The sequence below is a fragment of the Manis javanica genome, chromosome 14 (genome assembly GCF_040802235.1).
Source record: "Manis javanica isolate MJ-LG chromosome 14, MJ_LKY, whole genome shotgun sequence".
NCBI classification, from domain to species: domain Eukaryota; kingdom Metazoa; phylum Chordata; class Mammalia; order Pholidota; family Manidae; genus Manis; species Manis javanica.
The window spans coordinates 24185655-24762370 of NC_133169.1; the positions used below are offsets into that span (position 1 = coordinate 24185655).

The window sequence follows — 576716 nt, forward strand, 5'->3', positions numbered from 1 at the left end:
TAATAAAAACAAATCTATTTCATCAATATGCATTCAATACAATGCATCTATCAGGAGATGAATTAACAGAATCTTGTGGACTTGGGATGGATACTTATTTTGTGAAGTTGAGAGGATTTGGTGTGTAACATACCTACAAACACTGTTCAAACAGAGGCAAGCAACAAATACTGATTCCTTCCCCCTTTTCTCTTCCTATCCCTGATTAGGAGGAAGAATTTTTAGGTCAGAAACCAAAAATTCTGGTCTTCCCTTCACATTTATTTAGTAAACTAGCATGTGAAAGGCATATACACATCGTACACAACACGTATTTCATATTTGTTGTGACAGATCCACTAGCAATTCTAGTCAGTGTTTATGCACTGTGTAGACATAAGGAGAGCGCTGTTTGTGCCAAATGTTTTCAAACACATACACAAAATTCCAAATGGATTATTTAAGCTGGTGTAGCCACAGAAGGTAATTGTACCAGATTTTTTATTCTATTTTTTTGTGTTTTTTTTCATATTAATGATATATTATTTATTACAGTATATAAAATTATGATACAAAAATGTTACCTCTTTACAGTTTGTAAGTTTATGTTGTCACACACATATCATTATTACCCCATTATATTTTTTTTTTTTGAGAGGGCATCTCTCATATTTATTGATCAAATGGTTGTTAACAACAATAAAATTCAGTATAGGGAGGTCAATGCTCAATGTACAATCATTTATCCATCCCAAGCCTAATTCTCGTCAGTCTCCAATCTTCTGAAGCATAACGAACAAGTTCTTACATGGTGAACAAATTCTTAGATAGTGAATAAGTTCTTACATGGTGAACAGTGCAAGGGCAGTCATCACAGAAACTTTCGGTTTTGATCACGCATTATGACCTATAAACGATCAGGTCAAATATGAATATTCGTTTTATTTTTCTACTTGATTTATATGTTGATCCCACATTTCTCCCTTTATTATTATTATTATTTTTATTTTTAATAAAATGCTGAAGTGGTAGGTAGATGCAAGATAAAGGTAGAAAACATAGTTTAGTGCTGTAAGAAGGCAAATGTAGATGATCAGATGATCAGGTGTGTGCCTATGGACTAAGTATTAATCCAGGCTAGACAAGGGCAGCAAGACATCCACGGATGCAGATTTCTCTCAAAGTAGGGGGGGGTGAGGTTCTGAGCCTCACCTCTGTTGATCCCCAAATTCTCACCTGATGGCCCCCCTGCGACTGTGCCTGTCTTAGGTTGTTCCTCCCTTGAGGAATCTTACCCGTCTCTGGCTAACCAGTCATCTTCCGGGGCCATACAGGGAAATGTAAAGTTGGTAAGTGAGAGAGAAGCCATATTGTTTGAAAAGGTTAGCTTTTTACTTCTTTGCAGATTTATGCCCTGTGGCTTCTATGCCCACCACTTGTCTCGAGGTATCTTTACCACCTGGAGGAATTATGATATTCGGTAAATTCGATATGAGGCACGAATTCTATTTAAGGGTTGTAATTAGGAAGGTAGAAGAAAAGCTATAGATATAGCATATGGAAGGAAACATGGGAGGATTGATTATTTCTTTGACATATCTTCTTGTAGAGTACCTTAAGTATGTATAGGTTTTAAACTACTAACTAATTTGCACACACATATTAACATAATAGGAATATGGTGACATAAACAAAGCAAATCTATAATTACCATCCATCTCCAGTGAAGCCAAGAAAACCATTTAGGCACCCTAGGCATTTGTGAAAATTTATCTATGATATGATGGATATTGTCCAACTGTACTTGAACAGTCTGAGAAAAATCAGACAAATTAAAGCAGCCCATTTCTGGGATCTGTTCATATCCCATATGTTCTCTTAACCGTAGATAGTCTATAGTCATGAGATTTTGGAGTGCTACAACTTGCACCCCTCGCAACTCCTGGTTGAGTTCCAACAGTACAGATCCGGTCAAATTCGTTGTCTCACTGTATGCACATGCCAGCCTAGACATCTCCCTCCTCATTCCAATGGCAAGTCCAGGAAACGGTGGGGTGGATGCAGCCACAACCGCAGCATCGTCCGGATCCCTGTGGAGGCTTTTTGATGATCATCCCCCGGCACAAGTCCTCCAGAGAGTGCTGATGCCGGAAGCTCCTCCTCATATCGTATCTTAGTTCATTTTCTGGGTATCCAAGCTAGGCCTTGATCTTCTGCATAGAAACAAACAGACCCTTTGCCGACACTTTGACATGCCCTCTATACCACTGTGTAGAACTCATTGGAGGTCAGCACACAGTAACTGCTTTTTTTTTTTTTTATGAAGAGAAAGGAATATTATCAGAAAAGATTACCTCCATAGCTGATCATCTGACACCCTTTAAGTGATCAACATTAAGGATATTTAAAGCATGCATTGATCTTTGATTTACCAATAGTTTTATCCTATCAAGGAGTAATCCCCCTTTTCTTTCTTTCTTTCTTTCTTTTTTTTTTTTTTTAATTTTTAATCTACACTTACATGAAGAATACTATGTTTACTATGCTCTCCCCTATATCAGGTCCCCCCTAACAACCGCATTACGGTTACTGTCCATCAGCTTAGCAAAATGTTTTAGAGTCACTACTTGTCCTCTCTGTGTTGTGCAGCCCACCCTCCCCTTTCTCCCTCCCCCCCATGCATGCTAGTCTTAATACCCCCCTTCTTCTCCCCCCTCCTTATCCCTCCCTGCCCACCCATCCTCCCCAGTTCCTTTCCCTTTGGTACCTGTTAGTCCATTTTTGGGTTCTGTAATTCCGCTGCTGTTTTGTTCCTTCAGTTTTTCCTTTGTTCCTATACTCCTCAGATGAGTGAAATCATTTGGTATTTCACTTTCTCCGCTTGGCTTATTTCACTGAGCATAATACTCTCCAGCTCCATCCATGTTGCTGTAAATGGTTGGATTTTTCCACTTCTTATGGCTGAGTAGTATTCCATTGTGTATATGTACCACATCTTCTTTATCCATTCATCTACCGATGGACATTTAGGTTGCTTCCGATTCTTGGCTATTGTAAATAGTGCTGCGATAAACATAGGGGTGCATCTGTCTTTCTCAATCTTGACTGCTGTGTTCTTAGGGTAAATTCCTAGGAGTGGAATTCCTGGGTCAAATGGTAGGTCTGTTTTGAGCATTTTGATGAACCTCCATACTGCTTTCCACAATGGTTGAACTAATTTACATTCCCACCAGCAGTGTAGGAGGGTTCCCCTTTCTCCACAGCCTCACCAACATTTGTTGTTGTTTGTCTTTTGGATGGCAGCTATCCTTACTGGTGTGAGGTGATACCTCATTGTAGTTTTAATTTGCATTTCTCTGATAATTAGCGATGTGGAGCATCTTTTCATGTGTCTCTTGGCCATCTGTATTTCTTTTTTAGAGAACTGTCTGTTCAGTTCCTCTGCCCATTTTTTAATTGGGTTATTTGTTTTTTGTTTGTTGAGGCGTGTGAGCTCTTTATATATTCTGGACATCAAGCCTTTATCGGATGTGTCATTTTCAAATATATTCTCCCATACTGTAGGGTTCCTTTTTGTTCTATTGATGGTGTCTTTTGCTGTACAGAAGCTTTCAGCTTAATGTAGTCCCACTTGCTCATTTTTGCTGTTGTTTTCCTTGCCCTGGGAGATATGTTCAAGAAGAGGTCACTCATGTTTATGTCTAAGAGGTTTTTGCCTATGTTTTTTTCCAAGAGTTTAATGGTTTCATGACTTACATTCAGGTCTTTGATCCATTTTGAGTTTACCTTTGTATATGGGGTTAGACACTGGTCCAGTTTCATTCTCCTACATGTAGCTGTCCAGTTTTGCCAGCACCATCTGTTGAAGAGACTGTCATTTTGCCATTGTATGTCCATGGCTCCTTTATCAAATATTAATTGACCATATATGTTTGGGTTAATGTCTGGAGTCTCTAATCTGTTCCACTGGTCTGTGACTCTGTTCTTGTGCCAGTACCAAATTGTCTTGATTACTATGGCTTTGTAGTAGAGCTTGAAGTTGGGGAGTGAGATCCCCCCTACTTTATTCTTCTTTTTCAGGATTGCTTTGGCTATTCGGGGTCTTTGGTGTTTCCATATGAATTTTTGAATTATTTGTTCCAACTCATTGAAGAATGTTGCTGGTAATTTGAGAGGGATTGCATCAAATCTGTATATTGCTTTAGGCAGGATGGCCATTTTGACGATATTAATTCTTCCTAGCCATGAGCATGGGATGAGTTTCCATTTACTAGTGTCCCCTTTAATTTCTCTTAAGAGTGACTTGTAGTTTTCAGAGTATAAGTCTTTCACTTCTTTGATTAGGTTTATTCCTAGGTATTTTGTTCTTTTTGATGCAATGGTGAATGGAATTGTTTTCCTGATTTCTCTTTCTATTGATTCATTGTTAGTATATAGGAAAGCTACAGATTTCTGTGTGTTAATTTTGTATCCTGCAACTTTGCTGTATTCCGATATCAGTTCTAGTAGTTTTGGAGTGGAGTCTTTAGGGTTTTTTATGTACAGTATCATATCATCTGCAAATAGTGACAGTTTAACTTCTTCTTTACCAATCTGGATTCCTTGTATTTCTTTGTTTTGTCTGATTGCCATGGCTAGGACCTCCAGTACTATGTTAAATAACAGTGGGGAGAGTGGGCATCCCTGTCTGGTTCCCGATCTCAGAGGAAATGCTTTCAGCTTCTCACTGTTCAGTATAATGCTGGCTGTGGGTTTATCATATATGGCCTTTATTATGTTGAGGTACTTGCCCTCTATTCCCATTTTGCTGAGAGTTTTTATCATGAATGGATGTTGAATTTTGTCAAATGCTTTTTCAGCATCTATGGAGATGATCATGTGGTTTTTGTCTTTCTTTTTGTTGATGTGGTGGATGATTTTGATGGATTTTCGAGTGTTGTACCATCCTTGCATCACTGGGATGAACCCCACTTGGTCATGGTGTATGATCCTTTTGATATACTGTTGAATTCTGTTTGCTAATATTTTATTGAGTATTTTTGCATCTACATTCATCAGGGATATTGGTCTGTAATTTTCTTTTTTGGTGGGGTCTTTGCCTGGTTTTGGTATTAGGGTGATGTTGGCTTCATAGAATGAGTTTGGGAGTATTCCCTCTTCTTCTATTTTGTGGAACACTTTAAGGAGAATGGGTATTATGTCTTCTCTGTGTGTCTGATAAAATTCCGAGGTAAATCCGTCCGGCCCCGGGGTTTTGTTCTTCGGTAGTTTTTTGATTACTGTTTCAACTTCTTTGCTCGTAATTGGTTTGTTTAACTTTTGTGTTTCTTCCTTGGTCAGTCTTGGGAGGTTGTATTTTTCTAGGAAGTTGTCCATTTCTTCTAAGTTTTCCAGCTTGTTGGCATATAGGTTTTCATAGTAGTCTTCAATAATTCTTTGTATTTCTGTGGAGTGTGTCATGATTTTTCCATTCTCATTTCTGATTATGTTGATTTGTGTTGATTCTCTTTTTCTCTTAATAAGTTGGGCTAGAGGCTTATCTATTTTGTTTATTTTCTCAAGGAACCAGCTCTTGGTTTCGTTGATTTTTGCTATTGTTTTATTCTTCTCAATTTTGTTTATTTCTTCTCTGATCTTTATTATGTCCCTCCTTCTGCTGACTTTAGGCCTCATTTGTTCTTCTTTTTCCAGTTTTGATAATTGTGATGTTAGACTATTCATTTGGGATTGTTCTTCCTTCTTCAAGTGTGCCTGGATTGCTATATACTTTCCTCTTAAGACTGCTTTCGCTGCGTCCCACAGAATTTGGGGCTTAGTGTTGTTGTTGTCATTTGTTTCTATATATTCCTTGATCTCTATTTTGATTTGTTCATTGATCCATTGATTATTTAGTAGCATGTTGTTAAGCCTCCATGTGTTTGTGAGCCTTTTTGTTTTCTTTGTAGAATTTATTTCTACTTTTATACCTTTGTGGTCTGAAAAATTGGTTGGTAGAATTTCAATATTTTGGAATTTACTGAGGCTCTTTTTGTGAGCTAGTATGTGGTCTATTCTGGAGAATGTTCCATGTGCACTTGAGAAGAATGTATATCCTTTTGCTTTTGGATGTAGAGTTCTATAGATGTCTATTAGGTCCATCTGTTCTAGTGTGTTGTTCAGTGCCTGTGTGTCCTTACTTATTTTCTGCCCAGTGGATCTATCCTTTGGGGTGAGTGGTGTGTTGAAGTCTCCTAAAATGAATGCATTGCGGTCTATTTCCCTCTTTAGTTATGTTAGTATTTGCTTCACATATGCTGGTGCTCCTGTATTGGGTGCATATATATTTAGAATAGTTATATCCTCTTGCTGGACTGAGTCCTTTATCATTATGTAGTGTCCTTCTTTATCTCTTGTTACTTTCTTTGTTTTGAATTCTATTTTGTCTGATATTAGTACTGCAACCCCTGCTTTCTTCTCACTGTTGTTTGCCTGAAATATGTTTTTCCATCCCTTGACTTTTAGTCTATGCTTATCTTTGGGTTTAAGGTGAGTTTCTTGTAAGCAGCATATAGATGGGTCTTGCTTTTTTATCCATTCTATGACTCTGTGTCTTTTGATTGGTGCATTAAGTCCATTTACATTTAGGGTGACTATTGAGAGATATGTACTTATTGCCATTGCAGGCTTTAGATTCGTGGTTACCAAAGGTTCAAGGTTAGCTTCTTTAGTATCTTACTGCCTAACTTAGCTCGCTTATTGAGCTATTATATACACTGTCTGGAGATTCTTTTCTTCTCTCCCTTCTTATTCCTCCTCCTCCATTCTTCATATGTTGTGTGTTTTGTTCTGTGCTCTTTTTAGAGGTGCTCCCATCTAGAGCAGTCCCTGTAGGATGCCCTGTAGAGGTGGTTTGTGGGAAGCAAATTCCCTCAGCTTTTGCTTGTCTGGGAATTGTTTAATCCCGCCATCATATTTAAATGATAGTCGTGCTGGATACAGTATCCTTGGTTCAAGGCCCTTCTGTTTCATTGCATTAAGTATATCATGCCATTCTCTTCTGGCCTGTAGGGTTTCTGTCGAGAAGTCTGATGTTAGCCTGATGGGTTTTCCTTTATAGGTGACCTTTTTCTCTCTAGCTGCCTTTAAAACTCTTTCCTTGTCCTTGATCCTTGCCATTTTAATTACTATGTGTCTTGGTGTTTTCCTCCTTGGATCCTTTCTGTTGGGGGTTCTGTGTAATTCCATGGTCTGTTCGATTATTTCCTCCCCCAGTTTGGGGAAGTTTTCAGCAATTATTTCTTCAAAGAGACTTTCTATCCCTTTTCTTCTTTTTTCTTCTTCTGGTATCCCTATAATACGAATATTATTCCTTTTGGATTGGTCACATACTTCTCTTAGTGTTGTTTCATTCCTGGAGATCCTTTTATCTCTCTCTATGTCAGCTTCTATACGTTCCTGTTCTCTGGCTTCTATTCCTTCAATGGCCTCTTGCATCTTATCCATTCTGCTTATAAATCCTTCGAGGGATTCTTTCACTTCTGTGATCTCCTTCCTGACATCTGTGATCTCCCTCCGGACTTCATCCCACTGCTCTTGCATTTTTCTCTGCATCTCTGTCAGCATGTTCATGATTTTTATTTTGAATTCTTTTTCAGGAGGACTGGTTAGGTCTGTCTCCTTCTTAGGTGTTGTCTCTGTGATCTTTGTCTGCCTGTAGTTTCGCCTTTTCATGGTGATAGAGATAGTTTGCAGAGCTGGTACAAGTGACCGCTGGAAGAGCTTCCCTTCTTGTTGTTTTGTGGCCTTCCTCTCCTGGGAGAATAGTGACCTCTAGTGGCTTGTGCTGGGCAGCTGTGTGCAGACAGGGCTTCTGCTTCCTGCCCAGTTGCTATGGGGTTTATCTCCACAATAGCTGTGGGCGTGGCCTGGCTGGGGCTGCTCCTTCAAAATAGTGGAGCCCCATTGGAGGGGGAGCGGCCGGGAGGCTATTTATCTCCATAAGGGGCCTCTGTGCTCCCTGCTGCCCAGGGGGTTAGAGTGCCCAGAGATCCCCAGATTCCCTGCCTCTGGTCTAAGTGACCTGTCCTGCCCCTTTAAGACTTCCAAAAAGCACTCTCCAAACCAAAACAACAACAGCAACAATGAAAGAGGGAACAGAAAAAAAAAAAAAAAAGGAAAAAACACGCAATTTTTTTTTGTCCTCAGGCACTGGTCCCAGGCACCCGCTCACTGGTCATGCTGCCCTGTCTCCCTAGCACCAGGGTCCCTGTCCCTTCAAGGCTTCCAAAAAGCACCCGCCCACCGGTCCCGCAGGGAAAAACACGCGATATTTTTTGTCCTCAGGCGCTGGTCCCAGGCTCCCGCTCACCAGTCCCGCCGCCCTGCCTCCCTAGCACCGGGGTCCCTGTCCCTTTAAGGCTTCCAAAAAGCACTCACCAAAAAGAGGAAAATAAAGGGGGAAAATGCGCGATTTCCTCCGTCCTCAGGTGCCGGTCTCAGGCACCCGCCCACCAGTCCTGCAGGGAAAAATGCGGGATATTCTTTGTCCTCATGCGCAGGTCCCAGGCACCCGCTCACTGGTCCCGCCACCCTGCCTTCCTAGCAGTGGGGTCCCTGTCCCTTTAAGGCTTCCAGAAAGCACTCGCCAAAAAAAAAAAACCGCTCCGGTTTCTTTCCACATGCCAGGAGCCGGGGGGAGGGGCGCTCGGGTCCCACCGGGCCGGGGCTTGTATCTTACCCCCTTCACAAGGCGCTGGGTTCTTGCAGGTGTGGATGTGGTCTGGATGTTGTCCTGTGTCCTGTGGTCTCTATTTTAGGAAGATTTTTCTTTGTTATATTTTCATAGCTCTATGTGTTTTTGGGAGATTTCCACTGCTCTACTCACGCCGCCATCCTGGCTCCGCCCCCTTTTATTCCATTTTACTTAACTCTTCTAGTAATTTGATCAGTTTTGACCCATAGTCGTGGTGAAAGCAGAAATGAACATTTTTTTTGAAGATTTTATCCTGATGAGATAATACATTGAATAATATCCGGTAATTAGAGAGAATGTCAAAAATAGAAAGCAAAGATATGAAAAGCATTGGGAAGTAGAAAAGTAAAAAGTAAACTATATTATCTTCTTTTTCAGTGTAATTATTTTATGTCAAGAAGATAAGACTGCTTAGGTAAATTTACCCTTATCTTAATATCTGCTAAAGAACAAAGTGAAATTTTTTTCACTTTATACGATTTTTTTTACTTTATAGTGGTGCCAGAGCCATTCATACTGAATTTTGAACTCTGATCTTTTCCTGGGCTATCCATTTCTGCTATGATTTTCTCTCATGATACCGGTCGCTGGTAACAAGCCACAGCTGTCAGCCAGGAGGTCAAGAGGATAAACAACAGATCCACTGACCACCATTCTGTATCCACACAAGCATTCTGTCCTTTGCTTTCAGTACAATATTTAATAAATTACAGGAGATGGTCACTTTCTTATAAAAGAGGCTTTTTTGTGCTAAAGGATTTTACTTACGTGTAGGCTATTGTAAGTGTTCTGATCATGTGTAAGGTAGGCTAGGTAAGCTATGATGTTTAGTAGTTTGGGTGTATTCAATGCATTTTTGACTCATAATATTTTCAACTCCTGATGGATTTATAGGGACATACGCCACTGTAAGTCAGGGAAGATATGCACTTTAAAATTTCCTGTGATAGCACGTATTATTTTTATAATCAGCAAAAAAGATATTTACCAGAAAGTGTTTTATACAGCATTCCTTTGACTTGACAAATGGAGTTATTTATGGGTCTTTAGGTAGTCATGGGCAAGTCACCAGAGTGGCTCCTCTCTGTACTGACATTTATCCCTCTTAATAGGAATATAAAGAAGGGTAACACAAGCATGAATGAGGTAATACATCAAAGGGACAAGAACAGAACCATGGGCAGAAAGGACTCAACAATGTTGACTTTGAAAATTTATACTAATAAGCCGATGAGTGCTTTGAGTTCAAACTTGTAAAATTATTTTGTTATATACAAATCCATTACATACAGTAACACAGAATTATCTTGGAAACAAACATGTGATGAACAGGATCTGTGCTTTGTCTTGCCACAATGAATATTATATAAACGCTTTTCAGTAACTGCAGAAATTTAGTCACCTACAAATAAAGGGGACTATGATGCCCTGGTACCAAAGTTCATTCATCTCAATCAGATGAGCAATTCCAGTTAGTGAAACCTGACCCTTTGCTGTTAGCTAATCATATTCACCAGAGAAAAGCACATTAACTGAAAAAACAAACCAACCTCTAAAAAGAAATGTGATCTTCCCAGCATATCCCATAAGATATATTTAATTTATGTGGTTTGTTTCTGTTGTCTTTGGGCACAAAGATTTGACAATTTTTTTTCCAAAGAAACTCAATAAATATTTATATTGATGAACAAAATATTGGGTTAAGGAAAAGAGCTATGTAAATTTTCTTTCCTTGGGTAATAAAATAAGAACAAAAAACACTGAGTTAAAAATTTAGGGGAAGGAAAAATTAAGTTGGTTTGTTTGGTCTGACCTTTCTCAGAAGTTTGCTTTTGACCTCTCAAAAAGTGAGCTGTGCTGGGGAAATGAGCTAAGAAAACAAATCGTTCTGTGCATGGCAACTGTGCAATGTCCCTGCATTGTTGCAAGTAAGAGCATCTGGAGGCCAGGACAGTGCACAGGGGCTGTAGAAGCAGACTTGACACACAAAGCAGGTTGATAAAGCAAAAGGAGAATAGAAAGAAGCACAACTGTCAGAGCGGCAGTGTAAAATTGGGTGTCATGCAAATTAGCCACTAGGAGGTTAAAAAAAATGCCCATTTGGGGAACAAGTAACAAACTATAATATCCAAAGACAAATGGGGAAGACAGAAGTCATATGTCCTCATGTGACTATCTGGTTGGTTTCCAGATGTGCTAAGTTTAAGCAGGACCATGTGATCACTGAGTTCTTCCTTCTTTCTTGGCAAAAATAATGGAAGCCTTGTCTCCAGTTCTGACCTGATTTCCCTTTCTGCAACAATACGAGATGTTGTTTAAATGCAGGAGGGGGGAAAAAAATTCAAGAGTAAAAACAAACAGGTTATTAATTTGAAAAACAGGAATGTAATCCTAAGGATTAAGTAATCTTGTCCTCTAACAGAATAATTTCCTAAACTCTATGATAAAGAACAAAATGAATAGAAATTGATAACTTAAACATTGGATTTTTTATCAAATCCTCTTACTTGATTAGAACTTCTTGAAGCAAAGCCAATCTCATTTTCTTTAGGTCACACCAGAGAATTTCCAGTGAAATGATTGAACCATTGCCATAACCAAAATGGTTTTCATTGTGTGATGTTATTTTGTTTCTGCCCTAAGTAGCATACTGAAATTAATTTCTGGTACTAACCACCCCATGAGTTAAGGACTCACTCCTCTACAAGACTGCCCCCACTTCAAAGACCAGCCACACATTTGGGGCCCTCAGGTCACCTGCATTTCTGACTAAGTGGCTACAAATTTGGAGATCCTCATGACACCCTCAGGTTCAATAACTAACTAGAATGATTCAAAGAACTCAGGAAAGTGCGGTATTTACTATTACAGTTTTATTATAAAGGATATGGAAGACCAGCCAAATGAAGAGACTTGTAAGGGAAGTTCTGGGAGGGTTACAGATGCAAAGCTTCTATGCCTTTTCCTCTTTGATTCAGGGCACACCACCTTCCTGGCATATTTAATTTGTTCACCAACCTGCACATTCCACTAAGCTTTAGTATCCAGAGTTTTTATTGGGGCTCCATAATGTAGGCATGCATAATTAAATCATCGGTCGTGTCATCACACTCAGTCTCCAGCCCCTGCCCTCCCTAGAGATCAGTCTGGCTCAAAGTTCCAACTTTCTAATCACCTGGCTTCTATTTGGGGTGACCAGCCCCCATCCTGATGCTGTCTAAGGACCCAGCAGGAGATACCTAAGTAGCATAAACTCAGGTGTGATCCGGGGGTTCATGAATAACAAAAATACTTCTATCACTTAGGAAATCCCAAGTGTTTTAAAAGCTCCAGGTTAGGAATCAAGGACAAAGATCAGACAAATTGTTTATTATACAACAGACATATTAAACCAAGAACTTCAAAAATAACACAAAAACAACAGATTTTTGCAAGACAAATAGGAAATTCTGTGTTTCTCATTTGTAGTGCACATCTGAAGTATAAGAATGACAAATCTGGTGTAGATCACACAAAGATCTTTGTGACTTGAATATAAACCTCCAGAGTAAGAAAGCATTTATCCTATCCCAGGGAGGGTTAGCTTGGGCAAAAGACAAAGACAATTGTTTGACCTTCAATACATTCACTTTCTATTTCAATGCCCTCCCATTTCCCTAAGTTTCACTTTTGTTTGTGGATGTGTATTGACTGTTTCTCCCAAAGCAGTAAATTCAATAAACATTTATCAAGCACCTCTAATGTACAAAGCTCTGTCATAACTACATCCCTGTCCTCAAAACCTTGTCAGTCTAAAGGGGGTGACAATCATGGTAGAAAATTAAGTGACATGATAAATGTAGAAACAAAGGAGTTTGGGAGTGCCTGAGGCATAAGCATTTAATGAAAGAAATCTTAAGGGTGGCTGGGAGGAAGCAGCACTTCAAAAGGGTCTTGAAGAATAGGTAGAATTTCAGTACAAGATGAAAAAGCAAGAACTTTCCTAGGTGAGTGAAAAGACATTAAGGTCCAGAAGCTTTAAAACATGCTGGTGGCTGCAACAAAAGGCACATGGCTGGTTGTATCAGGAGATGATACTGGAAAGGTGGTTAAGGCCATATCATGGGGGTGGGGTGGCTCTAAATTCTATGCTGAGGAGTTTGAATGTTATTCTTTAGGCAATGAAGAGACTCCGAAGATTTTCAAGAAGGATGCTTCTCTGAACCTCAATTTCTTCTCCTGTAAGTTTTTTGGGAGTTTATAGACAAAAAGTAGACAATTAAGAGATAATTGAAATAATCTAGACAACAAATAGCAAAGTACTGTGGTGCTGAACAGTACAAGAATACCAGAAAAGGGAACCAGCAAGAAATAAGTTATGGATTGTGGGGGCAGAGAAAGGAGGAGTTGAAGATAATTTCCGAATGTCTAGCCTGCCTGACTGGGAACATGGTGTCACTGAAAGAAATGAGGAACTTTCTTAGTCTGTTCAGGCTGCTATAATAAAACACCATAAACTGGGTGGCTTAAACAACAGACATTCATTTCTCAGCAGTTCTGGAGTCCAAGATTAATGTGCCAGCCACTTCAGTTCCTGTGAGGGCCCTCTTTCTGGCTTGCAAACAGCTGTCTTTTTTCTGTGTCCTGACATGCAGAGAGATAGGAGGAAAGCTCTCTGATTCAGTAACAAAGAGTACCAGTTCATATTCTAAAACCTGCCCTGAAATCCCCCAAGCATACTCAACCACAATTTACAAGGTATCCTTGGCCTGACTCCTATTCTTTCCTCAGCATCATGTATTATTACTCCATTCGACCCTTGTCATTCAGTAACATTAAAACACATGTAATTCATGGATATGTCATGGTATTGTAAGGTTCCCCATTCTGACTCATGCTATTTCCTATCTGGCACGTTCTTTTCATATGACTTTTTATTCTCTTAAGGCTATTCATCTTTCAAGGTACAGTTCAGGCTTCATCTCCTTGTACAGCTTTATTGGGACATATTTCATATGCTAAATCAGTGTGCCAACATACAATATAGTGTGCCATAAAGGGGTCATTGACTCTTATGTCTGTCTTTTCTGTTAGACTGTTAGACCTTCACCACAGGGATTCTGTTTCATTCTGCCTTCTACCTCCACCACCTAACATAGCATGTGGCACGTGACTGCAGGTAAAGAAAAAAAAAGTGTCCAGTTAGTTAATTAACTCATCTCTCAATACTCAAAAAAACATTGATGGGATATTAACATGCAAAGCAACACCTCAAATATTCTGCTCCTCTCTCCCTTGGGCAGCACTTGTTATTTAAGGATCTTTTCAAAAGGGCTATGTCTAGACTGGCCAAGGAAGGCAAGAACAAAAACATTCTAAATGCGATTTCTCTCAAGAAGTGTGATCTATTTTTAAAACAACCTTGTGGACCAGTCCCAGGAGAGCAAAGTAGATTAGAGCATCTTCTCATGAATCACCTCACTAAGTTGACTCTGTGAAGAACATGGAAAAAGGCTTATTTGAAATGAAAACACTGAAAAATGAAAAACAAGAAGAATTATGTGGACTTGGATAAGTAAGAAAAGGATGTTGAATACTAAAAGGGATGATTCAAGTTTGGTATGAAAACAGGCAAACCAGATTTCTGAAAAAGAATAAATGTGATCAAGGGGGTTAGAAGGAAAGATGATCTGAGCAGAAAAATCTAGAAGACATTAAATTAGAAATTTCATTTGTTCAGACTGTACTGTATTTTCTTTGAGAATGCAAGTTCCTAACCCTATGGTTGCTGCTATTGAACACCCACAGTGTATGAGGCTTTCAGCTGTGTCTAACAAAACACCAGTGTAAATCATTCAGCAAGCATTGCCAAAGGATCACTATACTAACAATTAATCAGGCTTTCCATTTATTTTCCTTTCCAGGGGTTAAAAAGTTGGAAGTATTATGTCTAATAAATCTGCCTTATATCTGCTAGGTCCCAAAGAATCCACTATAAAACAAAAACATGCCAAACACAAAAATATTTGGCTACATGCATTATTTCCTCAAGCATTTTAAACACATCCAATCTAAAATAGATTTTTAGAACAAGTTATCAATTTATAAAAGAACACAAAGTTAACTACTCTACCGTCTTGAGCAGAAATAAAAGGTCCATTAACTGTACAAACTTTAATTTAGCAAAACCACATTGTTACATCCTGCTCAATCCCCTGTAAAAAAAAATTCTCAATACCTGTAATAGCAGTAGGATGAACAGCTTCAAAAGAGCTGTTACATCAGCAACCATGCAAAACCGTAAGTGGAAGCACTGCTGGGGCTAATGGAAATACTGATAAATGGAATCTTGAATAAGAACTATAGAATTGAGAGCTTATGATTTCTGATTTATTTGGAGATACGTAACAAGTCAAGAAATCTTGATATATTTTAATATTTTTGAGAATAGTTTTTGTGTATTATAGGCCATAATTCAGGTTTAATTCTTTACTCTAAAACCTAACATTTTTGAGCACCTACTTCATGTATTAAGCATCAGATGAATTAAAAGACCTGCTCTCAAGCTCACACTTTACAGTGGAAACTGACATGTAAGTAACTACAGAACTGAGGATCCATTTCAATGGAAAAAGTATTGGCTAGGAGAAAGAGTATCTCCCGTGTTTGGCTTTCTGAAGGAGCTGACCACTGAAGGGGGGACGGGATGGGCATTCTGAGAAGGGGGAGCAAATGCTTTATCTCACAAACTAGATTACAAGTTCACTGAAAGCAGAGACTGTCTCTTACTTCTTTATTTAATTCATAGTGCATAGAAATTTCCAATAATTATGTCTTGGTTAATTGCTAAATACAGTTATGCTTGATAAGTTAGGTGATTTGGGGTGTGAAAAATTGGAGGCATCCTCTTTCATAGGAAGTAAAATTTTCGCAGAGCTAAAAATAATAGTCATTAACATGTCTTAATAAGAAATAAATAATTTGTCAGAGGTAGCCATAGGGTTGATAGATATAATTCTGAAGCCAGATATTTCATTTCCAGGTTTACTGACTCAATGTGGCTCATAACTCACAGGCACCAACTACTACCAGTAAAGTCAGATTCTTGGTCTCAGGAACCCAGAATGGTGAAAGTGAATATGGAAAGTCCTTGGCTGTAAGAGAAAGAAATATAATAAGGTTTAGAATAATTTTAATCTTGAGTACAATTGAGAGATTTAAGGCCGTAACGCTAGAGAAAAGAATAAGAAAGAGAAAGAAAAAAGGAAGGAGAAACAGAAGTAAAGGGAATGAGAAGAAGGGAGCAGGAAGGAGGAGGGAAGAAAAGCATATTGTCAGAAATCCTGGAGAGCCACAGACATTACACTGCCGGGACCCAGAGCACCCAATTCCACACCAGAAAAATCTCTGTGCGGTGTCATCACCCATCACTAAAGATTTGGGCAAGAGCAGTACTCCAAAGTGCACAGAAACCCATACAAGCCACACATTAGTCTTTGAAAAATGGAATTTTTCTCTGCTGTTGCTTATGATTTGAAATATGTTTCTTTTGACCTTATAATTTAATACGTGTATGTGTTTCCTGGAGATTATCCTCAACTGCCTTTTCGACTCAGATGCTGTTCGTGATCTGCAGCGCTCACCGTCATCAGCAGTGCTGACAGGGCCTTTGTCCAGCGCGGCCGGGCGTGCCGGGGGAGGCGGGGTCCCCGGTTCCCATGCAAGCTGGGAAAATGCTTGGGTTCTCGTGCAGAGCTAGGAACAGCCGTCGGTCGGCGGCTTCGGAGTCATTTACAGCAACATGATCCCTGCCAGGCCAGGTGCGAGTGTCGGCAGTAAACAGTATGTATGTAAGGGTCACAGAGTTCCAGAGCGATTCTGCGAAGGACAAATCCTTGTCTGTGAAAGTGTTATAAAATAGGCAGGCCCCAAAACTGCGGGGAGGGCAATGCCATTCAACCACCAATCCACCTTAATCGCCTCCCAGTTTGTTTTGATATGTCGGATCCTCTTCTGGGCAGACACTGCCTGTTTTTTTGTTCTCTTCTTCAACTGTTTTTGAAAGTGAAGGAGCCTTTCTCTATTATTATTGAACTATTATTATAAAATATGATTCTTTCCTCCGGATGTATTTTCAATTTGTTCTATAAACTATGAAAAGTGATGCAAATTCAGGAAGTCGCGTCCTTCCTCCCCATTGTTCCGAGCCAAATTAACAGGCTCGAGTGGGGGCTCCGCATGGCTCCGTCCATCAGGTGATAGCAAACAGAATGAGGAGAGGCAAACATTGATTTTACTCTGATGTTTTCTGTTTTCTCAATGATAAGAATTAAATTTCTCTAAGGGTATAGCTTATCTAAAGTGTTAATGTGGAACAAGTCATTTCAGTTAAGTCACCCAGGTCATGAGAGTCAAAAAGAAAGAAAAATTTGGCGGTATTCCCTTAAATAGTCTTCACGGAGCACTTTCCCCAAACTAAATATTTTATAAATGTGATCATCTCGCCACAGAGATGTTCATAGATGCAATGCTTAAAAAGGCATACATGTGAATGGAACCATCAGAGAGCAATCAATAGATATTAAAATATGACTAGAGGTTGACAAACTAAAGACACAGTTACTTAAAATAGTATCTAAGCAGTTTTCATCAATCTACCTTGCATTACAGTATAATCCTAAATTTTCCAATTATCACCAAATTCCATCAACAGACTATCAACAAATATTACAAGTATCTATTGATTTCCAAGCACCATTCTAAATGATTTTCCGAGAGTTCATTACCTCAAAAGCATGTGAGAAACCGATGTTTCCATTCCCCATCAGCTCTATTACAGTACAGAGACCATCAGGCGCATCTCACGGCCTGCTGACAATGCCACTGGAACTTCTTTAAGCACCAAGGTGTTCCGTAACAGATGAGCTTGGCCCAACATGGACGTAACCTTTCTACTTAGATGGTTATGTTAGCATTAGGGAAGAGTGGTGTTCATTTTTAGGCCTACATTTGTTTAAAGACTCAGAATTAATTCATAATTTCAAAAGTCAGTGGGACTTTGATTTAGAATCAGAACCCACCTAGGTCTTACAGGTTCCTCTGGTAGTTGCTTCCCAACTGTTTTGATGTTCGAGTCCCTTTCATAGTAATATGCTACCTTGAGAACTCCCTTCCATGATAAAGAAGCAACTTTTAAAAAAAAACTTTAATTTAAAGAACACTCATTAAGATCTTACTAAATCCTGAACACTGTGCTAGACGCCAGGAAAATGGGTAAGCAAGACATCTGCAGTCTCTGCTGCAAGGAGCTTACTGTCTAGCAGTGCAGCCAGAAAATTAGTGAGAAATACTACAATAAGGCATGTTAAGTGCTCTGATAGAAGAAGTACCAATCCATAAAGTTCCTAAAATAATTTCTCCAGTTTTGATCTCTCTGCCCACATAAAAATGGCACTTCCAGTGCTTTAACATCTTCCCTCCGATGCCAGGCAAGCACCTCACACTCAGCATGCTAAAAAAGTGACTTGTCTTCCCCCACTGTCCTGCTCTTCCTGGTGCTTGGGTTTAACAGTGCCCCACCCACCTGGGAAACCAATAGGAACTGCTCTTCTAGCTTTTTCCAGGTCTCTCAAGCCCTACACTGATCTTTTCCTGAGAAGTCACTTTGTCTTAGAACTGTCTCAAAGAAATTATTTTAAGAAAAAATAATTTTATAACAACATATTGTTAATTGAAGATAATTTTAACATATTCAGTTGTATTAATGATTTTAAAAACTCTCTTCCCCATTTAAGAAGTGAACCATACTGATTTTAGATTAATTGCAAAAAAAAAAAGCATGATTTGTCAACAAAACTATACATCAAATTTCTTTTGGACACCAAATGTACATTGAAATTTGACCTCTGTTATAGGATTAGAAATAGAAAAAAATTGTTTTTATGATATGACTTCATTTTGTACTAAAGTTTCTTAAAACTTTTTTTAAAAGTCAGTGGGAACTTTCAAAAAAACAACTAACAGTCTTTCCTTCACATCTAAAAGACAGGAAACTATGACTCAGAGCTATAAAGTGGGTCATCTATGATTCCAAGGACAGTTAGAGAAAGGAACACCTCCAGCCTGGTGACAGATCCCCACGTAACCCCTCAATACTGCAGGCAGAAACATCCCCAGACGTGATTCCAGTTGCTAAGATAAGATCCCACCTAGTCCATCAGTTTCTTGCCCCACCCAGCGCACATTATTATAAGGATGCAGTTCTTCATAGAGGGTTTCTGGTAATAGAAACCTCATTATTCTGCAACAAAATTATGCATTATTCTCATTCTTAGGCATTTATTATCCAAGTAAAATTAAAACTTGTGTCCACACAAAAACCTGTACATGAACGTTTATAGTGGTTTTATTCATAATCCCAAAAATTTGAAACAGTCTAATATTCTTCAACTTGTGATTGGATAAACAAACTGTGGTACTAGAATATTCCCCACGGAAATACAAAGGAGCAGAGTGTTAATACAACCAATGAAATCTCAAATGCAATATTCTAAGTGAAAGAAGTCAGACTTGAATGGCTACATACTATATGAATCATGTATCATTCCATTTATATAACACTCTTTTAAAGCCAAAATTAAAGGAACAGAAAACTGATGAGTGATTGTCAGGAGATAGTGGTGGAGGGAGGAGTTGACGGTAAGGGAGCAGTAGGAAATTTGGGGAAGTTACAGGACTGTTCTGTATTTTGATTGTGGTGGTGGCTATTCTACTATAAAACTTTGTCAAAGCTCGTAGGATTGTACACTAAAAAGGGTGAATTTTATTTACGTAAATTATACCTCAACTTCTTTTTTTAATGAAGAAAGTTCTAAAATATCAGAATTGCATGATCCTAAAAGAGCAGATTGCAAAGATATCTTAAGTGGTCCTTAATTAAACTGCATTAAATCAATCCAGAACAAATCTATCTACCTTCCTGTAGAAGCTCTAGAAAAAGCAATTGAAAATCTAAATCCAGTGTTTCCAACTCTTGCAGTGTCTATCAGTAGTCAAGCTGCTACACCACAAGCCCATTTCCTCTTTCTTTCCATTTTCAGAGTGCCGTGTGTGTGTGTGTGAGGGTTGAATTGTGTCCCTCAAGAAGGTATTTGAAGTCCTAACACCTGGTACCTACTTGTATATGTAAATTTATTTGGAAACAGTCTTTGCAGGTGTAATTAAGATGGGTAGGGTGGGCCCTTAATATGACTGGTGTGTTTCCGAGAGAAGAGACCCAGAGACAGATACGAGGGAGAGCTGTGTGCATGGGAGGCAGCCGCGGACCGAGGAGCGCCATGGAGTGCTGGCCATCACCAGGGGCTGGGACAAGGCCAGGACGCATGCTCCTCCGGAGCCTGCAGAGAACACAGCCCTGCCAGCAACGTGATTTTACCCTTATCATCTTCAGGACTGTGAGACAATACATTTCTGTGGTTTTTGTGGTACTTTGCTATAGCAGCCCTGGGGAAGTAATGTGTATATTATACATGCAATGATATATTTATTAATAATCTACAAAAGTCATGCAAGTAGTATCCCTACCCTCCTCCTTGCGGCCAGTTACAGATATCTTGCCTCACACATTTTCCAAAGAATTTATGTCACTTTTCACATTCTTTAGTAAGAAATTCATGTGAAATACAAAATAATTACATTTTTATATTTTATTTCCTTTAAAAAGTTTTTATATAACCAAATGAAAATGAGTAATAAAAATAATAACTGTCATTTATTGAGAAGCAATAATGTTTCAGACCCTTTGCTAAGATCTTTATTAAATATCGTGTCTGTAAGATAAATTCTAGCCGGAATAAGCAGGCAAAGAGAGGCAACGAAGGGCCAGGTAATTTATTTAAATACCCCCGGGTGATGTTCTAGCGGCCTGGGTACTACAAGCTGGAGAAGTCACACCCAGTTAGAGAGGTGGGGGATTAAGGGGTTAAGGGATTAGGAGGGGGAGGAGTGGGCAAGCTATCCTAAGGGGTGTTGAGAGGTATGATTGGCTAAAGGTGACATAATAGTCAACTAGAAAATTTTTTTCCTTCCAAGAGGGAGGAGGCTGACATCCCGGTCTTAGTTGGCACATCAGGATGGAATTCAGGGAGAGCTGTCCCCTTTCCATATACAGCACAGACTTTGGGGTCTGGTCTGTTCTCCCCCTATGGCATCTCTCTGTTCTGTTTGCATGTCCTTGTTTTTCCTTTCTCCAGCCTAACAGTGTCTAGTTCTGTAAACAGATTGGAGATTATTATTCCAATTTTCCAGAGTAGGAAAGAGATTCAGAAAGAGGAAGCCACCCACAAGACTGTGAACCTGCTTAGGGTTGAGCCTACGTCTGATGCCTCTGGGTAGCCCAGGACCAAGCAGCAGGCTTTGCTAGTGCTCATTAATGAATGAATCAAACTCACACCAAGTCACACAGTGAGTATATGGCGCAGCTAGAATTCAATCAGGCTTGTCTTATTCCTCTCCCATTTAAAGACACCCAGTACCATTTAGAATAAAATCCAAACTCCTCACCTTGACCTATAAAGCCCTTGGTAGCCAGGCACCTGCCTGAGCCGAAGGTCCTTTTCACACCATCTTCATTACTTGTTACTTGATTTCATTTCCTCATTCACAACAGGCTTAGGTCCTTGGCAAAAACTGCTGCTTCTGCCTGTATCATCCCTGATTCCCCTCCCTTCTCTTTGCATGGCTCTATCCTTCTAGCCATCTGGGTCTCAGTGTAAATGCCGCCCCCCTAGAAAGGCCTTCCCTGGCCACCTAGTGTAAAATAGCTATCCAGTGACTTCCTATTATCTATAGTCTTGTTTTAATTTTTCTGTATTGCACTTTTCATGTTCCAGTGCTTTTTCTTATTTATTTACTGGTTTATTTACTGCCTTTCTCTTCTGCTACAATATACAATATAAACATTCTTGATTCATATTTTTCCATTTACAGCTTCTAAATTTAATATGGCTACAAATAATAAGGAAGTTGATTATATCACTTATTATATACATAAACTAACAGAGCAAGGACGTATGTATCTTGTTCATCCCTACATCCCCAGACAATAGAAAGTCTCTGTCATATAGTGGGAACACAATTGATAGACTTTGAATAGATGATGAGTGCTTCATTTCAGGCTGTTTCCCTACAGTCCCACTTACAGGCCTAAATTGAAGAAGTAAATTGTGCCACAATCTGGTCCATCTGGCCTGTCATTCCAGATCTCTCTGAAATGTTGTAGTAATTCCCTGTGTTCTGATATTTCTTTTACCCATACAGCACTCTGCCTCCCCAATCTGGCAGCCTCCTCCTAGTAACTAAAGCAAGTTGTGGAAATTAACACCTGCACAGTCGATTCTGAGGCCATTCCAGGGTACTTCCCAGAAGGTGCAGGCTTCAACATAGGCACAAGGGAATACTGTACTGATGGTGTGAAGCAGGATCCCAGAGAGCAGTGTATCACTGAGAACCCACTTTGCCAAATGTCTCTTCAGTGACATCTCTGTTCATGTCAGCAAGACATAACCAAAAGGATTTCCCTTTCTCAGTCCATCACCTCTGCTTCTTTTAAAATAGTAGACACTAAAGAAATTTCTCAGCATTCCACGTAAACTGGATAGAACTACTCTATTACTCTGTCCCTATTGACTTCAGAATACCCCAAATGTTTTATTTCAACCTCAAGTTCCCATAACTTATATATAGCTTTTTTTGCTGATTTTCTAGTTTCCTAGTTTGCTAGTAGCTCACAAGTTGTCTCATCTGTTTGAAAGCTTCCACAAAATAGCCTAATGGACTTGCTGTTGACACCGCTTCCCACACTGCTTGGTGAAATGCTTAAGAAATTTAAAGCAAAATTTGAAGATGCTTTATTTAACCTTTGAATGTATTATTTATAATGTTAGCCCATATCTACCATTATTTATGGCAAGTGCTCCCTGGACTTTCCAATATGATATTAACTTGAAAACAGAAAGTCTATCTCAGTTCAACAAACTAGGTGGCCAGTTCAGGCATGATGTAATTACACTGTCCTGAAAATTGCCAAGAAAATAGCCTTTTCAGGTTCCCTTAGTAATACATTAGTCTTTTTCAGTTCAGAATTAAAGACTGAAGAATAGCAATGGTGTACAAATCTTGTATTTGTGTGATTTTACACTTTAAAAATGAAGTTTTGTTATTTAGTGACTTAGGATAAGTAGCTTACTATAAAAGGATATTTTTAATAAAGGAAACAAATTATATGTTTTTCATTAAAAAAAGAAAAATGTCACTGGTAAACTCTAGGTAAGAGAATAATGCGTTGCTTTTTCTTTATACTTTTTTGTAATTAAAAAAAATTTCTACAGTGAATATGTTCTATTTTATAATTTAAAGAAACTATTTTAAAATGCCATAATCATTTCAGTATATTGTCACATATTCTGTAAGTATTAATGTCTAAATTGCAGAAATGAAAATTGCTCAGGTAGTAAAGGTAGTAACTTGCCCCAAACTTTGAATATTCTTTATTTACTGCATTTGCCAACTTTTCAATGAATCTTCCTGTTAGCTCCATACTGATATGCCAGAGAAAGGAAGTGAAGTTATAAAAAAGGTCAAAGAAAGAAGAGAAACGAGGACTATATATGTTTTACTCTTATTTTGATAAATTGCTACCAAGTCAGTGATCAGTGTGCACTGCAGCAGTTCCGCGATCGCCCGTGTGTGGAGGGACCGCCTTGAGAATTAGAATGCTCCCGGTCTTTTGGCTTTGCTGACAAAGACTCCAACCAGTTGTTCTAACATGAAAGAAAACCAAAAGGAACACACGTCACAAGCTGCTAGCTTACCGACAGCAGCCTACTATGATTCATTATTTTGGCAAACAAATTGGAGATAGTAATGTTTTATTTAGAAGCTTTGTACAGTTTAGCAATATACAGAGGTCACGTCTCACAGGACTTCACAGTGCATTTTGCAAATATATCCCATCATCAGTAAATTATTCCCTTAATTTAAGCATATAATAAAAAATTAACTCCCTTCATTTTGTTGTTATAGTTAATCTAGGAGCTATAACTGGAAAAATATGAACCTTAGCATATGTATTAAACTGATTCATCTGTTTATATATCATATTCCACTAATTGCAAGGCATTTCTAAATACAGATGTCACTTCTTAAAGGAAATTATGAAATTCTTTGCCATTATGTTCCCCATGGATTGGGAAAAAATAGGCGGTAGTTACTGGTGTTGAGGAAACACTTTTTTTTTTCCATCCTCCTTTCCCTTGTTTTCCCTGAGGAAAACATAGCTCAATTAAGAGTAAACAATGACATCAAAGCTTTGATCACCATGACGTTTAGTAAGTGTGTTACCCTGTTCTGACTAGAATATCCTATAAAACTTCCATAAAAGTATGTGTATATGTGTGTGTGTATCTCTGAGAGTCTCTATTATGTCAGTTTCATATGGCTCTTATTTTTTTACATTGCTGACCATAAATAAAATACTAAAGCTAAAATATGTATCAGAATTTTTAAGTAAAACTGACAAGTATTGCAAATTTTCTTTTGTCAGTAATTATATCATGTGAGGCACCACATAAATTCTATAATAATAATTCAAGATACTTGATATCACTTTGTAGCTCATTTATTAATAAAATTATGTACAATTGCTTTTTCCTATCATAAAAGTAATCCATACTTATAATTCAAACAAGGCATAACATAAAGAAGAAAATTAAAGTTCCATCCTGCCAAATTACCCTTGTCATTGACAGTTTTACAGTCATTTTGAATAGCAAATATTTTTGAGAGCACAGAGCCAACTTAGTTAAAGCTGGCATTCTTATTGCTGCCTTTACTGTTTCAGCAGGTAACCGTGAGGATGTCAAGAACAGGTTATTGGTCTGCCAGAGAAAGCAAGTAATTCATCACTTATTCATTCATTCGACAAATATATATTTTGAGGACCCCATGGAAGACATTAGGAATCTGTACCCAAACTGTCTACTATTGCTGTAATTTTATCCTTAGAGATTCATTTGGGAGCATGTAAGTAATTTTCCCTAAAAAATAAGTTAATTAATAACACTAATTGATAATTACTGTATACTCAGCACTGGGCTAAGCAACTTGCCTATGGTGTTTTATTTGATAGCCATATTCCCCCCACGGGGTGGGGACTGTTATTATTCCTATATGGTAGCTGAGGAAACAGGGGCCTACAGAGCTGAACTGACTTGCTCAAAGCAAGGTGACTGAGCTGGGATAAAATCCCTGAGCCACCTCCCTCCAAAGCCTGTCCTCTCAACACAGTGCTATGCCACTCCATGGTGTAAGCTCTCAGTGGGAGAGGCTGAAGCCTGATCAGTTATTAACACTTTAATATAACTGAGTTGATCAGAGGGCTGCACAGCAGTGTCCCCCCGTGGAGTGTGGAGAGGTCTTGGCAGTATGGTCCGCTGGAGAAATGTGATGGCACTGAGCACCTTAGTGGGAAGGAGGCCCCAAGAGGAAGTAGGGAAAAGAGGTAGAAGGTAATTCAAAAATATTTCACCTATTTCACAATTTCATCTAGGGGTGAGTTGAATAAGTCATTGGCTGCTATATAAAACTCCCTTCATCTAACAATCATTCTGGTGGATGGGAAAATGTTCTTTCCCTACTTTATGCACCGTAACAGATTGCTAAGTGCTCAAACCAATTCTTAGTATGTTAGGATAATAAAGACTATTTAATCAAGCACGTTTCTTTCCATAACCCTTCTTTTCAAGTATGTTAGAGTATAGTAGCAATCCATAATTTTAAAATATGCTTTTTGCAGACACCAATTGTGGGTGAAATTGCAATTATTTCCAGACTCTCTCCCCTGGCCTTAGTGCATCTCCATATCAGTAGGTGTTTCCTAGGGGTGGAGAGGAGTAGTCCATCTCCATGTCAACAGTTGGTTACAAGGGTGAGGGAGGGCAAATCTGGACTGAAGAGACTGGGTGGGGTCCCTTCTTCAGCAGCTGAGTTGAGAGACACGGGAGAGCAGAAGTGAGTGACTGCTTGTAAGAAATAAATGGGTTTCTCCCACTTTATTTCTCCCTTTGACTGATTTCAATTTCAAAGGTATTTTGCCCCAGGATTTTCCCCCCAGAGTTACACCAGTATTTTTTTAGTCCACAACTATTTAGACCGATTACATAAAAAACTGAAAAAAAATAAGAAACAAATGTGGAAAATGTCTCTGTTAAATAATTTAAAACAAAGTCTAGATCTACTTTGTCCAACATGGTAGTCATATTGGCATGACTATTGATACTGAAGTTAATTAAAAGTAAATCAAATTAAAATTTCAGTTCCTCAGACACATTAGTCACATTTCAAGTGCTCACTAGCCATATCAACTGGTGGCTACCTTGTCAGACAGCCCAAACACAACATTTCCATCATTATAGAAATGTCTGTTGGACAGTGTTCATCTAGATGTTGTGGGTAAAATTGTAATATTTCCAGAATATCTCACCTGGCTTTAGTGCATCTGCATATCAATAGGTGTTTCTAAGGGGTGGAGAGCTGTGGTCCATCTCCATGTCAATGGATAATTACAAGGGCATGTGAGGGCTTACATGGACCAAAGGGGTTGGGTGGAGCTCTCTTCTGCTGCAGCCTCGTCAAGAGAGAGATGGAATGACTGCTTGTAAGAAATAAACAGGTTTCTTACCTTTATTTCTCCCTCTGACTGATTTCGGTTTCAAAGGTATTTTTGCCCTGGGATTTTTCCCCCTGGAGTTACATCTGTCATTCACTGTTGCACAGTTACTTAAAGAAATATCTGAGATGAAGGCAATGCTGCTTCTGACACCCTAGAACTTAAAATCTAGAGAAAGAGGGCATGGGAAACAAAAGCAAAAATAAACAAGTGGGACTATATCAAAGTACAGCAAAGGACACATCAGTAGAACAAAAAGGCATCCTACAGTATGGGAGAATATATTCATAAATGACATATCCGATAAGGGTTTGATATCCAAAATATACAAAGAGCTTACACACCTCTACAAACAAAAAGCAAATAACCCAATTAAAAAATGGACACAGGAAAAAAAAAAATGGACACAGGATCTGAACAGACACTTCTCCAAAGATGAAATTCAGATGGTCAACAGGCACATGAAAAGATGCTCCATATCACTAATCATCAGAGAAATGCAAATTAAAACCACAATGAGATATCATCTCACACCAGTTAGGATGGCCAACATCCAAAAGACAAACAACAACAAATGTTAGTGAGGATGTGAAGAAAGGGGAACCCTCCTACACTTCTGGTGGGAATGTAAATTAGTTCAACCATTGTGGAAAGCAGTATGGAGGTTCCAAAAAAAACTCAAAATAGAAATACCATTTGACCCAGGAATTCTACTCCTAGGAACTTTCCCTAAGAATGTATGAACCCAGTTTGAAAAAGACATATGCACCCCTATGTTTATCGCAGCACTATTTACAATAGCCAAGAAATGGAAGCAACCTAAGTGTCCATCAGTAGATGAATGGATAAAGAAGATGTGGTACATATACACAATGGAATACTACTCAGCCATAAGAAGAAAACAAATCCTACCATTTGCAACAACATGGATGGAGCTAGAGGGTATTATGCTCAGTGAAACAAGGCAGGTGGACAAAGACAAGTATCAAACGATTTCACTCATATGTGGAGTATAAGAACAAAGAAAAAAACTGAAGGAACAAAACAGCAGCAGACTCACAGAAGCCAAGAATGAACTAACAGTTACCAAAGGGAAAGGGACTGGGGAGGGTGGGTGGGAAGGGAGGGATAAGGAGGAATAAGAGGCATTACGATTAGCACACATAATGTAGGCGGGGGCATGGGGAAGGCAGTATACCAACCACAGTGTTGTTCATGTAAGTGTATATTAATGATACCAAAAAAAAAATCTAGAGAAAGGTATTTAACCACAAAGGCTCTCATTTATGGGGTACATCTTTTGTCAGGCATGAGTCTGTGTTCTTCACACCAGTACATGTCATCTGCACACCATCTCTTCCCAAGAGGTCCAGCAACTCATCAACTCTTCAGTGCATCACGTTTCTAGAGGCTGTTCTAAGTCAGTTTACACAGAAGCGCAAAATTACTTTATTGGAGCTATCACTAATTTGCTTGCCCTGAGTTACTTCTATTATTACCTAGTTTTATGAACATTCACAGGTGCTCATAAATAAGTCTAGAACCAGAAAGGGCACCAAGTGGAGCAAGATTCATTGTGCCTATGAAAGTTCATAAATTGAAAGTGTTTAAATAGAGCAATTTCTCTATTGTTAACCCACTTCACCAATAAGAATGTTGAGGCTCAAAGAGTTTCAGATGCCTAAGGTGATACAATAAGCAAGTGGTAGGCCAGGGAAAGCTCTGGGTTTGTGTGACTGCCAAACCCCCTGGCATTTGATGAACTGGGCCATGTAGCCTCTTACCAATGGTATCACAAGAAAGAATGAAAGAAGGTAGCACTGTTGTTTAGTGGAAGCAGATTCTGTGAATGAGAATAGCTCCCACTGGGGACCTCTGGGAAAGAGTGGAGACCACTCCTCAGAGTTTTTCACCCCAAAGAGGAAGCTGAAACACTTTCTCTGCAGACTCTCTCTTTTATTGATGAACTGGGCCATGCAGACTCTTACCAATGGTATCACAAGACAGAATGCTACCGGCTGAAGGGCTGAAGGCTACTCCCAGGGCCACTGAACAGCCCCAGGCAGAGAGTCTCAGGGGCATGAAGTCAGAAGCCTTTGGCAAAGAAGGGCTGGTGTAGATGGGAACAGTGATGCCAAGGATATGAGCAGGGTGTGGCCAGCATCTGTACGCCTAGCACAGAGATAAGCTTGAGTCATGACTCTGCTGCCATTATGCTTTATGACTTTGGGCTAATAAGGATCCCATCAAGGATTACCCATTGCATGTGGTGGTTGTTATATCTATCACGTCTCCATCTAGAATGGTTCTCTGTCTTCCTTTCATCCTTAAAATTTGACTTTTGGCTGGAAACAAACCAGCTGGTCCCATCTTGTGCTCTTCTCTGACAGTGTCTTCATGTACTATCTTACCATTGTCCTCTATTCCCCATATTCCCTGCAGACGGGTTGTTAGATATAAAGACTTGACTAGAGTTAAGCTAAGCATTTTGACAAGAGTCCTTCACAGGACATGGTCTCACATTGTGTCACATCAGGAGGCTCACCGCAAGTGCTTGTTCCACCATTAGTTATGTTAAGTTCATCATTGGGTAAAATGGCAAGATCTCTCTGAAAATCAGACTCTTTATTCATAATAAGGAATACAAATAGCCATACTGATGGATCCCTATGAAAATTAAATGATCTAGTCAAAGCATCTAACATAATTCATAAACACAGTAGGGGCTACATTAATGAAAAGTATAATACATCTGGAATAAGTATAGTAGGAGAAGAGAGGAAGGAAATACAACAGAATGTACCCTTGACAACTTCACAGGACAGAATTTTAAACTGAGTTTTAAGAGTAGATGAAGGAGAATCACCTTCTAGTGTAAGTTACAAAGGAGAACACAAATACAAAGTACATAGTATAAATAGTGGCATAGACCAGGAAAGATATAACTCACAACAGAAAAACTGTGATGAGGAGAGATTGGGGAAGGATTTAGATACCATGTTAAGTACTTTGGATTTTATTTTGTAGACAGTAGAAGCCATTTGTAGACAGTAGGATGCCATCAAAGCTGAGATTTTGTTTTGAGAATTATTTGATTTTGTTTCAAGAACATATTGATGCCAGAGATATTTTGTTTGTCTTTCAAGATCCTCTCTCACCTCCCTCTGCCTAGTTCTCTGCCCCAAGAGGTCACTCTGTATGGACCACATCAGCAGGTTTTCTTGGTTACTGGCTTTCCTGTGGCTTTGACCAGCGAGGAGCCCCAGCAGGACCACAGAGAGGAGAGTGACCTGAGGGCGGCTCTCCCTTTCCAGGCCCACAGGCTCACTTCAGGACGGCTCTGTCTCCACCCAAGAATACAGTTCTTTGCAAGTGTGTTCTCCGCAGGACCCTCTCATTCCAGATTATACCAAAGAATCCCTCCTTTTCAGGCCTAGACCTAAAGAATCCCTCCTCTTAGCAGCCCAGGGAACTCTAAAAATCATAGCTTGAGTCTTCCCCACACCCTGCCCATACCATGCACAGCCCCCTTACTAAGTTCTCCTTGAATTCTCTTAGAGTTGCCATGTGTTATATATATTAATAGTACCAAAAATTACTCCAGGAAACAGACCCTCAAAATAAGATTTTGGGATTGATTTACTTATCTCCTTCAGGATTTTAGGGGAATAAAGCTTGGATAATCCTACCAGGAGCGAACTGCTGCCCAGCCACAGACCTGTCAGAGAGGAAAGAGGACATAGAAACAGAATGTGTGGTAGACAGAAGCTCTGATTACCAAACTACGTTGTGTCAGTGACAGACGTGATATCAGCAAACACATGTGTTTGTGTCACTTAATTATTTCTTTTTCCTTTTGTGCCCTGCTGCCTTATATGCAGAACCCCACTGGTTACTAACATTTCAGTTTCAGACATGGGTATGAATGAACTGACATCATCCCAAGCTGATACAGTAACTGATGGGAATTCATGTGCCCCCTGTGATAGAAACACAAACTTTTCCCACAAACACAAGTGGATGCTGATGGGCCAGAGGAATGACGGCACTGGGTATCTTATTATCACCCTCGACTCCAGAAGCTGTTTGCTGAGGCTTATACCAGCTATCCTCACCCTCTGGGCTGCATGTGGGTTCTTGCAGAGTCCCAGCAAGACATCTGATGAGAGTGAGGTGAGGGTATTTTACCCCTCTGTTCCCATCCTAGGGTTGGAAGCTCGATCCCATGAATGAGGGACACAGGCCACGGTGGGTGCCAAGAAGTGCACTGTGTCATCCCCAAATTCATACGGTGACGCCATAACCCTCAATGCGGCTGTTTGGAATAAGGAAGTAATTAAAGTCAAACGACTTCATGAGAGCAGAGTCCTGACCCAATAGGATTAGTATTCCTATGAGGAGAGACAGCAGACCGCCTGCTCTTTCCTTCTCCACCATGTGAGGACATGCGAGGAGGCAGCCATCTGCAGGCCAGCAGGGGAGCTCCCACCAGACACCAAATTGGCTGGCACCTTGGTCTTTCCAGACTCCAGAACTGAGAAAATAATTTCTCTTGTTTAAGCCACCCAGCCTATGGAATTGTTACGGCAGCCAGAGCTGGCCAAGATACTGGGTCTCTCCAGAGGACCCTCTCTTTTCAGATTTTTGTAACAATTCTCTGACTTGCCATTTCAGACACACAGAATGTTCCCAGGCGCACCCCTCCTTCTCATTTGCCTCACATGTACAGACTGTTATTAATAGCCCCTCTGTCAAGCCCCTCTTCATTTATCCTATTTCAAGCATGCCGTCTTTTTCTTATTGGGCCTTGACTGATTTAGTAACTCTGGATTTCATGTGAAAGCTGAAATGGATAATGTGGGAAATCAGAGGCAGGGGACTTTCTCTTTTAACAAATATTTACTGAGCACTTGCCTCATGCCAGGCACCATTCTATAGCAGTATAAAAAAGAGGCAAAATTCCCTGAGGAGTATATATTCAGTGGAAGACAAATAATAAACAAGTAAACAAATAAATGAGGGATTTCAGGCTGTAACCTCTGCTATTAAGGAAATATACAGTATCGTGAGATGGAGAATCAATGGGTTGAACTTGCTTTAGGTACATTGATCTAAAAAGGCCTTGAGGGAGATGACAGAAAAGATATTGAGAAGGTACACTCAATAATACTGATTAATGATTAAATGTGGAAAACAAAGGAATTGAAGATAATCCCAAGATTTCTATCTAAGTAACTAGGAGAAAAATAGCATCACTGTATATACAGGAGATGGAAGTAGGTCTGTTTTCTGGCAGGTGTTGGCAAACTACAAATTCTTCCTGGCCCTCTTTTGGTAAATTAACTGTTGTTGAAACATATCCACACTCATTAATTTACTTATTATCTCTGATTGCTTTCAGCCTACAAAAGCAGAGTTTTACAGTTTCAGCAGAGACTGTACAGCACACAAAGCTGAAAATACTATCTGGCTCTTCACAGAAAGTTTACTGACCCCTTCTCTATGGCACGTTGCCATAGCACCATGATATAAGGAACTGAAAGACAGTCCATGTCCCCTAAGAATGTTCTGGTAACTAGAATGATTGCTTAACTAACTTTTCCCGTCCTTGAATGGGCTGGAGAAAAATCAAAGCTCAAGCTTCACCAGTGCATGAGAGCGGGATAATCCACTGTCTCACCCCTTGAATAGATTTATCCAGGAACTCTGTTGGAAATGCCCAAGTCAGTGATGAGGAAAGAAGCAGAGAAGAAAGCTCCACCCGCTGGCCTTGGGCTGAACTCCAAGTGAATATCTAAAGGGCCCAGTACCTTCTGCTGGCTTGCTGCATCTCTCTCATGTCCCCACTACTTTCTATGCTGTGCTGGTGATTCTGGATCCTAATAACACCTAATGTACCCAACAACATCTACATCAGAGAAATGATTGGGATCAGAGAATCCTCCCACCTCCCACCTTATAGCCTCTAAAGAAGGCTCTACCACTGTTTACAAGTGAAGACTTACTTGAAGCCTCAGCTTTCAGAGAAGAAACCACTATTATTTCAACATGGGTCACAGTTTGTGGATAAAGTGAAGGTTCCTGTGCCCAGGATTCTCACCTGGCCCTGGTTGGCTAGCTCATTACACAGATGTGGGCAACACAGTGGTACAGCTGCAAGGCTGCAGGAGAGCAGAGCAGAGGCTGGAGTGGTGGCAGTGCCGAGGACAGGGACTGGGACGGCTGTGCGGGCAGAGAGGCCCAGAGGCAGAGACTGGCTTGCTGCCTGCAGACTTGCTCTGAGTGAATGAGAGTTTAGTGATTGACCTTCCACCATAGAAATAAAGTTGGGCATAAACCCTTTCACCCCAAGAATGTTCTACTATCATTTCTTTGGTCACATTGAATCCATAGTGAACTTGCCTGGGGCTGAAACATATTGGCAAGACACAGTTGCAGACAAATCTGTTGATACACTATGTTATATACAAAGTAACTTGTCGCAAAACTCAATTAGAAGTAGCCCCAAGGCCAGCTGATGTTTGGAATAATATAAAACATTTTATTTCAAAGTAAGACTTTGTCCACAAGATTATCTCTGTCCCTACTTTAAAATTTGAATCTCATAAACAGCACAGGCTGCTCTACCATCATTTCCATACCCACTTGTTACCGCTTGTTTGTATCTATTTTTCTGGGTTACTATTTTTGGCATGCATTTAGCCACAGGATTGAGTCTGAGAGCAGGCAGATACACTCAGGAAAGATAGATGATGGTTTAAATTTATTCTCTCAGGATGAAGACCAAAACAGCCTTCTCCTAGCCAAAGAACACTCACAGCTGGTTAGCTGATTGCCAATTTTGAGCAACCTAAAAAACATGACTATAAAAAACATTCTGTAAAAAAATTTATAGAATTGTAGTCCTAATGTTCCCAGTTAGTATAAACTCTTACTTGGATGATCATAAATTCATAAATTTTAGAGCAAAATAGCTGTAGAGATCGGTAGTGAAAGCACACTGGATGTTGGTATTATGATCTGGGTAGGAACCGGAGCTGTGGCCCCTCCTCTCTGTTCCCCTTGGACCCCTAGCATACACCTTCCTATCTGCAAAGTACAGGAATGAACTGATTCCACAGTGTCTTCCAGTACTAAAAATCTATGAATCTCCATCTGTTCTAGTTTAACCTCTATTTATAGATGCAAAAACTAACACACAGAAAAATGAACTCTAAGACAGTGACTTAGTGGGATATCTGAGCTTGGAATCAAAGTCTTTGATGCTTTGTTTTAAATTAATTGTGTGTGTGTACATGGGTGTGTATATGTGTGTTCGTAGGTATTCTGAAGAGCACAAAACCATAAGAATGCAATACCCCAGGGCCTGGGCCTAACTCCACGTGAGTTTCTGCATCTTTCTGTTCTTAGAATAGAAGCAATCAAAGAGATTGTGCAGTGGTTCCCTATTTGATTTATAGGGAAGCACTTTTAAGGCACCCCAAGTGGAACACTGAGGCTGGGGACACATCTCAGGCCCTCAGAATTTCTGAGGGCCTAAACGATGCTGTGGTTTGTATTGACTTTCAAACCAAGTGGTGTTTCTCAAATTTTCTTAGTAATAAAAGACTTACAAAAAGACTAGTGACTATATGGCACTTTCTGACTTTTTTTCCTAACTAAAAATCATTTTCTAGGAGTCACTGACTGCTTAGTACAATGACATTATTGTGGCATTATTTAAATTTTACTATAGAAATAAGGATTATATCAATTTCCTTTACCTCACAAATCTTAGAATGGAAAATTCTGCTTGTGGAAATGCATACTTGTTGGATAATTTTAAAATAAAATTGTACTTTTAAATAGCACTGGTCTTCATTCACCACATGAGGCATTTTAAGAAAATAACCATTTAGTAAATATGTTGTTCTGAAATGCAAATGCACTTTTACAAATTTCCTTCAATGCCAGAGGAAATCCTGTAACCAAACAATACAAATCCAGCCTATTTATTCACAATGCTTTATTTGGCACTGTGTATAATTACAATCAAAATGTCACTGCCTTGGAAATAAATGTTCAACAGAAGATTAATTAAATGCATTATGACACACTCATAATATGGAAGGCTATCCATTTATAGATATGTTTTAGAAAAAAATATGCTTGTGTAAATGAAAATATTCATAATTGATTTAAAAAACATTACACTTCATTAGCACTATGTTCCCCATTTTGTAAATTCTAAAAAATCTATTACATTTGGAGCGAAATGTTTTGCTGAAAATTTTTTTTAACGTGATATATGCTTTTGTCTTTATCTAGAAAAATTCATTCCTATCCTTCTCCCCTCATCCCACCCCATTTCACTTCCACCCACTCTACAAAAGCCACCATTTCCTTTGTCCTCATCAGAATTATATGAATGTAAAACTAAATCATTCCATTTCTTTTCACTGTTAAAGGTAAAAGTTTCATGGTTCATTTACAGTAAGACTATCTGGGAGTCAAAAATAGATTTGTCTGTGGTTTGTTTTTCCACTTAATGAGGAAGTATGCTTTTCTGATACTATAAAAATGATTCAGTATGAATCAATTTTCAAAATACCATAAATCATAGATATTACTTCAAAGCAATGTTACTTACTTGTATAACCAGAAAAGAGGAAACCTATCTGCACCCTGTTCCAATTTCTGCCCCCTGGGGCTGTTTTGCACTGAAGGACCGTGATTGCCTTGCTCCGTTTACCGACATGATGCCGAAACTGGGAAAGCCGTCTGCCTGTGGCAACGAAAATAAATGTCAAAGCTTTGGCTTTTTCTTTGTGTCACTACCAGTTGAAAGCTTTGTGATGGATCCTGGTTTCTTGTGTAGGTGGACCTTGGGTCTAATCTGGGCCCAGGGAAGTAGGATAAGCTGAAAAGTGATATTGAATTGCATAATATTAATAAGTCCCTCTACTGATATTGTAGTAGATGTTGGGGGGTGCTTGCCCATTCTGCCCAGATCTGCTTTTCTGGGTTTACAGCATTAGCCAGCTGCTAGGAGTGTTGGCTGCTAGTAGCAACCCTTCTCCCCTTCTCCCAGCCCTTTGCTGACCAGAGCCAGCCTAGGAGTTTAGGCACTTCTCTGTTCCCACCAGAGCCTGCAGTCACTGTCTGACTCAGGCTACAAAAACACAGCTCCCTCGCCTGAAGGTAGGACCACTGTGCAGTGCGACTCTATGCTCCAAAGCCCACCCACCACCGCAGACACCCTGGCTGGGGCCAGAGCCGGACTTTACCTTAAGTCACATCTTTGCCCAGCTATCTCCCTCCTCTACCCTGCTTACTCATTCTCAGGAAGAGCTGATCCTCAGAAGATAATGAGAACTCAGTTTCTGGCTCAAGCTCTGCCTCTAGGGAACCTGACCAAAGACAAATATTTTGGCTTGAAATTATTTTATTTCTTGAACAAGTATCTGGATCCTGTTGTAGATGATCCGCAGTGACACAGATTTCAAGAGTGCATCATACAGGGGAGGTGTTCTGCGGGGCTCTGCAGGCTGGCCCTCACTGTGTCTGGACTGCACTACACCTGAGAAGTAATGTTTATCTGTGGGCCTGTGTGTCTGAGCACAACTGTGTCTGTGAAAGGCCATGGGCGACTCACCAGTTAACTGCTGACAGTGAGGTTAGGTCATCCATCTGTCTTGAAGGAATCCAGACTTGGAATGCCAAATTGTTAGGCAGGAAAATGGATATGAGCAGGGTGGAAAGAGAATAAGGTCAGTAAAACCCCACCATAAAGGACTCAGTTAACCAGTTAAAACTAGAAAGCCAGAAAACATTCGGAGTTAATGAATTAATCAGTTAAAGCTCAAAAGGTCAGGAGCAACTTGGCCTTGAATGTTTGAATATTCCCAGGATAAAAAGAATGCTTGCAGGGAGTGAAGGTAAGCTAGTGTTTTGTTGAATGCCAAGATAGTAAATTTAAGTTCAGGAAGGGCTCAGTTCTTCTAAGTAGCCCCCTGCTGCTCTGCCTCCAGGTGCAAGGAAGGATGATCTGGTCTGACAGACTTTACCCATAAGAGAAGAGGGAACTCTGCGCCCAAAAGACAGGGCTCTTGGGGTGAGGGGGAAGAAAGACGGTGTTTGTAAGAAGCCATCCTCTTCCATTAACAGCTTTTTTGGGGGGGGACTGCTTTCTGTCTCAAAAACTGTGGTCTATGTTCAACAGAAGAGACTTGATTGTGCATAACTGAGAGACGGTGGCAGTGGAGGTCTGCTCCCCAGTGGATGTCCCCTGAGCCGCCAGGATGGCCCATCTGCCCGTGTGTCCAAGCACAGGGAAGAGCCAGCACGGCGGACGGGGGCCAGGCACTCCCCAGGCCCACAGAGGGAGACTGCCTGTGCCCTTAGGCTTCTGAGTTAGGACCACGGAGGAGAGACGGAGGCCTGGGTTAATCAGCAGCGCCCTGCCTGCTTCAGATGAATGTGTGTGAAATCACCAGGTAGAGCTCAGCAAAAGCAGTAAGCCCGGTCCTGGGAGACTCGCGTTACCTAGAAAAGCTCCTTACGATTGAGTTCCTCATGGGCAGGATTGGGAAGGGCTTCTGCCTGTACCGCCCCCCCCAAGTCTGCAGACAAGTTGCTAGACCAATTAGAGCAGTTTCCCCTTACCCACAAGGATTATTCTAAGACTGCCAGTGGATATCTGAAACCACCAAATCCTATATATACATACTATGTTTTTTCCTATACATACATAACTATGATAAAGTTTAATTTGTAAATTAGGCACAGTAAGACATTAACAACAATAACTAATAATAAAATAGAACAGAGCAATCACATAATCTAAAAGTTATGTGAGTATGTCTGTCTCCCAAAATATTTTATTGAGCACCCTTCTTCTTCTCTTGACATATGAGATGATAAAACGCCTGTGGGCTGAGATGAGATGGGTGACGCAGGACCAGGCACTGCAACTACCGTTGGGCTCCTACTGACCTGACGATGCATCAGGATGGGCTTCGTCCTGACCAGGGTTAACCGTAGGCAACTGAAACCTCAGAAAGTGACGCAAGGGCTACGGGGGACTCCTGTGTGGTGAACAACAGAAAGAAAACATCCTCACCGTCACTGACACGGGGCTGCCTCACCACCTCCACCAGGGCCATCTTGCCCTTCTCCCTCCCAACACTGGAGGAGTTAGCATGGAAAGGGCAGATGACTAGAATATAACAACCAAGATGGTTATATGATTTTCAGGACCCAGTGCAAAATTTAAATGTGAGGTCCCTTATTCAAAATGCAGGGAAAAAATCATCTTTAAGGGTACCAAAATTTAAAGTGTTTTTCCTTTCACCCATGGTCTGTCAACCTGTTGTAGAGTTTTTTTTATTCCTATTTAATGTCCCTCTCCCTCAGGCACAGGGATATTCTCAGGCCAAGTGTGGCTTCAAGGGCCCAAAAGGGGTGCGGGCTGCCATTGGGCCTGACAGTTCCCAGGGCCTCCTTCTCACTGACAGCTCCCAAGTTCCAGGGCCCAGCTGCCAGACCCCAAGGACACTGCAACCTCAGCGCTTGGACTCACTACGTATCTGAACTGGGGGTGGGTGAGAGAATCACCGTGACTGTGCTGCCTGCCAGTCACAGCGTGGTTCTGCAGTCCAAGCAGAGACCCCTGCAGCTGTGCCCACACAGAGATCATGGGCATGACGATTTCCCCAGGCTCCCGCTGGGAATGGGGCAGCAGTGGTCCCTGGGAGAGACTAGGGAAGAGAGCATTTTCATGGGAATATTTGCAAGGAACATTAGAGGGGGTAGTGGGCAGTTGCTAATCTCTCCCAGGAAGGTAGTAGAAGGTGGGCCTGTGGGACTGAAGCTCCAGGCCTCTAGTGCCTGTCCATTGTCCTGTCAGACTTCACTTACCAAGCACAAGTCCAAAGTTAACATCATTAAAAATTTCTAGATAGCCACTGCAAAGCATTAAACTCCAAGCCCTGCCCTTCTGAGAGTGCAGCCTTGTGCAGCCACACTGACCCGTGTCCACAGCACATGAAACTGGCTCAGATGGTAACTGAAGTAAGACTTTGTTAATACCAGAATGGATGGAAAAGTTACTGACTAGGTCTGAGATGTTGCTAAAGAATCTGTTCCTCCAGTACAAAATGCTGCTTTAAGAGGGTGCAGTTGGTAGTGGTTTTGTGGAAAAAATAACATTTCCTGTTTATACCTCCAGGAGGTGAGACTCCTCCGTCAAATCAGTGACCTTTCCTTTCCCCACAGCAGACTTTGATTTGGTTTGTCCCTTCCTCCATCTCCTTCTCCCCTCTGTCGCCAGGCTCTGGTGCCTTTCCTTTTGAATTGCCTCTGAAGCTCTTTCTGCCTCCTGCCTCAGCCACAGCACCACTGTGACAGGCTAGATCGCACCGGCCTTGGAATAGGCCGCTATGGCGCCCGAACACGCCCCGGCTAGCCTCCACCCTGCCACAGGACAAGTCTGTGGGCTAGCAGCTGACCTGGGCTCCTGCCCCTGCCCTTACTAGATTCTCCTCCTTCCAGGAAGTCACTTAGTCCTTTCATGCCCCTCCTTGCTCATCATACAAACTTGTGTAAGGATTAAATAAGATAATACATATAAACTGGACTTGACCCTCCTCTTCACACATCTAGGCAGGCCAGATTCCTCTCTGCCAGGACATAACGAATGGGTCATTCTATGGTTGAGTATGATTCAGTACTTTTCCTCAAGGGCAGATTGCTGGGACCTAATAGATAGTTTCTCCAGCAGGGCTGCCTGCAGGATCCAGTCTCATCCCTCTTATATGGGAATATAATGTTTATTCCCATCAAGGAGGTTTTGGGCTGGGGCCCAGAAGGGCTGTAACTGGCCAGAGAAGGACCTTAAAAGGACAAGAATGGAGAAGCCCAGGAGATAGATAAAATCAGAATTGTACCCAATGAAACACTTAAACAATGTCCAAGGACATATAACACAAGGTGCTATTATTTTATGGATCTATGTATGATATACTTTAAAATATAAAATTCTGAGTGCAGAACAGAGTTCTTACAAGGTGGGCTTTCTGTTTTTACACATCATGGAACATTCAATAGAAACTTTTATTTAAAAGACATTCTTAATATATTCAAGCATTTATACCATAGACACTCAATAGACATTTATACCATAGACACTCAATAAATGTGACTACAGGACACCTTGCATGTACTTGGAGTCACAGACATTTACAAGCAATAAAACAAAAGTCAGTAAATCAATGTATTTGTTAGAATTTGAAGGAAACATAAAGTAGTTTGGGCCTGTTGTTCTATGGATGTGGTATTTAGGGTTCCTGAGAGCAAGTTGCCTAAACTAGGTAATGATGGAAGCAACTATTCATTACTCTGCTGCTTCTGAGACAGTAACATGTGTATTACCCTCAATTACTGTCAACTGATGCAGATAATTATTTGACATAATTGTTGAGTTTGTACATAAGCTGTATATGTAGCACTCAGAGTAGTGAATGTTTTATATACTATAGATACACAGTCTTCACATGTCCTTTTATATTTGTTTTACCACATATATATCATTTGTAAAGAAATAAAAATTTTTGTCTCTATGTTGTAAGAATATATAGACTACATATACAATACACATATAACAATGCAGGTGTACCCATTCATGAAGTACATATAAATTAATTTATTTCTGCATTCCCTACAGCACTTAGCAGAGTACCTTGCACATATGGCATACTTGATAAATTTGAGAAATGAGTAAATTATAGATTTACCGCTTAAATGAACACCAGAGAAGTAGCAGAGGGCACACCAGTCTCCACAGGCTCCACCCAACCTCCACATGCTCTGATAAAGAAATGGAAATCCAGAGACCCTGAAAGGTATGGCCGTTGTCACACAGCTTGTGAGCAATGAGACTGGAGCAAGAGCAAGGGTTTTCCTCATTTTACGCACAATTTATCATTTGGAACTTTTTACTTCAAGGATACTCGTGGTCTGCTATCGTTGAGAAACTATTCTCTTTCCCAACTAAACTATAATCTCCCTGAGAGCAGAGATGGAGTCTTTTTTTTTGTACAACTGCTCTTCCCCACCACATATTTACAATAACTTGCTCATATGTTCATTAACAAAGAGGTTCCTATGAGGCTTGGAGAGCATGATGGTTTTAAAACCATCCATAAAAAGATGGCAAATGTTAACCCTAAAAATAAAACTGTTGTTTCACCAGCAAAATGGGTGTATTTGGGAAAAGTAGAGAATTGCAATTTGGGAGAAGCAAGTTGTGGCAAAACCACAGGCATGTCTCGAGGAAAAAAGGAGAAGAATACACTTTTATGGATAAAGGAGGCAGTTGGGGGGCTATTCTAAGCAAAAAGTTCGTTGGAGGAAACTGGGAGTCCCCCTGCATCATGGCTGCTCCCTGGCTGAGCTGGGGCAGCCTCATTGGCTGGACTGCTGCCAGGTATGGCAGAAACTCCTCCCTGTCCCAATGGGGTGGTAAAGCAACCAAAATACTGAGTTGCAAGGTGTCTGTCTCTTCCTTCTCATGCAATTGACCAAGAGTTGTGGGCCTGAGAGCTCCCCCTGCAGGCCTCCCAACTCCAGGTCAATAAGGTTTCCCTTTATCAATTTTCTCAAGTCTGATTGTCTCCTTGAGAGCAGGTGGCTGTAATGACTCAATTCTAGTGAATACAATGCAACAGAAGTGATGCCCTGTGCCTTCTGAGGCTAGGCTGGAAAAGGGCTATCTCCCTCTCAGGACACGTGCCTTAGGTGGATTTGCTCATATGTAAGAAGACCATAAGTCTCATTTAAAGGTTGACATCACCTCTAGAAGGCTAATGCACCATGACCCCCACTTTACAAATGAGGAAACTGAGATACAGAGGCACCAAGTTCCCCAAGGTCATCAGAACCAGGAATTGAACCCAGTTATATCTGACTCTTCATCAGATATATGCTTCCTCTAGTTTTGACATCAGGCCATCCAATTCAGTTCCCTAAGCCCTAGTTTGTTCATTTGTACAGTGGAATGATTACAAATACTCTGCCTGCTCCGTAGGAGTCTCATAGGACCAAATAAGAAAATAAGGAGAAGTTATGCATTATAAATTTCTCTATAAATAGTTAGCACTTAAATTCAGCTAAATTTGGAATTAAACTTTTCAAAAGTCTTCCAAATTAATCTGTTATTATTTCTGACCTGGTTATTATAAAACCCATAGAAATAAATTAATTTCAAAGATTTACGTGCTATGTTTAAATGAATTGAGAGGGAAATGATATTTCTTGAAGCATGATGAAAAAGCATCTTTAGTTTCTGATGAAGACTTAATTGTTCAAGCTGCCTGCAAGCAAGAAATAACTCAGCAGTAGTTTTCAAAATCTGATCTTTGGGAACCTAGGGATTCTTCCCCAAGAGCTGTTCTTTTTATATTTTTAATATTGATTACAGAAGAAAATGGTATCATATGTACATTTGTTGAGAGAGGTGATAGCTGTCATTAGAGTCTCAAAAGAATTGAAGACCTGGAGAAGGTCAAGAGCCCCTATTCTAGATCATAAATGGAAATGAAAGAGATGTGAATGTCTCCGTGGTTCATTATCCGATTATCCAACTAAAAATCCAACCTGCCCAGCTGATGCTGGCACACCTTCAGAATTAGTGCGTGCCCTCTGCCCAGAGCCTCCACTTCTGTCCCTGGGGGATTCAGGCATTTATAAAGAAATCATTTTCATGCAACTTCGTGCAACTCTTGGTCTGAATTCCAGCACCTAGTTTCAACACTTGGTCCAAACTGGACTGCCAGGTCTTCACCACAAGGCTAAACTTGCCCTCATTCTCACCCTTCAAACATGGGCAGGCAGGTGCCATGCCCTTTCCTCTCCCTGATTACTTTTGCTTAGAAAAGACCCTCACAGGAGTATAATGCACTCTGTGTGTTACCGCCCTCCCTACTGGCTTACTGGCGGCCCTTCTGGCCCAATTTTCCCTAGTGTCCCTTTTGTTTTACATGCATCCATACAACCTAAAATTTAATTTGTTTTAACAAATATGGTTATGAGCCTGGCATTTTACCATTTTAGGTATTGAAACTTGATATTTTTCCCAAACTCTTCACTTCCTAGACACCAAATAAACAAATGAATGAATGAACACAACTTAAAAGAGCTTGAGGGTTTAAGGTCAGCAAAGAGGACTCTAGATAATAAAGAACGGGCCATTTTATTCTCTCATCCCCCCAAGTCAAAAAATGGAATAGTTAAAAGGTAATTTGGAGAGTCAGATTCAGGTTGGAAAAAGGAACTGAGGAGTCTCAGAATCAAATAAGAAAAAGACTTTCCATGACTCATAAAAAAAAAAATTTAGAAATTTCTTACAAGGCATTTCTACCTGTTGCCCCCAACACACACACACACACACACACACACACATTCACCTTACCACCACTACTGTCACTTCCATAACAGAACACAATACTGAAGAGCTTAAATGTTACCTGTTTTTGTGAGTTAAAACAATGTTTTAGCTGAGGAATAAAAAAATAAAATATTGACAAAGTATGTGGGCAACAAATAACAGTAGCATGCCTTTAAGACTCTGAAATAAAACTTCTGGCAATAATAATACTGTCTCCTAGGAAAAAAAGTATTTTAATTAAAAATTAATATACCCTCAAGGTTCCTTTCAACTGCATCTTAATCAAACTACTCATTCTTCTTTTCCATTTTTGGGTGGATTTTTCCCCTCCTTTCCGTTTCTCTGGTATTACAACAATTTGAGGACTATGTCAAGTCTGTGAGCACTTCTTGGTTCATGTAATTCTGCCTTACATGTTTTTTCCTACAGTCAAAAAGTGATTCGTGAGCATGTTTTTTCTTCTGACATTGTTTTACTAATGAGTTAAATCGTTTAGTTGGCTCTGGTGGCAAAGTATGTTCCACATCAGAAATCTCAGCCCCTGTTCAGAGGCCAGAGCGTACTGAGGATGCCAAAGCGCACGGTGGCCAGAGCCTCCTGGGGCCTCCAGGAAAGAGGCTGGTAGCCCCAGAAACTTACTGCAACATCTCCTCATCTGCCACCACCTTTGTTATGACTCAACCAAACAATTTCTATAATATAAGCTTGTGTGCCTTTAATTAATTTTGAATAGGTCATATAGTCATATGGCAAAGAAATTCAAAAGCTACAAAGGGACCTAAGTCTTGTCCCCAGCCACCCAGAGCCCCTGCCTCAGAAGCAACCAATGTTCTGTGTTTCTTCACAGATATATTTTATACATATGGAAGTGAATACATATTTTTTACAGAAACAGTAGCATTGTAAGCACACTCTCTTGTACCTTCTTTTAAAGCATTTAACTATTAGGTATCTGTGCCACTAAATAGGAGAAGTTGTAGAGGGTGGCATCCTGAAAACCACATAAAGAAAGTGTTTCAGGGAGGAGGATGTGCTCAGCTGTGCAAAATGCTTCAGTTAGATCAGGATTGAGAACTGACTACTCTGTTTGGCAAAAAGGGAGCCATTTATTACTTAGTAAGAACTGTTACTAGGGAACAATACCTGATTGAAGCGGATTCAAGAGAGAATGAAAGAAAGGAAGTGTAGACAGTTCTGTGAGACAGATTTGCCTAGACAATTTCTATGGATCTTTGCTGTAAAGGGGAACAGAACCATGAGGCTGCAGCTGTGGTCATGCGGGTTTTTTTTAAGATGGAGAAATTACAGCCTGCTAGTATAAAACCAGAAGTGATCCTTTATGGCAGGAAAATTGAATGATGGAGGATAAAAAAGAGACAATTACAGGAGTATTAGCCTTAAGCAGGTGAGGGGAAGGGACTCAGGGCGACTTAAGGAGGGGTTGGCCTGTGACAGGCATGCAGATGGCTCCTCTGGGGCCAGTGACAGGAGGGAAAAAGCAGAGGGTGAAGGCACAGTGCAGGAAGATGGTAGGTGTGCAGCGGGGCCACGTGGGAGTCGTCTGGCACTTGCTTCTAAATTTTCACTTTAAAAAGCAGTGAGGTGGGGTAAGAAAGTGTTTGAGGGGATGGTGAAAATAACCGGGGCTTGGTGTTTCGGTAGAAGTGTACAGTCAGAGTAAGATGGCCCCCAGCATTTCCTGTCTCTCAGTATAGGCTCTTTTGAGTGTGGGCAGGGCTCCTGGATGTGATGGCAGGTGACTCCCAGGATTGCCAGGACATCATGTTATGTGGCAAAGGTGAAGAGATTTTGCAGGTTCCTAATCAGCTGACTTAGAGTTCTTCAAAAGGGGAGTATCCCGGGCTGCCTGACTCATCAGGGGAGCCTTCAGAACAGGGGTAGGCCTTCTTAGAGATGCTCTCCTGCTGGCCTTCAAGAGGAAAGCCACTGTGAGTTCCACAGCTGCAAGAAATAAATTCTGTGTGACTTTGGAAGGGGACTCCATGCCTCAGGTGAGGTCGCAGGGCTGGCTGACACCATGGCTGCTTGCGGAGCTGTAAGCCCAGAGGACAGGACTTGTACCCCTGACCCCCAGAATCTGTGTGATGCCAAATAGGTACTGTTATGAGCCGCTAAGTCTGTGGTAATTTGTTATTGCAGAATACGAAACTAATATGGAAAGGTGATGGAGTGAAGGGTGTAGAAGAAGACTGTAATCATAATGAGCGATTATAGAAAGTAATCTGAGCAGGAGGGAACCGGGAACATGAGAAAGGTAAGGTGCAGTGAAAGAATGGGAGCATCGATAAATTACTCTTTAAATATAGTTGAGTGTCTAAAATGGGCTGTGTACCAAGCTAGGGGGGCTCCAAGGGAATGTGTGGTCTAATTGGTAGGGGAAGAGCTGTCTGAACATGATATTGCGGTAATCCTTACCAGTGTGGACAGCAGGCCCCATGTAGCTGAGGAGATGTCCTGCCCCCCAGTGTGGTTTACAGCCACGAAAGATGGGGGTGTGGGCAGTGACGTTTCCCCAAAGCTGGGAGTCATATGCCAAGGCACTGGCCAGAATCAGGTTTGCTAGTCCTCCCTGAAGGGCCTCAACTCAGACCCAGAGCCACAGAAAGCACGGCTGTTTGAGTTGACGCTCCTACCCTAAGGACAGTTTGTGTAACCTGCAGGAGAGGAGGCGTCCCTGGCAAAGTGCCTGAGGAAAGAGACTGGAGGGCATTTCCAAAAAACCCAGGGAAAAAGAGGTATCAGGCAGAGTTGGAAAGAGAATCCATATATTTGGAGAGAGCAAAGCAAACATCTCTACGTCAAAGGCCAGGACAGGGCAAGAATAATGTTCCAAGACCCCTATTTAAGAGATGAGCCTTCAAAGTAATTTCAAATGCCACCAGATCTTCAGAAATGCCCTCAAGTTGAAATGAATCACTAGCTCCATTGTGCACTTCTTTTTCCTTTGAGCCCAGCTCTTCCCATGGGCAGTTTTAAAACACTGCAACTCTCTCTAATAGCATGAAAGGGTGTCAGAATTTTCAAAGCAAAATTGTATTTAATTCAAATAGCAAAACTATCCCATTTACAGCCCTTATGAGAAGCTGAAAAAGAAAATTTCAAGAGGCTGTCATAACACCAAAAAGGTTAGAAATCCCTTGCTCAAAATTTTAGTTAATCAATGCATAATGAAGTTTCCAATCTGACCACTGTGCAGTTGTTTGCATACTGTAATTTGGGATTTTATTTCATTTCATTATAATGGGAATAATGCAAAGCAGGCAGGGTATTTTAGTAAATAGTATCTCCCTAGCGGAACCAAAGTACCATCTTTCATTAAACTTGCTGATGCCATTCCAGAACTATGCCTTACACAAGTATTAAAAAAAACCCATTTAGTATTTGTTTTCTACCATTGACTGGTCTTCTCTATCTATAGAACCCATGATTACAAGGAACAGAACAGAAAAGATACCAGGAATAAGAAAAAAATTCAGCAGCTGCATGGTCTGTGTTGTGCCCCGTTTTCTTGAGTCCCCCGTGTGGAGCCGCAGTCACCAGGCTCAGTCGCGAGATGCAAGAGCAAAGCAGGTCTTTATTGCTGGTTCGAAGGAGGGTCTCAGTGGCCCATCAGAACACAGGACTCGGTCTGAGACCCTGAACAAAGTTCCCTTTTTTGCTTTTATACTTTTGGAACAGTTAGGGGCTTTCCAAGGGGGATGGTTTATTGTGACCTTAGCTGATTGGCTGAGGAGGGTCAGGGTCTTGTTGCACAGGTTGCTGGGCATGGTTTCCGTGGGAATACGTGTGGCTTGAGTGGGAAACTTCTTACTCAAGATGGAGGACACAGGACAAAATGGAGGCAGGAGTCATGTAGGGGACATAGTTATTCAAGATGGAAGACACAAAATGGAGGCAGGGGTCCCACAGTCTGTCTGCTCTAAAGTGTTGTTTCTGAGCAATCATTATGTAGCTCCAAGGGGAAGGGTGTTACCTGCCTGGGCAAGTCTTCTGTGAAAACAGTGAAACCAAAATAAGTCAAGGGAAAGGAGAGGTTGGAAGAAAGGCTTCTATTCCCTATAGTTGCTGGCCAGCCTCAGCAAGTCAAATAACCAAAATAAGTCAAGGGAAAGGAGAGGTTAGAAGAAAGGCTTCTATTCCCTACGGTTGCTGGCCAGGCTCAGCACCATCCATGTCCTCCAGCCATGGCTTGCGCTCCATCCATTCCCTCTGGCCACGGCTCCATCCACCTCCTCTAGCCAGAGCTCCGTCTGTCTCCTCCAGCCACAGCTCTGTCCATCTCCTCTGGTCACAGCGCATTCTCCTCTGGTTTTTTTTACCCAGTCCCCACTAGCAAAACCCGCTCTGGGCTGCATTTCTCTGCAGCGACGGCAGGCCCTCTACACCCTGCCCGCCCCTTCCGGGAAGAACTCCACTGGGGGCTCCCTGGTGACTGGCAGACTCCAGACCAGGTAAGTACCAGGAATGGAGGAGAGGAGAGAATGGCCGTTTTCTCTGTACCCCTTGCCCGGGACCCACTGGAGGCTCTGCAGTGGTAGAAACCTATTGATACATAAATGAACTAAGGCTAAGCAGGAGATTCTGGGCATTCTGTCATTTACCCCACACAAAAGAACTCTGAAGTAATTTATCAATACAATATTAAGTACAACTATCATTTTAGGGAGTTTTCTATGAGCCCTTTGTGTCTGTATGTTGTCTTTAAACATGAAAACAAGACTCAGAAGGAGACATTTTGGCCAAGGGGACCCCAGCCAGCTGCATTCGTGAAGACCTTCCCTTGGCCACCAGGACACCAGCCCCCGCGGTTTTCTCCCACCCCTCTGGCAGTTCTTCTCAGTCTCCTTGGCCAGATCCCCTTCTGTCCCAGACTCTGATGTGCAAGGGCTCAGACTTTCAACCTACACCCTGTGCTGGGATAAGCTGACCCACGCCTGTGGCTAGAACACTAACTTTATAGGGACAAATACGTCGAGCTCTGACATCTCCTCTGAGCTCCAAACCAAATTTCCTGAATGATTTTTTTAATTTAAATAAAATAAAGCCATGCCTCTGTTTATACCTTTCAAAGACTTCCGGTCCTATAAGCATAAAATCCAAACTCCTCAGGGGGCGTCCCACACGCACCCGTGTCATCTCCCATCCCTGGTCCCCTCACCTGTGCCACTTCAGCTGCACTGGCTTTCTGGGAAAATCCCATCCCCTGTGGGACCCCCACCGGATGTGTCCTTCTATCTGCCTGCAAGTGCCTCCTGCCAATCTGCCCGGTGGCTCCTCATCATCATTATAGCCTCCGCCAAACACCCTCCTGTCGTGAGTCCCAGGCCGGCTCTGGAATAGATCCTCTCCCCCACTCCCAGTCACACTCTCTATCCCCTTGATGTATTTTATTTCTCAACAGAATTTTTCATTATCTCAAAATATTTTTTGTTTATATTTCTCCATTATAAGGCAAATTTCCTGATGGCAGGGGCTTTGTGATATTCCATGCTCTACCTTCCAGGTAAAATAATACCTGATAATAAACATTTGTTGTATAGCATTTACTTTAGAGATAAGAAATTAAAGGTTTTAATTATCACGAATTTAGTGACTTAAAAAAAGTGGTCCTTGTCAGCAGAGCTGGGCTCCCCCTGCAGGGAGGTCCAGGGAGAACTGGTCGCCTCGCCTTCTTCAGCTTCCAGAGGGGCGGCGTTGTGGGGCTCGTGGCCCTTCCTCCATCTTCAAAGCCCATCATTCCAAAGTCTGCTCCTATGGACACAGTTTCCTTTTTCTGAGTCTGATTCTTCCTATGTCCTCCTTATAAGGACCCTGTGTTAACACTGAGCCCACTTGGATAATCCAGAATATTCTCTCCATCTCAAAATCCTTAATTACATCTGTAATGAAAGAAAAAATCCCTTTTGCTGTATAAGGCAACATATTCACACATTCCAAGGATTAGGATATGGATATCCCTGGGGAGAAGGGATTATTATTCTGTCTACCACACATGTTTAACTTTCTCAAGATCAATTAGCTAGTAATTTTTTAACTTGAGGCTTTTTTACTCCATTGTGAAAATTCTATGGTTTATGCTGTCCTTTCAGCCAAGACATACCACCACCCATCCAGCCCTGGCAAAGCTCAGGAGGAGGATTCTGGGCCTGGAGTGTTTCTGAGGCGCCAAAGAAGAAGTCCCAGTATTGTGGCGATGCTGGCAGCTTGGGTGTTCTCTTCCCAGGCTCTCTGCACCATCCAGGCACTTTCACAACATGTTACAAACAATTCCTACCTCAGAAAAGAGTTCACTGTGCAGAGTCTGCTCTGAATGTCCAAGCGACACACACTGTCAAGGAAGAAGCTCGGATTTTGTGGAAGGGAATTACTCATAGGACTCTGAACTCTGTGAAAGAACAAGAATACTCATAGCACCATTTTCTGAGTACCACTTCCTAGTATATATGTATGTTCATTATCTCATGTAATTGTTACTACAACCTCAAATGATAGGTATTATCATGTTTGCTGATAAAGAAATTGATGTTTATAGGTATTGAGTGAACTACCATATTAGCTCTAAGTGAAGAGAAGGGATTCAAAGCCCAGATCCTTTCCTATAAAACCTAAGCACCTTCCAGGGCGGAGGAGAGATTTCCTGCTGAACTCTTCATTCACTGCCAATAACTAGAGGGGAAAAAAACTGAACTGCAGGGAACTAGAATTTCTTTCTGGAATATTTTCTTGGGAACCTCAAAGGCAAGACAGCAGCTTGTGCAGACTTTGGAAATTACAGAATTCTGTACCCCTTGTGTGGGTTATAGTGCCCAGAACATTATATATACCTAGTAAATACTTGGAGAAGGTTACTGAATAAATTCAGATACAAATCCGCAACTTTTCCAAGAGGATGAGATATTCTTCATTTCTCCTATACAATCATATGGATTTAGCTAGTGAAAGAGGATAGCCCCCCTCACTATGCCAATAGCAGGACTCCTAAACAGAGCAGGGAAAGGATTCTCCTCATTGCAGTGTTCCACGCCCTGACGTGAATGGGAGTTTTTAAAATTAGTTGTAAGTTGGTACCCATTAATGCACATATTTACATTAAACTTTGTATCCTTTAGCCCTTACCAGCTTATTCTCTAAGCCTCTCCCCTAACCACTCTTCACTTATTTATTTATACATTGAGTTAACATACACTGAGTCTGAATTCCAGGGATATGAGATGATTAGGAATCAGTCCCTGCTCTAAAGAGAGCAAAACCAGTAATAAGAAAAAGGTATATAAAGTATGATAGGGGCTATACACATTTACCATGTATAGTGAAAACCTCAAAAACACAATGACAGGCCATCCTGCCCAAAGCAATCTACAGATTCAATGCAATCCCCATCAAATTACCAACAGCATTCTTCAACGAACTGGAACAAATAGTTCAAAAAGTCATATGGAACCACGAAAGACCCCGAATAGCCAAAGCAATCCTGACAAGGAAGAATAAAGGGGGGGGAGATCTCTCTCCCGAACTTCAAGCTCTACTACAAAGCCACAGTAAGCAAGACAAGTTGGTACTGGCACAAGAACAGAGCCACAGACCAGTGGAACAGACTAGAGACTCCAGACATTAATCCAAACATATATGGTCAATTAATACATGATAAAGGAACCATGGACATTCAATGGGGAAATGACAGCCTCTTCAACAGTTGGTGTTGGCAAAACTAGACAGCTACATGTAAGAGAATGAAACTGGATCACTGTCTAACCCCATACACAAAAGTAAATTCAAAATGGATCAAAGGCCTGAATGTAAGTCATGAAACCATTAAACTCATAGGAAAAAACATAGGCAAAAATCTCTTGGACATAAACATGAGCGACTTCTTCATGAACATATCTCCCCGGGCAAGGGAAACAAAAGCAAAAATGAACAAGCTGAAAGCTTCTGTACAGCAAAGGACACTATCAATAGAACAAAAAGGCATCCTACAGTATGGGAGAATATATTCATAAATGACAGATCTGATAAAGGGTTGACATCCAAAATATATAAAGAGCTCACACACCTCAACAAACAAAAAGCAAATAATCCAATTAAAAAATGGGCAGAGGAGCTGAACAGACAGTTCTCCAAAGAAGAAATTCAGATGGCCAACAGACATATGAAAAGATGCTCCACATCGCTAGTCATCAGAGAAATGTAAATTAAAACTACAATGAGATATCATCTCACACCAGTAAGGATTGCCACCAACCAAAAGACAAACAACAACAAAAAATGTTGGTGAGGTTGCGGAGAAAGGGGAACCCTCCTACACTGCTGGTGGAAATGTAAATTACTTCAACCATTGTGGAAAGCAGTATGGAGGTTCCTCAAAAAACTCAAAACAGAAATACCATTTGACCCAGGAATTCCACTTCTAGGAAATTTACCCTAAGAATTCAGCAGCCCAGTTTGAAAAAGACAAATGCACCCCTATGTTGTCGCAGCACTATGTACAATAACCAAGAAATGGAAGCAACCTAAGTGTCCATCAGTAGATGAATGGATAAAGAAGATGTGGTACATATTATACACAATGGAATATTATTCAGCCATAAGAAGAAAACAAATCCTACCATTTGCAACAACATGGATGGAGCTAGAGGGTATTATGCTCAGTGAAATAAACCAGGCAGAGAAAGACAAGTACTAAATGATTTCACTCATCTGTGGAGTATAAGAACAAAGAAAAAACTGAAGGAACAAAACAGCAGCAGAATCACAGAACCCAAGAATGGACTAACAGTTGCCAAAGGGAAAGGAACTGGGGAGGATGAGAGGGAAGGGAGGGATAAGGGCGGGGAAGAAGAAAGGGGGCCTTATGATTAGCATGTATAATCTGGGGGGAGGCACGGGGAGGACTGTGTGACACAGAGAAGACAAGTAGTGACTCTACAGTATCCTACTACACTGATGGACAGTGACTGTAATGGGGTTTGTGGGGGGGACTTGGTAAAGGGGGGAGCCTAGTAAACATAATGTTCCTCATGTAATTGTAGATTAATGACACCAAAAAAAACAAAAAAAACAAAATGACAGATTTCTGCCTAGTAGAGGGAGCAGGGAGATCAGAAAAGGATTCAGAGAAATGAAGCTTTAAAGACTGCTAAGGTGCTCCCAAATTTAGAGAAAAGAGTGGAAGATACATGGAGAAAGAAGGATGTTTTTAGTTTAATGACTGCTTTTCATTGTGAAGAAATAGTCATCAGTCAAGAACACACAACGAGCATTTATTGGTGCCTTCCGCTTCTGCAGTTTGCATGTGTTTGGCCTTAGCTGCAGGTCTCACTGCCAGGCTCTACCTGCTTCTAGACGAGCACGCTGCAGAATTTCTTCTTCAGCAGCCTCTGTACTGCAGCTGAGTGAAGTCTCCATTTCCTATGTCCAGCCAAAGAGTAGATGAGCTCCCCCACTCTCACTTCTTCACCTTCCTGTTGCAGCCTCCATTTCCTTCCTCCTAATGCCTCCTCCACATCCCGCCTCCACTTCATCTCTTCAGTTGTAACCAGCCAAGTAGCTGATGTGTACCTAGCTGCCATCTCTCATGTGAGCTAATAGAACTAATTGAGGCAGTGTTGGAAAAGCAAGCAGAGGTTTGATCCATCATTAAACTTAAAGAAAACACTGAGTCTCTGGGAGTTTTGTATGTGTGTCTTTCCTATAATCATAAACCTCAGAGATGAGAGTGTGAAATAAATAATTAGGGGGTAAGTTTTTGTCCTTGAACCTTGCACATTTTCCCCCATCGTGTATTTATTTTGTGCCCATCACTTAATCTACACAAAGAGAAATCAACATGGAAAATCTTCTATGAAAAAACACATCAGCCAATAATTAAAATTTTGACTTGATATACTTTTACATCAGCATTACAAGCTTATCCAGGGATAAATATCTTGGAAATACAGTATTTCCAAGTCTAAATGTCAAGGCAGTTCAAAAATAGCCCACTGGAGTGTTTCCCTCAAGCAAAGCAAATTCCCCTCCAAGTCCAACATGTCAGGGGTGTGCAAAGTTGAAAACAAGGGCGAGTCACTCTACAGTAAAGCCCAAAATATTGACAGGCCTGTAAAAAAATTATTATTGGCCATGAATTATGAGATTCTATTTTCAGCACTTTCCTCCCAAATAATGGGACTTTCTGCATTAACAAAGAGCTATCCGGGATAGTCATCAAGAAGTAAATATCATGAGCAAAGACATACAAAAATAGAAGTATAGTTTTAAAAACATCAATCTAAAAAAAAGTTCAAGATACTTGTATTTCACTCCAACCCACGCTTAGGTTTTCCTTTCTTTCTTTTCCTACTCTCAAACTTTCATGTATCTCTAAGCACCATGGTTTCACTTCTCTTTAAACACCAACATTGTCCCTTAGAGTCAGAAAGGATCCTAAATGTCACTTAATCGAACCTTTTCATTTCACACGTGACAAGTTGGCAAATTGTATGTAGCACCTGCTCCCCAAGAAGCGATGTACCAGGGGTGTAGGAGATACACTAATATGAAAAATGCACCATTTTTTGAATTATTGAACAAAAATAATTTCATTTTGGCCTTTAAAAAGTTTTATATTTATTTGAGGAGACTGAAAGTATATACATCTAGGATCAAGCAAATAATGATTAACTACAAAAAGACTGATTCAAACCAAGTGCAATACATAGACTGAAGGAAGTTATTTTGACTGATGGAATGCTAGAAGTTAATAGGATTTGTACTAAATATGAAGAATGGATATAAGTCCAATAAAAAATTATTTTCCATCATAGTGCTGGTAAAGATTCATTAATAGTAAAGAACATGTATGTCCCAGGAACTGTGAAATCTGATTTGATAGAAGCAATGGAAGATGTCCCTGAAGATGGGACATAGGATCAGACCAGGTAGAAAAGTCTAATTATTTTGTCACTGTTTTTTACAGCCTTTTGTATGAATTGGAAATTTTAATTGGAAAAAGAATAAAGAAGAAATATTATATATATATGAAAGCATTTGAGTCAAAAACTGGTTGACTGAGTTGTCTGGGGTCCTACATTGGGATTAAGTCCTCCTACTATTGAGAGTTTGGCAGTAAGGATGCTTCTGGCTGCAAGTAGATAACCTCAACTTCAACAAATCAGTCAATTTATCTCATAAAAAAGAAGCTCTGAGGTAGGTGCTTCCAGGATGTGTTAATTCTGTGGGTTATCAAATTCATCAGCGAACCTTGTATTTTCCATTTTTCTCCACTCTTCCATCTTTGCCATGTTGGGCTGGACAGACCTTCTTGTCACAAGGTGGCCTCTGCAGTTCCTGGAATCACTGCAGGTACCACCGCATTCAAAATAATTAGAGAGACTATTTCATCCCTGGGTCCCTTTTTAGATTGAAGAGATCCTTCCCAGAAGCTTCCCAGGAGCTAGATCTGGCTAGAACTAGATCATATACTAACCCCTCAGCCAACCTTTGACAAGGGAACAGTATTACTAAAATGGACTGGGATTTCACCCTTGAATCAGAGGGACAGAAGTGAATATCCAAATAAAGTCAGGGCTTTTCTATTGAGGAAAAAAAGAGACTGGCTTTTGGGCAGGGAACTCATCCTGTTAAGTACCCACAGCTATTCCCCAAAGCCTGTTTCTTGGAGATGGTAGAGTAAAGGCCCTCCTCTCCATTCAGAACAAAGGATGGAGAGGATGAAGGCTGGGAGTTCCTCTAGGCAGCAGCAGGCTTGTTTAATGAACAACGGTATGGGGCTAGGGCAGTGATAACTTCATATCCTACTGAAATCACTAGGCAGGCAGGCAGGACATGAGGAGAGGAGCAGAGGGAGGAGGTAGTTTAAGGTTCCAAGTGGAGGCTAAAAGTCTTTAGAAAAGACATTTGGAGGTAAAGCAGGCTCTTCTTCGCATCTTGGTATTGGGTAGGAGAGCCATCACCTCACTAAACAGCCTTAGGTGCCAGGAGGCTGGGTCCTTCACAATTGCCAGTCATATAATGCTCAATATACATATTTAAATAATTTCTCAAATCATTTTATTATTTTCTCAATTACTTTATTTCATAACATGATGTCAGAATTCTTAATACCTCAGTAAAGGTAATGTTTTGGTTAAGGTAACTCTCACGTCCTGCGTCAAGGACATACAATCAGGGCACCCAAACCGATTCTCATAATCATATGTTGTCACATTGTCATTTCAGTAAGGAAATGATGATGATGTTCTGAGAAACCACATCTTGGTGTGTTTTTTTTTCAGTCACTGCTTTTTACCTTATGATAAGAGGGAATTCAACACAAAAACAGAATGAGTCACCCCATTGCCACCACTTCTCTTTCATTTCCCTTCCTGTTTTCCCACTAGGGGTTGCATGTAAGGTTGCTCCTGGATTCATTAGATTCTCAAATCAGTCTTAAATAAAAGTATTGATGAAATGTTTTGTCCTTCATTCAACAACTATTTATTCCAGACACTGTGCCAGAGAACTAAAACATGCAAATAAGATACAGCCATCTAGTCTAACCAGGCAGCTATAAAAAAATATAAAATAAGAGCATATATATTGACATGGAAAGATACAATAAGCATTGTTTACCTTGCTGTGTGTGTATATATACCCATCAAGATATTTTTTAATTCATTCTTTTTATAAATACATAGACACATGTCCGGGTGGAGCATTTTAAGTAAACAAACCCTTGAGGTAGCCATTCTGTCTTCTCAGGGTTAGTGGAATGGTACAGATAGTCATCAGAACAGCTGAATTCATGCCAGTGAGAGAATAAATCTCTATACTACTTCCTTTTACCTATACAAGCCAGTGCAAACAAGTCTTGCCTAAGAAAGATTATAATTTCAAAATGTAGAGTACCTTTGCCTAGTGCATTTATTTTAACTTTCCAGCAATGTACATAATTTGCATATAAAAGTCTAAAAGGATAGTTTCTATCTTCAAGGAGCTCTACTAAAAGAGAATTTATCAATAATACATTGCCATACAATACTATAGGGAGTATTCAAGGAGTATATATATATATATATATATATATATATATATATATATACATGTAGAATTTAGTATATATTCATGAGAGCACAGGGAAGAAGCCACTAGCTCTGCTTGGAGGTATTTGGCTTCCTCTGAGATTTGGCTATTGAATTACATTTTAAACCAGTTTCTCAGACCAGAACACCATATGTTAAAGCACAAAGGAGCCTGGTAATACAGGAGTGGACCACAGGTGGGTGTATACAGAGACCCACATAGGGAGGGGAGAATAAGTGATAGGAAGAAGAGACTATAACAGTAGCTGGTAACCAGATAATGAAAATACAAGCTATCTTCAAAAGTGCAGACTTCATCCTAAAATGGGGAAGAGTCACTGGAGATTATACTTTCTTTTAACAGAAAAGAAAACACAATTTTAAAACTTTTTAAATTAAATTTTTTGTAATCATAGAACAAAGGAGACAGAGAATTAATTTTTCTAATAACCTGAAGGTTTAGATCCTTTAGACTAATTCTCTCAGATTAGAACAGTATGTTAAAAATGGGTCCCAGATTGGTGTCAGCCAGTAATAAGTTTTCTACCATCCTAAGAAGCAATAAAAGAAATATGTATAATGCAGTGGATTTTGCATATAACTAAATCTATTCAGTATTTTTTATTTCTAGCTGATGTCTACATTAGCAAAACAAAAAACTGACAATTCTATGTTGGTACTTTCTAATTTGTCTTTAGTTTCTCATCCATGAAAACAAAGCTTAAATTTATCATACTGGACTAGTTTCACCAGACACTGAAAATAGCCAGAAAAAGGAATTAATAAGTTGGGCAAAAGCACAAGAAAAACAAGAGCAAAATCAGTGTTAGAGGAAATTCCAGTGGTCTAGGAGAAAGTGTGAATGTGAAAAAGGAACTACATTTAATAACAAATGAAGCATTTAAGGTTGGAGTAAATCTTGTATATTAAGAGAGACACAGTATATCCTCTTTTAAACTTTTGATGCCAAGTATCTAATTTACACATATTTTTAGGAGAATCATTTGGGGCCTGAAATATAAGACTCATGTATAAATGTCTTTTCTTTATGAGATATGTGTTTTCTGCATAGCTCGCTATAAGGAAAATTACACAAGCGAATCTTCATTCCCCATTTGTTTAATGCTGGAAAACTTCTCTCAGTAAGCGGTGTTGACAGTTCTAGCAAGGAAAGAATTAGTATCATGTCCTGGCTTGTGGAATGCAGAGGAAATGCAGGATATTTGCTGACAGTTTCATCTTAATGATTCACTTTTCCATTGTATGATCTTTTTTCAGGGCTGTTCTTGTCTTTGTCCTGTAGTCAGTTCACTTGCAGGCACTTTCTCCTAATTTCTTTCTAGAGTTGTTGTATGCTCCCTGCCACAGGTTTACAAACTTCTTGAGGTCAGTTACCTCATCTTCTGTTTGAATCCCTGTAGGGCACAGAGGCCCACAGACTTTTTTAAGTGTGTTTATCTACTTCTTCCCCCAAGAGCAATAAAGAAAATGACCTTACCTCCATAATCCTCGGTGCTGATTTATAGACTGAGGTATCCCGTAGGCGGTTTTAATTTCAATCCTATCAATCAATTGTGTTTTGGCAGAATATCTCAAAGTTAAACACCATAAAGCTAGATTTAATGTTAACTTATTGCTATATAAATGGAAATCTCCTTTTCATATTTCACTTTTTATTTGTTTTAGATCATAATAAAAATTAAGCCCATCTGCCTCTACCATATGCATGGTATGTTTAGTTAGAGACAAGAAGAATAGAAAGTAGAAGGGTAGATTTGAAGGCGGGTTTGAAAATAACAAACACAGATACTCAAATCAGATTTTGCCTTTTAAAGAGCAAACATTTATGCTAGTGAGCTGTATTTATGCTATGTTAGTGGAAAACACTAAATTTTTTGTTTCCTTATAAATAATTAAAGAGGAGGATAAAACTTAAAGCTGCACATGAAGGTTATAGAAATAATGTTTTGCCAGGTAAGAAAATATTTTGATGGTATGTCACTATTTTATTTTCTTCTCAGTAATTATTTTTAACATACAAATAATTTTTAAAAATATTTTTACCATCAATGGTTTAAAATTCCATAAGTAATTTTACTAAAATATATAAATCTCTCCTTATTTCCTGTTATTTTTTTTCTACTCCTTTACCTAAAAATAATGACAATAATAGTTGTGTGTATTCTTCCTCTTCAGGGTATATTTAAAACACTAATGATTAATCCAATTTCTCTATAAGTCAGAGTATGTATCAGAAAGATCCATTAATTAAGCATAGAGGCTTATTATAACAATAATATAAATAATGTAATAAAATAATAAAATTATTAATAATACCATTTAGTGAGTACTTACCATGTTAACAGGCACTGAAAGACACACATAAAAATATGTGTGTATTTGTACATACATAAATACAGACATATACAATTTTGTTTATTCTTTATAATGACATGATGAGGCAGGTGTTTTTAATGTCCTATATTACAGGGAAGGAAAATGAGACATATTGAATGGAGATCTTGGTTAGTAGTAGCAAAGCTAGAAATGAAATCCAGGTCTGTGTCTAACTCTTGAAATCCAGACAGAATAATTATTAAACATTTGGGCATACTGGTAGTCCTACAAATCATGATCACTCAACTCAAAATGACACTCAGTCCTGCCTGATAACCTTAACTATAAATTCTCTAGTGTGAAAACACTCCCATTCTTTGCAAAAACCATCTCATACTTCCTCAATGCCTGACACATAGAAACCACTTGATAAATATGTTTAATAATAATAACAATAATAGCAAGGACTTAGATAACACTTCCCATACTCCAGGTACTTTTCGAAACTATATATTTTAACTCATTTAATTCTCACAACAAACCTGTGAGGTACTTACTGTTGCTGTTTCCATTTTACAGATGAGTAAACTGATGCACAAAGTTGTGAATAAACTTGTCTTGTATCACATGAGTAGCAAGTGACAGAATTAGATTTCAAGCCCAGGAAGTCTTGTTCCATGGTTCCATAGTCAATAGCCTAAATAAATAGACGAATGAACCTGAATGATTTTTGTCAACATAAATTGTATTATTGTCTTGAGTTAAACCCTTCAGGGACTCCTCATTATACAGAGGATAAAAATATTACTTCTTAGCCCAGGCTGTAAAGTCTTGCCCCATCTCTTTATCTCTTGCCTTACATTAAAGCCCCTCACTCTCTTCATTCTGATACAACATCTTTGATTCAATATTTTAGTTCCAATTTGGGCCCTTCACAAATGCTGTTCCTTCTCCCTGGAAGCTCATCTCTATTCTCAACTAGTGAAGTCCTACTCATTCAAGACTTCTTGTGAGAGAGCTTCTCTGATATGCCAACGTAACTCAGATGTACACTCATTACATAATTCAATAACATTATTAAAAATTTCAAATTGTGTGTCAGTGTGTGTGTAGATCTGACAGTCTTTCTCTTTCATTACCCCATAATTTGATGAGGAAAGAGACAAAAAGTTTTTTTCTCTATATATGGCCTGTACTAGGTACTTGACAAAGGCTATTGAAAGAATGAATGAATGAGCAGCTCAATCAAAAGCACTATTCACAACAAATTCTCCTAACATTGTTATGTGCTTGCATATGGTTGCCAATTGCCAGATACACCCACCCAGCACTAACTTACACACCAGTACCCACTGAAAGAATGTCTGCCATGTTTTTGAGGAGCTGAGATTGAATATGGTTATCAAAGATGTAATGAAAATAAAGGCAGATCTATCTCCTTACTCACGATGTAAAATATAGTTAACTACAGTTTTATCTGCTAAACTTGCAACAGCTCAACCCCTCTTTTTGAGAAAGATCTCCATATCACAAGACTCTGCTATAGGTTTGAGCAAGAGACCATGTCGGGCCAATCGGTATCTCCTGCACCCCCAGCAACAGTGAGTCGCTCAGAGATGAGCACAAGGCTGCCGTTGGCCAGAGCCCCCCATGTAACTGTCACGTTAGTTCAAATAAGGTGCAATTCCTCTTTGCCTCTGGAGTCACACTGTGGGAATATGTACATTTAAGGCTACTTAATGGCCATAGTTCCAAGTCATATGGAGAAGACATCCCTACACTACAAGAAAAAAAGACCCAAGTTACTAACATAAACAAATAGATTAAAAAACAGACAAAAACCTCTAGTATCATTTAAGCCCTTATACCCAACAATAGCTGAACTCAGCTGTATTCCAGACATCCCAGGTATGTGAGTGAACAAACACTTCTTTCCAATTAAAGTTGATTTGAGAAGACTTTTCTGTTACTTGCAGCCATGTGCCCTGACTTACACATCATTCCAACTCACTAACATTCCTAATACTTGAAAGCACAAGGCCTTGAAGAGGGCTATTCTAAGATTTACAGATAACTTAAGGTTATTGGTTTGGCTCAAGCTTACTCATAGTGTATAAAAATAGAAAATACATAAACATAAAATCATACCAGCCATACAAAGTCAGGGAAAGAGGAACAACTGTGAGGAAGGAAGCAAAGAGGGAGGAGCTGCTCCTTCCAAAGTCACTTCTGTCCTCACTGCCACTGCGGGCTGCTGCTATCACACGGGTGGGTATCCCAGGAAACACCAGCCATGCTCCCTGCACGCCCTCGTGAGAATCAGACAGAGCAAGCCCAGCTTCCCTGAGAGGCGTGTCGCTCAAGGCACTGCTATTGGTTTCAACCTAGATCTGGGCTATCACTATTTAAAACTTCGAGAACACATAATCCTACTGTAGTCTGACTCTTGGTACTCTTACAACAGTTGAAATCTCACACCTGTTTGCGTGATAAAATTGACTTGGGGTTGTCCACCAACACTGTGACCCTTGCTGTCCCTGTGTCCCTCAGGGCCTTACGAGAGAAGGGCAAGCCAACACAGAGAGAACAAAGAATTTAAATGAGCTTCTAAATCGATTTAACTCGTAGCCTAAGCAAGTCTGAAAGCTCAGTGTGGGCCCATCTACAGTTGTGTGCTTTTTGACAGAATTCGATGTTGTTTTTTAATATTTTTTATTCCAGGAGCTTGGTTTTCTCAAGGGGAAGGATTCAGGTCCCTTTAATTACTAACATTTAGGAAACATTTACTGTAAGGCAAGTGCTCTGCTTCTTGTTTGAAATATTTTAGTCTTTTTAATAGTCTTATTGTCTCCATTTTGCTCATGAGAAGACAGAGATGTTTGATTCTTCCTGCAAATCCACAGTGATGTAACCACAGCTTTCTCTACTATTGGCTGTACCTCTCTGCCTTTTCAGACACTCAGTACTGCCTACCAACCTCAGGTATCTTCAGTCAGCTCTCTCTGCTATTTTGTACAGCAGCAATGTTAAATCTTTGTTGTTCTGCATGAAATCCCTATCCTACACTCAGTGATTTTGTTCTACTTTCTGAAAGATTCCTCAACTTTATCTTCCATTTCTTTTGTAGATTTTTTAATAAACATCTTTAATTTCCAAGAGCTGTCTTTTGTTCTCTGAATTTCCTTTTGTATGGCATCTTTAATCTCTCCTGTGAGGATACTTACTAGAAATTATTTGTGTTTCTCTTTCTTTCCTTGCACTGTATCTATTTCCTGGACATTTTCTTTGTTCTCCTCTGGCATTGGGGTGTCACCTCACAAGTGTGGTGATTCTTGTTCATATTTGCCTATAAGGCCAGGTGGAGGTTTTGTTAACATCGATGAAATTTTTCCACTGACTCAGTTTGCTTTAGGATCATAACTCAGTGCACAAGCCATTATACTGAGGTCCCTAAATGACACCATTTGGAGGTCATTTGTTGAGGGGATACTGTTTAATTTATTTAGAGAAGAAACTTCTGATCTCCTAACAGAGGATTAGAGGAAATTGTGCCAGCATTATACACACTGGAGCACCTGACTACTTCACACATAGATTTCCATCCCCGTGACACGAATGCTCGTCTGCTGAACTTTGCACCTCAGCCCTGGCACTCTCTGGATTCTGGATCCAGTTTTCTCCTTTCCCTTTCTTTCCTGAGACTCTAGGCTGCAGCTGCCCAGCTACATCAGTGAAAACTCGATTCACCTTTCTTTTCCTTTCCTTTCCTCTCCGTTTCTTTCTTTTTTTCTTCCTTTCTGTTCATTATTCCTCTTTTCTTTCTTTCATTCCCCTTGTTGCTGCCACCACTCTTACAACTACAAAATATGAAAAAATGGTCACAATGAAAACGGTAATCATTATAAATTTAAAAACTTCTATTCGCTTTCCATCTTTGAGAATTTAGTTGAACTCTCACCTTCCTGTGACACGTCTTTCATTCTCTCCCGTAAATCTGCATGAATTTATTCTTTTGTAGTCATGTCATTACAAGGTCGGGGGAGAAGTGGTGACTGCTGGCTTCGAACAGAAGTCTCACACCTGTCCTCACCAGTGCTTGTCTGGGGGACCGCATTCTGTCCGTGACGCCCTGACTGACCTGCCTCCTTTTTGATCATTTCTTCTCTAACACTCCAAAACACATCTTCCTTCAGCTCCCAGTCTCACAAACCTGCTTTTCCCATATTCCTTATCTTAAATGGTTGCCACCAGCATCCAGCCAGTTGCCTAAGCCAGATATTTGTGTATCTTCCCCAGGGTTCCAGCTCCCCTCTTATATACAATCATCAATTCTTTTTTTATTCTATTCTCTTCTATATGCTATCTTCCCAGCCAATCTAATTCTATCTATCCTCACTATGCTCATTAGGCAACAGACATAATCAGTCCTGTGCCTTGAATCTTATTCTCTAGAAAGCCTTCCCTGAAATTTCTCCCCCAAAGTCGTTCCCTGCTTTCACATTCTTGTTGAGCTCTGTGCTCCTTGTTCATAGCGCCCATCATAATCGTGAACCAACAATTCATTACGTTTGTTGTGTGTCCCTCAAACAATGTAAGCTCACTGAGGGAAGAGACACTCGTAATATCTGTTGGATGAAGGAAGGGGTAGACCCGTCTTAAAGTCATTTCCACACTGCCACCAGCCTAATCTTTCTAAAGCACAAGCAGAGTCACGTCATTCCACTGCATAAAGGTCTTTGATGGGCTCTCACTGACTTTAGCAATTAACCTCATGCCTGAACATTAGCATGGAATGCAAAATTCTTGTGGCCTGGCCTGCTTACCTCTCTGGCTTCATCTTTTATGACTGGCTCTAGATCACTGCTCTCCCTCAACTTTACTGCAGATAAATTAATATTTCCAAAACTAAAAAAGAGGGAAAAAAGCAGCCATTTAATACTTTATCATGCTCACATTTTTTTTAATTATTAAAAGAACAGTCTTATTGAAAATAAGCACCCAGAGAAAATTCCATAACAGGAGTGATATACATTGAACTCATCAAGTTACATACATTAAATATATACAGATTTTTGAAAAAGGATAATGGGAATAAATCCAAATATCTCATTAACCACACACAAAAAGCCCATGCTTGCTACAGGCAGATTTAGAAGGTGGTGCCCTTGGAAAGAGGCCCAAACCTCAAGGCAGAGGGGGAAGGACTGATGGTGACTCTAAGGTAACCACTCTGGGACAGGCCGGGACAGTTTAGATTTCTTACCTGCTTTTCCTTTGAACTAGAAGTCACATTTAGAAAGTTTTTTTCTCATCCTCCACTATAATTTCCATTAGTCACCCCAACCCATCAGTAAAAATCTCATGAAGCTGAGCGGTCTTACGTGTGGTCGATGTGGAGAATAGTGGGTGGGGCAGTAAAGCGAGGTGGTACAACTTTCTCCTTCTGGGCTCACAGGAATGCAGCTGCTCTCTCTCAGAACTGGTTCAGGGGGTGACTCGCAAGGAGGAGAAATTTGGAGATGGTGGGTAGGAGAATATGATTTGGAGAGCAATTAATTGCTGGACAGAAATCTGAGAATGGATAGAAAACATCCTCCTTTTTAACCCTAATACACCAGCATAAGAGGACTTTTAAGGATTAGAAAACACGCACGCCTGAGTTACAGCAGTTATGTTGAATGATCTACAGTGTGACATCATCCAGGTTCTGAGTAAGGGTTCTCGTGATCACATTTAAACAGTTTGGATAATGGAACTGTCTCTGGGCTCAGAGAACCTTCTTTTGTTTGTCTTGAGCTATTCTGTCAAGATTTTGTTTGAGATGTTTTCACCTTTCTTCAAGGCCCCGCGCAGATGGGTTCTTTCTCACTAGCCCTGGGAATGACCGTGTGGTGCTCTGGGCTCCTCTCGGTGGAATGAGCTTACTCACCCGCTGTGCACGTTTGAGTCACTGCCTTCTCTAAGCAGAATTAGCCATCTTGATCTGAGCTTTTGGTTCTCTCTAGTTTGTTATGACAATGAGACATGTTTTAAAGGTTCTCTGGCAAAAGACAATGTTTCTGCCTGAAGTTCAAAATGAAATTATATCTGATACTTCATAGCCTCATTAAATGTCCTTCAGGGCAGGGTGCTGTGGTGTACTCAATTCCGTGGAAGGAGCCACTCCCCCCCAGCTCCCGGCAGTGTTGACCACTCATGGCTCACAGTTGGGAACCTCTCTAGAAACTGCCCTCAGCTAAGAGAGCTACCTTAACCAAGTTTAGGTCTCCCCTCCACCCAGATCAGCCTGTATGCAATGACAGGTCAAAGTAGACATAAAAAGGCCTAGCCCCCTTGCCTTAATTTGGGACAGCTCTGAAGGCCACTCCAGCTCCAGAACTCCTGTAAGGTGGGTTGAGATGTGTTATGATCACATGGCTGACCGACTTCTCCCTCTGCCTCCCTCCCTTTCTTATAAACCTTCTGCATGCAGCTGCCCATCTCAGAGTCTGTACCAATCTAATGACTAAAACCACGAAGGCTTAAAGATCACTTCACTTCTAAGATCTTATGAGTTACAGTAGATCTATTAAAATGTGGAAACAAATTAATAATTGAGGATCAATTCTGCCACCATGACATAATTGTCTAATTCATGTTTGATTCTTCCTCCAAATTATTGATCATTGTACATTTAGCAATTTGTATCTATTGACGCATGGCTCTTTTAATAGTGAATCTATAGGGAAAATATGAATTAGATGAATCATACTACCTGATTTAAACTTTATTCAGTTCTGATTTAATTTGTCCTAATTTTAGTACAAAACATTTCTAGATAATTATTAAAAGCTTGTCCATAACTTGCCTTTGTTTTTAGTTTCAAAACTTTAACTTCAGTGTTAAACATGAAGACTTTTTTAAAATTTTCAAGAGAAATATCTTTAAGCACACCTATGATTTTGTCTGTTGAGCATCCCTTCCTTTGGGAAGCTCCCCATCCCTACAACTTGTGGTCCTGATGGGCTGTCAGTCATGACACTGCCCAACCGGCAGGCTGGGCAGTGAGAGAGCTCTATCTCCTTGGTACAGTGGTCAAAATGTGAGTTTGTAGCCTAAATAGGTCTAAGCAGATTGATAGGCATATATGTTAGGGGAGGAAAAGGATATATCTATAGCCTTAGAGCTCCCATAGCACCTTTAAGTGTGCACACCAAGATTTTGTCAACAGAATGAAGCCAATATTACAGAGGGAAGCAAAGTTGAAAGATTATCATTCGAGTCCCTGGTTACAGACAGGGGGTCCAGCCTGTCTTTTGGACTTCCCAGTTTTATAAGGTAATATTTTTCTATTTTACTTGACTAGTGTAAGTTGGGTTTCTGCCACTTATAAAGACACCTAACATTCAGTTTTACATCACCACCTTTATATTCACAATCATCCCTCTGAATTCCAACATCTTTTCTTCTAAGAACAAAGGCAAGGCTCACTATATTCCACATTCAGCTAGACTTTCTCCAATCTTTTCCCACCTTCCCGTAGCTACTTTCTTAGGTAGCCATAACACCTGGTACTTTAAGACAGCCGGTACTTAAATTTATCCATAAGGCACACTTTACAATTTTGCAGCAAACATTTCCCATTTTCTGACATAGACTGGTTTCTATTCAAGAGACTTCAGTCCTGGTGTGCTAAATATCCTTTCACTGAATAATTCGTATGTGTGAAGATGAGCTTTTGGACTGTGAAACTGCAGCCAAAGAACTGTGGTTTCCCTGATGGCCATTTCCTCACATTGCTGACATATTGCTTAGGAGAAAATAGCCTCTATAGTGCTAAATCTGCAAACCTAAATCTGTTGAGGCAGCACATAACACATGCTTCATTAGGCTACTGAAGGAAAGTCATAGAACAATTAATTTTGGAGACCTGTCATTCAAGTGCCTAATAAGCATCCAAAAGACACTGTAGGCTGGCTTTTTATGTTGTTTTAAATATGTCCCAAGAATCATGGTGACAAGATGAGCTCATCAAGAAATGATTATTGCAACTCCAGAGTAAAATTATTCCACAACTGAAAAGCTCGTGACTTGGGATAAAAAACTACTTTAAGTTGATGTTCAGCTCATCTGTTAACTGTTGACATTTTGACAGGTGCTCAAGAGGCATGAATGTGGAGGCTCAGAGAGAAACACAGCAGAATATACACAGTCGGTGTCTCTTTGGCAGTCACTAGGAGAGCTTTGTAACTTACTTGATTTGTACCCTATTTGCATAAGCAATTCTCAGTTACAGAATCACAGGATGTTCAAATCACGAAGCACATAATAGATTATCTAGTATAATTCCTTGAAATTGAGGCTCAGGAAGATAAAATGATTCACTTAAAATTTCACAGCTTAGTGAATGACACAGCCAAGAGCAGATCCCAGTTTCTTTACAGTCTGCCTGGAGCCACCTCACTACTCCTGTAAACTGCTGCTTCACCATAACCCTTAGATTTGCTCCAGCCTCTAGCTGGGATTTCGTGACAAGAGCACTAGATCTAGGGTTTGAGAACTTAGATTGAAGTCATGGCCATGACAATTTCTAGATTTGTGATCTCAGTCAAATCATATGAACTTTCTGCTCCATTTTCTTCATCTTCATCTTTTCCTCTATTTGATTGGGCTCTATAAAAATTAGATAAAGTGACTCAAAAAGCACTTTGTAAACTATAAGTCATTTTGCAGATACAAGGTATAATATTTATAACCAAACTGTAACAGTGACTAAAAGACAAAAATAGAGCCTAATAATCATCAATAAAATTTCAGAACCTGTCTTGGCATAGCATTGAGCTAATTTCCTACACAGATTTTTCCCAAAGAGAGAATACCTATCTGCAAGGGGTTTACATTGCAAAGAAAAACAAAGGAACAAATGGATGTGCAACCTATTTGGTTATGTAAATCAGAGTATTTTGCCTATTAAACAAAGATCTGATGGATTTGGGAGACTGTCACTTAGGATGTCAGCCTTTGCTGGGCTGCTGGGAAGCTCTGACTCAGTGTCTGAAAACAATAGAGGGGAGGCGACTCCAGCAGCTGTGGGCTCGGCTCCCCCGCAGCTCTCCCAGATCCGATCCCCCTTCAGCTGGCGGCAAGGCAGTTGCTGCATTTTCAGGCATCACCTCCCAATAAAATCAAGTCGTTGAAAAGGTCAGTCCCATCGGCGTTGCCTAAACTACAGATGCTTTTCCAGTGGCCCCCAGCAGACCTCTCCTCATATCTCTTTGGTCTGAAATGGATACCATGGAACTACTACTATAAATGGTTCAGTATAATGAGAATATATCTGCCTGAGTTACTGATGGAGCCAACTTTTCCTTAAGCTTAGGTTGTACGGTAGAGGGGTGGATATTGAGCGACTTGGAAAGACAAGACACAGAGGATCCTGATGCCCCATATTGTCACTGTTCTCGTCACTAGTCTTGCCTCCCAGGCGGCAATTACCGGTGATGGCCGTGGTAGGGGCAGAGAGGCAATTGCTTTTGATACCAGTTCAGTCTCCAGCTGTTCTAGGACAGAGGGGAGTACCTGGATATTAAATCTATTTGAGTTTTGTCAGCATTGTTTCTCCTTTGCATGGGACCTTGCTGTTGTGGTGTTAGAGTGAAAAGCCATGCTTGGAAAACAGAAGAGCAACTTATACATGCTTAGGATGAGTTTAATGGAAAAAACATATTTTCAGGAATCTAGAAAAAAGCAGCATCCAGTTTGGAAGACTGAGGAAAATAATCATCTGAGACAGAGAAAATGGCATCAGATGGACCCAAAAATGACATAGAAAGTGTAAGTGAACACATGAGGAAACCCGAGCAAAAGTGGAAGATCAAAGAACAAGGCTCCGACAGCTCAGTCGGAGAATGGAAGTCACTCACACTCAAAACAAGTTTAAAGAGACACACTTGCGAGTCAGATGCGGGCCTGGAGCTGCCAATCTCACTGTTTATAGAGGAGTTGATACCTGAAGATTTGAAAATCTTTTTAGTATTCATATGGGTCGTATAAAAAGTGTTTCTAAATTCTTATCCCCCAAAATTTTATGCTTTTAAGATAGATTCTCAAGTGAAACAGCTCATGTTCCTCAATAAGTAAGGCTCTTTAATGCTCAGGAAATTTAATCATCTTGTTCATTTCTATTCAAGTGGTGCTGGACCTACCAGGAATTTAATATGTTCTATCCAGTGTATCAAAGATGGTGCTTTAAATCTTTCCTTTAAGCTCTCTGAAGTGTATGTGCCAGCCTTATTCAAAGAAGCAAGAGTGATTTCCTATTTCACAGATGGTTTTATTTTACAGCCATAGTGGTAATAGCTCTCCTGCTGTTTGACTTTGTAATCTTATTTCTCCTCACCCTATTCTCACCCCCAACTCAAATTACCATAAAAGAAAAGTGAAGTCACTTCCTCAACCACATCAGGAGCCCAGAGAGAAGACTACATAAATGTCAAAATAATTCAGCATCCAGAAATGCACTAAGACAAGACTAATGTACCTGAATCTATTTCTGGCTGGTGAAAACTCTTAACCTTCTCTGGAGGAGGGACAGTCATGTGCAGGCAATCTCAGCTCTGTGCAAATACCCACAGTAGCTTTGATTTGTTTCTATGGTTTCAAATCGCTTCAGAAGGCACCGTGATGCAGCTTACAGTAACTCCTCCTCCTAAAATGCTGGTTGCAACAGCCTCCTTTTCCAGCTCTCTTTAAGAAATACTATCACAAAACCAGCAGTTCTGATTTTCCACTTTTTTTTTTTGACTACTACTTTAAGAAGATAGCCCCGTTAAGGGCTTGATATTTCTTTGATTATTGTGTAGACAAAAAAGAGTTAGGGTTGAGCTAATGAAATACGTAACTGCCAAAGAGGAGAAATATAAGTTTTGAGTTTCAAAAGAGTAAAGCACTAGGCCTCCTCTTATGTTACCTGAGTCTTTTGACTCTACTTATCATCATTGATATTTAGTAAGATCTCCATGAGACTCTTCCAATCTTTCATTTGGATGGGATTTTGCTATGTAACCATTCACTTTGGTCAATTGAAGACATTTCAGTGGGACACTAGGTATGTTAAGTAAATTAGGCTGTAGCTAAGAAATGTAAGGGGTTACAGATGCATTCGTTCCAATGAGGGTAGCAATGGGAAAAAAATTTATTATGATGAGAGTAGCAAGAAACAAATAGGATTTCTGAGTTCTAAATCTGCCACTTCCTACCACAGTAAATTTATGAGAGACATTTGCAAAATAAATATTCTGCAAAAATACAAACTTCACTCTATAGGGCTTTCACTGAAACTTCTTATGAAACTCTCACCCTTATGTAGTGGGTTGAATAGTGTCCCCAGAACCTTTATCACTTTAGAAACATCACCCTGGATCTTTGCAGACATAAGCAGCTAACATGAGGTCATACTGAAGACGGATATTGGCGCTCTCTGCCCAACCCCTGGTGTCCTTATGAGAAAAGGACAGGCACACACGGGGGAGAAGCCCGCGGCCACTAAGGCCGATACGGGCAAGATGTAGCCACATGCCACGGTGCACCAGCGATCAGGAGAACCACCGGCAGCCAGGGGAGAGGCGCAGAACAGTCTCCCTGGGAGCCTCCAGAAGGAACCGAGCCTGCTGACACTTCCATTTCGGACTTCTTGCCATAACAGTGAGAGAATGAATTCCTGTTTTTTCAAGCTCCCAGCCTGTGGTGCTTTGCTGCAGTGGCCCTGTGGAATCACACCCCTCGTAGGAGGCTGCACCAGGCACTGGCCATGAAGAGTCACTCTGCTCATGTTTTTAAGGCCCAGACTAAACATGGCCCCTCGGCTCCTCTCTCAGCCTACATCCTACCTTTAGCCATCGATGTCTTCCACCTTCACAGAAGAATGCCGAACCCAAAAAGAAGGGTTTCCGCTTAGAGACGTGACCACAGCCGCCCGAACAATCTGCCCCTTGCTTCCTTCCCAGTGGATTCCCCCTTGACTCGGACTGAGTGATGGAGGCTTCCAGGTCAGAAGTTCCACCCATCCCAAGGCCCTCTTAGGATACCAGCTATATGGAAATTAGAGAAGGAAGCAATTTAAACAGCAGTCCAAATAAAAGGTTTTAAATTTATTTTCATCCCACATCCAAATCTCTGAACCCTAGTAATCATCCATGAGCCTCTTTGCCTCAAGAGGTGTGATGGTCAGGAGAGTTGAGCTCTCTTCAGCGAGCAGGCCAAGAGGACCCGCTTCTCTGGGTTGGCGGTCTACATGTTCAATTACAATTTAATGCAAAAAATATTAATCATCATCTTCATTGTGCCAGGTACTATGCTAGGTAATGGGGAATCCACAATGAATAAGATATGAACTCTGCCCTCACTCAAGAGTGAGACAGACAGACAAATAAAATGTATTACAATATTGGGGTGGAGTAAGAGCAGAGCACTCAAAGTGAAGGGGAAACTTGAAAAGAAGGTGAGTTCTGAAGCAGGGTTTCTCAACCTCAGCATTATTGATATTTTGAGCCAGATAATTCTTTGCTGGGGGCCTGCCCTAGGCACTTTTGGATGTCTGGCAGCATCTGTGGCCTCTACCCACTGGATGCCAATGGCAAACCCCCACCCAATGCCACAAAATGACACCCAATGACAATCAAAAATATATCCAATCAAAAAGAAAAGTCCCCTGCAAACATATTTTCCCATCACTGAGAACCACTGTTCTACAAGAATAAATAGAAGATGGTCAAACCAAGAGTTGAGCAAATGGACCTACAGAACTAAGCACCTGAAGTGAGAAAAAGTGAGCATGGCACTTTGGAGAATTATAAGTAACTCACTTTGGCTTAGGATGGTAAGAAAGCTGGGGAGTGTGTCACTATTTGCAAAGGACATGGTATTGTACATAAAAAACCTTAAAGAATCCACTCCAAAACTACTAGATCTAATATCTGAATTCAACAAAGTTGCAGGATACAAAATTAATACACAGAATCTGTTGCATTCCTATACACTAACAATGAACTAGCAGAAAGAGAAATCAGGAAAACAATTCCATTCACAATTGCATTAAAAGAATAAAATACCTAGGAATAGACCTAACCAAGGAAATGAAAGACCTATACCCTAAAAACTTCAAGACACTCTTAAGATAAATTAAAAAGGACACTAACAAATGGAAATACATCCCATGCTCTTGGGTAGGAAGAATTAATATTGTCAAAATGGCCATCCTGCCTAAAGCAATCTACAGATTCAATGCAATCCCATCAAAATATTAACAGCATTCTTCAACAAACTGGAATAGTTCTAAAATTCATATGGAACCACAAAAGACCCTGAATAGTCAAAGCAATCCTGAGAAGGAAGAATAAAGCAGGGGAGATCTCACTTCCCAACTGCAAGCTCTACTACAAAACCACAGTAATCAAGACAATTTGGTACTGGCACAAGAACAGACCCATAAACCAGTGGAACAGAATAGAGAGTCCAGATAGTAACCCAAGCATACATGGTCAATTAATATACAATAAAGGAGCCATGGATATACAATGGGGAAATGACAGCCTCTTCAGCAGCTGGTGTTGGCAATACCAGACACCTACATGTAACAGAATAAAACTGGATCATTGTCTAACCCCATACACAAAAGAAAACTTGAAAAGGATCAAAATGTAAGTCATGAAACCATAAAACTCTTAGGAAAAAACATAGGCAAAAATCTCTTGGACATAAACATGAGTGACTTCTTCATGAACGTATCTCCCCGGACAAGGGAAACAAAAGCAAAAATGAACAAGTGGGACTATATCAAGCTGAAAAGCTTCTGTACAGTAATGGACACCATCAATAGAACAAAAAGGCATCCTACAGTATGGGAGAATATATTCATAAATGATATATCCAATAAAGGGTTGACATCCAAAATATATAAAGAGCTCACACACCTCAACAAACAAAAAGCAAATAATCCAATTAAAAAATGGGCAGACGAGATGAACAGACACTTCTCCAAAGAGGAAATTCAAATGACCAACAGGCACATGAAAAGATGCTCCACATCGCTAATCATCAGAGAAATGCAAATTAAAACCACCTCACACCAGTTAAGATGGCCAACATCCAAAAGACAAACAACAAGAAATGTTGGTAAGGATGTGGAGAAAGGGGAACCCTCCTACACTGCTGGTGGGAATGTAAATTAGTTTAACCATTGTGGAAAGCAGTGTGGAGGTTCCTCAAAAAACTGAAAATAGAAATACCATTTAACCCAGGAATTACACTTACAGGAATTTACCCTAAGAATGCAGAAGTCCAGTTTGAAAAAGACATACGCACCCCTATGTTTATTGTAGCACTATTTACAATAGCCAAGAAATGGAAGCAACCTAAGTGACCATCAGTAGATGAATAGATAAAGAAGATGTGGTACATATACACAATGGAATATTATTCAGCCATAAGAAAAAACAGATCCTACCATTTGCAACAACATGGATGGAGCTAGAGGGTATTATGCTCAGTGAAATAAGCCAAGCGGAGAAGGACAAGTACCAAATGATTTCACTCACATATGGAGTATAAGAACAAAGGAAAACTGAAGGAACAAAACAGCAGCAGAATCACAGAACCCAAGAATGGACTAATAGTTACCAAAGGGAAAGGGACTGGGGATGATGGGTGGGAAGGGAGGGATAAGGGTGGGAAAAAAAGAAAGGGTGCATTAAGATTAGCATGTATAGTGCATGGGGGACATGGGGAGGGCTGCACAACACAGAGAAGACAAGTAGTGATTTTACAGCATCTTACTACGCAGATGGACAGTGACTGTGAAGGGGTATGTGGGGGGGACTTGGTGAAGGGGGGAACCTAGTAAACATAATGTTCTTTCTGTAATTGTAGATTAATGATACCAAAATAAAAAAAATTAAAAAAAAAGATGTGGCACATATGCACAATGGAATATTATTCAGCCATAAGAAAAATACAAATCCTACATTTGCAACAACATGGATGGAGCTAGAGGGTATTATGCTCAGTGAAATAAGCCAGGTGGAGAAAGAAAAGTATCAAATGATTTCACTCATCTGTGGAGTATAAGAACAAAGAAAAAACTGAAGGAACAAAACAGCAGCAGAATCACAGAACCCAAGAAGGGACTAACAGTTACCAAAAGGAAAGGGACTGGGGAGGATGGGTGGGAAGGGAGGGATAAGGGGGAAAAAGGGTCATTACAATTAGCACACATAATGTACAGGGTGGGGCATGGGGAAGGCAGTATAGCACAGAGGAGACAAGTAGTGACTCTATAGCATCTTACTACACTGATGGACAGTGACTGTAATGGGCTAAGTGGTGGAAACTTGATAATGGGGGGAGTTTAGTAACCATAATAATGATACCAAAATAAAATAAAATAAAAAGAAAGCTGGGGAGTGGCCATAAACTACTTAGTGCCTCCTGTAAGGACTTTGGAAATTGTTCTTAGGGACCTAGGAAAAGAAAGTGTCCTTTATTTTTTTAAGAAAGTAGATAGGATGAAATTTGCATTTAAGAAAAACATTTGCTGAAGTATTGAGAATATCCCAAATTGGAGCAAGACTAAATGCAGAGAGACCAGCTTTAAATGTTTGCTGTAAAAATCCATGCAAGTCCTCAACTAAAATATGGCAGTGGGGATGGAGAGAAGTAGATGGACTGAGGCAATGTTAAAGACGTCTTATTTAGAAGGTCAGGGTCATGAGGGAAATGGAAGAATTGAGTTTCACCCCCTAATTCAGGTTTGGGATGCTGGGTTAATGGCATTGCCACTCACCAATATGAGAAAATGTGGTAAGTAAGGGAAAGGGTGACAGAGATGAGATGATATAAATTTAGGATATGTTGAGTGTAGCAACTAAGATTGCATTCAACTGATGACAGGGAAGTCAAATTAGGGGCTAATTCCCTTTTACTCAGACAACAAAAACCTGAAAGCAGACAATTCAAACTAAATTCTGTGTCCAAACAATGCCATCAGGGACATAGTTCTTTCACTCTGTCTGTTCTCCATCCTTACAGCACTTTCATTCCTTGTGACCTCAAAATTACCCTACCTCCAGAGTTCTAGGCAAGAAAAATAAATAAGGCAAAGAGCTGACACCAGGAGACTCCCAAATATCAGTAGAACTTTTAACATATCTGCTCTTAACTGAGTTTTAAAACCCTTACAGTGACTATGGAAGAAACAGGAATTAGTCTTAACTGGACCAAACTGCAATATCTGACACATTGAGATTGGAATGTCTGTGCAATATCAATTTGAAGATCAGGGTTTTAAACAGATGAAATATAGATGGCAACCAAAACTTTAGGTATGGATGAGATAGGTCACTCATTGAAAGTGAGTACAGTGAAACTCAGGAGAGAACGCCACAGAAATGTACAGACAAGAAGAAAAGGACACCACAAAAGACACTGAGAAAGGGAAATCAACAAGTAAAACAATAAAGTCTGATGCAGAGAAGGAACATAAATAAGCATTGATCAGCATGGTATTATATGGGAAAATATAAGTGGTTCAGTATTGCTGGAACATAAATACCAGGAGGGGACTGATGGCTCTATAGTGCCATCAAGGGATACAGGCAGATCATGAAAAGTCTCATAATGCCATGCTTTTAAAAATACTGAACTTCTCCCTGTCTGTAATGGGGATCTGTGAAAGGTTTTTAAAGTAGGAAAAGGGAATAACACAGTATCCTGGACTATCTTAGTCAGGAGGCTGATATTCTAAGCCTAGCACCAACTCTATCTTTTCCTGTTGTCTTGAAGAAGTTTCTCAATATATTTGAACCTGTTTTCCAGTGTACTATAAGGGTATTAGGCAAGGTGATCTCCTGAGTTTTGGGGGAGTCTACATACAAGCCTATGTTATCCACAAATAATATTCTTGTTTTCCAAACTAGGCTTTATTGATTTACTTTAATCCTGAATTAGCAACATACCTTAGAAAAAATTAAACTTTTTATTTTAAAAAAGTGGAGAGTAAACAATCTGCTCTGCAACAACCAATGGCTCCAAGAAGAAATAAAAAGATATACTGAGACAAATGAAAATGGAATACAACACGACCAAAATTTATGGGATGTGGGATGCAGCAAAAGCAGTTCTATGACGCAGTTCATGTTGATAAGTGTCTACATTAAGAAACAAGAAAGATCTCAAAAAAGAAAAAGACTAACTTTACACCTCAAGGACCTAGAAACAGAAAAATAAACTAAGTCCAAAGTTAGTAAAAGGAAGGAAATAGCAAATATCAGAGCACAAATAGATGAAACAGAAACTAAAAAGACAACAGAAAAGATCAATGAAACACAGAGCTGCTTTATTTTAGGAAAAAGAAAATAAATAGACCTTTTACTAGAAAAAAGAGAATACTCAAATAAGTAAATGCAATGAAAGAGTAGGCATTACAACTGATGCCACAGAAATACAAAGTATCATAAGAGAGTGTTATGAACAATTATATGCCAACAAACTGGACAACATAGAAGAAATGGATAAATGCCTAAAACACAATTTACCAAGCCTGAATCATGAAGAAATAGAAAATCTGAACAGACCAATTACTAGTAAGGAGATTGAATCAGCAATCAAAACCTCCCAACAAACAAAATCCAGAACCAAATAGCTTCACTGGTAAATTTTACCAAACCTTTAAAGAAGAATTAATATCAATTCTTTTCAAACTCTTCCAAGCAATAGAAAAGGAGTGAACACTTCTGAATTCATCTATAAGGCCACCATAACCCTGATACCAAAAACAGACATGTATATATATATATATATATACAATTAAATTAAAGGCAAAGCTCACCATCAGTCTAGTTATTTGGTACTCAAATAGTTACTTGAATAATTAAATTCTGATGATAGCAGTTACTGATTCTTCAAAATCTAATTGAATAAATAATTAAAATAATAGTGAATCTTATTAAAGATTACACTGCAAGTTATCCGCAATGCATTTCTAAATTATGTTATCATGAAATACATCTCTCTAGTAGTAGCAAAACCAAACCAAAGGTTGAAAACATCAAGTCAGAACCCTGAAGCTGGCCTGTGTTATTATGTTTGTTCTGCTCAACCCCAAAAGCGTAAATATCTTAAGGTTTGTTTATATTACATTAATCAAATCAATGAAAAAAAATCAAGATAGATTATTACTTTATCCAAAAAGAGAAATAGTTTATCAAATTTATAGAAAAAAGGAAACTTATTTTTCCTAAATATTATAAAGAAAATGTCAGTTTGAAATAATATATTACTACCGAGACTTCTCTAAATGCAAGCACTGTAATAAATCTTCCATTTCAAAATACTCCACATTATTTTGTATTATTGGAGAAGCAGCAATAAATTTAAGTTTGTGGCTTAAAAATCTGTCCCTATTTGTAAACAGGCTTCCAAATGTTTTCTAATTGCTTATAGTCAATTGGATTAATCACATTTAATTCAGTTTAACAAAAGTTTTGGTTACATCATATGAGCAGACAATGTATGAAACCTGAGGGGTCACAAATATGAATAACACATGGGCTCTGCCCTCATATTTTAATCAGGAAGTCAAATTTTATTTAAAATGAAATTATAGTTATTGAGATACCTCTGTGTACCATTCATGCACCACAAAGACTTCATTATATTCCTTTAACATACTTGACAGAGAAAGGAAGATGAGACCCAGAAAGATGAACATGGCTGTCCAAAGACAGAGGGGGTGGCAGCAGGGCAGACATCTGAAACCAGTTTTCTTTTTCCTACATTTAGTTACTGTTTACAACACCATATTTACCTTTAAGGAAAAAAAGAGAGAGAGAGAGAGAGGGGGGAGGGGGGGGAGACATATTTGGAGACTGGAGAGAAGGAAAAATACAAACTATGGCCAGAGAATAAAATTTCAACTGGAAATCCCATCTGGTGAAGCTCCTGTGGGAAACTAGCAGAATGAGCAACACTTGACAGGTAATGCCAGGAATCGAAGTGAGAAAGGGAAAGGAACATGGGACAGAATTCACAGCAACTTCAGGAACATGACAATAGAAAAATGGGCTAAATACATGACAGGGAGGAGAAAAAAAGATGGCAGAGTAAGAAGGCAGGGCAGAAATCTCCTGACACACACACACACCGAGGAAGCAACTACAGCAAACACAACTAACCCTGATGACCTGAAAGCAGCAGAACAGACTACCTATACCCGGTCAAGAAGAGAAGACAATGGAGAGAAAGGTAAAGTGGGAGAGCCATGATCACTTAGCCCATGCCAGCACACAAGCAGGAAGAAAAGGAATGGAACAGAAAGGGAAGAGAATATGTGCTTAGGAACTCTGCACACATTGATCTGGAGATCTGCTCTAGGAAGATGAGTCCACATGGCATTGGCTCTGGTGATTAGAGATTGACACCAAGGACAGTTAGAACAGTCTGGGAGTCTGAGACAACAGCCACTTGTGGAGGACAGGCATGCTCCACCAGTCCCGCTGAGAGCCAAAACAGAGGTAGCAGTTTGAAGGATTTCCCAGCAGTAGGAAAGGCACCAGAGTGAAAAGGGTTGGATGGAGCTCTCTGCACAGGAGAAAGGGCAGGTGGATGACACTTCCCCAGCCCTCCCACAGCCCAACAGTTCAGGCAATCAGGTGAGCCACAAACACTCCATCCCCTTCACAGGTGGCTCAGACCTGAGGCACTTCCTGGCACACACGACCACCCACCCACCCAGCATGCGTGTCCCAGCAGCATGAGACATTGCTGGCTGGCAGACAGGGGGATAGACCACTGCCAGAAAACAGGCAGAAAGGGGGCCCCACCAATGGCCCACCAATAGCAACTTGGGCTCCACTGCAAAGGAGAGTCAGGCACTGGAGAGGAAAGAGTCTTGAGCTTCTGGGCACCACAGGATGCCTTTTTCAAAACACCATTAACTCTGTAGACCAGGAAGCACAGTGGGTCTATCTAAGACAAACAAAGAAGACAGAAACCCTGATAAAATGAGGAGGCAGAGGAATATGTTCCAAACAACAGTAGAGGACAAGACCAGAAAGAGGGCTAAATGAAACAGGTATCAATTTTCTTGATAAATATTTCAAATTAACAGTCATAAATATGCTCATTGACCTACAGAAAATTATTGAGATCACAGGGAGGGCTTCAGCAAAGAGAAGAGTCGAAAAGGTGCCACTCACAGCTAAACAATACAGTAACTGAAATGAAATATACAATGGAGGCAATAAATAATAGATTGCTGCAAGTAGAGGAGAGAATCAATGAGATGGAAATTAGAAAATAGGAAAACAATGAAGCTGAGGAACAGACAGAAAAAAGAATCTCTAGAAATGAGAGGATGCTAAGAGAGCTGTGACAACTCCAAATGAAACACATTTCGTATAATAGGAGTACCAGAAAGAGAAGAGAGAGACAAAGGGATAGAAAGTCTCTTTGAAGAAATACTTGGTGAAAAATTCCCCAATCTGAGGAAGGAAATAGACACCCAGACATGGAAAAAGTGCCCCTAACAAAAGGAACCCCAGGAAGATAACACCAAGATGTGTAATAATTAAAATGACAAAGATTAAGGATAAGGAGAGAGAATTGAAAGCAACCAGTGGAAGAAAAAAAGATTATTTATAAGAGAGACCCCATCAGGCTATCAGTAGATTTCTCAGCAGAAACATTACAGGCCAGGAGGGAGTGGCATGAAATATTTAATATATTAAAACAGAAAGACCTTCAAAGAAGAACCTTCTAATTCAGGAAGATTATCATTCAAATTTGGAGAGATTAAATAGTTTGGAAATAAATGAAGGCTGAAGGAATTTACAACCACTAACCTGGCATTACAGGATATGTCAAAGTGACTTCTGCAGATGTAAATATTCTTAAGCCTAAATAGTTTTCACCAGTGAAAATAAACCCACAGTAAAGGTAGTAGACCAATTACTTACTAAGCAAGTATGAAATTAAAACAAAACAAAAAAATGCAGATTATGACATCTAATATATAAAGTGTGGAGGAAGAATAAAAAAGAAGTACTTCTAGATCGTGTTTGAAATACAGCAGTCATCAATTTTAACATAGACTGTTAGATAGGAAACTGTCCATGAACCTTCTTGTAACAACAAGCCTAAAGGCTGTAACAGATACACAAAAAAAAATTAAGAGATATCCAATCACAACCCTAAAGAAAACAATCAAATAATAAGAGGAGAGTATAAGAGAGGAAGAAAGGAATAGAGAACTAAAAAACAACCATAAAATAATTTATAAAATGGCAATAAGTACATATCTATCAATAATTACTTAAATGTAAATGGACTAACTGCACCAATCAAAAGACATAGGGTAGCAGAATGGAAAAGAAAAAAGACCCATCTATATGCAGCCTACAAGAGACTCAGACCTAAAGACATATACAGACTGAAAGTGAAGGAATGGAAAAAGATATTTCATGCAAATAATAGGGAGAAAAAAGCAGGAATGGCAGTATTTAAAGCAGACAAAATAGACTTCAAAACAAAGACACAAAGAATAACATTACATAATGATAAAGGGATCAGTCCAAGAAGACGATATAACCATTATAAACATATATGCACCCAAAATAGGAGCACCTAATTACATAAAACAAATACTAATAGAATTAAAAGGGACAAATTAGACTGCAGTTCACCCATATTAAGAGACTTTTACAAACCACTTATATCAAATGACAGATCAACCAGATGGGACATAAATAAGGAAACAGAGGCACTGAAGACATTAGATCAGAGGGACTTAACATATTCCACCAAAAAACAGCAGGATATACATTTTTATCAAGTGGAACATTCTTAGGAATAGATCACACACTAGCCACAAAAAGAGCCTCAATAAATTCAAAAAGATTGAAATTGTATCAGTCAGCTTCTCAGACCACAACGGTATGAAACTACAAATAAATTACATGAAGAAAACAAAAAATCCCACAAACACATAGAGGCTAAACAACATGATCTAAATAATCAATGGATTAATGGACAAATTAAAACAGAAATTAAGCAATATGTGGATACAAATGAAAACAAAAAAACAAAAGTTCAAAATTTGTGGGATGTCACAAAAGCATTCTAAGAGTGAGGCACATAGCAATACAGAACAATCCCAAATAAACATTCTAAACTCACAATTAAAGAAATTAGAAAAAGAGGCACAAATGAGACCCAAAGTTAGTAGAAAGAGGGACATAATAAAGAGCAGAGCAGAAGTAAATAAAATAGAGAAGAATAAAACAATAGAAAAAATTAATGAAACCAAGAGCAGAAACAAATAAACAAAATCAGAAAGAAAGGGAATAGTCACAATGGATACCAAAGAAATACAAGTAATTATTAGAGAATTCTATGGGGTGATCTAGGAAAAAGAGAGCAAAGAAGGCAAGCAGGAAACCTCCTCCCAAAAACAGATAAAACATGAAAATATAGCAAATAAAACTAAACTTGAAAATGACCTGAATACTGCAGAACTGACTACATACACCTGGGGAAGAAGAGAAGACCTCACAGAAAGGAATAAAGTAGCAAAGCTGAGATCAGGTGGGACCCAAGCCCTCCCCTGACCCCAGCCCATAGACTGGAGGAAAGGAATGGAGTGGGGAGGGAGTAAAAGCTCAGAACTGCTGAGCACCTGACCCTGGAGGTCTGCTCCAGGAGCACAAGCCCACATTACATGGAGTTCTGGTGATCAGTGGGACTGGACAACAAAGACAGGTGGAACATTCTGCGAGGCTGAGATTCCAGCTGCCTGTGGAGAACAGGCGTGCTTTACCAGCCCACCCAAAAGAAAAGCAAAGCAGGTAGTTTGAAGGACTTCTCAACAGTGGAAGGGGCCACAGAAGGGTGAGGGTTAGATGGAGCTCACTGCTCAGGAGAAAGGGCAGGAGGATGATACCTTCCCAGCCCACCCTCAGCCCAACAGGTTGGGAACTCTCAGGAGCCCCAGATGCTCCATGCCTTTTTCTGGCAATGCAGCCCCAAGGCTCCTCCCTGCATTGCACAGCCTGCAGATGGCCCACATGGCCTGGCAGTGCTGTCAGACTTTGCTGTGATATAGGCAGAGGGAGACTTTCCCAGCTTTCATGGCCCTGTTTCATCCCAGCCTGGGAAGTGACTGCAAGAGCCAGACCCAGAAACTCTTTCCTCCCTGCAGGCAGCCCCCAGGCCAGGCAAAGGGCAGCACCACCCACAGCAACTCCAGTGGTGCAGCACCAAGGCTTCTCACCATATGAACATCCAGCTGATGGCCCATTTGGCCTGGCAGTGGTGTCAGACTTTGCTGCCGGGTATGCAGAGGGAGACCCTCCCAGTTTTCTCAGCCCCATTGCTGCCCTGCAAGGGAACTGCCTACAGGAGACAGCTCTGAGAGCTCCTTTCTCCCCAAGGGTGCCAGATCCCACACAACAAGCCTGGGCAGATGCACACACAAGCCTGCAAACCCCATTAACTGCTGCAAACCTGGCAGAGGGCAGCCCCACTCAGAGCAACTCCAGCAGAAACTTTGACACTGATCACAAAGGTATGACCAAAGCAAACAGCCCACCTGAAATCAGATCACTACAGCCAGACAGAAAGGTGCCCTACTTACAGCACACTAACAACTGTGGCTCCCACACTGGAAAGTAAAATGTCTTGAGCTTCTGGGCATTAGAGGGCACCTCCTTTATAAAGCTGTTACTCCATAGGAAACTGAAAAAATGAGGAGGCAGAGGAATATGTTCCAAACAAAACTAAAAGACAAAACACCAGAAAGAGGGCTGAATGAAACTGAAATCACCAATCTATTTAATAAAGACTTCAAAGTAAAAGTTATAAACATGCTCACAGATCTACAGATAAATATTCAAGATCTTAGGGAGGCCTCAACAAAAAGATAGAAGAACTGCAAAAGAGCCACTCAGAGCTGAAGAATACAGTATCTGAAATGAAACATACACTAAAGGGATTCAATAGCTGACTTTCACAGGTTGAAGAAGTTGTAAGAGATATAGAAATTAGGGAACAAGAAAACACCGAAGCTGAAAAACAGAGAAAAAAGGATCAGAATGAAAGAATATTAAGAGAGCTGTGTGATCAATCCAAATGGAACAATATTTGCATAATAGAGGTATAAGAAGGAGAAGAGGGAGACAAAGGGATAAAAACTCTCCTTAAGGAAAAAGTGTTGAAAACTTCCCCAAGCTGGGGAAAGAAATAGACATTCAGGTCATGGAAGCACAGAGAGCCTCTAACAAAAGGAACTCCAGGAAGACAACATCAAGACACATAATAATTAAGATGGAGAATTCAATGAAAAATTATATACCAATAAATTGGATAATATAGGAGAAATGGACAAATTCCTAGGAAAATGCAATCTTCCAAGACTGACCCAGGAAGAAACAGAGAATCTGAACAGACCAATCACCAATAACAAAATTGAATTGGTAATCAAAAAACCCCCAAGAAACAAAAGTCCAGGACCAGACGGCTTCACAGCTGACTTCCGCCAAACATTTAAAGAGCTAATACCTACCCTTCTTTAACTATTCTAAAAATTAGAAGAGGAGAGAATACTTCCAATCTCATTCTATGAGGCCAGCATCACTCTAAACCAAAACCAAAGACACTACAAGAAAAAGAAAATTAGAGACCAATATCACTGATGAACATAGATGGAAAAACCCTCAACAAAATATTAGCAAACTGAGTTCAAAAATACATCAAAAGGATCATCCATCACAACCAAATACAGTTTATTCCAGGATGCAAGGACAGTATAATATTTGTAAATCAAACAACATCATATACTACGTTAATAAAAGGATAAAAACCACCTGATGATCTCAATAGATTCTGAAAAAGCATCTGACAAAATTCAAAATCCATTCATAATAACAACTCTCAACAATATGGGTATACAGGGAATGTACCTCAACATAATAAATGCCACATACAACAAACCCAGAGCTGACATCATACTCAATGGTGAAAAAGTGAAAGGATGCCCACTCATCATTTTTATTCAACATAGTACTGGAGGTCCTAGCCATGGCAATCAAACAAGGGCTTTTAATTAGTAAGGAAGAAATAAACTGTCACTATTTGCAGATGACTTGATATTATATATAGAAAACCCTAAAGACTCCACCAAAAGACTACTAGAATTAATAAGTGCATTTAGTAAATTTGCAACAAAATTAACACACAGAAATCTGGTGCATTCCTGTATACTAACAACCAAACTAGCAGAAAGAGAAATCAGGAAAACAATTCCATTTAAAGTTGCATCACATGCCACTCTGAAAACTATAAGACACTGAGGAAAGAAATTAAAGAAGACACAAAGAAATGGAAATCTATTCCATGTTTATGGATAAGAATAATTAATATTGTCAATGACCATTCTGCCTAAAGCAATTTAAAGATTCAAAGCAATCTCTGTCAAAATACCAATGGCATTTTTCAATGAACTAAAGCAAATAATCCTAAAACTCATATGGAACCACAAAAGACCAAAAATAGCCAAAGCAATCCTGAGAAAGAAGAACAAATCTGGGGGTATTACACCCCCTAACAAAGATACAGTAATCAAAACAGTATAGCACTGGTCCAAGAACAGACCCATAGATCAATGAAACAGAATAGAGGGCCCAGATATAAACCACACATATATAGTCAATTAATACATGATACAGGAGTCATGAATATACAATGGGGAAAAGACAGCCTCTTCAAAAACTGGTGTTGGGAAAACTGGACACCTACATGCAAGAGAATGAAACTGGATTACTGCCTAACTCCATACACAAAAGTAAATTTGAAATGGATCAAAGACCTGAATGCAAGTTGTGAAACTATAAAACTCTTAGAAGAAATCATAAGCAAAAATCTCTTGAATATAAGCATGAGCAATTTTTTTCCTAGACACATCTCCTTGGGCAAGGGAAACAAAATAAAAAATGAACAAGTAGGACTACATCAAACTAAAATGCTTCTGTACAGCAAAGGACACCATCAGCAGAACAAAAAGGCATCCTTCAGTATGGGAGAATATATTCATAAATGAATCATCTGGTAAGGGATTAACATCCAAAAGTATATAAAGAACTCATATTCCTCAACACCCAAAAAACAAATAACCTGGTTAAAAAATGGGCAGAAGACCTGAACAGGCACTTCTCCAAAGAAGAAATGCAAATGGCCAACAGGCACACGAAAAGAAGCTCCACATCACTAATCATCAGCAAAATGCAAATTAAAACCACAATGAGATATCACCTCACACCAGTTGGAATAACCACTACCCAAAAGACAAGAAATAACAGTGTTGGTGAGGATGTGGAGAAATTACAACTCTCCTGCACTGTTGGTGGGACTGTAAATTGATGCAGTCACTTTAGAAAGCTGAAGTGGAGGTTCCTCAAAAACCTAAAAACAGAAATATGATTTGACCCAGTAGTTCCACTTCCAGAAATTTACCCAAAGAAAACAAAATGCCTGATTCAAAAAGATATATGCACCCCTCTGGTTATTGCTGTATTATATACAATAGCCAAGATATGAAAGTGACCAAAGTGTCCATCAGTTGAACAGATAAGGAAGATGTGGTACATATACACAGTAGTATATAATTCAGCGATTAAAAAAAAAAAGAAATTATTCCATTTGCAACAGCATGGGTGGACCTAAAGGGTATTGTGCTAAGTGAAATAAGCCAGGCTGAGAAAGACAAATACCATATGATTTCATTTATTTTTGGAATATAAAAACAAAGCAAAGCAAAATGAACAAAATACCAGTAGACTACTGAGAAGTGACTGGTGGTTAGCATCGAGGAGGGGTTGGGGTGGGTGGCTGGGGAGGGTGACACAAAAAGGGGCATATAAGGGGCCCAAAATATTCTCAATCATAATATAAGTTGGTCACAGACATAGTACAGCATGGAGAATATAGCCAATGATTCTGTAACATCTATGCTGACATATAGTAACAGCACCAGTGAGGGTGAGGATTTATTAAAATAGGTAACTGTTGAAGCACTTTGTTGTAAACTTAAAACCAATATAATGTTGTATATCAACAATCTTTAATTTAAATATTAACAAGTAATAAAAATAAAAATAAATAGAAATAAATACATGACAGGTCCTTCACTAGCAAAGAAATACAAATGGCCCTTAAACACATGAATGATTGACTCCACTGGTAATCAAGGAACATAGAAACACAAAGGATGCCACTATTGCAGAGAAAAGAATGACATATTTTCATATTTTTAAAAATTACTGTCGATTTTTTAAAATAATTAAGAACTACTCATAACCCTTGTTGGCTTTTACATGTAGAAATGAACAGAGAAGGGCTCCATTGTCTAGTAATACTGTCGTGGTAAAATAAATCGCATGCTTATAACTACTTAAAAAAAAACAATGGATGAAATGAACAAAGTCTAACCAATAGAGTAAGGAATTACTGGACCAAAAGAAAAGAGAAAAGAACAGCACAAGAGAGCTCATGAAAGATGGTGTCCTATGGACCCTTTGCCAAACTTTGAAAATTTTAACTTTCATTTTTATGGCCTCCCAGGTCAACAGGAATACAAATCAAAGCCTTGTCTCCCATAAAATAAGAGTTCAATTGGAGCTCCACCCCACAAAAAACACTGGTACTCCAAAGGATTACACACTATAATAAGGGAGAAGCATACTGAAATCAGGAATGCATAATCTTGTAGTACAGGTTTGCATCACTGGAGTAGCCAGGAAACCTCAGGTCTTCAACACAGATGGTTATTCCAAACTTGCTGAGCTGTCACTACCTTCTCTGGTGGAAATGTTCACCATAAACCTCAAAATATTCCTATAAATAACTTTCCAAGAACAATGAGATAAGGAACGCACCCGTTCATGCGTACACACACACAGACAACTTGAGCGAGAATAACAGAAACCACAAAAATCAAAAACAGACCCACTAAGACTTCAGATATTGGAATTATCAGACTCATTATGTGGCAGCATAACTTTGTTATCAAATTCCAAGCAAAGTAGTATGAGAAAGGTAAAATGAAGGCCAATATTACTCAAGGACATAGAGGCAAAAATCCCAAACAAAAAGTTAACAAACAGAATCTAGTAAGATAGGCATAACTTGCTTTACTGCACTTCACTTTATTGTGCTTCAACAGATATTGCATTTTTACAAATTGAAGTTTCAAGGCCTCAAGGGAGGGAGTAAATACAGATGTGGTGGAAATAGCAAGAGAACTAGATTTAGAGGTGGAGCCTTGAGATGTGACTGAATTGCTGCAGCATCGTGAGAAAATTATAACAGATGAGGAGGTGCTTCCTAGAGATGAGTGAAAAAAGTGGTTTCTTGAGGTGGAAACTACCCCTGGTGAAAATGCTGTGAAGATTGTTCAAATGACATCAAAAGGTTTAGAACATGATATAAACTTACTTGATAAAGCAACAGCAAGGTTTGAGAGAACTGACTCTAGTTTTGAAAGAAGTTGCACTGTGGGTAAAATGCTATCAAACAGTATCAAATACCACAGAGAAATTGTTCATGACTGGTAGAGTCAATCAATGTGGCAAACTTCACTGTTGTCTTATTTTAAGAAATTGCCACAGCCATCCCAACCTTCAGCAACCATCACCCTGATTAGACAGCAGCCACCAACACCAAGGCAAGACACCCCCAACAGCAAAAAGATCACAACTTCCTGAAATCTCAGATGATGGCTAGCATTTTTGGCAATAAAGTATTTTTTAAAGTATGTACATTTCTTTTTTTAGAAATGATGCCATTACACACTTAATAGACTATAGTATAATGTAAATATAACTTTTATTAGGCATTGGGAAACCAAAAAACTCAGTTGACTTGCTTTATTGCAGTATTTGCTTCATTGAGGTTGTCTGGAACTGAGCCCACAGTAACTCTGAGGTGTATGCCTATACCAAAAAAATAAACATTATAGCAGGACCAAATTAGGTTTGTCCAAGGAATGCAAGATGGGTTTAACATTGGAAATATCTAAGTGTTGAAATTAGAAATACCCAGGCATTTAATGGATAAGACTCCACCTCTGGACATACTTCAGTAGATACTGTGACTGTTGTATCTGCACCCGTGTACTTGGCCATTTCTTTTTGACTAACTCCTTCTTGCTTTAAATATAATTTATAGCAGAGTTTGCAAAATGGAGAGTTTGGGTCAAATCCAACCCGAAGACTGTTTTGTTTTAAAGAAAATGAAGCCAACATTTACAGATCAAGAAACTTCGATAAATCCCGATTTTGGGATTCCCTCAAAAACAAGAATATCTGGCAATACTAGGCCCCTAATTTTATCTGGAAGCAATGAGCAACAACTGAGGAATGGCTGCTTCCCTTAGACAGCATGTATGTTCCCCTGTTTGCTAGTCACTTACTGTTTATCTATATGCGTTCTTTTCCACCTCTCAGAGTGAACTTGAGAGAAAAATTAAATACTTGTTCTCTCTCTCAGATAAGGGAAAACAGAAACTTGGACAAAAAGGGGCCTGTATGTCAAGAAAAATGAAGGAAAGCACATGTATTTGTGGAAGTGAAGAATATCAGTTCATGTTTAGTGTGCTAATACCTGTTCAGCTTTACTCCTTTGTATTTCCTGCCTGGCTCTATAGGCATTAACTTTGTGATCTCTGGGTTATAGTCACATCCAAATGACCTAAGAGCAGTCTGCCTCATTCAAGGGATTTTCTACATTTATACCCTGTTATGTGTTGACCTTAAGAATTTAACTTTCAGAATTTTGGGGAAGTACCTCACTAGGCCCCAAATGATAGACCTTTAAAGTTGCAGTTGGCACTTAATATCCACTAGGAACCCAAACTGTACAGCTAACATCTCTGTTCTATTTTTCTCCCCTTCTTTCCTCTCCCCAAAATAAGCTGCTACCAAATCTGAAAAAAGAAAAAAAATTGACAGGAATGTTTACACTGTGACCACAAAATATAATAATAAGTTGGTATCTCAGTGCAAGTCAATTCTCATAAACATTAGTTCAAACAACATAATTACTGCATGTGGGTCAAATGAGACAATTTAGACTGTTTTGTCTAATGCACTGGTAACAGTTACTTATCATAATGTTGTCCCTGTTCTGGGGAAGTTATCACCAGTCAATGTTATAATCCCTCAACGCTAAAACCCAGCTCAAGCCTATGGAGCAAGACCATGTCTTTTCATGCATGTATCCCAAACACAGTACTGAGCCTGATTCAGAGTAGTTAAAAAGTAGATTTTCACTGAATGAATGAACAAGCAGATGCTCCAGCCTATCATCAATCTTGCCTCTTCTATTGTAACACTATAGTGTTCATAGCAAGGTTTTGTCCTGACATTTACTGATAAAATATCTAATCCAAAAAATTTTAAATGGTAATTCTATCATAGGGCCCCAGAATTACCTACATTTAAAGACATATACAGAAAGGAGCTGATTTTCCTTTTTGTGAATACAATTTGGAAGCTCTGTAAGTTGTAGATACATGACCTGACGTCAAGTTGCAGATACTGTCTCAGAATACAGTTCACCCAGATGATCCCTGAAGTACAGTGGTTCAACTTAACCATTTTTTTGACTTTTACAAAAGTAGAAACCATGCTTCAAATTTTGAACCATGACCTTTTTCCAGGCTAGGAATATGCGGGACTGCACTCTCGTGCTGCTGGGCAATAGTAGAGCAGCTGCTCTGTCAGCCACGCCATCACAAAGGTGAACAACTGATACACTTATGAACACTCTGTACCCATACAACTATTCTGTTTTTCACTTTCAGTACAGTATTCAACAAATAACAGGAGACAGTCTACATTTTATTATAAAATAGGCTTGCACTAGATGACTTTGCCCAACTTTAGGCTAATGTGTGTTCTGAGCACATTTAAGATAGTTTGGCTAAGCTATGATGTTCACTAGGTTAGGCATATTATATGCATTTTCAACTTATGATGGATTTATCACCACATGACCAAATCATAAGCTGAGGAAGATCTGTACTAGCTTACATGCTTTATATAATCAGAAAGGTTAAAATTAAGAAAATTTTAACTTGAAGATAATTATATAGATTTTTAAGTATTTATAAGTTGTCAGTGTCTTTTGGGTAGATCCCCAAAGTATAGAAATAAAAGCTTAGGAAATGTAACCAGACTTTTTCTAAACATCATTTGTGTTTTAAAAAAGAAAGTCTTATAAGCCTGATGTCTTATGTTTAGACTCGACCATGAGAGAGCAAGAGAGGGCCAGAAGTACGTATGTCTAATAAAATGCAGCTTTATTACAGCAGTATTTGTTTCCAGGTTCAGTTGTATAAACAGATGTGAAACCCGTTTGCTCTGTGCTACTTGAAATTTACAACAAAGGACAAAGTACATTTCAGCAGATAACAGAATAGAGGCCAAGATCACACAATAGTTACTAGTGTAACAGGACTAGAATCCCAGAATCCCAGGTCTCCTATGCCCAAGTCTGGTAGTCTGCCCTTCAACATGTTGCACTACGGGGTTACAATTTTAAAATAAAATAGTATGCAGAAAGTTCAGTGTCTTAACTGTGAAGTTGTGTTTGCCATCTTCAAGAAAGTTGGTAAGAATATATACAGTTCTCAGAATGGTAGTAGAGGCTAGAGTGACCAAGATACTTGTGAAAGATATAAAGAGGTTGCTTAAGTTGACACACCATTGTTTCTGATTGTACATAATAATACAAATAAATTGTAGCCTAAAATCTGAAAGAGTACTTCATGACCGAAGGTACTATTAACTGTATTAGGAACATGATTACTCCAGTAACAATCCTATGTGCTCTAAGAAATTTTCCCTATCATAATGTGTGCAGGGCATTCTAAATACATAAAGTAGATATAAACTATTTCAAGCATGATATATTAAGTCATGAGCAACATGCAAAAACAAAAACTGATCCCACAAACATAGGTGTTACATAGGTTATAGGAAATAGTCCCACTATTTGGAGACAGTTAAAAAAATTAAGGAGCCTCTCCAGATGTCACTAAGAAACCAAATTAGAATAAAACTGAGATCAAATAAGTATAAACTTAAATTACCACATATTTAAAAACTTTGTTGATATGAGAAGGCAATTAGGAAAATACTAACCAGAAAAGTGGTAAGAATGGCATTTAAAAATTTGTCATTGTGTTTCTATGAACATGTTAGAGAAGGATCGGTAACACTTTGGCCAAGGAGATATGTAGTGTACCAGGCAGATTAGGTTGGTATCTAGTACAGCAAAACATATCACAGGCTATTATAACCAGTATCCCTAAAAAACAAGTAATTTCCTTTGGGCCAGTACTATAGTCAACCAGCCTCTGGTCTTAATTTGGTTTCCTTGGTAAGTTTATCTACCAAGGAGAGAATGTACTGATAGGCTGACAGAAATGCCTGGTCTGCTTGGCAGTTATAATTGTAAAGTAAATTAATAAATTCTTTGGGCATACATTAGTCTCCTGCAAATTTTATTGTTGTCTCAACTATCCAATGTTCTTATCACCTTCAATGCATATACTCTCAATGCCTCAAATCATAAGCTAAAAGGGTAGATCTTGGACCTTGGTAACCTCACTAGGAGACACAGCCTTGGAGCCAAACCTGATAGCTTATTAGTCTCTAAACAGAATCACTGTAATTACCAGCCCACAGAGATCCACTGGATCTCAGAGCTCATGGTTACCACTTACTTTATGCATTCCTTAATAACTCGGCAAAGGTCATCAATGTCTCCTGCAAAGCTTTTAATAATCCAGAGAGTTTTCTCATGTGAGCACATCTACTGTATGATGTCCATAATGCAACTTTCACCTCTAAGAATGGGGAGGGGAGAAAGGAGCAAAGAGGGCAGGGTGATAAGTTGGGAGGAAGAGGAGGGGAAAAAAGAAATGAGAGAGAGAAAAAGGGGAAGCAAGGGGAGTGGAGGAGAGGAGAGGAAAGAAGGGTGGGAGGGAAAAAGAAAAAAACAGAAAGAAGAGAAAAAGAAGGAAGTATGAATTCAGAAGCCAGTTGTTAGCCTGAGTTTGAATCTCAGGTCGACTACTCACTAGCTGTATTAACTTGAGCAAGCTACTTACTATCTTAGTGCTTTAGCATCCTCATATGAAAAATGGGAACAGCAGGATATCACATCTTGTGAGGATTAGTTATCATGCAAAAATACAGCAGTTCCTGGCATATCATGAATAGTTTTGCATTGTATTCCTCATGAATTTTCTAATCGATTGCACTTATGCATTTTGCTACTGAAACTGTTAAAACCCTAAAACCAATTTCTTAAGTGCAGAAAATAAAGCACAATCCCCACTTATTAGTAAAACAATGTTTACTTCCATAAATATAACAAGTGAATGTCATCCTTGTTCAATTTTAATGTGCATAAAAATCAACTGGGAGTCTGTTAAAATGCAGATTTTTATTCCATTGGCCTAGAGCAAGGAGATTCTGCATTTCTAACAAGTTCCCAGGTATTACTGATGCTGATGGTCTGCAGACCACACATTAGTAGCCAGGTTATAGATGCTTTGATTCAAAGGAAAAAAATGAGTCGGGGAAGAAATAAAATAAAATATTTTAAATGTTAGGCAAATGGCCATGAATGGCAAGTACCCCATTGCTATATTGCTAGGAAGGATTGTACAATAAATAATTATTCAAATACTTTATGTTTTGTTCATATTTAACTGCATTTAGGGTGCATCATACTGAAAGAAATCCTGTCAATACTTTTGTTGTAAGAATAATTAGCTAATTTATTGACAGGGTTTATTTACTTGTTTTAGAATACAAAAGTATTATTGCTGGTAGGAAAAAATTCAATCATCTCAGAAAACTTGTAAATTAAAAACAGAAAATTCCCTGCTTCAATTTTCCTCTTCTAAGCTACTGGGCTAATAACTGTAAAGAATTTGTCATTGGATTTAGGCCAGTTAACCATGTGTTAAGGGAAAGAACAAATTAAAAACATGCATTTTTGATCTAGGAATTCACATTAGTTTAGAAAATGAAACTCCATCCTAAAAATCAACTATCCAGTTTGCCCATTTCATTTCTATGCTTCATTCCATACTACTGGGGGTTAGTTAGATTACAGCACATTTAGATAATGGAATACTAAACAATGATTTTTAAAAGATATGATAAAAAGCATATTTATTAATAAGAAAAGTCTGTGGGGGAAAAGCATGCAACAATGTATTCAGTTTTATGATCTCACTTTCATAAAAAGAAGTACCTATATGTGGGTGTAAAATAAACACATTCTCTGGAGAGATATATTAAGACATACATGATGAGAACTCTAACAGTGATCATTTCTGGGTAATGGAATCAGATATTTTATTTTTTCTTTTCTGTATTTTCTCATTTCCCTAAAATAAATATATATTATTAAAAAGAAAAAATTGTTTTAGTGTAGAAAAATGTAATAATGTGTAATTGAGTGGATTTGCCCTCAATATCCATATAAGCCTCCTCCCTCTAGAATGCCTTCCCTTACTCGTCAGAGATTGGAGAGCTAAAAACTAGTTTTTCAGATTCCCTTACAGAAAACCTAATAAAAAATTTGAAAATCAAAAATAAGCCAGAAGCCATCTGTCTGTGGCTTTAGCTATATTCTGAGTGGCACGCTTAGCCATGGAGAAGCTGAATTTTTCTGCATTCCACTGTACAGTCACTAGGTATCAACAGATAGCTGTGGCAGGATCCTTACTCCTAGAACACAATTGGTGGACATGTTCTAACAGCAGTAATTCTGAGGGTGAGCTCCTTGACTGCTGCAGAGGCAGCAGTTCCCCTGGTAGCCAGTAATATGTTTTGCTGGGAGTCATTTCTAGAGACTCATACTTGAGCCCACTCCTTCCTATCTTCTAATGACTTTGTAAGGTTCAAAACAACTTTGTAAATAGGTTCAAAACTCTCAGTATTAGTCTCTATTCCTCTTAGAATAACTACAGTGTTTTTTTTCCTGCAAGTCATCAATGACACAAAAATCATCAATTATGTATCAACTTTAAAAATAATTTATCCCACATAAATCTCCTTTGGAATATGGGGAGGGAATCCAACATTAACACACAAAAACATGTACATATACATATGAGAAAAAAGGATCACAAAAATACACTGAATATTAATGTAGTTATCCCTGGTGGCAGATCCATGGATAACTTCAATTTTACTTTTGCTTATCTTTCTTTCTTGTATTTTTTTTAAGTTTTCCCTTAAAAGCCATTTTTTTCTCAAGCAAAAGAAACAAAATCCTCCCACGGGAGAAAAGAGTAATTTCTTATATATCTGGAAATGTTTTAGGCAACTGGGAGATTAACTCAATGTATTAATCTGCATGTAACACCATATCATGTATAATGGTCTAAATAGAGGAGCAGGTCCCCATGGTTCATGATCCTACAACAATCATTTCTCTGTTCTAGTGGTACAGTCAAGCTGACGGCTCTCTGCTAGCAAAGGAGCAGCTATCTTGAGAACTAAACATACGAAGTGAGACAAGCCAGGGCTCCTGCAGCTGTTGGCAAGCTTGCTTTGTCTATAACTGCAGAAGTATACCCCTTAGAATTGGCTATTTTAATAGGCTTAAAGCAGAATGGAAGCGCCTTCACCTCTCCAATCTTTAAGTGAGATTTTAGAAAGGGCAAAAGTGAAATGAGCAAAGGAGACTTTCTTTTAAATACTTTTTTAAACAAATCTCCACAAGAAAGACAAGTACCAAATGATTTCACTCATATGTGGAGTATAAGAACAAAGAAAAAACTGAAGGAACAAAACAGCAACAGAATCACAGAACCCAAGAATGGACTAACAGTTACCAAAGGAAAAGGGACTGGGGAGGGTGGGTGGGGAGGGAGGGAGGGATAAGGAGGGGGAAAAACAAAGGGAGATTACTATTAGCATGTATAATGTAGGGGGAGGCACGTGGAGGGCTGTGCAACAGAGAAGACAAGTAGTGATTCTACAGCATCTTACTACGTTGATGGACAGAGACTGAAATGGGGTTTGTGGGGGGGACTTGGTGAAGGGGGAGCCTAGTAAACATAATGTTCCTCATGTAATTGTAGATTAATGATATAAAAAAAAAGTTGTCATCACAAGGAAAAAGTTTGTAACTATTTGTGGTAATGGTTGTTGACTAAATTTATTGTGGCGATCATTTTGCAATATATGCATACATCAAATCTTTATGTGGTATACCTAAAATTAATCAATTAGATCTCAATTTTTTAATAAAGCTCCTTCAGATCAGTAAAAAAAAAAAAAAAAACAACAAAAAACAAAAAACTCTCCACATACCTAACTAACACTTACACATTTCTGGGTTGTTGCTTCCTCCACTTTCTCCACCTGCCAGCTTCATGACTTACAGAAAAGGACAAGTCTAACTTATTTATTCATTGGAAGAAATTGTCATGAAGGGTCACAATGCATTTGCAATCATCAAAGAAGGAGATGAAATAAAACATTCTTAAGCTATGAAAATTCCAGTCAAGGAGCTTTATTAAAAAAATTAGATTAGTAAGAAAATATTCTTATGCTTAAGACACAGTAGTTATATAAAACTAGTTTTTAAGTGTCATTTGATATTAGTTACTCTTGTTAAAGGCATCTTTCGAAGACTTTTTTTTTTTAATTGCCAATGCCATATATTTCAAGTCATAATCGCAGGGTACTGGGAAAAGTTTTCAATTAGCAAAAATCACACCGGATAAACCTCATTGGCTACAATACTGCCACTGTGCAAAGCTGCATCTTTCAAAGATTTTTAATTTCAATTTTTAATAAATATTGATTTTTATGTATACTAATTTTAGATCTTTTATGGTTATTAATCCTGTGACCTAAGAAACCTTTGGCTGCCCTCAAGTCACAAGGATATTCACCTGTTTTCCAGTAAGTGTTATACCTTAGCTATTACATTTACGTCTGTGATCCACCTCGAGTTCTCCTGTAAAGCAGTGGGGTCATGGTTCCTTTTTCCCATTTGGATATATAGCTGTTCTGGCACCACTTGTTGAAAAGACTTTCTTTCCCCATTGGATTGCTTTGCTACCTTTGTCCAACATCAAGTAACCATATAAATGTGCATTTGTTTTTAGGCTCTCTTCTATTCCATTGATTTATTTGTTGATCCTTATGCTAGTATCACACTGCCTTGATTATTGGTCTCCACTTGGTATAATACCCCTTGTATTGCTTTACTAAATTAAGCCTCAATAAAAAGATACAAATTAAGTTGAAATAAATGAATGGGATCAAGATGACTGTAAAGTAATCCTTATGAAATCATTTTTAGAAATTGTATCATGTCTTCCAAAACACTCCATAATTACTACATTATCCAGAGCAATTATATTTTACCCACAAATAAAAAACTAAAAATTTTTATTACCTTCAACTGAAATTATGTATGAAAAATATTTTATTAATTTTTCTACTCAATTTCCCACCAGGTTTTCTCATATTAGTTGTTTAATAATACCACAATATAGTAAACTTAAAAACAATCCTTAAAAGATTCATGTGTTTGAAGTTCTAGAAGATGGGTATACAGTCTCCCTACAAGTTTAAACTTTTCCATAATAAAATATTTAAAAGTCGTTTATCAGTTTCAGAAATGTGCCTAGTGAAGAAAAAAGTAGATTATTTCTTTTATGAAAAGTTTTATAAAATTATCTTTCAGTTTTAATTTGGAAAAGATGGTTAGGAAAAAGAATATTATTTTATAAAATAAACAACAAAGCAATTCCCAAACGCAATTAAAAATAAACAACACTCCATTGTGAGCAAACTACATGGCTACTGGAAACTACTGGACTGTACTAATTTTGTTCAAATTGCCATAGAAGGATGCTCCACCACCATCATCCTTTTCTTAAAAAGCAGACAGCCTGAAATGCCAAACCTCCGATTGTTTTTTATAAAGATACAGCTTAACAGCTTGAAAAAGTATTACCAAACTGAGAGCAACACCAAAAATCTTTGATTTATAACTTGTTCTGAACCTGAAATTTTGCTTTGAAGTATAATATTCATACATTCTTGAAACAATTCTACAGTGCATAATAACCCCAAAAGTCTGCTAAAATAAAAATAGGGATGTTTATTACTTTTTCTCCTGGTAGCAGTGAAAATCACTAGAAACTATACTTTGTCCTTTTACAAATGATTTGCTTTAAAATCATACTTTTTCAAATAGTATAGGAGATAAAATTCAGTTTTAAAATGCTCAAATGTTTAGATTAGCAAACACAGAAATATTGAGTTCTTTCTACTAAGAGAAACAAGAGATCCAGTTTAATCAAGATGTTACATTTATAAATTTTAAAGCATTTAAACTGAGCTAAAAGATCAAAAGATTGATTAATTACAATAATTACAAGCAGAGAATATCATTTTTTGTGCATTTTCTAGTTCACTATGGTAGTTATTTATCTAGAGAACCAACAAAGTTCTCAGATCCAGTATCAAATAATGGAATTTGGGCAAACACTCTTAATATTGCTTTTATTCAATATGTACTACATGCACATGATGCAGTAGGGAAAAAGTTTATGAATTCATGCATTAAAGACAAGACAGACTGGTAATATTGCCAAATGTGCACTGAGTCAATTAAGATGTTGCTCAAAGTTCTTTATACTTAATGGTTTCCATGAATATAAGTGTAGAAGGAGAAATGTGTACACGCCCCAAAGCATCTTCTTCATTTGGTTTCCTGTGCTTTCTTTGCATTCTGTTTTTCTTTTGCCTAGAAAAATAAAGATAGTATGCTATAAAACCTTAAAAGTTTTAGATCATATTAAAACAAAGTGTGTCTAAGAGGGTATTCTTAAGCTAAAAAGCTTGAACTGTACTGTTCACAAGATTTCTAGAGCATTATCTTTTGTCAACTTGAGACTTGCAACAAACTACTCTTGGAAAATTACAGTTATATTTTGCCCTTAATAAAAAAGGATCACGTTTGATTTATAGTTCTTTCTTATCTGAAGTTGAAATGTACTATTATAATTGTAATAATTTAAAAATACAGATTACTCATTCCATAGTCATATTCATTAATAAATATTTTGAAACAATGTATTTATTACATAGATACCCATTTTTTCATTCAACTGAGTATAAGAAAAACCCTGTATTAGTTTCTGCATATTTGAATAATGAGCTTGACATAAAAGTTTAAATGAGTATCATATGAGTACTACAATGTCACTAAACAATTACATATATCCAATTGACAAACATTACTTACATGACCTAAAAAAAATGTTTACACGTTTCTTTTGATTCCCATAAAATTATACAGCTTGAACACAGCAATTCTATTTTATTTTTTAGCAGATAAAGAAGCTAGAGCTTACAGATGTTATCAAACTTGACCAAAGGCACACAATTAGTATATAATACAACCTCAGCAGAGGTTAAAAGACCCATGTTCTATAGCAATGCTTCTCAGTGTACATGCCAATTACCAGGGGACCTTGTTTAAATGCTGATTCAGAAAAATGCCAGAGTTTCTCAATTTCTAACCAACTCTCAGGTGATGCCATTTCTGCCGATCCTCAGATGACACTTTGAGAGCAAGATTTTATACTACTAGAATATAGTGTCCTTTCCACTATGACGCTTGAATCAGGAAGGAACAAATAAGTTAGGCTTGTGCTATTATACAATTAAGAAAAAAGGTCTTTGATTAAAAAATAGGGCAATTAGAATAATTTAAAAAATTTATAATGCATTAGGTAATCTATTATACAACTGTATGATAAAATTGAGTGCTATGCCTTAGACTATATAGAGCAGTTGCATTGTATGTATCACATAAAAAAATAGTAAAATTGCATGCATGAACAGTTTGAGTTAAAAGTATAATTTGTAATTTGATATATATATATATATGATTTCTCAAAGTTTTATTTCCAAAAACTGAAAACACAATTTGATTTTAGATGTGATTTAAAATCAAAAGAGTATTTCTTTTCATACTGATCTCTGAATATACTCTAAATACAGGCATACCTTGTTTCATTATACTTCACTTTATTATGCTTCACAGATAACACATTTTTTATAAATTGAAGGTTTTGTGGCAACACTGTCCTGAGCAAGTCTACTGACACAATAGAGTTGTATCAATAGACTTGTGTTTTTCCAAAAGCTTTTGCTCTGTTCATGTCTCTGTCACATTGTAGTAATTCTCACAATATTTGAAACTTTTTGCATTATTATTATATTCGTTCTGGTGATTGGTGATCAGTGATTATGACTCACTAAAAGCTCAGATGATTGTTAGCAATTTTCAGCAATAAAATATTTTTTAATTAAGGTGTACACTGTTTTTTTAGACATAATGCTATTGCACACTTATTAGACCACAGTATAGTGTAAATGTAACTTTTATATGCACTGGGAAACCAAAAAATTCATTTGGCTCACTTTATTGCAATACTCACTTTATTGTAGTCGTCTGGAACCGAGCCCACAGTATCTCTGAGGTATGCCCATATACATAATATTTAATAGGATTAATGAGAATGAATTTACTAGTTTATGACAACACCTTTACAACATAATTAAATGAACAAGAAAATATAACGCAGAGTATCCATACATATATTAAACTATATAACTGAGATAAAATTAGGATGTGTTAAATAAAATAAGCTAAAAAGAATTACTATCGTTTATTGAGCACTTATTATGTACTTTACAGATATGATCTCATTAATCCTCAAGACTGTGCAATAGGTATGATTACCAATTTACAGATAAGAAAATAGGTACTATAGGAAAGAAAATAACTTGCCTAAAATCACCAGCTAATTAAACTGACAGCCTCTATTCTGTTCTGCCTTTGTTAAAAAATTAAAAAAATACTATCATGTTTTTAAATACATGGAAAAGTATACTGGTAAGAAATACTTTCCTTCTACATAATACACCAATGAGATATTAAAAACTGCTGACTTAGATAATTCTGTAATCATAGATATTAATATAGACATTATTGTGAATAATTTAACTATTCTTCTATCTTATTTCCATTAAGGAATGGGATTAAGTTCTGAAAATTAGTTATTTGGTTCCAATTGAATGATAATGACTTAGCAAAATGTGACAATTCAATAGTATGAAGTAGTTTTGAAGCCTCAAAAGCAACTGAACTATAATTTTACATTTTGGTAGGTAATTGATGGTTGTTAATAACTTGGGATAGACATTAAAATTACATGATGAAAGCTGAGATAAAAATCTTAAAAGAATTATAAGTATACCTGAATAAGTAAAAGTTCCCATTAATCCAGCTGATTTTATATTTTAAGGAACAGATTTGGTATATAGCACAAGAAATTTTATAGCTATATATATTTTAGGTTACCTCCTGAGCAGTTTTTACACAATGTATATTCAATGAACTCATCAGATAAGAGTAGAAGTCTCATGTAACAAAAACAAACACTTGTAAGACCTTAAGCTAATTTATTATAGCCATATGCCCTTGGGATAGTCAAAATCTTCATCTCTACTATTCTGTAAAATGAAAAGATTTCCATAGCTCAAACACTTTCATGTCATCACAGGTCTGTTACTCAAAAATCTGACTCTAGACAGGTTTGGGATTTAGCAACACTGCCTAAAGTAGCCACATCTCTCCTATTGGGTTCCTTTCACCCCTTTCATGTTTGTATCCCTTATTCTACTTTCTCTTGGCATGGGGGGTTGGGAGGAGCATTTCAACTTAATAATCCATTTCTAAATTCTACATGTAATTTTTCCTAGAGGTATTACTATTGAGGAACTATCATTATAAGCCTTCATATAATATATAATTATGAAATCTTATCTGAATCTATTGTCGTTTTTAATTTTTAACATTTGGATTTATCAGTAGAACTTCAATACATTATGATTTATTTTTTCAAAATATGATGAACCAAAATATATTTGTGCTAAGGAAGAGGATTTATTGACAAAGATTAAGTATTTAATTCTAACTACACATTTAAAATTCTGTGGATGTGAAATTTTATGTGGCACAGTTATCTAGGAGCTACCCTTTGCTCCCCCGGGTCTTCAGCATGACTTTGTTCAGGCACTTATCAGAATAACACTATTCAGCACAGTACTGTAATTTATTTATTCCAATCCCCAACTATATCACAAATTGCTTAATAGAAGAGAATGTGTATTAATTATGTGTACATCCACATAGTAAAACAGTGCTGGAATACAGCTTCAGCTAAATGTTTGATGGAAATTTTAAGCAAATGATAAATCTGAATTCCCTTCAGGATCTAAGGGGATAACAGCTATCGTATACATGAAGTAATAAATACATTTTAATATTGCTTATGCAACTATTAATCAAAGAACAGTTTGGAGGAAATAGGCAAAAGCTAGAAGGTCAATTACCTCTTCAATAAAACAAATGCAAACTCAAGAACAGACGAAGTTGGTGTTCCACTGCCACTAGGCATTCATATACTGCCACCTCGTGTCCAAAATAATGTGAACAAAGGAATTTCAGTTCTAATGCAAAAGCTGAATAAGCTGTTCGATGTTTTCCAAAAATTTGGGTTATAGTGACATTAAAATCAAACAAGAATGGTCCCTTCCCAAAGAAGGAAATCCTGTCATTTGCAACATGGATGGACCTATGGTGTATTATGCTATGTGAAGACAGATTAAGACAGATAAATACCATGTGATATCTCTTGTAAGTGGAACCAAAAAACAAAACAAAAATAGGCTCATAAACACAGAGAACAGATTGATGGTTGCCAAAGGGGAGGAGAAAAGAGGGAATGGGTGAAATAGTTGAAAGGGGAAAAAAATTAGTGAGAAAGCTTGATATTTCAATCTCGGTAACAATTACATGAGTGTATACACATCAAAATTCATTGAGCTGTATACTCAGATTTGTACATTTTATTGCTACCATCTCAAAAACATTTTTAAAAAGAATAGTGTCTTCCCAATTGGCACCAAAAAATTTATTCATACCCAATTTTAAAGCAAATATACACATTTTTAATTTTTCTGGTAACATTGATTTGATCCCTAATACTATTATGTACACTTAAAATTTGATACAACATATCACATGTTTTAGCACAACAGTCTATATTATTAGTTTGTTTAATTATTTGAAGAGAAATATTTCATAATGTTTCATACACAGAACACAGTATCTAGGTATTCTGTTAACCAAGCAATTTTAGTATTCATCTACACCTTAAGAAATCACATTCCCCTCTTGAGCTTTTTTAACTTTAATGCCCTGAAATACATGAACAGAAAAACCTATATGGAAAAGAGATCTGCAGTTAGTGGTTACCAAAGGGGAGGGGTGTGGGAGGGCATGTGGGAAGGGAGGGAGAAGGGAATTGAGGGGTATTATGTTTAGTACACATAGTGTGGGGTTCACAGGGAAAACAGTGTAGCACAGAGAAGGCAAACAGTGAATCTGTGGCATCTTACTACACTGATGGACAATGCCTGCTATGGGTGGGGACTTGATAATACGGGTAAATGTAGTAACCACATTGTTTTTTCATGTGAAACCTTCATAGGAGTGTATATCAATAATACTTCAATAAAAAAATTTTTTAAAAAAATGAAAAGAGATCTGCAGTAATTTTTGCATATAATGCTAAATGTCAAAACAGATATTTTAGTATCTTGGTAGTAGGGTATACACAAATACCTTAATTCACCTCATATTAGAAATTATGATATAAACAAGTGGGTTAAAATGTATCTTTCCTTCATAAACTTTAAAATTAGTAAGAAAAATATACCTACCATGTATTCTGGTCTTTAACTTAATGGTCTAAAATTTTATATGTCTAGTAGTTTTTTCTCAAACTGTTTCTCAAAATGTGGTATATAGACCAGCTGCATTAGTATCACTTGGGGTAACTTATTTAAAGATTCCTTCCCCTATATCAGAGTATCTGGGAATGGGCCAGATAACATGTATTTTAAAGAGTACTCAGCAATGGTTACTTTCAGAAATACTTATTAAAGCATAAATGTAAAAGAAATTTAATGGTATTTCATTGTTTCAACAAGTATTTTACTTTAACTGCCTTATATTAAAGAAAAAAAATCTTAGAAATCAGAATTTTTCACTAACCTATGATAATTTATCCTCATAGAAAGAATATTAGCTTAGGAATAAGAAAGTTATTTTAGTCTAAGCTACATTATTTCTCCCTTCAATATTCACTCTCATTCTAAATTCTATGATAATTCAAATTTTTGCCAAATTAAACTTTAAAAATCTATTCTTTTATGATGGTAAGGATGTGGAGAAAGGGGGAGCCTCATACAGTTAGTCAGAATGTAAATTAGTTCAACCATTATGGAAAGCAGTATGAAGGTACCTCAAAAAACTACAAATAGAAATACCATCTGACCCAGGAATTCCATTCCTAGGAATTTATTTACCTGAAGAAAACAAGATCCCTGATTCAAAAAGACATATATGCACCACTATGTTTATCGCAGCACTATTTATAATAGCCAAGATATGGAAACAACCTCAGGGTCCATCAGTACATGAATGGATAAAGAAGATGTGCTATATATACCCAATGGAATATTATTCAGCCATAAGAAGAAAAATCCTAGCATTTGTAGCAACAGGATGGAGCTAGAGGATATTATGCTCAGTGAAATAAGCCAGGCGGAGAAAGACAAGTATCAAATGATTTCACTCATCTGTGGAGTAGAACAATGAAGCAAAACTGAAGAACAAAACAGTAGGAGACTCACTCACTCAAAAACTCCAAGAAGGAGCTAGCAGTTACCAAAGGGGAGGGAGAAGGGGTTAGGGGGCATTATAGCTACCACACATAATATAGGTAGGTTATGGGGAAGGCAGAACAGCACGGGGAAGAAAAGTGATGACTCTATAGCATCTTACTACACTAGTGACTGTAATGGGTGGGGTATGTGGTGGGGATTTGATAATAGGGGGAATGTAGTAACCACAATGCTGCTCATGTGAAATCTTCATGAGATTGTGTATCGATCAATTATTAACTTTAAAAATTTATTTTCAGTTTAAAAGATGGCAAATGTTTTAAATTCTTTCTAATATTGCACAACCTGAGTTCTTGACACCAGGATTGTGGAAGGTTAAGACAGTATGGCAATCCCTTATTTTTATTTTACAGTATCAGGTTGAACTAATGCTCACTTAGAATGTAAAACAATAGGTAATGGCAAAAAAAAGAAAAATAAAGCTTCAACAGATTTTACCTCTCCTCAAGTCAAAAATTTTTTTGTTTTGGGGGAATGTAAATTTAATTTAAATATTCAACAGTAAAATATTTACCTTTTCTACTAGTGGTATTAATTGCTGATGTTCTGCTAGAGTCTTTAACAATTCCATAATGAAAGGCAGATAATTATGCTTCCTTCTGATATTTTCAATCTGAAAATAAATATCAAACAACATTAATTTTACATTTCCACTAAATTTCTGAAATCTTAATTTTGCATCCAGCTGAAAACAGACATGGGAAAAAAATCCTTCATTCTCATTAGAAAAAGTATTAGAAATACTGAGACCCTATTTCCACAGAAAAGACAGTCTAATACAATATGACATTTTGGATGAGAGAGAGTTTCTTAGGTGAGGTTTCCTACTCTTAGTTTAGCAAATAACAGGCTTTTCAAAGTCTAAAATCATTTATGAAAATTTAACTTATGAAAGCAAACTTAAGAAAGCCCACAAAATAAACTAACACTTTTCCTACTATACAAATGCAAATAATCAGACCAAGCATAATGAGATCAGCTTTTTTTGTAATCAAGAATAATCTTCCTTTGAATTGCCTTTAATAAAAAGCAGATAAGACTGAAGGGAGAGATTGAAGATGGTGGATTGAGAGGTGGGACAGAATTCCTCCCAAAACCATATATTATATGAAAATATAGTTAATACAAATAATCCTGAAAGACGAACAGGAAAGAAAGCTGCACCAGACTGCATACACCTGGAGAACAGAGCAGAGCTCATGAAACAACACCAGTGCTGCTCCTCTGCGACCCCCAACACCACTCCAGGGGATGAGCGGCTCCAGAGACTAGAGCCTCTGGGCACTAGAAGGCGCCACATACAAACATGAAACGTCAGAGGAACCTGGTCAAACCAAATCTCACAAATACCAAGTGAAAAGGAACCAAGTGAAACTGAACACACCAATCTTCCTGAAAGAAAGTTCAAAATAAAAATCATAAAGATGCTCATGGAGGTACAGAAAAATACTCAAGAAGTCAGGGACAAATATAGGATGGAGAATCAATTGTTAATAATCATATCTGAAATGAAACATACAATGGAGGGATTTAAAAGCAGATTAGATGTAGTAGAGATGGTAAATGTAATAATAATTAGAGAAGAGGAATATAAAGAAGCTGAGGCACAGAGAAAAAAGGATCTCAAGGACTGAAAGAATATTGAGAGAACTGTGTGAACCAATCCAAATGGAAAAATATTCACATTGCAGGGTTACCAGAAGACGAAGAGAGAGAAAAAAGGGACAGAAAGTGTCACTGAGAAGATAACTGCTGAAAACTTCCCCAATCTGGGGAAGGAGATAGTCTCTCAGGCCATGGAGGTGCATAGATCTCCCAACACAGGAGACCCAAGGAAGACAACACCAAGACATATAATAATTAAAATGGCAAAGATCAAGGATAAAGACAGACTTTTAAAAACAGCTAGAGAGAGAAAAAAGATCATATACAAAGAAAAACCCATCAGGCTATCATCAGATGTCTCAGCAGAAACTTAACAGGCCAGAAAGGAGTGGCATGATATATTTAATGCAATGAAACAGAAGGGCCTCAAACCAAGAATACTCTACCTGGCAGGATTATCACTTAATTTGGAAGGAGGGATTAAACAATTTTTAGGTAAGAAAAACCTGAGAAAATTTACCTCCCATAAGCCAGCTCTACAGTGTACTTTGGAGGTGCTATAGATGGAAGTGTTCCTAAGGCTAAACACTGTCACCAGGGAAAATAAAACCACAGTAAAGAAAGTAGAATAATTAATTACTAAGCAGATGTAAAATTAAATCAACTACCCCCAAAGTCAGTCAAGGAAAATACAAAGAGTACAGATTATGATACCTAATATATGAAGAATGGAGGAGGAAGAGAAAGGAGGGAAGAAAAAAAAGAACCTTTAGATTGTGTTTCTAATAGCACACAAAGTGAGTTAAATTATACTGTTAGAAAGTAAGGTAATTACCCCTGAACATTTGATAACCACGAATCTAAAGCCTGAAATGGCAAAAAGTACATACCTATTGATAATCATCCTAAATGTACATGGTCTGAATTCATCAATCAAAAAACATAGTTACTGAATGAATAAAAAAACAAGAGCTGTGTATTTGCTGCCTACAAGACACACAATTCAAACCCAAAGACAAACACAGACTGAAAGTACAAGGATGGAAAAAGATATTTCATGCAACTAAAAGATAGAAAAAAGCAGGTGTTGCAGTACTTGTATCACACAAAACAGACTTCAAAACAAAAAAATTGACAAGAGACAAAGAAGGACATTACATAATGATAAAGGGGTCAGTCCAACAAGATGACATAACCATTATAAATATCTATGCACACAACACAGGATCACCTACATGTGTGAAACAAATACTAACAGAATTGAAGGTGGAAATAAAATGCAATGCATTCATTTTGGGAGACTTCAACACACCATTCATTCCAAAGGACAGATCAACCAGACAGAAAATAAGTAAGGAGACAGAGGCACTGAACAATGTATTAGAACACATGGACCTAATGGACATCTAAAGCACACACCATCCAAAACCAACAGGATACACACTTCTTCTCAAGTGCACATAGAACATTTTCAAGAATAGATCATATACTAGGCCACAAAAAGAGCCTCAGTAAATTCCAAAAGATTGAAATTGTACCAACCAGCTTCTCAAATAACAAAGGTAGGAAACTAGAAATAAATAATACACAGAAGACGAAAAAGCCCACAAACACATGGAGGCCTAACAACATGCTCCTAAATAATCAATGGATCAATGACCAAATAAAAACAGAGATCAAGTAATATACAGAGACAAATGACAACAATAATTCAACACCGCAATATCTGTGGGGTGCAGTGAAGACTGTGCTAAGAGGGAAGTATACTGCAATACAGGCAGGCCTACCTCAGGAAAGAAGAACAATCCCAAATGAACAGTATAAACTCACAATTAACAAAACGAGAAAAAGAAGAACAAATGAGGCCTAAAGTCAAAAATTTACAGCATAAATAAATAAAATCAAGAAGAATGAAACAACAGAAAGTCAATGAAAGCAAGAGCTGGTTCTTCAATAAAATAAACAAAATAGATAAAACCCTAGACAGACTTATCAAGAAAAAAACAGAGTCTACTCACATAAACAGAATCAGAAATGAGAAAGGAAATATCAATAACTGATACCACAGAAAAGCATAGAATTATGAGAGAATACTATGAAAAATTTTATGCTAACAAACAGGATAACCTAGAAGAAATGGACAACTTTCTAGAAAAATACAACCTTCCCAGGCTGATCCAGCAAGAAACAGAAAATCTGAACAGAAAAATTACCAGCAATTAAATTAAATTGGTAATCAAAACACTACCTAAGAACAAAACTCCTGGAACAGATGATTTCACTGCAGAATTTTATCAAACAGTTAGTGAAGATTTAATACCCATCCTCCTTAAGTTTTCCAAAAAGTAGAAGAGGAGGGAATACTCCCAAACTTATTCTCCGAGGCCAGCATCACTCTAATAGCAAAACCAAGCAAAGCCACCATAAAAAAAGAAAACTGCAGACCAATATCTCAGATGAATATACATGCAAAAATACTCAACAAAATACTAGCAAATTGAATTAAAAAATACATCAAAAAGATCATCCATTATGATCAAGTATGATTTATTTCAGGGATGCAAGTATGGTACAACATTTGAAAATCCATCAACATCATCCACCACATCAACAAAAAGAAGGACAAAACCACATGATCACAAGGAGCCAAGATGGCGGCATGAGGAGGGCAGTGGAAATCTCCTCCCAAAACCATACATATTTTTAAAAATACAACAAATACAACTATTTCTAAGAGAGACCATTAGATACAGTACAACAGCCAGGCTACATCTACACCTGCAAGAACCCAGCACCTCACGAAGGGGGTAAGATACAAGCCGCGGCCCAGTGGGACCTGAGCGCGTCCGCCACCCCAGCTCCCTGGTGGGAGGAGAGGAGTTGAAGCGGGTAGGAAGAGGGAGCCCAGGACTGCTAAACACGCAGCCCTAGTCATCCACACTGGGAGCGCAGACACACACTGCATAGTGTGCTGGATACTAGGTAAATGGAACAGTAAAACCTGCGAGAGGGACCCCACGGCTGGCACACCTGGGACAAAAGAAAAGCGAGTGCTTTTTGAAAGTCATAAAGGAACAGGAGGCACCCTAACCCCTTGGGTGGCAGTGCAGCTGAGGCCCCTCACAGCGATAAACAGCCTTCCACCCATTCCCTATCCAGTGCGGACCCACCATAGCAGAGCAGCACCTTGAGACCGGCCATGCCCACAGCAGCCGTGAGAGCCACCTCCGCAGCCACCCAGGCCAGACTCAGAGATCCTGTTGGCACGCCGCTGCCCAGCACAAGCTGCTAGGGGTCGCCGTTCTCACAGGAGAGGAAGGCAACGAGCAAGCAAGAAGGGATTTGTTCTCCCAGCTGACACACACGCCAACTGCCCACAAATACCTTTATTGCCATGAAAAGGCAGAAGGATTTGATCCATACCAGAATCACACAGACATACCCTGAGAGGGAACCTGGGGAGATAGAATTAACAAATCTTCCTGAAAAAGAATTCAAAATAAAGGTCATAACCATGCTGATGGAGCTGCAGAGAAAAATGCAAGAGCTAACGGATAAAGTTGGGAGGGAGAATGCAGAAATAGAACAATCTCTGGAAGGACTTAAAAGCAGAATGGCCGAGATGCAAGAGGCCACTGATGGAATAGAAATCAGAGAACAGAAATGCAGAGAAGTTGACGCAGAGAGAGATAAAAGTATCTCCAGGAATGAAAGAATATTAAGAGAACTGTGTGACCAATACAAACAGAACAATATCCGTATTATAGGGGTACCAGAAGAAGAAGAGAGAGAAAAAGGGATAGAAATTGTCTTGGAAGAAATAATTGCTGAAAACATCCTCAAACTGGGGGAAGAAATAGTCGCTCAGACCATGGAAGCACACAGAACTCCCAACAGAAGGGACCCAAGGAGGACAACACCAAGACACATAATGACTAAAATGGCAAAGATCAAAGACAAGGACAGAGTATTAAAGGCAGCCAGAGAGAGAAAAAAGGTCACCTACAAAGGAAAACCCATCAGGCTATCATTAGACTTCTCAACAGAAACCTTACAGGCCAGAAGCGAATGGCATGACATATTTAATGCAATGAAACAGAAGGGCCATGAACCAAGAATACTGTATCCAGCACAATTATCATTTAAATATGAAGGAGGGATTAAACAATTCCCAGACAAGCAAAAGTTGAGGGAATTTGCCTCCCACAAACCACCTCTACAGGGTATTTTAGAGGGCCTACTATAGATGGAAGCACTCCTCAGGCTAAATAGATGTCACCAGAGAAAATAAAATGACAGCAAAGAAAGCAGACCAACCAAATACTAACTAAAGGCAACAAATAAAATCAACTACCCACAAAAGCAGTCAAAGGAAACACAAAAGAGCACAAAATAAAACACCTAACATAAAGAATGGAGGAGGAGGAATAAGAAGGGAGAGAAATAAAGAAACATCACACTGTGTCTATAATAGCTCCATAAGCAAGTTAAGTTAGATGGTAAGATAGTAAAGAAGCTAAACTTGAACCTTTGTTAACCATGAATCTAAAGCCTGCAATGGCAATAAGTACATATCTTTCAATAATCACCCTAAATGTAAATGGACTGAATGGACCGATCAAAAGACACAGAGTAACAGAATGGATAAAAAAGCAAGACCCATCTGTATGCTGCTTACAAGAGACTCACCTCAAACTCAAAGACATGCACAGACTGAAAGTCAAGGGATGGAAAAAGATATTTCATGCAAACAACAAGGAGAAAAAAGCAGGTGTTGCAGTACTAGTATCACACAAAATAGACTTCAAAACAAAGAAACTAACAAGAGATAAAGAAGGACATTACATAATGATAAAGGGGTCAGTCCAACAAGAGGATATAACCATTGTAATAAATATATATGCACCCAATACAGGAGCACTGACATATGTGAAACAAATACTAACAGAATTAAAGAAGGAAACAGAATGTCATGCATTTATTTTAGGAGACTTCAACACACCACTCACTCCAAAGGACAGATCAACCAGACAGAAAATAAGTAAGGACACAGAGGCACTGAACAACACAATAGAACATATGAACCTAATAGACATCTATAGAACTCTACACCAAAAAGCAGCAGGATACACATTCTTCTCAAGTGCACATGGAACATTCTCCAGAACAGACTACATACTAGGCCATAAAAAGAGCCTCAGTAAATTCAAAAAGATTGAAATTCTACCAACCAACTTCTCAGACCACAAAGGTATAAAACTAGAAATAAATTGTACACAGAAAGCAAAAAGGCTCACAAACACATGGAGGCTTAACAACATTCTCCTAAATAATCAATGGATCAACGACCAAATTAAAATAGAGATCAAGCAATATATGGAAACAAATGACAACAACACAAAGCCCCAACTTCTATGGGACACAGTGAAAGCAGTTTTAAGAGGAAAGTATACAGCAATCCAGGCCTATTTAAAGAAGGAAGAACAATCCCAAATGAATAGTCTAAAGTCACAATTATTGAAATTGGAAAAAGAAGAACAAATGAGGCCCAAAGTCAGCAGAAGGAGGGACATAATAAAGATCAAAGAAGAAATAAATAAAACTGAGAAGAATAAAGCAACAGAGAAAAAAGTCAGTGAAACTAAGAGCTGGTTCTTCGAGAAAATAAACAAAATAGCTAAGCCTCTAGCCAGACTTATTAAGAGAAAAATAGAATCAACACACATCAACAGAATCAGAAACGAGAAAGGAAAAATCACAACAGACCCCAAAGAAATACAAAGAATTATTAGAGAATACTATGAAAATCTACATCCTAACAAGCTGGAAAACTAGAAGAAATGGACAACTTCCTAGAAAAATACAACCTTCCAAGATTTACCAAGGAAGAAACAGAAAATCTAAACAAACCAATTACCAGCAACAAAATTGAAGCGGTAATCAAAAAACTACCCAAGAGCAAAACCCCTGGGCCAGATGGATTTACCTTGGAATTTTATCAGACATATAGAGAAGACATAATACCCATTCTCCTTAAAGTTTTCCAAAAAATAGAAGAGGAGGGAATACTTCCAAACTCATTCTATGAAGCCAGCATCACCCTAATACCAAAACTAGGCAAAGACCCCACCAAAAAAGAAAATTACAGACCAATATCCCTGATGAACATACATGCAAAAATACTCAACAAAATATTAGCAAACTGAATTCAAACATATATCAAGAGGATCATACACCACGACCAAGTGGGATTCATCCCAGGGATGCAAGGATGGTACAACATTCGAAAATCCATCATCATCATCATCCACCACATCAACAAAAAGGACAAAAATCACATGATCATCTCCGTAGACGCTGAAAAAGCATTTGATAAAATTCACCATCCATTCATAATAAAAACCCTCAACAAAATGGGTATAGAGGGCAAGTACCTTAACATAATAAAGGCCACATATGATAAACCCACAGCCAACATCATACTGAACAGTGAGAAGCTGAAAGCTTTTCCTCTGAGATCAGGAACAAGACAGGGATGCCCACTCTCCCCACAGTTATTCAACGTAGTACTGGAGGTCTAGCCATGGCAATTAGACAAAACAAAGAAATACAAGGAATCCAGATTGGTAAAGAAGAAGTCAAACTGACCCTATTTGCAGATGACATGATATTTTACATAAAAAACCCTAAGGACTCCAGTCCAAAACTACTAGAACTAATATAGGAATTCAGCAAAGTTGCAGGATACAAAATTAATACACAGAAATCTGTGGCTTTCCTATACACTAACAATGAACTAACAGAAAGAGAAATCAGGAAAACAATTTCATTCACAATTGCATCAAAAAGAATAAAATACCTAGGCATAAACCTAACCAAGGAAGTGAAATACCTATACCCTGAAAACTACAAGACACTCTTAAGAGAAATTAAAGAGGACACTAACAAATGGAAACTCATCCCATGCTCTTCGCTAGGAAGAATTAATATTGTCAAAATGGCCATCTGGCCCAAAGCAATCTACAGATTCAATGCAATCCCTATCAAATTACTAAAAGCATTCTTCAATGACTTATAACAAATAGTTCAAAAATTCATATGGAACCATGAAAGATCCTGAATAGCCAAAGCAATCCAGAGAAGGAAGAATAAAGTCGGGGGGGATCTCGCTCCCCAACTTCAAGCTCTACTACAAAGCCACAGTAATCAAGACAATTTGGTACTGGCACAAGAACAGACCCACAGACCAGTGGAACAGAATTGAGACTCCAGACATTAACCCAAACATATATGGTCAATTAATATATGATAAAGGAGCCATGGACATACAATGGGGAAATGACAGTCTCTTCAATAGCTGATGTTGGCAAAACTGGACAGCTACATGTAAGAGAATGAAACTGGATCACTGTCTAATCCTATACACAAAAGTAAATTTGAAACGGATCAAAGACCTGAATGTAAGTCATGAAACCACAAAAGTCTTAGCAAAAGATACAGGCAAAAATCTCTTGGACATAAACATGAGCCACTTCTTCATGAACATATCTCCCCAGGCAAGAGAAACAAAAGCAAAAATGAACAAGTGGTACTATATCAAGGTGAAAAGCTTCTGTACAGCAAAGGACAACATCAATAGAACAAAAAAGCATCCTACAGTATGGGAGAATGTATTTATAAATGACAGATCCAATAAAGGGTTGACATCCAAAATATATAAAGAGCTCACGCAACTCAACAAACAAAAAGCAAATAATCCAATTAAAAAATGGGCAGAGCATGTTTTCTTCCATATGCTACCTCTATAGCTTTTCTTCTTCCTTCCTAATTACAACCCTTAAATAGAATTCGTGCCTCATATCGAATTTACCGAGTATCATAATTCCTCCAGGTGGTAAAGATACCTCGAGACAAGTGCTGGGCATAGAAGCCACAGGGCATAAATCTGCAAAGAGGTAAAAAGCTAACCTTTTCAAACAATATGGCTTCTCTCTCACTTACCAACTTTACATTTCCCTGTATGGCCCCGGAAGATGACTGGTTAGCCAGAGACGGGTAAGATTCCTCAAGGGAGGAACAACCTAAGACAGGCACAGTCGCAGGGGGGCCATCAGGTGAGAAATTGGGGATCAACAGAGGTGAGGCTCAGAACCTCACCCCCCCTGTTTTGAGAGAAATCTTCTGCATCCGTGGATGTTTTGCTGCCCTTGTCTAGCTTGGATTAATACTTAGTCCATAGGCACACACCTGATCATCTACATTTGCCCTCTTATAGCACTAAACTATGTTTTCTACCTTTATCTTGCATCTACCTACCACTTCAGCATTTTATTAAAAATAAAAATAATAATAATAATAAAGGGAGAAATGTGGGATCCACGTATAAATCAAGTATAAAAATCAAACGAATATTCATATTTGACCTGATTGTTTATAGTTCATAATGCGTGATCAAAACTGAAAGTTTCTGTGATGAATGCCCTTGTACTGTTCACCATGTAAGAATTTATTCACTATGTAAGAATTCGTTCACCATGTAAGAACTTGTTCGTTATGCTTCAGAAGATTGGAGACTGACAAGAATTAGGCTTGAGATGGATTAATGATTGTACATTGAGCATTGACCCCCCTATACAGAATTTTATTGTTGTTAACAACCATTTGATCAATAAATATGAGAGATGCCCTCTCAAAAAAAAAAAAAAATGGGCAGAGGAGCTTAAGTGACAGTTCTCCAAAGAAGAAATTCAGATGGCCAACAGACACATGAAAAGATGCTCCACATCACTAGTCATCAGAGAAATGCAAATTAAAACCACAATGAGATATCTTGTAGTTTTTATTTGGTGATAGCCACCATCCAAAAGACAAACAACAACAAATGTTGGTGAAGTTGTGGAGAAAGGGGAACCCTCCTACACTGCTGGTGGGAATGTAAATTAGTTCAACTATTGTGGAAAGCAGTATGGAGGTTTCTCAAAAAGCTCAAAATAGAAATACCATTTGACCCAGGAATTCCAGTTCTAGGAATTTACCCTAAGGATGCAGTGCTCCAGTTTGAAAAAGACAGATGCTCCCCTATGTTTATCGTAGCACTATTTACAATAGCCAAGAAATGGAAGCAACCTAATTGTCCATCAGTAGATGAATGGATAAAGAAGATGTGGTACATATACACAATGGAATATTATTCAGCCATAAGAATAAAACAAATCCTACCATTTGGAACAACATGGATGGAGCTAGAGGGTTTTATGCTCAGTGAAATAAGCCAGGCAGAGAAAGACAAGTACCAAATGACTTCACTCATATGTGGAGTATAAGAACAAAGAAAAAACTGAAGGAACAAAACAGCAGCAGAATCACAGAACCCAAGAATGGACTAACAGTTACCAAAGGGAAAGGGACTGGAGAGGATGGGTGGGATGGGAGGGATAAAGTGGGGGAAGAAAGGGGGCATAACGATTAGCATGTATAATGTGGGAGGTGGCACAGGGAGGGCTGTGCAACACAGAGAAGACAAGTAGTGATTCTACATCATCTTACTACGCTGATAGACAGTGACTATAATGGGGGTTTTGCGAGGGACTTGGTGAAGGGGTGAACCTAGTAAACATAATGTTCCTCATGTAATTGTAGATTGATGATACCAAAATAAAAAAATAAAAAAATTAAAAAACAAGAGAAGCCAGGACATTAAAGATTGTTCCAAGTGTGTTCCAGACATTATGCTGAATAAAGAACATATTCCATTATGTTTACCCATTAAAAAAAAAAAACATGATCATCTTTATAGAAGCCAAAAAAGCATTTGACAAAATTCAACATACTTTCATGATAAAAACTCTCAACAAAATGGGTATAGAAGGCAAGTACATCAACATAATAAAGGCCATATATGCCAACCCCATAGTCAACATCATACTTGCAGTGAAAAGCTGAAAGATTTTCCTCTAAGATCAGGAACAAGACAAGGATGCCCACTGTCCCCACTTTTATTCAACATAGTTCTGGAGGTCCTAGCCATGGCAATCAGACAACACAAAGAAATAAAAGGCGTCCAGATTGGTAAGGAAGAAGTCAAACTGTCACTGTTTGCAGATGGCATGATATTATACATAAAAAACCCTAAAGAATCCACTCCAAAACTGCTAGAATAACTGAATTCAGCAAAGTTGCAGGATACAAAATCAATACACAGAAATCTGTTGCATTACTGTATAGTAATGATGAACTAGCAGAAAGAGAAATCAGGAAAACAATTCCATTTACAATTGAATGAAAAAAAAATACCTAGAAATAAACCTAACCAAGGAAGTGAAAGACCTATACCATGAAAACTACAACACACACATGAGAGAAATTAAAGAAGACACCAATGAATGGAATACATCCGTGCTCATAGATAGGAAGAATTAATATTGTCAAAATGACCATCTTGCCTAAAGCAATTTACAGATGCAATGCAATCCCTATTAAAATTCCAACAGCATTCTTCAATGAACTATAGCAAATAGTTCTAAAATTCATATAGAAGCACAAAAGACCCCAAATAGCCAAAGCAATCCTCAGAAGGAAGAATAAAGCAGGGGGAATTACACTCCCCGACTTCAAACTGTAATACAAAGTCAAAGTAATCAAGACAATTTAGTACTAAAACAAGAACAGACCCATAAGTCAGTGGAACAGAACAGGGAGCTCAGATATTAACCCAAGCATATATGGTCAATTAATATAAGATAAAGGAGCCATGGACATACAATGTCAACAGCTGGTGCTGGCAAAACTGGACAGCTACATGTAAGAGAATGAAACTCCACACATAAATGTAAACTCTAAATGGATCAAAGACCTGAATGTAAGTTGTGAAACTATAAAACTCTTAGAAAACACAGGCAAAAATTTCTTTGACATAATCATAAGCAACTTTTTCCTGAACACAACTCCTTAGGCAAGGGAAACAAAAGCAAAAAATGAAGAAATGGGACTACATCAAGCTAAAAAGCTTCTATATAGCAAAGGACACCATCAGTAGAACAAAAAGTTATCCTACCATATGGGAGAATATTTTTGTAAACAACATGTCAAACAAGGGGTTAATATCCAAAATATATAAAAATATATAAAGAACTCACACACCTGCACACCCAAAAAGCAAACAACCCTATTAAAAAATGGGTGGAAGTTATGAACAGACAATTCTCCAAAGAAGAAATTCAGATGGCCAACAGGAACATAAAAAGCTCCACATCACTAATTATCAGGGAAACCACAATGAGGTATCACCTCACACCAGTTGGGATGGTCAACAGGAAAAGACTAACAACAACAAATGCTGGTGAGGATGCAGAGAATGTGGAACCCTTCTACACTGTCAGTGGGAATGTAAATTAGTTCAACCATTGTGGAAAGCAATATGGAGGTTCCTCAAAAAACTAAAAATAGAAATACCATTGGACCCAGAATTCCACTCCTAGGAATTTACCCAGAAAGCAAGATCTCAGATTCAAAAAGACATATGCACCCCTATATTTATCATAGCACTATTTAAAATAGCCAAGATATGGAAGCAACCTAAGTGTCCATCAGTAGATTATTGGATAAAGAAGATATATATATACACAATGGAATACTATTCAACCATAATAAGAAAACAAATCCTACTATTTGCAACAACATGGATAGAGCTAGAGGGTATTATGCTCAGTGAAATAGCTAGGCGGAGAACAAGAAGTACCAAATGATGTCCCTCATTTGTGGAGTATAACAAGAAAGCAAAACTGAAGGAACAAAACAGCAACAGACTCATAGACTCCAAGAAGGGACTAGCAGTTACCAAAGGGGATGGGTGGGGTAGAGCTGGTGAGGAGGGAGGGAGAAGGGGATTGAGGGGTATTATGATTGGCACACATGGTGTGGGGGGGTGGGTCATAGGGAAGACAGTGTAGCACAGAGAAGTAGGGACTCTGTGGCATCTCAGTATACTGATGGACAGTGACTTCAATGGGGTATTGGATGGACTTGATAATATGGGTGAACAAAGTAACCACAATGTTTTTCATGTGAAACCTTTGTATGAGTATATGTCAATGATATATTAAAAAAAAAGAAAAGTAATTATTTGCTTATACATACATATATGGCATAAAACAAATAATTCTGTTAATGTTGTTAGGAAGTAAGATTTCCAGCTTAAGAGATACAAAATGCTTAATTTCAAGTATGTAGCCCCTTATGTAAATTTAAGTATCAATATGAATTCACACTGCATTTTCTTTTCAAAAACAAAACAAGAAACAAAAAATGTATTTCTTAGCTCTTAAAAGGCCTAGAATTAATGACCTATCCATATCACTGGGCATCCTGAGTACTATGTATATCCACAGATAGTGGTTTCTAAATACCATTTCCCACAAAAAGTACCCAGGGCTTCTTAAAAATGGCTGATTCCAAGCCTGAAGCATGAAATGTACAAGGTGAGTCTGAAACATCTTTTCCTATTAGAAAGCAAGGAAGCTCTCAAAGGTGATGATGTCTTATCAGAAGGACTAAGGAGACAGCTTGAAGAGGCTCCTAGAGACCAAATAAGGGACAATTTGAGCATCAGTAACAACTGAAGTAAACCAAAATATAAAATAGGTTAAAAATCTGTTCATAATAATGCTTCAAAAAAATAAAAAAAAAAGAAACCTCACTAGTTATCTTTGTAGGGTGCCAAGGAATCAACTCATTATTCTAAAAATGAGTAAATGATAGGGGAAAAGCAATAAAGCACTTGATATACCCTCATTTCAAGATATATTTTCTATACTAAAATATTAAATGAATAAATAAATAAATAAAACATACCTTATATCTTTTTAGTTTCTGCACTTCTTCTTCAATAAGCATCTGATTTTTGGCAACCTCAGACTGAATAGCACTTAACATATTACCTTGATCTGTATCCATGGGTTCCTCCTTAGGGGAAAAAAAAAGAAATAGCACACCCTAATGATTGAGGCTTAGGTCCAAAATATTTCTAAATGATTAACATAGTACAATTATTTTCCAATTTTACTCTTAGTATTAGTGATACAATACTAGCCTAATAAACTGCAATATTAAAAGATAAAAGCCTTGAGTAGTACCTTCCATATTTCTATATTCTATGATAATACATATGAATTTTTACCTAAAAACAATCTATTCTGTAATATATTGTATTGTTATAATCTCATCAGTTATACAATATATTTGCTTAAAATACTCTTAAGAAAATGTGGTCAAAGGAATGTAAAAAGTCTTTGTCTATTACTAATTCTCTTCTCCAATTATATTTACTACAGAAAGGTAATCAATTTAAAGGCTAATAAAGATTACATGTGAATCAAAATGTCCCTAATTAATTCTGTGAGAAACATATTCTAACTTGCTTAATTATAATGAAATTATAGTCAATAGTTAATTGCTAATACTTAGTCGGCATATACTATTTCTCACCGTTTTAAGGGGTTTATATGTATTATCTCAGTTAATCTTCACAATAACCTTACAACTATACGTTCTATAATCTTCATTTTACATGATGAAACTGAGGAATCTTTAAACATACTAAAATTCATATATCCACTAAGTTGCCAAGACAGGAGTTGAACCTAGAGTGTCTTCTCTTAACCACCACTCAAGACATTTAAAAGTGGATAGAAAAAAAAAAAGAAAGAAGAAAAGAAAAATCAATACTTTCCCTGAGAGAATAACTAAACTAGAACTTCATATTTAAAAATGTGGCCACAAACCTCAGCAAGTTGTCTTTGTAACTCTGCTATTTTCTGTTCATATATCATTTTTCTGTCAGACACAATGGCCATTAAGTTAAATCGAATTTCACCTTCACTGTATCTAAAAAAAAGTTAGAAGTTTATAATGTAATAAGGAATTGTAACACTATTACGATTAAGATAATCTATTGTGATTACCCCATGATTCTCCAGGATAAATAAGAATCTTCAATTGGCTAACAATAAAAACTGACATTTTAAAAAGCTTCCATATATGAAAGAGTACAAATGCAGTAAACAAAATTAGCTAAATTTCATCAATCACAAATACTTTTTAAATATTCTAACATAAAGTTAGCACCTCTAAAATGTATGAAATATTTTCATCAGTTCTCATACTTTTGTAAGAAATATGGCAATTATCATTTACTTATGATCTCAGAAAAAAATCATTAAACTAATACCTCACGTTTGTTGGATTAATTATACTGGCATCTTGATTGTAATTAACTATATTACTAAGTATACACTTTTTCTGGGTCATAACATAGCTACTTTTAATTAACATATTTTTATGTTTCATTTATACTGTTTCATTATGCACAATGTTACTTTATTAATATAATATGTTTATATCCTATTATAAAAAATTTCTGAATGCTGTTTTATTTTCACTACTCCGATACCAGAGTACTAGAATGAAACACCTTGTTTAGGGTAGTGGCTGACATTAGAAAAATTATCCATAACACTATGTAAATGATGCTTGATCATGATGAAAACATATAAAAAATGTAAGCCTGTTTCTGCATTAGGTCACCCACAAAAGTTTCTCATACGTAATTCTATTAACTGGAAAGAATACAGCCAATATAACTATAGTACTTAGAACTATGTAAAAACATTGTTTTTAAAACTCTGCTTGTGGGACTTCCATTTTCCTATTCTTCTCACTAAGAAAATATCAAACTAAAAATCCTAGATGTAATATATATTAAAAAGGAAAAAATAAGAATCCTGAAAGGTGAAGAGAAGACAGACAGGCTAGGGAACCAGGACCCAAGAATGATACAATAGTGAATTCCCTAAGTTATTTTTTTGCCCAATTACCTTAGACGTGGAGCTAAAGAAACCAGCAATCAAGAAATGCCAACAGGCACAGACAAAAAAGCACTAACACGAACCTGCTCTTTCAATCTAAACAAGAAAGGGTCAAACTAACAAAATAAACCTTTTAGACAACAGCCACATACAACTGAAAAAAATTGTGGCCCCAATCTTACCTACCAGCAAAGGCTATGTAAGGAACTGGGACATTCATCTCTGTGAGTAGTAATGGCTCCTATTTGCAGCATGAGAGGAGACTAAATGGGAAGCCAAGTGGGAAGTCACTGCCATCCAGTGATAAAGAACCTTCCCCAACATTAGTATTAGTGGACCATGTAGAGAACAATAAATGGCACCTTACCCTTCCCAGTCAGAACAGTATCAGTGGAAGCCTGGGGCCACAGCTACCACCCCCACCTAACAGTAACACAGAACCCCTACCCACCTAAGATGTCAGTGGAGGCAGAGTGAGAAACCTAGACTTCTACTCCCACCTGAAACTAATGAGGCAGCATCTCTGATTTACCCTGCCAGAGCATCACCCATACAAACCAACTAAGAGAAATTTTAAATAAGATCCAGTCTTGTTATATAACATGCAAAAAAAAACTCAGGTTTCAGTTGATAATTAAATCAATTTATTTAATTAGTCACATTAAATACCATGCAAATCTAAACTTGAGTGAAAAAGAAACAACAGATAGTGAGATAAAGATTTTAAAACAACCTTCATAAAAAATGATTCAATGAGTAATTATAAATATATTGGAAACAAAAAAAATGGAAAGCCCTGCAAAGAAAAAGAAGATGTAAAGAAGAACTAAATGGAAATTTTATAATTGAAACATACAACTAATAAAAAAGTTCAATGGATAAGCTCAATAGCAGAATGGAAGCAACAGAGGAATCAGTGAACTGGAAGATAGAAATCACCCAACAAAACCAGAACAGAGAAAAGAAACTGAAAAAAAAGAGAGAGAGAGAGAGAGAGAGAGAGAGAGAGAGAGAGAGAGAGAGAGCACCTCAAGGACCTGTGGGACTGAAGCAAAAGATCTAACAGCCACATTACTGTAGTCCTGGAAGCGGAGGAGAAAAAAGGTAAGGTTGAAAATGTATTCCCAGATATAATGGCTAAAATCTTCCCAAAATTTGACAAGAGACATAAATGCACTGATTCAAGAAGCTGAGCAAATTCCAAATAGATACACCCTAAGAAATCCATACCAACACACCATACCAAAATTTATGAAAGACAAAAGAAAAAATTTTGAGAGCAGAATGAGAGAAACACCACCATATCTACAGGGCAAAAACAGTTTGAACAACAGTGGATTTATCATCAGATACCATGGAAGTCAGAAGGGAGTGGAATAACATTTTTCAACTGCTAAAAGAAAAGACTGTCAATGCAGAATTCTATACACAGTGAAAATATCCTTCAGATTAAAAGGAAATCAAAACATTCATAGATGAATAAAAACTAGGAATCCACTAACAGCAGACCTATCATAAAAGAATGGCTAAAGAAAGTTTTATTTAAGCAGACAAGAAATGACAAAAGAAAGAGTTCTAGAATAGGAGGAAAGAAGAATAAAGGGAGAAAGTAAAAATATGAGAAAAAATACATTTTCTATCTCTTATGCTTTCTACATTGTTTCATGGTTGAAGTAAAAATTATAATACTATCTTATGTGGTACTAAATGTAGAGGAATTATAACAATTAGAACAGTAAAAGTACATAAAAGAAAGTAGATTTCTATATTCCACTCAAAATGATAAAATGTTAATACCAGTAGACTGGTATAAGTTAGAGACACCAATAAACCACCATACAAAGAAATAAACTGAAAACCACTACACGTAAGTAAAAACACAATTCTAAAAAATGTTTGAGTAACTCACAAGAATAGAATAAGAATACAGAGAACCAAGAGAAAAAAATATCAGTAATTGCATATTAAATGTATGTAACTTTTATTAAATTTCATAAATCTATTACATTCAATGTAAATGGTCTACACCCACCAAATAAAAGTCAGAAAATGGCAGAGTGGGTTAAAAAACATGATTCAATATATGCTGCCTACAAGAAACTCACTTTAAATATGAAATGTACATTGAAGGTAAAAGAATGGAAAAAGATATACCCTGCATATTAATCAACATAAAGCAGGACTGGCTATATTACTATGACATAAACTTCAGAGCAAAGAAAATTATTAGAAAGAGACATTATATAATGATAAAAAGGTCAATCCAAGCAGACTGACCATAAATGTTTGTTTATACACTAAACAAACCTACAAAATTACACCAAAAACTGATAAAAGTGAAATGAGAAATAGACAGATCCAAAACTGTCCCTACTTACAAAAGACATGATTATCTATGTAGAAAATGCCAGGTAATTCACAAAAAACTTCCAAAGTTGGTGGGTGACTTCAGCAAGGCCAAGCAAGGTGAGTTTGCCAAAATCCCAGGAAAAATAGATACAAACAAGATCACACTAAAATTTATATGTAAAGGCAGAGGAACTATAACAGCTAAAACAGTTTTGAAGAAAAAAAAATTAAGTTAGAGGCATCACTCTACCTGATTTCAAGACTTATAGCTACAGTAATAAAGACTGTGTAGTACTAGCAGAGAACAGACAAATAGATCAGTGGAACAGAACAGTGAACCCAGAAATAAACCCATACAAATATGCCCAACTGGTTTTTTATAAAGGTACAGGAACAATTCAGTGGAAGGATAGCCTTTCCAAAAAATGGTGCCAGGGCAATTGGACATACATAGGCAAAAAAAATGAACCTTAACGTCACACAATACACAAAAATTAACTCAAAACAGATCACAGATTTAAATATAAAAACTACAAACCTTCCTGAAAAAAGACAGGATCTTTGGGATCTGAGGCTATCCAAAGAATTCTTAGATTTGACACAAAAATACATTTTACAATAGGAAAGACTGATAAATTGGGCTTCACTGGGATCAACAGCTTTTGCTCTGTGAAAGACTATGTAGGGAGGATGAGGAGATGGCTACAGACTGGGAGAGGGCATTTGCAGGCAATATGTCTGAGGAAGGACTAGTATTATCTGTATTAAGTAAAGAACTTCAAAGCTCAACAGTCAAAAAACAAATAATCCAATTACAAAATAGGCAAAAGGCATGAAAAGATTTTCCACATCATTAGTCATCAGGGAAATGCTGACTAAAACTACAATGAAACATCATCACCTGCCTATCAGAAAGGCTAAACTTTTTTTTTAATTGACAAAACCAAATGCTAGCAATTCTGTGGAGAAACTGGATCAGTCATTTGTGCTGGTGGGAATGTAAAATGGCACAGACACTTTGGAAAAGACTTTGGCAGTTTCCTAAATCACAAATGCAAAAAAAATAGAAAAAAATCACAAATGCATTTACAATATGACTAAGCAATGGCACTCCTGGGCATTTATCCCAGAGAAATGAAAATTTATGTTCACACACAAAAATGTGTACATCTAACAGTCAAAAACTGTAAACAATCCAGATGTCTTTCAATGGGTGAATGGGCAAAAAAATGATATATCCATACTACAGACTACTATCCATCCATAGAAAAGGATTAACTCTTGATACACCTAACAACCTGGATGAATTTCCAGAGAATCATGGTGAGTGAAAGAAGCCAATCCAAAAGGCTTACATTCATATGATTCCAGGTATACGACATTCTTCCAATGACAAAGATTATAGAACTAGGAATTAAAGATTGTGGGGGGCAGGCGGGGCATCAGGAAAGGCAAGTGATTGTGGCTATAAAAAGACAACATGAGGAATCCTTGCAGTTACGGAATTATTCTGTATCTTCACTGCATCACTATCCTGGCTGCAACATTGTAGTATAGGTTTGCAAGATGTTACCATTACAGGGTAAAGGGTACACAAGATCTCTCTGTATTGCTTTTATAACTGAATGTGAATATATAATTATCTCAAAATAAAAAGTTTAATTTAATTTAAAAAGATGCTCAAAAACAAACTCTACAAAATAATTGTACAAAATATCTAACTTAATGCAGATCTGCTTATTAACTGCTATAAAGATGACATTCTGTAGAATTTAGAGATTTTCTGAAATAGATTTCCTAAACAATTAATACAATCAATAATGGATGTTCAATAAGCAATGCTAAAATAACAATAAAAGTTTTTTGAAATGTTTAAAAACCAGAACATTATGCCAATGAAATTAGCTGAACATTTACTTTTGTATCCTTTTTTCTATGACTGGCCTTACTGCGCTGATCCAGTCATCTTGATTGCATGCACCTGGAAAAAAATTCAAAATAATTTAAATGAAATAAAATCAATATTACATTACTTCAAAAGTTTGGCCCCAAGTATCTTTTTATAAATACTTCAACAAATTCAGGAGAGTAAAAATCCTTTTAGCATTTATGTTAAACTTCAGTTCTTATTTTCTTCCTATTGGCAAAAAAGGGGGAAAGAGCATTAATGCCACTTGCACTGCCACCATATCGTGTTACTTAGTCAGTGCTGACCAAATGTTTGAGGAAATAATGAGTTAGGGAGTTATCTCAATAAAACTCACAATTCTGTGTAATAAGGGTAACTACCTTCATTTTACAGATGAAGAAACTGAGGGCTAAGAAAAACCAGAGCATATATTATTATCAAAATAAGGATTTAATTGTTATCTGATTCCCCACCATCATAACTACAAAATAAAAAACTGAAATCCACACTTCAAAATTTAAACTGCAGTGCAGCTAAAACAAAGGTAAATACCAAATATTTTTCTCCTCGTCAAAAGCGAAGTACCAGGAACAGGAACCAGATTACCTAAATCAATCGGTCCTTCTCTTAATCCATCTAATTCATACAGTCTCCCATTAACAGGAACATAACTGACAAAGTGAAAAGCATCTTCTTCTTTTGCTGATGTCTTTGCATCAAATTCAAACATTTGCTGTCTACAGTGAAGAAGAAAAGTAGTGAGAGACAAACAAGCAAAAAAAGAAACAGTATTTTTTTAACATAAAGTCTCTTTACCTGGCGAAACTGTTGTGTACTTGTCGAATTACATCTGAATTGCTCAGTGCCAAACCTTTCATCTAAAATAATTTTTTAAAGTAGCCTATTAAAATAAGAATTATCACAAATAAGGCATTTTAAGAATTAAGATTGTACTCACAGCTGCATCAAAACTTTGTGAAAATTCTTTAAACTCTGATAATGTCTCTCCCAAATGGACATCTTGATGGGTACAGTTCAATAACACACTTACTATAGCTTGAGTAGCACAAGCATTATTAATTACCTAAAAATATAAAAGCAAAGACAGTATCAATTTGCTAAAAATTTTTAAAGAGCAGCTTTTACTTAGTAATAATGACACCCAAAATATGAAAAGTTTAACACTTCTGTTAATTCCTCTTCTGGTATTTTGTACTCAACTATCTTATAATTGATGAATTAGGGAAAAGTAACAGAAGATCTAGAATCCAATTAATAATGCTGCTGATGCCTTTTAATATGTATTTGATCTGAATCACAGTTCTTTAGTAAGTTTGGAAGAAATATATTAATGATTAAACGAGACTTTATAAAGGTGGTTAACTAAAATTTTGTAAGACACAGTACTTACTCCCTTACCTTGGGCCAAACCATTGGGGATAAAATTACCTGGGAATGGTTAGCAGGAGTGAAGTCAAGAGAAGTTAAAATATACATTCATTCACACATTCTTTCAAGAACATGACACATTAAAGATATAATATAGTCCATCACAGAATTAGAAAAAAACCTCCTTCAAAACTCATCAAATTGTATACATTAAATATGTATTTTTTTGTGTATTTCATTAAAGCTATTTTCTCTTCAAAAAATAAAAAAATTGTGGGTAATGATATTTCTCTTTCAATATTAATGATTTACACTGTCCATGATTCATTACAACTCATTTTGTGTGTGTGTGAAGATAGTAAGAACCGTGTGCATGGGTATAAAAATATCTAGTAAGGTTTTAAAATGAGTTTAGCGCCACCAGGTGGTTATGCTATACATAATAAAGAAGTACCAAAAAAAAAAAAACAAGTGCAGGGCCCTTCATTAAAATATTTACTGAGCACCTACTGAATACCAGAGATTGTGACAGGTGATCAAGAGAGATAGGGTCCTTTGACCTCATGAAACTCCCATAAAAATCACATTATGTATATTTATTTAAGAGAACTCTAACTTGAGCTCATGTTACAAAAAACTATCTGCAGTATAAATTACATATGCAGTCCCCAACTTCTTAAATCAATTTATACAGAATGTTCTATTATATGCTCTGTCTTTTCACATATTTTTAAATACAGTAGTAGTGTTTGACAGTAGAAACTACGTTACACCAGAAGGTCACAAGTATGGCTGACCCACACCTTAAGAGTCTGATTTGAGTTCCTTGGCAAGGGCATACATTCTTTACTTCATTTGGGCTCTTCCACTCCCTTTTTTACACACAACCTGATTCACACATTGGTGTTGCCAACCTGATTCTGCAACCATTTGACTTCGCAATCTCTCTGGGTTAGAGAGTAACTTCTTTTCATAGTTTAGACAAAAGAACATAGTAGATGCACAGAGGAATACTACTAAAATAGCTTAGTATTGCACTTTAAGTTATTGCCAATCTTCATGGAGTCATAGATATAAAATAAATTAATCAATTTTTATTATTCATTAATTAATTTATTAAGAAAAAAAGATTGAGAATGAACCTGTGGGTACCCAAAGGGAAGCTGACACTAAAAAGAGAGTAATTTAGATGGAAATTTTGTGAAGAATTTCTGCCTTGAAGAATTTAAAAAGAAAACACACAGGAAAAAAGTGATGAATAGAAAACCAAAATAATGATGATGGAAGAAAGCATCTTGGTCTGGAGTTTCAGAAGTTTATGAATGGGAAATTAGAGTAGAGCTTTGAAAGCTTGGTAGGAGCTAGAGAACAAAGAAGGAAATTCATTCAAGGAAGGGAGAAGGATCTGAACAAAGGAAACAAATTAAGATGACATACTTAAGAGACAGTGAGCATACTGATTTGTATTAGTATGGTTTACAATCATAATAGGGGTTCATTTGTTATCTTGCAAGTCACTGACCTTGAACAATTAGCACTGCACCCTTTTTTAAAAGGGAAATAACGATAAAAATAATGCTTCAAAGGATTCAGTTTAACACAATTTACAGGAAGGACTGAAGGTGACTGAAAACAGAAACAAGATCAGCTGGGTTGCTACTCTAATGCCAGTATGAAATAATAAAGGATGATAGATTAATGCAAGTCACACGATCACACAAATTATACCAGTCAGAATTCTAGGAGTCAGGAATATAACTAAAAATTTTAAAAATTAGAAATAAGGGAATCCTAGTAATGACTGTATTAAGCAATTTTCTAAACAGGCTAAAATGGAGAAATTTCAAAAAAAATATTAACACAATTGAAATAGGGCAGGGACATGGGACAAGCATCGTCATTACTCTTCCTGCCTATGATAAAAATTGCTAAGATACAAACAGTGTAGTAAGAACAGGAGGGACTCCATCTGAAGGCTAAGACTCCATTTTAAAAACTGGGGAGTTAGGATGTAAGATTCCTAACACATTCTTTGGTAATCAGACAATAAGCCATCCTATCTTAAGGAAGGGGCAAGCAGTTTTAACTGATATGTTCCCCGAGTTTGAGGGAAACCAGAGTCTTAGAGAGTAACCAGATCAATAGCTTGCTTGTGTTAGGTTTATCTTACATTATTATCCAGAGGACTGACTGTGGATGGTAACATGATGTCTCTCACCAAAGAGACATGTGAGAGACATCATGAGACCACAAGTCAAGCCTACGCCCAACAATCCCCACACCCACCCTTTGCCCCATTCTTGAAGGCCTTAGAAGACAGAATCCTAAGCCTCTAAGGGCACCTCTTCTTTGAGGATGCCTGCACTCCCCTTTCTTCAAGTATGTACTTTTCAATAAAGCCTTCTCACTACTCACCTCACTGCATTTTGTCTCTGCACTCTTCAGAGGTAAGCATCTTTGTTACTTCATTATTTCTATTTTCTAGACTTTAGCACAGGTATTCACTCTCTCTGTCCTACTGTAGCTTCTTTGCTCTCTCTGCCTCCAAGGCAGATGCCATTCCTGGCTACTCTCGCTTTAATTAATTCCTTCCTTACCTACATTCTTCCATTCTACTCAAGAATTCTTTCTCGTTGAGAGTCAAGAAGCCTCCCCTGTCCAGGCTGTTTCACCTGGTGAGAGAGACCTCTCCAGACGCAACTGCCCATCAAAATAACCAAGTCAAGAAATAGTAGCCTGAATAGTGTTTAACTATTAAACTAAAGCAGATTAAAATACCACAAACAACTATTTATAGCTATATAGCTATATATATATAAAACAATATACTCACAAAGAAAATACCAGGCCCATAGTTTACAAGCCAATTCTACCAAAATTTGAAGAAACAGACCATCTAAATTTTATACAAATTCTTCAGGACAATAAAATAAGAGGAAATTCCAACTCACCCATGAAGTCAGAATTACCCAAATACTAAAACTAGTCAAAGCCTATGAGAAAGGAACACTGAGGTCCATTTCATTCATAAATGTAGATGCAAAAACTAAGCAAATACTACTGAATTAAATCTAACAATGCATAAGAAAAGAATTCATCATGACCAACTGAGTTTATCCTGGATACAGAGGATGATTTAATAGTGGAAAAATTCATAAACATAAATGATAGCATTAACCTATTAAAAGAGGAAAAATAAAGATGATCATCTTAATAGATACAGAAAAGCACTTTAAATTTTCATATAAAGACAGTTACTAAATTAATAAGGCAACACCCTTACCTGAAAAAGAACATTTTTAAAGAAAAAAAGAGTAAACATCATCCAAAATGGGAAATGATAAAAACATTCCCTTTAAAATTACAAGATTTTTTTATTGGATGCCTTAGCTAGGCAGTAAGACAAGAAAAATAAATTAGAGGCATGAGGATTTGAAAGGAAGAAATAAAACTTATTATTCGATATACTAATTTAGATAGAACCTCCCCCCAAAAAAGCCCAACAGTAAATACTAGAGATAACAGAAGAGTTTATTTAGCAAGATGGATAAATATAATATTAAAACATAAAAGTGAACTGCATTTTTCTATACCAGTAACAAGCACTTAGAAAATGTAACTGAAGAGAAGACAATTTACAATTACAACAGAAACACTCAGGAATTATGATAAAAAAAGACCACTACAGAGAAAATTACGTACCATATTAAAAATGAAAATCTAAATAAATATACATACTATGTTCATGACTTAATATCACAAAGACAAAAGTTTTCCCCAAATTGACATATATGTTCGATGCTATTCCAGTCAAAATTACAACAGAATCTTTCAAATAACTTGATTAGGTGAGTGTGAAATTTAAATGAAAAGCATAAGGTCCAAGAATGACAAGGTTATTTCTGAAAAAGAGCTGGGAGGGGGAGGCAGACATGAACAATTAAATATCAGAACTTATGAAGAAGTGAAAGGAATTAAGGCAGCATAGTATTGGCACAGAGACAAATTGGTCAATGGAACAGAGTACAGTCCAGAAAACACACACACATAGGTATGCAACTTTGGTATACAGAAGAGGTGGCATGTCAGATTAAATAGTGAAAAACAATGAATGTTCAATAAATAAATGAGGTTAGAAAAAACGGTGACCCATATGGAAACCCATATGGATAAAACTAAACATCTACTTCACATAATGTACCAAAAACCCAATTCCTGGTGAATAATGGACATAGATGTCAAAAATTAAAATTTAAACACATAGGTAAAAGTCTTTTATAACTTCAGAGAGATAACAATGTCTCAAACAAGATACAAATAGCATTGGTTGTAAATATAAAATTGTATTCATTAAAAGACAACCAGAGGAAGATCTGGGAGGAGCCAAGATGGCGGTGTGAGTAGAGCAGCAGAAATATCCTCCCAAAACCACATTTATCTATGAAAATATAAAAAAGACAACTCTTCCTAAAATAGAGACCAGAGGACACAGGACAACATCCAGACCACATCCACAACTGCGAGAACCCAGCGCCTCGCGAAGGGGGTAAGATACAAGCCCCGGCACCGGAGTGACCCAAGCGCCCCTCCCCCCAGCTCCCAGCCTGAGGAGAGGAGTCAGCAGGGAGGGGGAGAGAGCTCAGGACTGCTGAACACCCAGCCCCAGGATCCCGGATGGAGCACAGACACAGTGCATGTGTGGGGTCCTGGATACTAGGCAAACAGGGCGGCAGGACCAGTGAGCGGGTGCCTGAGGCTGATGCTGGAGAACAAAGAAACGGGAGTGACTTTTTTTTTTTTTTCCGAGTGCTTTTTGGAAGCCTTAAAGGGACAGGGATCCCAATACTAGGGAAACAGGGCAGCAAGACCGGTGAGCGGATGCCTGAGACCGGCGCCTGAAGACAAAGAAAATCATGCATTTTTCCTTTTTTTTAAAATTAATTATTTAAATTTTTTTCTTTCTTTTTTTTTTTTTTCCTTTGTTGTTGCTGTTGTTGTTTTGGTTTGGAGAGTGCTTTTTGGAAGTCTTAAAGGGGCAGGACAGGTCACGTAGACCAGAGGCAGGGAATCTGGGGATCTCTGGGCACTCTAACCCCCTGGGCAGCAGGGAGCACAGAGGCCCCTTAAGGAGATAAATAGCCTCCCGGTCACTCCCCCTCCAATGGGGCTCCACCATTTTGGAGGAGCAGCCCGAGCAAGGCGACCCCCACCGCAACAGCGGAGATAAACTCCATAGCAACCCGGCAGGAAGCAGAAGCCCTGTCTGCACAGCTGCAAGCACAAGCCACTAGAGGTCGCTATTCTAGCAGGAGAGGAAGGCCACAAAGCAACAAGAAGGAAAGCTCTTCCAGCTGTAACTCGCACCAGCTCTGCAAACTATCTCTATCACCATGAAAAGGCAAAACTACAGGCAGACAAAGATCACAGAGACAACACCTGAGAAGGAGACAGACATAACCAGTCTTCCTGAAAAAGAATTCAAAATAAAAATCATGAACATGCTGACGGAGATGCAGAGAAAAATGCAAGAACAATGGGATGAGATGCAGAGAAAAATGCAAGAGCAATGGGATGAAGTGGAGGGAGATCACAGATGTCAGGAAGGAGATCACAGAAGTGAAACAAACCCTGGAAGGATTTATAAGCAGAATGGATAAGATGCAAGAGGCCATTGAAGGAATAGAAACCAGAGAACAGAAACATATAGAAACTGACATAGACAGAGATAAAAGGATCCCCAGGAACGAAACACTACTAAGAGAACTTTGTGACCAATCCAAAAGGAACAATATCCTTATAATAGGGGTATGAGAGGAAAAAGGAAGAGAAAGTCTCTGAAGAAAGAATTGCTGAAAAATTCCTCAAACTGGGGGAGGAAATAATCGAACAGACCATGGAAATACACAGAATCCCCAATAGAAAGGATACAAGGAGGACAACACTAAGACACATAATAATTAAAATGGCAAGTATCAAGGACAAGGAAAGAGTTTTAAAGGCAGCTAGAGAGATAAAGGTCACCTATAAAGGAAAACCCATCAGGCTAACAGCAGACTTCTTGACAGAAACCCTACAGGCCAGAAGAGAATGGCATGATATATTTAATGCAATGAAACAAAAGGGCCTTGAACCAAGGATACTGTATCCAGCACGACTATCATTTAAATATGATGGTGGGATTAAACAATTCCCAGACAAGCAAAAGCTGAGGGAATTTGCTTCCCACAAACCACCTCTACAGGGCATCATACAGGGACTACTCTAGATGGGAGCACTCCTAAAAAGAGCACAAAACAAAACACACAACATATGAAGAATGGAGGAGGAATAAGAAGGGAGAGAAGAAAAGAATTTCCAGACAGTGTATATAACAGCTCAATAAGCGAGCTAAGTTAGTAAGATACTAAAGAGGCTAACCTTGAACCTTTGGTAACCACGAATCTAAAGCCTGCAATGGCAATAAGTACATATCTCTCAATAGTCACCCTAAATGTAAATGGACTTAATGCACCAATCAAAAGACACAGAGTAATAGAATGGATAAAAAAGCAAGACCCATCTATATGCTGATTACAAGAAAACACCTCAAACCCAAAGACATGCACAGACTAAAAGTCAAGGGATGGAAAAACATATTTCAGGCAAACAACAGTGAGAAGAAAGCAGGGGTTCCAGTACTAATATCAGACAAAATAGACTTCAAAACAAAGAAAGTAACAAGGGATAAAGGACACTACATAATGATAAAGGGCTCAGTCCAACAAGAGGATATAACCATTCTAAATATATATGCATCCAACACAGGAGCACCAGCATATGTGAAACAAATACTAACAGAACTAAAGAGGGAAATAGACTGCAATGCATTCATTTTAGGAGACTTCAACACACCACTCACCCCAAAGGATAGATCCACCGGGCAGAAAATAAGTAAGGACACACAGGCACTGAACAACACACTAGAACAGATGGACCTAATAGACATCTATAGAACTCTACATCCAAAAGCAACAGGATATATATTCTTCTCAAGTGCACATGGAACATTCTCCAGAATAGACCACATACTAACTCACAAAAAGAGCCTCAGTAAATTCCAAAATATTGAAATTCTACCAACCAATTTTTCAGACCACAAAGGTATGAAAGTAGAAATAAATTCTACAAAGAAAACAAAAAGGCTCACAAACACATGGAGGCTTAACAACATGCTTCTAAATAATCAATGGATCAATGAACAAATCAAAATAAAGATCAAGGAATATATAGAAACAAATGACAACAACAACACAAAGCCCCAACTTCTGTGGGACGCAGTAAAAGCAGTCTTAAGAGGAAAGTATATAGCAATCCAGGCACACTTGAAGAAGGAAGAACCATCCCAAATGAATAGTCTAACATCACAATTATCAAAACTGGGAAAAGAAGAACAAATGAGGCTTAAAGTCAGCAGAAGGAGGGACATAATAAAGATAAGAGAAGAAATAAACAAAATTGAGAAGAATAAAACAACAGGAAAAATCAACGAAACCAAGAGCTGGTCCTTTGAGAAAATAAACAAAACACATAAGCCTCTAGCCAAACTTATTAAGAGAAAAAGAGAATCAACACACATCAATAGCGTCAGAAATGAGAACGGAATAATCACGATCGACTCCACAGAAATACAAAGAATTATTAAAGACTACTATGAAAACCTATATGCCAACAAGCTGGAAAACCTAGAAGAAATGGACAACTTCCTAGAAAAATACAACCTCCCAAGAATGACCAAGGAAGAAACACAAAAGTTAAACAAACCAATTACGAGCAAAGAAATTGAAACGGTAATCAAAAAACTACCCAAGAACAAAACCCCGGGGCTGGACGGATTTACCTCGGAATTTTATCAGACACACAGAGAAGACATAATACCCATTCTCCTTAAAGTGTTCCAAAAAATAGAAGAGGAGGGAACACTACCAAACTCATTCTATGAAGCCAACATCACCCTAATACGAAAAAAAGGCAAAGACCCCACCAAAAAAGAAAATTACAGACCAATATCCCTGATGAATGTAGATGCTAAAATACTCAATAAAATATTAACAAACAGAATTCCACAGTATATCAAAAGGATCATACACAATGACCAAGTGGGATTCATCCCAGGGATGAAAGGATGGTACAACATTCGAAAATCCATCAAAATCATCCACCACATCAACAAAGAGACAAAAACCACATGATCATCTCCATAGATGCTGAAAAAGCATTTGACAAAATTCAACATCCATTCATGATAAAAACTCTCAGCAAAACGGGAATAGAGGGCAAGTACCTCAACATAATAAAGGCCATATATGATAAACCCACAGCCAGCATTATACTGAACAGTGAGAAGCTGAAAGCATTTCCTCTGAGATCGGGAACAAGACAGGGATGCCCACTCTCCCCACTGTTATTTAACATAGTACTGGAGGTCCTAGCCACGGCAATCAGACAAAACAAAGAAATACAAGGAATCCAGATTGGTAAAGAAGAAGTTAAACTGTCACTATTTGCAGATGATATGATATTGTACATAAAAAACCCTAAAGACTCCACTCCAAAACTACTAGAACTGATATCAGCATACAGCAAAGTTGTAGGATACAAAATTAACACACAGAAATCTGTAGCTTTCCTATACACTAACAATGAACCAATAGAAAGAGAAATCAGGAAAACAATTCCATTCACCATTGCATCAGAAAGAATAAAATACCTAGGAATAAACCTAACCAAAGAAGTGAAAGACCTATACCCTGAAAACTACAAGTCACTCTTAAGAGAAATTCAAGGGGACACTAACAAATGGAAACTCATCCCATGCTCATGGCTAGGAAGAATTAATATCGTCAAAATGGCCATCCTGCCTAAAGCAATACACAGATTTGATGCAATCCCTCCCAAATTACCAGCAACATTCTTCAATGAACTGCAGCAAATAATTCAAAAATTCATATGGAAAGACCAAAGACCCCAAATAGCCAAAGCAATCCTGAAAAAGAAGAATAAAGTAGGGGGGATCTCACTCCCCAACTTCAAGCTCTACTACAAAGCCATAGTAATCAAGACAATATGGTACTGGCACAAGAACAGAGCCACAGACCAGTGCAACAGACTAGAAAATCCAGACATTAACCCAAATATATATGGTCAATTAATATTTGATAAAGGAGCCATGGACATACAATGGCAAAATGATAGTCCTTCAACAGATGGTACTGGCAAAACTGGATGGCTACATATAGGAGAATGAAACTGGACCGTTGTCTCACCCCATATAGAAAGGTAAACTCAAAATGGATCAAAGAACTGAATGTAAGTCATGAAACCATTAAACTCTTGGAAAAAAACATAGGCAAAAACCTCTTAGACATAAACATGAGTGATCTCTTCTTGAACATATCTCCCCAGGCAAGGAAAACAACAGCAAAAATGAACAAGTGGCACTATATTAAGCTGAAAAGCTTCTGTACAGCAAAAGACACCATCAATAGAACAAAAAGGAACCCTACAGTATGGGAGAATATATTTGAAAATGACAGATCCGATAAAGGCTTGACGTCCAGAATATATAAAGAGCTCACACGCCTCAACAAACAAAAAACAAATAACCCAATTAAAAAATGGGCAGAGGTACTGAATAGACAGTTCTCAAAAAAAGATATACAGATGGCCAACAGATACATGAAAAGATGCTCCACATCGCTAATTATCAGAGAAATGCAAATTAAAACTACAATGAGGTATCACCTCACAGCAGTAAGGATGGCTGCCATCCAAAAGACAAACAACAACAAATGTTGGCGAGGCTGTGGAGAAAGGGGAACCCTCCTACACTGCTGGTGGGAATGTAAATTAGTTCAACCATTGTGGAAAGCAGTATGGAGGTTCATCAAAATGCTCAAAACAGACCTACCATTTGACCCAGGAATTCCACTCCTGGGAATTTACCCTAAGAACACAGCAATCAAGTTTGAGAAAGACAGATGCACCCCTCTGTTTATTGCAGCACTACTTACAATAGCCAAGAATTGGAAGCAACCTAAATGTCCATTGGTAGATGAATGGATAAAGAAGATGTGGTACATATACACAATGGAATACTACTCAGCCATAAGAAGAGGGTAAATCTACCATTTGCAGCAACATGGATGAAGCTGGAGGGTATTATGCTCAGTGAAATAAGCCAAGCGGAGAAAGAGAAATACCAAATGATTTCACTCATCTGAGGAGTGTAAGAACAAAGGAAAAACTGAAGGAACAACACAGCAGTGGAATTACAGAACCCAAAAATGGTACCAAAGGGAAAGGGACTGGGGAGGATGGGTGGGCAGGGAGGGATAAGAGGGGGGGAAGAAGGAAGGGGGTACTAAGATTAGCATGCATGGGGGAGAAGGGAGAAAGGGGAGGGCTGTACAACACAGAGAGGACAAGCAGTGATTCTACAACATTTTGCTATGCTGATGGACAGTGACTGTAATGTGGTTTATAGGGGGGACCTGGTATAGGGGAGAGCCGAGTAAACATAGTATTCTTCATGTAAGTGTAGATTAAAGATTAAAAAAAAGAAAGAAAGAAAAGGGGGATTACTCCTTGATAGGATAAAACTAATGGTAAATCAAAGATTAACACATGCTTTAAATATCCTTAATTTTGATCACTTGTGTCAGATGATCGGCTATGGAGGTACACTTTTCTGATAATATTCCTTTCTCTTAATAAAAAAAAAAAAGCAGTTCCTGTGTGGTGACTGCCAATGAGTTCTACACAATGGTATAAAGGGCATATCAAAGTGTGGGCAAAGGGTCTGTTTGTGTTTATACAGAGGATCAAAGCCTAATTTGGCTACCCAGAAAATGAACTAAGATACGATATGAAGAAGAACTTCCAACATCAGCACTCTCTGGAAGACTCATACCAGAAGATGATCATCAAAAAGCCTCCACAGGGATCCAGACGATGCTGCGTTTGTGGCTGCATCCACCCCACCATTTCCTGGACTTGCCATTGGAATGAGGAGGGAGATGTCTAGGCTGGCATGTGCATATAGCGAGACAACAAATTTGACCGGATCTGTACTGTTGGAACTCAACCAGGAGTTGGGAGGGGTGCAAGTTGTAGCACTCCAAAATCTTACGACTATAGACTATCTATGGTTAAAAGAACATATGGGATGTGAACAGATCCCAGAAATGGGTTGCTTTAATTTGTCTGATTTCTCTCAGACTGTTCAAATACAGCTGGACAATATCCATCATATCATAGACAAATTTTCACAAATGCCTAGGGTGCCTAAATGGTTTTCTTGGCTTCACTGGAGATGGATGGTAATTATAGATTTGCTTTGTTTATGTCACCATATTCCTATTATGTTAATATGTGAGCGCAAGTTAGTAGTTTAAAACCTATACATGCTTAAGGTACTCTACGAGAAGATATGTCAAAGAAATAATCAATCCTCCCATGTTTTCTTCCATATGCTCCCTCTATAGCTTTTCTTCTTCCTTCCTAATTACAACCCTTAAATAGAATTCGTGCCTCATATCGAATTTACCGAGTATCATAATTCCTCCAGGTGGTAAAGATACCTCGAGACAAGTGGTGGGCATAGAAACCACAGGGCATAAATCTGCAAAGAAGTAAAAAGCTAACCTTTTCAAACAATATGGCTTCTCTCTCACTTACCAACTTTACATTTCCCTGTATGGCCCCAGAAGATGACTGGCCAGAGACGGGTAAGATTCCTCAAGGGAGGAACAGCCTAAGAGAGGCACAGTCACAGGGGGGCCATCAGGTGAGAAATTGGGGATCAACAGTGGTGAAGCTTAGAACCTTACCCCCCGTTTTGAGAGAAATCTTCTGCATCCGTGGATGTTTTATTGCCCTTGTCTAGCTCGGATTAACACATAGTCTACAGCACACACCTGATCATCTACAATTGCTCTCTTACAACACTAAACTATGTTTTCTACCTTTATCTTGCATGTACCTACCACTTCAGCATTTTATTAAAAATAAAAATAATAATAATAATAAAGGGAGAAATGTGGGATCCACATATAAATCAAGTATAAAAATCAAACAAATATTCATATTTGACCTGATTGTTTATAGTTCATGATGCGTGATCAAAACCGAAAGTTTCTGTGATGACTGCCCTTGTACTGTTCACCATGTAAGAACTTGGTCACTATGTAAGAATTCGTTCACCATGTAAGAACTTGTTTGTTATGCTTCAGAAGATTGGAGATTGATGAGAATTAGGCTTGAGATGGATTAATGATTGTGCATTGAGCATTGACTCACCTATACAGAATTTTATTGTTGTTAACAACCATTTGATCAATAAATATGAGAGATGCCCTCTCAAAAAAAAAAAAAGACAACCAGAAAAGGTAAAACAATAAGGTGCCAACCTGAAGCAGTATCAACAATATATAAACAACTCTTATAAATCAAGAAGCACAATTCCGCCCCTAAAAAATAACTTCAACAGAAATTCCTTAAAAGAAACACATATGGCCACTAAGCATATGAAGACCCTTTCAACATGATAGTAACCAGGGGGATGTAAATGAAGACAATGGTTAAGAACAAGTTTAGAACGAGCTGGTTGGCAAAAAGTAAAAAGACCTGACAGTACTGCATATCCTAAGGGCACAGAGGATGTGCCTACATAATAACTTAGATATTGCTGGTAGAAATGTAAATTGGAGCATCTACTTCAGAAATCATTTTGATATTTCCTCCTAAAGTTGCACAATTACGTATCAGATGAAATCATTGTTCTACTTCTAAGCATATACCAGAAATGTGCACCTACAGTACAGGAGACATGTACAAAAATATTTATAGTCACAATTCATAGTAACTCAAACAGAAAGGTCAAATGCCAACCTACAAAGAGTAAGTTAACTATCATATGTTCATGCAATTGATACTACACAGCACAGAAAATAAATGAAGATAAACTTACGACGAATCCTATGAAGTCAAAAAAGTAAGTCTCCTAAAACTCCACAGAGCATGGTATTTTTATCAAGTTAAAATTTTATATACACACACCCTTTTTAGGATTACAAAAAATACATAAAAAGGAGAGCAAGAAAATGATATACAAAATTCAACACAAAGGTTACACTGGATGGAAGGAAGGAGGATGAAAGTTATGATGAACAGTGGGTGTAATAGAAGGAAATAATAAATGAAGTTTATTGGGATGGTAAATTCTTAGGTGCTTACTGTATTTCTTAAATAAATATATAAACAAGCAAATAAAAAGAGGCCAGGAGTGTCATTAACAAATGATTATCATAATTCCAATCCACCTGAAGATCAATTTTTTTTTTGAGATGGCATCTCTCATATTTATTGATCAAATGGTTGTTAACAACAATAAAATTCTGTATAGGGGGGTCAATGCTCAATGTACAATCATTAATCCATCTCAAGCCTAATTCTCGTCAGTCTCCAATCTTCTGAAGCATAACGAACAAGTTCTTACATGGTGAACAAATTCTTACATAGTGAATAAATTCTTACATGGTGAACAGTACAAGGGCATTCATCACAGAAACTTTCGGTTTTGATCACACATTATGAACTATAAACAATCAGGTCAAATATGAATATTCGTTTGATTTTTATACTTGATTTATATGTGGATCCCACATTTCTCCCTCTATTATTATTATTATTTCTATTTTTAATAAAATGCTGAAGTGGTAGGTAGATGCAAGATAAAGGTAGAAAACATAGTTTACTGCTGTAAGAGGGCAAATGCAGATGATCAGATGATCAGGTGTGTGCCTATGGACTAAGTATTAATCCAGGCTAGACAAGGGCAGCAAGACATACACGGATGCAGAAGATTTCTCTCAAAGCAGCGGGGGTGAGGTTCTGAGCCTCACCTCTGTTGATCCCCAAATTCTCACCTGATGGCCCCCCTGCGACTGTGCCTGTCTTAGGTTGTTCCTCCCTTGAGGAATCTTACCCGTCTCTGGCTAACCAGTCATCTTCCGGGGCCATACAGGGAAATGTAAAGTTGGTAAGTGAGAGAGAAGCCATATTGTTTGAAAAGGTTAGCTTTTTACTTCTTCGCAGATTTATGCCCTGTGGCTTCTATGCCCAGCACTTGTCTCGAGGTATCTTTACCACCTGGAGGAATTACGATAATCGATAAATTTGATATGAGGCACGAATTCCAATTTTTTAAAAAGGGAAAAAACAAAGGCTTCATAACTGACTGACATGCTTCCCTTCTTCATTCCCACCATCTAATCCATTACACATAAAGGTGCTAACTACTTTATCGCTGCAATATTATTCACATCTGTTCACTTCTATCTCTACCAGTCTTTTATCCACTCTTTCATGGACTTCTGCAAAGGTCTCCCGAATGGTATCTATACCCCAAACCACTTTCTCCTCCTCAAATGCATTCCCCACAGTGTAGCTAAAGTGATCTCTTGTAAATGAAAATCTGATCACGTCACCCTTCTCAAAACACTTCAGTAACTTTCTATTACCCTTAAGATACACGTAAGGCTCAACCATGCTCTAAAATACACTGAATGAACTCATCTCTGTCTGCATGTAGGAAAGAAGGCTGATAATTATTCTCTAGTACCCACCTTCTCCTTCTTCCATATTAATAGAGTACCCAAATTTTATCTGGGTCAATGGCCACCTAGAATGAAGACAACTTTCCCACTCTCCTTTGCTACTAAATACAGCCATGTGACTGAGTTCTAGCCAAAGAGAAGCAAGCATGTGGCCTTTGAACTTAGAGAATGTTCACAGAGGGAGAGGAGTGTACTGTCCCCGATCTTCTGTCTGAAATGTGGAAGTGAGTAAAATGGCTAAAACTCCAACTACCATCTTGGACCTTGAAGGAATCTTTGGAATAGAACACACACAAAAAGGAACAACAGCAACAACAAAAAAGCCTACAATCCCAACAGTTCTTGCATTTCAAAGAGAAAAATTATTTCTTGTAAACCATGTTCTCTATACCTAACTGTACCTAATCCTAGCTAATATACGGCCTCTTCAGCTTCGTATCTCATACCAGCTCCCCCTTGCTCTCTATACTCCAGTTACACTGGCCTTTTTTTTTAGTACATTCTACTAGTCTTACTTCCTTTTGCCATAAAGTTATTGTTAATCTGGGATGATCCCTCAACCTCTTTTCCTGAGTTTATATCTACATAACCTTTAGATTTCAGCTGAACTGTCACTTAGAAAAGCTTTCTCAGATCCCCCAAAGAGGTCAAGCCCAATTTTTATGTGTGAAGTAAAGAATCTAATCTTGCACAGAGACATAGCCTTGCCCTCGGCTCATGGAGGTTGATCTCTAAGCTCTTGAAAAGCCACTTATCTGAAGACCGTCTTTACTTGCTTGGAGGCTTTAGACCACACACACAGTCTAACTCTGTAACTGAGAGTGGGCTTTTGGGTCAACATTATCAGCTCAGCCTCCCTAGTGACTGGAGACTGAGGCCAGTCACAACATGGTCATCCAAGTCTACAGGACAGATGCCCAGTAAAAATTCTGGATACCAAGAATTGGTTGAGATTCCCTGGATGGCAGTACTCTGTGCATGCTGTCAAACATCACTGCCAGGAAAGTTAGTGTCATCTGTGCCTCTCCTGAGAGAAGACATTTGGAAGCTCTGCACATGGAATTCTCCTGGACTCTGCCCCATGCATCTTTTCCCTTGGATGAATTTAATCTGTACCCTTTCACTGTAATAAACCATAACTCTAACAGTTTTTGGTCAAGTCTATAAGTTTTCATAGCAAATTACAGAAACTGTGCATGGTATTGGAACTCCCCCAAATTTGTAACTGTCAAAAGTGAGAGTGGTTTTGGAGACCCTGACCTCTGTAGTTGGTGTGCAACGTGAGGGCAGTCATATAGACTGTTTTCAAACTTCACAATATGGTTCTCATTTCACTCCATGCAGCACTTATCACCACAGTAATTTTGCTGATTAATACCAATCTGCTCCACTAAACCCTGAGCACCCTTGAGGGCAGGGATCAGTCATTCCTCGAGCACCTAGCATAGTATGTGGGCACATTGTAGGCACTCAACGATTCTTCCCTGATGGAGTTAAACACAATACCACCATAGCAAGGATCTTAAGCAAGTTAGTCAGACCTTCACTTTCTCATCAATGAAATGGTAACAATTCTTTACAGAGAAAAATTACCAAAATCTCATTCTTGGATCCTTATACACAAATTTTAATTAATAAAAGACAATTTCTTTTCTTAATATTTTATTAATCAGTATGACCCACACAAACCCACACCTCCAATTAGAGTATATGATTACCATAAGAAAACCAGTATTACCTCTATAAATTGTGCAATTTTACCCATAAATACCAACTATATAGTTAATCTGTATAACCTTATCACAAATAAATATGATTTTAGTTAATTTTTTAAAATTTAATCTGAAAATACTCCTAAGAGTCCAGAGACCCTGACTGGAAATTATTACTATAAGCTCTTTAAGCCTTGAAACAAAGATAATATATTAATGTAATATCTACTATAAAGTTTCTAGCATAGGCTCCTGAGAGACATACACTAAAAAGACTGGTAGGTATTATTGGGGAATTACAGATCTGTTAGTTTAATAAGAACTATTGGCATAATATAGCACAAAAAATACAGTATTGGGAAATCACTAATCTGACATATTAATAAATATGGCAGGAATAATATAATACAAATAAAGCATTAAGTTATAATAAGATAGAAATATAATATAGAACAAGAAAAATATCAAGGGATTCCAAAAATTATACAGCATTAGTATCTTAGTGTTAGTGAATTCTAGTGTTGTTTAACTGTAATATTCTTAGAGATGAAGACGTTGATCTACATTTATTGGATACCTACTATGTGCCAGGGACAGTACATAAAAACAAAATCCCTGACTCCAGGGTTTACAGTTTTGTGTGGAAGAAATATAATATACATATATACACACACAGAAAAATCTGGAAGAATGTAAATCATCTTGAGCAGTTATCTCTGTAGCCAGGATTATAAGGGACTTTATTTTCTACATCATATATTTATAATGCTTACATTTTATATTATGAGTATATGTTCTTCCATACCTTAAAAAATAACAAAAACTTTCTTTTAAAGGAAGAAAAATCATGTAAGGGGTTTTTAAAACTATCTGTCCCCTACCTTTTCTCTACTACCTAGATCTTGATAATCACAAAACTATACTTTTAAAATTATAACTACTATAGTAAAATGACATTAAATACACAATCATTCCAATATATAAATGAATGACTTGTATGAAATTAGACACTCAAATGTTGATCATTAAGAGATCAGTTAAATAAATGATAAGACGTTTATATCAATAAAAGTTTTAAAAGAAACAGTGCTGTGATGTAGTTGTAAGCATAACTTCAGAGCTACAATGCCTGGTTTGTTCTCTAGTTCTGCATGACATGGGCAAGTTTTATGACCTCTCTGGGGCTCAGTCTGCACATCTGTCAAATGATGAGGAACCTGTAAAACCACATAGGGTTGTGAGCATCAGCTACTACAAATAAATAAATAATAAAAAATAATGTATAGAAAAGTACCTAATAAGTCTTCAATAAATGTCAGCTAATACTGTCTTATGTACTGAAATGAGACAAAGTCAAACTTTTATCACTTAATGAAAAAAGATGTACAATATTTTGAATAATCTAACCTTAGTAAAGAAAATTATAGTAAGGTATATTAGCATATGAATATAAAATGTGGGAGGTAGGATGGAATGTGGAATCACAAACCTGGGCTTTAGATCTGGCTTTAAATCCTGGGTCCACCACATATTAGCTGGTGACCTCAGGCAAATAATTTTTTCCAGGTCTCAGTTTCTTCATCTGTGAAATGAGCATAACAATCTCATAGGGTTGCTGTCAGGATTAAATAATATAAGCAAAGAACAATACCTGGCACACAAAAATGGGAAATATTGGCTACTACTGGTATTATCAACTTACAGTTGTTATTAATTAGAAGAGACATGCCTGTCTTGTTAACCATATACCCCCATACCTAAAACAATGCATAGCACAACATGGGTGTGTAATAACTACTTTTTGATTAACTGAATGACTCAAACTGTTAAAAGTGATTAGTAGAGATGGGTGTGGGATTACAAGGATATCCACTTTTCTCACTATATATTTGTCTAATTTGCATTCTGCTATCAGAAAAAAATGACACTACACAATAAAATACTGTTTTTCTAACCCTTAAAGTAAAAGCAAGAAAGTTCTCCTTTCTCTAAAAACACTCAATTTTTAAAAGTTGGAGGGAAATGGAAAGAAGTAATAAAACAAGAGAGAAAGGGAAAGCAAGTTACTAAGTGGAATAGCAAAGGCTTGATTGAAAGGGCAATGACAAAAATAAGCAGTTTTATTTTTTCATCTTTCTAAAGGCTAAGTATATTAGCCTAAGCAGTTTTTTGAGTCTCAGAAATAAGTGCATTTTTGAAACAAATGCAGTCATATACAGTTTTGACATTAAATGTTAATCAAGCCTCTTTTATCATCCTCTTTATCAGCCCTTCTAAACAATTAGCCAGATACACAGAGACATCTAATAATGTTAAATGTTTTGTTGTATATTAGAGCAGCAGTTCACAATGTGTGGTCCATAGACTGCTGGGAATTCCTAAGACCATTTCAAGGGGTCTGAAAGCTCAAAATTGTTTCCATAATAATTCCAAGACAGTTTATGCCTTTTTCCCTGCTTCCACATGTGCGTTAACAGTACAACAGCAATGGTGGGTAAAACTGCCAGAACTTTAGCACAAATCTAGGCAGTGGCATTAAATTGTTTCACTGACATACACACATAGCTAAAAAAAAAAAAATTCAACAAAACAAAAAAGACAGTTTTACTGAAGGATGTCTGTGGTAAGCAGTAAAAGTTATTTTTATTAAAATTTGACCTTGAAACACAACTCTTTAATATTCTACTGAATGAAATAAATAACATTCTTCTGCTGCAAAAACAAAATTTGCTAGTCATTTCAAGGAAAAGCTCTATTGCAGTCATTTGAGTTGTGAGTTAAGTTGCCTGCTTTTTTCTTGGAATATCACTTTTACTTCACAGAACAAACAGCAGAGAAATATGGTTGTTCAGACAAGGGTATTTCAAGACACTTTCTTGAAAATTAGTGAAATGAGTCTGTCACTTCAAGGAAAACACCTCATAAAATGTGAACTTTCAAGTGAAAATCCAAGTTTTGTTAGGACTCCGATCCTCCACTATGAGTTTTAAAGTTTCATGATACTTAACAACTTTTGATGATACAGATGGCGGTAGTAACATGACTTGTTTATAATGTATATATATCCAATGTGTTCACATTCAGAAGATCTGCATGACATAGTGAATTTTCAAAATGACTAATTCACAATATTATCAGAAGCCTTATGAGTAAATTATCCATTCAAAGAGCAAGATAAACCAAAGGATTTTAATGGAACAAAGTACAAAGTGAATTGATACGGTTTCAGATTTCACATGGCAACTAACTTTTAATAAGGCAATATTATTGGAGTTTGATATATAAAACAATATCCATAATTCCCTGAAAAAGATATTAAAATATTCCTCCCTTTCCAAGTATACATATGTGTGAGACTAAATTTTCTTTATACTTCAATTCAAAACAAAACAAATCAATATCAAAAACACTGCAACAAGATGGAATAAAGAACCAGATATGAGAATTCAGCATCTATTATTAAGCAGTATCATATGTGCACAAATGTAAAACAATGCACTCTTGAAATTTTGCGGGGTTTTGGTGAATATAATTTTTTCATTAAGAAATATTTGTTAACATGTAATGAATTTACTGCTTTTTAAATCAGTAAGTATTTTTTACATATCTGTCTTAATATCTAAGATGATAAATACCAATAGGTATAACCCATATAAATAGAAGCTCTTTGGGGATCTCAATAATTTTTAAGAATTTCAGAGTCCTAAGACAAAAAAAAAGTTCAAGGACTGCTACACTACAGATAGGTGGAATACAGTCCTGTTTATGAAGAGGATTGCTCTCAAGACTTCAGAGTACCCACAGACCATACCTGCTTGGCAAAAAATATCGTGTCAAGTCTGGAGTCCTGAACCACAGAGCCTGCTGGTTCTTCTCCTGGCTGCCACTTGAAAAGAAAAATTAATCCATGAACTGGCCTACAAAATAAAATACAAATTAGTGACACCACCCCTTCTTCTTTCATAACACACTACTAATGTGTTAAATTTTAGTCATCTCCTTGATATATACAATGCAAATGAAGTAAATATGAGACATTTTAAAAAGATTTCTATTGCTATTCATAGTCCCTAGAACGTTGCCCAAGACAAAGCTAATAAAACTTAAATTCCATCAGTTAAAACAGAATTAAGACAAAAAGTTTATTCTCAAATCTGTGGGTTATTCATTTCTACCTTTTATCACCTCACTTAAAAATAGAAAATAAGAACACAGAAAAATAGAAGAAGCTAACCCTAATTAAATTTCAATACATATGAATAAAATTCATTTAGGATGTTTACATGTTACATCCTGGTTGATAGTATAAATATTATGAAATATAGGAAGTCACCTTCATATAATTGTTAGGTTCATGAACAAATGTCAAACTACAATATAAATGGATGCTATAATCTCATACATAAGGAAGTCATTTACTTTTCAAAAGTAACTTGTTCCTCATGAAAAATTAAATTGTCACTTTGGGATTCTCTCCAATGTATCTTTCACAACTGCTGTCTGTGCAACAAAAATCTTATCTTTTAAAGATAGTTCAAATAAATGATGCATCTTTAATTAAGCTTTCCTGATAGGTTAAAAAGAACTGACCTCTTATCCGGTCTGAACGAAGGTACTTTTTGTGGACAAGGGGAAGTAAGGGGAAGCAAACTATCTCCTTCCTATTAAACACAGTAGCCATATCCTTACAGGTCCCATTTGCCCCCCCTTTTTTTATTAAGATATCACTGATATACACTCTTATGAAGGTTTCACAAGAAAATCAATGTATTACATTCACCCTTATTATCAAATCCCTCCCCATATCCCCTTGCAGTCACTGTCCATCAGTGCTGTAAGATGCCAGAGTCCCTATTTGTCTTCTCTGAGCTATCTTCCCGGTGACCCCACACACACCATGGGCACCAATCATGATACCCTACACTCCCCTTCTCCCTCCCTCCTCACCAGCCCTCCCTCACCCCTCCCCTTTGGTAACTACTAGTCCCTTCTTGGAGTCTGTGAGTCTGCTACTATTTTGTTCCTTCAGTTTTGCTTCGTTGTTATACTCCACAAATGAGGGAAATCATTTGGTATTTGTCTTTCTCTGCCTGACTTATGTCACTGAGCATAATATCCATGGCTCCTTTATTGTATATTAACTGACCATACACTTGGGTTGATATCTGGGCTCTCTAGTCTGTTCCATTGGTCTATGGGTCTGTTCTTGTGCCAGTACCAAATTATCTTGACTAACATAACTTTGTAATAGAGTTTGAAGTTGAGGAGTATAATCCCCCTGCCCCCTACTGTATTCTTCCTTCTCAGGCTTGCTTTGGCTATTTGGGGTCTTTGTGGTTCCATATGAATTTTAGAACTATTTGCTTTAGTTTGTTGAACAATGTTGTTGGTATTTTGATAAGGATTGCATTGAATCTGTAGATTGCTTTAGGCAGAATGGCCATTTTTTTTTAAGGCAATGCAGTTTTTATTTCATACTCCTTCATATACTTCGACTTTTTTTTTACATGAATCTTTGTTTTCATTATTTAAAGTGCTTTCCAAGAGTATGTCACATAAGAGAACAAGATACATGCTGAAATAGAAATATGCGGTTTAAAAAGTACTATGAATAGAATAGGTCAAATTTTGAAAAGAATTTGAAACAGACTACATCTGGTTAAAATACTGGACAATTGTGTAGACAGGGGTTAATAGTGATTAACTCCCGATGATTTTGAATTTTCTACACAAAGAACAGGGATATTCGGAAAGAAAACCCCAGTATGTTTTTCAGAAATTGTTTTGAGTCCTAAAATGATATCTTCGTTTTTTTAAATAATAATCATGTTATTGAATGTTATAGAGGCTTTTTTTATTAAGGTATTATTGATATACACTCTTATGAAGTTTTCACATGAAAAAACAATGTGGTTACTACATTCACCCATATTATCAAGTCCCCCCACACAGTCCATTGCAGTCACTGTCCATCAGTGTATAAAATGCCAGAGTCACTTGTCTTCTCTGTGCTACACTGTCTTCCCCATGACCCCCCCCACACCATGTATGCCAATTATAATTCACCTCAATCCCCTTATCCCTCCCTCCCCACACGACCAAAAATACCCCTCCTGTTTGGTAACTGCTAGTCCCTTCTTGCAGTCTCTGAGTCTGCTGCTATTTTGGTTTTTCAGTTTTGCTTTGTTGTTATACTCAACAAATGAGGGAAATCATTTGGTACTTGTTTTTCTCCACCTGGCATATTTCACTGAGCATAATATCTTCCAGCTCCATCCATGTTGGTGCAAATGGTATGATTTTTTCTTTCTTATGGCTGAATAATATTCCATTGTGTAAATGTACCACCTCTTCTTTACCCATTCATCTACTGATGGATAATTAGGTTGCCTCCATATCTTGCTACTGTAAATAGTGCTGCAATAAACATAGGGGTGCATATGTCTTTTTGAATCTGAGAAATTATATTCTTTGGGTAAATGCCTAAGAGTGGAATTCCTGGGTCAAATGGTACCTCTATTTTCAGTTTTTTGAAGAAACTCCATATTGATTTCCACAATGGTTGAACTACCTTACATTCCCACCAGCAGTGGGGAAGGGATCCCCTTTCTCCGCATCTTCGCCAGCATTTGTTGTTCTTAGTCTTTTCGATACTGGCCAATCTAACTGGTGTGAGGTGATATCTCATTGTGGTTTTTATTTGCATTTCCCTTATAATTAGTGATGTGGAGCATCTTTTCATGTGCCTGTGGGCCATCTGAATTTCTACTTTGTAGAACTGTCTCTTCTATCCTCTGACCATTTCTAATTGGGTTATTTGCTTTTTAGGTATTGAGGCATGTGAGTTCATTATATATCTTATATGTTAACCCCTTATCGTTAACCCCTATGTTGTTTACAAATATATTCTCCCATACTATAGGATGCCTTTTTGTTCTGTTGATGGTGTCCTTTGCTGTACAGAAGCTTTCTGGTCTGATGTAGTCCCATGTGTTCATTTTTGCTTTTGTTTCCCTCACTCAAGGAGACGCGTTCAGGAAAAAGTTGCTCATGTTTATATTCAGGAGATTTTTGCCTATGTTGTCTTCTAAGAGTTTTATGGTTTCATGACTTACATTCAGGTCTTTGATCTATTTCGAGATTACTTTAGTGTATGGAGAAAGGCAATAATCCAGTTTCATTCTCTTGCATGTAGTTGTCCATTTTTGCCAACACCAGCTGTTGATGAAGCTGTCATTTCCCCATTGTATATCCATGGCTCTTTTATCATATATTAATTGACCATATATGCTTGGGTTAATATCTAGGCTCTCAAGTCTGCTCCATTGATCTATAAGTCTGTTATTGTACCAGTACCAAATTGTCTTGATTACTGTGGCTTTGTAGTAGAGTTTGAAGTCAGGGAGTGTAATCCCCCCAGCTTTATTCTTCCTTCTCAGGATTGCTTTGGCTATTTGGGGTCTTTTGTGGTTTCACATGAATTTTAGAACTATTTGCCCTACTTTGTTGAAGATAGGGATTGCACTGAATCTGTAGATTGCTTTAGGTAGGATAGCCATTTTGACAATATTAATTGTTCCTATCCATGAGCACAGGATGTATTTCCATTTATTTGTACCTTCTTTAATTTCTCTCATGAGTACCTTGTAGTTTCTACAGTACGTCTTTTACTTCCTTGATTAGGTTTATTCCTAGGTACTTTATTCTTTTTGATGCAATTGTGAATGAAATTGTTTTCCTGATTTCTCTTTCTGCTAGTTCATTGTTAGTGTATAGGAATGCCACAGATTTATATGTATTAATTTTGCATCCTGCAACTTTGCTGAGTTCAGATAGTAGATCTAGTAGTTTGGGAGTGGATTCTTTAGGGTTTATTATGTACAATATCATGTCATCTGCAAACAGTGACAGTTTAACTTCTTTCTTACCAATCTGGATGCCTTTTATATATTTGTGCTGTATGATTGCTGTGGCAAGGACCTCCAGAACTATGCTGAATAAAAGTAGGGAGAGTGCGCATCCTTGTCTTATTCCCAATCTTAAAGGAAAAGCTTTGTTTCTCAATGTTAAGTATGATATTGGCTGTGGGTCTGTCATATATGGCCTTTATTATGGTGAGGTACTTGCTCTCTATACCCATTTTGTTGAGAGTTTTTGTCATGAATGGATGTTGAATTTTGTCGAATGCTTTTTCAGCATCTATGGAGATGATCATGTGGTTTTTGTCCTTCTATTTGTTGACATGGTGGATGATGTTGATGGACTTTTGAAATGTTGTACCACCCTTGCATCCCTGGAATAAATCCTACTTAATCATGATGGATGATCTTTTATATGTATTTTTGAATTTGGTTTGTTAATATTTTGTAGAATATTTTTGTATCTATATTCATCTGAGATATTGGTCTGTAATTTTCTTTTTTTATGGTGGCTTTACCTGGTTTTGGTATTAGAGTGATGCTGGCCTTGGAGAATGAGTTTGGTAGTATTCCCTCTTCTATTTTTTGGAAAACATAAGAAGTATGAATATTAGGTCTTCACTAAATGTTTGATAAAATTCAGCAGTGAAGCCATCTGGTCTAGGGGTTTTATTCTTAGGTAGCTTTTTGATTAACCAATTTAATTGCTGCTAATTGTTCAGATTTTCCATTTCTTCCTGGGTCAGCCTTGGAAGGTTATATTTTTCTAGAAAAGTGTCCATTTCTTCTAGGTTATCCAGTTTGTTAGCATATAATTTTTCATTGTATTCTCTCAGAATTCTTTGTATTTCTGCAGTGTCTGTAATGATTTTTCCTTTCTCATTTCTGATTCTGTTGATGTGTGTGTAGACTCTCTTTTGTTTTGCTAAGTCTGGCTATGGGTTTATCTATTTTGTTTATTTTCTCAAAGAACCAGCTCCTGCTTTCACTGATTCTTTCTATTGTTTTATACTTCTCTATTTTATTTCTTCTCTAAATTTTAACGTCACTCCTACTTACATTGGGCCTCATTTGTTCTTTTCTCGCTTCGTTAATTGTTAGTTTAGACTGTTCATATGGGATTGTTCTTCTTTCCTGAGGTAGGTCTTTACTGCAATATACTTCCATCTTAGCATGGCCTTAGCATCCCACAGATTTTGCGGTGTTGAATTACTGTCATCATTTGTCTCCCTAAATTTCTTGATCTGTTTTATTTGGTCATTGATCCACTGGTTATTTAGGAGTATTTTGTTAAGCCTCCAGGTGTTTGTGGGCTTTTTCATCTTCTTTGTGTAATTTATTTCTAGTTTCATACCTTTGTGGTCTGAGAAGCTGGTTGGTACAATTTCAATCTTTTTTAATTTACTGAGGCTCTTTTTATGGTTTAGTATATGATCTATTCTTGAAAATGTTCCATGTGCACTTGAGAAGTATGTGTATCCTGTTGCTTTTGGATGGAGTGTTCTGTAGATGTCCAGTAAGTCCATCTGTTTTAGTAAGTTGTTCAATGCCTCTGTCTCTTTACTTATTTTCTGTCTGATTGACTGTCCTTCAGAGTGAGTAGTGTGTTGAAGTCTCCTAAATGAATGCATTGCATTCTATTTACCCCTTTAATTTTGTTAGTATTTGTTTCACATATGCAGGTGGTCCTGTGTTGGGTGCATAGATATTTATAATGGTTATATCCTCTTGTTGGACTGACCCCTTTATCATTATGTAATGTCCTTCTTTGACTCTTGTGACTTTCTTTGTTTTCAAGTCTATTTTATCTGATACAAGTACTGCAACTTCTGCTTTTTTCTATTAGTTGCATGAAATATCTTTTTTCCAGCCCTTTACTTTCAGTCTGTGTATTTCTTTGGGTTTGAAGTGAGTCTCTTCTAGGCACCATGTAGACAGGTCTTGTTTTTTTAACTATTCAGTGACCTCATGTCTTTTGATCGGTACATTCAGACCCTTTGCATTTAGGATGATTATCGATAGGTATGTACTTATTGCCATCGTAGTTTTTAGATTCGTGGTTACCAAAGGATCAAGGGTAATTCCCTTACCATCTAACAGTCTAATTTAACTCACTCAGTATGCTATTACAAACACAATCTAAAGGGTTTTCTTTCTTCCATTCTTTATATATTAGGTATCATATTCTGTACTCTTTGTCTATCCCTTGATTGACTTTGGGGGTAGTTGATTTGATTTTGTATCTGCTTAGTAATTAATTGTCTCTTTCTTTACTGTGGTTTTATTTCCCCTGCTGACAGCTATTTAGCCTTAGGAAGACTTCCATCTATAGCAGTCCCTCCAAAATTCACTGTAGAGGCAATATGTGGGAGGTAAATTCTCTCAGCTTTTGCTTATCTGAATTGTTTAATTCCTCCTTCCAAATTTAATGATAATGTTGCCAACTAGAGTATTCTTGGTTCGAGACCCTTCTATTTCATTGCATTAAATATATTATGCCACTCCCTTCTGGTCTGTAAGGTTTCTGTTGAGAATCTGATGATAGCCTGATGGATTTTCCTTTGAATGTGATCTTTTTTTCCTCTCTAGCTGCTTTTAAATGTCTGTCCTTATCCTTGATCTTTGCCATTTTAGTTATTATATGTCTTGTGGTTGTCTTCCTTGGGTCCCTTGTGTTGGGAGATCTGTGTACCTCCATGGCCTGAGAGACTATCTCCTTCCCCAGATTGGGGAAGTTTTCAGTGATTACCTCCTCAAAGACACTTCCTATTTCTTTTTCTCTCTTTTTCTTCTGGTACTCATATAATGAGTATATTTTTCCATTTGGGTTGGTCACACAGTTCTCTCAATATTCTTTCATTCCTCGAGATCCTTTTTTCTCTGTGTGCCTCAGCTTCTTTGTATTCCTCTTCTCTAATTTCTATTCCATTTACCTTCTCTCCTACTACATCTAATCTGCTTTAAATCCCTACATTTTATGTTTCATTTCATATATGTAATTTCTTAATGATTGAATTTCCATCCTAAATTAGTCCCTGAATTATTGAATATTTTTCTGTACCTCCATGAGCATATTTATGATTTTTATTTTGAACTCTCTTTCAAGAAGATTGGTAAGTTCAGTTTCACTTGGCCCCCTTTCTGGTGTTTGTGAGATTTTGGTTTGAACCAGGTTTCTTTGAAGTTTCATTATTTGTATGTGGCACCCTCTAGTGCCCAGAAGCTCTATTCTCTGGAGCTGCTCAGCCCCTAGAGTGATGTCAGGAGTCACAGGGGAGGGGTGTGCCTGGGGGGAGAGATGTTTCCTGCTTCCCAGCTGTAGTGCCTTTATCCACTTTCAGAACCAGTGGGTCAAGCACACAGGTGTAAGCTTCTGTGTTTTGCATTTGTAGCTGCCATAGGCAGGGCCTCCCTCTTGCTGGCCTGATGCCAGGACAGGGACTGCCTCTTTGTGAGCCAGTGCTTCAAGGCCAGGAGGAAAGTTCAGCAGGCTGCATATCATAGTGGGGGGCCTTGGAGCTGAGTAGCCAGCCAGGGGGATGGAGCATCTGAAAGTCCTCAATGTTCCCAACCTGCTGGGCAGAGCACACCCAGACAACCTTGTCCACCTATACCTTCTCCCGAGCAGCAAGCTCCATGCAATTCCCACCCCTTCAGTAGTCCTCTAGCTTCTAGAAAGCCTCTCATACAGCCCGCCTTTTGTTTGTCCCAGAGCAGTCACTTGTGGATCCTTGTCCTCAACAAATGGCTGAAATCACCAGACCTGGGTGTTCAGCAGTCCTAAGCTTCCACTCACTCCCTGCTCCATTTCTCTTCCTCCTGCCAGTGTGCTGGGGTGGGGTAACGCTTGGGTCCCGCTGGATCAGGCTTTGGTACGTTACCCTATTTCATGAGGTCTGCTCTATTTTCCAGGTGTATGTAGTCCAGCACAGCCTTATTTCCTGTTGCTCTATTAGGATTAGTTGTATTGACTACATTTTCATATTATATGTGATTTTAGGAGGAGTTCTCTGTCTCACCTCTCATGCCACCATCTTTCAGCGTTGTCCCCATTTTCCCTTTTAATAGCCTATTCCTTGTCCCCATTCCAGGAACTTCCCGGTGAGAACTCCTCTAGCCCACCATCTGCAATCTAAGGCCAGTGTTTGGTGCTTGATGGCTGCAGGCTGGGGATAGGAGAATCTTAGAGAAGGGATTCTAATCAGAATGATGGAGGAATAAAGTACCTCCTGGCATCTACCTTGTAATCTGAACTATAACCTCCCCAAGAAGCAATGTACAGAGAAGCTCTGAATTACTATTAATATACATTATCTATTAAATGCGCTTTTGTAGACTGACCTATTATTCAGGTTTTTTATGTTAAAATATGTTCTAAACCTATTGCTCTACAAATAATGTTGTAAAAAATCAGTATTTTGTTGATACGAAATTACAAAGATTTAGTTTTTAATACCTTGCAAGTTACTTAGCTATGAGCCTCAGGTTCCTGGTTATAAAATGCATATAATAATACTTATCTCACAGGATTAAAAAAAGACTTAAAGTAGTTAATGTTTTCAGTCTAAAAGTAGTTCAAGTAAAATAAAGTTTGCTTAAGTATAGATACATTTTTAACACAGCTACATTATACTTACTTCAATTTTTCAAAATTCTCAGGCTCTAAACTCCAAATTTCTTCTACTTGGGCTCCTCGGCAACCTGAAATAAGCAATTATTTCTTCAGAAAATGAAATATTTCATGTTTTTCCTTCCCCATTAAATATTGACTAAATGAAATGCACATTTGGGGACAATGAGACATGACAAATGGTAAAACTGATAAAACTTACAGCCAAATTCTTTAACTTCCTTTACTATTTCCTAATTATTTATAAAGGGAATATATTAATTTTATAACTTCTAGAAATTTCAAGAGTTTATTTCCACTGAAACACCATCCCAAGACTTCTCAGTGTCTGTCAAATCTCTGGCTGTTCTTCATCCACTCTTTTCACTCAACTGCTGACCTTGGCCCTCTTTTTTTCTTACTGTACACTTCCTTCAGTAACAATAAATAACTACCACTTAGTAACATTCATATCACATATTTACCTTTGACCCTTTTCTTAAATCCCAATTCTATATTGTCTTTATTTTTTTTATTTCATTTTATTTTCAACTACTTCATATTTCCCCAAACATGCTCTTCCTCTATGATAATGGGTCTCGGCCAGGGTGATGGTTTTTGCCCCCCAGAGGATATTACACAATGTCCAGAGACTATTTTACTGTAACTACTGTCACCTGCGGGGGGTTGACATCTAGGGGTAGAGGCCAGAGATGCTAAACATCCACATTGTCCACATTGCAAAGAACAGCCATCACCAACAAAAAATTATCTGGCCCAAACTGCCAACAGTACTAAAGTTGAGAAATCTTGCTCTAATATGTAGCATAAAACTGGCTTCCAAACTGCCAGGGTTTGAATCCTGGCTACTCCATTTGCTAGCTCTACAAGCCATTTAACCTTTCAATTCCCCATACTCATTGAGTTGTAAGCAATAAAAGAGATAATTTGTCATCTAATAAAATAACTTATTATACAGGAGATACATTTAATAGGGTGTCTGGCACACTAAGTGTTCACTAAGTATTAGCAGTATTATTACCACAACACAAAAGACAGCCATATTCACCAGTGCCTTTTTTGTGTCAAGTGCTTTAAATGGATTTTCTCTAATCACTGCTAGACAAGTATTACACAGAAGAGGTTTAGGGATGTTAAGTGACTTGCCTAAATTTACTATGGCTAGTATATGCCAAAAAACTAATTAAAACCCACATGTTTCTAAAGTCTAGACACTAACTGATTATATTCTAAATTATTTTCAAGTGAGAGCTAGAGAAGCCTTTAGACCACCTGAAAAAAACAGTGGTTTAAAAAACAAAAAACAAAAAAGTTGAATCAACTAAGTATGTGACTTTGGGCATTCATAGCATTCTATGACTTCATTTGCTTTGTTCAGAAAACATCTGTTATGTGCCCATTCTGGCATTAAAGATACTATGTACAAGAAGAGTTACTATGCTGTTTGTAATAAAGACCACCTGAAAAAAACAGTGGTTTAAAAAACAAAAAACAAAAAAGTTGAATCAACTAAGTATGTGACTTTGGGCATTCATAGCATTCTATGACTTCATTTGCTTTGTTCAGAAAACATCTGTTATGTGCCCATTCTGGCATTAAAGATACTATGTACAAGAAGAGTTACTATGCTGTTTGTAATAAAGAACTAGAAACAACCTGAATATCTAACAGTAGGTTAGTAGACATTTATATATAGTAAGTTGGGAAAAAAATAAAATCTATAAATGTGAACCTGTATTTATATCACTATTGAAAAGGGCATGAAAGGACACTAATGCAATTGTTAACACTGATTACTATTAGAAATCAATTATAAAAAAGCCAAACATTAAATATTGTACATACCAAAACCAAAACAACAGAAAAATCCACTGAATAAAATGCCCCACTTTTGTACAGGTAGAATTTAAAGTGGTGACACTGTTTAAATAACCTTATGTTAAGTACATGCACATCTCTTTGTATAAGGAATACATAGTACTCAACAATATTTATCTCCTTGTAAACATTCAATAGCTAATAATCTCCTTATGTATATTTAATTTCAAATAATGCAGAAAGAGAAGCAAAGACTCAAGAGAGATGGGTTCTAATCCCAGGCTGCCTGAAAGCTCTTAACCTTGAGCAAGAACATGCCTTTGAGCCTCACTTTCCTCCTGTTTAAAACAAGGATACTACCTTGCTTTATCCAATCCACACAATTCTTTTGAGGTATACATTATCAAACACTAAACACAAAGAATGACTTAATGCAGACTCCTCAAGAATATTTTAAATAGAAAATTGGGTGCAGAGGCTTAAAAGTTAATGAAATGATGGTATTTACCAAGTAACTTTTATGTGCCATGCATGAGACTAGGCCCTATCAAAGGCAGAAAATAATAAACTACTGTCACAATACTTAGGAATTTCACAATCTAGTAGGAAATAAGGGTATACAATTCAAAGACAGTATAGCATGCATAATTTGTTTATAAAAGGTACACTGGGGAGCCTTCTGGAAGCTAAGAGGTAGGAGATACCATTACTATCTCTACTGATCAGAAGAACTTTCGGACATATTTGAACTGGGTCTCATATAGGATAACCACAAACTTTGTCATCCAAAACAGAACACTGTTCCAAAGTGAAAGGGAACACTAAAATAAAAATACGTATTTTAAATATTTATATATTGACTAACACACTACGGTGGCCCTATAATATAATTCTATTCAAAAACAAATTTCAAAAATAATTTTAAAAATAAACTTGGAGCTTTTCCCTTCCCCCCAAAATACCCCTGAGGCTTGCCCAACTGTTGCCAGTGCCTTAAATTTTATTGACTGCTAGGTATGATACCTTGCAACATTTTTGACAAATTGTCATCTCCCCAACCTTATCAAAAAGTCTGCCAGAAGCAAAAGGCATGGCCCCAGCTTCTGCACCACTCACCACAAATAGCCTGAGGTATGTTCCTCAACCCTTTTCTCACTCATTTCATGGCACCGACAAGTAACATTTAACTGGTGATGTGACCACATAACAAAAGCTGGTTGTCAGCTCTCCGGCAATCTCTTCAAAGAGAAGGACTAGACTCAATTATTTGAAATAAACAGTGAGCACTAAACTGGAGGCACTGTTAACCTGTGCTCCTCATGAGATGGTCCCATTCTGGAAGGGCCTCAACAATAAGCAATACTTGCTTCTAAGGGCAGCAAGCACACCCTCATAATTATACTTTTATTTGTCATGTGAAAGCCAGGCATTAACTTGGCCCTCTACTCAAAAACAAGGTGACATGAACCTTAGGAGTGCTCATAAGCTTAAGACCTTTGTGTGAAGGAAATAGCACACTGGCCCCAAGTTATTCAGATCTGTCTCAACTCATGGGCCAGAGCTGTGAATGACAGAATTCTGCTAGACTTCCTCCCTGTAGGCCTAGGCAAAGTTTGTCAATCACTAACACTGCCCAACACACACCACCAACCTACCCCTACTAGTATCTGAATTAATGCCTTAAATGAAGAGTAAAGGTTAATACAAAAAGGATAATCACCTAGTTTTCTAATGTAAAGACTAAAAGAAATGAATTAAACAGATTTAGCACCAGCCTTGTGGTTCAAATCACATTAGTCAGTAGAGGGAATGGTGTAATTGATATAGAAAGGAAGGACGGATTTTATTGAGAGACCATTCTCAGTGGGTTTCTCCTATCTCTGCTTGTCATCTGAGAGGAATTAGCAGATTCATTCTCTTTTTTTCAAGGATTTTAGTATAGTAAACAGACTTGAAAAGTAGAGAGTCACCCTTTGAGACAGTGGGAAGACCTATTTTCTGTCTGTAATATCTCCCTGGAGTGAGGCAGGGCAGGTTTGCTATCACACTCTTCATAAAATTGGGAGTTCCCTAAGCTCAGACTTCTTTGGTTATGATACAGACCTGGGTCCACCTCCACTCCCATGGACGTGGAGAACTAGAGAACCAACACAAACTTGAATTTCCTGCTGCCTACTGTGCCATGAGTGATACAATCCTTTCTCTCTAATGTAGTTGTCTGCCAACATCTGTAATAGTCACAGGATAACTTGTTAGCTGGCAAGCAGGGTAAAAATCTAACACTTCAGAATTCTCAGCAGATGTTGAATTTTGTTAAGTGCTTATGTGTCTATTGACATAATTGTATGGTTTTTCTTGTTTAGGTTTTTAATGTGGTGAATTACATTGAGACTCAAATGTTAAAGCGACCTTGAATTCATGTGATAAACCTCACTCATTCATAATATATTATCCATTTAAAATATTACTCAATTTGATTTGCTAAAATCTTGTTTAGAATTTTGCACCTATGTTGATCATGGATATATGCCCATAGTTTTCTTTTCTAGTAAGGTCTCTGTCTGGTTTGGTGTTAGGGTAATGCTAGAATTTCAAGAATGAGTTGCAAATATTCCTTCCTTTCCAAGTTTTGGTTATTTGTGTCTTTAAAGAAATTACTATATTTCACCTAAGTTGTCAAAGTTACTGGCATAAAAACATTTATAGACCTCAAAATAATAAAGGCCGTATATGACAAAACCACAGCCAACACCATATTTGATAGCGAAAAGCTAAAAGCTTTGCCTTTTAGGTCAGGAACAACAAGATAAGGATGCCCTCTATTGCCACTTTTATTCAACATAGTTCTCGAGGTCCTACCCACGGCAATCAAAGAACACAAAGAAATAAAAGGTATCCAGATTGGTAAGGAAGAAGTTAAACTGTCATTGTTTGCAGGTTACGTGATAATGTACATAAAAAAACCCTAAAGAATTCACCTCAAAACTACTAGAACTAATAATTGAATTCAGCAAAGTTGCAGGATACAAAATCAATACACAGAAATCTGTTGTATTCCTATATACTAATGATGAGCTAGCAGAAAGAGAAATCAGGAAAACAATTCCATTCAAAATTGCATAAAAAAGAATAAAATACATAGGAATAAACCTAACCAAGGAAGTGAAAGACCTATACCACAAAAACTACAAGACACTCATGAGAGAAATTACAGAAGACACCAATACATGGAAATACATCCTGTGCTCATGGACAGGAAGAATATTGTCAAAATGGTCATCCTGACCAAAGCAATCTACAAATTTAATGCAATCCCTATCAAAATACCAACAGAATTCTTCAATGAACTAGAAAAAATAGTTCTAAAATTCATATGGAGCCACAAAAGACCCCAAATAGCCAAAGCAATCCTCAGAAGGAAGAATAAAGCTGGGAGGATTACGCTTTCCAACCTCAAGCTCTACTACAAAGCCACAGTAATAAGGACAATTTGGTACTGGCACAAGAACAGACCCATAGACCAACGAAACAGAATTGCGAGACCAGTATAAACCCAAGTATATATGGTCAATTAATATATGATAAAAGAGCCATGGATATACAATGGGGAAATGACAGCCTCTTCAGCAACTGGTGTTGGCAAAACTAGACAGCTACATGTAAGAGAATGAAACTGGATTATTGTGTAACTCCATACACAAAAGCAAATTTGAAATAGATCAAATACCTGAATGTAAGTCATGAAACCATAAAACTCTTAGAAGAAAACATAGGCAAAAATCTCTTGAATATAAACATGAGCAACTTTTTCATGAACACATCTCCTCGAGCAAGGGAAACAAAAGCAAAAATGAACAAATGGGACTACATCAAACTAAAAAGCTTCTGTACAGCAAAGGACACACCATCAGTAGAACAAAAAGGCATCCTAGTGTTTGGAAGAATATATTTGTGAACGATATATCCATCAAGGGGTTAACATCCAAAATATCTCACACGCCTAAACACCCAAAAAGCAAACAACCTAATTAAAAAATGGGCAGAGGATATAAACAGACAATTCTTGGAAGAAATTCAGATGACCAACAGGTACATGAAAAGATGCTCCACATCATTAATTATTAGGGAAATGCAAATAAAAACCACAATGAGATATCACCTTACACCAGTTAGGATGGCTAGTATCAAAAAGACTAAGAAAAACAAATTTTGGCGAGGATGCAGAGAAAGGGGAACCCTCAAACACTGTCGGTGGAAATGTAAATTAGTTCAACCATTGTGGAAAGCAATATGGAGGTTCCTCAGAAAACTAAAAATAGAAATACCATTTAACCTGGGAATTCCACTCTTAGGAATTTACCCAAACAAAACATCCCAGATTCAAAAAGACATATGCACCCTTATGTTTATCGCAGCACAATTTACAATAGCCAAGATACGGAAGCAGCCTAAGCGTCCATCAGTAGATGAGCCGATAAAGATGTGGCACATATACACAATGGAATATTATTCAGCTGTAAGAAGAAAATAAATCCTACCACTTGGAACAACATGGATGAAGCTAGAGGGTATCATGCTTGGTGAAATAAGCCAGGCAGAGAAAGACAAGTACCAAATGATTTCCCTCATTTGTGGAGTATAACTAAGCAAAACTGAAGGAACAATAGAGCAGCAGACTGAGACTCCAAGAAGGGACTAGCGGTTACCCAAGGGGAGGGGTTGGGGAGCGTGGGTGGGTAGGGAGGAAGAAGGGGATTGAGGGGTATTATGAGTAGTACACATGGTTTGTGGAGGTTCATGGGGAAGACAGTGTAGCAGAGGAGGCAAATAGTGACTCTGTGGCATCTTACTATGCTGACGGACTGTGCCTGCAAAGGGGTGTGAGGGAACTTGAAAATATGGGTGAATGTCGTAACCGCAATGTTTTCCATGTGGAACCTTCATAAGAGTGTATATCAATGATACCTTAATTTAAAAAATAATATGTAATTATAAATATCACTCCCAAAAATTCATAGAACAGTAAAAAAAAATGTTTATAGAATATTCCCTTCTTATCCTTTCAATATCTATAGCATCTGAAGTGGTATTATCTCTTATTCCTGATATTGGTCATTTATGTTGCCACTCTTTTTTCTAATCAGTGTGACTAGAGACATCCATTTTATTGATTTTTGAGAAACCATTTTTCATGTCATTGTTCTTCTCTAGTACTTTGTTTCATTAATTTGAACTCCAATCTTTATTACTTTTCATCCACTACCTTTAGTTTTAATTTGCTCTTCTTTTTATAGTTTCTTAAACTGAAAGCTGGGGCCATTGATATGTTGGGAAAATTTAATCTAGTCTCTATTTCTCAATCCTGACTGAAAGTAGAAGTTCACAATTTCTGTTTTTAATTGGTAGACTATCAGTTTGTTTTGGTGCATTTATAAATTATGTATGCAGCATACCAATTAAAAGTATAGTTCTGTTCCATCAGTCTCTTAATAAGAACTTTGTCCTACCTTGATGTTACATTTCATCAAAATTTGTATTTGTACATTCACTGAACTCACAAATAACTTCCCCTCCAAAGAACAAACTCTTATAAATTTACAATAAAAACATTCATAGTACAATGAGACATTTCACTTTTGAAAGAATAAACTTCCAAAAAGCCTTTTCAAATCCATTAATTAGATGAGGGCATAAAAAATGGAAATGATTGGAATAAATGTGTTTCCTTGCTGAAGCATCTGATGACATACACCTATCATTTAACTCTTTGCAAAGTTCTGTAAATGGAGCTAATCCACTAATAGCTATTGCTTCACTTTTCATACATGCAAGTGAAAGTACATTTACTATCACTCTCTCAAGCCTTGACTTTTAAGTCATTTTCAATTCTGAGTTTTCTACACATATGATTGAAGCAATAGCTATTAATGAAATTAATTTAAAAATAAACAAACTTGACCAGTATTCTATTTCTTCAAGTTAACTTTAATGTGTCATAACAGCTAAGGTTTTGAAGGTAAATTTTCTGGCTAAACCTAAAGACATCTAGAATTCAGTATATATCCAAAACTGAACCCATTTTCTTGTCCATCAAGCCTGTTCCTCTCTTGTACTTCATCAGCCACGCAAAAGAGAACCCACGGAGTCGTTTTCACCCCTTTTTCCTTACATCCAGTCAGTCAGCAATCCTGTTTATTTAAATATAGCAAAACTACTGAATCTACCTCCTCCTCCTGCCCAGTCAACCATCTCAGACTCGAATCATTTTGAGACTTCATTCCAATCAACCTGAACACTACACATAGTAAACCTTTTTTAATTATAAAAATGTCATTTCAGTATTAATATATCTTTGACAGTTAAGTCCTCAGTGACTGACTACAGGGCAATACAAACTATAGAACACGGCAGACAAGCTGGCCTAAATTCATCTTTTCCGCTTCAGGTTCAAATGCTCCCTCCAGTCTGTTACTCCATGTATTTCAGTCACTTTGCTAGCTGTTCCTTCAGTCATATACATTTACATGACTACTGCTTCTTTCTGCCTGTGATCTTCCACAACCTGTTTCCTGTAACATTTTGTACATGCTTTAACATAGAAATTAATACAACATATTACAGTTTGTCAGTTTTTTAGAAACAGCAGTTATGGTTTACTCACATTAAAAACTTCCAAACCCTACCAGTGTGCCTGAGGTGAACAATATATGGTTGATAGATGATATTCCAAATATTCCACTATTTATAATATCTATATCAATGTTTAGTTTATACCGGGTATAAGTTTTAACATAATAGCTAGAATTAGTAATACCTGAGGAAATTAAAAGATAATCTTTTAAAAGAGCTTGGATTCTAGGAATTTACCCTAAGAATACAGCAGCCCAGTTTGAAAACTACAGATGCACCCCTATGTTTATCACAGCACTATTTACAATACCCAAGAACTGGAAGCAACCTAAGTGCCCATCAGTAGATGAATGGATAAAGAAGATGTGGTACATATACACAATGGAATATTATTTAGCCATAAGAAGAAAACAAATCCTACCATTTGCCACAACATGGATGGAGCTAGAGGGTATTATGCTCAGAGAAATAAGTCAGGTGGAGAAAGCTAAGTACCAAATGATTTCACTTATATGTGGAGTATAAGAACTAAGAAAAAACAGAAGGAACAAAACAGCAGCAGAAACACAGAACCCAAGAATGGACTAACAGTTACCAAAGGGAAAGGGGCTGGGGAGGATGGGTGGGGAGGGAGGGATAAGGGGGTTGGGGGGAGAAAAGGAGCATTACTATTAGCATGTATAATGTTGGGGGAGGCACAGAGAAGGCTGTGCAACACAGAGAAGACAAGTAGTGAATCTACAGCATCTTCCTAAGCTGATGGACAGTGACTGTAATAGGGGTTGCTGGGGGGAGTTGGTGAAGGGGGGAGCCTAGTAAACATAATGTTCCTCATGTAATTGTAGATTAATGATACCAAAAAAAAAAGAGCTTGGAAAGAAAAGGGACAAGAGAAAGATAAAAGTCAAAAGTCGATTATTTAGGATGGAAGACAAGGAACACGGTCAAAACGAAATTTCTTAAGAAATGAAGACATTATGAGCATGTGGCCTCTACTCTCGAGCACTAGCTCAAGAAAACACACCAGCGGGATGCCAAAACTGAGCAGGAAGCAGAACCAGTGCGCGCGTGCGGACTCCTCAGGGCTAGCCGCACACTCCAGGTGTTCTGCTCTGGACTTATCAGAATCGCGGGGTCCTGAGCGGCCTGGGCCTTGGAAACGGCAGCCTCGAGGACACACACACCCTCGCTTCTCCGGCAGGTCAGATGGCCTGAGATGTGCACCTGGGCACACCTGCCCGGAGTTGGGACCGCTCCGCAGAGAAGCGGCTGTGGACAAGGAAAGAAATGCGCGAAGAGGTCTGGGGCAGCGGGCGCTCAAGTCAGGTGAGCGAGTAACTGAGCGCCGGATCCTAAGGACAAGACAGCGCCCAAGACAGGCATGCTCCCTGCCCTCGTGCTATGCGCACAAAGTTACTGCGGAGACGCAGCAACCCGGAGTGGGGGTGCGCGTCAGCTCCGTGTTTCCCACTCGCCCTGCAGGCTTCTGAGGTCACCTCCCTTCAGTCTCGGGGCCGCGGGGCACCGCTCGACGCCCGGCTTGGGCCTCCTCCCGTGACCCCGGCCCCGGACGGTCCCCTTGGCTCTCACCAAATCCTTTAATGAGCTCGGTAAAGACCCCGGGGTCGCTTTCCATGAGGCACCACTCCCCGGCATTGCCCGTCATGGCCCCGGCCACACACCACCCCGCTCCACCTCTCGCTCCAGCCGCCCCCGCACCAGCGGCCCCGACCACTGGCCTCTGTCCCCGCCGCCGAGCTCGTCGGCCCCACGTCTCCCCGCCTACTTCCCGACAGCCTCCGGGCGCCGTCACCGGCAGCGCGACAGAGTGCGGGACGACGCTCTAGCCACCGGGGAGACAGCGAAACTCGGCCTAGGCCGCGCAGACCCCGTAGCGAACTCGGAAGGGGAGGGAGCCTGAGAGGAAAGGGCGGGAACTCAGCGCGCGGGGGCGGCAACATCCGGGACCCGTTCCGGGCGGGGGCGGGGCAAGAGGAGAAGGGCGGGTCGTTCCCGGGATCGAGTTCAGAGGCTCCAGCGGCGGCAGCGGCGGTGGTGGCAGAGTGGAGTGGGCGCTATCGTCAGGCCGACCCTCGTGTTGTGGTGCTGCGCTGGGCTTCCCCCGGTGGCGCTGCGGGCCCAGAGGGTCGGCCGCTACGCGTAGGTGAGGAAATCGCGGGAGCCCGGCGGGGGGTCCCTTTGTGCAGGCTGCGCCTCCCCGGGGACGCGCAGGGTCGGGCCGGCCTCCAGGCCCTCCAGCCCTTATCCCCGCGGCCGAGGGCCGGGACGGCGCGCCCCTCCTCGTCGTTCTGCCCCCCGTGCCCTGGCCCCGCCCGTGCTGGCTGCGGGAGCGGCGTCGTGCAGGGACGTCCCCGAGGCGGGCCTCCCGAGTCGGACCGCGCCGCTCGCGCCAGCGCAGCTGCCCGCAGGCCGCGCCCGGAGGCCTGGCTTCACACCACCTCCGTCTCCGGGTGTCCGCGCGCATGGGCGTGTCCCGGCGCCCGCGGTTTGGGAAGAGGGATCTTTCTGAGAAGCCAGAAGGCGAATTTATCTTAGAGGGAGCAGCAAGGGAGAGGAGAGGGCTTTCTCCTGTAGTCCTGGGATGATCGACAAGTTAGCGATATGCGAGGACTCGAAGGAAAATGAGGCGGAAAGAGCGTCATGTAATGATCTAAAATTATTTGTAATGGTTCTAAAACTACGTGAATGAAGCCAAAAATGGTTATTTTCACTAAATCATCAAATCTCCCTATTCACAGGCGCTTGTAGAATACTAGTGTTAAGATTGAATTAAGAGTGTATTTGCGTATCACTCCTTAAAGCTCTTGAGTTCCAATAAGGGACTTTGGCGTCCGTGGGCGTGGGGGGCGGGGAGCTTTAATGGACAATACTCTAATTCTTTGCTTCTGAAACAGGTGACCCCGTGGAGTTAGGGAGCAATTTGCGTGGGACTGTAAAGCCACAAAATAAACAAGAAAATTTCATTGAGGGAAACAACAGAATAGCTTTATATCAAAACAAGCATGGCTATGTTATGGACTAGAAGCCAATATTTATATCAAGTGTTTGATTAAAAACAGAATTTTTTTTTGAAATTTTCTTGGAGTTTGTTCTTGGGAGATTCAGACCCCAAGCTGGGTGCTTCTGTTCAGCATCTATGCTGTTAAATGGAAAAGTTAGTGAGGCACAGGGGTCTAGCCTTACTTCTTTATGAACCATGCCTAGAATGAGTGTCATTAAAGCCCAAAGCTATTTATGGTACTTTTCAATCTGTAATATTACTGTGAACTTGAAAGTATTTTCTGTGCTAAGTTTAAAAAAGATAAGAACTGATATTTGCTACCCAATTTAACTTGTTATAGAAAGACCTAACTGAAAATTTAGCCCTTGAAATACCCTAGAAGTAATCAGAAAAGGGGGTTAAAATTTCTTAAATGTTAACATTTAATTCTAAAAGTTCACATAAAAATCCAGATTTCTAGGTCTTTGAGAAATAAGAGATCTGGCTGTACTAGCCCCATACCACATGGCAACCAGCTGGCTAAAGGTGCCTACCTTCGGGATGGCATGCTGTCATATTTTCCACAGCTTCTCACCACTTTTTATAGAATCATGCATATTTGGTCCACTCATGTCCATTACCAGTCTGAACGATAAGTTATTTGCATTTGTGGTGCCAGTTTTTGCAGTATTGTTTGTTTTAAACTATATTGCATGATCTCATAGGTTTAAGTCAGTTTTGACTTCATTTAAAAGGGAATAAGCTACAAACTCCTTTGGCCTCTTGTGATGCAAGTTAGCATTTTCAAGTAACAACTGATCAAGAGATTTTGGAAAGATTTTCATATGCACACATTCAAGAAAACTGTAGGAATATTAGAAATAACAATATTAGTACTGTTAAAATGTACTATACATGTCCTGGTTTATAAAAAAGCACTACTGCGTATTGCATATTACTAGTATTCTCTGATCTTGGCATTCAATATTAACAGAAAGACACAACACCAATTTCAAATTGTGGCCATGCTTTTAATAATATTGTGATCCGTTTAATTTCTTCCCAAAATTTCAATTTGTAGAAGTATAATATTTTAGCTGTATTCAATTCTTTGGAATGGTATGCCTTAAGAGTCCAGGAGAGGTCAGGTCAACTCAAAGAAGAATTAACTATCTTTATTTTGTTAACCTGGATTTATAACACTTCATTATTGAGAAGTAGATTAACTGATGTCTGGGCTCTGACCTCAGTCTCTGCCCAGCTGCCTTCTAAAGCCACAACATAGCTTAAGCTTTGAGGGAGAAAGATGATGGCAGTTGGGGAAAGAAAGTAAGATTCTGTATATGTGTGTATCTTAAATTGCCTTCTAAAGAAAAATATATATAAACTGTAGTATTTAATATCATTAAAATGCTTACTTATTTAACTTACCAAGTATATTCACATATAATGAAATTTGATATTTTAAAGAATCCAATTTGGTGGTTTCAAGTATAATGCACACCAGCTGTGTAACCATCACCAGTATCTAATTTCAGGGCATTTTTATCACCACAAAAAGAAAGCCCGTAATGTGTTGGAGAACAGTCTGGAAGTTTTCCTCAAATGGTTTAATGTAGTGTTAGCATATGAGCCCTCATTTTTGCATTCCACTAGCGAGGTAGGAGGTTTCTAATTTCTCCAAATCCTCACCAGCACTTAGTATTGTTGTCATTTTGATTATAGATGTCCTAGTGGTTGTGAAGTGGTATCTCCTTGCAGTTTTGATTTCCTTGATGACTTATGATATTCAGCATCTTTTAATGTGTTTATTGGCCACTTGTATATCTTCTTTGAAGAAGTGCCTCTTCAGATCCTTTGTCAATTTTTTTATTGGGCTATTTATCATTTTATTATTGAGCTCTGAGTTCTTTATGTATTCTAGATAAGAGTTCCTTATATATAATTTGCATGTATTTTCTCCCATTCCATGGATGTCTTTTCACTTCCTTGGTGGTGTCCTCAAAGCACAACTTTTAAATTTTGATGAAGTACTGTTTAAATATTTTTTCTTTTGTCACTTGTACCTTTTGTGTCTGTGTTTTGAGACCAGTTCTCTGACACCATTTTGGTGTCCCACAGGTCAGTTCAACTCAGTTCAATTCCAGACGTAGCATCAGATTGCACAAATTAAAGGGCAAGAACCCCAGCAAGACTGCCCTTACTCCAGACACCTGCTGCAAGGAGGGTTCTCCAGTCTGCCCACACATCTGCTTGGCCATCTATAAATTCAGGGTTTCCCACAACCCCTTTAGGGTCAATAATTCACTAAAACAACTTACATAGTAGCTCACTGAAAGTGCTGTTCTTCTGGTTACACTTTTATTATAAAGGATACAATTCAGGAACAGCCAAATGGGAGACATACATAGACCAATGTCTGGAGGGAGAGGAAGGGTTCCCTCAGTGTGGAATCCTGGCATATCACACTCTCAACACATCGATTTATTCACCAACTAGAAAGTTCTGCTGAACTTTGATGTCCAAAGTTTGTATATGGGGTTTCATTGCTAAGCATGATTGATTATGTCATTGACCTTGTGGTTGAGCTCAGTCTCCAGTCTTCCCTCGTGGGAAGTTGATCTTACCCCAAATTTCAACCCTATAATCAAATGATGAGTCTTTTTGGTGACCCTATCTGAAGGCCCAGAATGTGTCACCTCAACAGCATACCAAAGACTCCTCTCAATCAGGAAATCCCAAGGGTTTTTGAAGCTTTTCTGAGAACCATGGACAAAAACCAGATATTCTTTATTATACTTGTGTCTTTCACCTGGCCAATTGTAAAGTTAATTTGTATATCAGCACTCTGTGAAAAGGACAATACTCTGGAACATGCTGCCTTTCTATTTTTCTTATTTCACTTTAAAAATTTGACTCTGGGAAATTTACACAAGCAAGTAGAGAGACGCTGTAGCTGTTAATGATGTGATGTGTTCCACTGTTGTGTATTGTACCCTGGAAAGTATGGTCACAGAAGCATATGAAAAGTGGAGCAGTTTCTCCTACATAAATATTGAAAGGGTTTGTCTTCATGGTTGTCACTAATAAAATATACAAAGGGAAGAATCTATTGTTACAGCTATGAATAAGTACTAAGTTCATTTCTTATAATAGGGATTACAAGGATTGCATTTAGGGATTTCTCTCTTAGACATCTCTAGATTTAAAAGTTCATTTTGCTGCTTGCTCTGCAAAAGATACTTGAATATCTAGTATATTAGGAAAACAGATGCTATTCTCAGATAACGTTTTTACTCTGTACTCATTACTTGCTCTTTGTAACTTTCATATTCTATTTTTATTGATTGTATTTCCATTACCTACACATAGTATATTTATTATTATATTCTGATTACAGAATTATCTTAAAGGTTTGAATTATGTTTTTAATTGCCCACATTGAGAGTCATTTTCTAAATTTGTTACATGAAAGAAGAAACAGTCATGCATAATTTTAGACAGATGGTTCAGAAAAATCAACTTTAGTGCTGCTTAGTTATCCCTAAGTATATATTACTAATTACGGGAAAGTGGTATTCTAGGTGAGGAGGAAGAATATACAAATAAGACCTGGTTCCTGTGCTCAAAGGAACTCACGATGTTAGATACACATGCTCACAAAGAGTAACATAAGAGAAAGAATTTGGAGGGGAGGGGATTTTGAGTTGGAAATGGGACCTTTAAATCTCACTATTTAGACCTTGGTGTAACGGAAAGCTGGTGTGGAATAAGCTGATACTGAAGTCATTTCAATACTATTCACCTAACAAAACTAGTAAGCAAGAATAGCCATGTACCACTAGAGTTTTTTTTTTTTTAAAGCTAAAAAACAGCTAGCAATGGCAGTGTAATATAAATAATAATATATTTTATTATAAAATAATGTAAAATTTTCTACTGGAATTAGCAACTAATGTATCAATCTTTGAGAAGCCTGTTAGTCTAATAACAATTTTTTGGTTTGAAAGGCAGAGAGGTAAAAGCCATATTGAAAAGGGGGTAAGAATCTATAGGAAAAGCATCATCCTCTACAGCGGGAGTTCAGCCTGTGCTTCACTCAGCAGCTGTGAATCAGTCTGTAATGAACAATATACTGATCAGTGATCTCTGACACCACCTGAGGCCTAGGCCTGCACTCACATAAGTTCCTTTATACTAGAGCTTTATTTGAAATATTGATGCTGGTATTTCCAACACAATTCAAATCACTGCCCGCCTCAGGCACATTCAAAATGTGAGGCTCTTCACTCTCCCATGCATTTAGCCCTTCACAATTATGTCTTCTCCTCTCTGAGACCCAATCATTCCCTTACGTACCAGCCTTATGTAGGGAACTCGTTGGGAACTCATTAATTTCCTCATTCCTCTGTCTCCCTCACACCTATATTCACGTTTAATGATGGAGACAACTTTTTTTGCTGACAGTGGAACAGTCGTGACTTATCCTAAAGCTCATTCTGACCCACGTCTTTTGGGGATCTCATTCCCTGGGTAATGCCCTTTCCTCTCCTTTTTGTCTCTTCACATTGAATCTTTCAACCTCAACCTCAATGTCTTCTCACCTAAAAAGGTAAAAAGACTTTTAACTCCCAACCTCTCTCTTACCTTACCTTTATAACTGTGCTCCTGTTAAAGAGTAGTCTACCTGTGAAGTCTCTTCCTCAATGCATAAACTCCTAATCTCACTGTAATCAAGCTGTTTGCACTCTACAGCAATTGCCTTTCTTCGCTTTTCCTGTTTGTTAAACCCCATGGTCGTTTTCCAGCCTTATTTTACGACATTCACTCCTTGAAATTCTCTTGGTCATCCATGAGACCACTCTTTGGCGGTTCTCTTTAAGTCTATGTCCCCCTCTTTCACTTACTCCTTTGTAGGCTCTTCTCCCTAGCACTTATTAATCACCAGGATTCCTTCCTTAGCCGTCTGTACAATATATAAACACACTCAAACTCATATCATCTTCAAAACAATTTCTTTTACCTTGTATTCCTCTTTAACCTACTACCTTACCTGTCAACATTTCCTTATAGCTGTGCCAGTATACTTAGATAGTTCCATTTCTAAAATCTAATAATACAGAGAAAGATGTCAAAAACACATTCTGGAATGCCTTTCTCCAAACTTTATATTCTAGTTTTACAGTTTGCCTTCCGTACACAAGTCTTCTAAGATTATTGGAACATTATTTTATCCTCTGCTCATTCACAGTACTTTTTTTTTTTTTTACTTTTATTAAGGTATTATTGATATACACTCTTAGGAAGGTTTCACAATAAAAAACAATGTGGTTACTACATTTACCCATTATCAAGTCCCCATCCATACCCCAAAGCAGTCACTGTCCATCAGTGTAGTAAGATGCCACAGATTCACTATTTGCCTTCTCTGCTACCCTGTTTTCCCCATGACACCCCAGATCATAAGTACTAAACATAATACCCTTCAATCCACTTCTCTGTCCCTCCCCACCCACCCTGCCACACCCCTCCCCTTTAAAGATAACCACTAGTTCGATCTTGGAGTCTCTGAGTCTGCTGCTATGTTGTTCCTTAAGTTGTGCTTTGTTGTTATACTCCACAAATGAGGGAAATCATTTGACAATAGTCTTTCTCCACCTGGCTTATTTCACTGAACATAATATCCTCCAGATCCATCCATGTTGTTGCAAATGGATTTGTTTCTTAAGGCTGAATAGTATTGCATTGTGTATATGTACCACATCTTTATCCATTCATCTACTGATGGACAGGTTGCTTCCATATCTTGGTTATTGTAAATAGTGCTGCGATAAACATAGGGGTGCATATGTCTTTTTGAATCTGACAAGTTGTATTCTTTGGATAAATTCCAAGGAGTGGGATACCCTGGTCAAATGGTATTTTTATTTTTAGTTTTTTTGAAGAACCTCCATATTGCTTTCCACAATGGTTGAACTAGCTTACATTCCTATCAACAGTGTAGGAGGGTTCCCCTTTCTCTGCATCCTCACCAGCACTTGTTGTTCTTAGGCTTTTCGATGCTGGCCATCCTTACTGGTGTGAGGTGATATCTCACTGTGGTTTTAATTTGCATTTCCCTTATGATTAGTGATGTGGAGCATTTTTCATGTGTCTGTTGGCCATCTGAATTTCTTCTTTGGAGAACTGCCTCTTCATATTCTCTGCCCATTTTTTAATCAGGTTATTTGCTTTTTGGGTGTTGAGGCATGTAAGTTCTTTTTATATTTTGGATGTTAACCCCTTGTCGGATATGTCCTTTACAAATATATTCTCCCATACTGTCAGATGCCTTTTTGTTTTGTTGATGGTGTCCTTTGCCGTACAGAAACTTTTTAGTTTGATGTTGTCCCATGTGTTCATTTTTGCTTTTGTTTACCTTGCTCGAGGAGATGCATTCAGGAAGAAGTTGCTCATGCTTATATTCAGGAGATTTTTGCCTATGTTTTCTTCTGAGAGTTTTATGGTTTCATGACTTACATTCAGGTCTTTGATCCATTTCGAGTTTACTTTTGTGTATGTGGTTAAACAATAATCCAGTTTCATTCTCTTGCATGTGGCTGTCGTTTTGCCAACACCAACTGTTGAAGAGGCTTTCCTTTCCCCATTGTATGTCCATGGCTCCTTTATCATATATTAATTGACCATACATGGTTGGGTTTATATCAGGCCTCTCTACTCTGTTCCATTGGTCTGTGGGTCTGTTCTTACGCCAGTACCAAATTGTCTTGATTACTATGGCTTTGTAGTAGAGCTTGAAGTTGGGGAGAATAATTCCCTGAGCTTTATTCTTCCTTCTCAGGATTGCTTTGGCTATTTGGGGTCTTTTGTGGTTTCATATTAATTTTAGAATGATTTTCTCTAGTTTGTTGAAGAATTTTATTGGTATTTTGATAGAAATTGCATTAAATCTGTAGATTGCTTTAGGCAGGATGGCCATTTTGACAATATTTATTCTTCCTATCCATGAGCACGGAATGTGTTTCCATTTATTGGTATCTTTAATTTCTCTGATGAGTGTCTTGTAGTTTTTGTGGTATAGATCTTTCACTTCCTTGGTTACGTTTATTCCTAGGTATTTTATTCTTTTTGATGCAATCATGAGTGGAATTGTTTTCCTGATTTGTCTTTCTGTTAGTTCATTGTTAGTGTATAGGATTGCCACAGATTTCTGTGTATTAATTTTGTATCCTGTAACTTTGCTGAATTCAGATATTAGATCTAGTAGTTTGAGAGTGAATTCTTTAGGGTTTTTGATGTACAATATCATGTCATCTGCAAACATGGACAGTTTAACTTCTTCCTTGCCAATCTGGATGCCTTTTATTTCTTTGTGTTGACTGATTGCCATGGCTAGGACCTGCAGGACTGTGTTGAATAGAAGTGGGGAGAGTGGGCATTCTTGTCTTGTTCCCGATCTTAAAGGAAAAACTTTCACCTTCTCACTGTTAAGTATGATGTTGGCTGTGGGTTTGTCATATATGGCCTTTATTATGTTGAGGTTCTTGCCCTCTATTCCCATTTTGTTGAGAGTTTTTATAATGAATGGATGTTGAATTTTGTCAAGTGCTTTTTCAGCATCTATGGAGATGTTCATGTGGTTTTTGTCCTTTCTGTTGATGATCTGTGGTGGATGATGTTGATGGATTTTCGAATGTTGTACCATACTTGCATCCCTGGAATAAGTCCTCCTTGATCATGATGGATGATCTGTTTGATGTATTTTTGAATTCAGTTTGCTAATATTTTGTTGAGTATTTTTGCATCTATGTTCATCAGGGATATTGGTCTGTATTTTTCTTTTTGTGGTGTCTTTGCCTGGTTTTGGTATTAGAGTGATGCTGGCCTCATAGAATGAGTTTGGAAGTATTCCCTCTTCTACTCTTTGGAAAACTTTAAGAAGATTGGGTCTTAGGTGTTCATTAAATGTTTGATAAAATTCAGCGGTGAAGCCATCTGGTACAGGAGTTTTGTTCTTACGGAGGTTTTTTATTACCAGTTCAGTTTCATTGCTGGTGATTGTTCTGTTCAGATTTTCTGTTTCTTTCTGGGTCAGCCTTGGAAGGTTGTATTTTTCTAGAAATATGTCTGTTTCTTCTAGGTTATCCCATTTGTTAACATGTAATTTTTCATAGGATTCTCTAATAATTCTTTGTATTTCTGTGGTGTCAGTAGTGATTTTTCCTTTCTCATTTCTGATTCTGTTTATGTGAGTAGACTCTCTTTTTCTTGTTAAGTCTGGCTAGGGGGTTATCTATTTTGTTTATTTTCTCAAAGAACCAGCTCTTGCTTTCATTGATTTATTTCTATTGTTTTACTCTTCTCAATTTTACATATTTCTGCTCTAATTTTTATTATATCCCTTCTACTGACTTTGGGTCTCATTTGTTCTTTTTCTACTTCGTTAATTGTGAGTTTAGACTGTTCATATGGGATTGTTCTTCTTTCCTGAGGTACGCCTGTATTGCAGTATACTTTCCTCTCAGCACGGCCTTCACTGCATCCTACAGGATTTGTGGTGTTGAATTATTGTTGTCATTTGTCTCTATATATTGCTTGATCTCTGTTTTTATTTGGTCATTGATCCATTGGTTATTTAGGAGCATGTTGTGAAACCACCATGTGTTTGTGGGATTTTTCATTTTCTTTGCTTAGCTTATTTCTAGTTTCATACCTTTGTGATCTGAGAAACTGGTTGGTACAATTTCAATCTTTTTTAATTTACTGAGGCTTTTTTTGGCCTAGTATATTATCTGGTCTTGAAAATGTTCCATGTGTACTTGGGAAGAATGTGTAGTCTGCTGTTTTTTGGATGTAGAGTTCTGTAGATGTCTGTTTTGTCCATCTGTTCCAATGTGTTGTTCAGTGCCTCTGTCTCCTTACTTATTTTCTTTCTGGTTCATCTGTCCTTCAGAGTGAGTGGAGTGTTGAAGTCTCCTAGAATAAATGCATTACATTCTATTTCCCCTTTTAATTCTGTTAGTATTTGTTTCACATATGTAGGTGCTCCTGTGTTGGATGCATAGATATTTGTAATGTTTATGTCTTCTTGTTGAATTGACCCTTTTATCATTATGTAAAGTCCTTCTTTGTCTCTTGTGACTTTCTTTGTCTCTTGTGACTTTGTTTTGAAGTCTATTTTGTCTGATACAAGTACTGCAGCTCCTGTTTTTTTCTCCCTATTAGTTGCATGAAATATCTTTTTCAATCCCTTCACTTTTAGTCTGTGTATGTCTTTGGGTTTAAAGTAAGTCTCTTGTAGGCAGCATATAGATGGGTCTTGTTTTTTTATCCATTCAGTGACTCTGTGTCTTTTGATTGGTGCATTCAGACCACTTAAATAATTTAGGATTATCGATATGTACGTATTTATTGCCATTGCAGGCTTTAGATTTGTGGTTACCAAAGGTTCAAGGTTAACTTCCTTACTATCTAAGAGTCTAACTTAACTTACTATGCTCTTACAAACACAGTCTAAAGGTTCTTTTCTTTTTTTCCTACTTTTTCTTCCTCCTCCATTCTTTATATATTAGTTATCATATTCTGTATTCTTTGTCTATCCCTTGATTGACTTTGGGGATAGTTCATTTAATTTTGCATTTGCTTAGTGTAAGATAAATTCTAGCCGAAATAAGCAGGCGACAAGAGGCAACAAAGGACCAGGCAGTTTATTTGAGCGCAATTCCCGGGTGATGTTCCGTGGTCTGAAACACAGGCCAGGGAAGTCACACCCTTATAAGGGGTTAGGAGGGGAAGGAGTGGGCAAGCTATCCTAGGGGGCGTGGAGAGGTATGATTAGCTAAAGGTGACATAATAGACAACTAGAAACTTTTTTTCCTTCCAAGAGGGAGGAGGCTGACATCTGGGTCTTAGTTGGCACATCAGAAGGATGGAATTCAGGAAGAGCTGTCCCCTTTCCATATAAGGCACAGACCTTGGGGTCTGGTCTTTTCTTCTTTTATGGTATCTCTCTGTTCTGTTTGCATGTCCTTGTTATTCCTTCCTCCAGCCTAACACTTAGTAATTAGCTGTTCTACTTTCTTTACTGTGGTTTTATTACCTCTAGTGACAGCTATTAAAATTTAGGAATACTTCCATCTATAGCAATCTCTCCAAAATAGACTGTAGAGATGGTTTGTGGGAGGTAAATTCTCTCAGCTTTTGCTTATCTGGAAATTGTTTAATCCCTCCTTCAAATTTAAATGATAATCTTGTTGGATAAAGTAATCTTGGTTCAAGGCCCTTCTGCTTCATTGCATGAAATACATCATGCCACTCCCTTCTGGCCTGTAAGGTTGTTTCTGCTGAGAAGTCTGATGTTGTTAGCCTGTTGGGCTTTCCTTTGTATGTGATCTTATTTCTCTCTCAGGCTGCTTTTAGGAGTCTGTCCTTATCCTTGATCTTTGCCATTTTAATTACTATATGTCTTGCTGTTATCTTCCTTGGGTCCCCTGTGTTGGGAGATCTGTGCACCTCCATGGTCTGTAAGACTATCTTCCCCAGATTGGGGAAGTTTTCAGCAATTACCTCCTCAAAGACACTTTCTTCCCTTTTCTTTCTCTCTCTTCTTCTGGTACGCCTATAATGTGAATATCGTTCCATTTGGATTGGTCACACAGTTCTCTCAGTATTCTTTCATTCCTAGAGATCCTTTTTTCTCTCTGTGCCTCAGCTTCTTTGTATTCCTCTTCTCTAGTTTCTATTTGGTTTATCGTCTCCTCCACTGTATCCAGTCTGCTTTTAATACCCTCCATTGTGCTCTTTACGAGTGGATATCCGACCAGAATTCATTCCTGAGTTATTGACTATCTTTCTGTACCTCCATGAGCATGTTAATGATTTTTATTTTGAACTCCCTTTCATGAAGAGTCATGAGGTCTATGTCATTTAAATCTTCCTCAGGAGTTATATTAATAATTTTACTCTGAACCAAGTTCCTTTGGCATTTCATATTTGTATATGGTGCCCTCTAGTGCCCAGAAGTTTTACTCCCTGGAGCTGCCCTGTCCCTGAAGCAATGTCAGGGGTTGCAGGGGAGTTGTATTGGTGTCTGGGGGGAGGAAAGAGCTGTTTCCTGCTTCCCGGCTGCTATGCCTGTCTCCACTGCTTGAACCAGTGGGCTGAGCACACAGGTATAAGACTCTATGCTCTGGGTTCGTAGTTGCTGTAGACAGATCTTCCCTCTGGCTGGCCTAATGCCAGGGTGGGGTTTGCCAGTTTGCGAGCTGGGTGGGGCTGGCCGGGAGAAAGGCGCATTAGGTTGCCTATCATGAAGGGGTCCTTGGAGCTGTGTAGGCAGCCAGGGAGCTGGAGCACCTGAAGATTGTGAAAGCTCCCAACCTGCTGGGCAGAGTGCACCCAGACAATTTTGTCTACCTGTCCTTTTTCCTGAGCAGTAAGCTCTGTGCAATCCTTGCCCCTTTAGCAGCCCTCTTGCTAAGGGCTTCCTTGTTAGGAAGTCTCTCAGACTGCCTGCCTTTCTTTTGTCCCAGAGCAGCTGGATATGGATCCCTGCTTTTCACAAGCAGCTGGAATCTCAGTCTCTCCAGGAATTCTGCCTGTATTAGCTTTCCAGCCCCCAAATCACAAGAGTATCATGCAGGCACCATGAAATGTAGGTTTGTGCTCCCAGAACAGATCTCTGGAGTTAGGTATTCAGCAATCCCAGGCCTCCAGTCCCTCCCAACTCCCTTTCTCTTCCTCCTGCCAGTGAGCTGTGGTGGGAGAAGAGCTTGGGTCCTGCCTGGGCCACAGCTTTAGTACGTTACCCTGTTCCGTGAGGTCTGCTCTTTTCTCCAGGTATATGCAGTCTGGCACAGTCCTCTTTCCTGTTCTTTCAGGATTAGTTGTATTAATTATATTTTCATATTACATGTGGTTTTAGGAGGAAGCCTCTGTCTCACCTCTCACACTGCCATCTTTAATCCCTTCTGTCTCATGGTACTTTTCTACTAGAGCACTTAATTACAGTCTGCTTTATAATGCATGTATTTCCACATCACCAAATAAAAGGTGGTTTTTCAAGAGGCAGGGAAAAAATTACCTTTTTAAATGAAATGGCTCCTTTGTGTCTTACATGGTATGCAGTAAATACTGGTTAAATTTTTGTTGTAGGACAGCTCCAGGTTGCTTGATGATATCAAGGACTTAGATTCCTGCTTTTTTTCTTAAATTTTTTTCCCCATTCTGCCACTTTTTTATAAAGTGTGGCTCAGAGTGTCTGCCGTCACTTCACACGTCACCTACAAATGAATGTTTCATGGCAGAAATGGGAACATTCCTTTTTACGAGCCCAAGCCCCCTTTTAAGAGTGAAGGAAAACATCAGAAGTATTCCCAGCCGACTTACCATGTCACATTGGACAGAGATGTGATACAAGCCCACTGCCTATACAAGTCACATGGCTAGAGGAATGAGAGCATCACCTGGAAACTTCAGTACAGATGCTTAAGCCGCACACCAGACATATTCAAGAAAGAAGGTTTTTGGCAGGGGGAGCCCACCATTCTATGATTTAAGTAGCACTTCAAATAATTTTGATGCACAGAGTTTGAGAACCACTGGCTTAGAACAATCAAAATTCATCCCTTGGGACCGGGGAAAGGCCTTGCCTCCTCTGAAGGATATTACTGCCAAGAAGAGGATAAAAGAAAAGGGGAGGGAAGGAATGGGTGCTGGATACGCAACCAAAAATGTCTACAAAGTTACTCTGAGAGTGAAGGGAATAAGATCTTCCTTAGAGTCAGCTACTTCTTCTGCCCTCTCTACCCATTCTGTCCTCTTCTCTGAGCCCCCAGACTCCATGCTGAATTGCCTACTTAATCTCTGAAGCAAAAAAAAAAATGTACCTCAAAAATGAACTTCTAGTTGTTGATTTTGATTATCATACCACCACTTACTGAGCTTAAAAAATATTAAAAGATTTTAAGGCAGATTTCAGTAAGCATAGTTAAATAAATATTGTTTTCCTTTTTATAATTTTACTGTTTAGCTGCATAACATTTTGCTTTTTGATAGGTTTCCTAAAAGACAGAAAAATGGAAGAATCAGTAAACCAAATGCAACCACTGAATGAGAAGCAGATAGCCAATTCTGAAGATGGATTTGTTTGGCAAGTTACTGACATGAATCGACTACACCGGTTCTTGTGTTTTGGTTCTGAAGGTGGAACTTATTATATCAAAGAACAGAAATTGGGCCTTGAAAATGCTGAAGCTTTAATTAGATTGATTGAAGAAGGCAGAGGGTGTGAAGTGATACAGGAAATAAAGTCATTTAGTCAAGAAGGCAGAACCGTGAAGCAAGAGCCTATGCTTTTTGCACTAGCCATTTGTTCCCAGTGTTCTGACATAAGCACAAAACAAGCAGCATTTAAAGCTGTTGCTGAAGTTTGTCGCATTCCTACGCATCTCTTTACTTTTATCCAGTTTAAGAAGGACCTGAAGGAAAGCATGAAGTGTGGCATGTGGGGGCGTGCTCTTCGAAAGGCCATAGCAGACTGGTACAATGAGAAAGGGGGCATGGCCCTTGCTCTGGCAGTAACAAAGTATAAACAGAGGAATGGCTGGTCTCACAAAGATCTGTTACGATTGTCACATCTTAAACCTTCCAGTGAAGGTAAGCATGAGATCTTGCAGGGGTTGGGGCTGCAGATAAGCAATAAATAGCAAATTTCTATTTGATGTAAGACAATTGTATTTTCTAGAAAAAGCCTTTCATTCTCAAAACACATTAATCCAAATATGTTTAATGCCAGCCTTGAATTAAAATACCTACTACAGGCAGTCTAGACATTAATTATCAATAGTCAACTGACAGATTTATAGATTATTCTAAATTTTAAAATGTCACCATACTAACTAGATGCTCACCTGGGTGATTATGGACTATGAAAACGGCACAGAAAGTATTAAACTTGAATAAGCAAAACAACTAGCCAGTAGACAGCAGATAGCCAGGCTGTACTGCTCTAGCCCCTTATCATTTGTTCCCCTCTGTCTCCCTAGGTTCCATGGAACCTAAAGGCTACCTGAAGTAGTGCTGAACTTAACAGTTCAGGATCTTAATAGTCTCCAGTCAGCCATCCAGGGGCATCCAGGGGACATGGTAACAGAGCAGTTTTTCTGTGTCTATGGGAAGAGACTTATGAGAAGTTATGTCAGTTGGATCAGCAATAATTCCTTAGTCCTCATTAGAAGGGAAATAACAAAAAAATTCCAGTCAGATGTGTGAACATCCACAAAAATCAAGTCAAAAATTTTATCTTGTTACCTGAATTTGTATTTTTGGGGAAAAGCTCATCTTTTCATGTACCACTGGTTATTTGTATGTTTATGGATTACATTGATTTTTTGCCCTTTTACCCATTGAGTTGCTGTTCTCTTTAATATTTGATTGTAGTCACTATTCATTTAGCAAATGTTTATTTGAGGACCTACCATGGATGGGCACTGTTCTGAGAAACTAGGATACATTTATATAAGAATTAATAATTTATTACATATATTTCTCCCCCATTTTTTTTGTCTTTCAGTTTGTTTTATGTGGGGGGTGTTTTCTGGCACACTGAAATTCAGAATTTTAATGTAATCAAACGTATCTATATTTTCATTTGGTTTATGGTTTTTGTTTTATGTTAGCTATAGAAAGGTCTTTTTCACAAAAATCATTACCTGTGGGTTTTTTTCCCTAACATGGTTTAATTAAACTTATGTAAACCATGTAAACTTATGGTTTAATTTTTTTTTTTAAGTCATTGATCCAGGACAGGAAGAATGGAGGGATCTGGTTTTATTTATTTGTTTATCCAGCAGTACAATCTTGGTGTGTACTTAAATACTAGTTGTAGTAGAAAAAAATAGTTACTGAGTTTGTGCAAATAGGTATTCTGGGTTTTGAATCTTGGTCTATAAAATGAAGAATTGGTAGATATTTCCCAAACTTATACTCACACATAGGATTCGTTAAGTCTAAACTTTTTGAGAGCAGGACTCATACTTGAAACCTTGTAATAATAGCAATATGTCTACCTAGACTTCTCCAAGTGAAAAGAACGTGGAAACACTCTAAGCTATCAAATAAGTATTATTTTATACCTTAATTGAAAATGAATTAAAACAGATAAAACAAGTCAAAATGCAATTCAGTTAGTCAGGTATTTACTATTGTGGTCAGCACATTGTATTTGGGTAGGATAAAAATAATAAAACTGCCTTTAAGGAAGTTTTATTTTAGTTGAAAAGACAAAAAGACATGCTCACATGAGACATGTAATCATTTAAGACAATGTAAGATTTTGTACTGAAATCTGGAAGATAACCAAGGGTCATAATACTTACATATAAGTATTAACTTTTGATTAGATTATTTAGAATTCAGAATCTGTCTTAGAGATGCATTTTATTTGGCCTATACAATATTTTAGGGGAAAAATGAATTCTTTGTTAACATCACATTTAAAAAGTCAAAAGGCATCACATAAAAATTTGTATTTTGTAGCAGTAGACTCATAATAGACACTGAGAAGGGACTAGTGATTCCAAGGGAGAGGAGTTGGGATGGTTGGGGGAGAGGGGAAAGGGGATTAAGGGGCACAGTAATTTGTGATCACAATATAGGTTGGTCACGGGACAGTAGTACAGCACGGAGAAGGCAGTTGATGATTCTGTAACATCTTAACTAAGTTGATCTATAGTGTCTGCCCTGTAGTGGGTGAGGATTTGATAATATGGGTAACTGTTGAACCACTGTGTTGTTTATTTGAAACCAATGTAAGATTGTATAGCAATGATACTTCAATTAAAAATATATATATATCACAGCAAACAATGCAGAAACAAAAAAATCTTATTTTGTCTTTTGAAGTACATTTGTTTTATAACACTTAAGTCAATATCTCACTACATTTGGCAGGGCCTATTCTCTTCAGTTCACCACAGTCCTAAGCGCTCTTTTACATCACATGGCCCGTTTCATTTACTTATTTGCCATTTGCCTATCTTTCCTCTGTAGACCTTTGAATTTGACAACTCAGTCTCTTCCTTTTACAGAAGTGTAAACTAAGGGCTAGAACAATCACACGATCACTTATCGGCAGGCAGAGTACAGGCTACAACCCAAATTTCTTCAGCCTCCAGTCCAAAGCTCTTTTAACTATTAAAAGAAATTAGAGAAGAAATGAACACATTATTTCCTTTTCTAAATTTGACCTGTAATACTTTTTCAGCTATTAAAAAAAATTGCAGGTTACCTCTTCACTTCCACTTACTGTGCTATTCATAGAGCATTTTATTTAGCAGCTGAAAGGGACAGGTGAATATGTAATTAATTGATGTCTGTACTTCCAGTTGCACTGAGATTGCAGACCTCCGATAAGTTTTTTTTTAAAAAAAGCTCTATAATAAAATGACGTAGGCTATAGGAGTTTTTTTCTCCAACGTCTCATATTGAAACAGTTACAATGGAGTAAGCAAAATCAGTTGACTCCATTTGCTTTGCTTAAATGTGTTTGTTGTAGCAGGGAAGGGAACATTACAGTTTTGAAGAGTTAGCTCCTGTGTATCTACTATGCCAATAACAATGCATTCTTCATAAACATGTTCTGTTTTTCACCTGGTAATCCTACATGCCTTTTTTTATGCCTTTTCAATTTTTTATTTTGTTAAAGGACTTGCTGTTGTGACCAAATATATTACAAAGGGCTGGAAAGAAGTCAATGAATTGTATAAAGAAAAGGCACTTTCTGTGGAGACTGAAAAATTATTGAAGTATCTGGAGGCTGTAGAAAAAGTGAAGCGTACAAAAGATGAACTGGAAGTCATTCATCTAATAGAAGAGCATAGATTAGTTAGGGAACATCTTCTAACAAATCACTTAAAGTCTAAAGAGGTAAGTAAATTATGTTACATACAGCATGTGATTGAACATGAGTGATTAACATGTATTGAAAGGATAAACTTTGGATAACTATACATTTGTTTCAACAATAATTTAAAATATGTCATGTATTTTATGTTAAAATTTAACACAATGCCTAAATGTAGTTGGCATTCAGTGTGTCAGTTCCACTTCAGGTAATACGCTGGTTAATTTTCCTTGCTAATTAAAAAAACATAAACTGTTCTGTGTGGTTCCTTCATAAAATATATTTTCTTACTCTGGTAAACAAATTAATTTGATAATAAGCCTTTAACTAAGTCACAGAAATATTTACTTAGAAAATTCTCTGAACTGTAAAAGAACACCTTAGAGAACATATTAATACTATGATTGACACAGCTATAGCTATGTTATACTAATTCATTGCCCTTTAATTCCTTATATTTCTACCTATGTTATTGCAATAGGTATGGAAGGCTTTGTTACAAGAAATGCCTCTTACTGCATTACTAAGGAATCTAGGAAAGATGACTGCTATTTCAGTGCTTGAACCAGGAAATTCAGAAGTATCTTTAGTATGTGAAAAATTGTGTAATGAAAAACTTTTAAAAAAGGTAAGCATTACCTTCACTAGCTACTAGTAAAGTTGGCTCCTAAATTTTGGAATTGTAGTCCATGTACTTTTAGGTGGTATAAGACTTTTAATCATACCAAATTGTATTTTGACTGTGAAATCTAAGGTTAATATGTCATTTTTCTCTTTCCTTTATGAAATATATTAGCTGCAATAACAAAAATATGAGACATATAATTACTAGTGTTCATTTGAATTTTACATTTACTTTCTGTCTTTGTCTTGTTTCTAGGCTCGTATACATCCATTTCATGTTTTAATTGCATTAGAAACATATAAAACAGGTCATGGGCTCAGAGGAAAACTGAAGTGGTGCCCTGATGAAGAAATTTTGAAAGCATTGGATGCTGCTTTTTATAAAACATTTAAGGTAATGGTTTGATTTTTGTTTTAAAGCAAATGACCGGTTAGGACTTGGTATCATTCGTAAAAGTACATTTTAAAGATGATGTTAATAGTTTAACCATTTTTTATTAGATACTCATTTGTTTTTCCTTCATTCTTGTGAAGTTGGGTATATAATTTACATAGTAAGTTTATGTGTAAAGTATTTCTCATTTTGGGCAACAGCCAATTAAGATGGTTTGATAAATTCCAAACTACCAAATTTAAAGTTTTGCATTCCTGGGGAGTCGTTTGGCTTGGTCCTCTGTTCTGTTTTTCACAGTAATCAGTAGTGGACCTCCTCTGTCCTGATAAAAAGTCATTTTTAGGAATGGAACTATATCAGAATCAAAAGTTTAAATTTTTGGTTTTAAAATAGTTTTGCTATTAGCAAAATACTAAACCACATTAAGCAGCACATTAAAGGGATTATACAAATGAGACATCCTCAACATGCAAGGATGGTTCATTAAACAAAATCAGCCAATGTAATATATCATATTCATAGAATGAATGGATAGCCACATGATCATCTTAATGCAGAAAAGGCATTGACAAAATATCCTCTCATGATAATAACAATAAACTAGGAACAGAAGTAAACTTCCTAAGCCTGGTAAAGGCTATATATAAAAAATCCACAACTATTATACTAGTTGGTGAAAGATTGAAGTTTCTTCTCCTAAGATCAGAAATGAGATCTTAGTAGGAATACCTACTGTTTCCACTTCGATGCCACCTACTAGTGGAAGTTCTAGGAGTGATGCAAAGAAAAAGAAAAACATCCAAATTGGAAAGGAAAAAAAAATTACCTCTGTTCTCAGCTGACATCTTACAGTAGAAAATCCTGAAAAATCCACAAAAAAAATAAGAACTAACAAATACAGCAAAGTTGCAGGGTGGTATAAAGTCAACGGGCTAAAATTATTATTTCAGTATATTAGCAATGAACAAACAATCCAAAAGCTAAGAAAAAATTTCCATTTACAATTACCATCAAAAAGAATAAAAACTTTAGAAATAAATTAACTTTGGAGGTTGAACACTTGTACACCAAAAACTACAAAAAACTGCTGGAAAAACTTTGGATGTAAATAAATGGGAAGACACAGTTTGGAACACTTAATATTACTAAGATGACAATACTATATAAAGCGATCTATTTAATGCCATCCTTTTGACATGTTTTGCAGAAATAGAAAAACCCATTCTAAAATTTATGTAGACTCTTAAGGGACTCCCAAATTGTAAAGCAAGTCTTGAAGAAGAACAAAGTTGGAAGACTCACACTTCCAAACTTAGACATTTCAAAACTTAAAAGCTATCATAATCAAAACAGTATAGTGCTAGCAAAATGTCAGACATTTAGACCAATGGAATACAGAACTTAAAAATACATGTATAGTCAGTTGATTTAGTTCAATACAGAAAATAGTCTTCAGCAGATAGTGTTAGGAAAACTGGATATCCACATAGAAAAGAAGGATTTTAACATTACACCATACAGAAAAATTAATCAACATGGATCATTGACATATTTCAGAGCTAAAACTATAAACTCTTAGGAAAAAGCAGAGTAAAAGCTTCATGAGGTTAGATTTGGCAGTAGATTCTTAGATAGGATACCAAAAGCACAGGCAAGAAAATAAAAAATAAATAAGACTTCATCAAAATGTAAATATTTTACACATCAGAGGGCACTATCAAGAGAATGAAAAGATTACCTACAAAATAGGAGAAAATATTTACAGATCACACATCTGATAGTCTTTTAATGTTTAGAATATATATGAAGAATTCATACAACTAAACAGTAAAAATGCAAACAACCCAGTTCAAAAATGGCCAAAGTACTTAAATAGACATTTCTTCAAAGAAGATGTATACAAATGGCAATAATAAGTACATGAAAGGATGCTCAACATCACTAGTCACCAGGGAACTGCAAATCAAAACCATGAGATAATAATTCACACCTAGTTGGCTCTTATCAAAAAAAGCAGAAATATAACAAGCATTTGCAAGGGTAGAAGAAATTGAAACCCTAGTGTATTACTGGTAAGAATGTAAAATGGCGCAGCCCCTGTGGAAGAGGGTCCAGTTGTTTCTCAAAAAGTTAAACATAGGATTACCATTCCATCCAGCAGTTCCACTGTCTATGTGTATACCCAAAAGAATTAAAAACAAGATGCTTGTACGTGAATATTCACAGGCATTATTTACAGTAACCAGCGGTAGAAACAGTTCAAGTGTTCATTAACAGATGAATGAATAAACAAAATATAGTACATACATACAATGGAGTATTCATCTTTACAAAGAAATGGAAGTTGAACATGCTTCAATGTGGATGAACCTTGAAAAGATTGTGCTAAAAGACAAACACCAGACACTAAACAAGTATTGCATGGTTCCACTCACATGAGGTATCCAGAACAGATACAGAAAGTGAAAATAGAAGTTACCATGGGCTGGAGGGCGGCGGAAACGGAGAGCTATTAAATTACTGGGTACAGAGGTAGTACTCAGGATGCTGAAAAACTTCTGAAATAGATAGTTACATAACATTGATTGTACTTAATGCCACTGAACTATACACTTAATTATTAAAACAAATTTTGTGTTTACCACAAAAAAATGTTCTTGCTAGAAATTCAGTTTACTTAATGAGGAATGATTTTTAAAAACAGGAAAATGGTAATTTCTTTAAATAAAATCATTAAATAGGCTATCTTATTTCCTTTGTTTTACCTCTAGTAAAAGCTAAATGTTTCTAAATGCTTGTCAATTTATTAGTAAGTCAAAAATCAGGCCTTTTATCTTAGTCTTTTGAATGAAAGATAAGTAAATATGGTTTGTTAGAAATTTAATCTACCTGTAATTTCTGATTGCTTTTAATGACTGTTTTACTTTGTTTTCTCTTTAGACAGTTGAGCCAGCTGGAAAGCGTTTTTTGCTGGCTATTGATGTCAGTGCTTCTATGAACCAGAGAGTTGTGGGTAGTATACTTAATGCTAGCACAGTTGCTGCAACGATGTGCATGGTAAGACCATCTAAGACAATTGAGAATTTTTGCCACCCTAAAAATGTTTAGGGCAAAATTTTAAAGTTAGATATGATCATGAATTATGTTTTCACTTTTTTTTGGTCATTTCAGTTTATTCGGCACATTTTCATCTCATTTACATATTTCATATCTAAAAGTAATTAAAAATAAGGTTTCAAGTATATCTTATGTATAGTAAGTATACTTATACATAATCATGCTTAGGTAAATACAATATTGTAGGTATATTGAAAAGTCATGTCTAAAGAACAGTCAGAATAGATATTTTAATTTTATAACAAAAGACTAAATAAATATTAATAGTATTTTTGAGAAAGACAATGGTTAGAGAAATTATTAATGAATACAGTAGTAAAAATCAGGAACTAATAGCAGTCACGAGACTGGTTCTGGCCTGAATCTGTCACTGAACAGCAAGTAAATGAATCATAGGGGAACTTCCTAGCTTCTCTTCTCTGGCTTTATTCTTTATTTAATAAAATTAGAAGAACATAGGACTGTTGTGAAAACCAGTTACTTTGTAATAGTTTGTGGAAATACTTTGAAAGCTATACTGTGGGTACTGTGAAGTTCCGAAACACAGTAAGTTTAGAAATAAAATAAGCATCATATAGTATTTCTTTTAAAGATAAAGTTTTATGAATTTCAAGATACTGTATTTGTTTCCCCAAAGTCTACTGAAAATTACTACCATTAAATTTTTTAGGTTGTCAGAAGAACAGAAAAAGATTCTTATATAGTTGCCTTCTCAGATGAAATGGTACCATGTCCAGTGACTATAGATATGACCTTACAACAAGTTTTAATGGCTATGAATCAGGTAAGAAATTATTTTACTACATTAACATGTATTATCTAATAATTCAATATTGATGTATGCCTGATACTAATTTATGAGAACAGATTGTTTCATCTCAGTTTTCTCTGAGCACAAAATCAAAAAAATAAATGCAGGTTTGGGAAGGCCTATATATCATTGGCTCTAAACAAAATGATAGTGTAAAAAATAGTATGTATTTCAGACATCTCAATATGGAAAGTGGGACACTTCCTTTTATTCTTAGTAATGTTTTTGTTCTGAGTTAGATCCCAGCAGGTGGAACTGACTGCTCCCTTCCAGTGATATGGGCTCAAAAGACAAATACAGCTGCTGATGTCTTCATTATATTCACTGATAATGAGACCTTTGCTGGAAGTGTCCATCCTGTCGTTGCTTTGAGAGAGTATCGAAAGGTAAAACAAGTTCTAATATTGTCTCGCACCAAATAATATGAATTCTCATTCACTATGTTTTTCAAAAAAAGTATCTGAAGGTAGTTCTATACCTTAGTATAGGAATAGAGTGCCAGTTCTTGACTCAGCAAGATTTGAAATATGAAAGTATTGGCTATATATAAAATTTTTTTCAGCCACTTCCAATGCTATCCATTACTGAGAATAGACTTTGCAAAACAGTATTTTTGGTAATAATCAAAATATTTATTTTACCTCTACTATAAATTTTTTAATAGTACAGTATGCTTAAAAAATTAAAGTATGACTTGTGAGCCTTGTTAAAGGACTACATAAACTTTAAGCTATGATCTGTGTTTTAAATTTTATGGATATTTCTGTGTCCTAATCAGTACTCTCCAGTTGAGCCTTCTGAAATGATGGAAATATTCTATATCCACACTATCCAACAACATGTTAGCTACAGTCGTGTGGGCCTGTTGAGCACTTGAATTGTGACTAATGTAACTAGAAGTAGAACTTGAAGAACAGTGGCTCTCAAAGTGTGGTTTCCCTACCAGCACCCTTAGCATCCCTGAGACCTTGTTAGAAATTCAAATTTCTGGACCCCATGGGAAACCTGCTAATATAAAAACTCTGGGTGGTGGGGCGATGTTTTAACAAGCACTTCTGAGGATTCTGATCTATGCTTAAGTGTAAGAACAAGTAAGATGATAATTCAGAGTCAAAACTGTCTAGGCTCTGAATTTCGGTCTTTCTCTTTTACTGACTGTGGGCCTGAGCAAATTATTTAAGTAAAGTAGTTCATAATAGTATCTCACTACTATGATACATGTCTTAGTAGTTAATAGTACTACTTAGCTTTTAGGATTTTTAAACAGTTACATTAAATAAATTACTGAAAGCTCATTATGGTGTCTGACATAGTGCATACTCAGTGATGGTTGTTTTTCCTCAAAAATTCAATTATTTTAACTTTAAATCATAGCTGTAGAGAAAAAGTTCTACATGTGCTGTGTGTATATTGTACATAATAAAGTCATAGAGTAAAAGTTTATAATCTCGGAAATATTTCCTTATATTTACATGTACACACTACCCCAGTGTTTGATATGTTGGTAAAAATACTTGATGCCCCTGAATACCCTGGCATCATAAGGCTTCATAAGTAAAGTCCTTAGACTGCACAGGAATATATTCTTCAGACTGTTGAACAAGTAGTAATATATAACAGAGGAGAAGGAACTTCAGGCAGGTTGTTTAAACAGTTTTATTTTCTATTCTGATGGTCATCTAGTCTGGCCCTAAAAAATTGACAAGTTTTATGAAGAGAAATATTGACTTCTTATGAAAAGCTGTAATAGAATTTAAAGTATTTTAATTTTAGAGGTTATTTGCTTTTTGCTTACATACCATTTTTTTAATGTGTATTTTGATCTTTTCCTACAGAAAATGGGTATTCCAGCTAAATTGATTGTTTGTGGAATGACATCAAATGGTTTTACTATTGCGGACCCAGATGATAGGGGCATGTTGGATATGTGCGGCTTTGACACTGGAGCTCTGGATGTAATTCGAAATTTCACATTAGATGTGATTTAACCATAAGCACCAGCATGATCTAAGAGGTCCATGACATCAGTGATCTCACAGAAAATACGCAGCTATTCCCAGCTAATTGTAATCCAGTGAAAGATGGTAAGATGAGAATGTAATATGTGCATAATGGAAAGTTTACCTTACCCAAAAACAAAAAGGAAAGAAAAACAAGATGAGCCCAAAGTCCTTTCTAACTACTAAGCTAGCTTTTGGGAAATCACTTCAGAATACTCTGTGGCTTTCTCTGTCTAATAGAGAACTTCTTATTGATGGACATTGTAAAATAAGTAAGTAGTTCAGTATCATACCATGTCACTTGTTTGAGAGGCACGTAAAGTATTCTCAAAATGTTTTCATTGGGAAAGGATAGCTTTGATAATATATTAATTACTCTGAAATGCACTGGACCATGTAACTGTGATGGAATATGAGACTCATTTGCAAACTTTTATACTGAGGGGGTTTTAAAAAATTTTTTTTGACATTTGATTAAATTGTAAATGAGTTTTTAAAGACTCCTTTAAGAGTTTTCTAAAATCATATAAACAGTAGCTTTCTTATTCAGTAAAAAAGATGTTGTTTCAGTTGTTTTATTTACAATTGTAGAATTGTTATTATTAGCCAGAAACATAATGGAAACCCCTGAGAAGCAACTCTCAAGTTTGTGTCAGCTGAGGAAGTCTATTTAATTTTGTTTTTGTTTTGCTGTATTTTATTGCCGTGAGTTGGGGGCATGACTTGATGGTTTCTCATGAACTGTAACATAGCCACATGTAATCACACTTTCTGTGTTTCATACTCTTAAATGAAAGCAACTGTTTTAAGCATTTAACATCCCCACTCATAATCTAAAGTAAGACAATTAAATCAACTATAACCGAGATCTAATTTTTTCCTTTAAAATAAATATTCTAATTACTTTGAACTATTTTTAAGCCAATTATAAATGGGTTTTAGATATTTTCTAATTGTAAACATGTCAGTGGTCTCCTGTTTCTTTGTCCATTATTCTTTCGTGGCAAAACATTCTTTTTGATCGTGTAAGAAAATAATAAAAGCAAGCTAAGTCTTTCAGGTTTGAAAGGCGATTTTTGAGTAGCAAATTACCACTAACTAGTCTGTAAAAGATTTTTTTTTTTTCATTTTGTGTACCTCTAACTAAAGTCCCTGTCATTAAAGTACGTTATTTTCTTGACTAAACATCCCTTTCTTGGTGGGAAGTTTAAAATGTTTAAATGCCAGTATCTTTGCTTGCAATTATGGTTGTCTGACATAGCCTACACATAAAACTTCAATTTTTATGTATTGTTCTTTAAATAGTAATTAAGGCTTCACTGGGGATTTAAAGCCATTCTCACTGTTACAAAGAAAGTCAAACTAGTAAATGTAAATCACAGTCTTTGCATGTTTGGGACTTAGAGATTTTATGTTTTAGGGGAAGGGGAACTTTAGTAGTGTTAGAATTTTTTAGGATATTTTCTTCTGTTTAATGGGAAATTTGGGCTCTGAGACTGACAAGGAAATGTTTCCTTCAGAGTTATTTGACATATTAATGCTGACTCTCATCTGTAGTCATTTCTTCAAGGCAACTGGTAGTAATTTGTAAATCTTGTGATTTACCTGAGATTTTTTGGTGAGCAGAACTAGTAGCACCGACACCCCCCAGCCTAAATACATTGCATCTGATTTTATTTTTAAACCCTCTCTCAAGCATTGGATTTAATGTGTTAGCTACTTACGATACATTTAAATACTATGTTTAGATTCAATTTAAAGTTTCAAGAGCTAATAGAATTATGTAAAGAGTTGTTGAATTCTTTAAGTAAAACCAAGATCTTAAAAATTATGATCTGAACTTTTTATTCCTAATAGAAATGTTAAGTGTAATGTAATATGAGTTTATTTCCTTGAGTTATACACTATTTCTGTAGTGCTTTTAGACATATATTCATGAGCTAATATTACATCCATCAGACAAGTATGAATAGATGTGACTGTTTTCAGTACTTACGTAGATCTAATTATAAATGTATTAGGCTAGAATTTAAGAAATAAAATCTAAAAGGAGCCACCACAGGCACTAACATTTTTTTTAAATCATGGACTTTTAAAGCTAGAAGAAACCTTAGAAATTTAAAAGGTAACTTGTAAATTTAGGTTAAGGATACAAGGTCCAAAACAGTGTGACTTTGGAGCACTAGTTCTAGAAATCTTGGTCTCTTCATTCCTTCCAGTATTCCTTTTTACACAAAATTTAGTTAAGACATTGACTCACAAGAGGAGGAGATAAGATAGAATTATTCAAGACTTTTGTCTTTTTAGGTATTAGGAAATAAATGCATATGCATGATTGCTTTAGTAGGACTAGAAAAACAGAAATTTGTGAACATGTATAGTTCTGTAGTTGTATTCTGAAGCACAATTAGTAACCTGTGTTGCTGTATAATAGTGCTATAGAAAAAATGTTAAAACTTTACCTCATTATGAATAAAATGCCCTCCAATGAAAAAATTTTATTTTCTGAGTTACTTACAGGATTACTACTACCTTAATACTTAGAGAAGTGTTGCTATTAAGAACAATTCTAAGAAAAATAAACTTTATTTCCTAGAAAGTACATATTTTCAGGATATAGTCGTAATTAGTAAAACAAAAACTAATTTATAATTTACCTTCCTTGTAGAAATTTCTTAGATATTCCATTAATTAACATTGTTGTATATTAGCTTGTAACTGTTTTATGGGAATATTAGGAAGATGATAATGAATGGTATTTGTTGTTTTCCCTCTGGAAGCTCTTTTGCTTTATTTAACTTGCTGTGTGTAGACAGCCTGTGTAATAACCATGTGATTGAATTTTGCCATCTTTAAAAAGTAGCATGTCTAATGCTTGGGTCATAGAAGAATCGATTTAATATCTAAAAAAGTTTAGATTGGAAGGAGGGCTTGCAATACAAAGTAGAACTTTTTTTTAGTTAAAAGCAATTTTAATAGGATATATGTTTTGAAGGATACAGTATTTTAGAAAAGTAGCTCAGTAGGTACAATAATTCTTTGAAACACTTCTATTGTGGTGGGGAAATGTGGTAGGAAAAACTTTTACAGTAAAAGTAAATGTTGACTGAGAAGTCACTATTTTCTGATGAAGAGAAAGTCTATATTTCAAGTCTAAGATCCCTGTGGATAGACCTAGAAAAACAAACTCATATATCTTAATCAGAAGATGCAATTCACAAAAATTTGCTTAACCTTTTAAAATAACAGGTAAATCCACAAATAATGTCATTTTGTCAGGCTTTTTTCCCCTCGTGTTCTGAGATTTTTGCGAAAACTATGAAATTATATTTGAAATTGAAGGCAGAAATCCTGAGTAAAATTGAGGATCTGACAATTGACAAAACATTTGTAAAAACATGGTAAATCTATGTCTAAACAAATACAGGAAATCCTATGACCACTTAGGGGAGTTAGTTTAATTTTGACCTAAAGATGTTAAACCCACAAGTACACATTTCTTTTTTAACTGATGTCCTTACTATAAGTTACAAAAAATGAAAAAATCTAGTCTTGTGTACCACAGATTTGGGGTAATTTGTTAAGGCTGTATCCCCTCTACAGAAATGTCATATAGGCTCAATGTAAACATGCACAAGGAGAAAGAAAAAACAAGCTATGAAATCAGTTGTATTTTTCTGTACAGATTTTTTTTAGTACTCTGCTTCCTAATGTCATATTTGTTGGAAGATTACTTTCATAACTTTCATACCATTTTTAAAAAAATTCCTTCTGACATTTTTGCCTTTTTTTTCTAATTATGCTCTACCTGGGTAGTAAAATGCATGACAGAGAAGTCACCTATATTGGGATTTGAGATGAATCTTGCATATTGCTTTTTGTTCCATATAAATTTAAGATTGTATTTTTTCAAATGAGAAGGCCTCTTTGAACAGTAATTGGATTGATACAGTATCTCCCCTAATTTATGTTTATACCTTTTGCATTAAAGTTTGCAGAGATGTGTGGCCTTTAAGTAAGCAATTATTCAGCCTTTGTTTCCAATTTTAGTTGTAACTCACACTTATAAAATGCACTTCGAAAAAATAACGAATGAATAGTCTTGAGAAAATAGCATGTCTCAGTGCTCTTACTTCCATAAATGTAAAGGCCACTGTCAAACCTTTGGTCTGCCTCAGACCTTCACTGAGCTTATATACACATGGCTTATACATAAAAGATCTTGCAAGTAAATTGTATTCTCACACTCAGTATTTATTTAGTTGATGAGTTTTTTATGTGTTTTGAAAAATTGTGAAATTAATTTATAAATCCTGTGCAGATATTTTTCACATAGAAAATAATACAGTTAAGCATACTGTTTGAATAAAATTTTAAGTGACATATTTTTCCTAAACTCTGAAAATACCAAATTATATTGGAAATTGGTAGAAACAGGATTTCTGTAGCAAAATTCTATTACTGAAATTGAGATTGTTTTCATTGATTATGAATTCTGTAAATACAATGAAAATATACAAAAATTGTTTTTGAGCCTAGAGATTTTTCCTTTGCTTCTATTTAGTTTAACACTGCCACATATCATATTAAGAACACAAGTGATTTAATTTTTAAATATATTTAAATTTCTGTGCTTTAAGAAGTTAACAGAAATCTGTGAATAAAAGAAATAATACGCTGGATTTCTGCTGATTTCACTTAGTGAACACTTGGATTGTTAAAAGTTGTAAATGAGGTTAAAACCTTACTGTTTTATATATCATTACCACATATAACTGATGGAATGAATATTGTATCAATACAAACATTGTATTGAAACTCCTGTTCAAATTACTTGTTAGACCTTATTTGCAGTGTAAACTTGTTTATAGTCCATTCACTACCAAATTAAAATAACTACATAATGAATAGTAACCAAGAAATAAATGTTTTCGTTGTCCTATTATTCCAAGTATGAACTACATATAATGTATGGTATGACTAGACATTATTTTTGTAATACATTTGAAATACAGTTTTTTCCTTTTTTGCCAGCTTCTAATTTCTCCAAAGGGATGAAATTTATGAAATCAACTTTTTTAAATGATTGGTTGGGGGAGAGGTATTCTAATCTATTTCTAAACTGTCCATCTGCTTTATTTAAAGATTTGATTTTCATAGTTGACCATTTGATGAATATTTAAATTACACAGAATAATGTCAGCACAAAATAAAAGTAGGGCCTTAAAGTGAGAGGAAAAAAAAAACTTTGACTGCCTTAAATATGACCAGCTCTCCAACACAGGCATGCTAGTTACTTTCCATAAGGTCTGTTCATTAAATAATGCCTTAATAGCGTTAGTGTTTCCAAGTACAGAACTCAAAGGATCTTCTACAGCTTTCAGTTTTACATAATGAATGGAAATTTAACTATTAAGTTTTTAAAACCTGATTGTATATTGGTATTTTAAGCACCCATTAACAGGATAATCTGGGTACTCTTATACATAAATGACTGTTAACATCAGTAATTTTGTGGTAGTTTTTAAGGTTTTTTATTGTTTTGTATAACATTAAGCTAGACTTTATCTAACATGATATGCAAGGGAGAAGTTGTGTATTTAAACACTATTAATGAAAATATAGTTGTATAGTTATAAAAATGATTTTTTAATGGAATTTTTCAAGGCAGAAGGTAAACATTTTGTTTGAAGCTTACCAGCAAATTTATTCAAAGAAGTGAATATAGTTGCAAAACATTGCGACTGTTGCAATAAAAATTATCCATGCCAGTGATTTAATTCTTTAATTACATTCATATTCTTAAATTCACTTCATCTTTCAAAGCAGGAATATTTTATAAAACTGAAGGAAAGCTTTAAATTGTCAAGCTAGTGCTTAAAAGTATATAAAGTTTGATTTGAAATTTCATTTCAAAGGAGAGGACCCTGAAAGGAGGTGTGGGGGGTTTCTTAGGTCTGTTGATAAACTAATACTTTGTTGAGTCTTCCAAGTTTTCATTGTAAATAATACATCTAACGATGTAATTTTGCTGTTTTCTGATAGAAAAAGGATGAAATACTAAAGCATTAAATTTACTTCATGATAAAACAGTTTTCACTGATACTGTGAAATCTTGACTCTTTTCAAGCCTAGAAAAATATATTGAATAAATCATTTCAGATACAGAATGCAGGTGGGCACTATGTGAACTGTTTCTGGTCAGATGTATTGTAGAAATTGATAGATGTACCAAATAAACTATGCACATCAAGTAATTGTCTTTTGAATTCCTTAAAGAATAAGAATTTTAAGGCTTTATTCTACCTTACAAAATCTAAGACTGAGTTTTTTTGAGTAAAATGAAATTAAGGTTTGGTAATTTGGCCTTTTAATGCCTCTATATATATTGTTTATTTAAAATATATGTGGTTAGGGATTCTTTTCCAATAGACTATAAATATAGAATCAAAACAACTTGATATATCCAAAATGCAAATTCTTAGAATTTCAAAATAGGATTCTTTTGTGAAAGAATCTACTCAAAATTGCCTTTGGGAAAGTTTATGTTAACAAAAAGTCAACTGTGCAAATACAGTCATTTTGTTTTTGCCAGTTTGCAGAAATTTCTTGTCTTTCTGAATTCCCCTAAAACTTTTTTGGAAACTTGTAGACCTGAGCTGTCAGTTGCACAGAAGAGTGAAAGCAAGTTGCATCAGAATATACCCATCAAAACTTTAAACATTAATTCTATAGTTCTCTATTTAAAGACGGCTGTCAACAGTAGTATGGACAAAGATAATCCACATTTCTTCACAGATGAAAAATGTGTATTTACAAAACTGAAAAACACTAAACCTTACCAAGAAAATTTCACTAAAAAATATTGGCTCAAATGGTATTTTTTTCCAACAGTAATAAAATCCAGATCAGTTAAAAGATAACTTTTTTTCTCAATGGCTTTTCAGTTTCCCAAGTAGATATTTAGGCAATTCAAATATAAATTGATTAGTGATAAAATGAGAAATGGCTTGCTTTTTAATGTTAGTTTGCTCCAGTAAACAGTTTATCTTTCAGATCTTAACCGAAGAAAGAAAATAGGGGACTAAAGAAATGGTAATATCACCCTTTCTTAAACCAATCACCATTGTCTCCTTTCACCCTCTGGTTCTGTAAAAAAAGCAAAACTACTGAAACAAGTCATACCAAGTTTTGCCTTAGATTTATATTACACTTTAATCCGACTGTACGGTATGTTGTTACAGACTGAATGTCTTACCAAATTTATATGTTAAAATCTTACTCCCCAGTGTGATGGTATTTGAAAATTGGGTGGAGTCCTCATGATAGACTAATGTCTTTTTAAGAAAAGAGGTGAGAGCTTGCTCCCTCTCTGACCTCTGCCGTGTGAAGACAGTAAGAAGATGGCCCTCACCAAGAATGAAATTAATTGGCACCTTGATCTTGGACTTCCCAGCCTCCAGAAATGTGCAAAGTAAATGTTGTCTAAAGCATCCAGTAATAGGCAATTTGTTACAGTAGCCCAAGCTACAGTAGATAAAATGGAAGGAAGAAGAAATTAAAATCACTCCCTGAAATCTTAGCTAGGACCTTGGACAACCCTTATGGGTCCACAAAAAAACCATAGTATTTCTGAGCCATTGTGATTATAGTAACCATTACATACTGAGTGTGTACTCTAATGAGCACCGTGCTGTGTGATGCACATTATCTCCATCTCTCAGATACTAAAAGAAGATGGTATCTGTATTTTACAAAAAGGAATTTAATAGTTCCAGGAGATCTAAGTCGCCTACTTACTGGTCATAGCCTAGTAATTTGAACCCTTCTCTGTCTAGATCTAATGGACACTATCACTGTAAATGCTAGTTGGTATTTTTTTCACAGGATTAGTGGTTCTTTGTGGCCCCTTACCCAAATCCCTTCTCATTAACCCTAGGCTTTGTGAGTAGCCCCTATGTAACCAGTTAGAACTGAAACTCTTGGTCATCCAGGATTGGCATGTCACACGGCAGCTGCTCAGTCCTCATACTGCGCTGCCCACCCCCAACTTCAGGCACCGATAGAAAATTAGTTTTTGCCTGTGCTTCTGACTGGCTATAGATAGAATTCCTCTGACCCCTTCCTTGGGTTCGGTTAATTTGCTAGAGTGGCTAGCAGAACTCATTTACTAGATTACTGGTTTATTATAGAAGGATATAGCTCATGAACAGCCAGATGGAAGAAATATACAGGGCAAGGTAGGGGAAAGGGTGGGAGGCTTCCATGTTCTCTCTGGAAAGATTCTCCCAAAATCCACATTTCACCAACCTGGAAGCTCTCTGAACCACATCCGTTCGGGTTTTTACAGAGGATTCATTATATAGGCATGATTGAGTAAATCACTGGCCACTCGTGATTGAACTCAACCTCCAGCCTTTCTGCCCTCCCCGCCCACTCCCCAAGAGGCTAGGGGTAGGGTGAAAGTTCCAGTCCTCTAACCACATGATAGGGTCACCTGGCATCCTAGAAGTATGGACAAGGTCCCCATCCTTAGAGGTATGGACAAGACACCATTAACATAACGAAAGATTTAGTGCTTTCATCACAGGAAATCTGAGGGTTTTAGGAGCTGTGTGCCAGAAACAGAATTAGGACCAAATACGTATTCCATGTTTATAAATTACAATATCACACGAGGTAAAATTCTCTACTCCTTAACAAATATTTTACAACAAAGGAAGTGTGTAATATTTCTCATGACAGTGCAAAATAAAGGACTAAGATAATTCCATTTTCTGTTCCATTCCAGTGTTACACTATCACAAGAAAATGAAATAGTCCAAATTCTTGCTTTATGGCGATCTAATGGCAACCTAATAAGTATATAAAAAGCATTACTGATGATAAATGGCCAAAAAAGCCAGCTCTCCAGCAGGACTATCTATCCCTAATACCCTGGTCCATCTTCACCAGAAAGTAGATGGCACTCCACTTAAAATCCATTGTCCTCCCACCTCTTTGGAAGTGTTCTCTTCCCAGCATCTGGTAATCTCTGTGTAATACTTTGGGATCAGCTAGGAAAATGCTTCTTAGGCACTTAAAAAATTATTGATAGTGTTAACAATAGATAGGCAGATATGAGCAGGGAAGCAGGTGGGGACTTCAGCTAGTATGCACATTCATTCAGCTAGATGCCTACATTCTACACATTCCATGTAGGCTTTTTCCAGAATGCAGGGAGTGAGAATATAGATAATAGACCAGCTGAAACCAGCTGTTTCCAACGTGGACAGTTGACACCAACTTCACCCAAAATATACACTCATAAACTGAAAATCACTCCTCCCATGCAATGGAAATTCCAATGAAAACCAAATAAATCCAAACCTCCCATGCCCAACATGAAAGTAGAGCAAGCCCAGACTCCAAAAGTCCCCACCTGTTGCCTTTGATACATATCCCTGCTTGATAAATATTCACCTTCCTTTACATAGAAAGTCTCCCTGTTGTTCCCACGGCACAAATCCCCCTAGGTTTCCCTGTGCCCAACTGTAATTTGGGAGAGGAAATCCCGGGACAAAATACCTCTAAAACCAAAATCAGTCAAAGGGAGAAAGAAAGTTTCAAACCCGTTTTTTGCTTACAAACTGCAGTCCAGGTCCATCTCTTTCCTGCTCCAGCAAAAGCAAACAAGACCTCCGCCCAACCTCTAAGGTAACAGGTAAGCCCTACATCGCTCAGGTAATTACCCATTGATACGGGGATGAATGACCCTCCCCCATGGTCCCTGGGCAAGAAAACTGAAACACTGTGACCAGACTAATGACCTACAATAGCAACAGCAATAAAATAATCCTCAAGCCAGAAGATTCAGCTAGGTTCAAAGTCCTGTGCAGGTGAAGTCTGTAGCTCACACATTCCATAGGCAGGCAATACCTGAAGAGGTAAAGGGTTCAGAGCAATTATGTGGCAGCTGCAGCCAGGGGGTGCATCCAGGACACAAGGACTGTAGAAGAAAATAGGGGCGATAAGATACATGTTTTAATGACACCAGCATGGGCAAATTTTGTCCATCATGTAGGATACATAAAAGAGAGTGGTCCTTTGACAGGACAGTGGCAGGAATGGGATTTCGTCCTGGTCTCGTATAACAGACTTTCACCCCCCTCCCTGTGGGAGTTACAGATGGGTCAATATATAGGGCTACAGGAGGTACATGCACTGGCCATAAAGATTTTTTAAAAACTTCCCCAAAAGATGATCTTACCTCCTGGATGTTTTGGGTACCTTTGGGAGCCACACTGCTGTTACTCCAGGAATACACAGAAGGCCAGCTTCCAGGCCTTCTCCCAATGGTGCCAGAAGGGCCAGCCATCCCTGGTCCATGTGTCAAAATGTCCAGGTCCATGTCCATTCAACAGAGTCTCCAGGGTTTACCACAGTTGGAGCTAGCATCAGGATGTTGCTCTGCTGACCATATCCTGGCTTCAATAACTCTTCTTTGGTTTGAACATACACAGTTGTATAGGAGAGGCAGCCATGTGTGTTAGCACAGCCACAGGGCTCAAAGCTCCTTTATGGGGCTTCTCATTCAAATGCTGTAGCGCTGTCCATAGGCAAACTGACCAGCCCCATAGAGTATTGGTGTCTGACTTTGGGCCAGATTTTAGCAAACCATTGTACCTCTCTATCATGCCTGCCCCAGTAGGGATATATGGTACTTAAAATTTCCAATTTATTCCTAATTGCTGCACCCATCCATCCTTATAACTCATGTCCAGTAAAGTGGGTGCCTTGGTAGCTCTCAATCACCTGTGGCCAGCCATAGACTGCAAAGAGACACTATAGGCCACTCTTGGTTTGCTGATCTGCACAACATGCAGAAAAAGCAACCAATAGTCCAGTATCCATGTCCACACAAGTCATGGCCCACTGATATCCTTCTGATATGGGGAGAGGCCCAATGTAGTCTATCTGCCATCTAACAATGGGTACCGGCCTCTATTGTCCAATGTTGCTGTGGGACTTGGTGTAAGTCCCACAAGAAACACACTAGGCACTCCTTCCAAGATCTGCTAATGTCTTCAAAGGTCAAGAGCAAGCCCCATGGACAGGCTACAGCCCACATTGTCTTTTGCCCCACGTGCAACAAACACTGATGTAACCATTGGGCCACATCAGAGGCAGGCTTTCCTTCTAGGCAGCACACCTGGGCCAATGTGTCTGCTTCATCATTTCCTGGGGATGCCAAAGGCCAACAGCCAGTCACATGATATATGGTAACTGTCTTAGTCTGACCAGAAGCCCATAGGCCTTACCACAACTCTTGCCCCCAAAGGGGCCAGTGACCAACCATCCAGTTGGCATGATACCATGTAGGTAGCCACAGGGTCAAGCCCCAGTAGATGGCCCCGCTGTCAGTGCAGACAACTATGGAGGGACTCCCAGGTGATCACGAGCCATACTGCCTGCAACTCAGCCCATTGGCTGCTTTTCGCCTCTCCATCCTCCATCCACATTGTCTCACTCTTAGGATGGAAAGCCACAGCCCCCCACTTTGGGGGCTGCCCACGACTGCAGCCGTCTGTACACCAAGCATCTTCAGGTGTAGGGGATTTTTCTTCCTGATAAGGAGTCTCAGTTACCAGTGGCTCAAAAGCAAGTTCTTCCTGCTTTCCATTGGTATAGGTCACTGGCCCCAATAAGTATTGGAGTTATCCACTTAAGGGGCTAGTAGAGAGGGTGCTGTGCTGCTGTAAATATGCTCCCCATTTGGCCAATGTAGGTGTCTGTGTCACAGCACTCCATGGCCATTGGGTCCAGTCTCTCTCTCACCCTGTGATGGGATATTAACTTGGTCGGAGCTGTTCTGGCGATGGGCTCTGTAGCCAGCCAGTTGCTTCTTTATCAAGGTGTATTGGACCTCTGCTCCTTTCCATAGTTGTGACTGGAATCCAATAGGTTGGCATGTCCATTCAAGCCTCTGCCAAAGACTTCATCTATAAAACCATCTTCAGTTACATGAACATCTAGCTCATAGGGCCTGGATAAGTCCATTACACTAAAGGCCTGTATGGCCTTGACTACTTGCTTAGCAGCAGTAAAAGCAGCTGCACATGTCTCATCCCAGTCCCACCTGATACCCTTTCATACCAACCAGTACAAGGGCTTCAGAATTTGTGCCAAGTGTGGAATAAACACTCTCCAATGGCCCAAAAGACCCAGCCTGGACCTTGTGTATGACTGCCTCAGGAATTACTTCAGTTTTACACGACCAGATAACCCCCAAGAATGTTACAGACAAACCAGGTTGCTGAACCTTGGTGCTGTCCACATCCCATCCTTTCTATTGTAGATGTTGCAACAGTCTAGGAACTGCCTCTTCTAAACTGAAAGAAAATCAGATGTGAGCATAATGTCATCAATGTAGTGATACAACCGCACTGTTTGCAGTTTCTTCCATGTGGCCAAGTCCTGGGCTACAAGTCTGTGACAAACGGTGGGACTGTGGAGGTAGCCCTATGGAAGGCCAGTGAATGTCCACTGACAGCCTTCCCACATGAAGGCAAACTGTTCCTTACTTTTCTGTGCTATGTCAATAGAGAGGAAAGCATTAGCAAGGTTTACTACATAATGATACATTCCCAGCTTGTGGCTGGGGGTGTCTACAATGTCTGCTATAGAACAGACAGCATCATGCAAAGGGGGTGTGACTTTATTCAATTCCCTGTAGTCCACAGTCATATGCCAGGAGCCACCTGGCTTTTTCACTGGCCACACTGGGGAATTTAAAGAACTGTGAGTGGGCTTTATGATTCCCCACCTTCTCCAACTCCAGTGGAGTTTCTCCAATTTCCTTGTGCCCCCTAGGCAATTTATACTGCTTAGTATTTGTCACCCACCGAGGTACAGGGATAGGTACAGGTGGGTGCTTAGCATGTCCCCTCAGAACTGCCTTTACCACATGTACCCTCAGTCTGAACTCATCTGCAGTGGTCTGTAACCACAGGCCCTGCAGGATATCTACCCCCAAAATATATTCAGGGATGGGAGAAATATATACAGTATACTCCTTTGGGGGTAAAGGCCCTATGCCCATTGGGATTTGGGCTTTCTTCACTCTAACTGCCTTACCCCCTTAGCCATCTATCACAACAGGGGTCCCAGGAAAATGCTCAAGGTTGCCATAAATCAGAGAACATTCAGCTCCTGTGTCCACCAATGCCAGGACACATTGTACATTCACAGGGGAACAATGAATTGTTAATTCTACATGTGTTCTCCGGTCCCCACCATGTCCTCCCAGGTGAGGACTTTGACCCCCTCCTCAGTCGAACCATAATGTCCAATCATCGTTCTGTGGGGGTGAGGACCCTGTTGGAGCCTGAGTACTGTCCCCCAGGAAGTCTTGCAGGGATACAAGCCGGACATTGGGCTTTGCCTCTGGATTCCATGTCCTGGACCTCAGTGGCTGAAACTGCTGCTCTGACTTCAGTTGGTGCCAAAGTTCTATCCTATTGGGCTGACCATCAAGTTTTTCTTTCACTACCCCGTCCTTTATCACATCAACCCACATCTGGGTACTTGAGACCTTCACAGGGCCCTTTGCACCTCTCCTTTCAGTAGTAGCCTGTACTTCCTTCCATGCCCTTACTGTTTGAACCTCCCCAGATTTGCTAAAATATGAGTAGCCTCACTTATGGGTTGCCCTATGTGGAGGGCACGAATAGTCACTAGGGACCCAAAGAGCGATTGGGGAGCTATATGGAGCACTAGATTTCTCATTCCTACAGTGAACTACTCATCAGGGTCCTGGGGGGGCCATATTATAGATGATATTTTTCATGCACAGCTCCTACTGGAGCTCTGCATATGTTTTCCAGCTAGTGGGTAAGTATGGTCAATCACCCTGATTAGGCCAAACTGTCTTGATGGCTGCTGTCAGCCAGTCCAGAAGCACCTGATTCCCTGAGGTGTGATCGGCACTTCGCAACTACTGCCAGAGAGAAGGGTGAGTCATCAGGCAAGCCAGTCTACCCATTTCAGAAACCGACATATTTTCAACCCCCATATCCCAGAGATGCAAATGCCATATAGGCAGAGGTTCCAATGGATTCTGCCAAAACTGGATTCTCATTTCACCATCTCATCCTGGGTGTAGGGGCGGAGCACGGAGTCCCCCATAACCTGGGGAGGGGGCAGCTCTGCCCCCTGAGGAGCCCGCAGTTGTGCGTTATTTTCTTAAGTATAACTGGGTGGGCCTTTAATACAGGAGAGGCTTGTGCCCCGGGTGGTGGCCTGGGCAACAGATCAGGTCTCGGCTCCACCCCCTTGTCCTCTCCCAACATGTCCTTTACCATTTCCAGGGCTGAAGGCACTGCTCTTTCCTCCTCCTCCCGCACGGCCTCTTGAAACATGGCTTCTCCTGCAGCCTCCCCCCTCTGATGCTAAGGAATCGACTCGTGTTAATAACTGTCTCTCTTTAAGGGATTCCAGTAGTCATCACCCAGCTTCTCCAAGTGATGCTGAAGTGTGTCTCTCTTTTCCTAAGTCTCTCTCTCTCCTTGATAACCCTTTCCACTATTATCTCAAGGAAAAGGCACCCCACAATTCTGGCTGTTACATGGCCACTCAGGGCCTCTAAGCAGTCTTCTCTCTCAGAGAGGACCTAATTCCACAGCTTCCAGTGTCTCCACCCTTTCCCAATTCTGGGAGAGACCCCACCCCTCTAGGAGGTGCTTTACCCTAGAACAGTTCCCCACTAGAGGCTCCCCAGTTGGAAGTCCCTCAGATAGGGGCTCCTGGGGGAAGCTGCACCCTCTACCGCTGAAGCCACTGAGGTCTCCCCACCACCCACAGGGGGGTGGTTCTGGGCATCTCCCCACCATCTCCAGGGGCAGCTCTCCCAAAGGTCACACTCAGACAGATTTTGGGTTCAGAGGTCCTGCCTACTACCACCAGATGTAACTCTGGGGAGAGGAAATCCTGGGGCAAAATACCTCTAAAACCAAAATCAGTCAAAGGGAGAAATAAAGTGGGAAAAACCCATTTATTACAAGCTATCATCCCCATATCCTTGTGACCCAGCTGTAGGAGAAGAAGGTCCCATCCAACCTCTCAGGTCCACATACGCCCTCACTTCTCCGTGTAATTACCTATTGCTTTGGAGATGCTACCTCTCTCCACCCCTTGCAAACACCTATTGATATAGAGATGCACTAAAGCCAGGTGAGAGATTCTGGAAATATTGAAATTTTACCCACACATTTTCATCTATTCTAAAATAAGTCTTGTTTGCTAAGTTTATCTAAAATAAAATTGTTTAAATAATAAAATCAACATCAGAAATTATTTAGGGATATTCAGTCTAAACTCCCATCTAATACCTGTGTTCATCAAGAGCCTTTCAAAAAAGTAGGACTCCACCTCACACCGTTACTCAAGTACATTTTTTTCTAATGGAAGTATACTTGATATACTCAAGTACATTTTTGAACTGTTTAAAAAGTTCAACCTCATAAAATGCTGAAATCTTCCTTCTTTTAATTTTTGCTCATAGATAGTGCTCTGTTCTCTGGGACTACTAAGTAATTACATGACTAATGGAGTTTCTCTGAAATAAATTTCATTCCATCCTACAAATTTAATATACTTTTAATAAGTTACTCTAGAAGTACAAAGTGTGATTGCTTGTCACAGTTATAGTACAAGGATATATCTACCGAGTTCACAACTGTATCACTGAGGGCCCTACAGTTTAAAGAGAGATCACACAACAGTTCTCACCACTGAGGTTCTAAAAATTAAGGAATTAGCTCCTTCTGAATACTATATGAAATAAGAATCTCAAAGGTTTACCTTCTATCTCTTGGTTGTAAAATTCATACATAAATTCCTAATAAAACATACTCTTTCCTTATGTTTTGATACAAATCCACTCTTCAGTTTTAATTATCACTCGTTTTGCTCAAGAACTGACAAGCAGAAAGATGAGGTTTCCACAATGATTTATTGTTCCAATATTTTTCAAGTTTTTCATGAAGATGATTTATGTTTAAAACATCCTCAAATGTTTAAAATGCACTGTAACTTCAAATAACCGACATTTTACCAGCAAAGTTATGAGCACCTTGGTACTAAAATTCTTTCCTCTTACTTTTTTTAAAATAACACTGATGAATTAGTGGAAGCAATTTCCCTTCTTTGTGAAGCTTATGAGTGTCAGTTGCACCTCCAATAAAAGTTCCATTGATAAATATTCTTGGCACCTGTTGGATAAACAAGAGATTAGGTGTCACCCTAGTGTCATAAGACCATTTGACCTTATAATAGTAAATGCTCACACTCTAGGTACTTTTATAGGTCTTTCACAAATTACCTATTTAATTCTTTGATACCCTTGAGGTAGGTACTATTTTTAGCTGTATTTTAGAAGGAAATGAGGCACAGGAACTTGCCTAAGGAACTTGCCATCACAGTGACAGCAAATGACAAAGCTGGCCTTTAAATCCAGGACATCTGACTCTCAAGCCTGTCCTAATCACTACGGCGTATCACAGGTCAAATAAAGCTGTCTCAATTAAATGTTCAAGTATTTCTTTCTTACAGTTGTTTACTAAAGGGAAAGTATAAACTTCTTCCATGCATGTATAAACAAGAAAAATGGCAACATGGTATATTTTTCTGAAATTCTAAAATATTAGGGAAAAATCTACAAATTTCAAGAATCTAAGAACATGGAGCACTAAAACACTCCTGTTAACAGAGTAACTGAAGACTGACCTTGGTCTGTGCTAAGTAAAGAGAAGAAGGATACTTTCATCTTGACAAGAGCTGCAGGAATATTCTAATCAAGATTCACTGCCAAGCTTTCATGACAACACCATCAGCCCATACATCCCAGTCAAACCACACACACACTTCAAGAATAAAAATAATGCAAATTGACTCTGCTGTTTCCTATTCTGTGAACCTAGTTCCCAAATCTGCCATTTCTTCATTAATATTAAGATTCTCAGAGGATGTCTGGCTCACTTTTCCTAACAAGGGAGTAGGCTCTAGGTGAACCAGGTCAACACCTTTTTCAGGGAAAAGCACCAGAGAGGATATACTCACGGTTCTTTCACCAGTCATTTTGTAAAGAGCATCTTGAAACTGGCTTCCATATTCAAGCATGTCCAATTCCACCACTTCATAGTTAACATTCATGTCATGGAAAAGGTTTTTTGCCATTGTACAGTAAGAACAAGATGTTTTTGAGAAAATCACCACACAGTTATTAGAAATCGTTTCCTGAAGTGAAACAAAAAAAACCCATCATTTTTATTGTAGACATTAGAATTCTTTCCACCTTTTGGAAAGAGACCATGATAAAGTAAAAAGGGTGTGGATTTTGGAGTGTTATGATTCAGTGCTCAAACTAAGTCTCCATCATCTATCTTCTCATCTGTAGATTGAGGATAATGATTCACTTCGAAGGAGTGTCATCAGGGAACAAGATGTAACAACTGAAAGCATTGGGAAAAGGAGTAATCACAATAATCAGAGCCATCTCACACCCAGCAAACATCTCTCTGTGCCAGGCACAATGCCCACCGCTGCACCAGCTCACTGAAACCTCACTGCAATCCTGAGACAGGGCCTATCATGATCTCTACTTCACAAATGAGGACAGTGAGGCACTAGCGAAGGTAAACAACTCACTGACAGTCCTCACCTCACAAGGTGGGAGCTAGGATTCGAACCCAGGCAAGTGCCATTCTACACTCAAGGCACTCAGTCTCTATTATACCGTGTTTCAAATATTCAGTAGGTATTCAGGAATTAACTCCTTACCTTCTTTAACTTTCAAGAGTGAGAACTGATGTGTAATTTATTTTTAAAATGTAAGGCTTTCACTGATCCAGGAATAAACAGCTTATGTCTCAACATCCATTCCTTCCTGTGTATCTTTATACTAAAAGAACTGTCATTAATGTATTAATAAGGTATTATTATATTGCTGTTTCTGAAAAAGCTACTTCAGAAATGCTGATTCAATTAAGGCAGAGGTCTAAAAACCTGTTATTGTTTTTAAGACTTCCCAGATGATTCTAATGATATCAGCCTGGTGTGGAAACTACTCTCCAGCCCTTTTTCACAGAGACCATGAGACTCTGCTGTGCATCAGCACTGCCTGTGAAATTGGTTTTGTGTTTTTTTTCTAAATATATGAATGTCCAGGTCCTTCAAGAGATTCTGAATGGACAGGTCTAGCACCCAGGAATCCCTTCTTGGTTGTTCTTACAAGGGTCATAAGCACCACCTTCAAGATGAAGGCCAAAAATCATAAAGTGAGTCCCCAGGCACAGTGATTCAGAAGACCCATTTGTCCCTGTGTGTCAGAGCTTCTAAGTCACAGTTCAGCTGTCTGCAAGTTGGTTTAGTGTATGCTTTCTCTTCTGTTTACTGATAATATTTAGTACAGAAGACTATCTCAGAGAAAGACAGCTATTCCAGAGATGTATTAATGAATCCATTTTATAGATGAAAAAACTGAGTCTGAGAAGTCCACAAAACTGGGATTTTGACCCTTCCTGTACCAGCACCAAAGTGCTCTCTCCTGCACTGTGCTGCCTCAGGTTATAGGCACGGAGACCATCATCCAGGGAGATGAGCATCCCGTGTGCTGACATATAGTACACATACTGATGAAGAAATTCCAAAGTGGGCTGAAACTGAATTTCATGGGGTCAGAGCTTCATGAATGTGCTTTCTCACCTTTTATCAAGCTCATCCCTGCTAAAGATTTCATTATTATCTATTCTTATTTTAAGAGGCAATTCCCTCACAATAGGTTTCTAGCATTGCTGTTACATTCATCAGCCATGAGTGAATGCTTTTTTAGTCAAATAAAGGCAGAAATGTTATGTATGAGGTGGTAGTTGGTGGTGCAGAACAGAGAAAGAAAAATATAAATATGTCTTGTAAGCAGCAAAAACAAACAAACATATAAGAGAAATTTTCTGAGGCAGAATTACCTGGGTATTGCATGCAAAAAAGAGGAAAACAAGAGAACAGAGCAGCACACAGCATTCTTGAGAGGATGGTTTACATAGAGTCACTAGCACATACTAGGTTCTGCTGGGGAAGAAAGCTGTGAAACAGCTTCTCAGGCCAAACTCACACAGTATCCCTGGCTAAAAGCAGCTTGACTGGTATCAACAATAGACTTGCGGTGTCTATGACGGAGAGGAGCAGCTAACATAGTGAAGACTCCATTAAGAAAAAAGCTCATAAATTTGATGACCAAAATGATCTAGAACTTTTTTTGTCACGTGGATTGTTCTGACAGCAGATTTAAAAAAATTTATTAATTCATTTGCTGAACTATGTCAAATTTGGACATTGAATAAGCATATTGAACATGTAAGACACAACTCTTTCCACACAGTAAAGTTTTTTCCTCCATCTCCCACAACACTCACTTGGATTTGATTCACAGGAGTAGCTGCAGACTTCCCCAAAGATGATGATACACTGTTTCCCATCCTAAAAGGAATTTTAAAAGGTAGCACAATTTATTAACCATTAAAGATGATATATCAAATGAAATTCATTCGAAGAAAACCTGATATGCAAATACATATCCAAATTTATGAAATAGAAAAAAAGCATTATCATCCATACAAAATATCAGTTTACAAAGTATTTGTTTACTAAAACCAGAAGGAACTGTGTGCATCTCTAACTAGCCTCCCAGTGCCCTTATTTGATAAAACCACATTTGCTGTGTTTAAAGCTTGGCACACTCTTATTTCTGAACATCAAACTTCTAATAGACTATCCTAATGATTGGCCATATGACCCAATTGTTAGTTTAAAAATACAATTTCCATTTTCTTACTAAAACATGCCAAAACGCCATGAGCACTTTGTAAACCAGAGAACCTACACAGATTCGAAGATCTTAAGGAAATAAAAGTATCTCAACTACAACAATATATAGCTCCAGTTTTCTGAACCTATGAAATTAGAACAATCACTCTCATCCCAAAAGGTTTGGGGAAGATTAAATAAATTGATATGCAGACAGCAGAACAGTGCTTTGAACAGAATAAATGTTCAATAAGATTTATTATTCTTATTTCTTGATAATAGAGACCCTCATTATCTCAGTATTTATTATCCAAAACCTAGCTGTTGAGAGGTTTCATACTAACAGGAAAATGCCCCACCCCCCACAAAAAAAACTGGGGGTGGAGGGGAACATTTTCACAAAAGAAGTTGACCATCAAGTCTGTTTTATCCCTAGACCCCTTCCCCATCTACTTCATCTTTCTTGGAGCATTGTTGGAACAATATTAAACATTATAACGCAAACTAAGTGCAGAGAGAAATTACAAATTGTGCAAAAAAATTTTAACAGAGGCTGCCAAACAAAATTATTAGAATGCCTGAGGATTAAAAGACTAAAATAGAGACTCAAAGCTTCAAGTACTTCAAGAAGTACTCTCCTTATGATTATGTTACAAAACTCAAGTTTTGATAGAAAATTTTCTCTCTTCAAACACTTCATTCATTCACTGAGTGCACTTAAAATGTAAATATTATATATAAAGGTAACCTACATTTTATGTTTAGCTTTTTTTCCCAAAAGTATGAATCAAAACTGCTTTTACTGTATAGCATGAAATTTTAGTACTGTTTTAAGAATTTATTTTAAATGGCTTTTTATATATTACCCTTAGATGATGAGGAACTGTTCTATATAGCCTTGCATGCACACTTAAAACAAGGATGCTATAGCAAACAGCACTTCCAGGAATAATAAAGAAGACTTAGAGACAGAAACTACTCAGAGGGAACATTATAACTCTCCATTGTCTACAATCTGTTATTATTCCTCGCATCCTAATAGATTAGCAAGGAAGCCTTTACAACAAAAAGGGTCTGGCACTTAGGAAGAGGTGAGGCGCAGCAAGCCAGGCAGATGGCAGCCAGCTTAGGAGGAGAGCAGAGGGTACAGTTTTAAGAAAAAAAGCAGGCTGAGTTCCCGGAGTCTAAACCAGAAAAGTAAAGGAGGTTAAGCAGCACTGGCCTGAACCTAAGAAGGTGCTTTGGTGGAATAAATCAGCAATCTATTTGATTTATCAAGAAAATAAGTCCTTTTCATCTCAAGTCTAGCTGTCATCCTCAAAGCATCTACTACAATACTACTGAAGCAGGAGTTCCAGTAGAACTTCCGTTAAGAGAAAGTCTTCTTGGGTGGTGAGAGCTGGAAGGTGCATTCTGAAACATCACCCTCTTCCCTGCCAAATAAAAGAGGAAGTTTCTGGAAAGCACCTTTCTTCTTCAATTGCAGATGAGCTTCTCAGAAGTTACCACCTACTAAGGAAAGGGACACCAACGGAAGAGCGAGTACACAATAAACATTTCGCTTTAACATTGATGCTGATGATGCAACCACTGGTCACGCCGCATTTATGGAGTGCCCACTAGGTACTAAGTAGGCAAGATGCTAACTGAGCCACGGGAAGAACACATCAGGGCCTCAGGGACCCGTTAAACAGTTACACAAGGTGATCAGCACCTTTTGGAGCAGTTCTCTAGCTTGGCACGGAGAGGTAATCAAGAGTTCCTAGCGTCTTGCAAAAATTAAGTAGGTAGCAAGTGACTCACAGACGGAGAGCTGGAAGCTCGGGAGCAGGCACGGGGGTGCCGGCAGGCAGGGTGGCCCCTGCGCGGCGCGAGCGGCCCGGGAGGGGGGTCGCCCGCCGCGGGCCCGGGGCCCTCACGGGGGGACGCGCAGAGGAAGCGGCCCTCGGCCCGGCAGGGAGGGGCGTCAGCGTGAGTCCGTCACAGCCCCAGTCCTCGGAGGCTGCGCCGCCGGGCAGGAAGCGTTCCCTGGACTTCCTGCGGCGGGGACGCCAGGCTTAGCCAATGAAAACGCCCCGCGCTCCGAAAGATTAGGATGTCAAATAAACGGCGGAGAGCTCATCTAAGTACGTCCCGGGCAATGTTTGGGATACCCGTGGACTAAAGAATTATTCGCTGTTTACCTGAGATCTCGATTTATCAGGGCATCTTGTATTTCATCCGGCAACCAAGGGGAGATGGGGGGAAGGAGCGGGATCCGAGCGGTCACGACCCAAGTATTGTCAGCCAGAGTCGCGGGTGCCCACGGCGCCACAGTTCGGGACACCGTTCCCGCCCCGCCTCCCTGGGCTACCGCCGCCTGCGGCCCGCCTCGGCCGCCACCGCCCCGGACAGCTGCGTCCCTGCCGGCGCCAGGACAGGGCAGGGCCGGAGCCCCGCGCCGCGGCGAGCGGAGGGTCGGCGGCCGCCGAGAAAGTCCGCCGCCCCGCCGGCCCGGCCCCCGCTCCCTAGGGCGTCCCGCCCGCGGGTCTCCGCTAAGCCGCACCTGCCAGTCTCACGGGCTCGTCGCAGCCGCATCTGCTGCCTGTCGGGTTCGGGTCGCTCGTGAGGGCTCGCGGGCACGTGGCGACGGCGTGGCGTGGTGGCCACCAGCCTGGCGGGCGACCCTGAGCAGAAAGATAGTGACTGTCCGAAACAAAGTGCTGGGGTGTTTTACATAAAGAACGTAGCGTCATCACATTGCTGTCACACAGACCCCTGTGTGGAGAAATAAGGGCCCAAATACATCATCTTGAAATTGACGGCAAACCCACCTAAATAAATCATGGAAATACTGGATTTTACGTTCAGAATTAGAAGAAAAAAGTAGTCCAATATAGAACGTTCATTGCAAAGAAAACAAAGATTGTTTTAAAAATAAAAATGAAATTAGAAAATAACAATAGGCCAGACATGTTTTGCCTTGGCTTTGAAAATAGGTAAGTGCTACTATGACAAGACTGTGCCACGGACAAGACTGCCACTCCGTCATGGTAATAGTAGTCCTTTGTGCGTCCCGATAAAGGGTCGGCCTTTATTTTTACCATGAACATTGAAATCATATTTAAGGTCAAAGGTGAAACGGTGTGTCTTAAATTCTAAATAATTATTAGAACAATCCAGATCTTTTTTGATTCCTCATGCTCAACCAGCTAAGTTTAAGATTTCATATTTACTGAGTTTACAAAATTAGGACTTCTGTTTCTGACTGTTTTCCCTACTTTCAAGTGGGCTATGTTTCATTACTTGATAAAAGGATAAAAGCTAGTTGCAAAAACAAATACCCCCGAAGATTTGAAGTCATTCCTCATAAATACAAAATTAGATTTAAAAATGTATGCTGTCTATAGTGTTGTAGGGTTTTGTTTCCTTTTTTTTTTATCAAAGGTAGCTACTTAGGAAATTTACGATGTTGTTTTTATTTTGAAATAGAATATTACCCTGTTGTCTCAAATAGTTTTACAAAATAAAGACCATTTAAAGGTGAAACAATCACAACACAACTCACTTTTAATGTAGTATAGGTGACCTATGATGAGTACAAAATTCACTGGACAGATTTTTTTCAAAGGTTCCTCAAATGAACATACTTCAGACAAAAGTATACCTAAATAAAGCACAATATATTCATAATTTTCAACTTCTTTGTGCTTCTTTGTGTAGCTATAGAAGTGATTATTTTTGGACATAACTGTGATGTCTACCAAAGCACATTAAGAGGTTTGCATTCAGTCATGAAAAGTCCTGCCATTCGTAACAACATGGATGGAGCTAGAGGGCATTATGCTCAGTGAAATAAGCCAGGCGGAGAAGACAAGTACCATATGATTTCACTTACTTGTGGAATATAAAAACAAAGCAAAACAGAAGGAACTAAATAGCATTAGACTCATGGACACTGAGAAGTGACTAACGGTCACCAAGGGGCAGGGGTGTGGGCAGGGGAGGAGAGGAGGGTGACTGCTGAACCACTGTGATGTACATTTGATAAAATTTTAAAAAAAGCATGCAAGCTGTTCATTCACATTATGGTATGAACACAGTGGGGGATGGCCATATAGGTAGACCAAGAACATATTACTAAATACAACCTTATGACTTCTATGATTGTTTTTCATGCTCAACATGGTATCAATGAAAAGAATTGACAAATCTTTAATGTTCTTTCAAACTTGTTTTTTACTGCTTAAATTGTCAGGTACAGCTCTGTAAGTCTAGGGAAAGGAAATCCCAGGGCAAAATACCTCTAAAAACCAAAATCAGTCAAAGGGAGAAATAAAGTTTAAAACCCGTTTATTGCTCACAAACTGCAGTCCCAGGCTGCCTTTCTTCTCCTGCACCAGCAGCAACCACACCAGCCCTCCCCGTCATCTCCCAGGTACAGATAAGCCCTCTGTTGCCCAGGTAATCACCCATTGATATGGAGATGAACTTCTCCACCCCTGAGGAAAGGTACAAATGCACTAAAGCCATACTTCTCTCCACCTCTGAACACCTGTTGATATGCAGATGTGCCAAAGCCAGGCGAGATATTCTGGAAATACTACAATTTTACCCACAAGCTCACACATTTTGTTTGACATCAAGAGCAGGTTTATTCCCTTGCTTAGAGTTGAAAGCGACTGTTAAAAAACAAAATTCAACTGAGTAAACTTGAAGGCTAATTTGCTTTATTCAGTGACTCATGAATTGGGCATTATCCCCTATAGCAATCAGAAAGGAGCTCTGAGGAGCTGGATAGAATGGAAGGCTTTTAAAGGAAGAAAGAGGGTGGGACACAAATAAAAGGGAAAGATTATTTCAGGTAAAGTCACCTTGGTTTCTAAGAAGAAAGGAGCCTATCAAGCAGATTACCTCACTAATGTTGGCCAGGAAATTACAGACTGACTAGTTAAGATTACATTATTGGAGAGTCTGAAACTGCAATTAGGTTAGGTGTTAAGTATTCATTTGGTGACATGAGTTTAGCACAGTGACTCCTTTTGGAGTCTGTAGTGTCCTTTTTTAACACCAGTAAGATCATTAAATTAGGAGATCTACTTGAAAGGACTCTTAAGGGAGATCTTCTATAGCGGGCTCAACCTGTGGACCGTAGCCACCTGGGAAGCTTCACAAATTATTTCTCCAAAGAAACTTTTTAAGAAGAGCATGATTGTGATCCTTCAGGTGTCACATTATATTGGTTTCCTAGGGTTATTATAACAAATTACCACAAACTTAAAAAAACAAATTTATTCTCACAGTGCTGGAGGTCACAAGTCCAAAATCTGACAGGGTGGTGTTCCTTCTAGAAACAACCATAAAGAATAAGTCATTTCCTTCCTATATTACTGTTCAGCAGCTCTGGATGTTCCTTATTTCCTTGACTTGTGGTTATATCACTTCAATCTCTGCGTCCATCTTCACATCATCTCTGTTCCTTAAAACCCCTGAGGTTAGATTTAGGGGCTACAGGGATACTCCAGGAAGCTCCATCTCAAGGTCCTTCACTAAATTACATCTGAAAGACTCAGTTTCCCAAATAAGGTGCAATTCAGAGGTGGTGGTGGTGGCGAAATCTCTCTCCAAGCCCGGGGCAAATTACCTTTGAAACTGAAATCAGTGTTGGGCTGCAGGCACCAGGGGAAGGGGTGAGCCTGATGGACAAGCTCAGGCCTCACCAAACGAGGCGAAGAGACCAACAGGTTCCGGTCTCACAACATTCCAGAGCCTGATCGGATAACCCTCCCAACTAGAGCCCTTCCCCCAAACTAAAGGATTCCAGTACCTGGCTAAAGGCCAATGAGAGACTCCCACGTACCCTAGACGAGCCAATCCTCCCGCCAATGTACATCTTTGCTCTCCCTCCCCCTGCTTTCTTTAAAAACTAGCTGCCTGCCCTGCTGGGTGTGACTTCCCTGGCCTGTGTTTCAGACCATGGAACATCACCCAGTGGTGGCATTCAAATAAACTACCTGGCCCTTTGTTGCCTCCCTTCGCCTGCTTACTTCGGTCGAAATTTATCTTACAATCAGTCAAAAGGAGAAATAAAGTGGGAGAAACCCATTTATTGCTTACAAAGTCGTCTACTTCTGCTTGCGCTTGCCTGTGTCTCTTGTGACCCTGCTACAAAAATGGACCCCACTCCACCTCTCAGGTCCAGATAGGCCCTAGCTCCTTGATGTAATTACCTATTGATATGGAGATAACTACTTTTCCCCACCCCTTGGAAACACCTACTGATATGCAGATGTGCTAAGGCTAGCCAAGAGATTCTGGAAATACTGCAATTTTACCCACATAAGGTAACATTCGCAGGTTCCAGGGATTCGACCTAGATATTTGGGGGGAAGGACAATTTTTTGTCAGTCTACCACAACTACATAACCTAAAACAGCTTGGAGATATTTCATTGAAGTCTTGTGTTTTTGTTAAAATTCTGTGAATCTTGCATTATACTCATTTTCTGCTTTTATTCACTATATTATTTCATTCATCCTTTACTATTGAAAGAGCAAACCGCAACCAACTCCATTTTGTTCTGTGCTCTCCATCTTAAGTGACTATCTCCCCGTTCCTGCTCAAACCACTCCTGGCAACCTGCGCAACAAAACCCTGGACCTACCCCAGCCAGTTGGCTAAGGCCACGACCCTCACCCCACCAACTGCCCCTAAGCCCCTATAAAACGTTTGTGCCTTTGAAACTCAGTCTCTCTGGTATCTCGCCGCAGCGTCAGTTCAGATAGATTGAGCTCGAGCTAGCTCGAATAAAGGCTCTTTGCTTTTGCATTGGACTCAGCTCCCTGGCAGTCTTTGGGGATCACAAAATCTGGGCATAACATTTGGGGGCTCATTCGGGATCCCCAAGATCCCAAGGGACCCTGGCCCAGAGAGCCTGACTGGCTACAGTAGGTATCTGTTCATTCCCTGTCTCCTTTGTGTGTTCACTTCCTGTCTCTTTTTGTGTGAGCTCATTTCTGGAATTCTGGTAGTGCCTGGCATGGTATAAGTGGATGCACTGGAAGACCACGGGCTGGAGGATTCAGAAAACGTTCTGATCCTCCCTTCTGGAGGGATATGGATTCCCCTCAAAGGTCTGAGATGAGGCGGGTTGCTCCCGCCGGTCAGCATGAGGCCATTGTCTAACTTTCGGTTTTGCTTCCATGGAATTGGAAGACTATTTCAGGGGCCCTCTGTTTTTCTGTTTCTGTGTTTCTCTGTTTTATTTTGTGGACTTACTGGACGGACATTATGGGACAGGCTCAGACTACCCCTCTAAGTATTATGATTGATCATTTTAAAGATGTCAGGGAAGATCTAACAACCTCAGTGTGGAAGTTCAGAAGGGTCGGTGGAAGACTTTTTGTTCTAGCGAGTGGCCAGCTTTCAATGTCAGATGGCCGCCAGAGGGAACCTTCGACCTCCCTACCGTCCACCGAGTCAGGGGTATCGTCTCTCAGTCTATGATGAGTCATCCTGATCAGCTCCCTTATATTATCACTTGGCAGGACCTTGTAGAAGAGACACCCTCTTGGCATAAGCCCTTCCTGGCCTCATGCCCTCTGGAGCCAAAACCCATTCTTGCTTTGCAGAGGATGGAGAAGAAGAACAAGAAAAGTCCTACCCAGCCTTCAGCACCCCTCTACCCTGTCCTACAGGGGGGGACTGATAAATGACTAATTTTTCCTCCCCCATATCAGCCCTCTAGGATGCCTGAGGGATACCATTCCGCCCCTCCAGGGGAAGTAGAAGTCACTCCAAGAGCAGGGGGCGGAGGTGCTACAGTGGGAAGCCCGCCCTTTACCAGACAAAGGGTTCAGAGGGAGCAGTCTGCCTCCACTGCCAACTCCACCATTCTACCCCTCCAAGCCACTGGCTCCCCAGACGAGCAGGGAATTTGGCCCTACCACTACTGGCCCTTCACAACTAGTGACCACTACAATTGGAAGGCTCAGAATCCTAAGTTTTCCGAGAAACCAGCGGGGCTTATTGATTTATTAGACTCTGTTCTCTTTACCCATCAGCCCACATGGGACAACTTCCAGCAGCTTTTGCAGGTCCTGTTCACGACCGAGGAGAGGGAGAGAATCTTCAGTGAGGCCCAAAAACTGGTTCCAGGCATAGATGGGAATCCCACCACCAATCAGGCTCAGATAGATTACCTCCTTCCCCTTAACTCAGCCTGAGTGGGATTTCAACACGGCAGAAGGTAAGGAGAGGCTCCAGGTCTACGGCCTCTAATAGGGGGTCTCCGAATGGCTGCTAGAAAGCCAACCAATTTGGCCAAGGTAGGAAATGTACGGCAAGAAAAAGATGAATCTCCAGTTGCCTTTTCAGAACAGATCATGGAGGCATTCCATACCTACACCCCCACGGGCCCAGAGGCTCCGGGAAGCAAGGCAGCTGTTATCATGGCCTTTGTAAACCAGTCGGCCGCAGACATTAGAAGAAAATAACAGAAAATAGATAGACTAGGAGAAAGAAGTCTGCAGGACTTACTGGTAGTAGCCGAAAAGGTATACAACAACCAGGAGCCTCCTGAAGATAAGCAGGCTTGCGCCATGGCGGCTGCCAGCAGTAAGCAAACTTGAGACCTGCCCAGAATACTACCAGCTACCACTGCTGGCTCCCCCGAGGAACGAGACTGCTGTCTCTGGAAGCTGGCGGACGACCCAAAAGAAGGTGGAGGAACCACCAAGGGGGGGAGGTGGAGGCTGCAGAATTATCAGTGTGCATACTGCAAAGAGATAGGGCACTGGCCCCAAGAATGCCTGAAAAAGGCCGACGGGAAGGGAAGCAAGACTTATAGAGTAAAAGTCCTAGAGCTGGATGAACTGAGTGATTAGAAGAGTCGGGGTTTGGACCCCCTCCCTGAGCCCAGGGCAACTCTTAGAGAGAAGGGGAACCCTGTTGACTTTCTTGTCGACACTGGAGTGCAACATTTGGTCCTTTGCACCCCAAAAGGAAAACTAGCGAGCAGGAAGTCCTGGGTACACGGGGCAACTGGTGTGAGTCAGTATTCATGGATTACCCAAAGAACAGTAGATTTGGGGCTGGGCCCGGTATCCCATTCCTTTATGGTGATACCAGAATGCCCCTACCCGCTGTTGGGATGGGACTTGCTGACTAAGATTGGAGCTCAGATAACTTTCAGACAAGGGGGGCCTCAGGTCACTGATGGCAAGGGCCACCCTATCCAGGTCTTGACCATGAAACTAGAAGATGAATACCACCTCCACCAGAGGGCGCTCCTGAGAGAGGATAACATGGACAGATGGCTACAAAAATTCCCCAGTTCGGGCAGAGATGGGAGTGATAGGACTAGCCACTCACAGGACCCCGGACCTAGTAGAGCTCAAGCCAGGAGAAGGTCCAGTAAGGATCAGGCAGTACCCCATGTCTCAGGAGGCCTGGAAGGGAATCCAGCCACATATCTGGAGACTATGAAGCCTAGGGGTACTAGTTCCCTGCCAGTGTGCCTGGAACACCCCCCCTACTGCCAGTGAAAAAGCCTCACACGAATGACTACTGACTGGTACAATACCTCTGGGAAGTAAACAAGAGAGTCATGGACATACATCCAACTGTTCCCAACCCATATACTCTCTTGAGCTCCTTGGCGCCCTCCAGAGGTTGGTATACTGTACTAGATTTAAAAGATGCCTTCTTCAGCCTGCCACTGGCACCCCAAAGCCAACCCTTGTTCACCTTTGAGTGGCATGATCCAAAGGAGGGCTACAGTGAGCAACTCACCTGGACACGGCTGCCTCAGGGGTACAAAAATTTGCCCACCATCTTTGACAAAGCGCTACACAAAGACCTAGGTGAGTACAGAAGGGAGCACCCTGGCCTCACCCCCCTACAGTACGTAGATGATATCCTGATTGCTGCCAACACGGCCAAAGACTGTGAGCAGGGGACCCAGGACCTGCTGACAACCCTGGGGGCCTTAGGGTACCAGGCATCCATGAAGAAAGCTCAAATATGCAGGGAGAGGGTAAGTTACCTGGGATACATCCTGGAGGGGGGACAGTGGCGGTTATCAGATGCCAGAAAAGAAACTGTCCTGAAAATCCCTACTCCCACCTCCTGATGGGAAGAGAGTTCCTAGGATCGGCCGGCTACTGCCGCCTCTGGGTTCCGGGGTTTGCTGAGATTGCCAGACCCCTATTGAGGCCACCAAAGAGGGGAAAGCATTTAAATGGACTCGAAAGGAAGAAACTGCCTTTAATCAATTAAAAAAGGCCCTTCTAGATGCCCCAGCCCTGGGCCTGCCAGATATTATGAAGCCCTTTCTCCTCTTTGTAGATGAACACAAGGGTATAGTGAAAGGGGTTCTAAGTCAAATCCTAGGCCCCTGGAGCCAGCCGGTAGCTTATCTGTCCAAGAAGCTAGACCCAGTGGCTGCTGGCTGGCCACCATGCCTAAGAATTATTGCGGTGACTGCACTCCTCAACAAAGACGCAGACAAACTTACCCTAGGACAGGATATCTGTATCACGACCCCACACGCCATTGAAGGGGTCCTGAAACAGCTTCCTGATAGATGGATGAGCAACGCACATATGACCCATTACCAGAGCCTCCTACTCAACCCTCCACGAGTGTGGTTTCACTCCAGTGCAGCCCTCAATCCTGTGACCCTACTGCCCAACCCCCTTAGCCCTGTAAGCCCTGTGAATATCTTTCACAGAGCAAGGAAAAAAGGCAGCATCGTGGGAGATTGGCAAGACCCGGGGAATTGTCTCTATGATAAAGTTAGACTCAGAGCTCAGGACCCAGGTGGGCTTTTTACCATTCGAATGCAAGCAACCCCTCCTGTCCCACAGTTCCCCATGAGAGTAGGACCCAACCAGGTACTAGCTCCCCAGCCTATCCCTGCCTGGGCAGTCCCACCCAGAAACACCCAGGCCCCAGCCTTGCGGCCCCTGGCATCCCCTACCCCTACCGGAGCATCACACACGTCTCCTGCCCTGGGTCGCGACTTACCATCCAATACAGACCCCCTGTTGAGCATAGTTGTTGGAGCATACCATGCTCTGAACGCTTCCAGGCCCGACCTGACCATGTCTTGTTGGCTCTGCCTAGATGTCCGGCCACCATATTATGAACGTATCGCCATTAAAGTCAATTATACAACAGCCTCCAATCCCAGGTCCTGCAGGTGGCAGCAGACTACTGCAAGGCTAACCCTCCAGGAAGTAATTGGACAAGGCACTTGCATAGGCCATGTGCCCTCCAGGCAGTCACATCTCTGTAATGAAACCCCAACAGTCCCCAGAGAGACAGATACACTTTAATCAATTAAAAAAGGCCCTTCCCCCCCGAAAATGCATGGTGGGCCTGTTCCAGTGGCCTCGCTCCCTGTGTACACTCCCAAGTCCTTAACTCTGAAAGAAGGCTTCTGCATACTTGTGCAGTTGATCCCCAAGATAGCATACCATTCAGGAGAAGAAATACTTAACAGGTTTGACTCTGCTAACCCCTGAAGTAAAAGAGAGTCTATTACAACCTTAACTCTAGCTGCACTCTTAGGACTGGGATTAGCGGGGGCAGGAACCGGAATATCCTCACTCGTCATCCAGGACAAAAACTACGGAACCCTATGGGCAGCCATTGACCTAGACATAGAAAAAATTGAAAAATGAATTTCTCATTTACAGGAATCCCTTACTTCCTTGTCAGAAGTAGTGCTTCAAAACAGAAGGGGATTAGACTTGTTATTCATGCAGCAAGGAGGACTATGTGCAGCCCTAGGAGAAGAATGTTGCTTCTATGTTGATCACTTGGGGGTCATAAAAGAATCTATGGCCCTTATAAAGGAAGGGCTGCAGAAACAAAAGTTAGAAAGAGAGCAATCTCAGTCCTGTACGAGTCTCTGTTCAACTGGTCTCCCTAGTTAACTACCCTCATCTCGGCCCTAGCTGGACCCCTCGCCATCCTACTCCTGTTACTAAGCCTTGGGCCCTGTATCATCAACAGGCTAGTCCAGTTTGTAAGAGACCACATGGGGACCGTCCAACTACTAGTCCTCCGTGCTCAATATAAGCCCCTAGTAACAGAAGAAAGCCAAATAGAAATGCAGCCAGTCCCATGATTGGGCCTGTAATCAACATAACAAGGGGGAATTGAAAGAGTAAACCGGAACCGTCTCCATTTTGTTCTGTGCCCTCCATCTTGAGTGACTATATCTACGTTCCCGCTGAAACCACCCCGGGCAACCTGTGCAACAGAACCCTGGCCCCACCCCAGCCAATCGGCTAAGGCCATGACCATCACCCCACCAACCCCAACCAATCAGATAAGGCCACGACTCTCATCCCACCAACTGCCCCTAAATCCCTATAAAACTTCTGTGCCTTTGAAACTCCTCTCTCTCCGGTGTCCTGCCGCTGGGTTGGTGCAGGTAGGAGACTGAGCTCGAGCTCGAATAAAGGCTCTTTGCTTTTGCATCAGACTCAGCTCCCTGGCAGTCTTTGGGAATCACGAATTCTGGGCATAAGACTGTGCATCACTACTTCAGGCTCAGGATACAGACAAGAGTCCTGCCCATAAGAGATAACACTCTTATCTTTTCAACAATTTTTTGAACATGGTACAGATTTCATGGTTCATAAAACTGTGTCATATTTTTACTTTGACATCACTATTAAATACCCTCATTTGAAATGGTAAAAACAAATTTATGTGCACCCATGCACTGTCTTAGATTGAACAATGTAACTGTTTTTTTCCCAGATATACTGTAAGTTGTAATTAAAATCACATTAGTTAAAAACCATTGCTGAAATTCACTATAAGCTTTTTGGCATTATAGAGTTTCTCATTCTACAAGAACAAAAGTTACAATGATTATTTCACAGGAAAGCTTGAGAAGGACTATTTGCTTTTCCAAACAACTCCTTTTCAATGCTTTGAAATCAACTGGGTGTTCAATTCAATTCTGACACTAACTACCTGGAGTTAGCACAGACCCCACAGTTCTACAAGACTGTCCCCACTCAACACACCAGCCACAAATGGGTTGTTGTCTCACCTGAGGGTTTTCAGCCCCAGACAAGTTCACTATGGATTCAGTGAGACTGAATAAAGACAATAGAACATTGGGGGTAAAAAGGGGCTCATGCCAACATTTATGTTCATAGAGCACTCGAATCCACTCTGCTTCCAACTCTGCCCCCTTCTCAGCCTGTGCCCTATTCTGCCCTCTTCTCCCCTGATCTCTCCCTGCCTGCATCCCTCTGCCCTTAGCACCGGGCAGAGCTCTCCTTTATAGCACTTCTAGCAGTAATGGCTTATGGCCCACGGGTAAGGAAGCATGCACCTGTGCAGTGGGCTATTACCTCATCACACATACACAGTGGGTATCAGGTGAGGATCCTGACTGTGGAACTTCCACATTCCCTACAGATGTCCATGGCACCCCCACTTCTGCCTGGCCACTACAAACTTGCATGTCACTATAACCTCCCCTCAGGATCAGTAATTTTCTAGAAACTTCAGAAAGCTCGGAAAGCTCTGGATTTTCAAATACAGTTTTATTATGAAGGACACACTCAGAAGAGGTACATGGGACAAGGTAGGGGGAAATTGGATGATGAGCTCCCATACTCTTAACAGGTGCCTTATCAGTTTCATTGCACTGGCATGATTAATTAGACTATTTGTCCTCTGTGTTTTAACTCAATCTCTAGCCTCCTCCCCAACTCTAACCTGAGGTCAGTGCCTGTGACAAGGTATGTTGAAATACCAGCTTTTAAGCATAGCCAATCCTTACCTTGAAACTAAGTAATGGCCAACTAGGAATCACCTCGTTAACATAATCTCAGATGTGAGGGAAAGGGACTTGTTATGAATAACAAAAGACATTTCAATCAGGAAATTCTCAAGATTTTAGCAGCTTTGTGCCAAGAAACAAACCAGGGGCAAAAACCAATATATATTTTATTATACCAGAAAGACCTATATCTCGTCCTTTTATGGAAATCCAGAGATTAAAAAGCCATAATGAGCGGAAATGTCTGAATGTTATTTGAAGTTCTTATACTCAGAAGATTCAGGTTCCTAATTCAAGAAAGAAATGAATATGAAAATTACTTTGTTGGATGGATTACAATACCCAGCATACTGAGAATGGAAAGGACAGATTTGTCCAGAATTTTTAATTGCCAAATTGAAAGATATTTAAAGCTACTGAGCCTGGAGAACAGGGGAAAGAAAACCAAATAGGTTTTTATACCTGTACTAGTCGGAGGAAAGGAAATCCCAGGGCAAAATACCTCTAAAAACTGAAATCAGTCAAAGGGAGAAATAAAGTTTAAAACCTGTGTATTGCTTACAAAACTGCAGTCTGGCCAATCTCTCTCTTCTGCTCAAGCAGCAGCAAAATCGGCCCTTCCCCTCACCTCTCAGGTACAGAGAGGCCCTCATTTGCCAGGTAATTACCCACTGATATGGAGATGAACTTCATATCATATCTTTCCTGAGGAAAGATGTAAATGCACTAACGCCATACTTCTTTCCACCTCTGAATGCCTGTTGATATGCAGGTGTACCAAAGCCTGGCGAGATATTCTGGAAATGTTACAATTTTACCCACAACCTGTATGGAAGAAATGAGAGCAGGATGAAGAAAATAAAAGATATACCACAGTGGAGAGAAAATGAAAGTTCCTATGGCCAGGATTCTTACGTGACCCTGGTAGGCTCACTCACTACACACGTGTGGGCAATCCATTGCTACTGACTGTATATAAAGAGCTCTGCCCAGTGCTCTGGGCTGCTGCATGGCTGCAGGGCTGCAAGTGGGCTGAGACTGAGATGGCTGTGGGGCAAGGCTGCAGGCGGGCTGAGACTGAGACGGCTGTTGGGGCAGAGAGGCCCAGAGGCAGAGACTGGCTTGCTGCCTGCAGACTTTCTCTGGGTGGATGAGATTCTAGTGATTGACCTGCCACCGTGGGAATTAAGTTGGGTATAAGCCCTTTTACCCCAAGAACATTACACTGTCATTTTTCAGTCTCACTGAATCGAGTGAAGTTGCCCAGGGCTGAAACCCATTGGCAAGACACACAGATTAGAGGAACTTCTGTTAAATAATGTGGTAACTTTACCACCTCAACTGCTGAACAGTTAGCATCCACTATGCTTTCATGAAAATATTTAACTAAAAACCTTTAATTTTTGCCAATCACTACTTCTTTCCTATTATATCCATAAAATTTGTGTTCATAAGTCTCTGGGTCAATAGTCTTGTAATGACAAGACCAGAAAATATGTTTTCTTTTGAAGTGATAGTAAATTATTTTTTCAAAGATCTTGGGTGGTCTATAAGCCTTTGTGGGTAAAATTAAAATATTTCCAGAATCTCTTGTCTGGCTCACCTCCATATCAATAGGTGTTTCCAAGGGGTGGAGAGAAGTAGCTATCTCCATATCAATAGGTAATTACATGGGGGAGATAAGGCCTATCTGGACCTGAGAGGTGGAGTGGGGGCCCTTTTTTGCAGCTCCTTCCAGTGAGACAAAGATGAACAGAAGTGGACTACTGTTTGTAAGCAATAAACAGATTTCTCCCACTTTATATCTCCCTTTGACTGATTTCAGTTCAAAGGTATTTTGTCTCAGGCCGGGAAAATATTTTTCCTCTGGATTTACAGCCTTGCATTAGACAATAACTCAGAGTGCCATCTGGTGTTGAACAGATGGCATTTGTGATAGATGTTTCCTAACCTTTGCATTCTGAAGTTGTGTGTTTTCTATCTCTACAGAGGTCAGTCTTGCTTTGGCTTGTCCTTTTTTCTTTTCTCAAGATAAGTCTAAAATTTTATTTTTATTCTTATTTTATGAATTTAAAGAGAAATAATGAGTAGCGGAGCTATAATTTTAGCTTAACTGGTGAATATAATCATATTTGAGATAAAAGGTTCACTTAATATAGGAAGTTTTAACTATTGATGCAGATGAGTAAAATGTATCAGGCAAATTTTAATAGAGGTACATGCTAAGTTTTCAGATTCCTAATTTACTAACATTATTTGAGTGAGATTGAGATCAACCAAAAACTGAAGACCAAGAAATTTCAGTGGCATTTGAAGACAAATGCTATAGTGGTAGAAGTATTCCACTGAATCTCTAACTCTTTATGATGTAATGATTGATATAAAGGTGTGAACAAACAATGCAATAGGAGTGCAACTAATAATATTCTCTTAAACCTAACCTAATCCCCCTTTAATCTTAGAGGACTTTCCTAATCAATTTATGTAAAATATCAACACCTTTACTCTGCTTTATACTTCTACTGGGCTTTTATCACGAACTGACTTTGAACATAAGTATATATATATAGTGTGTGTGTGTATGTACATACACAAATATACATATGTTTATGTATTTATGTAGTCTCCTTTTCTGTGAGAATGAAAGCCACAAAGAGCAGGAATATGTTTTGATCACTGTTGGATCCCACAAAATTTTACATGGGAAACTATATTTTTCACTATAGTTACAAAGATAAAGTAAACAAAAATTTATACATTTAAAAATTTAATACATGCCATACAATACAGTATAAATTTGCACTGGATGTTAATAACATTCGGTTAAAACAGTTGGTTGATAATTTTCAAAGAAAAAACTATGATGATCTTATTCATACTGAATCAGCTAACTTAAATTTGTTTCTATAGTACAAATATGGGAAAGAAGAGAGCTATGCAATAGAAAGATACCAAGTCAAACTCTTTTCAATCCATTCTATCTGTTACCTGATTAAACAGCTTACCAAAGAGATCTTCTGTGATACTGTATGAAATAGCTAACACATCCTGCACTTCTTTTACCACTTACTGCTCTATTTCTCTCCATAGCATTTATCATCTCCTGACATTGTATATATGTTTGTATTTATATTTATGATCTGTTTCCCTCTAAGTATGCAAGCTCCATGAAGGCAGGGTCCTCAAACTAAGTGACTATCAGATTCCCAGGATTTAGAACTAGATCTAGCATGCTGTAGATAATAATTTAAATTGTTAATCTGTTGATAATCAACAGAAAATTGAAATAAATCTGTGAATTATTTCATTACATTTTGGTACAGATTATATTTTAATTCAGCAGTCATTAAAATAAATTCACAGCTGTTTTCTGAAATACAATTTATGTTACAGTATCTCACATGGTATAGTTATTTCATTATAATTAATCTAATATTTTAGTGATATTTTGAATTCACAAGTCATAGAAAAAGAGGTATTTGATTTTGCCATTTCATAAAAGAAAATCTTTTTATCATTTGTTCCTCCAAAATCAGATGTCATTTGAAGATTAGGGAAGGTATACCAGAGGAAGTCACTTCTAACCTAAGGTTTTAACAAGAGTAAGAATTAGTCATGGGAGGTATGAGGGAGGGTGGGGAGGGAACAGAAAGAGTGAAGTGGGGAAGAAAACAGGTATTATGTGCTACTTATATAGAATACTTTTGATATAATCTGATTTGGAAATTGGCCATGTTCCTTATTTTAATCTGTTTGTTAAAAAAGCAAGCATGCTCCAAATCACATATAATATGAAAATATAGTTAACACAACTAATTCCAAAGAGCAATAGGAAAGAAGGCTGCAACAGACTGCATACACCTGGGGAATGGAGTGGACCTCACAAAAAAGGGTGAAGTACCAAAGCTGTGATCTGGCAGGACCCAAGCCCTTCCACCACCCCAATTCACCAGTGGGAGGAAGGGAAACAGAGTGGGAAGGGGGTGGAGGCCTAGGACTGCTGAACACTCAGCCCTGGAGATCTGCTGGGAGCACGAACCTACATTATATGGTGCTCTGGAGATTAGTGGAGTTGGAAAGCTAAGACAAGCAGAATACTTGGAGAGACAGAGATTCCAGCCACTTGTGGAAAACAGGTACCCACAACCGGCCACTCTGGGACAAAAAAAAGGCAGACACTCTGGCAGACTTCCTAACAGCGAGAGGACCGCTAGAGGGACAAGGGTTGCACAGAGTTTGCCACTCAGGAGAAAGGACAGGTGGACAAAGTTGTCCCGGCGCACTCAACGCAGCAAGTTGAGAACATTCAGGAGCTTCAGGCACTACATCGTCCAGCTGGCAATGCAGCTACGAGGCCCACAACTGCAATACACAGCCTGCTACTCCTTCCTACCAGTTGGCAACAGCTCTCAAATCGGCTACCCTCATCTTTGCACCAGGCCAGCCAGAGGGTGGACCCACCTATGGCAGCTTTAAATGCATAGCATAGAGGTTCCTACTACCTGCATTCTCAGCCCACTGGCCCTGGCAATTGAGGCACACACTGCAGCCAGGAAGCAGGAAAGAGCTCTTTCCTCCTGACAGGTACCAGTAATGCTTGCCAGCAATCTTCGCCATTGATCCAGGGGCTGAGCAGCTCCAGAGAGTAGAGCTTCTGGGCACTAGAGGGGCACACCTACAAATATGAAATGTCAAAGGAACCCGTTTCAAACACCAGAAAGAGGGTCAAGTGAAACTGAACTCACCAATCTTCCGGAAAGAGATTTCAAAATAAAAATCACAAACATGCCCATGGAACTACATATAAACATTCAATAAAAAAGGGAGGAATTCAGGAATGAGATACAAACTTTGAAAAATACAGTATGTGAAATGAAACATACAATGGGGGGCTTTAAAAGCAGATTAGATGAAGTAGAGGAGGGGGCAAATGAAATAGAAATTAGATAACAGAAATGCTAAGAAGCTGAAGCACAGAGAGAAAAAAGAAACTTTAGGAATGAAAGAATATTGAGCGAATTGTGTTACCAATCCAAACAGAATAATATTGGCATTATAGGGGTACCAGAATTAGAAGAGAAAAAGGGATAGAAAGTGTCTTTGAGGAAGTCATTGCTGAAAATTTCCCCAATCCAGGGAAGCAGATAGCCTCTCAGCCCATGGACATGCACAGATCTCCCAACATAAGGGAACCAAGGAAGATGACACCAACGCATATACAATTACAATGGCAAAGATCAAGGACAAGGACAGAGTATTAAAAACAGCCAGAGAGAGAAAAAAGATCACCTACAAAGGAAAACACATCAGGCTATCATCATGACTTCTCAGAAGAAACCTTACAGGCCAAAAGGGAGTGGCAAAATATATTTAATGCAATGAAGCAGAAGAGCCTCGAATCAAGAATACTCTATCCACCAAGATTATCATTTAAGTTTAAAGGAGGGATTAAACAATTTCCAGATAAGCAAAAGCTGAGAGAATTTATCTCCCACAAACAGTCTCTACAGTGTATTTTGGAGGGACTGCTATAGATGGAAGTGTACCTAAGGATAAATAGCTGTCACTAGAGAAAATAAAACCACAATAATGAAAGGATACCAATTAATTACTCAACAAATGCAAAATTAAATCAACTACCCCCAAAGTCAGTCAAGGGATACACAAAGAGTACAGAATATGATACCTAATATATAAAGAAAGGAGGAGAAAGAAAAGGAGGGAAAAAAAAACCCAACCTTTAGATTGGGTTTATAATAGCATACTAAGTGAGTTAAAATAGACTGCAAGATAGTAAAGAAGCTACCCTTGAACTTTTGGTAACCACGAATCTAAAGCCTGCAATGGCAATAAGTATGCACCTATCAATAATCACCTAAATGTAAATGGTCTGAATGCACCAATCAAAACACACAGAGTCACTGAATGGGTGAAAAAACAATACCCATCTACATGCTGCCTACAAGAGGCTCACTTTAAACCCAAAGACATACACAGACTAAAAGCGAAGGGATGGGAAAAGATATTTCATGCAACTAATAGGGAGAAAAAAGCAGGAGTTGCAGTACTTGTATCAGAGAAAACAGACTTCAAAACAAACAAAGTACAAGAGACAAAGAAGGACATTATGTAATGATAAAGGGGTCAGTCCAACAAGACAATATAACCATTATAAATATCTATACACCCAATACAGGAGCACCTACATATGTAAAACAAGTACTAACAGAATTAAAGGGGAAATAGAATGTAATGCCTTCGTTTTAGGAGATTTCAACACATCACTTACCCCAAAGGACAGATCAATCAGATAGAAAATAAGTAAGGAGACAGAGGCACTGAACAACACATTAGAACAGATGGATCTAACAGACATACATGGAACACTCCACCCAAAAGCAGCAGGATACACAGTCCTCTCAAGTGCACATTTTCAAGAATAGATCACATACCAGGCCACAAAAAGAGCCTCAGCAAATTCAGAAGGATTGAATTGTACCAACCGGCTTCTCAGACCACAAAGGTATGAAACTAGAAGTAAATTATGCAAATAAAATGAAAAAGCCCACAAACACACGGAGGCCTAACAACATGCTCCTAATAATCAAGGGATCAATGAACAAATAAAAACAGAGATCTGCAATATAGGGAGACAAATGACAACAGTAACTCAACACCGCAAAATCTGCAGGACACAGCGAAGGCCGTGCTAAGAGGGGAGTATATTGCAATACAGGCTTACCTCAAGAAAGAAGTACAATCCTACATGAACAGTCTAAAGTCACAATTAACAAAACTGAAGAAGAAAAACTGAGGCCCAAAGTCAGAAGAAGGAGTGACATAATAACAATTGGCGTAGAAATAAATAAAATTGAGAAGAATAAAACAATAGAGAAAATCAATGAAAGCAGGAGCTGGTTCATTGAAAAAATAAACAAAATAGATAACCCCTTAGCCAGACTTATCAAGAAAAAAAAAGAGTCCACACATAAACAGAATCAGAAATGAGAATGGAAAAATCTCTACGGACACCACAGAAATACAAAAAATTATTAGAGAATACTGTGAAAAATTATATGCTAACAAATTAGATAACCTAGAAGAAATGGGCAATTTTGTAGAAAAATAAAACCTTAGGAGACTCATCCAGGAAGAAACAGAAAATCTGAACAGAACAATTACCAGCAGTAAAACTGAATTGGTAATCAAAAACCTACCTAAGAACAAAACCCTTGGACCAGATGGCTTCACCACCGAATTTTATCAAACATTTAGTGAAGACCAAATACCCATCCTCCTTAAGTTTTCCAAAAAGCAGAAGAGGAGGGATTGCTTCCAAGCCCAGCATCACTCTAATACCCAAACCATGCAAAGACACCACTAAAATAGAAAATTACAGACCAATATCCCTGATGAACACAGATGCAAAAACACTCAAGAAAATATTAGCAAACCAAATTAAAAACTACATCAAAAAGATCATCCACTATAATCAAGTAGGATTTATTCCAGGAATGCATGGATGGCACAATATTCGAAAATCCATCAACATCATATACCTCATCAACAACAAAAATAAGAAAACCACATGATTATCTTCATAGACACTGAAAAACATTTGAAAAAAATTCAACATCAATTCATGATAAAAAGTCTCAACAAAATGGGTATAGAAGACAAGTACCTCTACATAATAAAGGCCATATATGACAAACCCACACACAATATCATACTTAACAGTGAGAAGCTGAAAACTTTACTTTTAAGATCAGGAACAAGAGAAGGATGCCCACTGTCCCCACTTCTATTCAACATAGTACTGGAGGTCCTCGCCACAGCAATCAGACAGCACAAAGAAATACAAGGCATCCAGACTGGTAAAGAAGTTAGTTAAACTGTCATTGTTTGTAGATGACATGATATTGTACATAAAAAAACCCTAAGGAAGCCACCCCAAAACTAGCAGAACTAATAGCAGAATTCAGCAAAGTTGCAGGATACAAAATTAATACACAGAAATCTGTTGCTTTCCTATACACTAATGATGAACTAGCAGAAAGAGAAATGAGGAAAACAATTTCATTCACAATTGCATCAAAAATAATAAAATACCTAGGAATAAACCTAACCAAGGAGGTGAAACACCTATATGCTGAAAACTACAAGGACTCATGACAGAAATTAAAGACACTAATCATTGGAAATACATCCCATGCTCATGGATAGGAAGAATTAAAATTGTCAAAATGGCCATTCTACCTAAAGCTATCTACAGATTCAATGCAATCCCTATCAAAATACGAACAGCATTCTTCAATGAACTAGAGCAAATCATTCTAAAATTCATATGAAACCACCAAAGACCCTGAATAGCCAAAGCAATCCTGAGAAGGAAGAATAAAGCTGGGGGAATTATGCTCCCCAACTTTAAGCTCTACTACAAAGCCACAGTAATCAAGACAATTTGGTACTGGCACAAGAACAGACCCATAGACCAATGAAACAGAATAGAGAGCCCAGATATAAATCCAAGCATACATGGTCAATTAATATATGATAAAGGAGTCATGGATATCCAATGGGGAAATGACAGTCTCTTCGACAACTGTTGTTGGGAAAAGTGAACAAATACATGCAAGAGAATCAAACTGGATTATTGTGTAACTCCATACACAAAGGTAAACTCGAAATGGATCATAGACCTGAATGTAAGTCATGAAACCATAAAACTCTTAGAAGACAACATAGGCAAAACCTACTGAATAAAACATGAACGTTTTCCTGAACACATCTCCTCAGGCAAGGGAAACAAAAAGCAAAAATGAACAAATGGGACTGCATCAAACTAAAAGCTTCTGTACAGCAAAGGACACCATCATCAGAACAAAAAGGCATCCTACAGTATGGGAAAATCTATTCGTAAAACAACATATTTGACAAGGGGTTAAAATCCAAAATATATAAAGAACTCACATGCCTCAACATCCAGAAAGCAAATAACCCGATTAAAAAATAGGCAGATAAAGAGAACTAAGTGTCCTTCAGTAGATGAATGGATAAAGAAGACGTGATACATACATACAATGGAATACTATTCAGCCAGAAGAAAGAAACAAATCCTACCAGTTGCAGCAACATGGTTAGAGCTAGAGGGCATTATGCTCGGTGAATTAAGCCAGGCGGAGAAAGAGAAGTACCAAATGATTTCACTCATTTGTGGAGTATAACAACAAAGCAAAACTGAAGGAACAAAACAGCAGCAGACTCACAGACTCCAAGAAGGGACTTGTGGTTACCTAAGGGGAAGGGTGGGGAGGCTGGGTGGGGAGGGAGGGAGAAGAGGATTGAGGGGTATTATGATTGGCACACATGGTGTGTGAGGGATCATGGTGAAGACTGTAGCACAGAGAAGACCAATAGTGACTCTGTGGCATCTTACTGTACTGATGGGCAGTGACTGCAATGGGGTTTTGGGGGGACATGATAATATGGGTGAATGTAGTAACCACATTTTTTTTTCATGTGAGACCTTCATAAGAGTGTATATCAATAATACCTTAAAAAAAAAACCTGAGGGAACAAAACAGTAGTGGACTCCAAGACTCCAAGAAAGGATTAGTGGTTACCAAAGGGAAAGGGATGGGGAGGGTGGTTGGGGAGGGAGGTAAAAGGGGATTGAGGGTATTATGACTGGCACACATGGTGTGGGGGGGTCTCAAGGAAGACAGTGTATCACAGAGAAGACAAGAAGTGACTCTGGCATCTCCATATGCTGATGGACAGTGACTGTGGTGTGGTGTGGTGGGGACTCAATAATATGCACGAATGCAATAACCACAATGTTGCTCATGTGAAACCTTCATAACATTGTATATCAATACCTTAATCAAAAAAATAAATAAAATGAAGTTCTAGTGTTTCTAAACCCCCCTCCCCCACCAAAAAGAGATATAGTGGCAGAATGGATAAAGAAGCAAGATCCATTTATATGCTGAATGCAGGACACTCATTTCCAACCCAAAGACATATACAGGCTAAACGTGAAGGGACTGAAGAAGTAATTTCATGCAAACAATAAGGAGAAAAAGCAGGACTAGCTGTTCTTGTATCAGACAAAATAGATTTCCAAAGAAAGTAAGTAACGAGACAAAAAAAGATATTATATAATGATAAATTGGTCTGTCCAACAAAAGGATATAATCATTATATCTACACACCCATCATAGGAGCACTTAAATATGTAAAACAAATACTAACAATTAAATAGGGAAACAGGTTACACCATATTCATTGTAAGAGACTTTAACATACCTCTCACATCAATAGATCAACCATACAGAAAATAAATAAGGAAACAGAGGGACTAAACATTATAATAGATCAGATGGACTTAACAGACATCTATAGAACACTCCACCCCAAAGCAGCAGGAATCAACTTTTTCTCAAGTGTCCTTGTAACATTCTGCAGAATAGATCACATACTAAGCCACAAAAAGAGCCTCAATAAATTCAAAAAGTTTGAAATTGTATCAAGCAGCTTTTCACACCACAATGGTATGTAAGTAGAAATAAATTACACACAGAAAACAAAAAAACCTCACAACCACATGTAGGCTAAACAACACGCTTCTAAATAATCAATGAATCAGTTAACAAATCAAAACAGAAATCAGGCAATACACAGAGACAAGTGAAAAGAAAAATACAACAGTCCAATATTTGTGGGATGCCACAATTCCATTCTAAGAGAGAAGTACATAGCAATACAGGCCTACCTCAAGAAACAAGAACAGTCCAAAAAATACAGTCTACACTCACAATTAAAGAAACTAGAAAGAGAGGAGCAAATGAAACCCAAAGTTAGCAAAAGTATACAATAAAGATTAGAGCAGAAATAAATAATATAGGAAAGAATAAAACAATAAAAAAATTAATAAACCTAAAAGCTGGTTCTTTGAAAAAATAAATAAAATAGATAACCCTCTAGCTAGGCTTGTTAAGAAAAAAAGAGTACCCAAATAAAATCAGAAATGAAGAGCAGATACCAAGAAATACAAAGATTATTAGAGAATACTATGAAAAAATATATACCAATAAATAGGACAATCAAGAAGAAATGAACTTTCTAGAAAAATACAACCTTCCAAGACTGCCCCAGGAAGAAATAGGAAATCTGAACAGACCAATTACTAGTAATGATATTGAACTAGTAATCAAAATACTCTAAACAACCAACAAACAAAATTCCTCACAGCTGAATTCTACCTAACGTTTAAAGAAGAGCTCATACCCATCCTTCTCACAGTATTTCAAAATGTAGAAGAGGAACGAATACTTCCAAACTCTTTCTCTGAAGTCAACATGATTCTATTAACAAAACCAGAGTTGCTACAAAAAAAGAAAATTTTAGATCCATATCCCTGAACATAAATGCAAAAACCCTCAAGAAAACATTAGCGAACCAAATTTGAAAATACATCAAAGGGATCATCCATTACAACCAAGTAGGATTTATTCCAGGAATGCAAGGATGATGTATTCATAAATTCATCAATATCATACACCATATTAACAAAAAGAAGTGTAAAAACAACATGATCATCTCAATAGATGCTGAAAAAGCATTTCACAAAAAACCCGATAAAAACTGTCAACAAAATGGGCATAGATGGTACATACCTCAACATAGTAAATGCCATATATGACAAGTCCACAGCTAACATCATACTTAATGGTAAAAAGAGGAAAGTTTTTCCTTTAAGGTCAGGAACAAGACAAGGATGCCCACTCTCACCACTTTCATCCAGCACAGTAGTGAAGGTACTAACTAACCTTGGCAATCAGACAACAGAAAAAGATAAAAGGCATCCAAATTGGTAAGGAAGAAGTTAAACTCATATTTGCAGATGACATCATATTATACATAGAAAACCCTAAAGACTCCACCAAAAAACTACTGTGACTAATGACTGAATTCAATAAAGTTGAAGGATACAAAATTAATACACAGAAATGTTATGTTCCCTTATACTAACAATGAACTAGCCAAAAGAGAAATCAGAAAACAATTCCATTTATAATTGCATCAAAATGAATAAAATACCTACGAAAAAACCTAACCAAGGAAGTGAAAGACCTATACTCTGAAAACTATGAGCCACTCATGAGAGAAATAAAAGATGACACAAATAAATGGAAATCTATGCCATGCTCATGAATAGGAAGAATATTGTTAAAATGACCATCTTGCCCAAAGCAACTTACAGATTTAATTCAATCTCTATCTAAATTCCAACAGCATTATTCAATGAACTAGAACAAACAGTTCTCAAATTTATATGGAAAAGACTCAGAATAGCCAAAGCAATCCTGAGAAAGAAGAACAAAGCTGGGGAGGATTACACTCCCTGACCTCAAGATGTACTACAAAAACAGTAATCAAAACAGTTTGGTAGTGGCACAGACCACAGATGAATGAAACAGAATAGAGAGTCCATATACAAACCCACACATATTTGGTCTATTAATATACAATAAAGGAGTCATGAATATGTAATGTAAAAAAGACAGTCTCTTGAATAACTGCTGTTGGGAAAACTAGACAACTAGATGCAAGAGAATGAAACTGGATTACTGCCTAACTCCATACACAAAAGTAAACTCAAAATGGATCAAAGACCTGAATGTAAGACATGAAACCATAAAACTCTTAAGAGTAAAATAAGGGAAAAATCTCTTGAACATAAATATGGGCAATTCTTTCTTGGACACATCTCCTCAGGCAAGGGAAACAAAAATAAAAAATGAACAAGTGGGACTACATCAAACTGAAAAGCTTCTGTACAGCAAAAGCAAAAGACAATCAGCAGAACAAAAAGGCAACATACAGTGTGGCAGAATATATTTAAATGATTTATTTGATAAGGGGTTAACATCCAAAATATATAAAGAGCTCATATGCCTCAACACCAAAAAAATAGCAAATAACCCAATTAAAAAGTGGGCTGATAACCTGAACAGACATTTCTCCAATAAAGAAATATAGATGGCCAACAGGAACATGAAAAGATGCTTGACATTACTAATCAGTAGGGAAATGGACATCAAAACAACAATGAGGTATCACTTCATACCAGTCAGAATGGCTACTATCCAAAAGACAAGAAAGAACAAGTGTTGGCAAGGATGTGGAGAAACTGGAACCTTCTTACACTGTTAGTTGGAATGTCAGTTTGGTGCAGCCATTGTGGAAAGCAGTATGGAGGTTCCTAAAAAAATTAAAAATAGAAATATCATATGACTCAGCAATTCCACTTCTAGGAATTACCTGAAGAAAACAAGATCCCTAGTTGAAAAAGATATATACACCCCTATATTTATTGGTGCAGGATTTATAATAGCCAAGACATGGAAGTCACCTAAGTGTCCATCAGCAGATGAATGTATAGAGAAGAAGTGGTACATACACACAATGGGATATTATTCAGTCATGAAAAGAAATCCTGCCATTTGCAATGACATGGATGGAGCTAGAGGGTATTATGCTCAGTGAGATAAGCCAGGTGGGGAAAGACAAATACCATACTATTTCACTTATTTGTGGAATATAAAAACAAAGCAAAACAGAAGGAACTAAATAGCAGTAGACTCATAGACACTGAGAAGAGACTGATGGTTACCATGGGGGAGAAGTTGGGGTGGGTGAGGATAAAGGGGCATGAAAATTCTCAATAATAGTGTAAACAGGTCACGGGGATAGTAGTACAGCACGGAGAATACAGCCAATGATTCTGAAACATCTTCCTATGTTGACAGATAGTAGCTGTACCAGTGGGGTTTGGATTTAATAATATGGGTAACTGTTGAACCACTGTGTTGTATACTTGAAACTAATATGACTATATATCAATAAAAATATATGTAATAGAAAAAACTCATTTAGTAAACAGCAGCTTTAAATTTCAGAACTACTTCACCTATTTTTTTCATTTAACTTCTTCAGAATCCTATGAAGCAGGTACATTCTTACCTTTATTTTACATATAAAGAATCCTTAACACGAAAAGGTTAAATAACTTCTCTAAAGTTACACAGTTGATCATTTGGACTTTTAATCCAAGTAGCCTGATATTGAGAGCCCAGGCTCTCAATAACCATACTATATTGCCTCTCATCAATAAAATATTTCTTCCTCTAATTAGTGATAAAAAACGCAAAGGCAAATAACATGAACGAGGCTAAACTTATTTTTTTTCCCATTTTATAAATAGACCATTTCTTAGAGCAGTTTTAGGTTTACAGAAAAATTTCACAGAAAGCCCATAAATGCTTCCCCTCACATACCGTTTCTCCTATTACTAACAGTATACATTACAGTAATAAATTTGTTAAAATTGATGAATGAATATAGATACATTATCATCAACTAAAGCCCATAGTTTACATTGGAATTGATTCTTTGTATCATCCAGTTCTAAGAGTTTTGACAAATGTGTCTACATAGTAGCTAACTGAACCAAAAATACCCTTTGCTACATTCATTCATTTCTACCCACACCCAAATCCCTGGCAGCCATTGATATACATATTTTTTAATCAAATGTACATCACAGTCGTTCAACATTCCCCCTCCCCTCCCCTCAGCTCCTGCCCACTCCTCTTTCCTTTGGTTAACTACTAGTCACTTCTCTGTCTATGAGTCTAACACTGTTTTGTTCCTTCTGTTTTGCTTTGTTTTTATATTCCACAAATGAAATCATATGGTATTGGTCTTTCTCTGCCTGAAGCTACACTTATTAATGACAGAATTGATATCTGATTGCAAGTCTCTAATTCCAATGTTACCAACTTTCTACTATGCCATGAGGGTTTAATACAAAACAAAGACCTGTCAAACTGTTTACTGAAACTGTATATCTAATAGGGCATCTGAGATGGCCGCAGTCAGAACAGTAACAGTGAGAGAAGTCAATACAGCCTCTACCTACTCACAAAGAAAAAAGCTCTCTTTGACATTCAGGACCTGGATTTAGTACCAACAGCTAGGCCTATTAAATCATTTCAGAGTGTCTACATTAGGTAAGACCACACTGTGACCATGACAGATCAAGACAAAACAAGACCACTCAGTAATCAGGCTTCAACATATGACCAAAACTGACTTCTGTGAGTGACTGCTTCTCTTTTGACAATTTCAGCTTAAGTTTCACTTCATTCTTCCCCCCTATCTACATAAGACAAACTATGGCCTGGCCAAATCTGGGCCTTGATTTTTTGTACAGCCTTTGAGCAAAGAATGGTTTTAACATTTTTAAAAGGTTAAAAAAAAAATAAATGAAGAACATGTGAAAGAGAATATATTACCCAGCAAGGCCTAAAATATTTTCCATCTGGCAATTTACAGTAAGAATTTGTCAATCCCTGTTCTAGAGAAAATTAAGAAACCCATCAAAAGCAAGTACCTTTGCTTCCTGACAGGACTCAATGTACAGGAAATCTTCGCATTCTTGAATGCTCCCCCAAATTACCTAACATAAATCCCAAATCCTATTAAGTCCTAATACCCTCTTACAGAGATACTGCATAAAAACATAACATGTGGTCTTCCTTGTAGAAAAGTCAATAGCTCAACTTTCTTTGATGAATAAATCTGTCAAGCGTCAGCAAACTTGGGCCAAATTCCATCTGTGGACTGTTTTTGTATGACCAGAAAGCTAAGAATGGTTTTTGTAATTTAAAGGGTTGCTTCAAAACAAACAAATGAAGAAGAATATATAACAGACCATATGTTACCCACAAACCCTAAAATATTTACTATTCAGCCCTTTACAGAAAAGTTTGACCACTCCTGGTCAAGAACTGTAAAGAGTCTGAGATTGCATTGTACTCCAAAGTTGACAAGTTAATTTGAAACAGGTTCATGGACGATGACAAAAAGACACAAGATTCCTGGTTCAGACATGAAGGAAATAACTCTATTACTGAAAGCACTAGCCAGAATGCCAGCACCTCTGCACTAGTTCCTGAACCCCAATGCCAAGAGAGAGCCGTGGATGGGCAGATGACACTAGTATATTTAGTGGGTTGCTTTCTAGAAGAACCCAGGGCTAAGTGTCCAGCACTTTTGAGCAAGCAGCAACAATTACAGCAAGATGCAATTAAACCAGTTCCCCTCACCTGGGGAGAGAGCAGCAGTCAAAGTACAATTACTTTGATGTATTTAGTTGCCTATTGACTTTCTACAGCGACTGCTCAGTATCAGAAGGATAAACCTTGCAGTCTGACAACCTCACTAAGAACATGCAGGGATGCTGAAGGCCCACGGTGGGTTGCCTCTCCCTGTAATGTGCTCCTGGTGGTCTTTGTTTCAAGATGACAGAAATGAACCCAAGATTCAGCTGAGACTTACTACCACAGACTGGGACCCTTGACTCCGGTTTGGACATCTGAATCTCTTTGGTCTCCTCCTAGCTATGTCTGGAGTGGGGAAATAAATTCTGAGCTCCAAAAGTTTGAAGTCTTTCATTCACATTGGGTTTTTCTTTCATGTTCTTAGGAATAAAGTCTCCTGGGATCCTTCTGTTTTCTCATCAGATTTGTATTGTTCTGTAGTGAGACTGACTTTTAGCCTTCCTAAGACTTTCTCCTGTGGTATGACTTGCCTCGTCTGTTGGAGGAAGACTCTATAGTAAGCAGTCAGGCAGAAGCCATGCGAATCTCCTCCTTGAACTGGCCCTGGGGACAAAGGAGTTCAGAAGGTTTACTCAGACCAGCGTCTTTAAATCAACTTTGCCTTGAGTCTCCACTTAAAATTACATAAAGACTTCTGCCTTAGTCTTTTGCTGTGTCCCTGGTTTGTTTAATTTTATCTTTTTGAAGCAGGAGGTTTGTCCTGCTTCAGTTTGGTGACAGCCGCTGGCCAACTTTCAGAGACATGAGGGTGCACTGCTGCCATCTTCAGAGAACACTGCAGTTCCCATAGGGTTTCCTTCATTTTATTTTTCTTATTTTGGTATTATTAATCTACAATTACATGAGCAACATTATGGTTATTAGATTCCCCCCATCATCAAGTCCCCGCCCCTACCACATACCCCATTACAGTCACTGTCCATGAGCATAGTAAGATGCCATAGAATCACTACTTGTCTTCTCTGTGTTGTACAGCCCTCCCCCGTCCCTCCCTACATTATGTCTGCTAGTAGTAATGCCCCTTTTTCCCCCTTATCCCTCCCTTCCCACCCACCCTCTCCAGTCCCTTTCCCTTTGGTAACTGTTAGTCCATTCTTGGGTTCTGTGAGTCTGCTGCTGTTTTGTTCCTTCAGTTTTTTTCTTTGTTCCTATACTCCACAGATGAGTGAAATCATTTGGTACTTGTCTTTTTCCACCTGGCTTATTTCACTGACCATAATACCCTCTAGCTCCATTCATGTTGTTGCAAATGGTAGGATTTGTTTCCTTCTTATGGCTGAATAATATTCCATTGTGTATATGTACCACATCTTCTTTATCCATTCATCCACTGATAGACACTTGGGTTGCTTCCATTTCTTGGCTATTGTAAATAGTACTGTGATAAACACAGGGGTGCATATGTCTTTTTCAAACTGGGCTGCTGCATTTTAGGGTAAATTACTAGGAATAGAATTCCTGGGTCAAATGGTATTTCTATTTTTAGTTTTTTGAGGAACCTCCATACTGCTTTTCACAATGGTTGAACTAATTTACATTCCCACCAGCAGTGTAGTAGGGTTCCCCTTTCTCCACATCCTTGTCAACATTTGTTGTTGTTTGTCTTTTGGATGGTGGCCATCCTGACTGGTGTCAGGTGATATCTCATTGTGATTTTAATTTGCATTTCTCTGATGATTAATGATGTAGAGCATCTTTTCATGTGCCTGTTGGCCATCTGAATTTCTTCTTTGGAGAAGTGTCTGTTCAGCTCCTCTGCCCATTTTTTAATTGGATTATTTGCTCTTTGTTTGTTGAGGTGTGTGAGCTCTTTATATATTTTGGATGTCAACCCTTTATCAGATGTCATTTATGAATATATTCTTCCATACTGTAGGATGTCTTTTGTTCTATTGATGGTGTCCTTTGCTGTGCATGAACTTTTTAGTTTGATGTAGTCCCATGTGTTCATTTTTTTGCTTTTGTTACCCTTGCTCGAGGAGATATGTTCAGGAAGAAGTTGCTCATGCTTATATTTAGGAGATTTTTGCCTATGTTGTCTTCTAAGAGTTTTATGGTTTCATGACTTACATTCAGATCTTTGATCCATTTTGAGTTTACTTTTGTGTATGGGGTTAAACAATAATCCAGTTTCATTCTCTTGCATGTAGCTGTCTAGTTTTGCCAGCACCAGTTGTTGAAGAGGCTGTCATTTCCCCATTGTATGTCCTTGGCTCCTTTATCATATATTAATCAACCATATATGGTTGGGTTTATGCCAGGGCTCTCTAGTCTGTTCCATTGGTCTATGGTTCTGTTCTTGTGCCAGTACCAAATTGTCTTGATTACTGTGGCTTTGTAGTAGAGTTTGAAGTTGGGGAGCATAATCCCCCAAGCTTGATTTTTCCTTCTCAGGATTGCTTTGGCTATTCAGGGTCTTTGGTGGTTTCATATGAATTTTAGAATGATTTGCTCTAGTTCATTGAAGAATGCTGTTCATATTTTGATAGGAATTGCACTGAATCTGTAGATTGCTTTAGACAGGATGACCATTTTGACAATATTAATTCTTCCTATCCATGAGCACAGGATGTGTTTCCATGTATTGGTATCTTCTTTAATTTCTCTTAAGAGTGTCTTGTAGTTTTCAGAGTATAGGTCTTTCACTTCCTTGGTTAGGTTTATTCTTAGGTATTTTATTCTTTTTGATGTAACTGTGAATGGAATTGTTTTCCTGATTTCTCTTTCTGCTGGTTCATCGTTACTGTATAGGAAAGTAACAGATTTCTGTGTATTAATTTTCTATCCTGCAACTTTGCTGAATTTAGATATTAGATCTAGTAGTTTTGGAGTGGAGTCTTTAGGTTTTTTTTATGTACAATATCATGTCATCTGCAAATAGTGACAGTTTGTCTTCTTCTTTACCAGTCTGGATGCCTTGTACTTCTTTGTTTTGTCTGATTGCCGTGGCTAGGAACTCCAGTACTATGTTGAATAACAGCAGGGAGAGTGGGCATCCCTATCTTGTTCCCGATCTTAGGTGAAAAGCTTTCAGTTTCTCACTGCTAAGTATGATGTTGGCCATGGGTCTGTCATATATGGCCTTTATTATGTTGAGGTACTTGCCCTCTATACCCATTTTGTTGATAGTTTTTATCATGAATAGATGTTGAATTTTGTCAAATGCTTTTTCAGCATCTATCCCATAGGGTCTTCTTAATGAAAACTGTCACTTACATGCCTAAAACCTGCTTCCCTCATTAACATTAACTTGTATGCTCATTCTCTACCTTGCACAACTGTCCCAGGGACAATTTGGAATTACACTAGATACTGTGGTTACTTTTAAGAAAAACAAGATTCATTTAGGACATGCTTTAAAACAAAAAAGTAAGAAGCTCTTATGAGAAACTGTCTTCTTTGTACAAGAGAGAGAATTTTTTATTTAAGAAAAGAGACACCCTGCCTTCAAGTCTATACTTTGAAGGTTAATAAAAGCTGGCTTTTTAATTGTATAGTTAGATAAAATTGTCAAGTGCCCAAGTTAATCTTTAAATCAGCTATAATGATATTCTTGTGTGTGTACATGTTAAAATGAGTATTTCTACATCTAAATTTTCTCTTTTCTTTTTTGCATAGAAAACATAATTATCCTTTTACAGTGGTAATTTCATATTTGTCTGAAGCTGGCTCCTTCTCATTCTGTTCTGTTTTCCTCTTTCTTAGAATACCTAAAGATTAATTGATGAATCAAACAGGGAAAAGTATTCAGTTATTATGTATTCACTCTAGGACTATCTAGCCCAGATAAACAATCTGATGCCTAAAAGAAAAAAAAGTTATCCAATTCTTAGGTTTGTGAACCCTGTAAAGTGTACTTACTGAATAGACCCGTTATATAGTAACAAGATAAAAAGACAAAGCTTTAGTTAGTTCCAAAATAAAAGGAGAGCTTTTGGCATGATTCAGAGTCTTTAAATTTTAATTTACCATATAAAAATAATGTCAACACAATGAATTTTTTTATACAGGACTACGGTTAAATTTCTCATGATTTAAACTTCCTATGTTTGCTATTTTGGTTTTGAGTTAAATAAATTATGGTTTATACAACATGACTAAAGTTACATAAATGTATGTGTGGGTGTACATATATATACATACATAAGTTAAATATATCATTGTATTCAACTAATGAAATGTCTTTTTCAAAGGGTAAATTATATGGAATTCTTACAGTGCTGCAAATAATTATTTAATGTGTTAACTAAAATTATAAATTCCAGATCCTTAACTAACTTGAAGACTTTAGACAAATGATTAAGTTAACTAATAACTAATCTTTTCATGTCTGGACAATTTCTAACTAAAAAGCAGACAAAAAAAGATTGGTTACATAATTTTCTTTGACTCTTATTTCTTAGGTGGCAATACAAAATAAGCAAATGTCTCTGTGTGATAGTAAATATATAAATGTGCTTATTTTTACTACCTCAAAATGGTTAAAGTGATATAAAATGCATATTCATGGATCAAAAATAGAGAAGCAATTATTAGTTTTCTGTCCTCTGATATTCTCTATTGTTTAGAGAAAAAGATGATGGTTACTTTGGTTAAACAGGGTAATTAATATGACTGGTTGATTACATTATATGACAATAATTACACAGAAATATAAGACTATATGGTAGACAATACATATGATTTTCTGTTTATTAAGAGTTATTCCTATTTATCAAGATGTTAAATTTAATATGATATATACATTGTATATTTAATATACATATTTTAAGACTATAGTTAAAAACTTTAAATACTTTTGTATATTTATATATTCCATTTATGCCTAAATATACATATACATAAATATACATACAAAGATGTATTTATGAATCTTGTATTGCCCATATTATGTGAATAATGTACAAAAAGAATAAAATGAGAATTTGGTTCTTTTTTTCCATAAAAGGATTCAGCTATTCTGTGCCCAAATTAGCAGAAATTCTTTTTTGTCACCAAAATATTTGTTAATTATCAGTGCTTTGTGACATATTTTTAAATTATTTGGAAATTATCCATCCTTATTTTTGAAACTTTAGTCCTAATACATTGTTGTCGATTGCTATGATTTTACAATGTTGCCTATAAATATTTGTCTTTAGATACTTAACACCATTGTTTACTCTAACAACTATTCTCGGTTTTGCTTTTTCTCAATTTAGGCCCTAGATTCAGAAAAATGCCTAACCTCTCATCAGATCTCCCAAAACGTCCATTAGGAAACAAAAAGAATTGCTTCTTTACCCTAAATATGAAAGGACAGTAAACATAATTAAGTTTTCCTAGAATTCTCCAAATTTTAAAAAATAATTATGAGAAATGTTTACAAAATTTAGGGGAAAACTGACAATGCAAAGCAAGATTTATCATAGGCTAATTATAAATAAAGTGTTAATAAAAAGTCTTCAAGAACTATGCTTTTTAAGTTAAAAGAAGCCTATGAAAATATTTTATTTCCAGGATCTTCGATTAAAAAATCCTATTTTGTTTTTGTTCATGAAATGTCTGAACAAGAACTAGGGGTATTCATTCTTCAGAGGTTTATTACTTACTTCAGTCTTTTCTTAGATCCAGTAATGCACCCATCTTGTCCAAGAGCTGTAACAAATAGTAGTAAGGCATATGAAAGCTTCAGTTGATTATTCTAGGGTTTCCATTAAACGTAATTGTTCTTCAAGCCAGGCAAACATTTTTATTGACAAAAACCACTCAACACTTCTGAGCTAGCTGCCTAACCTCCTATAAAATACTGTGTTCTTATACGCAATTATCCATTACTATACCACTAGACCCAGTCACCATCTCTCCCTTACCAAAAGAAGGGGAATGCCATCATTGCTTACATCTGTTAGGAAACTATCCATAATACACACACCCCTCTCAAACTCTCTTGAATGTGTCTGATTTAATTTTGCTCGTTGATAGTTCACACATGAAAAGAATAATTAATAATTGCCAAAAGGACTATGTTATCACATACTCAAATTTGCCCTTGAAATATAAGGCTCTCCCAGAATTAAATCGGTGCAAATACCTGATTTCTCTTACCTGAGCCCAGCAGCTGGCCAAAGTAAGAGTATGCATGTATGGATATGTATTAAAAATATATATATTTATATGTACATATGCACATATGTGTGTATTCCAAAAGCATGCATACACACACACACACTGTTGGGTAGTCTATGACCTTGGAATGCTTTGAAAACAAAGAAAATCCCTGACCCCCACAGAAACCTCTATAAAATGGACAACAAATTAAAAACATGTAGATGCATTGCTATTATCTAAGAACAGAGCAATTATAAAAGTACATTTTATCCAGAATGCTTCATGTTATTAATACAATAGCAGAGACAAACTGGCAGTGATATGGAACCAACATTAGTTGGGTAATTGTAAGGTTATTGCTGAGGAAGTTTCCAATGTGCATCCTCTTAGCCAAGGACATAATCCAGGAAATAGACAGAAGCCAAAGCCTTGAGGCCCGGCTGAACACTGCCAAATGGATTCACACAAATTCCTCTAGCAGTAAGCTATGAATATGTTCAGATAGTTGTTTCTTTAGTCTCAGGATGAGCAGAGGCTTTTCCTTGCAGGGGAGATACAGCTCCCCATCCTTATTTGCCACAAACTTTAGGAAAACTAAAGAGAATTAATAGAATCCTAAAACTAAAATTAGCAAAGCTCTCAGAAAACTGAACTTTCATGACCTTCAGTATTGCCACTGGCCTTGATGGCAGGAAGATTTACCCACTCTGGGACCCACAGATATATCCTCATGAGTAAACAACTAGACCCCCTCCTTACCTGCATTTGAAAAAATAACTTCCAGCCCTAGATTCTATCCATTACTGAGTAAGTGAATAAATACTATGATTTACAATGCCTCCAGGATTATCACTACCAGGTTCAAGCTGCATTTCCAAAATACCTACTTAAACAGACCCTTCCTGATGTAAACCCTGGAGATTTATTCATCTGAAAAAGACATCAGAATATAATTGCCCTTGCGCATTTTTGGAAAGGATTTTATAAGGTACTGTTAAACAAAGGACACAGTGGTAAAACTCTAAGGTAATGAATGATCTTGAATCCATGGTTTCCAACTAAAAAGATGTACCACTTTGTCCTGATTGCTAGACATTCAATCAGGAGATTCGATCAGAGAATTCAAATTCTTGAGGAGATGACGACCAGAGAAATGGACAGCTTTTACCCAAGACAAAGAAATAAGACTAACCTTCCAACTTTTTTGTAATTTTCTTTTTTTTCACCTCTACTGCTGATTTTGCCTTTTACTGTGTTTTGATACTAATCTTATTTAACCAACTTAGTGGGGGTAATTGTCGCGGATATAAATAAAAACAATGATCTATAAATTTCAGCCCTTTAACTGTTACAAGCAACAAATTACTAATGACATATTTTACTATATTTAGTTTAGGAATCATTACCCTCATAATCATAATTTATTCCCAAAGAGAGACTCTTTGGTCATTGCTGTAGACTGTTTGTGTGACCCACACCTTCATATGCTGAGATCCTAACCCCAAAGTGGTGAGGAATGATGCTTCAGAGGTGATTAGGACCTTATAAAAAAAGACCCCAGAGAGCTCTTTTTCTCTTTCCACCATGCGAGAGGATGCAGTGTGAAGACCAAAGTCCATAAACCAGGAAGCTCACTCTCACCAGACAGTGCATCTGATGATATCTTGATCTTGGACTTTCTAGACTCCAGAACTATGAGAAATAAATTTCTGTTGTTTATAAGCTACCCCGTCTATGGTATTCTCTTAGAGCAGCCTGAATGGACTAAGAAATAAAATTAAATATTATTTGAGGGAACCACAGTTCACTCTCCTATCATAAAACCTTGACTTCATTGAACTCATCTATCCTTTCATTAACATTTTCTAGGAGCCAATAATGTGCCAAGTAATGTGCTAGATACTAGAATATGATGACACAGGTCTACTGTTCTTTGGTTTTCCTAGGGGGCTGAGCAGGCCAATACATTAGTAAGGGCAGCCAAGTAATACTGAATGCTCTAAGCCCAGGTAGAGCAGACTGTGTACGGCGGATTATATAATAAAGGAGTAAGCTCTTTACAGTGTGTGCTTTTGGGGTGAGGTCTAGAAAAATACCATAGGGTTGGGAACATTTGCAGAAAAGACAAAATTTTTCAAATTCAGTTACAAAATGGCTATTGGTAGTATGGATGTACCTCACAGTTCTCTCTCACTGTAGTACACATAACAAAAATCGACTCCTTTCAAAGCAGGGCAAGGAATTTGGTTATGTCAATCAGGAGGTTCTTTTTTTATTCTTTCTGCTTTAGTAAAAGGAATAAACATTACTGGCCTCACGGGATATGTTTGGTTTAATGTATACAGGCCCAAGATACTGAATTTATTTCATTGTTTCCAGCATGAAAAGGCCACCCTTGAGCCTTCCGAGGGCCAATTAAAAAAAAAAAGAAAAGCAATATAAAAATGTTCTAATTTGGAGATTTTGAAGTTTGTGCTCTCTAACTTCCCCATTAGCATCTTGGGACACAGACATTTAAATGTACCCCTTTACGGTTTGCAGGCAGAAGGCGCCAGTATGGAAAAGTCATCATCTAATGAATTGAGCGGAGGAGATCCAACCAGCAATTTTGCTGGTTTGCTAGACGATTTCATCGTTTCTCATTCCAACTCAACTTTCTTCATTAACTAACTGATGGCGTGAGAAGGTATGCAACTTGATCCAGGTAAAACAGTAGCTAATAAAAATCGGTGTCCGGGGACTGATCTCCCCTGGAACTCGGTATTTTCCGCTGTTAAGAATATACTAAACAAAACACAACCCCTAAAGGACCGCCCCCTCCCCCCTAAATCCCAGACCCTCACCCGTCTAAAGGTGCTTAATCGCATTCGCAAGACCCAGAGGTCATTGGCTAGACCTGGTTCCAAGCTGGACGGGACGTAACCTCGGCACTCTGCAAACCGTTCGCCAACCTCCTTCCTCGCAGGAGGGACCCCAGGCTCTCCGGCCGGAAAAACGGGCACCAGAGCAGCCCGGACGCGCGCTGAGGCTGGAAGGAGATATGACGTAAGCCTCCCGGCCAGGTGCGCGCGCACGTACTGCCCGCCGCGAGCGCGCCTCGGGGGTTTGAAGTGCGTTATTTGCGCGCGCACGCCGTACGCGGGCGCGGCGTCTCTGCGCTCCGAGCTTCGCGCCGGGAGTTCGCACCCGAGTGGGAGGCTGAGAAAGGCGTTCTCCTGATAGATGTTGGCTCCCTCTGGCGGTGGCCGCTCAGCGTTGACGACGTGCGCTCAGGCGTTCTCCGTGGGCAGCCCGGCAGCGGGGCCTCGCCTCCCAGCGCGGGGTCCTCGGCGGCCCGGGCGACTGCTACCCTGCTGCTGTCGTAGGATCGCGGCCGCTGGTGCGTCTGCTCTGGGCTGGCGGTGGTGGCGGCGGCGGCGGCAGCGGCGGCGGCGGCGGCGACGGCGAGGAGACCGGGGACGAAGGGGCTGGGTGCGGCGGTGGCGGCGCCCGGGGCAGGCAGCGGCAAGGGGCGCGAAGATGGCGGACGTTCTGAGCGTCCTGCGACAGTACAACATCCAGAAGAAGGAGATCGTGGTGAAGGGGGACGAAGTGATCTTCGGCGAGTTCTCCTGGCCCAAGAACGTGAAGACCAACTATGTGGTGTGGGGGTGAGTGCGGGCAGCCGAGGCCGGGCGGCGGAACGAGCTGGGCCCGGGCGCCCCTCGCAGGCCCCTCCCCCGCTTCCCGCGGGCTGGGGGACAGCGCTCCGGGTGAAAGTTTTCTCCGGGAGCGAAGCCGCGCTGCTGTGTGCGGAGGGAGGAGCGGAGCTCCGCGTAGGCTTGTTCCCCTGGTGAGGGGTCCGGGAGCCGAAGGGCGGGGCGCCGTGGGCGCTGCCGGCCGCCCGGCTCGCCTCCACCTGCCCGACGCCGAGGGGCGTGCGGGCGTCTGAGCGGCAGCCGCCGGCCCTGGGCGTCGCTTTTTGTCCTTCGCTCCGTGCGGCCGCGGCCGCGGCATGCCGCGCCTGTCCCGGCCGGCCCCCGGAGCCCCTGGGCCGCTCCTCCTCCCGTAGTTCCCTCGAGGAGAGAGACGGGAACCGACTGTGTGAATTAGGACGGGAAAGAGATCTGGCCGCTTTGGAAGAGTCAGAATCGGTCCGAGAGGTGAAGGCTGGAGTTTCTCAGGGAGAAAGTTACTGGCGAATGCAGTGAGCTTTACAGACCCTAAATCGGTGGGCGTATGCTGTTTAGGAAATGTGTTTTAAAGGGAAATGCTTTGGAACGTTGTTGACCCACGCAGGGTTTTCTGAGTTTAAGTCGTTAAGGAGAACAGAATCAGGTCCGATAATCGTTTGGGGCCTCGTCACTGACGCCGTTCCACGGTGTACCCATTTGGGCAGCTAGAACCTTGGACTAGAACTTCTATACTCACTTTGATTGGGAACAGTGGGATTTATGAAAAACGAGGGGAAATTTAGTTGGCTGATTTTTAAGTTTTTGGTATCTAGGGCTTATTTAATTAGCTTTGTGAAAATATTAATGCATTGACACCATTTTGAGTTTCCTGTACTTTATCCTTTAAAAAGAATTTGCAGAGAGAATTAAATTTAATTGGCGTTTCAGCTGATCCATCTTCCTTTAAAAATGGTAAAGGAGTACTCAAGGGTGTGGGGCGGTCAGTCTGAGAAATGGAAGTATTCTTAGAACCCTGGTCCCTGCTTCAGAGGAGGTTAATTTAATCAGAATAGAGGCTATGAAGCAGATTAATTTAAGAATTGCACCTTGCTCTTAGGAAGAGAGCAGTCATTTCTATTTGGCCTGTTAGGAGAGGTTTTATAAATGTATGTTTGGCATGTCACAATTTTTTCTTAGATAAATGAATAAGCTTTAAAACATGGGTAGAAATTCTGAGGGTGAAATGGTGGGTTAGGTCTTCCAGAGCCGGGGAGCTAGCTGTATGCCTAAAGGCATGAGACCTGGAAAGGAAATGTTGTGACAGCAACTCAGTGAAGCCAGGAGTGAAGAATGCTTAGGAGAGTAGATTTAAAACTTCAACAACAGTGAATCACACAAAAATATTTTAATTTACTATAAATCTCTGTGCACATGTAAATATACTCACATTCATAACATTAAGCAGTACTTTTATTGCATGCAGGGCTATTATTTTGTTTTTCTATATCATAAAAAAAATCTTGGTTGTTACCCATGTATTAGATTTCATAGTACAATAATTGATAGTGATGTGTGGTTTCTATATATAGTGATATATATCGATTTAGAGAAAAGTAGAAATAGTCTAGAAAAGTAGATTTGGGGCTGATTATACTGGGCAGTATTCAGATGGATGGAAGTAACTGCCAATTCTAGATGGGTAGAGTGTAGTAGGAAGGGTGGGATTAGAATATCAACATTTCTTGAGCAAGTAGTATTGTGTGTTTACATTAGAGAGCTTGCTCCCCTACACTACATTGTTTTCTCACAGGTGGTAGTCTTCCTGGTTTTACATCATTTTTGGCTTGATTTGAGGAATGTCATTAAAATTATCTCTCTGAAAGTCATTGTGTTTACTGTACAGTGTTGTTAAGCATGTTGTACAGCAGTATCTTACTGAGGAGACGGGATAAATTTCTTGTAAGATTAGCAATAGTAATAGTTGTGCTTCTTCTGATCAATTTGTTTTCTTTTATAGATCCTCTGCAATCTGTACTGATTAGGTTTGTCTCTCTATTGTCAAACCTCGAAACACAATTTGGACCAAATTCTAAAAAATATAGTACTTCAGATATGAATGTAGTGTGGTCTCCTTTTTGCTTTTTGTTATTGCTACTTTTGTGTCACTTTTGTTTTAATGACATTCCATTTATTAGATCTCATAAATGTGTTTTTGTTACCATGTTAAATTCACTGTTGGAAAGCAAAGTGGTAGAGTAGATTAGTTCATATAATTAAGCCCAAAGAGTTCAATTAAAATTGCAAATAAAATCTTGCCTTGATTATTTCAGGACTGGCAAGGAAGGCCAACCCAGAGAGTACTACACATTGGATTCTATCTTATTTCTACTTAATAATGTCCACCTTTCTCATCCTGTTTATGTCCGACGTGCAGCTGTAAGTAGAATTCATTTTAAAACTTATTTGATTGAACTGATGATAGGTATCATTTGCCATGGATAACTACTTTCATGAGTTTCAGATCAAAAGATTGTAAGATTTGTCTGTGAAAGTCTCCGGAGGGTCAAAATTAAATCACTGACTTATGCAGATTTTTAAATCTGTGACTTTTTCATGTAAAATACGGGTAATGTTTAAAACAGAAGTTTTAAAGACATTTATAGGGATGTTTTAAAATTATGAGCATGTGGAAGGACCCTGATATTCAGAACTCTAATTTTTGTGTGTGTGTAGGTGAAAATACTCATATTTATTTATGAGTTCATGCCCGTATCAATGGACTGTCTGGCATCAGCCACGGCATCAGGTTTTTTTTTTCTTTTTTTCTTTTTTTTTGTATGAAAATATATTTACTTAGGAGTTCTCTAGTTTAATTTTGAATACTTTTTTTTGGCATGAAAAAGAATCAGATTAACAGATTTACTAAAATTAATTTTAAACAACTTAAACTTTTTTCATACTTTATTGATAAATTGATTTGTTTGTAATTTTGCTTACTTTCTGGATCTGAGTGTTTGAACATTGCTTTTCTGATCAAGGAGCACATACATAGTGTCAAATACATACTGAAAAAATAGTATGTCGGGTGAAACTCTTTGGGACTTAGGAAATAATGGGATAAAAATAGCAGTATCTCTCTATAAAGCTATATTAACTCAGATCTTTAAAAACTGAATTAGGCAGCAATTAGAATGTTTTGTTATATATATATCCTTTCATTCTGGGATGATAAAGATGATCCAGATACCTGGTTTAAAACTATTAGAGATTATGTTCTTAGGGAATGGTTGTACCACAAAACCGATGGCTGTAATTGTTACTGTAAACCTTAGGGCTCTTGGTCACGAAAGATTTTAACTTTTTGTTTTTCTTAAATATCTGATAAATTGAAAGGGCAGAATTCTTAAATTCAGGGGTTCTAAAAATTTTGTTTCCTCCTAACACCTTCGTGTTACTTGCTTTCTTGTGTGGAGACCGTTTCTGAAATAAATTTTTCTGACCCATAGCTCCTATTTTATTTTTAGTGTGAGTATACATACCTTTTTCAGTTGGCCGTGATGTGCATATAATTCATTAATGACCAAATGTTGAAGTAAGTATATTACCAGACTTGGAAACAGTAATTTAAAGAAAGTTAATTCAAATCTTGTAACTATTTATGATATTTCATGTAGAACAGTTTTTAAAAAGAAGCACACAAAAAAATTGTGTACTCTTAAATACTTGTAAGCAGAAATTAAAATTTAGCCTACCCTTTTACAAATACGATTAATTTTAAGTGTAAATACAATTCATCTCTGTCATGCAGGACTGTGTGCACAGTTTGCTGCAGTGAAATGTATTTGGTTCTCAGTATAAGATAATTAGCCGAAGATATTAAGGGTTCTTGTTACTTACATAAAGTGACAAAAAGATTTTAACTATGTAATCTTACAGCTGCTAGTTTTTCCTATGCTCTGTTATTTGTTTACATTATAAAAATGATGTGGAAAATTATGGTAACTACATGATTTACTGAATTCATGGCCCAAAGATGAGATGGGTGCCTAAAATATGCAGTCGTTTATTTTGTTCTCATTTTTATAAGTTGCTGATATAGGAGATTAAAGGAAAAGTAACCAAAATAAAAAATTTTCCAGAGTTTATTTAAAACATTTTTACTGCTTACAGAATTTATGCATACTCAGGAATAAAAGGAAATGTGAATGTAGAAAGTAAAAATTGCAATTAATATTTTCCTGTATAATCTTAAATTTTTTCCATGCCTAAAAAACACATACCAATTGTTAATTATGAAATGTGAGAAATGAAAACACTTTGGAAACATTACATAAAATGAGCAAGTAAGGGAACTAAAAAACGAGCTTGCCCCAGATACGTAAACCATCATGAGTAAAATTAAAAAATAAATATTTAGAATTAGCCAAGGGAACAAAAAAAGATAGAAATTGATATTTTGAATAGAGATAGGTTCATTGTTTAATTTCCAATGATTATCTTTTATATGTCTTTATCAAATTTTAAAAACGAAGTTACTAAAAACTAACATGCTTTAAAATTTTCAAGATTTTTATTAGGTTCTTTTAGTCTAGTCATTTTCTAAAAATAAGATTCTGAAGTGTTATCAAGATATGTTGTAGTAAAATTCAGATATTACATGATGTTTATCTTTATGAAGTTTCACATAATTGTTACTAATTTGATACCTAATTTAAAATTTTGGCTTCAGACTGAAAATATTCCTGTGGTTAGAAGACCTGACCGAAAAGATCTACTTGGATATCTCAATGGTGAAGCATGTGAGTAATTTTTTAAATTGCTCTCACTCTTAAATAAAAATTGTTTCTTTTTTTCCCAATAAAATAAGAAGCAGTGAGAAGAGAATCTGTATACCCACTACAAAGTTAACCTGCCTGCAGCTTTGTTCGTTCATATGCTATCCTTTCCTCTTTAGTGAAAGCACTGTCTTTGCTCCTAAGGCCAGTGTCACCTTCCTTGTATATGGATTCCACCTCCTTTCACACTCTCAGAGACTTTACCTTTGTAAATTATTCCTTCTCATGTTATCTGTTTTCTCCTTCTGCATCATTCCCTTTAGAATAGATACAGTAAGATATCTCATTAAAAAAATTTTTTTGACACCACATTCCTACTATCTGCTGCTCCATTTGTCATTTTTGTTGCAAAACTCTTTGCAAGGGATGTGTGATATTACTGTTTCCTCTTCTTTACATCTGGCTCTCTTGAATCCATTCCAGTAGGGCTTTCTTCTTCACCATTCTGCTAAAATCACTCTTAGAAGGTCAACACTGACTTAAGTATTGCCAAGTCTTTTGATCTGTCTTACCACATCTTACTTGACCTCTCAACAGTATTTGATAGTGTTCATGTCTCCGTTTTGGAAACCCTTTCTTCACTTGGCACTTGGGCAACAGACACTTGATTCTCTTTCTATTCATTGCCCATCTCTCATTTTATTTTCCTTATTTCTTTATCTACAACACTGACCTATTCCCTAAGCTCCAGATTTATAAATTCACTGTCAACATCTTCCCTTGGGATAGGCACCTGAAATTTTAAGATAACCAAAGTAGAGTGCCAGTCTCTTCTTCCCTTCTCCCCAAAAACAAAGCCGAAACAGCAAGTTGTTCTCCCACTGCTTCTGTCTCAATAAATGGTATTCCATTTGTGTAATTGCTTAGGCCAAAAATCCTGGGCTTCACTCATATCTGTTTGACAATAGAGAGACAAACCTAATCAGCACAGATTGCAGAGGATCTATAAAAGAAAACAAACTAATGAAAGAAAAGTCCTTTTCTTTACCTTTGAAAACATGACAACTTCTTAACATTCTACTCTTACCTTGTTCCATCTTTTCTCTTTACACTATTGCCCGTGTGACTTTAGGCCCTCTCACAGGTCTTCACTCTTTATTTCTAGTGTAGTCTCTGTATACTAGTTAGAGTGACTAGTAAGTATGATTGTGTTATGTACTGGCTGACAGCTATCCTATGGCTTCCCCTCACACTGAGAATAAAACTCCTAACTCCTGATCATGACTTACGTGATTCTTGCTTCTGCCTAAATCTCTGTGACCTCATCTTTTACTAGTTGTCTTTTGTTCACAGAAGTCCAGGTAGGGGGGAAAGGTGGTATTATTCAATTAATAGGTTGGTAAAAATTAAAAACAATTCTGCATTATATAAAAAAAAAGACATGACAAACTAGAAAAAGATGTTTCAAGTCATCACAGTAAAAGCGCCAGTGTCACTAATAATATGAAGTGGTCCTAGAAATAAATATGTGAGAGACCATCAACCAGCTCGATGGGTACAGTCATACAATTCATGGAAAAGGTGATAAAATCATACGAAAAATATTTAATTTTATTGATAATAGAATTGCAAATCCAAACTATACAGAGATAGCACTTTTTTTTTTAACACCTGATAAAGATCTAGAAGTTGGATAATATATTCTTGTGAGGCTATAAGGAAGCAAATATTCTAATAAGTGTTGGTTGGTTGCAATTGATACAACCACCACTGAGGAAATTTGGCAGTAATATGTCATTATAAACTCAGTATAGAAATTATACATCTGGGACTTTATCCTTGAGGTAATATTTGGAATATGGAGCAATAATATTATTTATTGTGCCATTGTTTGTAGTGGCAAAAGACTGTAAAGAGTTGAACTGCTCATTGGTAGGGAACTAGTTAGTCCATGCAATGGAAACTATGTAGCTATAAATAAAAGATTAAAAAATGTTCTACATACTGATATGGAGGATGTTGGAGATAATGTGAGAAATTAGAAAGGAAGGTTCAGAACTGTGTATAGAATGATATTTTTTATGTAAAAAGGAAAAATAAAAACGTAATTTTGTATTTCTTGAACCTACAGAAAGAAACTAGAAAGATACACAAGAGACTAACAGTAGTTACATAGAGTAGTGAAAACTAGGAGGATGGAGACAGGTATGCTCCTTTGTTACAGTTTCATTATTTTGAGCCATTCAAAAATAATTTAATTATTTTACCAGTTGTGAATAACTAAAAGTTGCAGTTTAAAAGTGAATGCTAACTTTTAGAAAAACTTTTCCCGTATGTACACACATGTATGTATTTATGTTGAGGTGCACTTTTAGGTGCATATGTTGTGATATCAGAGTGTGTTCTTCGAAGTGATCAGTTGATTTCAGTCAGATAATTGCAATATTTTGTAAGATACATTGTAAAAATAATTTGTCCTCTTACAGACTTTCTACTACAGATTATTCTTTTATATAAAATGCTTTCACAAAAACATGCTTTAAAATTTATTTTTTTCCTAGGGAAATCAGTGTATATAAAGTAAGAAATATAACAAATCTTGAGCATCTCACATCTGATAATATCCAGTGTTCAAATATTGATCTTCTCACATAAATATTCTTAAATCTTCAGCCACATCAGCAAGTATAGACAGAAGTGCCCCTCTAGAAATAGGACTTCAGCGATCTACTCAAGGTATGTTTTGTTGCATGTTTATATTGAACTGTCAGCCTATCCAAAAACTGTATGTTTATTTATTTCTTTTTTTCTTACAGTCAAACGAGCTGCAGATGAAGTTTTGGCAGAAGCCAAGAAACCACGAATTGAGGTAATGGAACTTTATTTTAAAGGTGATATATATTGTTACAGAAATTGAGATTGTGTAGCAGTAAGAATTCTTTTATAGCAATAAGAATTCTTTGTTCATAGTCCTAGGAGCTTTTAATTCCAGGAAAATTGTTATAGTAGAATGAACAGTTATTAATAAGTAGCTTGAACCATCTCTCATGTACAAGCTATGTGGTGGACGAGTCACTTTCTTTTTTTGCCATAAAGAAACTGATCAGGCCCTATTGGTGAATCAGGTTAGAAACTTTTTCTGTGAAAGGCCAGATAGTAAATAGTTTAGCCTTTCTGGGCCATTTAGTCTCTAACTACTCCAGCCATTACTGTAGTGTGAAGATAGGCATACACAATACATAAATGAATAGGCAAGACTCTATTCCTATAAAATTTTAGCAGAATTCCACAAAATTTTCCAAAACATGATGGATGAGATTTGGTCTTTGGGGTGTAGTTTGAAATGGAAACCACTTAAGAAGTTCCTTTGAGGAAGAAAATTTGTTGATGCAGCTATGTAGTTAAACTGTAGGAATTCTAATTTTGTGATTATAAAACGATTTAAACTTGAAACAAGCCCTAGATCCCCCTGAAAATGGAGGATTATGCATTAGAGGCACAGTTAAAATCTGAGACATGACTAACCTGGTTATATATCATTTAACAATACAGGAGAAACACTTGTGAGTCATTAGTAGTTGTTAACATGGCTAGAAACCATAAATCTTCATTTCACACTTGTATAAAAGCCAAATAATTGTACCCTTTGTTCTGCTATATAAACAGCAAAGCATTCACAATCAAGGATAAGAAAGGTAACTGTTAAAGGAACAGGGTTGCTTTATAAGTAATACAATAGAATCATTGGCAAAATTCAATGCTAAATTTTAGTCAAGCATACTCTGCAACATGGGCCTGATTTTTTTAGGTAATGATGATAATGATAATTGACTTATTGTTATTACTCTGCTAAGTGATATTCTATATACTTTATATCATCTCATGTAATCCTTACTACAACCTCAAGTTGGCAGTATCATGCATGTCATCTGTGAGCACACTAGCTCAGAGAGAATGAGTGACTTGTTGAAGTTCATAGAACCAAGATTAGAGTCCAGGCAGTCGGGCTTCTAACTATTATACTGCGTACAGATTTTATAGCAGTAAAACAAATTTCCTCCTGGTCTCTTTGTATAAAATGAGGTTGTGACCCATGATGAACAAAATGAGTGAATTATGGCATACATTTATTTGAAAAGACCTGGAACTCATAGTGCAATTGTTTAAAAAAATTGAACATGTCAGAAATGCCAATTTGCTATTATTCTAGTAACTTGAAAAACCAGCAGGAAATAGCGTAATAAAATTGTTTCCAGAGCATTTGTCGATGTAAAGTGAGTTTCATAAGCACCTATATTACATAAATATTTTTCAGTTCAGTACATAGATATGAAAACCTACAAGGCACTTTGCCGGGGATTCTTTTCTGATTAAAGTTTAGGCTACAGTTGTCTTTAAAATCAACATTCTCCCAAGAAACTTGATTGTACCTTTATTACAAATGGCAAACTCAAGTTCTTACAAATATTACCTTGCATTCATGTCAGCAATATATTTTATGAGTTTTACATGATAGATGGATATTAGAGCACATCTTTTTAGATTTCTCCAATATACTGATGGCTTTTTACATAATTTCATATTCCGGTAACCATAGACTCTGAATAGTCAGTGAAATTCTAAGCAGATTAGGTAAGCTGCACTGGCATGGTTGAATTCTTTGTAGGAAACTCCTGAAGTTCTGAGAAACATGCTTTGAAAACCATAGAAGTTTCATTTCTGGTGTTTGGATCTGTGCTGATGGATTCAGGAACTGAGGCAACAGATGAAAAAAACCTAGATATAAAATGAAATTTTTGATTTGAGGTGAAGGTTTTCCAAAAAATTGAGTTAAAAGTCCTCATGAAGAGAAATTATTTATTGTGTGACGTCTTTTGGAATAAAGGTAGCTATGGCATATTATGGGGGAAAACAGTCGTACAAAAAAGTTACTAAAGGTCTTTGGTAAGTTTTTAGTTCTACTCTTACATGATCCAACATGTATTTATTACTATTGTCTTTATGTAACTAAAAGTAATGGTAAAGTTGACTTAAGGCCTGTGGTGCCTGGAACTTTATAGGTGGGGACTTAAGGAAGGAGAAGTTATGTGCAGTGTTTTTTGTTGTAGAAGTTAAATAAAAATTTAAAATACTCATCGTGATGAATTTCAGGATGAAGAGTGTGTGCGCCTTGATAAAGAGAGATTGGCTGCTCGCTTGGAGGGTCACAAAGAAGGGATTGTACAGACTGAACAGATCAGGTAAGAATTTCTTTAGTAGAAAGTAGTTCACGTACTTGTAAGTGTATTTGGAAGAGGGGATATTAATATGCTATCTCCATTACATTTTATGTTCATTATATACCACTGTGCCCTAAGTTCAAAGGATGTCTGGGCATGTTTATGATAGGGAGAATTAGAAGCCATTGTGCTCATTATGCTTTCTGGAACACCTTCTGATTCAGTTACCATATTGATCTTTTTAAAATTACTCCATAATCCAAGCCACCCACTTATCATGTCATCTCTTACTTATAGCAGAAGTTGGTTAGTAAACTTTTTCTGTAATGTGTCATATGTTTAAATATTTTTGGTTTTGCAGGTCATATGGTTTTTTTGTACTCAACTTTTTTGCAGTAGGGAAAGCAACTGTAGACTGCTTGCATTCATATATGAATGGGCATGGCTGGATTTGGGTGTGGTCTTATTTTGTTGACCCCTCTTTTTTTTTTTTTTTGTTAAGAGGGCATCTCTCATATTTATTGATTAAATGGTTGTTAACAATAATAAAATTCTGTATAGGGGAGTCAACGCTTAATGCACAATCATTAATCCATCTCAAGCCTAATTCTCGTCAGTCTCCAATCTTCTGAAGCATAGTGACCAAGTTCTTACATAGTGAATAAGTTCTTACATGGTGAACAGCACAAGGGCAGTCATCACAGAAACTTTCGATTTTGATCACGCATTATGAACTATGAACAATCAGGTCAAATATGAATATTCATTTGATTTTTATACTTGATTTATATGTGGACCCCACATTTCTCCCTTTAGTATTATTATTATTATTTTTATTTTTAATAAAATGCTGAAGTGGTAGGTAGATGCAAGATAAAGGTAGAAAACATAGTTTAGTGTTGTAAGAGAGCAATTGGAGATGATCAGGTGTGTGCCTATGGACTATGTGTTAATCCAAGCTAGACAAGGGCATTAAAACATCCACGGATGCAGAAGATTTCTCTCAAAACAGGTGACCCCTCATTTTTACTGAAAACAGTAGCCAGAGTGTCAGCATATTTGCACTATTTGCACTTGTTTCCTGAGCCCCAATGCCCAAAGAGAGCTGTGGAGGGGCAGATAACACCAGTATATTCAGTGGGTTACATTATAGAAGAACCCAGGGCTAATCGTCCAGCACTTCTGGAACAAGCAGCAGCCATTATGGCAAGATGCAGTTAAACCAGTTCCCCTCACCGGGGAGTGAGCAGCAGTTATGTTGTGGTTACCTTGACATATTTAGTTTAAATTTCTCTTAACATCTCATAATTTTCATAGTATGGGTCTTATATATCTTTGTCATATTTAACCACAAGCATTTCATACTTTTTGATGTCTGTTGTATGTGATAATTTAAAAATATTTAAAATGTTGATTGTTTATTGCTATTATAGAAATAGTTTATTTTGGGGTGTGGATCTTAGATCTTGCAATCATGCTAAACTCATCTTGTTACCTTTTTTTGTTGATTTCATTGGCTTTTCTATATAGATAATCATGTATCTACATATAAAATGCATCTTGACTTTCTTTCCAAATAGATACCTTTTATTTCTTGCCTTACTGCACTGGCTAGACTCACTAATCCAGTGTTGAATAGAAGTAATGAGATGAGACATTTCTTTTGCTGTTCCTCATATTAGGGGAAAGTGGTCATTCACTGTTAAGCATATTAGCCTTACTTTTTTTTTGTAGATAGCCTTTAACTACAAAAAAATGGATGATAGAATGCCCCATTTATTCCTGGTTTAGAAGGAAACTTCCTGGGAGCTTTAATCAGAAAGCATTGTTGGCTATTGTCAAATGCTTTTTCTGATTCTATTGAAATGGCCATCCAGTTTTTCTTTTTTGTTGATAGATGGTGAATTAATTTATTGATTATGAATATTTGCATTCCATGGATAAATTCCATTTGATCATTTTATTAATCTGTTGCGTAACAACTCAAAACACAATGGCTTAAACAAAGCCCATTATCTCACAGATTCTGTGGGTCAAGAGTTTTGGGTATGATTTAGGTGGCCTTTCTGCTTTGGGTTTGTCGCAATGCTGCAGTTATGGTGTTCACCAGAGCAGTGGTCTCGTGTCTTGACTAGGGAAGGATTTGCTTCCAAGCTCACTCATGTGGTGGCTGGCAGAATTTAGTTCTTACTAACTTCAGTTACTCAGCTATCACATAAGAGAACTCTTTTGGTTCTTTGCCACATTTGATCTCTCCATACAACATTTCACAGTTTTGCAGCTTGCTTTATCAGAGTGAGAAAGCAGGAGGGCAAGAAAGAGGTCAAGCAAGATAGAAGTTAGTTTATTTTTCTTTTTTTTAAATTTTTTATTAAGGTATGATTGATATACACTCTTATGAAGGTTTCACATGAAAAAAACAATGTGGTTACTACATTTACCCATATTATCAAGTCCCCACCCATACCTCAGTGCAGTCACTGTCCATCAGTATAGTAAGATGCCACAGATCTACTATGTGCCTTCTCTGTGCTACACTGTTCTCCCTGTGATCCCCCACACCATGTGTACTAAACGTAATACCCCTCAATCCCCTTCTCCCTCCCTTTCCACCCACCCTCCCACACCCCTCCCCTTTGGTAACCACTAGTTCATTATTGGCGTTTCTGAGTCTGCTGCCATTTTGTTCATTCAGTTTTGCTTCATTGTTATACTCCACAAATGAGGGAAATCATTTGGCATTTGTCTTTCTCTGCCTGGCTTATTTCACTGAGCATAATGTCCTCCGGCTCCATCCATGTTGGAAATGGTAGGATTTATTTCTTTCTTATGGCTGAATAGTATTCCACTGTATATATGTACCACATCTTCTTTATCCATTCATCTACAGATGGACACTTAGGTTGCTTCCATATTGTGGCTATTGTAAAAAGTGCTGCGATGAACATAGGGGTGCATATGTCTTTTTGAGTCTGAGAACTTGTATTTTTTGGGTATATTCCAAGGAGTGGGATTCCGGGGTCAAATGGTATTTCTATTTTTAGTTTTTTGAGGAACCTCCATATTGCTTTCCACAATGGTTGAACTAGCTTACATTCCCACCAGCAGTGTAGGAGGGTTCCCCTTTCTCTGCATCCTCACCAACATTTGTTGTTCCTAGTCTTTTCGATGCTGGCCACCCTTACTGGTGTGAGGTGATTATCTCATTGTGGTTTTAAGTTGCATTTCCCTGATGATTAGTGGTGTGGAACATCTTTTCATGTCTGTTGGCCATCTGAATTTCTTCTTTGGAGAACCGTCTGTTCATATCTTCTGCCCATTTGTTAATCGGGTTATTTGCTTTTTGGGTGCTGAGGTGTGTAAGTTCTTTATATATTTTGGATGTTTAACCCCTTGTTGGATGTGTCATTTACAAATATATTCTCCCATACTGTAGGATGCCTTTTTGTTTTGTTGATGATGTCCTTTGCCATACAAAAACTTTTTAGTTTAATGTAGTCCCATGAGTTCATTTTTGCTTTTGTTTCCCTTTCTTGAGGAGATGGGTTCAGGAAGAAGTTGGTCATGCTTATATTCAGGAGATGTTTGCCTGTGTTGTCTTCTAAGAGTTTTATGGTTTCATGACTTATATTCAAGTCTTTAATCCATTTCGAGTTTACTTTTATGTGGGGGTTAAACAATAATCCAGTTTCATTCTCTTGCATGTACCTGTCCAGTTTTGCCAACACCAGCTGTTGAAGAGTCTGTCATTTCCCCATTGTATGTCCATGGCTCCTTTATCATATATTAATTGACCATATATGGTTGGGTTTATATCAGGGCTCTCTAGTCTGTTCCATTGGTCTATGGATCTGTTCTTGTTCCAATAACAAATTGTCTTGATTACTGTGGCTTTGTAGTAGAGTTTGAAGTTGGAGAACGTAATTCCCCTGCTTTATTCTTTCTTCTCAGGATTGCTTTGGCTATTCGGAGTCTTTCGTGGATCCATATGAATTTTAGGATGATTTTCTCTAGTTTGTTGAAGAATGCTGTTGGTGTTTTGATAGGAATTGCATTGAATCTATAGATTGCTTTAGGCAGGATGGCCATTTTGACAATATTAATTCTTCCTATCCATGAACACGGGATGTGTTTCCATTTATTGGTATCTTCTTCAATTTCTCTCATGAATGTCTTGTAGTTTTGAGAGTATAGGTCTTTCACTTCCTTGGTTAGGTTTATTCCTAGGTATTTTATTCTTTTTGATGCAATTGTGAGTGGGATTGTTTTCCTGATTTCTCTTTCTCCTGGTTCATCATTAGTGTATAGGAATGCCACAGATTTCTTTGTATTAATTTTATATCCTGCAACTTTTCTGAATTCAGATATTAGATCTAGTAGTTTTGGAGTGGATTCTTTAGGGTTTTTTGTGTACAATATCATGTCATCTGCAAACAGTTTAACTTCTTCCTTGCCAATCTGGATGCTTTTTATTTATTTGTGTTGTCTGATTGCTGTGGCTAGGACCTCCAGGACTATTTTGAATAGAAGTGGGGAGAGTGGGCATTCTTGTCTTCTTCCAGATCCTAAAGGAAAAGCTTTCAGCTTCTTGCTGTTAAGTATAATATTGGCTGTGGGTTTGTCATATATGGCCTTTATTATGTTGAGGTAGTTGTCCTCTATACCCATTTTGTTGAGAGTTTTTATCATGAATGGATGTTGAATTTTGTCAAATGCTTTTTCAGCATCTATGGAGATGATTATATGGTTTTTATCCTTTTTGTTGATGTGGATGAGTTGATGGATTTTCGAATGTTGTACTACCCTTGCATCCCTGGAATAAATCCTACTTGATCATGATGGATGATCTTTTTGATGTATTTTTGAATTCGGTTTGCTAGTATTTTGTTGAGTATTTTTCCATCTATGTTCATCAGGGATATTGTTCTGTAATTTTCTTTTTTTTGTGGTGTTTTTGCCTCATTTTGGTATAAGAGTAATGCTGGCCTCACAGAATGAGTTTGGAAGTATTCCCTCCTCTTCTGTTTTTTGGAAAACTTTAAGGAGAATCGGTATTAGGTTTTCATGAAATGTTTGATAAAATTCGGCAGTGAAGCCATCTGGTCCAGGAGTTTTGTTCTTAGGTAGGTTTTTGATTACCAGTTCAATTTCCTTGCTGGTAATTGGTCTGTTCAGATTTTCTGTTTCTTTCTTGGTCAGCCTTGGAAGGTTGTATTTTTCTAGAAATTTGTCCATTTCTTCTAGGTCATATAGTTTGTTAGCATATAATTTTTCATAGTATTCTCTAATAATTCTTTGTATCTCTGTGGTGTCTGTAGTGATTTTTCCTTTTTCATTTCTGATTCTGTTTATGTGAGTTGACTCTTTTTTCCTTGATAACTCTGGCTAGGGATTTATCTGTTTTGTTTATTTTCTCGAGGAACCAGCTCTTGTTTTCATTGATTCTTTCTATTGGTTTATTTTTCTCAGTTTTATTTATTTCTGCTCTAATCTTTATTATGTCCCTCATTCAACTGACTTTGGGCCTCATTTGTTGTTCTTTCTCTAGTTTCATTGTGAGTTTAGACTGCTTATATGGGATTGTTCTTCTTTCTTCAGTTAGGCCTGTATTGCAGTATACTTTTCTCTTAGCACAGCCTTGGCTGCGTCCCACAGATTTTTGCTGTGTTGAATTATTGTTGTCATTTATGTCCATATATTGCTTGATCTCTGTTTTTATTTGGTCATTGATCCATTGGTTATTTAGGGGAATGTTGTGAAGCCTCCATGTGTTTGTGGGATTTTTCATTTTCTTTGCATAATTTATTTTTAGTTTCATACCTTTGTGATCTGAGAAACTGGTTGGTACAATTTCAATCTTTTTGAAGTTACTTAGGCTCTTTTTGTGTCCTAGTATATGATCTATTCTTGAAAACGTTTCATGTGCACTTGAGAAGAATGTGTATTCTGTTGCTTTTGTGTGTAGAGTTCTGTAGATGTCTGTTAGGTCCATCTGTTCTATTGTGTTGTTCAGTGCCTCGGTCTCCTTACTTATCTTCTGTCTGGTTGATCTGTCCTTCAGAGTGAGTGGAGTGTTGAATTCTCCTAGAATGAATGCATTGCATTCTATTTCCCCTTTTAATTCTGTTAGTATTTGTTCCACATATGTGGGTGCTCCTGTGTTGGGAGCAAAGATATTTATAATGGTTATATCTTCTTGTTGGATTGACCCTTTAATTATGTAATGTCCTTTTTTGTCTCTTGTGACTTTCTTTGTTTTCAAGTCTATTTTGCCTGTTACAAGTACTGCAACTCCTGCTTTTTTTTCTCTCTTAGTTGCATGAAATATCTTTTTCCATCCCTTCACTCTTAGTCTGTGTATGTCTTTGGGTTTAAAGTGAGTCTCTTGTAGGCAGCATTTAGATGGGTGTTGTTTTTTTATCCATTCAGTGACTCTCTATCTTTTGATTTGTGTATTCAGTCCATTTACATTTAGGGTGATTATCGATAGGTATGTACTTATTGCCATTGCAGGCTTTAGATTTGTGTTTACCATAGGTTCAAGGTTAACTTCCTTATTATCTAAGAGTCTAACTTAACTCACTTAATATGCTGTTATAAATGCAATCTAAAGGTTCTTTTCTTTTTCCCCTTTTCCTTCCTCCTCCATTCTTTATATATTAGGTATCATATTCTGTATTCTTTGTCTGTCCCTTGATTCACTTTGCAAATAGTTCATTTAATTTCTGCATTTGCTTAGTAATTAGCTGTTCTACTTTCTTTACTGTGGTTTTATTACCTCTGGTGACAGCTATTAAAACTTAGGAACACTTCCATCTGTAGCAATCTCTCCAAAATAGACTGTAGAGATGGTTTGTGGGAGGTAAATTCTCTCAGCTTTTGCTTATCTGGAAATTGTTTAATCCCTCCTTCAAATTTACATGATAATCTTGCCAGATAAAGTAATCTTGGTTCCAGGCCCTTCTGTTTCATTGCATTAAATACATCATGCCAATCCCTTCTGGCCTATAAAGTTTCTGCTGAGAAGTCTGATGGGCTTTCCTTTTTATGTGATCTTATTTCTCTCTGGCTGCTTTTAATAGTCTGTCCTTATCCTTGATCTTTGCCAGTTTTATTACTATATGTCTTGGTGTTGTTTTCCTTGGGTCCCTTGTGTTGGGAGATCTGTGGATCTCCATGGCCTGAGAGACTATCTCCTTCACCTGATTAGGGATGCTTTCAGCAATTACCTCCTCAAAGACACTTTCTATCCCTTCTCTCTCTCTCCTTCTGATATCCCTCTAATGCGAATATTGTTCCATTTGGATTGGTCACACAGTTCTCAATATTCTTTCATTTGTAGAGATCAGTTTTTCTCTCTGTGCCTCAGCTTCTTTGTATTCTTCTTCTCTAGTTTCTATTTCATTTATCATCTCCATCTTATCCAACCTGCTTTTAATACCCTCCATTTTGCTCTTCAATGTTTGGATCTCCGACTGGAATTCATTCCTGAGTTCTTAGATATCTTTCTGTACCTCCATTAGCATGTTGATGATTTTTATTTTGTACTCCCTTTCAGGGAGAGTCATAAGGTCCATGTCATTTAAATCTTTCTGTGGAGTTACATCAATTTTACTCTGGACCAGGTTCCTTTGGTGTTTCATATTTGTATATGGCGCCCTCTAGTGTCCAGAAGCTTCTGGAGCTGCTCAGCCCCTGAAGCAATGTCGGGGATCACAAGGGGAGTGGTGTTGGTGCCTGGGTTGAGGAAAGAGCTGTTTCCTGCTTCCCAGTTGCTATACCTGTCTCCACTGCCTGAACCAGTGGGCCGAGCACACAGGTATAAACTTTTGTCCCAGAGCAGCCGGATATGGATCCCTGCTTTCCTCAAGTGGCTGGAATCTCAGTCTCTCCAGGAATTCTGTCTGTATTAGCTTTCCAGCCCTGTAATCATGCGAGTATCATGAAAGCACCATGAAATGTAGGTTTGTGCTCCCAGAGCAGATCTCCGGAGCTAGGTATTCAGCAGTCCCAGGCCTTCCACTCCCTCCCTGCTCCGTTTCTCTTCCTCCCGCCTGTGAGCTGGGGTGGGGGAAGGGCTTGGGTCTCTCTGGGCCACAGCTTTGGGATGTTACCCTGTTCTGTGAGGTCTGCTCTTTTCTCCAGGTGTATGCAGTCTGGTGCAGTCCTCTTTCCTGTTGCTTTTTCAGAATTAGTTGCACCAACTATATTTTCGAATTGTATGTGGTTTTAGGAGGAAGCCTCTGTTTCACCTCTCAAGCTGCCATCTTTAATCTAGAAGTTAGTTTCTTATAGTCGAATTTTCTGAGTGGTGCCCTATCATTTGTATGACATTCTCTTGTTAGAAACAAAATTCAGCCCCCCCCCCCACAGGGATTAATATATTCCCCTCCCTTTGGGTGTGTGAATGCCAAAAGGTGGATGTCATTAATAATCATTTCAGAAGCTGCCTAGCACAAAAATTTTTTAATTTATGTAGAATTTTTTATACTTATGTTTATGGATTCATAGTGTTGTTTTTTACTAATTTTAAAATTTATTTTAATTTATGTTGGTATGTAGTGTTGTTATAATGTCTTTCTCTTGTTTCAAAGCAGGCTACTTCTGGTCTTAGTATAAATTGGAAAGTATTTCCTTCTCTTTAGTTTTCTGGAAAAGTTTGTTTAGAATTGGTAGTATATTTCCCAGTGTTTAAGAGAATTTACTAATAAAGCCATGTATGCTGTAGTTTTATTTATTTTTATGTATTTCAGGTAAAGGTTTTAACTACAGTTTCAATTTCTAATAGTTGTAGGGATATTCTGGTTCTCTTCCCCTGTTTTTTTGAGTCTTTCTTTGAATTTATCTTTTTCATTTAAGTTGTCAAATTTATTGATGTCATGTTTATAATATCCTTTTATAGTGTCTAGAATCTGCAGTGATGTCCTTTTTCATTCTTGATGTTAGCAAGTTGTGTCTTCTATTTTTAATATGGCTAAAATTGAAAATTGTATTGATCTCTGAAGAACCATGTTGGGGTTTTTCCTTTTTGAGTCTTCAGTTTCTGCACTGATCTTTATGAATTCCTTACTTCTGCTTATATTTGGTTTTTAGTTTCTTACTCTATTTTTTAAGAGTTTCTAATGGTGAAAGCTGAGGTTATTGATTTCCTTCTAGGCACTATTTCAATGCCTAGGCATCCCATATTTTGATACTGTGTTTTCATTTTCATTCAGTTCAAAATTCCTTTGTGATTATCTTTTTTGATTCATGGATTGTTTGCAAGTGAGTTATTTAGTTTCCAAATATTTGGGGATTTTCTGGAAATCTTTGTTATAGGTGGTGATTTTATCCCAAAGTATGGTTATACTTTGTGTAACTTGAATCCTCTGAGATGTATTAAAACTTGTCTTTTGGCCTCAAGTACAGTCTATGTCCATGTAAAGAATGTGTATTCTGCTGTTATGTTGGAGTTCTACAAAGCTCATTAAGGTCGAGTTGGTCAGTAGTAGCAGTCAAGTCTTTTATATCCTTATTTGTTTTCTGCCTTACTTGTTTTATTGATTACTGAGAGAGAGAGAATTTTTGAAATCTTAAATGTAGATTTGTCTATATTTTTCCTTGCAATTCTATTATAGATTTTGTCTTTCCACTTTGAAGCTCTCTTATTAGGTATAAATGTTTAGGGTCATTTTTTTTTCTTTAATATTAAAAAAAAATTTATTGAAGTATATAGTTGACAGATAGTTTCAGATGTACAGCATTGTGATTCAACATTTAATACTTTTTGAAATGATCACCATGGTAAGTGTAGTAACCAGGGTTATGTTCTTTTGATGAATAAATCTTTTTATTTTTTTTATGACTGGCATTAATATTCCTTGTTAAAAAATTACTTTCCCTTGTATTAATCTTCTCATTCCCCCTACTTTGTTTTAGCTTATGTTAGCATCGTATATTATTTTTATTCTATTTTTTAAAAAAACTGGAAAAGTATACATAACATGAAATTTACCATCTTAACCCTTTTTAAGTATAGTTTAGTAGTGTTAAGTATTTTCATATTGTTTTGTAACCATTTCCAGAACTCTTTTCATCTTGAAAACTGGCATTCTGTTACTTTTAACCTTTGTGTCTTTACAGTTTAGGTGATTTTCTTGTATGTGTCGACCATTTACACTTAATATGATTGTTGATATCATTGCTTTTAGTTCATCATTTTGCTTATTGTTTTGTTTGTTACTTTTTTTTGCAGTTGTTTTGGATTAAATGAGAATTTTTATTCCATTTTATATTTTCTGTTGGCTTATTATAGTCATCACTGTTTTGTTATTTTAGTGTTTGCTTTAGGGTTTTTAGTATCATAGTTTATAGCACCACAGTCTAACTTCAAGTGTTATACCAACTTGTACAATAGTATCAGGAACCTTATAGTGATTTCCACTTCTCTCTTTTTAGCCTTTGTGATTCTGTTGTCATCCATTTTACTTATATGTGTGTGGTAAACACTGATAGGCATTGCTGTTATTCTTGTTTAAGCAGTTATCTTTTAAAGAGATCTAAATAATGAAAAAATCTTATATATTACAGATACCATTTCCATTGCTTTTCATTCCTTTGTGTATATCCATATACCCATTTTTTTCCCTTCTGCTGCAAAGACTTAATGTTTCCTTTTGTGTGGGTCTGTTGTTGATGAATACTTTCAAATTTTTCAAATTCTGAATTAATATTTTGCCTTTATTTTTTCTTTTAAGGAATTTAAACTAGATATAGAATTCTAAGTTTCATCTTTTTAAGTACAGATGTTCTTAAACTTCCTCAACTCATGAAGGGTTATGTTCCAGTAAACCTATTGTACATTTGAAAATATTGTAAATTGAAAGTACATTTAGTACACTTGACCTCCTGAACTTTGTAGCTTTGCCTCTTCTACCTTAAACATGCTCAGAACACTTAAATTAGCTTAAAGATAGGCAAAATCTAAAATCTTTCTTATATAAGCCTGTTTTATAATTAAGTGTTGAATATCTCATGTAATTACTGAGTATTTCACTAAAAGTGGAAAACCAGAATGGTTGCATGGGTTTGGAGTGGTTGTAATGAGTTAATTGGGTGTTTTCCCTCATGGTCTGTGCAGACTGGGAGCTATGGCTTTCTGCGATTGCCCAGTATCATACCACAGAAAATTCAGAATTTTAATGCCCAGTATCATACCACATATTGCTAACCTACAGAAAAATAAAAATTCAGAATTTTAAGTACAATTTCTATTGTCTATATAACTTTTACACCATCTTGAAGTCAAAGAATTATTAAGTTGAACCTTGTCAAGTTGGGAACCATCTGTACTTCAAAGGTGTTGTGCCACTACATTCTCACTTGCCTTATTTCTGATGAGGAGTCTGCTATCCTCATTTTTTTTTGTTATGAAACATCTTTTTTACTCTAGCTACTTAAAAATTTTTCTCTATCAGTGTTTTGAGCCATTTAATTATTAGATGACTTGGTGACGCTTTCTTCCTTGTTCTTTTGCTCAGTGTCTACGAAGGCTGAGGAAATCATTTTGTTCATAATTTCCATTGAATTTGAAAATTTTTGGCCTTGTTTCTTCAAATATTTTTTTCTGTGTCCTTCTTTCTGGACTTTAGTTACTCATACTCTGCTTGAAGTTATCCACAGCTTACTATTCTTTTCTTCTTTAGGATTCTTTTTTCTATTTCTTTTTTGGGTTCTTTTTTCTATGCATTTTGGATAGTCTCTGAAGTTACATAATTGACTAACATTTTTTTCTGTGAATATGTATACAGTATATTTGAAGTCTCCAACATTGTATTTTTTATCTTTCCAGGTTGTTTAAATATACAGTCCATGCTTCAGTTTGTTGAACGTGGAATAGGTATAATCATTTTAATATTACATCTGTGTCAGTTGGTTTTGATTTAGACTTCTAATTCTGGCTTTTATTTTTCTACTCCTTCCTATACATGCCTTGTAATATTTTGATACTAGAAATTTTTCATTTTAGCTTATTGAGTGCTAGGTATGTTTATATTCACTAAATTTTTGTTTTGTTTTGGGAAATAATTATATCACTTGGAAATGGTTTATTCCTTTTTGGTTTTGATTTTAAGATTTGTTATTTGAACACTGTTCATTTAGGAAAATTACTTTCCAACCATTATTAAGGCAGAACCATTCTGAGTAGTCTACCTAATGCCCCAATGAATATGAGGTTTTGGTCTGGCTGGTGGAAACAAGTACTGTTCTCACCCTTTCTGAGTACTGGGAATTACTGCCTGAAACCTCCTGGATTATTCTAGATCCAGTTTTCTCATGCTTATTTGCTAATCAGTGTTCTCCTGGAGTATTTGGGGGGGATCTTCTGTGCCATTCTCTCTTCGCAGATACTGTGCCTATGAATTCCAGCCATCTTGATCTTGCTGTATTCTCATGTCCATTTTCAAATTAGGGAGTTTCACTAAGTTTTGCCTGGATTCTCCTCCTCATGCCATGTTGGAAACTTTCAAGGCAGTAGAGTGCAGCATTCATAGGGCTTGCTGTCCTTGTTTCATTTGTCAGAGATCACTGTCTTTCATTCTTTGATATCAAGTAAACTATTGCTTCATGTATTGACTTGTTGTTTCAAGGGGGAGGGTTGATCCAGTCCCTGTTAATTCATTTTGGCTGGAACTAAAAGTTCATTGACTGAAAGTCCAGTGTATGTTTGAGTGTGATTTAGAAACATATATGAATTTGGCTCAAGGTATGTTAGTATGCTTTATATTTTAAGGGAAAATGACCCAGTATTATATAAAATGAGTCAAATATGAGGTGAGCATTGAGGATCTACTATGAAGTACCTTCACTCCTAATATAAACAAATCAGTATACTATATAATACTACTGTATTTAAACCTGCAGCAATTCCTGTCCTTTTTCCAGATGTTTAAATGTATTTCAAGATTGTCATCTTGTGGTTATAGTAATAACTTTGTCAACTGTTATTAAGGTACCCAGACACTTTTTAACTCTTCTTCTCATTTTACATTGTGAAAAATGACACTAAGCTTATCATCTTAATGAAATATATACTTTCAGTGTTAGTCTTTTCATGTAGTTCTGAAAACATAATCTCTGTTTGCCATTTTGCCTGTTAGTTGAAAATCAAGTAAAGAAAGAACTTCGAAATTCGGCTTTATCTTCTAGACTTTAAAAGTATATGTTTATGTGGCATATCCTTTGTTACCTATAAAATTGATACATTGTACATTGTGACACAGATCTGAAACCTTGAAATAAATTTCAAGGAAAACCTTAGCTTTGAATTCTTAACAGATTGAATTTTTCACCCCTCTTCCAAGGTGACCTGTGTGTATGCGTATGCATGTTTGTGTAATGTGTATAGACTTGGTGAGGAGAGTTGTTAGCAAATGAGTCTCAAAATGTAAAGAAAAGCACCCAGATTAATGAGTTCCTCTAATTTGGGGTGGAAGGAAAGACAAAACGGAAAGATTTTTGTTGCATGGATCCTTCTAAGAAATTACTAATTTGTGCAGAGTAATTTTTTTATATGGATTCTAAAACCTTATATGATTATAAAATATGTAAATTTTATAGATAAGGAGAAAACCTTAATTATTGCCACTTAGAGTGTTCTTACCAGAAACTTATAAATGTAACAAATTTATGATGTGCTTAAGAGATCCTTGCTGTGAAAATTAAAGAAAGAAATTGCTTTCAGGTCTCTGTCTGAAGCTATGTCAGTGGAAAAAATTGCTGCAATCAAGGCCAAAATTATGGCTAAGAAAAGATCTACTATCAAGACTGACTTAGATGATGATATAACTGCCCTTAAACAGAGGAGCTTTGTGGATGCTGAGGTAGATGTGACCCGACATATTGTCAGCAGAGAGAGAGTTTGGAGGACACGGACAACTATCTTACAGAGTACAGGAAAGGTAAGTAAAATATTTCACTCATTCATTAGAGTATGTATATTCACACAGTAATATTAACCAGTCTTCCATTCCATTTTAGTTTATGGTGGCTGTTAGGTCACCAAGGAAGCTAATGAAAAAGCGTCAGTTGATTTTCACCTCATTTGTAAATCCAAAGAATGGCCAATTTTCTGGTTCAGATTTTTGCTTGAACCTAATCAACAGGAAGTATTGATAGCAAAAGCTCTCTGGTCATTAATATTATTATTTTTTTCCTACTTGCAAGATAGAGAACTTAAGAAAATCAGCAAACATTTATAGCATGGATTTGTATATAGCATTCTGTTATATGGATGTACCAATATTTGTTAGTTCCTTATTAATGGAGTTGGGTCCTTTCTGCTACAGGTTTGTGGGATTTTTCTTCCCTCTCTTTGTCTTCCATTCCTCCCTCTGTCTCCTTCCCTCCCTTCCTAGTCATGATTACAGTGTATTAAAAAGCATTCTTTTTCATATACCTTTATGCATTTATCTGTATACAGCAAAAGGATTAATTCCTAAAATTGAATTGCTGGTTAAAGGGATGTGTACTTAAAATTTTGAAAGATACTGGATGTCTGGTATATTACAGGAGCTCCAGAAAGCTTGCATTGATTTTGTTGCACTAACATTTTCATCTGTCTTTCTTTCCCTCAGCTCCCAATTTTCTCTTAAATGTTAATTCTCCACTGATGCACAGTTGTTGATAGTGATGACTTATGGCAAGAAAGTTTATAGAGGTGTGTGAGTGACTGATGAAAGCGAACTTTAAAACATTGGTCTAGACAGACAAATTTTACAGATTTTGGATTTTGGCTTTAAAATTACTGTGCCCTTTTAAAAGGAATAAAGCTAGGAGAAAAGAGTATATGACAGAATTCTTTTGTTGTACATTGGCTTGTTTTACAAAGTACTTGAAGTCAAGATTAAAAATGATTCCAAAGAGCTTAGAATTACAGAGAAATCTACAAACATGAGTAAACTTCTATTTTTGTATTTACAGTGATCTGTTGATACTCATTTTCTCTACCTAATATGGCTATTCACTGAATAATGTGACTTTTTTTCTACCAATTCTCATTATAATTGCTGAAAAATCTGAATCTCATTATGAAGAACTCAAACGGGTGATATGCCTATCTTATTTTCTAGACCACACATTACGTTTCGGATAACTGAGATGAACACTTTTTTTGAGCTCTAGGTGGCAGGATTGTTCCATCATTCCAAACTTTGTGTTCCAATTTAATTTAGTGTTGTTGGTAACACTGTATAATTTAAGAAATAAGTTAACAAAGAATGAAGGAAGGAAGGAGTAGTCAGGTTAGTTAGCCTTGTTGAATGTTAAGATTGTTTAGGCAAAAGTTTATTAGATTTAAAAAAATACTTTCCAATATACAAATCTTTGAAAAGTGAACATTGACTCCTAACAGTATGTCAGAATTTTCAACTCCTCATGTAAGTTGTAGCAGTCTGAAAAGTTAGCACTTGAGTTTATTATACCTAGAAGAAGATACAGTGGTCAATTTCTCTCAGAATTAAGGAGCCTCTTTTGACAACATTTCTGTTATATTTTTATTTAAATGTTACTGTTTCCTGATTACATATTTGAATAGTTACAGAATATGAATCAGTTGATAGCCAGTTATGCAGTTTAAGTAAAATGATAATAAAAGACTAACACTGGTTTTATAATAGTTGGTCTTTGGATCAACTTTTTAGTAGTAGTAGATTTTTACTTATGTGTGTAATAGTATCTCATAATATGGTAGGGAAGAATTGATAGGAAGAAAACTTAGTCAAATTGTTTCTAAGTGAACTTACTGTCTTTAGATATTCGATTTTAAGTGGGGTTATTTAAAATCCATTTATATTTCAGAATTTTTCCAAGAATGTATTTGCAATTCTTCAATCTGTAAAAGCCAGAGAAGAAGGGCGTGCACCTGAACAGCGACCTGCCCCAAATGCAGCACCTGTGGTGAGTTTTTTATGGCTTATATAGCAATTTTAATGAAAACGACACTTGTGTTTCAGTATGTTCTCTTTTATATGTGGAATCTAAAAACAAATGAACAAAACAAGCCCATAGAGAACAGATTGTTGGTGGCCAGAGGGTAGGTGGGGAGTGAGAAAATAGGTGGGGTTTCAAAAGGTAAGACAACAAAAATTTAAAATATCCCAAGCAATCAAAACAGGGGAAAATAAGATACTTCAGTTATTCTTAACTGTAGACATAAATGGGTAAGAATCTGAAAGGGTATTTGTTAGTTTTCTAGAAAAGTTCTGTAAACTGTAGAAGCGCTACTCATTGTTGCTTGGGAGAAACACTAACCATTGTTAGAAATACAAATCCTTATTACCATCCACTTTGGGGCTTTTTCTGAAATCATTGGTATATGTGACTTGGTGAATGTATTGTGCTTCCCCTAACCATAGGTCATTTGGTCTTTTAATTGTGTCTTAGTTTTAGCCATTTGGAGAGTTCACACCCTCACTCTTTGAGGTGCCACTTAGGACACTCCCAAAATAAATTTCATATATGACATATAGCTTATATTTAAACTCAAACATACCCTCCAGTTGAGAATCCTTCCAGCTAGTTTCATATGATTCAACAAAGGAAAAACAAAAACAGTGTTTTTATTTTGTATAGAATTTTAAGAAGTATATCAAAATTTGGAAGGGTACTGATACAGTCTGCAAGATTTAGTAGTTTTGTTCATTCATGAAATCCTTTGTGTTTAATCTTTTAAAGGTAGTGGATAGTTGCTGGTATTTAGGTAAATGTTTGCAGTGGACTTTTCAACAAGTACTTAAGTGCCTACTATTTGTCAGGCAATGTGCTGACAAAGATACAAGAGATACTAGAATAAAAAAGGTCCACAGTCCCTCTCCTCTTTGCTCACAGTCTTATAGAACACAGAGATAACTAAAAAATAGTGGGACAGATGTTACGATGGTAAAACACAGGGTGTTCATAATTATGAAGGTTGACAATTTGAATAGTAGTTGGTAGGAAACATATATCAAATCTTAAAACAATAAAAAACACTTTGTGACAATATTCTATTTCTGTAATCATTGAAATACTTGAAAATTTTAATGTTTGGCATTTGACTGTAGAAGTGTGTATCTAGTGACAGTCTTGAATAAGTGTCTTATTTGGATTAATACTTAGGGTAGCATCTTGTTGTAACAAAATGAAGTGTAGTCTTCCTGAATACTGAATTTCCCAGGCAATTTTGAGAATATTCCTTCAGCATTCTTTTAAGGTTATTACAGACTGTAAACTTAGGTAAAATGTTTGCATATTAAGTTAAACATTATTAGATTAGCAACTTTTTCTAAATACTAAAAAAAAAAATAACACCTTTGTTAACTTATGCTTACCCATACATTTACAGTAGTTTTATTGTCATAGTTGTATTTGTTAAATGGGAGGATTCCCAATTTGGAGAATAAATGAGTTAAAAGGTTCTAAAATGTCAGTTCAATAAATTTTGAATTAAAAGGTTTTTTATTAAAGAAAAAATGCTCATAATTGGAAGGAATTTATATTAAAAAGAAATTTAAGTTATCTGAGTGAAATTACTAAACACACCCAATTTATTTCTGCAGTTTCTAATACAAACCTGTATTGGTGCAGGTTTATTTGAAGTCCTTTGTCCTTGTTCCTGATAGGGGTGGTAATTTTCTAGCAATAAACATTCTCTTTAAAATAAGCATCAAATGACTCCCTAGTTTTTGTCCCATTTGCTTATGCTTCTCACATTTGTCTTACTGGATGTCATAAGAAAAAGGCTTAGAAAATAAACAATACCCTTACTGTGGTTTTTATTCTAAATATTAAGTAACAATGTAAAATATAGCATGTAACTCGTAATTAATTTTTCTATAGGACCCTACATTACGTACCAAACAACCTATCCCAGCTGCCTATAACAGATACGACCAGGAAAGATTCAAAGGAAAAGAAGGCAAGTTACTTAATTTTTATCTTCTTCCTGTGGTTGTGCTGAATTTGAGAGACAGGATAGCCTGAGGGTTAAGAGTAGGGGTCGGCAAACTAATAGCCACAGGCCAAATCGGGCACACTATGTGTTACTATAAATAAAGTTTTGTTTGAACACGGTGAGAATCGTTTATGTATTATCTGTGGCTACTTTTGTGCTATGACAGTGGTGTTGAGTTGTTATAGAGATCATGTGGCCTGCAAAGTCTAAAAATCTATCTGGTCTTTTGTAGAATAAATTTGCCAACCTCTGGTTAACTGCATCTATTCTGGATCCAGATGCTCTTGTCACACCTTTGGCATGAATTTTGATAAATTACTTTAACCACGCTCTGTCTCAATTTCCTCCTGTGTAACATTACAATACTAACAGTAGCAGAAGTAGTAGTACCTATTTCTTAGGGTTATTGTGGGAATTAAACTAGTTAATAAATGTAAGTTCCCTAGAATAGTGACTTGCATGTAATGAGCTGTATGTAGATATTTGCTGTTATTAATATTAAGAATTAGTTTCTCAAGTTTAGTTTAGTGTGGAGACTCTTATCAAATTATGTTTCCCTAATTATAAGTACATAGATTGAGAACTTGGGAAGCATAGATAAAAGTAACCATGTGAGGACTTACTTTGTGATAGCCTTCATGGTATACTTGCAGTAATAATGAATCATTTCCACATTATTGTCGTGGTTAGTGAAGTGGACTGCTATCAGTGCAACTTCTCATGGGACTTTGATTTATCTGGACTTGATTCATGAAAAAGCTGGTGGCAGCTGGAAGTTTAACAATAATTATTGTTTTTTGCGTAATCTGAAATCTCCATTTTTTCATGGAAGGATTTATTGCCTTAGTGCAGTGAATTTTGCATGCTGACTTCATTTACTGGATAAAGGCATGCACTGAATACATGCTGTAGAAGTAGAATGGTAGATTTTTTTATTCTCTGTAATGTTTTTCTTTTCCAATGAATTACATGAAGTAGGGGTTGGCAAATTACAGCCCACAGACCAAATCAGACCCCCCACAGACCAAACCAAGCTGGACCAGTTTGTTTACATCTATTTCTTACTCTGCTTTTGCACTGCACCTGCAAAATTCAGTAGTTGAGCTACGAACTATATTACTTGCAGTACGTAAAATATTTAATATATGACCCTTAACAGAAAGCTACACTTATACTCTGTCCTGGAACCCTTACCACTAACTAATTACAACATAGCTTTTCTACAAATTATGTAACATATGCCTATGATTGTAATTTTGGAACAAAACTATTAGTTAAGTACTTCATGATACTGGATGCTTTTAGTGCTACTGTAATTGAATATTAGCAGTAACTAATTTGAGGGTTATAAAGTATTTGATTCAATCTACTTTTTGATATTCCCAACCAATTATATGATGGTTGAACACAATTACAGACCTAGTTTTAACCGTTTCCTACACCAAGGGCTTGTTAGTATGTATTGAATATAATTTTGAGTCTAATATCCCTATTAAATTTTTATCTTCACAAGAATGTAATTTAACTTTATATGTATAGTTGATTCAAGACTTTGTACAACTGGCAGCTATAATGTAGATTACTTTAGATTTGTTCTTGATCATGAAATACATAAAATCTAAAAGTAAATCCCTTTTCTTTACAGAAACGGAAGGCTTCAAAATTGACACGATGGGCACCTACCATGGTATGACCCTTAAATCTGTAACGGTAAGTCACTTTGACCACAGAGGTCCTTTTTTTCTTGGCATTTTATGTGAGTATGAGTAGCACATGTTGAAGAAAAGCTTTGTGGTCCATTTTTTCTATTTCAAGTATTCACCTTTAATACGCAGTTGTGCTGATAGATCTGTGTGGTGATTATTTGACTCATGGGTATTGTTTTTTTGTTCTTAGTTGAGTGTGTGTGAATAAAAGCTGTTTTGGTTAAATTGTGAGTAGGATGGTTGCTACTTCGTTAGAGTAAAGCCAAGAGGAGTTACAAGGTTCAGTTTTGGAAAGTTCTTTGTTGTAATATCTTATGTTCTTTATAATGCCTTTTGCTCTTTAAAAGACAGATTGCAGTGGTTGATGTGATACTTAAAAATGCATACTTGACAGAACCAAATACTTGGATGTCCACAATTACAATCTTTGGCTCACTGTTAGCAGACTTTTCTTTTTTAACTCCTTAAAGATGGTTATTTCTAGATATTCTGACTAAGCTGTATTTAACACCTCTAATTTTTATTTAGCCACTGATAGGACTAGGTGATGTAGAGCAGGAAGTCTGTTAACCTCAGTTAGATGCTTATATTATAGATCATTATACCTTTTATTCTTTAAAATACTATGTATATGTGTTAGAGTACTATATATTTAAAACATTAATACTAGACTTAGTTTCTAAATTGTCAGATCTTTGAGGATTTAATATGACATGGAATCATAATGTATTTGCTGTGATTTCTCAGAATTTATATATATCTTGCCATGCTTTACTCTTTTCCAGAAGCAGACAGCAAATAGCATGGAGAATCTGATATTAAGAGTTGACTTTTCTTTTTCTATACTTTACATACTTTAAATTGGAATTGAGTGATAGTTTGCTAATACACTTGTTTTAAAATATCATCTGATTTGTTTTTATATTATTGAAATTATATGTGGACTGATTAATTCATTCAATAGGTACTTACTGAGCATTTATGTCAGATCCTGTTCTGGTTGCTGAGACTGTAGCTCTAAATAAGACAGGGCTTCTTTTTTATTTATTTATTTTTTATTAAGGTTTCACATGAAAAAACATTGTGGTTACTACATTCACCCATATTATCAAGTCCTCCCCCAGACCCCATTGAAGTCACTGTCCATCAGTGTAGTAAGATGCCACAGAATCACTGCTTGTTTTCTCTATGCTACACTGTCTTCCCCGTGACCCCCACACACACCATGTGTGCCAATCATAATACCCATCAATCCCCTTCTGCCTCCCTCCCCACCCACCGTTCTCCCCACCCGCATTCTAGTAACTGTTAGTCCCTTGGAGTCTTGTGAGTCTGCTACTGTTTTGTTCCTTCAGTTTTACTTAGTTGTAGACAGGGCTTCTTTAGAGAGAGTCGTCAGACAGGCCTCTCTAAGGAGGTAACTGTTGAGCAGAGACCTGGCTGAGAGCATTCTGTGGGAGACAGCACAAGGGTGAGGCTCAGTAGAGTTGTGGCAGGAAGGCCAGTGTCTCCATAGTCTAGTGAGTGAGGGGAAAGTGGTAAGAGATTAAATGAACCCACATTATGGGATCTGTGTAGTTCTTTTTAAGACTTCAAAACATAACTCATGGCTGTAAGAGTTAACTGAAATTCTTAAAAGATTCCTTTATTGACATTTTCTTGGGGAGAAAACATGCGTATTGACAATTCTCCAAGGGAATTATTGTGGAACTGAAGTTACTATACTTAAGTAGCCATCAAAGTAAGTTTTTTGTAGTTACTGTTGTCATTTTTACTTTTGTCTCATCTGAAATGTCATGAAATTGGTTCTATTACTGAGCTTTTATGCAAACAGGATCAGTGGTAATTTTTATGGTGATGCTTTTTATAGAACAGTTTTTCTAAAATACAGGGACAGGCTTAATTAAAGCATATGACAATGATATGGCTCTGCTTCCTCATCAGAGACATTGTTCCTAAATATACTTTTAGGAAATTTAAACTTATTTATGGTGTGTGATTTTACAGAAATTAATCTCTAAAAGACCTTGTACAGGAATGCAAAAGAAAGACTAAAAAGTCAAATTGCCAGTACTTTTAATATTTTAATACCCATTTTGAATCTCTGGGCTGTTTATGACCTGATCATTTTAGCAGTCAGTTGTTAGAGAGGTTTGAGTTTGAAAGCATTAAAGTTACTCTGATAATTGTTTATAGTTGAATCTCAAACTTATGCTTCCACTGTAAATTTTTTATCTTTGTAACTATTACCTACTTAGATTCTTGTGAATTTCCAGTTAAGGGCATTTCTCCTATGATACCCACCCAGAGATAATAAGTAGTTGAATGTATGTTAAAGACTTTGTTGAAGCGATATGACTTTCTAATTTATGCATAACTCATTTTAGCTACTGTTGTGTTTTTAGGGTTTTAATATGCCTAGTTTTTATGCCTAGTTACTAAAAGTATATGTCTACATTAGAATTGGTCTATTATCTTTTAAGTTGAAGATACCAGAGTTCTGTTAGATGTAATACTAAATAAATCATGCAGATGTCTAGAAAATTTTTATACAATGACTTGTTTTCTATAGTGTTATAGAGAAGGGGGTGTTTTGATAATATTTCATAAGAATCTTAAGTTTTGAAGTTTTCGGAAATTAAGGTCCAAGCAGGGTATTTTGGTAATATTTCATGAAGATAATAATTTATTGAAATTTATTATAGGAACAGAAGCCCAGGTATCTTTAAAGCTACAAGTTTGCATAGTTGGGTCTCTGGTTAACTTTTGACTTAGGCCAAGAAATACAGAGGCAGAAGACATAAATGTTGCTAGAGGGCTTTTCTGAGTTGGAAGACTATCCCCCAAATATATTACTTTGTTTCTATAATGTTGAAGAAATACTAGATTAAACAGATTTTGTGGTATAGGAATCTCATCATTTTTAATACATGAATATGTAAATTGGAAGACAGAAGTATGTACTCTTTTCCAAACTTGTTTACCCCCAGAGTTTACCCCTTTTCTCCTTTCTATTGAAAATATTGGAAAGAACTAGAGTTGTGTAGAATCAATGTAAGTGAAACTATTTTAGGAGTTAGTGGTTGGGAGTAGAAACCATTTAGTATGGGGAACACCAGAGTATATTTCCATGGATTGCTTTTGTGAAGGGGGTTATCTTAGACTAAGAAAATGGTGCTTGGCAGTGCTTTTCATTACATAGTAAATATGAGGAGAGAGGAGATGATGAAGACCTTTCTTTGTTAGGTAGTAGCAAGGAACTTATCTGTGGTTCCACTGGATAGGAAATAAAATAGGAACCTAGTTCACTCTTGTTATTTACAAGGATTTGGCTATTGAACCGAGAATTACTTCATTCTAATTTACTAATCTAACTTACTCATGTTCAGTTGGAAAGGTTATTATAAACTTGGGTGGATTTTAAAAATCTGTGTTAGAGGTGTAACATCATGAACTCTCATTTTTCAGGAAGATCAGGAATATCAGTCTCTTCACAAAGTTATATTCTTAAGCAAGTTACATTAGTAACTGCCCTGCTCGTCTATTTTATAAAACTTCCTTCATTCTCATTTGATTGTTGATTAACTTGTTCATCTGCTTGAGTATTAAGGGAGTGCTCTAGTAGCAGTAATGCTCTGGCGTTGGGTCTAGAGCACAAGCCAGCAGTAGATAGAGACAGTTGATTAAGACTGTTAGGAATCTCCTTTCCTTCCCTTCTCTTCCTCAGCAGTTATTTTTTGAGTGCCTGCTGCTGCTGTGTGCCTTGCATTATGCTAGGTGCTGGGACATCAGAGATGAAGAAAACCAGATGTGTTCTCATGGACTTTATGGTCTGTTGGAGGAGAGATACATCAGTCACTCAGATATAAAATTATGATTGTGCTAAATGGGTAGAGATACCTTGTGCCATGAGAACCTGAAACTGGGGGATTTTTTGTGGGAGTCCGTATACTTTAATGAGGTGATACTTGAAGTAAGACCTAAACTGAGTAAGACTGAACTTGAAGATTGCAGGAAAGCGTATTTTAGGAATAGTGAACAAAAAAAAACAAGAGTAAATGCCTTGGTGGGAAGAGCATGGCAAGTAGAAAGATTTGAAAGACTGATTATTGTGGAGATTCTGAGGATGCCTATAGGAAAGCTTCTTCCTAGAGTTAGGTGCAACTTCTCTGCTTTATAAATGTTGTTGCATTGACATCATATACCTCTTTTAGCATACTTCTGGGGTCATTCCTTGTGCCAGTCTAAATGCAGCCCCACAGTGTTTTATTAGGCATCCAGTGTGATTTAAAATTTTATTTTACTCACCAGCATTTTAAAATAAGACACAAGAGTATGTTACAAAAACAGTCTGGATTTCCTGCTCCTTCTGAGAAGCTATGTCTGGGTACTGGGTCCACAGTGTGGCGTAGCAGCAGCCGTATCAGTCTGCCCAGTGGCTGCCTTCCTTAAGTTGGGATGTGTTTCTCTAGGTTGCCATAGCTTTCACCACTCTGTTATCTATATCTAGCCTTCTCTACTTACTTATCCTACCGTCTCAAACCCCTTCAGTTTGAAATCCCTGATGTAAGTAATAGCAGTGATAGCTTGTTAAAGAGAAGTTAATCAGTTGGAAACTATAAATTTAAGGCTTTGAAGTCAGGCCTGGCTTTGAATCCCAGCCCTTCTACTCATTCTGCCACTAATGACATTAAGAAGGTTATTTAACTTTTCAGTGGTCTTGTTTTTTTTATAGTAAAGGTAGTAGAACCTAGGTCACAGTATTGCTGAGGATTAAGAGAGACACTATAAAATGCCTTGCACAAAGACGACTCAACTAATAAATGATGACTACTTTTATTATGAATTTATAATTTTATATATAATTTCAGTTTGACGTGCGTGTAGACATAGGCAACTGTAGCTTCATTGACATATTTAATATTACATATTTAACAATATAATTTTCATTCAAAGTTATGAAGACTAGTTTATTTTAATATTGTGAGAACCCTTTTCCTTCCAGTAATTGGGATATTTTTACTACAGCTGCATATGTCTATCTTCCAGTAGAGTTCTTTATCCTTTGAGAGAAAATTGCTACAAAGAAGTTGTCATATAGAGTGGGTGATAACTTAGGTAGGATAGCCTTTTCCATCATATACAGAAATGAGACTTACTTAGATTTAAATTGCCCAATATGACCCAAAAAAGTGTTGGGATTTTAATATATGGTCACAGAATTAATTTCTGATCTCGCTGCATTCTGCATTTAGATTGGTATGTTACTCTGAGAATATTGCACTTGAAATAATTTTCAAAACATGTTGGCTGTTTGGTATTTCTATCCTATGTCAGCCTGAGCAGTACATTTACTGCCTAAACAAACTAAAACATTATGTATTTGGCTTCTGTAAATAACTCATTTTATTTTATTTTTTGTCTTTTAGTTAAGTTTACTATGTATCTAAATCAGTGGTTCTGGGACTTACAGAACTATATTTGTATATAATTCAGTATATATTTGTACAGATGGTTGTAAAGTTGTAGTGAAAGTTAAAATTAAATAGATACAAATTAAAATTGGTTTGCATACAGATTTAGTTGCAGGAGAAAGAGTTGTTTAAGTAAAATGGACACTTTCTGAAGTATACTACCTGATGTATAATGTCAGTGACTCGAATAGCAGCTATGTGATACTGAGAATCCAGTCACTTCAAATTGCCTAAGCCACCAAGGTTTAGTTTCATATATATCATGGCCTAATATGTATATTACAGCTTCAACATCACTTGTAAATTTCAGCTAATGGAAAGGAAATTAAAGGGGAATGATTGACACAATTCTTCTCATAAGCACGAGTCAGAAATCACATATGTACCTTTCTCTCATATCCCATACCCGGAACTCAGCCATAATGCTTTTACCCAACTCCAAGGAAGATTTGAAAATGCAGTCTTCCTGTGCATATGCTGTCAACAAATCTTTAGAAGGGCACCAAGAATGCACAATGTGGAAAAGACAACCTCTTCAAAAAGTGGTGTTGGGAAAATTGGTAACTGTGTCCAGTTCAGAGCCCAGGATTTCTGGGTCTTCCATCTGGCCTGGATGTGGCTTCTTGTGGTCTGATTATTCCAGAGTTATCCCGGATGAGCCCCCAAAAATGATGCCGGGGTTCTTGTTTGTGGAGTTGAAGAATGAACTTAGTAAACACTCAAGGTAGAAGAGCCAGGAAGAGGCTTTTATTTAGAGGTACAGTGAGAGGACAGAGCTCCTGGCTTATGCCAGGAGGGGACAAGAGAGCCCTGTAAATAACTCATATGCCTTAAGCTTTTTGAAAGTAGATTTTACACATTTATTAGCTTGTTACATGAAGTAATAGTTTTAACACAGTAATATTTTATACCTTTTACTTTTTATTGTATCTGCATTTTCATAGACTTTTCTAAGATCCCATCACTGAGATTTTTTTCTCTGCTCTCAAAGCATCCCATACACCCCTTTTATAGTCATTTTGTGCAAATGAGTTTTCCAGCTTTTCATTTTTGTGTTTTTTTAATAATGTCATGCTTTTCATAGATATGGGCTGTGCTTTGATAAAAAGAAGATACAGGAGAGAACGCTCTATTATGATTTGTTGACCTATTTGTTGAGCGAATTAGGCAACAATTATCTCATCTGAAAAGTGGTATTATAACAACTCTGGAATTTGTTGTGAGTTTTAAATGTGTACGGGTATACCTTGTTGAGCATTATTCCTTTCCGTGCTGCTTTTTTGTAACTGAATTAATTGTAGTTACTGCAGAAATATTTCATATTAAACATAGAATGTTTTGTGAACTTTTTATATTTAGTAATACTGAAAACTCCCTCTTTGCCTCCCATCCAAAGTGGGTAATATTTAGAGTGAACACTTAACCTGATGGGTGGGTATTAATTTTCTTACACTGATTCCTTCTTTGTGGTGTGAGAGATTAAAATATTATTTTACCCTAATATTTTATCAGTATTAACCAGCATTTGATGCTGATATACTTGAATAAAAATTATAGGAAGAGAACATATTAATAGGTGTCAGGAAATTTTAAGGCATATAAAGTGAAAGTTATTTTTATATTACTTTTTAAAATGTTGCTTTCAGTTTATGTATCTTACTGAGCTTTATTGAAAATCCATTGCACAGTGGATGGTACTTTTGATGTAACCTTTACAATTAAACTCTGTTTTATTTAGCTTTGCATGTCATGAAAGAGTAATTATCAGTTTACCCAAAATATCTTAGAGATTTAATAATATCTGTAACATACTCTTTAAATCCAATTTACCAGTACCATGTAGTTAATGTTCACAAAACTCCTGAGGCTTATATTTTATTTTTTATATTTTGCTGAGACTTATTTTTTAAGAAACATAGACAATTGTTGGTGCATATGTCAGAGGTAAACTTGGAAACTTTGTATGTAATATAATAGTAATGTTAATATCACCTTGTTTCAGAATTTCATATTGATCATTGTAAAAACAGAAGGAGAAAACAAACCAGTTTGGAAATGTAATAGTATTTTGTTAATAATATAAAAAAAATTTATACTGTGAAATTCCAGTTTGATCATATATAATGTTAAATTATAGTTCTATGTGTAATGCTGTAATTATATATGGCTGAGATATGCACAAAAGCAAACTTTAATTTTTTAAAATATAATCTCTTTTGGACATACAGTAAAGTTTTTGTTGCAATTTCCATTTACTTTTCATCAGTATGGCTTTAATCCATTCAGTTTGAACAAAATTAGTATCAGTATTGAACATACTTCATCACTTTAAAATTCTAACTCCTTCGATATTTTTAGATGAACCATATTTATAGATTAACCACTACTATTTTTTAATATAGACATTTTACATATTTCTCTTCATTACTTTGAGCAAAAAATACTAATATTTAATATTTCCTCTGATTTCATGACATGATTTGAGTCAGTTCATTCATATAAAAAAAACCTAGCATATTTAATAACATGCTGTAACTGGATATTTAGATATTTCGTTGATGGGAACTCTTCTGTTGGCTGTTCTTGGCTGAGTTTTAGTTTGCTGTATCAATTGCTTGGTCTTCATAATTTGATTTAAATCTTCAGCTAATTTCTAATTTTTATATAAATCCTACATTGAAATTTTATTTTCTTAGTTGTTTTAGTATTTGTCTTAATATTCATTCGGTTGGCTAGTTAGTTCATCCCTTCCCTTTTTCCCTTTTCCCCTCCCCCACACTGCTCATTTGATCTTTAATTCTAAGTTTCGGTTTCTTTTCCAGGTCTTTTTCTTGATGGATGTTTCTTTTAGTGTTGTTCTTGTCTTTCCTGCTTCTCATGTTCCTCTGTGAGTGACTGTTCCTGCACTTATTTTAAATATCTGTTTTTAAACTCCTGTTTGCTTCTGGTCTGGACATATCTTACTATTTAGAAACTAAATTCTTATTTTAGAATGATGTTTTGCTGTTAATAAGTTGAAGGCATGTTCATTTGAAATACTAAGGAATTAAAGATTTTTAAGATTTTTATTTTCATTTTAATTGGGGACAAAGTTATATCACAAAACTCAGGTCATGCTTTCATTGTTGAAGTTGTTACATTTTATGTTGTGATTGAAGATGCATTGGTTCTTTACATTTAGATTTTTGTAGTAGCATGCAAGATCAGACAATTATTTTGAAATCAAGTCAATTTTACATTTTTACAAATTGCTGTTTAAATTAGAAAGAATGATTATTTGATCACTTACAAGCAGTGAATTCTGCGTGCTATCAGTCTAATTATTTGCCTCCCTAAATTTGGTAGTTTTAGATAGATGTGGTGTTCTTCTTAACATATCTTTTTGCCAGTTCTGTCTTACATGTACTGCCATGAACATTCTGGAATTTATTTATTTATTTATTTTAAATATAACAAATTTGGGGACTAAAATTAAGCAGGTCTTTGTCCTTTCAGAAGAATTCAAACTTCTGTGTAGAAGGCTTATTTAGTTTTCTTCTTTTTTTTTTAATTTTTTATTAAGGTATTATTGATACACACTCTTATGAAGGTTTCACATGAAAAAACAATGTGGTTACTGCATTCACCCATATTATTGTGTCCCCTCTATACCCCATTGTAGTCATTGCCTATCAACGTAGTAAGATGCCACAGAGTCCCTACTTGTCTTCTCTGCTACACTGTCTTCTGCATGATCCCCGCAACACCATGTGTGGCAATCGTAATACCCTTTAATCCCCTTCTCCCTCCCTCTGCACCCACCCTTCCTCACCCCTCCCCTTTGGTAACCACTAGTCCCTTCTTGGACTCTGTGAGTCTTTTGCTGTTTTGTTCCATCAGTTTTGCTTGGATGTTACACTCCACAAATGAGGGAAATCATTTGGTACTTGTCTTTTTCCTCCTGGCTTATTACACTGAGCATAATACCCTCTAGCTCCATCCATGTTGTTGCAAATGGTAGGATTTGTTTCTTATGGCTGAATAGTATTCCATTGTGTATATATACCACCTATTCTTTATCCATTCATCTGCTGATGGACACTTAGGTTGCTTCCATATCTTGGCCATTGTGAATAGTGCTGCAATAAACATAGGGGTGCATATGTCTTTTTAAATCTGAGAAATTATATTCTTTGGGTAAATTCCTAGGAGAGTTTCCAAGTTGAATGGTATTTTTAGTTTTAGTTTTTTGAGGAACCTCCATATTGCTTACAACAATGGGAACTAGCTTACATTCCCACCAGCAGTGTAAGAGGGTTCTTCTTTCTATGCATCCTCACCAGCATTTGTTGTTCTTAGTCTTTTTGATACTGGCCATCCTAACTGGTGTGAAGTTATACCTCATTGTGGTTTTTATTCATATTTCCCTGATAATTAGTGATGTGGAGCATTTTTTCATGTGCCTGTTGGCCATCTAAATTTCTTCTTTGGAGAATTGTTCATATCCTCTGCCCATTTTGTAATTGAGTTATTTGGTTTTTGGTTGTTGAGGTGTGTGAGTTCTTTATATATTTTGGATGCTAAACCCTTGTCAGATCTGTCATTTATAAATAATTCTCCTATGCTGTACGATGCCTTTTTGTTCTGTTGATGGTGTCCTTTGCTGTACAGCAGGTTTTTAGTTTGATGTAGTCCCCTGTGTTCATTTTGCTTTTGTTTCCCTTGCTAGAGGAGATGCGGTCAGGAGGAAGTTGCTCATCCTTATATTCAGGAGATTTTGCCTGTGTTGTCTTCTAAGAGTTTTATGGTTTCATGACTTACACTCAGGTCTTTGATCCATTTTGAGTTTACTTTTGTGTATAGGGTTAAACAATAATCCAGTTTCATTTTCTTGCATGTAGCTGTCCAGTTTTGCCAACACCAGTTGTTGAAGAGGCTGTCCTTTCCCCATTGTATGTCCATGGCTCCTTTATTGTGTATTAATTGACCATTTATACTTGGGTTTATATTTGGGCTCTCTAGTCTCTTACATTGGTCTGTGGCTCTGTTCTTGTGACAGTACCAAATTGTCTTGATTACTATGGCTTTGTAGTAGAGCTTGAAGTTGGGGAGTGAGATGCCCCCTACTTTATTCTTCTTTTTCAGGATTGCTTTGGCTATTCGGGGTCTTTGGTGTTTGCATATGAATTTTTGAATTATTTGTTCCAATTCATTGAAGAATGTTGCTGGTAATTTGAGAGGGATTGCATCAAATCTGTATATTGCTTTGGGCAGGATGGCCATTTTGACGATATTAATTCTTCCTAGCCATGAGCATGGGATGAGTTTCCATTTATTAGTGTCCCCTTTAATTTCTCTTAAGAGTGACTTGTAGTTTTCAGAGTATAAGTCTTTCACTTCTTTGGTTAGGTTTATTCCTAGGTATTTTATTCTTTTTGATGCAATGGTGAATGCAATTGTTTTCCTGATTTCTCTTTCTATTGATTCATTGTTAGTGTATAGAAAAGCTACAGATTTCTGTGTGTTAATTTTGTATCCTGCAACTTTGCTGTATTCTGATATCAGTTCTAGTAGTTTTGGAGTGGAGGCTTTAGGGTTTTTTATGTACAGTATCATATCATCTGCAAATAGTGACAGTTTAACTTCTTCTTTACCAATCTGGATTCCTTGTATTTCTTTGTTTTGTCTGATTGCCGTGGCTAGGACCTCCAGTACTATGTTGAATAACAGTGGGGAGAGTGGGCATCCCTGTCTTGTTCCCGATATCAGAGGAAATGCTTTCAGCTTCTCGCTGTTCAGTGTAATGCTGGCTGTGGGTTATCATATATGGCCTTTATTATGTTGAGATACTTGCCCTCTATTCCCATTTTGCTGAGAGTTTTTATCATGAATGGATGTTGAATTTTGTCAAATGCTTTTTCAGCATCTATGGAGATGATCATGTGGTTTTTGTCTTTCTTTTTGTTGATGTGGTGGATGATGTTGATGGATTTTCGAATGTTGTACCATCCTTGCATCCCTGGGATGAATCCCACTTGGTCATGGTGTATGATCCTTTTGATATACTGTTGAATTCTGTTTGCTAATATTTTATTGAGTACTTTTGCATCTACATTCATCAGGGATATTGGTCTGTAATTTTCTTTTTTGGTGGGGTCTTTGCCTGGTTTTGGTATTAGGGTGATGTTGGCTTCATAGAATGAGTTTGGGAGTATTCCCTCTTCTATTTTGTGTAACACTTTAAGGAGAATGGGTATTATGTCTTCTCTGTGTGTCTGATAAAATTCCGAGGTAAATCTGTCCAGCCCCGGGGTTTTGTTCTTGGGTAGTTTTTTAATTACCGTTTCAATTTCTTTGCTCGTAATTGGTTTGTTTAACTTTTGTGTTTCTTCCTTGGTCAGTCTTGGGAGGCTGTATTTTTCTAGGAAGTTGTCCATTTCTTCTAGGTTTTCCAGCTTGTTGGCATATAGGTTTTCATAGTAGTCTTTAATAATTCTTTGTATTTCTGTGGAGTCTGTCATGATTTTTCCATTCTCATTTCTGATTATGTTGATTTGTGTTGATTCTCTTTTTCTCTTAATAAGTCTGGCTAGAGGCTTATCTATTTTGTTTATTTTCTCGAAGAGCCAGCTCTTGGTTTCATTGATTTTTGCTATTGTTTTATTCTTCTCAATTTTGTTTATTTCGTCTCTGATCTTTATTATGTCCCTCCTTCTGCTGACTTTAGGCCGTATTTGTTCTTCTTTTTCCAGTTTTGATAATTGTGATGTTAGACTATTCATTTGGGATTGTTCTTCCTTCTTCAAGTGTGCCTGGATTGCTATATACTTTCCTCTTAAGACTGTTTTTGCTGCGTCCCAGAGAAGTTGGGGCTTTGTGTTGTTGTCATTTGTTTCTATATATTCCTTGATCTCTTTTGATTTGTTCATTGATCCATTGATTATTTAGTAGCATGTTGTTAAGCCTCCATGTGTTTGTGAGCCTTTTTTTTTTTCTTTGTAGAATTTATTTCTACTTTTATACCTTTGTGGTCTGAAAAATTGGTTGGTAGAATTTCAGTATTTTGGAATTTACTGAGGCTCTTTTTATGAGCTAGTATGTGGTCTATTCTGGAGAATGTTCCATGTGCACTTGAGAAGAATGTATATCCTGTTGCTTTTGGATGTAGAGTTCTATAGATGTCTATTAGGACCATCTGTTCTAGTGTGTTGTTCAGTGCCTGTGTGTCCTTACTTATTTTCTGCCCGGTGGATCTATCCTTTGGGGTGAGTGGTGTGTTGAAGTCTCCTAAAATGAATGCATTGCAGTCTATTTCCCTCTTTAGTTCTGTTAGTATTTGCTTCACATATGCTGGTGCTCCTGTATTGGGTGCATATATATTTAGAATGGTTATATCCTCTTGTTGGACTGAGCCCTTTATCATTATGTAGTATCCTTCTTAATCTCTTGTTACTTTCTTTGTTTTGAAGTCTATTTTGTCTGATATTAGTACTGCAACCCCTGCTTTCCTCTCACTGTTGTTTGCCTGAAATATGTTTTTCCATCCCTTGACTTTTAGTCTATGCTTGTCTTTGGGTTTGTGGTGAGTTTCTTGTAAGCAGCATATAGATGGGTCTTGCTTTTTTTTTTTTTTTTTGCACACAAAATTTCCCCACTTTTATTCTCCCTATCCCAATTTTATGTTCTTGTTGTCAGCATTCACTCCTTTTCCTATTAAGTGTCTATGAACAAACTCTTATCTTCTAACTGATATATTAGGGTCAAAGGTAATCATACCACTTTTACAGTGTTAATAAATCTGCATTTATCCATATATTTACCTTTACCAGTGACACTGAGGCTTTCGTATGCTTTTGCATTGCTATTCAGCATGTTTTCACTTAAATCTGCAGAACTCTCTCAAGCATTTCTTGCAAGGCAGGCCTAGTGGTGACAGGCTCCCTCAGTCTTTGTTCATCTGAGAAAGACTTTATCCCTTCTTTCTTTTTAAAGGATAGTTTTTCCATGTATAATATTCTTGCTTGGCAGTTTTATCTCTCAGTACTTTCAATGTATCATCCTAGTCTCTCCTGCCCTGCAAGTTCTCTGCTGATGGTTTTATGGGTGTTCCTTTATATGTGACAAGCTTTGTTCTTACTGATTTCAAATTTCTCCCTTTGACTTTTGATAATTTAATTATAATGTGTGTTGGCATCGTCCCCTTTGGAATGATCTCGTTTGGGAGCTTTGCAGCTTCGTGAATCTAGATGTCCATTTCCCTCCCAAGATTTGGAAAATTTTAGCCGTTATTTCTTTAAATATGCTTTCAGCCCCTTTCTCTGTCTCTCCTTCTGCTTTTTCCATAATACATATATTTGTTCTTTTAATGGAGTCATGTCATAACTCCTATAGGCTTTCTTTACTGCTTTTCATTTTTTCTCTGACTAGATAATTTCATAACTTCATAACTTCTCTTCAAGCACACAGATTCTTTCTTTGACTTTATTGAGCTGCTGTATATTTCAGTTCACTCACCGTATTCTTTAGCTCCAGAATTTATGTTTGGTTCTTTTCTTTTATTATTTCTATCTCTTTGTTGAACTTTTCATTTTGATTATGTACTTTTCTGATGTTGTTGAGGAGTCTGTATGCTCTTGGAGCTCGCTGAGTTTCTTTCAAACAATTATTTTGAATTCTTTGTCAGGCCATCCATAGATGTCCACATCTCTGGGGCTGATTGCTGGGAAATTATTGTGGTTTTTTAGCAGTGTCATCTTGCTTTTGTTTTTCATCTTTGTAGCCTTGCAATGATGTCTGTGCATTTGAAGGAGAGGTTATGTATTCTAGGCTTTGTGGGCTGGTCTTGATGAGTGGGAGACCATCATTTAGGGGAGGAGGTTGCTGGCTGGGTGGCATGTGGAAGTTCTAGCTCAGGAGGGCACCATGGTGGCTCAACTCCAGGGGAGCACAGTGGTATAGACGTGGGGCAGCTCCACCAGCTGAGGGCAGCATTGGTGAAGACTGCAGGGACCTTCAGGGGCCAAAGGCAGTGAGTGTCTGCAGTGGCGGCTGCTGGGACCTTGGTGGTGAAGGCTGCTGGAATCCTCCTGCTCCTCTTTTCCTCTGCAAGGGTAGTCAGAGCTACGCGGGACCCCCTGGGTGCTGGGGTCTGCAGTACAGGTGTGCACAGAGTGGCTGCAGGGCCAAGGCCTGGGGCATGGGCATGTGCAAATCGGCAGTGGTGCCATGATCGGTATTCCAAACACTTTTTTTTTTTTTTTTTTGAGAGGTCATCTCTCATATTTATTGCTCAAATGGTTGTTAACAACAATAAAATTCAGTATAGGGGGGGTCAACGCTCAATGTACAATCATTAATCCATCTCAAGCCTAATTCTCGTCAGTCTCCAATCTTCTGAAGCATAACGAACAAGTTCTTACATGGTGAACGAATTCTTACATAGTGAATAAATTCTTACATGGTGAACAGTACAAGGGCATTCATCACAGAAACTTTCGGTTTTGATCATGCAATATGACCTATAAACAATCAGGTCGAATATGAATATTCGTTTGATTTTTGTACTTGATTTATATGTTGATCCCACATTTCTCCTATTATTATTATTATTTTTATTTTTAATAAAATGCTGAAGTGGTAGGTAGATGCAAGATAAAGGTAGAAAACATAGTTTAGTGCTGTAAGAAGGCAAATGTAGATGATCAGATGATCAGGTGTGTGCCTATGGACTTAAGTATTAATCCAGGCGAGACAAGGGCAGCAAGACATCCACGGATGCAGAAGATTTCTCTCAAAGCAGGGGGTGTGAGATTCTGAGCCTCACCTCTGTTGATCCCCAAATTCTCACCTGATGGCCCCCCTGCGACTGTGCCTGTCTTAGGTTGTTCCTCCCTTAGGAATCTTACCCGTCTCTGGCTAACCAGTCATCTTCCGGTGCCATACAGGGAAATGTAAAGTTGGTAAGTGAGAGAGAAGCCATATTGTTTGCAAAGGTTAGCTTTTTACTTCTTTGCAGATTTATGCCCTGTGGCTTCTATGCCCAGCACTTGTCTCGAGGTATCTTTACCACCTGGAGGAATTATGATACTCGGTAAATTCAATATGAGGCACGAATTCTATTTAAGGGTTGTAATTAGGAAGGAAGAAGAAAAGCTATAGATGTAGCATATGAAGGAAACTTGGGAGAATTGATTATTTCTTTGACATATCTTCTTGTAGAGTACCTTAAGTATGTATAGGTTTTAAACTACTAACTAATTTGTACACACATATTAACATAATAGGAATACGGTGACATAAACAAAGCAAATCTATAATTACCAGCCATCTCCAGTGAAGCCAAGAAAACCATTTAGGCACCCTAGGCATTTGTGAAAATTTATCTATGATATGATGGATATTGTCCAACTGTACTTGAACCATCAGACAAATTAAAGCAGCCCATTTCTGGGATCTGTTCACATCCCATATGTTCTTTTAACCATAGATAGTCTATAGTCATGAGATTTTGGAGTGCTACAACTTGCACCCCTCCCAACTCCTGGTTGAGTTCCAACAGTACAGATCCGGTCAAATTCGTTGTCTCACCGTATGCACATGCCAGCCTAGACATCTCCCTCCTCATTCCAATGGCAAGTCCAGGAGACGGTGGGCTGGATGCAGCCACAACCGCAGCATCGTCCGGATCCCTGTGGAGGCTTTTTGATGATCATCCCCCGGCACAAGTCCTCCAGAGAGTGCTGATGCCAGAAGCTCCTCCTCATATCGTATCTTAGTTCATTTTCTGGGTATCCAAGCTAGGCCTTGATCTTCTGCGTAGAAACAAACAGACCCTTTGCCCACACTTTGACATGCCCTCTATACCACTGTGCAGAACTCATTGGAGGTCAGCACACAGTAACTGCTTTTTTTTTTTTTTTTTTAATTAAGAGAAAGGAATATTATCAGAAAAGAGTACCTCCATAGCTGATCATCTGACACCCTTTAAGTGATCAATATTAAGGATATTTAAAGCATGCGTTGATCTTTGATTTACCAATAGTTTCATCCTGTTAAGAAGTAATCCCCCTTTTCTTTCTTTCTTTCTTTTTTTTTTTTTTTTTTAATTTTTAATCTACACTTACATGAAGAATACTATGTTTACTATGCTCTCCCCTATATCAGGTCCCCCCTAACAACCACATTACGGTTACTGTCCATCAGCTTAGCAAAATGTTGTAGAGTCACTAATTGTCCTCTCTGTGTTGTGCAGCCCACCCTCACCTTTCTCCCTCCCCCCCATGCATGCTAATCTTAATACCCCCCTTCTTCTTCCCCCCCTTATCCCTCCCTGCCCACCCATCCTCCCCAGTTCCTTTCCCTTTGGTACCTGTTAGTCCATTTTTGGGTTCTGTAATTCCACTGCTGTTTTGTTCCTTCAGTTTTTCCTTTGTTCCTATACTCCTCAGATGAGTGAAATCATTTGGTATTTCTCTTTCTCCGCTTGGCTTATTTCACTCAGCATAATACTCTCCAGCTCCATCCATGTTGCTGCAAATGGTTGGATTTTTCCACTTCTTATGGCTGAGTAGTATTCCATTGTGTATATGTACCACATATTTATCCATTCATCTACCGATGGACATTTAGGTTGCTTCCAATTCTTGACTATTGTAAATAGTGCTGCGATAAACATAGGAGTGCATCTGTCTGTCTCAAACTTGATTGCTGCGTTCTTAGGGTAAATTCCTAGGAGTGGAATTCCTGGGTCAAATGGTAGGTCTGTTTTGAGCATTTTGATGCACCTCCATACTGCTTTCCACAATGGTTGAACTAATTTACATTCCCACCAGCAGTGTAGGAGGGTTCCCCTTTCTCCACAGCCTCGCCAACATTTGTTGTTGTTTGTCTCGTGGATGGCAGCTATCCTTACTGGTGTGAGGTGATACCTCATTGTAGTTTTAATTTGCATTTCTCTGATAATTAGCGATGTGGAGGAGCATCTTTTCATGTGTCTCTTGGCCATCTGTATTTCTTTTTTAGAGAACTGTCTGTTCAGTTCCTCTGCCCATTTTTTAATTGGGTTATTTGTTTTTTGTTTGTTGAGGCATGTGAGCTCTTTATATATTCTGGACGTCAAGCCTTTATCGGATCTGTCATTTTCAAAAATATTCTCCCATACTGTAGGGTTCCTTTTTGTTCTATTGATGGTGTCTTTCGCTGTACAGAAGCTTTTCAGCTTAATGTAGTCCCACTTGCTCATTTTTGCTGTTGTTTTCCTTGCCCGGGGAAATATGTTCAAGAAGAGATCACTCATGTTTATGTCTAAGAGGTTTTTGCCTATGTTTTTTTCCAGGAGTTTAATGGTTTCATGACTTACATTCAGGTCTTTGATCCATTTTGAGTTTACCTTTGTATATGGGGTTAGACAATGGTCCAGTTTCATTCTCCTACATGTAGCTGTCCAGTTTTCCCAACACCATCTGTTGAAGAGACTGTCATTTTGCCATTGTATGTCCATGGCTCCTTTATCAAATATTAATTGACCATATATGTTTGGGTTAATTTCTGGGGTCTCTAATCTGTTCCACTGGTCTGTGGCTCTGTTTTTGTGCCAGTACCAAATTGTCTTGATTACTATGGCTTTGTAGTAGTGCTTGAAGTTGGGGAGTGACATCCCCCCTACTTTATTCTTCTTTTTCAGGATTGCTTTGGCTATTTGGGGTCTTTGGTGTTTCCATATGAATTTTTGAATTATTTGTTCCAATTCATTGAAGAATGTTGCTGGTAATTTGAGAGGGATTGCATCAAATCTGTATATTGCTTTGGGCAGGATGGCCATTTTGACGATATTAATTCTTCCTAGCCATGAGCATGGGATGAATTTCCATTTATTAGTGTCCCCTTTAATTTCTCTTAAGAGTGACTTGTAGTTTTCAGAGTATAAGTCTTTCACTTCTTTGGTTAGGTTTATTCCTAGGTATTTTATTCTTTTTGATGCAATGGTGAATGCAATTGTTTTCCTGATTTCTCTTTCTATTGATTCGTTGTTAGTGTATAGGAAAGCTACAGATTTCTGTGTGTTAATTTTGTATCCTGCAACTTTGCTGTATTCCGATATCAGTTCTGGTAGTTTTGGAGTGGAGTCTTTAGGGTTTTTTATGTACAGTATCATATCATCTGCAAATAGTGACAGTTTAACTTCTTCTTTACCAATCTGGATTCCTTGTATTTCTTTGTTTTGTCTGATTGCCGTGGCTAGGACCTCCAGTACTATGTTGAATAACAGTGGGGAGAGTGGGCATCCCTGTCTTGTTCCCGATCTCAGAGGAAATGCTTTCAGCTTCACGCTGTTCAGTATAATGCTGGCTGTGGGTTTATCATATATGGCCTTTATTATGTTGAGGTACTTGCCCTCTATTCCCATTTTGCTGAGAGTTTTTATCATGAATGGATGTTGAATTTTGTCAAATGCTTTTTCAGCATCTATGGAGATGATCATGTGGTTTTTGTCTTTCTTTTTGTTGATGTGGTGGATGATGTTGATGGATTTTCGAATGTTGTACCATCCTTGCATCCCTGGGATGAACCCCACTTGGTCATGGTGTATGATCCTTTTGATATACTGTTGAATTCTGTTTGCTAATATTTTGTTCAGTATTTTTGCATCTACATTCATCAGGGATATTGGTCTGCAATTTTCTTTTTTGGTGGGGTCTTTGCCTGGTTTTGGTATTAGGGTGATGTTGGCCTCATAGAATGAGTTTGGGAGTATTCCCTCTTCTTCTATTTTGTGTAACACTTTAAGGAGAATGGGTATTATGTCTTCTCTGTGTGTCTGATAAAATTCCGAGGTAAATCCGTCCGGCCCCGGGGTTTTGTTCTTGGGTAGTTTTTTGATTACTGTTTCAATTTCTTTGCTTGTAATTGGTTTGTTTAACTTTTGTGTTTCTTCCTTGGTCAGTCTTGGGAGGTTGTATTTTTCTAGGAAGTTGTCCATTTCTTCTAGGTTTTCCAGCTTGTTGGCATATAGGTTTTCATAGTAGTCTTTAATAATTCTTTGTATTTCTGTGGAGTCTGTCGTGATTTTTCCATTCTCATTTCTGATTATGTTGATTTGTGTTGACTCTTTTTCTCTTAATAAGTTGGGCTAGAGGCTTATCTATTTTGTTTATTTTCTCAAAGAACCAGCTCTTGGTTTCATTGATTTTTGCTATTGTTTTATTCTTCTTAATTTTGTTTATTTCTTCTCTGATCTTTATTATGTCCCTCCTTCTGCTGACTTTAGGCCTCCTTTGTTCTTCTTTTTCCAGTTTTAATAAATGTGATGTTAGACTATTCATTTGGGATTGTTCTTCCTTTTTCAAGTGTGCCTGGATTGCTATGTACTTTCCTCTTAAGACTGCTTTCGCTGCATCCCACAGAAGTTGGGGCTTAGTGTTGTTGTTGTCATTTGTTTCTATATATTCCTTGATCTCTATTTTGATTTGTTCATTGATCCATTGATTATTTAGTAGCATGTTGTTAAGCCTCCATGTGTTTGTGAGCCTTTTTGTTTTCTTTGTAGAATTTATTTCTACTTTCATACCTTTGTGGTCTGAAAAATTGGTTGGTAGAATTTCAATATTTTGGAATTTACTGAGGCTCTTTTTGTGAGCTAGTATGTGGTCTATTCTGGAGAATGTTCCATGTGCACTTGAGAAGAATGTATATCCTGTTGCTTTTGGATGTAGAGTTCTATAGATGTCTATTAGGACCATCTGTTCTAGTGTGTTGTTCAGTGCCTGTGTGTCTTTACTTATTTTCTGCCCGGTGGATCTATCCTTTGGGGTGAGTGGTGTGTTGAAGTCTCCTACAATGAATGCATTGCAGTCTATTTCCTTCTTTAGTTCTGTTAGTATTTGCTTCACATATGCTGGTGCTCCTGTATTGGGTGCATATATATTTAGTATGGTTATATCCTCTTGTTGGACTGAGCCCTTTATCATTATGTAGTGGCCTTCTTTATCTCTTGTTACTTTCTTTGTTTTGAAGTCTATTTTGTCTGATATTAGTACTGCAACCCCTGCTTTCTTCTCACTGTTGTTTGCCTGAAATATGTTTTTCCTTCCGTTGACTTTTAGTCTATGCTAATCTTTGGGTTTAAGGTGAGTTTCTTGTAAGCAGCATATAGATGGGTCTTGCTTTTTTATCCATTCTATTACTCTATGTCTTTTGATTGGTGCATCAAGTCCATTTACATTTAGGGTGACTACTGAGAGATATGTACTTATTGCCATTTCAGGCTTTAGATTCGTGGTTACCAAAGGTTCAAGGTTAGCTTCTTTAGTATCTTATTGCCTAACTTAGCTCGCTTATTGAGCTGTTATATACACTGTCTGGAGATTCTTTTCTTCTCTCCCTTCTTATTCCTCCTCCTCCATTCTTCATATGTTGTGTGTTTTGTTCTGTGCTCTTTTTAGGGGTCCTCCCGTTTAGAGCAGTCCCTGTAGGATGCCCTGTAGAGGTGGTTTGTGGGAAGCAAATTCCCTCAGCTTTTGCTTGTCTGGGAATTGTTTAATCCCGCCATCATATTTAAATGATAGTCGTGCTGGATACAGTATCCTTGGTTCAAGGCCCTTTTGTTTCATTGCATTAAGTATATCATGCCATTCTCTTCTGACCTGTAGGGTTTCTGTCGAGAAGTCTGATGTTAGCCTGATGGGTTTTCCTTTATATGTGACCTTTTGCTCTCTAGCTGCCTTTAAAACTCTTTCCTTGTCCTTGATCCTTGCCATTTTAATTACTATGTATCTTGGTGTTGTCCTCCTTGGATCCTTTCTGTTGGGGGTTCTGTGTAATTCCATGGTCTGTTCGATTATTTCCTCCCCCAGTTTAGGGAAGTTTTCAGCAATTATTTCTTCAAAGAGACTTTCTATCCCTTTTCCTCTTTCTTCTTCTTCTGGTATCCCTATAATACGAATATTATTCCTTTTGGCTTGGTCACATAGTTCTCTTAGTGTTGTTTCATTCCTGGAGATCCTTTTATCTCTCTCTATGTCAGCTTCTATACGTTCCTGTTCTCTGGCTTCAATTCCTTCAATGGCCTCTTGCATCTTATCCATTCTGCTTATAAATCCTTCCAGGGATTGTTTCACTTCTGTGATCTCCTTCCTGACATCTGTGATCTCCCTCTGGACTTCATCCCACTGCTCTTGCATTTTTCTCTGCATCTCATCCCATTGCTCTTGCATTTTTCTCTGCATCTCCGTCAGCATGTTCATGATTTTTATTTTGAATTCTTTTTCAGGAGGACTGGTTAGGTCTGTCTCCTTCTCAGGTGTTGTCTCTGTGATCTTTGCCTGTAGTTTTGCCTTTTCATGGTGATAGAGATAGTTTGCAGAGCTGGTATAAGTGACCGCTGGAAGAGCTTCCCTTCTTGTTGGTTTGTGGCCTTCTTCTCCTGGGAGTATAGCGACCTCTAGTGGCTTGTGCTTGGCAGCTGTGCGCAGACAGGGCTTCTGCCTCCCGCCCAGTTGCTATGGGGTTTATCTCCGCTGTTGCTGTGGACGTGGCCTGGCTGGGGCTTCTCCTCCAAAATGGTGGAGCCTCGTTGGAGGCGGGGCGGCTGGGAGGCTATTTATCTCCGTAAGGGGCCTATGTGCTCCCTGCTGCCCAGGGGGTTAGAGTGCCCAGAGATCCCCAGATTCCTTGCCTCTGGTCTAAGTGACCTGTCCTGCCCCTTTAGGACTTCCAAAAAGCACTCTCCAAACCAAAACAACAACAGCAACAATGAGAGAGGGAACAGGAAAAAAAAAAAAAAAAAAAAGGAAAAAACGCGATTTTTTTTTGTCCTCAGGCACCAGTCCCAGGCACCCACTCACTGTTCCTGCTGCCCTGCCTCCCTTGCACCAGGGTCCCTGTCCCTTCTAGGCTGTCATAAAGCACTCGCGAAAAAGAGAAAAAAAAGGGGGAAAAACACCCGATTTCCTCCGTCCTCACGTGCCTGTCTCAGGCACCTGCCCACCGGTCCCACAGGGAAAAACGCGCGATATTCTTTGTCCTCAGGCGCTAGTCCCAGGCACCCGCTCACCGGTCCTGCTGCTTGCCTCCATAGCACCAGAGTCCCTGTCCCTTTAAGGCTTCCAAAAAGCACTCGCCAAAAAGAGAAAGAAAATAAAAAGAGGTAAAACGCGCGATTTCCTCCGTCCTCAGGTGCCGGTGTCAGGCACCCGCCCACCGGTCCCACAGGGAAAAACGCGGGATATTCTTTGTCCTCAGGCGCGGGTCCCAGGCACCTGCTCACCAGTCCCGCCACCCTCCCTCTCTAGCACCGGGGTCCCTGTCCCTTTGAGGCTTCCAAAAAGCACTCGCCAAAAAGAGAAAAAAAGGGAAAAACGCGCGATTTCCTCCGTCCTCAAGTGCCGGTCTCAGGCACCCGCCCACCGTTCCCGCAGGGAAAAACGTGGAATATTCTTTGTCCTCAGGCGCTGGTCCCAGGCACCGGCTCACCAGTCCCACCGCCCTGCCTCCCTAGCACCGGGGTCCCTGTCCCTTTAAGGCTTCCAAAAAAAAACACTCGCCAAAAAGAGAAATAAAAAAGGAGAGGGGGAAACGCGCTATTTCCTCCTTCCTCAGGCGCCAGTCTCAGGCACCCGCCCACCGGTCCTGCAGAGAAAAACGCAGGATATTCTTTGTCCTCAGGCGCCGGTCCCAGGCACCCACTCACCGGTCCCGCCGCCCTGCCTCCCTAGCAACGGGGTCCCTGTCCCTTGAAGGCTTCCAAAAAGGACTCGCCAAAAAAAAAAACCACTCCGGTTTCTTTCCACCCGCTGGGAGCCGGGGGGAGGGGCGCTCGGGTCCCGCCGGGCCGGGGCTTGTATCTTACCCCCTTCGCAAGGTGCTGGGTTCTTGCAGGTGTGGATGTGGTCTGGATGTTTTCCTGTGTCCTGTGGTCTCTATTTTAGGAAGATTTTTCTTTGTTATATTTTCATAGCTCTATGTGTTTTGGGGAGGAGATTTCCACTGCTCTACTCACGCCGCCATCCTCCTCATTGTGGTTTTAATATGCTTTTCTCTGATGATTAGTGATGTGGAGCATCTTTTCATGTGCCTGTTGGCCATCTGGATTTCTTCTTTAGAGAACTGTCTATTCAGCTCCTCTGCCTATTTTTTAATTGGATTATTTGCTTTTTGTTTGTTGAGGTGTGTGAGCTCTTTATATATTTTGGATGTCAATCCTTTATCGGATCTGTCATTTATGACTATATTCTCCCATACTATAGGATAGCTTTTTGTTCTATTGGTAGTGTCCTTTGCTCTACAGAGCTTTTTAGCTTGATATCGTTCCACTTGTTCATTTTTGCCTTTGTTTCCCTTGCCCGGGGGGATATGTTCATGAAGAAGTCACTCGTGTTTATGTCCATGAGATTTTTACCTATGTTTTTTTCTAAAAGTTTTATGGTTTCATGACTTACATTCAGGTCTTTGATCCATTTTGAATTGACTTTTGTGTATGGGGTTAGACAGTGATCCAGTTTCATTCTCTTACATGTAGCTGCCCAGTTTTGCCAGCACCATCTGTTGAAGAGACTGTCATTTCCCCATTGTATGTCCATGGCTCCTTTATCGTATATTAATTGGCCATATTTGTTTGGTTTAATGTCTGGAGTCTCTAATCTGTTCCACTGGTTTGTGGCTCTGTTCTTGTGGCAGTACCAAATTGTCTTGATTACTGTGGCTTTGTAGTAGAGCTTGAAGTTGGGGAGCGAGATCTCTCCCCACTTTATTCTTCCTTCTCAGGATTGCTTTGGTTATTTGGGGTCTTTGGTGGTTGCATATGAATTTTTGAACTATTTGTTCCAGTTCATTGAAGAATGCTGTTGCTAATTTGATAGGGATTGCATCGAATCTGTATATTGCTTTGGGCAGGATGGCCATTTTGAGTATATTAAATTCTTCCTAGCCAGGAGTATGGGATGAGTTTCCATTTGTTAGTGACCTCTTTAATTTCTCTTAAGAGTGTCTTGTAGTTTTCAGAGTATAGGTCTTTCACTTCCTAGGTTAGGTTTATTCCTAGGTATTTTATTCTTTTTAGTCCTATTGTGATTGCAGTTGTTTTCCTGATTTCTCTTTCTATTAGTTCATTGTTAGTGTATAGGAAAGCTACAGATTTCAGTGTATTAATTTTGTATCCTGCAAGTTTGCTGAATGCCTATATTAGTTCTAGTAGTTTTGCAGTGGAGTCTTCAGGGTTTTTTATGTACAATATCATGTCATCTGCAAATAGTGACAGTTTGACTTCTTTACCAATTTGGATTCCTTGTATTTCTTTATTTTGTCTAATTGCCATGGCTAGGACCTCCAGTACTATGTTGAATAACAGTGGGGAGAGTGGGCATCCCTGTCTTGTTTCCGATCTCAAGAGGAAAAGCTTTTAGTCTCTTGCTGTTCTGTATGATGTTAGCTGTGGGTTTATCATATATGGCCTTTATTATGTTGAGGTACTTGCCCTCTATGCCCATTTTGTTGAGAGTTTTTATCATGAATGGATATTGAATTTTGTCAAATGCTTTTTCAGCATCTATGGAGATGATCATGTGGTTTTCATCCTTCTTTTTGTTTATGTGGTGGATGATGTTGATGGGTTTTCGAATGTTGTACCATCCTTGCATCCCTGGGATGAATCCCACTTGGTCATGGTGTATGACCCTCTTAATGTATTTTTGAATTCACTTTGCTAATATTTTGTTGAGTATTTTTGCATCGATGTTCATCAGGGATATTGGTCTGTCGTTTTCTTTTTTGGTAGGGTCTTTGGCTGGTTTTGGTATTAGGGTGATGTTTACTTCATAGAGTGAGTTTGAGAGTATTCCCTCCTCTTCTATTTTTTGGAAAATTTTAAGGAGAATAGGTATTATGTTTTCTCTGTGTGATAAAGTTCCGAAGTAAATCCATCTGGCCTGGGGGTTTTGTTCTTGGGTAGTTTTTTGATTACTGATTAAATTTCATTGCTGGTAATTGGTCTGTTTAGATTTTCTGTTTCTTTCTGGGTCAGTCTTGGAAGGTTGTATTTTTCTATGAAGTTGACCATTTCTCCTAGGTTTTCCAGCTTGTTAGAAGGTAGGTTTTCATAGTATTCTCTAATAATTCTTTATTTCTGTGGGGTCCGTCATGATTTTTCCTTTCTCGTTTCTGATTCTGTTGATGTGTGTTGACTCTCTTTTTCTCTTAATAAGTCTGGCTAGAGGCTTATCTATTTTGTTTATTTTCTTGAAGAACCAGCTTCTGGTTTCATTCATTTTTTCTATTGTTTTATTCTTCTCAGTTTTATTTATTGATTCTCTGATCTTTATCATGTCCCTCCTTCTGCTGACTTTAGGTCTCATTTGTTCTTCTTTTTCCAGTTTCGATAATTGTGATGTGAAGACTATTCATTTGGGATTTTTCTTCCTTCTTTAAGTATGCCTGAATTGCTATATACTTTTCTCTTTAGACTGCTTTTGCTGCGTCCCACAGAAGTTGGGGCTTTGTGTTGTTGTTGTCATTTGTTCTCATATATTGATGGATCTCCATTTTAATTTGGTTGTAGATCCATTGATTATTTAGGAGCATGTTGTTAAGCCTCCATGTGTTTGTGAGCCTTTTTGCTTTCTTTGTACAATTTATTTCTAGTTTTATACCTTTGTGGTCTGAAAAGTTGGTTGGTAGGATTTCAATCTTTTGGAATTTACTGAGGCTCTTTTTGTGGCCTAGTATGTGGTCTATTCTGGAGAATGTTCTATGTGCACTTGAGAAGAATGTGTATCCAGTTGCTTTTGGATGTAGAGTTCTGTAGATATCTGTTAGGTCCATCTGTTCTAGTATGTTGTTCAGTACCTCTGTGTCCTTACTTATTTTCTGTCTGGTGGATCTGTTCTTTGGAGTGAGTGGTGTGTTAAAGTCTCCCAAAATGAATGCATTGCATTCTGTTTCCTCCTTTAATTCTGTTAGTATTTGTTTCACATATATTCGTGCTCCTGTATTGGGTACATGTATGTTTATAATGGTTATATCCTCTTGTTGAACTGAGCCCTTTATCATTATGTAATGTCCTTCTTTATCTCTTGTTACCTTCTTTATTTTAAAGTCTGTTTTGTCTGATACTAGTATTTCAACACCTGCTTTTTTCTCCCTGTTGTTTGCATGAAATATCTTTTTCCATCCCTTGACTTTTAATCTGTGCATGTCTTTGGGTTTGAGGTGAGTCTCTTGTAAGCAGCATATAGATGGGTCTTGCTTTTTTATTGATTCTATTATATTACTCTGTGTCTTTTGATTGGTACATTCATTCCATTTACATTTAAGGTGATTATTGAAAGATATGTACTTATTTCCATTGCAGGCTTTAGATTCGTGGTTACCAAAGGTTCAACGTTAGTTTATTTACTACCTTGCTGTCTAACTTAACTAGCTTATTGAGCTATTATAAACACAGTATGATGATTATTTCTCTCCCTTCTTATTCCTCCTCCTCCATTCTTCATATGTTGGGTGTTTTGTTCTGTGCTCTTTTTAGGAGTGCTCCCATCTAGAGCAGTCCCTCTAAGATACCCTGTAGAGGTGGTTTATGGGAGGCAAATTCCCTCATCTTTTGCTTGTCTGGGAATTGTTTAATCCCTCCTTCATATTTAAATGATAATCGTGCTGGATGTAGTATTCTTCGTTTAAGGCCCTTCTGTTTCATTGCATTAAATATATCATGTCATTGTCTTCCGGCCTGTAAGGTTTCCATTGAGAAGTCTGATGATAGCCTGATGGGTTTTCCTTTGTAGGTGACCTGTTTTTTCTCTGTAGCTACCTTTAAAATTCTGTGCTTGGGTGTCCTTGAGCTTTTCCATTTTAAGTATGTGTCTTGTTGTTGTCCTCTTTGGGTCCCTTCTTTTGGGGGTTCTGTGTATTTCTGTGGTCTGAGCTACTATTTCATCCCCCAGTTTGGGGAAGTTTTCAGCAATTATTTCTTCAAATACACTTTCTATCCCTTTTTCTCTCTCATCTTCTTCTGGTACCCCTATAATGCGGGTATTGCTCCTTTTGGATTGGTCACACAGTTCTCTTAATGTTGTTTCAATCCTGGAGATCCTTTTATCTCTCTCTGCGTCAGCTTGTATGCATTCCTGTTCTCTGGTTTTTAATCCATCATTGGCCTCTTGCATCTCATCCATTCTGCTTTTAAATCCTTCCAGACATTGTTTTATTTCTGTATTCTCCCTCCTTAGCACTTGCATATTTCTCTGCAAGTCCATCAGCATGGTTATGACCTTACTTTTCAGTTCTTTTTCGGGAAGATTGGTTAGGTCTATCTCCCCAGATTCCTTTTCAGGGGGAACTGTCTGGGTTAATCTTGTCTGCATCAAATTTTTCTGCCTTTTCATGGCGATAGAGATAGTCGTGGGTAGTTGGCACGTGTCAGCTGGGAGTATGTCCCTTCTTGCTAGTTTTTGGCCTTCCTCTCCTGGTAGAATGGCGACCTCTAGTGGCTTGTGCTGGGTAGCTGCATGCAGATGGGGTCTCTGATTCTTGCCTGGCTGCTGTGAAGGAAGCTCTGCTTGCGGTTGCTATGGGCTTCTCTGTGGCTAAGTCACACCGGAGTAGGAATGGGCAGGAGACCCTTTATCTCTGTGAGGGGCCTCGGAGCTGTGCTGCCACCCTGGGCTTTAGGGCGCCTGGTGTGCCCCGGGTTCCCAGCTGCTGGGCTGAGTGTCCCAGGACGCCTCCATACACCTGTGAGGCCCCTGTCCCTTTAAGACTTTCAAAGGACACTCGCTTTTCTTTGTCCCAGGGGCGCCGGCTGCAGGGACCCTCTTGCAGATTTTACTGCCCTGTTCCCCTAGAATCCAGCACCCCACGCACTGTGTGTCTGCGCTCCGGTTTGGATGGCTAGGGTTGGGTGTTTAGCAGTCCTGGACTCCCTCTCCCTCCCTGCTCCGACTCCAACTCCTCCCGCCGGGAGCTGGGTGAGGGGTGCTCGGGTTCCGCCAGGCCGCAGCTTGTATCTTACCCCCTTCGGGAGGTGCTGGGTTCTCACAGGTGTAGATGTAGTCTTACTATTGTCCTGTATTTCTGGTCTCTCTTTTTGGAATAGTTGTATTTGTTGTATTTTCAAACATATATGTTTTGGGGAGGAGATTTCTGCTGCTCTACTTATGCTGCCATCTTGGCTCTGCCTCTATGACTTTTATTTTAAATTCTTTTTCAGGAAGGTTGGTGATTTCAGTCTCACCAGGCCCTCTCTCTGGTGTTGTAGGGATTTTGGACTGAACAAGGTTCTTCTGCCTTTTCACAGCGATGGGAGTGCTCTCCAGTGAGTGACATGTGTGTGTTAGTTAGCTGGGAGAACAGAGTCCCTTCCTGCTTACCGGTCGCCTTGCCTGTGTCTGCTGTCTGTACTGTTGCTGGTCAACTGTGTTCAGGGAGCAACCTCTGCGTTAATCCCCTGAGCTGCCATGGGCAGGGCAGCCCTCCGAATGGCCTAGGGCACTGGTGGGAGTCTCAGGCCAGTAACCCATGTTCTACCATGAGACCATAGCCTCTTTGTGCTTCCTGGACTCTGCTCCCATCTGTGCTGTCAGTGCTGCTCAACTGCATACAGGTAGCAGCCTCTGGGTTAATCCCATGAGGTGCCGTGTGCGGGGTGGCCCTCCAGATGGCCTGGGGTACTGGCGGGGGTTGCAGGAGAGTGGCATGTGTTTTGCTGTGAGAAGAAAGCCCATTTATGCTTCCCGGACTCTGTGCTTGTCTCCGCTGTCTGTGCTGGTCAACTGAGCTCAGGGAGAAGCCTCTGTGTTAAGGTGTGTGGTTACTATAGGCAGGGCTGCTCCAAGGCTGTTCCACAGCAATTGTGGGTCAGCCGGTTTGCTTGCAGTGTTGGTGGTTGGGGGGAAGGAACGGCAGGCTGCTTATCACTCTGCGGGGGATTGGAGCTGCAATGCCACCCAGGGGGTTAGGATGCCTGAAGTTCCTTAAAGTTCCTAGCCTACTGGGCTTAGAGTGTCAGTACGGTTTTGTCCACCTGTTAAACCTTTGTCTGTTTAAGATTTTTAAAGCGCCTGCTTTTCTTTTGTCCTAGGGCAGCCAGCTGTGGGAACCTGTTCACAGTCTTAATGTTGGATTTTTTTTCTACTCCTCTAATACCCAGTGCACCATGCAGTGTGTGTCTGTGCTCCTGGGGGACATTACTAAGGCCAGTTATTTAGCAGTCCTGTGCTTCCACTCCCTCCCCACTCTGATTCTTTTCCTCCCACTGGTTAGCTGGAGTGGGGTGCGTGCTCGGGTCCTTCTGAGTCATGGCTTTGTATCATACCCTTTTCATGAGTCGTTGGGTTCTTGCAGATGTAGCCTGGCTCATGTACTGTATCTTCTGGTCACTGTTAGAAATAGTTGTATTTGTTGTATTTTCAAAAAATTTATGGTTTTGGGAGGAGATTTTGGCCACCCTACTCACATCGCCATCTTCAGAATCTTATCATCCATTAATTCTAATAGTGTTTTTGTGTAGTCTTTAGGGTCTTTTATATATAGTATATGTCATCTGCCAATAGTGGCAATTTTACTTCTTCCTTACCAATTTGGATGCCTTTTATTTCTTGTCTGACTGCTGTGGCAAGGCCTTCTAGGACTGTTGTATAATAGTGCTGAGTGTGGGCATCCTTGTCTTGATCCTGATCTTGGGTGTGCAGTTATCTGGGTTTGTCATATATGGCCTTTATTATGCTGAAGAACCACTTTTTTGAGAGTTTTCATCATGAATGGATATTGAACTTGGTCAAATGCTGTTTCAATGTCTATTGAGATGATCATATGGTGTTTTTTCTCCTGTAGTAATGGGTTGTGGGAGGTGGGCTGGGAAGTCATCTAGACCAAATATGAAATTGGTGTGTGTGTGCGCCCTAACCCTTATCCTCATGTCACTGGGGAAGGAATGCAAACAATGGTGCTCACCAGACTTCTGACCCAGAGAGTTCCAGCTTTTCCCTGCCAAATGGTGCTTCAGAGTTCAGTAAGTTGGTTTTTTCTTGCTTATAGTCTGAGTATACTTTATAGTGCAGGGTTTTTTTTTTTAATGCCCTGTGGGCAGGTAATCCACGTCCAGGCCCTTTAGTGATACCCCGCCCCTCAGTGGGTCATTGTGCTGAGGGGAGGTGTATTAGCATGTCTGTGTTTCCTGCCATTCTTTATATGTTTCTATCCCTTGCTGTGCAAAAGGTACTCACTGAGTCCTTGATTATTCCTCAGTTGAACTGCCTTGTGTGTAGGTGCAGATTCGTTGTTAAAGTGGAAGGAGGTTGGGGTATGTTGAAGCTCTGTTTCTGCTGCCACCTTTCTGAAGTTAAGTAATGCAGTTTTAAATAGCAAGTGTGAAATTTTGTGGTCCAGTCTTCTTTGTTTCTTCATTTCTAAGTTCAGACAACATTTTATGGTGACTCCTCATGTAGTCAGTTTTTGTGGTGACTTTGGAGACCTGTTGGCTCTCCCTCGTGGTGGTGTGACTTGAGGAACGCAGGTCCCAAACGTATTTCCCTGATCCCATACCAGTAATAAGGTGTTAGAGCAACATCATTTCAGCTACATTATCTTGTATGCACAAAAACTACTTTGTTGCTCTTTTGAGGCTTGGACATGGGTATAATTATCTTACAAATTTTCAGCCCACTTTTTTTTCTGTAATAGAGTTTTTCTTAGATCCCTTTGCACTTTTGATTTTCTCAGGTCGCAGAGTACAAAGAGGATGTGGTTTTATGGAGCTTTATGGAATCATCATAGGAGGTAGGAACAATTTTCTTACTGAAGAATTTGTTGGTAGTAGGTTTTCTCTCAGGATTCTTTGGTTAAAAGTGAAAACAGACTCTAACTTAAGCACAAAAAAATAGAAGATTATTGGCAAACTCATAAAATTGAATGACTAAGTGGTAAAAGGGACAGGAACTGTAACGTCTCTAAGAATTTAGATAACAAGAATAAAAAAAACAAAACAAAGTGGATAATTTCTTATGGGTGCTGAAGTTCAGATGAATTAGCCCCAGCCATTTTCTCTGTATGAGCGTGTTCATGCCTGCATGTGTGTGTGTGTTTTCCTCAAGAATCAGGTTCTCTGCTTGTCTCAGCTTGAACTGTGTGTGCAAGGCAAGGTGCCTTGATTGAAAATTTCCCTACAGTTTTATAAATTTGGGTTGAGTAGTTTACCAAAAGAAATCTTCTAGTGCTGGGAATTTCCTAGAATTTTTTAGAGATCACGATTCACCTTTTTTAGGAGTATGCCATCTCCTGCTAATAGAACTCCAGTTTTCTGTAGGAGTAGAGTTTGAGAATTACTATATTCAGCAGTAATGCAAATCCGGTATTCTCAGTTTTAACTTTTTTTTTTTCAATGACCTATTAAGCATCTCATCTATAGTAAGTCTGTTGTCTGTGTCTTTACATCCATTCTAAGCCAGAGCTTTGGGTACATTTGCTACTTCTTGAAGAGGATGATTCTTTACTTTATTACCCTTGCTGAGGCCTAGTGATCATCCAGATTTTTGAGAGTGCTGTTTTTCTTTTTCTGGTCCTCATATATCCCATAATTCTCTCTTTATCCTCATCCCTCTCCTGCCAGTGTGTGTGTGTGTCTAACCAGTTAACTTGTATTCATTATTTTCTTTCACCCTGATTAATGGTTACATGTTGGTATGCTTGAGAATAAATAATATCTGCTCTTTTTCAGTAATTTTGCTTTTCCACACCTGTTTTAGTAAAGGTATACATAAGTACAGGCTTATATGAATAATCTATAGAAAGAATTTTCTTGAACGGTTCAGTTGATTGCATTTCTTAATCACATTGGCACAATTTCTTGTTTGCTATTTCAATAATAATTTCAAAATAGCTGTACTAATGTTACTATTTACTGTAAGGTAGTTGAATGCAATTACTTTTTTCCTACAATATATCCCACCAGGGATATATAGTCTAAATATGTTGTGGTGTACCTGGATTAATTTAACTAGTCCCATATGGATAGGGATTTAGGTTACTGTCTTCTGCTGTGACAAATTATGCTTCAATTGATTACTTTTATGCCTATTTTATTTCATATTGTTATCACTGTATTTTAGTAAGTGATCCCTTAGATGCAGAACTGGTGAGTAGAGGGTAAATGCTTATGTAATTTTGCAGGATGTTAACCAAATTCCCCTCTATTAAGAAAGAATTGTACCATTTGCATTCACACTAGCATGTATATATGTGCTTATTTCCCTACAGTTTATCTGAAGAGTATGATGTCAGGCTCAATTTTTTGTTAATTTGATAGATGAAGAATGGTTTCTCAGTAGTATTTATTTTCATTCTTGTTATACCCAGGGTTGATTATGTTTAGGGTTAAGATCATTTCATTCTCTGTAAAACTATTACTGTTTTCCCTCATTTTTCTATCAAAATGTTGGTGTCCTCCTCCTCCTCTAATTCTGTATCTTTCTCTCTTTTTAATATATTGGGGATATAAACCTTCATAGGTTGCAAACACCTTTATCCAGTTTGTCATTTGTTTTCTAATATTGTTGATGATTTTTATTGCCATGCAAGATTTTTGTCAAAATTTTTAAGTAATTACATTTATAATTCTTTTATTGCTTCTTGGTTTTGTCATATTTAGGAAAGTTATCCCTTCTTAAAAAGGAATTCACTTTTTTCCCCTCTATAACTAGTTTGTTTCGTATTTACATCTTTGATCTGTTTGGAGATTATTCTGATTGAATAATTTGATTGAAGAATAGATTTAATTCTTTTTTCTTATGGCTGTCTAGTTATCCAAATATATTATTAAAGATAGACCATATCTTGCCAGGCTGTCATCAGAGTGTAGATATACCTGCAAAATGTAAGCCCTCAGAAATTGTTTGAACAATTGAAAAAAGTAGTATTGTCTAAAAGATGTTATCTTAAAGGTCCACTTTATTAAAATTTTGATTATCATGTGTAACTTCTAGAAAATTCTTTAAAAGATGTTCAAAATTTATTAAGTTAGTGTAAATTTAGTTAGTGAATGTGTGCTGATTATATAAGATATAGTACAAACTTTGTTATGCTCATTCAGTTTTTAATGACTTTATTTTTAACTGTAAACCTGGAAAAATTGAAAAAAGATAGAGAAGAATATGAAGAAGAAAATATCCATTATTTCATTTTCCAGAAATCACCACCATTCATCTTTTTATAGATCTATTTTGTTTTGTTTTGTTTTTTTAAATATGAATGATTGCGGACTATGACCCATACCATACTGTTTTGTATCCTGATTTTGGGGAAGTGGGGGAGATTTAATAGAGTATATGAGTGTTTTCTATGTTATTAAATAGTCTTGGAATCCAAGTTTTAAATGAGTATAACATTACATTGTAACTAGCATAGTTTATTTAATCTCTTTTGGAGATCTGAAATTTTTTTCCATGTTTTACTTCCTTCATAAGTGCCTTTTAATATACTTTTAATTGTGGCTGATGATTCAGAGGCTTTCGTTGAATATTTATAAGTTGTTTTTCAGAAAGTCTTTGTTAGTTTATACTGCCTTTGGGACTGTCTCATTTTAGTATCTGTGTAGAATATAATTTTTTAAAATATCCAGTTTTGTTCACCATGTAAGAACTTATTCATTATGTAAGAATTCGTTCACCATGTAAGAACTTGTGCGTTATGCTTCAGAAGATTGGAGACTGACGAGAATTAGGCTTGAGATGGATTAATGATTGTGCATTGAGCATTGACTCCCCTTTACAGAATTTTATTGTTGTTAACAACCATTTGATCAACAAATATGAGAGATGCCCTCTCAAAAAAAAAAAATCCAGTTTTATGGATAAAGATGGGAATTCGTTTCAAAGTGCATTTATATGAGTCCTTGTGAGGCTGATGTTTTACTTATTGGATGGTTTTGTCATCATTTCTGATATACTTATTTATGGTTTATAGTCAGATTTCTTTTGAAGTATTGATGTTTTCTTACTTGTAAGAGTTCTTTCTTATTCTACTGTCAGTTATTGTAAATATGTTCTCAGTGTATATTTTGCCTTTAATCTTCTAATTTTCTTTATGGCAGATGTTAATTTTATATAGAGCTTAGTATTTTGTTTGTCTTTTTCTTCTTGATTTCTTTTTCTCTGATTTCTTTTTTACTCTGTGATCAATAATATAGTCCCCCTACTGTCTCATTAAATGCTTAACGTACTTGGCAATCAGGAGGTTTTATAATTATTAGTACAGTATTATTGTACTGACCTTGTTCACTTGAAATTTATGTTTGTAATAGTATAAAGACTTAACTTGAATCCTAAACATTAAGTCCTAGATAGACGTTAGCCAATTTTTCTATTGAATAACAGAATATTAAATTCTAATTTGTTCATGATATAGATTACTGTAAGTGTTAGGGTCTCTTTCAGGTCTAATTTTTCCCCTGATTTAACTGTCCAGTTCTTGTGCCAGTTTAAATAAAATCATTCTTGCTTTATAGTATGTTCTTTATCATTTTCAATATTTTCTTAGCTACTAATACCTTTTCCTCCATATTAACTTTGTAATCATCTTGTGATTTCCATCCACACACATTCTAGAAGCTGTAAAAAATATTCATTAAGATTTGATTGGGCTTACACTGACCCTATAACAGTTTTTTCCCTAGAGTATATAGAAAATGCAGATGAATAAAACATGTAAATTAGTAATGTCCATTTTTAAAGTCGATATTCTTACCAAAAAATGGTATCTCCTTTGTTAGAATTTTATACTGCTAGTAAAAATTTAGCTTTCTCCGTTGAATTCTTTCTTGTGATTGTTCCTTTTAAAACAATGCTTTTGTGAATTAATTTTTTTCTATATGTATCATATAATGGGTTATAATGTGTAAGACTCTTGTGTTAGTATTTAAATCTTGGTTTTGACTTTCAGAGTTTTAATTCTTTGAGTCAGTTCATCTGTTGAGTGTTATAAGTGAAAACATCTATTTTCCTCTTTTCTCTATATTCAGTCCAAGAATCATTGAGGTTGTTCTCAAAACAAAACAAAAAAGGAAATCCTTTTTAAATGAACTTTGACATGGAATCCCTTTATATAAAACAAAAGTTCACTAGCTATTAAACTGAGGGAGGGCTTTAGAACACCACTCTCCTGATTTTACTAATTACTGCTGAGACGTGTGAGGAAATTAGTTTGAAAACTTTTCTTATATCATAAAACAATGTCTAATTACGAGCTTAGTGAGAATTCTTATTTCTGGCTTAAATTTTGTCAGGTAATTAAGTATGTTTCTGGCTATGGTTTACGGTAATTTCTAGTTTTAATTTTCTAACAGTATTTAAAATCACAGGTGGGAATGGAGTTTTATTAAATTTCTGTTAAGAAATTTATTGTGGTGGTTATGTGGTTTTATTAACTTGTTTCAAATTTTTAGTATATTAGAAAAATCTCAGTGCCGTCAGAATTTCATGTTAATTCTGTTGTCTGTATTCTGTGTTTTTAATAGCATTTTAGTTATGACAAGCTAGCAACCCTCATTAGTTTTGTCATATTGTATAAGTTAGTATCTTTGAAGCATTTAATTAAAAACTCAAAGCATGAGTTAAAGATTTTGCATGTACTGTTACAGCTTTCTGTTACTTAATATTTTTATGATGTTGTTGATCTCTTCATTGATTTCAGTGTTTAGGATACTGTCTAAAGTGAGATTCAAATTTACAATCTTTAGGATTTAGCTGAAAGTTGAAATAATTAGGTTAATAGACTGTGGCAATTCCAGTTGTCTTTTCACTCAGAAATTTTGCTGTGTTGAAAGGAGAGAAACAATTCCTGTAGATACAGAAACATTTTTCTTCCCCTTTTGGCAAATTGGATCATGAAAGTACTAAGATTTACATAGTTTTATGTCAGGGGTAGAGGAGGAGTGTGAGTGTGTGTGTGTGTTGATAAGTGTGTATGACAGTTTTCTTCTGAAACACAGAATGGCCCTTTTTAGTATTTAATATACTTTACCTGTCTTCAGAGAGTAATATTTAAGTGAAACACTGGTATTTTTTGAGGTTATTAGAAATGTATGTACAATACTTTTGTTTGTTTTTTAAGTCTATGCTAATTTACTAGTCAAATTTTGTAGTTAAGCCCTAAAATCTGGGGGTGGGGAGGGGACTCTAAAACGTGAATCAGCTGGATAAAAGGAGTTAACCACCTCATCACAAAACAGTAGGTGACTAACCAGGGGGTGGAGTGGGTAAGTGCAGTGCTACTTTTGTCTATTACAAATTATCCCATTGTGCTTCAAAAGAAGCACCTTTTGTAATTTCTAAGTGCCACCTCTGTTGTTTACAGATGTGTCTCAGTGCCCAGAGCAACAAGAGATAAGCAGTTAATGCTTGTGCTTTTCTAATGCCACCAGATATCCACAACTGAAAAGGAGAAGAAAAAATAACTGAGGACCACATTTCTCTCCTTTCCTTTCTCTTTATTTGCACTTCAGTGTGTAAAAAGGGTTATGAAGCCTGGAGGCCGTGGCAAAAGACGAAGAATAAGCAGAGAGTAGGATGTAGAGAACAGTCCATTTTTGCTTAGCTTTTTAGACCTTATAGCAGATGTAACGTGAAATATATGTATGTGTATATAGTGGACTGCCATAATGGTTAAGAGCATGGTCTTTGAAATGGAGTTCTGCTGCTCTACTGGCTTAGGGGGTCATTGAGATCTGTATGTAAAGTGCTTTAGCAAAGTATAGCACACAGTTTATCCTCAGTCAGTAAATAGTTCTTGCTGCTGCTGTTAGTATTGTTCCTTCAGGGGGTTTTGGTAAAAGATATTAATATTCCAGTTGAGATTATATGTGATCTACCAAACTCAGTGCTGTCATTTAAAATATTTTCATGTATAATAAAAATTACGTAGTACTGGGAATGAATAAGGTACAATTTACTACTTCGTGACATATTTAAATATCTATTTTTAAATATAATATAAAAGTTCATATTTTGCTGAACAAATCAGCTTGCATATTGTTGTGTGGAAAGTAAAAAATAAATAGTAGTAGAATACTCATTTTTAAAATAAGGATTTCAGCCAGTACTAAGAAACTTACTTGATTCAGTGTTCTTTGGGAATTCCGAATGTCATTAGATAACCATCAGTTTTCAATAGAGTACTGGCTGAGATATAAAGATGATCTTAAATTGATACCTGAGATAGGAGGAATTTTGTTGTGTTAAGAATTTTGTTTTCCATAAGTCCACATATTAAACTTGAATTTTTCCAGAAGGAAATACGGTCTTTAAAGATCCTGCACTATAAACATAATTTGGACAGTAGCACTTAGGTTGTGTTTCTGTGTCCATACCTGTGCATGTACACATGCATATATGCATACTTTTTTTTATTTTTCAAACTTCTGAAGTACAAATGAGAGAATTACTTTACATCGAGGGAAGGACTCCTTTTATCTTTCATCAAATTTATCTAACTTGGTAATATTGTCTTAATGTGTGACTTTTACATACTAATTTTGGTATTTAGTAATTTTAGTTGTTTTGTCATCTCATATAATAAATTAAGTGAGAAACAGACTTAACCAAGAGCAAGGTGTGTTATATGGCTTAGCTTTCAGCATTTCTCTATGTAGAATAGACTATTTAGACTAATGAATTGAAAATGAGATAAATTGAGTATAAATAGGACTCAAGATATTAAATAATAAGTACTTAAAATAGTTTCCGAGATTCTGAACTTTAACAAATGTTATAATTATGTTTTGTTGCAATATCTCTTCAGAACAGAATCAGGGTAAAAATGATTAAGAGTTAGGATAAGTAACATTCTGACTAAATTAAGATTGATCAAATTACATACTTGTATGAAATAAAAACACTGTTTTAAAGTTAGTGGGTTATTAGTATATCTTTCTAGATTTTAAAATTTGTAATGGAGCCAAACAAAATTATGGTGGAAAATATTTGTACTATAACACTCAGTAAAGGTTTTTATTTACCCTTTTTTATTAAAAACTTGATAAAAGTATATTGTATACATTGTTCATCCCAGAATCAAGTGTTCATCAAACATTTGTAGTTTTCCCCATCCCTCCCAGAAAGGTTTTAAATTGGTGATGCAGAATATTTGTCATCTACCAAATTAAAAGCCGTAGGTTTGTAAACTTGGCACTCAGAGAAAGAAGTAGGTGCCATAAAATGATTTAAGTATTGGAGTGTGTACACCTGCTGTCAGGAAATAACCTTCCCATATGTTGCAGTTTGGCAGACATGCATCTTAAAAAATGTGTTGAATGAAACTGCTGCTGCATTGTATCTTTTTTCAACATTACATTCATTCTCTTTGTGCCTGTAAGTAATCACTTTTGCTTCACTTAGAGGAACATGATAAATTTTTACAGATATGCTTGTAGTTAAGTAGTGGTACTCTTTTAAAAGGTACAGTAACTGATGTAATTGACTAATTCATTGAAATACTGGCTTGGCCCTTAACACCAACAAAGAAACAAACTATCTATTTTGAACATTTACTTTTTTTTTTTAAATAAAAACTTAAGCCTGAGAGACATCGATTTTTCACATTTTATCACATCTTGTCAAAATAGTTCCCCCGTATATGTACTAAAAGAAAATTAGTATCTCGATTGTTTTTAAAAAGTAAGTACTTCAACAAATAGTGGTGGTGACTCTATAGCATCTTCCTATGCTGATGGGCAGTGACTGTAGTGGGGTATGTGCTGGGGACTTGATAATAGGGGGAGTCTAGTAAACACAATGTTGCTCAAGTGATTGTATATTAACGATACCAAAAAAAATACTTCAGTGAGAACTGCATTGATGAAACCTTTGAATTTTATAAATGTGTTTTTGGGATACCTCAACTAAATCTTATTGCATGAATACAGTTTTAAGAACTCTAAAATAATCAGGTCGGAATTTGTCCTTGCACAATTACAAAGGTTCCTTAAAATTGACAGTAATGTTTTATTTACATTTAATTATATAATGAAATGAAAAACTGCATCTAAAATCAAGGTTCTTTTTACTCTCTCCATTTCTTAAATTAAAATGTACATGAAAAGTAATATGCAAATACATCTTACTGGCCTCCTAGCATAAGACTTGAACCATTGATGTATGCATGCTTATTTTTGCATGTAATACACAGAATCCCTTTAAACAGTTTTTTTAAATAGACTCTTTTAGGATATCTTTTTGTTATATATGTTGTAGTTTTAAGAATTACCTTCTTCAGAAATTAAAAATATATCTTTTGAATTCTTTTATGTGGTGAGTTTTAACTAAAACTTGTCCTATGGATGTAATCAATTTTAACTATACATGCTTTTAGCAATATTTTACAGATTGCACATTAAAAAAAGAAAAGGCTGTCTTTTCTAGTGTAGTTTACGGTGACGATACCTGCCTGCCTTTTCTTTTGCTGCATTGGCACAAGCGTTGTGCTTATTTTGTTGTAAATGGTTCCAGTATTTTATCAGCTCACTAGGCTGGAACTGATGAGAGGTAATTAGGTGGCTGTATTTACAGCTTGAATAAGAAACTCTCCAGTGATTGAACACAAACTCATTGGGAGGGGGCACAGGATCAATTCTCAACTTGGCAAGACAGATCCCTACATACACATCTTCCAAGTGCAAACGACGGATACTTAAAGAAACTTTAAATATCTTCTCTGCCAGATCTCCTGAAAAAACATAACCAGTCCCAGAACAGAAGACAGGGTAGCGCTCACTTGGGTAGAGGTCTTGTGGCATGTACCATTTGCTATCTTTGTTTCGATTTGGTGCATATCCTCTCATTAGGTAACCAGTGAAATAGTTATGTCTGGGAGGCAGGTCTGGCTTCAGTAACTTATGTATTAAATATTCAGTATTGACAAACATGTCACTGTCAGTTTTCATAACATATGGAATATGTGGACAGTATGTTGCAACCCAGTTCATGCCCATTAGTGTTTTAATGGTCAAATTATAATATGTATCTAAGTATTCCTGTTGAATAATATCATGATATTGTCTGCTTTCTTCCAGTATTGCACGTTGAAGGTAGCCATTTAACTTAATACTTACACCCAACAAAAAAATTCGTGTGATTTGGATACCAGGTGCTAGACTTTCATTGCCCCACGTTTGCCGAATAGCTCTTCTAGCTTCTATTTGTCCAGGTTCTGCAGCTATTAGTAGTATTAGAAAAGGGCTCTTCTCCTGACATTTTTCAGGTTCGTTGACAATATATTTGAAATGGTAAGAATTTGGGTATCTGGTTCCTTTTTCACTGTAAATACTTCCATTGGCACTAAGTGTATTCTCTAGCCCTGTAACTCCTTGTGGTGACAGGTCTGTATTATTGGAGTTCGTTGCTGTTTGAGGCCTCAGAGTTTGAGGGACTGTTTCTTTCCAAATGTTCCGAAGAGAACTGTGGTTTGTCTCACTTTTTGTAGAATGAAATCCTCGGAATGTGTATGTCACAGGATTGTCTTTGAATGCAGCTCTGCCCGGCAGCCAGTCATGATGGTTGAAAAACAAGAACATAGCAAAAAGAAACACTAGAGAGAGCACACCAATAAGATGGGTGCGGAACAGAGACCTCTTGGCATTCCAGCTCATTTTTGCAAAGCAGCAGTGTCTTCTCCTCCACTGAAGCATGTTGTAGATATCCAGTTATGGGATATGAGATATTGGTGATTGAAAATGTTGCTTTCTTCTAAATCAGTACTGTTCTTTGGTGATCATTTTCTAATTTAGTCACGTTGTCTCCCTTGCAGTCATTCTACAAAGATGAAGAATAAAGTTTACAAAATAATTAATTATTATGCAACTGCCTGAAAGAGAATTTGGGTGCTAATAAAATTGGGGAAAGTAGGAATTTTTATGCTGTGAAAATATAATAACCCAGAAACGAAGTTTATAATTTGTTTCTGTTGGCAACATAACATCACTGACAGCAGAATTAATTTCTTTTGAAATACACCTTTATAGGTCATTGAGCACTTTAAAGAGAGGTGATGGATTAATTTTCTTCCACTTATTCCAATGTTTCAGTAGCTCTGGTTATTTGTACTTTTGACCTAAGTTGAAGATTTAAAAATTGTTTGCTTGTAGAAAAGACAAGATGTTACTAGGTTCTTGAAAGAGGCCATATAAGAAGGCCCAAGAGCAGATGGAAAATTTATTGGCATTAATTAAAATTGATTTGACATACCATTGGTATTAATGGTGCACTGTCTGTCAGTGGCCTTTTTTGTAAAATGGTCATGTATCAGTTGTGGGACAGACGGTGCAAGGTTGATTATGGCAGAGTTCTGTTAGTCACAGTACACTGCTTGGCATGTTTCCATTGGCCCCTACTGTGTTGAGAAAGTCAGTGAGAAGATGCACCTGTCAAAATTAATTCTCAGGGTCCAGTAACTTCAGTGCAGGATTTTAAGAGTAATAAAAATGATGAACATTTTCAAATACTCTTTTCTAATTTTAATCTTATACTTCAAATATGAGGTATTTAGGAGATCACTGTCCTTATTAGATTTAAGATTGATTTTATTATAGCAACTAATTATTTTTAGCCTTGGCAAGAGCACTGTCACATATCTTAGTTGAGTCTTTATGTTAGAATTAAAGAACTACTTTGAACAGTTTTTTCAGATTTCTCACAAAATAAAAAATTGAACAAAGAACCACTTTGAACAGTTTTTTCAGATTTCTCACAAAGTAAAAAATTAAACGAAGAACCACTTTGGACAATCTTTTCAGATTTCTTACAAGATATAGGCACTGTTTAGAAATTTAAATATCACAAAATGCATTTTGAAGATTCTTGAGTTATGCTGTGTTCTAAATTTCCATGTAGAAGATTTGTTAACATTTTAAGCCATGACTCTTAGAACCCTAGCTTTTTTAAGAGATTATAAAATGTCAGTCTGAGAGGTTCATGATGCCACATATGAAGAACTGGTTGTGTTATCTTAGAGGTTTTTCAGTGCATAGCACAAGTTTGTTCATGGCTGTCAATTTGTTGTTAATTTTTCTGGATCAAGGTGTGGGGTAGAGGTAGGTAAAGTAGCTTTAACTTGAATTCTATTAAAACAGAAAAAGTTGAGTAGGGGACTAATAACTGAAATTTCATTTCTTTGACTTCTGTTGTGAAAATTATTTCTTTAAGCAAAAGAAAACTAGTCAATTAAATGAGTGGAGCATCTGTTTATTTGGAATTACATATACATATACTTGTGTTCATTTAGCCTGTGATGTGGACAGATTCATGGTTAATACCAATATGCTCAACTTTGACATGAGATTTAATTATTTTGGGGAAATAATGGTTTTAACATGGAAGTCTGCACATAATTGAGTAATTACACAGTAAGCTTCACATATAGAATGAGAAGTAAATACTTTGAGAATACTGAATGTTCATTTGAATGAAAGTACTACTGTTCTAATAACAGCCGCTAGGAGGAGCAAGTAGGTGGGAATTTGAACAAATTTCTGAATTGTATAGTACAGGCACCAGCTTTCGATAATTTCTATTATCTGACATGATGTAGTACTTTTAAAAGTTACTGTATTTCTCACATGAAAAAAATTATCTAATCATTTATGAGATGTGAACTGTGACGTTTTTTAAGTTTGGGTTTAAATACATAGAATCTAGTTTGCTATTTATTGAAGTTTATTTACAGGAATTTTAATTTCACAGTACTATAATGAGGACCAAGACTATTCACTGTACCAGTAAAACCTGAGTTCTGCTGTGAGCAAACTGAAAATAATAGAGCTGAATGTTCTAATTTAGAAACTTAAATTTTTCCTTCCTGTCCTTATAAATAATTAGCCTTTTTGTTTAGATGAGGAAACTCTAAGCTTTTATTTTCAACCAAAATGTTTGACAAATAGTAATGATAATTCCTCCATCTGGTAAAAAAAGGAAATAGATACAAAAGTTGCTTTTTAAATTTGATAATCTATTTTAAAGATTCCAGAGCTGAATTAAATATATCAGCTTCCTGTTGATATAATAGTGCTTGGGATCTGGTTGAAGTCCAGACCTTTAGATCTTCTGTAAGTATAAATTTGATGGTTTAAGAAGCAATAATAAAAGGTCAGATGTTTGAATAAAGGACTGAAGAAATGAAGGTAAATATCATAGTAGTAAATTATGGTATTTTTAGGAAAACGATATACCTGAAGTGATGTCTCAGAAGTATTTTAGTGTTACAGAAAACAGCAAATTACTATATATTGTAATCTAGCATAAATAAGTAGTTTATAGTTCTATATAATTTTATACCAGTACGTGATGGAAATACATCTTAATTTAAGTTCATGGTATTTGTGTGTGTGTAAATATTTAGCTTCTCAGGCTTGAAATCCACATATACCTACTTGGTTAATCTCCCATTGATAAATGAAGTGTCACGTTTCTAGCCTTAAAAAATGCCTTATTAATAGTTTCTTAAGTATTACTTATAATTTTCCTGTTAAAAGAAAGTAAGATCAAAGTATTCCTCCTTTTATTAGATGTTAAAATAATTTTCCAGTTATTGCCTGTTGTATTTTAATTCTTAAGAAGTGGAACAAGATGAAGTTAAAATATTTTGACATTAAATAGTTTTACACTTTTACACTTTCAGCATAGAAAGAGCTTTGATTTTTTTCTTTACAGGTTTTTGATTATAGTATTTTCAAGTTACTCAGGTATATTTACATCTTATGGATTAAAGTTCATGGAGAGAATTTTACTGTGAAATGTTACTTCACACACACATACACATTTTTAACATTTGGCTTTCAAAAGCATTGATATCTTTAATCTGTTGGAACAGTCCTAGTTTTAAGTGGTGCTTGAATAAAAAATATTCTACACTTTTGTTTTGAGATAATCTAGCTTATAAAAATTTTGGTGCCTTTAACATTGAGAGATTAAGAGAGATGAGATTTTTTATGCCCATATTGTTTTCGTTTAATGCCATCTGAATTCATTCTTTAGTGGAATAAAAATTAATGGTATGAATGGGAGTTCATGTTAAGATGAAATAATAATAGGGCCTAATAAACTTGTTCAATCTTAATTTCAGAATGCAGTGCTCACATATGTCTTAAAACTGTTTGCCTTTTTGATTATTAAATACTGAATTTTTGAATTGCACTGTAAAATAGAGCAAATAGCAGCATCCTTGATAGATCTGTAAAAACAATTTTAAGGAATATATTTGAGTTCTTAAGCCATGATTTGCTATATCCTGTGATCGTTCCTAAAATAGTTTGTTAGATTTATTTCTGCCATGTACACATGTATCATGGCAGTAGTTCATCACTGCATAATAATATAGCCTGGAAGCACAGTAGCTACATTTAATTTAATTTTTTGACCTTGAATTGCTGTTAATGAGTATTTTAGTATCAAAGTATTTTCATACTATGTTTTTGAATTTCACTTTGAAAGGATGACCAAGAACAGCCTGATGTTTGATCATTTAGAATCAGTCTGTTGCTTAAAATAAAAGCTCGCTATTTCAAATGGGGGATTTTTAACAACCATAGATATTTCTTTGTTTAAAGTTGTGTTCATGGACAGTGTGATAACATGTGAGTGTACTGTGGTATTGTGCTGTGCTTAAACTCACACCGCCTTATGTGATTCTATGCAAATGCATTTATTTTAGCATCTTATAGCTTGGTAATACTTAAAATTTGTTGATACTCTCTTTGGTTGTGTTTGTTATCTTTATTTGGGGAGATGGATATTGAAGGGAAGATTTTGTTACTAAAAGCTGTTATATATTAAGGTTTTGTTTTAGAAGGATTTTGAAAAAAGCTCATATTAAGATAGTCTTTGATAGTACTTAATGTAATTTACTGCATTATTTCTTTTGATAGCCATTTCTAAAAGAGCACTTTAATTTACTAGGTAAAAATTCAGTTTGACCGAATTTGATAAAGGATTGCAGTTTTCTTTAGAGGGCTACAGATTTTTGTTTTTAAGTTTAATTTCTCACATAATCCTTTAAGCAGTCTTGTTACTATCTGCTTGCTCTGTCTTACACATCTCTAATCCATAATTACTCCAAGCTGACTTACTTGAATAAAGCAGTGACAGCTTGTCTTCTAAACAATGACAAATTTAAAGTCATGTATTTAGAAACCCTTTCTTAGTTTCAAGGACAGTGAACTGTATGAAGTTGTTTATCAGATGTTGGTGCCCATAGGGCTGTAAAAAGGTAAGACATTTAAATGAATATTACACACAAGATATCAACATACCTTCCTCGGTCAGGCCATTTATGTGGAGAGGATTATGCCCACTGAAAATACTTTTGGCACGCCATCACTTCAGCAAAAGAGATGCTATCGAACATGCGCACATCCCCCAATAGTCTGCCTCCTGCGATTGCTTTTCACAGTATCCAAAGTGTCCATCTGTCTGCTTATCTTCGGGTTACCCTCCTTGTTCATATGTGTCCTAGTCTTCAGAGGTTTTTCCTTTCATTTTCTTTCTCTTTCCTTAAACAAAAGAGCTGTAGTTGTCCGTTCTATTTGGAGCACTGTTGACTCTTCCCGACAGTTGATGCATTGAAGGTTTTTACATCTGCTGTTTTCCTGGCCGGACAATGCAGTGCTGTATTCTCTTCTCAGTATCCATATTTCTAGCAATAACACTGAGCTGCAATGTAAAGCAGCCAGAGCTGGAATGTAGTGCTTCGATTGTATTGGAAAAGAATAGGATTTAACTCTCTCTCGTTGTTGCCTGGCAGCTGCAGGAAGGATTTTGAGCAGTTTTACTGGGGTTTTAGTCTGTAATATGAAATCCACGGTTCTTCAGCTGCTGCACAGGCAGGCAGCAGTTTAAATGTGGGCTTGACAGATGCTCTCTCTGACAGAGCAGAATTTAACGTCATTGCCTGGCTGAATCCCACGTGATTGTTTGCATTCATTTTGACTAAAAACCTGAAGTAGGGAGAAGCTTAGAGATTTTTGCTTCTATGTGATAAATTACATGCATTCAGTACAAGTGTAGTGACGAGTGAATAATATGAAAATGGGAAGATTATGATATGGTTATTTTTTCCAGCTTATTTCCTTTTTTTTTTGTGCTTAAGCACAGGCTTTCTAAATATTTTCAGTGTTAGATGTTGGTTTTCCTGTCTCTTACATGATTTTTTTATAGGGCACAAGCAGTATAAGCTTTAATATGTAATTTAACCCCATCAAGTACACTCCTCCCTTGAAGTTTTTTTTCGCAAATTGCTCTAATTTTACTAATATCTAGATAAGATTCACAGACCATTTATCTTTTATTTCTTAGACACTTAGTAACTTAGACACTCTGTTTCCTGGGGCTTGTGTAAATCAGCTGCATGGATCGCTTTACTGTCACGTACGATAAAATACTTCGTTTTTGCTCGTATGTGGTTCCTTGTGTACTCAAAGGCAACAAAACATTTTCATAGTACTCTTTAATGTCAGCATTTATTTTTTATTATTTTTCCTTTTCTTTAAAATTACATGTATGATAGAATTCAACAAAGTGGCATAGTGGTATAGTAGGCATAATTTTTTTTGGTTTTTACTAATCATATTTAATAATATTTCAGGATCGTTCAGTAAATTGCCATCAAGCAGAATTTTCAGTAAACACTAGATACTTACTCTGAAATGTTTCTTTGATAGTCTCTTGGGCACCTTGCTGCTTTTTCCTCTACAGAGTACTGGAATATTGTCTTTGTCTTTTTTTTTTTTTCCTTCTTCCTTAAATAGCCTATGTTACCAGTTTTTCCTCTGAGACTTTAGGGACATTAACTCCTAGAAATTTGTAGTTTTGGAATTTAAGCTGTATGTTTGTCATCATATGCTCTCCATCCCACTTATCTTCCCCAGTAATGTCTATTATTTCAAATATTTACATTTCTCTTATATCTTTGAATTTTTTTTGTCCTCACTATATTTGTTATTGCAGCTGATAAAATGTGCTTTGAAGTTTTAGGGCTGTTTTTTAGGAGTATATGTGACTTTCCTAGAAATGCTAGAAGGAACATTAGGAATTTTATATATGGGAAACCTAAGCCTTAAAGAGCTTTGACTTTTCCTAATTAAGTATGAAGGAGAGAACTAAAACCCAGGTTTCTTGGCATTTAGTCCTTAGGTCCTACCCGTACTAAAAGCTCACTAACATTTTTTTTTTTTACATTAAACTTAGCAGTGTAATACTTTAGTAAAACTTCCTTAAAATAACAGTAATGCTTTAAGTAAAACCTACTTAAAATAATATTTTTTAACAAAAGTAGAAGTGGATTTTAGTAGATCAGTATGTATCACTAATTCCTTACATAGGATTTGACTATACAGCTAGCAGCAGTCACTACTTACTATTTACTCAAGGTGAGATTGCATGCTAAGCCTTCCTGAGCTCTTATGTAAATGACTTTTTCCCCCTCATAATAGTTTCATTATTGTAATACCCATTTTAAAGATGAGAAACCTGTACTTTGAGTTGTGAAATAATTATCACAAATATAAGCTAATGAGTGATGAGAAAGAGTCCAGCTGGGAATTAAAGCAAGATTATGTAAGTCCTTATGCTCTGTTCTTAACTACCGGGCCCTGCTGTAGAAATTGTGGGACTTTTTTTTTTTTTTTTAGTACTGGCACAGCATACCCAGAAATTATTCATAGAAGTATAAATGGATTTTTATATTTTCACTTGTTCAACAAATATATATTGTTCGACCACTATGTGCCAAAATTTGTAGTTAGCACAACTTATTAAATGTTAGGGATACAAAATGATTTAGACACATTCCCTACCCTTTCTCCAGGGAAGCTAAAACAATTATTTTGCTAGTTCTCTTGGATTCTTGTTGGATGCCCAACTGGATAGATTATGGATCTTGATTATTGAGAGCTCCATGGGTAACCTGCTGATTAGTGGTTCCCTCCAATATTGGATTGAGCCCTAGAATTCCCTGTTGTCTCAACTATGCTTGCTGTGGGGCAAGTGTTTATACAGCAGAAGAGGACTCCTGAAAACTAATAAAAAGAGGACTGTGTACTTAATCAGAATTTACTGTAAATTTTTAGATAACACCTGCAGTCTGTTTAAGAACTTTACATAAAAGTATGGAAAAATAGCCAGGCATGAGATAAAAGTTCTGTTAGTGACTTTTTCCAGGAATCTGCATGTTTCTGGCCGAGAGAAACTGTAAAAATCTTATGACAGGCAAGCTTGTAGAAGTTCTTACTTTAGTTTCTTTTAACATCTGAATTCTGTGCTTGAACTTTCTCAATATGTGTAACAAGTTTCTTTGTTAGAGTCAGCAAACTGGCAGCTGTTTTGTTAAGTTTTGTAGTTAAAAATGTCTTGTAATTTTTACTTGAATACATGTACTTTTTAATCTTAGAACACATCCATGATGGGAAAATATGCTGTCATTGCTATGTGCATTTTGGCCAGAACTGTCGAGGCTGGTTTTAGCAATTTCCTGGGTGTGTCTACAAGTAGCCCTCAGTGAAGCAAAATATAGGTAGGATTTGCAGTGAATGCCACCTAACTTGTATTTTCTACTGGTTACCAAAGTACTTACTACTTTGTTCATGTAGTTAATAGTTTTTGAGTGAATACTACATGATGAATCAAGTATAGATTTGCTTACCATCTAATAGTGAAGATAAGTCATTTCATAGAGTTATAGTATCTATTTATTTATCTATATAAATTCAGCTGAATGTCCTTGGTAAAAAGAATGAGGAGAAAAGGGGTAGGGAGAGTACTTCAACCATAGAGTGTGATTTCTATTCACTGAGAATGAGCAAATATCCTTGAGAAATGTGAGAAGGGAGACAGGAATCTGGTTTTCCCTACATTCATATCCATACCTATTTGTGCTTTAGTATAATAGTTGGCCCCTAATTTATTTCAGATAATGCTCATCTGAAGAACTAGCTGGCTAGCTTTTCCTGTGTTAGAGAAAGAGTAATATTTTGGATCAGGTTTAATTTCCACCATAGTACTCTGAAAAAATGCCATTTGACACAGAAACCAATGTTAGTTTTATTGAGACAAAGCAGCAATTTTGCCTAGTAATGTTTGCTTGGAGTTTATATTTCTTGACTGTTTTGACTTAAAATCAGACGAAATCTTTATTCTGTAAAAGATTTGGATGAATGGCATATTTTTGGCTATTTAATATTAGTAAGCACTTTTCCCTTTTGAGGAAAAATCACTGCATTTATTAAGAATACTGCTTTGAAATGAGCAGATGATTTATGAACCAGTTTTACTCTCCTTTGAACTCAAAAGTAGGAATTAGGCTGATTGCAAATTAGCCATCTCAGAATGACCACGAGTGTCAGTGTTTGCCTGCCTATGTTTCTCTTTCGGATTTCCACTGACTTGTGCAGCAGATAATTCATATTATTTAAGAATTTGTTTAGACTTGAAAGCAGAGCTAAACTTAAGTGTCTCTTTCAGAACTAATTGTAAGTCCCTTTATCTGTATTAATTTATACAAACTATTAATGATCCTAAAGGGAAATGTAAAAACTTAACATAGGCCACATTTGGCAAATACTTGAATATTATGTTTGTATATTCTTTGGTTTTTCAGTAGCATAGCTATTTCAGTTTAGCGTAAATGACCTAGAATCTTTTTTTGGCAAACATAGGAGATAACTCTTGGTTAGAGCTCTTCTCACTGGGAGTGGTACTGGCAGCAATATTACTTTGTAAAAGGTGCTCTAGAAGTTTGCCAGGGTGCTTTGGGTTGACAAATAACTGAAGGGCATTTAGTAACTGAGGCAGGGGAAGATAGTCTATAGTGTGTGGGATAATCTTTGAATACAATAAAGACTAGTTGCATGTCTGTAGTACTTCTGAATGTCCCATTTGGATATCTGTGTGTGGGTGAAAGGCCTTCTTTGTAATTAAATGAACCTAAAACATAATTGGAATACAAAGCATAAACTGTAAGGTTTTAACATGCACTGAATTTTCCTAGGTGTTTAACTACAGTGTATTATACCATACTCAACTTTGTTCTGAACTTTGCCAGTAGCTTACTATTTTGAAAAACAATGTTGCCTGTGACAGTGATACTCAAAGTAATTGAATCACCAGTACAATATACCACTCTGCAGGCATTTCTAATTGTCACATTCACTGTGGTTTTGTATATGGGTACTAGCATCTGATTACTTCATTATGTCTCCTGAGGGTAATCAGGTTTAAGACCCACATATTGAAATACATATGGTTATCATGAATTTCTTTTAAGATTCTCCTTTATACTTGTTAGGACATTGATTTTCATTTTAAAAATTACATACATAGATTGTTTATATTGTGTGTTTCATTCCAGATTGTTAAAGGGTGAAATACTTCTTGCATAAAGTGGATATGTTGAGTTTGATATAGTTATGAAGGCCACTTAAGTCAGTACCTTTGAGTAAATTATCTCAGGCACCTTAACTTCCTATTCTGTGCTTCCCAACACATTCATAGTATTTAAAAAGTAATAAAACAATTTTTAAAGACATAATAGGTTGAAATTTAAAATTCCTCTGAAACTTAACAAAGTAGCATCATTACCCAAATTTAAATTATTAGTATCAGAAAATGCTTCTTATTTGATAGTTTTTATAAATAAAGAAAAGAAAAGGTAAGTAAGTAGAATTTTTCCCCAAAGGGTTTTTTTGGCAATGGCAGGGAACATTGAGTATATACTTGATTCTGTTATGAGATAGTAACTGTACTAGTGGAGGACTTAATAATTAATGAGTAACTATTGAATCACTAAGTTGTGTACTTGAAACCAATATAAGATTATATATCAACAATACTTCACTTAAAAAAAAAGAATCAGTTTATGGTCTGATTGAAAATAGGGACTTTATTATATAAAGAAACTTTGCAAACACAGAAAGGAGGCAGGCAAAAGTTATAGGATTAGGAGGGGGTAGTGTTTGACTTCAGGGCTTGAATTGCCCCCCCTTCCCCAACCTCTTAGAGGATGCCTCCGGGATTGACTTACATTCAGCAAATAACCTGAAGCCTCTTTTATAGGCAAGCTATGTGAGGAGTGGAATATATGAGGTACATCATTAGGTTCCTTTCTTTCAAGGAGTTGATAGACTTAATGGATACATAGAACATTATAAAGATAGTAGAATAAGTAAATTACATAGTCTAAAATTTTTTCTTTCCTTCTTGTTTAAGTTATCTTGTGCATTTCACTGTGGTGTCACTCAATTTCACTGTTCTGATACTTCTGGTCTTAACTGGTCTTAATTTTTCAGGCATTTCTAATCGTATGCCCTTCAAATGAACAATGGTAGGCCTCACAGACAATAAAGATGCTGAGTTTTAGTGAGCCAGTTAAAAAAATGGGAATTTTTATATTTCTGTTTGAACCCTCCATTTTTTATTATTAGTTAATACTTAATAAGTACTTATTAACACATTGAGTCAGTTTCTTTTTCATAAAATCCTCATCGTTGATTTTTATTGAAATATCGATACACAATCTTGTGTTGGTTTCAAATACACAAGGTGTTTCAACAGTTACCCATACTATTAAATCTTCACCCTCTAGTGCAGTTACTGCTCTGTCAATGTAGAAGGATGTAACAGAATCACTGACTATATTCTTCATGCTGTACTACTGTCCCAATGACCAACTTATATTGTGATTGCAAATGATTGTGCCCCTCCCCCTTAGTAACCACAAGTCACCTCTCAGTTCCTCATAGTTTATTTTTACTTTTATTTATAATTCCTCTGTAGCTTTTCACAGAATTTATATTTATTAATATCTATAAATGTTATAAAATTCCAGGACATTTCAGTTGACTGTGTGTGTGTGTGTAGTTTCAGACAGTTAAGTATGAACAGGTTTGTGTTTTTTTCAGCTTTCTCAGTATATTAAATCATATTAAATGGTAAAGTACTGAATATTTTCTTTTAAAGCTTACAATATTGTTATTTCCTTTTCTGCCTATATTGCTAGTAGTTATAATACCTAATACTAAATATGTACCCTTTTGATCCTCCTGGACAGGAGAATATTATGTATTTGTTCACATAGAACAAAAGAAGAGTAAATTTATATGGCTATACCATCTTCTTTGGGAGAGATATTGAGTTATGTCTTCAAACTTAATCAGTTGGGCACTTTGGTTGTATATAATGGTATTGTTCCTAGTGAGAAGGTATTACTTACATTAGAATAATGGAGTTTCAGAGCAGAGTTGGACCTTTGAGGTCATCTAAAAATCTAGTTTCTTCATCTTACAGGCCATGTAACTGAGACCCTGAGAAGCTATGATTTTCTCAAAGCTCCACACTTAATGTGGCAGAGCCAAAGCTAGAACCTAGGGCTCAAGACTTCTGCCTTTCTTGTGCTGATTTACCCTGTCTCTAGTTGCAGCAGTGTATTTGTTTTTAGTTCATGGACCCATAAGTTATACAAATGATCATACGGACTTTTTACCTTACCTGTAATCCTGCAGTTTAAAGTTAGAAAGATAGTTTTATTAAATCTCATTGAGACATAGAAAAGAATGATGCATTTGTGACAGAAGGCGTGTGGTCATTATAGACTTCGGTATTAAAGAGATCAGTGCTCATGCTTTGGTTTGTTTCTAATTGCAGTTCAGTGATTAAACATTATATCTAATTCATGTGGATATAACTTTTTTATCTGTAGATAAATGAAAAAATTCAATGTTTTCCCCAATTTGCAAGAATACCCCTTCAATGATTTTGTGTTCTCACTCTTTTTTTCTCTTTTGATCCAAATTTTAATTTCTGTGTTAGTCTGGGTTCTCCAGAAAAGCAACCAACAGGATGGCTGGATGGATAGATAGGTTGATTGATTTACTGTAGGAATTGGCATATGTGCTATGGAGGCTGAAAAGTCCCAGGATTTTCAGTTGGCAAGCTTGGAGACCCAGGAGAGCTGATGCTATAGTTTTAATCTGTCTGCATCCCTAAGGTAGAAGTACTGATGTCTCAGGTTGACAACCGCCAGGCAGAGTTGTGAATTCTATTTTACCCTACCTTTTTGTTCTTGGTCCTTCAGTGGTTTGGATGAGGCTCGCCCACATTATGGAAGGCAGTCTGCTTCCCTGAGTGTATGTACCATTTCAGATGTTAATCTCATCCAGAAACATTTTCTTAGACACATGCAGAATAATGTTTTAACCACATTTTCTGGCACTCCATTGCCCAGTCAAGTTGACACATAAAGTTAACCACCTTCAAGCACCTTATGTAATTACTACCAGCTAGAGCTGACTGGCTCAGTGACACATATAAAAACTGTCTTTGTGTGTTAACTGCTTTAGAATGTGTTCAGTGAATCTGTGGAGATAAGATTTTCATGATCCCCCTAATTTTTCATAAACCTTAGTTTTGTTTTCCTAAAATTATTTATGCTTGCTTTTTGTGTGACTCATTCATTTTGAATGAATTTAACTTTAGTCAAGAAAACATTGTAGAAAATGATGAATGGGAAACTGGTTTTTAGTTTTGTTTTTTTTTAATCAGTACATACATATCTTCTTGTGTTGTCCATTAGCACTTGTATTTTAATTTTATCTGTGACTTTAAAGAAAATGAATATTTTTTCCCAGGTCAAAGTTTTAATTGCTATGAGCAGATTTGGGCAAAAACAGAATCTTTCTTTTTCCTTAATTGAGATAATATATTTACTTTTAAGCTCTTGATTTCAAGTAGAAGAAACTCAAATCAGCTTAGCAAGAAAAAGGAACACATTATAGTGGTTTAGGAATATTCCACAGTGTGGATTTCAAACTTGCAAAGAGAAGATCTGATTGGGTGATCTTAGTTAATGAGTTTACTGTGGGTATGGCTCAGCTCTGAAAAGGGGAAATAGAATGTTCTCTAAGCAGAGATCCCCTAAAGAGTTTGCTGCAATTTGTAACTAGACTTTATTCTTCAAGCATATTTTGTACTTTTTTTTTTAGAAAAGATTTTCTTATTAGAACAAAATACATAAAATTTATCATTTTAACTGTTTTAAGTGTGCAATTCAGTGGCATTTAGTACATTGACAGTTTTGTGCAATCACCACCACTCTGTATCTCCGGAACATTTCGTCATTCCAAACTGAAACTCTGTACCCATTAAACATAATTTCCTACTGTCTTCTCTCTGTAGCTCTTAGTAATCATCATTCTGCTTTCTGTTTCTGTGAATTTGACTATTCTAGGTACCTCATGTAAGTGGAATCATATAATATCTGTTCTTATTTCATTTAGCATGTTTTCAAAGTTACAGTATGTATCTGAGTTTCATTCCTTTTCAAGGCTGGATGACAGTCCATTGCATATATAAATCACATTTTGTTTATCCGTTCATCTTTTGGTAGACATTACCTTTTGACTCTTGTGAATAAATGTACAAATAACTGTTCAGGGCCCTGCTTTCAATTCTTTTGGGTATATACCCAGAAGTGGAATTGCTGGGTCATGTGGTAATTCTGTGTTTACTATGTTTAATTTTTTCAGGTGCCACACCATACTGTTTTCCACAGTAGCTGCACCATTTAACAGTCCCACCAGCCATGTGTAAGGGTTATAATTTCTGCATATCCTTGCCAGTTCTTAATTTCTGTTGTTTGATAATAACCATGCTAATGGGTGTGTAGTAGTATATCATTGTGGTTTTGGGTGCATTTCCTAATGATCAGTAACATGAGCATGTTTCATATGCTTTTTGGGCATCCCTGTATCTTCTGCTCTTTATATATCCTGGATATTTAATCCTTTATCAGACTCATGATTTGGGAATATTTTGTCCTGTACTGTGGGTTGCCTTTTCACTCTTTTGATAGTGTCCTTTTATGCACATAAGTTTTTTAATTAATTTATTTTTTCTTTTGTTGCCTGTACTTGGTTTCATATCCAAAAAATTCAGTGCCAGATGTAATGTCATGAAGCTTTTACTAAAATGTTTTTCTAAGAGTTCTAGTTTTAGCTCTTAAATTTAGACATTTTGATCCATTTTGAGTTAAATTTTGGATGTGATATCAAATAATGGTCCAACTTCATTCTTTTGTATGTGGATATCCGGTTTTCCTAGCACCATTTGTTGAAAAACACCATCCTGTTTCATTGCATGGTCTTTGTACCTTTGTCAAAATCAGTTAACCATATACGTGAAAAGATAATTCTGTGCTCTGTATTTTCTTTCATTGGTCTGTATGTCTCTTTGTGCCAGTACTGCACCAATTTGATTACTGTAGCTTTGTGTTAAGTTTTGAAATCTGAAAGTGGGAGTCTTCCAGCTTTGTTCTTTCTTTCAAGATTTGTTTGGGGCCCCTTGAGATTCTATATGAATTTTAGGGTGGGTCTTTCTTTCTGCAGAACTGCCATTGGGATTTTGGTAGGGATTTCATTGAATCTGTAGCTCTCATTGGGTGGTATTGAAATCTTATTAACACTGTTAATTCTTTCAGTCCATGACTATAGATGTCTTTCCATTTACTTATGACTTTAATTTCTTTCAACAGTATTTTGTAGTTTTCAGAGTACAAGTCTTTCATTTCTTGGTTAAATTTATTCCCTAAGAATTTTATTCTTTTTACTGCTATTACAAATGGGATTTCTTTAAAATTTCACATTCCTCATTTTTAATACATAGAAACAGCTGATTTTGTATCAAAGTTCCACTTTACTGCATTTGCTTATTAGTTGTAACAATATTTTGTGGAATCTAGGTTTTCTAGATACAAATCTTACTATCTTCAAATGTAATTTTATTGCTTCCTTTCTAATTTGAATGCCTATACCTTCTTTTTTGCTTAATTGCTCTGGCTAGAACTTAACATCTGTTGAATAGAAGTGGCAGACATGGACGTCTTGTTCCTGATCTTAGGAGAAAAGATTACAGTCTTTCACCATTAAGTGTGTTGTGAGCTGTAGGTTTTTTATGTTGAGAAACTTTTCTTCCATTCCTGGTTTGTTGAGGTGTTTGTTTTGTTTTTTAATCATGAAAGAGTGTTGAATTTTGCTAAATGCTTTCTGTATATCAGTTGAGATGATGATAGAATTTATTTTCCCTTCATTATGTTAATGTGGCATATTTCTTTGATTTTCATATGTCTGACCACCCTTGCATTCCATGAATAAATCGCTTGGTCATGGTGTATAATCTTTTTAATATGCATCTGGATTTGGTATGCTATTTGGCTTGGTTAGTGTTTTTCTTCTTACATAATGTTTCTCTGTAGAAAGAAGATGGTTTAACAGTTATTAGTCCCTCTGTTTTGGGCAGCTGAGCCAAATATACATAGACATGCATACTTACACATTTAAAGGCTAATACACTTATATGCACATTGCAAATAACTAAATACATTTGTAATTATATTATAACTTTAAAACATTCATTCATAGTCTCCTCCATTAGATTGTAAACCTAATAAGGGCAGGGACTCCCTTGCTCTCATATACTGCTGCATTCTCAGTTTCTTATTTGGCACTCGATGAATTTATGTGACATGAATATATGAATGTTGTTTAATTCTCTCAGTATTCCTGTATGGTATTTTCACCTCTTTTACTTTTGTTTTTAAATTGAATACTTTGACCTTTTTAGAACATTAACCATCTTGTCCTTTTCACATTGAACAGTGATGACTCCATTACAGTTATTATCAGATGAAGTATATTTCAGATAATTAATTAATAATACTTAAATGTATTGGGTAAAATGCATCTATATTATCTATTCTATTTTCTTTATTTATACATTATTTATTCATGTATTTACTTATTATTGATACATTTTTATCATCTTCATTTAACAGATTAAAACACTTTAACCACTGTTAACAGATGAATCAGTAATGTTAAGGCAAATAGATTTCTTGTAATTGATGTGTATTTATTAAGAACCTACCATATGCCTAACTCTCTGTGACAGGCATTGGAGGTATAATAGGCAGTCCCTGACCTCAAGTAGCTTCCAGTCTGTTGGAGAAGTGGACTTGTAAATATAGAATTATGTAGCATAAAAGGGATTTGATAGAGGCATCAAATCTATATATTTTAAAAATACACAGTATTTTAGAAAGGTGTTAGCTATTTTCTGTTCTGGCGACCATTGTATACATACACCTCTGAGTTATGTCAAGTATAAAAGAATTAATTGTGCTTACAATTTGTGTTGAAGTGTTTTGCTCTAGCACCTTTTTTTCAGTCTCATTGTGATTTCCTGAGTTGCAGTTTCCCTTTCTACATAGTTTTTATAAACTACCTCTTTTTTTAAAAACTCAGTATACTTAAAAATCCAGATGCTTTTTTTAAATTTGGAAATTCTAAATAACAAATCCACATTTCATGGGAATAAGTTACTTTATTTTAAAACGTAAAAGCATGTAAGATACAATTAATATTTATTTCTAAAACATGTTACTTTGGTTCTCATAAATACATTAGCCAGAAAAGGTAGATTATAAAATCCTAGAGAGTCTGCATATATATATATATATATATATAATATATATATATATATATATGAGTTTTAAGTATTTCACTATTTCATATTAATAGCATTTTTCAAAATTACCTAAATATAAAAAGTACTCTTTTTCATCCTAACATTTGTCACAAATTTTCTTCTTCAGATTTTATATATAATAGTATGATTTCCTACTTGTTCAGGCAGAAAGTACCAGTATTTCATCTCCCAGTATCAGATTTTAATTTTATAATTTGCTAAATAAAAGGCAACTAAGGATTTAAACAACATACCTTGCTTTGTTGTATTTTGCAAATATGATTCTATCCTATTTCTCCCCTCCGATTTTATTATTTATTTATGTTGCAGAATGTCTCGAGTCTTGGTCAACTTGTAGTCGTTCTGATTTTCAAGAGAAAGCTGGTTTTTCTCTCCAGTTAGCAAAACTTGTCAGCTCTCTTAGTTGTTTTTTGTGGTAACATCTTTCTTTTTGAAGCTGGGTAGTACTATTTTCCCTAGTCCAAATATCTTTAAAAATATAGAACTGTCAGTCTATTCCATATTATTGCCAAATTATTATTCTTGTTTCTTAATATGCCAGATATACCGCTCTGTAGCCTTTGAAAAACTACTTCACCTTTGTCTCTTCATATTTAGAGTAAGGTGTTGGTAGGATTGTATCATATGGTTTCTGAGGCCCTTTATACAATGACTTCTGCTATTTTATTTCAAATAATGCAAATAGTAGAAGGAACTCTTAGCTATTATGTTGACGAGAGAGTCTTAAAATGGCCATAAACTAATGACATGATTAGTAAAGATACCCCCAATTTCCTTTCAAGGAACATAATCTACTGTTTGTGTCAGAACTGTATAGCTCTGTGTGTGTGTACATGTGTGTGTATACATATGTGCACACATGCTTGCACTTATTTGTGTTTATTTATTGACCCCCTAATTAGCAGAGTTATACTTTAGTGAGTTGGCAGCTCAGAATTTTCAATAAATCTCAGAAGACAAAATTAGACAAAACTCTATTGCAACTAACAGGAATTCTGCTCAACTAATTGTGACAAAAAAGTGGGTGTGGGGTGCATAGAGTGGTGAGATGAAGGAGGGATGTTATTTAATGGCTCATATAATCAAAAAGAGGTAGGGGTAGAATAGACCTTGCAGGCTATTAAAACTAGAAAATGAGTGTTATGAAGGATGTTGTATTCTACCTCTCTCTTGCATGCTAGCTTTGTTCTGTCCTTCTGCAGGTGGGTTTTCTCCAAGAATCAAGAGACATGATCATCTGTAATTTAAGGCATACGTCCTCATAGCCCTCTAGCTAGAGGTGTAATTAGCTAGCTTTGATTTATGAAACAAATCCCAGAGGACTCTTGATTGGCCCAGACAATGCCATGCTTTCCCCAGACACTAGGACCTAGGGATTACTGCCAAAAGGAATAATTTACTGTGAGAGAGGGTCATCAAGCAAAGATTGCTTACTTGACAGAAAAGATACTATTCTTATTTAAAGGGATATAGTTTTCAGTTTATTCAGAAGTAGACAAAAAATACTTAAGGATTATGAGTTAAAATGGAAAATCCTTTTTTCATATTACTTTATATGCTTGAACTTTTTGCTGGCCGATTTATAAGTGTCGTACTCTCTGTTCATATAGTATAGGTATATTTTAGTAGTCAAGTGTTGTTACCAGTTTTGGTTTGGATAGTTCTCTTAGTATGCACATAGACCTGTATTTTCAAAAGAAGAGGGCTTTGATTTGCATCCAACCAGCCTTACAGTCAAAGGTAAACAGAACATGTTTGCGTATGAGTGTACTCATTGTTCTTCCTGTTCCATTTCCTTTATTTTTCCTCTTTTTCCTTGTGTACTTACGCTATACCCTATAAATCAGTATTTACATATAAGTATGTAATTAATATGGTTATTTTATAATGTCTAGTCAGTTCCTATTTATGCAGGACTATGGGATAGAAAGCTAAAATCTCTTCAAGTACTATTTAATGGTTATCTCTTGGTTTCTGAATTTTAAAAATCTAGACTTGGTTCAGTACCACAAATACTTGCTAAGTGTCTACTGTGTTGTGGATCTGGATTTACAAAGAATAAAAGTAGTCACATCCCTAGTGTGAATTCAGAGAAAAATATAATCAGAAAATTTAGGACATTGTAGTGAAGTTAATTTTTTTTATTGGAATAAAGTTGATAATATAATACTGGTTTCAGATATACAGTATAGTGACTTGATAATTATATACATCACTAGATGGTTGCCACGTAAGTGCAGTCACCTCATTACCATACCAAGATATTACAGTATTAGTGGTTATAGTCTCTGTGTTGTACTTCCATTCCTGTGGTTAAGTAATTTTCATGATTTGCTGTTTGTACCTCTTTATCCCCTTCACCTATTCCACCCATCCCTCTAGTCCCCTTGCTATGGTAAGCAACAGTCTGTTGTTTGTATTTGTGAGTCTATTTCTTTCTTTCTTTTGTTTTTTTTTTTAGATTTCACGTATAAGTGAAATGATATGTATTTGTCTTCCTTTGCCTGGCTTATTTCACTCTTAGTGTGATATCCTTGAGGTCCATCCCTGTTGTTGAAAATGGCAAGATTTCCTTTTTTTTATATCTGAGTCCATTGTATATATGGACCACATCTTCATCCATTCATGTGTCGGTGGGCACTTGGGTTGCTTTGAAGTTAAATGTTTAATATGCCCTCCACCTTATAATGACTCACCTCTTTTACAGTTTTACTTACGATTTACTTGCAGAAAAATGACCATATCATAATAAGCCTGACATTTTCATAGGCTTAACACATCCATGAAACCAGCATCCAGAATGACTCAGTTTTAAATATACCAGTATATATAACTAAATGTGTTAGTGAAAATATTGGAAAAGGGAGTTCTGTCCTTAGGTGCTTATTATTTTTCTTCAAAAAGTTTTTTTTTTTTTGCTAGTTATCACTGCTGCTGTTTCTTCCTAATAAAGAATGGTTTCTTTGAAAGAAATTTTACCATTTGCCACAATATGGATGGATCTAGAGGGTTTTATGCTCAGTGAAATAAGCCAGGTGGAGAAAGACAAATACCATATGATTTCACTTATTTGTGGAATATAATATAAAAACAAAGCAAAACAGAAGGAGCAAAACAGCAGTAGATTGATTCACAGACACCAAGAAGTGACTAGTGGTTACCAAGGGGGACAGGTGGGAACCGGTTGGGGCTGGTACGGGGAGGGGAAGGGGATTAAAGGGGCACAATAATTAACATTCACAATCTAAGTTGATTGTGATATACATTTGAAACCAACATAAAATTGTATATGTATGACACATTGATCTTTAAAAAATGGTTTCTTTGGCATTTTTAACTGAATGCTAGGAGTACCGCTGTATTCAAAGTGAAATGCATTCCCTCTGTTTGTACAAATTTTTATAATTATTTATTTCTTAAAAGGAAGCTGCGGGATGACCTACCATTTCAAATGATTTTGCCATGTGAAATATCAAATTTTAAACAGAATGTAATATGATTAAAATTAACATATTTAGCTGTATTTCTTTAGAATGCAAAATTTACTGTATGACAAACTATTGCACTGAAGACAACTTTTTGAGAATCTTATGCATTTCAGAGGCATCTGTTCCTGAATATATAATTGATAGATTTCAACACTTAACTTATATTTCTTGTATATTTTACATGCCAAGTAATGAGTTGGGATTTGTTATTCAGTGTTTAAGATATTTTCAACCATTCATAAATGTAACAAATCTCATCTATTAATGTGATTATTTTTCTTGAATATTTTAAAGACATTAATTTTTTGTGGTCATGTACTATAGAGTAACGTTTACATTTTTCTAACGAAGTTACGTCATTCATTTTAGATTCATTAAGAGAAAAATTGACTTGATTTTAAAATGGGTAATGATATTACTAAGAATATTAAAATTGCCCCAAATTAAGCAAACTATTGAATATTTGAAAAATACTACATGCTTATGATAACTACTGTATGGGTAATAATTTAAATTTCTTTTCTACTGAAAATTCCTATTACTACCTCAATAGAATACAAGATAAAGGTTTTTTTCTTAAACTCTTAGGATCATAGCATGTTCATTGGAGGGACTGGTTGAGTGAGACAGAGATAAGAAATGTCTTTGCATTAAGTGAAAGTGTTTATTATGTAAAGGAACTTTGACATCATATCTCAAATTGTTTTTCTTTTAAAGGAGGGTGCATCAGCACGTAAGACTCAGACTCCTGCAGCACAGCCAGTACCGAGACCAGGTAAAAATGTAAAACTTTGTGCTTTTTTTTAAATGATCACGAAAGTGAAAATATTTTGATATGTATAATGCATTGAAGGAACTGAAATTTTACTCAGAGTATTGATAAAGAATAAATAGATATAGCTGAAGAGTTAAAGAAATTTTTTAAGAAAATGTTTTTTAACATGTTAGAAAAATGTTTTAAACAGCTGCATATGTATCCATTCACTCACCAGTTCCCTGTTTGAGTTCCATGGTGGTACATAGGGATGTGATTTATTTTTTTCCTGTAGAGGTACAGCATCATAATTTTAATAGACTGATATGCAACTTTGATGCTTAGAATTTCAGGTGTCTGTATTAATGGAGGTTCTATACATACAAGATTCTGTAATCTTTTTTTTAAATGTGTGTTTAAGCAAAGATAGTGATAAAGTTATTTTAGAAATATTTTTCTTTCCTCATCCTACTACCTAAAAAGATTGATCTCTGTATTACTGCATATATCAACGCTGTCATTTTAGGTGTTTTGGATTTGATTTTTGGTGTTTGCTTTTTGTTTCATTTTTACATTTAGCATTATTTCAGTGCTAGGCTGTACCAACCGTTTTTTTTTTTTTTACCTCATCAGTGCAGTTTAAAGTGGCTATGAAGAAGATGACGAGGATCAGAAAGACATAGCAAGAATTTAACTGAGTGATCTTCCTTTTAAATTTGGCAGCACTAGTAGTCTAGAATTGGATATCTTTTTTTCATAATATGTTCATACACAGGCTAATTCTAAAATTATGTAGATTATAAACACTAAATATGTCTGGAAATACTTTAAAAGTATGATATTAAGATGATATGGAGCTTGTATTGTACTGGTTTTATAGTCTGTATGACTATGCCGTGGATCCATATGCCTGGATCTTGAGATGACTATTACTTACTTTTTAAAAAAATAACATTGGGTTTGTCTGAAATTTTTGTCATTCTTGTTTTTGAGGAGGAGTGGAGAAAAGGATTGCTCCATCAGTCAGGTTTAATTTGGAGGACATTGGATGCATTTATTTCGGATGATAGGACCATGGGACTATTTTTAAAGTGGAGAGGACCATAGTAAAAGCTATTATTAGAGTATAAGGAAAAGCAATTAAATCGAATAAATACTATTTGAATGCCTTCCATGTACTAAGTGCCAGAAACTAGGAGCTAAAGGCACTCTTTTCAGGAAGGGTAAAAAAGGGTGAAGAATATAGGTATGGGCAGATTGAACTGGGCTTAAAAAATACAACCCGCAAGGTAGAGGAATATTGTGGAGGCAGTTGAATGATACAGAATTGTTTTTCTTCAGAAGGGAGGGATGGGAGGCTGTAGTTGATCAGTCTAAAGAAGATTGCATAAGAAATTGAGAAATGATAAAAAGCAGAGAAATCATCACTTTAGGATTATAACCTAGTTTTGTTTTGTATGGTGTAAAATTGCCTCCATTTCACGTTTTCTCAAAACCATTTAGCAAATAAAGGAAAGGGTAGAGGAAGGCACTAATACCTAAATAAACTAGGTTGTTCAAATGTGCAGTGTGCTAAAATGATGTTAAGGGAGCTGTGTACTAACAGCTGGTTATGTGATCTCGGGGAAGATCATAAGTAAACTACAGAGCTCTGGGTCTTTTCAACTCTTAATATTCTGTCATTCTTTTTCAGTTTCTTTTATCAAGGTGCTATGGTGACTAACTAATCAAAATCTGAATTAATTACTAGTCTCTTAACAAGTATTCTTGAGGTGCATGTATGAGAAGTCTCCTCCTCTTCCACTTACTACTTGACTTCCATGGGTCCACAATCCCTACCCACCATTCTAAAAGCATTTGTACTCATTTGTCTCTAAGACCTGGTTTGAGTGGATGTTAACAGTTTGTCATTTTATTTGTCTTGATTAGTGAATTTTTCTTCTGCTACAGAAATGTTAAATGAATTTGCTTATGGGTGTCACCCAGTTTTGAGGGGATATTATATAATAATTGGTATGTTTACCTGTATTTCTTTAAAAATGAAAAAAACATGAATGCAGAAAACATCTGACACTGGAATATGTTACAGATGAGAGTATAGATTTATATTGTTATAAGTTAGGTAAACTTTGAATCATTTGGAAACAGGGAACTGAACCACCTATTCTCTTTTCTTTCAGTGAGGGAACTCACAGATGGATTTCCACATTTGATCATTTTTCTTGTTCGTTTTTTCTTTTATAAAAAATTTATTTAGCTTAATTGTGCCAGGCAAGTCCCTGGAAAGTTTAAGTGTTTACAGTTATTCCCAACTTCTAAACATTCCTTTAGGGAATATAACTAACAATAGGAACATGTTTTCTAATAGATTAAGAAGCACAAGCTTCTGATAAACCATAGTCCTGAATCCTACTGTAATTTCCTTTTTATAGCCAGATTAAGTCTCTTGGGCATATCCTTGGTCTTCCTTCTTCTTCCTGCTGTATACACAGTGCATACTTGACTTCTCTGGCTTTAATTCTTTACTTCTGTTTCACAGATCTTCTGAAATGGGAAGTGGCCTATAGCTCTAGTTTATTTGCTTGCTGGTCATGTAAGTTTGAGAGAGAGAGAGAGAGAGTGTTAGCCTCCTGTAGATTTTAAACAACTTTCTTAGGCTCTTCAGTATCTGAACAGATGCTTGTTTGTACATAAACCAGGTGCTTGTTTGGAGTACCTTATACCCTAGTTTTAAATTTACGTGCTGATGATTTTTAAATTTGTATCTCCAATTCAAATGATTTTCCTTACCTCTAGTATTTCATAGTAACTATTTAACATTTGGATATGCCATAGGCATCTTAAAACTGATATAAAACCTTTCTCCCCTGATATTTTCCCCAAGATGTCTTACTTCACACTCTTTTGCTTCATGAATAAATGGCATCACCATCAACTCTGTTTTTTAAGCCACAAACTTAGGAGTTATTCTTCATTCTTCCGATTTGTTTATTCCTCTCATCTACTGTGAGTTTTGTCAGATTTACCTTTCTGTATTCCTATTTTCTCTTTCTCCCCACTACCACAACTCAAGTTGAAACCATTTTCACTTCTCTAGACCAGTGCATCTTACAGTGTTAGTTCATGACCTGTTTATTTTTGATTTCCAACAAGATACAGCGTGTGATAATTTTTCTAACAATTCATTGTCACTGCATTTTATCCAGTTGGCCTAGGATTGGAAATTTAAAAAGCAAACCCTTATCCTTAGCCACAAACAATTTGAGTAGCACCACTGAGTGTTAATAGTCCTAACTGAACTGTGCTTTCTGCTTTCATGCTTGTACCCTTTTGATCTGTTATCTAAATCTGTTGTTTATCCCTTACTGAAGATGTTATATGAAAATCAAACTATCACTTCTTGGGCTTAAAAGTTATAGGGCTTTCCAGTGACACTTAAATACAAACTTAACATTGCCTAGAAAGACATGTATGAATTGGTTTCTGCATATATTTTTAACCTTATTTACTTATGGTCTACACATTTGTAGTTCCACATTGCACAGCAGTTTTCTTCCTGCCTTTGGCATTTTCCTACATTTCTACCTCTTACCTGGGCTATTCATCCATTTGTTCTTTGCACGTTGGCTCCTTTTCATTCTTCAAATCTCTTGTTTAAATGCCACTTCCTTTGAGAGGTTCTTTTCTAAGCCTTCTATCTAAAGGACACTTTTCTATCAGTGTATACTCCTTTTGTCCCTCATATCACACGTTCAGATTTGTTTATTCATGTTTGTTCACTTATTTATGGTCTGACTCTTCTACTTTACTGAAAGGTCTTTAAGGTCAAGGACTATTTTTGTTTTATTTACTATTGTATTAGTAAGAACCTATCAGAGTAAAGTGCCTTGTACATTGGTTCTGAATAAATATTTAAATGAAGAATATAATTATATTTGAAATCAAACATAGTAACAATAATTGCTTAATCTCAACTTGTAAATTGTCAATCGTCAAGTTTGCTGAAGGTAATAGTGGTTGTAGAAGCTGTAGGAGCATCAGCTGTTCCACAGGATTAGCACATGGTAACTATGTGCCAAGACCTGCCTGAAGACTTCACAGGGCACTGTTGTTTTTAAGAAACTCAAAACAGTGTCAGCATGTAAAATTGTCATCTGTTTTACAGTTGAGGACAGCTGAGGCTGAGCCATCACTCAGTTCAGCTTGCCAGGGTTATTTGCCTAGGAAATGGCAAAATGGGGATATGAATTGAGATCACCTGAGTACAGACTTTGCTTTTAGTCAGTCTGCCATATGGACTGGTGGTGTTCTGCCCTATGCTCACTCTCTTCCCCCCTAAGTAATGATTAGCTTATTTACTATTGATTAAATTTATCATTAGCATGTTTGTCACAGTATCCATGCCTTGCTTAGTAGGTGTAACTCTGGGGGGAAAATCCCAGGGCAAAATACCTTTGAAACCGAAATCAGTCAAAGGAGAAATACAGTGGGAGAAACCCGTGTATTTCTTACAAGCAGTCGTCCGGTGTCTCTCTTGACCTGGTTGCAGATAAAGAAGAGATAGCTCCATTCAGCCTCTCTGGTCCAGATGAGCCCTGCCGGCCCATGTAATCAACTACTGATATGGAGCTGGACTTCTTCTCTCCACCCCTTGGAAACACCTATTGATAAGGAAATGCATTAAAGCCAGATGAGAGATTCTGGAAATACTGCAGTTTTACCCATACTAGGGAACCTGTTAATATTCTTTTGTAGTTAAAATGTGAGCTTTTATATTTTGTGCTTTCCTTACTGGGTCTTCTCAGCCTTGATTTTAGTGAATCATTTCCTGAATTCCTGAGTTCATTGTGGGCTCCCTTCCCAAATCAATGGCTTTTTAGTCAGATTCCTTTTTTGTTGTCCTTACTCATCGTCACAAGCAACTTCTGTCTCCTGGTTATCCATATACCTATCCACCTGTCCACCCTGTCATTCCTTTGTCCCTCCAACAAGTACCAAATATTATGGAGATTGCATTATATCCAGATGGCACTAACTAATCAGATATATCCATGAGCCCCATTTCTAAAAATGGTTTTTAAAAGTTACAGTATTTTTTTCTCAGCAAAAAGAAATGTGAGAATACTATAATAAAATGTGAAATATATATTTATATGAACTTGTATTTATGTATATCTTTCTCTGCGTTAAGTGCTGTCTTGTTGGGCAGCTGCATCTGGGGAGGTCTCTCCCTGAACACTAGATGAAACCTAAGCCCGGGCAGGGAAGGGGTCTTGATTCTGATCAAGAAAGAATTCTCAAGCAGGTCAGATGAGTGTAGGTAAGGAAGGAAGGATTAAAGCTAGAGTAGCAGGGAATAGCAGCTGCCTTGCAGGCAGTAGAGAGTAAAGGAGAACAGACGGAGGACAGGGCAGCTCACTGACCTCCTGCTTGGCACAGGGCAGATCCAGATTCTTTGTGAACTCCTGAAGCCAGCCTGGGTCACCTGGTGTCCAGTGTCTGCTTGAATCTGCATGGTGTGGGAACTAAGCCCCTATGACCCCAGGATTTGGGGGAGCTGCAGAACACTGGATGGAGTGAGATTATGTTCTGAGAACTTCCCAAAGGCAAAGAAATGAGATTTTCAGGCAGGCTTCTAAAGAGCCTGATCAAATAGCTGCAGTCCTTGTCTGGGTCACCCAGGTGATGGGAATTTAAAGTCCAAATCAGAGATCTCAGTAGCCCTTTGTTACTTGTCTGAAGTAGGACAGAGAGAGGGAAGACTTGTGCTTAAGTCTAGAAAATTCAATGAAATAAAAAAATAACAATGACTCTCACCACTGGAAAGAGTGCAGAGACAAAACACAGTAAGTAGAGCAGTGAGAAGTGTTTATTTAAGGCAAAAAGTACACACTTGAAGAAAGGGGAATGTGGGCAACCTCAGAGAGGAGGTGCGCTTAGAGGCTTAGGATTCTGTCTTTTAAGGCTTTCAAGAGTGGGACAAAAGGGCCTGGGGTGGCTGTGTCATAGGCTTGCCATGTGGTCTCATAATGTCTGTCTCCTGTGAAAGATATTGTGTGACCTCATCCGCAGTCAGTCCTCTAGATATTCTATTCTGTAAGATAGACTTAACACAAAGAATTCCTTAATCCTGTACTCCAAGGTAGTGGTTATCCTCAATCATTGGGAACATATCATTTAGGGGACTACTTGCCCTGCTCTAAGATGGGGCCAGTTGTTGGCTGATCACCATAAAGTATGTCAGGAATCTTACCTCGTAACTCCCTGGTTTTTAAAAATGGAATCTTAGCCTTAAGGTGGAATTCTTCCTGTTCCTACTGTACTATTTATATCTCAACATTTTTTAGGAAAAATTAATCATGATTCTTGTCCCATGCCCCTGACCTATCTCAGCTGGATGAATCATACTACTGAATTCCATAATGTCTTATCAAGGCTAAATAGCTATACAGAAGGGTACAAAGTACTAGTTAAAATGTAACGTTTTACCTCTTTTAAAAGGAACAAGGAACGTATTCCAAAAATGTGAGTGCATCCCTTTAAAAGTGGTCTGTTTCTAAGATCTGATGTTGAATTAGAATTTTAAATCTAAATTTTATTTTTATGATTTTTTTAAACAAGAAATTGTAGCAGAGTACATAGCACATACAAGGAAGTTGGTAGATTTTTATTGTATGGATAAATACTGAAAATTGAAAATATGGGCTTTTTATCCAAAATGTATTAATCTTGAAGTAGGCTAATATTACCATTATTGTGCCAAAAATACTTCTCTGCATTATAAAGCCTATTTTATTTACATGTAATGAAAAGATGGGTGTTTGTGTGTATTTTTTTAACAAACTTCACAATTATTAATTATATGGGCAAGGCAGGACAACATAGACTTTCACATAACTCAGTCCTGCAGTATTCTCTTTTACTAATAAAAAACACAATTTTAAAAAGAAAAAAAGGTAAGTATTTTAGGTCTTAGCTCCCAATATCTTCTTTCTTATTTTTCCCAAGTGGTTAAGCACATTCCCCCTTCCCAATCCTTCCCCCAGTGTTATATATGCTCTTGTAGTACTCTGTGCATTTATTACAGTGGTAATCAGCTAATTAAGAAATTACTTGCCTTCTTTGCTAGATTTTAACATCCATGGATGTAGATACTCATTGCCTAGCAATGTCACTTTCCCTGTGACTAGATTGTTGAGTAATACTAAGGCATTAATATGTCTGTGAAGCAGAGAAATAACTTACTTGAGAAGGTTGCAATACATTTAAAATTTTTATAACTAGTCATGTAAATACAGATAGTTTTTAGGCCTTACTTGCTTTATAAGTTTGAAAATAACATGATTTTTGTTAATACTCAATTTTTTTTTCTCTTAACAGTTTCTCAAGCAAGACCTCCCCCAAATCAGAAGAAAGGTGAGTTGTGCGTATGATTCTGAGCTTAATAAGTAACTATCAATAAGCTAGATTATAAAACCAGGGCTGATAGGCATGTGCAATTACAGCAAATGTTTGTGTTTGGTATCCATTCTGATTAGTCAGTGCTCAGGTAATACAAATTGTATTTTGAACATCACTGCTGACTTAAAATATTTTTTAGCCCAAAAGAGTTAACATTTACAGATTTTCATCTTTTAATAGGGTAAGTGTAACCTTGTAATACTAACAACAAACGCATTTGCAACCTTTAAAATTTTGTCTTTACAGGATCTCGAACACCCATTATCATAATTCCTGCAGCTACTACCTCTTTAATAACAATGCTTAACGCAAAGGACCTCCTACAGGACCTGAAGTACGTAATTTTTAAACTGTTCTTTTCATAGGATATGGAGATACCATGGATAACTAGTAATTACTGATTTAGTATTCCTTATTTAGAGAAAACAGAATTTGTTTCTGTGCTGTAGACTTTACAAATAGTCTGAAATATAGTTTTCAAAACAGAGTATCTTCTTTGGTATCTGGATCCTTTAGGGAAAGTTATAGAAACTTCTGGCTGAAGTCCCAGTGAAAAGGTGGTACTATTGTATTAATTTTTAATATGAATAGATTGTTTTGATTTTTCCCTGAAAAGCTTTGAGGAGGTTCTGAAACATTTAGGTTCTGTCCCTCTCCCCACTTCCAAATTCTAGTTGAAGAAATAGGAGAGGTATGAATTTCTGTATATGTTAGATGTATAAACTAGGTGGAGGTAGTTGGGACCACCATTTTTTGGGGGGAGGGAGGGCACACCACCGTTTTTTAACCTAAACATCAGTAAAAGTTAGTTGAAGTTAAAATGAAACCTACATCCCATGTTAATAATTTCAGATACTTAGCTTTCTGAAAAAAATTTATTAATGTGTCCTTGTCATAATGCATTGTACTAGTTCTGGGTGTACAATGTCATGACTTGATACTTATGTATATTGCAAAATGATCACACAGTAAGTCCAGTTAACATCTGTCACTACTTATATTTAAAAAGTTCTTTTAAATAACTGTCACAGCTGTACTCAGTTTGTTCTATAAAGACATGCATCAAGATACTGGGTATAAAATAAATCTTTCTGTTATACCCAACTGTCTTCAGACTGAAAATATAAGTAGTTTACATATTTTCTAACAGCATGTATTATTATATTAATTAAAAAATTTTTATACTTCTTGCATTGGCTGTTGACAAAGAAAAACATCAATGTTAAAATTGTTTTAAATAATTATCAATAGTTTGTACATTGTCAAGATTTTTTAAATCAGTCATGGTTATTTTCAGAGTGCCAGCAGATTTATGATCTATTAACATTATCATCAGCATGGCACATAGTCAGCGGTGCTAGGGATTTCTGTATGGCTACTTTTGCTCATGAGAGAGTGATACCAATCATTCCTTCCTCTCATTTTCAATTACTGTGCCAAGTTCTCATGATTTGTTTGTGCTATCAGTGATGTGCTGTTTGCATCTCTGAATTGTGGGTGGACCCTATTCTAAGTCATTACCTTTTCTGTGGTATATGTTAACTTAAAATTAGCTATTGCCTTTCACTAAAAACTGAAAAGTGTGTGTGTGTGTTTGTGCAGGAGCTTGTGCACAGTGGGCACAAGTGTTCTCAGCTATCTATTCCCTCAGGTATATACCATATGTCCTTTTTAACAAGTTCCCTTTCTCTTTGTCAATAACAGGCTAATAAGTTAAATACAGTCCTTTTTATTTTTTCCTATTGCTTTTTTTTGTGAGTTTATGTTTTTAATTGATATACAGTCATATTAGTTTAAAGTATACAACACAGTGGTTTAGTGGTTACAAGAATAATATCAGTGATTAAAAACTTTACCTAGTGCCTCTCTCAGATTATGTAGTGTTAGTGAGAATGTACACAACAGTGATTTTTTTTGTAATCTAAAGAAATCCTTGAAACTTATTATTTTCTAGAATTTGACACCTAAAGAAATATAGAATATACTCTTATCCTCAATAAAAATGCTGAGCAATAACCTTAAAGGCTGCTCTGGTTAGTTGGAGAGCAGGAAATAGAACCAGGTCTTCCAGTGCCTGATTTAGTTTAAGCATTAGAGATTCTTAACAGACGTTCACATTGAATAACATAATTAGTATCTAAAACAGGAATGTGAATGCTGTGCCTTCTTAGTAAAATAGCTATGACAATTCTTGAAAACAAAAGCAATCTCCTGTCCGAAAAAGAAAAACATACTGCTTTAAATGACTTAACAACTAATTAAAATGAGAAACAAAAGAAGTATTACCTGCTTATCTTAGATTTCTACTAAATACAGAATTAAATTTTAAGTACCTATAACAAAAATAGCTGTGTACCAATTTTATGTAGTCTGGCACATACAAGTATATTTATATAGTATTTTTTCTTTAGTACTTTGAAATTTTCAGCCTTTTTTCCTTTAACAGTATGGAAAGATGGAATTTTTATGTTTAAAATTTTATATTTCATTAGGCTTTTATCATGAAGCTTAATATTCTGACAATGTTGTGGATTACTCAAGTAATTCCTCAAGTAATCTATAATTTAATTGGGTATATAAGAAATATAATAATTTTGGTCCATTTCTTGCAGTAGATATGATAACATAACAGACTGTGTTAGGCCTCTGCAAAAAAACATAGATTTTCTTAATTGCTCTTAAAAATTTTTTTAGTTTATATTAGAGCATTCATGTATCTCCTTTTCTATGTCATAGTCAACATAGCAAGAGTATTGATTTCATCATTTATATTCTCTGAAATTTGATGTGCATCTATTGTTTTATTTTTTTATCTTGCCATCTGGAACCCAGCCCTTCCAACCAAACTGAATTCTTCAGAGAAATGGACTTATTACTCTATTGTTATTTGTATCTCCATTGTTTAAAACAGTGCTTGCTTAATTATAGGTGTTAAGTAAGTGTTTATAAATGAAAAAAAGGATGGGGAACTCATGGAGAAAATTGGAAAATGCAGACTTGTGTGCATGAATCAAACTTTGTGTGTGTGTGTGTGTGTGTGTGGTGAATTCATTCAGTGATTTTATCTCTAATAAAAAATTTTTTTTGCTATATAGTATTCGAATCTGTACCTGGGACTTGATTTAGTTCCTATGAAGTTTCATTATACTTGGTATTGGTTTTTTTGCACTTAACTGTATTTAGAATAGGTGATCCTTAAGTCTCCATGTAGCTCTTTGATTTTTATGATTTTGTCAATTTGATATTTCCAGTTCAGCTTTCAGTTATGATTTTTTAAAAGTGTGTCTGAGTGATTACAGAAAATTCACAGTAAGTTTTGTAATCCTAGAAAAAATATCTACCTTAAATTTTTCCTTTTCCAGAACTTATTTGTTCTCATCTAAATGTATTACAAATCTAATACTTAAAATTATTTTATAATAGAAGATAGTAAATAGTGCAAAGAATCACAAAGTAAATTTTATTATCTTTATCCTTTGTCTTACTACAGAGAAGCCAAACAAACAGACCACATTCTTAGAATAGATCATGCCTAATTTTTCTTCCAAGTTTAAAACACTCCCTTCATTGTTTAACACTTCATTGCAACTGACATCTCCCCTACAGTTTGAGTCAGTTGGAGGCTTTACTGTGTAATTAATGCATAATTGAAACCTCCTCCACACAATTATAGTACTGGCTGTAACCCATAGCTCATGTCAGCATAGATTCTATTTGGTTTCATGTAAAATGAGGATTCTTCAATTTTCTAGCTCTCCTGTAAATGAAACAAAACTAGCCTTAACCTTTAACATCCTAAATAACAAAATCAGGTTTCTCATTATTATTATTATGGAAGTATTAAAAAACCATATACTAAAAAAACATAATCTTAAGAGAAGTTTTATTGGGCCTGTGGTTTATTTAAAATAAACTGATTGGATGGCACTTATGATTCTAGTCATGATGGTAGCCTCACAGAGCAGAGTTCCAAAGAGGAAAGATTTCACAGAGTGCTCCAAAGATAGGCAGAGGGATCCCCTTGAATTAGTCAAATACTGTTCAGTACATGCGAGAAAACTACTTGAAAGCCCTGGGGAAGGAGCAGGCAGAAAATGACTGGAGTTTAACATAGGACCATGTTCATGTTCCCAACATCCCACAGGCAGTGCAAAATGTCAGCCACTTTGGAAAACAATATAGGTGATACTTTTTTATCATTACCTTGAAGATATTATTGCACTATCCTTTAGCTTCCTTTGTTGATGATGATAGGTCAGATGTGAGTGTGGTAGTCCTATGAAGGAAGTCTGCTTTATCTGGTTATTTTAAGATCATTTTAAATTTGTTTATAAGCTACACCTACTTGTAGATTTCTTACATATCCCACTTTGTGATTCACTGTAATTAAATCTGTGAGTTTGTGTTTTCATCAGTTCTGAAAGTCTTGGTCCTAATCTCTTCAAGTTGTTTCTGCTGTCCCCTCCCTCTGGTTTTTCCCTCCTCTTTCTGGGACTTCTGTTATAGTGGTTCTTTTCAGTTCTTTTTCAAATTTTTGCTCTTTTTAAAATAATTTCCTTTTTCCTATACATATTTGCAAACTTGTTCCATAAACTTTAATCTTGGTAGTCAATTGAAGTCCATAGTCATATATTCCTTTATTTTTCTTAATTTAATTAAATTTTTAAAATTAAGGTTTCACATGAAAACCACAGTGGTTACTACATTCACCCATATTATCAAGTCCTCCCAACACCCACCCCATTGCAGTCACTTTCCCGTCAGCGTACTAAAATGCCATAGTCACTACTTGTCTTCTCTGTGCTATGCTGTCTTCCCTGTAACCCCCCACACCATACATGCTAATAATAATACCCCTCAATACACTTCTTCTTCCTTCCCCACCCACACTTCCCCACCCCTCCCCTTTGGTAACTGCTAGTCCCTTCTTGGAGTCTGTGAGACTGCTGCTGTTTTGTTCCCTCGGTTTTACATCATTGTTATACTCCACAAATGAGGGAAATCATTTGGTACTTGCCTTTCTCTGCCTGGCTTATTTCACTGAGCAAAATACACTCTAGCTCCATCCATGTTGTTGCAAGTAGTAGGATTTGTTTTCTTCTTATGGCTGAATAATATTCCATTGCGTATATGTACCACATCTTTATCCATTCATCTACTTAGGGATACTTAGGTTACTTCCATATCTTGGCTATTGTAAATAGTGCTGTGATAAACAGGGATGCATGTGTCTTTTTGAATCTGAGATCTTGTTTTCTTTGGGTAAATTCCTAGATGTGGAATTCCTGGGTCCAATGCAACTTCTATTTTTAGTTTTTTGAAGAACCTCCATATTGCTTTCCACAGTGGTTAAACTAATATTTACATTCCCACCAGCAGTACAGGAGGGTTCCCCTTTCTCCGCATCCTCACCAGTATTTGTAGTTCCTACTCTTTTCCATGTTGACCATCCTAACTGGTGTGAGGTGATATTTCATTTGTGGTTTTAATTTGTATTTACCTGAGGATTAGCGATGTGGAGCATCTTTTCATGTGTCTGCTGGCCATCTGAAATTTTTGTTTGGAAAAGTGTCTGTTCATATTCTCTGCCCATATTATAATCGGGTTATTTGCTTTTTGGGTGTTGAGGCATGTGAATTCTTTATATATTTTGGATGTTAACTCCTTGTTGGATATATAATTTACAAATGTATTCTCCCATACTGTAGGATGGCCTTTTGTTCTACTGATGGTGTCCTTTGCTGTACAGAAGTTTTTTAGTTTGATGTAGTCCCATTTGTTCATTTTTGCTTTTGTTTCCCTTGCCCGAGGAGATGTGTTCAGGAAAAAATTGCTCATGTTTAGATCAAGAGATTTTTGCCTGTGTTTTCTTTTAAGAGTTTAATGGTTTCATGACTTAACATTCAGGTCTTTGATCCATTTCGATAAAAAAATCCATACTCCATTTTGTGTATGGAGTTAGGCAGTAATACAGTTTCATTCTCTTACATGTAGCTGTTCAGTTGGGCCAGCAGCAGTTGTTGAAGAAGCTGTCATTTCCCCATTGTATATCCATGGTTCCTTTATTGTATATTAATTGACCATATGTGCTTGGGGCTCTCAATTCTGTTCCATTGATCTGTATGTCTGTTTTTGTGCTAGTACCAAATTGTCTTGATTACTGTGGCTTTGTAGTACAGCTTGAAGTTGGGGAGTATAAACCCCCCAGTTTTATTATTCCTTCTCAGGATTGCTTTGGCTATTCAGGGTCTTTTGTGGTTCCATATGGATTTTAGAACTATTTGCTTTTAGAACTATTGCATTGCCAATCTGATGTCACTTTAAACTGGCAGTTTGTGGTTTTTTAATAACATCTGGATATTATTGCTAATTCTTTTCTTCCTTTGTTTCTTCCCCAAATTTCTACTTTATTTAAGAAAAAGGAAAACTATATTTTTAATCTCAGAGATATCCATAAATGTGTTCTGTTTTCAAATAACAAACCTAAAGCCCAGAATTTATCCATAGCTGTGTGATCTCATTTGCATTTTATTCTTGGACAATACTAATAAAATTATTTCAATAGAACTTTAGTTATTTAAACAGCAATGACTTTATAATCATGTCACCCACACTGTTTGGAAAATTGCAAATACTGGATGAGTCAGTGGCCATCAGAATATTTCTCCAAATTGCATATATCCATCCACCCAGTTCTGCAATTCTGGTTGTACTCATTAGAGTACTTTTAGTTGTAAGTGATAAAAAAACAACTCAAAGTAGCTTCTCAGAAAATAATTTCCTCAACAGAATTAAAAAGACCTGGCTTCTGACATAGCTGTAACTCATTGCTTAAATGATGTAATCAGAAGTTGGTCCCTCCATCTCTCATGTTCTTCCCCTTCAGGAGCAAAGATAACTATCAGAAACTTCAGGTTACCAATCACAGTACAAAGACATTGCCCATTTCTCAATTCCAGCAGAAATCCCAGAATTCATCTCATTGGTCTGGCTTGGATAACATATCTATTTCTGAACCAGTCACTTTGGTCAGGGTCGTTAATTCTGGCTTCAGATTGCAGTGTAGTCCAGTTTACAAGTTTGAGATTTGGTTTTCCTTGTAATTGTCAAGGTGTAGGTTAAGACAGGAAAAAGGATGGGCAGTGGGTTTATTACCATTATACTAAACTTAACCCCTGACAGTCCTAGCTTTCTGAAAGAAGGAACTTCTAGATACTGTATCTTGAGCAGTCTTATTCCAGGAGCCTAGAGAAATACAATAATAATAATAATAATGATAAAAAAATATAAGTTGATTTAGTTTGCCAGGGCTTTCCATGGATAGAAGTCTGTGGTGTTAGTCTTCTTTGGATTTCTTTCTTTACCCAATGATTCTTCACTTCTTGCTAGCTAGCTCACAGATGCCTTTAAGATGTTTTTTGTACTTTGTCCTTCTTTGGGAAATTTTCTGATATTTTCTTACAAAGTTAAATATACCCCATGCTCCAATAACTCATATGCATTTGTTTAAGAGAAATGAAAACGTATGTCCACAAAAAGATTTATACAGGAATGTTTATAGTAGCTTTATTTATAACAACCCCAATTTTGGAACCACCCAAATGTCCATCACAGGAGAATGTATAAACAAATTGTGGCATATTCATACAATAGAATCCTACTCAGCAGTAAAAAGGAATAAACTACCAATGTGCCCCAAAGCATGGATGAGTATCAGAAACATTCCACGGAATGAAAGAAGCCAGGCACATTTGAGTACATCCTGTACGGTTTTACATGTATGAATTCCTAGAACAATTAGACAAAACTAATCTACGGTGATGAAAGCAGAGTAGTGGTTACCTTTTGGGAGAAGGAGGATTGGGATTTACTGAAAGTTAGAAGAGAAAACTTAACCTGGTTTGATGCAGATGTTCTGTATCTTGACTGGAGCAGTGCTTACACCAGGTACACATTTTTGAAAACTCACCTATTTGTGAATTTCACCATATGTAAATTTTATGTCAAGAAAAATGTTGTGTGTCCAGAAATATACTGAAATGGAACAATGGGGCATAAATTTGATATTTGTAAAGCATATATTTCTTGTTGGAGGAATGATCTCACTCCCGTATTTTCCTTCAAAGCAACAAGCAAGTGCTATATGGAACCCAAGAAACGAAGTTACCAGTAGATGAAACTGTTGCTTTTTGTTCTGAGATACATAAAAAAGGATCTAACTGCATTTGAAGCCAGGAGGAAAGGCCAATTCATCTTCTTTTCCTTCTACCCCAGGGATAATGACTGATTTAAGTAGAGTGTCCTTAAGGCATTGTTGTAGTTTAATTGGCAGTATTTTTTTCTTTCATCATATATAAATATATAAAAAATATAATGGCATATCCCACAGTCACTGGGGTCTTAGATCTGATGAAATACACTAGGATGGAAGAATAACTAAAATTCATATTGACATGATGTGGAACGCTTATCCTTTTAGTGGAATTAAGTTTTGGAGAATAGGTTAGAAAGCCTTATGTTACTAAATGGATCAAGGCTGGAAAGCATTTTGAAATAGAGCTGCATTTTACTGCAAAGAAGGCTACTATTCTAAGGTAAATCAAGATATATTCAGAAATTAAAATATTAGCATGTAAAAATCTGGAACTATAGTTAATTAAAGAACTATGTTAGTTACTCTGAACTTTAATAAAACATCAACAAAAGTGAACATGCAAATGCTATATGTAACTCTATTATGCATTAGAAGTTGAATTAGGTGTTGAATAGTCTATAAAGTTGGATATAATAACAGACCGCTCATTTGTATGTGTATTATAATTCATTATTAAAGTTTATAAGTAATTTTGTGTAAGTAATGTTAAAGTTTTAACAGCATATTAAAATTTCAAAAGCTGGAAAAGAGGGGTAATGCATTACTATATTTAAGAATTTAAACATTTAAAATCCTACCCATATATAGACTGATTGAGATAAATTGAAGCAAAGATCTTTCTCTAGGCAGTAAGACCCCTTTTGTTCTGTGTATCTGGACCATAACCTTCAAGAGGTCAGGTACTGTGTGTTGTACTATTATATATTGTGTAACTTAGCACAGTGTATTGCATATACTGTTAACTCTGTTTTTGTTGTGGCTTTATATTAGCACCATATCCAACAATGCATGTATATTAAATTTTAAAAAATACTCCATTATTCAGAGTGTTAGTCTTATATTTGACATTTCTTAAATAGGCTTGATTAATAAGAGAAAGAATCCATAGACAGTAAAATGATTATCTGGGGGAAACTTTTAAACAATATGTAAATCTTAACTTTTCATCAGATGTGACATGAATAAGAAAACTTCACTTCAGAAGTGAAGTTCAGTTTATCACAAACACAATGCGCTAAAAACTTTCATGATCATAAAACTAGTATCAGTATCTGATGAATCTAGTATGCAGTATTGAAATTTTTTGAAGGATTCTACCAAGTTCAAGCTCTCACACATCCCTTTCCCTCCTTTTATCTTGTCTAAACTTTAGAAGCAGAATGATTCTCAATGCAGTGATTGCATTGCCCCAACTTAATTAGAGTGATCAGACCATTACTAATAAAATATGGTAGTAACTGTATATTAGGAATGTGCGTATTCCAAAAAAAGACTTCTATTTGTGAACACTAAGAAATCTAGAGTTGGCAACAGGTCTGCAGATTGCTGAGTCATTTTTGAGAATATCTGTTGATAGCACAGTAGAGAACTGAACTACATAGTAGAGTTGGTAATTAACTAAATTACTATCAGTATTTACTAAAATAGAGAATTGGCATATGCTGAGTTAATTTCCTACTGTGACATTTGCAAAGCAACCCTGAAATTTGATGGCTTTTTTCTAATTTTGCTGAGGAATTAAACCTGAAAAGATGTTTTAGTGGCCAAGTCACTTATCCAGGAAGAAGCAGAAGCCTAGCTAGCCACATCATCTTTATGTCATGTGACTTTGATTTTTTAATAAAATTTCCCTCTGGTAGCTCTTAAGGGGGCAAAGATTGTGTGGTCTTGTATGTAGCCTTGGAGCATGCCAGATGAATGAATATAAATTGTGTGTCTGTATGCACAGACACACACATACCAACTTAAGGCCTGAGTGAGCTGAATTCTATTTGGCAATCAAAGGAAAGACTCTTCTCAAGCATTATTATGATTAGTTCATGCAGCACATGTTCATTTAAAGAAGAAAGTTCTGGTTTAAAACTATTAGTTTTTAAAAAATAATTCCAAAATACAATTTATTTTCCCATTTGCACCAAATTCAATCATTTGACCCTCTTCTCATCTCTCTATTTTTCAAGATTTGTCCCATCAGATGAAAAAAAGAAACAAGGCTGCCAACGAGAAAATGAAACTCTAATACAGAGAAGAAAAGACCAGATACAACCAGGGGGCACAGCAGTTAGTGTCACAGTTCCTTATAGAGTAGTAGACCAGCCCCTTAAACTTATGCCTCAAGACTGGTAAGATAATCTATATTTTTTACATAGTCATTAATTTTTTTATAATGAATACAAAATTTTATAATGAGCTCTAAATAGCAACCATCCTGAAACCTGTATTGATGTCTGATTTGCTCATCAGTAATGTTCACATTCTAGTAACACCTAAATAAATTCATATTTTGGGTAGGTAAACTTTATTTTACTTATAAAAAGAAACACTAACTTCTGGAAAGCTAAGAGAAAAATTTTTCCACTTGCTCATTTTTTCTGGATCATCTTATAGAACAAAACTTTCAAATAGACTAATAATGTTTTAAAGGCCTATATTTTAGATTTGGAGAATTCATATTTTCTGTTAAGAAATGGTAAGTGAAGGAATTGTTACCTTTATTGTAAGGGAATAATTTAATAAAAACAACATGACTACCCTGGTTTAGCTCTTTTATTGCATTAAAATGTCATTTGATAAAATTTTAAACTATAAAGTGTCTATAAATTCAGATACATGAATTATCTTAAAGTACTTCATTAATCTAAGATGTAGTTAAAAATGCGAAGTCTAAGAGTGCATCTCTGTGACAGAATGAAACTCATTTATGCATTAGATAAAATTTATCTTTGAAGTACTGATTAGTCTTCAGATGTTAGAAAATCAAGTCATTGAGAATATTAGTATGTTAAAAATTTGCTAAAGAATAAAGGTTCTTGTGTTATAATCCTTCTCTGGTACCTAACAGAGATACTTTGAGTAATATATGAAGTGGATCAGATGAGAATTTCAGATACCCAGTTTACTACTTGTAAGAAGTAGGAAAATTTACACCATTTGTAGTACGTTTGTAGTTATTTGCAGAAAATGATAATAGTGTGTACAAGTGCTATCACTGTGCTGCAAAATACTGCTTGTGCATATTAGCTAGGTTCCTAGATATTAATGTGATACCTGGAATAATATTTTCCTTACCTTTTTTTCTTCTTTGTTAATTGTCCTTTCAAGAATTCACTCCCAATGAATTATCTTGCTCCCCTGGCAACCCTGTGAGACCCAGTAGGATCTCAGTGATGTCTATTAAGTAAATTCCCTTTAGTTTTGCAGGCACGTTGGGCTTCCAGCTAATGTATGGTACAGGTTATATCATATAGTAAGAATACATTTAATAGTGTGCCCCATTACCAAAGATGGTTTTGGCTATGTAGGGCATATATCCCATGAAAGGAGGAGATTTTTTATTTAAGGTCTAATTTTAGCTTTTAGCTAATTTGTTTTTTTTCACAGTAGCTTTCATCATTGCTATAGGTTTTTTACTTGAATAGAAGGTAACCCTGTTAATGTTTTGTTGGATGTATAAAGTCTTCATCTAACACAGTTGTTATCAGAGGGTGGTCTGTGGACCTCTGGGCATTCCAAGGACCCTTTCAGGGAGTTGTAAAGTCAAAACTATTTCCATATTATTATTGGAGTGGCTAGTTTCATGATTTATCAGTCCTTACTCAGGAACAGTAGCATAACCAGTACACATGATCAATCATTTATTTCCCTTTCTCCTCTTTACTCCTATTTCCCTCCCCTTCTTTCTCTTCTGGCTAGTGAACTGTTCTCTAATATGCCCATGCATTTCTGTTTCCTCATCTGTAAAATAGTACTCATCTGATTGGACTGTTTTGAAGATTAAATGGGTTAAATAATGTGTTAATATACTTAGAACAGCACTGGCACATAGTAAATGCTTATAGTGAATCTTAATAATGTTAATTGTTACTGTTGATATGATTTTGTTTCCACCTCTTCAGTTTTAGGTTTAAACTGTTTATGGCAGTTTAATTTCTCAATTTAATTAAATTATAATTAAATATTTTGTAAGATAATGAAGTACAAGGACCTAGAAAGAGATTTGTTCTTTTTAGGAAAATGAAGTTGAATGGTTAGAAAAGCAAATTGCTTTAAAAAAAATACTTACAGAATTTAGGTTGAGTGAAGCAGTTGTAAAACACTTGGAAAAAATAAAAAGTCTAGATGGTTTCTGTACTCATATTACTTTCCAAATAATCACAAGAACTGAAAAATAAAGCCTTGGGGCTTCATAAAACAGTTGGCGAATTATTATTGTAATGTTTTTAATTAAGTTAAAACATTTAATATGTGTTTGAATTTTAGATATTTCCTTTTAAAATCAGCTTTTCTGGTTAATAGATCAACTACTGTTCACTGTTTCATTGGGAAAGTGGGTCCTTATTCTACTTAGTAAAGGGTGGATTAAAAGGCTATAAAGTTCACATATAAGGATAGCGCATGTAATTATGCTTAAGACTTAGTTGCAAAAAAACACGCATAGAAGTATAGCAGTTCATTAATATTCTCTGATAATAACATTATAATGAAAAGTTCTGGTAATGTACTTTACCTTACAGAAGGATATAGGAGACTATATCACATGAATAATTACTAGAGCTTTCCCTTAAGGATTTGTAATAACCAGAGCTCACGTTTAAAATATTCTCTCTTAACTCTTCCCCCTCGCCCTTTTCTGTTTATTAGGGACCGGGTTGTAGCAGTTTTTGTGCAAGGTCCTGCATGGCAGTTCAAAGGTTGGCCATGGCTTTTGCCTGATGGATCACCAGTTGACATATTTGCTAAAAGTAAGATTCTCTTTATTTTTACTGCTTATTCAATGTTGAAGTGCTCTTGCTTTATTTAAGAGGAAGAGCCATCTGTGGCTGTGCTATGTGTGTATCAAGGATTCCTATTTTTTTATATATAAAATGTTAATTTTCAGGCACCTGTGAAATATTTTTAAAACTTTTTTTAAGTGAATTATTGCCTATCCCCCAACATTAACAATTAAATTTTAGAGCACTTAAAAATCCTTAATATTGTTGCATGTCCATACATTTTTATTAAAATTGCTTTTTGCTGAACAGTAACGTGTAGGTATAACTTTAAACAACTAACTATTCCCACTGTCTGTAATGTTTGTAGCATTTTTCTTTTAAGTCTCGGCTCAGATATTCTCTCCTGTAGAGAACCCTTCTCTGACCATGATGAAAATAGCCACTACTTCCTCCCAGTTACTCTGTAAACTTTTGTAATTTCATAATAGCACTTATTGTTGCGGGACATCTTATTTTTGTATCTTTATTGTAATTCTTCCCTGGGTAGAATGCAAGTTCCATGAGGGGAATAGTGTTATCTGCCTTGTTTACCCTTGTATACCTATCACTGAAGAGTGGGTGACATGGGGAAGTATTCAGTAGATAGCTGTTAAATGAGTGGATTCCATGTGCTTTATATCTTTTATTGACCATATATTGGTAAATATTGATATACCAAGAGTAGATGAGATTAGCCTGTTTTTGCTCGTAGGGATATTCCAAATATTACTTGATTTGAATACAAAATTAAGTTAATAACATTAGTAAAATTACTTTTTAAAAGCTTTCTCATTAAACAGATATGTTTATTAGAAATTTCAACTTTAGTTACTATGAATTCTCTTCAACCTTCCTTCTTTACTGACTCCTTTCTATCAGCACTTAAAATGAAAGTACTCTTGCTGCTTTCATCGTAAAACAAGCAAAACAAAATGCTTGCCCTTGACTTCACCTTCCCTTCTAGCCCCTACTCTTCTTCCTTTTACAGCTGAGCTTTTGAAAAAAATTGTACTAACTCACTGTGTATTCACTTCTCAATCCACTGTAAGTCTGGCTCTCCACTAAACTTCGCATAAAACTCACCAGTGACCCAAATACTGGCTACATTCGATTTCCTTATTGAAGATGACTCTCTTGACTCATTTCCTCCATTTAAAAAAATGTTCTTTTGCAAGGACTTGTTACTCTTTCAGAGACACTCTTTAGCTACTTTTCTTCTGGTTTTCAACTGTTTATGTTACTGTTTCTCCTAATTATAAAAATTCTCTCAATGTCTGATAATTTTCAGTTAACATTTATATCCCTGTAATCTAAAAGTTAACATCTCTAGCTTGATAGTGAGAACCCTCATGTCTCACTGATTACCAAGTAACTCCTCTGTGAGGTCTTACTGGTAAATCAGACTCAACCTGTTTTAAATGGTATAAATTGTCTTATATTCTCCCTCATCCCCAAGCTGTTTATTTTCCTTAGTGTTTTTTTTTTTTTTAGTAATTTGCCGAAGCCAGAAACTTATTTCTTAGCTTGTAGTTGATCTCCTTTGTTTTTCACTCTTGCCTTTTCTAACTTCCTACCCTTTTCTACATAACTCACATAGAAAATGATACTATCTATATAGCTTGGAAAAAGCTGAGGGTATTTGGGAGTATCTCTTTGGGATTTAGTAAAAAATTGTATTTTCTTCATGATACATAATAATAAAATACAGAATTTTAGAGAAGATATTGAATACTGAATTGCATAAAATTGCCACATAAAATCTCAAAATGATGAGAAATTTGAGTTTGTAACTAACTGGATATAGATTTTTTTTAAGTACTATTTTTTATGTTTGAGGTTAATTGAGATTTTTAAGTGATCTCTTCAAATTTTTGCTAGCTTTAATAGAGAAAATTTTTATTTTATTAGGCTGTTCTTTTGTCATTTGACATGCTACATTGTATCTATTAAATACTCAACTTTTCTGTTCTTTTCTACTTCTTTTGCTTCCCTAGAAAGTGTTGACATTATTCATGCAGTTGGAGAAAATGAACAATTCTGAATTATGTGAAGTATTTTGCTTCATTTTGCTGAATTATGTGAAGTATTTTGTATTCATTGTGTCACCAGATAACTGGTCTCTTACGAAAGAACTTCATTTCTTTTTTATTGATGAAGTTTAAAAACTCCAAGTCTTTCTTCTGAATCAGGAAGAACTTTCATGATAATGTCTTGGTATAAGTTTGCTTGGCACCATTGCTTCATGCTAAAAATATTTTTTATGATGAGAGAAACCTTATTTCCTCATTTGTAACTTAAACTTTATGAACTCTGATAGCCCAGCTTTCATTTAAAAAGTTGTATGTTTTGGTGGAAAAATGAATGCTACATAAATTAAATGTATTGACATCATTAAAGGGGCTGTAGGCCTTTATGCCTTCAGAAAACCCATTTTCAAAAATATAACTCATGTATATTTAGAATGATTTAAAGCAAATCATACTGAGAAAATCAGAAAAGCAAAACATGTAGTAAGCAGATTAGGAAATACTGAAGTGTTGACTCCATTTAATGTAAAAGTTTAAAAATTATTTTTTACATGTATAAATAATGTGCTTTGAAAATGGGTTTTCTGAAGGCATAACCTGTAACTCCTTTAATGAACTGGTTTCAGTTCATTAAATTGAATTAAATTAGAAATGAATAATGTGTCTGATGAGGGGGACCTTTATTTACAAAAGCAAGTAATTGGGAAAAATGTTGATGTGTCTTTTTATGGGCACAAATGATTCATTTTGGATTTCCAAATTAGGGAATTTGGGTTCCCTAATTTCAAGAATTAGACCTTGATTAATTTTCAACATCAAAAGCCAGTAAGCCAGTGTGTAACAAGCAGTCCATTAAGCAACCATCCAAAATATTTAACCAAGTCAATCCTTTTCTCTTTAAAAACCTCTAATACTAGGTGATAATGGTGACAGTAATAATTGTTATATCTTATATGTTCGAAAAATGTAAAACATTTAAAGAAAAGCTAAGTATTGTATGTGCACATGTAAAACAAAAGTTCCACTGATGATAAACTGATTGCAAATACAATAATAAACTAGCGAGGCTGTTTTGCCTTGATGATCGGGAAGAAAAACTGAAAGTCAGTATTTTATGGGCCTTTTTCAGCACATACCATTTGGGAAGGTTGCCCTAGAGTCTTTTATCTGCCCAACACCCAGAGTTCTTAAAAATGAAAATCAGGTAATTTCACCTTCCTGACCTAAACTTTCTAGTGACTTACTATCACATTTGGAATAAAATTCAGATTTTTTTTAGCCAGAAAGGTTCTAATATAAGACATTTCCTACAGAAGTTATACTTGTTTGTAGACCATGCCAAGCTTGCTTCCATCTCAGTGCCTGTGGGAATTAGCTATTCCCATTACCTGAACTCCTCTTCTCCTAGATCTTTGCTAGACTCATTTTTTTATATCACTTAATTACCTGCTTCTAGGTAAACTTCTCAAGAGACCTTTCAGTTTTTTTGTTTTCCCTTTTCATATTTCATAGCAAGTTCCATTAATCCTCACTACCTAATTTTCTATTGAATCTTTTTCTTGCGATAAATGTATCTTCTCTCCAATTCTATCTTTTTCTCCTATGGGTTATTAAATTGTATCATTAGTCTTTGCTGAACACTTTGCAGTGATTCTCCATGTCTCTTAGATAAAAGTCCAAACTCCGTAATGTGGCCTACAAGGCCCAGATTGCTCTGAACCTCTATGGTCTTTGGTCTTACCTCTTATCCATTCCCTATATTACTTTGCTTGAGCAGTATAATTAAATTTCTTTAGTTCCTAGAGTAAACCATTTTCTCTTTGAGCATGCTCTTGCTAACCAGCTCACTTTTGTTCTGTGTTTGCCTAATTCTTACTCCACCTTTAGGTCTTAGATTAGATCTCACACCCCTATGCAAGCCTTATTTGAATTCCTTGGTCTGGGTAAGGTATTTGACTGTGTTTCTGTGATAACCCTGCTACTTTTATCATAGTGTATTTGAATAGTTTTTTTCTTATTGTTATCCTTCCCCAGACCATACACATTTTATCTTATTCCTCATTTCAGTCTCCAAGTGGCTGGCATTTCAAAGATCATTTTGGTTGTAGTACAGCTTTGGTTGGTGGAAGAAAGATTTTTTTTTTATTGATGTCTGTGTGAGGTATTTTTAATCTTTCATAAATTATTTTTATAATTTGGACTTTACTTTGAATAAAAAATATTATTTCCCTCCCATATAGTTAAAGCCTTCCATCTCAAATATGATGAAGTTCGTCTGGATCCAAATGTTCAGAAATGGGATGTAACAGTATTAGAACTCAGCTATCACAAACGTCATTTGGATAGACCAGTTTTCTTACGGTTCTGGGAAACATTGGATAGGTAATTCCGATCCTAAAATACTGTTACCTCTGCTTTATTATAGCAATTTTCCTGTCTCCTCAGAGTTCTGTTCCTTAAAGTTGTGAACCATATTCCCCAATTCCTAATTTGAACATTGTCTAATTTTTTTTATTTTATCAAATGTATATAAAGCCCCCTTCCCCCCTGGTAACCACTGGTTTCTTCTCAGTGTCTATGAGTCTAGTGCTCTTTTTGTTCCTTCTGTTTTCCTTTGTTTTTATATTCCACAAATAAGTGAAATCATATGGTGTTTGTCTTTCTCCACCTGACTTATGTCACTGAGCATAATGCCCTCTATATCCATCCTGAACATTGTCTAATTTGACTCTGATCTACAGTAGATAATTAACAAATATATTTGTTATACTAACGTTAAGAAATAGATGGAGAAAGGGCTTATAGCTTGATAGAACACTACTAGTACTCTTAAGTCAGAAGACCTAGATTTGAGTCTTGATTTTGTGATCTGACTCTAATGAACTGTTTGACCTTTATGAACCTTGTTTTCTATATCCAAAGAGCTTGGATTAAGTAATGATCTTACCTTTTTTGCCTGCATCAAAAGGTCTCAAACTCTAAGTTTAAGTTTGAGTAGCTCATGAAAGGAATTTAGTTTTGAATTTTATTACTGCTATAAGTAAAGTTCTTAAGGCCTTTTACAATATTGGTTTTCTAATTGGAAAATTTAAGAAGAGTGTATGATAACAATACCACTTAATCTATTCTTGTTAAGGTGCTCTTTAAAATCTATAACTTTCTTGGTATCTCTCACAGAATACTATGCATTTCCTCAAAGTCAGAGGTAACCCACTGATTATAGTTGATAACAGGTTAAAGAGAAACATATATTATACTAGCTAGAATCTCTCAGATTATAGTGTTCAGTAAGAGGAATGTTTCTTCTATCTTACTTCAGAATTCCCAGATGTTACAATATCAGGTTTTCAGTTTCTTAGAAAACAAAACATCCTATTCCACTGTTGATTTTAAGTTTTAAAAAAATGTCAACTTACTTTTATAGGTAATATTCTAAAAATGCTAAAATTCCTGTAATCATTATAACTTATTGTGTTGTTATTTTTTTAGGTACATGGTAAAGCATAAATCCCACTTGAGATTCTGAATTCCTTGGTTTCCCCTTTTTCTGGAAATCTGGATTAAGAAGCTTGGATATGCCTTGATCTAAGACTGAAACTCGAGCTTTATGAATTTGTCAAGAATTTACAAATAAAGGTCACAGATTGATCTTTTATAAGAAGACCTTATTTGATGCTTTATGCTTCAAAGGGATGATATGATGCCTGTCGTCCATATAAGCAAACTTTTTGACTTACAACTATTTTTTTAATATTAGCCTTCTAGTATGTAATGAAAATTGTATATTTTGATAGAAGTTTTTCTCTATTGGTTAAATTAGCATTACTTAAAATTTGTTTCTTTAGAAAATAAATAACAGGTTATAAATGTGTGTATATTTAGAGGTTATAAGGCTTTCTAAGCCATCTTCTGATTTTTCATTGCTCTATAATTCCTTTTATTGAAAATACTATGTTATGAATGGTATTAAATTTTAGTCCCTGGAACTTCCAAAACCAAGCAAAGGGATGTGACTACATTGACTGAGTCAGTATGTTGATCTGTATGTGTACTATATCTATGCTTATTCTTTATTTAAAAAGGAATAATGAAAAATCAAGAACAGTTCTTCAGCTTTGTTTGAGCTGTTTAGCCTTTCCAAGACTTCATATAATGAATACATTTAATGAATGTACATTCTTCTCACTGATTTTGGTGATTTTAAAACTTAGAATGATATATTTCTGTCTGTAATACCTGTCCACTTGAAAAATCTCAAAACACAGATTAAAAACCTTAGGCTATAGTACTTTTTATTCTGGGAGTCAGAGTATGATTTTGGGAAAATATATTAATCCCAGTGCAGTGTAACTTTAACTTTCTTATCTTTTTTCGTAAGTCCACCTTTGATTCTTTATATGGTATAGGATTTTGAGTCTTATATTTCTAGGCATGTTGATCTTATAGTTCCTTTCCATTATCCCTAAATATTGATAGACTATTCCAGACACCAAAGAACACATTTGCTTCATTAAGTGTCTGAACAAAAACAAGATAAAAACACTGGTATTTTTATGTATGTATTCAATATCATATAAAATATAAAACCTATATTTTAACTTAGTAAAATATTTTACTACTTCTCTACTTTAGAGTGTTAGCATCCAAGGTATAATGAATGAGAATTCTCCTTGAGTCTTGCTTTCAAATCTTTTATTACTTAAAAGCAACTTGGAACCCCTAAAGAGTTTTTGCCATTAGAGTCATCACTGATCATTTATCTTATGTCATTTTTCCTCCATTTTTCCCCCCAGTGATCTCTCTTAGGCTCACATATTTTTTTGTAAACATTTTATTCCATCTATGTTAAGGTGACATTACCTAGCCTCATTTTGAAATTCAATGCTTTTATAAAAATGAGAAGCACTTATTATTTATTTTTTAAGTAACCACAAAAGGCCAATACCAATAGTGAATAGAGAAAGTATTTATTCATGTGAGATTCACTAGGTTCTTCAGAAGAAAAGCAGCCAGACTTTTAAATTATTAGATTTTAGGCTTATTTATAAGATTTGAACAGATTCTGCCCCCCTTCTCTTCTCTGCATCCTCTCCTTAAAACTCAAATTTGTTCACATTAGAACAGTATATAAATCTGTTTTCAAAATAAATTATACATTGTATAAACTTTGTCCATGATGGAATAGTTAATATTTTAATGTAAGATTACTTGTTAAGACTACTACAAGTGGACATGAACTACCTTTCTATAAAGATTTTTAGTATTTATACTTATGTCGTGTATGAATTCACTTGATACAGAGTGTGGTTAAAATTGGGAACATCTACTTTAAACAGGGTTTATTTTTCTATCTTGAATTTGTCTTATGTATATTCAAAGGCTTCTGGAAATACTGTAAGAAACATTGGAAAAAGTACAAATATCCTGAGCCATGTATTTTAAAATCAGACCCTTAGTAAGTACTTATTTTCTTTGTCTTTTGCTTCTTTCTCTCTCTCCTCTTTTCTCCCCTCTCATCTCCTTTCTTTGCTTTCTCTCTCTTTCTTTTCAGTTCAATCCCCTATTGAGGTCAATGTAATTAATTTTATAGCCATTGAGCCAATCACTATTCATTCTCTCATGACTCCTCAAAGTCCTACAGCAGCACGTATTGTAGTGCCTTGCACATAGGCATTCAGTAAATGTTTATGTGCATGAATGGGCAATGGGTTTTCAATATAACTGATTTATTACAAAAAGTGCTTTTGGCTATACTTGGTTGTGGAGTTTGAAGATACAGAATTCCATTGAATGAAGAGGCACACAAGATATTTTAATGAACTACACAGTAATAAACATGACTTTAACCCATAGTTATGGTTAACTGGAAACACCCTTGTTTTGTCCCACTGGTGAAAAAAGTTCCATTTCTTTATTCATAGGACACTCTTCTGGGTCAGGTAACATTCAGAAGCTGTAGGTTCCAATCAGTGGCTTTCAGTCCTGACTGCACATTAGAATCATTTGAGGGATCTTTTAAAAAAGACCATTGTCTGAATCCTGATTTTGATACACCTAGTGTGGAATGAGTCCTGGTCATCAGTATATTTTAAAAATTCTTCAGTTAATTTTATGTTCAGAAAGATTTGAGAATTGCTTGTTTAATTTGTTGGTAAAAACAATGCCAGTATTAAGTGTTCTGTTTCCTCTCCCTTTTCTTCTTTTATTTTTTTGTGGCCACCTTTTGCACTAGACCATCCCCATTTTTGGTGGTATTGGCCTATAGTTCCACATAACAAATTCAAGTCTTATTTATTTAATATAGGGGTATTTTGCTGTTTAATATTTAAACAATGTTTTAATATATTACCTTATAAACTAGCATTATAGTTTATGATTTCCCATATGTCACATATTCTTTACTGTTTTTTAACAGCAGCTTGACAACAGACCATACAGAAATAACTAATTCACAATGAGAAAAATTCATAGCTAATTTTTAAGGTAGAAGGAAGTAAAGTATTAAATTCTTTCTGCCATGCAGAATTAAACAAATAGAGTTTGCTTAGGAAAGAGGCATAATACTTTTTAATTGGTCTACACAGAAAAGTAAATTATTCATTTAAATAAAATTCATTACCTAGTAAAATGAAATTAAAGTGATGACATTGTTCTTTTCTGAAGGGTGGGAAGTGGGTATTCAGTTGCCATATTTCTTAGTACATAATATGACAATTCCATTTTATCAGTGTTAACAACAGAAATGATTATGGGAATGCATATGTGGCCAGAAATAAGTGCCTCTTTGACAGATAACTATTATCTGAGTCGTAGTTGTCAAATTAATTTATAAAATTCTTTGAGACCAGCAGTATATTTTATAATGTCACAAATACAGTAATTGTAAAAGCTGGTGAAAATTAAACATGAAAAATAAATTTAATTAACTTTAATATTGACTGAATTTTTATTCATTTGGATTTGATACTCAGCTGGTTACTCTAGCCATAACATTTTAACTTTAGAAATAAAAAGTGGAGAAATGACTGAATTTGGCTTAAGTTAAAAATTGGATTAGAAATTTTGAAATGCCATGTCCTTTATGTTTCGGTCTGTTTATTGCCACATTTGAATATATACCCCTGTATAGTCTCTATGTAATATGTTGGAATAATAATTAAGGAAAAATTAAAGATGTAAGATAGATGTACAAATGTTTAGTAAATGTATATTAAGTAACAATACTTTCAATTTATTGATCTGTTTGGGTTTATATGTATTATTTTAGGCAGTGTTTATGAATATTTTGGGGGTTATAAATGTGTGCCAATTAAATGAGTAAAGCTATACTATTATTGCCAAAATTCAAAAGGTGGGGCAATACTGTGTCAAACTTAAGTAAATGATTTATGTCTCTGAGACATTTGCCATTGAATTCCATTTCTGTCCACTTTAAATTATACTGAAACTACTTAACCTGTAAGTTTGATTATATTGGTTAAAATATAATGCAATTGATGTGCATGGTATAGGAACTATAAATGATTGTCTAGCCACCAATTTTTATTATTTCTCAAGCAAAGTGGTTCTTGAATGGAGCTGTAATTTGGGCCATGTGACCTGATAAAATGTACTACTCACCCTGATTCCATTTCCATAGATTCAAAAATTTCAGGTTTTACTGTAAATAAAATTATTTGTAATACTTCACATTAGAGTCTTGGGGACATTGCCAATCTTCCCCTACCAAAAAATCACATTCAACCAAGAAGATAGAAAGTGTATTGTGGCTATATAGGATGTGGATAATGAAAGTCTTTACATGAAGTGATACATGAGAATTTTCAGGCGTAGTATTTCTCTGTTGTGGAAATACATGCAATATAAGCTTTCATTTTGAAAACCAGTGAGTTAAGTACATTTAACAGTCTTCTGTTAAGGAGTTAAATACTGTAGGGAATCCTAGTCCTTCATAAAATTAACAAGCTACATGGTCTGGTGGACTTAGTTCCGTTATACTCAAATTATCATGTCCTTGTTAAGAGTGGATTCTGGTAAGTTGCACTATCTTTACCATTTGAGCATCCCGACTATAACATTTTGTAGTTTCAAAACAAACTCTACTCCCATATAATCAAATCATTAACAACATTGTCATATTGGTGGTGCCAGTGAATCTTCTGCAAAGACATTCTTTAATGGAGATTTTAATGGGCCATATTTGAGCTTAGTTTCCATTAAGTTCATAAGTGCCCACTAAATATGTATTTTATTCTGCTGTTCCTTTGATCATTCTGCTCTTGGACAGATGAGCATCCACATATCTAAAATAGATAGAGCATGAGTGTGAATGCTGTTGAATTTTTTTAAGGCTTAAAAGTGCTAGTATATAAAAGCACATTGTCCAATAAGCTTATTTTCTCTAATTTTTTTACTTTTATATTTAACCATGTAATGACCAGCATTTATGGTAGGTTGGAAGACTTTTCCTCTCAATTTTCTTAAAAGACCATAAAAAACATTTTAAAAAGTAGCTCTGTTGAAGGCTGTGTTGTTGAGTCAGTCTTACAATGATTTATAGATCCTTTGGCACACTTTATAGTATACCCTTATCCAAAAGATACTGATTTATGTTACACAGCTAATGTAAATAAGGCTGAGGCCATATGAAACAAGACATTTGAGAGATCTGTTAATCACATATGGATATTTTATTGGGCTGTGCTTCATTTGACAAAAAATTCCAAATGGAGACACACAGGGTCATACAACATTCACTGTAATAAAATATGGTGATGTATACTAGGAAGAACTGCCATTGTGGAGTTTTCAGTGTTAAAAATGTAAATATGGTAATGACACCTATGTCTTTAAAATTGTTAAATAATATAAACATCTTTTGTTAAAATGGAATAGTTTGAAAGTTTATCAAGTCAGTGTGTGTAATGATTGGGGGAAAGCAAATGAGCTTGCTTATGGCCTGTTTCAGCTATTAGCGCAGTTGTGCATTGCTAATGTTTACAGTGGTTTTCACTGTAAAACAGTTTAAGTATTTGTATTTTTAGTTACAGATTTTTAGTCCATTACACAACATTGTCTACAAAAAGAATGTAAGGGTTACTGATGATGAAATAAAATGGAGGAGCATTAGCAAATTGATGTAGGAATTTAAGGAGAAAGAATAAATTTTATTAAAACTCCATCTCAATGGGAAAATATATTAGGATTTGGATAGTGATGTATCCTGTTGGGGTTTTGGTTATAACTTTAAGTGAAACTAGGCAGAGGTGTGTGGTTTTCAGTAATGTTTAGCTGCTTGATTGCAGGTGCAGAAGAAACAAATAGATTTTAAACTTTAAATGGAAGTAGAGGCAGGGTAGGTAGTTGAAGGTATTCACAAAGTAATACAGTACCAGAAGATGAAATCTGATCTCTTCAAGGAATAAATGTTAGGAGGGTGTTGGATGTGAGAAAGTGATGCTGACCCATAAACTAAAAGCTTCAGTGAAATAAGGATGAAAAGTGAGCCTGAAGGATGAGAAATTGAGAGGGCAGGACATGTGAAATTAAGATTTCAGAGAGGATAAAATATTCATGTGTAAAAGTAAAGAACTTCGAAGTGACTTGAAAGAGGAGGAGAACTCTGAGGTGAGGAGTCAAGAATCTGTGAGGCTATGGTGAGTTCATACAATGTTGAAATAACAATCACAAGAATTGGGGTGTTAGGGAAGATGCCACACACTAATGACTCAGATTAATGGCAGAAAGATTGAATTGCATGAACTTTAAAGGAGGAATCCTCTGAACACGAATCTTTGGCTTTATATCAAGAGATGATTGTGCATTCAGGTATTTTTTGAAGGTATTGATATACACTCTTATGAAGGTTTCACATGAAAAACAATGTGGTTACTACATTCAACCATATTATCGAGTTCCCCCTCCATACCCCATTGCAATCACTGTCCATCAGTGTAATAAGATGCCACAAAGTCACTACTTGTCTTTGTGCTACACTTTCTTCCCCATGATACTCCCCACACACCATATGTACTACTAATAAGACTCCTCAATTCCCTTCTCCCTCCTCACCCACCCTCCCTCCCTCCTCCCCTCCTCCCCTTTGGTAACTGCTAGTCCCATAGAGTCTGTGAGTGCTGCTGTTTTGTTCCTTCAGTTTTGCTTCGTTATACTCCACAAATGGGAAATCATTTGGCACTTGTCTTTCTCTGCCTGGCCTATTTCACTGAGCATAATGCCCTCCAGCTCCATCCATGTTGTTGCAAATGGTAGGATTTGTTCTCTTCTTATGGCTGAATAATATTCCATGTGTATATGCACCACATCTTTATCTATTCATCAACTGATGGACACAGGTTGCTTCCATTTCTTGGCTACTGTAAATAGTGCTGTGATAAACATCAGGGTGCATATGTCTTTTTGAATCTGAGATCTTGTTTTCTTTGGGTAAATTCCTAGGAATGGAATTCCTGGGTGAAATGGTATTTCTATTTTTAGTTTTTTGAGGAACCTCCATATGCTTTCCATAATGGTTGAACTACATTACATTCCCACTAGCAGTGTAGGAGGGTTCCCCTTTCTCTGCATCCTTGCCAGCATTTGTTGTTCCTAGTCTTTTCAGTGTTCGTGAACCCAACTAGTGTGAGGTGATACTTCATTGTGGTTTTCATTTGCCTTTTCCTGATGATTATCGATGTGGAGCATCTTTTCATTTGCCTGCTGGTCATCTGAATTTCTTCTTTGGAGAGTTATCTATTCATATCCTCTGCCCATTTTTTTTTTGATACCATTAATGTACAATTACATGAGGAACATGTTTACTAGGCTCCCTCCTTCACCAAGTCAGCCCCCCACAAACCCCATTACATCACTGTCCATCAGCATAGTAAGATGCAGTAGAGTCACTACTTGTCTTCTCTGTTTTGCACATACCTCGTCATGCCACCCACCCCACATACATGATAAAAATGCTATTTGTATTGCCCCCTTTCTTTCCCCACCACCCCCTTGTCTCTTCCCACCCATCCTCCCCAGTCCCTTTCCCTTTGGTAACAGTCCATTCTTGGGTTCTGTGTTTCTGCTGGTTTTTTTTTTTCTCTTCCTTCCGTTTTTTCTTTGTTATACTCCACATATGAGTGACATCATTTGGTAGTTGTCTTTCTCCGCCTGGCTTATTTCACTGAGCATAAAACCCTCTAGCTCCATCCATGTTGTTGCAAATGGTAGGATTTGTTTTCTTTTTATGGCTGAATGATATTCCATTGTGTATATGTACCACATCTTTATCCATTCATCTACTGATGGACACTTAGGTTGCCATTTCTTGGCTATTGTAAATATTGCTGCGATAAACACGGGTGCATCTGTCTTTTTCAAACTGGGATGCTGCATTTTTAGGGTAAATTCCTAGAAGTGGAATTCCTGAGTCAAATGGTCTTTCTATTTTGAGCTTTTTGAGAAACTTCCATACTGCTTTCCACAGTGGTTGAACTAGTTTACATTCCCACCAACAGTGTAGGAGGGTTTCCCTTTCTCCATAACCTCACCAGCATTTGTTGTTTGCTTTTTGGATGGTGGTGATCCTTACTGGTGTGAAGTGATATCTCATTGTGGTTTTAATTTGCATTTCTCTGATGACTAGTGATGTGGAGCATTTCATGTGTCTGTTGGCCATCTGAATTTCTTCTTTGGAGAACTGTCTGATCAGCTCCTCTGCCCATTCGTTAATTGGATTATTTGCTTTTTGTTTGTTGAGGTGCGTGAGTTCTTTATATATTTCTGACATCAACCCTTTATCAGATCTGTCATTTATGAATATATTCTCCCATACTGTAGGATGCCTTTTTGTTCTATTAATGGTGTCCTTTGCTGTATAGAAGATTTTCACCTTGATATAGTCCCACTTGTTTGTTTTTGCTCTTGTTTCCCTTGCCTGGGGAGATGATGTTCATGAACAAGTCCCTCATGTTTATGTCCAGAAGTGTTTTGCCTATGTTTTTGTCCAAGAGTTTTATAGTTTCATGACTTACATTCAGGTCTTTGATCCATTTCGAATTTACTTTTGTGTATGGGGTTAGACAATGATCCAGTTTCATTCTCTTACATTTAGCTGTCCACTTTTGCCAACACCAACTATTGAAGAGGCTCCATTTCCCCATTGTATGTCCATGGCTCCTTTATCGTATATTATTTGACCATATATGTTTGGGTTAATGTCTGTTCTCTTCCACTGGTCTGTGGCTCTGTTCTTGTGCCAGTACCAAATTGTCTTGATTACTGTGGCTTTGTAGAAGAGCTTGAAGTTGGGGAGCGAGATTCCCCCCCTTTATTCTTCCTTCTCCGGATTGCTTTGGATATTCGGGGTCTTTGGTGGTTCCATTTGAATTTTTTAACTATTTTCTCCAGTTCGTTGGGAAGAAAGCTGTTGGTAATTTGATAGGGATTGCATTGAGTCGGTAGATTGCTTTGGGCAGCATGGCCATTTTGATGATATTAATTCTTCCTAGCCAAGAGCATGGGATGAGTTTCCATTTCTTAGTGTCCTCTTTAATTTCTCTTAAGAGTGTCTTGTAGTTTTCAGGGTATAGGTCTTTCACTTCCTTGGTTAGGTTTATTCCTAGATATTTTATTCTTTTTGGTGTAATTGTGAATGGCATTGTTTTCCTGATTTCTCTTTCTGTTAATTCATTGTTAGTGTACAGTAAAGCCACAGATTTATGTGTATTAATTTTGTATCCTGCAACTTTGCTGTATTCCGATATCAGTTCCAGTAGTTTTGGAGTGGAGTCTTTAGGGTTTTTTATGTACAATATCATGTCATCTGCAGATAGTGACAGTTTGACTTCTTTGCCTATCTGGATTTCTTGTATTTCTTTGTTTTGTCTAATTGCCATGGCTAGGACCTCCAGTACTATGTTGCATAACAGTGGGGAGAGTGGGCATCCCTGTCTTGTTCCCAATCTTAGAGGAAAAGCTTTCAGGTTCTTGCTTCAGTATGATGTTGGCTGCGGGTTTATCATAAATGGCCTTTATTACGTTGAGGTAGTTGCCCTCTATACCCATTTTGTTGAGAGTTTTTATCATGAATGGATGTTGAATTTTGTCGAATGCTTTTTCAGCATCTATGGAGATGATCATTTGATTTTTGTCCTTTTTTTTTATGTGGTGGATGATTTTGATGGATTTTCTAATGTACCGTCCTTCAATTGCTGAGATGAGTCCCACTTGATCATGGTGTATGATCCTCTTGATGTATTTTTGAATTCAGTTTGCTAATATTTTGTTGAGTATTTTTCCATCTATGTTCATCATGGATATTGGTCTGTAATTTTCTTTTTTGGTGATATTTTTGCCTGATTTTGTTATTAGAGTGATGCTGGCTTCATAGAATGGATTGGAAATATTCCCTCCTCTTCTATTTTTTGGGAAACTTTATGGAGAATGGGTATTATGTCTTCTCTATATGTCTGATAAAATTCAGTGGGTGAATCCATCTGGACCAGGGGTTTTGTTCTTGGGTAGTTTTTTGATTACCACTTCAATTTCTTTGCTCATAATTGGTCTGTTTAGATTTTCTGTTTATTCCTTGGTCAGTCTTCGAAGGTTGTATTTTTCTAGGAAGTTGTCAATTTCTTCTAGGTTTTCCAGCTTGTTAGCATATAGATTTCATAGTATTCTCTAATAATTTTTTGTATTTCTGTGGGGTCCGTCATGACTTTTCCTTTCTCATTTCTGATTCTGTTGATACATGTATTTTCTCTTTTTCTCTTAATAAGTCTGGCTAGAGGCTTATTAATTTTGTTTATTTTCTCAAAGAACCAGCTCTTGGTTTCATTGATTTTTTTCAATTGTTTTATTGTTCTCAATTTTATTTATATCTTCTGTGATCTTTATTATGTCCCTCCTTCTGCTGACTTTAGGCTTCATTTGTTCTTCTTTTTTCCAATTTCCATAATTGTGACTTTAGACTATTCATTTGGGGTTGTTCTTCCTTCTTTAAATATGCCTGGTTGCTATATACTTTTCCTCTTAAAACTGCTTTCACTGCCTCCCACAGAAGTTGGGGCTTTGTGTTGTTGTCATTTGTTTCCATATACTGCTTGATCTCTTTTGATTTGGTCATTGAGCCATTGATTATTTAGGAGCATGTTGTTAAACCTGCATGTGTTTGTGAGCAGTTTTGCTTTCTTTCTACAATTTATTTCTAGTTTTGTACCTTTGTGGTCTGAGAAGTTGACTGGTAGAATTTCAGTCTTTTTTAATTTACTGAGGCTCTTTTTGTCACCTAGTGTGTGGTCTATTCTGGAGAATGTTCCATGTGCACTTGAGAAGAATGTGTATCCTGCTGCTTTTGGATGCAGTGTTCTATAGATGTCTCTAAGTTCCATCTATTCTAGTGTGTTGTTCAGTGCCTCTGCATCCTTATTTTCTGTCTGGTGGATCTGTCCTTTGGAGTGAGTGTTGTGCTGAAGTCTCCTAAAACGAATGCATTGCATCCTATTTCTTCCTTTAATTCTGTTAGTATTTGTTTTACATATGTTGGTGCTCCTGTATTGGGTACATATGTATTTATAATGGTTATATCCTCTTGTTGGACTGACCGCTTTATCATTAGGTATTGTCCTTTATCTCTTACTTTCTTTGTCTTGAAGGCTATTTTGTTTGATACTAGTGCTGCAACACCTGCTTTTTTCTCTTTGTTGTTTGCGTGAAATATCTTTTTCCGTCCCTTGATTTTTAGTCTGTTCATGTCTTTGGGTTTGAGGTGAGTTCTTCTAAGCAGCATATAGATGGGTCTTGCTTTTTTATCCATTCTGTTACTGTCTGTCTTTTGATTGGTGCATTCAGTCCATTTACATTAGGGTGATTATTGAAAGATAACGTATCTTTTGCCATTGCAGGCTTTGATTCGTGGTTACCAAAGGTTCAAGGTTAGCTTCTTTACTATCTTACCATCTAACTTAGCTCACTTATTGAGCTATTATAAACACAATGTGATGATTCTTTATTTCTCTCCCTTCTTATTCCTTCTCCATTCTTCATATGTTAGGTGTTTTATTCTGTGCTCTTTTGTGTTTCCTTTGACTGTTTTTGTGGGTAGTTGATTTTGTTTTTTGCCTTTAGTTAGTATTTGGTTGGTCTGCTTTCTTTGCTGTGATTTTATTTTCTATGCTGACATCTATTTAGCCTGACAAGTGCTTCCAGAGCAGTCCCTGTAGAATATCCTGTAGAGGTAGTTTCTGGGAGACAAATTCCCTCAGTTTTTTCTTGTCTGGGAGTTGTTTAATCCCTCCTTCATATTTAAATGATAATCATGCTGGATACAGTATTCTTGGTTCAAGGCCCTTATGTTTCATTGCATTAAATACATCATGCCATTCTCTCCTGGCCTGTAAGGTTTCTGTTGAGAAGTCTGATGATAGCCTGATGGGTTTTCCTTTGTAGGTGACCTTTTTTCTCTCTCTGGCTGCCTTTAATACTCTGTCCTTGTTTTTGATCTTTGCCATTTTAATTATTATGTGTCTTGGTGTTGTCCTTTGATCCCTTCTGTTGGGAGTTCTGTGTGCTTCTGTGGTCTGAGCGACTATTTCCTCCCCCAGTTTGGGGACGTTTTCAGCAATTATTTCTTCAAAGACACTTTCTATCCCTTTTTCTCTTCTTCTTATACCCCTGTAATGCGTATATTGTTCCATTTGGATAGGTCACACAGTTCTCTTAATATTCTTTCATTCCTGGAGATCCTTTTATCTCTCTGCATCAGTTTCTCTACTTTCCTGTTCTCTGATTTCTATTCCATTAATGGCCTCTTGCATCTTGTCCATTCTACTTCTAAGTCCTTCCAGAGGTATTTTTTATTTCTGTATTCTCCTTCCCAACTTTATCCATTAGCTCTTGCATTTTTCTCTGCAGCTCCGTCAGCATGGTTATGACCTTTATTTTGAATTTTTTTTCAGGAAGATTGGTTAAATCTATCTTCCCAGGTTCCCTCTCAGGAGATGTCTGCATTATTTTGGTCTGTATCAAATTCTTCTGCCTTTTCATGGTGATAGAGGAAGTCGTGGGCAGTTGGCACGTGTGTCCGCTGGGAGAAAAATGGCCCTTCCTGCTTACTCATCACGTTCCTCTCCTGTGAGAACAACGACCCCTAGCAGCTTGTGCTCAGCAGCTGCATGCCAACTGGGCCTCTTAGTCTGGCCCCAGGTGGCTGCCGAGGAGGCTCTTCATGGCTGCTGTGGGCATGGCCCATCTCAGGCTGCTACTCCACCATGATGGGGTCGTGCCAGACGTGGAATGGGCGGGAAGCTATCACCATGAGGGGCCTAAGAGCTGTGCTGCCACCCAGGGTGTTAGGGCACCTGGAGCTACCCGGGATTCTCAGTTGCTGGGATGAGTGTGCCGGGATGCTTCCATCCAGCTGTGATTCTCCTTTCCCTTTTAAGACTTTCTAAAGGCTCTCACTTTTTTTTTTATCCCAGGGACACCGGCTGTGGGGACCTGCTCACAGGTTTTACTGTTCTGTTTCCCTAATGTCCAGCACACCATGCACTGTGTGCGCTTCCTGTGCAGATGACTAGGGCTGGGTATTTAGCAGTCCTGGGCTCCACTCCTTCCCCGCTCCGACTCCTCTCCTGCTGGGGAGCTGGGGTGTGGTCACACTTGGGTCCCGCCGGACCACAGCTTGTATCTTACCCCCTTCAAGTAAGGCACTGGGTTCTCAGGTGTAGATGTAGCCTCACTGTTGTACTGTATCTTCTCATCTCTCTTTTAGGGATACTTGTATTTGTTGTATTTTCAAAAGTATATATGGTTTTTGGAGATTTCTGCTGCCCTATTCATACCGCCATCTTGGCTCCTCACCCCTCTGCCCATTTTTTAATCGGGTTATTTGCCCTTTGGGTGTTGAGGCATTTGAGTTCTTTATATATTTTGGATGTTAACCCCTTATCGTAGATGTCATTTACAAATATATTCTCCCATGCTGTAGGATGCCATTTTGTTCTGCTGATGGTGTCCTTTGCTGTACAGAAGCTTTTTAGTTTGATGTAGTCCCATTTGTTCAGTTTTGCTTTTGTCGTTGACCTTGCCTGAGGAGAGGTGTTCAGGAAAAAGTTGCTCATGTTTCTATTCAAGAGATTTTTTCCTATGTTTTCTTCTAAGAGGTTTATGGTTTCATGGCTACATTCAGGTCTTTGATCCATTTGAGTTTACTTTTGTGTTTGGGGTTAGAGAATAATCCAGTTTCATTCTCTTGCACGTAGCTGTCCAGTTTTGCCAACACAAGTTGAAGAGGCTGTCATTTCCCTCTTGTATGTCTATGGCTTCTTTATTGTATGTTAATTGACCGTATATGCTTGAGTTTAAGACTAGGTTCTCTAGTCTGTTTCATCAGTCTTTGGGTCTGTTTTTGTGCAAGTAAATTGTCTTGATTACTGTGGCTTTGTAATACAGCTTTAAGTCAGGGAGCATAATCCCCCCAGCTTGATTATTCCTTCTGAGGATTGCTTTGGCTATTCGGGGCATTTTGTTCCATATGAATTTTAGCACTATTTGCTCTAGTTCGATGCAGACTGCTGTTGGTATTTTGATAGGGGTTGCACTGAATCTGTAGATTCTTTAGGTAGGATGGCCATTTTGACAGTATTCTTACTATACATGAGCATGGGATGTATTTCCATTTATTGGTATATTGAATTTCTCTCATGAGTGTCTTGTATTTATCAGGGTATAGGTTTTTCACTTCATTAGGTTGATTCCTAGGTATTTTATTCTTTTTGATTCAATTGTGAATGGAGTTATTTTCCTGATTTCTCTTTCACTTTTAGGTATTTTAAGATTTAAAAATGTATAGATCATTTCAATATCTCCCTCCAATGTGGTTTAAAACAAATCTATTTACTTGTTCCATTAGCACAGATTCTGAGGGCTTTTACTATAGTAAGTATAAATTCTTTTCCTACCTTCTCTGATTCTTAAATTTGTCCACTCCAATTTGCTTTCTTTTGAAGCTAGTTCTTGTATGCTTTGCATCTTCTGTAGCCCTGTGATAGCAGTGTTGAGTAAAGTCTTAACGCATGACCTGAGCTCTCTTCTTATTTCATAAGGGCCTAAAGTGAGGTCACTCTCCCTAGTTGTATGGGCATCTCATTACTGAGGAAGAACACCATGAATGGTTCCAAACTGGGTGCAAGGTGCTGGAAAAAATGAATCCCTGGAGTAGGAAAGTATTTCTTTGACTTCAGTGGGCAACCTCTTCCTCTGTTTGCTTTGTTCTGAATTTTGGATGAGCATTCTTAGAATGATCTCAGCATTCTTTTCATGCAGTGAGGTGGGTTGGATGCTGTTGTGAGCCTCATCAAAATTTTTCCTGAATCTCTTTTTCCTTGCTTTCCTTGTTAGCATGAGGCTGTGTGTCTTGTGTTGTTTGGTGGCTGGTGATTCTGTTGCAAGTTTTTCTACTTCCCTCCCCTATCCTTTAGTTGCTAATATGTGTGACCCAGCTATGATCCCACTTTATTTCATTGCCTTCACCTAGAAGTGACCTTACCTTTTCTTAGTGGAGGAAACAAGCCATGGACTTCCCAGTACTTCATCTCACAAATATGTCTACATAAAATAAGCACCCTTTCTTCCTATTACAATGTTTAAATGTCCTGTCACACATCAGACTTGTTAATTCATTATGTATGTTCCATATGTGTGCATTTCAACCTCTTCCATCATTACAGGTTTTGCACTGTTTCCTCTCTAGCTTGTATTTTCATCCTGTCACCCTGTACTTATTTATCAATTTCCATCACATTTAAACTTCATTGCATCTCATCTTAAATGATTTTCCAGAGAGGTAGCTTAAATATGTGAGACCCTTGCTCTCAAAGATCCATGGACTTAGAGGAAAAGTAGTGCAGTTCACATGTGTGTTCCTAGGGACACTCTAGCCTCAGAGGACCTACCTGGTTGCTGCGTGGTTGGCTGTGTTCCACATCTTCCCACAAGGTGAGGAGAGGGCAAGTTCTTGTAAACAGAGGAAACAAGGTGGAAGAGATTTTCCTCCTGTCTGTGATGGGGACTGATGACTTCTGTTAATACATCATCATCCCACAGAAGCAGAGGTAACTGGCTTTCATTGCTCATGAGTTTAATGGCACTCAAAGTATCTCACAATTGTGCCAAAGGGGGAATAAGTAGACAAAGGGAAAAACCTAAAGAACAGCCAGCATCTAGAGAGAGAGAACACTCAGAAATGGGTAATGGTGAAAACATTGCTGGTGGAGATAGATGTCAACTATTTCAAAAAAGCATGAGGAGGAGGCGGAGCCAAGATGGCAGCATGAGTAGAGCAGTGGAAATCTCCCAAAACCACATATATTTTTGAAAATACAACAAATACAACTCTTCCTAAAAGACCAGAAGGCACAGGACAACAGCCAGACTACATTCACACCTGCGAGAACCCAGCACCTCACGAAGGGGGTAAAATACAAGCCACAGCCCTGTGGGACCTGAGCGCCCTCACCCCAGCTCCCGGTGGGAGGAGAGGCATCAGAGCAGGGAGGGAGAGGGAGCCCAGGACTGCTAAATAGCCAGCCCTAACCATCTGCACCAGAGTGCAGACACTGTGTGCATGGGGTGATGGGAACTAGGGAAACAGAACAGTAAGACCTGTGAGCAGGTCCCCACAGCCGGTGCCCCTGGGACAAAGAAAAGCCAGTGCTTTTAGAAAGTCTTAAAGGGACAGGAACCCCACAGCTGGACAGAAGCATCCCGGGACACTTAGCCCAGCAGCGGGGAATCCCGGGGAACTCTGGGCACCCTAACCCCCTGGGCAACAGTGCAGCTCAGAGGCCCCTCCTGGCTGTTTCCCCTCTGATGTGGCTCTGCCACATTGGAGCAGCAGCCCGAGGCAGGTCACGCCCACAGCAACCACTGAGCTCAACTCCATAGTGGCCGGGCAAGAATCAGAAGCCCTGTCTACACGCAGCTGCCCAGCACAAGCTGCTAGAGGTTGCTGTTTTCCCAGGAGAGGAAGACCACAAACCAACAAGAAGGGACGTTCTCCCAGCCGTCACTTGCGCCAGCTCTGCAAACTATTTCTATTGCCATGAAAAGGCAGAAGAATTTGATACAGACCAAAATCACAACCCCTGAGAAGGAGATAGACTTAACCAATCTTCAGGAAAAAGAATTCAAAATAAGGTCATAACCATGCTGATGGAGCTGCAGAGAAATATACAAGAGCTAAGGGATGATGTCCAGAGGGAGATTACAGAAATGAAACAATCTCTGGAAGGATTTATAAGCAGAATGGATAAGATGCAAGAGGCCATTGGTGGAATAGAAACCAGAGATCAGGAACACATAGAAGATGACACAGAGATAAAAGGATCTCCAGGAATGAAGCAATATTAAAAAAAACTGTGTGACCAATCCAAAAGGAACAATATCCGCATTATAGGGGTACCAAAAGAAGAAGAGAGAGAAAAAGGGATAGAAAGTGTCTTTGAAGAAATAATTGCTGAGAACTTCCCCAAACTGGGGGAGGAAATAGTTTATCAGACTATGGAGGCACACAGAACTCCTGAGACATGGGACCCAAAGAGGAAAACACCAAGACACTTAATAATTAAAACAGCAAAGATCAAGGACAAGGGCAGAGTATTAAAGGCAGCCAGAGAGAGAATAAAGGTCACCTACAAAGAAAAACCCATCAGGCTATCATCAGACTTCTCAACAGAAACCTTACAGGCCAGAAGAGAATGGCATGATATATTTAATGCAATGAAACAGAAGGACCTTGAACCAAGAATACTGTATCCAGCACAATTATCATTTAAATATGAAGGAGGGATTAAACAATTCCCAGAGAAGCAAAAGATGAGGGAATTTGCCTCCCACAAACCACCTCTACACGGTATTTTAGAGGGACTGTTCTAGATGGGAGCACTCCTAAAAACAGCACAGAACAAAACACCCGACATATGAAGAATGGAGGAGGAATAAGAAAGGAGAGAAATAATCATCAGACTGTGTTTATAACAGCTCAATAAGTGAGTGAGGTCAGACAGTAAGGTAGTAAACAAGCTAACCTTGAACCTTTGGTAACCACAAATCTAAAGCCTGCAATGGCAATAAGTACATATCTTTCAATAATCACCCTAAATGTAAATGGACTGAATGCACCAATCAAAAGACACAGAGTAATAGAATGGATAAAAAAGCAAGACCCATCTATATGCTGCTTACAAGAGACTCACCTCAAACTCAAAGACATGCACAGATTAAAAGTTAAGGGATGGAAAGAGCTATTTCATTCAAACAACAGGGAGAAAAAAGCAGGTGTTGCAATACTAGTATCAGACAAAATAGATTTCAAAACAAAGAAAGTAACAAGATAAAGAAGGACACTACATAATGATAAGGGGCTCAGTCCAACAAGAGTATATAACCATTATAAACATATATGCACCCAATACAGGAGCACCAATATATGTGAAACAGATACTAACAGAATTAAAGGAGGAACTAGAATGCAATGCATTCATTTTGGGAGACTTTAACACACCACTCACTCCAAAGAACAGATCCACCAGACAGAAAATAAGTAAGGACACAGAGGCACTGAACAACACACTAGAATAGATGGACCTAATAGACATCTATAAAACTCTACATCCAAAAGCAACAGGATACACATTCTTCTCAAGTGCACATAGATCATTCTCCAGAATAGACCACATTCTAGGCCACAAAAAGAGCCTCAGTAAATTCCAAAAGATTGAAATCCTACCAACCAACTTTTCAGACCACAAAGGTATAAAACTAGAAATAAATTGTACAAAGAAAGCAAAAAGGCTCACAAACATATGGAGGCTTAACAACATGCTCCTAAATAATCAATGGATCAACGACCAAATTAAAATGGAGATCCAGCAATATATGGAAACAAATGACAACAACACAAAGCCCCAACTTCTGTAGGACGCAGCAAAAGCAGTCCTAACTGGGAAGTATATAGCAATTCAGACATACTTAAAGAAGGAAGAACAATCCCAAATGAATTGTCTTCACATCACAATTATCAAAATTGGAAAAAGAAGAACAAATGATACCTAAAGTCAGCAGAAGGAGGGACATGATAAAGATCAGAGAATCAATAAATAAAATTGAGAAGAATTAAACAATAGAAAAAATCAATGAAACCAAGAGCTGGTTCTTTGAGAAAATAAAAAGAATAGGTAAGCCTCTAACCAGACTTATTAAGAGAAAAAGAGAATCAGCACACATCAATAGAATCAGAAACAAGAAAGGAAAAATCACAACGGACCCCACAGAAATACAAAGAATTATTAGAGAATACTATGAAAACCTATATGCTAACAAGCTGGAAAACCTAGAATAAATGGACTACTTCCTAGAAAATTGCAGCCTTCGAAGACTGACCAAGGAAAAAACAGAAAATCTAGACAAACCAATTACCAGCAAAAAAATTGAATCAGTAATAAAAAGCTACCCAAGAATAAACCGCTGAGCCAGATGGATTTACCCAGGAATTTTATCAGACATACAGAGAAGATATGTCCCATTGTCCAAAACGTTTTCCAAAAAATAGAACAGAAGGGAACACTCCCAAACTCATTCTATGAAGCCAACATCACCCTAATACCAAAACCAGGCAAAGACCCCACCAAAAAAGAAAATTACAGACCAATATCCCTGATGAATATAGATACAAAAATACTCAACAAAATATTAGCAAACCGAATACAAAAATACTTCAAAAGGATCACACACCATGACCAAGTGGGATTCATCCCAGAGATGCAAGGATGGTAAAACACTCGAAAATCCATCAACATCATCCACCACATCAACAAAAAGAAGGACAAAACCACATGATCTCCACAGATGCTGAAAAAGCATTCGACAAAATTCAACACCCATTCATGATAAAAACTCTCAACAAAATGGGCATAGAAGACAAGTACCTCAACATAATAAAGGCCACATATGATAAACCCACAGCCAACATCATACTGAACAGCAAGAAGCTGAAAGCTTTTCCTCCGAGATCGGGTACAAGACAGGGATGCCCACTCTCCCCACTGTTATTCAACATAGTACTGGAGGTCGTAGCCATGGCAATTAGATAAATCAAAGAAATACAAGGAATCCAGATTGGTAAAGAAGAAGTTAAACTGTCATTATTTGCAGATGACATGATTTTATACATAAAAAACCCTAAAGACTCCATTCCAAAACTACTAGAACTAATATCAGAATACAGCAAAGTTGCAGGATACAAATTAGCACACAGAAATCTGTGGCTTTCCTATACAATAACAATGAACTAATAGAGAAATCAGGAAAACAATTCCATTCCCAACTGCATCAAAAAGAAAAAAATACCTAGGAATAAACCTAACCAAGGAAGTGAAAGACCTATACCCAGAAAACTATAAGACACTCTTAAGAGAAATTAAAGAGGACACTAACAAATGGAAACTCATCCCATGCTCTTGGCTAGGAAGAATTAATATCATCAAAGTGGCCATCGTGTCAAAGCAATATACAGATTTGATGCAATCCCTGTCAAATTACCAACAGCATTTTTCAACGACCTGGAACAAATAGTTCAAAAATTCATATGAAATCACTGAAGACCCCGAACAGCCAAAGTAATCCTGAGAAGGAAGAATAAAGTGGGGGGGGGGGACTTGCTCCTCAACTTCAAGCTCTACTACAAAGCCACAGTAATCAAGACAATTTGTACTGGCACAAGAACAGAGCCACAGACCAGTGGAACAGAATAGAGACTCCAGACATTGACCCAAACATATATGGTCAATTAATATATGATAAAGGAGTCATGTACATACAATGGGGAAATGACTGTCTCTTAAACAGATGGTGCTGGCAAATCTGGACAGCTACATGTAAGAGAATGAAACTGGATTACTGTCCAACCCCATACACAAAAGTAAATTCAAAATGGATCAAAGACCTGAATGTATGTCATGAAACCATAAAACTCTTAGAAAAAAAACAGGCAAAAATCTCTTGGACATAAACATGAGTGACTTCTTCATGAACATATCTCCCTAGGCAAGGGAAACAAAAGGAAAAATGAACAAGTGGGACTATATCAAGCTCAAAAGTTTCTGTATAGAAAAGGACACCATCAATAGAACAAAAAGGTACCCTATAGTATGGGAGAATATATTCATAAATGACAGATCTCATAAAGGGTTGACATCTAAAATATATAAAAAGCTCATGCACCTCAATAAACAAAAAGCTAATAATCCAATTAAAAAATGGGCAGAGGAGCTGAACAGATAGTTCTCCAAAGAAGAAATCCAGATGGCTAACAGACACATGAAAAGATGCTCCACATTGCTGGTCATCAGAGAAATGCAAATTAAAAGCACAATGAGATATCACCTCACACCCATAAGGATGGCTATCATCCAAAAGACAAAAACAACAGCAAATGTTGATGAGGTTGCAAAGGAGAACCCTCCTACACTGTTCATGGGAATGTAAATTAGTTCAACCTTTGTGGAAAGCAGTATGGAGGTTCCTCAAAAAGCTCAAAATAGAAATACCATTTGACCCAGGAATTCCACTTCTAGGAATTTACCCTAAGGATGCAGCACTCTAGTTTGAAAAAGACAGATGCACCCCTATGTTTATAGCAGCACTATTTACAATAGCCAAGATATGGAAGCAACCTGAATGTCCATCAGTATATGAATGGATAAAGAAGATGTGGTTCATATGCACAATGGAATAATACTCAGCCATAAGAAAAAAACAGATCCTACCATTTGCAACAACATGGATGGAGCTAGAGGGTATTATGCTCAGTGAAATAAGCCAGGCGGAGAAAGACAAGTACCAAATGATTTCACTCACATGTGGAGTATAAGAACAAAGGAAAACTGAAGGAACAAAGCAGCAGCAGAATCACAGAACCCAAGAATGGACTAACAGTTACCAAAGGGAAAGGGACTGGGGAGGATGGGTGGCAAGGGAGGGATAAGGGTGAGAAAAAGAAAGGGGCCATTACGATTGGCATGTATAGTGTTGGGGGGGCACGGGGGGTGCTGTTCAACACAGAGAAGACAAGTAGTGATTTTACAGCATCTTACTACGCTGAGGGACAGTGACTGTGAAGGGGTATGTTGGGGGGACTTGGTGAAGGTGGGAGCCTAATAAACAATGTTCTTCATGTAATTGTAGATTAATGATACCAAAAGGAAAAAAAAAAGAGCAAAAGAGCATTGGGAAATTCACTTAGTATAAAATACATTTCCCAGAAATTAAAAACCCAACACAGTAAATATGATAAAGAGGGAAACAGTTACTCTTTACCAAATTAGTGGCCTGAAATAAGTGTAGCATTAGTAATCTCTAGAAAATGCAATAACAAGGGAATGTAACAAAAACAAAATTACCTGAAGACAAATTTAGGATGTAAGTGAAACAAGAGAAGGAGGAAGTGAATGAATGTAGGAAGGCACGATTTACTAAATATCAGAAGTAATTTTCACTAATTTGAAAGGGCTCTGACTATAGGTGTCAGGAAGCACCTGGGGGCGGGGAAGATACCTAGGCAGACATTTCATTCAAATATTTCTTTTGTATTTTTTGTCAATGACAAATACTGTTTTAGTCTTTGTGATTACAGGGTGAACAAAGCATTGAGCCATGCCCTCAGTGCGTGGGAAGTGATAGACAATAAGTAAATGTATAAATATGCCAGGTGGGAGTAAGTGATAACAAAAAGAAAAGTAGACTGGACAGCCCTGGGATGAATTAAAGGCAGGATTTACTATTGTATGGAGGTAACAGAGCCAAATAAAGTGGAATTTGAGCAGGAATTTGAAGGAAGTGAGGGAGCCAGCCTTGTAAATATCTGGGCAGAAAGCACTCCATACAGGAAACAGGAAGTTTAAAAGCCTTGGGCTAGTATCTATTATACTTGCTATTAGAAGATTGACAAGGTAGCCAGCCACCTGGCTAGAGATGAGCAAAAACATCTCTGTGGGCAGTAACAGCGGGAAAGAAGATTAGGTAGGGCTTTGTAGACTATTGTAAAGCATTTGGCTTTAATTCATTGGTACAGATGGGAAGCCATTGGAGGGTTTTTGAGCAGAGGAGAGACATGTCCTTACTGTTGGAGAATATAGGTAGTAAAGTCAGAAGCTGAGAGAGCAGATCCCTGGATAGTACAATAAATTAGATTAGAAATGATAAGGACTTGGGTAAGTGTGGTATCAGTGGAAGAATTGCAATTGGTCAGATTCTGAAAATATTTTGTGAATAGGTGGATTGGGTGTGGTGTGTGAAAATAGATCAGTAAGTTCTTTGTTTTGCGCCTGAATAACTAGAAGGATGGAGTTTCTGCTTACTATAATGGAAAAGCTTGTGTAACGGTCAAATTTTGGGATGGTAGCAGGTGAAGGAATCAGGAATTTAATTAGGAATGTTTAATTTGAGTTGCTTTTATTCAACATGCAAGAGGATATAATCAAATTACAGAATTTCAGCGTAAAGGAAGGAATTCATAAGGGAAAAGAAGAGAAAAAATCACATCTGCAGTCTTTAGAGGATGGTTACAAATAAGAATCCTTTTCCTAAGATCATCTATCTGGAGGTTAAGCAAAGATCTACTGAGTATCTTCCAAGTAACCTCTGTTGAGGGAAATGCACTTAAGAACTTTCCGGACCTTTAAACAAACAATAGACTAAAAGACCTGTGTTCTCTGATAGACTGGATGTTTGTAACATTTAAGTGTTGAGTGAGTTTTCTTCAAGTAGGAAAAGCATACTATATGGAATTATCACACATCAGTAACTATAAATACTAAGCTTTCTCAACAAACTGGAATTGAGGGGCTAAGCAGATAGTAAAGTACAGTAAAGCATTCTAAAATTTCTCATCCCTGGTGAGAAAAATGACTTCATGAAAGATAAACACTTGTTCTTGCAACCAATCGGATGTCATATTTTTGACAAATAGCCTTCTAAAGCTCACTGACACACTTGAGAATATTTTAAGAAATCAAAACATACTAAGGTTTTAGCGATTTTTAAATAAGTCGGGAAATTATTTCCAAGTAGTTAAATTGTGAAGATACAAAAATTTTGATAGGTGTTATACTTAGTTTTCAGCCAGAAAAGCACAAAACAAAATATTTCCAATAATCATTTTCAGAATGTTATTTCCATAGCACTCATTTTTTTCCAATAACAATTTCTCATTCATAGACTTCTGATCATCTGCTTTAATAATAACTTTTAGTTTTGTATTTTGGCAGAGCTAATTTAGGTTTAGGAGTAAGGTGAACTCTGTCATTTTCTTGTTCCCAAATGCTTACATTATTCTTGTTAAACAGAGGATGCTTTTTCTTAGAGATAACTTTTTATGTCACTTTTCCATTTTGTAAAGCATTTGTGAGGTGTTGTCTTTCATAGTGTTTTGGGTGAGGGAATAAGGACTTCACTGGCAGGTTTTGCTCTTCCCTCAGTTCATCTTGTGCTATTTACAGATCAAGTAAAAGCATCTGTATCAATCCATATATTAACTATTAATAAAGCTTAAATACAAACACACCTTCTAATGTCGTCTTCCAGCACCCTGCTGAAACATCTAGTGTGCTCCGCGGTGCGGGCGTGTCCTCCTTTGGAGATAGATAGCATTACGTAAAAATGTCTTCATATAATATTCACCAAGTAGCAGCGCGTGGAACAGGAGTATTAGCATCCCCTGGCCGGGGTGAGTTGTGTGATTGTTAAAATGCAGATTCCTTGACTCTTGTCCCAAATTTACTGAATGGGTTTTTGTGGATATAACCTAGGAATCTGCATATTTAATAAGATTCTCAAGTGGTTCATCGATGCACAATTTTGAAAGTCAATGACTTTGAAAACCTGAAGGCAAATTATCTTTTCATCCTCATCTAATTGCTCCCTTCCAAAGACAGGTCTAGATACACTGCTTCGCAGTGTCTCAACATGCAGTTCCTATTCACATCTCCATGTCTTTCTTAGAAAGTGTTCCTTTTCCTGCCTGGAAAATGTCTTCCTACCTTTTCAAGACCCAGTTCAAGTTCACATCTGTGAAATTCACATCTATACATCTCAAATAACACATAAATGTTTTTATGATTTCTTCTGCCCATTAAGACCCGCATAAGGTATTTACCATTGTTAGTGCCTCAAATGGCACTATTTACCATTATGCCATATGAGGAAAAAATCAGACCAAACTTAATGCTCTTAAAACCAAATGAACAGAGATGTTTTTAGCATTAATGTCATCTATGTACTGATTTTAGAACAAAACCAAGTCTTCATTTCCCACATACATGATGCTACAACTGAGTTTAAAACTTTTAAAGAAATTTTCCTATGTGAGGATTATCACAGAGATTGTCTCTGAAGAAATGAAACAGTAAGATGAAATGTGTATTAAAGACCAAAGGTGTACCAATATCTAAAAAGGAGTAATTCACATTTTTCCCAGTTATCAAGCTATTGTCTCTCAGCTCTAAATCCACCCTTTGCCTTGCTTTGTAATGTTGACATTGCACCTTGTACAGGTTTCTCCTCTCCCAGCAGGCTTGATGTTAGGGTTTGTCACTGGAGGAAAATGTATGGCTATAACAAAGGGAAAGGGCTTCTTTAGGGGCTCCGGTGTGCAGTATTTGACTTGGATACCAGCAAATTGGCATGAAGAAAGTCTGGTAACACTCACTTTAACAGCCTTCATAGATCAGCTGCAATCTGGATCAGTTCTGAATTTCAGCCCTATGGACGGACGGGGTAGCTGTTACTTAGTTTCTTTTTCACTCTGCCACAACCACAGAGGGAGCAGCTTCTTTCTGCCTCACCTATTTCTGATATCCATTAGTCTTCTTTTATCCCTTTTTAGTAGTTAGCCACCTTTTATTAACAATTCTCTGTTTAATTTTCTCTATTGAAGTTACTGATATGGTTTCTGTCTCCTGACTGTTACATGGGGTATGCTTCTCATGAGAGATTTCTCTCGGAATGGGGAATAAACTACTTCTTAGAAGCTGTGTCCCATCAGGAAGGGGCATGTGTTAAAATTATGGTTTACGTGAATATCTGCAGTGTCAGAGCAAATGAAGAGGGAAACAACGTTGTGGTGAAGGAAGTGTAGAAACCAGAGAGACAGACTGAGAAAGACTGATATGATAGAGTTTTGCTGGCTGGCCTGAGTTAAACCATAGTGATGGCCATGGGGATCATTAGATCAATAAAAATTAATTTTTTCACCTGCTACAAAAAGGAAACACAAAAGATAGTCAGTTTCTCTACTTGGAGGTGATTGCTATGTACAGATTCCAGGGAACCTTCCAGAGGTATTCTGTGGAAAAATGTGCCAATATATAAATACAGTTCTCCCTTTATCTCCATCTCCCTCTCTCTCTCTCTCTCTCCCTTTCTCTCTCCATAATTAGCATTCTTCTCCATTTTTCTTTGTTTACCTTATAGTATATCTTGGAAATAATTGTATGTTTTTTTCAGTTTTGTTCTTAAAAAATTTTTTAAATTGAAATAAACATATAGTAAATATCTTGTTCCTTCTAACTGACTGCATACTGTTTTACACTATGGCAGTGCCAACATTGAGGAGGGACATCTGGGTTGAGTATAATTCTGTACCATTATAAACAGTGTTGTGGAGAACACCCGTGTGTGTGTATGTGTGTGTGACATATATATATATATATATATATATATATATATATATGTATGTACATGTGTATGAGTGTATCTTGGATAAATTCCTAGAAGTGGCACCACTGGCTCAGATAAATGTCATGTTATTTTCTTTTTTTTAAAAATTATTACAGATTTATAAGTGGCACCACTACTGCACAGAAATCCCAGGTACCCCTCACCTGGTTTCTCCCAAAGGCAACATCTTACATAATTATAGTACAATACCAAAATTAGAACATTGATAGAATCTACAAATCTTACACAGATTCCACCAGTTCTACTTGCCCTCATTTGGGAGTGTATGTGGTTTTAGGCAATTTTATCAAAATTAGATGTGTGTACCACCTCTGAAGTCAGGATGCAGTACTGTCCCATCAGAGGAAAGATCCTTTATATGGCCCCTTAGGGTCACACCAACCTTCCTCCCTTCACCACAGCCTATTCTTGTTTCTGTCAACCAGCCAATCTGTTCTCCAGCTCTATAATTTTCTCATTTTGAGAATACAGTAGTCCCTCCACTTTCCGTGTTTTTAGTTAGCCGTGTCAACCACTGCCTAGAAGCAGATGATCCTTCTGATGTATTATCAGGTCAACAGTAGCCCAATAGTATGCCACAAAGCCTACATTATTCTCAATTCATGTTATCGTGTAGGTGTTTTATCATTTCATGTCATTGCAGGAAGAAGAGTACAGTAAAATAAGATTTTGAGAGACACCACATTCACATAACCTTTCTTACAGTATATTGTTATAATTTTTCTATTTTATTAATTGTTAGTCTCTTACTGTACCTAACTTATAACACCATTTAAATTATCACCAGCTGCATATGACAGATCTAGTTTATCTACAACTTTCCTAGCATCTGATATTGTCACAATTATTTAAATTTTAGCTGGGGAATAGATATGTGTGATCTATTATCATGGTTTTCATTGGAATGTCCCCAGTAGTTAATGATGTTAAACATATCTTGAGGTATTAACTTGCTATCTGTATATTTTCTTTTGTCAAATGTCTTGCCTATTTTCTAATTTGATTTTTTTGTTGTTGAGTTTTAGAATTCTTAATACGGGCAGTTCTCATGTAGCATGATTGCAATATCCGTAACTTCTTTTTTCTCCCCAATTTTATTGAGATACAATCAACATATCACACTGGGTAAGTTTAAGGTGCACAATGTGATAATTTGATATACTTATATATTGCTAAATATGTACCACAATAAGATGTGTTAATACATCCTTCACCTCACATAATTACCATATATACTGTTATTATATATATGGTATATATATAATATAAAGAAACACATAAGATTTATACTCCTAGCAACTCTGAAGTACACAATACAATATTGTTAACTCCAGGCACCATGCAGTACATTAGATCCCTGGAACTTACTCCTCTGGAAGTTTGTACTTTTTGACTATGATCTCATAGGTTCTCTCAGTCCCCAGTAGCTAGAAACCACTATACTACTCTCTGTTTCATTGAATTCAGCTTTTTTAGATTCCATATATTGTGATACCATATTACTTAGCATGAAGCCCTCAAGGTTCACTCATGTTGTTGCAAATGACAGAATTTCCTTCTATTAAAAAAATTCTTTATCTATTGATTTTTCTTAAGGCATCACATGAAAAACATTGTGGTTGCTACAGTCACCCATATTATGAAGTCCCACACACACCCCAATGCAGTCACTGTCCATCAGCATAGTAAGATGCCAAAGTCACTATTTGTCTTCTCTGTGCTACACTGTCTTCCCCGTGAATGCCCCACACCATGTGTACCAGTCATAATACACCTCAATCCCCTTCTCCCTCCCTCCCTCACCCCTCCTCTTTGGTAACCGCCAGCCCCTTCTTGGAGTCCATGAGTCTGCTGTTTTTTTGTTCCTTCAGTTTTGCTTTGTAGTTATACTCCACAAATGAGGGAAATCATTTGGTACTTGCCTTTCTCCACCTGGCTTATTTCATTGAGCATAATATCCTCCAGCTCCATTCACGTTGCTGCAAATGGTAGGATTTGTTTTCTTATGGCTGAATAGTAATATTCCATTGTGTGTTTATACCACCTCTTCTTTATCCATTTGTTTACTTACGGACACTTAGGTTGTTTCCATATCTTGGCTATTGTAAATAGTGCTTTGATAAACATAGGGGTGCATATGTCTTTTTGAATCTGAGATCTTGCTTTCTTTGGGTAAATTCCTAGGAGTGCAATTCCCGGTTCAAATGGTATTTCTATTTTTAGTTTTTGAGGAACCTCCATACTGCTTATCCACAATGGTTGAACTAGCTTACATTCCCACCAGCAGTGTAGGAGGGTTCCCCTTTCTCTGCATCCTTACCAGCATTTATTGTCTCTAGTCTTTTCGATGCTGGCTATCCTAACTGGTGTGAGGTGATATCTCATTGTGGTTTTTATTTGCATTTCTCTGATAATTAGTGATGTGGAGCATCTTTTCATGTGCCAGTTGGCCATCTGAATTTCTTCTTTGGACAATTGTCTCTTCATATCCTCCACCCATTTTCTAATCAGGTTTTTGCTTTTTGAGTGTTGAGACATGTGAGTTGTTTATATATTTTGGAAGTTATCCTTGTCAGATATGTCATTTACAAATATATTCTCCCATACTGTAGGACGCCTTTTTGTTCTAGTGATTGCGTACTTTGCTGTACAGAAGCTTTTTGGCTTTATGTAGTTCCATTTGTTCATTTTTGCTTTTGTTTCCCTTGTCAAAGGAGATGTGTTCAGGAAGAAGTTGTTCACGTTTATATTCAAGAGATTTTTGCCTATGTTTTCTTCTAAGGGGTTTTTGGTTTCATGACTTACATTCAGGTCTTTGATCCATTTGAGTTTACTTTTGTGTATGAGGTTAGACAATAATCCAGTTTCATTCTCTTGCACGTAGCTGTCCAGTTTTGCCAACACCAGCTGTTGAAGAGGCTGTCATTTCCCCATTGTATGTCCATGGCTCCTTTATCATATATTAATAGACAGTATATGCTTGGGTTTATATATGGGCTCTCTGTTCTGTTGCATTGATCTATGGGTCAGTTCTTGTGCCAGTACCAAATTGTCTTGATTACTGTGGCTTTGTAGTAGAGCTTGAACTTGGGGAGCATAATCCCCCCCAGCTTTATTCTTCCTTCTTAGGATTGCTTTGGCTATTTGGGGTCTTTGTGGTTCCATATGAATTTTAGAACTATTTGTTCTAGTTTGTTGAAGAATGCCATTGGTATTTTGATAGGGATTACATTGAATCTGTAGATTGCTTTAGGTAGGATGGCCATTTTGGCAATATTAATTCTTCATATCCATGAGCATGGGATGTGTTTTCGTTTACTTGGTGTCTTCTTTAATTTCACTCAAGTGTCTTGTAGTTTTAAGGGTATAGGTTTATTCCTAGGTATTGTATTCTTTTTGATGCAGTTGTGAATGGGATTGTTTTCCTGATTTCTATTTCTGCTGGTTCATCATTAGTGTGTAGGAATGCAAGAGATTTCTGTGTATTAACTTTGAATTCTGCAACTTTACTAAATTCAGATATTAGATCTAGCAGTTTAGTAGTAGATTCTTTAGGGTTTTTTATGTACAGTATCATGTCATCTGCAAACAGTCATAGTTTAACATCTTCCTCACTAGTCTGAATGCCTTTTATTTCTTTGTGTTGTCTGATTGCCTTGGTGAGGACCTCCAGAAATATGTTGAATAAAAGTGGGTAGACTGTGCATTCTTGTCTTGTTCCCGATCTTAAATGAAAAACTTTCAGCTTTTCGCTGTTAAGTATGATGCTGGCTGTGGGTTTGTTGTATATGGCCTTTATTATGTTTAGGTACTTGCCTTCTATACCCATTTTGCTAAGAGTTTTTATCATGAATAGATGTTGAATTGTTTTGAATGCTTTTTCAGCACCTATGGAAATGATAATGTTTTTGTCCTTTATGTTGATGTGGTAGATGATGTTGATGGGCTTTTGAATATTGAACCATCCTTGCATCACTGGAATAAATCCTACTTGATCATGATGAATGATCTTTTTGATGTATTTTTGAATTTGGTTTGCTAATATTTTGTTGAGTATTTTTGCATCTATGTTCATGAGGGATATTGGTCTGTAATTTTCTTTTTTTGTGGTGTCTTTGCCTGGTTTTTGTATTGGAGTGATGCTGGCCTCATAGAATGAGTTTGGAAGTATTCCCTCCTCTTCTACTTCTTGGAAAACTTTAACGAAGATGGGTATTCGGTCTTCACTAATTGTTTGATAAAATTCAGTAGTGAAGCCATCTGGTTCAGGGATTTTGTTCTTAGGTAGTTTTTTCATTACTGATGCAATTTCATTGCTGGTAATTGGTCTATTTAGATTTTGTTTATTCCTGGGTCAGTCTTGAAAGGTTGTATTTTTCTAGAAAGTTGTCCATTTCTTCTAGGTTATCCAGTTTGTTAGCATATAATTTTTCATAGTAATCTCTCATAATTCTTTGTATTTCTGTGGTGTCTGTAGTGATTTTTCCTTTCTCATTTCTGATTCTGTTTATGTGTGTAGACTCTCTTTTTTTCTTGGTAAGTCTGTTCAGTGTTTTATCTATTTTGTTTATTTTCTCAAAGAGCAAGCTCCTACTTTCATTGATTCTTTCTATTATTATTCTCAATTTCATTTATTTCTGCTCTAACCTTTATTATTTCCCTCCTTCTACTGACTTTGGGCCTCATTTGTTCTTCTTTTTCTAGTTTCATTAACTGTGAATTTAGACTGATCATATGGGATTGTTCTTTCCTGAGGTAGACCTGTATTGCAGTATACTTCTCTCTTAGCATGGCCTTTGCTGCGTACCCCAGATTTTTTCAGTGTTGAGTTATTGTCATTTATCTCCAAATGTCACTTGACCTCTTTTTATTTGGTCATTTACCATTAATTATTTAGAAGCATGTTGTTAAGCCTCCATGTGTTTGTGGTCTTTTTTGTTTTCTTTGCATAACTTATTTCTCATTTCAAATCTTTGTGGTCTGAGAAGCTGGTTGGTACAATGTCAACCCTTCTGAATTTACTGAGGCTCTTTTTGTGGCCTAGTATCTGATCTATTCTGGAAAATGTTCCATGTGCACTTGAGAAGAATGTGTATCCTACTGCTTTTGATTGTTTTGTAGATATTTATTAGGTCCACCTATTCCACTTATTCTAATCTGTTGTTCAGTGCCTCTGTCTACTTACTTATTTTCTGTCTGGTTGATTTGTCTATTGAGGTGAGTGGTGAGTTAAAGTCTTCTAAAATGAGTGTGTTGCTGTCTATTTCCCCCCTGAATTCTGTTAGTATTTGTTTTAAATAGATAGGTTTCCATTTGTTGGCTGCATAGATATTTATAATGGCTATATCCTCTTGTTAGACTGACCCCTGTATTATTATGTAATGTTCTTATTTGTCTCTTGTTACTTCCTTTGTTTTGAAGTCTCTTTTGTCTAAGTACTGCTCTACCTGCTTTTTTCTCCCTATTCTTTGCATGAAATGTCCCTTTCCATCCCTTCACTTCAGTGTGTATGTCTTTAGATCTCATATGTGTCTCTTGTAGACAATAGTTCTGTTTCTTTATTCATTATACCATTCTGTCTTTTGACTGGTGCATTCAGTCCATTTACATTTAAGGTAATTATCAATAGGTATGTTCTTACTGCCATTTTATTGTTTTGTGGTGGTTTATTCTTCTCTGTTTCTTTCTTCCTTGCTTATACTCTTCTCTTGTTATTTGATGGTTTTCTTTAGTGTTGTGTTGGATTTCTCTTTTAAAATTTTTGGTGTATCTGTTACAGGCTTTAGGTTTGTTGTTACCATGATGTTCAAGGATAGCTTCCTGACTCCATAACAGTCTATATTAAGTTGCTGATTGCTCTATTTCAAACAATCTAAAAGTACTTCTTTTTTCTTCTTCTTCCTCCACACTTCATGTATTAGATGTCGATATTTCCATCTACAAAACTCCCTTTAACATATCTTGTAATGCTGGTTTAGTGGTTATAAATTCCTTGGGCCTTCGTTTATCTGGGAAATGTTTAATCTCTTCTTTAAATTTGAATGATAATCTTGCTGAGTGAGGATTCTTGGTTAAAGGTTCTTCTGTTTCAGTGTGTTAAATATTTCATGCCCTCCCATCTGGCCTGTAATGTTTCTGCTGAGAGGTCTGCTGATAGCCTGATGGTGTTTTCCTCATAAGTAATTTTTTTCTCTCTTTGGCTACTTTCAATACCCTATCCTCATCCTTAATCTTTGCCATTTTAACTACTATATGTCTTGGTGTTGTATTCCTGGGCTTCATTTTGTTAGGAGCTATCTCTTCTTCCATGTCCTGGGTGTCTGTCTCCCTCCCCCAATTGGGGGAGTTTTCAGCAAGTATTTCTTCAGAGACTTTCTACCCCTTTGTCTCTCTCTTCTCTTTTGGTGCCCCTATTATGGGAATATTGTTTGGATCGGTCACACAGCTCTCTTATTCTTTCATTCTTAGAGGTCTTTTCTCTGTCTGTTCCTCAGCTTTGTTGTATTTTGTTCTCTGATTTCCATCTCATTGATTACCTCCTCTACTTGCAGTGATCTGTCATTCATTCATCCATTGTGTATTTCATTAATTTACTGTATTCTTTAGCTCTGAGTGTATCTTTTTCAGCTCTTGTATCATTTTGTTGAAGTCTTCCCTGAGATTGTCAGTACTTTTCTGCATATCAGTGAGCATATTTATGACTTTTACTTTGAAATCTTTATTAAGAAGATTGGTGATCTCTGTTTCATTTAGCCCTCTTTCTGATGTCTTATCATGTAGTTTTGTTTGGAACATGTTCCTCCACCTCCTCATTTTGTCAGGTTTTCTGTGTTCCTTCCTGCTATGCTTCCTGGTCTAGAGAGTAATGGGATTTTGAAGAAGGCATCCTGTGGTGCCCAGAAGCTCAAGACTCTTTCCTCTCTACTGCCTGTTTCTCCTTTGTGGTGGAGCCCTAGTTGCTGTTGGTGGCCATGGGTGGGGCCACCTGTTTATCTACTGGTAGTGGTTTATCTCTGTCCACTGAGGCCATAGGCTTGCCTCAGCTGCCCCTTTGTGATCAGAGCAATGGTTTCTTCTGGATTATTTTTGGTGGGACTGCCTGCTGCCTGCCGTGCAGCATTGGTGATAGCAGGGCTGCTGGATTAACAGGGTGGGCAGGATAGTCACAGGGCAATTCACATCATGGCAGAAAGTATGGGGTGCTGTGGAGGCCTTTCAGCAGTGGCCTGTTGTGTGGTGGGAGTTCTCGCTGACGTGGTGAGTCGCTCTGCAGTGGTGCACCCTTGATCCAGTTCGGTTCATGAGGCCCCTAGTGGTGGTGAGGCACAGAGAGGCAGGCTTGGCCACCCAGTTAGGAAGGAGCCCTCAGGGATAGCTCCTGCAGGTGCCTCTCTCTTAGGGCTGAGACAGGGCTGAGAAACCCAGGAGAGCCTTCCTTGGTCTGCCATGCAACAAAGCCTGGTGCTGCTGGGCTGAGTGGGCTGGTGACCTTGCAGTACTCAGGGAAGTGCCTCAGGGCTGAGCTGCCAGTGAGGGGGATGGAGGGTCTGGGGCTTCTGAGAGTGCCAAACTGTTGGGAAGAGGGAGGGCTGGGGAGATATCATCTGTCTGCCCTTTCTCCTGAGAAGAGAGCTTGGTCCAACCCTCACTCCTCTGGCACTCCTCCTGCTGCTGGCAAGTCTTTCAAACTGTCACCTCTGTGTTGGGTCTCAGTGGGATGGATGGAGCATGCCTGTCTTCCACAAGCATCTGGAGTTGCTGCCTCCCAGAGTGTTCCAACCGTCCCTGGTGTCCATCCTCCTAATCACCAGAACTCAGTACAATGTGGACTTGGGCTCCCAGAGCAGATCTCCAGGGCCAGGTGTGCTGAGTTCCTGCGCATCTGTCCTCTCCCCACTCTGTACTTCTTCTTCCTTGTGGACTGAGGTGGGGGAAGGGCTTGGGTCCCACTCCACCATGGCTCTGCCACTTTACCCTGTTCTGTGTGGTCCTCTCTTATTCCCCAGGTGTAGATGGTCTGTTCTGCAGTCTTCAGGTCATTTTTCAGGGTTGGTTGTTTATGCTGTAGTTGCTTCTTTGGTGTGTGTGTGGGAGGAGGTTTCTGCTTTGCCTTCCTACTCCACAGTCTTTTTTCCCCTCTTCTTTGTTTATCGTTACAGTTTTTGACTTAAGTCTATTTTGTCTTCTTTAGGTATACTACCTGTTCTTTTTTTAAGTTTGCATTTGTTTCGAGTATCTTTTTCCATCCCTTCACCTTGAGCCTATGCATGTCCCTAAAGCTGTAGTGAGTCTGATATAGGCAGCATATAGCTGCGTTTTAAAAAAAATTCATTCAGCCACTCTATGTCTTTTGATTGGAGAACTTAATCCATTTACACTTAAAGTAATTATTGATATGTAAGGACTTTCTAATGCCATCTGTTTTATTGTTCAACAGTTAGGGGTTGCTTTGTAGTTTCTTTGGTCTTCGTCTCTTGCTGGTTTTCTTTTTGAATTGATGATTTTCTGTAGGATATACTTTGATTTCCTTGTTGTTATCTTGTATCCATCTACTGTAGCTTTTGCTTTGTAGTTACCCTGAGGCTTACATGACATATATTTTAGATATAACAGTCGATTTTGAGCTGATAACAACTTAATTTTGATTGCATACAAAAACTCTACCCTTTTATGTACATCCCCACATTTTCTGTTTTTGATGTCAAAATTTAAATCTACTTATACTATATATCCATTAAGAAGTTACTGTAGCTATATTTTTAATGCTTTTGTCCTTTAACCATTATAGTAGAATTAAGTGATTAACATACCGACATATTACAGTATTGGGATATACTGAATTTAACTATGTACTTACATTTACCAGTGCTGTTATTTTCATATGTTCATGTTACTGGTTAGCACACTTTCATTTCAGCTTAAGAACTTTCAGCATTTTTTAAAGGCAGTTCTAGTGGTGCTGAGCTCTGTCAGTTTACATTTGTCTGGGAAAGTCTCTCTCTCCTTCATTTCTGAAGTACAACCTTTCCAGAGAAAGTGTTCTTTGTTGGCTGTTTTTAGCACTTTGAAAACATCATCAGACTTTCTCCTGGCCTGTACTCTTTTGCTGAGAAATCTGCTGACAGCCTTGTCAGAGTCCCTTGTATGTGACAAGCTTCTTTTCCCCTGATGCTTTTGAGATTCTTTCTCTTTGTTTTTTTTGGCAATTTTTATTTCTTTCCTAAAAGTTTGCATTTTATCTTTTTATTCTACTTTTTGCACTTATCTTTTTAAATTGAAATATAGTGTATACACAATATTATATTGGTTTCAGATGTGCATAGTGACTCAACAATTGTATGCATTTCTAAGTGCTCACCACAATAAGTGTAGTTGCCATTTGTCAACATTCAAAGAAATTACAGTATTATTGGCTGTATTCGCTATGCTATACTTCCATCCCTGTGTTTTGGAGAAGATCTCTTTGAGTTGAATTTGGGGATATTTTAGCTTCATGAACTTGAATGTCCAAATCTCTCACAAATTTTGTGAAGCATCATTTGTTTAAAGTATGTTTTTTGCCTCCCTTTTCCTCTCTTCACCTTCTGGGACTCCAATAATGCAAATAATTTTTTTTTGTTTTTTTTTGGTGTCCTATTAGTCCCATAGACTTTCTTCATTCCTTTTTTTCATTCTTCTTTTTGTTTCCCTGACTGGATAATTTCAAATGATCTGTCTTCAGATTTACTGACTCTTTCTTCTGCTTGGACCAGTTTGCTACTGAGGCTCTCTATTGAACTCCTCAGTTCAGTCATTGCATTCTTCAGCCTCAAAATTTCTGCTTGGTTTTTCTATCTCTCTTTTGAACTTATATTTTTTCTGGTTTCATTAAATTGTTTATTTGTATTCCCTTATAGCTCTCTGAGCATCTTTAGAACAATCATTTTGAATTGTCAGGCAATTCACGTATCTCCATTTCTTTGCACTCAGTTACTGGAAGTTTACTGTGTGGTGATTTGGTGCTGTCATGTTTCCTGATTCTTTGTGGTCCCCATAGCCTTGCATAAGTGTCTACCCATTTGAAGAATCAGTCACCTCTTCCAGACCTTGTGGACTGATATTTGTAAGGAAAGATGTTTGCCTGCTGGTGGGGGCATGCTGGAGCATTCTGTGATTCTAAGTCTAGTGATGCAGGGTGTTAAAAGTGGCATCATGTGGTAGCTCTGAATCTGGGGGAGTATGATGTTTTGCCAGCTCAGGTTGCTAGGGTCTGTGACATTGATAGCAGGGATGCTGGTGGGTGCTGTAGGGGGTCCACAGTGGTTGTTGCAGTCCTTAGCGGTGCCATCAGGTCCAGTGGCTAGAGCCAATATTGTGCACACACTTGGCTATGGGGGCCAGCGACAGGTGCCTAAGTAATGACAGGGACCTGTTGCCAGCACACATGTAATGGTGAAGGCCAGGGCTAGAAGCAAGGGCCAGAGCCAAGTGCAGGTGCACTCACAGCTCTAGGGGCTCTGGCTGCCAGTGTGCATTCCTGTAGCTGCAGGCTCTTACTGTTCTGTATTTATTAACAGTGAATGATTGCATAAAGTAAAATATTTGTTGCTAGCTCCTTAGTCACAAATTGCAATGTAAATAAAAGAGGTGCACATGATCAATACACAGCCATCTCATTTCTTTCAAAGCCTGTTGGCAACTGCCCACTGTGCATTTGTTATTCAGAGAGAAGGTAAAATGTGTGGTTATGTGGCTTCCCTGTCTCCCAGTGATAAGCCCATACGGGATTTTACAAAAATGGGTATTTGAAAGAGGGACTTGGCCAACAGAGATGTAAGTTCAGCAGAGAAACAAAAAATTCCAATACCAGGAATGAAATTCAAATTAACCATAAAGGAAGCTTTCGAAGAAAAAGCTGACTATGAGTCTGTTGATAGTGCCACCATTCGAGAGACTAGATATGCAGCCAGAGGAACTTAATGTATTGACATTAGTAAGGAAAGTGGTTGTGAGGAAAGGAAAAAGATGTGCCAGAGAAACTGGCAAAAATCTTCACATTAAAGGAACGCACAGAGATATTTCATGATGTTGAAAATACAAACGTAAACTGTTAGAGGGTGATCCAAACTTGGAGTGGACTATGACAGCTCACTGAGACTGAGGAAGGATGCTTGTTTTGTATTGTGAGTTACATCATGAGAGGAAGGTAAGCACTGTTTAAACTAGTTTTGATAAGTTTTTAACAAATAAATAAAACACTTTGATTACCAGTGTTTCTAATGCTTTAAATTACAATGTCCTAACTAAACATTTTCTTACTTGTAAAATTTCCCTATACATTTGTTACCAAAAATAAGAAAGGTTTTAGTGTTTTGAGAAAAAAAATTAAAGTTATAGAACAATTGTAACTTTTCCTATTGAGAGAAGACAAGTAGTGATTTTACAGCATCTTGCTACGCTGATAGACAGTGACTATGAAGGGGTATGTGGGGTATGTGGGGGGGACTTGGTGAACGGGGGGAGCCTAGTAATCATAATGTTCATCATGTAATTGTAGATTAATGATACCAAAAAAAAAAAGATTGCTTTGTATTTTTTGGCTTCTATGGTCATTTTGGTCCCACACTACTGTGCAAGGCCACGGCTGCCTGAGTATTCTACATGCAAATCCTTCATTGGATCTGTGGTTTTCAATTTTTTTCTCCTAGTCTGTAGCTTTTCTTTTCATCCTCTTAACAGGATCTTTCATAGAGCAGAAGTTTTAAATTTTGATGAGTCTAGTTTATCAAACTTTTTTCTTTCATAGATTTTTTGGTGTCATAGCTAAGAACTCTTTACCTAAGTTGTGGATTCTGAATATTTTCTCTTATGCTTTCTTCTAAAAGTTTTATAAGTTTACAAGTTTACATGCTACATCTAAATCTATACTTTTGAGTTAATTTTTGTATAAAATATGAGGCTTATGTCCATGTTCATTTTTTCCTCCCTGTGAATATACAATTACTTCATACCATTTGCTGAAAGAAATTAATTTCTCTGCTCACAATCCTTCCTTTGCATCTTTCTAAAAATCAGCAGCTTCCCATCTATGTATGAATCTATTGCTGAGTCCTCTGTTCTGTTCCATTGATTTATGCATTTATCCCTCCACTAATACCAAATTGGATTGATTTTATACCTATAAGATTAATACTGGGTCGATTGTTTCCTCCCAATATAATCTTTTTCAAAATTATATTAGCCTAATTCCTTTGCCTTTCCATATAAATTTTAAAATCAACTTGTTTAACTTTCCTGTTATATTTCAGATAACCTGGATGTACTTCACAACCCTTCCAACACCACTTCTACAGGCAAACTTCAGATCTTTTCCAAAGCAAACTCCCATATTAAAAAAAAAAAATCAACTTCTTTATATTTACCTAAATAAACTTACTGATTTTTGGATAGAAATTACATTAAACTTACAGATCAGTTAAAGAAGAATTGACATCTTTACTATATACTGAGTCTTCTAACCCATGAAATCAGTATGTATTTCTACTTATTTAGGTTTTCTTTGAATTCTTTCATCAGAGTTTTATAGTTTTGAATATGTTTGTTAGATTAATACCTATTTCTCTTTTTTTGAGTGGCTATAAATGGCATTGTATTTTTAATTTCAGTCTCCTTGTATTTATTGCTTGTATATAGAAAGACAGTTGAAAAACCTGGCTAAAATCAGTTGTTCTGAAAAGTGTTTTGTTGTTAGATTCCTTGGTATTTTCTCTGTAGATCATTATGTCATCTGCAAATAGGGCCAGTTTTGTTTTTTCCTTTTCAGCCTGTGTTCCTTTTGTCTCTTGCCTTACTGCACTGGTTGGAATTTCCATTAGTACGCTGAATCAGAGGTACACGTCATTTAAATAAGAAAGGCCTATAGTCAAAATCTAGCCCAGGTATTGCAATCTGAGAACCCTTAAGACAAGGTGAATAACATATGTGTAAAGAGGGCCAACGAACATAGTAGGAGTGGGTGGGAATGTATACTGGAGAATATTTGCATGTCCTGTAGATAATCAAATCTGAAGACTTAAAAGGCACTGTTTTTGTGCTGGCCAAATAAAGTGTATTTTCAAGCAGAACTGAAGTGTATTTTCAAGCAGGGTGAAGATAGTGGCTAGTTTCCAGACTACATGGAGTTGCATTCAAAGAAAATACAAATTGAACTCCAGAAGCCTTGATAATACTTTAGGTTTTACATGTGCCAAATTAGAGCCCAGCTCCTGGGGGATTACAATCAGATCATGTTGAGATAAAGGTTAAGTTAATAGTGGATATTATGTTGGTTAGCTGTTCATGCATAACATGCTACCTCCAAACCATTTATTATTGCATTTATTTTTAGTCTGTGGGTCAGTTGGTTTCTTCTGGGCTTACTCTTAAGCTGAGCTCTGTTGGGATGATCTTGGCTTGCTCATGCATCTACATTCAGCTGTCACGTTGGCTGTGGTCTAGCTGGCCTAGGATGGACTTGTTCTTAGTGTGGAATTGGCTGGCTGACAACTAGAGCAATAGTGAGTAAGTAGATTGCATGTCTATCATTATCCAGTGGAAGACTGTATGCACGTTCCTATGGCAAAGACTTAGGAACCAGCGAGAGCAGAAGCATACAAAGCCTCTTGAGGCCTGGACTCAGAGTTGCCACACTTCTACTTTCACCACTTTCTTTTGGCTCTAAGTCAAAAGTCCATCCTGGATTGAGAGGGTGAGGAAATAGATCCTGTCTCTTGATAGGAGAGCTTCAAAGGCCATTACAAGGGGTGTGGATACAGGGAAGCCACCAAATGGGGCCATCTATGCAAAATAATCTACTGTAAATACTGTAAACATGTGGGGTCTGTTTAATATTAGAGATTATTGTTAATTTTTCATCTCTTTATCTGGTAAAATGCCTTGCATATAGTGGTATATACTTATGTGTATATGTATGTATTTACTTATTAATTCTTAGAACCCCATGATATAGGTGTTCTTTATTCCCATAGTGCATGTAGGGAAAGTGGGCACAGAGAAGAAAACTTGCCCATAGTTTTATAGCTAGGAATCACATTTTCCATGTATTGTTCATAATTATTGTCATACCTAATGAATATTATAACATTGATAATGATTGTTATTTTCATTTCCTTCTCTAAAATATATATGCCATTTGCCTGAAGGAGTTGTCATTCTATTGTGAAAATGTAAGAGCTTGACTTGACTATTTGCTGGCTACAGCTTTGCATTTTTGCATGGAAGTGTCAACAAAGATGCCATGCCACCAAGTATAGAGTATATTCCCCCTGCCCTACAAATGTAGTTGTGAATCTGCTTAAGTACTTGTGTAAGTCCTTGATTAAACCACATCATGGAAGTACAATTAGAATTAGCTTAAAGTATTTTAAGGTTGGTATTTACAACTGACCTTATAACCTATATAAGAACTTCAATATGTATACTGTGCAATTAGTAAAATTTCTGATAGAACTTCTTGAAGAATTTAACTGAAAGAATTATCCCCAAGTTAATGAATTAATTGGCCTAGAATGCATTTATTAAAGACAGTCCATTAAATGTGGGCTAATACTAATGAAACACAATTATCTTAGTTTAAGTGTATCTTTTAACAGTAGCTATATAACAAGTACTATTGCATTTTAAAAGCTTTCTTATTATAGAAGAATCACATTACTTAAGGTTTCTTGCAATAGTTGAACTTGCTTCCAATTCATCCATGGTTCTGAGTTGTCTGCTAAAACACTAGAAAGAAGTAAAAAGTAGACTGTGAATTAAAATGCAATCCTGCTCCTGTATGACATCAAACCTGATTCCTCTGATAGCAGGCAGGAATGAAATTTCCAGTATAACTCCAGCAAGATGTGTTAATATTGACTCCAAGGAAGATCCATCCTGTATCTACACTGGACTGTTAATATAGGTGGTTCTTGCTTGTAAAATCAAAAGGTGATGGTGAAAAGTCAATGAAAGCTCCAAAGAGCCTTCAATGTTCTTTCAGAGTAAAGCATGTTACAGCAGTGATGAATACAAGAACTGCTATACTTGGGCCTGTATGTGACACAGTTGAGGGGGAGAGAGAGAGATTACTGTTGGACAATGCAAACTTTCAAAAATGCAATTCAATCTTATACAACTATTGTGTAAATCACGAAGTCGCTCTTCTCTCCCTATTTGTGTATAGTGTCAGTTTCCTAGGGCTCTCATAACAAAGCACTCCAGGTTGTCGGCTTAAAGAACAGAAATTTATTTTCATTCTTCAGGAGGGTAGGAGTCTAAGATCAAGATCTTGGCAGTATTGGTTTCTTCTGAGGCCTCTCTGCTTAGGGCGTGCATGGCTGTCTCCTCCCTGTGTCTTCACCTGGTTTCCCCACTATTTATGTCTGTGTCTTAATCTCCTCTTTGTAGAAGGAAACCAGTCGTATTGGATTAGGGCCCATCCTGATGACCTCAGTTCACCTTCATGAATGCAGGAAAACTCTCTCTAAATATAGTCACATTTTGAGGTTCTGGGGATTAAGGACTTTATATGAGTTTAAAGGGACACAAATAGGTCTGTAATAAGAGTTGAATAGGAAAAACTCACTGTACTCTCCTACAGCCCCTTCAAAGCTCTTTCACATTTAAAGTGTATTTATGTAATAATATCTATAAAGTTAACATTACTATAATCAGAATGTTGAACAAGCCCAACTTGTAATACTGTCAAATTGCATTTTTTTGTGTAAACTTTTAATTTTCCCTAGATTAAATTTCAGCAGGCCCTTCACTTTTCTGCTCCCCCTTACATGACAATACTATAGTTATTTAAGTCATAAAGATAGACTTAATTTTGATATTAAAATGTATGGTTAATCAACACTCAAACTTGATTTAAGACCACGTCCCCACCTCCTTTCCAGATGGTTGGAAGCATTTAGTGGGGAGGGGGCAGCAGCTGGCAGCTTCTCTAGCTCTCCATTTCCCCCTCCCTAGTCGTCTCCCCAATGCTGATCCTTCCCACCTGACCCCCCAACTCCTACCCCAAGGCTGGAGATAGGAGATAAGAATGGCAAGGACACAGAAAACTTCAATAGGACCGGCACTCTCGGGAGCTGATTTATAGTCTTTGAGTGTGGCATAGGTTTAAAGCAGACTGGTTCTGTGGGTATATTTTGTGGACTCTCAGAGGTTTCCTGTTGGGTACCTGTCTTCTGCAGCTCAAGTGGCCTGGGGAACTGCCTGTCTCTATTTCTGGTGGTCTCTTGAGATGTCTTCCTCCACTCCTAGGAATACAGTGTCGACCTCTAGATTTTGTTTTCCGAGGTCACTCTCATCACCTCCTCCTTCCTGTGGCCCACATCTAGTCCGTGGGAAACACCTGCACAGCTGTGGCTTAGGCTGCCACCTGTTCTAGCTCTCCCTGACACGAGGTAGCACAAATTCTCTAAGACCTTGAACTGCAAGAAACATTGTTCCAGTTCTCCTTGGGGTCCCAGAGAAACCCCTTCACTATGAGTGCATTGATGGAAGTAACACCTGTCTTGCCCCTCCAGCCTGTATTATTCCCTCACCCTTTCCCCATCACAACATGGTGACAACTCTGCAAAGGTGAGCATCTCAAAAATACGTCTTCTCCCTCTGCAGGTCCTTTTACAGTCTCTTCTTGGATGAGGCAGTTCAAATATCCAGGGACCACTTCTCAGCTGCCCTTGTAAGTTATACAGATGAAGACTGGGTTTTGGAATTTCAAATCTATTGTATGTTCTGTCTCAGTCAAAACTCATTTTAACATCCTGTTACATTTATTAGCTGCCTTCGTTAGATGAAAGTCATGAGAATTTCTAAAGTTACCAGTGTGGAAAATAGGAGCTTATCTGAAGTCCCCTAGGCTACAATAAGAGGAGCATATGATACAATCTCTTTCGGGCTCTAAATGAGAGAAAAATGTTCTTTTACTGAAAGCCCAGAAAGTATTATTAGTGGCTTGTATCAGCTTACATTCTACATGGTCATGCTAATGTTCTGTACTGAAATATTGGAAAATTACCTTAAATTTGTCATTTGGCCTGCCAAATAGGGCAGTGGAAAAAAATTTAGTCCTTTGCCTGCCTAATCATGCCACTCTTTTACAACCGTTTCTGAGAGAGGAATTTGATTTCTTGCTCACTTGAGAAAACAAATCCTGCCTATTATCACAAACAATATCAGTTTAAAAATGCAAAAGTTAGCAATCAGCAAAGTTATGAGTAACATTGGCCTTTTATGTGCAATATATTTTTTCACAAAAATCTTGTTCACCTTTTTTTTTTAAAAAAAGGATATTTTGCTTAGTCCCTTAAAGAAACTGATACTCTAAAATTTAAAATTAAATTTAAAAGAGTCATCTTACAAGCCCCCCTCTAATCCATTATTGTACTTTTCCAGTTCTTTTATTTCTGATTTCAACTTGAAAGATTTCCCCCGGCTCAGTATTGGTGATCCTGTGAGCCCTCTTATTTTGAACGGCTACTCTTCCAGAAGCACAGTGGCTTCAGTATATAACAAACCATAGCAAAACTTAGTGGTTAAAGCAATAAGTATTATTTTTCATGAATCTGTGGTTGACAGGACAGTTCTTTGGGTCTTGGCTTCGTCTGGCATTTAGCATTCTGCTGAGTGTGAAACAAGGGCCCTTCCTTCTCCTGCGTATGAGGCTGAGCTTGGGACCACTTGTCTCTGTTCCATGTGGTGTCTCATCATCCAGGAGGCTGTCAGGGGCCTCTTCACCTGAGGGTCTCAGGGTTCTAAAAAATAGCCGGGAAGTGAAAGCCCTAATGCGCAAGCACTTCTCACACATCTGCTTACATCATGTACGTTGAAGTTCGATTGGCTGAAACAAATAGCACAGCTAAATGCAGATTTGAAATATGACGATGTAGACCATGGTTCTTAATGGGAGCTGCTGTGAAGTCACACTGAGAAGGGATGCTCTATGTGGAAACGAAAGAGTTTGTAGCCATTTTTATAATCAACCATGAATGTCTTAGCTTTATTTTCTCTCCTATTTTTATCATAAGACTGTTATTGAAGATAAAACAAAAACAACCTTTTGGTAAAGCAAATATGCTCAACTTTAAAATTTATATTTTGTGATTTTTTTTGGCCTTCTGAATAAATCATGTAATCTCATTACTTTCCTGTGCTTTCTTTTATATTTATTCTTAATCAGTATATCTCCTTAATCTTTGCACGGTTAGAGTCTACAGTCTAGCAAGAGAAGTACTGAGAAAACCTGAATATCCTCTACCAGATGTACATTATCTTCATAAAGTCTCACATTGTTAACATTTAAATTCTTGAACCTTTGCACTCCCTCCCTCTTTCTCCCCTCTCTAAACACACATACACACACACACACGAGTTCTCCTGCCACTTGAGAGTAAGTTGCATGCTTCATTACCCTAGTATTTAGTGTGTTTTGAGGATATTTCCTTGTATAACCAGAATACAATTTAAATGGGGATATCTTCCTATATACCCACTATATAATATAAATACATTTAATATTGATGCAATAATTTAATCTACTCTATGGTCTATGTTCCAATTTTGTCAACTGATCCAGTGATGTCCTTTTTAATACCATTTCCCTCCCTCCAGTACAGGATCCAGGTGAGGATCACATATCAATTCATGACTCTAACCTTCTTCAATCTAGAAGAGTTTCCTAGTCTTTCATGGCTCTGACATATTTAAAGAGTACAATCACCTTCTTTTAAATAGAATGTTCCTTATTTTGAGTTTGTCAGATATTTCCTCACGACTATAATTAGGTAGTATTTTCTGAGCAATACCACGTAAGTGATGTTGAAGCCCTCTCAAGGCATCATATTGGAGGCACAAGATGCCCATTGTCCCTGTTTGGTGGTGATACTTTTGACCACTTGGTCAAGGTGTCCAGTTTCTTCACTATACCTTTATTTTATTTTCCTCATATATTTAATAAGCAATTTGTGGGAGATCTAAAAGAGTGTGCCAATATAGTGCTTCTCATTCAAAATTTCCTCCTAGATTTTAATATCTGTTGACATTTCTTGTCTGAAGTAATCTTTCTCATGGTGATTGATAAATGGTAGTTTCCCAACTCCAGTTCCCCCTTCACATTTCCCAGCTGGCATTTAGCATTCTACTGAGTGTGAAACAAGGGCCCTTCCTTCTCCTGTGTATCTACTTACATATTAATCTATTTATCATCAGTTCACACTCATGGATTATTATTTTTGGCTTACAAATTCATTACTTTCCCACATTCAGCCTGTGGGATTCCCTTCAAAGTACTTCCCATATCCTTTTTTTTTATTTTGGTATCATTAATATACAGTTACATGAGCAACATGTGGTTACTAGATTCCCCCCATTATCAAGTCCTCACCACATATCCCATTACAGTCACTGTCCATGAGTGTAGTAAGATGCCATAGAATCACTAATTGTCTTCTGTGTGCTATACTGCCTTCCCCGTGACCGCCCCCTACATTATGTGTGCTAATTGCAATACTCCTTATTTCCTTTCTCCCTCCCTTCCCACTCATCCTCCCCAGTCCCTCTCCCTTTGGTAACTGTCAGTTCATTCTTGAGTTCTGTGAATATGCTGCTGTTTTGTTCCTTCAGTTTTTTCTTTGTTCTTATGCTCCACATATGAGTGAAATCATTTGGTACTTGTCTTTCTCCACCTGGCTTATTTCACTGAGCATAACACCCTCTAGCTCCATCCATGTTGTTGCAAATGGTAGGATTTGTTTACTTCTTATGGCTGAATAATATTCCATTGTGTATATGAACCACATCTTCTTTATCCATTCATCTACTGATGGACACTTAGGTTGCTTCCATATCATGGCTGTTGTAAATAGTGCTGTGATAAACATAGGGGTGCATCTGTCTTTTTCAAACTGGGCTGCTGCATTCTTAGGGTAAATTCCTAGGTGTGGAATTCCTGAGTCAAATGGTATTTCTATTTTCAGTTTTTTGAGGAACCTCCACACAGTTTTCTGGAATGGTTGAACTAATTTATATTCCCACCAGCAGTGCAGGAGGGTTCCCCTTTCTCCCCATCCTCACCAGCATTTGTTATTGTTTGTCTTTTGGATGGTGGTGATCCTTACTGGTATGAGGTCATATCTCATCATGGTTTTAATTTGAGTTTCTCTGATGAATAGCAATGTGGAACATCTTTTCATGTGCCTGTTGGCCATCTGAATTTCTTCTTTGGAGAAGTATCTGTTCAGATCCTCTGCCCATTTTTTAACTGGAATATTTGCTTGTTGTTTGTTGATGTGTGTGAGTACTTTGTATATTTTGGATGTCAACCCCTTATTGGATATGTCATTTACAAATCTGCCATACTGTAGGATGCCTTTTTGTTCTATTGATGGTGTCCTTTGCTGTACAGAAGCTTTTTAGCATGATACAATCCCATGAGTTCATTTTTAATTTTGTTTCCCTTGCCCGAGGAGATGCATTCAGGAAAAAGTTACTCATGTTTATATTCAAGAAATTTTTGCCTGTTTTCTTCTATGAGTTTTATGGTTACATGACTTACATTCAGGTCTTTGGTCCACTTTGAGTTTACTTTTGTGTATGGGGTGAGACAATAACCCAGTTTCATTCTCTTGCATGTAGCTGTTCAGTTTTGCCAACACCAGCTGTTGAAGAGGCTGTCATTTCCCCATTGTGTGTCCATGGCTCCTTTATCATATATTAATTGACCATATGTGTTTGGGTTTATATCTGGGCTCTTTATTCTGTTCCATTGATCTATGGGTCTGTTCTTGTGCCAGTACCAAATTGTCTTGATTTCTGTGGCTTTGTAGTAGAGCTTGAAGTTGGGGAGCATAATTCCCCCAGATTTATTCTTTCTTCTGAGGATTGGTTTGGCTATTCTATGTCTTGTGGTTCCATATGAATTTTAGAACTATTTGCTCTAGTTCATTGAAGAATGCCATTGGTATTTTGATAGGGATTGCATTGAATCTGTAGATTGCTTTAGGCAGGATGGCCATTTTGACAATATTAATTCTTCCAATCCATGAGCACGGGATGTATTTCCATTTATTGGTGTCTTCCTTAATTTCTCTCATGATTGTCGTAGTTTTCCAGGTATAGGTCTTTCTCCTCCTTGGTTAGATTTATTCCTAGGTATTGCTTTCTTTTTGATGCAATTGTGAATGGAGTTGTTTTCCTGATTTCTCTTTCTGCTAATTCATCATTAGTATATGGGAATGCAACAGATTTCTGTGTATTGATTTTGTATCCTACAACTTTGCTGAATTCAGTTATTCTAGTAGTTTTGGGGTAGATTCTTTATTTTTTTCAATGTACAGAATTATGTTATCTGCAAACTGTGACAGTTTGAATTTTTCTTTACCAATCTGGATGCCTTTTATTTCTTTGTGTTGTCTGATTGCTGTGGCTATGACCTCCAGTACTATGTTGAATAAAATTGGAGAGAGTGGGCATCCTTGTTCCTGATCTTAGAGAAAAAACATTCAGCTTTTTGCTGTTAAATATGATGTTGGCTGTGGGTTTGTCATATATGGTATTTATTATGTTGAGATGCTTGCCCTCTATACCCATTTTGTTGAGAATTTTTATCATGAATGGATGTTGAATTTTGTTGAATGCTTTTTCAGCAGCAATGGAGATGATTATATGGTTTTTGTCTTTCTTTTTGTTGATGTGGGGTATGATGTTGGTGGATTTTTGAATATTGTACCATCCTTGCATCCCTGAAATGAATCCTACTTGATCATCATGGATGATCTTTTGATGTTTTTTTTAAATTTGATATGCTAATATTTTATTGAGTATTTTTTCATCTATGTTCATCAGGGATATTGGTCTGTAATTTTTTCTGTGGTGTCTTTGGTTTTGGTATTAGAGTGATGCTTGCCTCATAGAATTACTTTGGAAGTATTCCCTCCTCTTTTGCTTTATGGAAATCTTTTTACTTTTTGGAAATCTTTAAGGAGGATGGGTATTAGGTTTTCACAAATTGTTTGATGAAATTAAGCAGTGAAGCCATTTGTCCAGAAGTTTTGTTCTTAAGTAGTTTTTTAATTAACAATTCCGTTTCATTGCTGGTAATTGATCTGTTCAGATTTCCTGTTTCTTCCTGGGTCAGTCTTGGAAGGTTGTATTTTTATAGAAAGTTGTCCATTTCTTCTAGGTTATCCAGTTTGTTTGCATATAATTTTTCATAGTATTCTCTCATAATTCTGTGTATTTCTGTGGTGTCTGTAATGATTTTTCCTTTCTCATTTCTGATTCTATTTATGTATGGACACTCTCTTTTTTCCTGGTAAGTCTGGCTAGGGGTTTATCTATTTTGTTTATTTTTCAAAGAAACAACTCTTGCTTTCATTGATTCTTTCTGTTGTTTTATTCTTCTTGGTTTTATTTATTTATGTTCTAATCTTAATTATGTTTCTCCTTCTACTGACTTTGGAGCTCATTTATTCTTCTTTTTCTAATTTCATTAATTGTGAGTTTGGGCTGATCATATGGGATTGTTCTTCTTTCCTGAGGTAAGACTTTATTGCAGTATATTTTCCTCTTAGCATGGCCTTTGCTGCATCTCACAGATTTTGCTGTGTTGAATTATTGTTGTTATTTGTCTCCATATATTGCTTGATCTGTTTTTATTTGATGAGTGATCCATTAATTATTTAGGAACATGTTGTTAAGCCTCCATGTGTTTGTGGGATTTTGTGTTTTCTTTGTATAATTTATTTCTACTTTCATATCTTCATTGTCTGAGAAGCTGTTTGTGACAATTTTGATCCTTTTGAATTTACTGAGGTTCTTTTGTGTATGATCTATTGTATATGATCTGTTCTGGAAAATGTTCCATGTGCACTTCAGAAGAATGTGTATCCTGCTGCTTTTGAGTGGAGTATTCTGTAGATGTCTGTTAGGTCCATCTGTTCTAATGTGTTTTCAGTGCCTCTTTCTCCTTATTTTCTGTCTGGTTTATCTGTCCTTTTGAGTGAGTGGTGTGTTGAAGTCTCCTAGACTGAATGCATTGCATTCTATTTCCCCCTTTAATTCTGTTAGTATTTGTTTCACATATGTAGGTGCTACTGTGTTGGGTGCATAGATAGTTATAATGGTTATATCCTCTTGTTGGACTGATCCCTTTATCATTATGTAATGTCCTTCTTTATCTCTTGTGACTTTCTTGGTTTTGAAGTCTATTTCTCTGATAGAAGTACTGGAACTCCTGCTTTTTTCTCCCTATTAGTTACATGAAATATCTTTTTCCATCCCTTCACTTTTATTCTTTGGGTTTGAAGTGAGTCTCTTATAGTCAGCATATAGACAGGTCTTGTTTTTTTTATCCATTCAGTGACTCTATGTCTTTTGATTGGTGCATTCAGACCATTTACACTTAGAATGATTATCAATAGGTATATACTTAATGCCATTGCAGTCTTTAGATTTGTGGTTACCAAACGTTCAAGGCTAACTTCTTTACTATCAAACGGTGTAACTTAACTCACTTAGTATGCTATTACAAACACAGTTTAATGTTTTTTTCCCCCTCATTTTTCTTCTTACTCCATCTTTATATGTTAAGTATCATACTCTGTACTCTTAGTCTATCCCTTGACTGATTTTGGGGGTAGTTGATTTGATTTTACATTTGCTTAGTAATTAATTGTGTTACTTTCTTTACTGTGGTTTTATTTTCTCTGGTGACAGCTATTTAGCCTTAGGAGCACCTCCATCTGTAGCAGTTCCTTTAAATTGCACTGTAGAGATGGTTTGTGGGAGGTTAATTTCCTCAACTTTTGGTTATCTGGGAATTGTTTAATCCCTCCTTCAAATTTAAATGATAATTTTGCTGGGTAGAGTATTCTTGGTTCAAGGCCTGTGGAGGGCGAGAAGCAATATCACCCCAGAAGTGATGTCTCTCCAAAAATGACATCACCGGATCCTGGCACCAGAAAGAGATATCACCAGAAATGACATCACTGGAAATGGAAGTGACAAAACTGGACATGAGATCAGTCTGGAAGTGACATCATTATGAGCCTGTGTATATAAGTTGTATTCAGAAAATAAACTGTATCATTGTCCGCCACCAGTGGTCAATGGATCTTCTGATCCCAGCTTTGGTTTCTCTGTCTTATATCTTTCTCTGTGTTTCCCTTAATCTCAGCCACTCCTCTCAGGTTCAGGTGGTTTGTGGAGCTGGTCTCTGCAGAGGCCCTTCTGCTTCATTGCACTGAATAAATAATGCCACTCTCTTCTGGCCTGTAAGGTTTCTGCTGAGAAATCTGATGAGAGCCTGATGGGTTTTCCTTTGTAGGTGATCTTTTTTCTCTCTCTGGCTGTTTTTAATATTCTGTCCATGTCCTTGATATTTGCCATTTTAATTATTATATGTTTTGGTGTTGTCTTCCTTGGGTCCCTTGTGTTGGGAGATCTGTGCACCTTCATAGCCTGAAGGACTATCTCCTTCCCCAGACTGGGGAAGTTTTCACCAATTACCTCCTCAAAGACGACCCCTTTTTCTCTCTCTTCTTCTTCTCATACCCCTATAATGTGAATATTGTTCCATCTGGATTGGTCACACAGTTCTCTCAACATTTTTTTCATTCCTAGAGATCCTTTTTTCTCTCTGTGGCTCATCTTCTTAGTATTCCTGTTCTCTAATTTCTATTTCATTTACTGTCTCTTCTACTACATCTAATCTTTTAAATCCCTCCATTGTATGTTTCATTTCAGATACTATATTTTTCAAAGTTTGTATCTAATTCTTGAATTCCTCCCTGAGGTCTTGAATATTTTTCTGTAGCTCTGTGAGCATGTTTATGATTTTTATTTTAAAATCTCTCTCAGGAAGATTGATGAGTTCAGTTTCACTTGGCCCTCTTTCTGGTGTTTGTGGGTTTTTGGTTTGAACCAGGTTCTTTGACATTTCATATTTGTAAGGGATGCCCTCTAGTGCCCAGAAGCTCTACTCTCTGGAGCTGCTCAGACCCTGGAGCGATGGTGGGGGTTGCAGGTGAGCGACACTGGTGCCTGTTTGGGGGAAAGAGTTATTTTCTGCTTCCTGGATGCAGTGCCTGCCTCTACTGCCAGGGCCAGTGGGCCGAGCATGCAGGGAGAAGCCTCTATTCTTTGCACTTGTAGCTGCCATAGGTGGGGCCGCCCTCTGGATGGCCTGGCACAATGGTGGGGGCAGCCAGCTTGTGAGCTGGAGTCAGCCAGGAGGAAGGAACAGCAGGCTGCATATCATGATGGGGGACCACTTAGCTGCATTGTCAGCCAGGGGTATGGAACTCCTGAAGCTCCTGAAAGTTCCCAGCCTACTGCGCACAGTATGCCTGGACAATTTTGTCCATGTGTCCTTTCTCCTGAGCAGTAAGCTCTCTGCAATCCTTGCCCCTTCATCAGCCCTTTTGCTGTTAGGAAGTCTCTCAGACTGCCTGCCTTTTTTTTTGTCCCAGAGCGGCCGGATATGGATCCCTGTTTTGCACAAGTGGCTGAAACCTCAGTCTCTCCAAGTATTCCACCTGTTTTAGCTTTCCGGCCACACTAATCTCCAGAGCACCATGTAATGTAGTTTCGTGCTCCAAGAGCAGATCTCCAGAGCTGGGTGTTCATCAGTCCTAGGCCTCCACCCCTTTCCTGCTCTGTTTCTCTTCCTTCTGCTGGTAAGCTGGCATGGGGGAAGGGCTTGGATCCCTCCAGATAATGGCTTTGGTACGTTACCATTTTCCATGGGGTTTGCTAGTTTCCCTTGGTGTAGGCAATCTGCCTCAACCTTCTTTCCTTTTGCTCTTTCAGGATAAGTTGTATTTGCTATATTGTCATATTATATGTGGTTTTGGGAGGAGGTTTCCTTCTTACCTCTAACACCACCATCTCTAAGTCTATCTGAATAAAGCCTTTTTTAATGGAGGAAGCCCATTACTTAAAAAGATTACTTGTTTTGTTGATGTGATGAGTTCTGAGAAGCCATCCAGAGGAATTCTGAGAACATACATAATCTCCTATAACTCAGTCTTTAGGTTCTCATGATATTCTTAGCTTGTTGAACAATTGTATTTCAAGGAAGACTTACAGGCACAGAAATTTGTTTCTGTTAAGGATACTTAATTTCTGCTGCAGTCAGTTGTCACATTAAAAATAAATTAATAATCCATGAATATAATCCATGAAAGGTAATGATGCTTTGGCAATTAATTTATTTACTATTTGATATGCTTCATATCCTCTAGTTTATTCATATTAACAACAAAGTTGTAATTTAAGTCTTTTTGTCATATTAAGTTTTCATCACAAACCTTATAGGTTTATTGGTCATAGTTCTTGCTTTGTTTCTATTATTGTGTCATGATGGTATCTTAAGTTGTCTCCTTTTGACAGAAATACACTTTATTGTAAAATAAATATATAGGAATATTTTCACATGCTGAAATAAATGTGCATTTCCTGTTTTCCTTGAAATATGAATGCTTGGTCTGCATTTCATGCCCCCACATCTGATACCAATGTGTATAAAAAATAATTCACTTTTCTCTTGACTCTCTGGAAGGAAAAATAACAGTGCATACATACTGGTAAGTGACAGTTGACATTTGGCCTCGAGTCATGGAGGTAACAAAGAATAGCAGGGTCTGTGGCAAACTTGAGCAAGCATGCTGTGTTGACAGGAGTAGCTACTACTCAGCCTCAGCCCACTGTTGTCATTGGGAATGTGGGTTTCAAATTTCCAACAGCTTCCAAATTTTCAAGAGAAGCTGTAACGCCAACTTTTCATGCAAAATCTCCTGACATTTAAAGGTAAATCTTAGAAAACAACATTTTGTCCAAACAAAATATGTCCACAGGCTGAGTTTGGCTTGTGGGCTGCCACAAACAGGGGCTTAATAGTATGTGGGAATTACAGGGATAGTTACTGAGGTCCCAGAAGAGTGTGATGATTTTTAGAATGGTGGCTGTGCAAGCAAAGCTGAACCAAACCTGGGGCACCACTGTTGTCTGGCTAGGTGCTGCGTAGGCAGGATGAGACAGTAGACTGTTTGGGCCTCGTCCTGTGTTGAGATGCTGAGAGAGAGACGTGATGCAGTGCTGAACTACACAGACTACAGTTTTCTCTTCCGTTGGAAGAAAGACACATTCTGGAGTAAATTCCAACATACCTGTATCATATAAAGGGAGAGCTCAAGAAGGAGATAGTGGACCTCTGTCTCAATAGTTCTTTTTTCTTCATTTTGGTATCATTAATCTACAATTACATGAGGAACATTATGTTTACTAGACTTCCCCCATCACCAAGTTCCCCCCACGAACACCATTACAGTCACTGTCCATCAGCATAGTGAGATGTTGTAGAATCAACACTTGTCTTCTCTGTGTTGTACAGGCCTCCCTGTGCCACCCCCACATTATACATGCTAATCATAATGCCCCCTTCTTTCCCCTCCCCCCTCATCTCTCCAGTCCTTTTCCCTTTGGTAACTGTTAGTCCATTCTTGGGTTCTGTGAGTCTGCTGCTGTTTTGTTCCTTCAGTTTTTTCTTTGTTCTTATACTCCATAGATAAGTGAAATCACTTGATACTTGTCTTTCTCTGCCTGGCTTATTTCACTGAGCATAATACCCTCTAGCTCCATCTATGTTGTTGCAAATGGTAGGATTTGTTTTTTTCTTATGGCTGAATAATATTCCATTATGTATATGTACCACATCTTCATTATCCATTCATCTACTGGTGGACACTTAGGTTGCTTCCATTTCTTGGCTATTGTGAATAGTACTGCAATAAACATAGGGGTGCATCTGTCTTTTTCAAACTGGGCTGCGGCATTCTTAGGGTAAATTCCTAGGAGTGGAATTCCTGGGTCAAATGGTATTTCTATTTTCAGTTTTTTGAGGAACCTCCATACTGCTTTCCACAATGGTTGAACTAATTTACATTCCCACCAGCAGTGTAGGAGGGTTCCCCTTTCTACACATTCTCACCATTTGTTGTTGTTTGTCTTTTGGATGGTGGCGATCCTTACTGGGGTGAGGTGATATCTCATTGTGGTTTTAATTTGCATTTCTCTGATGACTAGTGATGTGGAGCATCTTTTCATGTGTCTGTTGGCCATCTGAATTTCTTCTTTGGAGAACTGTCTGTTCAGCTCTTCTGCCCATCTTTTAATTGGATTATTTACTCTTTGTTTGTTGAGGTGCGTGAGCACTTTATATATTTTGGATGTCAACTCTTTATCGGATCTGTCATTTATGAATATATTCTCCCATACTGTAGGATGCTTTTTTATTCTATTGGTGGTGTCCTTTGCTGTACAGAAGCTTTTCAGTTTGATGTAGTCCCACTTGTTCATTTTTTGCTTTTGTTTCCCTTGCCCAGGGAGATATGTTCATGAAGAAGATGCTCATGTTTATGTCCAAGAGATTTTTGCCTATGTTTTTTTCTAAGAGTTTTATGGTTTCATGACTTACATTCAGGTCTTTGATCCATTTCGAATTTACTTTTGTGTATGGAGTTAGACAGTGATCCAGTTTCATTTTCTTACGTGTAGCTGTCTAGTTTTGCCAACACCAGCTCTTGGAGAAGCTGTCATTTCCCCATTGTATTACCATGACTCCATTATCATATATTAATTGACCATATATGTTTGGGTTAATATCTGGGCTCTCTATCCTGTTCCACTGATCTGTGGCTCTGTTCTTGTGCTAGTACCAAATTGTCTTCATTACTGTGGCTTTGTAGTAGAGCTTGAAGTTGGGTAGTGAGAGCCTCCCTGCTTCATTCTTCCTTCTCAGGATTGTTTTGGCTATTTGGGGTCTTTTGTGGTTCCATATGAATTTTAAAACTATTTATTCCAATTAATTGAAGAATTCTGTTGGTATTTTGATAGGCATTGCATTCAATCTGTAGATTGCTTTAGGCAGGATGGCCATTTCGACAAAATTAATTCTTCATAGCCGAGAGCATGGGATGAGTTTCCATTTGTTTGTGTTGTCTTTAATTCCTCTTAAGAGTGTCTTGCAGTTTTCAGGGTATAAGTGTTTCACTTCTTTAGTTAGGTTTATTCCTAGGTATTTTATTCTTTTTGATGCAATTGTGAATAGAATTGTTTTCCTGATTTCTCTTTCTGCTAGTTCATTGTTAGTGTATAGGAAAGCAACAGATTTCAGTGTATTAATTTTGTATCCTGCAACTTTGCTGAATTCAAATATTAGTTCTAGTAGTTTTGGAGTGGAGTCTTTAGGGTTTTTTTATGTACAACATCATGTCATCTGCAAATAGTGACAGTTTCACTTCTTCTTTACCAGTCTGGATTCCTTATATTTCTTTTCCTTGTCTGATTCCCATGGCCAGGAACCCCAGACTATGTTGAATAACATGGGGAGAGTGGGCATCCCTGTTTTGTTCCCGAACTTAGAGGAAAATATTTCAGCTTCTCACTATTAAGTATGATGTTGGCTGTGGGTTTGTCATATATGGCCTTTATTATGTTGAGGTACTTGCCCATTGTACACATTTTGTTGAGTATTTTTGTCATGAATGGATATTGAATTTTGTCAAATGATTTTTCAGCATCTATGGAGATGATCATGTGGTTTCTGTCCTTTTTGTTGATGTGGTGGATGATGTTGATGGATTCTTGAATGTTGCACCATCCTTGCGTCCCAGAGATGAATTCCACTTGATCATTGTGTATGATCCTCTTGATGTATTTTTGAATTTGGTTTGCTAATATTTTGTCGAGTATTTTTGCATCTATGTTCATCAGGGTTATTGGTCTGTAATTTTCTTTTTTTGTGGGGTCTTTGCCTGGTTTTGTTATTAGAGTGATGCTAGCTTCATAGAATGAGTTTGGAAGTTTCCCTCCTCTTCTATTTTTTGGAAAACTTTTAGAAGAATGGGTATTATGTCTTCTCTATGTGTCTGATAAAATTCAGCAGTAAATCCATCTGGTCCAGGACTTTTGTTCTTGGGTAGTTTTTTGATTACCGATTCAATTTCGTTGCTGGTAATTGGTCTGGTTAGATTTTCTGTTTCTTCCTTGGTCAGTCTTGGAAGGTTGTATTTTTCTAGGAAGTTGTCCATTTCTTATAGGTTTTAGAGCTTGTTCGCATATAGATTCTCATAGTATTCTCTAATAATTTTTTGTGTTTGTCTGGGGTCCATGGTGATTTTCCCTTTCTCATTTCTGATTCTGTTGATGTGCGTAGATTCTCTTTTTCTCTTAATAAGTCTGGCTAGGGACTTATCTATTTTGTTTATTTTCTCAAAAAACAAGCTCTTGGTTTCATTGATTTTTTTCTATTGTTTTGTTCTTCTCAATTTTATTTATTTCTTCTCTGTTCTTTATTATGTTCCTCCTTCTGCTGACTCTGGGCCTCATTTATTCTTCTTTTTCCAGTTTCAATAATTGTGACTTTAGACTTCATTTGGGACTATTCTACCTTCTTTAAATAGGCCTGGATTGCTACATACTTTCCTCTTAGAACTGCCTTTGCTGCATCCCACTGAAGTTGGGGCTTTGTGTTGTTGTAGACATTTGTCTCCATATATTGCTTGATTTCTGTTTTAATTTGGTCATTGTTCCATTGATTATTTAGGAGCATGTTGTTAAGCATCCATGTGTTTGTGAGCATTTTTGCTTTCTTTGTTCAATTTATTTCTACTTTTATGCCTTTGTGGTCTGAGAAGTTGGTTGGTAGGATTTCATTCTTTGAATTTACTGAGGCTCTATTTGTGGCTTAGTATGTGGTCTATTCTGGAAAATGTTCCATGTGCACTTGAGAAGAATGTGTATCCTGCAGCTTTTGGGTGTAGAGTTCTATAGATGTCTGTTAAGTCCATCTGTTCTAGTGTGTTGTTCAGTGCCTCTTATTATAAATGTACTTACCTATTTTCTGTCTGGTGGATCTGTCCTTTGGAGTGACTGGTGTGTTGAAGTCTCCTAAAATGAGTGCATTGCATTCTATTTCTACCTTTAATTCTGTTAGTATTTGTTTCACATATGTCGGTGCTCCAGTGTTGGGTGCTTGTATTTTTATAATGGTTATATCCTCTTGTTGGACTGACCCCTTTATCATTATGTAATGTCCGTCTTTATCTCTTGTTACTTTCTTTGTTTTGAAGTCTATTTTGTCTGATACAAGTACTGCAACATCTGCTTTTTTCTTCCTATTGTTTGCATGAAATATCTTTTCCTATCCCTTGACTTTTAGTCTGTGTATGTCTTTGGGTTTGAGGTGAGTCTCTTGTAAGCAGCATATTGATGGGTCTTGCTTTTTTATCCATGCTATTACTCTGTGTCTTTTGATTGGTCCATTCAGTCCATTTACATTTAGGGTGATTATTGAAAGATATGTACTTATTGCCATTGCAGGCTTTAGATTCATTGTTACCAAAGGTTCAAGGGTAGCTTCTTTGCTATCTAACCATCTAACTTAACTCTCTTATTAAGCTATTATAAACACAGTCTGATGATTCTTTATTTCTCTCCTTTCTTATTCTTCCTCCTCCATTCTTTATATGTTTGGTGTTTTATTCTGTACTCTTTTGTGTTTTCTTTGACTGCTTTTGTGAGTAGTTGATTTTATTTTTTGCCTTTAGTTAGTATTTGGTTGGTCTGCTTTCTTTGTTCTGATTTTATTTTCTCTGTTGACTTCTATTTAGCCTTATGAGTGCTTCCATCTAGAGCAGTCCCTTTAAAATATACTGTAGAGGTGGTTTGTGGGAGGCAAATTCCCTCAACTTTTGCTTGCCTGGGAATTGTTAAATCCCTCCTTCATATTTGAATCATAATCGTGTTGGATACAGAATTCTTGTTTCAAGGGCCTTCTGTTTCATTACATTATATATATCATGCCATTCTCTTATGGCCTGTAAGGTTTCTGTTCAGAAGTCTGATGATAGCCTGATGGGTTTTCCTTTGTAGGTGACCTTTTTTCTCTCTCTGGCTGCCTTTAATACTCTGTCCTTGTCTTTGATCTTTGCCATTTTAATTATTATACATCTTGTTGTTTTCCTCCTTGGGTCCTTTGTGTTGGGAAATCTGTGGACTTCCATGTTCTGAGAGACTATTTCCTCCCCCAGTTTGGGGAAGTTTTCAGCAATTATTTCTTCAAAGACACTTTCTATCCCTTTTTCTCTCTCTTCTTCTTGTAGTACCCCTGTAATGCGGATATTGTTCTGTTTGTATTAGTCGCACCATTCTCTTAATATGCTCTCATTCCTGGAGATCCTTTTATTTCTCTCTGCCTCAGCTTCTCTGTGTTCCTGTTCTCTGATTTCTATTCCATTAATGGCCTCTTGCACCTCATCCAGTCTGCTCTTAAGTCCTTCCAGAGATTGTTTTATTTCTGTGTTTTCCCTCTCAACTTGACCCTTTAGCTCCTGCATATTTCTCTGCAGGTCCATCAGAATGGTTATGACCTTTATTTTGAATTATTTTTCAGGAGGATTTGTTAAATCTATCTCCCTAGGCTCTCTCTCGGGGGTTGTCTGGGTAATTCTGTACTGGACCAAGTTCTTCCACCTCTTCATGGTGATAGAGGTTATCTTAGGCAGGTAGCATGTGTATCAGCTGGGAGAACAAAGTCCTTTCCTGCTTGGTCACCTTGCCCTTCTCCGCTGCCTGTGTTGGTTACCTGCACACCTGGTGCAGCCTCTGGATTAATCCCCCAAGCTGCCATGGTCAGGGTTGCCATCAGGGTATCAGCATAGCCCAGAGCCCTGTGGGGTGTGGCAGGCATGCAGGGTGTGCTCTCCTGTGAGAATAGCGCCCCTTCACACCTTTTCCCGGTTTCCTCTGCCTGTGCCAGTCATCTGCATGCCAGTGGCAGCCTCTGGGTCTGGCCTGGGCAGCTGTGTACCAGGAGGAGATTCTGGGCAGTTGCTGTGGGTGTGGCTGCTGTCCGGCTGCTTTGTCTATGGGGGTGGGTCCATCCACTCTCTTGCTGCTACGCCTATGTGGGCGCATGTGTCCACTCTCCAGCCACTGCATCAGGGCTGTGCCATCCGTTGTAACGACTGGCAGGCTGCCTATCACCATGAGGGGCTTCAGGGTGCGATGCAACCCAGGGGGTTGGGGTGCCCGAATTTCCTCAGAATTCCCAGCCTGCTGGATTGAGTGTGCTGGGATGCTTCCATCCAGCTGTGAGGGCCCTGTCTCTTTAAGACTTTCAAAAAACACTCGCTTTTCTTTTGTCCTGGGGGGCTGTCTGTGATGACCCTCTTGCAGATTTTACTTCTCTGTTTCTCTAATATCCAGCACACCATGCAATGTGTGTTTGTGCTCCCAGTGCAGATTACTAGATCTGGTTATTTAGCAGTCCTGCATTTCCACTCCCTCCCTGCTCCACCTCCAAATCCTTTCCTCCCATTGGGGAGCTGGGGTGGGGGAGTGTTCGTGTCCTGCCTGGTTGTGCCTTGTATCTTACCCCCTTTGTGAGGTGCTGAGTTCTCGCCTGGCTGTTGTACTGTATTCACTGGTCTCTCTTTTAGGAATAGTTGTATTTGTTGCATTTTCAAAAATACATATGGTTTTGGGAGGAGATTTCTGCTGCCCTACTCATGCCGCCATCTTGGCTTCTCCCCTTCAATAGTTCTTAAAAGAAGAAAGCCAAACTCATGGAAATAGCGTAATGGTGGTTTATGGGTTTAGGGGTGGGACAGAAGGAGAGATACTGGACAAAGAGTACAAGCCTTCAATTTTAGAATGTGTGAGTTCTGAGGATCTAATGTATAGAATGGTGACTATAGTTACTACTGTGTTTTATTCTTGAAATTTACTTGGAGGGTAGATCTGAAGTGTTTGCACCACACAAACATACAAAAGTTAACTCTGTGAGGTGGTAGATGTGTTAGTTGATCTGACTGTGATGGTAATTTCATAGTATACATATATCAAGTTATCATTTTGTACGCTTTAAACATATACCCTTTTGTCAGTTATACCTCAGTGAAGCTGGAGGAGAAAAACACTGGTTTTGTCTCATTTTGAACTTTATATCTATGGAATTATTAATATGTGTTCGTGTCTGATGTACTTCACTCAACATCATGTTTCAGAGACTCATCCACTTTGCTGCACCTCATGGTAGCTCATTATACATTCCTTGCCATCTGTGATTCTGTTGTGCCCTTTCTACCCTTATGCACATTTGGACTGTGTTTGATTTATACTAGCACAAATAATGCTGCAGGGATATTCTTGTACATGTCTTTTAGTGAACATAGTATTTGTATGGATTTCTGTTGATTATAGTAAATGAAGACCATTGTAGTCTCAGTGGTGGAATGAAATGCAGGGAAGGCAAGAATAGATGTGGAGAGAAATGGAGAATCTGTTGTGGTCTAGGTACTAAGGTGGTGGTGCTTTTGACTAAGGGTATTGACAGTGAAGATGAGAAATTGATACATCCTAGAGCCTTTTGGAGTGTGGTCATGACTTAGTTACTCATTGGATGCAGAGGATGAAAGAAGAGCAAATGTTAATAGTACCTCCAAGATTTCTGACATGTTTAATGTTGAAAGTAGTATTTAATTAATAGTTAAGCCATTTTGATTTTACTAACTTGAAGACCATTTGTGGAAGTTTCTGAGATATTATTATTACTTGAGTTCAGAACTTTGAGTTAAAAAAGTAATGATCTTAGAAAGTCAACTAAAGCAAGGTATAATTATTTGCATATATTTTTTATAAAAATCTGATTACTGTAATCTTAAACTTACAAAATAGATATTTCCATATTCTCCCAAAAGTGGCTGTAAGTGTACTTGCTAGCAAAATTCCAATTAAAAAATTGCTTACATTTAAGAACATTTAGATGGGTAGGGAGTAGATTTCTATCCCTGAGAGAATTAAGCATTTTCAGTTTTGTAGTGGCTTAATAGAGACTGAATTATATCACTTGATGGCTGGATATTATGTAAAATGAATTATTCTCAATTCAATTTCTTATAAACAAATGCCTTCATCCTCTAAACTGCTGTTGCAATAGCTATCATATTAGCAGTCTTGGCAACTGGGGATGAAGCTGAATGAGGAGAAACTCAACCATTGATTTATCCCTGAGCATGGATTTTGATACAGGTTGAGGAGCTTAAGTGGAGAGTGTTGTGGGAATTCCACTACTTCAATTGTTGAAACAAGGATTTTGTTTAAACAGCATCAACTGCACCTGGTACCTCACTAAAATTCAGGTTAATAAGAAGTAATGTATGTTGCAAAGATTCCTAGAAGTCCATTTAATTACGGTTATTTTTTGTCTTTCTCTTTTTAACTTATAACACATTGTATATGGAAAAATAAAATAGCTAAATTTAAAAATAGCAGTGACCTTTGTTTTAGGTATCAATGATTTTATTCCTTTAGAATAATATTGTCATTGAAAAGAACTGCAATTTTCCTCATTTTTAAGTGCTACATATGGCCATGGATTAATGTCATGGCATTGTTTTTATTTTTTTCACTTGTATTATGCTTTTCTATCCGTGGCACATCACTGCTGGTCCTTCCTTTGCCTCTGAGATCCCTCTCAATTCCCTGTGGTTATTTTCTTAAAAATTTTTTATTGAAATATTGTTTATACAGTATTTTATTGGTTTCAGATGTACAACATAGTGATTCATCAATTATCTACATTTTTAAATGCTCACCGTAAGTGTGGTTATCATCTGTCACCATATAAAGACATTGTAATCATATATGCTGTACTTCAACCCATGACTAATTTACTTTATAATTTGATGTTTGTATACATCTATATGTCCTTCATGTATTTCATCCATCTCCCCACCTCCCTCCTCTATGGTAACCAATGGTCTGTTGTCTGTGTTTATGAGTCTATTTCTGTTTTGTTTGTTTTGTAGAATCCACATATAAGTAAACTCATATGATATTTGTCTTTCTCTGTCTGACTTATTTCACTTAGCATTATACCCTCTTCATCCATCTGTGTTGTCGATTCCAGCCAGCAATGGGAATGAGGGAAGAACAATGGAAGAGGACATCCCTATCTTTGAAATCCACACACCGGCTGCTTTCATGTGCCATTCACAGCAGAAAGCCAGTGGGCCGCACTGTGCTGCAAGGGCGGCTGGCGACTGTGGCCTTCATTCTGGACGTTACCCACCCAGCTGAAAGTTATAAACACTATCAGCAAAGAAGACAGGGTGAAAAAGATAATGGGATATTTCTAAATGTCTGCCACATGAATTGAGAAGGATAATGATAGGGTGAACTTTAAAAGATATGTTATAGAACAACCCTATCATATATATAATTCCTAATTTTCTAGGAGCCACATTGCAAAGTAAAAAAGAAACAGGTGAAGTTAAAATTTATAATATGTTTTACTTAACTCAATGTATCCAAAATATTATTTGAACATGTTAAAAATATAAAAATTATTAGTATGATATTTTACATTTATAATGTTTTGAAAATCAAGTGTGTAATTTTTTCTACATATCTCAATTTGGACTAGCCACACTTTATGTGCTCAATAGCTGCATGTGTCTATTGGCTACTATATTAGAGAATGTAGCTGTGGAAAGAAGTATTGACAAATGTTAAATGATTGCAATGGAGGAGAATAAACTTTTTTTAAATGATTCATGCAATTATTAGTGTATTTATTCATTCAACAAGTATTTCCCAAGTATCTAGCATATTCCAGGTACTGTACTAGGCACTGGGGACACAGCAGTGAACAAAACTAACAAAGTCCCTGTACTAATATCCTAGTAAAGGAGATTCAGACAATAAGTAATTATTTAGTATGTTAAATGGTAATAAGTGTAGAATAACATGGAGAAGAACAAAGTAGGATAATAAATTGAGTGAAGGAATAGCTATGGACACCAGAAAGAAAATTGTTTCAAGCATCAAGAAGTGGATGCAAAGGCCCTCAAGCATGGAGTGCTTAGAAATATTTAAGGAATGCTAAGAAAGCCATCATGGATGGAGTAGAGGCAGTGAGAGCTAGATTGTAAGAGATGAAATTGGCAAGGGAGTAGGGAAGTATGTTTTTAAAAGATTTCTCCAGCTCTGTTCAAAGTACACAAGGAGGTAGCAGAGAAATCAGGAAGAAGGCTATTGTCATAATCCTGTTGAGATATAATCTTGTGTGCAGAGGAGATGAGAAATGGTTAGATTCTGTATGTATTGTGAAGTTAAAGTTAAGAGAATTTGTATTTTTACTTGAGTTTGAAGGAAACAGGAAAGTTAAGAATGTGTCCAGGTTTTTGGTCAGAGAAATTGAAGGATGTAGTTATGAAGTGGTGACGACCGTGGGAGCTGTACGCTGATGCAGGCGTGTGCCTGTGTGTGTGCAGGGGGCCTGCGGGGTAGCGGCCCATTCAGTTTTAGGCTTGTTAGGTTTGAGGTGTCCATGAGATATGCAAGTGGATACGGCAGGCAGGCAGTTGGATATATGAGTCTACAGCTCAGGAAAGGCTGCAGCTAGGTGGACCAGGCCTGGAGGCAACACTGTAGAGCTGTATTTAAAGTCATCATACTAGAGAAGATCACTAGGATGGAGTATAATATAAGATAAGATAATAATATAAGGTAATGTAAGGGAAGACATGGAAGGACTGTGCCCTGGGGCACTCCAACATGCATGGGTTGTATTGATGAAGAGGAATCAGGTAAAGGGGCAAAGAAGGAGTGGCCAGAGAAGAATGGAGAGATTGTTGAGTACCAGAAGCCAAGGAGTGAGTTTCAAGTAGGTGTAAGTGACCAATTTTTACAGTTGTATAAGAAGAGGATGAGAACTTACTTTTTGGACTTAGCAACATGAAAATCATTGATGGCCTTGACAAAAGCTGTTCTCGGGGATTGGCTGATTCAAGAAAGAATGCTCTTTCAAACAGCTCTGAAATGAGTAATGTAAATACGTATATATGTATATGTAAATATGTAAGGTCAACCATTTAGTTGTTTCCTTAGGATCCATTTATAAGTTGGATTGCTAGATCAATGTAGTCGATGAGAAAGATTTTAGAAAGATCATATCAAAGGTGTTGTATCATAGGTGATCATATCATAGGTAGGGTTATCTTTTGGGTAACAATATTAAATTTTTTTTCTTTTCTTGTGTTCTGCCCTCTTGATCAGTCACCCCTAGCCCCAAAGTGATGTGTCTTCAAAGCTTAGTATGTATCCTTCCCTGTTTATAATAGAAAAAATTAATTATGATATGTTCATCCATTGAAATACTATGTGGTTATTGAGATGATAATGTAAAAAAAATTTAATGACAAGAAAATTTTACATTACAGTAAATAAAGCAGATTATAAAACAGTACATGTTATTTATTTAAAAATTGGAAAGATAAATATGAAAAATTAAAGTGGTTATATTTGGATTGTGGAATTCTGAGTTTTTAAAGTTTTATTCATTATATTTATTTATATATTTCAATATTTCTATAATGAAGATATATAACATTTGTAGTTAGAGAAAAAAGCTTGAAAAAATATTAATGCTATAAAGAGAAAATTAAGACAAAGGACCAAAGACTGCAAGCTAAGTGGAAAAGTTTTGCATGGAAAAGCAGAGAACCCAGTCCTGTTCATAGTCCAGGGGCCATGGACTAGGGTTTGGATGGGGGGACCCATTTCTGTCTCATATAAAAAGTGAAGTCTCCTCAATCGCAAACACACAATTTGAATTTTTTAGATAGTTTTCCACTCTTGACAAATATTTTAGTTAAAAAAGTTTTGTTACACTTGGCCAAACTATTATGGGGCTGCTTCCTAAAATAATTGGCTTGATTTTTTTTTAAATTCAAGTAAACAATTATCAGAATATCATAAAGACAGACCTATGACCTATAGTATGCCATTTTGAATTTTAGTCAAATATTGTCAGAAATTTGATTGTAGCTTTACTGTGTAGATTCCAACTACACAGAGAGGGCTTAAATCAGATGAGGATCCTTGCTGAGGATCCAACTATTTCTCCTCTCCACTGAACATATGGACTGATGTCAAGTTTAGATTGGTGGCTATCAAATAAATTTGTGGAAATCAAAGGATTCCACTTTCTGGATTTCTGAGAAAAAATAATACATATATTTAAATATATAAATGTAAATATGTACATATATTCCAGTCCACTTCCCAGCAGAAGTTGCCCTTAAAAAGTATAAGAATATGAGAAGAATAGAATTAAGTTCAAGAAGATCACAGAATCTTGGAAAAACTTTATATTCACACACAAGATTGAGTAAATCAGGCAGATATTGTTTGGGAAAGAGACATATGGAGATGTGTTTTCAGATGTAGATCCAAAAAGGAGTTAGGGTGGGTGAGGATCCCTTGGTTAAAGGTCCAGAGCATTGATACAGCAATTGAGTATTGCCCATCCAAATACTAGAAGTTAATGGTCCAGGGTGGCAGGTGCTTGTTTTCATAGCATCCAGCTAAGGAGTGGTGGTTTTAAGAGCTGGGAAGAATCAGCTGCAAAGAGTGCTGGGCTGCATTTACTCAAGACTAATCCAGAAGGGAACAAAGCAGAAGCCCAGTTACCAAGAGTCAGTTCACAGTAGAGAACCTAGGAACCAGGGCCAGACCTTGACCAAACACAAGTTCCATGTAGCACATGTTATTTTCAAGCACAGGGACAGTAACAGAAGCAGGGTTTGTAGTGAGGCAGACATGTGTAGTGAGCTAGCCAAACAGGGCCAGGTGAGAACCTGGCCATAGGAACCTCATTAATGCACACTCCACCCCTCCAGGATTCTTTCCTCTCAATCTATGTGCCCTCAGTCCTCTGAAATGGTCCCTGGAGGAGGCTGGAACATTGTAACCAAATTCCATAATAACATAATACAATAACAAATAACAAATTATGACAAATTATAATAACCCTCAAGCCTGAGGAGATCTATTGCCACCAAGTGGTCATCCTGGCTGTATTCAAATCAGTTCTAATCAAAGGAGTTAACCAAAAGAATGATGGGTGGGCCTTACAATACCCACTTTCTCCAGACTCTCCAGCAGAAAGTCTTGCAGACACACGGGCCAATCTTGTTGCTTTATCTCTGGCTTTTGCTTCATCCTCAGTGGCGGCAGCTGCTGCTGGGGACTCAGTTGTTGCCACAACTCCAGTAAGTTTCTCTCTGACTTTCCATCCAATTTCTTTCGGTCTTCTCCTGCCTTTATCAAATCAGCCCACATCTGGATCCTTGTGACCTTCACGGGGCCCTTTAAGTTCTTCTTTCGAGAAGCAGACCATACTTCCTTTTGTGCTGAGCCTGAGGCTAGAAGCAGAGCATGTGCTCCATGACCTGGGGAAGAGGCTGCACCTCTCCTGGAGGAGCCCACAGTTGCCAAGTCCTTTCGGATTTCCACCAGCTTTCAGCCAGTGGGGTTCCAAGCGAGGAGGGCCTGAAACCTCCAGCACCGGCAGGGCCTCCCCACCTCACCTGTTCATCAATCCTCCGCTCCTCCATTTCTGGGGCTGATGACTCCACTACATCCTTCACCCGCCCCATGGCACCTGGCGGTCTGCACTCTGGTGCTGCTTTTTCTCGTGCTGCTCCTTCGCGGGCCACTGCACTCCTCCTTCTCGGGCTACCATGACATCCTTCACCATCTCCACAGCACCTTGTAGTGATGCCATTTCAGTCACCGACAAATTTTTTACCTCAACAGCACCTTGCAGCTCACATTCTCATGCTGCCTCTTCTCGTGCTTCCTATGGGAGGGCATCTTTCTCCCTTACAGCCTTTCTCAATATTGTGGCTTTATGGGCACTCTGTTTCTCTAAGGAAATCCCTATTTTTCTGAGGGACAACTTTACTGCCGCACATGTTGCCTCCACTCCTCCCCAGTCTTAGGGTGGAGCCCAGTCCTCTAGAAGGCAAGCCACATCAGACCACATGGCCACTGGGGGACACTCGGATGTCTGCCCATCCATAGGCACAGCCTGCTGAAACATTCCTCCCATGAGGGCAGCCTGCTCTTTTCCTTGGTCAACAATGGATCCTGCCAACTATGCCAACTGTCTTGCCAATGGGTTTCAGCCCCAGACAAGTTCACTATGGATTCAATGAGACCAAAGAATGACAATGGAACATTCTTGGGGTGAAAATGCTTATTATCTGGCTTGTTCTCCCAGCAATAGGTCGAGCACTAAAATTACATTTACATCCAACAGTCTGCAGGTCTGTAATCTTCCTTTGTCTCTGGGCAGAGCTCTTTATATAGTGACTCAGTCAATAATAGCTTATTGCTGATGCATATGGAAGCAGTCTGCTAGCAGCAGGTCAGTTACATCATCAAGTAGTTTAGGTTCAGGTGGGGATCCTGGCCATAGGAACCTTCACTTTATCCACAGTGCCCTAGTTCTCAACTCTTGTTATGCATTAGAATCACCTTTTAAAATTAAAGATTTACCCACCTCATCACAGACTAAATAAAATCATAACCTCTGTGGAGCTGATCCAAGCAGTCATTGGTTTTTAGACTCCCAGGTAATTTCAATGCAAAGCCAAAGTTGCAAACCACTCTTCCAGAGGAACTTAGCAATTAGGACAAGGGGTATTAGGAGCAATGGTCAAATGTAACTAGATCTAAAGTGAAGGATAGAATGGTGGAAAACTAGTAATTTGTTATATCACTACAAATGAACAGTTCAAATAACGTAAGGGGATGTTGCATGATTAGAGAGTCAGTTTTTAGCTAAAAATAGGCAGATGCTTCCTTATGATTCTGACTTTGGAATTTCTCATTGAAATTTCCAAATGTACTGCTTGTGATTTTTGCTTGCTGTAATGTTTGCCAACAAGACCAACTGTATTTGTTTCAGCATTGAGGAGAAGATATTTTTCTAATTTGTTTCGTTTTATAAAGTGCTCTTTTGTGAAAAGGAAATGTGGGGAAAATGGCAGGATCCTCACCTGCACTGAAACTACTTCATGATGTAGGCTTAGTGCTAGGCTACTGCTTCCACACCTGTAGGCAATAAGCTATTATCGACTGAGTCACTACATAAGGAGCTCTGCCCAGGGATCTGGACGGAGGCAGAGATGGAGGAGAATTGCAGATCTGTGGATTGTTGGATGCAGACATGATTCTAGGGCTTGACCTATTGCTGGAAGAATAAAACTGGGTATGTAATAAACCCTTTTAACCCAAGAACTGTTCCATTGTCATTTCTCAGTCTCACTGAATCCATAGCGAACTTTCCCAGGGCTGAAACCCTCAGGCAAGACAGGAAGATTCTGATGGAAGATGAAGATAGGTAAAGTGAACCTGTCCTGGGCAGGTTTGCTATGGATTCAACGTGACCAAAGAAATTTACAGCAAAATGTTCTTTGGGGTGAAAGAGTTTATTACTTGGCTTGTTCTCCAGGCAGTAGGTCGAGCACTAGCGTCTCTGCCTCTGCCCAGAGCACTGGGCTGAGTTCTATATAGTGCAATAATAGCTTATTGCCTAAAGGTGTAGAAGCAGTAGCCTAGCAACAGGCCAGTTACATCATCAGGTGGTTTAAGTTCAGTGAGGATCCTGGCCATAGGAACCCCAACTTCCCCACAGTGAGATAGTTTGGACTAATTAATTGTTGATCAGGTGCAATTACTTGAGTTTTAAATACTTGTATTACTTCAAAATATTTTCAAGTAAGACATGAATGTATATAAATGGAGACCAATATGGTAAGAAATTGCCGATATTTTGCTTTGATATAACCTCAGTGGGCTTCATTCATTCAGTCAGTTCTCTGACTTACTCAGCCTGCATCCCTTTCCATTTTATAGTGCTCTGTCAAGCATTATAAGGATTTGTGGGGAAAACTGAAGTTCTTGTGGCCAGCATCTTCACCTGACCCTATACTAATTGATGATGTAACTGGCCTACTTCTAGGCTACTGCTTCCACATCCACAGGCAATAAGCTATTACTGACTGAGTCACTGTATAGAGAGCTCTGCCCAGTGCTCTAGATGGAGGCAGAGACAGGGGAGGATTACAGACCTGCAGAGTGTGGGATGCAGACGTAATTCTAGTGCTTGACCTATTGCTGGGAGAACAAGCCAGGTAATAAATCCTTTTACCCCAAGAATATTCCATTGTCATTTGTTGGTCTCACTGAATCTGTAGTGAACTTGCCCAGGGCGGAAACCCATTGGCAAGACAGTGTCTATATACTGCATATTTCCCAAAGAAAATGATGCTGTCTGGCATTAGACACATTTGCCAGTCAAAATGAATTTTGAAGGGAAAAGATGTTCTAAACCTGTCTTGTTACAAGTTATTAGGCATAATGTTTAGCTTAAATTCTGTTTTTCTGCATCACTTTCACATTGATTTCAATCCTTTTAAAAGACTTCACTTTAGTGAGGAAAAAGCACATGGCAATAAAAATTCACAGCTCCTCCACCATTCAGAAATCTAAAATTCTCTGCAAAGTAAAAGTTTTTCATAAGTTTGGCACAAAAATGCATCTGGGTGCAGAACCTGAGTCAAACTGGCATGAGGTTATGTATGTTTTTATCATATTTAGTGTGAACATTTAAAAATTTTGTAGCAAACTGAACTTCCTTCTGTGGTTCTTTCTTAGACCCTGCTCTAGGTGTTAACATAAATAAATAATATATGTACCATATTACTTCTCTAAAATCCAAAAGATTCTGGGTTCTCAAATATACCTGGCTCCATGTCTTTCTAGTGGAGTGTTGTAGATATGTACTTGCAATTGAATGAACTTTGAATTTCCCACTTCTAATTTATATTAGTTTCATATTATACTCTTATTTGCTTTAGAAAGAAACATTATCAACAGTGAAAACTTCATGGGGCAGCTCATACATAGTCTTTATGAATCATTCATATTAACAAACAGAGTGTTGAAAATTTTTGAAAGTTTCAAAGAAAAATTGAATTTCTCCTTTTCTCAAGAAGGAAGTTGAGATAAAACTGAGGTCCTTAGGGCCCTGTCTTCATAGGTATTTATTGGTGGAATACATATCAAAAGATTAGATACTTGTTAAAAGAAATTCTTCAAATACATAGATTTGTTACTACACACCAAGGACATATTAACCAGTAAATAAGATTGTATATCAATGATACTTCAATAAAAGAAGAAACCAATAAAAAAACAAAAAGCTGTTCCAGAAGGTATTGAAAGGACAGGCATGTCCTTTGTCCTAGAAAGGATTGCCTAAATGAAATCAAGTTACCCACAAGCCTGGTTACTGTTTAACAGATATATTAATCTATAACACTTTATAAGTTAACTTTCTTTAGGGTTGTAAAGTTCTATTAAACATTTGTGCCAGTTACGCCTTCAGTAAACTTGAGGGCTATAAAATCATTCCCACTTAGCAGTTTTAGATTGTTGGCCAAATATATACTGGAAGGGGTGGCTGGTGGGAGCTATGAACTGGCACAAAGGACTTGCCCCAACACTACACTATGAGAGTTGACCATACTTTAGTCTGAGTTCCATCTGCACTAGGCCGTGTTCCTAACAGGGATTCCAGCTCCCAGGTAGAATTTTTGCTCAAGAAAACACAATGCTGACAAACCGCAAAGTGTTCATTGTCTCAACCTACCTTGCGAAACCATTTTCAGTAATTTTCTACTTACTCCCCTTCTGTAATTTTCTACTTTCCCGTTACCCCTGAAGGCCCTTTCTTGTTCCTTCCTTTTTACTTTCCCAAAGTCACTTTTTTTGTTCCTTCTTGTTGTCCCTTTAAAAACCTCAGTCAGTTTTGCAGTAGTTGGAATTGAGCTCAGTTTATACTGGAGTCTCTCTTCTTTACTGCAGTAGTCTGATTAGGGTCTGTCCTGTTGTCTTTAACAAGTGTCCAGCACTGTTTTTAATGACACTGTTTTCTGGTCTGGTATGTAAGGAGTTTGGAAGTCATCACTATCCTAACAAATAAAAGGCTGAACAAACTGAAAATCAATAGCTCTTCTTAGATCTGGCAGAGAATTGAGGTCACTGGGGAAGCCACTGCCCCCCAAAATTGGAGAGACAGATAGGTAGATACAGAGAGTAACTCTTATTGAAGCAGAAAATCATGGACAGAAACTTCCTTGTGCTGGCGTAGGAAAATCTGAACTGAAGTTGATAAGTTGCTGGAGGCTCAATGTGGACAAATCAGAGTCAACAAATGCCAGCTTTAAGAAGGCCTCATACTTTTTGTAAATTTTATTTCAAGGAGCCCTACCAGATTCTCACAGTGAAGATTGAAAAAAAAATCCCATCCTGCCTCAGATGGAGGAGAAAAGTAGTTATTATGAAATATGCATTTTTTTCTTTTTATTTAGTCTTGCCTTCAAAACAAATTATTTTACCAGAATATAACACATTGGAAGGAATGCAAAATAGTACAACCACTTTGGTTTCTTACAAAACTAAATATACTCTTACTATGAGCTAGCAATGGTGTTCCTAGTTATTTATCGGAAGAAGTGAAAAACTTATTTCCACATGAAAATCTGCATGTGAATGTTCATAGCAGCTTTATTCACAATTGCCCAAACTTGGAAGCAATCTTTATTTATTCCTTCTGTAACATTCTTCCTTTCCTTATTGTGGGGTAAATGGAAGTTTTCACCCAGAATGTCCAGAATTTCCACCTGGTCTTAATACCACAGCAGAGTCTCCAGTCAATCTCGGGCAAGGGGTAGAGGGAAAATGGCCATTCGTTCCTCCCCTCCGTTCCTGCTATGTAATCAGTCTAGTTTGCTAGTGACCAAGAACAGAACGCACCCGTGGAGTTCCTCCCCGAAGGGGTGGGGGCGAAGGAGAGCACGGGGCCATGGCCAGAGGAGATGGACGGAGCCAGGCCCAGCTGGCGCTCCCAAGCAAGCTGTGAGAAATAAAGTCCTTTCTCCAAACCTGCCTTTTTCCCTCGAGCTACTTGGGTTTCATTGGATTCATAAGGGTCGCCTAAGCCAGGGCACCCTTCCCCCCGTGCCCCTGCCGCCCACCCTGGAGCTACACTTCTGTAGATCTGAGAGTCTGATCAATATCCTTCCATTTTTCTCTGAAGACTTCTTTTAACATTTTTTGAAGGGCAATGAATTCAGTTTTTATTTTTCTGATAGTCTAATTATTCACTTTTTTCTAGTTAATATCCATCTGTAATAAAAAAGTTATAGATTTTTTTCTTTTGATGAGAGCTTTTAAGATTTACTCTCTTGGCAACTTTCAAATGTCCAATACAGTATTACTAACTATAGTCACCGTGTTGTACATTTCGTCTCCAGGGTTCACGTATAACTGTAAGTTTGTCCCCTTCATCCATTTCATTCACTCTCCCACTCTCTGTGTGACTCTCCCATTTCATTCTTTTTTATGGCTAGATAATATTCCTTTCCCTGTGTGTATGTATGACATCTTTACCCATTCATCTATCATTTGACATTTAGGTTGTTTTCATATCTTGTCTATTTGTTTTCTTTTAACACTTTAAATATTTCATTCTGTTCATCTCTTGTGTGCATAATTTATAAGAAGTCCAATATAATTCTTATCTTTGTCCCTCTATGGGAAGGTATCTTTTTTCCACTGGCTTCTTTTAAGATTTTCTCTTCATTTTGTTTTTTTGCCACTTGAATATTACCTGCCTACATGCAGAATATTGAGTGTTTATTGGGCTTGGTGTTTTCTGAGCTTCCTGGATCTATAGTTTGGTGCCTGTCATTAATTTAGGAAAAATATCAGCCATTATTACTTAAATATTTTTTTCAGATCTATTCTCTTTTTCTTTTCCTATGGTATTCCTGTTACACATATGTCACAGTTTTTGTAGTTATCCCACGCTATTTGAATATCCTCTTCTTTCTCTTTGTGTTTCAGTTCTGTTGGAACCAAATAGGAAGTTTCTATTGACATATTTTCAAGTCCACTTATTCTTTCGTTGGCCGTGTCCAGTCTATTGATGAACCCATAAGAGACATTCTTCATTTTAGAGTTTGTGATTGCTCACATTCTCTTTGGATTATTTCTTAGAATTTCCACCTCTCTGTCTATATACCCACCTATTCTTGTTAAATATTTATCATGGGAAATTGTATTGCTGATTATTCTAAAATGTGTGCCATATTTGCATCTTTTTTTGTTGCTTGTCTCTTCAGACTATTTTTTCCCTATATTTAAAATACATATTGTAATTTTTTGGTGAAAGCCAGACTTGATGTATCAGGTAGTAGAAACTAAGGTAAATAGGCTTCCCGTGCAGTTTCATGTTAACCTGCCTAGGAACTGGGCTATCTTTAATACTTGCTACGGCTGTAGTTTCTTGCAGTGTGCTTGTGGTTTTCGTCCTCTGTGGTTTTTGGGTTTCTCTGTGAGCTCCTCCTCAGAATCTGCCATGTAGCCCTGTTGAAATTCACTGTTACTATCCTGGAGTCTTGTAGATACAATGATAAGGTGTGGAGGCGGAGGAACATTTTTATAATCTTATAAGTAATCTCAGTTTTTTAGTGTGCCTGAGTCCCTGGACTGTGACCTTCATAAATGTTTCTCAGTCTTTTTATTTCTCCCCTTAGGTCAAACAGGAAGATAAGCTCTCAGGTAGATAATTCTGGTAAAATAGTTTCTCTTGAACAGCAAGTCTTTGCTGTGTAGAATGCCCTGGATTTATTAAAAATGCTTGCTTCCCATCCTGCCTCCATACCAGAAATATTAGAGTGTTTTCCTTCAGATCATCATTATGAGAATCTGTTGAGATTCCTGGAAGTAAAATCCATGAAGGACTGGGTCTCCACAAGTTTCTCACTGGTAAAGATAATTCATACTCTGCCTCCAGAAATTTGTCAAAATTACCAATTAAGTGTTCCTATGAGTTTATGGCTCTAATGGCTTCTGCTCCAGGTAAGCTGATGGTAGCTATTTTTCTCTGTATTTGCCTATCTCTTCAGATTTCAGGACATTTCCGTGACCTCATTTATTTAACTGGTTTAAGGAAAGTCATTGATTTGCATTTTGTTTAGCTTTTTCCTCATAGTAAAGGCAGAAGTGATGACTTTTATTCTTGTTAACAAAAAAGATGACAAGCTCCTCTCATGTTGGAGTTGAAATCAGAAGCCCTATATTACATTTAAAAACACACTCTGCAAAGAATTTCCTGCTGGTAGAATCACATTAGTCAATTTACACAGTAATGGAAATTATTAAAAGATTGAGTAGGGTGAAGTGATCTTGAGGAAATGTTACTATTTGTTGAGTTAAAGCATTTCCTTACAATGAAGTATAAAGCTGGAATTCTTAATTTTCATGAAATGTCATTTCTTGGCCTTAACTGTATAACTATATTTCTGAATAAAAAATGTCAATGAAAACAAAAATATCAAAATGGACAGTTGATAATTGTGATGTTCTTTGCAAATTACCAAGGAGATATGTATATATTTGTAATATAGCTATCTGAATTTTTTTTCTTTAATCAGTTGACCCAAAGTTTTGAAATTTATTTTCCTGGCACTGATTGAAGCACTGTGGGAGTATCTGTCTTCACGCACATTACAACCCAATTGGGAAGCTAGTATGAAACTGCGCCATCAAGAGCAACAGATTGAATTGAACAAAGAAATGATGAATGTTACTGATTAGAAATAGGTGATGAATGCTCAAACATGGCTCCAATTTGGAAATGTGTGGTTTTATGAGATATATTTAATTTTCATCATTTCTCATCAGCAGCTCAAAATATTCTGATGCACAAAATATTCTGATATAATGTGTAGTTGGTTTACATATGACATGCTGAAATACTGGTATATAGCTGCACCCCTGAATCCCATGCAGGCACTCCCCATAAACTGTCCACTCATGGCCCTCCCCGAGGGTCCCTTGGAGCCCTCTGTAATCAAGCAACTAAAGGGTTAACAACCAGTACAACAGGAAGCCTCTAGGATCCTCCTCTGGCCCCCAAGGCCATATGTTAAATATTTTGAGCAGACCCTTTACTCATTTTTTTCTCACTGGTCTAGAAGTTCCTGATATAAATGTGCACAAAAAATGAATTAGTGAGTCTTTTATTTGAATGCTGAAGAAACCCAGTCAGATGGTAAACATAGCATAGACAAAGTCTGAAACTATGCTATGGTGACTATAAACTTCTCTTTGGAAATGCTGGTCAAAGTCTGAAATTTTTACTATGGTGGCTGTTAACTTCTCTTTGGAAAGGCTGGTTATAGAATTTTAATATCTTAGAATGACCAGGAGTGGTGATAAAAAAGATAACATAAAAATGTCTCTCTCAGATGATGTATAAGCAGGCCCTGTTTATCATTAAGAAGTCATACAATGCTGAAGTGGGTAGAGTTTCTTTCAAACTGAAGAAAAAAATCCTATTGGATTTTATTTTTCTTGTATTGTGTAAACCAGGCATCAGTAAATGGTAGTCTATAGGCCAAATCCAGCCTGCACCTTGTTTTTGTAAATAAAGTTGTACTGAAACACAGGCACACCCTTTCACTCACATGTTGTGCATGACTGCTTTTGAACTGTGAAGGAAGAATTGTGTAGTTGTGACAGAGACCATATGACCTGCAAAGCAAAAGGTATTTCCTATCTTTAGGTCCTTTACAGAAAAAGTTAGGACACCCCTTGTTTAAATGATAAAAACAAACTTTTTAAAGCACCAGACCAAGCAACCTTTAGTAAACAAGTCTTTTCAATATTTTAATACATTACTTTTGTCAAAACAATTAACAAAGGTATAGTTATCTATGTTTTGCATTTTTCTCTTATCAAACAAAAATTACTATGTATTATTCTTTCAAAATTTCATTTTTTCTTGTTCTACCCTTTCTGCTTGAAAATTCATCTCCTAGTTAAATAAAATATTGGAATTCAATGTCATGTCCACAGTTCTTCAATTTTCACTTACAATAAAATGTATTTTGTGTTATGAGATTTCTCATAAGCCCTAAGTGTTGGAATAGCAGATAAAATATCAATATACATCTAATAACCAGCTTTATCTAGCAGAGTCCTGAAGTAGTCTCCTGAGTTCAGATGGTGAATGGATATTCTAGATAATGGAGCAATATTTCAGAAATTTTCAGTTTTTTCTTCTTCCTTCTGAAATAAGTACTCACTTCATGAGTTTAAATAACCTTATAAATTATCTTGAATGAAATATTTTATTATAAAAGCTAGAAGCTTACACCCAATTATATATTAATTATATTTTTATCATTTAATACAATGCCTGGCAATTTAAAATTAAGAATGTTAATACAACTATATCCTACAAAATAATTGAGTTGTAATGCAGCAGTCTTTTCAAAAAATTAAATTTCCTATCAAATGAAAATCAGTTGGAACAACCAAATACTTAAGTGCTCTTGATTAATGTTTAAGAATCTCTATGAATACATTTGCATACATGTGTATTATAAAAACATTATGTGAAATCAGCTCTGATTTGAAATAAATATTTGGGGAAGAGCATTTACATGCTTTCATTTTCATCTTATAACAAAAGAGGTAGTTTTTTGATCAGACAGAAACTCAGATTATTATAACTATGTGATGAAATTTAAATACACTAATTATTTTTCATATCCACCAAATCTAATTGAATTATAATTTCCATGTATTTTTAATAAACATCAAATATTTGTTCAATTGTTTTAGTGTAGGGAACTTTGGGTATTACAGAAATTAATAGAGTATGGTTTCTGCCATCAAGGAGTTTATGATCTTAAAAAGGAGATGATGCACATTAAAAATAACAATTTGTTTATCCAGAAAATTGTTGGCCTGTACTTGCTGCATCCTTGGCATTGTCTGTGAGCCAGGCCTGAGGGATGCAGCAGTATACAGTGTAATCTTGCTTTCATAAGATGTAATACAGCAAAAGCGGAGTGAAAAAGCCCCTAGGAGAAGTACCAAAACATGCTAAGAGAGACTAGAACAGAAAAAAAATATTTGGCTGTTGAGGACAGGAGTTGGATAGAAGAACTGAATGGAAGATGAAATGGATGAGTTCCACCCAGAAGGATGGTAGAGTCAGCACAGAAGCACAGGAAGGCCATTCCAGGGAGTGACAGGAGAGTGGTTAAGGGTGTGCAGTGGAGAAAGGTGTGTATGGTTTGTTCAAAGAATAGCAATTATAGTATGATCACTTTGGCAACCTATTAAATAAAGTTAAATAAATACCTTCCCCATCAACCAGTAATTCCACTTCTAGGTATGTACACAAGAAAATTGAATGCATGTGTTCACAAAAAGACATAAGGATATTCATGTCAGCTTTATTGATATGATAGCTCAAATTCTCAAGAGGAGACCAGCTAAACAATTTTTATATAGATTATAAAAATAAGTGAATTGATAGATGCAGCATAAACATGTGAAATGTTTGTGGATGAATCTCATAAACATGTTGAACTAAATAAGTCAGACACAAAAGAGAACACAATGAATGACTTCATTTAAACCAGAACAGACAAAACTAATCAATGATGACAGAAATTAGAATAGTTGTTGCCTCAAGGTTTGGTGGTAAGTTGTCCAGAAATGGTGAATGAGAAGACTTTCCAGCATGATAGAATCATAATATATCTTTATCTGGATGATGGTTACATAAGTGTACACATTTGTTAAAATTCATGAGAATTTATAAATTTTGCTATATGTAAATTATACCTCAATAAAGTACTGCGAGTATAAAAACTGAGCAACTGGTCTATTTGATGAGCGTATGGGTCACATGGCAATTAGATGACTTTAATATAATAATTATAATATAATAATAATAATTGTAATAAAGGGCATGAAAGCAGTTGCTTATTCCTATAAGGTCTTGTTTAATATGAAACAAAGCAGGAGACAAGATCACCTACTGAGAGGAGCATAAATTGAGGATTTAAGGAGAGAAAAGTTAGAAAGGGCTCAATATGGAAAGGAATTATGACAGGCTGGTAAGATCAACTGGTTATTATGGGGTTTTAATGGCATTCTTGACAGTTTAAACAAGCTGCTTAGACCGGTATACTCAATTGATCAGATTATAGGGAAAATGAGCCCAGTCTCTGCAAAGACTTGATTTGAAGAAAAACAAATTAACAGATTAATAATCAAGGACTATTTGACAACAGTTTTCTTGTGTCCACTGTTAATGTTCTACCTACATATAAATCAAGTTTCATTGCATAGTGCCTCTTCTTCATTGATTATGGTGTGGAGTTGTGTCTTATTTCTATTTATTGTGTTTCACTCTTTTAAAACTGGTTTCAAAGGGGAGAGTAGAACAAAAATGACTTACCTCCATTTTAACCAGAAATCTTCAGAAGTACCTTTTTATAAATTAGCATTTTCTCAGTTCAGGGAGCAAAAGCATGTTGGAGTTATTTGTGATGTCAGCTCGTGCTCAGCATTTCTTGTGGAAGATGTTCCTGATGAGTACTCTTTAAGATGCTAAGGAATCACCTGGAATGCAGACTTTGGAGCTTTGGAGCTGGATAGATGTGGTGTAAGTTCTCCATTTCAATTTATCTGTAAAGTGGTTATATTCAATGGTTACCTGGAGGATTGCTTTGAAACTAGAAATGATGTGTGTAAACGGCTACCACAGTACCTGGAATAATGATAGGAACACAACAAATTATCAACTATAATTTATTATTTTTCAAAACAATCAATCACATTTCCTTATTTTAACCTGACATTTCTTAAGAAACAAAACAAATCATTACATTTTTAAAATGCCTATCCTGGAATTTAAATAGAATTGTATAAATTTTATTGAGAAGTACAACTACGATAAAGTTGTAAAATGATTTTAAAGATCTTATTCCATATAATAGACACATAAGAATGTTATAGTAATTCTTTGTCTAGAAGATTAGGCAAATAATCTGTACTAATAAGTCAGTTTTCCAAATAGGTAAAGTGTATAACTTTTAACAGTCACTTTTTAATGACTAATTGATTGAAGGATAGTTGATATACAATCTATATTGGTTTCAAGTACACCACACAGTGGTTCAGCAGTTACACATATTCTTAAATCTACACCCCAAATAGTGCAGTTTACTATCTGTCAACATATAAAGATGTTACAGAATCATTGGCTATACTCTCCATCTGTGCTATAATCCCTGTGACAAACTTAAATTATGATTGTTTGTGCCCCTTTGTCCCCCTCCCCACCCATCCACTCCAACCCCTCCCCCATGGTAACCACCAGTCACTTCTCAGTGTCTATGCATCTACTGCTATTTTGTTTTGTTTTGTTTTTAGATTCCACATGTATGTAAATCATATGGAATTTGTCTTTCTCTGCCTGGCTTGTTTCACTGAGCATAATACCTTCTAGGTCCATCCATGTTGTTGCAAGTGGCAGGATTTTTTCTTTATGGCTGGATAGTATTCCATTGTGTATATGTACCACTTCTTCTTTATCCATTTATCTACTGATGGACACTTAGGTTGCTTCCATATCTTGGCTATTGTAAATGATGTGGCAATAAACATAAGGGTGCATATATCTTTTCAGATAATGGATTTTGTTTTCTTCAGATAAATTCCTAGAAGTGGAATTACTGGGACATATGCATTGATTTACATTTCCACCAACAGTGTAGGAGTGTTCTCCTTTTTCCACATCCTCACTAGTACTTGCCATTTCTTGTCTTTTGGATAGTGGCCATTCTAATTGATGTGAGGAGATATCTCATTGGGTTTTGATTTGCATTTCCCTGATGATTAGTGATGTGGAGAGTCTTTTCATGTGCCTGTGGGTCATCTGTATGTCCTCTTTGGAAAACTGTTCAGGTCTTCTGCCCATTTTGAGTTATTTGTTTTTGGTGCTGAGGCATATGAGTTCTTTATATGTTCTGGATGTGAACCACTTATCAGATAAATAATTAACAAATATATTCTCCCACACTGTAGGTCGTCTTTTTGTTTTGTTGATGGTGTCCTTTGTTGTACAGAAGCTTTTAAGTTTGATGTAGTAGTCCCACTTGTTCATTTTTCATTTTCTTTCCCTTGCCAAGAAGATGTGTCTGAAATATTGCTCATGCTTATGTTTAGGAGATTTTCGTCTGTGTTTTCCTCTAAGAATTTTATGGTTTCAAGTCTTACATTTAGGTCTTTAACCCATTTTGAGTTTACTTTTGTGTATGGAGTTAGTGATCCAGTTTCATTCTCTTGCATGTAGCTGTCCAGTTTTACCAATATCAGTTATTGAAGAGGCTTTATTTTCCCCATTGCATATTCTTGGCTCCTTTATATATATTAATTGACTGTGTGTGCTTGGGTTTATATCTGGGCCCTCTATTCTGTTCCATGGGTCTGTTCATGTGCCAATACCATACTGTTTTGATTACTATAGCTTTGTAGTATAACTCAAAGTCAGGGAGTATAATACTCCCAGCATTTTTCTTATTTCCCAGCATTGCTTTGGTATTCAGGGTCTTTTGAGGTTCCACATGAATTTTATGATTATTTTATAGTTCATTGAAAAGTGTCATTGATATTTTGATAGGGATTGCACTGAATCTGCAAACTGCTTTAGGGAGGATGGCCATTTTGACAATGTTAATTTTTCCTATCCATGAGCATGGAATAGACTTCTACTTATTTGTGTCTTCTTTAATTTCTCTCCTGAGTGTCTCATAGTTTTCAGAGTACAGTTCTTTCATGTCCTTGGTTAGGTTTATTCCTAGGTCTTTATTCATTTTGTTGCAATTTTAAATGGAATGTTTTCCTGATTTCTCTTTCTGCTAGTTCATTATTAGTATATAGGAAAATAACAGATTTGTGTATATTAACTTTGTAACCTGAAACTTTGCTGAATCCAGTTATTAGTTCTAATATTTTATTGGTGGAGTCTTTAGGATTTCCTAGTATAATGTCATGTCATCTTAAAATAGTGACATTTTAACTTTTTCCTTACCAATTTTTTTATGCCTTTTATATCTTCATCTTGTCTGATTGCTGTGGCTAGGACCTCCAGTACTATCTTGGGCAAAAGTGGTGAGAGTAGACACCGTTTTCTTGTTCCTGATCTTACAGGAAAAGTTTCAGTTTTTTGCTTTTGTGTATCATGTTAGCTGTGGGTTTGACATATAAGGCCTTTGTTTTGATAAGGTACATACATTTTTTTTCACCTTCAATTTCTTTTATTTTCTCAAAATGTATTTGTTAAAAAAAATTAGGTTGTTTGTACACTGAGTTTCCCACAATCTAGCAGTTACCTGATATAGCAAATTGGCGGTTGGATTGAAGGCAAACATTTTTGAAAGTTACAAGATTAATTGTAAGTGCATTCTCTCTAAATGCAACCACTATCCATACCTTCCTTTGTAAAATGTTTGTTTTCCAAAATTTTTATTCTTTGTATTTTTTATTTATTTTCCCTGCAACCTATGATGTGCCATGGGAGTTTGCATTCTGTCCCGAACACCCTGGAAGGTACATACATTTTATACCCATTTCTGAGAGTATTTTTATCATAAATGGATGTTGAATTTTGTCAAATGCTTTTTCAGCATCTATTGAGATGATCATATGGTTTTCTTTTTGTTAATGTGGTGTATGATGTTGACTGATTTATGAATGTTGTACCTTCCTTTGCATCCCTGGAATAAGTCCCACTTGGTTGTAATGGATCATCCTTTTGGAGGGATTTTAAATTCAGTTTGCTAATATTTTCTTGAGGATTTTTGCATATATGTTCAGGGATATTGGTTTAAATTTTCTTTTTTTATGCATCATTGGTTTTATTAATAGAATGATTTTGACCTCATAGAATGAGTTTGGAAGTATTCCCCCTCTTCTACTTTTTGGAATACTTTGAGAAGTATGGATATGAGCTCTTCTTTAAATGTTTGGTAGAACTCAACCGTGAGGCCATTTAGTTCTGGTATTGTTTCCTGGGTGTTTTTTGCTTACCAGTTCAATTCGTTACTGATAATTTGTCTCTTCAGATTTTTTGAATCTTCCGTGGGCAGTTTGGGAAGGTAGTATTTTTATAGGAAATTGTCCATTTTTTCTAGGTTGTCCTATTTATTGGCATATAATTTGTCATAGAATTTTCTAATAATTAATTATATTTCTGTGGTAACATTTGTGAGTGTTCTTTTTTTGTTTATGATTTTATTTGTGTAATCTTTTTTTCTTGGTAAATCTAGCCAAGGGTTTGTATATTTTAGTTATCTTTGCAAAAAACCAGCTCTTGGTTTCATTGATTTTTTTGTCTATTGTTTTATTCTTCTGTATTTATTTCTGCTCTGATCTTTATTATATCTCTCCTTCTACTAACTTTGGTTTTCACTTGTTCTTTTTCTTGTTTCTTTAGTTGTGAATTTAGATTATTTATTCAGGATTGTTCTTATTTCTTGAGATAGGCCTGTGTTGCTATGTACTTTCCTCTAAGAATCACTTTTGTGGAATCACAGAAATTTTGAACAGTTGTATTTTTGTTTTTGTGTTTCTCCATGTATTGCTTGATTTCTACTTTGATTTGTTCATTGATGCACTGACTATTTAGAAGCATGTTGTTTACCTTCCATGTGTTTGTGGACTATTTGTTTTCTTTGTGTAATTTATTTCCAGTTTCATACCATTGTGGTCTGAGAAGTTGGTTGATATGATTTCAAACTTTCTGAATTTATTGGGGCTTTTTATGTGGCCTAGTATATGCTCTATTCTGGGAAATGTTCCATGGCAACTTGAGAAAAATGCTGCTTTTGTATGGAATGTTCTGCAGATATTTGTTAAGTCCATCTGATCTAAGGCATTGTTCAGTCCCTCTGTTTCCTTATTTTTTCTTGGTAATCTAGCCAAGGGTTTGTGTATTTAGGTATCTTCTCATAACTGGATGATCTGCTTATTGATGAAAGTGGGGTGTTAAAATCTCCTAATATGATTGAGTTGCAGTCTACTTCTCCCTTCAGTTCTTTTAATATTTTCTTGACCTATTTAGGTGCTGCTCTGTTGAGTGTATAGATATTTATAGTTGTTATATCCTCTTGTAGTACTGATCCCTTTATTGTTATATGATGTCCTTCTTTGTCTCTTATTACTTTTTGTGTTTTGAAATGTATTTTATCTTATATAAATACTATTACTCCTGCTCTTTTCTTCCTATTTGCATGAAATATCTTTTCTGTTCCTTCACTTTCAGTCTGTGTAGGTCTTTGGGTCTGAAATGAGTCTCTTTTAGGCAGCATATAGATGGTTCTGTTTCTTTATCCATTCTATGTCTTTATTTCACCTTGTGTCTTTTGGCTGGTGCATTTAGTCCATTTACAGTTAAGGTAGTTATTGATTGGTTTGTACTTATTGCCATTTTGTTAATTGTTTTATGGTGGTTTGTATAGTTCCTCTCTGTTCCTTTCTTCCTTGCTTATACTTTTCTCATTTGATGGTTTTCTTTTGTTTTGTAATTGAATTTCTCTTTTTTAAATTTTTTTGTATCTGTTATAGACTTTATGTTTGTGGTATCATAATGTTCATAGATAGCTTTCTAACTATATGAGTCTATATTAAGTTCATGGTCACTTTATTTCAAACAATCTAAAAGTACTTTTTTTTTCTTCTTCCTCTACAGTTTATGTATTAGATGTCATAATCTGCAGAAGTTGTGTGGTGCTGGGATGCTTGGTGGGTAGTCACGTGGTGGAGGGTGTGTGGTGGTTGGACATGGTGGCAGTGGTGGGATGTGCATTGCGGAGCTGGGCCACCTGTTTGGAGGAAGTAGTGCTTGGAACTTGCTCCTGCAGATACCTCCCCAGTTGAGCTGAGGTGAGGTCCAGAAAGCTGGGAAATCCTTCCTCTACTTGCCAGGCAGCAAATCTGATGTTGCTGGGCTAACCAGGCTGGGTGGGTGGGCAGGTGCACAGGGAAATGCCCCACAGCTGAGCTTCCAGCAAGGGGAATGGAATGTTTGGGGATCCCATGAGCACTGGATCTGTTGGGATGAGAGAGGAGTCTCAGCCTCCCAGAGTGCTCCAACTCTCCCTGGTGTCCAGCCTTGCTAATCACCAAAACCCAATGCAATGTGGACCCTTATTACCAGAATAGATTTCCATAGCATGTATTCAGAGTTCCTGAGCACTTATCCCCTCTCCACTCCATCTGTCTTCCGGTGGCTTGTGGGCTGGGGTTGGGGAAGGGCTGGGGTCCTGACTGATTGTTGCTCTGCCACTTTGCCCTTCTCTATGTGCTCTTCTCTTCACCAGGTACGGTTTGTTCTGCAGTCTTCAGGGTTAGTTGCATTTGCTGTAGTTGTTTCCATAGTGTGTGAGTTGGAGGAGGTTTCCTCCTTGCCTTCCTACTCCACTATCTTTTTTCCATCCCTGGAAACTATCTTCCTTCATTTCTGGATGATAACTTCGCTGGGTAGAGTATTCTTGGTTGTAGGGTTTTTTTTGTTTGTTTTTTCCTTTCAGCACTCTGAATATATGTTGCCACTCTCTTCTGGTCTGTAAAGTTTCTTTTGAAAAATCTGCTAATAACATTATAGGGTTTCCTTTGTATGTATCTCATTGATTTTCTCTTGCTACTTTTAAGATTCACTTTATTTTTAATCTTTGACATTTTAATTATGTTCTTGGTGTGGACTTTCTTGGGTTCATCTTATTTGGGACTTTCTGTGCTTCTTGGGTCTGGGTAACTGTTTCTTTCCTTCCTCAGGTTAGGGAATTTTTCAGCTATTATTTCTTCAAATAAGCATTCCACCCTTTTCTCTCTCTCAGCCTCCTATAATACAAATATTAGTATGTTTAGTGTTGTTCCAGAGCCCCTTCACCTATGCTCATTTCTTTTTATTCTTTTTGATTTCTGCTTTTCAGCTTGAGTGCTTTCCCTTACTCTATCTTCCAGATCACTGATCTGTTCTGTATCCTCTAATTTGCTGTGGATTCCCTTTAGTGTATTTTTCATTTCATTTATTGTATTATTTAGCTCTGATTGGCTCTTTTTTACATTTTTTTTTATCTATCTTTTAAAGTCCTCCCAGAGTTCTCCCTCTTCTCCCAAGTCTGGTAAGCATCTTTGAACTCTTTATCAAGTAGATATTGCTTAACTCTGTTTCATTCAGTTCTTCTAAAGTTTTGTTTTTTTCTTTCACGTAGATTGCCTCTGATCTTGGAGAGAGTTCTAGCAGATCCCTTGCCATTTGATGGCTGTTATAGATGAAAATTTGCTTTCTTTACTTATAGTCTAGCTGTCTTTTAAAGTGAAGTTTTTTCTGTGCCCCAAGGCAGTTAAATCTGTTCATGGATCCCTCACTGACATATTCCTCTGTCTCCTCATTTTGTTTGACTTTCTGTGTTTGTTTCTATGAATTAGGCAAAATGACTGTATTTCCTAGTTCTGAAGGAATGGCTTTGTGTAGAAACATCCTCTAGGTAGACTGCAGGTGCTTGGAGGTTTAACTGTCTGTCTGGAGGCAAGATGGGCATGGGCAGGGGTAGTCAGGGTGAGTACTGCACTGGTGCTGCCTGGTGGGAACTCTGGACCTTTGGCAGGTGCTTCTGGGAATGGGTGACGATAAAGGGGCTACCTGGATGTATATATAGAGCTGGCATGGGCCTCTGGACCCAGATTTCATCCACTCTGGCAATGTGTGTGGGGGATAGTAAACAATAGTGGTCCTTACCACCTCTGATCTTGGAGAGAGTTCTAGCAGATCCCCTGCCATTTGATGGGTGTTATAGATGAAAATTTGCTTTCTTTACTTATAGTCTAGCTGTCTTATAAAGTGAAATTTTTTCTGCACCCCAAGGCAGTTGAATCTGTTCATGGATCCCTCTCTGATATACCTCTACATGGCAGGTTGCTGCAGTGGGCATGTGGTTGCTGCTGTTACAGTATCACCATCTCTCCTGACTTGGTAAGTGGTCTCACTAGCCTCCATTGTGCAGAAGCTGTTCACTCAGCCCTCAGTTCTTCCTCAGGAGGAATTGCTCTGTATGTAGGTGTAGATTTGGTGTGTACAGGGAGGAGATGAGTTCAGGCTCTTTGTATGCCACCAACTTGGACCTCTCCCTATCACTGTTATATTTTAACACACATCAGGTAGAAATAAAAGCCACTATACATAAAATGGTTCCATATATTTGTGCTCAAATATATTTGTGAAAACCACCATAAAAATATAGTGCAAATGTAACATACTAGCCACAAGAATATTTTAGTGTGTTTTAAGCTTTCAAGAATGTAGTTTATTTCTATATCTAATAAGATAGAGTGTCATCATTCAAAATGCAGGGCATCAGTGAGGAGAATTTTATTTATTTAATTCTGGTGAACAAGAAAATGTAATTAGTGATTTATAGTTGGTGGAAATTGAGAGAGAATACCTTGTCATCCTTGAGTTGGCATTAGTGGAGTAAAGGAGAGCAGGTATAGGCACACATTCCTAAATTGATCCAGTTGTTTCAAATGGTCTTTTTATGTGCCAGGAACTATAGTAATTGCTGGGGACTCAGTTTTGAACAAGACAGAAAATCAAGCCCCATGTTCCTGGGGCCCACAATCTTAAAAGTGAAACAGTGGATACGTGGAGTATAGGATACCATGGCATCCTGGAATAAGTAACATTTAGGCTAGAACACAAATTTGAAATTTCAGAAAAAAAGAGATTTGACAGCTTTGTCAGAAACTCATAATGAGAGCATAAATCAAGAGTATTAAGCCTGTGTATATAAATGCTGAGAGATTCCTATGTACTGGACACTTTGCTGTGTGTTTTATATCAATTAGCTCATTTACTCTTCATAACAATGCTCTGCAGTATGTCTGATCATTCATATTTTTTAGGCAAGAAAACAGGCTGTGAGAGGATAAGTAACTTGCCTAAGTAGTAGCCAATGAGTGCAAGAGCCAGGACTGGAGGCAAATCTCTATGTCCCCAGTGACAGTCATGACTAGTATGCAGACAGAGAGACATCTAAAGAAATAAATCATCTGTATCAGAATCGTCTGTTGAGCTCAGAATTTTTAAAGGGCATGCATAAAACTCAAAAGGGGTAAGGTATAAGGACCAATACTTTGATGTAGCATGGGCTTTTATGGATAGTCTGATCTAAAAATACTTTAAGAAAGCATCATAAACAGAATAAACTGAAGTTTATGGAAACTATTAGAATGTTCAGGTACTATTAGAATGTCATTCTTCCAGAAAGTAGACTCCATGAGGGCAGAGTCTTCTGTCATTTTTAATCACTGTGTCCACCTAGAATGGCGCCTGGCATGTAGCAGGAACTCACAGGTGACACAACAGTGTTAGTCTCAACTCAGCCGAGAGAATCAATGATTCTTTCCTGATCACCTTGTGGACAAGATGGAGACATGTGATCTAACAACTACAATTAGAGATTGGATATACAAAGGGATAGTGTTCTCTAGATTTGTCCAACAAGGACCTCTTGGCCCTATACTGGTCAACTTTACATGAATGTTTTCCATAAGGAAACACAAACATTCCTGGCAGCCACTTCCTTGCACCAGAATTCAGTGTATAGAACATAGCTTGAAATGAGAGCTTGAAGGGCATTGGGAAGCTTTGAAAGTCCCTCCTTCCACTCCCCAGTTGTTTATGAAGAATCATTTGCTGCAATGGGATAAACATATACAAAGCATGCTTATAAAATTTGCTTACAAAATACCCACACATATTGGAGGGAGAAATCAGTCTAATATTATATTGAAAGAATGAAAAATCAGAAATATCACAATAGCCTAGTAGGTTGGTCTGAAACCAATAAAGATTTTTGAAAACATAAGATAGAGAAAATTTGTTTTGACAGTATTTTATGTGAACTTTCAGGATTTAGTTGACTGTAAACTTTAGAGCCTCTTATAGGAAATAGATGTTACAATTAATGTAATATTAAAAAAAATAATCAAACACAAAAGACATAGATGAGTGCAGGTAATAGACCCATTGTACTACAGGCCACAGCGATCACCTCATGGCGCTTAGTCCCTGTCGAGGTGTTCCACTTGGGAAGGACGCTTACACACCAGGAGTGCATAAGCCCCAGACTGTGAAGGAGGCTACGATAGCTGTGCTTTGGGCATTTGTCACATCTTGCCTGGATTGTTCTTCAGTCTTATTTGCATCTTTCTGTATAAAGTTTTGCCTCCTTCACTCCATTATTTTGAAAAAAGACTGTTTTTAGAGCAGTTTTAAGTTCTCAGTAAAAATTAGCAGAAAGTATAGAGAGTTCCTGTGTACCTCCTGCCCCCACACATGCATACCCTCCCCCGTGTTCAACGTCCTCCCCCAGAGAGGTACATTTGTTACAACTGATGAACCAGCATCAGCACATCAATATCATGTAAAGCCCACAGTGTCCACTAAGATTCACTCGTGGTATTATTGTACATTCTATGGATTTGGACAAATAAGTAATGATCTATGTCCACTGTTATGGTGTCATACAGAAAGTTTTTCTCAAAAAAATCCCCTGTGCTCCACCTATTCATCCCTGCCTCTTCTAATCCCTGATAACCATTGAAATTTTTACTGTTTCCATAATTTTGCCTTTTGTAGAACCAATCCATTTTTCACCCTATGGCCAGAGTGCTCTTTTTAAATGACAATCTTCTCATTCACACCCCTGGCTCTCCGCTGCTCTCAGTGTCAGGTTTACACACTGCCTGTCTGGTAGTGAAAGAGACACTTCAGTTCTCCCCTTTTATCTAGATGTTCTGATATAGACCATTATTATAACAAATAATAAGTTTAGCTCGTGTAGGAGTAAGTCCCACAAAGGTGATAAGACAGTAATGGATAGAGTTTGGAGCATGGAAATATGGACACTTACTGAGGTATCAAGATTTGGACTGAGAGGTGAATGATGAGGAGCTAGCCATTAGACGGTGAGCCCTCCTCAGGCACAGGGAACAGCAAGTGCAAAGGTCCTGGAGAGGCACCAATGTGGGCAGGTTTAAAGAACAGAAAGAGGCCAGTATTCTGGAGAATGGTCACTAGGGGAAGCGGTTTGATGAACACTTTGAATAATATATTTGGAAGAAGGAAAAGGAAGTAGTATTTATTCAGGCTTTTTATTATGTTATTGGCTTTAATTTTGAAGATATTAGAACTTATTCCTTGTACTGGATTAAAAGGCTAGAGGATCATAGAAGTTGAGTAACTTGCTCAGGTTCTCACAGTCGGCATCAGTAGAATTGGGATCTGGACTCAGCTGTGTCTGATTTCAGACTCACTTCCCACCTGTATGTAATTTCCTTGGTAAAAGAATTCAGTGCATCTATCTTTGCTGACATACTTATCCATGAGTGTCCTTTATTCATTTTTATTTGCATAGTAGTTATCTTTTCTTATATGTGTGATAGCATTCTGCTTTTGAAAGTCAACTACAAGGAGCCTGAACCACTTCAATCTTACGTTCTCCACTGTACTTAGTCATGTTTAAATATAAACCCATCAGGACTGAGTTTCAGTGATAGATAAAGGAGCTAATGTGCCTCTTAGCAGAACCTCTCTTATGATAAGAGAACAATTTAGGACTTTAGAGATAATGGCTCATTATATGTAATTCTAGAGTTTATAGACTAGTTTTCCTTGTTGACTATGCCAAGGAGTTTAGCAGTATATGTCAAACAAAGCAGAAGTCTTACATTTTAACGAGATTTCCATATTCCTTAGGGAAAATGATTCCATTTACTTTTTTAAGTAAAAGAAGTAATGCATAAGATATACTGAGATACGGTGGTTCAACTGTAGGATAACACAGACATGGAGGTCTGTGAGGTTACCCCAATATAAGCATACACAAAAAATGATGTGATAAACACTACTCTACCTTATAAATTTCTGAGATGGCAATTGGGCCTTGGCTAGAGAGGAATTACAATACAAAGTTGAACCTTCAGGTTGGAATATCCCATGTATCCCTTTCTAAAGAAAATCATCTATTAAGCTCTCTTATTTGGTAATGATAATTATTATAATTCAGATACAGTACTTGGAGCATGTACTTTGCTCCTGTGTGAAACCTCCTATGCTTCCATTTCATTAAATAAAAAATACAGTGTATCTTTCTGGTGGGCAGGAATAATTTAGAGTTGTTGTATACTATTTAATTATGCACGAGCAGTTTCTGCCTGGGCTGAGGTAGCCTGGATTCCTGCAGAAGTGTCAGGGTGGACTTGGGAAAGGCAGAGCAGAAATTTTGACAGAAAAAATGAGTTGTGCAGTGATGAAGTGAACTTTCTGCATTGGAAGTTTGCTGACTAGCTGTGGACCATGTTGTATGAACATATAATTAAAAGAACCACAGTAAAAGTACTGTAGGAAAAAGAGTAGTAAAGATTTAAAAAGCAGTGAAGATACTAGGCAGAGTACAGGCAAAAGGCTAATATAGCAAATAGCTCAGGTAGCACAGAAGAGCAGACAGGATGGGAGGATAAAATATGTAAGTCAAGTGCAAGAAGTCTATCCACAGTGTCAAATAGCTATGGAGACCAGTTTGAATTCACACAGAAAGCCTAAGAACACAGCCAAGAACAATGGAGAGGGAAACTGGGAGATGGATTGAAGTCATGCCAAGGGATGGGCAGTAATGGAAGCACAGGGCAGAGCAGCTTCCCTGGTGGGATAACAGAGTGGGGATGCAGAATAAAGGGGAAGACAGGTGTGTGACTAATTTCTGATTTCTCATCTTTGAACTTGTTTTATTTTTGGTACAGATCTTGCAACAGAAGAAAAAATTTCCACGCTTCTGTTTAAAAATGTGGTTTCAAAGGGCAAGCCTGTTTCAAAATCGGTCACTCCATATATGGTCAGTGTAGCGATAGCTTATAACCTATCTTGAATTTCCTGCTTTGTTTTTCTCTTTAGCAAGGCCTTCTGCATTTTGTTGGATGGTGTATTGTCAGGCTGCAAAGTGCAGCAGAGAACAGACTGACTTTTGATATGAGTGCAGTAGTTTGTTACTTAAAGCAGCAAGGCAGCAACAAGGCATTATTAGTTAGTCAGATTGATAGATTGTGAGAGAGGGTGAGGTGCGAAGTGGTTTGTGTTTGGAGGCTGATTGCTCTCCAATAGTTATTTCTTTTCTCAAGTTTTTTGCTGTTGTTGTTTTTCTTCTGTGGTAATAACCACAAAACATGCAATCTGTTGGCGTCTCATTTCATTACATTGCAGATTTTAAGTGCTCCTGTAGTCTCATATATAAATCACTCATGCTTTTGTATGGCATTTACTCTTTTCAAATTCAACATAAGTTGCTGCATGACAACATAATGACAAGCCTACATTATCCTGGCAAATGACTGCAATAGATATTGGCATGCCCTGTTCTTCCGTTCTCATGCCTGCACACTGCCAGTTATTCAGCTGCTCTGACAGGGAGGCACCACAGACAAAAACGGGAATCACCATTGTTCATATCCAGGAACAAACTTAGGGAGATTCTTGGGCTTGCTCTGGAATAGGCCAAATGCCAATCTGATGAAAGTAACTTGGCATCTTATTTAATAGGGGAGAAATGATTGTGTGGGACAGATGGGATTTTATTTCAGCAAGAATGGGTCTCATGCTGTTTTGTGTAGCTTTGCAGTCATATGTCTTGTGTCCAGGTGTGCTTTCCCTCTTGTGTTTCCACTTTTCCTTATGCAGGCATCACACACAGAGGTGTGCTTTCCCTTGCTGTGATGGATTGAGGGCCACTGTACAAGAGAGATCAGGTTGGGAGGGCAATAAAGACATTTTTTTCTTCCATAGAATGCAACCTTAGGTTTATAGATTTTCCTAGCATTTTCCTCTTTTTCAGCTCTAGCAGTGTAGCAAAGTGTTATTTCAATAACCAGCTCTAGAGTTGCTTTCAAGGAGACACCTATTATGCTTAAGGATATTACCATGGTAAGTTACTATGGGGGCGGAAGATAAAGTCTCAAGGTTATGATCTGGAAAATGTGTGACAATGAGATGGTGAATGGCTCTGCCCACAGTGGTAAGAGCAATTTGAGGAGGAGGAGGAGGCTGGAGGAGAGCAGGAACACGGGCTCATGATGGATTCTTATCAGAAAAGAGGCCTGGGAAAACTATGTGGAAGGATGGTCAAAATAAAGAATAGGGTTTACTATTTGATTTTAAATTAGTGACAGTGATGTGACATACATTCTTTACATTATTTGAAGGTTTTAGTCAAAACTATCTGGTCTCCTGGAAAAGAGGGGGTCTGTGCGTAAACACAGCACACATTCTCAGAGATATTAGGGACAATGCCCGTGAATACTAAAGATATTAACTCACCAAGTAATGTAGCATTCAAAGTCAGAGAAAGACAGTCCTGCTGAGTTCAGTGGAGAACCCCACCGTGAGGTCTTCAGGGTACCAGGACAGCAGCCTCAGGGGTGGTGGCACTGATGGAAAGAGTAAACAGTCATAATAATAACACTGATGGAGAGCTAGTCCAGTGTCACACCCTGAGCTTTATTTGGAATTCATTTAATCCTCACAAATCACCCTATGTGGCAAATATGATTTACATTTCACAATTACCATTTACAAGTAAGAGAGGATCACACAGCTAGGAAGTTGCAGAGCATTTTAAATCCAGCCAGTCTGGTGCTAGAGCTCTCAATGACTATGTTACACTCTCCTCTAGGCACCATGCTTGGTGACCCATACTGAACAAAGTACTGTGGTGCAGGGCCAAGGGGGAGAGTGGGAAGCCTAGAGAAAAAGATTCCATTATCATGTCTTTTGGTAACCAGGCCTGAGCACATATACAACATGGCCTGGAACCCTGCAGAGGGGCCATGAAGGATCTGTGTTTTACCATGTAGGAGGAAGAGGTTATGTATTCATTCAACAAACACTGATTGACCACCTTCACAGTGCACAGCATTATTTTCTTCCCAGTTTGATTGAGAAATAATTTATACAAATTGCTGTGTAAGTTTAAGGTGAATAGCATGATGGTTTCATTTACAAGTATTGCACAATGATCATAACAGGTTCAGCTAACATCCATCTACTCATGTAAATTCAATAAAAAGAGAAGAAAAAGAAAAAAAAGGAAAAAATTTTTTTCTTGTGATAAGAACTCTTAGGATTTATTCTTTTAACAACTTTTATACCTATCATAGAACAGTGTTAGTGATAATCATCATGTGGTGCATTGTATCCATAGTACTTATTTATTTTATAACTGGAAGTTTGTATCTTTTGACAGCCTTCCTCCAATTCCCCCTCCTCCCAACCCTCCAACTTGGGTAACCACCATGCGTCTGAACTTTTTCTATGAATTATTTTCATTCCACATATAAAGGAGATTGTACAGTATTTGTTTTTCTCAGTCTGACTCATTTTACTTAGTATAATGCTTTCAAGATCCATCCATGTTGTCATAAATGGTAGGATTTCCTCACTTTATATAGATAATAATATTCCATTGTATATATATATATATGTATATATATATATGTGTATATATATATACGTATATATATGTATATATATATATATATATGCCAAAACTTTATCCATTCAGCCATCCATGGTCACTTAGGTTGTTTCTGGGTCTTGGCATTTATAAATAATGCTCTTTAAATAGATAAAATAGAGAAGAACAAAAGAAAAAAAAACAATGAAACAAACAGCTGGTCTTTTGAGAAAATACAAAGAATAGATAAAACCGTAGCCAGACACTTATCAAGTAAAAAAAAGAGAGTACACAAATAAACAGAATCAGAAATGAAGAAGGAATAGTCACAGTGGATACCACAGAAATGCAAAGAATTATTAGAGAATACTTTGAGTATGAAAAATATGAAAAAATATATGCCAATAAAGTGGACAACCTAGAAGAAATAGAAAAATTCATAGAAAAAAATGCAACCTTCCAAGACTGATCTGGGAAGAAACAGAATCTGAACAGACTAATTGTGAGCAATGACATAGACCTGGTAATCAAATAACTCCCCAAAAACAAAATGCCAGAACCAGATGGCTTCACAGCTGAATTCTACCAAACATTCAAAGAAGAGCTAATATTCATCTTTCTTAAAGTATTCCAAAAAGTAGAAGAGGAGGGAGCACTTCCAAACTCATTCTATGAGGCCAGCATACCCAAACCAAGCAACACACTACAAAAAAAGAAAACTATAGACGAACATCCCTGATAAACATAGATGCAAAAATCACCAAAACAATACTCGCAAACTGAATTAAAAAGTACACCAAAAGGACCATCTATGACAATCAAGTAGAATTTATTCCAGGGATGCAAGGATGGTACAATATTAATAAATCAGTCAACATCATACACCACATTAACAAAAAGAACAATAAATGCTATGTGATCATCTCACTAGATGCTGAGAAAGCATTTGACAAAATTCAACATCCATTTATGATAAAAACTCTTAACAAAATGGGTGTAGAGGGTATGAACCTCAACATAATAAAGGCCATATACAACAAACCCACAGCTAACATCGTGGTCAATGGTGACAAAATGAAATTTTTCCTCTAAGATCAGGAACAAGACAAGGATGCCCACTCTCACCCCTTTTGTTCAACATAGTACTGGAGGTCCTAGCCATGGCAATCAGACAAGACAGAGATAAAAGGCATCCAAATTGGTAAGGAAGAAGTTAAAATGTCATTTGCAGATGACATGATATTATGCATAGAAAACCGTAAAGACTCCACCAAAAAAATATTAGAACTAATTACTGAATTCAACTAAGTTGCAGGATACAAAATTAATACACAGAAGTATGTTGCATTCCTATATACTAACAACAAATTAGAAATATAAATCAGGAAAACAATTCCATTTATAATTGCAAAAAAATGAATAAAATACCTAGGAATAAACCTAAGCAAGGAGGTGAAAGACCTGTATTCTGAAAACTGTAAGACATTCATGAGAGAAATTAAAGAGGACTCTAAAATGGAAATCTATCCCATGCTCATGGATAAGAAGAATTAATATTGTCAAAATGGCCATTCTGCCCAAAGCAATTTACAGATTAAGTGCAATCACTATCAAAATTCTGATGGTATTTTTCAATGAACTAGAACAAATAGTTCTGAAATTCATATGGAACCACAAAAGACCCCAACAGTGAAAGCAATCCTGAGAAAGAAGAGCAAAGCTGGGGGATTACACTTCCTGACCTAAAGCTATACTACAAAGCCTTGGTAATCAAAACAGCATGTTACTGGCACAAGAACAGATCCATAGATCAATAGAACAGAAGAGACAGCACAGATATGAACCTACTCATATATTAATTAATATATAATTACTATATAATAAAAGAGCCATGAATATTCAATGGAGAAGAAAAGCCTCTTTGGTAACTTTTGTTGGTAAAACTGGACAGCAACATGCAAGAGAGTGAAACTGGATTGCTATCTAACTCCGTACACAAAGTAAACTTGAAATGGATCAAAAACCTGAATGTAAGATATGAAACCATAAAACTCTTAGAAGAAAACATAGGCAAAAATCTCTTGAACATAAGTGTGAACAATTTTTTCCTGGACACATCTCCTCAGGCAAAGGAAAGAAAATAAAAATGGACAAGTGGACTACATCAAACTAAAAAGCTTCTGTACAGCAAAGGACACCATCAGTGGAACAAAAATGCAACCTACAGTATGGGAGAATACATTAAAAAACTCATATACCTCAACACCCAAAAAACAAATAGCCCAATTAAAAAAATGGGTGAAGGACCTGAACAGACATTTATCCAAAGAAGAAATACAGATGGCCACAGGCACATGAAAAGATGATTCACATTGCTAATTGTGAGGGAAATGTAAATCAATCCCACAATGAGATATCACCTCACACCAGTCAGAATGGCCACTATCCAAAAGACAAGAAATAACAAGTATTGATAAGGATGTGGAGAAATGGGAAACCTCTTACACTTTTCATGGGAATGTAATTGGTGCAGCCACTATGGAAAGAAGTATGGAGGTTCCTCAAAAAACTAGAAATAGAAATACCATATGACCCAGTAACTGAACTTCTAGGAATTTACCCAAAGAAAACAAAATCTCTGATCCAAAAAGACATATGCACCTATTAATTTCTGCATTAATTACAATAACAAAGATATGGAAGCAACATAAGAGTCCATGAATAGATGAGTGGATAAAGAGGATTTGGTGCATATACACATTGCAATATTATTCAGCCATAGAAAAGAAAGAAATCTTGCTATTTGTGACAACATGAGTGGACCTAAATGGTATTATGCTCAGTGAAATAAGCCAGGTCGAGGAAGACAAAATGATATTATTTCACTTATTTGTGGAATCTAAAAAGAAAATGAAACAAAATGAACAAAACAGTGGTAGACTCAGAGACACTGAGAAGTGACTGGTGGTTACCATGGGGGAGGGGTTGCCATGGGTGAGTGGGGAGTGTGAAGGGGTAAAGGTGCACAAAAATTTCAATCATAATATAGGTTGGTCATGGGGGTTGAAGTGCAGCATGGAGAATTTAGCCAATGATTCTGTAACATCTTTTGATTTTGATGGAGAGTAGGTACACTAGGTTGGGTGAAGGCTTGAGAATGTGTGTAGCTGTTGAACCACTGTGTTGTATACTTGTATAATATAATATCACATATCAACTATACTTCAATTAAAAAGAGAAGCTTACAAAGATAGATGCAGAAAAAGAGCTAAATGTTGTTTTAAAAGTTTATACATGCTCAAATAGAAATAAAACCCTATAATATACCATATCAACAGTAGTTCTCTGAGGGAATTATGGTCAATTTTTATTTTCTTTTTTTGGCTAGTATAATATCCAGGTTTCACATATAGATGTTTTACTTCTGTAAAGTAAAGAAAAACTTTGATATAAGCAGTAGCATTCAAACATGCCTAAAACCTGACATTGATATTTTATTCTAACTTGTTTAATTTTTCCCTGCCTAATTCATAATCACTTCTTGGAGAGGGGTAGTTCTGTGATGCCAGAATTCAAACCTAAGATAACAAATGGCTGTGGACCATTTCCCAAGTGACTTGTGGGGTGATCTCTACTAGTATGGGAGAAGGTGTGAAATAGAGGGGTTATATGATTTCAGAGGCTTTGCAGAAATCATCAGACTTTTTATATTTTTCTATTGAAATGGCACTTATTTCAAGTACTTAACACACATTGACTAAGCATGTACTATTACCAGGAACCATTCTCTTGTCTGGTCCCTCCCTGCTCTCCTGAAATTCATATTTCAGCAGAACAAGTAGAACAGGCAAGTACATAGTAGTGTCATGAAGAAAGTAGCTGGGATCTCAGAGCTAAAAGAGTCAGCAAGAACCTCAGTTAGTGGGTGACATTTGAGGAGCAACTAAATGATATCGAAGAACAGATCATGTGAGGATCTCATGGGAGACTGTTTTAGGAAGAAGAAACATTGCAAGCACACAGGCTCCGACGCATGAATGAACTTGCGCTGTTTGAAGAAAAGCACAGAGGCTAGTGTCAGCAGGACCGGTGCTCCCGGGGAAGAACAGGAGGAGGTTAGAGAGGCAGGCAGGGAAGGGCAGTTCATGCAGGGCCTGTTAGTCTCGCCAAGGAGCTTGATTTTTTCCCTCTAACAATGAGATGTTTTTATGCAAAGTAGTGATAATCCGACTTAATCCTAAAAAAAAAGTTAGCCTGACAGCCATGATCACTCTGTTATTTTTTCTTTAGCTTGCAAAAACCATCCTATACTCATGATGAAGAAAGAGCCAAAGAAACTCCCTTCCATTCTTTGAAAAGTCTATTAAATTCAACTATGGGAAATTTAAAATTTTATCAACCCTATTTAGGGGTTTTCTTACACTGAAATAAGATGGTTTGTGGTGAAAGCTAGGCTCTCTCTGAGTAATTTCAGAAATGGAATCTCTTTTATCCCCTTGGGTGGTCTGTGATGGTCGGTTTGTGTCTAAGTGTCTCCCATTCACACTATTTTTTTCCCCTTGAAGAGAACAGACTTAAGACTCAGTAAATAACAATTTCATTTTAAAGTAGAACAGCATATCTTTTTATGGGCAGTTATTACTTAAAAACTGTACCACAAAGTTGGGCAATGAAATAGTCTCTGTTTTCATAAATTCATTAGTGAGATTCAGGCTCCCTAGCAAGTAGGTACACAGATTGAAGGGGAATTGGATTCTAGGAACTATACAGCTATTGTCTCTGATGCCGGCATTCTTGTTTGCAGAGTCGAAGAATGAATTTAGCAAACACCCTTTTTGCTAAGATAGGAGAGCCAGGGAGAGGCTTTTATTTAGAAATAAAGTGAGAGAATAGAGTTTCTGGCTCATGCCAGGAGGGGACAAGAGAACCCAGGGTGGTCTGTTGTCTAGGGGATTTATAGACAGTTGAGGATTTCTGGGAATTGAGGCCTTAGGGTGTGGACTTGTACCACCTGCCCTGCCCTCAAAGCGGGCTGGGTTGTTGTCTGTTTGCTAGGGCTGTTTACAGTGAAGTCATGGGTAATGCTGAAATACCCTTGCAGAACACTCAAACACCAGGCCAAGTTGCTCCTGGCCTTTTGACCTTTAACATATCTCACTGAAGATGTCTATATGCCTAGTCTGGTGACTTTACCCTAGAGAATTAATGTGACCTTGATTTTGCACAATGCTGAATACAGAGTTTTGATAGGGACTTTATATTGTTACATTGCTTTGACTGTAAATATCCTGCCTTGCTTTTTCCAGAGGCCCTCACCCTACTCTGTCTCATGGTTCCTGTCTCATCTCTACTTAGGAACCCTTCAGATGTGATTAAAAAACATTTAGTTTTATAATTATTTTGAGAAATAAAATAATTTATGTTTTCTGAGTTTTTCAGCTTGTTTTCTTTATGGATAAAAACAAGTACTCCTAATTGAGCCTTGGCATCTTATATTGGCTAGTTACCTTAATAAACTAGTCCTGTAATACCTTTACCCTGATGTATAACCCTTAGACATTAAGAAAAAACTCTTAGACATCAAGTCATATATATGTGGCTAGCTTAAATAGTCTAGTTTTTGGACCACTCTTTTTGTTTCAAGAATAAAGTGAGTCTAGGGAAAAATATTCCACTGCCCTGAGAATTTATTAAATACTAATTTAAAGGTGTGTGGCATCTTTAGGAAATTAAATCTTCTCATAAAACTTACCACTTTCACTTTGCTGTGTGTGTGACTTGTGTTTTCAGGCTGTGTGTGACTTGTGAACAGATTGTCGGTTATTAGGACCATTGCTTGCATTTTAGAAATTGGTAATGGCAATGTGGTACAGTCCAAGTGGCATTGCAGTGACAATTTGAAAGCCTTTATTACAGTGTTGAACTGAAGAAGTGATAGTGCGCATTCTTATCTTAGTCCTGATCTTCAAACAAAAGTTTGTGACATTGCTGTGGTCTTTTTAAGATACTGCAGTAGGCAGAATAATGCTCAACCTTGCTTTCTTCCCTTCTTTATGATGTCCACTTCCAAATCCCTGGAACTGTGAATATGTTGATTTAAATACAAAAGAGGAATTAAGGTTGCTCATCAGATAACATTGAGATGGGGAGATTATTTTGGATTATCTGGAAGGACTCAATACAATCACAAGGGTTATAAGAGGAAGAGGAAGGTAGAAGAGAGATAGAAAGAGAAGTCAGCATAAGACCAACCTCTGTAGGGGGCTTTGAAGATGGAGAAATGGGTCCCAAGCAAGGAATGCGGGCAGCCTTTAGAAGCCTGAAAAGTCAAGGAAGCAGATTCTCCCCTAGAACACACAGATGGAGCCCTGCTGATTTTTTTATTCTAGCCCAGTGAGGCCCACATTAGAATTCCAACTGTAAGGTTACAAATCTGTGCTGCTTTATGTCACTAGATTTGTGGTAATTTGTTATAGTAGTGATAGGCAGGGAAATAGATATGAGTGAGGTGGAGAGATAATTAAGGCCAGTAAAGCCCACTAAAAGTGACTCAAGAAGTTAACCAGTTAAAACTAGAGAGCCAGAAAAGACTCAAAGAGTTAATGAGTTTATCAGTTGAAGCTCAAAAGGCCAGGAGTGACTTGGAATGTCCAAATATTCCCCAGATAAAGAAAAGTATCTGAGTGCAGCCCATGTCTTCATTGTGTCAATTAGATCATGCCATTTAAAGATTTACTTTAGCCTGCTAAAAGGTCCAGCTTATTCTTTAACTTAACCTATATGCTGTTGTTTTTCTCCTCCAGCCCCTAATCAAGTAATTTGAAACCTGTACCAGGGATAAGGATCATGATTAATTTAGCAAACAAGCCCAGCTATAAACTGCATAGTAAAAGCAGGGAAGATTCCATCTTTAAGCTAAAATTGCATTTTAAAACCCAATAAGTTAAGAAGTAAGATTCTTAACGTAATCTTTAGCAAACAGACAATAACTCAGCCCACTTGAGGGCAGGGCAAGTGGTCTTAATTGGTATGTTCCTAGAGGGAAGCTGCTATTCTGGGAAGGAATCAGAGCAGTGAATTTCTTGTGTTAATTTTGCACAATTACCTAAAGGACTTATAATACAAGAGGCTTAATGTCTCTCATCAAAGATAAACAGCTTGGGACCACTTGACAAGTCCACACCCCTAGCCCTTTGTCACTGTGGATAAAATGCGAGTTCCTGTTCCCAGGATTCTCACCTGGCCCTGGTTGACTGACTAGCTCACTGCACACCTGTGGGCAATACATGGCTGTTGACTCTATATAGAACTCCGCCCAGTGCTCTGGGTGTGACACAGTGGCAGGGCTGCAAGGCTGCAGGAGAGCAGAGCAGAGGCTGGAGTGGTGGCAGCACTGAGGCCAGAGGCCCAGAGGATGGCTGTGCAGGACGACTGTGTGGTACAGCTGTTCAGAGAGGCTTGGAGGATGGCTGTGTGGACAGCAGGGCCCAGACGATGGCTGTGCAGACAGAGGGGCCCAGAGGCAGAGACCAGCTGGCTGCATGCAGGCTTGCTCTGAGTGAATGGGATTCTAGTGACTGACCTGCCACCTGGAAATAAAGTTGGGTATAACCTTTCACCCCAAGAACATTTTGCTGTCAATTTCTTTGGTCACATGAATCTATAGCGAACTTGCCCAGGCTGAAATCCATTGGCAAGATAGTCACATTCCTGGAAAATCCTTAAAAGGGGGAACCCTCAACCTTTCAGCACGTGCCTCTCTCTGAGGTCACTCCCACTTTCTAAGTGCATAATCTTAAATAAAACTTTTTCCCAATCTTTCAGTGCACCTCTTCTCTGAGGTAGCCCACACTCCCCTTTCTCTGAGTGTGCACCTTTTTGCTTTAAATAAATTTCTCTCTTTCAACTTACAATGTTTTGTCTCTCTTTGTTACTTTTCTTTGTCATTCTACTCCTTCGATTTAAGCTCAAAGCTTCACTCCCTCTGCCCTATTTCAGATAACTAAGAAGGGGTTGCTGAGACCTCAGATCTTGACTTGCAGATGGCCATTGCCTGGTTGATCCTGATAGAAGTTTATGGTCATGAACTTTAGCAGTCTGCATGAAAATCTCTTTGCCTCTAGGAAGTTCACAGAACACAATCTCACTCCATCCAGTGCTCTATGGCTCCCTCAATTCCTGGGGTGGTAGGGACTCAGTTCCCACACCGTGCAGATCCAAGCAGACACTGGATGCCAAGTGACACTGGCTTAAGGAGTTTGCAGGGGATGTGCCCCATGCTTAGTAGAAGTTTAGTGAACTTCTTTTATTATTATTTTGATCTGCCATTACCTGACACTCTCCCTTTAATAAATTCCTTCCTCACGTTGTACTCTGACTTCCCTGTGTCTCCAAATCGACTCCCCCACCCCAACATCTCCTCCCTGAGGTTGCCTATATTTTCTCTCTAAACTTTAAATAAAACTTTTACTCTGCTTCACTACTGTGTCTCTGCCCTTTAATTCTTTGTTGCAGTGGGGACAAGAATGGAGGAAACTAAACAATGCCCCCCTAACACATACCCATCAAAAGTCATGCCTCATTTCTTCCCCTCTCCAACCCCTGGCAACCACTTTCTGTCTCTATGGATTTGTGTATTCTGTATATTTCATATTAATGGAACCATACAATATGTGATTTTCTGTGTCTGGCTTCTTTCACTCAGCCTAATATTTTCAAGTTTCACTCATGCTGTAGCATGAATCAGAATGTCATTCCTTTTTATGAGTGTATCATTGTATAGATTTTACTTATTCATTCCAAGACATTTCGGTTTTCACTTTTTGCTGTTATGCATAATTCTTGCTATGAACATTATGTACAAGTTTTTGCATAGACATGTATTTTCAGTTCTTTTAGGCATATACCTAAGAGTGGAATTGCTGGTTCATATGGTAACTCTATGTTCAATCATTTGAGGAACTACCAAAATGTTTTCCAATTTTGTACCATTTTCCATTACCATCAGACATGTTTGAAGGTTCCTATTTCTCCTTATTACTATCAGCACTTGTTATTGTCTGTCATTTTGACTATAGCCATCCTAAACTAGGTGGGAAGTGCTACTTCATTTTAGTTTTGCTTTGATTCTCTGATAACTAATAATATTGGTCAGCTCTCATGTGTTTTTTGGCCATTGGTATTATCTTTTTAAGAGAAATGTCTATTAATATCTTTTTGTCAATTTTTTAAATTGGTTACATTTTTTGTTGAGTGGTAAGTATTCTTTTTATATTCTAGATACTAAACTATTATCAGATATGTGATTTTCTGATAGTTTTTCTCATTCTGTGGTTTGTCTTTTCATTTTTGTTGATGTGCAAAAGTTTTTAATTTTAATAAAGTACAATTTATCTTTTTCTTTTGATTCTGATGCTTTTTTATCATGTTTAACAATTCATTGCAAAATCTAAGATCATGAAGATTTAATGTTTTTTAAAAGAGTTCTGTTCAGTAGGTTTGGCTCTTGAATTAGTTTTTTTTTATTATCTATTTTGAGTTACTTTGTATATATGGTGTGAGATAAGGGTACTTCATTATTTTGTATATGCATATCCATTGTTGTTAGCCAATTTGCTGAAAGATTAATCTTTTCTCATTTAGTGGTCTTGGCATCCTTGTCAAAAATCAACTGACCATAAATACCTGGGTTTATTTCTGGGCACTCAGTTCTATTCCACTGATCCATATTTTTATCCTGATTTCAGTACCACAGGACAGACTACCCTTGCTTTGTAGTAAGTTCTGAAGCCAGGAAGGGTGAGTCTTCCCTATTTTGTTCTTATTTTTCAATATTATTTTGGCTATTATGGTTCCCTACAGTTTTCAAATGAATTATAGGGTCAGTTGATTGATTTCCACAAAGAAATCAGCTGGTATTCTGATAGGAATTGTGTGGAATCTATGAGTCAGTTTGGGGAGTATCTCCATTTTAACAGTATTATGTCTTACTATCCATGAATAAGGAATGGATTCTTCCCATTTTTTAAATTAAGCTATTGATATGAAGGTTTCACATGAGCAACATTGTGGTTACTACATTCACCCATATTATCAAGTCCCTCCCCCATAGCCCATTACAGTCACTGTCCATCAGTGTAATAAGATGCTCTAGAGTCACTACTTGTCTTCTCTGTGTTATACTGCCTTCCCCATGACCCCCCTACATTATGTATGCTAATCATAATGCCCCTCAATCCCCTTCTCCCTCCCTCCCTACCCACCCTACCCCACCCCTCCCCTTTGGTAACCACTGCTAGTCCCTTCTTGGAGTCTGTGAGTGTGCTGATGTTTTGTTCCCTCAGTTTTGCTCCATTGTTATACTCCACAAATGAGGGAAATCATTTGATACTGTCTTTCTCCACCTGGCTTATTTCACTAAGCATAATATCCTCTGACTCCATCCATGTTCTTACAAATGGTAGGATTTGTTTTCTTCTTATGGCTGAATAATATTCCATTGTATATTTGGACCACATCTTCTTTATCCATCCGTTCTTCTACTGACGGACACTTAGGTTGCTTCCATATCTTTGCTATCATAAATACTGCTGTGATAAACATAGGGGTGCATATGTCATTTTGAATCTTGGATCTTGTTTTCTTTGGGTAAATTCCTAGAAGTGGAATTTCTGGGTCCAATGGTATTTCTATTTTTAGGTTTTTGAGGAACCTTCATATTGCTTTCCACAATGGTTGAACTAATTTACATTCCCACTTAGCAGTGTAGGAGGGTTCCCCTTTCTCCACATCCTTGCCAACATTTGTTGTTGCTTGTCTTTTCGATGTTGGCCATCCTAACTGGTGTGAGGTGATATCTTATTGTGGTTTTAATTTGCATTTCCCTGATGATTAGCAATGTAGAGCATCTTTTCATGTGCCTGTTGGTCATCTGAATTTCTTCTTTAGAGAAGTGTCTGTTCATATCCTCCACCCATTTTTTAATTGGGTTATTTGCTTTTTGGGTGTTGCAGCATGTGAGTTCTTTATATATTTTGGATGTTAACCCCTTGTCAGATATGTCACTTACAAATATATTCTCCCATAATGTAGGATGCCTTTTTGTTTTGCTGATGGTATCCTTTGCTGTACAGAAGGTTTTTAGCTTGATGTAGTCCTATTTGTTCATTTTTGTTTTGTTTCCCTTGCCTGAGGAGATGTGTTCAGGAAAAAGTTGCTCATGTTTATGTTCAGGAGATTTTAGCCTATGTTTTTTTCCAAGAGTTTAATGGTTTCATGACTTACATTCAGGTGTTTGATCCATTTTGATTTTACTTTTGTATATGGAATTAGACAATAATCCAGTTTCATTCTCTTATAGGTAGCTGTCCAGCTTTGCCAACACCAGCTGTTGAAGAGGCTGTCATTTCCCCATTGTATATCAATGGCTCCTTTATCATATATTAACTGACCACATATACTTGGGTTTATATGTGAGCTCTCTATTCTGTTCCACTGATCTATGGGTCTGTTCTTGTGACAGTACCAAATTGTCTTGATTACTGTGGTTTTGTAGTAGAGCTTGAAGTTGGGGAGCATAATCCCCCCAACTTCATTGTTCCTTCTCAGGATTGCTTTGGCTATTCCAGGTCTTTTGTAGATCCATATGAATTTTAGAACTATTTGTTCTAGTGTGCTGAAGAATGCTGTTGGTATTTTGATAAGGATTGCATTGAATCTGTAGATTGCTTTAGGCAGGATGGCCATTTTGACAATATTAATTCTTATCCATGAGCACAGGATATCTTTCCATTTATTGGTATCTTATTTAATTTCTCTCATGAGTATGTTTTCAGGGTATATGTCTTTCACTCCCTTGGTTAGGTTTATTCTTGGGTATTTTATTCCTTTTGATGCAATTATAAATCATCCTGATTTCTCTTTCTGCTAGTTCATCATAGTGTATAGGAATGCAACAGGATTTTGTGTATTAATTTTATATCCTGCAATTTTGCTGAATTTAGGTATTAGTTTAGTGGTTTTAGGGTGGATTCTTCAGGGTTTTTTATGTACAGTATCATTTAATCTACAAACAGTGACAATTTAACTTCTTCCTTACCAATCTGGATGCATTTATGTTTTTTGTGTTGTCTGATTGCCATAGCTAGGACTTCCAGTACTATGTTGAATAAAAGTAGGGAGAATGGGCATCCTTGTCTTGTTCCTGATCTTAGAGGAAAAGCTTTCTGCCTTTTGCTGTTAAATGTGATGTTGACTGTGAGTTTGTTAGATATGGCCTTTATTATGTTGAAGTACTTTTCCTCTATACCCATTTTGTTCAGAGTTTCTATCATGAATGGATGTTGAATTTTGTCAAATACTTTTTTGGCATCTATGGGGATGATCATGTGATTTTTGTCCTTTTTGTTGATATGGTGTATGATGTTGATGGATTTTTTAATATTGTGCCATCCCTGGGATGCCTTTCCTTTTATTTAGATCTTTTGTCTTTTAACAATGTTGTGTAGAGTTCAGGGTATAGGTATTGAACTTTAAAAATTTATTCATGATTATTTATTCTTGGTGATTGTACTGTAAATGGAATTATTTTCTTACAGAGTGTTTTTTTATATTGATCTTGAATCCTGTAACATTGCTAAACTCTTTAATTAGTCTTTTTGCCATTTTGGAAAAAATCCATAAATTCAATTTTTGTATGGATTTCTTAGGGTTTTTTACATATAAGATCATATTATCTGCAAATAGAGATAATTTTACTTTTTTTTTCCAATCTGGATGCCTTTTATTTCATTTTGTTGCCTGCTTGCCATGATTAGAACCTCCAGGACAATGTTATAAGTGTGTGATGGGGCGTCCTGTTCTTGTTCCTGATCTCAGGGGGAAACTTTAAGTCTCCCATCACTAAGTATGACATTAGTTGTGAGATTTTTTAGATGCTTTATATAAAACTTAGATAATTTCCTTCTATTCTAGGTTTTTTGAATATTTTTATTTTGTAAAGGTGTTGTATTTTGTCAAATGCTGCTTCTGCATCTATTGAGATGATCATGTCCTTTAATATATTCAAAAGGTTTAATAAGATTAAATTTCCTGGGATAAATCTCTTTGGATATGTTTTATAGGCATACCTCCTTTTTTTTATTTTACAGATACTGCATTTTATTTTTTTACAAATTGCAGGTTTGTGACAATATATGCATGAAGCATGTGTATTGGCACTATTTTTCTAACATTGGCTCACTTAATGTCTCTGTGTAATATTTTGGTAATTTTGAAATATTTCAAACTTTTTCATTATTATTGTATTTATTATGGTGATGTGCAATCAATGATTATATCTCACTTTAAGTTCAGGTGGAAGCTAGCATTTGTTAACAATGAAGTATTTTAAAATTAGGGCATGTACATTGCACAATCAATAATTACCTTACATTGTAAACATGACTTTTATAGGTATTGTGAGAGCAAAAAAAATTTGACTTGCTTTATTGTGATGTTTGCTTTATGGAAGTGATCTGGAACAAATTTGCACTATCTCTGAGGTATACCTGTGTATACCTCCCACATGTATCTCCATTTTTTCCCCTAGTATTTTGTTGAGGAATTTTGCACCTACATTCATAAGGAATATGGCATATTTCTTTCCTTTTGCTATTTTTGTCTGATTTTGGTATCAGAACACTGCTTAATAGAATGAATGGTGAATTGTTCCTTCATCTACTCTTTTGGAAAGAAGAACTAGTAATAATTCATCTTCAAATGTATGTTAGAATTGAGTAGTGAAAGTATCTCTTCCTTGACTTTTCTTTGTGGGAAGTTTTTGCTTATTAATTTACTCTTTCACTTGTTTTATACCTACTCAGATTTTCTATATTTCCTTCAGTTTTGGTTAATTCATCTGTTTCAAGAAATTTGTCCATTTCATCTGGGGTATTTAATTTGTTGGTGTAAAATTACTTATAGTATTCTCTTACAATCCTTTTATTTTTTTCAAAATCGGTAATGTCTCCTCTTTCATTCTTGATTTTAGTAATTTGAATCTCTTTTTTTCCTTTGTTAATCCAACTAAATATTTGTCAATTTCATTTTATCTTTTCAAATAACTAATGCTGGTTTCACGAACTTTCTCTATTATTTTCCTATTCTCTATTTTTTTCCTGCTCTAATCGTTATTATCTATTTCCTTCTACTTGATTCAGGTTCAGTTTGCTCTTCTTTTTCTAGTTCTTTAAGGTAGAAATTTAAGTTATTGCTTTGAGATCTTATTTATTTATTTATTTTATTAAAGTGTCATTAATATACAATCTTATGCTGATTTCAAATGTACATCACATTTGTTCAACAATCCCCCTGTTCACCTTATTTTGTGACTGTGAATGATTGTGCCTCTTTATCCCTCTCCCTCTCCACCCCCTGCACCCATTTCCAACCTCTCCCCCTTGGTAATCACTAGTTACTTCTCAGTGTCCATGAGTCTGCTACTGTTTTATTCCTTCTGTTTTGCTTTGTTTTCATATTCCACAAATAAGGGAAATCATATAGTATTTGTCTTTCTCCACCTGAATTATTTCACTGAGCATAATACCCTCTAGATTCATCCATGTTGTTGCAAATGGCAGGATTTCTTTTCTTTTTATGGCTGAATATGATTCAATTGTGTGTATATACCATATCTACTGTTTTATCTGCATCCTGTGTGCTTTAGTATGTTGCACTTTCATTTGTCTCAAGGTATTTTATATTTTTTCTTCTAATTTCTTGTTTGGCTCAGTTTTTTAGAAATGTGTCATTTAATTTCCACATGATTATGAATTTTACAAATGTTCTTTTATCATTGATTCCTAATTTCATTCATTGTTGGTTGGAGAACATACTTTGTATGATATCAATCCCTATTAATGTATTAAAACTTGTTTTACAGCTTAGCATTTGATCTACATTGAAGAATGTTTTATGTGCACTTCAGAAGAATGTGTATTCTACTGTTGTTGGGTGGAGTATTTTATAGGTGTCTGTTAGAATTTGGTTTATAGTGCTGTTCAATCTTCTATTTCCTCATTGATCTTCTATTTGTCTGTTTTATAAACACATTAATTTTTATAAACACTTTGTAATTTTTTTGTATTTATTTTGGCTTAAAAATACATGGTCTTGAGGGTTTAAGTTGGGGATTTTAGACACTGTTTTAGAGCAAGATCACACATCATTAATACTGGAAGCCAAGAAGATATCATTGACCTGGCAGCACTTCATTCACTGTTGAAGGTCTTGCTCAGTATGGGAGGAATCTTAGAATTTACCATTTTATCCCTCATCCAAGACTTAATTTTTCAATAGCATTGGTGAACTGGGCAGCAACTTTTGGCAACCAGTCCAGCTTGCCACTACTTGACTCAGCCACTTCTACTTCTTCTGCGCTTTCTCTGGACTGTAGTGCAGGTTTTTGTTTTTGTGAAATGGTATCCTTTGAAACATCTCCCAGCAATGTCTCAAAACAATATGTCCTTTCCAAGGTTTAGTTACTCATTTGTAGATGATTTTTCCAACATCTAGTCAGCCATAAGCTGAGTCGATCTTATTTACTCTTTAACTGACTGAGTTATAGAGGCTGCCCTTCCCACTGAGAGGCTGTCTTTCTCTGATATATACTCTTCTTATTGAAGACTGACTCCATTACTTAATGTTTTTGATCTCATAACATGGAGTCTGTTTTCTACTTTTTATCTATTTGTTACCCTTTCTCTTCAATGTCTTCAATCTCTCCCTTAAAGGAGGCCCCTTCCCCTCAGTTTATTAACATTCTCAGTGGCTATCAATTCCAGAAAAGCAAGCAACTCCTCTTCCTTCCCTTGTCTTTATGTTTCACACCCTCTTCCCACCCTTCTGAACCTCTTCCCTCATAACCACTGTGTTGTCATCCTGTCTTCATGTTTCCCCTTTGAATCTAAACTTCTTTAAACAGTCAACACTGAGAACCTCCACTTGTCCACTTCTTGTTCATGTCTCAACTCATGGCAATTTGCTGTGTGCTCCCAACTACCTTCACTAGTGTTACCAATGGCTTTCTAGTTTCTACACCAGTCAGAATTTCTAGTTCTTATCTCACTTGACCTTTCTGCAGTACTTACCACTGCTGACCACTCCTTCCTGGAAGCTTAGTCTTCTCTCGGACTTTTATATATCACTTTCCACTTGTTTTCCTGTTTCTTTCTGACCTCTCCTATTTGACAATTTCTCTTTTGCCCAGCATTTGAAATGTTGTTCCCCAAGCTTTTTACCTTGGTTCTCTTTCATCCACAAACACCAAATGCTGACCAACCTAAATCTATTCTGCCATATCATCCTCCTTTCTTAAAATTTAAGACCAGCATATCCAACTCTTCCAGCCATATCCACCTGTCTATCCCATGGACATCTCTTTCCATATTTGCCCCAAATTAAAAATATCTGTTCAGCAAATAGTGGGTATCTACTATGAGCCCAAGATATAGGTATTCCTGCATTTATGGAGTCTATGTTCATCATTTATTATTTCACAAAGAAAATTTCTTTTTATTCTGTATTTCTTATGTCAGAGAGATGGATCATCATTATCCATTGACTCAACCAACCCACAAGCCCAGACTTTTCCTTAAGCACATATTATCTCTAAACTCATACTTCTCATTTGTTCTTGAATCTTTATATTTCTACCTCCTTCTGATTATTTTTCTCCTATTCATTAGGTCATGGCTGTGGTTCAGATCCTTAGTTCTTGCTAGAATGAAAATAACACCTGTTGACTGCCTCTCCTTTTTTCTCTCCCCCCTCCTTTGCAATTCTCTGAATTATAGTCAGTCTGACTCTATGACTTATATCAGAGCCTTCAGAGGCTTTCTGTTGCCTTGGATTGTTCATTCATTTCTTGGTTGCTACTATCTTCCTCCAGCCTTATCTCTCACATACCCAGCAGATTCCCTCTTGTGTAGGTAACAAGCCTATTGAGGAATTATATCTTGTTGAAATGTAAATATAAATTATTTAATTTTTCCTTATGACATACCTGCTCGAGACTCCTTTTCCTACAAAATTATCATTCTTCAAAAATTTTATCAAGATTCCACAACTTTCTGGTCACCTTTAATAGAATAGCCCAAATTTAGTATCTAAGAAAAGTGTGGCTTATTAAAAAAAAATTTTTTTTTTTGCCTCAAAATCAGTTCAAAGTTTGCTGTACGTCAGCTGGTGAAATGTGTTATGGACTGGCTCTGGGTCACCTCCTCTCAGGATCTCTCTCTGCAGTATCTGCTTTAATGTTGGGGTTGGACAGAGGGATTGGAGAAGCAGATATTAATCTGATTAATTTGATGCTAGTAACCTTTGCTAATGTGGATTCCATGTAGGTTTCACTTGGTCCCTCTGCCTCTGCAGAAATCCCCTAAAGGAGCAGACATGTCCTCTTTTCTGCTATTCCCACCACTATTTTATCAAAAACATTCTTTGGGTTAGAGATACTATTGCTTGGTTTTGTGACTGGCTTCATAACCTCGGTCCTTCCCTTAATCTCCATTTTCCTCATGTAGAGCTAACAAACTCCTAAGGTTCTCTCTTATACCTTCCCAATTTTGGGGATGTTTTGCCCCCCAAAATCCTCCCAGATATAGTATGCCACAGTGCCCTCAGGCCTTGCCAGCACAGATTGTTGTGCCCAAAGTCACGAATCCCAAGGAGACCACCAAGGAGCCAACATGGATGCAAAAGCAAAGAGCCTTTATTCGAGCTAGCCCGAGCTTAATCTCACATCTGTGCCAATGCAGTGGCCAGGTGCCAGAGAGAGAGAGAGCGAGTTTTCCAAGCACAAAGGTTTTATGGGTTTCTAGGGCCGGTTGTGGGGTTATGGTCGTGGCCCTGGCTGATTGGCTGGGCCTGGGGGTAGTTGGTGGGGTGATAGGTCATGGCTTTGGTCAATTGGCAGAGTCTAGGGGTGGTGGGTGCACTTTTTGCTGACTGGACGAGAGAGAGACCAAGCTCCAATTGGCTGAAATAGGATCTGGGTCCCGATTGGCTGAAATAGGATCCAGGTTCCAATTGGCTGAAGTAGAACCCGGTCCTGATTGGCTGAGGTAGAGTCCAGGAGCTTGCCCTTTCACAGATTACTCCTGCAGGTATGTTGTCTCCAGAAAACTCTAGACCAGAATTCTGCATTCGTCTTTCTGTTAAGTACTCTGTCAGATTTGACTCTGTCTTTATCTGTCAATTTGAGGAAGTGACTAGGGTCCCATCTGGACCTTAGTGGGTTCTAATAAGACATAGATGTTCTCTCCCATAACTTCAGATTAGGAATATTCTTGACTGTGGAAAGTGAGAAGATAAGGAATAGATATAAAGAATTTCAGGGATCATGTTGAGAAGCTGCAAGTGCAGCCACTGCCTTGTAGTACCATGAACTTCTTAAGTCTGACTATGCTTCATTCTGCTACAACTCCAGCAGGACTCAAGTTTGACCATTTGGAAAAAGCAGTCATTTAGAGTCCTGCATGTGCTATGCCAGCTGTATGTCATTTTTAGAATATGGCTTTAGTTCTCTAATTTGAGAAGGCATTTTATTCAGTTTCCAGTTGGTCAGCATTACTGAGACACTCAATTCATCAGAGGTTATTTACAGGGCAAGTTCCACTGGGAGAGGGAGATGCCATGATTCCAAAGCATTATGAATGCAGTCCTTTCAAAGGGAAATAGCTTAGTTTCAACTTTAGATCAGTTTCAATGTGTTCTGCTACACAGCTGCTACATTCCATAGTTAAGATTTTTAAAAATATTTCTAAGGAATTCTCAAAGTATTGTTAATTATTTTAGAGAGGTTTGGAAAATGGAATGATGGGTTCATTATTCTAGGAACATGCTTGGTAGAAACTGAAGGGCCCCCACCAGTAAGATTGCAAACTTCCCGGCTTCTCTTCGGGGTCCTCAGTTCCCGCCGGCGCCACCTGAAGCCCAATCACCTCTCGCCCCCCTCCCAATCCCAGCACCTAGTCAACAGCCACCAGCCCCGTAGAAGTGACACCTCAATCAATTCATGCCCCTTCCTATATAATCCAGCACCTTTCCCTAATAAAGCGGAATTCTCCAGTGAATTGCTGCTGTGTGTCACTCCTTTCCTTTCATTGGTGCCGAAACCCGGGAGACGGGACACCCCAACTGGGCCCCATCTTCCCCTCGTCCTCTTTTTCCGGCGCTGGCTCATCACACTCACCACGCCTCTCTGGCCTTTAGGTAAGTTTTCCCCCCGGAGTGGGCCACTCTTCCCCGAGCTATTGCAGTGCCATTGACCATGATCCTCTGGCAAGGCCCTGACGCTCGGGGACGAGGAGGGAACTCTCCCCGCCTCAGGCCTTCACGGCTGCAGCAGACCCTCAGGCCCCTCCTCCAACAGCCATAAATCCCTGCCTCAGGCCTTCACGGCTGTGGCAGACTCTCAGGCCCCCCCCTCCAACAGCCATAAATGAGGTGACTCCTTTGTGGATGAGAACACTCCCTTCCCCCACACCCCCTCCTTCTGCTCCATCCGCCGAAATCTGTTCTGTCTGCTGAAAACTCCTAGCGCTAGGTACCTCGTAACTCCGGCAAACTGCCTTCTTAGGGAAGTCTGGGTGACGACCCACACTTCCTAAGAAATTCCGACTCCTATACAAGTTTCCGCAGACCACCAAGGATCATCGGGGACGCCCTTTGTCTCCTTGCAGTCTGCTTCCAGTCCGAGGATCTCCGTTCATCTTCCTCTGTTTGTCTCCTTCTCTGTCCTTTAGCCATGGGAGCCTCCTCATCCCTCCCTGAAAGTTCACCTCTTGAATGCCTGCTTAAGCATCTGGCTACTCTCTCCCTGATGCCTGATATAAAACCAAAACTTCTCCGTAAATATTGCTCCCAAGATTGGCCGACATACCCCCTAGACAATAACAACCAATTGCCTGCAGGGGGAACTCTTGATCCTAACATCACTCGTGATCTTTTTAACTACTGCCAGCGCCTGAAAAAATGGAAGGAGATTCCCTAAATCGAAGCATTCCGCCTCCTCCTCCCCCCGCCCCCTCCCAAGTTCTCCTAGCCTGCAAGCCGCTGCCCCTGCGGAAGCCCCCATTCACTCCCTTCCCCTTCTTCTCCTACAACAGCCCTTCTCCCTTCCTCCCCCACCATCTTCTCCCCCATCGCACCGCCTCCGCCTTCGTCCCCCTCAGATTAAGCCTGAGCCTTTCAGCCCCCCCTTTAACTAGGTCCCAGGGGCCTCCTCCGTCTTTGCCCTCATCACCTGTTTCTCCCCTGTTAGGGACCACCTTTGTCTTCTCACATGTTTTTAGGGAGAATGGGAAAGCACCTTCCCCCATGTCTGAATGCAGCATGGGAAAGCACAAGCTAGAGAACAACCGGTGTAGTCCTTGGAAGTTATCTGTCCACAAAAACATATCTTGCCAAGACTCCTCACTCTGAAAATAGGGAGACTTTGAAGATGTGTTGAAACACTGCCCCTGCTTCTAGATATGCCCTTCCCCCACTTGCCGATGTGGCAGGAATGGAGAACAAAGAACATTCTGTTTACGTATTCCATAAGCAATCAATTGGAGCCCTGCTGTAGCTCAGTTAGTAGAGCATGGGACTCTTAACCTCAGAGTCATGAGTTCAAGCCCAACTAGAGCGGCAGAGGCAAGCAGCTGGGCTGCTAGCTGGCGACATGTGGGTCTGATTCTATCTTTCTTTATTTTCTTTGCCTCCCTTCTGCACTTCAGGACCTGCTCGACTAGGCAAGGCTAGACCACGTCACTCCCCCACAGACTGAGCCAGAACCCTTCAGTCCCCCTCAGACTTGGTCCCGAGGGCCTCCCAAAATTATCGCCCCCCTCCGGGAGGTAGCAGAATCCGAAGGCATCGTGCGCGTTCACGTCCCTTTCTCCTTAGGAGATTTAGCCCAACTAGAGAAATGCCTAGGTTCCTTTTCCACTGATCCCACGACATACATCAGGGAGTTTCAATGGACCCTCCAGTCTTACAGCCTCACACATCATGACATTTTCATGCTCCTGGCCAATACTCTCCTCCCTGAAGAGCGTAGATGAGTTTGGGACTTTGCCCAAACACACACTACTGAAACCCACAGGACTGACCCCACCTATCCCCCTGGCCCCACTGCTGTCCCGGAACAAGACCCACACTGAGATTATAACACCGCCATGGGTCTCTGCTCTCGAGATATTTTTGCCTCCTGCTTAATAGCAGGTCTGAAAAAGGCAGCTCGTAAAGTAGTCAATTTTCAAAAGCTCCAAGACATAATTCAAAAGAGAGATGAAACCCCCTCCGAGTTCTTAGACAAACTCACTCAAGCCCTATTACAGTATACCAGCCTAGACCCAGAAACACCTGAAGGAAGACATGTCCTTATGACATACTTCCTAGCTCAAAGCTACCCCGACATTAAAACTAAACTCAAAAAGTTAGAACAGGGCCCCGCTACCCCACAGACTGAGATCCTAACAGTGGCCTTTAAAGTCTTCCATAACTGGGAGGAGGAGAAAGAACGCTGTAAACAAAAGGCTGGTCAGGCCAATTTCCAGATCTTGGCCCAGCTGATAAAACCACAACCAGGGTGCCCCTCTACAAACAAGCCCCCTCCCAGGAGTTTGTTTCAAGTGTGGAAAAGAGGGACATTGGTCAAGGGCGTGCCCCTCCCCCAGATCTCCTACAACCCCATGCCCCAGATGCCACAAAAAGGGCCACTGGGGGTCTGATTGCCCAACCACCTGAAGGGGAGGCTGGATGAACTACCCCCATCCTAAGCCCGCCGTAGTGGGGCTGGCAGAAGAAGATTGACGGGGCCTGGGGGCTTCTCGCCCGACCATTTCCATCACCAAACAGGAGCCCAGGGTTACTTTAACAGTAGACAGTTGCCCCATCTCCTTCCTCCTAGATACAGGAGCCACCTTCTCAGTCTTGCGAGAATACCGGGGCCCTATCATGCGAGCCATTACTCCTATAGTCGGGGTAGGAGGTAAACAGATTTTCCCATTAAACCCCCCACCCTTTTATGCACAATCCTAGACAATCCCATACCTTTCTCCCACTCCTTCCTGGTTATGCCCCAGTGTCCCATCCCTTTACTAGGACAGGACATCCTTTCTCTCCTCCATGCTTCCATAACTATATCCACTCCCATAGCCCACAGTACTCCCTTTCTGATGGCCCTCATAGCCGACAACCCCCCTCTACCCAATGAAAGCTCCAGTTCTGCCCTCATACACCGTGTAAATCCCAAAGTTTGGGACAACAAGCCCCTCCGTGGCCCTATGTCCCCCTGCATCTATCAAATTACATGACCCCTCTCAGTATATCTGTCAGGCCCAATACCCCCTAACCACTTCAGCCCTCATAGGCCTTCAACCCATCATTCAAGATCTCTTAAACAAAAATTACCTCAGACCCACTCACTCCCCATTTAATACCCCCATATTAGCTGTTAAAAAAACCAATGGATCTTTTCGCCTTGTCCAAGACCTTCGCCTCATCAACATAGCCATTGTCCCTATCCATCCCTTAGTTCCAAATCCATACAGCCTTTTATCGCAGATCCCTGCCTCGGCATCCCACTTCGCAGTCCTAGATCTCAAGGACCCATTTTTCTATCCCTCTAGACCCCTGCTCCCAAGATTTTTTCATCTTCACCTGGATGGGCCCATACACAAGACATTCTGAACAACTCACTTGGACAGTTTCGCCACAAAGCTTCTGAGATAGTCCCCATATTTTTAGACAGATCCTAGCTCAGGTCCTCAAACAGTTTCATCATGATCACTCCAAGTCCACCTTATCACAATACATGGACAATCTTCTACTCTGCAGTCCCTCGTGGGAACAGTCTCAACTTGACACAGCCTCCCTACTTAACCTTCTAGCTTCCAGAGGTTACCAAGTATCCCCCGTCAAAGCTCAAATCTCTTCTCCTCCTGTCACTTACCTCAGATTCCTTCTATCTCAACAAAGAAAGTCCATTACCTTAGACAGAAAATGGCTCCTCTCTGACCTGCCCATTCCCAAAACCAAGACAGAAATCCTTCCTTTCTAGGCCTGGCTAGATATTTTAGAGCATAGATCCCTAACTTCTCCCTGTTGGCAAGACCCCTATACGACCTCAGCAAGAGCCCCCCTAAAGAACCATTATCCTCCTCACCCCAACACTCCTTCATTAAGCTCTGTCAAGCCCTTGTGGAAGCCCCAGCTATCCATCTTCCTAATTTGTCGAAGCCCTTCTCATTATACATTCATGAGAGGTCCAGTCAAGCTCTAGGAGTCCTAGGCCAATATTATGGCCCATCCTTTGCCCCAGTAGCTTATCTCTCCAAGCAATTAGACCCCACAGATCGGAGATGGGCCCCCTGCCTATGAGCATTAGCCACTAGACAGCTCTTGCAGAAGGCAGCTCATAAACTGACATTCAGGGCACCCCTTACCATTCTGTCCCCACATTACTTAAAAGATCTCTTAACCTACAAAAGTTTACAGACTCTCCCTCCCTCCAGACTCCTGACCTTACTGTCCTCTTTCCTCCAAAATCCCATTCACCCCCTTTGCCATCCATACCCGAATCATGACTTATTCCTCCTTTACTGCGCTCTCGCTTTTTTTCCTCATTCCGATTGTCTTCCCCACCACCCCAGCCTCCTTTGTATGGCGATTCAAAGTCAGACAGACTTACACACAGCATCAAACAAAAGTTACTGCCCTCATTGCCACACCAGACTGCCCTCTGAAAAGCTGCTCTGAGCCTTTATACCTCCACTTTCCTCCCTCCACTGAAGTGTTCACTAGTAGCTACCCTTATTCTCCCTACCTCTGCTTCCTCTATGACCAAAAACAAGCCTATTGCAGGCAATAGCCAGACACCTACAGGAGATGTCCCTACTAGTCTTGTGCCATTCACTACATGAGTAACTTCCAGTACCCACAGTATTACTCCTCCAACCGCTTCATGAAATATCCCAATGGCTCATTCTCCTTATCAATCCCAGATCCCTGGGACTCTTGATGGGCCGCCGGAGTCACAGCTTCAGTTTACTATGGGGGGTCCTCGACCCCCCATGGTACCCTTCATATCTCTCAAAAGTATGTTCCCTCTCATTCCCAGATCTCTCAAGTTGCATCAGATATCAGACATTCTGAAAAAGTCATTATCCAAACTCTTGATGGTGCCTCTTCATCTTCTTATCCCCACCCCTCTTCCCATTTCTCCTACTCTTCATTACAGCTCATTCAGGACACCACCATCTTTCTCAACCACACCCTTAACACTGCCAATTGTTTCTTGTGCGCATCACTACAGCGCCCACTGCTGGCCGCCGTGCCCCTTAATATTTCCAACTACTCCTTCCATGCAGAAAGACAACCCCTCTGCCCCCTGGCAGACATACCCCTATGGGAACCAGAATACGCAGATAATCTCACCATCCACCACTGTGTAGGCCCAACTCCACCCCTCTCCAGCGCACTTCACTGCCTCTCTATCTACACCCATACCTCCGTCTTGACTTTTACGCAACCGGGACACTTCTTTTGGTGTAATGGCAGTCTTTTCAACTCACTGCCTCTCAACTCCGATACACCCTGCATTCTCGTCACCCTAATCCCACAGTTTACACTTTACAGCATGGCAGAATTTCTTAAGCTCCAACCTCCCTTGCCCTCGCGCACAAGAAGAGCTGCTTTCCTTCCCATCAGTAGCTCTTTGATCACCTCAGCCATTGGGGCAGGGTTTTCGGGAGAAGCCTTGGGTCACTCTCTATGGGCAGTTAGAGATCTCAACGCCAAACTTGAGGGAGCCCTGACATCCACTGCCGATTCCCTAGCCTCTCTCCAAAGACAGGTCACTTCGCTAGCTGAGGTCACCCTTCAAAACCGGCGGGCCCTAGATCTGCTTACAGCCGAGCAGGGCGGCACCTGCATCTTCCTCCGGGAAGAGTGCTGCTATTACATCAACGAATCCGGCATTGTAGAAACAGACATCACCAAACTCACTGACCTTGCCTTCAGCCTCCACTCTGCTTCCAGTTCCTACCCATTCTCTTCAATACTAACAAACCCCCTCCTCACCTGGCTCTGGCCCACTGCAGGCCCCATAATAATCATTCTTCTCGCCTGTCTCTTCTTACCCTGTATAATAAAGTTCATCAAATCCCAAGTCAGAAAAATCTCTAATCAAGCTTTCAACCAGCTTTTACTCAGGAACTACCAGCTTCTGGCCACAGAAGATCCCTCACCCTCATGTGACCTCCTCACCACACGCTGAGATGGACCCCTCTCTCCACTGGAAACTGTTCCTGGAAACAATGGCCGCCGACGCCTGGCTCCTGACACCCATATCCTCTTGGCACCATTGGAATCAACAGGTCCTCGACCTATGGTTACAGGGAACCTTCATTGATTTCCAACCTGAAGAAGTCCACATCTACTCTTCCTTACTGTGTTAGGGTCCAGGAACTCAGGGTATTCCCGAAAGAACAAAGCACACAGGCATGGAGATGTAAGTACAGGCAAAGTCTTTATTCAGCCAGCAAGCTGGGGTCGACAGCACCTCCCCTGACATGCAGGCCGAGTCCGAGCTGCCGACCCCCAGGCAACTTTAGGTATTGCTTATATAGGATTTTCACAGCCGTTACACCGAAGCCCGTGCATTTCTACAACCAATAATTTTAAAACACATTCTATATTGTAACCTTTTAGGGAACACTCCAGTTGCCTGACCACTTCAATTGTTATCTCTTGCTTACCCAAGCATGTCTATGTGACTTATCACCGATCACGCCCCCAGGCTGTTGCCCACTTCTAGTTATCTAACTTAAGCAGGCGCATTTCTAAGCTTAGCCTCGGGTTGTTTATTCAAAACTGGGTGGCCCATGCTTTAGGTAGTTAGGTTAAATGTTATTAGTCCTTTTTCCTGACTCTTGATGCCCTCTGCCCTCCTTTACAACTGTAGGGAGTCCTATCAACCCTTTCCTCCCAATCCTCAAGCCCTCACTCTCTTCTCCACCCCCATTTTCAGCAGGAAGCAGCCAGAGAGAAAGCAACATCCACAACCCCATAGAGGAGAAAGGGGGGGAATGAAGGGCCCCCACCAGTAAGATGGCAAACTTCCTGGCTTCTCTTCGGGTTCCTCAGTTCCCGCCGGTGCCACCTGAAGCCCAATCACCTCTCGCCCCCCTCCCAATCCCAGCACCTAGCCAACAGCCACCAGCCCCGTAGAAGTGACACCTCAATCAATTCATGCCCCTTCCTATATAACCCAGCACCTTTCCCTAATAAGGCGGAATTCTCCGGTGAATTGCTGCTGTGTGTCGCTCCTTTCCTTTCAGAAACTATTTTGTGTTCTGATTAAAGATTCTACATCCAAAGTAGATAAACCTTTCATCTAGGGTAAATTAGAGCAAAACTAACATTTCATTCCTTTCATCTCAGATGCTGGTTTTAACACCTAGGTATATATTCAGACTTTTAACATAGAACTAAATTTGATAAAATGAACTTTTTTTTGAGACAAAATTTTCAGAGTGAAATCCATGGATCTTAATTGTACATAAGATTTGATGAGTTCTGATAAATGTTTTGGGTGAAACTGCAATGTTTCCAGACTATCACCTGGCTTTAGTGCATCTGCATATCAATAGGTGTTTCCAATGGGTGGAGAGTGTTACCATTTACATATGATTAGGTACTCACAAGGGCATGTAAGGGCTTATCTGGACTGGAAAGGTAGGGTGGAGCTCTCTTCTGCTGCAGCCAGGTCAGGAGAGAGATGGGACAAGTGCTTGTAAGAAATAAATGGGTTTCTTAACTTTATTTCTCCCCTTGACTGATTTTGGTTTGAAAGGTATTTTGCCATGGGATTTTCCCCCCAGAGTTACATCTGGTGGTAGCCAGCAGGACCTCGGAACCTCATATCTTCTACATGGATGTGACCCTTGGGTGGGCTGCCTCTATGGATGGTGGGGAGGCCTCCGTGGCTGCAGCGGTACAAGGTGCAGCTTTACTTGTCTGGGGAGCCCCTAATGGGGAATTGGCCTAGGATAAAGCACCTCCTAGAGAGGTGGGGCCTCCCCCAGAACTGGGGAAGGGTGGAGACACCGGAAGCTGCAGAATAGCCCTCTGTCAGATAGAAGACTGCTTAGAGGTCCTGTGTGGCTATGTAGCAGCTGGCATTGTAGGATCTCTTTTTGTCCAGATAATGGAAAGTGTTATTGAGGAGAGTGAGAGGGTTATTGAGAGAGAGAGATTGACTTTGGCAGGAGAGAGACACACTTCAGCATCGCTTGGAGGAGCTGGGTGATGACCTATGGGATGCCCTTAAGGAACAGACAGTTATTGAGAGAATGGGTCATGCTCCTGGAAAATTTGTTAGCAGCAGTGAGAGGGGAGGCAGCAGGAGAGTCCACATTGCAGGAGGCTGTGGGGGAGAGGGAGAAAAGAGTGGTGCCTTCTGCCCCGGAGATGGTGGGGGAGATGAGGGGAGAGGGTGAGGCGGTGTGGCCAAGGCTGATCTGTTACCAGGCCACCTCTGAGGCACCAGCCTCTCCTGTATTAAAGGCCCACCCAATTGTAATTAATAAAGTAAAAATCCAGCAACCACAGGCTCTTGAGGGGGAAGAGTCAGCCCCCTCCCCAGGTTGTGGAGCACTTCTTGTTCAGCCGTATACCCAGGATGAGCTGGTGGAATATGAACGTCTGATATCGGCAGAAACCATCGGAATCTCCACCTGTATGGCTTCTGCATCTCTGGGATATGGGGATGGAAAACATTGCTATATTGGTTCTGAAATGAGTAGATTGGCTTCCCCAATGACTCACCCTTCCCTCTGGCAGTGCGGTTGCATAGTGCCCGTCACACCTCAGGGAATTGGGTGCTTCTGGATTGGCTGACAGTGGCCATCAGGGCAGTTTGGCCTAATCAGGGTGATTTACCATACTTACCCACTAGCTGAAAAACATGCAGAGCTCCAGCAGGTGTTGTGGGAATTGGGTATGAAAAATATCATCTATAATATGGGCCCCCCCGGGGCCCAGATGGGGAGTTGTTCACTGTGGGAATGAGAAATCTGGTGCTCCATACAGCTCCCCAATCACTCTTTGGGTCCCTAGTGACTAGTCTTGTCCCCCACATAGGGCAACTGGTAAGTGAGGCTACTTGAACTTTTTACTAGGCCTGGGGGAGGTTGGACCAAGAGCCTGGAAGGAAGTATGGGCTACAACTGAAAGGAGAGGTGCAAAGGGCCCTGTGAAGGTCTCGAGGATACAGATGTGTCTGTAAGGGCTATTATAGAGGGGACAGCAGCATGCCAGGTGTGAGTTGATTTGAAAAAAGCTGGGGCAGTGAAAGAAAAGCATGAGGTCAGCCCAATAGGATCTTATTAGAAATGTGGCACCAGTTAAAGCCAGAGCAGCTGAGGTCCAGTACACAGAAGCCAGAGGCAAAGCCCCATGTCTGGCCTGTGTCCCTGCAAGACTTCCTGAGGGACAGTACCCTGGCTTCACCTGGGCCTTCACCCCCACAGGAGGATGATTGATTGTCCCAATTTGGCTGAGGGAAGGGTCACCTTGGGGGACATGGTGGGGACCAGAAGCCACATGTAGAATTAGCAATTCATTAGTGCCCTGTGAATGTACAATGAGTCCTAGCACTGGTGGACACAGGAGCTGAGTGTTCTTTGGTTTATGGCAACCCTGAGTGGTTTCCTGGGACCCATGCTGTGATAGATGGCTATGGGGGTAAGACAATTAGAGTTAAGAAAGCCCAAATCCCATTGGGGATAGGGTGTTTACCCCCAAAGGAGTATACTGTACATTTCTCTCATCCCTGAATATATTTTGAGGGCGTATATCCAACAAGGCCTGTGGTTACAGACCACTGCAGGTGAGTTCAGACTGAGGGTACATGTGGTAAAGGCAGTTCTGATGGGACATGCTAAGTACCCACCTGTAGCTCTGCCTGTACCTCAGTGACTGACAGATACTAAGCAGTATAAATTGCCTGGGGGTCACAAGAAAATTGGAGAAACTGTACAGAAGTTGGAGGAGTTGGGCATCATAAAGCCCACTCATAGTCCTTTTAATTCCCTAGTGTGGATGGACAGTGAAAAAGCCAGACAGCTCCTGGCATGTCACTGTGGGTTATATGGAATTGAATAAAGTCACACCCCCTTTACATGCTGCTCTCCCCTCTATAGCAGACATATTAAGTCATGAACTGGAGACATATCATTATGTTGTGGACCTTGCTAATGCTTTCTTCTCTATTGACATAAAACAGGAAAGTCAGGAACAGTTTACCGTCACTTGGGAAGGTCAGTAGTAGACATTCACTGTGCTTCCACAGGGATACCTCCACAACCCCACCATTTGTCATGGACTTGTAGCCCAGGACTTGGCCACATGGAAGAAATCACAGTTGCGTGGCTGTCTGTATCACTACATTGATGATATCATTCTCACATCTCATTCTTTTGCATATTTAGAAGGGGCATTTCCTAGACTGCTATAACATCTACAGGAGAAAGGATGGGCTGTGAACAGCACCGAGGTTCAGGGACCTGGGTTGTCTGTAAAATTCTTGGGGGTTGCCTGGTTGGGTAAAACTGAAGTTATCCCTGAAGCAGTCATAGACAAGGTCCAGGCTTTCCCTACCCTTACCACTGTGGCAATCTTACAAGAGGTTTTGGGACTTTTGGGCTACTGGAGAGTGTTTATCCCACACTTGGCACAAATTCTGAAGCCCTTATAGTGGTTGGTATGAAAGAGTGTCAGGTGGGACTGAGATGAGACATGTGCAGCTGCTTTTACTACTGCTAAGCAAGCAGTGAAGGCCATACAGGCCTTGAGTGTAATCAAGGCCCTATGAGCTAGGTGTTCATGTAACCAAGGATGGTTATGAATGGGGTCTTTGCCAGCGGCTTGAACAGACATGCCAACCCATTGGATTCTGGTCACAACTATGGAAAGGAGCAGAGGTCCGGGTCACCTTGATAGAGAAGCAACTGGCTGCTGTGTACCACATTTTGCTGGCTATGGATCCCATCACTGGAATATCTCCAATGAAGGTAAAATTTCCTATCCCATTGCAGGGTGGGTGCTAGACTGGACCCAAAGGCCATAGAGTGGCATGGCACAGATGCCTAAAGTAGCCAAATGGGGCACATATTTACAGCAGTATAGCATCCTCTCTATTAGCCCTTTACGTGGAGTTTTCCAATGCTTAGTGGGGCCAGTGAACTATACCACTGGAAAGCAGGAAGAACTTGCATTTGAGCCATTGCTAGCTGAGAGTCCTTGTCAGGAGGAAAAAGCCCCTGTAACTGAAGATGCTTGGTATACAGACAGCTCCAGTCATGGGCAGCCTCCAAAGTGGAGGGCTGTGGCTTTCCATCCTAAGAATGAGACAATGTGGATGGAGGATGGAGAGGGAAAGTGCAGCCAGTGGACTGAGTTGCAGGCAGTATGGCTCGTGATCACCCAGGAACCCTTGCCTACAGTTGTCTGCACTGACAGCTGGGCCCTCTATCAGGGCTTCACCCTGTGGGCTACTGACATGGTACCATGCCAACTGGATGGTGGTCACTGGCCCCTTTGGGGGAAAGCATTGTGGCAAGACATATGGGCCTCTGGTCAGAAAACGACTGTTACCGTATATCACGTGACTGACCATTTGCCTTTGGCATCCCCAGGGAATGATGAAGCAGACACATTGGCCCAGGTGCACTGGCTAGAAGGAAAGCCTGCTTCTGATGTAGCCCAATGGTTACATCAGCGTTTGTTGCACGTGGGGGAAAAGACAATGTGGGCTGTAGCCCATCAGTGGGGCTTCCTGTTGACCTTTAAAGAAGTCAGCAGAGCCTGGCAGGAGTGTCTTGTGTTATCTAAGAGGGACTTACACTGAGTTCTGCAGTAACATGGGACAATAGTAAATGGGCCGATACCCCTTGTCAGGTGGCAGAAAGACTATATTGAGCCTCTGCCTATATCAGAAGGATATTGTGTGCCAGGACTTGCGTGGAAACAGCTACTGGACTATTGGTTGCTCTTCTTTAATGTGCAGATCAGCAAGCCACCAAGAGGGGCCTAGAGAGTCTCTTTGCAGCCTATGGCCAGATACAGGTGATTGAGAGCGATCAAGCACTCACTTTACAGGACATGCTTTACAAGAATGAGTGCAGCAATTAGGAATAAAGTGGAAGTTTCATGAACCATATAACCCTACCAGGCAGGCATGATAGAGAGGTTCAATGACTTATTGAAATCTGGCCTGAAGTCAGACACCAACAGTCTATGGGGCTGGTCAGTTTGCCTATGGACAGTGCTGCAGCGTTTGAAGGAGAAGCCCCGAAAAGGAGCCTTGAGCCCTTTGGATATGCTAACACACACTGCTGCCTCTCCTACGCAACTGTTATGCAAAGCAAAGAGGAGATATTGAAGTCAGGATATGGCCAGCAGAGCAACATCCTGCTGCCAGCCCCAACTGCATTAAACCCTGGAGACACTGTTGAGTGGATATGGTCCTGGACATTTTGACCCATGGACCAGGGATGGCTGACCCTTCTGGTACCTTGGGGAAAAGGCCTGGAAGCTGGCCTTGTTTGTATTCCTGAAGTAACAGCAGAGTGGCACCCAAAGATCACAGTAGTGTACCCAAAACGTCTAGAAGGTAAGAGCATCTTACCAGGAAGTTTTGTTTCATCTTTATGGCCAGCACATGTACCTTTCATAGCCCTATATACTGACCCATCTGTAACTCCCACAGGGAGGCGGGTGAATGTCTGGTGTACCAGACCAGGACGAGATACCATCCCTGCCACTGTCCTATCACAGGACCACTCTCTTGCATGTATCCTACCTGATGGACAAGATTTGCCTATACTGGTGTCATTAAACCACATAAAAATTAATTTTCTTCTAGAGTCCCTGTGGCCTGGATGTGCTCCTGGCTGCAGCTGCTGTGTGATGATTGCTCTGAACTCCCTCCCTGTTCAGCTACTGCCTGCCTGTGGAATGGGTGAACTATGGACTTAATCTGCATATGGATTTTGAACCTAGCTGAAGCCTCCAGCTTGAGGAGTATCATGATTTTATTGCTATTGCTATTTTTTGTTATTAGCCTGGTTACAATTCTCCAGTTTTCTCACCCAGGGGCCATTGAGGAAGATGGGGAACATGTAGATTGTGAGGCAAGGTTTCTGGAGGGGTGGGCTGTGGGTAAAATTGCAGTATTTCCAGAATCTCTCACCTGGCTTTAGTTCATCTGCATATCAATAGGTGTTTTCAAGGGGTGGAGAGAATTAGTCATTTACATATCAATAGGTGATTACAGGGGCATGCAAGGATTATCTGGACTGGAGAGATTGGGTGGAACTCTCTTCTGCTGCAGTGTGGTCAAGAGAGAGATGGGATAACTACTTGTAAGAAATAAATGGATTTCTTAACTTTATTTCTCCCTTTGACTGATTTCAGTTTCAAAGATATTTTGCCATGGGATTTCCCCCACAGAATTACAATGTACATTCTGTGTAACCTAACTATAATCAAGATATACAACACTCTATGTGATGCACTGTAGACAATCTAGACTATTATTTTCCTTTTATGAGTGTTGATTGTTTGGCCCAGTAGGCAGTTCAGTTTCTTGTTTGTCACCTTGATCTTAGGTATGCTTGTTCTTATGTTTTGTTATAACACATCTCTGGTGTTAAAAACAAAATTCATTGCAGTAAATTTAAAGATCTAATTGGCTTTATTCAGTGATTTATGAATCAGGCAGCATCACATCTAGCAAATAGGAGGAAGCTCAAAAGAGTTGCACAAAATGGAAGGTTTTTATAGGCAGAAATGGAGCAGAACAAATAAATTATTAGCAAAAGAAAAGAAAGAATAGTTTCAGGCAAGGTCACCTTCCTTTGTGGGGAAATGGCAGGTGGTCTTATCATGCAGATTACCTCACTGCTGCTGATTAGGAAATTCCAGACTGATTGGTTTAAAATTCCACTCTTGGGAGAGGTTTAAATTGCAATTATGTTAGATACTGTGTCTTGGTGGGGCTTAACATAAGTGACTCCATTTTGGGCCTGCTGTTTAAAACATTGAAAACCTAATGTTTCTGAAGCCCCTCTAATTTTTTAGGACTCAAACTCCAAGTTTTGCTTTCTCCATTGGTATGCAGTAAATAAATTATTGCTCAGTTCTTTCAGAAATCCAGCTGTTTCTTTCTTCTGACCTCCTTGGAATAACTGTTGATTATGTACAATTCTTTAAGCCAAGAATTTAAAGAGAATTTATATATATATTTTGGGGGCTTATCTCTTTTTTTTTTTTTATTTCACCCTTGGATTCTTGCCAGTGTGGGAGCCTTATCACTACCACTGATTTCTCCATCCAATAATGCTGTGCTTTTATGCTTGAGTCCTTTACACCCTACATCAACTAGGCTGGGAAGTGCCCCAGGAGAAAAGCCCTCACCTAATGAATGTAGTTTTTTTTGCTTTTAAGGGTCTAAACTTCTACAGTTTCCACCTGCTTATGTTTGCTCTCTGGTGCTTTCAATAGGATTTTTCTTAAATATTTTTTGCAAAATGTAGTGGTTATCTTTCCCAGACTTAGTCAAAATGAACTACTTTACCATTACTAAAAACCTGACTTTTCAAAATAAATGTTTTATACTGTATACACAATGAAGTATGATATTTGGGAAATAATCAGATCAACATTTACAAATATGTTTCTCTTTCTCTCTGGCCTCATCTTATTTCCCCTTTTCCCCGGAGATGTATGTTTAATGCTTGTTTCCATCATGTTTCAGCTTTTTGAGCCTGAAGCTGTTTTTCCTCCCATGTTCACACATGGGAAGTCATATGGTATTTGTCTTTCTCTGTCTGACTTATTTCACTTATAATAATACCCTCTAGTCACTACATGTTGTTGAAAATGGTTAGGTCATCTTTTTTTTATGACTGAATACTATTCCTGTGTGTGTGTGTATGTGTGTGTGTGTGTGTATTTATATACTACAACTCTATTCATTCATCTATGGATGGTCACTTCTCCTGTGAGTTACCATGACAGCTGCAGGCATGTAGGTAGGTGGGATTGGCCCCTCCCTCTGTGGCAGGAGTCTCTTTTGGAGGGGGGTCTTCCAGGGTGGATCCTTAGGGGAACACCAGGGGAGGGGGAGTGGTGCTGGCAAGGTAGATGGAAAGTGTCAGATGTGGTGCCCACCAATGTCAAGGCCAGCTAGGCTGAAGGAGGGCAAGAAAAGTGGTACCTGCTGGTACTGCTGTTCTGGAGAAATTTCCCACAGATCCCTGCCCCTCTGGCACATGCCCCAAAATTAGTCAATAAATCTTCACATAAGACCAGGTGCTTTTCAAACTGCTGCCTCTGTGCTTAGTCTTGGAGCAAATGAGATAATGTAGGGGCCCTTTAGGAGTGCATCTTAGTTACCTACAGCCCTCAAGCTCTCCTGGAATTAAGATGCAATAATTTTCAAATCTCCCAGAGTTAAGCTGTGCTGATTTTCAGAGCCACACTTTATAGGAACTTCTCTTCCAGGTGCAGATCTGCATGGGGGGGTTGTCTGATCTGGGTCTTGAGCCCTTGCTCCTCAGGGAGGACCTCTGTGCCTTTCATATCCTTTCCACTTGTAGGTCCTTGCGTTGGGGGTTTGGTTTCCCAACCAGACCACACCTCTGCTCCACACACACACACACCCTTCTTGATGTTGCTTTTTCTTTGTAACTTTATAGAGAAGAGCTGTTTGCTAGTCTTCAAGTTGTTTTCAGGGAGATTGCTCTATCTGTAGTTGCAGTGTTGGTGTGTCCCAGGGAGAGGTGAACTCCAGATCTTCCTATTGTAAATGCCTTAATTTTGTCATAAGTTATCTGTACTTTGGTTTGGTCATTTCAACATTAAGCAAATGTTTACATGAAAAATATATAATTTTATACACTTAGAAAGTCAGAGAAAGGCCCTAGTTCATGGCTTTTGATAGTTTGAAGTTCAGAAGCAGGTCAACAGGGAATGGGGAGATTAATTTATGAATTCGTTTGCTCTAACTTCTCTTAATCTCTAACTCAGGACAGGTTCTGTAAGAATATTAAGGCATTGATGCATTCCAGAAGAGTGGGTGACAGACAGTGGTTTTATGCCACTTGGGTCATATTAGTTACATTTTAATCTATGATGGAAATTCCAAGTCTTGCTAAATAAAAAACCTGACCCGGACAGTTATGCAGAAAATTCTAGTAACATGACCTATCAGGCTACTTTTAATAAATGATCTTATTTTTCTTTTTGAAATAAAGGTGGTTGAGATAGTGAAAAGAAGTTTTAGGACAAGCTCTGGACCTATCTGTTCATCCATAAACTGCAAGGGATTGAATTCAGTTAATTTGCATCATTATATATTACTATAACATTAACTGATAAGTCTACTTATTCCCCCTTTTATTTATTCCTCAATGCACAAATATTTTTTATAATATACACTACATACCAAGCATGGTACTAGGCCTTAGATTCATATAGATGAAAAAGACATGGTCCCGCCCTTCAAAGATCTCACAGAAACTGTAATATACTTTGAAATATGTAAATATTGACATGTAAGGAAAGTGCTACAAGAATCCCAAGAAAGGAATGTTTAAGTATGCCTGAAAAGAGGAAGAGAGCATATCTAGGAGGAAGTGACTCATGAATTACAACTTAAAAACAAGGTCAAATCAAAGATCTTTCTAAAAATGAAGTAGTGGAGTTGAAGATCCAAGGAAGAAATGTAGTGGAGATGAGAGAAAGGCCTTTCTCTCAGAGCAGGTAGAAGGAAAAGCACAGAGCTAGATGGTGGTGTGAGAGGTGAGACAGAGGCCTCCTCCTAAAACCTCATATAATATGAAAATATAATTAATACAACTAATCTTGAAAGAGCAACAGGACAGTAGGCTGTTCCAGACTGCATACACCTGGAGCAAAGAATAGACTTCATGGAACAGGGTAATGTATCAAAGCCATGACCCAGTGGGACCCAAGCCCTTCCCCCAGCCCAGCTCACTGGTGGGAGAAAGAGAAATGCAGCAGGGGAGGGAATGGAAGCCTGGGACTGCTGAACACCTAGCTCTGGAGATCTGGGAGCACAAACCTATATTGCATGGTGCTGTGGTCATTAGGGGTGTTGGAAAGCTAAGACAGGCAGAATACCTGGAGAGACTGAGATTCCAGCCACTTGTGAAAACAGGGATCTATATCCAGTTGCTCTGGGACAAAAGAAAGGTGGGCAGTCTGAGAGACTTGGTAATAGTGAGAGGGCTGCTAAAGTGGTAAGATTGCACAGAGCTCAGGAGAAAGGACAGGTAGACAAAATTTTCTGGATATACTCTGCCCTGCAGGTTGGGAACTTTCATGATCTTCAGGTGCTCCAGCCTTCTGGCTGGCTATGCAGCTCCAAGGCTCCCCTCCATGATAGGCAGCCTATTGTGCCTTCCTCCCAACCAGCGTGCACCTGGCTTGCAAACTGGCAAACCCTGCCCTGGCATCAGGCCAGTCAGAGGGAAGCCCACCTACAACAGCTAGAAATGCAAAGACTAGAGACTTATTCCTCCATGCTCAGCCCACTGGTTCTGGCAGTGCAATCAGGCACTACAGCTGGGAAGCAGGAAACAGCTCTTTCCTCCCCCCAGGCACCAACACCACTCCCCTGTGACCCCCAACATCACTCCAGGGGCTGAGAAGCTCCAGAGAGTAGAGCTTTTGGACACTAGAGGGTGCCATATACATATATGAAATGTCAAAGGAACCTGGTTCAAAGCAAAACATGCATACACCAGAGAAAGAGTCAAATGAAACTGACCTCATGAATCTTCCTGAAAGAGAGTTCAAAATAAAAATCATAAAAATGCTCATGGAGGTACAGAAAAATATTCAAGAACTCAGGAATGAATTCTTGTCAGAGATCCAATCATTATGGAACACATTATCAGAAACATACAATGGAAGGATTTAAATGCAGATTATATATGGTGGAGGAGACGATAAGTGAAATAGAATATAGAGAAGAGGAATACAAAAAGCTGAGGCACAGAGAGAAAAAAGGATCTCTAGGAATGAAAGAATTTTGAGAGAACCGTGTTACCAATCCAAATGGAACAATATTCACATTATAGGGTACCAGAAGACAAAGAGAGAGAAAAAGGGATAAAAAGTGTCTTTGAGGAGGTAATTGTGGAAAACTTCCCCAATCTGAGGAAGGAGATAGTCCTTCAGGCCATGGAGGTGCAGAGATCTCCCAACACAAGAGACCCAAGGAAGACAACACCAAGACATATAATAATTAAATGGAAAAGATTAAGGATAAGGACAGACTATTAAAAGCAGCTAGAGAGAGAAATAAGATCACATACAAAGGAAAGCCCATCAGGCTAGCATCAGACTTCTCAGCAGAAACCTTACAGGCCAGAAGGGAGTGGCATGATGTATTTAATGCAATGAAGCAGAAGGGCCTCAAACCAAGAATACTTTACCCAGCAAGATTATCATTTAAATTTGAAGGAGGGATTAAACAACTTCCAGATAAGCAAAAGCTGAGAGAATTTACCTTCCACAAACCAGCTCTACAGTCTATTTTGGAGGGACTGCTATAGATGGAAGTGTTCCTAAGGTTTAATTGCTGTCACCAGAGGTAATGAAACCATAGTAAAGAAAGCAGAAAAGTTAATTACTAACCAAATGCAAAATTAAATTAACTACCCCCAAAGTCAGTCAAAGGAGAGACAAAGAGTACAGAATATGATACCTAATATATAAAGAATGGAAGAGGAAGAAAAAGGAAGAGAAAAAAATAACCTTTAGATTGTGTTTGTAATAGCATACTCAGTAAGTTAAGTTAGATTCTTAGATAGTAAGGAAGTTAGTCTTGAACCTTTGGTAACCATGAATCTAAAGCCTGCAATGGCAATAAGTACATACCTATCGATAATCACCATTAATGCAAATTGTCTGCACCAATCAAAAGATTAGAGTCACTGAATGGATTAAAAAAAGACCCATCTATATGCTGCCTACAAGAAATTCACTTCAAACACAAAGACATAAAGAGACTAAGAGTGAGGGGATGGAAAAAGATATTTAATGCAACTAATAGGGAGAAAAAAGCAGGAGTTGCAGTACTTGTATCAGAAAAAATAGACTTCAAAACAAAGAAAGTCACAAGAGACAAATAAGGACATTACATAATGATAAATGGGTCAGTCCAACAAGAGGAAATAACCATTATAAATATGTATGCACCCAACACAGGATCACTTACATATGTGAAACACATACTAATTGATTTAAAAGGGGAAATAGAATGCAATGCATTCATTCTAGGAGACTTCAACACTCCACTCACTCTGAGGACAGATCAACCAGACAGAAGATAAGTAAGGAGACAGAGGCACTGAACCACACATTAGAACAGGTGGACCTAGCAGAACTCTACACCCAAAGCAGCAGGATACACATTCTTCTCAAGTGCACATGGAACATTTTCAAGAATAGATCATATACTAGGCCACAAAAAGAGCCTCAGTAAATTCAAAAAGATTAAAATTGTACCAACCAGTTTCTCAGACCACAAAGGAATGAAACTTGAAATAAATTATGGAAAGAAAATGAAAAATCCCACAAACACATGGAGGCTTAACAACATGTTCCTCAATAACCAATGGATCAAAGACCAAATAAAAATAGAGATCAAGCGATATATGGAGACAAATAACAACAATAATTCAACACTGCAAAATCTGTGGGATGCAGCAAAGGCTGTTAAGAGGAAAGTATATTGGAATACAGGCCTACATCAGGAAAGAAGAACAATCCCATAGGAACAGTCTAAACTCATAATTAATGAAACTAGAAAAAGAAGAAGAAATGAGGCCAAAGTAAGTAGAAGGAGGGACAAAATAAAGATTAAAGCAGAAATAAATTACATTGAGAAGAATAAAACAATAGAATCGATGAAAGCAAGAACTGGTTCTTTGAGAAAATAAGCAAAATAGATAAACCCCTGGTCAGCTTTATCAAGAAAAAAAAGAGAGTCTACACACATAAACATAATCAGAAATGAGAAAGGAAAAATCACTACAGAAACCACAGAAACACATGAAAAACTATATGCTAACAGACTGGATTTCTTAGAAGAAATGGACAACTTTCTAGAAAAATACAATCTTCCAAGACTGACCCAGGAAGAAACAGAAAATCTGAACAGACCAATTACCAGCAACGAAATTGAATTGGTAATCAAAAATTACCTAAGAACAAAACTCCTGGACCAGATGGCTTCACTGCTGTCTGTTATCAAACATTTAGTAAAGACCTAATACCCATCCTCCTTAAATTTTTCTAAAAAGTAGCAGAGAGAATACTTCCAAACTCATTCTATGAGGCCAGCATCACTCTAATACCAAAACCAGGCAAAGACACCACAAAAAAAGAAAATTACAGACCAATATCCCTTATGAACATAGATGCAAAAATACTCAACAAAATATTAGCAAATCAAATTAAAAAATATATCAAAAAGATCATCCATCATGACCAAGTAGGATTTATTCCAGGGATGCAAGGATGGTACAGTATTAGATAATCCATCAACATCGTCCACCACATCAACAAAAAGAAGGACAAAAACCACATGATCATCTCCATAGATGCTGAAAAAGCAACATCCATTCATGATAAAAACTCTCAACAAAATGAGTACAGAGGACAAGTACCTCAACATAATAAAGGCCATATACAACAAACCCACAGCCAGAATCATATTTAACAGTGAAAAGCTGAAAGCCTTTCCTTTAAGATTGGGAAGAAAACAGGGATGCCCACTCTCTCCTCTTTTATTCAACATAATTCTGGAGGTCCTCACCACAGCAATTAGACAACACAAATAAATAGAAGGCTTCCTGATTGGTAAGGAAGAAGTTAAACTGTCACTGCACATGACATGGTACTGTACATAAAAAATCCTAAAGTATCCACTCCAAAACTACTAGGTCTAATATGTGTATTCAACAAAGTTGCAGAATACAAAATAAATACACAGAAATCTGTGGCATTCCTATACACCAACGATGAACTAGCAGAAAGAGAAATCAGAAAAAACAATTTCATTCACAATTGAATCAAAAAGAATAAAATACCTAGGAATAAACCAAACTAAGGAAGTGAAAGACCTATACTTTGAAAACTACAAGACACTCGTGAGAGAAATTAAAGAAGATACCAATAAATGGAAACACATCCCATGCTCATGGATAGGAAGAATTAATATTGTCAAAATGGCCATCTTGCCTAAGGCAATCTACAGATTCAATGCAATTCCTATCAAAATACCCACAGCATTCTTCAATGAACTAGAACAAATAGTTCTAAAATTCACATGGAACCACAGAAGACCCCAAATAGCCAAAGCAATCCTGAGAAGGAAGAATAAAGCTGGGGGCATTACGCTCCCCAACTTCAAGCTCTACTACAAACCCACAGTAATCCAGACAATTTGGTACTGGCACCAGAACAGAACAATAGACCAATGGAAAGACTAGATCCAACCATATATGTTCAGTTAATATATGATAAAGGAGCTATGGACATACAATGGGGAAATGACAGCCTCTTCAACAACTGGTGTTGGCGAAACTGGACAGCTACATGCAAGAGAATGAAACTGGATTATTAATCCCATACACAAAAGTAAACTCGAAATGGATTAAACACTTGAATGTAAGTTATGAAACCATAAAACTCTTAGAAGACAGCATAGACAAAAATCTCCTGAATATAAACATGAGCAACTTCTTCCTGAACGCATCTCCTTGAGCAAGGGAAACAAAAGCAAAAATGAACTCATGGTACTACATCAAACTAAAAAGATTCTGTACAGCAAAGGACACCATCAACAGAACAAAAAGGCATCCTACAGTGTGGGAGAATATATTTGTGAATGACATATCCGACAAGGGGTTAACATCCAAAATATATAAAGAACTCACATGCCTCAATACCCAAAAAGCAAATTGCCCTATTAACAAATGGGAAGAGACAGTTCTCCAAAGAAGAAATTCAGATGGCCAACAGCCACATGAAAAGATGCTCCACATCACTAATCATCAGGGAAATGCAAATTAAAACCACAATGAGATATCACCTCACACCAGTAAGGTTGGCCAGTATTGAAAAGACAAGCAACAACAAATGCTGGCAAGGATGTAGAGAAAGGGGAACCCTCCTACATTGCTGGTGGGAATGTAAGCTAGTTCAGCCATTGTGGAAAACAATATGGAGGTTCTTGAAAAAACTAAAAATACAACTACCATTTGACCTGTGAATCCCACTCCTTGGAATTTATCCAAACAATACAGGTTCTCAGAGTCAAAAACACTTATGCAGCCCTATGTTTTATTGCAGCACTATTCACAGTAGCCAAGACATAGAAGCAACCGAAGTGTCCAGCAGTAGCTGAATGGATAAAGAAGATGTGGTACATATACACAATGGAATACTACTCAGCCATAAGAAAGAAACAAATCCTACCATTTCCAACAACATGGATGGAACTGGAGGATATTATGCTCAGTGAAATAAGCCAGGCGAGGAAAGAGAAGTGCAAATGGTTTCCCTCATTTGTGGAGTATAACAATGAAGCAAAACTGAAGGAACAAAACAGCAGTGGACTCACTGACTCCAAGAAGGGACTAGTAGTTACCAAAGGGGAGGGGTGTGGGAGGGCGGGTGGGGAGAGAGGAAGAAGGGGATTGAGGGGTATTATGTTTAGTACACATGGTGTGGGGTGTCACAGAGAAGATAGTGTAGCACAGAGAAGGCAAATAGTGAATCTGTGGGCTCTTACTACACTGATGGACAGTGACTGCATTGGTGTATGGGTGGGGATTTGATAATATGGGTGAATGTTGTAACCACATCGTTTTTTCATGTGTAACCTTCATAAAAGTATATATCAATAATACCTTAATAAAAAAATGTGTTCACATGACAAAAAAAGAGAAAAAGATAGAGCTAATATCTTAGAAGATAAAATGGGAATGAGGCTGACATAAATATAAATCAACCTGCTGAAATGTGAAATTAAAGTCCTTGGTGATTATTTAAGTCCAGCATTTGTTGTTCTTAGTCTTTTTGATGCTGGCCATCCTTACTGGTGTGAGGTGATATCTCATGGTTTTAATTTGCATTTCCCTGATGATTAGTGATGTGCAGCATCTTTTCATGTGTCTGTTGGCCATCTGAATTTCTTTTGTGGAATATATGCCTTGGACAATTGTGTTTCATTTTATGGTAGTACTATTAATTTTTCCTGATTATCAATGGTTTAAAGATTTGTATTGACCAACCCATATCATGCAGCTATGCAATTTAAAAGATTTGGCCTGTGGACAGGTTTTATTTAGCCAGCACAATCATTTGAAATTTCTTTTGAGTTTGTATATATTTATCAGTTTGCATCAGCTTCCATACCTCTTTATTGCCCCATGTGTGGTATGTCACACTTTTAGGTTTTCTTGCTGACCCCTAAGGGTATTTTAGTGTGCAGTCTTTAATCTAGAGGCAGTTTTTATGATTTGAAAAACCTTTCCAATATAAGACAGAGTATGAATAAACAATTGGATTAAAGTTGATTTCAGATTAAAAAATTTGATTAAAGATGATTTGAGTCTTGGAAAATTCTTTTACTTGGGCAGTAGAAAAAGCAGTGTTGGTTTGAATGTTGGGTTATTCGGCATTAGTCCAAATTATCCAGGCAGAAGGGTTTAAATTACCAGTGCCTAGACATTATCTGGGACACATGCCTCAGCAGTGACCTTGGGAACACAGTTACTAAAGTTGGTAGATTGTTTTGCTGCACAGTATCATGCTTACAGGAGGGAAAACGATAATAAAACAACACAAGAGAATCATTTGAAGAGGACAGTTTGCCTTGATAGAAGAACAAGAAGCCCTCTAAGATTTGAGTAAGAAAGCTCTTGGAGCAGAATCTCTGCAGGGGCATTGCTTGTGCTTCCAACAGTCCCAGTGCTAATTCCAGAATCGTACCTTCCCCTTAATTTTTGTCATTCTGTCTCCTGCACTGATGGCCTAGCTCAGCTCCCAGGACTATGCTTCTCTCTGTGGAAAACTCTGACCCCTATTTAAATGTAATTTCTTTGTTTTCTTCTTCAGCACACATGAGACATAGAGAAGCATTAACAAGTAAGTCTTTCATATTAAGGAAGATCAATATATATGTAAAACTTCTACAGTACAGTCTTGTTTAAAATTTTCCAGTGGGGCTTCTGATCCTTAGTAACTACAATTACCTCTAAAGGCTCATACAATCTTCCTAGTGCTTTGCCTTGCTCCCCTTCTCATCCATATCTGTACCGATACCCAGTCTCTGTCCTAGTCAGGTGCCCTCTGAGGACCAATCATTTTGTTGTACTGACTTCCAAGAACTTCTCTAATGACCTACCTGGTTGCTGCGAGCGAGCCTATGGACTTTTAAGCAATACTAGTTATGTAAATCTTAAGACAACAGCAATCATTTCTGCAGTAAGGCAGAGTTGCTCTCCTAGCCAAATCAATATAGATCTTGCAGTCAGATTGCTAAGCAATGTTTCCTCCTCTGTTCTTTCCATTGGCCTTCTAACCCTGCCAAACTCCTGCTTCTCAAGAACACCCACTGCCCCAGGGGAGAGCCCCACCCTTAAACCTCCCTCCCAAGGGCCCCCACCCGAAAGATGGCGAACTTCCTGCTTCTCTTCCGGGTCCTCGGTTCCCGCCGGCGCCACCTGAAGCCCAATCACCTCTCTACACATTCCTGCCGGGCCAACCGAAGACCAATCACTTCTTTACATATATTTTCATCACAACCTATATAAATTGAGCCTGAGAAAAATAAAATTGGTCAGCTTGATCAGACATCCTGTCTTGCTGTCCGTTCTTTGTGTCTCTTGCCCCTTCATTCTCTCCTCCAGGTCGTTGACTCCCGTTGATAGTCCTGTGGGTCGGGACACCTGGTGGGATCTAGACTTTTGTAAAATACTCTCCTTTAAATCATTAAGGTGATTTCTTTACCATTTTCAGACTTTTGACTCTCTTTTGAGAGAATCTTCTTTTTCAGTAGATTTGCAGCCCTGATAGTTGATATTTCCATCCAGCAATGGTGGAGACTCTTAGGCTTAGATTGTCAGCCACACCCACTTTTGAAGCTTTCTTTAGCTCCAGAAAGAAGGTGGTTCCCCACAGGGTGCAAGTCCCCTATGAATCTGGTGACACTGAAAGAGGAGAAGGGGAAAGGCAGGTTGCATTAAAGAAGCTGACTTCTCACAGCTCACTCAGGTTAATAGCCAGCCCTTGATCCACCCATCCTCTGTGGCCAGGGCACCCACCCCTCTGCCCACCTCTTCCTGCAGAAAATCCATGGGCATGTCCCTGGTGCATGGCAGGTATCAGACCAATTAGGCACCAGGAATGATGGGGAGGAGAGAATGGCTGTTTTCTTTCCATCCCTTACCTGGGATGGACTGAAGGCTCCGCCATTGTAAACATCCATTTGTATGTAAATGGACTCATGCCGGGCATGAAATTCTGGAAGTTCTGGATGAAAACTTCCATTTACCCAACACTTTCTAAGATTTATTCCTGGGATAGGATTGGAATAGGACTTTGCTCATTTCAGTCTTACTGTAGCTCCTAATCATACTACAGGTGCTTGTGTTGTATATTGTCATTACTGTAGCCCAATAGTGCTTGGTAAGCCAGTGTGACAGTGTCCAACTTCTGGCTGGCACAAAGGTCTGGCTTGGTAATATGAAACAACCAAAGCAGTTGAAGTGAGGTATTCCACCTAAACCATTATTGAAGCTGTTGGTACCAGCTGTATTCAACCGTTTCTGCAGTGGCTGCTGGTGACTTCCAGCCGTTGATGTGTTAATGATGTGTGTGTGTGGGTGTCCTCATGTGTGTGCAGGGAGGAACTAATAGCTGAATAAATTGTTACACTGAGTATTAACAAACAGTATCTGTTAGTGTCCTTGCCTGCCATGGGTCCCATTAGAAATAATTTAGTCAGTAAACTACCTAAAAGGTGTTTCTGATAACATGAGAGACATTTTTTAGTAAATGTAACATGACTTTTATATTCAAATGAATATTGTAGTTATTCCCTGGGAAAAAAAAGAATTATGATGTTGCTGCTTTTCCTTAAACTTTTTTAGAAAACTCTTTATGGAAACTGCCTTCGAAGCCTTTAGCAAATGTTTTTGCATGTTCTCAATAGTGGCATTTTTTGGATGATTTATGGATGAGTTTGAATTTCAGAAATGGACAAGAGTTACTTGGTTTCAGCTCTGGTAAATAAGGTGGCTAATCATGCTGGGCATTGTAATTTTGTAGAAGGAAGTAAAATTGGGTATGATGATAAATAATGAGATTTTTTTAAAAAAAGGTAACTCAAGCTGGCTGCCTCAGATCTTCGTCTTCTTGTCTGCGTAGCTGAAGAAGAAATGTTTGGGTGAATATCAGCATGATAATAGAAATGACTAAAAAGCCTTAGACAATTTGTGTTCCAACCAGAGGTTTTAACTTTAAACTCTCTCATAAAAGAAGTGAGCAAAACCTCTTTTCTTTCCAAGGTGCTTTACTTGTAATTACTACCAGGAGACTTTTTTTTTTTTTTTTTTTTTTTTTTTTTTTTTTTTTTTAAAAGATACCTCCTCTTTTATTTATTTACTTTGGCGACAAATACATTGAACCTAAGATCTATTCTCTTAGCAAGTTTTGAATTATATAATACAGTGTTGTTACCTATATGCACTATACTGTAGAGTAGATCTCTAGAACTTACTCATCTTGTCTAACTGAAACTAGGTACCCCATGACCAATACCTCTCTGATTTCCCACTCTGAGCCTGATCCTACGCTCTACTTTCATCACTGTTCTTATATAAACAAATTAATAGCCTGATAGATGTTTGATTTTGATATAGCAATGGTTAGCTAATAGGTGCTTTTATGTAACTCTTTGGACACTATATCACAATTTGTAGAAGCAATAAGAGTGCCATGTCATTTTTTTCTTACTTATGTTTATTGTGTATGTTTAAGAAATGCACAATATAAAACCTCAAATAGTACAGAAGGGCATATACTTCAAAGTGTCTCCCTACTACATTATTCCTCCATCCTATCGATCTTCACCAGGGGTATTGAACAATTCAGTTTCTTGTGCATCCTGAATTTAGAGAGAATTCTAAGCATATGTAAGAGAGTTGTTTTTAAAAGTTTACATATGTAGTTATCAATTGGATTTTAAAGTGTTTTTATTTGATATCATGAAAAGTGATCTGAGTCATTAATTTTTATGTAAGTGATGGAGATGATCCTTCTTAACTACTTATAAGCAGAGGCCCAAGGGACAGGGTCTCAAAAATGTGCTCAAGTTCTGTATTAGTTTCCCAGGGCAGCTGTAACAAATTACCATAAACTGGGGTGGCTTAAACACCAGAAATTTATTCTCTCATGATTCAGGAGGCTGAAAGTCTGAAATCAAGGCTTTGGTAGGGCTCTGCTCCCTCTGCAGGCTCAAGGAGAGGGCCCTTCCTTTCCCCTCCCGGCTTCTGGTGGCCTCAGGTGTTCCTTGGCTCACAGGAGCTTAAATACACAGTCTCTGCCACCATCTTCAATTGGCCTTCTTCTCTTCACGTGTCTCTGTTTCAACTCTCCCTCTCCTATTTTAAAGATATGAGCCATCGGACCTAGGGCCTATCCTAAACCCAGGTTGATCTCATCTTGAGAGACTTAACTTAATAGCACCTACAAGTACCTTAGTTTCAAATAAGGTCACATTCACAAGGACTGGAAATTATGTAGTTGCATATATTGTTTTTGGGGACACAATTCAACCCACTTCAAATCCCCTGTGTAGAAAAGCCACAGGTTCCTCCCTGGCCTGCCATCTGGCACCCACGTTTCCTCCAAATATCCAAGAGGCTGGGCTTTACTCAAGACATGAACCAAGTCTCCACCTGGATGACACTACAGATGTGGGCACATGTTCTGGAATTCTCTCTCCACTCTCCCTATAAGTATTTTCTGAGTGTTTACTTTACTGTATGTCAGTCATAATTCAAGGGACTGGGGATTTAACAATAAGTAAAACAAAGTTCTTACCTTTATCAAGTGGATATTCTGGTGGAAGACAAATTATAAGCAAAATTTAATAGGTCAGGTGATAAGTGTTAAGAAAAATAAACAGAGGAAGAGGACAGAGAGTGATACTGTTTTAGACGGGAGGACAAGGAGCCTCTCTGATGAGCAGAGACTGGAATAAGAGAAGGAGCCATCTCTGACAGAGGGAACAATTGCAAAGGTCATGTGATGGTTATAAAAAATATGTCCATGAATGCTTGATACTCTTCATCAGGTGGAGTTTCACTCCCCTCCACTTGAGTGTGGACTGAATTTGAAATAAACAGAATGTAGTAGAACTGATGGTAGTTACCTCTGAGATTAGATTTTTATATTACAGCTTTAGATCACAGCTTTCATTCTGGGTGCTCATTTTCTCTCAGATCATTCTCCGTGGGGGAAGCCAGCTGCCAGGAGAGCTGCTCTATGTTCTACAAAGAGGCCCACATGGCAAGGATCTGAGGACAGTGTCCAGACAGCAGCCAGGTCAGAAATGAGGCCTTCAGTCCAAAAATCCACGAGGATCTCAGGTCTGCCAACAACCTAATGAGTGAGCTTAGAATTGGATCCTTCCATCGTGGAACCTTCAGATGAAACTGTAGCCATGGCCAAAAAGTACACTACAACCTCATGTGAGATCTTGAGTCAGAACCACCCAGCTAAGCCACTCCCAGCCTTTTGATCCTCAAAAACTGTAGGAAATAATAAAGCTTTGCTATTTTTTTTTTTTTTTTTTTTTTTGTGCTTTCCAAGGTCTTCCATTTTTTTTTTTTTTTTTTTTGAGAGGGCATCTCTCATATTTATTGATCAAATGGTTGTTAACAACAATAAAATTCAGTATAGGGGGGTCAATGCTCAATGTACAATCATTAATCCATCTCAAGCCTAATTCTCGTCAGTCTCCAATCTTCTGAAGCATAACGAACAAGTTCTTACATGGTGAACGAATTCTTACAGAGTGAATAAATTCTTACATGGTGAACAGTACAAGGGCAGTCATCACAGAAACTTTCGGTTTTGATCATGCAATATGACCTATAAACCATCAGGTCAAATATGAATATTCATTTGATTTTTGTACTTGATTTATATGTTGATCCCACATTTCTCCTATTATTATTATTATTTTTATTTTTAATAAAATGCTGAAGTGGTAGGTAGATGCAAGATAAAGGTAGAAAACATAGTTTAGTGCTGTAAGAAGGCAAATGTAGATGATCAGATGATCAGGTGTGTGCCTATGGACTAAGTATTAATCCAGGCTAGACAAGGGCAGCAAGACATCCACGGATGCAGAAGATTTCTCTCAAAGCAGGGGGGGTGAGGTTCTGAGCCTCACCTCTGTTGATCCCCAAATTCTCACCTGATGGCCCCCCTGCGACTGTGCCTGTCTTAGGTTGTTCCTCCCTTGAGGAATCTTACCCGTCTCTGGCTAACCAGTCATCTTCCGGGGCCATACAGGGAAATGTAAAGTTGGTAAGTGAGAGAGAAGCCATATTGTTTGCAAAGGTTAGCTTTTTACTTCTTTGCAGATTTATGCCCTGTGGCTTCTATGCCCAGCACTTGTCTCGAGGTATCTTTACCACCTGGAGGAATTATGATACTCGGTAAATTCGAAATGAGGCACGAATTCTATTTAAAGTTTGTAATTAGGAAGGAAGAAGAAAAGCTATAGATGTAGCATATGAAGGAAACTTGGGAGGATTGATTATTTCTTTGACATATCTTCTTGTATAGTACCTTAAGTATGTATAGGTTTTAAACTACTAACTAATTTGCACACACATATTGACATAATAGGAATACGGTGACATAAACAAAGCAAATCTATAATTACCAGCCATCTCCAGTGAAGCCAGGAAAACCATTTAGGCACCCTAGGCATTTGTGAAAATTTATCTATGATATGATGGATATTTTCCAACTGTACTTGAACCATCAGACAAATTAAAGCAGCCCATTTCTGGGATCTGTTCACATCCCATATGTTCTTTTAACCATAGATAGTCTATAGTCATGAGATTTTGGGGTGCTACAACTTGCACCCCTCCCAACTCCTGGTTGAGTTCCAACAGTACAGATCCAGTCAAATTCGTTGTCTCACTGTATGCACATGCCAGCCTAGACATCTCCCTCCTCCTTCTTATGGCAAGTCCAGGAGATGGTGGGCTGGATGCAGCCACAACCGCAGCATCGTACCAGGAGACATTTTGTGAAAGGAGGCACAATGTTCTTTTTGCTCACTTTTTTAATCTCCCATACCTATAATCTGCATGACACATAGTGGCATGTTCAATAATATTTGCTGAGTTAGCAAAATGTAAACACATTGACTTTTCTTTCCAATAAACATAGGCCCTACTGTTGATGAAATCAGTGCCAGTAAGAGACCTTTTAGATAATTTAAAATTGCCACTGACAGGTAAGTTTATACTATTAAATATAGATAATTTTGCCTTATATTAATATATCTTAAAATACAATAAAAGTCATTTCATAACAGTCACCTATGATTATTTAGATTTTGTTATGGTCTGATAATATAGGACAACTATTCATAGAAAATATGATGATTTCCAAGAGTACTCCTGCTTCTCTACTGAATGAGCAGAATGATCCTGCTGTAAGTCAGTCAGAACTGGTTATTCTTTGCCTCAAAGTTTCTACTGTCTCCACATATAATAAGATGGACTCATTCCAAGGGACATTGGACTAGCTCTTTCCAATGCCCTGAATCATCTTCCAGCAGATAATCTGCATGCCCAAATCATTTGTTGTCTGTAAGTCTTAGCTACAAATTTAGGATTCTAGAAGATATTTTTTCTAGTATCTTACTGATCTTATGAGTCTTTTCGGGAAAAACTAGGTTTAATTTTGAAATAGCACTATTTGAAATGAAATTGACTAAGATTAAAATATACATACATAACTCAGAGATATTAACAGGCAAATAATTCTATCTGATGTCATCATAGGGAGAGTTAAAAGCCTGTCTTCACTTTGCAGGATTTCACAACTTTTCAATGAAAGGAAAGTAGATGCAGAAACATGAGGATTTCCTAATCTACTTACTGTCAGTTGATTATTGAACATCTTGTTTTTTTAAGTGTGTTATATTATGAAGTGACAGATTATTATCTGTCACTTAGGATTCTAGAAGATATTTTTTCTATTATCTTACTGATCTTATGAGTCTTTTTGGGAAAAACTAGGTTTAATTTTGAAATAACACAATTTGAAATGAAATCGACTAAGATTAAAATATACATACATACATAACTCAGAGATATTAACAGGCAGATAATTCTATCTGATGTCATCATAGGGAGATTTAAAAGCCTGTCTTCACTTTGCAAAATTATTATCACTTCTCTTTACTTTATCAGGTAGGTATTCTGTTTCATATTCCTATAACCACATTTGACTAATAAAATGTTAAGAGCAGTGCTTCAGTATTATTTTAAGGCTGGTATAATTAGCCCAGAAGTAAAGAAAAGGACATTATTATTTTTTTTCTTTACTGAAGAATGGGAATTAAGAGATTTTTACCAATTAAGAAATATTTAGTAGAAAGAAAATTTTTTATTTTCTTGTATATTAGGAAAATGGAGGAATTTACTAAAGATCTTGGGGAAAATATATCTTGTTGACCTTTATAGTAAATATAAACTTTAAAATGAAAATACTAATATACACCCTTAAGTTAACATTTTATTTACAGAGATATATAATCTTAGTCAAGTCGGATAATAGAACTTTATATACTCATTTATCACACCATTTCTATCAAGTTATGGCAGCAGTTTCTATTAAAGTGATCAAAATTTGTATTTGATTTTTTTTGTCTGTGTCTCTGTTGGAAACCTGTCCCCAAGAGGGGATGTGTTGCATTATAGTTTTATAAGGGGAGATTTAATCCTGGGAATTGGAATAAAACTGTTTCAATGTACACTCATTTACTTTTTGACCAGAAAGATGATTTTCGGTAACTACGGTTTGAGAATTAAGCTGTATTTGTATTTAGGTGGAACAATGATTAATTTTTTTTTTTTTTTTTTTTTACCAGTGGTGTTTTACCAGGAGGGAGTTTTGTAGAGGATTAGTAAAGTCTGAGGAGTTTTATTTTTCAATTCATTGCATAGGAAATATAACACTGAGATAAAAGGTGTCTTGCAACTGAAATTTGCAGAAGAATGGTAATTTATTAGGCTTTTTTGGGTGTGGAAATATTTTATTTAATTACATTATTGTCACAAGTCAAATAGGAATCTCACAATAAAACTTTCTTTATTATGGTTTTCAGAATATTATTCTTCTATTTTAAGCTTATAGTAAAAATGTGATTTCAGAGTCCCAATGTTCTATTACCTGACTAGGTAGTTCTTCCTGAAGTAAATGAAATGTTAAGATCAGATTTGTATCAGCTTTCATGTTATTGGTTTTCCTCTCTCTTCTTTGACCTTGGAAAACACCTGCCAACGTTGGTCTGAGACCTTTAATGACTTTTCTGCTCACAAATTCAACGATTGTATTGCTGCCCTTTGTCCTTTCAGGAACTGAGATGACTGCTAGTCACAGAGAAGGAGGTTGAGCATCAAGGAGCAAGAGAAGTAAACCGGAGAGAAGTAGTATCAGTGGATTTTATGGCAAAAAAAGAATGGAAATTCCCTCTGGGTATTTTCACACAGAATCAGGTTATAAAAGCAGATAAAAATGTTTTATTGTTTTAGTGCATAAAAAGAACTTAAGAGATGGAAATCCATAAAGTCTGACTTGAAAAAAGAGCTCTGATAATCTTGTTAGGCTGAATTTAGGTTGTTGCAGGATATCTTCCTTTTTCTTTTGTTTACCTTTTGCTACTTGTAAATACATTTCTAAGTTCTTTCAGAGTTTCGAGCATCTGTGTTTCACAGAAACGCCCAAACCAGTTATCTAAACAGATTGCTGATTCTTATGTTGCCAAAACATTAATCTTTCTACATCTCTCCAAATATGTATGTCAAAATTAAGGTATATTTATATAAAAGGAACATGCATGTAAAGTCATCATCATGTATGTCACCCATGATTTATTTTTATTATGACATTTATCACTATCTGGTATGTGTTCTTGTTGGTTTGTTTATTGTTTATATCCTCCCACTAGATGGTCATTTTTATGAGAGGGAATGTTCATCTTATAAACCTATATTCTTGTCATCTAGAGAAGTGTCCGTCACTCAGTAGGTGTCAGTTGGTTGAATAAATGGATACATGAGTCACCCAAGCAGATATATTACATAGTGAAATAGTGCCCTATCTTGACTTTGCAGAAATTTCTAACCAAGTTTAGATATCTATACCTGTATGTCTAACTGCCTATTTGACTTTTCCACCCAAATGTCCAACAAGAATCTCATATTTAATGTGCTTCCTAATTTCTCAAACCAAATCCATTTTTAGTCCAATTCATGTCTTATATCAAAGTAAATGGTTACTAGATTCCTTTTTCCTTCACTCCCTGCATACAATCTATCAGCAAGTTCAGAGAGTTCCACCTCCAAAAGAGATTTTCAAATCTACTTTTCTTCACCTTTCCATTTTTCACTTGGCAAACTACCCCTCTTTCATCTGCAATAGCCTCTAAATGGCTTCTCTGTTTCCATTCTTGCCCTCGCTAGTGTAATCTCCATGAAGCAGCAAAAATGTTACTTAAAAATCATAAACCACTTTAGAATGCATTCCTTCTACTGTTAGAATGAAATCCAAACTCCTTATTAGGGCTTTAAGGTCTTCCATATTCTGACCTCTCCCTCTTCTTTCACCAGTCTCACTCTACTCTTTTCACTAACCAGCAGCCACAATGACGTTCTTCCTGTTCATCGATCAGGTCTCAGTCACTCCTGGACCTTGAGCCTGTTGAACTTGCCACAACCTCTGTGTAGAATGTTCTGCTTCCAACCTTGTCATTGCTGGCTCATTCTGTCATTCAGATAACAGCTCCATCCTACAAAAGTGGCCCCAATCCTGCTTCACCACATTCCCTAATTTATTTTCTTTGTTGAACTTAAAAATGATTTCATGAGCTTTCCTCTGGACCAGAAACTCCATGAGAACTAAAAACAAGAACTTGTCTTTCTTATTCCTTTTATATCCTAGGGCGTGGAACAGTACCTGGTATATTATTATATGCAGTAATATGTACATGCTAGTGTAGGTACTCCATAAAATACAATGAGAGTGGATAAGTAACCGAACATATAGAGATATGTCTCCACAAAATATAGTTAAAATACCCTTCCCTCTCTTTCTTTGGATATAGAAAAGTTCAGACTTGCTAAAAGGCCCAACTGACACAGGAATAAGGTAGGAATCAAAAGGCAAATAGTTTTTTTTAAGGTATCATTGATATACAATCTTATGAAGGCTTCACATGAGCAACATTGTGGTTACTTAATAATACCCAGATGTTACTTAATAATACACATTGTGGTTACTTAATAATACATAGATGTTACAGAGTCACTACTTATCTTCTCTCTGCTATACTGTCTTCCCCTGAACCCCCTACATTATGTGTGCTAATATAATGCCCCTTAATTCCCTATCCCTCCCTCCCCACTCACCCTCCTTATCCCTTCCCTTTGGTAACTTCTAGTCCCTCCTTGGAATCTGTGAGTCTGCTGCTGTTTTGTTCCTTCAGTTTTGCTTTGTTGTTATATTCCACAAATGAGGGAAATAATTTGGTACTTGTCTTTCTCCTCCTGGCTTATTTCACTGAACATAATGCCCTCTAGCTCCATCCATGTTGTTGCAAATGGTAGGATTTGTTTTCTTTTTATGGCTGAATAATATTCCATTGTGTATATGTACCACATCATCTTTATCCATTCATCTACTGATGGACACTTAGGTTGTTTCCATTTCTAGGCTACTGTAAATAGTGCTGTGATAAACATAGGGGTGCATGTGTCTTTTTGAATCAGGGATCTTGTTTTCTTTGAGTAAATTCCTAGGAGTGGAATTCCTGGGTCAAATTTCTATTTTTAGTTTTGGAGGAACCTCCTTATTGCTTTCCACAATGGTTGAACTAATTTACATTCCCACCAGCAGTGTAGGAGGGTTCTCCTTTCTCTGCATCCTCACCAGCATTTGTTGTTCCTAGTCTTTTCGATGTTGGCCATCCTAACTGGCATGAGGTGATATCTCATAGTGGTTTTAATTTGCATTTCTCTGATAACTAGCGATGTGGAGCATCTTTTCATGTGTCTGTTGGCCATCTGAATTTCTTCTTTGGAGAAGTGTCTGTTCATATCCTCCACCCATTTTTTAATTGGGTTATTTGCTTTTTGAATGTTGAGGCATGTGAGTTCTTTATATATTTTGGATGTTAAACCTTTGTCAGATATGTCATTTACTAATATATTCCCCCATACTGTAGGATGCCTTTTTGTTCTACTGTTGGTGTCTTTGCTGTACAGAAGCTTTTTAGCTTGATGTAGTCCCATTTGTTCATTTTTGCTTTTGTTTCCTTGCCCGAGGAAATGTGTTCAGAAAACGTTGCTCATGTTTATATTCAAGAGATTTTCGCCTATGTTTTCTTCTAAGAGTTTTATGGTTTCAGAGCTTACATTCAGGTATTTGATCCATTTCAAATTTACTTTTGTGTAGGAGTTACTCAGTAATCCAGTTTCATTCTCTTACATGCAGCTGTCCAGTTTTGCCAACACCAGTGGTTAAAGAGGCTGTTGTTTCTTTATTGTATATCCATAGCTCCTTTATCATATATTAATTGACCATATATGCTTGGGTTTATATCTGGGCTCTCTATTTTGTTCCATTGACCTATGTGTCTGTTATTGTACTAGTACCAAATTGTCTTGATTACTGTGGCTTTGTACTAGAGCTTGAAGTTGGGGAGTGTAATCCCCCCAGCCTATTCTTCCTTCTGAGGATTGCTTTGGCTATTTGGGGTCTTTTGTGGTTCCATATGAATTTTAGAACTATTTGTTTCAGTTTGTTGAAGAATGCTGTTGGTATTTTGCTAGGGATTACATTGAATCTGTAAATTGCTTTAGGCAGGATGGCTATTTTGACAATATTAATTCTTTTTATCCATGAGCATGGGATGTATTTCCATTTATTGGTATCTTCTTTAATTTCTCTCAAGAGTGTCCTGTAGTTTTTAGAGTACAGGTCTTTCACCTTCTTGGTTAGGTTTATTACTAGGTATTTTATTCTTTTTGATGCAATTATGAATGGAATTGTTTTACTGACTTCTATTTCTACCAGTTCATTGTTAGTATATAGGAATGTAACAGCTTTCTGTGTATTAATTTTGTATCCTGCAGCTTTGCTGAATTCAGCTATTAGCTGTAGTATTTTTGGGTGGGTTGTTTAGCATATTTTATGTACAGTATCATGTCATCTGCAAACAGTGACACTGAATTCTTCCTTACCCATCTGGATGCCGTTTATTTCTTTGTGTTGTCTGATTGCTGTGGCTAGGACCTCCAGAACTATGTTGAATAAAAGTGCGGAGCATGGGCATCCTTGTTTGTTCCCAATCTTAAATGTAAAGCTTTCAGCTCTTCCCTGTTAAGTATGATGTTGGCTGTGGGTTTGTCATATATGGCCTTTATTATATTGAGGTACTTGCCCTCTATACTCACTCTGTTGAGAGTTTTAATCATGAGTGGATGTTGAATTTTGTCAAATGCTTTTTCAGCATCTATGGAGATGATCATGTAGTTTTTGTCCTTTTTGTTGATTTGGTGTATGTTGATAGATTTTTGAATATTGTACCATCTTTGCATACCTGGAATAAATCCTACTTGATTATTATGGATGATCTTTTTGATGTATTTTTGAATTCAGTTTGCTAATATTTTGTTGAGTATTTTTGCATCTATGTTCATGAGGGATATTGTAATTTTCTTTTTTGTGGTGTCTTTGCCTGGTTTTGTTATTAGAGTGATGCAGGGCTCATAGGGTGAGTTTGGAATTGTTCCCTTCTCTTCTACTGTTTGGAAAACTTTAAAGAGGATGGGTATTAGATCTTCACTAAATGTTTAATAAAATTCAGCAGTGAAACCATCTGGTACAGGAATTTTGTCCTTAGGTAGCTTTTTGATTGAAAAAAATTGAAAGGCCAATTCCATTTCATTACTGGTAATTTGTCTATTCAAATTTTTGGTTTCTTCCTGGGTCAGTCATACAAGGTTGTATATTTTTAGAAAGTTGTCCATTTCTTCTAGGTTATCCAGTTTGTTTACATGTAATTTTTCATAGTATTCTATAACAATTCTTTATATTTCTATGGGTGTCCATAGTGATCTTTCCTTTCTCATTTCTGATTCTGTTTATGTGTGTACACTCTCTTTTTTTCTTGATAAGTCTTGGTAAGGGTTTATCTATTTTGTTTATTTTCCAAAGAACCAGCTCCTGGTTTCATTGCATCTTTCTATTGTTTTGTTCTTCTAGGTTTTATTTATTTCTACTTTGATCTTTATTATGTCCCTCCTTCTACTGACTTTGGGCCTCATTTGTTCTTCTTTTTCTAGTTTCATTTACTGTGAGTTTAGAATATTCATTTGGGATTGTTTTCCTTTTTTAAGGTAAGCCTGTATTGCAGTATGCTTCCCTTTTAGCACGGCCTTTGCTACATCCCACAGGTTTTTGAACTGTTCAGTTGTTTACATTTGTCTCCACATATAGTTTGATCTCTGTTTTTATTTGGTTACTGATACATTGATTATTTAGGAGCATGTTGTTAAGCATCCATGTGTTTGTGGGTTTTTTTTTTGTGATTTATTTCTAGTTTCATACCTCTGTGGTCTGAGAAGCTGGTTGGTACAATTTCAATCCTTCTGAACTTACTGAAGCTCTTTTTGTGTCCTAGTATGTGATCTATTCTGGAAAATGCTCCATGTGCACTTGAGAAGAATATGTATCCTGCTGCTTTTGGGTGAAGTGTTCTGTAGATATCTGTTAGGTCCATCTGTTCTAATATGTTGTTCAGTGCCTCTGTCTCCTTACTTATTTTCTATCTCTTTGATCTGTCCTTTGGAGTGATTGATGTGTTGAAGTCTCCTAAAATGAATGCATTGCATTCTATTTTCCCCTTTAATTCTGTTAGTATTTGTTTCACATATGTAGGTGCTCCTATGTTGGGTGCATATATATTTATAATGGTTATATCCTCTTGTTGGACTGACCCCTTTATCATTATGCAATGTCCTTCTTTGTCTCTTGTTACTTTCTTTGTTTTGTAGTCTAATTTTTCTGAAACAAGTACTGCCACTCCTGTTTTTTTTCCCCATTATTTGCATGAAATAATGTTTTCCATCCCTTCACTTTTAGTCTATGTATGTCTTTGGGTTTGCAGTGAGTCTCTTGTGGGCAGCATATAGATGGGTCTTGTTTTTTCATCCATTCTGTAACTCTATGTCTTTTGATTGGTGCATTCAGTCCATTTACCTTTAGGGTGAATATCAATAGGTGTACTTATTGCCATTGCAGGCTTTAGATTCTTTGTTACCAAAGGTCAAAGGCAGCTTCCTTATTATCTTACAGTCCTGGTGCTCCTGCTTGCCAGTTGCAGTGCCTGCCACCACTGTCAGGGCCAATTTGCCCAGTGTACTGGAAGGAGCAACAACCCTGCAAGCTGTCATAGGCGTGGCCGCCCTCTGGCTGGCCTGTTGCTATGCTGGGGATTTGCTAAACAGTGCCAGCTGGGAGGAAGGAGTGATAGGCTGCATATCATGGTGTGGGGCTTTGGCACATGTTGCCAGCCAGGGGGTCGAATCATCTGAAACTCCTGAAAAGTTCCCAACCTGCTGGGCTGTGTGTTCCAGGATGATTTTATCCTCCTGTCTTTTCTCCTGAGTAGCAAGCTCTGTATAATCCTTGCCCCTTTAATGCCCCTCTTACTTTCAAAGTGCCCACCTTTCTTTTGCCCTAGAATGGCTGGTTGTGGGTACCTGTCCTCCCCAGCAGCTGGAATCTGAGTCTCTCCAAGTATTCTGCCTGTCTCTCCTTTCCAACCCCACTAATCTCCAGAGCACCATGTAATGTGGGGTCATAGTCCTGGAGCTGATATCCAGGGGTCGGTATTCAGCAGTCTTGAGCTTCTATTCCCTCCCCACTCCATTTCTCTTCCTCCCACTTGTGAGGTGGGATGGGGGCAGGGCTTGGGTTTTGCTGGATTGTGGCTTTACTACTTTACCCTTTTCTATGAGGTCTTCTCTTTCCCCCAAATGTAGGCAGTCTATTGCAGTTTTCTTTCTGGTTGCTCCTTTAGGATTATTTGTATTTGCTGTATTTTTGTATTATATGTGGTTTTTGGGAGGATGTTTCTGCCTCACTTCTGACACTGCCATTTTTTTTTTCCCAGCACATAGTTTTTTGAATTCTAAGTTTATTGGGAAAAAGGCAGAGATAGGGAAAAGCCTGTGTGTTCAAGTGACTAGAAAAGAAGTCAAGTGCCAGTGTGAGTGGTTTTGTTATTAGTGACTGTGCACGTCTCTGTGTTACTATGCCTTCCTGCCAGCTGCCATTTCTCTGAGGCATTAGGATGCAGACTTAATAAGGCTTCTCTCTGTAAATCTTACTTAAGCAGCAATCAGTGCTTTTTATTTTAAAAAAGTGAAAGTTTCAATTAACTTTTAGAAAATAAGGTTATCTTTGAGATGTAAATAATATGTTAACATTGTGCTGGACCTAAAAAGCTAAGTACATTAACTTGGAATGTGCTGAGCTAGTGGTAAATTGATATTCAGCCTACAGTTGCCAGAGGAGGATTTTTGTCTAGTCTTCAAGCAGAAGAGAAAATGTAAGGGAGTTTGGGTCAATTAATTGCCTGCCAGGTTACTGCCCTATCTATTTCAGGCATGGAAAACTGAAGAGGGCTGACTGGTTTACTCTGTAAGTAGCTTCTTGCTGAGGGAGCTCAGTTTCAAAATCCTAGAAACCATATGTGTTAGTTTAATCAGAGTTTGGCCCCAAGGAGAATTAAAATGAAAGGAAATTCCACAATTAGAAGGTGTGGAAGTGGAAAGCTGACTAAATCAAGTCCTTAGAGAGGCAGTGTGGGTTGGTGAGATTACATTCTTAGGATGTATAATACGCCAAGGTTTTAATTTCCAGATTTTTTTTCACTTGAGAGCTTCTGTGTCTGGCTTCTAGAGGAAGGAGGCCTGTCTCAGGCTTTTCTTCCCTTGTAAGAGCCTCACCTTTGTGTTCTTACCTAAAAGTGAAAAAGGGGAGAGCCCATAGTTTGCAAGAGGTCTGAATAGAGGTTTGTAGCAAAGGCCTGGACAAGAAACCTAGTTGTAAAGTAGGTTTTGTTTTCCTTCTTTTCCAGTATTTATTTCCTATTCTGTAAGGTTGTCTTGTTACTAAAAAGTCAGAATGAAAAAGAGAAGAGAGTCACATGAAGGGTCATAGGAGCCACTAATTATAGTTATTTAACTATTATAACTATAGTTATTTGGTGTCTTCGTGGGGGGAACCTCTGCTACAATAATCTTTATTCATTATAAACTGTTCATCATTATTTAACAATGACATATAGCCATATATAGGGAGGTGGCTCAATCAGATGGAATGGGAAAGAGCCTGGCTCTATTCCCAGTGGTGATGGATAGATTGAAACTGAGTTTAGTTCTCAGGGATAAATAAGTTTCTAGTCTTAAGAAACCCAGCATTAACATATGGTTATTCTATTTTTACTTTTTTGAGGAAACTTCATAATGTTTTCCATAATAACTGTACCAAAGTACATTCTCACCAGCACTGTACAAAAGTCCCTTTTCTCCACTTCCTTGCCAACAGTTATCTTTTGTCTTTCTGATAAAAGCTTCTCTAACAGGTTTGAAGTGGTAATTCATTGTGGTTTTGATTTGCAAAACCTATAACATACCTGTTTCCCATTTGTATGGCTTCTCTTGAGAAATGTCTAATAGGATCCTTTGCCCACTTTTAATCAGGTTATCTGTGTTTTTGTTATTGAGTTGTTTGAGGTCCTTATGTATTTTGGATATGAACGCTTTGCCAGCTATGGTTGGAAAATATTTTCTCCCAGTATATAGGTTGATTTTTCACTCTGTTGATTTTTTCCTTTACTGAGCAGAGGAGTTTATTTTGTTGTAGTCCCACTTGTATTTTTTTTTGCTTTTATTGCCTGGGCTTTTGGTGTCATATCCGAAAAATCATTGCCAAGGCCAATGTGAAGAAGATTTTTCCATGTTTTCTTCTAATAGTTTTATGGTTTGGGGTCTTACATTTAAGTTTTTAATACATTTTGACTTGATTTTTGTAGACGGTGAAATAACTGTCCAGCCTCTTCTGCATGTGGTTATCCAGTTTTCCCAAAGAGATTAATTGTCCTTTCCCCATTGTCTGTTTTTGGCACCCTTATCAAAGTTCAGTTGGCCATAAATGGGCAAGTTTATTTATGGGTTCCGTATTCTGTTCCATTTTATGCCAGCACCATAGTGTTTTGATCCACTTCTGAGAATATACACAACAGAAATGAAGCCAGGATCTTGGAGTGACGGCTGTACTCCTGTCATTGCATAGCTATTAACAACAGCCACAATATGCAAACAACCTAATATCTGTCAGTGGGTGAATGGATAAGAATATATAGACAGTGGAATATCATTCAGCCTTAACAAAGAAGGAAATCTTGCAATTTGTGACAATACGGATGAGACTGGAGAACATTACATAAAATAAGCCAGGACAGGAAAGACAAACACCACATGATCTCACCCATATGTAGAATCTAAGTAGCCAAATTCATAGAAGCACAGAAAAGACCGGTGGTTACCAGGGTGGGGGTTGGGGGACACAAGGTGTTGATCAAAGAATACAAAGTTTCATTTGTGCCAAATGAGTAAGTTCTGGAGATAACGATGTACAGCACCATGACTATAGTTAACAATACTGAGTTGTAGACTTGAAATTCTCTAAGTGGGTAGATAGTACTTGTTCTCAAAAAAAAAAAAAAAAAGAAAACGGTTACTATGTGAGATGACAGATATGTTAATTTGCTTTTGTTAATAATTGTGGTGATCATTTCTCAATTTGTACATGAAGTTATACACCTTAAATATATGCAATTTTTTGGTATCATTAATCTATAATTACATGAGGAACATTATGTTTACTAGGCACCCCCCTTCACCAAGTCCCCCCGACAAACCCCATTACAGTCACTGTCCATCACGCAATTTTTATATCATACCTAAATAAAGCTGAAAAAAACCAATTAAGAAAAAAGAAACAGCACTAACAACTTTAATGTGGGAGAAGCACATAATAAAGAAATGAAGACAGCACAGAAACAACAGCTAGTAGATGGTCTAGCAATGAGTATTATTCACATATACATTGACTACCTCTACCTTTTTTAGGAACTTTATTCCAGTGCTCATTTCCTTTACCATTCCTTCCCTACCATCCCACAAATATAGGGATAGCTCGTCAATTCACAAATGGTTCTGAGTGTGTGGTTTTCTATGTACTGGGGATACAGAAATAAATAAAATAATATGTACCTCAAGGTATTTAAATAATCCAGGTAGATAAATATACATGTAAATTAATTTTATAAAGTATTTTAAGTATAATAATGTAAGTATATTCAGGGAGTAGAGATAGCATTGATGCAAAAAATGCTTAAAGCCTTGTGAGGTGTGTGAGTTGTCAAGAATGAGATGTTTACAGTGCATTAGGAAGAGGACTGTCAAGGCACTAACCAGCTGACTGATTACTGTGCTATTTTTGGCATGCTTTTCTTTATATATCAAAAAGGGTATTTCCATCCAGTTTTGTTCTATTCATTTTTTAGACATAGGCTTGTCAGACAAAATTCAAAATCAATGATAATATATTGTAACCAGTATAGTAATTACAACACATACTTTTAAATAAGAGTGTCAGTGATATACAGTAAGTTCTTTTTGACACAATAAATAAAAATGAATGCATTTTTTTGCATGGTTTATCAGCTTCAGTTCTTGCTTATACTTGTCTTCTCTTTTGATCTACAATCAGAATGTGTTTTAGAAAAAAATGCTCTGATGTATGATAAAACTCATTTTATTAGAGGATTTAAACCAGGACTTGGCTTAGTTTGTTCAGGCTAAGCCCCTTTGAACTTGAACTTTCGTGTAGTACTTTGGCTGCTGCATAAGCAGGCATTTATCTGAGACTGGTTCAATAAACTAAAATGGTTATTAGAATACCTTAAATCAAAACTATGCGATATTCACATTGAAATCAGAAGAATTTGAAGTGAGTTCTTCTTTTTCCTTTTATTCAGTAATGACTTCAGTTTAAATTATGTTATTCAAAGGCTCCTTGGAGCTTTCATGAATTATTCATTTGCAAAGATCTAGCTATTTCAAGCCACATCCCCCAAAACAGAATGGGTTGAGTAAAATGGTTTTATTTTGCCAAAGCATTCATAAATACCCTTGGCCTTACTTCTGCAACTAATGTGGATGTCAGTTTAAGGGACGCCTATTTCCTGCTATCAGGTTATCTTACCTATTATTTCCCCTTCCTAGAACAACTTGAGAATGAGCATTTTCTCATTCTGATTATCACACCAATTTCAAAACTGCATGTTTGGGAATTTCAGCAATTCTTAATCTTCCTATGCAAGTCAGCCTTTTCCTTAACATTTGTTATTGTATGTCTTTCAGGAGAAGCAATAGTTGTTTTCTTTTTGTGTCTTTCTACAGAGTTTCCAATAGTATCATGCTTCTCCTCTGAGACACCTGTTCATGTATTTTTTTTTTATTGGTAAAATTTTATGCATTTTATTTGTGAGATTCGATTTGTTCCTTAACAATAGAAATCCTTAAGTGTAATGTTAGGGAATCTGGTTCTAAAGTACATTTCCCTGCACTCAATTTTGAACTTTGTCACAACCCCTAGGTGACTTGGAAAAGGCAAGTACCCTCTTCTATTGTTTTTATTTTTTTATTTTTTATTTTGGTATCATTACTCTACAATTACATGAGGAACATTATGTTTACTAGACTCCCCCCATCACCTAGTTCCCCCCACATTCCCCATTGCAGACATTGTCCATCAGCATAGTAAAATATTGTGGAATCAATACTTGTCTTCTCTGTGTTGAACAGCCCTCCCTGGGCCCACCCCCCAAACATTATACATGCAAATCTTAACGTGCATTTTCTTTCCCCACCCCCTTATGCTTCCCTTGCCACCCGTTCTCCCCAGTCCTTTTCCCTTTGGTAACTGTTAGTCCATTCTTGGGTTCTGTGAGTCTTCTGGTGTTTTGCTCCTTCAGTTTTTCCTTTGTTCTTATACTCCACAGATGAGTGAAATCATTTGATACTTGTCTTGCTCCGCCTGGCTTATTTCACTGAGCATAATACCCTCTAGCTCCATCCATGTTGCAAATGTTAGGATTTGTTTTCTCCTTATGGCTGAATAATACTCCATTGTGTATATGTACCACATCTTCTTTATCCATTCATCTACTGATGGACACTTAGGTTGCTTCCATTTCTTGGCTATTGTAAGTAGTGCTGCAATAAACATAGGGGTGCGTATGTCTTTTTCAAACTGGGCTGCTGCATTCTTAGGGTAAATTGCTAGAAGTGGAATTCCTGGGTCAAATGGTATTTCTATTTTGAGCTTTCTGAGGAACCTCCATACTGCTTTCCACAATGGTTGAACTAATTTACATTCCCACCAGCAGTGTAGGAGGGTTCCCCTTTCTCCACATCCTCGCCAACATTTGTTGTTGTTTGTCTTTTGGATGGTGGTGATCCTTACTGGTGTGAGGTGATATCTCATTGTGGTTTTAATTAGCATTTCCTTGATGACTAGTGATGTGGAGCATCTTTTCATGTGTCTGTTGGCCATCTGAATTTCTTCTTTGGAGAACTGTCTGTTCCGCTCCCCTGCCCATTTTTTAATTGGATTATTTGCTTTTTGTTTGTTGAGGTTTGTGAGCTCTTTATCTATTTTGGATGTCAACCCTTTATCAGATCTGTCATTTAAGAATATATTCTCCCATACTGTAGGGTACCTTTTTGTTCTATTGATGGTGTCCTTTGCTGTACAGAAGCTTTTCAGCTTGATGTAGTCCTACTTGTTCATTTTTGCTTTTGTTACCCTTGCCTCAGAAGATATGTTCATGAAGAAGTCGCTCATGTTTATGTCCAAGAGATTTTTGCCTATGTTTTTTTCTAAGAGTTTTATGGTTTCATGACTTACATTCAGGTCTTTGATCCATTTCTAATTTACTTTTGTGTATGGGGTTAGATAATGATCCAGTTTCATTCTCCTACATGTAGCTGTCCAGTTTTGCCAGCACCATCTGTTGAAGAGACTGTCATTTCCCCATTGTGTGTCCATGGCTCCTTTATCATATATTAATTGACCATATATGTTTGGGTTAATGTCTGGAGTCTCTATTCTGTTCCACTGGTCTGTGGCTCTGTTCTTGTGAGAGTACCAAATTGTCTTGATTACTGTGGCTCTGTAGTAGAGCTTGAAGTTGGGGAGTGAGATCCTCCCCACTTTATTCTTCCTTCTCAGGATTGCTTTGGCTATTTGGGGTCTTTGGTGTTTCCATATGAATTTTTGTTCATGTATTTTTGTTATAGTTTGGATGACTACATTAATAAGGAACATTTCTAAGTAAGATATTTCCTGGGTAGATTTCCCTTAGTTTAGAGCACCTCTCCATATTGGACACAGGTGCTCAGCTGATAATGATCCATAATTATGCTCTGGAAAAACTGCATATGCAAAGGCACTCAACTTGTCATAGCTACAATTACTATGTAATTCTACAAAGCTTATATTCCATAATTTCTTTGAAAGATTAACTCAGTGAGGGAAAGATTGACTCTCTTCCTGAAAATAAGTGTTATTTTTTACAAATTATGCTATTTGGTATAATATTAGCAAACTTTGTTGGGTTTCAAGTTCAGAGTCATTTATCCTTTTCCTATCCTTCCCCTTTATCTGGAAAGTCCTTTGATGGCAGGTTCTACTTCTGATTGACCCCGTGGTAAATGTGACTTGGAGACAGGTGGGGGTGGCGATCAGACCTACGAAAAGCGCTTCCTTAAGAATGGCTTCAAAGCAGCCCAATAGGAAGAGGTAGTGGGTTGAAAAAGTCATGGTAACAGAAGCCAGAGAGCAAAGTAAGGTGTAGTGACTGAGTGGTAAGAAAAAGCATGAAATGCAGATTGATCAATTTTGTACAAAATTTGATAATAAGGTGAAGACAATATAGTAGATTAGAATGAAGAAAGGTTATTTAAAGCTAAAGCAGATTTGAACATGTTTATCTAAAAGAAGAAGTAAAAATGGAGAGATTTGATGATACAAAAGAGAAAGAATAGTTGTTAAAATTTTTTTGAGGAGATAGAGGGGAGATACGAAGCGCACCTGTGGTCAGGTCATCATCAGCAAGGAGGGAGAACACCTTCTGAGAGAATAAAATGAGGTGAGAAAGAATTATGAAGATACAGATCATAGTGATTAAATTTATGTGTCAACTTGATGTGGCTATCATACCCAATTGTTTGGTCAAACAACGGTCCAGATTTTGCTGTGAAGGGACTCTTTTAGGTGTTACTAACCTTTAAATTGCAGACTCTGAGTAAAACAGATTACCCTCCGTAAAGTGGATGGACCTCATCCAATCAGCATTAGGCCTTAAAAGCAAACCTGAAGTTTCCCAAGAAAGAAGGAATTCTGCCTCAAACTGATTTTGAGCTTCAGCTGCAGCATCAACTCTTTCCCAAGTCTCTAGCCTGTCACTCTACAGATTTTTCCAGCTTCACAATTGTGTGAACCAATTCCTTAAAATAAGGTTCTCTAGAGAACCCTAACCAATTCGTAGATTCAGGATAGATTGGAAGGGTTTTGAAGATGCTTAGGTTATTGATGTCAATCTTTTTTGGTAAAATGTGAGACTCAGATATGTAATGGAAGTGAGGAGTAGGAAAGTTCTCCAAAGAATTTTCAGGTGGGTATTGGAGACTATGAATTCTTCCAGAATAGGAAGCTTATTTTATTCATTTTGTATTCTAAAATCACAGCACAGTAGTTATCATTATAAAAGTGCCCCAAAATGCTTGTTGTTTGTCAAATAAGCTGAACAAAAAGTCTGTAAAGTGTTCAGCTCATACTAGATACTGTGAACTCATGGTAAATAAATTGTCATAGCTCTATAAATGTTTGCATTAACACTGGTTTTCCAGAAGTTGGATTGGAAAAAGTGAACCAGGGGAATTAGCCCACTGAGAACTATTGAGGGTCAAGAATTAAGAATAGCCAGTATGGTAGTATGAAAATGAACTAGGTATTGTGAAAATGATGGACTGTGAGGCCCACGCTGGAGAGAAAAGTAAAAGGAGATTTGGGGAATTAAATAACTGCCAAAGGATTAAATGGCTTAATGAAGATAGGGAGGATGTTTAATAGGAGAAGTAAGGTGGAGAGATGGGAAGAAAGCACATGTTTGTCGATGTTTTATAATTCTCAGGATTATGGTGGCAGAATAGTTTTGAGTGGCCAAAGTAGGGGGTTGATAGAGATTGGGGTCATTTAAAGAATATAATTTTATTTTTGCCACTTAATACATATTTTAATTACTTAGTATGCAATAAAAGAAGGTTTAACAAATAGAAGTATAGTCAGTAATTGCACAGCTTTTCTTACTTTAATTATGAAAAATTATCTGGAGTGTCAAGTTACCTCATTAGGTGCTGGGTCTTTCTAGACTACAAGCAGACTGTTGAGTGTGCAGAGGACTGAGCTTGGAATCAGAGGATCTTGGTAGAAGCCTAAGCTTTTCAATTCACTAGAAGAGTGAACTTAGGCAATGCACATAACCTCATTAAATTTTTTCCTTACAAAAGGTAAATGATAGTAATACTTTTAGGATTATTGTAAAGATTTGATGAAACACATAAGGGTTTGTTCCAACTGTAAAGTTTAAATATTAGACAGTGTTTTACAAACATTAATTAGACATGATACTATTATTTGAGGAACATTCTGCTTGAAAAAGACATTTAAGGATTTCATTTTTAATTTGACACTGATATAATTAAATTAAAACATCTAAATTATGTTTATTACTTTTATTATATTTAATGATTATAAATATTTGACAGAACACTATCTATTGTTTAATCCAATGAAAACCAAGATAAAAACTTAAAATGCACCTTAATGTATCATAAATGTGATTTTCCCTTGTTTTCAAAGGGATAATTCTCACCATTCTTATTGTTTCCATCCCTAAAGAGCAAAGATGGAGTAGATTTGTGTGTGTGTATGTTCAATTTATTTACAATAAAAGAAAATTCTAGACATAGAAGAGTAACTGTAAGTTGTATGTACTCAGATGACACCTAAAGGTAACCAAAAGGATTCATTTCATGCCAAGAAAAGATAAGCATGTAATTACATAATTTACATAATTTTTTCACTAAATATTAATATATTTTTTATAGTTGACATTTTAAGTTCTGAGACCTAGGCTCTTAATGGAATTTCTATGCAGATGTTAAATATCTACTATTAATTTACAAATCTTAACATGAGTGTTAAACTTCTGTGTAATCAACACAATATTTAGTATAAAATATTTGAACAGTTAACACCCATAATTTTCTGCACCTGAAGTGATATTTAATGCATCGTATAAGACATGTCATGATGTTATTGAACAGGGAAACCTTTTCTTCACTTTGGACTCTATGATGGAAGGAACTCTTTCTGTCAATATAGCTTTAAATGATCGTCTTTGCTCCAGTCTTCCTTATCACAGAAAGCAGCAGAATCCATGCCTTGGCAGGAGGCAAGAAAGAGAACATATGCACAGAACATCCAGGTTAGAGAACGAGTTTGCTATTCTTACAGCCATTCCTGAGAGTAGTTAGGATGTCAGCTGAGCTACTGCAACAGAAAACCCCAAAGTTCAAGGGTTTAACTGAAATAGAACCTTATTTCTTTGTCACATACAGAGAGTGAAGTAGGTGGGCAGGCAGCATGTCCTGGTCCGTGAGATCATCCAAAGATTCTGGATGGCGGGACAGCTTTGCTGTTTCCATGTGACTTCTATCTCTAGATATAAATCAGTTTTTTAAGGGTCCCATTTCCTAGCTAGTGAGAGAGTGAAAGGGGAAATGAAAGGCAAACCCCTTTCTCTTTATGGATGAGACGGAGAGTTTGCTCATATCACTTCCTTTCACACCCCTTGTCCAGAACTTAACAGTTCACACTTAACTGCAAGAAAGGTTGGGCAATGTAATTTCTAGCTGGAAAAACTTATGTCCTAAATTTGGTGATGTCATCATTCCTTCTCTCTCACACTATCTGCATGTAATCTCTAAGAGAGTTCTAGTAGTTTGACTTTCAAATGGCTTCCATTATTTTCCACATTCCAAACAACACTCTGTATTCCATGCCTGGCCTACTACACTAATCCTTTAACTGGTCTGCTTGCTTCCACTCTTGCCTCCCTGTCATTGCTCACATAATAGCCACTGAATTTTAAATATGTAAACCAAATCTCATCACTCTTCTTTTTAAGGTCTTTGATGTATTTGTTTCTACAGAATAAAGTCCAAACTCCTCAGAAGCCAAAGGATGGGCAATGATGAGGCTCTTGTCTGTCCCACCATTCTTGTACTGTGCTGGTGCCCCGCCACTATGTTCCGGCCCCAGGGGCCTTCCCCTTTTTCTAGAACACAGTAATCCCTTTCCAGCCTCAGGCCTCCAAGCCCTCCACTGTTCCTCGTCCTGGAGAGTTTCCATTAGGATCTCTGGGGGGCTGGCTCGCCCTCACGTCCTGGCCCTCAACACTAATGCCATCTGTTCTGAAAACCTTCTTGACTGTCTTTTCTAAGGAACATGTCTTGTTCCCAGTTACTACTTATCACATTACTCTATTTCCTTCATAGCACTTACAACTTACAGAACAATCCTATTTGTTTACTTATTGGCTGATTAGTTGATTATATCCTCTCAGAAAGTAATCCTTAAAAAGCAGTCTGTATGGTTTACCCCTGATTCTTAGACTCTGGCATTTAAAAAAAGCTTGATGAATGTCTGTTAAATGAGTTATCAAATGAATTGGTGGATTTCATATGCTTTTTACAAATAAGAATCTGGTGCCCATGGTAGGAAAGCCAGGGAAAGAGGACCTTGTACAGGTTTATGTCCACTAGCTTCATTTCTGACTTGGGTATACTGCATGTTACACCTGAGCCATGCATTTGTCAGCTCCAGCTGGTGTTTGAAGTTTTAGTCACTTTCCTCTGTAGCAGGTTGAATGGTGGTAATACCTCTCTTCCAAAAGAAAAAAAAAAGGAGTTATGTTCATGTTGTGATACTTGGAACCTCGGAATGTTACCTTATTTGAAAAAGGGTCTTTGCAGATGTAATTAAAGGATCTTGAGAATGAGATCATTGTGGATTAACTGGATGGCTGTAAATCTAGTGACTTATGTTCTTGGAAAGGCAGAGGGAGGTTTGAGAAACACAGAGGAAAATGTTAAGTGAAGAGAGAGGCAGAGACCGGAGTTATGCAGCCACAAGTCAAGAAATGCCAGAGCCACCAGGAGCCAGAGAGGCAAGGAAGTATTCTGACTTGGAGCCTTCGGATTGTGTGTGGCCCTGCTCTCACTTTCATTCAGGTTTGTGGCCTCAGGAACTGTGACGGAATGAATTCTGTTGTTTCAGTTCACCCAAATAACTTTTTACTGTAAGTATGTCCCAAATATTGCATGGAGTACACTAAAAAATTATTTGTCATTCATCTGAAATTTGAATTTAACTGGGCATTCTGAATTTTCATTTGCTAAATCTGGTAATCTTACTCTAATCCCAAGAATATGTGAAAATGAAGAATTGGCTGAGAATGATGTATAGATTCTTCCAAGTGAGAAATGGCATCAAATATTTTAAAAAGTCAATTAAGTAACTAAAAGAAAATGAAATTGGAGTCACAGGAGTTTTAAATATGCTAGAAAATCCTGAAATTTTGCCCAGGAAAGTAACTATGCAATATACTTGGAAATATTCAAGATTTTTCATGATTTAAATCTGACTTAAAACTTTATCTTAAAAATGGCTAATATGTTTCTTATAACAGTAAAAAGAAATAACTACATTCCATCTAATCTTGATTTAATTTTAAAAAAATCTCTGGGCAATCAGGATTTTATTGGGACTGTCTCTTATTTTTATTACTGAAAGTTTGTTAGATTCAGCTTGAAAATAGGTAGATTAAAACACTGGAATTAAAAAACTTAGACTGAAAACAGCATTTGAAGAAGCAGACTAAAAGATGGTCTTCCGCAAGGGTCTGTAGGTGAGGAATGAGTGAGGAACTCATTCATTCACAGGCCTGTTTTTTCTTCACGTTCCTCAGGAGCAACTAATGCGACCCATGAGACAAAATTCTGGCTTCCTCTTTGCAAATTTTGTTTTTTTAATGATTACCTTCTTTTTCCCCTTGTGAGCTTTTAAGCTCAAATATCATACGGGCTATTAAATAAGTAATTAAGTAATAAGTAATTAAACCCATTTCAGGATCAGTCGAACAAGCAAATAGGATGGGGAAGGGGTGGAGGAAATGAGAGCGAGAGAGAGAAAAACAGAGCAATAAAATACCCCAAATCTGTACTTAATTTAATGAAAAACTAAGTGTATTGGGTGGATTTCATGTCTCTTACAAATAAGAATTAGGTGCCTGTGGTGGGCAATCAGGTAAAAAGCACCTGATGCAGAAATTTTCCTCTTTAACTTTATTTCTGACTTACCTGTATTGAATGATATACAGCTGACAAGCGGGGTAGAGGGGTGCGGACCCCGTGCGGTTGAAAATCCATGTCTAACTTTTGACTCTCCCTACATTTAACTACTCTTAGCCTACTATTGATTTTATGGTAGCAAGTGATAAAATGGACTAGTATCTACATATATTTTATGCATTCATAACATACCTTTTTCTTAAAATTTTTTTTGATATTTTGAGGCTACATGGTTTGTCTGTGGGTTTCTTCAAACTGTTGCGTATCTCCAAAAATGTTTCCAATATGTTTATTAAAAAAAGTTTGTGTATAGTGGACCTATGCAGTTCAAACCCATGTTGTTTAAGCATCAGCCTGAGCGAAGGACAACCTCGTCTTCCCCCTTGCGCTGAAGGATTTTGCACTCGCGGGGCAGGAAAGCGGCAGGGGAGGAGGAGCGAAGGGAAGACGGAGGCCGGCTTCCCTGGGAAAACACTGAATGCCAGGCCGTGCCGGCGCTGCGGTGGCCTGGGAGCCTCCCAGAGCCCCGGGAGGAGAGGCCGTGGTGTTCCTCTGGGGGCTTTGGCAGCCGCGTCCCGGGCTGGGGTCCAGGCCATGGAGCCCACGGAGGCGAGGTCCAGGTCAAGGAGTGGATCCCTGCCGCCACACTGGGCTGCCTGGCCAGGGGCAGGTCAGCCCGCAGGAGATTTATCTCTTCTCCCCGCCGGTCACTGACTTGTCTCATTGGGCGGCCCTGTAGGATGAAGTTTTGAAGATTATGCCCCTGCAAAAGCAGATCCTGGCCGCCCAGCAGACGAGGATCGAGGCATTTGTCGCAGTCAGGAACCGCAACGGGCATGCTGGTCTGGAGCTGCCAGGAGGTCGCCCCTTGGCCACGGTGCCAGCATTCTGGCCAAGCTCCCTTCGTCCGCACGCAGCAAACCTTCTGCAGGACCATGAAGGCAACCCCGTGCTTCCCTTGCAAACGACTGCCTCTGCGGCTCTGGGCTGGGCGCCTCGCCCCTGCCTCCAGGGGCACTGGCGTCCCCTGAGGCCCCTGTGCCCAGGAAACCGCTGGTGGTGGCCGGCGCTGACGACCGCCGCACCTCCGCCAGGGGCTGCGCCGCCACCGGGGGACTTCCCGGGGCCGCCTGTGGAGCCGTTGCCAGGACCTGCAGCTTTCTCGCCGTGGACCTCTGGAAGGAGTCAGTTCACCAGGTCACCGTATCAGGGACTCACCGGCCATCTCATAAAGACCCGCACAGAGTCTCCATGCACAGGCCCAGGCTACAGCTGTGGTCACAAAATAGTTTTTATACAAGAAAAATAAGGTGAAGTAAGTCTGTAAGAAAAAAAAAAAAAGAGTAATAGAAAAAGAACAAACGAAGCCCAAAATTAATAGGAAGGAAACAATAAGGATAATTTTAAAGAGGAGTTTGTGTTGTAGAGGGGAAGAGAGCACAGAACACGCTACGGCCATTTGAGAGCGTGGCTGGGCCATTTTAACTTTATCCTGAAACAAATTGGGCAAACTCCTATTTTAAAGGAGCTAGTGAAAATCCTGACGATATTAAAATAATCATATTGATGAACAGCTACCCTTGATCAGATGTCTCTTATATGCCAGGCACTGTGCATATGTTCTGCTAAGCCTACAACCACCTTATGAAGTAGCAACTCTTATTCCAGTCTTATAGGTGAGGATACTTAGGGTCAGAGGGTGTGAAGAACCTTCTAGGCTAGTGCAGTGACTGAACTAAAAAGCAAACTCTTGATGCTATGATTTCCATTTTGCCCTGACGCCTGTGTGTTAGAAAATATGTATATTAATATTTGTTCTGTAGTGTGTCCCAGTTAATGTGTTGATGATTTAATAGTTAAATTTCAATCATTTTAATGGAGAGAAACCTAGTTTCTTGATGAGAGCAGAAGCTGTTAGACTCTGATTATAGTGCCTCTGCTCTCTGCTAAAGCCACATATTCTATGTGATGATGTTCAAGGCCAGTTTTCACTGAAAATCTCCAATCCTAAAGCAGTTATCCCAGAATGCAGTGTTTGACTCAGCACACACACCAAAAACATCATATTTAGTACTCATTAGGATAAACTAATCTGACTAACATGATTTTTGATATTTAGGTGTTCTTTTATTACATCTTCCTTGTCATTAGGAGATGACTTTTACTGGCATTTTTCATGCAGAATAACTGTGGGTGTGACGGGGCAGCTGTTCTGAAGCGCACTGTAGTGCAGTGTTCCTCACACTCCAATATGCTTTCTGATGCCCTGGGAATATTGTGAATGTGTAAGTCTGAGCTGGAGCTGACATTCTGTATTTCTCAAAGTAGATGCTGGGGCTCCTGACCCACAGACCACAGTTTGAAAAGCAAGAGCTTAGAGTAGGTATAGGCCATCCATCTGGTTAAAATCTGCCTTGAACCCATCATGCAATACGACTTAATGAATTTTTTAGAAATAATTCTTGAGTGCCTGCAGTGTTACAGAGACTCTGCCCAACACAGAAAATAGATACATGAAAAACTACAAGCCCTATGTGTTTTAGATGCACACCATGTATGTGGGAGTGGTGGGGAAAGAGAGGTGGATATTATTCTTTTTATTCTTGTTTGCATTGTGTCACAAGTTACAATAGTAATCTACAAAAAGTTATTTTAAAGAATAGTTTACATTGTAGGGAAGAGAAACAACACATAACATGTTAGGGCAATGTTAGTGTTACTATGAGAGTGTGCGGGGCATCTCACTCTGGTACTTTTAACTATTCTAAAACAAAGGAGATTATAATAAAAGTTATTTTTTGTGGGGTAGAGAGCCATGATTACATTTGGTTTTAAGATGATAGTTTAGGATTCAAACTGATTTGCAGGTGATAAACCTGGGAGGTAGAGCAGTTAGAAGGCTGTTACTATCAACTAGGAAAGTTGAACTTGAAAGAAGAGAATGGATTTGAGAAGACATGATCAGCTAGTAATAGATTGTATGTAGACAATGAAGAAAAGAGAAAAGCCAAGGATGACACCCAGTTTTCTGGGATGGGTCGTTGAATGGATGGTGATCCTATTCACTGAGTTGAGAACATGAGAGGAGGAGATTTTGGAGTTTTAAGTGAGAATCATGCCCCTTATTTAAGATGTCCAGTGGGTCATTGGAGATGGAGATATAGGCCTTAAGAGTAGTTCCTGGGCTGGAAATAGAGACTTGGGTGATGACTGAAGCCAACATAGTAGTTAAGCTCATCTAAGGAAAACATATTGCTGAAGTGTTTTAGCTGGAGAGTACACATGTTGGCTTAAGTGGGCGTGCATTTTCACAATATGTTTTAAAAACTTAACTTTTTATGTGTATTTTTCAGTGGACAAGGATTCTGAAGTTTCATGAAATTCTCAAAGGGATCTTTTATCCTGAAAAGTTCAAGAACCTCTAGGGTGGAGTGTGAGGAGAGCCTAGGATGGAACCTGAGACAACAACAAGAAGGTGTATAAGAAAGGAGAGTCCAGGCCTCAGAGGAGGACCCTGGGGAGCCCCAGCCAGGCGGAAGCCTCAGCATGCTTGCCCGGCTCTGACGCTTCAGCCGCTTCTGGCCTTCTGCCACGTGCTTCCTGGTGTGGATTCTGGAAAAAGAAAGGCCTGGTATCTGGAAGACAGGGTCGCAAACATTGATGCGGTTTGGGAATAGAAATAGTAAATGGGGAGAGATAGGACTAATGAGTATTTTGTTGAACTTCATGCCTAGGGATTTTTGGAGAGACTTTTCTAAGAATTTTGTGAAACCCAGAAATTTCCAATTATACCTTCAGTAGAGAAAGTTAAAAAATATAATCCCTTTAATATAAAGAATTCTTGTCCATGGAACATGTAATTACTTTTTATTCACTAGGCTATGTGGAATAAGATGAAAGTAGAGTCCTTCACTGGCTTCACCTGGTAAAATTAAGATAAAGGATCAAATGTCTTTTGAAGTACAAATAGAATATTCATTTTTGATTCATGTTCTTTGCAAATACATTATGTTTTGGAAGGTTTTCACACCAATGGATCTAAGAACAATTTAAGCTTGATCCTGTATTTTTTTTTTAATACTTAATACTAACTTTGTTCTCACAACTCAATTTGCTACTTATCTTTACAGGTTAGGGCAATAACTCATGAATTTTGTTACAGAGTGCTAAAAAATCAATGATACCAGCAATCAGGACGGACAAGGCATAGGGCTCTCTGCCATCAAAAATTTTATCACAGGAGTATCTATTCTTTCTACCATCGTTAATCATCTTTCTGTTGGTAATTTTATTAGTTTTGTATTACTGTGTAACAAATTAGGCCCAAATCTAGTGGTTTAAAACAAACAGTTATCTCATAGTTTCTGGGGGCCAGGACTCTGAGAGTGGGGTAGCTGGGTGGTTCTGACTGGGGCCTCTTGTGTGGTTGCAGTCAAGATGGAGGTTGGGGCTTTAGTCATCTGAAGGCTTCTGTGGGCCTGAGGATCTAATTCCAAGATGGCTCATTCACACGGCTGTTGTCAGGAGGCCTTAGTTTCCTGTCATGTGGACTTTATAGGATTGTATGAGGGTCCTCATGACAAAGAGGCTAGCTTTCTTCATACTGAGCGATCCAGGAAAGCAAGATATAAGCTCTGATGTCTTTTATGACCTAGTTTGGAAGTCACACTGTCATCCCTTCAACATCCTATTGGTTACAAACGTCTATTCTATGCAATGTGGGAAACTATACAAGGGTGTGAACACCAGGAGGCAGAGGCTGTCAGGGGCTCTTGTGGAGGCTGGTTACCACAGTAATGAAAACCATTTTTAAAATAAGTGTTCTCCTGGAGTACTGAGATTATAAACTCCGCTAAAACCATCATCATTGCCACTACCACCATCAGGCATGCAGCTTTATTTTTTTCCAGTTTTATTGGTATATAATTGACATTTAACATTGTATTATTTTAAGATGTACAACATAAAGATGTGATATATGTATATATTGCAAAATGATCACCACACAAAGTTTAGTTAACATCTGTCATCAAAGAATGCTGCTTTAAAAGTATTGTAAAGATCTGCACAATCACGAATTAAGACTGATATACATTTAAGTCTTGGAATAAAGCTATTGTCAATAACATAACTTTGGCCAAGAAAAAGAATAGTACCTGTGAGTTTTTACTTCCATTCTTAACATAGCCAGTGACCTTTAAATCAGGGACCAAGGTCTCATTGTGAAGCAGCTTTAATGGGTGGTAGAACCAGGCAAAGTTGGGGTTCAGCAGAATAGGTAATGGGTATATTTTCAGTAGATGAATTTGGCAAGGTATCAGTTGTTTTCAGTAGAGAATTTTTCTCCATGAGGATTAAACCTCTGTTTCATAAAAAATAATTACTCCATCTCTTCCTGATCCATACAATCTATAAAAGGCTAGTCTATGAAAACCATTCATATACAAGGAGTTTCATAACCCTTTAAAAAGTCTTCCATTTATCTTTTATTTTGGGCCTTCAAAAATGCTCTTCCTTTTTAAAAAATGTGATTAAATTCTAAGCCAACTTGTGAAAAATTGTGAACTTGGAATAAATGTAAGTTGTGTAGTTACCAGGAAGCCTTTTAAATGTCCCACTACAGTTCATAAAGACATGAAGTACATAAGGAAAACTCAAAATAGAATGTGGTAGAGGTCAGAGTTAGACCTCATCCTATAGTCTCTGTCTAGCGACTACTTCCTGTACCTCTGTTGGACCACATGAAAGGGAGTCTCTCCATTCTTTAAACATGAAAGTCATTGCTAGTAACTGTGGGCACTGATGGAGACCCCTCAAACAGAGTGGATTCCATCCTTCAGGATCCTGAGATCCTGGTTGGTTAGCGTGAGAGTGTGTGAGAGAGATGCATTCTGAGCTTACTGCTGGCCTTTATGTTACTGGAGATTTAAGAAGCACTCTTGGAATTTAGAAAGGAATCTTGGTTGTGGTTTTACTGTAGCTTTTTGTTCTGCTAAAAGACTTAAGTGATAGTTATATTTTAGAACAGTTTGATTTTACCACCTGAAGACTAAACAAAAAAAAAAAGGGGAACTTTAAAATGGGCTCTCTAGGGGGGATATCAGGTTTAACTAAATCACTAACACTCCAGTGACTCTGTATTGATTCTGGAAAGTAGAGTTGCAGCTAAATTTGTTTTAACTTCAAATTATTACCCAGAAATTCATATCTGTTTTTATTCCTTTATTGATAAAATAAATGAAAATATGCTTCTTAAATTCTAGTAGAAACCTGACTCCCTTTCTGAAGAATTTCCTGCCCATTTTGTGGGTAGGATATTTGTACAATTCTTAGGAAATGTTACCTTAGTGGTTCCTAGAGTATATTGATCAAATAGAAAGTGCCAGTCAGGAGCTCTCCCATCTGTACCTGCAGGTGATTTCATCAAGGTCATATATGCTAATAGACAGATTCTAGTAGATAAGGAAATTAAGGGATTAAAATTTATTGAAAACATGGTTAAGACAGTAGTTTTAAGAAGAGAAATGTCTAAAAATGCAAATAAAATATGTGCAGAAATACTTATAAGTGCTAACAGACAATTATAAAACCTTATGATAATTCCCCAGAAGAAGTAATTTTAGTTGGAGAAATCTGGAAATGACTCAGATAGTTTGGGCACATTGCACCTTTCTCCAGCAATGCTCAACAGCGAAAAACTGGCAGTTGGCTTGTTCAGGTGACTAGTGAGGATTATACAGCTATGTCATTTTGAATCCAGAATATTTCCTAGAGTTGGATAAGATCAGTTAGGTGAAAAGTTAGACACCTGCATATTCCAGAGAGCTGGTGGTGACATCACTGAAATAGTTGGGACCTGAGTGGTTGGAGAGTAAGCGATCTTCAAGAGGTGTGGCAGATGAGAGACTGACAAGTGAACAAGAATTCAGTGAGCTACTTAGCTCTCTGCATTACCTCATCTGTCCATGGGTCTGATCAAAGTAAAATATGTGAAAGCACCTGGTGTAATATAGGGCAAATTGTGGTGCTTAATGATGGAATGGTACATAAATATATAAATAATTGGCTCTCAATCAATGTTGGGTGAAAGTGAGTCTGGCAGGGGGTAATAACAGAGAAGGTACAAAGGAACAGATACCATTGTGAGGAAAAACAGGATTCATAGAAGCAAGTCAGTGGAAGGGATCAACAGAAGGCCGTGGTCCTTTCGGGCTTTTTCCTTTATGCACCAGGACCTCTCTTAACCTACCTACTTCCAATTCACGAGTGCTTTCACTCATTCCATAATTCTTACTCTACATGAATCTGATGTGTGGATGTATCACACACTCTCAGAGGATGCTCTCTAGCAAGCTGTGACACTTTTGCTTTCCCCATTTGAACTGTCTGCTTACAGAGAGTATTGTGTTTTTTTCTCTGAACCTATTTTTGCTAGTTGCACCTGAAATTATGTAAAGTATTTAAATAAAGTGTGGTAAAATGAGAGTTCCTGTGGCCAGGATTCTCACCTGGCCCTGGCTGACTAGCTTACTACACATGTGTGGGCAATACATTGCTATTGACTCTATATAAAGAGCTCTGCCCAGTGTTCTAGGCGCGACATGCTGGCATGGCTGCAAGGCTGAAGGAGAGCAGAGCAGAGCCTGGAGTGGTGGCAGCGCTGAGGACAGAGGCCTGGAGGATGGTTGTGTGGGATGGCTGTGCGGGCACAGGGACTCCGAGGCAGAGACCGGCTTGCTGCATGCAGACTGGCTCTGAGTGAACAGGATTCTAGTCATAGACCTGCCACTGTGGGAATAAAGTTGGGTATAACCCTTTCACCCCAAGAATGTTCAACTGTCATTTTCTTTGGTCACACTGAATCCATAGCAAACTTGCTGGGGGCTGGAATGCATTGGCAAGACAAGAGAATACACCTATGAAATATAAGTAAAAAGAAGAGAATATTGTTTCCCTGAAAACTTAAGTCAAATGATGTGCTGATGCAATCACTTGGATTTTTCTGTGGTGCAGTATTACGGCCAGGACAAAACTGTGGGTTATGAAGCCAGACATGCTTGGGTTGGAATCTACTTCATTGGCATCTGGATGACTCTCAGTGCCTCAGTTTCATTGTCTGTATTAAATAGGGATATAAATAGCCCCAATTCCATTAGGTTGCTATGTGACTGCCATGGCTTTTGACCCCAACTACTCAGTCAGGCCAAACTTCAAAGGTTAATGGCACAGCCCTTCATTAAGACGTCTCTCCAGACACCAGAAACAAGTCTGGGGTCCTCAGGTCGTCCTCACTTCTGAGCAGCTGGCTACAAATTGAGGGTTTCCCCTATCCTGTCAAATTTGATAATTCACTAGAATGACTCACAGAACTCAGGAAAGCACTCTACTTATGACCGTAGTTTATTATCCTTAAAGGATACAAATCAGAACCAGCCAAAGGGAAGGCTCCATCGGGTGAGGGTGGGGTCGACCCAAAGGCAAGGTGCCTTGACCTCCTTGGCTTGTGGAGTTCAGGGCATTGGTACCTCCGATGCACACGTTGATGTGTGACAATACTCAAAAGCGCTGCCAACTGGGGAAGCTCACTTGAGCTGCTTTGATGCTCAGAGTTTTAATTGGGGTTTCATTACATTCCATGGCATGATCGACTATTTAACTGGCCACACAGCTGAACCCCATCTCCAGCCCCATTTGAACTGTCTGCTTACAGAGAGTATTGTGTTTTTTTCCCCAAACCTGTTCTTGCTAGTTGCACCTGAAATTTTATAAAGTATTTAAATAGAGTGTGGTAAAATGAGAGTTCCTGTGGCCAGTTTTCTCACCTGGTCCTGGTCTCTGATTCTTGAGATCTGGTCCAGAGACCTAGTCTCACCTGGTCTCTGATTCTTGGAGGTTGGTGCTGATATCACCTGGCTCAAAGTTTCTACCCGTTAATCACATGGTGGTCTTTGTGACATTGCCAGCCCCCATCCTGAGTCAGTCCACCAAGAGTCACTTCATTAGCCTAAACTACAGAGTCCGTCATAACTAATAAAGACAGTCTTCTCACTTGGGAAGTCCCAAGGATTTAGGGACTCTGTTTCAGAAACTGAGGGCAGAGACCAGCTGAATTCTTTATCATTCAGTGTCTAAATGAGGTAAGGTCTGAAAAGCACTTAGAACAACACATAGGAAACACTATATAAATGTTTGCTGAATAAGTAATATATTCTCACTCCACTTTGAAAATGCCAAACTGAAATTCATATATTTACTGAATATTGATGTCTTTTAAAAATGACTAGTTACTGAGTATAATAGCATCAGATAAGAGGACTGTTGTTATATACTTTCTGTTGTTTTTATTTTATGTTCTTTTTTAAAATCCAGAAAACATAATAAATTATAATTTTATGTAATAAGCTATTTTGGAAACTAGGTAGAGTAAGTTCTACACAATAGGTTGGCTGCCAGGAGATTTAGAGGCTAGTCCTGGCTTTGTTCTTATTAGCTTTTCGACTTCAGGAAATTCTTAACCACCTTGAGCCTCAATTTTCTTTATCTGGCCTTGGTCTTGGAGGTCATTGGCATCAAAATCTTCCTTGGATGAAGAATACATTTTTTTCCCTATTTCAACTCCCTTTCCCTCTCATGTCTCCTGTTTACTGTGTTTCCTTATTAAAAAATGTTTAAAAAATTATGAACTTCATTCATATCAGATTTAAAGATTGTGTCATGGGAAAGTCAATATTCTGATTCATTTGTGCTATTACTCATAGTTATTCAGATTACCGTGGCTGGCTGGTAATAGGAATAGCGATCACAGTGTCATTATGATTGTGATGAATGGTGAAAGAGTTGATGAATGCCATGAATTGATAAAATTTGGTGGCTAAAAATGTTTTTATTCTGTTTTCAGTTTTAAAAAAATTGTGTATTTGTTATTCAATGCTGATTTAATACAAATGTATAGCTAGCATTTGACTGTAAGATACTTGTAAGACTATTGTCAAGATAGAGTAAGACAGAAACCCTAACATCTATAACTATATCTACATTTATGTGTATCTACATTTATATCTTTATTTATCATCTATTTAGCTATCAATAGCTAGATAGTTATAAAACATGACATATAAAGACCAATAGAATGAACAAAATATGAAAAAAATCTTATAAAGCTCATTGATTATAATAATGAAAAAAATGTAACTTGAATGTGAAAGATATTTTTATATTTTCATATGAAGTTTTTAAGGGTATTGGTAATAAAGTTTGTTTTCATTTTGTCCTTAGAAAGAATATAGCATTGAAAATATTCTTTATTACTTGGATTTCTTAGACCCTTCATATCCAGAGGTTGGTCTTGCAAGAACTTCACACTTGTAAAAGAGCTTTTCTTGTGAGATAGGAAAGGGTCTTGCAGTCAAGTATGCTTGGGAAATACAGGGGTATTTTTTGTAGTTAAAAAAAAAAGCTAAAATGTTTCAATATCCGAGGCTAAGGAACATTTTACAAATATACATGCCTATGCAATTCTTTTTTAGTGAAATACCTATTAATGCCCCAACAAACACCAAATCGGGAAAAAAAAAAACCCCAAAACAAAACGTAAACTTAAAGAAAAAAAACCCCTAGACCCTCCTCCACCCACCAAAAAAAGCCTCAAAGTGGTTCCTAACCAAAGGCAAACTTTACATTCTTATACAGCAAGAATTTGACTTATGTTGTCAAGTACAAATACTTTGTCTATTTTATTACCTAGTTTTTGAAAGACCAATACAGAATAGATGTAGTATGAAATAATTATAAAAAGCCAGTGTCAGCAGGACTAAAGAGTCTAATGCTGAAAGAGGAAGCAGAAATAGAAAATGGACATGGGACTTTGTTTTTGCACAATAGGTTCATAGTATGACTGCGGCAGTAAGGATAAGTTAAATCATGTTTATGAGCTTTGTGTAAAAACACAATTCGGGAAAGGTATCTGTAAAAAGTGATTAAAAAACCCTTTATTTAAAATTTTGTTTTGCTGGCTGTTATCTGGGAAGTTAATTTATACAAAGCATCTCATTCCCTAACAGTATCTGGTTATGGGCTGGGGGGAGAGAGCTGCAATGTGGAGGAATTAGTATCACACTCAGGAAACCGGGGCCACTTGCCAGCTTCTCTAACTCTAACTTTTCTCAGGTATAGAATAGATATGCCAATATCTGTGTCACAGGATAATTGTGAAAATAAAATGAGACCAAATATATGAATCATCTAGTGCTCGCTTAGGAAACAGAAGTCAGTAATAAAGATTCTTTTAAAATAATTTACTATTGTTATTTGAAGTCTAAAAATTCCCTGAATCGTTTAATTATCCTAAGCCTTTACCTGCGATGATCCAGCAGGCTTGGAGTTTTTAGAAAAAGTGAACTATAGCTCTCAGGGTCAAACACTGGGGGATGAGGTCTGAGAAGGGAAAGGGATTTAGCATTTATTGCTGGTTTTCAGAGAGAGCAATTTCATGAGTGGTGAGAGTGGAGGCCAGGTTGCAGGGATGTGAATATCAACAAGGAATCTTTTAAAGAGCTGCACAGAGGAGAAAAGAGGGAGATAAAGCAGAAGGCTGAAGGGTAATGGGAAAGGGATTTTTCTTTTCAGTTTGGCAGATGATGACCTTCTTAAATTTCTTGAAGTTCAGCAAGAAGAAAATGGAAGACTGTGGAAAGAGTTCAGTTATAAGAAGCAGATCTGTGTCAAGGACAAGCCCTGTCCCTAATTCACAGTGCCATTGTGGGCACGGTTCCTGGGAAGGGGAGGTGCTGATGCCTGCCTTATCTTCTCCAGGATCATTTGAAATAAAGCCTGTAAAATTACCTTGAAAATCATATAATATGTGCTCATACAAAATAAATATAAAACCATCTTTACAAAAGAAGGTATCTCTGCATCCAAGAAGCTCACTTTTATGGCCCATGTAGGACAATTTTCTTTGCCTGTTTATGAAAGGCAAGTGTGACTCTCAGAAGAAAGTGTTTATTGAACTGAATTGAATTGATACAGCACTAACATGGCAAATGTACTTTTAGTTTACGAGGCAAATCACTCGTCTCCGTTTCTAAGCTAAGAGCCCTTCCCCAGCTTTCTTCGGGCTTCCCACCTTGGCTGCTGTTTTCATTACTTACCAACCGCTGTGTGGCCTGTCAGGTCTGTGTTCTTCATCCTGCACAGTTTAACCATATCTCTCAGCAATTTTCTGTCTGAAAAAATTGCCTGCTCTTTGTTTTCATCAAGGTAAAATGCTATCCACTTAAGGCCCATTTATACAAGGAGGAAAAAGACCGTTTAGAAACTGAGTGTAAAAATAGGGCTTTTTCAAACCATGGTGTGTTTTGAGCACTGTGGTATCAACAGAGTCAAAAGTTGAATTTTTTCTTTTGAGTAGAGTGAATGTGAAGATCCTCTGGAGTCTGAGCTTTATATATAACCACTTAATTTCTGATTTATTCTTCAGCTTTTGAATTTATTCTTGGTATAATTTTAACTAGAGGAACAAGAAAAAGAATTATTTATTGGCAGAATTTTGATTATGGGAACAAGAAAAAAAGACATTTTCCAAGAATTGTGAATTTCCCAACAAGAATGTAAGCACCACAAAAGATTCCGAGTTTGTTCTCTGATGACTGTTGGAATGAGAGTGCCTGGGGAGATAGAGATGAGCAGGGCAGTATATTTTTCTCAATGAACTTTGCCATATAGGAAAATAATTGCAATTCAGAATGAGGAATGCTGCGGCAGGGTTGTGTGTAAAATCTAGTGGTGGCATAAAGGGGTGTCAAGGGAATCTTGCAGGGGAGCAGAGATGGCCGTGGGCAGTTAGATCACAGAGAATTAAATGGTAGCACACGTTGTCGGATTGGAGGCTTTTAACAAGTTGGTAGCTAATAAGTGTGACCAGGATGACTTTTTTGTTTTGTTTTTGGGTTTTAATCTCTGCTACTTTTTTATAGCTTGATTGGGGTAAAATTGACATATAGTAAACTGCACTAGATACATTTTGACATATTCATGTAGCTGTCAAATCATCAGGTTCAATCAAGATAATGAACCTGCCTACCACCCCAAACATTTCCTTGTTGTCCCTTTGTAGTTTTTTCCTCTTGTCCCTTTTTTCTCTCCTTCCAAAGAAACTGCAGATTTGCTTTCTGTAACTTTAGAGTAGCTTGCATTTTCTACAGTGTCATATAAATGGAATCATACAGAAGGCACTCACTTCCCATATGGCTTTTTTCATTCACCATAATTGTTTTGATATCCATCTGTGTCGTTGTATGTTTATACTCATTTCTTTTCTTCCTTCCTTTCTTCCTCCGTATATCCATCCCTTCTTCCTTTCTCTCTCTCTTTTTTTTTTTGCTTAGTATTTTTCCATTGTTTGGGTATGCACACTCTGTTTAGCTGTCAATGGACATTTGGGTTGAATATTCAATGAATTTTCTGGCTGTTGCATATTCCTGTATAAGCTTTTATAAGGTCATGTCCTTCCATTTCTTTTGGCTAAATGCCTAGAATTGGATTGCCAAAATCATAGGGCATATAAAACTAAATTTTTTAAGAAACTACTATGTTGTTTTCCAAAGTGGTTGTACCATTTTACATTCCCCCAGCACTGTATGAGAGTTTCAATTTCTCCATTTCCTTGCCAACACTTGTTATGGTTAATCTTTTAAAAATAAGTTAGCTATTCTAATATATGGGTGGTGGTATCTCATTGTAGTTCTGTATTGCTTTCCTTGATGATTAATGTTGTTGAACATCTTTTCATGTGCTAATAGGCATTCATACAGCCATTTGTTGAAGTGTCTGTTGAAAGCTTTCTCCATTTAAAAAAATTAAACTTTTTTTTTTATTGTTGAAGTTTATATTCTGGGCATAATTTTTTATCAGACATATGATTGGCAAATAGTTTTTCCTGGTTTGTGACTTTTCATCATCTTAACAGTGTCTTTCAAGGAGCTGAAGTTTGTAATTTTCATCAAATTGAATTTATCAGTTTGTTTTTGTTCTTTTTTTAAAAAACAGCTTTATTGAGGTTTATTGATAAACAAAAAGTTGCACATATTTAATATGTACAATTTGATGAGTTTGGACATTTGCAAACATATGTGATACCATCACCACAGTCCATGTGTTAGATAAATCCGACATCTCCCAGTGTTATCTTGTGTCTTTTTGTGTGTTTTGTCTTGTAATAAGAACACTTAATTCAAGATCCAGCCTCTTAATGAATTTTGAAGCACACAGTACTGTATTGTTAACTATATGCTGTACAGCAGATCTCTACAACTTGTTCACGTGGCACACTCAAAACTACACCCACCAAATAACAATGCCCTATTTCCCCCTTCTATCAGCCTCCGGCAGCTGCTATTGTACTTTCTGCTTCTGTGAGTTTGTTTCAGATACTTTATATAAATGCAATCATTGAGTATTTGTCCTTCTCTGACTGGTTTATTTCACTTGCATAATGTCCTTCAGGTTCATCCCTGTTGTCAAATGGCAGGATTTCCTTCTTTTTAAGGCTGAATAATATAACTGACTTTTTTTTATCTATTTATCTGTCAGGGAGTTCTTGGACTGTCACCTTATGTTGGCTGTTATGAATAATGTCGCAAAGAACATGGGGGTACAGGTGTTTCTCTGAGATCTGATTTCAGTTATTTTGGATGCAGTTGACCCTTAACAATACAGGTTTGAACTGTGTGGGACCATTTATATGTGGATATTTTTCAAGAAATTTATTGGAAAAACTTTCAGACTTTTGTCACAATTTGAGTAGCACAAAGCATGTAGCCTAGAAATATTGAAAAATTAAGAAAAAGTCAGATATGTCATGAATGCATAAAACATATGTAGACACTAGTCTATTTATCATTTGCTAGCTACCACAAAATTCCCAATTCATCCATATTGTTGCAAATAAAATTTCCTTCTTTTTTATGGCTCAATAATAATACTGTGTGTTACATTTTAGAAATCCATTTATCCATAGATGAACACTTAGGTTGTTTCCATATCTTGGCTATTATAAATAATGCTGCAGATGAACACGGAGTGCAGAAATCTCTTTGAGATATTGATTTCATTTCTTTTGGATATATTCCCAGAAATGGGATTGCTGGCTCATATGGTAGCTCTGTTTTTAGTTTTTTGAGGAATCTCTACACTTTTCCAAAATGTCTGTACCAATTTACATGCCCACCAACAGTATATAAGAGTTCTCTTTTCTTCATACCCTGCCAACACTTGTTATGTCTTGTCTTTTTGATAATTGGTGTAAACTGATACCAAAATGACATTTTAATATACATTTCTCTGATGATTAGTAATGTTGAGCACATTTTGTACCCATCAGCCATTTGTATGTCTTGTTTGAGAAACTGTCTTCCTTTTTTTTTTTTTTTTTGCTATTGAGTTGTATGAGTTTCTTGTATATTTTGGATATTACCCCTTTTCAGATATATGATTTACAAATATTTCCTCCCATTATGTAGGTTGCCTTTTTATTTTGCTGATTGTTTCCTTTGCTGTGCAGAAGCCCTTTAGTTTGATGTAGTCCCACTTCATTAATTTTTATTTTGTTGCATATACTTTTGCTATTGTATAAATTAACTGCTTTTTAAATGTTGAACTGGCATTGCATAACTGGCATAAATCCCATTTGATTCTAGGGTATGATGCTATTTTTTTCCTATTACAAATTTCAGTGTTTAATTGTTACAGGTATGTAGGAGTACATTTGATTCATGTATGCTGATCTTGTATATGATCCTATAACCTTGCTAAGATGACCTATTAGTTCTAGTAATTATAGAACAGATTGGATTTCATCTGTAGGCAATCATGTCAGTGTTGGTGATTGTGCAGCTGAAGACTTGAAGATGATCCTCTGCAAATCTTCAGAACTCTCTTTCTGTGCCTCTCCCTACTTTATGGTACCTCCCAGATCTTTCTTCTTATCTCATGAGAACTGATGGGCTCCATCTGGGTTTCCCTTGCTGGTGCCATGGCCTGGAAATGTTCTGCAGTCAGATTATAGGTTTTTTTTACCTGTCTCTCAGGGATCATTGTCCTCCATTGCCTGATGGTCAGTGTTTTGAAAATCATTGCTTCATATATTTTGTCTGTGTTTGGAAAAACTCTGTTATTACATTTTGGCCAGAAGTTAAAACTTGCAGATACCTTCCCATATAAACATGTATTAATGTACCTTGATTTTTACTAAAGGAATCTCCATATTTTGTATTTATATGCCATACTTTAACTATTCTCTTATTGAAGAGTATTTAAGTAGTTTCATTTTTTTTCTTTAGAATGAAATATAATGCATGTCCTTCTCAATATTGTCAGAATTGCACTGAATTTAGTATGAACAAGTATTTACACTTGCATACTGCAATATAATGAGTCATAAGAAATACATATTTGGTCATTCATAAGACCAAATATTTACTTCCCAGATATATTTGGTCTTCATCCACAGTTCCTAAAAACACTGCAGAATTTTAAATGTGAAATGGGTGTTTTTTCATGTTAGTAAGACTGTTGGACCCACCCCAGGGCAGGGGCTGGAGGTTGAATCAGTCAATGGCCAATAATTTAGTCAATCATGACTATGCAATGAGGCCCCCACAAAATCCCCTGAGAAGAGCTTATCATATTCTTGGATACTGATTCTGAGTTGGAGAGAGCTTCTATGCTTGAGGAACCAGAATGCCTCCACATGCCCTCGAGCCAGGCCCCAAGCTCCATAGGCATAGAAGCTCCTTAATTTGGGACCCTGCCCTGTGTTTCTTCAATTGGCTGTTAACTTATATCCTTCATTAAACTGGTAAACTTAAGTTGTTTTCCTGAGTTCTGTGAGCTACTCTAGCAAATGAATCAAACCTAAGGGGGAGGTCATGGGAACCTCCAGTCTGTAGCAGGTAGGTTGGAAGCACAGGTAACAGGCTGGGGCTTGTGAGCAGCATCTGGAGTCAGGGGTGGAGGCCAGTCTTGTCGGATGGAGCCCCTAACCTGGAGGATCTGGTGCTGTCTCCAGGCAGATAGCATCAGAACTCAGCTGAGTTCTGCAACACCCTGCTGGTATTAGAGAATTGCTTGGCATTATGCATGGGAAGACCCCCCTCCCACACATACACACACACTGGAATTGGGTCCAAACAACTCTGGGAATCTGAATGGAGTTATACTACTATTGCCACTGTGTATAATACTGTTAGGGATGTTAGGTAGAAAGGTAGACATGAATAGCCAGGGAAGAGGATGATAAGTTTCAAGGAAAAACTGCCCAGGGAGGGGGCCCCAAATGAGGACATTTAAAAGGATTTGCAGGGAGATAACCTTTTGCCTGTTGTGAACAGGTCAAATGGGTCCCAACCAGGTTTGGGTAGACAAAGACAGACAAAGATAAGTTTATTTGATTACACTCCAAGGGAGGAGTAGGCTGGAGTCAAGGGAGACAAAGGCAGGTTTACCTGAGTAAAGCAGAGAGGAACAAAAAACAGAGAGGAAAGGGAAACTCATTGAACTTCTGCTCAGCATAGGGCAGATCCCTTGCCAACTCCTAAAGCCAGGTCACCTGGTGTCCAGTGTCTGCTTGAATCTGCATGGCATGGGAACTAAGCCCCTACCACCCCAGGATTTGAGGGGGCTGCAGAGCACCAGATAGAGTGAGATTATGTTCTGAGAACTTCCCAAAGGCAAAGAAAAGAGATTTTCAGGCAGGCCATCAGGCAGCATGATTGTACAGCTGCGGTCCTGTCCAGGTTCACCAGGAACTTACAAGCCCAAGTCAGAACTCTAAGCAGCTCCTCCCTACTTATCTGGAATAGAACAGAGACTGACACACTTGAACAAAGGTAAGTGTGGGCATCCTCAGAGAGGAGGCGTGCTTAAGGGTGCAAGGTCTGGGGTTTTATAGGACCTTTTTTGGTAGGGGTCAGCATAAAGCATGATGTATGATGGTAATTCAAAATTCCTTTGAAGTTTTGTCTTAAGAACAGGGTTATTTAAGGGACTATGTTGGTTTGGGATTTCAGCATTCATCCACATAGGTTTATTTATACTTCTGAGGTCTGTCTCCTGCTCTGGCTACAAAGTTACTTGATTAGGGGCTCGAAGAAGAGGGAAAAACAACATACAGTTTAAATTAAAGAAGAGCTGGACCTTTTTTGCAGGCTAAGTGGATTTTACAATGGCATGATCTAATCGGTACAATTAAGACATGGACTGTGCTCAGATGCCTTTCTTTATCTGGGGAATATCCAGACATTCTAAGTTATTCCTGGCCTTTGAAACTTCAGCTAATTAACTCATTAACTCTGTGAGTCCTTTCTGGCTGTCTAGTTTTATCTGGTTAGCTCTTTGAGTCTCTTTCAGTGGGCTTTACTGGCCTATTCTCCCCCCACCTGCTCATATCTATTTTTCTGCCTAACAATAATACTATTTTTGTTGTATATGAAAGAACATATCTCAAAAATATTAGCAAAACTGAATGTCTAGTAATATAGCTAGAATTTATTAGGCAATGTATGTAGCCCTATGAAGAATTCTTATTTAAAGATATGATATTCAAAAGAATTAAAGCATAAAATGAAAGACTAGGAATACACAGCCACATTGAGCTTATTCAGAGTCCTAGGGGAATTAAGTATTCTGCATAAATGACATTTCTGGACATCTGAAAGGTAAAAATTGAGGGTAAAAAATGATTTGATCCCAACCTACTTATATTGAATCCTGAAAACTGTATTATATACTCTCTAAATTTAGTATGAACAATAAAGAATAAAATTCAGTAATTTAACCACGTCTGGATGATTCACAGCTATCCTTATAAACACAAACGTTTATCTTCTGATGTAGAAGATGTGAGACATTGAGATGAATCAGTCCTGGAAAATACCCTCAAGTCATAGCTGTAGAATGGCCATGCATTTTAGCTGAGTTCCTGGGAGAACAACTCTTTTCTTCTTGGTGCTCTAATAGTATATATTTTATCTGTAGACCTATTATATCAGTTATTAGAGTCTGTCTCATCAGAGTGAGTTATCTTCATGCCTCTTTATTCTATTAGGTTTTTAGTTCCTGGAGGTTAGGGACACCTTTTTTTTCATATTTTTAAACCCCACACTGCCTAGGTAAATGTTGGATATGATTAATTAGGTCAGGTACACAAAATACTTAGGAGGGTAAGAGACTTTGAACTTTTTTTGGGTGAATTGGAATATAAATAATACACAATTTGAAACAACAACATGAAAAGGCTAGCAGCCCAATATTGCAGCAAGACAAATAGTCTGCATCTCATTCTAAAATTTATCTCTGTACATGTAGGGAGTTTAGTAATGTGCGTGTGGATCAGCCAGAACACATAGAGTGAGAGATGAATAAAATAGAAAAAGGAATCTCTCCAGTAACTAAGGAAGAAAGGTGACTTTTACCTTTTGCTTTCTCAGAAGGAAGTGGAAAAAGTGTAGGCTTAAGTGTTTTGTGTCTTCTTTTCCATCCAGTGTATTGTCATGAAACTGATGACAGAGGGAAATTTCTGAGTCCAATATATTAATTAGTTAATTGAACAAATGTATGTATGGAGCACTTACTACTCAGTTATCACCTTGTTAGTGAAATGTAGGATTTACTTTTATGGTGTTTACTAACTAGCCATAGACTATTTCTTCTGAAATCAAATTTTTCTTTAGGGTCAAGAGGAAAAACCCCAAAAAAGATGAATTGAAAATTAAAGTATAAGGCACTTCTCAAAGATTTTTCTCCACACTACAAATAATTCTCTGGCCATTTGATAAGTGAAGGTAGAAAAAGGATAGTAAGCCCCTGTTTGAGAAAGGTAGCTTTTAGGAAGATTTGGATATACCTTGACAGAATTACCTTCTGCATTTTACATTTTATTCATACTTTATGATTTCTCTCCCTGCTCAGTTTCCAAGCAAGGAAAATTTTCTTCTGGTCTTATCTTAGATGTATTGGAACACTTGTATTATATAACTGAAAAGTACAAAGTATAGCTAGATCTTTATTTTCAATGGGGATTGCTTATACATCCTGGACAGTGGTGTGAATTAGAGTATAGAAGAGGCGTATTGTAAAAGAAAAAAGTAAACTGAGAAGCATATTGATATTTTTCCCAAGTTTTTGACCATGTAGTTTGGACTTTAAAAATGACCTCAGAAAAATAATGAAGAATACAGACCATATTTCACTTATCATGCTTTGATTTTTTGACTTTATGATGGTGTGAACAAAATAAGCATTCAGTAGAAACTGTACTTGGAACTTGGAATTTTGATCTTTTCCTGAGCTACCCATATGTGGTATGGCTTCTCTCACAGTGCTAGACAGTGGCAGCATTCTGCAGCTCCCAGTTAGCCTCAGATCACAAGGGTAAATGATCAATATGCTTACAACCATTCTATATCTTTACAACCATTCTGTTTTTCACTTTTAGTACAGCATTAAATAGATTACATGGGATAGTCAACTCTAGTAAAACAGACTGGTATTAAATGATTTTGCTCAACTCTAGGCTAATCTAAGTGTTCTGAGAACATAAATTAGTCTGGGCTAGGCTATGTCGTTTGGTAGGTGAGGTATACTAAACACATTTTCCTTTTATGATGCTTTCAGTGTATGATGGACTTACTGGGATGTAACCCCATTCCAAGGTGAAAAAGATCTGTACTTAACTCAACACTGTTTTTCTAATCTGCTGACTTCTAAATATGAAAGGTTCTATTTTAGAATAACTCTTTCTCTGACAAATTTTCTTTCCTGATACATTTTGGTATGTGGTTAATTTTATAAATGGCTTAAAATGTAATGTCTTTCTATTTTGGTAACTCATTGAATCAATTTCATAAAAGTTGAAACAAGGCCTGGAACACACGGATAATAAAGGTAGAGGAGATTAAGAATAAGTATCTCACACAATGAAAATGAGTTAGTTCAACACGTTCCTTTCCTGCCACATCACACTCAGTCTGGCATATCAGGATGCTGACCCTTGAAAAAATTACAGACAAAATAAAGTGACTAGTACTTTATACACTTTTACCATTGTACCTTTGACCAGCGTCTCCCCACTTTCTCCTCTCTTCCACCTCTGCAACCACCCTTCTACTCTGCTTTTATGAATTTGAATTTTTTAGATTCCACCTATAAGTGAGATCATGCAGTATTTGTCTTTCCGTGGCTTATATCATTTAGCAAAAATGTCCTTCTGGTACATCCATGTTGAATATGGCAGGATTTCCTTCTCTTTCAAGACTGAATAATAGTCTGAATAATATTTCAGTGTCTGTGTATAAAACACACATACACACATATATATGCCACGTGTGTGTGCATGTGTATATAGATACATTGCATAGATATATATATCACCTTCTGTTTATCCATTCGTCTGTTGACGGACATTTAGGTGGTTTCCATGTCTTGGCTATTATGAATACTGCTGCAGTGAACATGGGAGTCCAGATGTCTCTTCAAGAAACCATCTTATTACACTGATGGACAGTGACTGCAGTGGAATATGGGGGGGACTCGGTAATAAGGGTGAATGTAATAACCACATTGTTTTTCTTCTGAAACCTTCATAAGAGCGTATATCAATGATACCTTAATAAAAAACAAAAGAAGGCACTATTACTTAGTGAATTTCCTTGCTAATTAAAAAATATGTATGGATTTTTAACCCATCACATGAGTATCATGGCCAAGAGCATCACCAGGAACACCGCTTGGTCTTAATTTGATTTGGTCATTGGATTGTCAATCACTGTTATCGGCATCATGTGGGCCACAGGCCAGAGCAGTGGGGGTCACTGGTTCGCGTATTATGGTCCGAGGAACCCTGGGATTCTGCAGATGTGCCCCACGTGTTACCAAAGGGGAGCAGATAGAGGCTAAATGGGCAGCCAGTTATGCTGCCCAGGTTTGAATTAGAGTGATTTTACATATCTGTTTTACATGATCTGTTTTACATATTGAGGTTCTACAAGAGTCTTCCTTTGAAAAAAGTTTTCCTTTTTTCTTTACAAAGAAGTTTGAAAATCCATGAAACATATGCACTACTATGCTCTTTTTATCTCTTCTTTCTTAATAAAAATTCATCCTTGGGTAAAAGTAAAATGAAAGTGGAAGCAAATACAAAATCAGCCCCAGAAGCACTGTAATGATTCATAATTGCTACAGTTATTAATGGCATATCATTAATGATCACCCACAAAGGGATGTGGCAGAGGGAAAATAAATTGCAGGTTGTGTCTAATTTTCTCTACCTGCAACTTCAACTGTTTCTTCTAATTTTAGAAAGAAGATAGGAAAGCATGTGAGTGAGAGAGTGGTACTATTCAGGGGATAACCTTGAATCTATTCTAATTTAAAAGAGAGAGTAAATCCTTTGTATGATTGACATTCTAATCATTACTATTAAAATTATTTCAACACCCCTCATTACTAATGACATCACACTGGTTGAAGATTTACTAGGGTAAGAAACTGAGAGCAGGAATTCATTGCACTGATTTTAAAATGAAATTTTTGGAGTACAAGAGGTGCATTCTGTTGTGGCGCCTTAGGTGTCATAGCTCTTATTCTGTGTTTATTTATTTATTTATCATGAGCTCAACAGAAGATAGTTTACAAGCAAGAGAGAGAAAAAAAAAATCCTTGCGGGATGCCTAGTGATTCTGCCTCTTAGGATTAGTGTGAGAATCCCATGAGCCTGCCTGTGAAAGGCGCCCAGCCAGCATGAAAAGGGAGGCGGCATAGCTCAGAGAGCCGGTCTGGTCAGCAAGAGTGAGGCCCAATTATAAGGGAATCGAAATGAAACCAATTAGCTTGTTGGTAACAGAATCCCCGAAGCTGAATTTTGTGGGAGATTTAGATCTGTAGAAAGTGGGATTTATGAGAGAAACATAATTAAGAGGGAAAGAACATGTCCTATCACTAGAGTTTAGCAGGCTAAGGCTGCACATGTTCTCTTCAGGAATAACTTAGGCATTCATGAGTGATTTACTTAAACTAAAACTGTCACAGACCAACTGTACCAGTAAACTGTGCCAGCAGTGACTGTGGGCTAGGTAATGACACACGGAGGACACCTTCAATAACCAGACCCACCTCCCTTTGTTATACTAGTGTATAACACTAGTATATAACTAGTGTATAACACCAGGCTGGGCACCTGGTGGGGTAAGGTAAACAGCTAAAAGGTGAAAATATTCAAGTGAGAAAATGCTACTAGGCTTGCTTTCATTAGTATTTCTGAAGACTTCCTGGGTTACGATTTTCAATGACACATGCAGAAATCCAAATAACCAATCCAATAAAATTAGACATGTTAATGCTTCTATCTGTATCTCCATAAAGCAATACTTGTTCTAGAGGAGTGATTAAGGGCTGAGAAACTGCAGTCCACTGACATTACCAACAAGGATCATAAAACTGCAGGAAGTTTGCTTCAAAGTCTGAGAAGAAGTGCCTAATGCATGTTTTAACAAGTGTTGGGGATGCCTCCAAGGGCAGAAAATAGCTGACCACTGAACGTCAGAGCATTCACGGACCATGCCAAAGTGGTGAGGTGGGAGGATATTTACTATATTTGATTCAAGAAAAAATACCTCAAATTAGTTATATCATTGCTTTCTTCTTTAGGAAACCAATATTATGGTTAAAGATTTGGCTCTTCAGTTACACAAAACTGGGGTCAAATTCCTGAATGATCATACACGTGGTGACAGTGGATAACCTTGCCAATTTTTACTTTCCCCTTATTTCTATAATGACACAGTAATAATAATTTTCTCATGAGGCAGGATTAAATAAAACTATAGCTTGCGAAGCTGCTGGTAACTCTTCGTATTCTCATTACTAGGAGTAATAACCAAAATGATATCCAGAATCACATAAAGCTCTTGAAATAAGAGAAGTCAACAAACACTTATGTGAGCCCCATCATTCTTCTTGGTGGGTTGGGAAGAGGGAAGAAATGCAAGAGACCAGGGGCACGAGGAGGGTTTTCTCTAAAGATGACCTCTTGTCCCTCATCAAAAATAGTTGTCAAACTTGAGGGAAGTGATAATGTCAGCTTGAACCTAATGCAAATTCAGATTATCTGGAAAACTAGTAAAGCCAACTGTTGGGGTTCTATTTGCATGAGATGTAAAGGGCTTCTGAGAGAGAAAGAGGAAAGAAGGGGCAAAGTACTGCCCATCTGGTCTAATAGCAATGTTATCTGTTTTTTGCTTGTCAAGTTTTGCATTTCACTCTTGAGAGACTGAATCTAGGAACAGCCAATGACCAAAGTATATATCACAGCACAACTCCGACCCGTGTTGCCGAGCTGCAATGTCTTTAGCAGCCAGTTCCAGAGGTCAGACCACAACCCATGCGACAGATGGCCCAGAATGGTAATGACGTGCTCAGTGTCGGCCAGGTTCCCTTTTTTTGCCTCAACTTCCTATTCTTGACCAACCTGAGAAAGCCAAATTTGCTTTCCAAACCAGTCACATAAGGTGCCCTGCTTTGAGTTAGTCCACCTGAAGCCTTCCCTTTTATCGGGAGAGAACCTTCCCACTTCCCTGTCTGCCAACCCCAAGTGTTGGGGGCTGACTCCCTCAGTATAGCAAGCTCTGAATACTGAATAGTATCCTTATTTGGGGTGCTTTAATTTGTCATCACCTCCTGTAGCCTATATGTTTGTTTTCATGAAACAACAATGTTCAACAATAATGTATTAAATTACCAGTGAGTAAAATGAATGTTTCATAGTAGCACTGTGTTTAATCTCAGGTGTTCACAAGCTGTGGCTGGAGAAACACTGACTCAAAGATCACAGGAGCTTTTTTAAAAACAATTTTACCAGATTATAATTTATATGCTATGTAATTCACCCATTGGATGTGTTTTCCGAGTCTATTACATTTCATTTTCTTAATTATGTCTTTTGAAATACAAGACCTTTTGATTTTGATGAAGTTCTATTTGTCAACTTTTTCTTTTGTGGGTTATGCTTTTGATGTCATTTCTAAGATATCTTTGCTTAATTCAAGGACACAGATTTTCTGTTCTGTTTCCCTCTGGAAATTTTGTAGTTTAGCTCTTACCCTGAGTTCTATGATCTACTGTGGGTTGATTTTTGTGTATGGTATGAAGTCAAGGTCTAGGCTTATGTTTCTGCCCTTTTGTTTTCTGCCTATCCAGTTGTTGTATCACTATTTGTTGGAAAGACTATCCTTTCTCACATTGAATTGCTTTCATACCTTTGGTGAAAATCAATTGGCCATAAATGTGAAGGTTTATTTCTGGATTTTCTATTATGTTCCATTGATCTATATTATACTGTCTTGATTACTGCAGCTTTAGAGTAAGCTTTGAAATCAGAAAATGTAAGTCACCAATGCTGTATTTTTGCAAATTTGTTTTGGCTATTCCAGGTCCTTTGCATTTCCATATGAATTTTAGAGTCAGTTTGTCTAATTTGTCGTGCAGCTTAGGCACTGAGCACGTTCAGGGCCTGGTGGTACCGGCTGGCAAAGCCTCTTTCATCTCTAACTCATCTTAGAAAATACTCTGTTTAAGTGAAATATTTATGTAATTTAATTTATTGAAAAATCAAACATCTTTGATTTCTCTAGAGAATCATTTCTTTTCATTCTTTGAAACGTTCTTTTCTGCTTTTGTCTCTTATTGTGGAAGTACTTCTTCAGCACTTCTTTAGCATTCGCATTAAAGTGTAACTTCAAATGTTTAATTGAGAGAGGCAGGAAAGAAACTAGGCTTATACCCTTACTAGAGGATAGGAACTTATTATTTCTGTAATTGAAAAATGGCTGGAAATGGTGAATACAGTAATATGCATATATTATAATATTACTGAATAGAGTGATATATATTTATATTTTTATAGATGGTGCTCAGAGATAAATGGCTCCTTATGAAGAAAAAATATCTATGCACAATATAGCCAGTTGTTATTGGCAGGAGAAAAAAATGATGCTATGATTGCCTAACAACTCACTAGCTAGCTGATCTTTAAGGGAAGTGGTGAGATGTGCTTTTTCGAGTTTGCCTATTACAAGTCTCAGTAATCTACAGGAGGCTATTGTTTTTCTTACTCGCTGCTATTTTTAAAAAACAAAACACATGAATTTATTAGCATTTGAAGAATTTTAACAAAGTGCAGAACTGTTAAAGATGGAAAAATTTAAAGCACATTTTAGCATTAGTAAAGCATCTTAAATATAGTAGGCATTCAATTAACATTTAAAGCTGATGAGATAGCATTTATTTTACTTTTATTTAGTTTTTAAAAAAATATTACATTATACATTAGTGTATATTTTATATAATGTCAGTATAAATTTTATACCAGACAAGCAAATGAGAAAGCATTCATACATTCTACCAGAATGTGTCTATATATTGATAGGAGGGCAAAACCAAATAACCTCAGGGTTATAAAAGCAATTCTGGAAATTTAAAAATAATTTCCTTCAGCAGAAATAAAATAACCAACTCTCTAAGTATACTATTTATTCACTTCAAAGAAGAAAATTCAAAATGTGTATAAACTGGTGTAGTTGAGTACAAAGTAGGCAGAGTCACTTTATACTTACTCTGTAATTTTCTTGACATCTTTTATTACTCTGTGGGTCTCAGTACTTATTGAAGAGGAATGGCAGAAATTGCTCGCTTTGAAAAAGTTGAGTAATTTTTTTGTCTAGTTGCATTCTAAATATACTATAAATACAACGGTAATGTTAACAGCCATTAATAGCGGTTTCTTGAGTTTACATGTAGATAGCCATACATTTATGAGTACATATATTAAAAAATACATATTAAGTAGTTAAGTGCTTTAGAACAGTGCTTGGCTCATAGTAAGGACTTAGTTATTATACAGACATATTAGCATTTTATATGTATATTTATTAAATAAGCAGAGGAAAATCCTGCTCTATTAGTTACAAATGGAAGTAGCTGCCTGTCAATCTGAATTTTTGACTCTTGTGCTGTCTATTTGAGCTTGGGAGCTGATAACCATTAAATACTGGAAGGTCACCAATTTGCTGAATGTTAATTTTGATATCACCTTGCCAGGGAAAAGAAGAAAATGACATAAATGATTGAGGTAAAAGAATGAAAAAGAAGTATCCTACAAAAGTGATTTTATACCAGATGCTAACTTCATTTTCTCCTTTAAAATAAGTTTAGACTCTTTGCTGATTATATCAGTTGGCTTTATTGTAAAACTATTTTACTTTTAAGGATGATGCTCTAGCAAGGGGTTATGATTTAATATGTGTTAATTACAGGGATAAAAATATTATTTGGCCTATTCATTTTTATAACAAAGGTGTGAGTGAACATGGTGGTCAGCTTCTGACGTGACTCCCAGTGAGTCTCACCTTCTGGTAATCATGCTTTCATGTGATTCCCACCCCTTGGAAATGAGTGGGGTCTAACGACATGATTCTAAAGACCAGAAAGAGCCAAAATGATGGGATATCAGCTCTGTGTTCGGTTTGCTAACATTCTCTTTCGTACACACTCTCTTGCTTAAGGCCATGTTGTGAGATGATCTGTGGAGAGACACATGTGACAAGGAAGCAAAGGACACCTCCAGCCAAGCTCATGAGAACTGGAGGCAGGCTTCCAGCAGCCTGCTGAGACCCGAGTCCTGCCAGCATCCACATATACGAGGCGGGAAGTGACTCCTTCCCAGTTGGACCTTGAAGTGACTGAAGCCTTGAGTGATTTTCAGAGCTAGAGTGCTTGGCAAGCTGTGCCTGGCTTCTTGATCCAGAGAAACTGTGAGATAGTAAGTGCTGTGTTAAATCACTAATGTTTTGGGGTAATTTGTTACATAGCAATAGGTAACTCAAACAATGGGCAAATTGAAGACCTCAATATTTACTTGATGAGTTTGGATTGTGGAGAGATACATTTTGGTTAATTTGATTCCAATTATCTGAGATATTATACAAAATGTCTCTGAAGAGTTAAAAAGAATTATACAATATTTTGAACATACACTATTTTTCTAATAATTCCCCCCCCACACCCAGCCTGAGCTTAATGATTTATTTTACACATAGCAATTAACTATGATACTAGACTATTTCTATATATTAAATTACTCTGTAGCCAAATAACAAAAATAAAATAATTTGACAAAAGGTTTTGCATGTCATAGCTCTAGGCCTGATCATGTCAAGAAACATGAACTGCAGCTTATATTTATGATATATTCATTACTCACAAAAAAAGTATTCTTGGGAGAGTGCTCCTTTGAAATGATTTGCCTGGATCACACCAGTCATGATACATCTCACCATGCAAGAGAATGAGGATTGCCACTGTCAGCTGCGATGTGCCAGATGGAAATTGTCAAAGAAAATTTTGATATATTTGACAGGATGTAAATTTTACACTGCTTCCCCTCACCGTAAGGAATTTGTAATCCAAAAATGATACTGTGGGCATGTAGAATTCTGGAGAGTGTGATCAAAGATTTTGTGTCAGTTACATGTGTGTTAGTGGGTTGCCAAATTTTTTTCCTACAACTTTGGGCCAAGTGTCCATGTGAGGAACTGTGTAAAGAAAGTAAGGCTGAAGTTTTTATTGAGCTCACTTTGCCAGAGAGACCAAATGAAATTTGGTGGTGTTCCTGGTTTCACTGTATCCAGGTCTAACAAAACTTCTGTGCAAGTCTGACAGCTCTGGTTTGAAGTTATTCTGTTAAAGCGTCGTAGTTTTCATCTTCTGATGAATATAGCTGATTCTAAACAATTCAGCTGTTAGCTTAAAGGCAGTTTTTGGATGGTACAGATTCTTTTTTCTGCTTCAGTATTTCAGGGCACTCTAAATAAGCATTTCAATCGGAAGCAGGATGCAAGTTCAGGTTATCCTGTAATTTTGAGATAGGGAAGGGAATGGCAGGGTGAAGCAGACAGAAAGACTCAGTCAGCTTGACTAGCCAGACTTGGAATGATGGGCAGGGCGGCCCAACGCTGGTAAACAAACTGCAGTAGGAACGGGCAGGAGAGACCAAACAAAGGTGTTGGCCAGTTTGGGAATAGACATCTAACTTTATTAACATTTCCTTTACTTAGTAAAAATCATGTCCTTCAGTGCCATGACAGCTTACAATTGTCATGACAACCCCTGGAAGAGACCTTATAAGGAAAAAATCCTCTCTAAGAATCTAGAGAAATCATGACTATTCTAGCCCCTATTTTACACGCTCTTTATACTTACAAGGAAAGCGCTGACAGAGCACAAGGGAGGGCTACTCTGCCTATGGAGGAGTCCACTTCACTTACTGTGTAATCTGTACCTTCTACCTCGTAGGAAATATGCCTCACGCTGTACCTGGCTCGCGTTTGATTTCTGTCCTGTGTGTAGCCAAGAAACCCTCCACCGTGTCAGAGGCCCAGGAGCTTAGTCTCCTGCTTCCTGCTACAACAGTTTGGCTTATTGGCTCTTCTGATAAAGAGTGTCAGGGGAGGAGGAAGTTGGATTTAAGAGAAAACATCCATTAATTTCAATGATCCATAACAGCTTAGGTCCTAACAAAGGAATCAAGTGTTGATTGGTTTTAAATTTCAGCTCTTCCTGGACCAGTACAACTGGTCAAGACAAAATAGAAAAAAAATTCACAAGGGCTGGAATTGACCCTAAAGATAACTGGTTTATAGTTCAATAGTTGAATGTATAAATATTCTTAACATTACTGCTATGGACAATTGCATAAACACAGCCTATTAGACCATGAGTCAAATTTTACTTACTTTCTGGTATCTGCTGGTCTATTTAGAGAGAAATTGATCCCAATTATTTGTTATTTGCTCATATTACTTGTAACCAGTAAGGTTTAACAAGTTTTTCTGCATCCAGACACATGTAATCCTGAGGGAGTCTGCTTTTCTTGAAGAGTCTACTACTGGCTGTTGCTTTCAGGTGCCTTCGAGAAATTATTCTTTGCAACATTACATAAGCGATGAAACACATATTCTGAGTAATTTGACAGCAGCGAAGAGAATGGTAACTTTTATTGATGTATTTAACTTAGACTTATTACTCTATTATAAAAATCACCTAGGTAAAAACCATTTATTCTCTCAAGAATAAAAATAAATCTATGGATGCTTTATTGTTTTGGTGAATTAAAGTGTGGTTAAAAATTTTATCTCCAAGAAAAAAGTGTGCATAGGATACTGCATTGTCTTTCAACTTTTTAGAGGGAAAGAAAAAATGTCAGTGAGTCACAAAGATTGTTCTGAGATATTTGCAAAATCTGTCATATATATGACAATGCTTCTTTGGATAGGAAAAATGCTTCTTTAATAATTTTGTGTAAAATTGGCCATAATCACATGGATCAATATCCCTTTTTGCATATTAATTTTTTAATAAAAAATGAATTCACTGTTACAAAGCAATATTTATTATAGAACAAAGAAGAAAATTAATTTTTTTGAGAAATCTATACTTCTATCATCCAGAGATAAACCTCGAATCCTTTGATTATTTAATTCATACATTCCAGAAAAACACACATATTTTTTAGCTAAGATGGTATCAAGCAAGGGTGATGCTATTTCACCCTGATTTTAACTTGCTTTTTAATTCAACAATATTTTGCTAACACATTTCTTTTTGATAAATATCATGATTATTCTTGACGGCTGCATTAGTATTTCACAGTATGGATGTGCCACAATTTAACAACTTGGCATCCTTGGCCCAATTACACTCTGTTGTTAAGCAATCCTGAAATAAACTTCCTGATTCCTAACATTTTTAAGCCCTTATCAAATTCTTTCTTTAGGGATACATCCCTAGAAGTAGACTTTCAGGATTTATGGTATGCATATTGTTTTGATATACTCTAAATCTATTTTATCAAGTGAAAATTTTTATTACCTTAAAGGACATTTTCAGATCCTTCCTGTTATTTGATCATTTTGTGATCTTACTTCACATGCCAATGTGTGTCTTGGATCACCACTTGAATCATCTAGGAAATTAAACATCACACCTGAGACTCAAATTTTTCAGTCAGAGGTTGTCTTTTATGTAAATCCAAGAGAGAAGTAGTCTTAAGTTAATGCTTACTAACTCTAACAACATTAAATATTAAGTCAAGTCTCCTCCATACCATTACCTGCTTTATAAAAATAACTTTATGTTTGTGGAAAACTCAACAGCGTTTAACAACTGGTATTGTTTTGTTAATATATTTTCATCTCGATGGATAAGTCATCATCATTTTCATTCTTGAAGGCTGTGGTAATTACACTTTTTAATCATTTACCACTGGTCTGTGATGTGAGTATTATTTCTTTCTATGCTTTACCATTCTATACATAGGGGAAAGAAGGCAGAAAAGATAAAAAAATACAAATAATAAAAATTGAAAAAATTTTTATTATAAAAGTCTCCCCTGATTATTTTGAAGATAGGTTAGAGGTTACAAACACCATTTATATATAGACATGTTGTATTTAGGGATATTAGTTTGTGTTCTGAACATTTAGTAGCAACACATATATCAATAAAGCTGTCTCTTTGATCAAGTGAATCTACCTATTTCTTCTCTGTCAGATTTGAATTATCTATGTATATCTAACATATGCAATGATATATAACATAACATAAAATTTCATATGGTTACATTTTTATAACACACATGTACACTTTTTATAAGTTAAAGTCTCATCACAGTTTGTGGTACACTAAGTTCTTTAACCTCTTTCATTGTATGTTTGTTGAAGAGGTTCTTTGACAATTTTTTTAGAACGTGAACACTTGTGCACATATACAGGAAAAAATCTCATGATAAAAGTATTCAACTTTTCATGTCTTAACTCACATTCCATATTAATTAATATTCCATTCCATTCCATTCCACACAATCAAAAAACATCACACAAAATCACCAGGTTCTTTGGAAGGTCTTTCATCATGGAAAAATGCCTTCAGTTTGGGTAGATGTGGTAATAAAAATGACCCTCGATTTCAGGGTGCCACAAAATGGTCAAGCTAAATTAGATATTCAGTGACAACCACTCCTTGTAATATTTTGCTTTCTTATCTTTGCTTTTGTGCTAACCATGGCATAAGTACTGTGAATGTTCTTCAAGGTTCTCAAACTTCTTGTTCCTTGGATCCTTTTAAACTCTTATAATTCTGAGGCCCCCAAAGAGCTTCTGTCTATGTGCATTATATCTAGAGATATTTAGTGTATCCAAATTTAAAACTGAGAAAATAAAAAAATATGGATTGGTAATTTATTTAAAAATAGCAAATCCATTTTATACTAGCATAAATAACATTTTAATGGAAAATAATCTCACTTTCTAAAACTAAAAAAAACTTTAGCAAGAAGAATGGCATTGTATTACAATTTTGAAAGTTTTCTTAATGTCTGTCTTGATAAAAGACTACTGGATTCCTGTATCTGCTTCTGCATTCAATCTGTTGTGACATCACAGGTCATATAGCCTCTGGAAAAGTTCACTGTGTGCTCATGATAAAATGAGAATAAAAAAGGCAAATGTCTTTATATTATTAGGAAAACAGTTTTGACCTATGGTCTTGCTGAAAAGTCTTGAGGACTCCTAGCAGTTTCCCAGACCACACTTTGTGAAACACTGTGCTAGATCATAAAAATATGGGTATGCTTATACATCTTTATTGTGGAATAAAAGCATTTATGGGAAGCATTAATGCAGGATGGTATTGGGTGTTTCAGACTAGGGTTTGAAGGGCAGCTCTGTCATTCTGTAGCTTTGTTATCTCGGGAGAGTGAAATTTCTAAACCTCAGATTCCCTCATGTGAAATGTGAGTATAATACTCATTTGGCATTCCCAGTCACATACACTCTCTTGTGGTTTTAGTTATTATAAAGTTGCTACTGAGAACCTAGTGGACTCTGGATTTATTGATAAAAACCCCTTTCTGGTCCTCCAAAGAACCTGGCTCTGTATTGTGGTAAATTCAGAAAACCAATGAATGGCTAAAAGATACTGTAGCATCTGTATATAAAATAAGGGTCGCTGCTGCTGGGACCACTCTGATCCCTGTGTTCAAGCGAGGACACTGAGGCCCACAAAGGTCAACCACCGGGCAAGTCCAACGCCAGCAGGAGAAGGTGGGGTGGGAGTCTGAGACTCCTCCAGAATAACATTCTTAACCAGTACCCTAAACAGCCTCTCCGGGAGTATTTTGATTGTCACACTCCAAACTAGGGAATTTGAACCTAGAGTTTGATTCTCATTTTCTGAGTGCACTTAACAATATGGGAAATAATAAAATTTACCATTATTGGATGAAGCATGAGGTGCTTTAGCTAGATTTATTCAGTCGTTCATTCGTAGTTAGTTACCACCTCACGTGCTCAAGGCTGTTGCCGTATTAACTTCAGTTATAATTGTTTTTCTTTGCATCTGGTTTGACTTTGTCAGGATTTCATGTGACTGATTGTGTAGATCTCTTATGATCTTCTTTCTATAGAATTTCTAACCCTCAATTGTGTAAAGAATAATTTTCAATATGTTTATTGTTCGACTTAAATGGTTTTGAAAATTTATTTTAAAGCGAACTTTATGACTTGATTACTTTAAATAAAGAGAACTGCTTCATTTATTTGTTTTCATGAGTAAAATACTGCAAATGTATTTTGTCTTCATTCATTTTAATTCATTTTAACTGCCCTGGACTATTTTGTTGTATCAGTGACAACATTCTCCAAAGCATTTGACACTGGACTAGTAGGTTTCATTTAGTTTTCTCCAACACATATTTGATACAAAAATTACATTTCTATGTTTGTGTAGCAATTACATGACTGATTCAGATCTCCATGGAAGGGGTTGAGGTTAATGCTTCCTGATAAGTTGTTTTTCTTTCATCAGAGAAGAAATTCTTGTGTAAAACTGGGCTTCTAATATTCATTGTTTTTCTTGGATAAAACTATGTGGCACAATTTAGGTGATAGGCAATTTAATCTGTGTTAATAAGGGTCAGCATTGCCATCCGGACTATAAAATAAGGCTGCCTCTTGAGGAAAGAAATGATCTAATTTCTAAACTCATTATAAGAGTTTCCTTTTAACATTCATTTAATTATGATATTGAAGGGAAACCTCATTCTTTGAAAGTCAGTTTTAATATATTTCACAGGTAAAGGTGGCCCAAATGCTATGAAGTAACATGGTTTTAGCAGTTGGAAGAAAGCTCTGAATGAAGTGTGAGAAGTTATGTTGATCATAGTTTCTGGGCTTGCTAGCTTTCACGACTCTAACAATTCTTGGCTCTCTTTGCCACCCCATCTCCTCTAAGCATTTTGTTTTTACTCTCTTTTTAACCCTGAACTTGTGTAGGTCTCACCTCTCCAGGGTTTCTCATCGATCAAAGGCATCCACATCCTTCTGTTACTAATTCTCTCTAAAACAGACAAACCCCTGCCCGGCTGGGTCTATAATGGGTTTCAGATAATTTGTTGTATGTTTCCATTTCTCACTTCTGCATCCTTTCCTGCCCTGCTCCCAGTCTATATCCATTTATATTTGCTATAAGGATGCAGTCTCCTCTTGTGCTAGATAAAGTGCTCAAATATTAAAATCCCATTTTAAAGGTACTTTTTAAAAAAAACTACAGTTTGAGATATAATTCTTTGCTGCTTGCTTTAAATAATAATCCTTCTGATGGTTCCCAAATTAATAGGATAACATAAAATTTTATATATCAGCCTCCATAAGTTGGTAGAATGATTATCATTCTCATACTTCAGGGGATCATTAAATTAAATGTGTTTTTAAACAATTTGAAACATAAGTGATTTTGAGTAGGACTCTAAATATTCAGCACAGAGAAACAGAAAAACTCCCTCTGATGATTTGGTTTACATATTGGTGATTTGCTTTAATTTTAACGAATTCTTTCAGCCTAAGACTAGACAAATAAGAAAGAGAACACAGATTACAAATAGACAGGAGACTATGCAGATGAACAATATTTTTAATGTCCTGAAAGGATTGCTCATTTTACACTGGGAAAATGACTAAGGATTTTAAAGACCTATTTTCCCAGGAATAGCAAGAACTGCTTTTCAAAGAGCCATATTCAAGGCAGAGATTTTAGGATTTCTCCACTGAAATCCAAAGGGCAAGAAGGGCCCTAAGCACAGTCCTCTAAGAGGTATAACAGAGTTGCAAAAATCACATCTTGGGTTAACACGGCCTCCCATGTGTAGCAGTCCATGTCTTCAGTCTTTACAATTTCTGTTTACTCTGTTCAGTGAAGGCATTGTACTATGGGGAGGTGATACAACACATTTTTCTGTTGGGTGTCTCCTGAATTTGTCAAATAATTAAGGTCTATAACAGGATGGAAATGAGAATTGTCACATAAAGACTGAATTGTTTAAGAAGCAAATGTGGTCAGTATATTTCTTTCTCAAATATCTCATAAAAGCAATGAAAAAATTAATAAACTCTCTTGAGATATGGGATATCCCAAGGGGTCCTCTCTCTCTTGGATCAGGATTGTACTGAGTGCAGCCTAGAAGGAAACACTGACTTATCTGAGGTAAAACAGAAGAGACCTATTAGTTGTTCATCTGTTAGTCTATTCTTCCAGCCAACAACTATCTAGTGAGCATCAACTGCCTGCCAGGCCTTCCTCTAGTACTGGGAAGTACAGTAGTGCATTACAGACAGCGTCTCTGCCTTCTTTTGGTTCAGTTGAGGTGAGTGGCTGCATAATGGGAGAAGATTGCATTGGGGTAAAAATTTCAGCTAGCACTAAATGTAGGAATGAAAATAAAACAAGGTAATGATGGGACAGGGAGTGACGGGAGACTCTTTTATTAAGAGTTCAGGCAGGCCTTTTTCTGAGAAGATGACTTTTTACCTAAGATCTGTGTAGAGATGGAATTGGACCTTTATGTATGTGGGGCATGAGTATTCCAAGAAGAGATAGCAGCATATGCAGATGCCCTGTGGCAACAGCCAGCTGGGTGTGTTCAAAGAACAGGCAGTTGGCTGGAATGCTGGCAGTGAGATTTAATGTAGCAGGAGGCCAAGGCAGAGACGAGGGCAGGTGCCAAGCCATGTAGAGCCTTGTAGACCATGGTAAAGATTTCATTTTTTTCCAAGTAATTGTAGGGTTTTAAGCAAGGGACTGATATAGTAAGACTTATTTTTTTTTTAAAAGATTACCCTAGCTATTTTGATTATGGCTTGTAATTGCAGAAAAGACACTACGTTAGCACCCTCATATATTATTATTATTATTATTTTTTCATCATATATTATTTTTAATCTTCATTATATACCAGTGAAGGAGATATTATCATTTCTGTATAAAAAATGAGAAAACAGAGGCTCAGAGAGGTTAAGTAATTTGTGCAAAGTCACACAGCTTACAAGTACCAGAGCCAGGACTTGAAATCCAGTCTCTCCAAAGTCCATACTCTTTTTAAAAAGTGATGACAGGATTATATAGAGAAGGACCACACAGGAAAGTAACTCCTGTAATTGCTTTGTCACAAAAGTTGTTTTTATAAATAAACATTTTATTGTTGTGTGACATGCATCAAAAAAAATGCCCAATCATAAGTTTACAGCTCAAGGAACTTCTACGAACTGAACGCACCTGTATTACTCTCAGCTCAGGAAGCCTCCTCTGTTCCCTGTTGCAGGCGCTCCTGCTCAGTAAGGTAGCCATTATTCTGGTTTCTAGCACCACAGATTAGTCATGCCTGTTTTTAAAGTTTGTATGCATAGAATCATTAGCTGTGTCTGGCTCTTGATCAGCATTACATTTGAAAGATTCATCTGTGTTGTGTGCAGCAGCAGTTTGCTCACTGTTGAATCTTATTCCATGGTGTCCATGCAGCACTATTTATTCCCTCCCCTCTCCATGGGCATTTTGGTTGTTGCTGATTTCTGGTTTTTATGAATTTTGTTGCTGTGAGCATTCTGTATGTAGCTTTTGGTGAACAGGTATATGCAGCTCTTTCAGAGGAAATTTTCAGGGTTATGGGGAAACTGTATGTTCATATCTAGTCAAAGGTAAGATGGAGTGACTTGTGCCAGCTCAGGAGAGTCAATTTTGCACATCACTTCCCAAGTTTTGCTTCAGTAATATCACATTGGTATTTGAAACTGGCCATCAGGGGTGCAGTTATCCTGCAGGAATCAGCAGCAAATGCTACAAATCAGTCCTGCTCCCCGGGGAGTCATGTTAAACATTTACAGTTTTCCAAATCATTTTTCACTAATTTAGGAATATATGCTACCATCAACAATATAACAATATGAGGATTCATCTTACTCTACATTCTCACCAACATTTGTTATCTTGATTTTAATTTTAGCCATTCTCGTGGGTATGTAGTAGAATCTCATTTTGAGCTTGACATTTGGAAAGAATATTAAGTTATTCATCTTGGTCTGCTCCCTGCATTTGTGAGCCCATACATAACTTTTCTGGGCAGATGTTTCTTACTGAAGACAGGCAGTTGAACAAATCAAACTGCTTGCCTAAAACTTAGGCCTGTAGGAGAAATGCTTTTATACTAAAGGTTAGAAATGCAACTAAGGTTTAGATGATTTTTGTTCCTTTAGTGATATTTGAAACTTTATCTGAAACTTTCTTACTACATTAAAAAAGAAAAATGGAATGCTTCATGCATTTGCATGTCATCCTTGCACAGGGGCCATGCAAATCTCTGTATTGTTCTAGTTTTAGTATAGGTGCTGCCAAAGTGAGCACTCTCACTATTTCTTTTACTTATAAGCTTCTGGATTAATTCTGATATCAAATGAAATTTACCAATGCCCTTAAATTTAAAAAATGACTTTGTGTGATGTCAACCTAAAAGATGAATTTCTTTCCATCATCTGTTTGTGTGGTCCAGTGGGATGACAGATGGTATGAACAACAGGAAACCATTAGCCTGAGCACCATATCAACCTCTTCACCGGGCTTTTTGGGGGATAAGGGGACTTTCCAGCCTGTATCACTGCTGCAAGCAGCCTTCTAAATGGTGAGTTGCGGTGATTGCTCCAGTGGCTCCAGCTTTATCTGAGTTACATGCTCCTCCATACCAGGCAACCGATGGCAGTGAGCTTGAAATAACTCAGTGCATCTGGATTTGAAAAGTTAAAAATTCTTTTCTATTAAAATAGCATATGCTATTATATTTGAAAAATAGTCTGTCTAGTTGAACAGGCACAGCATTATGATTTTTGTTATGTCTCCTGTTATTTTTTTCTTAATTTAGTAATAGAAAGTAAATGAGGGGATATAGGAATATATAAATACACGCATTTTCAGAGACCAGACACATTCTATAAAGCACTGGGGATATTATATCCAAGGAATAATCTGAATGCCACACTGATATGAAGTGAGGAAGTGGCATGAATGAAAAAATGAGTATCAAGATCCTGGCAACATAATGAAAGATGCTGCGGAAAAATATACGGAAAACTCTGAATCTTGTCCCCCACCCCGACCCCCTTTTTTCCCACCTCTATTTGTTCTAAAATATTTGGCTTATCACATTATTTGTATAAACAAAATCATAGGACTACCTACTAATAGAATTTCTGTATTGAATTGGCAGTGCAATCTTTGCAACCTACTTGGGTATTTAGGAAAATAAACAATTATTTACATGAAATTCTTAGGGATTTTAAAGCCAATAGGGTATGACAATGGTTTAACTCTAGAAAGAGTTTCAGGAGGTAAAGAGAAAACAAGTATGAGGAGCAGCTCAGGATTCTGAGGTCATGAGGACATGAGGGTGGTAGAGAGGAGTGTTTCCAGAGCTCCCGCCAGTAATTCCACACCTTGACCTGCATCCAAACAACCATTTTTCCACCTTGTCCCTGCTCATAGCCAATCTTTCACTTGCGCTCCAGACCCCATCCATGCTTCTCACCATTCTCTCGGTCTCCCCTAGACCAATCCCAGTCCTATTAGCACATGAACATACTCCAGGCTTTCTGTCTTTGGGGGAAAAAACCAGACAATTTTGGTCTGCACATTCCCTCCAGCTGTCAGCCTCTCCTTAGCTCCCATTCACAGCTGAACATGAGAGGGAAAGAGATGTGTCTCTATTTCCTCCCTGGCTTTCTCTCCCATTCATTCCAGTGAGATTCTTCACACTTAATCTTTTTAACGAATCTACTAAAATGAATGCCACTGAGATTGTCAAATCTACCAGACATCTTTCTGTCCTTATTTCTCTCCACTTTCTCTCAGCAGCATGGCTTTTAAGTCCCTCTTTGTAGGAGACAGCTTCTCTTCACTCTTCTTTTGGATAGTTTCTGGTCTGAGGTTTAACGTCATCTTCTTAAGAGATGCCTCCCCTAACAATTTTATTTAAGGTTCCCCCCATTTCAATTCTTTTTTTTAGCCACTTGTTTTTCTATTTGGCACTTAAAATTTTCTTTATATAATACAGACTATAAATATGGCTAGGTATTTATAGTTATTTGTTTACTTCTTTTTTTCCCCCTATATCCCTTACTAAAAAACTCTGTGAAGACATTCACCATGTCTGTGCATTGCTCCTGGTGGTGCCTTTGTTACCTGGAGCTCTGCTAGGTCTTACCAGTGAGTGAGTGAGAAAGGGACCAAATTAATTGTAATTTATATTCTATTTCCATGCTTGTATTCCAATAAATAGATATTGTTTTCAATTCAAATGGTTAAATGAGAAATGGCATTCTCAAGTAATTTTTAAAAAGCTTCCTTTTTCATGTGTATGATACTACTATAAATATATTGCCTTCTCATGGGATTTCCACCCCAAAATTCTTCGGTAACATTTAAAAAAACTTCAGATTTCATTTTAACACCCCACTTAACTGAATTTGAGTGCTGCATTTAATTTAAATCGAGTAAAGGCATGCATCTTCATGCACATCTAAATATGCTAAAAGATCCCAAGCTCAAATCTACTTTTCCCCACTCTTGGTTTGTAGTTTTGCCTTCCTTTGAAATTTTTAATGTCACATGATTTATGTCACTCCCCTAAGTATTCTTCACTTCCACTTCCAATATAATTACAGGCTGAAGTGAAAGGTAATTTGAATGCTTTTGACAGGGATAGCTTTGAATAATTTTCTATTGATATAATTAGCTCAGCTTAATTAAGGGTCAAACCTGAGGGGCTTCTTCAACCATTGCTATATACCCCATATTAAATGCTTTTAGTTTTACTCAGGGTAATTCCAATCCAGGACAGATAAATCCCAGCAGGACATTCTGACCTGGTTCTGTCTCCAACATGCACAAGCAGATAAACTCAACTTTAGCTCCAAGGTCCTTGTCTTTTTGACTTGCTAGTCTTTTCTGAGGCTACAGGTCAGAGATGTTGCTTCTATCCTGTTTTCATTTTATTCTCTCTTCTTAACCCCTAATTTCCTCTTTTTTTAATACTAAAATAAAAGCATTATCTTCAAAAAGCTGTTGATAATGATCTACATGTCACGAAAAAAGGCCGACCGTGACTAAGGCATGAGGCTTTTCCATTTCTCCTTGCCTTCAGCAAAGACGTTCTTGCGAAAATAGTTTCTTATCATTTAGAAATTTCAATAGGCATAGAAAGATCAAGGATAGGAAATAAAGAAAACATATGCTTCTTGATGGGGGGAGAACTTGGACTGCTGAGAAAAAGGAGGCTGGCAGGGGGGTAGGCCATTGGAGCAAGAGCTTGAGAGCAGTGAATGGGAAGGTACGGTGCTGTGTTGGGATAAATAACAAAAATGCCACATGTTCATTTTTAGTTTTCTTCATCTTGGTCTTACTCCTACCAGACAAATGCATATGATGTGTGGATCTTGTCCAGAGTTGGTGGAGGGCTTTCTTCTTCTATGGGGAGGAAAAAAAATGCGAGTTGCTCCTTCCCCTTCAATTAATTTTGTACCATGGCTACCAAACCAGCTTCCTAAAACATGCCTATCATCGTGTCACTTTGCTATTCAAGAATCCGTAACAGTTCCTTATCTTCTGTTGTGTAGGATACTGTAAGCATATCATCCTATACTTTAACACAGCAAGCTCTGTCTCCCCTCCCACTGCTTCTCTACACACACTCTTTGCTATCTCCCCATGCCCCAGGCTATTTCTTGGCTTTGAATTTTTAAGTTCATTTCTGTGTCATATATCTCTGACATCAACAGTAAGACCAGTGCAACACTATGGTGGATGATACAAATATTAATAAGGTATGTTTAATGATTTAGAAGGGGGTCCTGAAACCAAATACATGAATACTATCTTTATGCAGTTCTTTGCCTGGAAAGCATTTCTTTTTTACTTATTATCATTATAATGTAAATCCATAGTGTTAACAGTTTCTAATTCTTTAACTTGTCTGATGTCAGTGCTTCTCAAAATTTAATGTAGGTAGAAGTCACCAGGAGAGCCTGATAAAGGAGAGATCCCTGGACCCCACTTCCAGGGATTCTGAGTCAACACGTGTATGTTGGGGCTCTAGTCTTTTCATTTCTAATGATTCCCAGGAGATGTTGATGCTAAGAGTTCACACTTTGAATAGTTCTGGTCTAACCAGCCATCCTAAGAGGAAGACGTTATTTGAGAAAGACACTCAAAGGAGCACAAAGGACACTGATAATGGTCCTGTGACTAGTAAATGGCACTGGGGCCTCCGAACTGTGATCAGGTGTTACTGTTAGTGCATCTTACCATCTAGTTTGCACAATCTGCACAGCTTTGAATGCTTGACCCAATTTTTCCTCTAGCTAGGCAAAGAAGTGAGGACTATTGTTTGTAATCATTTATGATACTTAGTGCCTACATCACCTGTGGGTCCCTGAGATGCTTTCTGAGTGATTTAGAGAGAAAAGCTATTTGCATAATAATACTAAAACATTATTTGCCCTCTTCACGGGGGGTGACATTTGCAAGCATGGTGCAAAAACAATGGTAGGTAAAACTCCTGGCACCTTAGCTTGACTTGAGGCCCTGGTGCCAAACTGTACTAGCAGTCATTGCATTTTTCATTGCCATACATGTGCAATTATAAAAATATTACTCCCAAGAATATCTCTGTAAAGCAGTGAAACTTATTAATGTTATTAAATCTCAGCCCTTGAATGCATGCCATGTTAACATCTTGCATGACAAAATGGGAAGTAGGCATACGATGGTTGCTGACCTAATAGAAACGGAGAGCAAGGTGGTGGTTGCCAGGGGCAGCGGTAAGGGAAGGGGATAAGGGGTGAAGGTGTCCTTTGAGGAGAGTATAATGTACAGCTTGTTGACTGTAGTTAACAATATGTATTGTATATTTAAAGTTGTTAAGAAGAGTAGATCTTAAAAGTTCTCATCACACACATACATAATTTGTAACTGTGAGGTGATGGATGTAATTAACTAACTTTATTGTGGCAATGATTTTGCAATATATACATATATCAAATCATTATGTTGTACACCTTAAACTTACATAATGTTATATGTTAATTATATCTCAATAAATAAGGAAAAGAATAAAGTACTTTGGTGCATGCTAATGCATGATGGTTATCTTGAGGAAAAGCACTTGTGTATGTTTGAGTTACAGCTGAACAAGCTGCGTTTTTTTCATGCAACATCATTTTTACTTGGAGGAATAGCTGTCACGCCAAGTACTCCTGTTCTAATTTGTTTAGCAAACATTTTCTTAAAACTCGATGAAGTGAGCCTATGACTTTAAAAAAGCAACTGACATTGTTTTGTTGCCATTGAAAAAATTGGAGCTTTCACACTAAAATAAGAAATTTGGGAAACTGGTATTTTATCACCATGAACTGGACAGTTTCCCAAGACCTAAAGATTTTTCTGAGGAGACTTGGGATGATATTAATGAATGTGATCTTTGACATTGTATAAAAGTGGGTTAGCATTTGGAAAATCTGAATAGCTCAGCACACCAGACTTTTCAAGTGACTAATGCATTATGTTACAAAATCATTCACAGTTAACAAAAAGGTCCATTCAAAGTGCAGGATACACCAATGACTTTTAATACAACAGACCGCAAAAGGCTCATGGATATGGTTTCGGATTTCATATTTTGGTGTTGTATCAAACAATAGTAACTGCAATTATCTGTAAAAGCTATTGAAATGCTCCTTCCTTTTCTAACAACATATCTGCATGAGATCACATTTTTTTCATATATTTTAACCAAATAGCACATCACAACAAACTGAATACAAAGCAGATATGAGAAATGAGCTGTCTTCTTAATTAAGCCAGAAGTTAAAGAAAATCGTAAAATGTTTAACAAGGTCACCCTTCTCACTGAAGTATTTTGGTTTGGAAATGTGGTCATTTTTAAATAAAATGTTATTTTTTGAAACATACAATGGGTTTAATTATTGTTATTTTAAAGTAAGTCAATAAATATTTTTAAAAGTCTCAATTTTATGTTCTATTATGGTAAATATTGGTAACTAAAACCTACAGAAATTTTAACAGCCTAAAGAAGTCCTTAGACAAAAAGGTTGAGAATTGCTGGACAATATATGAATTTTGGTAATTGATCACATTCAGTATGTTAGAATTAGAGAAATAAAAATGTCCTGACTTTAGAAAAAAATCACATTGATTTAATCTTTGCTAAAATTAAAAGCAGTTCTTGAATTAAAAGCTGCCTTTATATTGTTTCACACAAATATCTTTCTATTAAGAACATTAAGTTTTTTGAAGCAGAAGGTAGGAATTCAATTCAGTTGTAGTGACAACTGCTTAGAATAAAGAATTCTCTTATGTAAACTACTTTTAAGGATTTTTAAGTTTGTCTTCTTTTATCTAGAATACATACACATAAATCAAAAAATAAAACTATATATGAAGGGTCCTATCCAACTCTGTTTTTGCATTTCCACTTAATATTTCTAGTTGTTTTTTTCCCCAGATATTTACTCTCTTCATCAAACATCTCTTATGTGCAACTACAGAGTCAGACCACCTCACCGATTTCCGGAGAGTCTGGCTATTTGTCCTGGGCCTCTGCAGTGACCAGCTCTGTCTTCACTGAGACATGACCAGGCAGGCTCTCACTTCCAGCCCCCTCCCACGCCTCTTGTCTCACATCCAGGACTCCCCTGAGGACACTGAGCTATCAGCTGGTGCCCTGGGTGGCTACGTTTGTCGACTCAGACATGTAATGTGAACCTTTGATCAGTAACATTTGGAAGCTGGGTGTTTGGTCCTCTGATGTACCCCCACTGGATGTCTCAAGCCACAGTCACTCACACGGCCTCTTGCAGGCTGGCTTCAGGGCTCCTTGATATCAGGAGTGACGTCAACCTTGACACCCAAGCTGGCTTGGCTCGCAGCTCGGGGATCACCTTGAATCGGCGTGCCCCCTCCACTCGCCGCACTACCCTCGGTCCCCCCTTGGCCCGCCGTCGCTGTGACTACTGTCCCTAGCGAAGGATCCGCGCATCAGCCTTTGCCAAAGGGTCAGCCCTCTGGGCGTCCTGGTGAAGACTCTCCATATTTCTAAATAGCATGTTTAAACTGCCATCTCTTGATTTTTCAATTTAAGATACTATTAATGGATTTTTTTTTTTTATCAAAGATGAGGATCTAGTATTCTGACATTTCCATTCCCCACTTGCCTAACACATTTTTTACCCCTCACCCCCTCAATCCCTCCATGTGTTATGTAACAATTTTTGGTTAAGTGAGTATTCAGGGTTTATGTTGTTATAACTGCCTTAATTCACAGAGGAGTCACATAC

General features: G+C 37.7%; 5 protein-coding genes, 1 long non-coding RNA gene, 1 other non-coding gene and 1 pseudogene across 23 annotated transcripts; 2 read left to right on the plus strand and 6 right to left on the minus strand.

Annotated features, from left to right (window-relative positions):
* Window positions 1-23151: 23151 nt before the first annotated feature.
* Window positions 23152-35167, minus strand: LOC140845922 (uncharacterized). The gene is made up of 3 exons (XR_012124838.1): window positions 35044-35167; window positions 26427-26582; window positions 23152-23508 (listed from the first exon to the last, which is right to left on the minus strand). It is a non-coding gene; the product is annotated as an uncharacterized lncRNA (long non-coding RNA).
* Window positions 35168-94997: 59830 nt separating this feature from the next.
* LOC118971698 (U4 spliceosomal RNA) lies at window positions 94998-95130 on the minus strand (annotated as a pseudogene).
* A 1742-nt stretch (window positions 95131-96872) lies between these two features.
* On the minus strand, window positions 96873-164665 carry UCHL5 (ubiquitin C-terminal hydrolase L5). 8 transcript variants are annotated; one of them, XM_073221595.1, is made up of 11 exons: window positions 164476-164665; window positions 154249-154312; window positions 145504-145609; window positions 124896-125021; window positions 124754-124815; window positions 124544-124674; window positions 123946-124009; window positions 118597-118699; window positions 117668-117775; window positions 103728-103826; window positions 96873-97133 (listed from the first exon to the last, which is right to left on the minus strand). In XM_073221595.1, the coding sequence occupies exons 1-11, from the start codon at window positions 164648-164650 to the stop codon at window positions 97089-97091; spliced, it is 1083 nt and encodes a 360-aa protein (XP_073077696.1). In that variant the 5' UTR covers window positions 164651-164665; the 3' UTR covers window positions 96873-97088. The 8 variants fall into 8 exon arrangements, with proteins under 8 accessions (XP_073077696.1, XP_073077695.1, XP_073077694.1 ...); XM_073221594.1 differs by having other exon boundaries at window positions 117668-117778; XM_073221593.1 differs by having other exon boundaries at window positions 124490-124674; window positions 164476-164611.
* Window positions 164666-164703: 38 nt separating this feature from the next.
* Window positions 164704-195796, plus strand: RO60 (Ro60, Y RNA binding protein). 2 transcript variants are annotated; one of them, XM_037014068.2, is made up of 9 exons: window positions 164704-164853; window positions 178747-179346; window positions 182396-182616; window positions 183075-183221; window positions 183474-183611; window positions 186552-186668; window positions 187399-187512; window positions 187779-187925; window positions 189375-195796. In XM_037014068.2, the coding sequence occupies exons 2-9, from the start codon at window positions 178767-178769 to the stop codon at window positions 189525-189527; spliced, it is 1617 nt and encodes a 538-aa protein (XP_036869963.1). In that variant the 5' UTR covers window positions 164704-164853; window positions 178747-178766; the 3' UTR covers window positions 189528-195796. The 2 variants fall into 2 exon arrangements, with proteins under 2 accessions (XP_036869963.1, XP_036869964.1); XM_037014069.2 differs by lacking the exon at window positions 178747-179346 and having other exon boundaries at window positions 164719-164853.
* Window positions 195797-205511: 9715 nt separating this feature from the next.
* GLRX2 (glutaredoxin 2) lies at window positions 205512-248509 on the minus strand. Of its 9 annotated transcripts, XM_017649944.3 has the most exons (6): window positions 248300-248495; window positions 244958-245003; window positions 211924-212044; window positions 208988-209051; window positions 206637-206813; window positions 205512-205789 (listed from the first exon to the last, which is right to left on the minus strand). In XM_017649944.3, the coding sequence occupies exons 3-6, from the start codon at window positions 211953-211955 to the stop codon at window positions 205658-205660; spliced, it is 405 nt and encodes a 134-aa protein (XP_017505433.1). In that variant the 5' UTR covers window positions 211956-212044; window positions 244958-245003; window positions 248300-248495; the 3' UTR covers window positions 205512-205657. The 9 variants fall into 9 exon arrangements, with proteins under 9 accessions (XP_017505433.1, XP_036869970.1, XP_017505434.1 ...); XM_037014075.2 differs by lacking the exon at window positions 211924-212044 and having other exon boundaries at window positions 248353-248509; XM_017649945.3 differs by lacking the exon at window positions 211924-212044.
* A 75-nt stretch (window positions 248510-248584) lies between these two features.
* Window positions 248585-371327, plus strand: CDC73 (cell division cycle 73). The gene is made up of 17 exons (XM_037014070.2): window positions 248585-249106; window positions 251440-251545; window positions 253839-253908; window positions 256558-256620; window positions 256701-256753; window positions 259036-259124; window positions 272827-273043; window positions 274941-275039; window positions 276960-277038; window positions 278720-278784; window positions 340986-341043; window positions 348403-348438; window positions 348730-348817; window positions 358819-358980; window positions 361499-361599; window positions 365879-366020; window positions 367128-371327. Exons 1-17 carry the CDS (start codon window positions 248679-248681, stop codon window positions 367162-367164), a joined length of 1893 nt encoding a protein of 630 aa, XP_036869965.2. The 5' UTR covers window positions 248585-248678; the 3' UTR covers window positions 367165-371327.
* Window positions 309991-336635, minus strand: B3GALT2 (beta-1,3-galactosyltransferase 2). Its single transcript, XM_017658581.3, has 2 exons — window positions 324504-336635; window positions 309991-320013 (listed from the first exon to the last, which is right to left on the minus strand). Exon 2 carries the CDS (start codon window positions 319887-319889, stop codon window positions 318621-318623), a length of 1269 nt encoding a protein of 422 aa, XP_017514070.1. The 5' UTR covers window positions 319890-320013; window positions 324504-336635; the 3' UTR covers window positions 309991-318620.
* A 198287-nt stretch (window positions 371328-569614) lies between the features above and the next one.
* On the minus strand, window positions 569615-569718 carry LOC118971703 (U6 spliceosomal RNA). Its single transcript, XR_005060293.1, has one exon. It is a non-coding gene; the product is annotated as a U6 spliceosomal RNA (small nuclear RNA).
* Window positions 569719-576716: the final 6998 nt, after the last annotated feature.

Coding starts and splice junctions, on each gene's coding strand:
- CDC73 (XM_037014070.2), top strand. CDS start 248,679: ATGTTGGCTCCCTCTGGCGGTGGCCGCTCAGCGTTGACGACGTGCGCT. Junction 278,785..340,985: donor TGACCCTTAAATCTGTAACG/GTAAGTCACTTT, acceptor TTTCTTTTAAAG/GAGGGTGCATCAGCACGTAA. Junction 341,044..348,402: donor ACAGCCAGTACCGAGACCAG/GTAAAAATGTAA, acceptor TTCTCTTAACAG/TTTCTCAAGCAAGACCTCCC.
- B3GALT2 (XM_017658581.3), bottom strand. CDS start 319,889: ATGCTTCAGTGGAGGAGAAGACACTGCTGCTTTGCAAAAATGAGCTGG.
- UCHL5 (XM_073221594.1), bottom strand. CDS start 164,650: ATGTTGCCGCCCCCGCGCGCTGAGTTCCCGCCCTTTCCTCTCAGGCTC. Junction 124,010..124,543: donor AGAAGGACCGATTGATTTAG/GTAATCTGGTTC, acceptor ATTTTTTTCCAG/GTGCATGCAATCAAGATGAC. Junction 117,779..118,596: donor TACAAAGACAACTTGCTGAG/GTTTGTGGCCAC, acceptor TTTTCCCCTAAG/GAGGAACCCATGGATACAGA.
- RO60 (XM_037014068.2), top strand. CDS start 178,767: ATGGAAGAATCAGTAAACCAAATGCAACCACTGAATGAGAAGCAGATA. Junction 182,617..183,074: donor ATCACTTAAAGTCTAAAGAG/GTAAGTAAATTA, acceptor TTATTGCAATAG/GTATGGAAGGCTTTGTTACA. Junction 186,669..187,398: donor TTGCTGCAACGATGTGCATG/GTAAGACCATCT, acceptor TAAATTTTTTAG/GTTGTCAGAAGAACAGAAAA.
- GLRX2 (XM_017649944.3), bottom strand. CDS start 211,955: ATGCGGCTGCGACGAGCCCGTGAGACTGGCAG. Junction 206,814..208,987: donor CTCCTGTGAATCAAATCCAA/GTGAGTGTTGTG, acceptor GTTTCACTTCAG/GAAACGATTTCTAATAACTG. Junction 205,790..206,636: donor AAATGACTGGTGAAAGAACC/GTGAGTATATCC, acceptor TTTATCCAACAG/GTGCCAAGAATATTTATCAA.